At 43.3% G+C, this 576,716-nt stretch overlaps 1 protein-coding gene and 1 non-coding gene across 3 annotated transcripts; both read right to left on the bottom strand.

Annotated features, from left to right (window-relative positions):
• Positions 1 to 119,020: 119,020 nt before the first annotated feature.
• Positions 119,021 to 566,657, bottom strand: LOC126188224 (uncharacterized transporter slc-17.2-like). 2 transcript variants are annotated; one of them, XM_049929775.1, is made up of 11 exons: positions 566,371 to 566,657; positions 396,608 to 396,990; positions 305,518 to 305,642; positions 274,285 to 274,514; positions 245,724 to 245,954; positions 159,534 to 159,717; positions 153,228 to 153,355; positions 149,413 to 149,562; positions 136,345 to 136,477; positions 125,954 to 126,198; positions 119,021 to 119,858 (listed from the first exon to the last, which is right to left on the bottom strand). In XM_049929775.1, the coding sequence occupies exons 3-11, from the start codon at positions 305,573 to 305,575 to the stop codon at positions 119,619 to 119,621; spliced, it is 1,599 nt and encodes a 532-aa protein (XP_049785732.1). In that variant the 5' UTR covers positions 305,576 to 305,642; positions 396,608 to 396,990; positions 566,371 to 566,657; the 3' UTR covers positions 119,021 to 119,618. The 2 variants fall into 2 exon arrangements, with proteins under 2 accessions (XP_049785732.1, XP_049785733.1); XM_049929776.1 differs by lacking the exons at positions 396,608 to 396,990; positions 566,371 to 566,657 and adding an exon at positions 314,243 to 314,341.
• Trnaa-agc (transfer RNA alanine (anticodon AGC)) lies at positions 484,523 to 484,595 on the bottom strand. Its single transcript has one exon. It is a non-coding gene; the product is annotated as a tRNA-Ala (tRNA).
• Positions 566,658 to 576,716: the final 10,059 nt, after the last annotated feature.

Raw genomic sequence — 576,716 nt, 5'->3', positions numbered from 1 at the left:
GTGCACAAGAGTTATTCGTGTTTAGTGACTTCAGCAGACCTGGTAGGGTATATAATGGCGTATTGAGTGATCATAGTGAAGGAGACAGCGTTATCAGCACCTTACAGACGTGTTCATTTGGATGACGTAGAATCGTGCATCCATATTTGTGTCCCGTGTAACAGTGGCTCGATGGTGGAGTGCTTGTCCAGTCGTCCACAACTGCTCTAGCAGTTTCAGCGACCGACATCAACTGACTATTCTACGGATCGTCCTTCAGCTGATGGTGCTATCTGAAGATGGCCTGGGCCGAAACCTGCAATTCTAGTAAAATAACCATTGCGATCAAGACTTTTTTCCACTGATTTTATAAATAATGTAGTCCCTGAAATATTGTGTCACCCTGCATCATTGGTCGAATACAAACAGAACGGATTACGGAATTACCATCGTAAGTGTAGGCTTCCGTTAGCAAGACAACACAAGTGGCTGCGTTTGGAGTGCTGGTGTGCGTGGGAAGCTTGGACTGCATTTAATGGGATCGCATTGTGGTCATTCACGAACGGTGCTTCCGCACTACTCTACATTACCATAGTCGGTGAGTATGGCAGAACTACCCCCGATAGAATACCTGCGACAGCAGTTCGTTCGTCTACTCTGCCTCAGTGCCAGTGTCCAGAGCATCAAGGACCAGTTACAACAGATTAGCACGAGATTTCGTCTTGAGAGGATACAGTGTGGCTTCATAACACCCCTGCCAGCCGGCCGGGGTGGCCGAGCGGTTCTAGGCTCTACAGTCTGGAACCGCACGACCGCTACGGTCGCAGGTTCGAATCCTGTCTCGGGCGTGGATGTGTGTGATGGCCTTAGGTCAGTTAGGTTTCAGTAGTTCTAAGTTCTGGGGGACTGATGACTTCAGAAGTTAAGTCCCATAGTGCTCAGAGCCATTTTGAGCCACCCCTCCCAATCGAATTAATGAATACATCTATGCCAGAGGTAGTGCAATGTCACACTAATAAGAGGGCTCACACAACCAAGTTATTTGGAAATTTCACTCGATTTTGTAGTCAGTGAAATAACACATGCCCTCTCAAGTCGGGAAATTTCGTCTTCTCCTCATTATCTGGGTGCTTAACCTTTTTCTCGTTCGGTGTATTAAGCTCGCTGGACAATATGCTCTAATTATCGCTCTATTAAAAGGGCACACTGGTCGCATTGTAGATGGAGCAGAAGTGATGGCAGGCAGCCATGGGACTCTCCACTGCTGCCCTACGTTATGGCTGTGAAGTGGTGTGTATGTGGCTTCGCTTGTATGGAATCAGCGTAGTGAGTTGGGTCGATGTGGAAACTTGCTAGTCACCGAGTTTGCACGTGCCATAACTACGCAGTCATTGTAGTTGTGCATTGTGTTGGAGTAACAAGGTATGACTGGCCACCATGTCTACAACGAATCAGCTATCGCTCGTAGTCATGTAAGATTCTGTAAAAGTAGTGATGGTAAAAATATGTTAAACAACAAGGACCGGAGGCAAGCGTCATATTTTGTGAACGGCAATCTGCTTCATGGCCGACTGGATCTGCTACTGTTAATGAGAGCAGGTCAGTCTCAACCAGTTCCATGCAGTTTTTTTTATTTTTTCACCCAGCGATAATCTTACAATGGTATAGGATTTGCCATAGTAATACAATGAAAATAAATAGCTTAAAAATAGGCATTCCTATAGTTTACCCCGGGTGTTCATTCTACGAGCAGTGGAAATGGAAATGAGCGTTTGGCGTCATCGGCCGGGATGTCCCTTACGGGGCAGGTCCGGCCGCCTTGGTGCATGTCTTATTACATTCGACACCACAATGGGCGACCTGTGCGTCGGATGGGGATGAAATGATGATGAAGACAACGCAACACCCAGTCCCTGAGCAGAGAAAATCCCCGACCCAGACGGGAATCGAACCCGGGCCCCTTAGGACGGCAGTCCGTCACGCTAACTATTCAGCTGTCGGGGCGGACCCTACGAGGAATCAGGCACATTTTCTCTGGTGTTTCGACAGATATTTACAATTTCTGCAGTGTATAGCTTCAGTCATCCCAGACAAATACTGCTCATCACGTCTTTCATGTAAGCCCGATGTCCCCGAAAAGCGTCGGTTTGTTTCCCATTACAAACAATATGACTTTTAAAGCCAAATTTTACGTGCCCATTCGATAAAGTAGTGGTCCCAAATTGGTCTAATGCGACATTCGTATTATCCATATGTGTTAACATAAACATCGAACGCCCGGGTTCCCAGGTTCGATTCCCGGCGGGGTCAGGGATTTTCTCTGCCTCGTGATGACTGGGTGTTGTGTGATGTCCTTAAGTTAGTTAGGTTTAAGTAGTTCTAAGTTCTAGGGGACTGATGACCATAGATGTTAAGTCCCATAGTGCTCAGAGCCATAAACATCGAAACACGGCGAGTAACCAGTACTGCAGCAGCGACTGAGCAGCGCTGCTGTGTGGCGGCAGCAGTCAGTGCGGGCTAGGGCAGCATGCATGTCGCTTCTGGAGTATTTGTTTTGATGTTCCTGTCAACGCATAGCGATATACGAATGTCGCATTACACTTACTTGGGACCACCGCTTTATCCAATGGGCACGTAATACTCGGCTTTAAATGGTTTAAATAGCTCTGAGCACTATGGGACTTACGCCGGGGTGGCCGAGCGGTTCTAGACGCTACAGTCTGGAACCGCACGACCGCTACTGTCGCAGGTTCGAATCCTGCCTCGGGCATGGATGTGTGTGATGTACTTAGGTTAGTTAGGTGTAAGTAGTTCTAACTTCTAGGGGACTGATGGCCTCAGATGTTAAGTCCCATAGTGCTCAGAGCCATTTGAACCATTTTTTTGAACTATGGGACCTATTATTCTATAGTTTGCTAGTACGAATCTCATGTTGTGAGTGACAGTCTGCCGATTTACATTACTTGCAGATATGTAGCCGAAGAAATGATCTCAGTGGAAGTTCTTCCATTTACTGAATTGTAGCAGTAAGTCGTTGGTGTCTTAACTTGACGTTATTACTTCGAAAATTTGTTTACAAATTTTATATTCTTCAACTTTCGTTCTGATGAGTGTACTCTGTCTAAGTGGTGACGCGAGTTTCGATCGAGTTGGATGACAGGTCCATATTCTGCGAATTTGACTTCACAAAATGATGATTCTAACAGCTTGTCCATCTTGATGAAACAAGAAATTGTATCACTACCGGATGGGAGTAAGTTTACTTTTAATATTTGGCTGTTGCATGTACACTGAAGTGCCAAAGAAACTGCTGTAGGCATGCATATTCAAATACAGAAATAAGTAAAAGGCAGAAGATGGCGCTGCGGTCGGCAACGTCTATATAAGACAACAAGTGTCTGGCGCAGTTGTTACATCGGTTACTGCTAGAATGTCAGGTTATCAAGATTTAAGTGATTTGAACATTGTGTTATCGTCGGCGCACGAGCGATGGGAGACAACATCTCCGAGGTAGCGATGAAGTGCGGATTTTCCAGTACGACCATTTCACGAGTGTACAGTGAATATCGAGTATCCGGTAAAACATCAAATTTCCGATATCGCTGCGGCCGGAAAAGATCCTGCAAGAACGGGACCAACGACGACTGAAGAAAATCGTTCAACGTTACAGAAGTGTAACCCTTCATCAAATTGCTGCAGGTTCAATGCTGGGCCATCAACAAGTGTCAGCGTGCGAACCATTGAACGAAACATCATCGATATGGGCTTCGGAGCCGAAGACCCACTTATGTACACTTGATGACTGCATGACACAAACCTTTACGCCTCGCCTGGGCCCGTCTTCACCGGCATTGGACTGTTAATGACTGGAAACATGTTGCCTGGTCTTACGAGTCTCGTTTCAAATTTTACCAAGCGGATGGACGTCTATGGGTGTGGAGACAACATCATGAATCCATGCACCCTGCATGTCAGCAAAGGACTGTTCAAGCTTTTGGAGGCTCTGCAATGGTTTGGGCCGTGTGCAGCTGGAGTGATATAGGGCCTCTGATACGTCTATATACGACTCTGACAGCTGACACGTACGTTAGCATCCTGTCTCATCACCTGCATCCATTAATGTCTATTCCGCATTCCGATGGACTTAGGCAATTCCAGCAGGACGATGTGACACCCCACATGTCCAGAATTGGTACAGAGTGGCTCCAGGATCACTCGTCTGAGCTTAATCACTTCGGCTGGTTCACCAAACTCCACACACATGAACATCATTGAGCACAATTGGGTTACCTTGCAACGTCCTATTCAGAAGATATCTCCATCCCCTCGTACTCTTACGGATTTATGGACAGCCCTGCAGGATTCATGCGACTATAGGCAAAAACAAATAGTTGTACTGAAGTAAACGCGATTCATGATGGTTCCATAAACGTTACAAAGAGCAGGACATGGTTTTTAATATGGTGTGTTATTACGACGGACAACAGTGAATGCTCTGTAACGTGCTCCTCCGCTGGCCACAAGGCCGGAATGAAGTTCTTGTGGCAGGGGTTCCATTCCTCCAACAACGATTCTAGCAATTGTTAGACTGTCGTTGGTGCATGTGGACGTGCTGCACCTCACACATGATCGATGGAATTTAATTTGGGGGAACTGGCAGGGGAATTATTTCGCCGAATGTCCTCTCTTTCCAAGAGTTGCTTCCAATTGCGCTTAGATGCGGTCGCGCATTATCTTCCACAAAAATAAAGTCAAGGCTGAACGTACTCCTGAAAAGAGGCACATAAGGAAGGAGTACAGTGTCACAATAACATTGACCAGTGAGCGTAACGAAATATTTGGAGCTCTGTACGCCCATATAACGTTATCCCCCCACACCACCAACGCTGGCTCACAAAAATGACCATCTTCCACAACGTTCCTTGGTGCATTTGTGTTCCTTCGTTTCGCATGTGATCCAACATCCAGCGTTGTCGAACATAATCGGTTTGGTGGTTCATTTATTATGGTGTAGGAAGGAAATTTGCTTGGGCGTACTGACCTCCAGACCTTTTAACACGGTACACCCAACATCAGCGTGATTGCGACACTGTTCTCCATCCCCATGTGCGTCTTTACAGGAGTGCATTCGCTTCTGACTTCATTTTTATGGTATATTTGGTGATTAGACTGCCCTGTCCATTCTCCCGACTTAAATACCATCGAGCAAGTGTGGGATTTGTTGGGAAGACGTACTGCAGCACGTCTTCATGCGCAAATGACCATCTAGCAGCTGTGAATCGCGCTTGACCATCTAGCAGCTGTCAAACGCGCTTGTGGTGGAATGGAACGCCACAGCTGTAGAACTCCTTACCGCCCTTGTGGTCAGCGTGGGATCATATTACAGAGAAAGCTCTGCCGTCCGTGGTGATCACATACCCTGTTATACTCCGTGTTCCGCCGTTTGCATTGTCCAGGGACCATCATGAAGTATCCACTGTAATTATTGCCTCTGAATCAGCCATTTCTGTTGGTCTCCTTTCACTTTGCTCTCAGCTGTTTTCTTTACTCTATTGCAGCAGTTCTTTCTGTCTGCAATCCAAGTTTCATCGAACTATCTTATTTGGCAGTGGCATATCGTTCGAAAGTTATTCTCGTTCCTAAGTTTTTCACACTAGTGTATTTTCGACATCTCGCTGCCATGTGGAATGTGTCAGTAAGTTCACGAATATAGTACAATTCCTCAGTGAAAATATGGTTACATACTGACCATCTCTATAGATGTATTTTTACTTCAATCTAAATCATCGAGCCGGGAGCCGCAATGTAAAGCCAGTAGACTCGCATTTAGGAGGACGGCGATTAAAATCTCCTTCCAACCATCGAAATTTAGTATTTCTTTGAGTTGTTCTTCCCCATTCTGCCCCAGTTGGAGCTTGTTTCCCGCCAGTCGTCGATAGAACTGTAAATACTAATATTCTGACTCTGCAATGATTGTAAATGTAAGCAAACGACTCACAGATACCACGTAATCGGAAATTCATTTACGTAATAAAAGGAGCTGTCACACAGAAATAACTGCAGTTTGTTTGTAAAACTGTTTCCATTACCGGTCAGCACCTTCAAATCGCAAGGAAAGTGGTCAAATATTCTTATGGCTTCATAGTATACTTTCTCCCGTGCAAAAGATTTTTTTTTGTGTGTGTGTAAAACAACTGTCTAGATAGCTTAATGTATGTCTTTATTTATAACGTTGTTTCGGTTACTACCACCATCAAATTAAAAGCTAGAAGTTCTAAAACAAGTTTCGGTTTAAGTATCAATAAAATCTATAGCCTAATTGAGGCCTAACTTGAGTTGACATCACGATTGGGGTTGGATTGGGTTGTTTGGGGGAAGAGACCAAACAGCGAGGTCATCGGTCTCATCGGATTAGGGAAGGAAGTCGGCCGTGCCCTTTCAAAGGAACCATCCCGGCATTTGCCTGGAGCGATTTAGGGAAATCACGGAAAACCTAAATCAGGATGACCGGAAGCGGGATTGAACCGTCATCCTCCCGAATGCGAGTCCAGTGTGCTGACCACTGCACCACCTCCCTCGGTCACGATTAGGCATAGATTTTATTGATGATGACACTGAATTTTGATTTGCAATTCTAATTTTTGATCTGGTCATGGCAGTTGCCGTAAACGACTTTTCAAATAAAGACGCATTGCAACGCGTTAGCCAAAGTTTGGGCTGATATGGTTCATGTTTCATTTTTGTTGCGCCGATTTATAAAAATGGTTTGATTATTGAGCCCATTTATAGAAATCTGTTTGTTAGTGTCATGGAGGATCGAGCCACTGACACCCATTTTATTTCATTTTTTCTGTCTGTTAGTTTATTATGTATTTATTTATTTACTGTATTCTTTTAGTCTGTTATCACTATAACAGAACAGCCCGAATGTTGCACAGGAATTGGCATGAATTTAGCATATAATATTTTAACATAATTTCAAATGTGTTAGTAATAACTAAGCATTGTACTTTTTTGGGGGGAAGAATTTACTTAGAATATGTATGTAAATAGAAAAATAAAAACTAAAAAATCAAAAAAAATCTACATACTACTATTTGTTTATTTGGCGCATAGATATCTGTTCATCCGGAAACCCGAATGCACACGCTAGTTGTCTATTAACACCATACAGTATTGGTAGATCACAAATTTTGTAATTTACGGTTCTGGGCTACACAACTGTACAATACTAAACTACTCAGTACTACGCTACACTACACTTCTGTACTTGGTATCAGAACCAAGCTTCGTTTCCCATTTGTCTGAATGGTTAATTCCAGGTGCGCTGAGGTGCAACTGAAAATTCACAGGGGGTGCTCTGCTGTGCCACCCAAGGTGTAGAGATTGGGAGATGGCTGTCAGGGTCGCAGGAAGTCCTTCCTGGTCCTCTACGAGGCTCGTCTTCTCACTGCTTCCAGAAGGTTGTTGTTGATGGATATTCTACTGTGGCACGTCTCGTTATGGCCTCGTCTTGGTTGTCTCTCAGTCATGTAGGTTTGCAGCTCATAAGCTGATAATTTTAGCTTCCGCCGAACTCAGATTATGCCACAGTTCCTCATTTCTCGTTATATTATACGCAGTTGCATTACGAAATGTATTCCTGTCCTATTTTATAACATATTGTGTAACGGCACAATTGCTCCACACACACACAAGTGTCTCTAGTGCGTTGCTGGATTTTTAGCAAGTAGCTCGGCTATGGACCATTTCCCTACAGGTAGCGTATACTTCCCTTGGTCGGAAGGAAGTATGTAATTCTTGTTCTTTCTTTTATGTTAGGAGGGAACTGATAGGTTCTCCTCCCTGTTTCTGCACTGTCCCAGATTTCTTTCCATTCTCTATCAGGGCATGCCTTTACTTCCTTCTTTACTTCGTTATTTGATACGGTTATGGCCCCATTGTCTACTTTTCCATATCAAATTCGTGTTTAATAAGTCAATATTGTGAACGTCTCTTTCTTTTTGATAAGCCTAACGCATCAAGCCTAAAATTACCAGCAGCGCCTCAGTCGGTGTTGTTCTATACGCGCCTGCCAGGTGCGGGATGACACTTTTGTGTTCGCCGTAGAGCCTGTGCCTTCCTTACCTTTCTGACTCTAGTAGGCCAAAATCTCGACTCGTAGCTCACAACAGCGACTAAGATAGCAGTGTGGTACGTCATTATTGCACTTCGTGACAGCTGAAAACTTCTTTGGCCAATTGTTGTTGTTGTTGTGGTCTTCAGTCCTGAGACTGGTTTGATGCAGCTCTCCATGCTACTCTATCCTGTGCAAGTTTCTTCATCTCTCAGTACCTACTGCAACCTACATCCTTCTGAATCTGCTTAGTGTATTCATCTCTGGGTCTCCCCCTACGATTTTTACCCTCCACGGAGCCCTCCAATACTAAATTGGTGATCCCTTGATGCCTCAGAACATGTTCTACCAACCGATCCCTTCTTCTGGTCAAGTTGTGCCACAAACTTCTCTTCTCCCCAATCCTATTCAATACTTCCTCATTAGTTATGTGATCTACCCATCTAATCTTCAGCATTCTTCTGTAGCACCACATTTCGAAAGCTTCTATTCTCTTCTTGTCCAAACTATTTACCGTCCATGTTTCACTTCCATACATGGCTACACTCCATACAAATACTTTCAGAAATGACTTCCTGACACTTAAATCTATACTCGATGTTAACAAATTTCTCTTCTTCAGAAACGCTTTCCTTGCCATTGCCAGTCTACATTTTATATCCTCTCTACTTCGACCATCATCAGTTATTTTGCTCCCCAAATAGCAAAACTCCTTTACTACTTTAAGTGTCTCATTTCCTAATCTAATACCCTCAGCATCACCCGACTTAATTCGACTACATTCCATTATTCTCGTTTTGTTTTTGTTGATGTTCATCTTATATCCTCCCTTCAAGACACCATCCATTCCGTTCAACTGCTCTTCCAAGTCCTTTGCTGTCTCTGACAGAATTACAATGTCATCGGTGAACCTCAAAGTTTTTATTTCTTCTCCATGGATTTTAATACCTACCCCGAATTTTTCTTTCGTTTCCTTTACTGCTTGCTCAATATACAGATTGAATAACATCGGGGAGAGGCTACAACCCTGTCTTACTCCCTTCCCAACCACTGCTTCCCTTTCATGTCCCTCGACTCTTATAACTGCCATCTGGTTTCTGTACAAATTGTAAATAGCCTTTCGCTCCCTGTATTTTACCCCTGCCACCTTTAGAATTTGAAAGAGAGTATTCCAGTCAACATTGTCAAAAGCTTTCTCTAAGTCTACAAATGCTAGAAACGTAGGTTTGCCTTTCCTTAATCGTTCTTCTAAGATAAGTCGTAAGTTCAGTATTGCCTCACGTGTTCCAGTATTTCTACGGAATCCAAACTGATCTTCCCCGAGCTCGGCTTCTACTAGTTTTTCCATTCGTCTGTAAAGAATTCGTGTTAGTATTTTGCAGCTGTGGCTTATTAAACTGATTGTTCGGTAATTTTCACATCTGTCAACACCTGCTTTCTTTCGGATTGGAATTATTGTATTCTTCTTGAAGTCTGTGGGTATTTCGCCTGTTTCATACATCTTGCTCACCAGATGGTAGAGTTTTGTCAGGACTGGCTCTCCCAAGGCCGTCAGTAGTTCCAATGGAATGTTGTCTACTCTGGGGGCCTTGTTTCGACTCAGGGCTTTCAGTGCTCTGTCAAACTCTTCACGCAGTATCGTATCTCCCATTTCATCTTCATCTACATCCTCTTCCATTTCCATAATATTGTCCTCAAGTGCATCGCCCTTGTATAGACCCTCTATATACTCCTTCCACCTTTCTGCTTTCCCTTCTTTGCTTAGAACTGGGTTTCCATCTAAGCTCTTGATGTTCATACAAGTGGTTCTCTTATCTCCAAAAGTCTCTTTAATTTTCCTGTAGGCAGTATCTATCTTACCCCTAGTGAGATACGCCTCTACATCCTTACATTTGTCCTCTAGCCATCCCTGCTTAGCCATTGTACACTTCCTGTCGATCTCATTTTTGAGACGTTTGTATTCCTTTTTGCCTGCTTCATTTACTGCATTTTTATATTTTCTCCTTTCATCAATTAAATTCAATATTTCTTCTGTTACCCAAGGATTTCTACTAGCCCTCGTCTTTTTACCTACTTGATCCTCTGCTGCCTTCACTACTTCATCCCTCAAAGCTACCCATTCTTCTTCTACTGTATTTCTTTCCCCCATTCCTGTCAATTGTTCCCTCATTCTCTCCCTGAAACTCCGTACAACCCCTGGTTCTTTCAGTTTATCCAGGTCCCATCTCCTTAAATTCCCACCTTTTTGTAGTTTCTTCAGTTTTAATCTACAGGTCATAACCAATAGATCTGCCCCTGGAAATGTCTTACAATTTAAAACCTGGTTCCTAAATCTCTGTCTTACCATTATATAATCTATCTGATACCTTTTAGTGTCTCCAGGATTCTTCCATGTATAAAACCTTCTATCATGATTCTTAAACCAAGTGTTAGCTATGATTAAGTTGTGCTCTGTGCAAAATTCTACCAGGCAGCTTCCTCTTTCATTTCTTAGCCCCAATCCATATTCACCTACTACGTTTCCTTCTCTCCCTTTTCCTACACTCGAATTCCAGTCACCAATGACTATTAAATTTTCGTCTCCCTTCACTGTCTGAATAATTTCTTTTATTTCATCATACATTTCTTCAATTTCTTCGTCATCTGCAGAGCTAGTTGGCATATAAACTTGTACTACTGTAGTAGGTGTGGGCTTCGTATCTATCTTGGCCACAATAATGCGTTCACTATGCTGTTTGTAGTAGCTTACCCGCATTCCTATTTTCCTATTCATTATTAAACCTACTCCTGCATTACCCCTATTTGACTTTGTGTTTATAACCCTGTAGTCACCTGACCAGAAGTCTTGTTCCTCCTGCCACCGAACTTCACTAATTCCCACTATATCTAACTTTAACCTATCCATTTCCCTTTTTAAATTTTCTAACCTACCTGCCCGATTAAGGGATCTGACATTCCACGCTCCGATCCGTAGAACGCCAGTTTTCTTTCTCCTGATAACGACATCCTCTTGAGTAGTCCCCGCCCGGAGATCCGAATGGGGGACTATTTTACCTCCGGAATATTTTACCCAAGAGGACGCCATCATCATTTAATCATACAGTAAAGCTGCATGCCCTCGGGAAAAATTACGGCCGTATTTTCCCCTTGCTTTCAGCCGTTCGCAGTACCAGCACAGCAAGGCCGTTTTGGTTATTGTTACAAGGCCAGATCAGTCAATCATCCAGACTGTTGCCCTTGCAACTACTGAAAAGGCTGCTGCCCCTCTTCAGGAACCACACGTTTGTCTGGCCTCTCAACAGATACCCCTCCGTTGTGGTTATACCTACGGTACGGCTATCTGTATCGCTGAGGCACGCAAGCCTCCCCACCAACGGCAAGGTCCATGGTTCATGGGGGGGGGGGGGGGGGGGGGCTTTGGCCAATTATTGATATTTTATTTAGGATTTTAGTGCCGGCAGAAGTTTCACTTTTCATCGATGTTAATGCCAAGGTACTCGTATAATACTTTTCTTTTCACAGGTCAGTCATTTATACTGATTGCGTCTTTTCTCGTTCTTGACAACGTTCCTTTTAGTAACATATAAACTGTTTTGTGTGCTGCTATCGTTAGTTTGTTTTCTACACAACAGTCAGTTAATCCTTCAAGAACTCTAACGTAGCCCTTGTCCTGGCAGATACTGTAATTAGCAGATCGTCTGCGTAGGCGATGCAGCCTCTGATGTTTGTTATACTCTGAAACTAGTTCAGTAAAGACTCTAAACCAACATCCCAGAACCGTGGACGACAGAGCCCTATGGACAGCCTTTCGTCATATCTTTCATAATTTTCTTTCCAGTACATTCTAATTGCACCTGTCTGTATGTGCAATGGTCTCGTAGATTTTTATAGAGACACATGGGACAATCAACTCGTTTCAGTTTTTTTTAAAAACAGGGTAGGCCACCAAAAAAATGGTTCAAATAGCTCTGAGCACTATGGGACTTAACATCTGTGGTCATCAGTCCCCTAGAACTTAGAACTACTTAAACCTAACTAACCTAAGAACATCACACACATCCATGCCCGAGGCAGGATTCGAACCTGTGACCGTAGCGGACACGTGGTTCCAGACTGAAGCGCCTAGAACCGCACGGCCACACCGGCCGGCAGGTAGGCCACCACAAATTATCAAAAGCTGCAGCTATATCAGTCATTATGCCTGTAATATACTTCTTGTATGAAGTGTCCACAGATTCATTACATGATTGTCCGCCCCCAGTAGCTGAGTGGTCAAAGCGACAGAATGTCAATCCTACAGGACCGGGTTCGTTTCCCGGCTGGGTCGGAGATTTTCTCCGCTAAGGGACGAGGTGTTGTGGTGTCCTAATCATCATCATCATTTCATCCCCACCGACGCGCACATCGCCCAAGAGGCGTCAAATCGAAAGACTAGCACCCGGCGAACGGTCTACCCGTCGGCAGACCCTAGTCACATGACATTTACATTGAATGATTTATCGCATCCTCGGTAGATTTCCATTTATTAGCTCTTACCTACTACCTGTCTATCGTCCTCAGTCGGCGGCACAGAATTTTTTCCTTCCATGTCTGTCTAACGGAATGTTTCTTTATGACTGGGATGCACATCTTCGCAGAATACATGGATGAACCACGTAACAGGAGGCCTGGAAAGCCTTTCGCGGAAGACAGGCGTGTCCCTGGGGATGGGTGACTTCTAAAGATCTACCATAGTCGAGGCCAGTACCCCGTTTATCATCATACAGGATCTGTCGCTTACGTCGCTTTGTCACGGGGTGCTTGGATGTCGCGTGTAGGCTCCAGGTCCTCAGGACTGAGAACTTCATCCGGCACGGCAGGGGCGACTTGCTAAAAGGCCTAGATTTGGGAACAATCTTGTGCTTTTGGCAAATGCAAAATAATTTTACAAGCCACTGTTGCTGTTAAAGAGAAATGGTGGTGCATTTTTCGCTATCAGACCTTCTGAGAAAATTGGAGGAAGGCGTTCTGGGCGAAAGATAGTTATCTCGCCATTTTCATGTGGGAAAGCTATGTGGTAGAAACTGTCAGCGTTGTCCTCCTTTTGAGGAGGACGGAATGGCGCCACCAATAGTCAAAGCCACGTAAACACCAAATTTCTCTCTCTAAACGTAAGAAAGCACCTCATTGGGTGGCTTAAAAATATTTGCTACGTGGGCTGCTGGAGCTCCATTTCTAAAATTTGATAGGCCAATGTTTGGGCAAGCCTTCCCGTTGGTGGAGTGACGTATGTGCGGAGTATTGCGCGGGACTCTGTAGCGTAGGGGAGGGAAGCATTAGAAAGTCTCTGAAAGTTTCCTTTAATAATTCTTCATTTCATTTGCGATTTCATACTGGTTGTTGTAACTTTACTGTTGAACCGCGCGACCGGTACGGTCGCAGGTTCGAATCCTGCCTCGGACATGGGTGTGTGTGATGTCCTTAAGTTAGTTAGGTTTAAGTAGTTCTAAGTTCTAGGAGACTGATGACCTCAGAAGTTAAGTCCCATATTGCTCCCATATTGCCATTTGAGCCATTGTTTGGAAATCAGTATCACCTATAAACTCTGAAAACTTGATCTGGAGTCAACTTGTCAGAAGAAATAACATTTTCTAATGTGTTTTTGCCATTTTCAGCAGCTCCTGGGAGGTTTTCACCAATCACAGCTATTTGTTTAAATTCATCGCTTTTTCCTGCAATATCAGGTCTGACATTCTCTGTGGACCATTGTGGGTTGGATTGAGTGCCTCAAAGATACTGATAGCCGTAGCGTAGGTGCAACCAAAATGGAGGCGTATCCGTAGAGATGCCAGACGAGTATGTGATTCCTGAAGACGGGTAGCAGCCTTTCCAGTAGTTTGAGTCTGGCTGACTGACTGATCTGACCTGTAACATCAGCCAAAATGGCCTTGCTGTGCAGCTACTACGAATGGCTGAAAGCCATCAGGAAACAAAACTGACATTCAACAGGTAGGACCGTGGAGTGGTAGGGGGTAGGTTGGTTATAACACTTAAAAGGTGAATGGTCACGTTTAAGTTAGTCATGGAGGAAATTAGTGAAGTTTGGTGGTATGATGAACAGGACATCTGGCCAGGTCAGTACAAGGACATAAATACAAAATCAGATAGGGAATTATGCTGGAGTAGGTCTAATAATAAATAAGAAAATCGGAATATGGGTAAGCTGCTACGAACAGTGTAATGAACACGTTACCATAGCCAAGATGGACATGACCCATCACAGTAACACAACTCTGTATGTCAATTAGATCCACAGATGATGAAGAAATTGAGAAAAAGCTTGATGAGATTAAAGGGATCAGACTACCATTTACGAATGAAAGACTAAGCCACCAGGCAGAATTTAGCACAGAGCATAATGTATTCACGCTAACACTTTGATTAAAAATCATGAAAGACATTTGTCTACGTGGAAGATAAGTGGATACAGTGGAAGAGTTCAAATTGAGTACCTAATACGAGTGTAAGTCAATTATTATCCGCAATTTAGTTATATTTTTGTTTATTTTGGTAGTACTGTCGTTTTAGGTAGATGACGCTTGCTTGGTTTATTTTTTGTTACATCTTTGCAATTTTCAAGCTACTAGGTTAGTTTCGTTAATTCTGCGGTGCCATTAATCATGGCTGCTCCGCTGTCTATTTGCACCAAAGAAGAGCAACGTTCAGCGATCCGTTTTTTGTGGTCGGAAGGCGTATCAGGGGCCGAAAGGTAGACTTTCGGTACAGTACGAGAACAGTGTTTTGACACAAGGGAGTGTCTACGAATGGATTGAAAAATTCCGAAATGGTCACACAAGTGTTACGCACGATGAAGGAGCCGGACGACCGTTTACCGCCATAAATGAAGAAACCATTGAGCGTTCACGTGGAAAGATTCTCTTAGACAGACGATTAACTATTGACGAAGTGGCACGTCGTCTGCAAATTAGTTACGGTTCCTTATGCTTATCCATTACGGATGTTTTAGAACCGTGACTGTATATTAATGTAAATAAGTTATATACAACTGCAACCAGTCACTTTTTTCAATAATAATGCTTTATTACATTAACCGGTTTTCGAACCCTTTCAAGTTCATCTTCAGATGATTTCGGGAGGATCCAGGAAGTTACATCATTATTGGCAGTAGCATAATGCTGGGTGCTGGTTCTATGGCAGAAAGATGGGTCACACTTTAATGTATCGCCATGACTATAGCTTATCTGTCGATATGGATGTAAATTTAGTTTTTACTTACTGCGACAGTATAGGCGGCTTTTTTCGTATCTTTCTGCCTCCATTTTGATGTCCAGAACGCTTTCACACGAACTATATTAGTTCACACTTTAACAGTGACACTTTACCAACATCCAGCATGCGCTTTACAACTGTTGCTTATAACAAAGATCTTGACAGAGAGATATGGCATAAGCCTACTTTGTACAGAGATGTAATTTGTTGTTCTTTACATGTGTTAAAGTCGTTATCAGGGCAAGTTTTTTTATCAGAATGGCGATAACATGAGAGCACTAGATAAAATAATAATAAATTACTACAAGAACAAATTTCAGGTGATCTGATCTTTTTTATTTTTTATTTTTTTGAGCAATTATCATGTTTAGCATTAACATGAATCCCAAGGAATCAATAATACAAAGTTATTATATCTGCAGTGAGGTGCAGCTGTCTGTATGACTAGGACCTGTATATTTAAATTAATAACAAATCTTCAGATGAACTGGAGGCAGACAGATACGAAAAAAGCCGCCTATACTGTCGCAGTAAGTAAAAACTAAATTTACATCCATATCGACAGATAAGCTATAGTCATGGCAATACATTAAAGTGTGACCCATCTTTCTGCCATAGAACCAGCACCCAGCATTATGCTACTACCAATAATGATGTAACTTCCTGGATCCTCCCGAAATCATCTGAAGATGAACCTGAAAGGGTTCGAAAACCGGTTAATGTAATAAAGCACTATTATTGAAAAAAGTGACTGGTTGCAGTTGTGTATAACTTATTTACAGTTACGGTTCCGCCTACTAAATCATCCACAACAGACTTGGGTTTCATAATGTTTGTGCAAGATGGGTACCAAAACAAATCACACAGTTGCGTAAACAAACGCTCTTGGACATCTGCAAAAAACATTTGAATCGTTATGGTGACGTAGGGGACAACTTCTTAGACAGGATCAATACTGGTGACGAAAAATGGGTCCATCATTACAAGCCGGAGAGTAAACGGCAGGATATGGAATGGAAACATCCAAATTCGCCGTTCAAGAAAAAGTTCAAGGCTCAAGTGTCCGCAGGAAAATTGATGCTTTCGGCTTTTTGGGACACACAAGGTCCAGTACCGGAACATTATGGGGAAAGGGGCACAGCAATAAACAGTGTACGTTACAGTGAGATGCTTACTGCCAGGATAAAGCCTGCAATTCGAAGCAAATGCCGAGGATTGCTGTCAAAAGGTGTTGTGTTGTTGCTCGACAATGCCCCTCCGCATACTGCTGCCAACACTGCTGAAATGCTCCAGAAACTCATATTTGAAGTACTGGATCATCCCCCATAAACTCATATTTGAAGTACTGGATCATCCTCCATATAGTCCCGATCTTGCCCCTTCTACCACTTGTTTGGTCCACTCAGACAGGCATTAAGAGGCCGTCGATTTGCCTCGGACGAAGCAGTGAAAGAAGCGGTGCATTCCTGTATCGCAGCTCAACGGAGAACCTTCTTTTATGAGGGATCAGGGCGCTTGTACAACGACGGACCAAGTGCATTCTTTTAAGTTTCCTATTTTATTACAATAAAATTTTATAACTACTTTGTGGCTAATAATTGACCTATCTTCGTAGTGAGACAGAGAATTCATAACGGGATTTTAACTGTAAGATATTTTCATGGGAATATGTGGCCTCTGACCATAATTTAATGTGTGAATGCGTGGTGTCTGTTCTTTCGAATATGTGAGAAACAGACACCACGCCTTCCTATAATTGGTTCGCCTCGATGTGCGCTGAATCCGCAAGCTCCAGTGCGGAGCCACATTTTCGTTCGACCTCCAGAGGGAATCTAAAATTAGCGAGCATGACGGACGTGGATGGGGGGCTATGAGTAGGTGGCTTTAGGGTGAAATGTGAGTCAGCCGGGGAGCATTTCGACGTAGTCAGCACATTAGCAATAAATACTGTGCCCGGATGGCGCAAGTGGTTAAGGTAACTGCCTGGTAAGGAGGAGATCCTGTGCTTGAGAGCCGGTAGAGCCGGTCTGGCACACGTTTTTACTCGTCGGTGCTGATTCTGCACAAACTGCCGGTGCAGATGACATTACAGGTTCCTTCCCTTTCCTTTCTCCCCTCCCCCTTCTCGTCACCCCTCAGTTTACACAATATATGTCACAGCTGTGGATCCCGCGTGGGAAACGCCACGCATTCATATAGTCGATCCGCATCGATGGGCAATACATCCACAACCTTCAGCAGGAATCAAAAATTAGCGATCATGGAGGATATTGACGGTGACTGCGGATAGACGGCACTAGATTGTAATGTGAGTCGGCCAGGGAGTGTGTCGAGGTAGTCCACGCATTTGCGGTAAGCACTCTGTCGGGGTGGCGCACTGGTTAACAAAACTGCCTACTACGTAGGAGATTCAGGCTCCGAGTCCTGGTCCGTATAACATCTCCTGTAAAAATTTAGTGGAAAATATAAGTGAATTAGGTGAAAATAACGTAGAAAACAGAGACACAAGACACAGGAATTTTATCTGAGTTTGCAAATGATGCGATGAAATCAAAGAACCCTTAAAGACAATTGTTTATTTTGTAATGTAGGGACTATGGTCCTCTTTGTGATCACTCTGCTTATGGTCTTATCGCTGCGCAGCTTGTAATAGCTGGATGCTCTTGTTGTGCTCGGTTGATAAAATATCTGTACTGCTGGAAATTATGTATTTTTATCTTTACTATGTAACTTATTTGTTAAAGTGATATGTGATTTTATTTATGAGTTATTGCTCAAGTAGTAGTATTAAGATTCTTCAGAGTTTCAGCACGTTTCAGGTGCACCAGAATGCAGATTGCCAAGTGTGTTCCAGCATTGATGCGGCTAACAGTTTTATATTCTGTCAAAAATATTAAATGTTCTCTTTAGGTTTAAGCAAAAGCTACATTACATCAGCAACACATATAAAGGACCATATCTTCGCTGTCAGTAAGACAACATCAAGTTCTTGACTGAAAAGCCGCTTTTATCTGAAGAGGGCAATGTCTCACTTTGGTCACTGCTAGCCATTCTTTATTAAATCCTCCTTATAGTGAGACGAATAATATTACATTCGGAACTCATATAACAGTGCAGTAATTCTATCTCTATAAAAACTACGCTGCCATAAACTGTTGGCACTTTAAGTATAAAATCCCGCAATTGCAAATACGACGAATATCATTTCATATTTTTACATTAGTACAACCCTTTTTAGAATTACATTGCTGCCCAGAACATGGGGCTAGATTTTACAAATTCATATTTAGTTAAATAAAGTGTATGTGTATGTAGATGTGTATATAAATGCAACTGTAATTTCTCTTTAATGTACCGATGGAAAATGACTGAGGGAGAAACATATTATACCAGAATTATCCAGAAACAACTAACGTAATAACTATACCACGAGAAGAGATCCAGATTCTACAAAAGGTAAGGAACTGTGTGCATGTCTTTGTGTTTTCGGGTCGCGCATCAATGAGCCTGCAGGACATGCTCATAGTTATTGATTTGTGTTAAAATTTCACAAACAATTGACGCTATAATCACGCCTCGACATTAGCAGCTAGATAGTTGTCCATTGTTAGGAATATTTTTCTGCGACAGCTGCACAATATTTCCGTACATTCGTACGTCTTCAGATTTAACCGGTGCAACATTGTGTGTTCGTGTGTACCTTGTAACTTAAGTAAAGCGTAATGGTTAGACAAAAAACGAAAGACATAGCTGATGTCGAAGAAATTCCATATACAGAATCCCATGACAGTATACTAGAATTGATAGTAATATAATGACTGATAGGATAATTTCTTAATCCCATATGTAAGGAACAGAAGATCATGGTATGCCTTTGGACACACTGGATTTTGAACAAGCCGGCCGTGGTGGCCGAGCGGCTCTAGACGCTACAGTCTGGAACCGCGCGACCGCTACGGTCGCAGGTTCGAATCCTGCCTCTGGCATTGATGTGTGTGATGTCCTTAGGCTAGTTAGGTTTAAGTAGTTCTAAGTTCTAGGGGACTGATGACCTCAGAAGTTAAGTCCCATAGTGCTCAGAGCCATTTGAACCATTTGAACAAGTTCAGCTGACAGTGAAAGTGCGCCTACGGTGTTAGGTAGCAGAAATGTGGCATTCATTACGGGGCAGTGGACAGCACCAACTGATCGCTTGCCTATAATAAAACCGGAAAATGATTTAATCGCCATGCTGTTATAAAGGCTGAAACCTCCTGAGAAGGAACGAGGGAAGACAGGTGACTAGAGAAAGGCAACTTCTCGACGATTTTGGAGAACAACGAGAGAAAAAACAAAGAGTTTTAGGCAAGGAACGAAAGGAAAGACGGGCAATTAGAGAAAGGCAACTCCTCGCCGATGTTGAAAAACAGAGGGAAGAGAAACAAGAGTTGTAGAGGAGGAGCGAGAGTAAAAACTAATTCTAAGGGAGAAAAAAAGAGCATACGACAGTTCAATGAAGCTTTAGCTGTTCGTGACGAATAAGTAGTCAGAAGGTTAAATCATTTGTTTGATAATCGCGACAAAGCTCTTGATGAAAGTACCAGGGGAGATTTAGCAAGTATTCGTAGCGAGATCAGCTTTCAGGAATTAGTTGCAAAGATTTACCACAGACTGTGAGTCAGCTGAGCACGGATGCGGCAAACATGCATTTCACCCAGACCGATTTGGAGAAAAAGGTTAACCAGTTAACTACATCTGTGGATAAGATTAATAAAGGTATGGTGTATATTATTAAGGAGGAGTTTGAAATAGAAGTGGAGACTGCAGCTGTCAAAACAGCCTTTGGCAAGAGGGAGATCTGCCGAGATTTGCAAAAAGAGTTAAAGAGTGTAAGAAGTCTAGTTCAGACCACGTTTTCAGCGTAGCGAAACAGGATATAAGTCAGGTCGGAGAACCTGAACAGGATGTAAGAAGCAATAAAAAGTTTGAGCAAAGGAACGTATCTCACTATGTATTACAGTATGGGAACACACCTTTGTCACAATCAGGATCTGAACCCGTATTTAATGAAATTCTGGGTCAAGTTAACCCATTTTAGCTAGAAGTGAGCAGCAGTATGACTGGAATAGAACCAGCCATGCTAACGTTGACCAGTCTAATGCAGAAAGAAAGCTTAATAAAGCACTGGCTGTTTCAGACGTTTAACGAGGGTAAGAAAACAATTCATTCCGCAGTTTTTTTAAGAACTTTAGTAGTGTTTTGCCTCACTCCCTTCGCGGTTTAGGACGTTTATGATCAAGTTCTGTGCAACAACGGTCTAAGAAGCTTGTTTATAGGCCAGAGATATATGACCCGAAGCAGAGGAATCGTAGAAAATACTCCTTTTGTCAGAGAAGTTCCGGGACAGGTTCTTTTAAAAACAGAGAATTGCACTAACCAAATAAGGATCCTAGCTCCCATCGAAATAAACCCCTTGGGTATCTATGCACAGTTTCCAACGTTTCTGCAGCTCTTGGAAGCAAGCAGGGAAATTTTCAGCTGCGATGCTTGTAGGGTCATTTGTCACAGCCCGTTGGATGTCTCCGATATCCTGATGCTTTCCTTTCAGTCGCCACTTCACGATGGAAACAAGAAAAAATAGCAAGGGAAGGTCGGGCGGATGTAGGACAGCAATAAAAGAATGTCTGACAAGATACTCGGTAACAGATAAAGCAATGTGGGTTCTTGCGTTGTCACGCGGTAAGTCAGCGTAACTATAGTGCGCCAAGAACCCGAACAGCTTGTTGCTAAGCACAGTCCTACTTCCTAGTGAGTTTGCGAGGAAATATGGTCAAGGTCTTTTAAAGAAAGCACAGATACCAGGTAACATAAAAACATTTGTTCCTTTTTAATATTGCAAACTCAGAAATAAAAAAAAATACTTGTGACTTTTCTGACAAAGGGAGTATATAGAGAAATAGTTGAATATAACGCGATACTGGGATGAGCCGATATCACACAGGGATGTTTTACGAATACTAAAGGCACGCTTACCAATCTCGATTAGAGAGAAACGAGTTCATGTGCCCAATCCAGATTTGTAAATTTTTCTTCCTGTTATAGATTCTTTACACCCCACACAGGAGGACGCGAAGAATTCGAATTAGAATAATGCGGCAAACAATAGTAATACAAAGAGTGGCTGGAACCACAACAACCACTGAACTGATGGTAATCGAAGGGGAAATGGTTTCAGGCCGAGTAACACTGTTAACGGAAATAACGGCTGGTGCAACTAGGATTCAAATCGTAATACAAACAGTAATAATGGTAGGCCACAGTGTGGTAGTCCCAACAATGGCAGATACCGGAATAACTACAATCCTAATCAGGAAAGGTGAAATAACAGCGGGTGTAATTCAAATAGAAATAAGAACATGCAAACTTCTCTCGGGTCATGACAGAACCCTGGACAAAGTGGCTGGAACCGTAATTCAGGCCAACAACCACAACAATCTCAGAATGTACCAATACAAGTGCATATGTGTTGCTGCGATTCCTATGCCTGAAGCAGGACATCACTCGCACTGGTAGCCTTCGCAGCAAAATACTCAAAATCAAACACCGTAACACAGTGTACATATTGTGGAAGGGGCTTATTTACAATAATCAGAGTCAGCCTTCAAAACTGTCAAACTGTGTGCGACACCTGTGAATGTTCGGCAGGCGGTCGTGCCACAGGGTGAAGGCACGCAGTACAAGGTACTGAAATGCTAAGGTATAATGAGGGCAAGACATCAGGCGGGAACTGTCCGAGGAAATCCATAGTTGTCCGAAAGAAAGCGTCGAGAAAGTCCAAGCTGCAGCAAATGGCAGCATAAATGGCATTCAAGTACAATTGGTAACTGATATTGGAGCATCGGTTTACGTTATGGATAGCCGTTTCTGCAAGAGTGTGAACCAGGTTAAAAGGCTGTTTATGTTGACAGCGCAAAATTGTAAAGTAGATGGAGCCATCGGTGCAAAAGTTGCAGGCGAAAGTGGTATTCGAAAGAGGAGCAATATTGTCATCCTGGGAGGGGATATGATGCGTGAGGGGGATGCACAGATCGACGTCTCACATTGACTTATTAGCCTGGTGGAGAAATTAGCAGTGGAGATGGTTAAAACCATAAATATTCATGGCAAGTTCTGTCTTGCGCTTCAAGTACGATGTATCCGATCGAACGCATTTTTAGTAGGCAATAATCAGTGAAAGGAGGTTTATTTGTCAAACTGAAATGAATCACACGCAAGAAACATAACAAACTGCCAATTTGATTGAATCCACAGTAGTTGAATCTGACTACCTAAGCCCAGCACAGCAGCGAGATCTTTTACATCTGTTGGCATCAACACGAAGTTGTATTTTCGGAAAGCCTGGTGTTGTCCTTGATTACGTATATGCTATGCAAGTTTACGAGCATAAGACCTACTGTCGTGTTGCCTACTTGATGCCGTGGACCCGAAAAGCGGCTGTCATGTGAGAGATAAAAAAGACATTGGTTTGGGGTGTAATAGAAACACCATTCTCCCCTTATAGTAGTCCATTGTTTGCTAGTACAAAAGCAGATGGAAGTATTCGCCTTGTACTTAACGCATAGGATATAAAAAAGTCTAATAATTGTAAACATGGTCCGTAGTAGGTTGTAATGCAATGTTTATTTAATGGTACAGTTACCTAATTTCGACTAAGAATTGTCCAGCACATTTGTAACATCTTTATTTCATGTCATTTTACCAAAAGTGACGGAATATGCCTACTTTTTACTTGAAATTAAGAGTGATTTGAAAATGACATGAAATACAGATGTTAAAAATGTGCTTGACAATGAAGCTTAGTCGAAACTAGCTAACCACGTGATTAAATGGCTGTGGAGGCTGTGGATCTCCACAAACACCAGATTTTTTAAATAAAGTCATTATTCCGATGCGAACTAGGATGGAAAACCGAGAAGAACAGATTCAAAAGTTTTATGGAACGAAAAACCTTACCTCGATCTACATACATTTGTCTTACTGGAAGACTGCATTGTCGGACTGATCGAAAATGTATAAGGCTTTTGTATTTGCTGGATGTAGTTACCAGTTTAACGTGTTACCTTTTCGTTTCGATGTAAGTGCAGGCATATGTATTGCTGTGCTCGACACGATGTTGGGGCTGGAACTTCCAGAAAAGGCAACTGTTTAAATAGATGATTTACTTACTGCCGCAGCTACTTGGCAAAAACATGTGGAACCTGACGAGAGAGTATTAATTAAGTTTGAGAATGCCAGCGTCACAGTTAACTTGAAAAACTCCAAGTTTGGACGCATATAACCTCACCCAGTGGAATTGTACCTGAGCCAGGAAAGATGGCTACAATTAAAATTTTTCCATACCCCCAGTCCAAGAGACAATTAAAAACATTTTCAAGATTCACCGCACATTTTCGGCACTTCGCGCCAGTGCAGCTACTAAATGACGATGTGATATTATGCCCATTGAAAAAAAAAAAAGAAAACTTATCATTCACATTGAACCCATAATTCAAGACGGCATTTGATGGTATTAAGCCGGAGCTAGTTAATTTAGAGATTCTGCAACATCCAGACATGGGTAAGGATTTCTTTCTGACAACGGATACTTTAAGCTGTGTGTTGGGGATGTGCCTCTTCCAGACAGATGAAACATCTGGGAAAACTGAAGTTAGAATCATTGATTTCTCGAGTAGAGTTCTGTCAGGATGCGAAGGAGCATATTCCGTAACAGGATTCGAGACCCTCGCTGTAGTGTGAGCATTTAAAAAAGTTATTATTTTGTTTATGGAAAACATGTTAATGTATCCTGCGACCACCAGGTGCCCAGTTTCCCTTTGTCATGCAAGTTATTGCATTCATGACTGCTCAAATGGACGTTATCCTTGCAGATATATGACTTCGAGATTCGACATATAAGTGGGCAGGATAACATAGCAGTGGATGCCTTACTGAGGCTACCCCAAGATCTATTGGAATTCGCCGACATGGTAGAAAAAGCTTCAGAGTACAAGGTACTTCTGATCAGAGATGCTACATGCAGACAACGTTACCTGAGTATGTGTAGCAACATAGGACCACTGCGGGATGTAGACCCTATGTGGAGAAACATAAAAGAAACATTAAGAACCGATTCTATACACACACTTGTCAACATTACTAGTAGCATGAAGAAGTGTTATAGTACAGACACAGCACTAAACACAATAAATGGTCTCTCTCTCTCTCTCTCTCTCTCTCTCTCTCTCTCTCTCTCTCTCTCTCTCTCTCTGTGTGTGTGTGTGTGTGTGTGTGTGTGTGTGTGTGTGTGTGTGTGTGTGTGTGTGCGTGCGTGCTTGCTAGTCATGTAGAGGATTATGTTTGGTGCAAATCATAATACCTGGTGCATTTTGGCATGAAGAAATGCATAGACAAGCTAACCAGTGCTATAATTACCCCAACCCGAAGAAACGTGTACAGAGGTACAAAGAATTTGTGTCATATGCCAAAAGGCTAAGCCCATGTATGCGTGCAACAAAACTGAACTGCATTCTATACTGCCGATGAAACACTTGCAAATCATTGCTTTGGTTGTAACAGGACCATTTACAACTGCCAGGGAGTGGGTGGGGTGTTAAGTGCTTAGTTACTATGTATGACACCTTTAGTAAATAGGTTTAAGATATACCCAATAATGAATAGTTCCTGACTTCCTGCCAGTGATAGGAAAACACATTTCGATTTTATCTGATAATGTTTCCTATTTTGTAAGTATGAATTGGAAAAATTTCATGCAACTACAGGATATAAAGCATATTTCAATATCGTACTTCAGCCCGATCAGTAAAACTGTAAAGAGAATATTTCGAGAGCTGACTCGATTTATAAGAACTTATGCTCATGCCAAGCAAACCAAATGGGTCGACTGCGTCATTGCGTTTGAAACATTGTATAATAATCTACCTCATACCTCTACAAATTTTACACCTCCAGACCATATGTTACCAGCTACAGAATCCAATGAATCATAAAATCATCTTCCTAAGATAGAAAGAAATGAAACAAGCTAGGAACATAAAATAGAGCAACCTCTAGTCACTCTTGCAGAGCAAGATGGGCTTCGTAATAAACAATTTGACAAAAGATTAACAGAAACACAATCATAGAATGTTGGAAATCTAGTTTTGCTTAGGCCCCACCCGAAGACACCACTAATTAAAAAAGAAAAACAAGAAATGGCATTTATTGTATAATGGGCCATATAAAACTTTCAGCATACCTCATGAGTGTTCTTATCTGTTGGGACAACCTAACAGTAATGAAGTAAGAGGCTCATGTCCTCATGTGGACCTCAAGAGGTTTTATAGATAAAAGGAATTATTTTGCTGAAACAGTAATCAAATATTCTTCTGCATAATAGTTCTAGGTATTAGAAATTACGTATGCAAGAACCTTTTGTGTTCGAGTAAACCGAAATGGTTCAAATGGCTCTGAGCACTATGGCACTTAACATCTGAGGTCATCAGTCCCCTAGAACTTAGAACTACTTAAACCTAACTAACCTAAGGACATCATACACATCCACGCCTGAGGCAGGATTCGAACCTGCGATCGTAGCAGTCGCGCGGTTCCGGACTGAAGCGCCTAGAACCGCACGGCCACCGCTGATGGCTCGAGTAAACCCTGAGATGTTATTTGAAGTGAGAATCAACACACACCACTTGTTACTTAATGGTTTAGCTTTAATTTCTTTTTGTAAAAATTTTATTTCACTTTTGTGTATATATGTGTGTCATGATTTGTTGGCCAGCATACAGTGTGAGAATAAGTAATTAGTGTGAAATACAGAGAATATGAACCCAGATTATAGATAGTCTATTAGTTAGGATACACGCATGCCATGTAGACTGACTGACACACGATCAGAGATATACAGAGTTCTAGTAATATAAAATTTAAAAAAAGTTCGTGTTTCGCGTTTGTTTCTTTGTTTAGGCTGAGACATATGCACGCAGATCCTCATTCAGGTTATAAGTCCAGTTGACAGAAACTCAGAAAAGGATGCTGTATTTTACTAAAAGGACAATCTGTATAGGGCAACTTATGTAATGATTCTTCAATGGTGGAATTTTTCCTAAGGTGTACTCAGTACAAAGATATGATTGGCAAAACGAAGTCATCGAAGTACTTACGTGTGTATGATAAACACAGTGAATACTGTTTTGAATTTATGTCCTACCACATACTATGTATAAACAAACGTGTGAGTGAACTGATAAATCACAGTAAGTAACAAGGATCAGTGCAATAAAAGACGCTCTGCTAGTGCAAACAACACTTTAATTCGAACGGACGTTCACTGTGTAATTAGGTAAATAAGCAGTTAATAAAAGCCGTCAGATCCTTTTTAAGAGTTATTGACTGTGAAAGAATGAAATCGGTGTCATAAGTTGCAAGACAGACTGTACGCACACAGCGTGCAACAATAAACATTCAATGCAGTCGCTCGGAAGCTGCGGGCGCTGCAGACGCCCACAAATGAAGTGGATGTAAATATTGCGCACTTGCTTTGCTAAAGTCACTCATCCTAGTGCAAAATGTAGTGCTCAGTGTCGCTAGGCGAAGTGTAGTTGCGTTGCCCGACGCATCATCAACTAAACAGTGATACCCAAAAACTGTGCGAGTGGAGTTTGGATGTAAATGACATTAATCCTTCCATTGCAGGGTATTAAAGAATCTATTAGGTGACATTATACTATTCATTATTTTCATGACCATTTTACGAAATGGGGTTCCGGGGAGGTTTGGAGCCTGGACTATGCGGAAAGTAGAGCGGCGCAAGTTCCAATCTCTCTCACTCTCGCAGTCGAGTTCACGTACTGTTCTGGGGCGCCGGGCAGACGTCGATTATCACGAACCAAGGACTACGTACAAAACAATGTCACCAACAAAGGAGATTGTAAATTCTTTTTAACAATATGAAAGTGCGAAGGACTGACAAATTCCAACAGCGTGCTGTCTCATGTAAACATGCACAGAAACCAACTTTTCACTGGCATAGTGTTATCTCACGGCATATTTTTAGTTGTAACTGATATCCCTAAATTATGATTTTTACTTCATGTGTAAAGCTAGTTATGTGTTCACAAACAAAACCATATTAAATTATATTATATTAAATTATATTACGAACTTAATAATCACACTTTTTTCCGAGCTGTATTCCAGGTGACTTACAGCACAAAGTAAATTACACAATACATGTTAACATCATAACACAATGATGCTATACATTCTTCTGGCATACGACTGTCGTATGAAACGAAGAATATTTAATGTTTAACACCTGCATGATGGTAAGACAAGTGTATTTTCTTACAGGTTATCTACTTCGAATAATATTTGACAGTTGTTATAGATGTAAACTGTTTTCCAGTCAACGAGGTGGAAATCTCTAATCTACAAAATATAACTTACGTTTGTTAAAGTGACATGTGATTTTATTCATATAAAATTAACACCCTCTCTCTCAGTATTTGCAGAATTAATTTCTGATGGAGATATTCATTGTTTACAGCCATTACTACCTGGATTACTAAATGGTTCAAATGGCTCTGAGCACTATGGTTCAAATGGCTCTGAGCACTATGGGACTTAACGTCTGAGGTCATTAGTCCCCGAGAACTTAGAGCTACTTAAACCTAACTAACCAAAGGATATCACACACATCCATGCTCGAGGCAGAATTCGAACCTGCGACCGGAGCGGTCGCACGGTTCCAGACTGTAGCGCCTGGAACCGCTCGGCCACACCGGCCGGCCCTGGATTATTAACGAGTTTAAATACGGCCTCAGGGACCACCTTTTTCAGAGAAAAACTAGGTAGTTACTCACGACGATTTATTATCTTTATCATCCAGAACTTCTACAAATTTCAGATGCACGAGACTGCAGACTGCCAAGTTTGTTCCAGTATTAACGCAGCTAACACTTAGATCTTATGTCAAAAGTATTTGGTGTGCTCTTTAGGGTTAAACAAAAGCTACATTACATCTGCAACACATATAAAGGGGCATCTTTTCCGTGTAAATAAGAGGAAATCATGCTCTTGATTGAAAAATTGCTGTTATGTGAAGAGGGCAACGTCTCACTTAGATCATTGCTAGCCATTCTCTAGGAAATCCTCCTCTGAATAATATTACATTAGTACTTTATATAGCAGAGTTTTAATTCTATCTCTCTTATTACTACGCGGGCATAAACTGTTGGCGCTTCGCGTATAAAAGCCCGCAACCGTAATAACACTAAACTATACGGCGCGTATCATTTCGTATTACTGCTTTAGTAAAACCCTTTTTAGAATTAAATTTGGCACACAGTTTCACTCATCGCTGCTGATTCTACACAAAATCCGAATAAAACTGATATCATTAGTTTGTCTCCTCCCCCCCCCCCTCGTCCCCCTCCGCAGTACTCTCTTCACTTGCTATAAACTGTAGATTACAACTGAAGAGATTGGATCAAGGTAGAAAATTAAGAAGATGCGACTTGGATAAAATACCCCGATGCTGTAGTTTTAAGTTTCAAAGGGTTACGTAATGACTGACAAACTGGGGAAAGGAATACAGGAGAAGACGAATGGGTAGCTTAGAAGGACGAAATACTGAAGGCTGCAGAGGATCATAAGATAAACATCCTTGGTGGAAATCCTTGGATATAACACGAGATATTGATTAAAGGAGAAGTTATGAAAATGTAGGCAATGAAGAAGACGAAACGGAATACAGACGTCGAAAAAATGATAGTGACAAAAAGTGCAAAGTGGCTAAGCAGAAATGGCTAGAGGACGAATTCAGCCCTGTACAACTGTTCGAAAGATGCATACCGTCAATGGAAAATTAAAGGGATCTATAGAGAAAAGAGGAGGAGCTGTATGTGTACCAACAGCTCAGATGGAAAACTAGTACTAAACAAATAATGGAAAGCTCAAATGTGGAAACAGTATATAGAGGGGCTGTAGAAGGGAACTGAATCTTTTACAAAGGGAAGAGAAAGTACTTGGAGATGAGATGGGAGATAGGATACCGCGAGAGTAATTTTACACAGCACTGAATGACCTAAGACGAAACAAGGCCCGTGGAGTAGGCGACAGTCCCTGAGAACTACTAATATCCTTGTGAGAACGATCCATGGAAAAACGGAAAACTATTCCATCTTGTGTGCAACGTGTTTGAGACAGGGGAAATACCCTCAGACTTCAAGAAGAACGTAATAGTATCAATTCCAAAGAAGTCAAGTGCTGACAGGTGTCGGTATTACCAAAGTATCGGTTTAATAAGTCATGGTTGCAAAATATTAACACATTGTTTACAGAGGCATAGGAAACTGATAAAAGTAAATCTCAGGGAAGATTAGTTTCCGCTCCGGAGAAATGTAGGAGCACAGGAAACAACACTGCTGTCCCTAGGACATACCTTGCAGGACAGGTTAAAGGAAGGTAAACCTACGTTTTTACGCCTGTATTTAGTAAAGAAAAGTTTGGAGAATGAATTAAAGTTCAGAAATAAGAAATAAAGACTTGAGGTTTGCCACTGACATTGTAATTCTGTCTGAGACAAGAGCTGAACAGTGTTTTGAAAGGATATAAGATAAACATCAGCCAAAGTAAAACATGGGTAATGGAATGTAGTCAAATTGAAACAGGCGATGCTGAGAGAATTAGGTTACTACTAAAAGTAGTATATGGGTTTTATTACTTGGGCAGTAAAATAACTGATGATAGCCGAAGCAGAGAGGAAATAAGATGTAGGTTGGATATAACACGAAAGACGTTTAAGAAGCAGAGAAATGCCTAATATGTAATATAAATTTAAGTGTTATGAAGTCTTTCTGAATATTTTTTGTAGTGTAGCCTTGTACAGAAGTGATACATGAATCTTAAGCGGTTCTGACACGAAGAGAATTGAGGATTTTGAAATGTGATGTTACCGAAGGCAGCTGCGGTGCAACATGGTGGACAGGACGGCTGGAGTGTGTTTATCGTATTTCAGGTCGTAACGACAAGGCAGTTCGGTTGACGCGGTAGCAGGTGGACGACCGTTGTAGAGTCACAGAAGCAGTTCATTTGCTCGTGGCATGTACTACAGCAGTAGGAACGTTGTCTTGCTGCAATCGGCACCCAGGAACGCAGAGTGATCCTAGTCGGTGGTACGAGTGCTCAGCTTAGCGTGTAGCCTCGGGAGACAGCAGGCTCTCAGAGTCGCAATGCGACGCAGGCGGCAGCAGTGATGCAGTTACTACGAGTATGTCAGCACGAGGGCAAGTTTAGTACTGTGTCATTCCCAGTCAGGAAGCCATTAGGCAGCGACGGCGAGCCTCATAACAAATCGGTCACCATACATGACTCAGATGCCCGACTCAGGACAAGAAGTTCCTGAGCACATTGGCGAACTAAGGATCTCAGCGAAGGATGCAGCGACAGAGGCCTGCAGAAGCAATCATGCAGTAACAAAGTGCACGCACGCAGGCCAGCGGCGGCTCAGCAGAAATACAGCTCCAGGTGCGAACTATGGACTTCCGGGTAGCCGCCTTGTAGTCTGTCAAGGTCAACCAACAGATGGATCCCAGGCTGGAAGGCACCAGTTCTGCTCCTGCCAATAACGCGACTAGGCGCAACCTATAGGTCCACTGCTAACGGAGACGGCATCCAGCAGCAGTTGCTGGGTGACTCACATCGGTACTATGGCTGCCGTGGAGTCTCTCTCTGAGCTGGTTGCAGATGGTGACTGACAATGATCGTCTAGAACAGGCAGTATCTGTGGTTGCTCGTCACATACCTTTTATGATAGACTATCGTTCTTCTTCACAAAGGCCAACGAAGTGGTGCGTTGTCAGGCTCTAACGTGTGGTCATCCAGGTCACCACCACGTTGTCTAGCCCGCACACTCATCTATGTCGAAAATATTCTACCATGGCAACAGCATCGAGGCTCTAGTGCTAGAGCGGAGCGGTCCGTCACGTCAGATCCGTCTCCCTATAGCTTTTGCATCAAACTGCAGCCCATAGGTTACAGACGCCATGTTGAAACGCTGCGGTACAGCAGAAAAACAGATGGGTGGATCGTGTAACTAACGAAGAAATCTGAATAGAATTGGGGAATTGGGGATAAATAATATTTGTGAGGCCGGCCGGTGTGGCCGAGCGGTTCTAGGCGCTACAGTCTGGAACCGAGAGACCGCTACGGTCGCAGGTTCGAATCCTGCCTCGGGCATGGATGTGTGTGATGTCCTTAGGTTAGTTAGGTTTAAGTAGTTCTATGCTCTAGGGGACTGATGACCTTAGAAGTTAAGTCCCATAGTGCTCAGAGCCAGCCAATATTTGTGACAAAATTTGACTCAAAGAAGAGGTCGACTGGTAGGACACATTCGGAGACATCAAAGAATCATCAGTTTAGTATAGGAGAGAAGTTCGGGTTGTAAAAATTGCAGGGACTGAACAAGAGACGAATACAGTTAGTCGGTTCACATGGATGAGGGTCGCAGTAGCTACTCGGCGAAGAAGAGGCTTGCACAGGGTAGAGTAACGTGGAGAGCTGCATCAAACCAATCTTCGAACTGAAGACCACAACAGATAACAACATCGTGCCAGAAATCTGAATGCCACTCTTCCCCTTCACGTAAACTCCATGAAAAGTGCGCCCTCTAGCGATTCATTCTTTGCTCGTTTCGTTGTCGCCCAACTCTCTAAACTCTACGGTGTCTTCATTTTGAAAAAAAAGTCTTCCATATCTTTACAGTTATTACTACAGTCTGGCATGCAGAAATTCCAACACCAAATTCAGCAGCAGTGCTTTGCAGCAACTCTCCTTTATTCATCCAATGGGATGCATCTAACTTTTCGTTCATGAACGCTATCACCTTCTTTCTCCTTGATGTCAATTTACACTCACAACACCAGGTTGCAAGGTAAAATATGCAATTTTGAAGTCTCATTATAAGAAAGGTGACAAGAAAGATTTAAATAATTATCGTTCAGTATCGTTCCTGACATCTTTCTCCAAAATATTTGAAAAAGTAATGTACTCAAGAGTATCGTCACATTTAACAAGAAACAATTTACTTACCAAATCACAGCTTGGATTCAAGAACAGTTACTCAGTTAAGAATACTGTTTACACATTCAAACACCGAACATTACAAGTCTTATATAATGAAGTATCGCCAGTTGGTATTTTTCTGGTCTTTCAAGGCGTTTGATTGATAAGATCATGTTACACTCTTATAAAAACTTAAGTTTTATGGAACTGAAGGTTTTACACTCAAATGGTTCGAATCACGCTTACCAAACAAAATGCAAAAACTTGTGCTGAATGATTCAAACGATGATGGAAAGGTAGAAAATTTTAGTGACTGGGAAGAAATCACAAAAGGCGTCACAAAGGATGGGTCAGCACATATTCCTTATATTTGTTAATGACCCACTTAACATTCAACAAGTTGAAATTGTACGTTTTTCAGACGAGATGAGCACTGTAATAAATCCCACTAGAGAAAGAGCAAGGGAAAAGATTGTTAATTATGTTTTACAAAGAATTATTTTGAGACAACACACTATATTCAGTTCTGCAGGCCAAACAGTCCTACAAACAATTGGTGCAGTACAAGAACAGGCGTCGGTAAATAGGGTAGAATGCTTCAAATTTTTGGCTGTACGTATTGATGAACCCTTGAAATGGGAGAGGCGTATTACTGAGCTCAAATTGGGAGAGACATATTACCGAGCTCAAACAATTAAGTTCAGCTACTTTTGCTCTTCTTGCTAATGTTTGGAAGAAATGAATCAGACCTCTGACATATTTTGCATATTTCCGCTCAGTAATGTCTTATCGATTAATTTTCTGGCTAACTCACCACTTAGAAAGAAAGTACTGACCCACAAAAGGTAGCATTAAGAATACTATGTGGTGTACCATCACAATAGATATACTCGCTGATAAAGATCATCGTAAATAAACCATCACAATTTGAGAAGAATAGTGATACACACACTTGCAGCATTAGAGGATAAAATGACCTTGATTATACATTACTACAGCTGTCAGTGGCTCATAAAGCAGTTCAAAAAGCAGCAATAAAAATTTTTGATCATTTAACCAACACTGTTGTATGTCAGACAAGTATGACAAGTAACAGCTCAAGTTTTAAATCTAATATGTAACCATTTATCCTGAACAACTCTTTCTTTTACATGGACACGAATTTCTGTTTACTAATTGGCAGCCTGTAAAAAAATCGGACTCAAAAATGTCTTCATTGATGTTAACACTGATCATGTATAACTGTTAACTACTCGTTCCTCGTCATTTCGATAACCGAAACGTTAAAATGATCTATGGAACATGTAACCAACTAACTAACTAACCAGAGATCCGGACTAATGAGAGAGTGATGAACGAGGTTCCACTTTAAGTTGCTTGTTAAATACGTCAGCTTTCAGCTTCTACAATTTTTTCGCATTTTTTAACTCGCAAATACTAACATATTCTGTGCCCAGTAGCCGATGTCTGAAATGAAGACAGTCTTTGATCAGTCAAGACTGATAGTGTGTGTGACATTCTTTGGTGAGCTGCGTCTTGGCCAATAAAGAATCTGCGCGGAGTTAGCTGGTATGGTGTGGTCTGCGAACGAATGTGGACAAAGTAGTATTAATCTAGTCTCGTTGGCGCAAAGGAATCGAAGTATGGAAGTCGGAAGAAACAGTGTGATTTGAGTTCGCTGCCTGTGTCTCTATGAGCTGAAAATTTCCTTGTGGAGAATATTAATATGTGAAATTTCAATTAATTTTGTTTCCTGCGTCCTCTTGTTACGAGCTACGAGTTATAGTGAGGTAACGCATTGCGCAGCGCGGCTTTGCGTATTTTTTTCAGGACAACGAATTCACTTCGATACTGAACCATTACGAGTCGCAGGACTCAAGATGCTTTGTATTGTGAGTTATCAATCTCGAATAAAAAATAAGAAGGTCCTAATGTCAATCGGAAATCCTCGCGGACATCGTATAACTCTATTTTTGAATGCTGCTGTTGCTCACCATACTTGAGGTTACCAGTGCCAGCGAACAGCTGCGATGGCAGCTGCTCTCTCTGAGACTGGAATCGAAATCCCTCTCTGGCGTTCTGGCATCGAAGGCGTTCCGTCCAGAGTGCTCCCCCAAGACAAAGAGCTCTATCACTGACAGAGAATGAAGCGTTAGTGTTCCTGTGTGAGAGAGTGACTTGTGAAAGACTGTGATCACCAATGACAGTGATTCTTCTGACTTGTGACCAAACAGATCCATTCTGACAAGGCAGCGGTCCCCCTTTCATACTCAGTTTTGATGTAATTAACCAATAGTGGCAACCTCTGACTCCAATACCTGGCCTATTGCACATTTCAGCCAATAAGGCCTTCTACAGATGTGCACAAGCGGGTTCTGTTCTTCAACTCCAAAATTTATTTACAATAGCCAATGTTAATTGCTCTGACTATTTCTTAGCAGAGTCAACAACAATTCAATTGGCTTGACACCAACCCAACGGCTGGTGATGCCCTGCTCCCACGCACAAAAGAACCGTATGGCCTCTTCTCACTTGACCTTACAGATCTTATCTTTGAACTGTACTGTGCTCAACGGTTTCTAGAATAAGGGCTTCCTCCAGGGCGCAGTGCATTACGATGCTGCATGTCTGGCAATTCATTACTAATAACCTTCTGTCGTTTAGGATGCTAACACAGGTGGCGACTGTCTGATGGATCTTGGCCAACACCCAGTACACTGGGCCCATTGACTCCTACCTGGCTGCTCCTCTTCCCGTCACAGTAGCAGCGCGTGTCTTTTAAAAAGGAATGTGACCTGTTAATGGGTCGACACTGGATGACTCTCCACTGTTCTGCTAACGTCCGCTCAACATGTATTCAACATGAAACGTCCCCTTTGAAAAATTATACAAGACTGTGCTTAAACTGACACACAATATTTTTAGCGCAACGCAATCTGACTTTAAAAAATCCCTACAAAAGAATGGCCCTGACTAACATTAACCTATACCTTTCACAAATCACTTACCTCACCAAAAATCTTCGTTACTCGAACTACTGCAATACAGCGAGCGCCACTACTGCCAGCTAAATAAAATATTCAAACTACGGAAGGCACTAACTACTGATAGGGATAGTTAACAAATGAAAGATTTTAATAGAGAACAAACAATGTATTTACCTTAATAGTCATAATATATATAGCAGTTCTTGACAAATTTCAAAACTCCGCCATCTCTCTCCCCACATCCACCACTGCTGGCGGCTCACCTCCAACTGCGCAACGCTACGCGCTGTTCACATCCAGCTGCCGCTGCCCAACACTACAATGGCAGACAACAATGCAAACTAGCCACAGACTGCACACAGCACAGTCAGTGATTTTCATACAGAGCGCTACGTAACGTTGCCAATAAGAAAACATAAACAGCCTACTTACAAACAGAATTCCCAACTACTCATATAAACAACCCTCCAGACTAAGAAATTAATTTGGAAATAAGTAGTAAGATGAGGCAATCACTGACGCTAACTTTAACCATACACATACTCTCATTTTCAGCTGTGAATTAACTTAAATGAGACTGTTGTATCGATCTTATGGAACTTGATTATGATACATGGCAGTTTTACCACAAATGGTCGCGTAACACTTTGACTGTAAGATGGAGCATTTACATATTTTGCAAGTTAGATAATGAACTCGCTGATAGGAAATTTGATCATTAAGGTACATTCAGATGTTCATTGATGCCCATACACTAACCGTTGGACAAAGTAAGTGTTCTTCTTGTTAACGTGTTCTTAAAGGAAGTCAGATAGCATGTAATAAAATTTTCATGAGTCAGTATTTACAGATTATAAGAGCACATACTAATCAGGGCAATTCCCTGGATCGTCTTACAGGTACTCAGAAATTAATAACAAGGGTACGTACTCACTGTACGGTGAGCCTACCGTTGATATGCCCACATTTTTGTAAACAGACGCTTACATAAGAATCTACATCTGCACATATACTCAACAAACACTGTACAGAGCAGGACCGAGGCTCGAGGATGGACACTAGACATTACTGTTACAACATGTTTGTGACCAGTGAATACTTTGTGTCTAAGTTTAGATTTCGCCCATTGATATTATTCTGTAAGACAAATGAATGGAAGAATGCAAACATTCTCACGTTTTGATCACTAAAATCAGCTACGAGGCGCAGAGCAAGAATGATTGTGATGATCTGTAATGTGAGATTTTCAGTTTCAGATGTGAAAAATATACGCAGTCATGAATTCTGAACATTCAGATTTACCTATTTCCTTTCTCCTGTTATCGATAAATAAAGGTGATACCGGGTATAAGTACAGGTATTTATAGTGTTGGCTGAGGACAATGTACTGAACAACATTACATCAGTGAAACTTCCTGGCTGATTAAAACTGTGTGCCGGACCGAGACTCGAACTCGGGACCTTTGCCTTTAGCGGGCTAGTGCTCTACCATTTGAGCTACCCAAGCACGACTCAAGCCCCGTCCTCACAGCTTCACTTCTGCCAGTACCTTGTCTCCTACCTTCCAAACTTTACAGAAGCTCTCCTGCGAACCTTGCAGAACTAGCACTCCTGATAGAAAGGATATTGCGGAGACATGGCTTAGCCACAGCCTGGGGGATGTTTTCAGAATGAGATTTTCACTCCGCAGCGGAGTGTGCGCTGATATGAAACTTCCTGGCAGATTAAAACTGTGTGCCGGACCGAGACTCGAACTCGGGACCTTTGCCTTTAGCGGGCTAGTGCTCTACCATTTGAGCTACCCAAGCACGACTCAAGCCCCGTCCTCACAGCTTCACTTCTGCCAGTACCTTGTCTCCTACCTTCCAAACTTTACAGAAGCTCTCCTGCGAACCTTGCAGAACTAGCACTCCTGAAAGAAAGGATATTGCGGAGACATGGCTTAGCCACAGCCTGGGGGATGTTTTCAGAATGAGATTTTCACTCTGCAGCGGAGTGTGCGCTGATATGAAACTTCCTGGCAGATTAAAACTGTGTGCTGGACCGAGACTCGAATTCAGTGCTAGTTCTGCAAGGTTCGCAGAAGAGTTTCTGTAAAGTTTGGACGGTAGGAGACGAGGTACTGGCAGAAGTGAGGCTGTGAGGACGGGGCGTGAGTCGTGCTTGGGTAGCTCAGTTGGTAGAGCAGTTGCCCGTGAAAGGCAAAGGTCCCGAGTTCGAATATCGGTCCGGCACACAGTTTTAATCTGCCAGGAAGTTTCATATCAGCGCACACTCCGCTGCAGAGTGAAAATTCATTCTGGAAACATTACATCAGTATTTACTTCATTTGCAGGCTAATAACTATAGCTATTACAAGTCGTATGTTTCTACCGCCAAGTAGATGTGGCAGGAGCCAGCCATCAACGCTTATTTTCTCCCGGACAGCAGGTCACGTGTTGAAGTGTGGACACGTGGACGGAAAACAATTTGTACTGACAGGCATAGTGCACTTAGTGGTACAGTTACGACCGTGCAGAAAACATCAGGTTGTAGAGACTGCGACGTGTTTGTGGGAAGACTTTTCGATGCAGAGAAAAAAAAACGAACATACTGATGTGTGTACATATTAAGGTAGCTCACATAAACGTATCTGCACTTAACCCATTACAGCCTGTATACACCCTATTTTGAGAGACTGAACTCTGTTTTTTGTTCATCAACAACAACTTACCCAGAACTACTCAATAATTTTCTGTGTTTCTAAATAGTGAAATAAAAATTGTAACGTACCCTTGCGGGTGATACGTAAAGAGCGTTTCTACGACATACAGATTTTTTGTAACACAACAACTTTTTCTTTCAAACACTGCACAATTTAGAGCCAACGGCGAAGATGTACGAAGAGAGACGAGATGCTGCAGGAGTGACGAGCCGCCCGGAGCTAGTTGCCGGCGTTAACGGTTTTATTCAGACCGGCACGCGATGCCGCCACGGCGCTATCGGATCATCAATATCAGAGCTGTCGCATCTCGACCACCCATTGTCAGCTGACAATAACTCGCTGAAGTGGCGCGATAATTTTCTACCGGAGAACACAATGCCACGTAAACGCTCTCGCCCAGTGAATGGAGTAGAGTAATTTAGTAACTCACGTCAACCAAACTCCTGTTTCCTGTCGTATCGTTTTGAAACTCCATCTAAGAATCTCGCAAACTGTTAAACTGAGGTGACAAAAGTCAGGAATAGCGATATGTACATATACAGATGGCGGTAATATCGCGTACACAAGGTACAACAGGGAATGGTATTACGGAGCTGTCATTTGTAATCAGGTGACACACGTGAAAAGGCTTCCGACGTAACTATGGCCGCATGGCGGGAATTAATGGACTTTGAACACGGAATGGTAGTTGCAGATGAAGTATGGGACATTCCGTTTAGGAAACCGTTAGGGAATTCATATTTCGAGATCTACAGTATCAAGAATGTTTCGAGAATACCAAATTTCTGGCATTACTTCTCACCGCGGACAGCGCCTTCACTTAACGAAAGAGAGTAGCAGTGCTTGCGTAGAGTTGTCAGTGCTAACAGAGAAGCAGCACAGCATTAAATAATCGCAGAAATCAGTGTGGGGCAGTGCGACGAAATTTGGAGTCAATGAACGATGGCAGCGGACGCAGCTAACAGCACGATATCGCCTGTAGCGATTCTCCTCGGCTCGTGATCGTATCGGTTGGGTCCTAATCGACTGGTAAACCGTAGGTTGGTGAGATGAGTCCCGATTTCATTTGGTAAGAGCTATGTGGGGTGCGAGTGTGGCGCAGATCCCACGAAACCATGGACCTAAGTTGTCAATAAGTCACCCTGGAAGCTGGTGGTGACTCAGTAGTGGTGTGGACTATGTCTGGATAGAGCGGACTGGTTCCTTTGGTCCAAGCGAACCGATCATTGATTGGAAATTGTTACGTTCGGCTAGTTGGAGACGATTTGGAGCCATTCATGGACTTCGTGTTCGCAAACAACGATGTCATGTACCGGGTCACATTTGTTCGTGACTGGTTTCATCTACATCTAAATCTACATCTACATGGGAACCCTGCATATCACATTTAAGTGCCTGGCAGAGGGTTTATCGAACAACCTTCACAATTCTCTATTATTCCTATCTCGTGTAGCGGGCGGAAAGAATGAACACCTATATCTTTCCGTATGAGCTCTGATTTCCCTTATTTTATCTTGGTGATCGTTCCTCCCTTTGTAAGTGGGTGTCAACAAAATATTTTCGCATTCGGAGGAGAAAGTTGGTGATTGGAATTTCGCAAGAAGATTCCGTAGCAACGAAAAACGCAGTTCTTTTAATGATGTCCAGCCCAAATCCTGTATCATTTCTGTGGCACTCTCTCTCATATTTCGCCATAATACAAAACGTGCTGCCTTTCTTTGAACTTTTTCGATGTACTCCGTCAGTCCTACCTGGTAAGGATCCCACACCGCGCAACATTATTCTAAAAGAGGACGGACAAGTGTAGTGTAGGCAGTCTCCTTAGTAGGTCTGTGTCCTACCAATAAAACGCAGCCTTTGGTTAGCCTTCCCCACAACATTTTCTATGTGTTCCTTCTGATTTAAGTTGTTCATAATTGTAATACCTAGGTATTTAGTTGAATTTACAGCTATTAGATTACACTGATTTATCATGTATCCGAAGTTGTTGAGTTCCTTTTAGCACTCCTGTGGATTACCTCACACTTTTCTTTATTTAAGGTCAACTGCCATTATTCGCACCACTCCGATATTTCTTCTAGATCGTTTTGCAGTTTGTTTTGATCTTCTGATCACTTTATTATTCGATAAACAACATCGTCATCTGCAAAAACAACTGAAGACGGCTGCTCTGATAGTCTCCCAAATCGTTTATATAGATAAGGAACAGCAAAGGGCCTATAACACTACCTTGGGGAACGCCAGAAATCATTTCTGCTTTACTCGATGACTTTCCGTCAATTACTACGAACTGTGACCTCTCTGACAGGAAATCACAGATCCAGTCACATAACTGAAACGATATTCCCTTAAGCACGCAATTTCACTCCGAGCCGTTTGTGTGGTGCAGTGTCAAAAGCCTTCCGGAAACCCAGAAATACGGAATCGATCTGAAATCCCTTGTGACTAGCACTCAGCACTTCATGTGAATAAAGAGCTAGTTGTGTTTCACAGGAAAGATGTTTTCTAAACCCATGTTGACTGTGTGTCAATAGACCGTTTTCTTCGAGGTAATTCATTATGTTCGAGCACAATATATGTTTGAAGAACATTCTGGACAGTCCGAGCCCTTGATTTTACCAGTCAAATCTTGCAACGTTAATACCATAAGACAATCACGGGACATAACCGAGAGGTCATTTCGCGCACAACATGCTGCACCGGCAACACTCCCGAAGGCTGTAGAGGCGGCACGGCTCTGTATTGCTGGCGGTGACTTTGAACGACTTCTTGAGTCGGATCCACGTCGAGTTACTGCACTACTCCGGGCAAAAGGAGGTCCGACACGACATTAGGAGGTATCCTAGCATTTTTTGTCACCTCAGTGTACACTGGTGTGCAAAATGTAAGTTGTATTGCATTGTATTGTATGTTAACTGGGGGCCTAGAAACGACGGAGAGGCTCCATCCCCACCGCAGGCGCAGTGGCTCGCAACCCCACGACTACTACCGCTCTCCACTCCACCCCTCCGCCGCCCCACACCGAACTCAGGGGTATTGTGCGGTTCGGTCCCCGGTGGATCCCCCCAGGGAACGTCTGACGCCAGACGAGTGTAACCCCTATGTTTGCGTGGGAGAGTAATGGAGGTGTACGCGTACGGGGAGAACTTGTTTGCGCAGCAATAGCCGACATAGTGTAGCTGAGGCGGAATAAGGGGAACCAGTCCACATTCGCCGAGGCAGATGGAAAACTGCCTAAAAACCATCCATAGACTGGCCGACTCACCAGACCTCGACACAAGCCCGCCGGGGACCAGCCGCTTCTTCCCACTACGAAAATGTAAGTTACTTTCGCACGATATGTCGCTTCCAAGTAGCAGACCTCGGTGAAACTTGGATCGCACATAGAAAGAACTGTTTCGGTATAGTATAGAAGCTAATTGAAAGAAATACACAATGTGACGAACAGAGACTGAAAGATATTAATAGAGAACAAACAATGTATTTACCTTAATAGTCATAATATATATATAGCAGTTCATGACAAATTACAAAACTCCGCCATCTCTCTCCCCACATCCACCACTGCTGGCGGCTCACCTCCAACTGCGCAACGCTACGCGCTGTTCACATCCAGCTGCCACTGCCCAACACTACAATGGCAGACAACAATGCAAACTAGCCACAGACTGCACACTGCACAGCCAGTGATTTTCATATAGAGCGCTACGTAACGTTGCCAATAAGAAAACATAAACAGCCTACTTACATAGAGAAAACATAAACAGCCTACTTACATAGCCCCCATGCTCCCCACAAAAAAAAATTTACAAATTGTTTTGGCCAGTGGCCAATAATGATTTGAAAAAATTTTTCATAATTACAATAACAAAGATATCAAATGCACACAGTTATTTATACAATGTTGGTCAAAAGCTAAAATTTTCTCACAGTCCATAAAGACAGTCCTGATCATTCATCATAATAGTAATTACAGTTTTTGTTTTTCACAAAGTCTCATTAGTAAAAGAAATTGCACACAGAAGTAGTGGATTTCCATGCAGTTTTGAAGAAGTAGTGTTGTCCTTCCAGAGCAGACCCACTGTAGTCCTGGTAGAGAGTATGGTATTGGTGGGCCACCAGAGGAGCAGACCCACTGCAGTCCTTGTAGAAATTGTGGACAGGCCCACTGTAGTCCTGGTAGAGATTGTGGTATTGGTGGGCCACCAGAGGTGCAGACCCACAGCAGTCCTTGTAGAAATAATGGTATTGGTGGGTCATCAGAGATGCAGACCCACTGTAGTCCTTGTAGAGATGACCAGTAGCCATCTGTTGTGACTGTGCGGGTGCACAATCACCATTGAAGAGTCTTGCAGTTACTATAACAAGTCCATAACCACCACTTGTGCACTCACAAAGTTTTTGGAATAGTCCTTAGAACCAGCAATGCTGTTATCCAGTCCCTTGCTGAATTAGTAACACACATGCAAACACTAACAGTCCCAACTTCTCACATATTGTCCATATACTATGACCAACAGAAAAGTGTGCAGTGAAATGTAACTAACAAGTTAATAATATGATGAGCTGGTATCAATTACAATTTTATAACATAAGAATACAATTACAAAGGTACAAAATAGATCATTAAAGAACATAACAATACAGATAACATTTGTAGTACAGGCTTTACAACAGAATAGAAATAAACATATACATCAATGTTACAGGAATTATGACATAAGTAAAAACATAAAAGATCAGAATAACTTTTGAAACATCAACTTCACACATGAGCATTAAAACAAAACAGAATACATAATGTCTAAACATCTTTACAAAGAAAATAACATATTATTAATGCAAAGTATATTTGAGGATAACAGATTTCCCCATCATAGTTCATGTAGCTGAGTATTAGAAAAATTCTACAACTTAAATCTTATCAGATAAACATACACTCCTGGAAATGGAAAAAAGAACACATTGACACCGGTGTGTCAGACCCACCATACTTGCTCCGGACACTGCGAGAGGGCTGTACAAGCAATGATCACACGCACGGCACAGCGGACACACCAGGAACCGCGGTGTTGGCTGTCGAATGGTGCTAGCTGCGCAGCATTTGTGCACCGCCGCCGTCAGTGTCAGCCAGTTTGCCGTGGCATACGGAGCTCCATCGCAGTCTTTAACACTGGTAGCATGCCGCGACAGCGTGGATGTGAACTGTATGTGCAGTTGACGGACTTTGAGACAGGGCGTATAGTGGGCATGCGGGAGGCCGGGTGGGCGTACCGCCGAATTGGTCAACACATGGGGCGTGAGGTCTCCACAGTACATCGATGTTGTCGCCAGTGGTCGGCGGAAGGTGCATGTGTCCGTCGACCTGGGACCGGACCGCAGCGACGCACGGATGCACGCCAAGACCGTAGGATCCTACGCAGTGCCGTAGGGGACTGCACCGCCACTTCCCAGCAAATTAGGGACACTGTTGCTCCTGGGGTATCGGCGAGGACCATTCGCAACTGTCTCCATGAAGCTGGGCTACGGTCCCGCACACCGTTAGGCCGTCTTCCGCTCACGCCCCAACATCGTGCAGCCCGCCTCCAGTGGTGTCGCGACAGGCGTGAATGGAGGGACAAATGGAGACGTGTCGTCTTCAGCGATGAGAGTCGCTTCTGCCTTGGTGCCAATGATGGTCGTATGCGTGTTTGGCGCCGTGCAGGTGAGCGCCACAATCAGGACTGCATACGACCGAGGCACACAGGGCCAACACCCGGCATCATGGTGTGGGGAGCGATCTCCTACACTGGCCGTACACCACTGGTGATTGTCGAGGGGACACTGAATAGTGCACGGTACATCCAAACCGTCATCGAACCCATCGTTCTTCCATTCCTAGACCGGCAAGGGAACTTGCTGTTCCAACAGGACAATGCACGTCCGCATGTATCCCGTGCCACCCAACGTGCTCTAGAAGGTGTAAGTCAACTACCCTGGCCAGCAAGATCTCCGGATCTGTCTCCCATTGAGCATGTTTGGGACTGGATGAAGCGTCGTCTCACGCGGTCTGCATGTCCAGCACGAACGCTGGTCCAACTGAGGCGCCAGGTGGAAATGGCATGGCAAGCCGTTCCACAGGACTACATCCAGCATCTCTATGATCATCTCCATGGGAGAATAGCAGCCTGCATTGCTGCGAAAGGTGGATATACACTGTACTAGTGCCGACATTGTGCATGCTCTGTTGCCTGTGTCTATGTGCCTGTGGTTCTGTCAGTGTGATAATGTGATGTATCTGACCCCAGGAATGTGTCAATAAAGTTTCCCCTTCCTGGGACAATGAATTCACGGTGTTCTTATTTCATTTTCCAGGAGTGTATAAAGACAGGAAGAACATAAAAACACAAGGGTACACAAATACATAGTGGGTTACACAAGGGGAAAGGACAGGGTTTGTTTTCAGTGCAACATTTGGTACTGCAGTCCAACCCAAAACTTCATTCCATAGATCTTTCGTCTTATTTCGATATTTGCTCCAGTCAAAAAATTCTATCCAAGCATGCTTTCTGTATTCTGTTCACACATTTCTTACCTCATTATTTATTTACCATTATCTTACCTCAACATTTATTTCCAAGAAAATCCTACCTATACCTGCTTTCTGTACTTCTTTCGTATAAATTCTCAATGCATTTCTTCCAATTCATCGCAACTCATTCTCTTATATAGTCTACCCCCTCTTAAGCTAACTTAAATCTACTGAGCTCAGATGCATAAACTAAGGGACGAGGCAATGCAGCAGCACAAACAATTAATACAAACAGCAATGACAAAAAATTTAAATAGTCAAAGCAATTGCAATATTACAGCTAATATAAGGCACTGTGCAGCAAACAAGAAAAATAAATCAGTAGTAAAACTAGCTTAGAAGAGTAACACAAAGTCAAATTCAGTAACACTATGCCTGGCAAATAGCAGTAACTTATACCTAAACATGACAAAGCTCAAGCAGAAAAAATATTACAGTAAAGACAACAGTGCAGACAAGGGAAATGTATATTCACATCTTAATGTCTATGTAATTAAAGTGGTGCACCACAAAAACTAATTCTACAAAAATTACCAAGTACTCGAAAAGAAAATTATATATGCAGTTACTGTTATTAGTCCCTTCTTATTGTTCTTTCCATTCCAAAAGCTCCTTTTTCGAAGAATGTGGATCATAAAATAATTATTTAATAGATCTGCTGACAGAAAGTGTTCACATTAGCAAATGCATCTAAGTTTATTTTATAAAACTAATGCTGCAACACAGCTGGAAAACAGGTATCAAATGAAATAAGCAATTACGCAAACCAAAGCATAAAAACATCATTCAATAGCTATGTGGCATTTCGTAAGTCAGTAGCTCTCAACTCTCGTATAAAGACACTTGTCATAATCAGGTGTGCAGATGTACGAATATTTCCCATCAATTCATAAGCATTTCAGTAATTAGCACAAAGTACGAGTAATCATATGTTTTCAAGTAATGAGCGTGTAACATTTGCGATGCTTTCTACAAAGGAATGTCAATAGCGAGGTTAATGGTCTCTTTTTTTTTTTCTCCACCTCTGTCTCTGAAAGGTGCACACACTAATGGCTTTCTTTTGTCAGACGACTACCCCTCAGCTGGGCGCCCAAAACGCATTACGTGCAGGTGGTCACTTACCTTACTTACTGAAATATTTACGACAGCAGTTTCTGCTACAGTGGCAGTCTCATATAAAAAATTTCACACGTCAAGAATTAGCGTTACAAATGTGTAGAAAGAAATCCTATAAATATAACAGTGTCCAAAAAATTTTCGCCGGCATTGTGATACAATCATGCATACACACACATTTCATAACTCTTAAAGTACGTTTCTTGGTTTCGAACATCCTTTTCATAAATCAGAGTCCCTAACCACTACTCATTATTCCTTACCTTATTACACATATACATATTCATCGACACTCTTCAATATTTCATCATTATAAATATGTAGCATAATCAAATAACTCATATAGCATCAGCTTATTGATCATAAACATACCGCAACAGCATAATACACATAGTCGTCGTAATAATAACATCATAACACCTCAGTCAACTCTAAAAATCGTCGTAGCTTCCTCCAATAATTTCAAAACCTAAAAAAATTCTCTGCTCATGTCAAAAGTGTCATCTGCCTCAAACGTACTTTAAAAATCGTGATCCCATACCAAATATATCATTCAAAGCTCTCATAATATCACAATGGGTCCGAAAAAATATGAACAGTTCACAAAGTACAGACAAAATACAATTTCGTAAGTGTGAAGTTATCCAACGCTGTAATTGCATAAACGTGTGTCACTGATGTAGTAAAAATAAATGTTTGTCTCTCTCAGTTAAATGATCAGATAGCTGTGTAATTTGTGTGTTAGAGAAATATGGTACCGATGTGTAAAGTTGTATAAGCAAATACCATATTAGCTAGGGCTCCTTGTGCTTGCCAAACACATGATACACAAAGTAAGCGTGCACCCCCCTGAGGATTAATGTAATTATACCCTCAGGTGTTACAGATTACAGCAATGGAATGAAATGTATCACGGAAAACTTTCTTTGTAATTCAAAAATCTTTAAAAATAAATGTTTTAAGTACAAAATTAATCACTCAAATACGTGTCCTGTAGCGCTAAATGTGCGTCTTGCTGTAAGATAATCTCTGTGGAAGTGTCGTAGTTATCGTCCTCCAAAAGCTAAGTTCTGCAGAAGTCAATGTACTGACCTCATGATAAACAAAAGTGAAATGCTTTGCGTATAGATATCTTACTTATTACACTTACTGCCGTGATGAAGAAAGTACGGTGCTGTAACGTATTGTTGTGCTACGGAAAAGGCTTTCTCATTGTAGCTGTACCACAAAAGTTACTACTAAAACATGTTTTACTTTCCAGGAGAATTCAGAAAAACTGTGCAGATATGAAACAGAAACACCGAAAAAGCAACATTGTAAATTGTCACTCATTAGTAGCGTCGTAATAAAATCGTGTAGCTGTCACATTAACTAACCACTGTGTCATCTGGTATCTCCCAGAAAGTACTTTAATTCAGAATGGATTTTCAAGTAAACCAAAATGTTGCATTAAAATCTCATTAGCAGTACTGGTAAATGTTCTAAGTATGTGAGCCTTATAGTCGTTACGTAATCGTGCAACTAACAAGCAAGAATGTACACACACAATAACACTGTGTCGTCTGTTCGCAATAACAATGGATTCGTAATTTCTGTTTGAATAAATTCTCTTGGTTCTTGACTGGATATTTAACTTTAAACATTGTTGCATGGTAACAGTTTCTAAAGCATACTAGTAACGTGAAGTGAAAGGTTTTATGGCAAAGACAAAGTTAAAAAGCAGATTATCTTTCAATAAACGGTTTTACATGTGAAATGTGGTGTAACCCTTTGCTGTTCTCAGTACACGAGTTTCAACTTGAATGCATTTATCATGCAGTATTCGTCCGTAAAGAATACTGGAATTTTGCTCAAGGTTAGCGTCAATGTTATTTTTCCCTGAGCCAGCGGGCGCAAGTGGCTGCCTGCGATGTGAGTCATTGTCTGTTTCTTTGTTGACGCGCGTCGTTATTGGGATTAGGAGACCTAACTTCTACAAAATCGCCTTGCTGAGAGGGCTCTGCTCTGTTTAAATCCAGCCAGTTCTGATGAAATTCACGTCTGTCGTTACGATCACATCGTCTGTCGTCATGTCGGTAGATTCCATAGTTTCTTTCTTGTCGGTTAAGTGGTGGAGAATTTCTCCCTGAATTATCACTGCACGGTGGACCGTTGCGTCTGAAGTTAATCTGTCTCCCGTGATAATAATTGTTCTGGTTGCCAAATTGTCTGTTTCTATGAGTGTCTCTGTCATATTCATTACTACAGAAATGCGATCTCTCTCTGTAACTATTACTCTGCCAGTGGTTGTCATACGGGTGGTGTCTCTTTTGGTCACGATTTACGTTGTAAGAATAGAATTGTCGTGTCCAGTTATTGTTTCTATCGTCACGGAATTGTGACGGATGTGACCTGTAGTGATTGTTTTCCTGTTTTCACATCCCGTGTCTATCTGTGTCAATTTCTAGTTCTTGTAAGAGTCCCTGAAAAGCTTCAATGTCGTCTTTGCAACGTACTGCTAAAATAATATGTCTCAAATGTTCAGGCAGTTTGATTAAGCAAATGCAGATGAGTTCTGAGGGGCTGTATGGGTTTGAAAGATACTGATTCTTATGCAACATGTCTTCAAAATATTTCATAAGACTGGAAAATTCAGATTGTTCGACACGTTTCATCATTATGACGGTTTTACTCGGTCTTGTGTGGCTTGAGACCAATATGCTGAGAGGAAGGCATGGTTAAATTCTCCTTCACTGTGACAATCGTGAATGACCGATCGCATTCTTACAGCTGGTTCATTCTCCAAGTAGCCACACATAAATTCTAACCTGTGCTCCAATGACCTGTTGGGAGGAAAACAATGAGAAAATTGCTGAAGCCATGCTTGTGGATGAATGTCGTTGTCAGAATTCTTAAATGTTTTGAATTTACGTGTAGTAATGAACAGCTTATAGTCAAAGTCATCGTGTCGGCGAGTAGCATATCGGTCATTGTTACGTCGTGTCGGCGGTTCCATCTCAAAATTCGGTGTACCTTGCCAATTCCTTTCATAATTACCGAAATGCCCTGTGTTATTATATTGTGGCTTTTCAGTATTTCTAAGTTCCTCTTCCCATGTTGGAGCGCGAGTGTCCTCTGAAATATGTAATTCTTGTATTACCTGCGTCAACTGATCTTGTACTTCCCGGATTTCTCTTTTGAACTGTGTATTGATTTCATTTTGATTTTGTTTGAATTTTCTTATTTGTTCATACTCTTCTGTGTCAGTGAAGGCTACGGGTCTTGTGTCATTCAGATCATCATCTACCTTTGTAGATAAGTTAGTGACCTGATCCGAAAGTTCGGCTACTTTCTCCGATACTGAACTTATTTCCTCCATGTGTCTTTCTGAACCAATTTTCAGGGTATCTACTGTGTCCTTTAAATTTTCCTGAGTTTTTGCAAGTTGCGTAACCGAATCGGTAGATGCAACTGAGTCAATTTTAGCTTGCAAGGTCTCATGATTTTCATGAACAATATTTTGCAGTTCTTTTATGGCTGCTTCGTGATTCTGTAATGCATTTTCATGACGCGAAAAAATAGGTTGGAAATGCTCACAAATTTGTGTTTATACGTCATTACAGACTTTTTGACATTTTGATTCGATGTTATGTAACTCAGTAGTTAAATCTTCACGTGTTTGTTCAAGTGTGGTGTCTAACGTTTGAAGATTTTGTTCCATTGTGTCTAACTTTTTTAAATTTTGTTCCACTGTGTCTAACTTTTTAAGATTTTGTTCCACTGTGTCTAACTGTTGCTGTGTTTGTGTCTGGTATTGTTCCATTGTGTCTAACTTTTGAAGACTTTGTCCCATTTGTTGCATTAATTGTAATAACAATGCATTAGTGTCTGGAATCTTTTCCTCTACGCTTTTCGGCAGTGCATTTGCACCAGCAACATTCACATTTTGACACGCAGAAAATGTGTCTTGACTCATTTGAGAAAACGGTGAGGACCCAAAACCTAAGTCTACAGTATTTGTAATATTGTGTTCTGTCATTTCGGATTCCTGAGGGGAGCTGTTGCCGACCGATCGATCGATAATGCTTCCCTGTTCACTAATTGTTTCACTGTCTACACCATTGTTTGCAGCCCGCTCCATTTCCCTATGTACAATTACCAAATTACTACTTTCAACATTAGTTAATTCATTACTCGGTGGCGCTAACACACTGCTTTCGTCTTCACTGTCATTTCTCAGTTTACTTTGGAGCCTAGTATTACGTTTTTCACACGCCATTATTGTCACAATAGTTCACACGACAACACAAAAAAAGACAATTTGAAGAGCAAAAATAAGAGAACACATTAACATAGAACTGAAAATAATATCTAGTTAATTGCAAGCGCAGCTGCGAAATACTTGGTGCAAATCTACATGCATGCCACAACTGTTTTACTGTGCAACAATGAAAAACCACAACTACCAAGGAAATTCTCTCTATAATTACGCGCTAGCAATAAACAAAAGCTACACTAAATACACAAACTACAAGAAAAAATCAGAAGATTCCAGTGAGGTATCCTAGGCTAAGGGTCGACATATGAAACGTCCCCTTAGAACAATTTATACACGACTGTGCTTAACCTGACACACAATATTATTTAGCGCAACGCAATCTGACTTTCAAAAATCCCTACAAAAGAATGGCCCTGACTAATATTAAACTATACCTTTCACAAATAACTTACCTCACAAAAATCTTCATTACTCGAACTACTGCAATACAGCGAGCGCCACTATTGCCAGCTAAATAAAAGATTCAAACTACAGAAGGCACTAACTACTGATAGGGATAGTTAGCAAATGAAAGATATTAATAGAGAACAAACAATGTATTTACCTTAATAATCATAATATATATATAGCAGTTCATGACAAATTACAAAACTCCGCCATCTCTCTCCCCACATCCACCACTGCTGGCGGCTCACCTCCAACTGCGCAACGCTACGCGCTGTTCACATCCAGCTGCCACTGCCCAACACTACAATGGCAGACAACAATGCAAACTAGCCACAGACTGCACACAGCACAGCCAGTGATTTTCATATAGAGCGCTACGTAACGTTGCCAATAAGAAAACATGAACAGCCTACTTACAAGACGATACTTTCATTCGAGGAAAATAATTACAAGGTAGTCACCGCGATTTACAATGGTTCCTTGGACATTACAAAAGGTGGACGTGGTTCTTGATAAGGTGTTTTATAACCGCGGACGGCAGCACATCCTCCCATGATGGCCACAAAATTGATAAGAAGTTCTAAATTTTGTACATGGCTGCACATTCAGAGACCGCGAATAGTTACAATTGGAAGAAAACAGCCCTCGGTCACTATTTTTAACCAATTAACCGGGTTTCAATACTGCTACGAGTCTCTTCCTCAGAATTTAAATCAAAGAATGGTCTGTAACATGATCACAGAACTATGACTAAAAACGTATGATACAGAGTATAAATACAGAATCATCGTGAAAGACTGGCAATACTTGTACGTCATTTATAAAGTAATAAATATGCCAAAAGGGCATTAGTCACAAAGATATTTAAGATAAAAATTGTGATGGCGAGCCACTAAGGGCTGCCCGTTACTTGCGGTTACAGGTTGCAAACGGACTCCTGAAGAAGACACTCATAGCAGTGTGGAAACCCGGTTAATTCGTTAATAATAGTGACCATGGGCTGTTTTCTTTCAATTGTGATAAGAAGGCCGGCCGGGGTGGCCGAGAGTTTCTAGGCGCTACAGTCTGGAACCGCGCGACCGCTCACCACCACCTAAAGAGAAGGCCGCGGCGCGCTCTTGTGACGTCACGCAAAGCGGGCCAGGGTTGGCTTGGCGCTACGCTTAAAGAAACGAGACGCACGGCCTGCAAATCTTTGCCAAACGGTTTTACAGAACCTATTCCGTAAAAAATAATTAATTTCTGAAATACTTTTAGCTTTATATGGCAGCTTCATGATGAAGTGCCAATCATTTCGATAACGGTCATAACTATTGTGGTATTTCACAGATAAGCATCAAATTTGAGAACGTTGCCATCAAAAATAGGGGTCGCTATGAATTTGTGTTTGATGCATATTACACATTCTATTGCTGAGTATGAAATACAGATGAGGATTTGAAATTTTCGTAAAACTTTGGATCAATATCTGCTTCCAATCTCGAAAAAATTGAGCATCTGCAGCAACTTCACTTCCGATCGCAACGCGCGGGAATGAAATATTCATAACGCCTGTCATATCTCGTAAACCGCTGGAGATAACGAAACGAGATCTTGGCAAATGATACCACGCAAAGAGGAGAGTACTTTGCCGAATGGTTAAAATAAGTAACTTTATCAATCGCGATATAGCAGAAACTATAGTTTATAATTCTTTTTTACCGGTAATGTAATTGCATAAGACTTATCAATAGCCAGTGAAAACGTACGAGTGCGGGATGTAAATAATATTGCGATGTACATGATAAAACAAGGTACATTTGTGGAAAATGCACTGTGATAAAGTACATTCTTTCTGGACCAGCCAACTATTATTTACACTCACTTGAAAAATTCTGCACTAATACAGTGTATAATATTAAATTCCTCTGCCTTTAGTATCCTAAATAAATATTGTGTAGCTGTTTATAGAGCTCCCTCAGGAAAGCTGAGTACATTCCCCAAGCAAACAATCACTTTTAACTCACCTCACAAAAACAATTATGCGTTGTTATTGTAATGTAAATTTTCTTTCTTGTAAAAATATGGCAGATTTTGAGCATAAGTCAACAGTGAAAATCTACAAACCTTCAGCAGACATTTGCAATAGTTGAAATGAGACAATGTGTCAAGCTAAAAACGTCAATAATAAATTTAACCTATTTCTAGATTAATTTGTTCCATTGTTTGACACATCGAAAAATAAAACAGATATGCTTCATACAGAGAGATCGCTTTTTAAACATGAAAACAGCAGTTTCAACATTCGTTAGCACTCATGCTAACTAATGCGAGAGTGAAAAACAACACCCACTCACAAATAGAAAATAAAACGTATCGGTAATGCGTAACAAAATACGAACTGCAGAGAAATTTAAACACGAATAAAAAGTAACACGAGCCACAAATTTATATTTCGTTTTCAAAATCAAAATAAAGCCACTTGATAACGAATATTAGGCCTATTTACTGCGAACATTTGCTCACAATTTTAGTCAAATGTATCCCAAATGCAAGATATTCCCCCAGAAAAAAATAATAATTGTACTAGGTATATAGTTTTTACATACCTTCGTGTGCTCAGTGGGTTGGAAATTGTCCCGATGAATCGCTGAAAGACATTTACAACGCAGATTCGCATCGTTCGGAAAGGAAAACAACATTACTTTCGGTCGAGTTCCATAATTCCCACGACACCTTGGCACACAACATTTGTAAACCATGTTCACAGTAGCTTCACTACACGTAAACACTGTAATCGGTAGTTTGAAGCACGAATATAGCACTCGATCCAGCAAACGTGTAGATAAACAAACGCTTCGAAACAAAACATGGTGGCCCGCTTGGAGTGACGTCACGGCCTGCTATGAATTTCGCGCCGCGGCCTTGTCTCTAGGTGGTGATGGACCGCTACGGTTGCAGGCTCGAATCCTGCCTCGGGCATGGATGTGTGTGATGTCCTTAGGTTAGTTAGGTAAGTAGTTCTAATTTCTAGGGGACTGATGACCTCAGCACTTTAAGTCCCAATGTGCTCAGAGCCAGTTGAACCATTTGTGATAACAAGTTCTTGTGGTACGGCATTCCATTCCTCCACCAGCGCCGTTGACTACTGGTGGATGGTCGTTGGTACTTGTCGACGTGCTGTAATACATCTTCTCAACGCGTCCCACATGTGCTCGATGGAGTTTAAGTCCGGGGGAATGGCAGGCCAGTCAATTTACCGAATACCCTCTCGTTTCAACAGCCCACCCCCAGCATTGTTCGATGCAGTCGCACACTATCATCCTTAAAAATGAAGTCAGTGCCGAATGCACCCCTAAAAAAGACGAACATGAGGAAGAGGTAGGGAGTTTCAATAACGTTTTCAAACATTTGGATGTCAGTACATACAAGTAACACATCCCTCTCCACACCATAACGCCTCGACCACGAAACCATCATGTTCGACAAAGCTCGACATACCCTCATAGGAGGAGAAGTGGAAACACGTAATGCACCCAGGAATGTTGTTTTAGTGGATCAGGGACTGTCACAAACTGCGGCGACTTTAGTGTAATTTCAGAATAAGATTCAGTCGTCAGTTGCACACTTACAGTTATTTCGATTTAGCAGTTTCAAACCGACAAGAAGAGCAAAGAGTGTCTTAGATCGGCAAAGGGCATGTGGAGAAATCGGCCGTGGCAGAGCACGCATTGAGTGAGACCGAACACGTAATAAAATTCGCCGACACGGAAGTTCTGGCTGCAGAGAAGCACTATCACACTCGCCTATTCAGAGAAGCTGTAGAAATACAAAAACACGCGAACAGTTTCAACAAGAAAGAGGAAAGACTTAAGGTAAACGGATCCTGGCGTCCCGTACTGGAGCGACCGTCGCAGGTAGCAAGAGGAGAACCGCAACGGAAATGACCGCGGAGAAGCCCTCGAACGTTGGCGCGCCAGTTATATCGTCTGTGGCCGCGAGCCTTGCCGAATAACTGGCACCACGCAGGGAAGCCGTACCGTACACTACATGCAGACAAGCTACACCCCCCCCCCCACACACACACACTCAGTGAGATGATCTATGACCGATCTCCCACTAATATATAACGATCCTGATTTTTCCAGGAATGCAGCGGCTGCAGCAAACCGGGATACATCGCCATCGCCTGCCACGGTAATGATGCTTGATACCCTCACTAACAAACCCAACCTTGCATGAACTATCGCAGCTAGTAAGCCACTAATGCTCTTACTACCCATCCCACTGTCGCAGAGGTTTTTTTTCCCACAGTATGAGCCTTGGCACTTTTTCCCTCTACTCTTCAAATTGTTACCCTCATTCGCGTTTCGTCCACTATCTATCACCTGATAGACCGTGTTAATGCGTAGTCTTACCCAGACGCATGGATAATATCACAGTCCAGCATCTGTGATCCACCTATTAGATAACTAACATGTTGACGGTAGAACTTTTGGTTTGGTCATCACGTTGGTGCGGAATGGTGGGGCCCCATCTCTATTTAGCTCGGCTCCAGTTCACCACCGGCAATGGAAGGTGAAGCTTTGACAATGCCAGCCTCTCTAGCTGCCGAAACGTCAGTAAAATCATTAGATCAACGTCGTCCGAATAACCCGAGACAGAAGCCAATAGGCAGTTTGTCAACAAGTGGTCACGAAAGCCTCAACACTTTTGTAATTTATATAAGGTTAGTTCTAGTCTTCAAAAGCCTAAAACGTTTGGGGTGTCATAAATCATTAAACCTTGGCCACAGAATATTCAGTTAAATTGACCAAGAATGACGCTAATACTGTAGAAGATACCAAAAGTTACCTGGAAGACTGCATGGAGAATAAAGTAGCAAGATCCTTATCAGTGCAGCTCACGAATACAAAATTAAAGAATCAAAAATTACAGTTGACAATAAATCAAACTGGCAACACAAGTTGCGTATTAGAAATAAACGAGTAAGAAAGTTGCTCATAATATGGACTGCGTAACTTCAGATTACGAACTTAAATTTCCTCAAGATAGCTACTAAGACGCGATCCTTCAAAAGTATCTCTCCAGACGCTAGCCGGCCGCCGATTGATTCTCGCCGTACCTGCGCCTTCCCAACTCCCCATTAAAAAAAAGTCACACCGAGAACACAGTTTAGAACGACGTTATTCTATTGGGTGAACCAAATTTTTAGAGCAAACACAACTGATTCCCCCATTCTGGTTAGATGATCTCGTGGTGTCTTGCTCTCTGACGGTCATGCAGAAAGGCAAAAAGTCGTTCTCAGTCACTCTCTGGGGTCTGTAGGTTGGCAGTAGAATTCCCTGACCAGACGAGCGCTAGCCCAGATCTCTAAAACTGTGGAGCAGTTTACTACCTGGCTTCCTCAAAAACTGCCTGTATCTTCAAAAGAGGCACTCTGCCTTCTGTCGACAAACGAGGCCATAGAGACATTTCCCGCGACACACCACCCGCGCGTGTAGGATACAAGGCTACCTTTCGAACCACACAGCTCTAGTATTCTCAGTAAAATAACCGCGAAATAGCAGAAAATAAATTACTGTCGCCCAGCGATATGTGACAGTCACACAGGCCATGAAACTTGTCCTCTTTGTTTCAGATCTTTTCCCTTCTCTCGCTGTGTTACAAGGGTGCGTAATGGTACACCATTCGTTGTACAAACTTCGAACAGTTCGTGTTGATACATCAGCAACTTGGATAATATTTTCAGGACATAGTACTGGGCACATCCAGATGGGGCAACTGCTTTCTGCCGTTCTGTCACGTCTTCATGACGACCTATTTCATTGCACTCATTCGATTCGAGCGAGTGGCACATATTCCGTCTCCATTACTCCACCTCTCACTTTTTTACTACTGGAGTTAATTTTATTCGGCTTGTGGTTATGAAGTGGGAGGGGGAATAAACACTTTTATCATAAATGTGGCACACCGTGGACCAAATTATTGCTTTTCCACAGCTGCTCTGGATAATCATGTGGGGAACATTCACTTGCTACTGTAACGTAATCAAGAAAGAAAGACAACTGTATCTGAACTCACTACTTTGCATCGTATTCAGAAAATCAGTAATGAAATTTAAATAATCGTTACAGCACTGAATGTTGGTTACGTTATGTGTAGTGGATTTTTGAATACTGTTAATTAGAACAGGCGCGCGGCTAGCCCACGTTCTCTTAATCTCAGGGAAAAAATGTAAAATATTGCTTTAGTTTCACAGAGTAGACCTTGCCACAAAATGTGAAAATGATAAAGTCATAACATAGTTATTCGTTATATTTTTTGCGGCCGCATGGAACATGTCGCACAGCACCTTCCAAATCAAACTGAGAAATGCACTGAATAATATGATATAGTCTGCCGGCACTGCTGGAAGCTGTAAGAAAATGTTAGATATTATTATGTTACCTCGCTTTACCGGCGAGGTGACTGCGATGCCTGAAATAAATATTTTTTAAATGTGCCGCGTCTGCGGCCGTTGCCCTCGCAGATTGGTACAGCGGCTTCCGCTAAATTAAATGCTGAAAATGTCTAAATTATTTACGGGACGAATGGCTGGAAACTTTACAAATTATTTAAAAAAACATATTTGCTCAAATTCTATATATTCAAACAAAAATGCATTAATTCTACACATCTTTTTACAACAACTCGCCTAATGGCGGATCTCAAGCTTCATGAACAATAGACTCACGGCTAGCATATACATTTGCTTAACACGCGAGTGTTACTCGTAACGAACACCAAAGAGAACAGAGAGATTATTACAATGCTTTTTACTATTTATACATGTACTGAATTGTCCTTTTTATCTGAGGCACAGATCATAATCACTAATTCATTTAACAAGGTTTTCAAAGATAATAATATGTCATGGATTCAAAGTTAAAAAAATGCATAAAACGTCAAATAATTATGAATGTTCTACATACACACATAATACATTCGTGAAATGTTTACACAGTCTTGCTTTATTGCTTCACTTGGTCGTGTTTATTCGTGTTTAAATTATTTCTCTCTCGCCGTGTGCGTGGCACTATACATGTTAACTGGTCTTACACACACGGAAAAAATTCTATCACACGCTTTATATGACAACTGGCCAGGAGACGCTACACACATACACACAATTTCTTTGCTACGACTTGTGTAAGCACTGGTGGGAAACGTGACCAGCTAGTAGCAGTTCTACTCCATTGTCAGAGCTCCAAAGCGATCAGTGTGCTCCTTTAAAGGGGTGAGAAATATTTGTTTTGTGGCGTACGGATATTCTGTGTATTGTATCACGATATACAGGTCGGAGGTAGCCGGAAACCTATCAGTGGACATTAATATATGATGTGTCCACACTTTGCTTTTATGACGGCTTGAATGCTAGGGACACTTTCAGTGAGGTGTTTGAATGTTTGTGGAGGAAAGACATCCCATTCTTCCTCAAGAGCCGAAACCAGAGATGGTAGTGATGTTAGACGCCGGGATCTGGAGCGAAGTCGGTGTTATAACTCCTCTAAAAGGTGTTCCATTGAAGTTCAGGTCATAACTACGGGTGGAGAGTTCATTCAGGAATGTTATTGCCCACAAACCATTGCTTCACATGTGTTGCTTATTACAGGGTGCATTGCCGTGTTATACAAAAATGGTTCAAATGGCTCTGAGCACTATGGGACTCAACATCTTAGGTCATAAGTCCCCTACAACTTAAAACTACTTACACCTAACTAACCTAAGGACATCACACACACCCATGCCCGAGGCAGGATTCGAACCTGCGACTGTAGCAGTCCCACGGTTCCGGGCTGCAGCGCCAGAACCGCTAGACCACCGCGGCCGGCGTGTTATGCAATGCATCACTATCCCCGAACTGTCCTCTATCGTGTACAGTACACAGTTCTGTAAGACATGTTCATTTCCTTCCACATCTAGTGTTTCATAAGTGCAATAACGGATCCACTAGCTAATCACGAAAAAGACCCCTGTGTCGTAACGCTACCTCCGCTATGATTCACTGCTGGCACTACACATAATGGCAGGTAATATTCTCCTTACATTCGTGAAACCTAAGCCCTTCCATCACACTGCCACAGGGAATTGCGTGATTCATCGCTCCATTCGTCCAAACCATCCACCATCCAGCGGTTTCGCTCTTTATATGACCTCAGACGTCGCTTATCACTAACTATTCTTTTTAACTCAGTATACTCAGTCATTGTGTTAGATGGACTGCTGATAGCACTTGGGAACTCATGAGGGACCCTTCCGCTCATTTAATGAGATTATTTATGACCGCACTCCGCAATGCTCGACGGTCAGTGTCCGTTAGTTCATGATGTCCCTCTCCTCTTGGTCTAGCTCTGGTCGATTCTTCACGTTTCCGCTTTACAGACACGTCGGCAACAGTCGACTTGGGCAGCTTCAGAAGGCTGAAATGTCCCCGTTGGTTTTGTTACTGAAGTGACATTGAGTGACTTGTCCACGTTGGAAGTCACTGAGCTCTCCTAACCTACCCATTCTCCTGTTACTGCTCCTCTACAGACAACACGATAGGCTATTTTCCTATGTTAATATATAGATCGGATTGTTGTTATACCGAATGTTTGTAACCTTAAAATAGCATTTTTGGTCAATATTCTCAAAACATATTTGTTATTTTAAGTACGCTCAAAAGTAATTAAATTCCAAGATTTGATCACGTGATCGAAAACGCTCCCTTATTGGCTGAAGTTCTGCTGACGTCGCAGTCTGTGAGCAAGACGAAGCTATACGTGTGTTCTAAGAGTGTTAGCCGAAGTTACTAGTGTTCCCGTACTTCTTCTGCAACAATAATTTAGTGATGCAAAATGCATTTACAACTTTTAAATAACAATGGAAAGGAATTCGGTGAAGCTTGATATTGGGAATCTTCCGAATGTTGGTCCGTTTATGGTGTCTTCGTTCTTCGGAACAACTCAGATTTTTATGTTCCGGAAATAACAAACGTGAAAACTCAATTGCATGGTGTCTGAGACGGAAGTGCTGTGACACAGCAATAAGCGGAATTGTCTTAAAACCGAGGGTATTTTGAAGTGGATTATTTGAGCGTACCATGCTGAAAAGGTGTTCCAAGGCAACTTGTGAAAGCCTGCACAATAAAATACACGGGATAGGTTTGCATTCAGAACAAAATTCTGATTGTTAATTGCTGTGGTTGTTGCCAGAACTACTGGTGTTTTCCAGAGCGGCCGAGATGGTGCAGTGGTTGGCACACTGAACTCGCATTCGGCAGGACGACGGTTCAAACTCTCGTCCAGCCATCCTGAATTAGATTTTCTGTAACTTCCCTAAATCGCTTCAGGCAAAATCCGGGATGGTTCCTTTGAAAGAGCACGGCCGGCTTCCTCCCCCATCCTTCCCTAATGCTATGGGACCAATGACACCGCTGTTTGGTTCCCTTCCCCAAATCAACCAACCAACTGTTTTCCAGGTCCCTCTTTCCACATTTATCAGATGTTTAGACGGCATAGTAACACTCGTGTTTGCCTTCAAAAGCATTATAACAGTTTATATCAGGAGATCATGATCACAAGCTTGAAGTAAAAAAAAAATAATTTGCTGTCATTTTATATTTTCTCTTTTCGTCAATTAAATTCAATATCTCCTGAGATCTCCAGAGATTTCTAGTAGGTCATGTCTTCATAAAAATGTGATCCTTTACAGCTTTCCCTATTTCATCCCTCAAAGCTATCCATTCGACATTTATTTTTTTCCTGTCTCCTATTTCAGTCGTATGTTGACTAGTGATCCCATCAAAACTCTCAACAGCAAAAAAAGTTGGAAATTTGTGGTAAGGTCTTATGGAACCAAACTGCTTAGGTCATCGGTCGCTAAGCTTACACACTACTTAAACTAACTTAAGCTTAGGACGACACACACACTCATGCCCGAGGGAGGACGCGAACATCCGACAGGGGGAGCCGCCCGGACCGTGACAAGACGCCCTAGACCGAGCGGCTACCCCGTACGGCCTCAACAGCGTCTGGTTCTTTCATCAACATCCCATCTTATTAATTTCCTACCTTTCTGCAGTTTATTCAGTTTTAATCTACTGTTCATGACCAATAATTATGACAGGAGTTCGCATCTCCTCTGGAAATGCCTTGCAGTTGAAAATTTGGTCCCGAAATTTCTCTCTTACCATTATATAGTCGCCAGTGCCGCATGGTTTTTTTTTCGTACGTATACAGCCTTCTTTCATGATTACTACGATATATTTTGCCCTAGAGGATACCATCATCATTCAACTAAGCGGTAGAGCTCCATTCTCTCAGGGAAAAGAGATAACGGCTTAGTTTCCCCTTGCAGTCAGCCGTTCGCAGTGTCACCAGTGCAAGGCTATGATGGCTAGTGGTACAACACCACATCTGCAGTCATCCAAACTACACTCCTGGAAATTGAAATAAGAACGCCGTGAATTCATTGTCCCAGGAAGGGGAAACTTTATTGACACATTCCTGGGGTCAGATACATCACATTATCACACTGACAGAACCACAGGCACATAGACACAGGCAACAGAGCATGCACAATGTCGGCACTAGTACAGTGTATATCCACCTTTCGCAGCAATGCAGGCTGCTATTCTCCCATGGAGACGATCGTAGAGATGCTGGATGTAGTCCTGTGGAACGGCTTGCCATGCCATTCCCACCTGGCGCCTCAGTTGGACCAGCGTTCGTGCTGGACGTGCAGACCGCGTGAGACGACGCTTCATCCAGTCCCAAACATGCTCAATGGGGGACAGATCCGGAGATCTTGCTGGCCAGGGTAGTTGACTTACACCTTCTAGAGCACGTTGGGTGGCACGGGATACATGCGGACGTGCATTGTCCTGTTGGAACAGCAAGTTCCCTTGCCGGTCTAGGAATGGTAGAACGATGGGTTCGATGAGGGTTTGGATGTACCGTGCACTATTCAGTGTCCCCTCGACGATCACCAGTGGTGTACGGCCAGTGTAGGAGATCGCTCCCCACACCATGATGCCGGGTGTTGGCCCTGTGTGCCTCGGGCGTATGCAGTCCTGATTGTGGCGCTCACCTGCACGGCGCCAAACACGCATACGACCATCATTGGCACCAAGGCAGAAGCGACTCTCATCGCTGAAGACGACACGTCTCCATTCGTCCCTCCATTCACGCCTGTCGCGACACCACTGGAGGCGGGCTGCACGATGTTGGGGCGTGAGCGGAAGACGGCCTAACGGTGTGCGGGACCGTAGCCCAGCTTCATGGAGACGGTTGCGAATGGTCCTCGCCGATACCCCAGGAGCAACAGTGTCCCTAATTTGCTGGGAAGTGGCGGTGCGGTCCCCTACAGCACTGCGTAGGATCCTACGGTCTTGGCGTGCATCCGTGCGTCGCTGTGGTCCGGTCCCAGGTCGACGGGCACGTGCACCTTCCGCCGACTACTGGCGACAACATCGATGTACTGTGGAGACCTCACGCCCCACGTGTTGAGCAATTCGGCGGCACGTCCACCCGGCCTCCCGCATGCCCACTATACGCCCTCGCTCAAAGTCCGTCAACTGCACATACGGTTCACGTCCACGCTGTCGCGGCATGCTACCAGTGTTAAAGACTGCGATGGAGCTCCGTATGCCACGGCAAACTGGCTGACACTGACGGCGGCGGTGCACAAAAGCTGCGCAGCTAGCGCCATTCGACGGCCAACACCGCGGTTCCTGGTGTGTCCGCTGTGCCGTGCGTGTGATCATTGCTTGTACAGCCCTCTCGCAGTGTCCGGAGCAAGTATGGTGGGTCTGACACACCGGTGTCAATGTGTTCTTTTTTCCATTTCCAGGAGTGTACTTCCGCTGCAACTACTTACAAGCCGGCGCTGCCCCTCTTCAGGGATCACCTAATAGTTTAGCTCCTCCACAGACAACTCACGATTGTGGTTACGACTAGTGTGTGGCACGCAAGCCACCTCATCTCGGCCAGAATCAGCACTGCAACAGTCAGTTCTGATATGTGATAGGGGGCTTTCCCGGCGTATGTGTTGTTTCCAGGGTCTCGGGTGTCCAGCCGGATACGATCGTTGAATTCCCACGACATTTCGGCCAATAAACTTTCCACCATCATCATGTGGTTCTGATGGAATGGTCTGTCTGCTCTCACTCGCTCTCATCTGATACTTTCCCCTCTTTGGGGAAGTGTATAGGGTAGTTTGTAGCCTTTTGGGCTTTTACTCCACGTGTTTACTCGTGTGCGTGATTATTTCTGTGATATATAGGGATGAAGCATGAATCATTATGGGTACTGAATGCTGGCTACAGCCGCAGATAAGTTCTGTCGAAATTTTTACGAAGAGCCTAACGGTTTTCAGAAAGGATAGATTGCATAAAGTTGGTGGTGGCTTGTTTCTTACTGTTAGAAGTTGTCCATCTTGTAGCGAAAATAAAGTACAAACAGTTGTGAGCTAGTATGGGTGCATATTATATTTCGCAATCGGAATAAATTAGTAACTGGTTAATTTTTCTGACCTCCCAACTCAGATGATACACTTCCTGAACACTTCCAAGAAGACTTGAGTCACATTTTAAATAGGTACTACACTCATACAATTATTCTTGGTGGTGACTTGAATTTATTCTCGAAATCTTAGCGAAAAACTATGTTTAAAGTCGGTGGTCGGCATAGAAAATCGTCCGAAATCTTCTAAATGTTTTCTCTGAAAATTGTTTTGAATCATTAGCTCAGTAGCACACTCAGACTGTAAATGGTTACGAAGACATACTCGACCTCTTAGTAACAAATAATCCAAAGCAAATAGGGAAAATTATGAAGGATACAGGGATTAGTGACCACAATGTCGTTGTAGCGATATTGAATACCGTAACATCCAAACTCACCCATAATAAAAGCAAAATATATCTGTTGAAAAAAACTACAAATTCGCTGGACGCCTTCGTAAGAGACAGCCTCCATTTCTTCCGAACTAAGTACGTAACCATAGACCACAGGTGGCTTAAATTCAAAGAAATAGTATTGACAGCTACGGAGAGATTTAAACCAAATAAATTTATAACACATGGAACTGATACCCCATAGCCTACAGAAAGGTCGAACATTGTTCCAGGAGAAACGAAAGTAGTATATCCAGTTTAAAATTACGCAAAATCTCGAAATTTAGGGGCGAACGTTAATGCGAGATGCCTTTAATACTTCCCACAACGAAACTCTGTGTCGAAATATGGCAGAAAATCCAAAGACATTCTAGTCATAGGTGAAGTACACCAGTAGTAAGAGACAGTAAACCCCTTCACTGCGCGATAGCGATGGAAATGTTACCGATGACGGTGCCGCTAGAGCAGGGTCACTAAACGCGATTTTCCGAAAATCCTTCACCAATGAAGAAGAAATAGGTATTCCAGAATTCGAATCATGAACTGCTCCCAACATGAGGAACTTAGAAGCAGATATGCTCGATGTAACAAAGCAGCTTAAATCACTTAACAAAGGCAAGTCCTCTGTTCCAGGTTGTATTCCAATTAGATTCATTTTACCGTAGACTGATACAAAAGCTCCATTCTTAGCAATCATATACAGCCTCTAGCTCGATGAAAGTTCCGTACCAAAAGACTGCAAAGTTGCACGGTTGCACAGGACACACCAGTACTCAAGAAAGGAACCAGGATTAATCCGATGAATTACAGACCAGTCGAATTGCAGTAGGGTTTTAAAATGTACACTATATTCAAACATCATAAATTACCTCGAAGGAAACGATCTGTTGACACACAGTCAGCACAGATTCAGAAAATATCGTCCTTGTGAAACACAACTAGCTCTTAATTCTCACGAAGTAATGTGTGCTATCGACAGGAGACCTCAATTTGATTTCATATTTTTAGATTTCCACAAGGCTTTCGATACCGTTGCTGACAAGCGGCTTCTGAACAAATTTCGTGCTTATGGAATATAGTCTCAACTGTGCGATGGATTCGTAATTTCCTGTCAGAAAGACCACAGTTCGTAGTAACTGACGGAAAGTCTTCGAGCAAAAAAGATGTGATATCCCCAAGGAAGCGTTAAAGGCTCCATTTTGTAACCTTATCAGTCTGTCGCTAACATAGAAGACTGCAAACCTTCTTTCCTTCCCGTCTGGGCAAGCTGTGCAGTGACTAGATTACATGTAGAGCTTACTGGGACAGGGTAAATGCTAGCTACAATGAAGTCGATAATTCGATCGTAATATTGGCATTTTAATTTGATATTCCCCACAACTGACAAAATTTACATAAAAAAATTGGATATCTTTGTCCACCCACACACTCCTGAGAATGGCACATTAACAATTTGCAATTACGCGCCCGTATTACCGGCAGCTGCGTTGATAATTACTCGGCACCTCGCAAGGATAACATCTAGATCGAGAATATTAGGGAAGTTGTTGGAAATGGTTAGGCGTTGGTGAAAATCTCGCTTCTGAGCACAAAAAGAGCTCTAACCGCAGAACTCTGCACGGAACACGCGTTGAGGCAATGCTGCGATATCTCCCTTCGAAGACGATGGCCAAGACGCCGTCTCCAAGTCCGTACCGCTCGATGGCTGAAGGCGTCTCCCACGCGTACGGAAACGCGGCGGAAGAATACTCAGTTTCGGCCAATGTCGAACGCTCTATCATCGCCGAAGTCCCTCCACTGAGATCTACCCAATGATCAAGTAGGTCATAACGCCCCTAGGCAAACGAAATTCCCGTCTTCGCCACGTGTTGCCCAGCACAGGCGACTCCGGATGCCGTGCGATCCCCAAAAGCTCCGTATTGTCCCGCGTTTCCGGTGAGCGCTACCTGCCGCCCACCGCGGACCGGCGAGCTACGGCCATCTGCAGACTTTTCATTGCACAATCCTCAACTTCCGATACTTTTCACCAACGCTTTAAGTTAGTGGCTCAATCCTGCAGACATGCAGGGAGTACTGCTCGAGAGTGCCTCATATTTATCATAATTCAATAGAGTCACGATCTGATGCCCTTGCCAGTCCCTTTATTATTAATACTAATGTTGGTAAGCTAACGTGTAAGTGCCCTTGTCCTGGCAGCTTAAATTTGAGCAGCCTTCTTAGGTTATTTATAGATGATGCTGTCATTTATCGTCTAGTAAAGTCATCAGAAGATTAAAATCAAATGAAAAATGATTTACACAAGATGTCTGTATAGTGAGGATTTGGCCCTAAATAATGAAAAGTGTGGGGATACCCAAATGCATACTAAGAGTAATCCATTAAATTTCGGTTACACAACAAACCATACAAACTAGGAAGCTGTCAGTTCAACTACATGCCTGTGGATAACAATTACGACCCGTCGCTGTGACCGAGCTGTCAGGAACCGCGCTGCTGCTACGGTAGCAGGTTTGAATCCTGCCTTGGGCGTGGATGTGTGTGGTGTCCTTAAGTTAGTTAGGTTTAAGTAGTTCTAAGTCTAGGGGACTGATGATCTCAGATGTTAGGTCCCACAGTACGTAGAGACATTTGAACCATAAAAATTACGAAGAACTTAAATTGGAACGATCACATAGATTACGCTGTAGGGAATTCAAACCAAAGACTGTGTTTTATTGACAAATCACTTCGAAGAAGCAACAGATGTACTAAAGAGACTGGCTACACCATGCTTATCCGTCTTCCGCTAGACTATTGCTCTATGGTATGGGATCCTTACCAGATACGATGGACGGAGGACATCGAAAAATTTCAAAGAAGCGCAGCTCGTTTTGTACTATCGCTAAGTAGGACAGATACTGTCACGGATATGACATGCCAATTACGGTGGCAATCCTTAATACAAAGGCTCTTTTTGTTGTGGTGAGATATTTCCACAAAATTTCAATCTCCTACGTTCTGCTAAGAATATGAAAATATTTTGTTGACCCCCACCTACATAGGGATAAATGATCACTGTAATAAAATAAGAGAAATAAAAAATAGCACAGAAAGATTTAAGTGTTCGTTTTCCCGGTCGTTGTTCGAGAGTGGAACGATAGAGAAATAGATTAAAAGTGAGAAGTTGTCCATGGCGTTGAGCTACAGTGATTCAATACTTTTTTCAGAGAGTAAACCGGCATTTCATTGTATATTATTATATTTATCTTTTGTACTGTCGGTTTTTATGCTATTATCGAGTACAGTGTTAAAGGTTGTTAGATCATTATTAAGTCATACTTGTTAAGGATGTCCGAAGCAGGTAAACAAGGCTAACACATGTCTTTAAGATGTAGCTGTATTAAAAACTAAACAAGAAAATGATGTAACTGTCCAAAACAGGAAATGTGTTATCGTTGGTTATCTGATATGGACTGCCTTAATAAGTATGACTTAATAGTAGTCTAACAACGTTTCGCACTATACTACTTGATAATGACATAAAAGCCGAAATCTGGGTAGTACAATTGATAAATATAGTAATGCAAAGTCATATGGCGGTTTACTCTTTTAAAAAGACTGAACCCCCTACCAGACACTTAAGTGTGAATTGCAGAATAGGCACGTAGATGAAGATGTAGCACGAAGAACTCCTTGTTGAGCATGGGCGAGATATGTAGGTGGCAGATGTGTGAACAAAAGACACTGTTGCCACATAAACCGTTTAGAGGTATATGTTCGTTAGTAGTCATAGCCATAGAGAAGCGACTACTGATAATAGCTGATCTGACATTTAACCAGTTCCGACTCCAATCAGTCATCATCAGAACCAGTTTCTTTGCTACAAGAGTAACTCGTCAATTTATCGTGAGAGGAAAATGTCGCTCTTAACAAGACAGAATCGACGGATATAAAGGTAATTTCAGGAGTATCCCAGGGGAATGTTATAGGGCCGTTCGGGCTGTTGCTGTTTACAATACACAGGGTGTTTACGAATTATTTACGAATAAGTAACGTTTAATTGTGAAAAGGGCAAATAATTCACGTAAATGTTTGATACAGTATTGAATGCAGTATTTCTTCAATTTTTGTTCCCGCCTGATACTGTTGGTTCCCGTCGTTCCTGCTCATAGCATGAGCGAAGCAGTTATTGTAACAGGCATCATGGAGTAGTATTACGGTGCAGAGTGTGAGCAGTGTTGTTTACAGTTTCATGAATCTAAACCCGCTACTACAGTTCAGAAACAATTCATGACTACATATCTCAAGGCACCACCTCAGAGATAAACTCCTGTTAACTGGTACAATCGTTTCACCGAAAGTGGCTATCACATAGGAAGTGGGGTCAGAGTCAGCCTGCAGTCTTTGGCGCAGCAAATGAACAAATTCGGCAGTCATAGTCCGGGTAAATCGACGAGCCGCGCCAGCTCAGAATCTAAATGTGTAACATTACAGTGTGGAAGGTATTACGAAAACGCCTGTCATTCAAACCCTACAAATGGGAACTGTCGAAAGCTTTAAAAGAAAGTGGCAAAGAAAAACTAACAGAATTTGAGTGGAAATATTAAACAAAATGCAGACTGAAGATGTTTGATTTTCTTAACAAAATTGTGTTTATTGACGAAGCCATCCTCAATACTTGCGATAAAGTGAGTATGCATAATGTTCCAAAATGGGGTGAGCAGAAACCACGTCACATAATCGAACATGTGCGGGATTCGTCTAAGGTAAATTCTTTTTTATTTTTGCGCTGTAATGCTGTAACAAAATTTATGGTCTTTTTTTTTCTTTTTTTTAACATTATCCAATCCCTCAATGGCAACAGGATACTGGCACAGAATTTATTTTCCAGTAAGACGGTGCATCACCTTATTATATCGTGAAGTTGTCCAGTATCTCCGTAGGAATGTGCCACCTTGGATTGGACGTGGTGGAACAATACCCTAGCCACCAATATCAGCTGATTTAAACCTAAAGGATTTCTGTTTGTGGTATTGCATTAAGGACAGAATGTTTGTTCCTCCGCCTCCGAAAACGCCGACGAGCTGCAACATTTCAAGACTTGCTTCATAGGATTTTGCAGGAAGTCGACTGCAGATGGGACATGTGTCGTGTTAAAAAAGAAAGCCGCACTGAATATTTGTAAATAAAACTTGAAGATATACTGCATTCAGTGCTGTGTCAAACACTGCACAATTAAAGTTTCTTTTGCATAACTAATATATAAACACCATGTATATAAATGATCTAGTAGAGAACGTCAGAAGCTCAATAAGGCTCTTCGCAGATAATGCGGTTGTCTGTAAGAAGGTAACAATGCGAGACTAATGTAGCTATTTGCGCATACAAAGGAGAAGAATTCCACTGCTGTACAAGTACACCATTGATGCCAAGTTGCTCAAAACAGTATGTACTGTAAAATATGTAGAAGTAACAGTCCGGAGCAACCTTAGGTGGAATAACTACATAAAACAAATAATGTGACAAGCAGACTATAGGCTGAGATGCATAGGAGAAATTTGAAGAGACTGTAACTCATCCACGAATGAAGTGCCTAACAAAATACTCGTTCGACCGATTCTTCAGAACACCTCATCATTCTGAGAGTCTTACCCGGTAGGACTAACAGAAGATACAGAAATGATCCGACGAAGACGAGTGCGTTCCGTCAAAGGGTCGTGTAGTCGGCGCGAGACAGTTCCAGCGATGCTCAACAAACTCTGGTACAGACGCTACAAGAGAGGCGTTGTGCATTGCGGACTGGTTTACTGTTGAAATTCCGAGAACGTTCCGTGAGCAGTCGGACAATGAATTACTTCTAGAACTGCGGTTCGGTAGTTTTGGCATAGTACGTAAATAACGTAGTCAATAGTAGGATCATCGCTACTATTGGTAGCATTAGTAACAAATAATCATAAATGAATTTGTGAGAGAAGAACTGGTATCCGACGACATTTTTTGTTTTTTGTTTTTTTTGTTTTGAACAAAATTAGAACCGCTTATCGTTCACTGTGAGTCAATTATATATTGTTGAGAGGTGGCATGAGCCCCCTCTCATATTTCTATCTTACGATTCTCCTCTCTAATTGCATGCGGTGGAAAGTTGCTATTCCTTCACACGCGGACTTCCCACGCAGCGTCTCTCGTCACCCGGGTGGTCCAGTGACAGGCGGGCTCTGTTTGACTTTGAAAGGGTAAGCCGACAGGTGTGAGGGAGTCGAGTGAATGCTTTCCAGACGCCGACATTGTCAAGAGGCATGCCCGCAGGGCCTGAAGTAGCAGCTGGGCTAGAGGTTCCGTTACTTCACCAACGAGGCGTGGGATTGACTTGTGTACCCAGGCAGCTGTGGCGGGAAAATTCCCGCGCTTTCTGCAAAATAGTAACTGTGATTGGCTTGCTCAGGGCATAGCTCCATGACGTAGCAAGATCGGCGAGAAATTGGCGCCAAGAATCTCCATTGGTGGAATGGTAGCGTTCCGCCAATGGAGTGGAATTTTCCGCCGGTTTTCGAGTTGCTGATTGGAACGTTTAACCACGGCCACTGTCGTGGGGGCGGGAATGTTCTGTGTTCGGTTTTGTACGGGTGCTCTTGTAGGTAGTCGGCTCTCGCCTTTCGGTCGAGGACGTCGAAGCAACCAGCCAACGGCTCCGGTACGCCAGATCGTGTCCTGGCAATCAAGAAGACAGTTTGGTAATGTGTGTCCGCAGCACCAGCAGATAGGGATTTTCCTAGGTGATAATCAGAGCTCAGCAGAGCGCGCCTGTTCGTCTTTTTTCTAACTTTGTTCTGTCTTGGGTAGCAGCAATTAATGTTGGGTTGGCTATGTGTTTTCTCTAAGATTTGAGTTGCAAGGAATTGGATGCACATACCACTTCGTCATAATCCTCACAATCTAGTTTAGGCACAACTTCACATTCACAGCATTTGTTTGAGTATCCAATTTGAGCCAATTTGGTGTATTGTAAATATTTCATGTGTTTTTGTTTATTATTTTGGGTTTAGTCTTAATAAATCATATTGTTATTTTGGGCAGAATTTTCATTCTGTTAATCGGTAGAGCAACCCTATCATTCCTCACTATGTTAATGAGACCTTCGTTTATTTAACTTATTTATCAAATTAAATTATTGCAGGTGCCAAACTCTCTTCTACTCCACTGGCAGGGTTGATTAGAGTCAGTTCGCGTATTTTTTTAATCCTTGTGCAACAGCAAAAGTCGGAGTTAGAATAGGGGGGGCTTAGCGCATCATGTACATATGTAGCTTCTAGAAGAATTTAGTGTTAAATGCACTGCTTGCGCCGGCACCTCGCATTGTACATCCTTACAAAATACATTGCATTTTATAAGTAATAAAAATTACTTGATCCTGAACGTCCGCGCTGTTATGTAATGAAAGCAATTACTTCTGATTCAAGTACAGTTTACATGCACAAAGATAAAAGAAATTTTACCCAACAGAAATTTCATCATCATTATGGAAAGCAAGAGTTAATTATTATTCCTGGTAAGTGCAAAAGTCGTTTATGAATAACAGAAACATATAGATGTATATAAGCTCGACGAACTACTGAATTGATGTTTAATATAGTTCTGTGTTGCGTTTTTTTTTAAATTTTTTCTTTTTTATAAAACTGCAGTATGGAAAACGTGCATTATTTCTTTATATTTTTGTTACGACATCCCACTGCATCACATTACAAATCAACAATTTTGGAATAAAACCTGAATTAAACATTGACAGTTTCAATTTTGCTATAAATACAATTTATTTTTAAGTAACAGACAGGACGTGTGACTGGGTGTTGTGTGCTGTCCTTAGGTTAGTTAGGTTTAAGTAGTTCTAAGTTATAGGGGACTGATGACATAGCTGTTAAGTCCCATATTGCTCAAGTGGTGTACTCGTGGTCTAGGGATAGCGTCTTTGATTCATAATCTAAATGTCTTCGGTCCCGGGTTCGATCCCCGCCACTGCCTAAGTTTTGATAAATAATCAGCATTGGCGGCCGAAGACTTCCGGCATAAGAAGTCAGCCTCATTCTGCCAAGGGCCTTGTCAAAGAGGGCGGAGGAGCGGATAGAAGTTCAGGGCATTCTCTTGTCCTAGGGGTGGGAAATTGCCCCTAAAGGCGGAAGAATCACCAATGATCAACGACATGAGCATGCAGAAGGCAATGGAAACCACTGCATTAAAGACGCGTAACGTGTATCCACAGGACATGTGGCCTGTATTTGAAGAAGTGTCATGATGATCTCTCCATTGGCATAAGATTCCGGAATAGTCCCCCATTCGGATCTCCGGGAGGGGATTGCCAAGGGGAAGGTTAACATGAGAAAAAGATTAAATAATCAACGAAAGGATAACGTTCTACGAGTCGGGGCGTGGAATGTCAGAAGCTTGAACGTGGTAGGGAAACTAGAAAATGTGAAAAGGGAAATACAAAGGCTCAATCTAGATATAGAAGCGGTCAGTGAAGTGAAGTGGAAGGAAGACAAGGATTTTTGGTCAGATGAGTATCGGGTAATATCAACAGCAGCCGAAAATGGTATAACAGGTGTAGGATTCGTTATGAATAGGAAGGTAGGGCAGATGGTGTGTTACTGTGAACAGTTCAGTGACCGGGTTGTTCTAACCAGAATCGACAGCAGACCAACACCGACAACGATAGTTCAGGTATACATGCCGACGTCGCAAGCTGAAGATGAACAGATAGAGAAAGTGTATGAGGATATAGAAAGGGTAATGCAGTATGCAAAGGGGGACGAAAACCGAATAGTCATGGGTGACTGGAATGCAGTTGTAGGGGAAGGAGTAGAAGAAAAGGTTACAGGAGAATATGGGCCTGGGACAAGGAATGAAAGAGGAGAAAGACTAGTTGAGTTCTGTAACAAGTTTCAGCTAGTAATAGCGAATACCCTGTTCAAGAATCACAAGAGGAGGAGGTATACTTGGAAAAGGCCGGGAGATACGGGAAGATTTCAATTAGATTACATCATGGTCAGACAGAGATTCCGAAATCAGATACTGGATTGTAAGGCGTACCCAGGAGCAGATATAGACTCAGATCACAATATAGTAGTGATGAAGAGTAGGCTGAAGTTCAAGACATTAGTCAGGAAGAATCAATACGCAAAGAAGTGGGATACAGAAGTACTAAGGAATGACAAGATACGTTTGAAGTTCTCTAACGCTATGGATACAGCAATAAGGAATAGCGCAGTAGGCAATACAGTTGAAGAGGAATGGACATCTCTAAAAAGGGCCATCACAGAAGCTGGGAAGGAAAACATAGGTACGAAGAAAGTAGCTGCGAAGACACCATGGGCAACAGAAGAAATACTTCAGTTTATTGATGAAAGGAGGAAGTACAAACATGTTCCGGGAAAATCAGGAATACAGAAATACAAGTGGCTGAGGAATGAAATAAATAGGAAGTGCAGGGAAGCTAAGACGAAATGGCTGCAGGAAAAATGTGAAGACATCGAAAAAGATATGATTGTCGGAAGGACAGACTCAGTATACAGGAAAGTCAAAACAACCTTTGGTGACATTAAAAGCAACGGTGGTAACATTAAGAGTGCAACGGGAATTCCACTGTTAAATGCAGAGGAGAGAGCAGATAGGTGGAAAGAATACATTGAAAGCCTCTATGAGGGTGAAGATTTGTCTGATGTGATAGAAGAAGAAACAGGAGTCGATTTAGAAGAGATAGGGGATCGAGTATTAGAATCGGAATTTAAAAGAGCTCTGGAGGACTTACGGTCAAATAAGGCAGAAGGGATAGATAACATTCCATCAGAATTTCTAAAATCATTGGGGGAAGTGGCAACAAAACGACTATTCACGTTGGTGTGTAGAATATATGAGTCTGGCGATATACCATCTGACTTTCGAAAAAGAATCATCCACACAATTCAGAAGACGGCAAGAGCTGACAAGTGCGAGAATTATCGCACAGTCAGCTTAACAGCTCATGCATCAAAGCTGCTTACAAGAATAATATACAGAAGAATGGAAAAGAAAATTGAGAATGCGCTAGGTGACGATCAGTTTGGCTTTAGGAAAAATAAAGGGACGAGAGTGTCAATTCTGCGTTACGGCTAATAATGGAAGCAAGGCTAAAGAAAAATCAAGACACTTTCATAGGATTTGTCGACCTGGAAAAAGCGTTCGACAATATAAAACGGTGCAAGCTGTTCGAGATTCTGAAAAAAGTAGGGATAAGATATAGGGAGAGACGGGTCATATACAATATGTACAACAACCAAGAGGGAATAATAAGAGTGGACGATCAAGAACGAAGTGCTCATATTAAGAAGGGTGTAAGACAAGGCTGTAGCCTTTCGCCCCTACTCTTCAATCTGTACATCGAGGAAGCAATGATGGAAATAAAAGAAAGGTTCAGGAGTGGAATTAAAATACAAGGTGAAAGGATATCAATGATACGATTCGCTGATGACATTGCTGTCCTGAGTGAAAGTGAAGAAGAATTAAATGATCTGCTGAACGGAATGAACAGTCTAATGAGTACACAGTATGGTTTGAGAGTAAATCGGAGAAAGACGAAGGTAATGAGAAGTAGTAGAAATGTGAAAAGCGAGAAACTTAACATCAGGATTGATGGTCACGAAGTCAATGAAGTTAAGGAATTCTGCTTCCTAGGCAGTAAAATAACCAATGACGGACGGAGCAAGGAGGACATCAAAAGCAGACTCGTTATGGCAAAAAAGGCATTTCTGGCCAAGAGAAGTCTACTAAAATCAAATACCGGCCTTAATTTGAGGAAGAAATTTCTGAGGATGTACGTCTGGAGTACAGCATTGTATGGTAGTGAAACATGGACTGTGGGAAAACCGGAACAGAAGAGAATCGAAGCATTTGAGATGTGGTGCTATAGACGAATGTTGAAAATTAGGTGGACTGATAAGATAAGGAATGAGAAGGTTCCACGCAGAATCGGAGAGGAAAGGAATATGTGGAAAACACTGATTAAGAGAAGGGACAGGATGATAGGACATCTGCTAAGACATGAGGGAATGACTTCCATGGTACTAGAGGGAGCTGTAGAGGGAAAAAACTGTAGAGGAAGACAGAGATTGGAATACGTCAAGCAAATAATTGAGGACGTAGGTTGCAAGTGCTACTCTGAGATGAAGAGGTTACCACAGGAAAGGAATTCGTGGCGGGCCGCATCAAACCAGTCAGTAGACTGATGACCCAAAAAAAAAAAGTGCTCAGAGCCAACAGACAGGAGGATAGCTACGTAAAAGAGAAATGTTTCGTCGATTGTGTGTTGTTTTGTATACCCTCGATTAGTTTTTATACGGTTCACTGCTTCCAGTTTCTAGGAGAATCTAGTAAGACCATCCCACATACAAACAAAGCGACCGCATGGTACCACTCTACTGATCGACCTCGGAGCCAGCATCTTGCTTTATCAGTAACCACCCCATCTTACACGTACACGTCCCTGAGGAGTGCATCTTTGATTGGGCCAGACAATTGGAAATCGGAAGATACGAGGTCTGGGCTGCAGGGTGAATGAGGAAGAACGGTACAATGAAGTCTTGTGAGCCCATTTGTGTGAGGCCTTGCGTTGTCAAGGAGAAAGAGAAATTCGTTAGCACTTTTGTGGCGACGAACAGGCTGACGTCGTCTCCTCAGTTTCCTGAGGTTAGCACAATTCGCTTCAGATTTGATCGTTGCACATCAAACAAAATAACCCCTCCAAAGTCCCAGAAGACCGTTGAAGTCCTTTCCACAACTTGCTGAGGGTAGCAAAATTCACTTCAGAGTTGCTCGTTGAACTATGAGGGAGAATTCCAAACAGAATAACCTCCCCCCCCCCCCCCCCAAAGTCCCAGAAGACTGTGGCCATGACTTTACTGGCTGAGGGTGCGCCTTTGAACTCTACTTCGGAGAAGAAGTGATGTGGCACCACTCCATGGATTTCCATTTCGTTTCCGGTTCCAAGTGATGAACTCATGTTTCATCGCCTGTGTCAATGTTCGACAAAAATTATCACGATCAGCCTCACAACGTGCAAGCAATTCCGCCTAAATGGTCCTTCGTTGCTCTTTATGGTCCTCTGATGGTCGGCAAGGAACCCAGTGAGTACACACCTTTGAGTACCCGAACTGGTGGACAAGTATGTCAACGTTACAAATAAAGACGTCCAGTTGTACAGCAAAGTGCTTGTTCGTGGTGACCGCACGTTCGAACACTGCAGAATTCGAAGGACGAAGGACGAAGATTGGACGGGTTTGTGCCACCTTGCTGAGGCGACGACAGACGCCTCGCCCAACGACTCACCGTGCTTTTGTTCACTGCCAGGTCTTCGTAGACATATTGCAAGCGCCTACGAATATCTGCGATGCTGTGACTTTTCTCCAAAACAAACTCAATGACAGCTCTCTGTTTGGAACGTTTCTCCATAGAGACGCCATTTTTAGGCTACGTACAGGGCCTCCACCTATCAGAACTACATGAAACTATGGGGCTGAAGCTGGTATACTCGACGGTGTCCCATAACAAATTCCTCATTTTTGAACCAAAATTAACCGAGAAAAAAATGTGTTGCGTTACTTATTGTAAGCCCCTCGTAACTAGTTCCGGTTTAGCAATATGAGCTGTCATTTTACTGGGCACATCCCGTGAGCACTAAGCCTGTATCGCGTGCCGTGTTGCCGGAAGAAGAGGCACGGGGAGAAGCGCGCGGCGTCTCGGGGAGGCGCTCGCTTGGCCGGCATCAATGTTTGAGCGCGCACTTGGCGGCCGCGCCGCTCCCTGGTGGCCAGTAACCGCCTCCCGCTGCGCGTGACCCGACTACGGCCGACACACGCGCCGCTCCCGCCGTCAGAATTCACTCGCCTCACGCGTCCTCCTGCCTTCAAGCTGGTGCGCTTATCACATGAGACGGAAAACATCACCTAACAGTGCGTATAATTTATGAGCCTTGCCAAACATCAGTAAGCGTGAATCCTTCGACGTCACTCTTTATTCTCCTTCAGCTTCAATGAATTAATATGACGTCATGTGGCGACTACTGTTGTACAACAGTAGCTTCCTCAGTTCGTTGATAGTACACTCACACCGACAAGTTAAGGCGTCTTCCAGATAAACGAAACAACATGAAACCCTACGATAATGAGTGTACTAAAAGGTCTCCCAGCAACATTTGGGAGAAAAACAAATTTATGGCACAAGTGCACTACAAGAAAGGATCGATTGATAGGATACATCCTGAGGTATCAAGGAATGGTCAATGTGACACTGGAGGTAAGTGTAGAGGGAGACCACTGCTTGAATACAGTAAGCAGGTTCAAAAAGAATAGGTTGCGGTAGTAGAACAAGAGGCTAGCACAGGGTAGACTAGCATGTAGAACTGAATCAAATCTGTCTTCAGACTGAAGACCACAACACGAACAACAATAAGAGCAACATTCTAGAACAATATGAATGCGACTCAAAATAAAAGAAAGGTTCAAGAGTTTGATTAAAATTCAAGGAGAAAGGATATCAGTGTTAAGATTCGATGATGGCATTGCTATCCTGAGCGAAAGAAAAGAATTACAGGAATAGAATGAACATTCTAACGGGGTACAGAATATGGATTGAGAATTAATCGAAGAAAGACGAAAGCAATTAGAAGTAACAGAAACGAGAACAGTGAGAAACTAAACATCATAACTGGTGATCACAAAGTAGACGAAGCTAAAAAATTCTGCAAAACAACCCATGACGGCCGGAGCAAGTAGGACATAAAAAGCAGAGTACCACTGGCAAAAAGGCCATACCTCATCCAGAGAAGTCTGTTAGAATCAAACATTAATCTTAATTTTTGAGGATGTACGTTTGGAGCTCAGCATTGTATGGCAGTGAGACATGGACAGGAGAAGAACGGAACGAAAGAGAATAGAAGTGTTTGAGATGTTGCGCTACGGAAGAGTGTCGAAACTTCGGTAGACTGATACCGTAAGGATTGAGGAGGTTCTTCGCAGAATCGGTGAGGGAAGGAGTGTATGGAAAACACTGACAAGAAGAAGGGACAAGATAGTAGGACATTAGTTAAGACATCACCGAATAAATTCCAGGATACTAGAGAAAATGTAGAGAGTATAAACTGTAGAGGAAGATAGCGACTGAAAGAAGAAATCGATGCGGTGACATACGCTATCTGACCAAAAGTTTCCAGACACCCCCTTGTGATGACCAACCAGCATAAAAGGAGGCCGAGATACGAGAGGGAATTTGGCTGTTTTCTGGAATCTGTCTTAGAGGATGAATCGTGTCATTATATGCTCATATCATGCTTCTTTTCATCATGAATTTCGGCATTAAAAAAAGAAATGAAACGAAAACAATTTGAGAGCCCAACAAAAAGTTTTATTTGACTCATGTGACGCCTGTTACGTCAGTGGCTATCAATCTCCTCCTACTGTTGTAAAGCTCATTCACTGTGATATCTTGTTTTGGATTTCACGATTCGGAATATGAGTTGGATATGGTGTGTAGTACCACATTCTATATCTGCAAAAACTCCTCAAAAACTGTTTTCGACCGTTCCGAAGAATAGAAGATGCGTAAAATGTGGTTGCAAATCGCTCGTAGCGATCCAGATATGGTAGTGGTCACTGCGTATTTCTTTCTGTCAGTAGCATTTTAATGTAAATAAATACTGCATAAGGACGTTGTTGTTTGTAACGTAATAGTTAACGTACTGCACGGTCAGTGCAATGTTCACAGGAACGATCCTCATTAGAAGCACTTTCTTTTTATTTCTCCTTCCCATTCTCTTCGCTTAATACTATTGTCTTCTTAAGTTTATTTTAGTCGTAAAACAGGTATCTAAAAGCTATAGAGTCTCTATCATACTGCGTTTTAATATCTATTTTGATTGATTAGCTTCGTTTCATTGTTGTCAACCAACTGTATTTCATGCCTGAAGCAGCTCTTACTTTGAAGACTCTGAGAAACCATTTAACAATTTCCAACCACATTATTCTTATCACACAAGTCGTTGAAGACAATAATTTGTCACTTCCAGTTGTCTCCATTGAGTTTGTTGTAAAGATCTATGATTTTGACAGAGAAAAAATTGAACGTTGCTTGGAACCTAACAGGAAATGTAATAAGACCAGCGCATCACGATAAAATGAAAGTTGCACAATATTTCGGAAACAGTTAAGTATGAAGTGGACCAACAGATACGTAAAGGTTTTTCACCGTCAACTGTACATTTTGTAGACTTACATTAATGACCATGAGGAAGTGTAATTTTTAACCTGAAATTTTTAAACTTATTAATTACGCGAGAGAAAAGGAAATGTAGCGTTTGACACCAAGACAAGTGAAGTATTTCTCATGTGTCGTGTGATTAATCGTTTATTCATAAACGAAGCTGAATACCTGTAAATCTCTGTAGAAGTACAATTGAGTGTCATGTTTGGATCAATAGTGTACAGGAAAATCGATTATATAATTTGGGCCAGTCAGCGACAAAGGTGCCGACGCAGCAAATGGATGGTAGTCGCTGATGATGTGCGGCCGCTTCGCATGACAAGACGGGTGTGATGGCAAAAGGACTTGGTGGGACTTGCGTGTCGCCAGATTTGCATATGTATATTTTCTGCATGAAGGCGGCGCGGTGTTGAATGCCGAAGGAGGGATACCAGTGATATTCTGAAGCAAAGTAACTGAACCTCGTATGTGAACTGCCATAAGATGTCAGTAATGCCAGCTGACCGTGAATTCCATCTGAGATTAGAGTAAAATGTATTAGTGTGGTGGCGCATAACTGTCACGCTCGTAATTACAGGATAGTTTGACTGGGCCAAGACCCACCCCAAATGATTCCAGGCACCTTTCTGTCCTTTACACTATTGAAGTAACTCTTAGCAATCACAGATTAACAATCGAAACGGGACAATTTAAAAGAACTGCAATTATTTTTAGGAAAAATAAATTCGTTTAAGCATTGGATGAGCCTAAGAAACTTGTGACACTGTAACACCGAGTTGATGAGCAAGGGGTGATCGAAAAGTTTCTGTCTGAGGGAGTCGCTGTAGCGTATATGCAACATAGCACACTCCTGTATGGGTATGTAAGCACCGATATGCAGACAAGGGCTTAGCTTGGCACTCGTATGGATAGTAGTTCTTGAGCTAACTCTGACGATACAACGATACGTCACAGACATTCTGCGCCCTTTTATATCACCACTCATGTGACATTGTAGTGTCACTTTTCAACAGGACAGTGCTCGTCCACGTTACGTGTCTCTATGGAATGTCTACATAATGATGAGGTACTGAAGTGTCCAACAAGGTCCCCAGATCTTGAACGGAGGTCAATTTTATCCCACTGCCAGTATCCAGGTTGTCAAGGACCAGTTTCAACAGTTGCGCGACAGCCTCCCTCAAGAGAGGACACAATGGCTTCATGGCACCTTCCCAACCAAATCAGTGCACGCATCGAGGCCAGAGTAGGGGTTGCTGATAAGTTGGTATATATTGCTAAGTTCTTTTAAATATGACTCGATTTTGTGATCACTGAAACTACATCGCATAGCCTCTTCTTTCTCCCCTTCCGGGATCTTTACCCTTTGTTATCAGGCTTTGTATTTTAAGAGGCAGGAGGAACGACGAATGTGGGCAGATAAATTAAGCTCCAGATAACGTCAAGAGCCGTCAGTAGTTCAACAGTGTGTTCTTGTCACGACTGGAACTAATGGAGCTTCTGGAAAAACCCCGATACCATCGTCTCAGGAGCATCAAAAACGTATAAGAATTTTCACTTGAAATTGGCTTAGAACTTCTCTAAGACATACCGAGTGAATTTGTGATTTGGTAAGACAATAATAAATCTAGTAGTGTGTAATTCTAATTCCTCGATCTTATCATTGTTACCTGGAGTAGGATCCTGAATCTTCCCTGTTGTAATCCAACTGAGTATCGTTGACAACAAATATCTAATCTGTCAACTGAAGAAAGAAATGTATTTCAAAACCCCGCCAGTTTTATGTTATTGGAGAAAATATATAAATCGTTCACTAATAGCGTCTTAATCAGTGAGCAATTTATTCAATATAACAATCACAGACAACGAAAATGATCGTATCATAAGTTCAAAATGGTTCAAATGGCTCTAAGCACTATGGGACTTAACATCTGAGATCATCAGTCCCTTAGACTTAGAACTACTTAAACCTAACTAACCTAAGGACATCACACACAGCCATTCCCGAGGCAGGATTCGAACCTGCGACCGTAGCAACCGCGTGGTTCCCGACTCAAGCGCCTAGAACCGCTAGATCACAGTGGCCGGCGTAACATAAGTGACAGAGCTGTTGAGGTAATAGTAAACTAATTTAAATGCAATACAATTCGCAAAATGCATCCATATTTTTTCAAACTTTTCGTTTCAGAACAGATTTTGTGACAGTGTAGTTTTTACTTGCTTGGTGTTCCCTATTTCAACGTTGTTACTGTGTTGAACTCTTCTTGCTATTATTTCAGGCAAAGTGTTCCTAATTATTTGAAACAGTGAAATTCTATGTTTCCTATTTGTCTAGCCGTTAAGTTCGCCTGCGCAGGTAAACGTTATTGTGAGGTAACGCAAATTTCATTCTAACACCGAGAGATCATCATTAAATATTTCCGTAACGATTAATTGCTTTTTGTTAAAGTTAAAATATTTCATTTTGTTCAGTAATGTAAAACCGTAGTTAGTATTTACCTTTGTTATTATGTACAGTGGTTCTGTTGATACCGTGTGTGAACTATTTTATGATCATAGTTTGTTCAGGTAATAAGTAATTTTCTGATAACTATCTAGTTTTTCCCATTGGAATGGCAAGCGAATTTAAAAGTTACTTCATTGATTTACTATGAGTTACTTTGTCGTGTGTGATTTGCACTATTTTATAATATCAATTCAAAATTTACGTAAATAGAGGGCGAAGTAACTTATTTGTGGAAGTAATTTGTTGTACATTTTCTACCCTTATTATTTCAGAGAAGATTGTCTTAATTTTTTTTATCCGAATACGCTCACGAGATAACGATTATGTGCGTAGCCGTTCAGAAAGGGGGAAAAGTTACAAACCCACAGATAATCTACTAAAACGAAAGAATTTGGAAGAACGCAGTCCTTTATAGCAAACGTAAATGAGTTCAGTTACGCCCACTCAATTCTCACAGCGACGCTCAGCAAACTGCAGATGGAGGCATTATGACGGAGACTCTGTTCATCGTGGTGAGTCTTACAAAACTCAAAGAGGCCAACTTTCTAAAAGAGTCAAGATGCATCTCGCGTACACCCCGCGACGAAAAAGGCTGTTTAGAAATGTTGGTACCGACAAACTGTACTTCCACGTAACATTCGCAAATGAAACTGGAGGGGGGATGGGGACGTATCCTTCGTCACATATGGTACAGTGGATTGCGGTTTGGTCGCACATGCGTATCAGTGATTGCGTTTCAGCTAAAATTCAGCGGGAGCAGGGAAGTAAGTCACAAAATATCCTTAGTGTGAAATAAAACCAAAAGAATAAAGAAATCTAAAAAAAGTACGCTCAAATGTTTTTTGAAATGATGTGTCTAAAAGTACGAAACGAAAATGGATTAGATAAACTTTTTAAGTACCTTTAAACGATGCTCGAAATCATGTGAAGAATATGAGGTTCTGACTGGGAATTTAAAGTTCAGCGTTTAACTTAGAATATTAAAGAGTGCTAAAGGATATTTCTGTGGGGGATCATGTAAACAGTGGAGTCTACTGCTGTGCGGCTATGAGATACTATTGTTACCCGAAATCAAGCGGTAAAATATTCTGAAGGAAAAAGTCACAACAATAAAAAATAATTAACGTAGAGCAATGAATTTCGGGAATACTTTTGTCTACATAACATATGTAAATGGTAAACGTTGCAAGATCACATGTTGATGTAAGTGCGAGGTAAGACATTGCAAATGTGAAATGCTGGTACGTTAGCAACAGGTGTAGCCGCCAGAATTTTGAATACAATCACGCAAACGTGCTAGTGTTGTGTTGCACATTTGGCATGTCATTTTGTGATATGGAGTTCCAAGCCTGATGCACTTAGTCGGTCAATAAAGGGACGGTTAACACTCTTTGTAGATGACGAAGTTGTCATCCTATGATGTCTCATAAGTGCTCGATTGGAGTCAGATTTGGTGATCTACCTGGCCAAGGTAACATGTCGACAATCTGTAGAGCATATTGGATAACAACAGCGGTATGTGGGCGAGCGTTATCCTGTTGGTAAACACGCCTTATAATGCTGTTCGTAAATGGCAGCATAATAGGTCGAATCATCAGAGTGACGTACAGTTTCGCAGTCAGGGAATGTGAGATACCTACGACAGTGCTCTTGCTGTCATACGAAATAGCACCCCAGACGTGACTCCATTTGTAGCTCCAGTGTGTCTAGACTGCACACCAGTTAGGTGCAGGTCCTCAACTGGCCTCCTACCTTCAAACACGCGGCCATCATCGGCACAGAGGCAGAACCAGCCTTCACCAGAAAACACAACAGACCCCCTCTCCACCCTCCAACGAGCCATCGCTGATGTCGCAAATGGTGGTGGTATGGGGTCAGTAGAACGCACGCTGCGGGGCATCTGGTTCAGAGCTGGCCTTGACGTAACCAGATTCTAACACTTCGTTGTGTCACTATGACGCCAACTGCTGCTCAGATTGCTGCTGCAGACGCAATGCGATGAGCCAGAGCGATACAATGAACACTATGGTTTTCCCTGTCGGTAATATCACGTGACCGTCAGGACCGCAGTCTTCTTGAGATGCTACATTCTCGTAGTCGCTGCTGCCAGCAGTCATGTACGGTGGCTACTTTCTTGCCAAGTCTTTCTGCATTGTCACAGAAGGAACATGCAGTTTCTCGTAGCCCTGTCACAGGACGTCGTTCAAACTTAGTTAGATGTTGAGAACGGCGTATTTGCCGCCTTAAGGGCATTCTTGAGTAACAGCACCATGTCCAATCTCAAAGGGAGCTAACGTTCACGACAGTTGTATTTAAAGAAAACCTGATTTGCATCTTCATAGCCACGCTATTAGCGCCACTCTTATGCTGCTGGTTCGAAATCTGAATAGACATTGTCTTTCAGGTGTAAAAACTCGGCTACCAACTTTCGTTCAGGTCACGCAACGCCTTCTTGGTGTTGCTATTTTTTTCCGTCAGTGTATTTTGCCAGTTGAAACAGTATTGCTACGTAAAGCTAAGATTCTAAGTTAAACAATAAAATTTAAATTCTCAGTCGGTAGCTCATTTGTTGTTCATGATTTCGAGCATCATTCAATGGCATGTCATATGTTACTCTAATCTGTTTTATTTCTTGGTTGTAGACAGATCATTTCACAAAAGATCTGACTCTTTTTCATGAAAGTTTCTTTTGTTTTATCAGCTTTTTGAACAAGTAGGCCTGGTGCTGGGCAGTTGGATACCGCACTTGTCCATTTCATCTACAACTGTTTTCTGATGACGATGTTGTCTACGGGAAAGTGTCGGCTTCAAGTAACCGTAAGATGATGCAGGATGACTTGGACCGGACTTCTATTTTCGTGTGACAAATGGCAGCTTGCACTAAACCTAAGAATATGTAAGTTAATACAGTTAATTTAGACTTAGAGAAAGCTTTTGACAATATTAACTGGAATACCCTCTTTCAAATTCTGAAGGTGGCAGGGGTAAAATACAGGGAGCGAAAGGCTATTTACAGTTTGTACAGAAACCAGATGGCAGTTATAAGAGTCGAGGGGCATGGAAGGGAAGCAGTGGTTGGGAAAGGAGTAAGACAGGGTTGTAGCCTTTCCCCGATGTTAATCAATCTGTATATTGAGCAAGCAGTAAAGGAAACAAAAGAAAAATTCGGAGTAGGTATTAAAATTCATGGAGAAGAAGTAAAAACTCTGAGGTTCGCCGATGACATTGTAATTCTGTCAGAGACAGCAAAGGACTTGGAAGAGCAGTTGAACAGAATGGACAGTGTCTTGAAAGGAGGATATAAGATGAACATCAACAAAAGCAAAACGAGGATAATGGAATGTAGTCAAATTAAGTCGGGTGATGCTGAGGGAATTAGATTAGGAAATGAGACACTTAAAGTAGTAAAGGAGTTTTGCTATTTAGGGAGTAAAATAACCGATGATGGTCGAAGTAGAGAGGATATAAAATGTAGACTGGCAATAGCAAGGAAAGCGTTTCTCAAGAAGAGGAATTTGTTAACATCGAGTATAGATTTAAGTGTCAGGAAGTCGTTTCTGAAAGTATTTGTATGGAGTGTAGCCATGTATGGAAGTGAAACATGGACGATAACTAGTTTGGACAAGAAGAGAATAGAAGCTTTCGAAATGTGGTGCTACAGAAGAATGCTGAAGATAAGGTGGGTAGATCACGTAACTAATGAGGAGGTATTGAATAGGATTGGGGAGAAGAGAAGTTTGTGGCACAACTTGACTAGAAGAAGGGATCCGTTGGTAGTACAAGTTTTGAGGCATCAAGGGATCACAAATTTAGCATTGGAGGGCAGTGTGGAGGGTAAAAATCGTAGAGGGAGACCAAGAGATGAATACACTAAGCAGATTCAGAAGGATGTAGGTTGCAGTAGATACTGGGAGATGAAGAATTTTGCACAGGATAGAGTAGCATGGAGAGCTGCATCAAACCAGTCTCAGGACTGAAGACCACAACAACAACAACAATACAGATCTGTAGGAAACGCAACCTTTAATGTTCGAATACATTATTACGGGCACACTGATTGACAAAGTCACGTCGATTAAATATATAGATACAACGTTGAGAAGCAGCGGGAAATGGAACGAGCACGGAAGTCCAGTAGGGGGAGGCGGATGGTCGACTTCGGTGTATTTAGACAATTCTGGGAGCTTGTATCTCATCTATAAAGGAGATCACATAATTAATTAGTCCGATGCATTCTTAACTACAGGGAACCCCCACCAAGTCTGGTTAAATGAAGACATGGAAGCAATTCAGGGGGATGCTGCTAGATTCGTTATCGATAGGTTCGATCAACAAACAAGCATTACAGGTATGCTTCATGAACACAAACAGCAGTCCCTGGACGGAGGGCGACTTCCTTTTTTCGAGGAACGCTGTTGAGAAGATTTAGAGAACCGGCATCTGAAGCTTACTACAGAACGATTCTACTGCCGCCAACATACATTTCGCCCAAGGGCCGCGAAGAGAAGATAAAAGTTAGGACTGTATAAAAGCAGTCGCTTTTCTTTCTCTCCATTTTCGAGTGTAACAAGAGAGGGAATGAGTAGTAGTGGGACTCGGTATCCCCTGCCATGCACCATTCGGAGGCTTACGAATCATGTATACAGATGTTCATGTATGTTATGGGGTCATTTTCGTCAAAGCTGCCACGTTCCATAATCAGACGCCGTTAATATAATAACTCAGCCAATTTAATTTCCTTACATTGAAATGAATACCCTTAGCTGCATACAGGCGTTGATATAAGTCAACGGGGGCAGTTGAAAATGTGTACCCCGACTGGGACTCAAACCCGGGATCTCCTGATTACATGGCAGACGCTGTATCCATCTGAGCCACCGAGGGCACAGAGGATAGTGCGACTGCAGGGACATATTTCGAGCACGCCTCCCGTGAGACTCACATTCTCAACTTATTGTCCTGCACTATATTCATGCTGCCCCTACCCATCATACACATTACTCGCTGGTTTACTGCCGATTCCCGTGAGAGTTCGTTCACCGTTGATTTATCCGCACAGAAGATGGTCAAATGGCCGGTGAGCCTTAACTAATATATATATAATTTCCTGCTTGAGAGAGAAGTAAAAGACGGTTAAGGTAGACGTCGGTGCTTGCCATATCATTCTGGAGGATCGAGTCAGTGTCCGGCCGTTAGGGCTGGGATGCAGTTCTCTTCAAACTACAGGCATCAGTACTACGGCAGGGGAAGAAGTCAGGTAGAAGTTGGGACTAGTATATTGCGTGCGAACCAAGCCACCATGGAGAGGTGCTGTCCATTTTCGCGTCCTAAACGAGGAACTGCTATTGTGTACAGTTTTTAACATGAGACTCCTCTGACGCCATTTTGCGAGCTAAATGATGATGGGGAGCGCAGTACTACAATGCCCTGTGTTCTGCAAGAAGCCTGTACTCTGGGAACATCGCGGAAGTAAACAATGACAGAGATGTGCTGTTTGTTGCAATCTGGATGTAACTATTCGAAAAAAAAGGTTCAAATGACTCTAAGCACTATGGGACTTAACATCAGAGGTCATCAGTCCCCTAGACTTAGAACTACTTAAACCCAACTAACCTAAGGACATCACACACATCCATGCCCGAGGCAGGATTCGAAACTGCGACCGTAGCACCAGCGCGATTCCGGTGTAATATAATAAAATAAAAATTATTTGTGACTCTTTCTTTGCTATCAGTGTAATGTAATAGAATGAATATGAGCCGTGACTTATATAAAAAACACACATTAATGCAATGGCTCAGCATAAAAGACAAATAACTAATGTAGGAATATTATTAACAGTGTAATACGTTGTTTAATTTAACCCGATGTGTATAAGCACTCAGTAAACTAGCTCAGGGTAGTTACGTAATTGTCGATAATTAATCGTCCTTTTCTTATTTCCCAACACTACAGATATTATTCCAGGCTCGTGAGAAGTCGTGTGCTTATTGCACCAGAGAATATTTGCCAAGTCTGTTCGATGTACACCACTGAAGTACGTAACTTAACATCGTGGTTTCGTCTCGATTCCTCAGTATAAGATAACAAGAGTAGCATCTACAAAAGAAATACTATAATGGAACTGGAATCCTGTGACCAGACATTTTCTGCCTGGGATGTTATCTCGTTATATAAAGAAAATCTGCAAGTAAAATTATTAAATTATTAGTAGCTGCCTCCGGTCTCGTGAGATCTGAAATAAAGTTAGTTTTCCTAACCGACGGCACGTCCCGCAAATGAGCTAAAAGAAAAATGTTAAAGATATTTCTAAGATGGCGCCTCAGAATGAAAATTCTTTGTTAAGGCCCACATCTACTTAAGACAATCCAGATATCAAACTACCAATTGATTGACCATATACACAAATTCTTTTGACAAAACAACCATCATATTTTTCAGGTTTTAAGTACAACTTACATTATCAGCTGCTACACCATGATTAGCTTTACACAAGAACGTCCTCTTAGGACCTAATCCAAGCAGATAACATAAGATATATGAAAGACAAAAGAAAGATAGTTCATGCATATAAGCGCAAGAGTCCATGGAATAACATGTCCATTGTAGTTCTATCTCTTCTTCTTTGGAATACTTTTCGATTATTTATAAAATTTATCGTAATATTTAGTTTACATTTTTTAAAATCCAAGTCCACCCAGGAGAAACACTACACCGGACTGAAGCGCCTAGAACCGCTAAGCCACAGCGGCCGGCTGTAACTATTCGTCTGGGACGCTTTTTCAGCATGAAACCTAATATTAACCTGTTATTATATTGCTCCTCCCCCCCCCCCCCCCCCCATGAACCATGGACCTTGCCGTTGGTAGGGAGGCTTGCGTGCCTCAACGATACAGATAGCCGTACCGTAGGTGCAACCACAACGGAGGAGTATCTGTTGAGAGGTCAGACAAACGTGTGGTTCCTGAAGAGGGGCAGCAGCGTTTTCAGTAGTTGCAGGGGCAACAGTCTGGATGATTGACTGATCTGGCCCTGTAACACTAACCAAAACGGCCTTGCTGTTTTGGTACTGCGAACGGCTGAAAGCAAGGGGAAACTACAGCCGTAATTTTTCGCGAAGGCATGCAGCTTTACTATATAATTAAATGATGATGGCGTCCTCTTGAGTAAAATATTCCGGAGGTAAAATAGTCCCCCATTTGGATCTAAGGGCGGGGACTACTCTAGACGACGTCGTTATCAGGAGAAAGAAAAGTGGCGTTCTACGGATCGGAGCGTGGAATGTCAGATCCCTTAATCGGGCACGTAGGTTAGAAAATTAAAGGGAAATGGATAGGTTGAGGTTATACATAGTGGGAATTAGTGAAGTTCGGTGGCAGGAGGAACAAGACTTTTGGTCAAGTGACTATAGGGTTCTAAATACAAAATCAAATAGGGGTAATGCAGGAGTAGGTTTAATAGTGAATAAAAAAATGGAAGTGCGGGTAAGCTACTACAAACAGTATAGTGAACGCATTATTGTGGCCAAGATAGACACAAAGCCCACTCCTACTACAGTAGTGCAAGTTTATATGCCAACTAGCTCTGCAGATGATGAAGAAGTTGATGAAATGTATGACGAGATAAAAGAAATTATTTAGGTAGTGAAGGGAGATGAAAATTTAACAGTCATGGGTGACTGGAATTCGATAGTAGGAAAAGGAAGAGAAGGAAACGTAGTAGGTGAATATGGATTGGGGCTAAGAAATGAAAGAGGAAGCCGCCTGGTAGAATTTTGCACAGAGCATAAGTTAATCATAGCTAACACTTGGTTCAAGAATCATGAAAGAAGGTTGTATACATGGAAGAAACCTGGAGATACTAAAAGGTTTCAGATAGATTATATAATCGTAAGACAGGGATTTAGGAACAAGACTTTAAATTGTAAGACATTTCCAGGGGCAGATGTGGTCTCTGACCACAATCTATTAGTTATGACCTGTAGATTAAAACTGAAGAAACTGCACAAAAAGGTGGGAATTTAAGGAGATGGGACCTGGACAAACTGAAAGAACCAGAGGTTGTACAGAGTTTCAGGGAGAGCATAAGGGAACAATTGACAGGAATGGGGGAAAGAAATACAGTAGAAGAAGAATGGGTAGCTTTGAGGAATGAAATAGTGAAGACAGCAGAGGATCAAATAGGTAAAAAGACGAGGGCTAGTAGAAACCCTTGGGTAACAGAAGAGATACTGAATTTTATTGATGAAAGGAGAAAATACAAAAATGCAGCAATTGAAGCAGACAAAAAGGAAATCAAACGTCTCAAAAATGAGATCGTCAGGAAGTGCAAAATGGCTAAGCAGGGATGGCTAGAGGACAAATGTAAGGATGTTGAGGCTTATCTCATGAGGGGTAAGAGAGATACTGCCTACAGGAAAATTAAAGAGATCTTTGGAGAAAAGAGAACAACTTGCATGAATATCAAGAGCTCAGATGGAAACCCAGTTCTAAGCAAAGAAGGGAAAGTAGAAAGGTGGAAGGAGTATATAGAGGGTCTATACAGGGGCGATGTTTTTGAGGACAATATTATGGAAATGGAAGAGGAGGTAGATGAAGATGAAATGAGAGATATGATACTGCGTGAAGAGTTTGACAGAGCACTGAAAGACCTAAGTCGAAACAAGACCCCGGGAGTAGACAACATTCCATTAGAACTACTGACAGCCTTGGGAGAGCCAGTCCTGACAAAACTCTACCATCTGGTGAGCAAGATCTATGAGACAGGCGGAATTCCCTCAGGCTTCAAGAAGAATATAATAATTCCAATCCCAAAGAAAGCAGGTGTTGACAGATGTGAAAATCACCAAACTATCATTTTAATAAGTCACAGCTGCAAAATACTAACGCGAATTCTTTACAGACGAATGGAAAAACTGGTAGAAGCCGACCTCGGGGAAGATCGGTTTTGATTCCGTAGAAATATTGGAACACGTGAGGCAATACTGACCCTATGACTTATCTTAGCAGAAAGATTAAGGAAAGGCAAACCTACGTTTTTAGCATTTGTAGACATAGAGAAAGCCTTTGACAATGTTGACTGGAATACTCTCTTTCAAATTCTGAAGGTGGCAGGGGTAAAATACAGGGAGCGAAAGGCTATTTACAATTTGTACAGAAAGCAGATGGAAGTTATAAGAGTCGAGGGACACGAAAGGGAAGCAGTGGTTGGGAAGGGAGTGAGACAGGGTTGTAGCCTCTCCCCAATGCTACTCAATCTGCATATTAGCAAGCAGTAAAGGAAACGAAAGAAAAGTTCGGAGTAGGTATTAAAATCCATGGAGAAGAAATAAAAACTTTGAGGTTCGCCGATGACATTGTAATTCTGTCAGAGACAGCAAAGGACTTTGAAGAGCAGTTGAACGGAATGGACAGTGTCTTGAAAGAAGGGTATAAGATGAACATCAACAAAAGCAAAACGAGGATAATGGGATGTAATCGAATTAAGTCGGGTGATGCTGCGGGAATTAGTTTAGGAAATGAGACACTTAAAGTAGTAAAGGAGTTTTGCTATTTGGGGAGCAAAATAACTGATGATGGTCGAAGTAGAGAGGATATAAAATGTAGACTGGCAATGGCAAGGAAAGCGTTTCTGAAGAAGAGAAATTCGTTAACCGCTAGTATTGATTTAAGTGTCAGGAAGTCGTTTCTGAAAGTATTTGTATGGCGTGTAACCATGTAGGGAAGTGAAAAATGGACGATAAATAGTTTAGACAAGAAGAGAATAGAAGCTTTTCAAATGTGGTGCTAGAGAAGAATGCTGAAGATGAGATGGGTAGATCACATAACTAATGAGGAGGTATTGAATAGAATTGGGGAGAAGAGGAATGTGTGGCACAAATTGACAAGAAAAAGGGATCGGTTGGTAGGACATGTTCTGAGGCATCAAGGGATCACCAATTTAGTATTGGAGGGCAGCGTGGAGGGTAAAAATCGTAGAGGGAGACCAAGAGATGAATACACTAAGCAGATTCAGAAGGATAGAGGCTGCAGAAGGTACTGGGAGATGAAGAGGCTTGCACAGGATAGAGTAGCATGGAGAGCTGCATCAAACCAGTCTCAGGACTGAAGACCACAACAAGAACAACATTGTATTGCTCAACGAATAAATGAAGATTGCAGAAAGAGATAAAAAGGTGACTTCTATATGTGTGTTGTGCTGCTTACAAAGGAAAAGTACAAGCGAGTTCCGTTGATAAGGATTTGTTCAGAGTACGGAGACTAAGTGACGGTATGTAGCTCAGTTTTAATTTAATGTGCATTACAGTATAAACACTCCCTTGGCTGTGTCTAAAAAATTCTCAGTTCTCCACCAAATCGTTCCTGAGCGTCGCAATTTGGCTAGGGAGGACCACCGTAAAGTTTTAGGGAGCTGGAAAGAGCTTTCGGCTGATTGAAGTTTTGGACTGCTGGGATAGCACAGACGATAAAAAATCGGATTTTTTTTGTCTATAAAATGCAAAGATTAGAAAATACTGCAAGGTGTGGGTTGCCTGGTGTGCGAGGATATAATTTACACTAGAAACGGCAGGCTTACAACGAGAAAAACACATGTTATATCGAATTTCCTTTTTCTGTCACGCAATACCCATGGGTATTGTGACGGCATCGTAATTTGTTTTCATTAACGAATTTTGCGGCATTCGTTGAAACGTATATCGCGCAAGCACATAACTTCTCTGCTGCCCACCTGGCCAGCGAACATTTTTCCAGTCGTGTTTCTCCCCGTCGTTTCGCTACCTGCAGCCTTCGACCTGCCGCATGAAAAATGCATGTACTCCGCACTCGCCGCAGATCCTACCTCAGTCGCTACCGCACACAGCTGCTGGGCTGGCCGTGCGTGGCCGTTCTTGCTGGCGACTTGACGAAACTTGATTCGTTTTGCCGAGTGCCTTGCCAATCGTCTCTCTCCTCCTCTCCAACACATTTCCCAATAGTCACCCATAATCCTGCTTATTCTATCATTTTACCAAAACTTCTGCTTGAAGCTCTCAACCTTCTCTTCTTTGCTTGCCTTAACCATCTGAGAAACTGCAACATTTTTAGTTATTATCTTCTTCTACACTTCAAGCCTTTGGCATTTGCCTTCTCCCTTCTTCTCTTTTTAGGTTTGTAGCATATGACTTTCAGAGGCACTCTCTGGCTACTCATCCCTTAAATGTGTTGATTCTATTTCGTTCTGTATTCTTTGATTTTATTTCCCAATTTATGGTAGTCCACTTCATTCTCAAAATCATTGTTGTAAATTCTGTCTAATCGACTACATCAGTCTACTGCTCCTAGAAGTCTCATTTCTCTTGCCTGAATTCTTCTCTGTTGTTGTTTATATCTGACCCATGGCTCCTTTCCACACAATAAAGCAGGAATAGCCATGGTCGTACAAAATTTCAATGTTGTCTCTTTCCGTGTTTTGTTTTGCAGCCAGCTATTTGTCATTCTAAACATATTTCAGAATTTCACTGCTTTCTTCTCTTCATCTCTATCACATTCACTAGCAGTGTCCAGTCTTAGAAATTTAGTGTGTTAAACTTGTTCCCATATTTTTCTATTAACACGAATTTTTGATCTTTCGAGGACTTTTCCCTTTGAAGTCATTGTTTTTCATTTCCCTGTTAATATCCCTAATGCATGTGTTTCACATATTCTTCCCAACGAATAAATTCCTTTTTGAGAGGTCTCTGCTGCGTAACTAAGTGAATAGTGGTGTTGTGAGTCACACTGTTTTCTGCAGGTAACGTAGCTCCAGTTACATTTCCGCTTGAAGGGGACCATACTAACTTCCTCTCGGCGGTTTGACTCATATGGCCAGGGTGTGTATGGCATGACAAGGACTTCAACAAGTGTAAGTAGGAAGACGCAAGTCTCAACTGTTTTCGAGAAAATCGAGACTGCAAAGTTGAGGTTGCTTTTACACTTTGCATGATCGGCAGTACTCAAAGAGTTCGCATCCGAGCGAGGAAGCACTTAGTTTCATAATCGCAAGGTCTCTGTATTGAATCTCGCTGCTGGTACTATTTATTTTTATGAGTTGCTCGCATCAATATTTGGTGCTATGCTTCGATATGCGTAGAACGCCACGAAATTCTGTGACCATCGATAACCGTTTATGAATGTAACCAAGTTTGTTTTGCAATAGGCACATTGAAAAAAAAGTGGACATGCAAAAATTCGGCATTCCTTACATCTGTTATATGTCTTGAAAATTATTGTTTTCCTTGTGTATACGATCAGTATCATCCTGATTCATGCAGTGCTGCATAGGTTGCACATTATACTTGTAGCAAATGTAGACACACTAATATAAATAAAATGACTACATCGATTTGATTGAAAAAAGTTCTCGTGTATCCTTTTTTCATTTCACATTTTTCTCCTTTCTCATGTCAAAGATTAGGAAAATAATAAATAAAAGATTAAGAATTGATACTTCTCAAGGTCATAATATATCTGTTGTCAGAGTTAAGTGGGAATGAAAAATAAATCACCGTTGGCGAGATTGTATCCAAACACCTCGCGCGTATGAAACAAAGCACTTACGGCGGGCACACACGGGAGACTTACTGTCGCGCAACCATTTCGTCTTTGTTGCTTTCCTGTTGCTTCGGTTTTTGAGAGCTCGCACACGATGAGCAACCGTTTCCTGACCGCGAACCCATTTCCAAGGGTTTTTGCAGTGCGGTCGACCAGTACACAGAGATAGATTGTTTTGAGACTGCAGTGGTTTGTGCGCTCATCATTCGACAAAGGACAAAACAACGAAACAGGAAGTATTGATTCACCCGTTTATGTCTGAAAGACTAAATAAAGCGGTTCTAGGCGCTTCAGTCTGGAAACGCGTGACCGCTACGGTCGCAGGTTCGAATTCTGCCTCGGGCATGGATGTGTGTGACGTCCTTAGGTTAGTTAGGTTTAAAGTAGTTCTAAGTTCTAGGGGACTGATGACCTCAGACGTTAAGTCCCATAGTGCTCAGAGCCATTGTTTTGACTAAATAAAGGGAAATTCACTTTAATATTTCAACAGGTAAGATGTTACCCAAAGAAATTCTTCAGTTATTTCCACACGTGTGTACCGTCATTTGACGAGCTAGTCACAGTTCTGGGAGCTGCCATCACCTATCAAAATAAAAATATGCGACTGGCGTATCCACCAGAAGAGAGGCTCGGTGTTACATTAAGGTACGTTGCATGAAATTACACATTTTTTATTTAGTCTGATATTATTTATTATTCGAGAAAACCAGTTAATAACAGTAATCGTTACATTTTGTATAAAATATGTCTGATTTAAACGGCAGAAAATGAGTGCAGGTATAAAGTTTAAACACTGTTGCGTCTAGTGACATCGTACATAGTTTCTGATGTATCTGAAGACACAGAAAAATTAGTCAGGTATGAGTTTACACTGTCGCAATCATGAGGAAATGTAAGGACGGTATATGAGCTGTTTCCAGCAATAGGTTGATTGTCAGACATAGATGTCGCAGTAAACTCTCGCACAGGGGTGGAGAAGTTAGAATACCGAACGCCACCACTGAAATTATCACGCGTGTCATTTGGTAGACACGTGTTCTGGATACGTCTTATTACCTGAAGAATCTCAATTTGTGCATCGATCATTCAGTGTATGGGTATTGCTTTCAGCATAGGTACAAGAGACAATGCAAAATGTGTTGCAGGGTCATCCATTACTGAAACAGTTTCTTTCTTCTCTCGAAGTATATCGAGTAAAGTTTCTTCATAACTCTTCTTCTTCTTATTTTGATTCCTCATCGCTTACTATTGGTTCACCATTTCTATTTGTTTCACGTACTTCTACGGTTGGCAGAAGAAATAAAAGTCGATCGTAAAATTTGTACTTTCGGCGATTTCCGGCTGGCTGTCCTGGCTTGGCTGATTTTCGCTCACGCAATTGTCGTGCAAAGAATGTCCCTAGATTTTTCCATCTTCGTTGTACCAGCGTTCCTAGGAAAGAAAGACAATAAATTTCATGAAATAAAACTACAGTAATTCAATTACTTAAAATCATTTACGAAACTTCATAAATTATTATAACTTCTCTTCAGGTATCTAGTAACTGGAGCAAGTTTCAACGATCTTTCATACATCTACTTGATTGGTACTAGCACAATCCGCAAAATAGTCAAAGCAACATGCACTGAAATATGGAATGTTTTGCAACCTATGATTATGCCAGAGAAATGTGAAGAAGAGTGTTTGCACATTGCTGAACAGTTCTTTAAAAATACCCATTTCCCCAACCCCATAGGTGCTGTTAACGGAAAACATATTCGAATAACACAATTTCAAGGTTCTGGCTCAGAATTTTTTAATTATAAAAAATTCTATTATGTGGTGTTGATGGCATGGTTCTATGCTGAATGTCAATTTGTCTTCATAGATGTTGGTTCAAATGGAGCAGCAGGTGATTCCTCAGTTTTTAATAATTCGAATATCGGCAAAAAACTGCAACGTTATCTTCTGAACATACCGAACAACCAAACATTGCCTAACGATTCAGAAGGCAAACCAATGCCTTTTTGTTTGGTTGTTTATAAAGCTTTTGGTTTATCGAGGCACATTTTGCGCCCATTTGCTAAAAGAACGCTAACCTCATTAAAGAAAATTTTCAGCCGTAAGCATACAACCTCTCGTCGTGTGGTTGAATGCACATTTGGCATACTGGCGAACAAATGACATATTTTCCATAGACCTCTTGATATTACCATCGATTTCTGCGGTACAATAATCAAAGCATGTTACGTGCTCCACAATTTTGTGCGCAGAAGAGATGGCATCAACTTTACAGATATGGCTTATGAATGTCCATTGCAGAGTATAGACATTGAACACCAGACTAGAGCTACAAGGTGCGACAATAAAGTAATGAGACTGATTTTCTATGCAAGATGTGGCAACCTTGCAGGCTTGCATACGCACAATATCTTTGACCTTGGTCTATAAGCTGCTTCTAGTCCAAGTGACACATCGATGCAACTACTCAGTCGTGAGTTGTGCTGTAATAAGTTAACACATGTTTGTATCTCTCGCCACGGAAATGGAACCGCATAACATTGCGCAACGGTATGCCGTTTCTTTTTGCGTTAAATTGGGTGAAAACGCGACGACAACTTACGGTAAGCTTCAGAAGGCTTTTGGAGAGGAGATTATATCAAGAGCTCAAGTTTTTCGTTGGCATAAAATGTTTAGTGAAGGCAGAACGAATATTGAAGATGAAGACCGCAGTGGACGATCATCAACCTCACAGACGGGTGTCAATTTGGCCAGGGTGCGTGAACTTGTATGATCTGATCGAAGATTGTACAAGAACTGAACATCAATAGAGAAACGATTCGTCTAATAATAACTGCAGATCTTGGAATGAGAAAGATTTATGCAAAAATGGTCCCCAAAAATCTCACACCACAATAGCGAGAAAACGGATAAATGTGACAGCCGTTAGAACAAACGGAAATCAATCCAGAATTGTTGAGCCATGTTATCATTGCTGATGAAAGTTGGTTTTTTTCAGTACGATCCCGAGACAAAACGCCTAATTTCGCAATGGTGCTCAAAGGGATCACCAAGACCAAAAAAAGCTCGCATGTCAAAGTCAAAACTGAAATGCGTGCTTGTGTACTTCTTTGATTCCAAGGGAATTGTTCATAAAGAGTGGGTACCTCCTGGATAAACAGTTAACCAATATTACTACAAAGAAATTTTAGAAAGACTTCGTAAAAGAGTTCTTCGTGTCCGTGCCAACATTACTGATAATTGGATTCTGTATCAGAATAATGCGCCATCCGATACTGCACTGTCAGTACAGCAATTTTTAACCCCAAAACAAATTTCAGTACTGCCACAGCCACCTTATTCACGGGATATCGCTCCATGCGACTTTTTTCTATTTCCAAGAGTCAAAACGGCGGTCAAGGGACACCATTTGCAAACAACACAAGATGTCCAAAAAGTTTGTGACGAGGGTTTTGGAGGATAATACAGAAGATGAGTTCCAGAAATGTTACCATCAATGGCAGAAGCGCTGGAAAAAGTGCGTGCAATCAGAAGGGAACTACTTTGAAGGAGACAACACTAAACTTGACTAAAACGGTAAGCAACATTTTTTTTCACATCGGTCTCATTACTTTATTGTCGCAAAATGGTTCAAATGGCTCTGAGCCCTATGGGACTCAACTTCTGAGGTTATTAGTCCCCTAGAACTTAGAACTAGTTAAACCTAACTAACCTAAGGACATCACACACATCCATGCCCGAGGCAGGATTCGAACCTGCGACCGTAGCGGTCTCGCGATTTCAGACTGCAGCGCCTAGAACCGCACGGCCACTTCGGCCGGCTATTGTCGCACCTCGTATATCTGCTGTCAATATACGCCAAGTATTTTGCAACGTATTTTACGTTCCTTGGAGGATCTCTTCCGTGGCAGTACGATTGACTCTCATTTCACTACGACTCAACAATATTGGAAAACTTACTAGTTGTGTCCACAAATCATTATTAAGAAGTGTAATATAATAACAATGTTAAAAATATGTCAATAAAAGCAACTATAAAATAAAAACTTACCTGCTTGTTTTTTTCTGTTCTGTAGAGAGTTGTCCCCATATTGTACTCCACACGTTTGCACACATTTCTTCCCATAGTTTGCTTTTCAAATTAGCGTCAGAATAATCTTTTAAAGTTTTGTTGAACAATGCAGACCTCTTTTCTACTTCATTTACGAGCAGTTCCCTATCGGTGTCTTCATCCCTCAGAACACCCATTTTACGAACTTCAAAGTTACGAACTGCAGACAATAGAAACGGCAATTACATTGTCGCCCGTGTACCCGCGCACGTATCACCTGTAGGAGGGGGGACAGGATAGAGACAGTTGCGTCGCCCTTCTGTCCGCGGCCAGAGCAACTGAAGAGTTGTGTCATTGTCGCGTCACTCCGTGTGCGCTCTTACATATGATTGTACAGACTGTGGAAAAGATGAGACAACTGCGCGACAAAAAGTCTCCCGTGTGCGCTCGCCCTTAGTCGCTCAAGTGCGGATTTGGTGAACACTAGCGGCACTACAAAGCTTTCAGCATAAACATGCCTATAGCTTTCAAACTCGGTTTACAGAAGAACGGTTGAAACCTGCCTCTTCTTGTTTACATGTGTTAAACTCCTAAGCGTGCCTTACGCATACTGTCAATATGAATCAAATCGGTGAGGGGAAATTACCATTTTCTGTTTTGCTAATCCATGTACGAGGTGCTTTGCTCCTCGAAGAACGGCACCCTTACGCACTGTACATACGTTAAACTGAATTGAGCACTCGACAGTTAAAGGAAGATTTAAAAGATTTAATCTTTTCTTACAATCTGTCGAGTAGCTAAGATAAAACTGCGAAAAGGAAACTAATGCATTGCTTTCCAGAACTCGACCACTTCTAAATTTTTTTAAATTTTTTTTACATTTATATGAGTACTCGGCAATTCACAGTTAAGTGCCTGGCAGAGGGATCATCGAACCAACATTAAGCTGCATCTCTACCGATCCACTCTCAAAAAACGCGCGGGAAAAACGAACCCTTAAATCTTTCCATGTGAGCTCTGATTTCTGCTATATTAGTATTATGATTCTTTCTCCCCATATAAGTGGATGCCAACAAAATAAAATTAGAAGGAAGGTCAACATCGGCCGTAATTTTGGTGATTTATTAACAGCAAAATCGATTTTTGATCACACAATGACCATCTTCAGTGTTAGCGTGATCGTTTCCTAGCTTCTGTTACTGCTAACACCTAGACACCAGTGTCTACGAGCTTTAATTTGTACGCTAAATCACTGAAGATGGTCATTGTGTGATCGAAAATCAATTTTGCTGTTAATAAATCATCAAAATTACGGCCAGTGCTGACCTTCCTTCTAATTTTACTTATCATATGGTCGTCGTGCACACAGCACTCTATGGAGTTGACAACAAAATATTTTCACGCTCTGAGCGAGAAGTTGGTGATTGAAATTTCATGAGAAAGTTCTGCCACAGCGCAAAACGCCTTTGTTTTAATGAGTGCCACCCCAATCCCCATATCATATCCGTTACACGCTCTCCCTTACTTTTGTGATAATACAAAACGAGCTGCCGTTCTTTGAAATTTTTCGATGTCCTCCGTCAGTTCTATGTGATGCGGAGCCCACACAGCACAGCAGTACTCCAGAAGAGGGCGGAAAAGCGTAGTGTAAGTATTATTTTAGTACACCTGTTATATTTCGTAAGTTTCAGCCAATCAATCGCTGTCTTTGGTACGCTTTCCCCACAGCATTATCTATGTGATCGATCCAATTTAAGTTATTTTTATTTACAATCCCTAAGTACTTAGTTGAGTTTACAGCCTTAAGAAATGCGTAATTTATCACTTAATTGAAATTTAGCCGATTTTTTTAGTGATTATGTGGTCGACTTCACACTTCTGATGATATAGAATCGATTGTCACCATCGCAGTTGAGAACAGTTGGACGGTCTTTGATGTGTGTGCAGGCGTGCTGCAGTCCTTCTCCCCAACGCATCTCACACGTGCTGGATGGGGCTGAAGTCGGGAGAACGGAAAATCACTCCATTCGCCGAATATCCTCTCGTTGCAAGGGCTCATCCATCTGGACTGTTCGATGTGGTCGCATATTGTCATCCACAACAAGAATTTCACCGCGGAAAGACGCACGTGCGTAACTAGAAGCTTTGACTTCGAAATGATTTCTCACAATGGACGCTGATGAGCCAATATTATGTCCGCTGTCCACCACGAGAATTAATGCTGCCTGGCGGTGTTGTGGACGCGTGACGGGGTGAGGAAAAGTACAGTGCTCTGAGAAACATAAGGATAATGTAGATAAAACAAAATAACATATAAAGAATTCGGTGGAAAAGAGTGAAAGTGGGGAGATTATTGCCAGAAGTGTCACAGTGCTGAGCAGAAAGCTGGAAGCCACGTGGCGTGAGGACAGTTTCATTTCAGCGCCAAATGCGGCTCGGCCCGAAACACGAGACAGTTGAAGCAGCTGTAAAGGGTTGTTGTTGTTGTTGTGGTCTTCAGTCCTGAGACTGGTTTGATGCAGCTCTCCATGCTACTCTATCCTGTGCAAGCTTCTTCATCTCCCAGTATCTACTGCAACCTACATCCTTCTGAATCTGCTTAGTGTATTCATCTGTTGGTCTCCCTCTACGATTTTTACCCTCCACACTGCCCTCCAATGCTAAATTTGTGATCCCTTGATGCCTCAAAACATGTCCTACCAACCGATCCCTTCTTCTAGTCAAGTTGTGCCACAAACTTCTCTTCTCCCCAATCCTATTCAATACCTCCTCATTAGTTACGTGATCTACCCACCTTATCTTCAGCATTCTTCTGTAGCACCACATTTCGAAAGCTTCTATTCTCTTCTTGTCCAAACTAGTTACCGTCCATGTTTCACTTCCATACATGGCTACACTCCATACAAATACTTTCAGAAATGACTTCCTGACACTTAAATCTATACTCGATGTTAACAAATTCCTCTTCTTGAGAAACGCTTTCCTTGCCATTGCCAGTCTACATTTTATATCCTCTCTACTTCGACCATCATCGGTTATTTTACTCCCTAAATAGCAAAACTCCTTTACTACTTTAAGTGTCTCATTTCCTAATCTAATTCCCTCAGCATCACCCGACTTAATTTGACTACATTCCATTATCCTCGTTTTGTTTTTGTTGATGTTCATCTTATATCCTCCTTTCAAGACACTGTCCATTCCGTTCAATTGCTCTTCCAAGTCCTTTGCTGTCTCTGACAGAATTACAATATCATCGGCGAACCTCAAAGTTCTTACTTCTTCTCCATGAATTTTAATACCTACTCCGAATTTTTCTTTTGTTTCCTTTACTGCTTGCTCAATATACAGATTGAATAACATCGGGGAGAGGCTACAACCCTGTCTTACTCCTTTCCCTTTCATGCCCCTCGACTCTTATAACTGCCATCTGGTTTCTGTACAAACTGTAAATAGCCTTTCGCTCCCTGTATTTTACCCCTGCCACCTTCAGAATTTGAAAGAGAGTATTCCAGTTAACATTGTCAAAAGCTTTCTCTAAGTCTACAAATGCTAGAAACGTAGGTTTTCCTTTTCTTAATCTTTCTTCTAAGATAAGTCGTAAGGTCAGTATTGCCTCACGTGTTCCAACATTTCTACGGAATCCAAACTGATCTTCCCCGAGGTCGGCTTCTACCAGTTTTTCCATTCGTCTGTAAAGGGTAGCAGGTGTCAATCAACGAGCAGTTACTGTACACTGCGGTGGTGTTCTTCATCAGGACATGCCTGGGAGACAAGTTTTAGGTGACTTCACAAGCAGAAGAATCATCGGGAAATGTTAGAAGGACGAAGTATGATGAGTGTAGCCCAGGAACTTGATGTTGCTTGCAGATTAGTTTCACATGCGTGGGGAGCTTCCCAACCACAGGTGAGGAGGTGGTCGACCAAGGTCACGTGCATCAGTAGATGACCGCTACATTGTGCAACAGTCAAGAAGGAATCCACGCCAAACAGCCGATGTAATTGCAAGCACATTTAACAGGACTGCGAAGAATGGGATGTCGCGCTACACAGTGTCACGTCGACAGTGTGGGGATGGTCCTTTAGCTCTACACCCAGTACTTTGTGTTCACATACGCACATCGGCAGTACCGTCTGCGATGGTCCCATGTGCTTAGGAACTGCACCATCGAACAGTGAGGTTGCATGCTATTATCGGATGAGAGCATATTCAGTATAAGTAGTGATTCTGAATGTACCCTCACGTGGCGAGAGCTGAATATACACTGTTGTTCAAAATTAGATCAACAAATCGCTATTTCTCCGTCCTGTGTCTAATCAAAAATATAATCATACCGACTGTCAACCAGATGTCCGTACGTCGTGTTCTGAACAGAAGATGGTGTTTCAGTCAATGGATAACCATGACGATGACATCAGGGTACCTATGAAAACAGGTAGTTTTTGCTTTGTAGCCTCACATCCACAATCGCTGTGTTCACAGTCACAGATGGTGCAGTATGGCACAAAGAAGACGCCTACCAGACGCTCTGCGGTGGAGGGCCATAGTAAGAAAGGAAGCAGGACAGTTGCAAACTGATTTGGCCCGAAGGATTTATGTGAATCGTTCTGTTGTTTCTCCGATGCGGCGACAGTTTATAGAGATCGAAACTGGATTCCGAGGACTAGAGCAGAGACGATCACGTGTGAATTCAGAAGATAGGACCGTTATTTGGCTCTAAGGACACGGCAGTACCGCTTTAGTAGCGCACCAACTGGCATGTGAGCTCGCAGCATCAACTGGACATGCTGTATCGAGGCAAACGGTGTGCAGAAAGCTTTGACAGAGAGACCTTTATTGTCGGAGGGATGCTGTACGCCTGCGTCTGACGCGACTTGACAGCAGGGAGCGTCTAGAGTTGAGTCATCAACATGCCTCCTGGATGGTCTAACAGTGGGAAGATGTTGTTTTCGTAGATGAGTCCCGATTTAGTCTGGAGAGAGATTCTCGATTGATTCGCATCTGGAGGGAAAGTGGAACTCGATTTCTGGTCCCAAAGAATGTGGAAAGTGACCGATATCGAAGAGGATCCCTAATGGTGTGGCAGGGATTGTGTTTACCACACGAACCCCTCTCCATGAAATTGTACCGGTGAATCGGCAAAGTTTAACTGCTGTCAGATATCCTGACGAGATCTTGGGGCCTCATTTGCGGTTGTTGGTAAGTGCTGTAGGCCCAGACGTCGTATTGATGGTCGATAATGTTCGACGAGTACGGGTGGTTGTTTTCTTGGAAATAGAAGATATTGCACGCATTGGCCTTGGCGCTATACCGATTTGAATCCCATCGAGCATGTCTGGATGCACTAGGGAGACGGCTTGCATCACGTCAGCATCTGCCAACCACTCTCCAAGAATGCGAGCAGCTCTGCAGGAGGAATGGGCTTTACTGCTTCAACATGAGACTGATGACATCATTCACAGCATTCCCCGTCGTTGTCAGGGCTGCATTACTGCCAGAGGTGGTCACACCTCATACTGAGCGCATTAACCAGTTGTCGTAATGTGTGTGCAAACCTGTTAAGTAGGAAATAACGAAGAACATTTTCGTCTACCTTTAGGCATGTTGCAGTTATTCGCGTTGTGTATTCATTACATTGTTTCTACTTTCCTACCACGTGTTTATACTGTTTTTTTGCCAAAGTAAATGCAAGATTACAAAATTTTCTTGTGGTGCTTTAATTATGGACACCGGTGTATGATCGTTTTTGTTTGCCATGTACTGGGATATGGAATGCATAATGCTGCATGAGCGCACCAACCTCCAAATCTTTTAAATCTGTACAGCCACTGGTGAACGTCATTGTGATACTATACTCCTTAGCCAGTAGGCGTTTCTAGGGTGACATCATTTTTCCGAATGACAATATTCAACCGCATTGAACAGTTCAGACAGGTGAGCTCTTAGAACGAGAGGATATTCGGCGAATGAACTGCCTTTTCCGTTCCCCCGACTTAAATCCCATCCAGCACGTATGAGATGCGTTGGAGATATGTATTGAGCACTCCCACATGTATTAATGACTGTCCAGCAGTTTCCAACCGCGATGGTGGCAATTGATTCTAAATCGTAAGGTGTGTGAAGTCATCTACATGAGTACTAAAAGGAATCCGTCATATTTCGGTTAAGTGATAATTCATGCATTTCTAAAGGCTGTAAATTCAACTACATGCTTAGGGATTACAACTACGAATAGCGTACTTTGGAACGAACACATAGACAATGCTGTGGGGAAAGCGAACCAAAGACAGCGATTTATTGTCTGTCCACTTAGAAAATATAACAGGTCTATAAAGAAACAGCTTACACTGCACTTGTGCGCCCTTTCCTGGAGTATTGGTGTGCTGTGTGGGCTCCGCATCAGACAGGACTGACGGAGGACATCGAAAAATTTCAAAGGACGGCAGCACGTTTTGTATTATCACGAAATAAGGGAGAGAGTGCCTCTGGTATGATATGTGTATTGGGGTGATTTCTCCTATTTTATTGTGATCATCATTTCCCCTATTTAGGTGGGTGCCAACCAAAAATTTTAACAATCTGAAGAGAGCCTGCCAGGCACTTAATTGAGAATTCTAGAGTAATCGTGTGGATGTAAAAAAAAAAAAATGGTAGAGTGCTGGAACGCCCTGCCACAAGAACTCCTTTCCAGCCTTGCGACCAGTGAGGAGCACGTTGCAGAGTAAGCACTGTCGTCCGCTGTGGCTACACATTCACTTGGGAACCATTTCCCGTTTTGTATCCCGCCTGGGAGGCCGCGCGTGGGTGTGCTCCTGAAAATTGAAAGGCTGGCCGAATGAAGGAAGTGAATAGGAACAGGAAAAGGTAATACATGTCGGTACTGCAAGAAAGTAAAAGCGGTTTACTGGTGCATGAATATACACAGGGCATACATAACTTTGTAATGGTGAGCAAGCCTTAAACCCGTCGTAAGTACAGCAAAGTATATGAAGCGGAGCTGAAGCGAAGTGTCCCGGCCGTCTGCTTTTGATCAAATGGGCTGAATCCGGAGCAGAGATCGTAGAGCACAGCACCGGGTAGAGGGCGCTGTCGTCGGCGTCTCGTAGTGCCAACCTAGCAGAGCGCACCTACGTTGTGGCACCGTAGCTATCGATACCACATAACGCTTGTTGTAATGTCTAAGGAACTATCGCGAATCGCGATGACTTTAGTATAATTTGTCTCAGAATAAAAGTTTCATTTCTGTTCGTCTCATTGCGTATTCTTTCAGTCCCCTTCTGTAGCGCACTGTACTGTACTATAGCATTTATTTCCATCTAAGTCCAAGTTTGATCGAGCTATATTACTTGGCTGTGACACATCACGCAGTAGTTACTTTCATCCTCCACTGTTCGTGTGCCAATGCCGTTAGCATCTATGGAAAGTGGTTCTAGAAGGCTGAAACAGCGACGGGGTGACAAGGTGTTGGACGCCACGCCTCAACAATGAAGACGAAGGTTGGGGGCTTTTCCACTCTGTAAAGCAGAATAGTTAGCGATCTGTAGGTGTAGTATCCGTGGTCTAGGGGTATTGTCTTCGATTCCTGATCAAAACGTCTTCGGTTCTGGGTTCGATCCCCGCTACTGTCTAAATTTTGATAAATAATCGGCAATGGCGGCCGAAGACTTCCGGCATAAGAAGTCAGCCTCATTCTGCCAACGGCCTTGTCAAAGAGGGCGGAGGAGCGGATAGAGGTTCAGAGCACTCTCTCAGCAAAAGATTCCGGAATAGTCCCCCATTCGGATCTCCGGGAGGGGACTGCAAAGGGGGAGGTTACCATGAGAAAAAGATTGAATAATCAACGAAAGGATAACGTTCTACGAGTCGGGGCGTGGAATGTCAGAAGCTTGAACGTGGTAGGGAAACAAGAAAACCTGAAAATAGAAATGCAAAGGCTCAATCTAGATATAGTAGGGGTCAGTGAAGTGAAGTGGAAGGAAGACAAGGATTTCTGGTCAGATGAGTATCGGGTAATATCAACAGCAGCAAAAAATGGTATAACAGGTGTAGGATTCGTTATGAATAGGAAGGTAGGGCAGAGGGTGTGTTACTGTGAACAGTTCAGTGACCGGGTTGTTCTAATCAGAATCGACAGCAGACCAACATCGACAACGATAGTTCAGGTATACAGGCCGATGTCGCAAGCTGAAGATGAACAGATAGAGAAAGTGTATCAGGATATTGAAAGGGTAATGCAGTATGTAAAGGGGGACGAAAATCTAATAGTCATGGGCGACTGGAATGCAGTTGTAGGGGAAGGAGTAGAAGAAAAGGTTACAGGAGAATATGGGCTTGGGACAAGGAATGAAAGAGGAGAAAGACTAATTGAGTTCTGTAACAAGTTTCAGCTAGTAATAGCGAATACCCTGTTCAAGAATCACAAGAGGAGGAGGTATACTTGGAAAAGGCCGGGAGATACGAGAAGATTTCAATTAGATTACATCATGGTCAGACAGAGATTCCGAAATCAGATACTGGATTGTAAGGCGTACCCAGGAGCAGATATAGACTCAGATCACAATATAGTAGTGATGAAGAGTAGGCTGAAGTTCAAGACATTAGTCAGGAAGAATCAATACGCAAAGAAGTGGGATACGGGAGTACTAAGCAATGACGAGATACGTTTGAAGTTCTCTAACGATATAGATACAGCAATAAGGAATAGCGCAGGAGGCAGTACAGTTGAAGAGGAATGGACATCTCTAAATAGGGCCATCACAGAAGTTGGGAGGGAAAACATAGGTACAAAAAAGGTAGCTGCGAAGTAACCATGTGTAACAAAAGAAATACTTCAGTTGATTGATGAAAGGAGGAAGTACAAACATGTTCCGGGAAAATCAGGAATACAGAAATACAAGTGGCTGCGGAATGAAATAAATAGGAAGTGCAGGGAAGCTAAGACGAAATGGCTGGAGGAAAAATGTGAAGACATCGAAAAAGATATGATTGTCGGATGGACGGACTCAGCATACAGGAAAGTCAAAACAATCTTTGGTGACATTAAAAGCAACGGTGGTAACATTAAGAGTGCAACGGGAATTCCACTGTTAAATGCAGAGGAGAGAGCAGATAGGTGGAAAGAATACACTGAATGCCTCTATGAGGGTGAAGATTTGTCTGATGTGATAGAAGAAGAAACACGAGTCGATTTAGAAGAGATAGGGGATCCAGTATTAGACTCGGAATTTAAAGGAGCTTTGGAGGACTTACGGTGAAATAAGGCAGAAGGGATATATAACATTCAATCATTGGGGGAAGTGGCAACAAAACGACTATTCACGTTGGTGTGTAGAATATATGAATCTGGCGATATACCATAGGGGTAAGCTATAGGGAGAGACGGGTCATATGCAATGTGTACAACAACCAAGAGGGAATAATAAGAGTGGACGATCAAGAACGAAGTGCTCATATTAAAAAGGGTGTAAGACAAGGCTGTAGCCTTTCGCCCCTACTCTTCAATCTGTACATCGAGGAAGCAATGATGGAAATAAAAGAAAGGTTCAGGAGTGGAATTAAATTACAAGGTGAAAGGATATCAATGTTACGATTGGCTGATGACATTGCTATCCTGAGTGAAAGTGAAGAAGAATTAAATGATCTGCTGAACGGAATGAACAGTCTAATGAGTACACAGTATGGTTTGAGAGTCAATCGGAGAAAGACGAATGTAATGAGAAGTAGTAGAAATGAGAACAGCGAGAAACTTAACATCAGGATTGATGGTCACGAAGTCAATGAAGTTAAGGAATTCTGCTACCTAGGCAGTAAAACAACCAATGACGGACGGAGCAAGGAGGACATCAAAAGCAGACTCGCTATGGCAAAAAAGGCATTTCTGGCCAAGAGAAGTCTACTAATATCAAATACCGGCCTTAATTTGAGGAAGAAATTTCTGAGGATGTACGTCTGGAGTACAGCATTGTATGGTAGTGAAACATAGACTGTGGGAAAACCGGAACAGAACAGAATCGAAGCATTTGAGATGTGATGTTATAGACGAATGTTGAAAATTAGGTGGACTGATAAGGTAAGGAATGAGGAGGTTCTACGCAGAATCGGAGAGGAAAGGAATATGAGGAAAAGACTGATAAGGACAAGGGACAGTATGATAGGACATCTGCTAAGACATGAGGGAATGACTTCCATGGTACTAAAGGGAGCTGTAGAGGGCAAAAACTGTAGAGGGAGACAGAGATTGGAATACGTCAAGCAAATAATTGAGGACGTAGGTTACAAGTGCTACTCTGATATGAAGAAGTTAGCACTGGAAAGGAATTCGTGGCGGGCCGCATCAAACCAGTTAGTAGACTGATGACCAAAGAAAAAATAAAGGAAACATGACGAGAGAGAACAATGCCGCTGCAGGTATAAGTGTTTGGGAGCACACCGTTCAGTGCACATGCTTGATCCCGTGTTCCTATTTGACCCATCTTTTTCATCTTCTTTTGCGCAAGGTCGGCATGGTGACGGTCAGACCTGGCATGGTTAATTTGAGAGGTGGCCGGATGCCCTTCGTGTCGCCGCCTCTTTGAAGACAACACAAACACCTAGTCCCTGAGTGGAGAAAATCTCCGACCTAACCGGGAATCAAACCCGAGCCCTTTGGCACATCAGTCCGTCACACTGACTACTCAGTTATCGGGGCGGACTCCCATTTGACCCATCGATGTAGCCAACTACGACAGCAGTGGGCGCGGGATCATAAAGACTTGACTGTGGATCACTCAAAAGGAGTAGCCTCGTCGAATGAACCACGTTTCTCGTTACATCTGGTCGACGGTCACGTTCGGATGTACCATCATCGAGGGGATCGGTTGCTCCAAACATGCCCCGCGCCATGGACGGAATATTATGCGGCAGTATTACGCGGCAATATTATGCTGACTAGCAACTAGACTTGCACAGGAGTAATGGCTTTAATCGAAGACACCATGTCAGTTGCGGACTACGTGAACGTTACTGTGAACCACCTGCATTCCTTAGTGCTTGATGTATCCCCCGACGACGATTGCCTCCTCCAGCACCTTACCTATCTGTGTCAGAATGCCTGACTCGTGCTACAGTGTCTTCCCCAAAGACGATTGCATCTTTCAGTAGGACCCTGTCTGTGTCACAAGGACAGAGTGGTGCAACAGTATTTGACGAGTATGGTGGTGAATTCACGTTGATGCCTTGGCCATCAAATTCATATGATTTTAATCCATTAATGTCGCTAGCGGGAGTCAACTTCGACCCACAAACCACCGGTCCGAGCCACATACCTCCGGAATCTAGTAAAGACTTGTCGAATCCCACCCACGCATAACCTCCGATGTATTAGGCCTACGATTCAAGGATGGACCAACACGCTAGTAAGTAGGTGGTGTTTGTAATGGTTCATCAGTGTACATGATTCAAAGCTCTACGCAATTCTTCAAGCAAATGGGATGAAATCAAATAATAAGGGAAAATATTGTCACAATAATTCTCTTAAAAATCGTAGACCTAAATTGCTACAGGCAAAACCTGACAAGTTCTCAGTCTGGCACAGAGGTGACGAAGTTGATAAATTATTATGTTTGTGTTGGTACAAATTGCACAGTGACGTAACCCAAATTCCAAACTGATTTGCCGATCCGTTTTCAGTGAACGGGCTTTTTTTAAAAGTAATCATGCAATGTGTGTTTCGAAATACGTACTCGTATCTGTGTGAGATGCCGAAATTTTCTGTCCCTAAAGATCGGTAGCCAGCATCAGAACACAGTCTCAGTTGGGGGCCGTGTGCACTAAAATTCTTCGTGAGCAGTGTGCCGCGGTCCTCCCTCGCAGAAGATGTGGGTGTCCCCGCGTAGCTGTCTGAGCCGGCGATATGAGCCGCAAAGCCGTTCCTGATGAGCACTCGACAGCCGTGTCGCCTCCTCCCCACTACGTCCCTCTACCGTGTCTTGCTTCACCACGAGTGCTGCGTAATTGACATATATGCGTTTATACGTAGCGCGCAAGGGCAACCATAACTCTAAGAGACCTTCTCATTATTACACACAGACAGTAACAAGTGCAGTAATTTTGAACTTTATATTTAGTTAAACAATCAAACGTTTATATTGCTTACTCTAGAGATAAAGTCATAGTCGAATGTAAAGCTACAAAAAATTTATATAAACTTTTTAAAATGTTAAAAAAGTTCTGTATATTGTCTCTATCGCATTTAACATCAAAATTTTTGTACATAGTGGTTACTAGTTTCAGTAGCTTAACCATCTTCAGATCTCAGAAGAGACAAGCCACAAGAAAAATTGCCTTAAGTAATAAATTGATGTAAAAATTGCTATTGTCTTACTTTTAATTATTTGCAGGGAATTAACATACCACATATAGCATTGTAAATGTACTAGCAGTGTACAACACCGCTGTTACCTTCTGTACACTACTGGCCATTAAAATTGCTACACCACGAAAATGACGTGATACAGACGCGAAATTTAACCGACAGGAACAAGATGCTGTGATATGCAAAGGATTAGCTTTTCAGAGCATTCACACAAGGTTGGCGCCGGTGGCGACACCTACAACGTGCTGACATGAGGAAAGTTTCCAACCGATTTCTCAGACACAAATAGCAGTTGACCGGCGTTGCCTGGTGAAACGTTGTTGTGATGCCTCGTGTAAGGAGGGGAAATGCGTACCATCACGTTTCCGACTTTGATAAAGGTCGGACTGTAGCCTATCGCGATTGCGGCTTATCGTATCGCGACATTGCTGCTCGCGTTGGTCTAGATCCAATGACTGTTAGCAGAATATAGAATCGGTGGGTTCAGGAGGGTAATACGGAACGCCGTGCTGGATCCCAACGGCCTCGTATCACTAGCAGTCGAGATGACAGGCATCTTATCCGCATGGCTGTAACGGATCGTGCAGCCACGTCTCGATCCCTGAGTCAACAGATGGGGACGTTTGCAAGACAACAACCATCTGCACGAACACTTCTTTTTTTTTTTTTTTTTTTTTTCACTAGCTGCTTATATTTTATGACCCACCGTCTAATTTCTTATGGTGGGTCGTATATTGCCACTTAGCCGCTGTGACTGGGTCCGGGGTCCGCAGTGACTGAAAGTAACACCACACCGGCTCCCGTCCCCACTCACACCGTTGCCCGTGTCCCGCCACGTGGAGGCGGGCTCTGTTTAGATCCATTTGATACCTTTTTTTATTTTTTTGTGCAGCATTAGAAAAACGTATAACTAATACAAAATCAAGTACGATATTAATAAACAAAACGAAATTAAATATTTAGAAAGAAGAAAGGAAGAGAACTGAATAAAGAAGTTATAGGTATAATATTGCCTGTCACCTGGTTGTGGGCGGCGGCCCGGGTCTTGGAATGAACCTCAAGACGCTGGCCGTTGCTCACCATGCCTTTAACATCCACTATCCTAAAAACTACCTTAACTAGAAGAGATTAGGGTACGTTAAAGCTAGAAACTAAGACTAAGACCTCCATGTCCAGCCTACTAAACTATTTACGATATACAATAGAGAGGTAACTGATTTTGTGCTTGGCTCAAAGTTGCTAATGAAAGGGTACTCGTAGTAAAAGTAATAAGGTAATGACGCTAACGGTTTGTGTTGAGCCTACAAGGCTCCTAGTAGAGTACACTAGGCGCAAGCACCTCCCGGCCCCGCCGACAACACGACCTGAACGGTGGTTTTCCCCGATCTACCATAGGTAGACGACGAACAGTTCGACGACGTTTGCAGCAGCATGGACCATCAGATCGGAGACCGTGGCTGCGGTTACCCTTGATGCTGCATCACAGACAGGAGCGCCTGCGATTATGTATTCAACGACGAACCTGGGTGCACGAATGGCAAAACGTCATTTTTTCGGATGAATCCAGGTTCTGTTTACAGCATCATGATGGTCGCATCCGTGTTTGGCGACATCGCGGTGAACGCACATTGGAAGCATGTGTTCGTCATCGCCATACTGGCGTATCACCCGGCGTGATGATATGGGGTGCCATTGGTTACACGTCGAAGTCACCTCTTGTTCGCATTGACGGCACTTTGAACAGTGGACGTTACATTTCAGATGTGTTACGACCCGTGGCTCTACCATTCATTAGATCCCTGCGAAACCCTACATTTCAGCAGGATAATGCACGACCACATGTTGCAGGTCCTGTACGGGCCTTTCTGGATACAGAAAATGTTCGACTGCTGCCCTGGCCAGCACATTCTCCAGATCTCTCACCAACTGAAAATGATTGGTCAATGGTGGCCGAGCAACTGGCCCGTCACAATACGCCAATCACTACTCTTGATGAACTGTGGTATCGTGTTGAGCAGCTGTACCTGTACACGCCATCCAAGCTCTGTTTGACTCAATGCCCAGGCGTATCAAGGCCGTTATTACGGCCAGAGGTGGTTGTTCTGGGTACTGATTTCTCAGGATTTATGCACCCAAACTCTGTGAAAATGTAATCACATGTCAGTTCTAGTATAATATATTTGTCCAATGAATACCCGTTTATCATCTGCATTTCTTCTAGGTGTAGCAATTTTAATGGCCAGTAGGGTAAAAGTTGCACACTGTGACGGTGTTGTACGTGTATCTTATGTTTCAGTTTTGATATAAAGTACAAGTTATATGGAATATTGTACGTGTATCTTATGTTTCAGTTTTGATATAAAGTACAAGTTATATGGAATATTTAATTATTTTGAATAATCATATTACTTTTGTGCGCTGTTAACCAAAAGCTAACATTTGTTACTTGCTTCTTCTTTTTCATAGTCAAATCTCTGCTTATTGTTACTGATGTAACGAAAAGAGTAATATGTACGTTTCAATATAAAAAATGTTTATGACGCCGTACACGTTTTTTTTTTTCAATTGCCGTCACAGATAGCGTGCTGCGTTCAACGACCTTATCTTTCTTTTAAAAACATTATGTCTTACTCTTATTTTTTGCCATTATATAATTTATTTGTCCTTATCTTCGTTTTAGAATGTAGATAACAGATTTTACATAAGGATTTAAAATAAGAATGTTATAGAAGATGCATCAGTTTTGAAAACACAACTAGTACGTACATGTGGTACGATTCCTTGTAAATTTTTAAAAGCAACATAATAGCAATTTTTACTTAACTTTGTTGGTAAAGTCAATTTTTCTTTTGGTTTGTCTGTTGTCAGATCTGAATAGGGTAGTTAAGCTACCGGAACTTGGCAAAACAATTTTAATGATAAATATGACTGTGGCAATGTACAGAAAATTTTATGGTGAGCTTTTAAATTTTTAAAATATTACATTTGATTATCAGCTTACGATCGGTTTCTCCTAATCTGACAATGTTAGATATATTCATAAATTCATAGTTTGCTTCCATTTCTCATGTTTCTGAGAACAATAGTACACGACGTTCAAGATCTGAGGTTAACTGGTGTATACGATAAAAAAGAAATAAATTAAGACAAGAAGTAATATGGGCTGACGTTTATAAGGTTATTAGAGATTAGAGGAAAGCAAAGTTGTCTGCGGATGATGGCTAAAGCTGTGCGAAAAGTAAAACGTAGGAAGTTCCAAAATTATCTTCATAGAACCTGTGCAGGGAGACAATTCCTCCAAAACTGCAACAATGCTGTAATTAATTATGCAACTACATGTTTGAGATGTTTCAGTCGGATGTCTTTTTCTCTCTTCGTGCGTACAATATTTTATCGATTTCAGAGTTGTATAACCCATGTTTAGGCATCCATATGGCTGGAAATCCATTGACTATGGAACGGTACGAGCAAACCGAAAAGAATTCTCACAGAAAATGTTACGGAAGCCCAACTTATATAGGCATTTGACACTGTCATGAACATGTAAACCAAGAAATCGCAACCCACATACATACACCTGCCTCATACAGGCTCTAGTTTTTCATAATTTCCTATTTTCTCCTTGGAATCACTAAATATCGTTTCAAATACGGGGTGGTAAAAATTAAACTTTTGCTAATTGAGCCAGTGTAAACGGAAAACTATTTACCGTATCGGTACCCAACTTTACAGGAATGACGTTCAGATTGTGCGCTACAGGACTTGTTAGTATTTTGAGGGTCATGACTCGCCGCTAGGCGTTTGTGGTGGTGGCGCAGGGTTGTAACATGAGGATCAGTGTGCATAACGGTGGCAGAAAATCGAGGTGGGTCTGGACGAGATGAGCGAGTCTTTTATTCGTAAGGCTGTTTTATCAAAAACAACAGTAACGGTACTGATGCTCCTCGTGGGTATCTACACATTGCTCGTGAGGTCACTCTGTTACTCCGTAACACATTTCGAGAAAACGGATTGTTGTTCCAAACTGCATCGCCACCAAGATCACAGAATTTGAACCCTTGTGAGATTTGGCTATGACGCTACCCGAAGGATAGGGTTTATTAACGGGACACTACCACACGGAGGTTAAAGATGAGCAATTCGAGCAAGGTAGCCAACATCCCACATGATATGTTTCTAATGCGGTTCCAGGCTGTCGTGGGACAGTTGGTCGTCAAACCGAGCAACGACTTGAGCCTGGAACTTAAACATGGCACGCAGTTAACAAATGTGACCCTATCATGTCGAAATTAAAATGCTATTTCTCTTCACATGTCCTTGCAAAAGTTTCGTTGAAATTTCATTGTCCTACGATCACTAGTTTCTCTCGGGAACCCTCTCAATGTGCGAAAGTTTAATTACAACCATCCTGTATTTAGTTCAACTACTGGTTTCCTGAACTACAATAATGTTGAGGTTATATGCAAATTTAAGATGAACGAATCATTCGTATTCCTTTATCCCGCTATCTGCATCTTCACAGCATCTTTCTTGATCTCCACAACCACTGTCTTATGCACGTACCTTTCAGTGGGACAGAATAAGTGAGCTACAAGTGCTATTAAAGGCAAGAAAATTCCAAGAAAATTTGACGAGGGAATTTTCTGCAACAAGGAACAGAATAAATATACAACGACGCTAATTAGCGAAAATGTTTTGAACAGAACGTTAAGAACTTCCCTCCGTCAAATGTGATATACACTGCTTGACAAAATAAGTGAAGCAGTCAGAAGACGAGGTGGGATCTAAATGTAACTTCGTACACACCAAAGGCTGGTATGAAATTGATTAGAATTGCAATTCTCTGTGACAGGTAGAATGACCATCTGAATCCACTAATATTGTTCGTGTTTGTTGTTGTTACAGGGTCGTGTAGGGTATATAAAGGGCGTGAGGAGTGACTGCTGAAGGACACAGAGTTACCATATACTGACATGAGACAGGCTTATCAGCACCCGACACAATTTGCAAGGGGCCTCACTAGGGACACTGAAGGACACGGAGATACCATGCACTGATGTTAGACAGGCTCATCAGCACCTGACACAATTTGCAAGGGGACTCATTAGGGACACTGAAGGACACGGAGATACCACGTACTGATGTGAGACAGGCTCATCAGCACCTGACACAATTTGCAAGGGGACTCATTAGGGACACTGAAGGACATGGAGATATCATGCACTGATGTGAGACAGGCTCATCAGCACCTGACACAATTTGCAAGGGGACTCATTAGGGACACTGAAGGATACAGAGTTACCACATAATGATATGAGACAGGCTCATCAGCTCCTGACACGACGCAGGGGCCTCATTAGGGACACTGAAGGACACGGAGCTGTCACATATTGATGTGAGACAGGCTCATCAGTGCCTGACAATGCAAGGGGCCTCATTAGGGGTCTACATCTGGCCAGCATGTTGAATCATACAGTATCCAGATTTATGGGTCATTTGGACGTGACCGTGGCCTGATGTTGGGCTACATGGGAACTTGAGGGAACGGATGCTTGTCGTAAAGGTATCGGTCGACCTCGTCAGACCACCACAAAGAGGGACTGTCATATTGTGCTCCAAGCACAGTATAACTCCTTTGCGTCTGTCATCCAAGAACAAGTAATGGACTCCCTGCAACATTCGGTGCCATCCTGCACAGCTGGTCGGAGACTAGCAGCAGCTAGACTAGGGAAATACAGATCCGTGTGCAGGCTGCCGTTAACAGCACAATACAAACGGATGTGTTTGGAGTGCTGCCGTGATGGAGGAGCGTAGACTGCCGATGAATCGCGTTGTGTAGTGTTCTGCAGTACCCAGGATCATCATTGTCGGCGAGTGTGGCGGCTATCTGAGGAGAGAGTCAATTATTTCAGTGTTATAGAGGGTGTTATTTCTGACGTAATGATGTGGGGAGTCATTTCGTATAATTTCGGTTTACAACTGGTAATGACTGTGGGAATTCTGATGGCACAATGGTACTTCGCTGGCACTCTGCGTCCTTGTGTGTTACCTGTCAAGCTACAGTATTAGGCGCCTTCTCTGAACAGGAGAATGGTCGTCCAGACACAGCACATTGCAAGGTACAATTTTGTAAAAAAAATTTTATATGGAACCAGAGATGGTCAAAATAGCATCAATTGTGTAGTAGCATCGCTGCTCAATGGCGATCGCTGGTTTAAGGTGTTATGGGTGATGTTTTACAATAACTTTAGACAGACTGATATACTATATAGAGTAAACTTAGACATGTGGGTATATGGAGGACTCGTAAGTGGAAAGGCATGTTATATCTGGATAGGCTGTATACTTACTCGTTACCGGCAGTAATGATCTTTATTTGCAACATACCATACTGGAAATAATTAAGGTAAAAAAAGTTGTGTTGCTACCAGTGCAATTCGTGTATTCATAAGTGATGATTGAGACAATTTATAGCACTCACCTCCAATGATTTTGTAAAGATACCTGTTAATGTATCATCAGTTTATTGGTGTTCATGGAGTCAAAATAAAAGTTTTAAAATTAGTGCCATATTGCTACTTACCGCAAGTCAATTCCATTTCCCAGATCCATATCGCTCCTGATTAACTATTTTTCTCAAGAAGTTATTGCCTCAGTTTCAAAAAAATGGTTCAAATGGCTCCGAGCACAATGGGACTTAACTTCTGAGGTCAACAGTCCCCTACAACTTAGAACTACTTAAACCTAACTAACCTAAGGGCATCACACTCATCCATGCCCGAGGCTGGATTCGAACCTGCGACCGTAGCGGCCACGTGGTTCCAGAATGAAGCGCCTAGAAACGCACGGCCATACCGGCCGGCCCTCAGTCTCATTCGATTTAATTAAAATGTATGCTAAACAACAGCCTTGCACAATAGCTGTATGCTAACTATACAATTTAAAGTACTAACAGAGAGCAGTGCGAAGAGCATTACCATTGCGCTGATATAGGTAAGAAAATTTATTATTTCAGAGATAGCATTCATTAAACACAGTTTTCTTTTATTACCTGGGTCAATTTCATATCGATATTGTTTCATCAGATTCAGTTTTGTGTTACGTAAATTCATACCGTTTTCGTTTGGTTTAAACTTATTGACAGTTTACATTCTCGCAGTCAGAAAAGTTCCCTGCAGGGCAAAGCACATAAGTGACGAGATAAAATACACGTTCGCATGCCGGTCCCTATTCTAACAGACATGTTGCAGGCAACTGTCGGTTACGTCATTAAAAACGTACATGTTTCAACATCTCACTATGAACTGTCTGAGTAGCATTGAGGTACTGTTCTGTCCAGCAAGATCGCCAGATCTGTCCGCGATGGAACACGTGTGGTGCATTTCGATGGCTATGTCTGTCCCAGTGCCAGTATCCATTACATCAAGGACCCCTTACAATAGCTGTGAGATAGCCAGCCTCATGATACAAGAGCTATATGGCACTCTTACCATTCGAAACAGAGCAAGCACCCGGACCAGAGGGAATGCAACTTCATACTGGCAAGAAGGATCATGCTACCAATATTTTTGTTAATTAGATTCGATTTTGCAATAACTGAAATAGCATGATATACCTTATTTGATAATTTGACTGAATTCTGTAATAAATGGAATACTAGATTGGTGTATAGGTTCGTAGCGTTTTTATTTTACATCTGGGTGTTCCGGTTAGTTATCGATTGTCAGATTTTCGTTTTTGGAGTTCAGTGTTGTAATTTGAGTTTACATATTGTCATGCTAGCTGTGGACGCTAGAAAACAAGTGGAGATCTCTCTATTGAACTCAAACGGAAGAATAGTCTGAGTTCAATAGAGGGATGACAGCAGCAGACGCAGCCAAATATATTTGCGCCGTGTGTGGGAATAATGCCTTTGGACAGAGCACGGCAAGAAAATTGTTTTCTGGTTCTAAGGAGTATTGTTTTGACATTCGCGACTCTTCTCGTTCAGGAAAACCTTCAGGGTTTGACGGAGATAGTTTAAACAATGATCCACGTCAGTGTACTCGAGAACTGGCGTCGGAGCCGGCCGCGGTGGCCGAGCGGCTGTAAGCGCGTCAGTCCGGAACCGCGCGACTGTTACGGTCGCAGGCTCGAATCCTGCCTTGGGCATGGATGTTTGTGATGCCCTTAGGTTAGTTCGGTTTAAGTAGTTCTAAGTTCTAGGGACCGATGAGCTCAGATGTTAAGTCCCACAGTGCTCGGAGCCATTTTTTTTTTTTTGTCCTGGTTCCTTGACTCTTACAAACAGGAAGGAATCTTAGGAAACAAACACAGTTCATTACTGCACAGAGTGGAGACATGCTGACCTTTCAATAACGTTGCGGTATTTGCCGCCATCCGGTCGACCGCACTTTTCAAATACGCACGCCGACAGTCACGCCACCGCGTTTTCTACAGCGGCCACTTCGGGATGAGGACGCTGCCACGAACGATTTCGCCGTTGCGATTTATATGCAAGCAACCACTGGCGGAAATACTTAAGTTCAAACGTCGACGCACAGAGCCATATTGTGTGTGTTTGCCGCTTCAAAAGATTTATAGGCATACATTGCGTAGGGCTCGCCACCTACGGGATAGTCATTATGTTGAAGACGGAATTCTAAACCTTTGCATCTGTATGCATTTCAACGCTCAGATTTACTGTTAGCAACGACGCTGCATCGACAACTAACAAGGTTTACTCAGATGTAGAATAAATTAATATCTGAATTCTCTGCCCACGAACCGCTTCTGTTTCTCGGTCCTGTACCTACTAATGAACCACAAAGCATGTGAGGGAAGTTACAACAAACACAATGTAAATGATAGAGGAAAGAATAGCAAACGTTTATTACGCTACAAAATAATAGTTATAAGAAATATTTGCAGAGTTCATTGATGCCACAATGTGCATGTTTTATTGTGAATGTTTGGTCAGCACTACAAGCTGTACTGCTGCACCCTCCTGTCCTAGTTCTTCTTCTCTCAACTGGTAAGCTCATCCTTTTGAGCACTGTAACGTAAGGAAGATGGGTACTCCTACACTACAACCTCCAGTTATAAAGTCAGGAAAGCCTATGTTTCCTGCAATAAAATCTTCCAGGTCAAAACTTCAGTTCTGTTTACTACTGCTCGTGACGCACTTTTAAATGCAAACTTCAGTTTTAACGCATAGCAATCACTTTATTAAAATTATCACGAACAGATCTCTACAGTCCTGACACGTCACTCCACACGCTCGACGAAGACAGTCCCTCTTTGTGGTAGGACGGAAACGCTCTCTAGTTTAGAGTTCCAGGAATACCACAAATCACAGTGTGTCCCATTTTACCAATTCTCGTACATTTTTTCAGGTTTTAATGGATGTATTCAACATCGTGGGCGGAATACTATCTGACGCAAGACGACGAACGGTGCCGGTTGAAGAATCCGCTCACAGCAGCTTGGTGGTGGTGGGCTGCTGCGGGATGCCGTTGCTGTTGACGTCAGTGCGGGGGTGGGGCGCCTTCTCCGGCAGCTGCAGAGGCTCCATCTCGATGTCGGGCGGGCTCTTGGCGTCGCCCGGCGCCCACGGCTGCTGTTCTGAGCTGCCCAGCACCAGGTACACGGCTGCGCCCACCACGTAGAACGCCGCCGTCACGTACAGCACCACAGTCCACTCCTCGCGCGTACCCTGTGCGACACAAAAGTACCTGTCACACACATACAATTTTTGTCACAGAAGCTCACCGTATGGCACATCATCAGATCTGAGTATGATCCTGACGGTGTCTAACTTGTTAAGTGTAGGTCCACATCCTTGTCCTTATCCTTCTCCCTCCTCTCTCTTTGTCTGTCTCCTACTTGCCACCTATGTCTCTCCATCTCATCCTCCCTCCTCTTTCTGCTCAGCCACGACTGTCTGCATTTATACTCCCTACAATGAACTCTTTCGCTCAACATACCAGTCGCACAGGCAGCCTAGGTATCGCCGTTACGAAAGCCTTTTTACCCCTTCCCTATGGGAGCTAAGTGGTACTTACTCCCACTGTACTTCTTCGCAGTGGTGTGTGCACCAAATATGGTTGATTCATAAGAATGGAAAACCAAGAATGAAGTACGGTTAGGAGGTTACCTGTACGTTTAAATGTGAACATATAAGAAGCAATGACGTAAATAAAAGAAAGGTTCAAAAGTTGGATAAAATGTATCCGGACACCTGGCTGGAAATAACTTAAAAGTTCGTCGCGCCATCCATTGGTAATGCTGGAATTAACTATGGCGCTGGCCCACCCTTAGCCTTGATGACAGCTTCCACTCAGGCAGGCATACATTCAATCAGGTGCTGGAAGGTTTCTTGGGGAATAGCAGCCCATTCTTCACGGAGTGCTGCACTGAGGAGAGCTATCGATGTTGGTCGGTGAGGCCCGGCACGAAATCGAGGTTTCAAAACATCCCAAAGATGTTCTGTAGGATTCAGGTCAGGACTCTGTGCAAGCCAGTCCATTACAGGCCGTCCATTATTAACAGGTGCTCGATCGTGTTGAGATGCAATCACCATCCCCAAATTGTTCTTCAACAGTGGGAAGCAAAAAGGTGCTTAAAACATCAATGTAGACCTGTGCTGCGACAGTGGCACGCGAAACAACAAGGAGTGCAAGCCCCCTCCGTGAAAAATACGACCACACCATAACACCACCGCCTCCGAATTTTATTGTTGGCACTACACTCGATGGCAGATCACATTCACCGGGCATTCGCCATACCCACACCCTGCCATCGGATCGTCACATTTTGTGCCGTGATTCGTCACTCCACACAACCTTTTTCCACTGTTCAATCATCCAATGTTTACGCTCCTTAGGCCAAGCGAGGCGTCGTTTGGTATTTACCGGCGTGATGTGTGGCTTATGAGCAGCCACTCGATCATGAAATCCAAGTTTTCTCAACTCCCGCCTAATTGTCTTAGTACTCGCAATGGATCTTGACGCAGTCTGGAATTCCTGTGTGACGGTCTGGATAGATGTCTGCCTATTACACGTTGCGACCCTCTTCAACTGTCGGCGGTCTCTGTCAGTCAACAGATGAGGTCGGCCTGTACACTTTTGTGCTGTACGTGTCCTTTCACGTTTCCACTTCACTATCACATCGGAAACAGTTGACCTAGGAGTGTGTAAATCTCGCGTACGGACGTATGACACAAGTGACACAGAATCACCTGACCACGTTCGAGGTCCGTGAGTTCAGTGGAGCGCCCCCTTCTGCTGAGGTCGCTGATATGGAGTACCTGGCCGTAGATGGCAGCACATTGCACCTAATATGAAAAAGGTATGTTTTGGGGGTGTTGATAGTGTTCGAATACTTTTGATCAAATATATGAGCTTCTCAAATAACTTAATCAGAATGACACGGTAGTTCCTTTGGAAGGACATGGCAAACCTCCTCCTCAATCTCTACCACATCCCAGTTTTCATTTCATCTTCTTCCGTCTCTAATTGCCTTGTCAGGTGTTTCCACATCATAATCGTACACAGATCACCCGTAACCACAAAACTGTGACCTACTAGTAGTTACTAACGGGGCTTTTACTTACTGAAGAAGTTCCCAAGCTTGACAGTGGCTGATGTCTACAGCCAAGAATGCCGTCAATCTACAGAGGAGACTGCCTGCATATCAGTTGTGTGCCGCACCTATAATATTGCTCAGATGTTTGGGACTCGTATCAGTGCTAACCAAAACTAATAGGGAATACTGAACGTGTATAAGGGCGGCACGAAGGATCTCAGGTAGATGTTGGAGTAGAAGTTATTTCCAAACATTTAGGAGACAACATATACCATTATGAGAAAGTCACTTGCCCTTAAGGTACCTTTTTTTTAATCATCAGTTTTTTTTACTGGTTTGATAAAGCCCACCACAAATACCTCTGCTGTGTCAACCTTTTAATCTCAGAGTAGCACTTTCAACCTACGTCCTCGGTTACATACTGGATGTATTTACGTATATTCCTCTCATCGTCTATTATCAATCCACCTACTTTTCAAAATTCTTCTGCGCCGTCCACTTTGCTTAACCACCTTTGTCTGCGTGTGCAATGCAGCCGGTGGCTGCTGCAGCTCATCTGGCTGGCTCTGTGTTGTGCTGATTTGCTGGTAAGCCTTCTGCATCTCGCCTCGACGGTGTTTCGCTTTTGGGTCAGCATCTCGCTTTTGCACGTTGATTATAGGAGCGTCCTTGTTACATGGCACACATGTCTTTACATACATTGACTATGCGTTCTACGGACGTAATGGTTTTGCTGTGACGGTTGAGCCTTCCACATTCTCCGTCATGTTGTATACTATGGTTTGGCACTGAGCACTATGGGACTTAACATCTGAGGTCATCAGTCCCCTAGACTTAGAACTACTTAAACCTAACTAACCTAAGGACAGCACACACATCCATGCCCGAGGCGGGATTGGAACCCGCGACCGTAGCAGCAGCACGGTTCCGGACTGAAGCGCCTAGAACCGCTCGGCCACAACGGCCGGCATACCATTGTTTAGTGTTTGTTACCAGTACCGGTGTGGCCGAGCGGTTCTAGGCGCTTCAGTCTGGAACCGAGCGACCGCTACGATCGCAGGTTCGAATCCTGCCTCGGGCATGGATGTGTGTGATGTCCTTAGGTTAGTTAGGTCTAAGTAGTTCTAGGAGACTGTTGACCTCAGATGTTGAGTTCCATAGTGCTCAGAGTCATTTGAACCATTTTGTTACCAGTAGGTTTGAACAACACGTAAGTGTTACGGAGATGCTTCATGAGTAGAAATGGGAATCCCTGGAGGGAACGCGACCTTCTTTTCGAGAGGTACTACTGAGAAAATTTAGAGTACCGGCATATGAAGATGAGTGCCAAACGCTTCTACTGCCGTCAACATACATTGCGCGTAAGGACCATGAAGAAAAGATACGAGAAATTAGGGTTCAATCGGAGGCATACAGACAATCGTTTTTCCCTCGCTCTATTTGCGAGTGGAGTAGAAATGACTAGTAGTGGTACATGATAACTCCCGCCACGTACCGTACGGTGGATTACGAAGTACCAGTGTAGATGTGAGCACACTTGTGTTTTTATCTATTCTCATAATTACTCGGTTATGGCTATGGTTTTGTTCTCGTAAATAGGTGTTCGATCACTATCATTGTTTATTTGTCGGTGTTTAGATGTGAAAATGTTTTCCTTCGGCCAATTTTTAATTCATTAACTATCCACCTTAAGGAACGATGTTGGTCCTTCTACATTCTTCTCCATGATGTTTACTATTTTTGATTGTTTGTAAGAACTCTTGTGTTTTTACCTATTCTCATAACTAAGTGCTTGTGGCTCTGGTATTTCTTTGATGTATAGGGATTCAGTCACTGTCAGTTATTTATTCCTTGTTGTTTATATATGCACCTGATGATGTGCCAATAAGCCACGAAACCTTAGTATAGCTGTCTGCAGGTTTCTTGCCATAAAAAATACACTTATTCTTTTGAGCACTCGCGAAAGTTAGTCCGTAAGTCCGTAGTGTAATCTACGAAGCCAACAGCTTGCAATCCCTCTAAGCGACATAATTCGACATATCGACATCTACATATATATTCCACAAGCCGAGGAGTGATGCATGCCGAAGAGTTATTGTTTTTCCTATTCCACTCGGAAATAGTCATTTCCTTTCCTATTATACTCGCAAATAGAGTGAGGTAAAACGGCTGTCTATACACCTCTGTACGAGCCATAATTTCTCTTATCTTCGTAGACCCTACGCGAAATGTACATTGATGACAGAAGAAACGTTCTTCACTCAGCTTACTTTCCATTACCGGTCATTTTCGTAGATGCACATGTATTGATGAGCAGTGTAGAAAGGCTGCAGCCATGTCGAACTCCTAATATTTTCTGTTATTCTCTCATTATCCCCACTTATTTACATTGTTATATTGTTAGAGACCTTTCGTAACTACGTGTATAAGATGTATTAGTACAACAGTCTAGCTCTTCTTCTTAATATCTCCTACAATAATGGTTTATTTACTTTATCGAAGGCCTTCAAATACAGGGTGTATCAAAAAGAATCATCCGGTTTAAAAAAAATCATAACTATTACGTTATTTTAGATATGTGGATGAACCACTTACTGTTGGAAAGAGAAAATTCTAGAGTTACATGGGTCCCGCTAGGCAGCAGTAGTGTGCACCTATTTCAGTTCTAGTAAAAATAGTGTCCGGGCAACAGAAAGAGTTTTGTGTTGTACGTTTTGCGCAGTGCAGCTCAGTAGTAACTGTTCAGCGTGACTTTCGTACTAGGTATGGTGTGGATCCTCCTACAGCACAGAGCATTAGATGACGCGCACGAACAATTCCTAGAAAGAGATTGTTTGTGTAAAGGCGGGCCATCCCCGAGTGGCTGACACAGACGTCGAACGCATCCGCCATAGTTTCACAAGCAGCCTGCAGAGATCCGTTCGCCGTGCAGCTCGACAACTCAGCGTGCCCCCGATGTCCGTCTGGCATGTGTTACGTCGCCCTTTACACATGAAACCATACAAAATTCAGCTACTGCAAGTGAATCGTGGAGGCGAAATACAACGTGTCGAGTTCTGCAATTTCGTTCTTGGCAAGTTGGAGGATGGCAGTTTTGTTCCACGCTTAGTGTTTAGTGACGAGGCAACATTCGATTTAAATGGAAAGGTGAACCGTCATAATGTGAGACTATGGGGTACGGAACAACCACATGAAGTTGTACAACATGAGAGGGACTCTCCGAAATTTAATGTGTTTTGTGAAGTTTCACGGGGAAAGGTGTATGCCGAGAGCACTGTTACAGGAAGCACATATCTCGATATGCTTCATAACTTTCTTTTTCCACAGTTGGAGACTCATTCGAACGACTTCATTTACCTTAAGTGAACAATGGACTGGTCGCACTGGACCAAATGATTCAGCCTTACATTACTGACCTCAAAGGTCACCAGGCCTGCCTGTATGTGAGTAAATATCATGGGGGTTTATAAAAAAACTCTGTTTGTGCGCCTCCGTTACCAACGACAATGAATGAATTGTACTCACAAATATAGTGGGGGAAAACGGCTGTCTATACACCTTTGTACGAGCCATAATTTCTCTTAACTTCGTGGTCCCCGCGCGAAATGTGCATTGGTGACGGTAGAAACGTTCTTCACTCGGCTTACTTTCCATTACCGGTCCTTTTCGTAGATGCACATGTATTGATCAGCAGTGGAGGAAGGCTGCAACCATGTCGAATTCGTAATATTCGCATAACATCGCATAAGAGCAGCTGTAGAAGCTGTAACTCAAGACATGCTCGCTGCAGTGTGGGATCAATTTGAATACCGCATTGACATATGCCGTGCATCTCAAGGAGGACATATTGAATACCTATGAAAAGGTATATAAAAAAAGCTTTTTGAGTTTGTCGTTCAGCAAAAAACAAAATTCATTGTATATGTTTATTAGTTCCACCAATACAGACTCGCCAAATTGGATGATTCTTTTTGATACGCCCTGTAATTTGTGAAAAGGATCTGTCTTCGTTTATTGTATTCCTTGTGTTTTTCTGTAACGATACATTACAATTTAAATTAGTACAATTAAAAATAAAATACAACCATGGAGAAAGAGCCAAGTTACTCGACAGGATAGGATAGGAAACTATTAGGCTTTTCATCTCTGGTGTGATGTGGCTGGTAACTGGGACGGAGGTACGATCAGCGGCAGAGTTGTGGACGGCGGCAGCCGGGTACTCACGTTGGTGGTGAGGTAGCCGACCATGGTGGGTGCGAGCACGCCGGGCAGGTTGCCGAGCGCGTTGGCGGCGCCGGTGAGGGTGCCGGCGAGCCGGGGCGCCAGGTCGAGGAAGGAGAGCACGTAGCCGCCCGTGAAGGCGAGGTCGGTGACCGCCTGGCCCGCCGTCAGCACCAGCACCGCCCAGAACTGCTGCTGGCACGACAGCGACGCCACGCCCACCAGGCTCGCCGCCGCCCCCAGCGTGCCTGGCACACAGGTACAGCCCCACCTCTCGCTCAGCACACAGCTCTCAAACCCACACATTTGGCGTAAAGAAAAAGAAAACTTAATCACTGAGTGCTCAAAATTTCCTTGATGAAGCACCCTTGTCATATTGATACTGTACCGGTACCCTTATCTGCTGGACCCAAGATCACAGGTGGCACTGGAAAGGAGTGAACTTTTGGCACTGAAATCTGGGATCGCAGGACAGAGCGGATCAGGTTATGGTTGTGGAAAGTGGCCAAGATCAGTTACTGTTAGTTGCAAAAAACACACAAACTTTATTTTTCTAAAAACACTTAATCACACATGCCCTTAAAAGGATTCAAAAATAATACGGCTGAAAGCCCAAACACAAGTTATTAAAAATTGCTTTAAGGAATACATGCGGCTGAAGGCCTTACTTCAAAAAATTTTTTTACGTAAATACTCGGCTGAAGGCCACACACTAGACATAGAAGAACTGAGGCTTAAGGCCTGGGTAACAAGAATTTCCAATAGAGAAGAAAATTTAAAAGGTTTTAAACAAGTGAATTTTCAGTTTTAATTTAAGATGGCTGAAGGCCTTATCTTAAAAATATTTGACATCAAAGCTCGGCTGAGGGCCACATACTAAAAATAGAACAACTGAAGACTTAAAGCCTCGATAACAAAGATTTCCAGTAGAGCAAAATTCCCCTTATTTTCTCTTTTTTTTAAAAAAAAATAGTTCAAACAAAAATCTTCAAAGTTTTAACTTAAAACAGCTGAAGGTCTTATTTTGAAATTAAAACAAACTAAATTAATAGGTGGCTGAAGGCCTCACACAGTACTTGAAACGAAATCACAATCTAAAACTAACAGAACAGTGGTGCTCAGAAGTGCTCCAAGGGTCGGCCTGGGGAGGAAACTCCGACACAAGTTTACGTGAGACAGAAAGTCAAGCACAATACTAAATAATCGTATCGCAACACGACCTAGGCACAGCTTAAGAACCAACCAACAACCTAATCGATTTCCTTCCACCCGACCAACGGCACAACAACTGAAAATATCAGCGAAGACAAAGATACCAGCAGCACTATGTCTTGACAAATGGCGTCTGAATACAGTCAAGCCACAATAATCACTCAAAAAAAAAAAATTAACACCACCAAGGCGGTCGAACTACAGGCCATCCCAGACAGTATTAACACAGCAAGGAAAACACACTGCCAGACAACTGTGCTAACGACAAGGGCAGGGCCGGCCGAAGTGGCCGTGCGGTTAAAGGCGCTGCAGTCTGGAACCGCAAGACCGCTACGGTCGCAGGTTCGAATCCTGCCTCGGGCATGGATGTTTGTGATGTTCTTAGGTTGGTTAGGTTTAACTAGTTCTAAGTTCTAGGGGACTAATGACCTCAGAAGTTGAGTCCCATAGTGCTCAGAGCCATTTGACAAGGGCAGGTAACCTCAACATTAACGGCCGCAAGGCAGAAGATACCGCTGGTGCAACTCAACAATAAGTTGCAATCATTTCGATAGTTAAACACCATACAGGAAGGCGGCTGCAAAATTTTGCCGACTCCAGCACACCATACGTTGCTGCTTGCAGGAACGGCCCAGGAACGAACAACTGGCAATGAACAAAGACATGTCACAGCAGTTGAAGTTTCGTAACAAGTTAACTGATTACTCCAGTATCCAGGTTCAGTGAGCGACGAACTTTGCAGCTCTCACAGCTAGTGGCTCACAAATCCGCCCGCATGCGCACGCCGCCAGCGGCCCCAGCCTGACCTCACGCCGCGGAGACTTCCTCGCTGCTCTGTCACAACCGATCGAGTGCCTACTCCAGTATGTAGACAGCATTCATAACCGCTCAGTGGAAATCAAAGAAGCTACACACAGTTCCAAATAAACACTTACACCAAGAACTCCAACAATCCTAAAACCAGTCACTGTGGAACAACAAGGAGGAATCACAAGTCGACACACACAGAGTTTCCATAAGCGGTCGTCCGATGGTACAACTGACTGAACGACCAACCAAGGTCGTCCCCGCTCAAGTTATGTGTGTCGGCAACGGTCGGGCGAGTCATGGCTGTCCGGACCTCACTGCAGCTCCATCCCGACTCCCCTGATGTCTGTTCGGAACTCGGAGACACGGCGACCCAGGCACATTGGCTCGGATCGAACCATGCAGAGAAACACTTGCCCATTGGCCACCAGACATCTCTGCACAAGGAAGGAACCGACCCACGTCCGCCAATATAACCAACTGACGAGACCCAGAAACGGTGCTGCTGCTCCTTTTATGACTTCCTCACTGTGAGGAGGTTCGAGTGGAAGTTTGTGGCCTGTTGGCCTTCACTCCCCTGGGAATCTTGTAGAGCCTTCTGTCTGTACTGTTGGTTGGATCTGTACTGGCAAGGAGTGCCGGTGACCTATTTCTTGAATTTGTCGATATGACGATTTTTCTTCTTCTTCTTGCTTGTTGCTGAGAGCTCTCCCTCGGTTGGGATACTGTGCGTAATGTATCCTGCTTTATCATATTCTCTGTTGACCAGAGCGATGATGATACAGCGCATTTGCCACTCTGTGAAGATAGGGTAGGAGTCAATCAGATTGAAATCCTCCCTAGAAAGACCAAGAAGGCCTTCTGGATACCCAAGTGGGCGATGTGGGAGTGGAGGTTTAGGATGGTTAGGTGGAACGAAAGGATAAGGGTTGTCGTGATGGGGGTATGTACCATCGCGAAGCGAGTCAGCGATCTTCTTCGCTACAGCGCTTGCGCTGTACATGTCTGGAAGCGGGAGGAATGGGACTTCTTCCCACTCTTCTTCTTGTGCAGCTGCTTCGGTGTCCTTGCTCTTGTGCTGTGTCGCCTCCCCTTCGGCAGGCTCGTCGGTCTGCGTGGCCACCGTCGCAAACTCCTTCTCCCGTGGAGGAGTCGTCTGGGTGGCGGTGTCCTCTGTTGGGGCGGAGACTTCTTTGGCTGAGCGAAGCTCCTGCGTCAGCACAGCAATCTGACGCCGAGCCTCGCCCAGTTCCGCCAGCATGGCCGCCCTCTCTTCCGCCATGGCGGATTTGAAGGCGGACATGGCTTCTTATACGGCGTCGTTAAGGCGCCTGGTGACGACGTCTTCCGTACGAGTGACCACCTCTTCGTGTGTGGTGGTCAGTTGCTTCTGCGTCTTCTTCTCCGGCCCGCGCCAGTTTCTTCTGTAGGCGCAGGAACGGGCGTTGGCCGCATGTGCGCCGCCGCAGTTGGCGCAGGTACAGGGGGTGTCCTTCTGCTTTTTGCAGTCGCGTGTGTCGTGTGCTTGCGCACACTTCAAGCACGCAACTGCGCCGCTGCAGTGCTTGGCGACGTGGCCAAGCTTTTGGCAGCGAAAGCACTGCGCTGCAGTCTTCCTCTTCTTCTTGCCGGAGGTCCCTGCTATCGTGAGCAGCAACTCCGCCAAGGCAGCAGCTTTGCGTCCCCTCCCGCGTCCAGGCATCTCCAGTAGCAACAGCGACAATCAGCTATGCGTACCTCACCGCAGCGTGAGCGGGAATCGGCCCAGAAACGGTCAAAAGACCAAATACACGTCGCCTGAAGAGATGACCGACCGAACGAACAACCAGTGGTCGTTCCAGCTCCAGTCTCCTTCCGTCGGAGAGTACATGCGTGTCGCCAGCGGTCGGTGAGTACTGGCTGTCCGCACCTCACTGGCGCTCTGTCCCAACAGAACTCCGACAGAGGACGACCCGGAAATACTAGCGGTCGCTCCAGAGATAGTACGACAGTGCACTTATCGATAAGCGCCGCTGCTACCACTCACAGGCAAGCAAACCAGAAACTTAGTGACGCCAGTAAATCGAATAAGAAACGAGGCGACAGTACCGTAAAGACGGGATGTCAAGCAATAAACGGCACGAACACGAGCCGCGCTGGGCTCAGGCACCAGCAGAAAAGACGCAATTTTACTGCGTGATCCGCTGTAACGGTGAACATGTACAAGTCGGGAGACGCGGCCCCTGTTGACGCGAATAGGAGCATAAAGTAATTATTCTACGATCTAATATTATGCAAGATGTAATAATATACACTGATAAGCCAAAACATTATGACCACTGCCTACCGCCGCGTTGGATGCCGCCTGGTGGCGTTGCGGACACGTGACGCGGTAACAAAAGCATGTAAGCGGAGCAGACAGGGGCAGGGTAACACCCTAGCGAAGATATGGGCAGCAAATGGGGAAATCCATTGAGATAAGTGAACTTGACCAGGGTAGATTATTATTATGCAGGGCGTGTGAACGTGTATCTCCAAAACGACGAAACTGGTCTAATGTTCACGTTCTACTACTGTCATTAGCATCTACGGAAACAGTTAGGAGGACAGTGACACTACCGCTTGGTGCGTAACGGTTGGACGTCCATGACTCTTCACAGAACGTGGGGTTCGGAGGCTTGTCTGCTCTGTAAAGTAGGATAGAGTGTGATCTGTGACATCTCTGCCGAAAGAGCACAATGATCGTGCACGCACAGGTACTTCGGAGCACACCGTTCCTGGTACATTGTCGAACATGGAGCTCGGAAGCAGACCGTCTCTGTATTCACATGCTAACGCAACGACATTGTTAATTACGATTGCACTGGGCACGGAACCATTGAGATTCGACCATCGATCAAGGGAAACGTGGCGGCTCCTCGGGTGAATCACATTTTTGCTACACTAGGTCGATGATCGTCTCCACAAACGCCATCATCGAGGTGCAGCCTGCCGCAGACACATGCTGGTGGGAGCAGTGTTATGGTATGGGAGACATTCTCCTGCCCTTGCACGGGAACTGTGGCAGTAATCGAAGAAACACTGACAGCTGTGAACCACCTGCATTCCTTCATACTTGATGCCTTCTCCAACGGCGATATAATCTTTCAGCAGTATAATTTTCCTTGTCTCGGAGCCAGAACTATGCTACGGTGGTTAAAGTGAATTCATGCTAATGCCGAGGCGAGCAAATTCACCTGATGTAAACCCTGTGGATCCCACCTGTGTCTCTTTCGGGTGCCACCACCACGTACGCAAATCAGCGGCCTATTATTTACGCATATTGCAGGACCTGTCATAGATATCTAATACAACATACCTCCACAAACCTACCAACAAACTATGGGATCCTGATACACGGAATCAATGATGTATTTCGTTCCAAAGACGGACAAAGAATCTGTCCTAAATCACGAAATCAGTGATGTATTTCGTTCCAAAGACGGACAATGAATCTGTAAAGCAGGTGGTCCTAATGTTTTGGCCTACCAGAGTTCACTGCCGTGCAAAATTTAACGGTGAAACCAGCTTTCACATAATGTGTCACTGGCTAGTAACAAAGCTCGATAGAACTTGGATCATATATAGAAGGAAATGGTACAGTATATTACAAAAGCTTAGTGAGACAAAAACGCAAGGAGACGAACAGAAATGAGAGTGTTATCCAAAGACAATAGTTACGCTGAAGTCTTCTTTCACTTGCATGTCAGGATGAACATATAGTGAAGTTTCCGTGATACCTGATGACACGCTGGACATTACATCAGTAAAAGTTGGAACATCGTTCTTAATAAAGTGTGCGATTACCACGGACGACAATGCATGCTCTGCAACGTTCAGAGGCTGCCAAGGAGTTCTTGCGGAACGTCGTTCCACTCCTCCACCAGTGTCGTCGACGACAACTGGATGGCCGTTGGTGCATGTGGCCGTGTACCGTGCACTGCACCGACAAATTTTGTAAGGGTGTACTCACCAAATTTTAAACACGCTATACTCACCGGTCAACGTCATTATGACACTGTACCCTTTCCCCATTTGCGTCTTTTCAAGTGTGCACTCGGCCCTGAATTCATTTTTGGCACGACGGTGAGCGACGCATCGAACAGAGCAGACGGAGGAGCTTCTTCAACTATACGTTATTCGGCAAACGCCCCTTCACCCCTCCCCCCCCGCCCCCCATCCCCCCAGACTTAAATTCCATCGAGCACATGGGGGTGCGTTGACGGGTCGTGTTGCACCACGTCCACACCCACCAACGACCACCTAGAGGTTGCCAACCAGGCCTTACGCGTGAATGGAACGCCCTACCACAATAACTCCTTACTAACCATGTGACCAGTAATGGCTCACATTGCAGGACATCCATTGCCATCCGTTGTGGTTGAACATCCAATTAAGAATCATTTCCGGCCTGTTGGTATGTCCAAAGGCCCATCATAAATCACGGTGGCTTTACTGTAATTAATTTCTCTGAATGCACCTGTCATTTCTGTTTGTGTCATTGCGTATTTCTTTCGGTTGCCATCTGCACTGTACTATATTGTACTGTATTGTAGCAGTTCTTTCTATGTAAGCTCCAAATTTCATCACGCTTTGTTTCCTGGCAGTAACATATCATGAAAAAGTCACTTTCACCCTCACGTTTTGCGCAGCGAAGTAACACATGATCATAAATTAAGGATAATGCTGATACAACATGGTGAAACAACGCTCTGGTGGGTGGTTTGCGGGATTCAATCACCTCGGGGTATGACCATGCGGTGCATTTGACCTACGGTCGTCGCACGGTGGCGCTGGCAGCAGTCCACATACGCACAGGTTTGTTGGTGCATGTCAGAGTACGGTGCAGCGAGTAAGTGAGCAGACTTTTTCAGACATGCTAATGGTGACTGTATGTTGAAAATGGCTCAAAGAACACATATTGATGATGAGGGGTAGAATACTAGGGCAACTGGAGGCTGGCCAAACACAGCATGTAGTAGCACGGACCCTTCGTGTGCCACAAATGATTCAAATGGATCTAAGCACTATGGGACTTAACATCTGAGGTCATCTGTTCCCTAGACTTAGAACTACTTAAACCTAACTAACCTAAGGGCATCACACACATCCATGCCCGAGGAAGGATTCGGACGTGCGAACGTAGCAACAGCGCAGTTCCGGACTGAAGTGCCTAGAACCGCTCGGTCACAACGGCCGGTCGTGTGCCACAAAGTGTGATCTCAAGATTATGGCAACGATTCCAACAGACAGGAAGCGTGCCCAGGAGCTACAGTACGGGACGTCCACAGTGTACAACACCACAAGAAGACCGATATCTCATCGTCAGTGCCCGCAGACGGTCACGGAGCACTGCAGGTAGCCTTGCTCCGGACCTTACCGCAACCACTGGAACAGTTGTCTCTAGACAGACATTCTATAGACTATTGAACAGACATGTTTCATTCGCCTGGAGACCTCCAAGGTGCATTCCACTGACCCCTGGTCACAGGAGAGCCCGTGAGGCCTGGTATCAAGAACACAGTACGTGATCATTAGAACTGTGGTCCTAGGTTATGTTCACGGACGAAACCAGGTATAGTCTCAACAGTGAGTTTCGTCAGGTTTTCATGTGGCGTGAACCAGGAACCAGATACCAACCCCTTAATGCCCTTCAAAGGGACCTGTATGGAGGTCATGGTTTGATGGTGTGGGGTGGGATTATGATTGGTGCACGTACACCCCTGCATGTCTTTGACAGAGGAACTGCAACAGGTCAGGTGTATCGTGACGTCATTTTGGACCAGTGTGTCCGCCTTTTCAGGGGTGAAGTGGGTCCCACCTTCCTCGTGATGGATGATAACACACGGCCCCACCGAGCTGCCGTCGTGGAGGAGTACCTTGAAACAGAAGATATCAGGGGAATGGAGTGGCTGCCTGTTCTCCAGACCTAAACCCCATCGAGCACGTCTGGGATGCTCGCGGGCGACGTATCGCTGTACGTCTTCAAACCCCTACGACACTTCAGGAGCTCCGACAGGCACTGGTGCAAGAATGGGAGGCTATACCCCAGCAGCTGCTCGACCACCTGATTCAGAGTATGCCAACCCGTTGTGCAGTCTGTGTACGTGTGCATCGTGATCATATCCTATATTGATGTAGGGGTACATGCGCAGGAAACAGTGGCGTTTTGTAGCACATGTGTTTCGGGATGGTTTTCTCAACTTATCACCAATACCGTGGACTTACAGCTCTGTTTCGTGTGAGTTCCCTATGTGCCTATGCTATTAGCGCCAGTTTTGTGTAGTGCCACCTGTGACCCTGTAGTTGCTTACGTGAGGCACTGAAGTGGCGATTCAGTCGGCAGTTATTTTGATACGAGTCCAACTGTTGCAATTTCAGCTGTTAACAATGACGCCAAAACAGCAGTATTGACCCAGACTATGTTTAATGTAGTAGTCTTTAGAGTTGCTATAGTTACTTGCTCATGTTGACGGACTTGCGACGACCTATAAGATTCCAGTCAGGAAATGAGCCCGTTGGCACCACAGGTAGAACAGGCAAACTGAAAGAAGTTGAGTAGGAAAACAGAAGGGGAAGACTCTCCACTAAGGAGAAAAATAAACTGGAAACACCGATTTTCCGAATGACTGAAAAAAAACCAGCATGTCCCCCATTTATAAACTTGTACAACAATAGTTTGCGGACCAATGTTCACAAATACAAATGCGAAATACTGACAACTGAGTGCACACTTCGATTTGAAATCGTGTGAATTATGGCGCTATCAGAGATCCGAGGCTTTGTAGCTATTGCAATTTTTAAATTAATTACGTGACACATTTACTTCTCAAATTTTCGGATGATGCTTTCTAAAAAGCTAAATTTCTCTGAATTGCAATTGCTTGGACGGTATGCTAATGCAGTGCACTACTCACCGGTGTAAACAAAGTACTATTACTATACTAAAATATTTTACATATTTTATGGTAAACAAATTATTATCGTCATATTAAAACATGGCTAATGTTTGGTAGACAGAGACTCTCTTTTCAAAATCTGAAAAGAATTTGCAATAGATATGATAACACTTTAAATAACCAAACAAAACCTTACAAATACAAAATATAAAGTTAAATTTCCTGGAACGCCTTCAAGTCCGAAATTATATAAGGAATTAGAAAATGAGGCAATTTGTCACCACTATTACTATTCAATATCTGTTGGTCCATCATGGCCAGGGGACTTCGGCTGGTAAGTAATATTAATGTCAATAAAATTCACGAACAGCCGTATACTTTAAGATATTTTATTTTATTCTGAAAGCAACCAGTTCCGGCATTTCGTTTTGCCATTTTCAGGCCCCATACGCTTCTATCCAAATAACAGTTGCTTCATACGAAGACGCGACGTTGCTGTCTCGTCTTCGTACGAAGCAATTGTTTATTTGCATAGAAGCTTCTGGGGCTTGAATATGGTAAAATGAAATGCGGAAACTGGTAGTCTTCAGAATAAAATAAAATATCTTAAAGCATACGGCTGTTGGTAAAGTTTATTGACATTGAAAAGTACGTACCAGTCGATGTCACGTTGCCGTAATGAACCAACAGAGATTGAAGTAGTGCTGGAGGGAATTGACACAATGCATTCTCCAGGGCTGTCCGTAAATCGGTAAGAGTACGACGGGATGGAGATCTCCTCTGAACAGCACATTTCAAGACATCCCAGATGCAGTTGCACAACGATTAGAATTCACGATTACCAGTTTTATGGCGTTATACGAAAAGCTCGTTGATTTGAAATAAGCGTATGGGGCCTGAAGATGGCAAAATGAATATGCCGAAACTGTTTGGCTTCAGAATAAAATAAAATACGGCTGTCGGCAAAGTTTATTGACTTTCAAAAGTACGCCAGGCATCAGTCGAATCCGTACCACGTCGTGTTGCGGCACTTCTGCGTTGTCGCAGGGCCCACGATGTTAGGCAGGTGTACATGTATGTGTGTGCGTGCTTATATATGAGTCACAAAAATGTGGCATGTTAAAAGTGGGGGTAACAGAAAGGTGCAATTGAATCCGCTCTTGTGGTAACGATGTTCTTCAGTAAGTAAAACAGACAAGTCTGCTCACAAAAGAGATTACACTCAAATGGAGAGTTAACGAGCGACGTTATACGCACAGTTTGATACGGAATCAAACAAGTTCTTATGTGTAACGGCTACGTGTAATTAACACGTCTCGACAATACCGAATACATACTGTACAAAATTAAACAGCAATTTTTAAAGTCCTAGATTTACAGCCTAGATTTGGCAGGCGCAGAGCACTGCCTGCTTGAGAACAGGGAGTCTACTGCAGCGTGTACGGGGTAGCGACGTACCGACGGTGTGGTTGAGCTTCCTGAGGTTGGTGAGGCTGAGCCCCGTCCTCTTCTGGCAGCCGGTGAACGTCAGCGAGACGATGATGCGCACCACCAGCACTCCCAGGTACGGCAACGCAGACAGCATGCCGTTCTGAAAGCAAGAGAGTGAGCGAGTGAACGCCAGCTCTGTACGTTCTGCAGGCTGACACATGATACCTGCCAGTTAGTCTGTCCGTAGCACATAGCACACAATAGTCATGCGTTTGTACACTTCTCCCATGGAATTCTGAGATAAGTATAATAAAGGACTGAATTGAAAAGGAGAGTCGGTATTTTCATGGCAAAAGCATCTAAGGAGCTTACTGATGTGAGATTCGTAACATTACTCCTTCTCCTCCTTTTCCTCTTCTTTATGACCATCATCTCTTATCTGTTTTATCTTAAATAACCCATTTCATGTAGGGGGAAAAATCATTACAGTAGATCTCGGATGCTCCCCTCTTGGACCGACCATCCCATTACTTTGTTAGGACTTGTCGATGACTCATCGTCCGCAATGTTGATCAGTAGGCTCATAGTTAGATCAGTTTATAATGAAGTAACGTGTTTCTCACTCGATGTATAAGTTTATTGTGTACGCATTTGTTTTCTAATTTATTAACAGTGTTCTTCTCATATATTAATGTGCATAAAACTAAATTATGGCATCAACTACACGTACGCATGTAACAATGTCCTTAGTCTGAAAGTGCTTGAAAGGTTAGGTAAGACGACTGAAGTGATAGCTGGCATAACAACTGTTAAAAACTGTACCAAAATTATGTAAGCTCTTGAAAGTCATACAGTGACGATGATGTGGAAGGACTGAAAATACGAAAGCTTTTGAAGAAGCCTAAAAGAGATTCTAGAGAATGCTTTGTGCGTGTGGTTTGAGCAGGGGAGGAGAAAAGGAACTTCGTTGTCCTGACCAATTATAAAAGGAAAGGAACTGATTTTGCAAGAAAAATTACATGAAAATGAAAACTTTGCAGCGAGTGAAGACTGGTTACATTGCTGGAAAAAATGCCATGCCATTCAAAATGTAATTATTGTGGGCGAGAACTCTCTACTGAGGACGAAAAAAGTGCCACTGAATTTGTTCAGAAATTGATAACTTACATAAAGAGCTTAACCTGATCCCAGATCAAACGTACAACACTGATGTATCTGGACTTCAACTACAAAATGCACCCCAAAAGAATTCTTCGTGCACAGAACCAGTATGCAACAGGTACAAAACTTGCCAAAGACATAATTACTATTGGTCTCTGTAGTACAGCTAATGCCAGTCACAAGATGCCATTGTTTGTCATTGGAAAGGCAAAAAAACCAAAGGCGTTCAAAAACGTTAATATCGCATCACTACCTGTGTATTGCCGTAACCAAACGTCAGCATGGATGGAATGCAACTTCTTTAACGAAAGGTTTTGTGACCAATTTGTCCCTGCCGTTACAAAATATCTAAAAGGAAAAAGAAGACACCTAGATTTGCCTAACACATCTGCAACATTTCCGCTACTGCCTAGAATAGGTGCCAGCAGTAGTGAAACAAGCAGGAGGCGATTCGTACCATGTTATATATGTTGTTTAAGTTGTAAATAACAAATTCTTCATTGATTTACACTTTTTCCTGTATCACCTCGATTGTGGTACTCCACTCTTCGAGCACCAGGATCTCCATTTCTCTTGTGAGCCCCAATTCTTCACAGAGGAAGACTCAGCACTTCATTCTTCGTCGTTAAGCCTTGTTTGACGATATGAAGCGTCTCCCCGACCTAACCTGTCTGTGCCATATGATGGTGGACTGTTGCGGCACGCTTCCACCAACTCAGCATGGATTTCCGAGTTGTTTTCCTTCAAATGGACAAAACCATTTCGTACACGATGCTCCGCTGTACCATTAGGCTGCGTCTTTTTCGACTCCTCTAGTGGTTTGCTACGTTACTGTGGGACAGGAATTCCAGTGGGTAATATTACTGCAGACATGTACATTTAAACAACATAAAAATGTAAATTTAAATGTCGTGTGACTAGGGCCTCTCGTCGGCTAGACCGTTCTCCTGGTGCAAGTCTTTCGATTTAACACCACTTCGGCGACTTGCGCGTCGATGGGGATGAACTGATGATGATTAGGACAACATAACATCCAGTCCCCGAGCGGAGAAAATCTCCGACCCAGCCGGGAATCGAATTCGGCCCCTTAGGATTGACATTGTGTCACGCTGACCACTCAGCTACCGGGGGAGGACAACATAAAAATTATTACATAACTTTTTTTGTCAAAGTGATGGTTAAAAAATTATGACTAACCGTCGGATGTGCGTTGTTTTGTAGAAATTGCTCAGTGTGTTGTAGAGTTAAGGTAATTTTTATACACGCAGCTGACTAAAGTCGTGGAACAGCGATATATACATACATAATTGGCGGTAGTATCGCGTACACAAGGTATAAAAGGGCAGTGCATTGACGGAGCTGTCATTGGTACTCGGGTCATTAATGCGAAAAGGTTTCCGAAGTGACAATGGTGGCACGACTCGAATTAACGGACTTTGAACGCAGAATGGTAGTTGGAGCTAGACGCATGGGACATTTAATTTTAGGAATATTTACGCAGTTAAATAATCAGAGACCCACAGTATCAAGAGTGTAACGAGAATACTAAATTTCAGGCATTTCCTGTCACCATGGACAAAGCAGTGGCCGACGGTCTCATTTAACGACAGAGAGCAGTGACGTTTTCGGAGAGTTGTCAGTGCTAACAGACAAGCAACCCTGCTTGGCATACCCGCATAAATCAACACGGAACGTACGACGAACGTATTCGCTACGAGAGTGCGGAGAAATTTGGCGTTAATTGGTTTATGGCAGCAGAATTTGCTAACAGCACGACAGCACCTGCAGTGCCTCTCCTGGGCTCGTGACCATATCGCTTGGACTCTAGACGACCGAAAACTTTGCCCTGGTCAGATGAGACCCGATTTCAGTTGGTAAGAGCTGACGGTAGGACTCGAATGTGGCGCAGACCCCACAAAGCCATGGACCCAAGTAGTCGACAAGGCACTGTGCAAGCTAGTGGTGGCGCCATAATGGTGTGGGTCGTGTTTGCATGGAATGGACTGGGTCCTCTGGTCCAACTGAAATGATCATTAACTCGAAATGGTTATGTTCGGCTACTTGGAGACCATTTGCAGCCATATGTGGACTTCATGTCCCCAAACAACGATGGAATTATTGTGGATGGCAATGCGCCATGTCATCGGGCCACAACTGTTCATGTTTGGTTTGAAGAACATTATGGATATTTCGAGCGAATGATTTGGCCACCCAGATTGCCCGACATGAATCCAGTCGAATATTTATGGGACATAATCGAGAGGTGAGTTCGTACAAAAAATACTGCACCGAAAACATTTGCAATTATGTACGGCTATCGAAGCAGCATGGCTCAATATTTCAGCAGGGGAGTTCCAACGACTTGCCGAGTCCACGCGAATTAGGTTCGACACAGTGTTTGGAGGTATCCCATGACTTCTGTCACCTCAGTGTATATCTCCACATTTCCAAAAAACTGGCCTTTTTCCCATTTCTAATTCATGTAGATTTATCCGTTTGTTTTCCGTTACCAGCTTAAGAACATTACGTCAGCTTTTACAACGGATCAGACGTCTTACATTCTGCTGTGAATACGAAATTAAGGGCCTATTGTATACATTTGCACATGACAATTAAATACAATATGAAAGAGTAAGTAAACGATTTAAAATCCATAGTTGTGATCCATAGCATGTCAGATTCAACTATCAGCCTACCCGCTCTTTTCTTATTATTGTTAGAAATGCTCTTCATCCACCAAAATAATCCACACACCTTACTGGTTTCTGCTTTGTTGTATTCTGTATTGTACTTCTGCATTACACAAGCCACTTTTGGCCTTATACACACCTAGATAATTCAATTTTTCTAAATGTCTCGTAACTGCTCAATCATTGATGCGAACTTCAAATACAGTGCTGCTATTTACTAACAGATATTCGGTTTTTGTTAAACTCATCCGTAGCAACAATTTGTAACATTCCTGATACAAACATCGTTTCATACACTCAAGATCGTGTTCCTCTTGTGCGAGAACGGCTTGCTCATCAGTAAAACGTGACGAAAACAGCTGTTCATCATTAATAATCATCCCCATTCCTCCCCGCTGTTCTCACGTACTCGGAGAGCCATTTCTACATAGTAACTGAACAATACTAGTGACATATGCAGCCTCGTTTTAGCACTTTTATGGCATTAATGAGTCGTGTTAATTTTAAAATGCTGACCTTAAAAGATTGATAGCCACGGAAATGGGTTATTTAGAAAGGAGGGTCAGAACAAGAAGAATCCATAAAAGCTAATGATGAAGTAAGAGCTACATTGAGAGTAAATGAAACAGTAATAGAACTGAAAGATAATCATTAATGTGCTATGGGTATTTCTTCAATTGTTGAGAGTGCCAGATCATTAGTGGGCAAAGAGAATTTTTCAAGGGAAACTGCCTTGCATATGCAAACACGGAAAGACCTAAAGTTGAAAAACTAGCATAGGCTATCACAGAGTGTCGTGAGTAAGTATAGGCTACACTAGATTTCCTAGTAGCCTTGGTCACTTAAGATCGAAACCGCGTTTCCTGTACGTTAGGTGCGTTGAATACCCACTGTGTGTTGCCTCATTTCGATCGCTTTCTTCACGTATTGGGGATAGGCAAAATAATGTGAACACCTGTACCTACTTGGGAATGGCTTATTCTTCTTGGAATACTTGCATATAATGAGCGTATAGTCTCTAGTGAAATGTTATGCAACTCTTCTATCAGAACCTCTTCAAACTCTTATAGTGACGAGGGAGGCGGAAATCTGCTCTGGAGTCTGCGCTCCAATACCACCTACAAGGGTTCAATGATGTTCAAGTCCAAGGACAGTTCAGTTGCAAGCTCCTCATACCACGATTGTACTGTCCTGGCTGTGTGAATGGGTACATTATCGTCCTGAAGTGTGGCATCATTGTTGGGGAACAACATTTGAATCATGGAGTGCACCTGATCACCTAAAATATTCACATAATCGTTGGCTGTAACACGGCCTTTGAAAGTAACGATGGGACCAGCGGAATACCATGATATGGCTGCCCACACCATCACACTTCCATGATTAACCGTTGGAATCAAGCAATCAGGATTGTAGGCTTCTTTTGGCGTTCTCTACACTTAAACAAGACCCGATGTTGGAAATAACGACAACGTTGACTCGTCGGACCATATGACGTGTTTCCATTGATCAACCGTCCAGGATTTATGCTCCTGACACCATGTTTTACACTTCTTTGCGTTGGTTGACGTCACTAATGGTTTCGGTATAGACGCTCGCCCGTGAATATCCGCTTTATGGAGTTCTCGTCGGACAGTGTCGATAAATACGGGGGCTCGAAGATGGCTCTTGAGTTCTGCAGTCTCTTTAGCCAACGGAGTTTTGTGTTTCTTTGACACAATTCGTGGTAGCGTACAACAGTCTCTGTCCATTAGTTTTGATTTGCGCCCACTATTACGTTTACACGATGACGTCTTCCCATGTTTTGTGTAGGCTATCATGACTATTGAAAAAGTTGGTCTTGAAACATTCAATAAGTTGGCTGTCTAGGATACTGATGCTCCAGGTAATTGAACCCCCATAATCTGCCTTCTTTGGAACTGTGTTAGGTCTTTCATTGCACGTCGACCTCGGCCTCTTAATGCAAATACAAAGGGTGCGCTACTCGTAAACAACCTGCGCTGATGCCTAGTCAGTACTAACACGCACAGTACAGCGCAACACGTGCTTTCCCTGCATTGTTGACAAACACAACCACCCCATTACTACCACCGTCCACGTTATTTTACCCGTCCCCTGAATGTCATCAGGGTCTTACTAGATTCCTCTAGAAACTGAGAGCCGTGAACCGTCCCAAAACTGAGTGTGGATGTACAAAGGACCAAGTAACCTTTGGAACTTCTTTGTTCTACATAAGTTATCCTCCGTCTGTTACGTAGAATAAACAGTATTTATAGCAAAATTGATACTGTCATTGTGTGACTCAAATTTTGCTCGAAAATTGTTAATTTTAACTTGAAACAGTGAAATATTGTAGTAAAAATAAAAAAAATAGATACATCATACAAGTCTAGAAACTCAATTTCCTCACAAATAAAAAGTTAACTTAGAAAAAAGAATAGAAAAATATATCAAACATCGCTTCAGTACTTCGTCGAGTTTACATAAAATTGTTTCTGTTATTGCCACATTAGTTCCGCACTTATCAATTATAGCAGGAAACTCTGGCATTTGTTCATGATGAAGAACATTATCTTGAGTACAAAAATGACAATAACAATTACATACATTTCTTTTTGCGTTCCTGCTTACAAAAGTAATTGTCTTGGTTACGCAAAGGCGCAGAAGGTACACGAGCAACTAATTACTTTACTTATAAAACGCAATTTATGTTTTGTAAAGATATTAAGTATACTATGGACTAACACTGAACGGTGTGCAGGTCTAATTATGTTCGAAACAAACAAATAAAACACAAAGAGAAGTCGTTGTCTCCCAGTTCCCCTCTCACGCATCATTTGTGTTTCTTTTCCTATCAGTGCTACTCATACTACCAGCAATCCTACATTTACTTCGTCATTTATGTACTATACCAAAACTACCGAACCGTAATTTCGTTAGAACGCAATTCTAGAAAGACCACATCAACAAAATAATGGTGTACGCAAGGAGGATGCCCTGAATAGAGAGACTTGGCAGAATGTAACTGGAATACAGCAAACTGTTTTTAGCAATTGATTTTTATGTTAATTATTCCTGTAATAATAATAAATGTAAACAATTGGCATAATATTATAATAACTATGTTATGTATAACTAATGTGTAACACCAAATGAAAGTTTGTAAAGAGAAGGGAAGGAGAAAAAGAGAAATGGAAAAATCGTGGAGTTACCTCGCGCATATTTTAACATGAGTTCGTCTTTCTCGTTTCTATATCTTTATGTTAGCAACACTATTAAAACACACTGATTATGTTGTCTTAGAGACGAGAAGATACGGCATCTGAACTGCAAGACAATTGAAATTTGGCGTAATGGCGTGTATCTTTATCTATGATAAGGGTTGCGGTTCAAAATTCTGCTTAGCGAGGAATCTAGAACGACTTGTGGAGGTATCTGTGTATAGATATCTTTAACATAAAATTGTAACCGTAACTAAAAATTTTCATACGAAAACTATTCTTACGAGAAGATACTACACATTACTACATCATATTCCAGTTTTGAGGTAATCTAACAGAACATTTTAAGTCTGATTACTTTATGCAGTGGTTTATTTTTAAATTCATTGTGTTGACTATTTGTTACAGCTGTCTTGAGGTGGTTGACCTTACAGAAAACTCGTTGTTAGTTACGTCCATCTTCATTGACTGACGGTGTTTATGGCTTCGATTGCTCCCTAGCGATCTCTGTTTTATGCACACCATCTCGTTTGTGCCGTGGCTTGAGTTGTCAGCCCTTTTGCGGCTGGCCTTGCGGTCCTTTGAGCATCTCACTCAGCGGAGCGGCAAATTTAATGAGCAGGCAGCCGTCCCTATTTATAACGGAAGAGGGCACGTGGCTACACGACCGGCCATCGCTCAACTTTATTGACTTAGCAGCGTGTTTGGAGAAGCTAGCTGCTCGACGTAGTGCACGTACTCGCCGCTAGATGGCAGTAGAAGACATGGCGTAGTAGGCCCTCTGTCTCAGCAGAAGACAAATTGCGCGGAGCCCGCTAGGTGGTGCAGGCGTTAGCTTTCAAACAAAGATCGTGTTAACTAACTTGAGCTTCTAATTTAAAGTCAGTGCCACAACAGTAATATAGTTCTGGCTTAACTGACTTTTAACGTTCCTTAGCTATTTAAGATTTCTGAATGCGAAATCAAAAAAAATCAATTGGTAAAAGGTTTTCTATCAGCGCCTTTTTTCGCTCTCATACGCGTGTTGCCAATGAGACCTAATAACACGCATTTTTTTACGATCACCGCTAGTATCAAAACCCCGTCATCAACGATGCGTTAGACCCCAAGCTTGCTTCCTTCCGTACCGTTTTCTTGCACTTTACATACGTTAAATATCATTTTAATTGCATGTATCTGACTAGCATATGCCATGGCGATAAGTATGCGACTACAAATCAGATTTTGACTGAAAAATTGTGAAACTTCTAGCTAATACGGCAAACCGAAATGGCATGGCCATTCACTATAGAGTGCTCGTACAATTTAATCTGCAAAGCAACTGGTATTCGTAACAGTATTAATTTTACAAGTGATTGGCTCAGTAAGCAGCTGGAGGTAAATAGTTCCATCAGCACTCCAGCTCCTGCAAAATTCGAGAGTGTTGGCATTTCCTATAATCTTGGCAAGATCCTCAGTCATGTGAATCCCGTTAGGCATAATCGTGGTGTTCCATTTGCAATGATCGACAGTGTCATCTCTTACCGAAAGAAAACAGAGGCTCACAGTTACAGACGATGCGACAGAAAAGAGGCTGAATTTGAACTGGTTAACGTACAATGTGATGTCCCGAAAGTTTCAGGTCGTGGCCCTTTGCTGTTCTTGACCTAGATAAGTTACTCGTCTAGGACACTGGATAACGCTACAAAACGTGTGATGTTTGCTGATGTCTTAATTATGCTGATAAAGAGTCCAACCTCATCCATGCCAGACACAGCCAGGTGAACAATGGAACAGAGTTACAACTGGTATAAAGCTAACAGCTCAACCTTTAATCTTTCAAAGTCTCATATTATGCAATACCAAACAAAGAAAATAGCTTGCAGGTTCTATAAGTAGAGCTCAGCATCGCACACTGCATGAGACTTGCTGTGTAAACTTCCTGTGCATCCAGATGAAAAACTAAAAGCTCAATTTTTCCCGCTTTACACTTAGAAATGTCGTGCTCTACGTTGGCTCGCATACAGGATTCCTGCCATACTTTCCCTCATTATTGACGGAAGGATTAATGTTGTGGAGAAACGCACCAAAGGTGCATATACTATTTGTTCCACGCGAATGTGCATCATCTTCGTCTATATCTACAGCTACAATTCACAATTATGTGCATCGAACCACCTTCAAGCTACTCCTCAACCATTCAAGTCTCAAACAGTGAGCAGGAAACATGAACACTTGAATCTTTCCGTGCGAGCTCTGTCTGATCATTTCGCCCTATGCAGGTGGGCGCCAACAAAATGTTCTCGCACACGGTGGAGAATGTAGGTGACTGAAATTTATTGAGGAGGTCCTGCCGCAACTTAGAACGCCTTTGTTTTAAAGATTGGCACGCCAATTCGCGTATCACATCCGTGACACTCTCTCCCCTATTTCGCAATAATACAAAACCAGCTGCCCTTCTTTGAACTTTTTAGACGTACTCCGTCAATTGTATCTGATGCGGATCCCACATTGCACAGCAGTACTCCAGAAGAGGATGGACAAGCGTAGAGTGTAGGCAGTCTCTTTAGTAGACCTGTTGCATTCTATAAGTGGTCTGCCAATAAATCAGAGTCTTTGTTTCGCTTTCCACACATTATCTGTGTGGTCGTTCCAATTTAAGTAATTCGTAACCGTAAGTACTTAGACGAATTCACAGCATTTCGATATGCGGGATTTAACGCGTAACCGAAATTTAGTGCTTTCTTTTCAGTGCTCATGTAAAAGACTTCACAGTTTTCATAAATTAGACTCAACTGTCACTTTTCGCACCATACAGATATAAGAATTTATATAAAATTTATACCCAGACATGTTGCTGATGCCAGGGGTCTTGATTTTATTAGACTTATGTGGAAATACATAATCTCCATAATGATATTCGTGTTAAAAACTAGAATCAAGTTCTGATGATATGTGAAATCCGCAACTGCAATTCTACAGGTTAAAATAATTTCCAAATAGTCTATGCATCCCTATCTATGGCTCAGACTGGAGTTTCATAGTCTGGTGCAAAAGTCTATAAGTTGCCGACATGTAAGAAGCAGTAAACTGAAAAACTCCAGACATTCAAAACAAAGTGAAGCAATACCTTATTATACACACTTTTACGACTTAACAGAACATTTGGGCTAATGTTGGTATCAAACAAATTTCGCAATTGCCGGTATTTATACAGGTGCCAGCCTTCTGTGTAAAGTATTGTTAATAGTTTGTATCAAATATTAGATGAAAATAGCTGCTAAAGAAAGCAGTAGGGGCAGTGATGAGGTTTCTCCAAAAATTCTGAAGGTGTTAGGTATGAAATACGGGGAGCGAAAAGTTATCTATAAGTCGTACAGAAATCATGCATCAGTTAGAAGAGCTGAAGGACATAAAAGGGAAACTGTGGCTGAGAAGGGAGTGGCATAGGGTTGTAGTCTATCCAAGATGTTGTGGGATATGTACAACGTGCAAGCTGTGAAGGAAACCAAAGAGAAATTCGCAAAAAGGATTAAAGTTTAGAGAGACGAAGGTAAAGCCTAGATGTTTGCCAGTGACATTTTAATTCTGTCACAGATGTAATTACCTGCAAAACCAGCTGAGCAGAATTAATTGTTATTAGATGAATATCAACAAAAGTAAAACAACGGTAATGGATTTTAGTCCAATTAAGTCAGGCGACGCTGACTGTAATGAGACAATAAAAATAGTCGTCGAGGTCTGCTACCTGGGTAGAAAAATAGCTGACGATGACCGAACTGCACAGGATACAAAATGCAGATTGGCAAAAGTAAGAAATGAGAAATATATCTAAAAATGAGGAACTTGTTAACACAGAACATAAATTTAAATGTTGGGAACTCGTTTCTGAAGGTAATTGTCTGGAGCGTAGCTTGTATGGATTTGAATCATCGGTGATAAACAGCTGAGACGAGAAGTGAATAGAAGCTTTTGAAATGTGTCGTTACAAAGAAACAATGAGGATCAGATGGGTAGGTCGAATAACTAACGAGGAAGTACTAAATCGATTTAGTTTAAAAAAAATTATGGCACAACATGACTGAAAGATGGGATCGGTCATTCCACACATCCTTATGTCTCAGTGAATAATTAGTCTGGTAATAGAAGGAAGTGCGGGGGCATTGGAGTTAAAAATTGTAGAAGGAGACTAAGGTACGAATACACCGAGCGGGTTCAAATGGATGTAGGTTGCGGTAGTTACAATGAGATAAAGAGGATTGCACAGGATAGACTGGTCTGGAGTCTTGAGAAAACAACGTACATTGAGTGAAGATAAGAGCGGTGGCTGGTTGCTATTATCTTCTCTGCTAGAATCAACCTGTATTTTGTACATAGCCACTATCTCAGAATATCAGTTTTCGACAAAATAGCAACACACATAATTTTACAGCGAACTTATACCGTGTATTTTTAATATAATACACTGGGTCCAGTCACATTAATATGACCACCGCCTGAGTTCGACGTCAACATATAATAACCACTCACAGACGGCATGTGGCAGCACTAGCAGTGGAGGGTACAAAGTGAGTTTGGGGGGGGGGGACGCGGAAAACAATGCAATCGTTGTGGCAATGTGGAAACGGAGCGATTTATCTGACTCCAAAACGGCGTAATCATCGGCTTTCGGACCAAGGGTGGAAGCAGTTATAGCACTTCCGAAACGGTCAAATTTGCAACTGTTCACATACAACTATGGTTAAAATATACAGTGCATGGCAAAATGGCGCTATCTAAAACCGGCGCCGAGGCAACTGTGTTGCACCAAGGGCCATAGATGAAATGGGTGATTGACGGTTGCGGAGATGTGTGCGGGCGAACTGAAGTGCGATTGTTGACAACTGCCCGCCCACATGAATCAAGAGGCTGCCAGCAGTGACTCCTTACCCAGTTTCAGTGAACGTTGCTGCATTTGTGTCACCGCAGCAAGGGCCTGATTCCTGCGCACATGCTGACTGCTGCTCATCGACGACGAAGGCTGGAATTCATACCCAGTAACAGAATTGGGTGCCCAATAAGTGGCGGCAGGTGGCCGCTTCAGATGAATCACGTTTTATGCTCCATCGAACAGTTGGCTGTTTGGGTGTACGGCGTGAAACGTATGAAAGCAAAGGAACTAGGGTGGATGAGGGAGCTTTGTGGTCTGGGAAAAGCTTTAGTGGAATTCGCTGGCTCACTTCGACATTTTATTCTGGAAAGCACACTGGATCAACACGAGTATGCATCTATCAATAGGGACCGTGTCCATACCGACAATCAGTTTGTTTTTCCTCGGCACGGTGGCAGTTACCAACAGGACAATGAAAGGTTCAAAATGGTTCAGATGGCTCTGAGCACTATGGGACTTAACTTCTGAGGTCATCAGTCCCCTATAACTTAGAACTACTTAAACCTAACTAACCCAACTAACCTAAGGACATTACACACACCCATGCCCGAGGCAGGATTCGAACCTGCGACCGTAGCCGTGGCGCGGTTCCAGACTGTAACGCCTAAAATGCCGGCACAATGAAAGGTGTCAGGCAGCTCGCAGTGCACGTGCCGGGTTCGAAGAGCAGCAGAATAAGTTTGCTGTACTCCCTCGACCATCAAACTTCCCGGATTAGAGCCCTACCAAGAACTTGAGTGACCGTGTCGACTGGGCTGTTCGCTCCATGGATCCTCATCCGAGAAATCTAGTGCAGCTGGCCACAGAACTGGAGTCGGCGTGGCTCTACACAACTGTCCTTACCTCCCAGAACCTCACTGACTCTGTTACTGCACGTATCGCAGTGGTGGGAAGTGCAGAAGATGGTTATGTAGGTTTTTAACAAGTGGTCACATTAATGTATGTGGACGGTATATAATTAATTGTCTGAATAGATCAGCATTAATTTGTTGTTGGTATAGCTTGACTTGTTCCAAAATCCCTAAAGGCTCTCCTGTATGTTGTGATTTGCAGAATATCATGTCGCGACTGGATGAATGTATGACTACTAAGATGCATAGTGTGTGACACTCACCTGGTGCAGGTCGAAGAAGAGGACCTCCTTCATGAAGAGCGGCAGGTTGACGGCGAGCGTGACGAAGCCCCACGAGTAGCAGAAGTGCGCCACCAGGTACGCCATCACAGGGCCAGACCTCAGCACGGAGCCCCACGGTATACTGGGCGGCTGTCAACAGGCGGAGTTTTGTGGAATGAGTTCCTGCACAACGCAGCCAGCGTTTAATTTTACTGCAATGACTAGATCAAAGCTCTCATGCCCATCTTCACTACACTGAGGTGGCATACGCCATGCGATACCTCCTATTAACGAGTCGGACTTCTTTTTGTCTGACGTAGTGCGGCAACTCCACTTGGCATGGACTCAACAAGTCGTTCGAAGTCCCTTGCGGAACTTCTGATCCATGCAGACTCTACACCTATCCAGAACTGAGAAAATGTTACCAGTGCAGGATTTTGTGGACGTACTGCCCTCTCGATTATGTCCCATTAATGTTAGATGGGATTCATGTCGGGCGATCTGGGTGACCATATCTTTCGCTCCAACTGTCAAGAATGTCCTCCACACCAATTGCAAATAGTATGGCCAAGTGACATGGCACACGGCCATCCATAAAAATTACTGCGTCGTTTAGCAACATAATCCATGAATGGCTGCAGATGGTATCCAAGTAGCCAAACATAACAATTTTCAGTCAACATCGGTTCAGATTTACCAGAGAACCAAGCTCATTACCAGCAAACGCAGACCATACCATTATGTAGTCACCACCAGCTTACACAGTTCCTTGTTGACAACTTTGGTCTATGGGTTCGCGCTGTCTGCGCCACACTCGAACCCTGCCATGACTTCTTATCGATGAAATAGGGACGCGTCTGATCATCCCACAATTTTCTAGTACTCTGCGCCAGGTTTCGCCGCACTGTCATAATGGACACGTTCGTCGCACTCCCACAAAAAATGGTTCAAATGGCTCTGAGCACTATGCGACTTAACTTCTGAGGTCATCAGTCGCCTAGAACTTAGAACTACTTAAACCTAACTGACCTAAGGACATCACACACATCCATGCCCGAGGCAGGATTCGAACCTGCGACCGTAGCGGTCGCTCGCCTGTACGTGAACGCCGCTGCTCTCGCAGGTTAAGTGATCTCTTTCGACCACTGCGTCGTCCATGGTGAGAGGAATTGCCTGAAATTTGATATTCTCCGCACCCTCTTGACAATGTTGATATCGAAATATTGAATTCCCTAACGATTTTCGAAATGGAATGTTCCATGCGTCTAGCTACAACTACCATTCCGCGTTCGAAGTCTGTTAATGCCCGTCGTGCGGCCATAATACTGTTGGAAACTTTTTCACATGAATCACCTGAGTACAAATGACAGGTCAGCCAATGCACTGCCCTTTTATACCTTGTGTACGCGATACTACCGCCATCTATACATGTGCATGACTTTTGTGAGCTCAGTGTATCACATTCGTCAGCAGCATTTCATCTGGTATGTAATTTGTTCTAGTGAAGAGTATTCTTTCTGTTTACTTTACTTGTGTCCAAGTATTGCGCCATCACCCCATAAATTAATTGCGCATTACGAATAACTAGTTGGAGTGATATGGGACGCCTGAAATGTCTAGATACGACTCTGACATGTGACACGTACGTAAGCATCCTGTATGATCACCTGCATCCATTCATGCCCATTGTGCACTCCGATGGGCTTGGGCAATTCCAGAAGGACGATGCAACAGCCGGCCGGTGTGGCCGAGCGGTTCTAGGCGCTTCAGTATGGAACCGCGCTGCTGCTACGGTCGCAGGTTCGAATCCTGCCTCGGGCATGGATGTGTGTGATATCCTTAGGTTAGTTAGGTTTAAGTAGTTCTAACTCCTAGGGGACTGATGACCTGACATGTTAAGTCCCATAGTGCTCAGAGCCATTTGAACCATTTGTTCAGAATAATTGGTAGCATTCAACCGTATTTCAGGCCTACACAAAGCCCAACAATGCCTTTCGAGAGACAATGCTCTCATCATCAGATTGTACAACGTAGCTCATGAAGTTAAAGAGTTAAAAAAATCCACGAACAATAACAACTGCGCCGTTCATCATATAAATTTGAATAAAAGGACGTGGGACTGTGGAGCCATGTCTAACATTAAAATCGTCGATGTATGCCAGTGGTCGTCCCGTCTCACATCGCACACTGCACTGGGTCGCGTCCTGCATTCATGCTGCGGGTTCCGAAGTGCTAAGCTGGCGCTTCTGCAGAGGTTCAAATGGCTCTGAGCACTATGGGACTCAACTGCTGAGGTCATTAGTCCCCTAGAACTTAGAACTAGTTAAACCTAACCATCCTAAGGACATCACAAACATCCATGCCCGAGGCAGGATTCGAACCTGCGACCGTAGCGGTCTTGCGGTTCTAGACTGCAGCGCCTTTTACCGCATGGCCACTTCGGCCGGCCTTCTGCAGAGGTCCGGCGGTTGTTGTGAACTGACATGCCCACTGTATTACTATGTAACTGCAACTACTGGCTCAATTATAGCGCTGTTCTATTGGTCGCCTATTTTTCCTCGTTTCCTAAGTCTACGATCTTCAGCATCCAGTTATTCCTCAAAGATATGATACAAATTTATAATCGTGTATCTGCTCTAAGATAATTCTACAAAGTCTCTAAGAAAGTTCATTTCGTTGCCTTTCACTCGTACGTTCAGAATATTGTCACGCTTCTTTACCACGACTGACGATCGCTAATTCTTTTAGCAGGTCTGGTTTCCTCCCTTTGTTTTCGATGTGCAAGATTTCTGTCTTCTTTTGTTCCCTTAAGGAGATGGCCTGTTTTATATATGTGATACGCAACAATTGATTTGTCGTATTTACTTGACCTGAGTGCATCTGTATGTTTCTTGAACCTGAGCTAAAATATTCTTCCTGTCTGTCCATCAGGGGATATCTAATAAATTTTACAAACTCCAAATCTTTTGAATTTATATATCTTTTTACCGACATTGTGCTTCAGATTGTGTCTCATTAGATTATTTGTCTGGAACGATATTTTAACACTGTACCTTTTAAAAATGGGCTGTGTGTAGGTCTGAAATACTGTTGAATGCTACCACTTACTACTGCACGATAAAAGGGCGTAGGAGATCAGACTAAGGGACATTAGACGTTTCCTAAGAAAGTACATTCATGATGGTGCACTAGTATGAGCTGTCCAAAAAACGAATGGATACAGTAAGAGGAATACTGTATAGGCCGTGTTATAATAATAATAATAATAATAATAATAGTAGTAGTAGTAGTAGTAGTAGTAGTAGTAGGAAGAAGAGTGGTGGTGGTGGCGGTATGTGTAGAACACTCAACAGCGAGAATATCCGTGCTCGTACTAAAATCATTGGATATGAATGTGTAACTTTTTATTTTATTACTTTTTAAAAATATTATTATAAAATGTAATTCTCAAACATCCTACTACATTCTCTCTCACTCGCACTAGCTCTCTCACAGAGAAAAATCAACAGACATATGCTTCAAATCATTTTATGGTTAAAAAACACAGATCATAACTACACAACAGCTAAAATAACGTAACAGGGAACTGTGCTTGGTTGCGCAATAAAATGGACTTGTCCTGAAAACACATTAACGTCTTCTCCCTAAGAATATCATTACTGTTATCGTTACACTATTATTTCTATTAAAAGAAATTCTTTCACTTTTTGTATTTCCACAAGCGTTTCTCATAACGAGATATTTGGGAATACTAGCAAGCTCCTATGTTAGTCTGTATGAACGTGAAACACACACTGCCTGTCTGCTGCACTCACCTTTCCAGTCTCCTTGACGGCGACGGCGTTGAGGTACTCTCTCTCTTCTGCAGAGATGCGCGGATGCTCGTTCGCATTTTCGTATACCAGGAACCAGCACACCACAGAGCATACAAACCCAAAGGCGCCTGCAACAGTACAACAAAAACACCACTGATGGTATACGCCACAGTGAGACACTGCACACATTGGAAGTACTTAAGCGTCATTACGGGGACGCCTTTCGCCTACTGTAACGTAACCGAGGTTAGTTTACCATATTACATTACGAACTTATTGCAATGTGCACAGTGCCTTACGTGCAGTGTCTCAGTCACCGCTTCCTTAGAGGTTATGTCGTTCGGGTTACAGTCCAGCACTTAATAGTCCATGATGGCAGTGTAGTTACTGCACAGACAACAGTAATATTTATGTAAGCGCTGGTACGTCCAGCGTATAAATGCTCAGTCTTCGGAAGAGGCGGGGTAAACCTGAAAGGGGCGAGACAAGTTTGCACAAGACGCGAGGAGATTGCTGTACAACAGCTTCACTAGTCGTTTGATTTTAACACAGAAACGTCGCAGAGAGAACGAAAGGAATTTCGCTCAGATACTTCGCGCTTTCAGATACAGTACTATTTCATTCGTGATATTAGCGGTGATGAGGAGTTACGGTAGAATGCTGTTGACCTCTGGCTTGTTTACTGTTAATTCTGAGTATTGTCAGGGCATACATTTAGTTTTAAATAATAATTTTTACTATCTCTGCTGCTCACATTACATACTCATGTTATGGTATCTCTTCTACAAATGGTGGGAACGCATTGACTGGTAAGCTGATTGACGCCCAGATCACGAGCTGCCGCCATCATCCGGTCGAAAGGAGGCGCTATTCTCTGCTTAACTCGATCAAAATAAGTATGTGCTTGACACAATATGTCAGTTGTGGTGGACGGCGACGCCGGCCATCTAGTCACCACTCCCACACCACGCAACCTGCTACACCCGGCAAACACGATCCTACCTTTCAGACTCGCAGAAGCGTCAGTGACAGACTTTTTGTTGGACTATACGTAGGTATCTGTGTTTCAGTTACTCGTGGATGTACACAGAGTGAACCAGGAGTAAAGGTACATACTTTGAGGGATGGCAGTGTTGGTGATTCTAAACAAAAACTTCAGATATGCATATACCTTTTCCTTAACAGTATCAGAGACATACAGCTGTTTGAAAGTCACGGGCGTCAGTCGCATGTCCTTCTTCACCAGCACTCACATCTGAATACAGTGAAGGCGACATTAGGCTACGTAGTGTAGTGTTTACTGATCATTTCAGTGCGCATTTCACTTGCGCAATATTGTTGATCAGCAACTCATCGGTGTAGATGTTTCAGATAACCGAACGTAATAGAGTACTGTATCTTGACTTCCTTCAAAATGTGTTACCAGAATACTAGGAGGATATTCCTTCTGTGACACAACGGCGAATGTACTTTCAACACGACGGAGCTCCTGCACATTCCGTGCGGCTAGTGGCACAGCATGTCACTGAAACCTATCCTGAGCGCTAGATTGGTCACCGTAGTCATTTCCAGGCCACCAAGATCATCCGATCTTACTCAGTTAAATTACTGTTTGTGGGGTTGGCTTAAGAGCGAAGTGTACAACCGCGGAGCGGATACAAAATGGTTCAAATGGCTCTAAGCACTATGGGACTTAACATCTGAGGTCATCAGTCCCCTAGACATAGAACTACGTAAACCTAACTAACCTAAGGACATCACACACATCCATGCCCGAGGTAGGATTCGAAACTGCGACCGTAGCAGCAGCGCGGTTCCGGACTGAAGCGCATAGAACCGCTCGGCCAGGAGCGGATACGAAAGGAGGAACTTCTTGTTCGTGTTTTGAACGCGTCTGCTCAAGTAAACGGCCATACCAATGAGCTGAGACAGCAACACAGCAACTGTCTTCAAGAGCTGCAAAACGAATGGTAGTTGAAAGAGGATTTTTTGAACTTCCGTTTTGAGCAAATGTACACAATTAAACAATACATTATATCGCAATGTTTCATTTACTATTACCTGCATTGTTTTCATTAGCTTCCTCGGAAACTGTTAAGAAGAGGACATATGTTCATATGTCGGTTTTTGTTCGCAATCACTAATACTATCATCCCTCAAAGCACGTACCTCCTGATTCGCTCTGTGTAACAATGTACGATAAACAACATTGTACAGATATCAATGCTATGAGCCAAGTCGAGAAATTTTGACCTTTAAGTACATGAAGCGGATAACTACACTGGCGGATATGGAATGTATTACATTGTGAAGTACCTGTCCGAAATTCACCAGTCTTTATGGAGATATTAATAATATAATGGGTATTCAATAATTATGCTTTCATTCTATAAGGAACTGACTCCGTTAGTAACATCGGTGTCTCTGAGCACTATGGGACTTAACATCTGAGGTAATCAATCCCCTAGAACTTAGAACTACTTAAACCTAACTAATCTAAGGACATCACACACATCAATGCCCGAGGCAGGATTCGAACCTGCGAGCGTAGCGGTCGCGCAGTTCCAGACTGAAGCGCCTAGAACCGCTCGGCCACCACGGCCGGCTACTAACATCAGTACGAGGTGTGATATCCACAGGTACGATGCACTTTTGTATCCGTTGTGGCATGGAAGCAAACAGCCTCTGAATGTCATCTTTAGAAATTTCTTGCAATGTCTTAAAAACATGCTGTGTCAGTACGTGAAGGTTGCTGGCTGGGGGTGGTATGGAAGCATACATCTTTCTATCGCATCCCAGTTACACTATCTGCTCAAAAATATTCTAACAAATTTTGGAGGACATTAATAGGAGTCCCCTCCACCGTTCGCCTTCATATAACTTTAATACCTTTAATGTGGTGTCTCAATGTCCGAAGAGGACTGCCACCCCAATGTGCCTCTGGAGTTGACACCAGAAGAGGCAGTTGGACGCAGAGGTCTTGAATGAAGTCGATTCATCGCAAAGGTACTCAACTGGGTTCTGATAGAGACTCTGGACAGCGCAATCCATTTCAAGAATGTAACTGTTCACAAAACATTTCCTCATGGACGCTGCTTTATGACAGGTTCCATATCATGCTGAACAGTCGTAGTCTTTGGATTCTTCATGCTGCTATAAACTATGTCCATTTCTTGCCAGATATAGCGTTTGTGTACACGAAATAAGAAGTGCACTCACTAAACACGAAAAGCATCTCCATATAGTACCACCACATCCTTCGTACTTCACTGTTGTCGCTACACATAATAGGAGGTAACGCCCTCCAGGCATTGGCCAAATGCGAAACCCATCCATCGGATTGCCACAGGGCATAGCGTGACTCATCTCTCCAGAACACTCACTTCAGTTCTACACTGCCCAGTAGCGTCGCTTTGTACATCTCCTGAAGCGTCGATTAGCACTGACTACTGAAATGTGTGGCTTACGAGGAACTGCTCGACCATTTACCCTATTCTTTTTAACTCCTTAGGCCCATAGTCATAGTAATAACTGGACTGCTGATAGCACTTTGGAACTCACGAGTGATTCCACCCTCCACAATGTTCCACGTTAGCTGTGCATCAGTACATGAGGTCTGCCTGGTGTGGTTATTCCTTGCGCCTCCACTTCACAGTCACATCACCAACAGCCGATTTAGGGAGCTTTAGAGGGGTTGAAATATCCCTGATGGATTTGTTACTCAGGTCAGAGCCAATGACTACTCCACGTTCGAAGTCACTGAGGCCTCCTGACCAACCCTTTCTGATGTTTGTGCTTCTCTACAGACAACACAGTACTGATCAAGGACATTTGGAAGTCTTCCACGTCGACTGTATTTCACACCTGTTAAGTATATCTTGCACGACTGGTCAAGTTTGGCCTTACAGGCTGTTTCCGGCTTTACAGACCACCTTCAAGTGCACTAGACTGGACTGGACTGGAAGGCCTAACTTGGGCAATCGTGCAAGATATAATAAATTCAATATTTGTGAAAAATAGTCAATGTAAAAAAACTTCGAAATGTTGTTTAAGAAATACACCCGCCACGAATAAAAAGATCGACAGTACTCTTGGTCTCACTTTACATTGGCGAGACGGACTCTCGTGACATTCAGTGGTCAGTTCCACATTAAATAGGGGTGTCCAGATGTTTTTAATCAGATAGTGTATGTTCTGTGGCTGACAAATCAGCTGCCCGGGCAGGCCCCTCTCTGACCTGCACATTCATCAAGCCTTTTGTAGTGTGCACAGCAGTGTCGCACACTTGCATTATCCAGCTGATAAATTGCACTTGGTATACTAGCCAGGAAGGGTATGACAACAGTGATTAAAATTCTTATCACATGGTGGCGAGCATTCAGACCCCCTTCAACAGTTACCAAATCAGCTCTTTAGTCATACCCAATGGTTCAGCATACTTTGGTTCAAAAATGGTTCAAATGGCTCTAAGCACTATGGGACTTAACGTCTGAGGTCAGCAGTCCTCTAGACTTAGAACTACTTAAACCTAACTAACGTAAGGACACGACGCACATCCATGCCCGAGGCAGGATTCGAACCTGCGACCGTAGCAGCAGCGCGGTTCCAGACTGAAGCGCCTAGAACCTCTCGGCCACAGCGGCCGGCCATACTTTGGTTCCAGGAGTTGGAGAGGTATGGGTCTCTAGGGGCGCTCCACTCTTTGACATGTAAGTTGTCTCTGACTGCATACTACGCCTGACTCCCTGACATAAGGGAGCGGTAGAGAATGAGACATATCGATCTCAGCCCCGGTATGGTACATTTCTTAACTGGACACGGACCTTATCCCACACACTTAAACCACGTGAGTCTGAGGGAGACACCTACATGCACATGCGGGGAAGAAGGTTCCCCAGAACACACTGTCTTTTTCTGCGCGCAATACGCGAACAATAGACATACACTACACTTTGACTACACAGATACAGGCATAGATATATACACATCAATAAGAGACGAAGAACAATGGGCACAATTAAACGCATTGACAAACAGTATTTCAAAAACAACACACGACATTACAGACATGCCTATGTGTAGCGTAACAATAATCTCCAGAGGGTGGACAGCGATACCCACAGTGACAGCGAAAATAGTGACAATGAGGAGGAACAGGAGGAAGAAGCTGAGATGTGGCAGTAAATAAGCGTAAGGTGCTGACGATCTAGCCAAGAAATCGCCAAATGCTGTACATGGATGGGCACCTAAAGTAGTTAATACATAGGATTAGTAAGAAATTGGATAAGCAATATTATTTATCTACTAATAACCATTTGTGTGTGTGTGTGTGTGTGTGTGTGTGTGTGTGTGTGTGTGTGTGTGTGTGCGACTGGTGGTCAACGTCTCGAGGAAACCATTCCGAGATATTCATCGAGGAAACCATTCCGAGATATTCATTGTTAGCCACATTCGGTAATGGTACTGACAAATCAACCCTCTCTCCTATCATCTTTTTATATTCTTCTTAAAAAACAACGAAATTTTATTTATATTTCAACCTTAAATTATTGTTATTTTGAAATGTATCATTCTTTGTAAATTCTGTACATAAAGCAAAAGAAAAGAAAACTGTAGGAAGATGAAAAACGAAAATTGTAAGATGTACTACCTGTTTTAAACATCAGGTAACAGGTCTATAATTTGGCAATAAATAAATAAATAAAATACTACGCGACTTGTCATTCAGTGTCAGCAGTAAACGATGTATGGCAACTGGAGATATTAAGGCGGCTTCCAGTAACCTGTTACCAATGGTTCACGGCGACACATTGCTTGTAACCTTTCTCCTTACTTCACCTTTTGTCATCCATTCTTCAGAGACAGTGGAACAATTCTACGATCTACCAGTTGTAAAGTTCTTCTAAGACCTCGTACCAATACTTCTTGTCACACCTTTCTGTCGATTCATTCTGCGATCACTGCACTACAGAGAGCAGTCTGTCGACGAGATGCTCACGTATCCCTCACGCCAATGATTCAACTCCTCTCAAAATCCAAAAGATAGCGATACGCTACATATGCAAGTCCTCTAGGCATTCTGTGTTGCGCCCACTACCTGTGGACACCACACCATTCTGCATCAGTAGGAAGAACATTTTTATATACTGCTTATAAGCTTGCATGAAGATCAAACTGTAATCAGCATACCCCACTGGAACAGAAATACTAATCAGTCTGGTAACACTCTTTCAAGGTATTTAGAGGGGGGGTAGTACTTCCCATTTCCATCGGTGTGTTAAGAGAGTGGAGAGCGGAGAGGCTCACCTGTGACGTAGAAAATGGACGGCCATCCACCGAGCGCGGTGGCCTGGCAGAGGACGCCGGACAGCGGGAAGATGACGACGTTGGCCAGCGGGAAGCCGGTGTAGGCCACCCCCATCAGCGCCGTCCGCTCCTCGGGCGCCGCCCAGCGCGTGTACAGCTGGTACACGCTCGGCAGGCTGAAGCCCTGCAACACCCAGGAGGCGGGAGTCTGGTCACTCATCCGCATCACCAGTAGCCGACGACTCGTGCGAGTGTAGCGACAATTCCGGCAAATAGTATATGCAGACGAACAAATATGAAACCCGTCCAACATTGAACCACATTCTGGAAACATTCCCCAGGCTGTGGCTAAGCCATGTCTCCGCAATATCCTTTCTTTCAGGAGTGCTAGTTCTGCACGGTTCGCAGGAGGGCTTCCGTAAAGTTTGGAAGGTAGGAGACGAGATACTGGCAGAAGTAAAGCTGTGAGGACGGGGCGTGAGTCGTGCTTGGGTAGCTCAGATGGTAGAGCACTTGCCCGCGAAAGGCAAAGGTCCCGAGTTCGAGTCTCGGTCCGGCACACAGTTTTTTAATCTGCCAGGAAGTTTTATATCAGCGCACACTCCGCTGCAGAGTAAAAATCTCATTCTGGAATCACATTAACGACTGATATCCAGTGTAGGATTACGTTCAGTATTTTCTCACAAGTAAAACTGCTACAAAGAAATTTTGACTGACAGCAATAGCAAACCTTACATTGCTACGAAGTCTTTCTCGACGTAGTCCTTGGACAAAAAGTGCTCAGTTAGCTTTCCACGTTCGGATGAATTCCTGAGTTTTAGATGATTGCCTCCATCGTTGTCAACAACGGCTTAAACTGAGTGTCTTGCAACTGTCGATGCTCGCAATTTCATCTCCAGAGAATGGAATCTGACTGGCTGGGGTACATCACAGACCATGCTGAACGACCTATGTGTCCAGAGATTATGTTCGCGATTGCTGCCCTGGGTCGCTTGCAATGCCTCCACTTATATCAGGTGCTAAGCTGTAACCAGTCTTTCTCTCTGCTCTTTCTTTATCAATTGGACACTTCCATGCATTGCTAAGTGTATACCTGGTGTCATTACATAGACTTTTTTGTAATACTTCCCTAATTTCAGAGTCCCAATACTTCAATGTGTGAACCAGAATTCTCGTATTTTCAAATGTAATTTTGTGTTTATTTCACAGGCTGAGCTTGGCCACCGCTGATTTTTCAGAATTCCTGGTTTAAGATGAATAATGTAAGAGAAACGATAGACTACTGTAAAGATGACAGATTGAGTCGTAGTCAGGCACAACGGAAAGACTGTTGCACAATTAGGTTTCGGCCAAAGTCGTCGTCAGAAAACGAAAAACACACACATATACACACACTCACTCAGACATGACCACCATCCCCGGTAGCTCGGACTGGAATGCAACTGTCACGTTGAACAAAGGCAGCAACATGAAGGGGATGGGGAAAGCGAAGGAACAGCAGTGCTTAGGTGGGGGCAGAGGAGTGGGTTTATTCATTATTTCTCTTCCACATTTCCTTACAAATGTTTCCACAAAGTTTCATATTCCCACAATCACTCGTTTTATTGCGGGGGGGCGGGGGGGGGGGGGGGGAGACCACTAACACATCTTCAGCATTTTTCGTCAATAATTACATGCGGGGTTCTGCAGCTGAAAAGTACTGTAAGTAGAGCCTTACACGTTACGGAAGTGTGGTAAAGCCAACAATGTTACTACCACCAGGGTGTTGTCAGAGGTGATAGGAGATTTCGCTCGAGGATGCAAACACAAGTAGACTCTGCTGCATGTATGCAGGGAAATCAGTGAGTGTTGCTTCTAATATGCGATGCTGTGCATCATAAAAATACTAACACAGAAAGCAACAAACAGTACGTCAAGGAATAAAGGAATATAAAAACTTTAAAATTCTCATTGATGATGAGCCCATGATGAAAAGTCTTTGAATGCATGATAGTATAAACTGCGTTATTACAAGAAGATCGTTTATTGTCCTATCACAAAAACAGAACGACCTGTATTTATCCAAAATATATTTTCGCTGTAGCTTATACATTACTTTTAAAAAAGGTGGAATTGTCTCCCATTGCAAAACACAAATTTTAAATTTGGCTCAAAGGTGCTTACAACCTTCCTCTGTAACAGTGCAAAAGCGTGGCGCCATTGCGACGTTGGGCTTGTCGACACAACATCAAGGTGTCGAAACCTGCGAAAAATAAAGGCGACAACTCTGAAGTTCGTTTCAGGTGTAAGGTGAGTTGGTGGCAGCACATTGACACCGAATGCCGTCACAACTCTGCCCAACGCCATCGTGGGCTTGTCACATGACTGGGAGGCTGTCACACCTCCTGGTATCCACATTTCAGCCCTTCTTTTGATGCCTATGCTATGGAGGTCAGAACCGCATCAGACAGCATTCGAATCATGCAATTTCCTTATGGTGACCGAGGAAAATGTTGATTCCCATAAATTTAGAGGTCGCAAACGAAAGTTCGCAGTGCAGTAAGCAACAGTACGACATTCTAGCCAATGTTCGACAGTACGGACACATTCCAGACGATTCAACCCTACTCTAAGGACATCCTGGGGTTGCAATCCCTCTGAACGTGATCTGATCCTTTTGGTGCGTAGTGCGACCGCAATATTTTGCTCTGGTGTACAGGATGAAACTACTAGGGACTATTAAATAACATTCTACGAAATTTGGACGTTATCCGAAGCAGCAAATGGAGTTTATACTTTTCCCTTCTGTGGAATGTTGTGCGGCCGCAATTTTTTTTCTGGGATACAGGATGAACCAATGGGGACGAAATTTAAATGTGATCCGAAGCAGCAACTGGTGTTTACACGTTTCCAGTCCTCCTGTTTCATTCTCTCCTATGGTGTAATCATGGATGGATGCAACACTGACATATGCGTGAATAAAACGGGAAAGACCCCCTCCCCCACTGCCCCCCTCTCTTGAGCATGTTAAAAATATACCTTTCAGTGACTTCGATACCCATTCAACTGAGTGATTCCTTTCAGCTGCTCTAGCGCTTGAGGCAGGCAACCCCACCTAACAAGTGTCGAAGGGATTGCCTGCTTTCAGATGCTCGAACAGCTGTGAGGCATCACTCTGCTGAATGAATGTCGAAGTCTCTGACAGGCATATTTTTAACAGGCTCAAGAAACGCGCCTGCGTGGTATGGGGGTTCGACCTTTAAATGTGTGAAAATGGACGACCCAAGGAAGGGGGTGGTTTTGTGGATGCTCTTTATTCCACATCTTGTGGGCTCTTTGCGTCGATTCTGAGCGGCGGTGTATCTGAAATGTTTTCCTCTTCAAGTTGGAAGGAAGTCTTTGAAATACTGCACTACGCTGACTGCAGTCGCTGAACTGTCTAACTGGTGGTGTGGAACTGTTTGAGTATCCGTGGTGCATCGCGTTTTTGTGCCTGTCAGTGGAAGAATGTACATGTCTTCCAGTATAAGGCAGAAGCAATCTAGTCTGCAGCTGACAGCATTCCATACTGGCGGCCCACACTATCGGCGGGCGTATATGACGCTCTGAAGGTAAAGGTATGGGAGCAGGAAGAGGTTCAGGTTTGTGAGCGCCATCTGGAGGCTGCTGCACGGACCTGAGACACGCCAAGCGAGTAGTTGTGCCTGTGTGGCAGTGGCCTCTCACAGTATTTATTGTTTACCTTTTAGTTAGTAGATAATGTACACAGAGTGTTTCTAAAATAAATATAAAATATGAGAGGTCTTATAGAGTGAATCATAGCAAGCAAATTACGCATAGCAACCCAAAGTGCATACACCAGATTTTGATGATGACACGTTAGCACTGCTGCAAAACACGCCCTCAACAAACTCGCGGAGTGTTGCTCAGTAGAGTGGGGTCTGCATCCTTCCACCATCCTTCACACCTACAAATCCTTGATCCGCCCCATCCTCTGTTATGCCAGCTTGGATTTCCGCCCCTCCCCGGTTCTATAAAGCCCTCCAAATCCTCGAATGCCATGCGCTCCGCCTCACGTTCTGCATCCGCCTTACGTCTCCCACGCGCATCCTCTACGACCTCATCCCCTTCCCCCACCTTCTCCTTTTCCTTGAACACATCCGCACACTATATATTGTCTGCCGCATTGATCCCCCTCACTCCCTGGTGCCTCCTTTCCACCCCCAATCCGTTGCCACACCTTTACCGCTGTGTCCCACCCTCTCTCCATCACCACACTCTCCGCCTCCTTTCCCAACGCAACTTCCACCATCTACCCCTCCTGGATGATGAGCTTCACCCTGACATCTACCCCATCTTCCTGCCTCCTCCTCTGGGCTCCCTCTCCTCCCCATCCCTTCTACTGAGTGGCTTCCCCCTCGTACTCCCCCTCCCTCTCTTGTGCTCCCTTTCAGTGTCTCTGCACTCCCTCCTGCCTTGTCTTCTCTCCTCATCTCCTGTCCCACGTGTCTCCCGCCTCTTAGTGTATCCACTGATGCCCCTACTCTCTTCATCCCGCCACTTCCCCTGCTGCCCCTTGCTCTCCCCTCCTTTTCCATCCTCTCTGGCCTCTCCCTCGGCAGGTCCCACCTGGTAGTTTTATACTTCACCGTGTGTGCTCCAAGTGGGTTTTAAGAGTGTTGTTCTGAAGTGTTTTTAATACTGTGGCCGACTTTTAACCCGTGCATGTGCATTCAGTGTCTTGCTTGTGTTTTAAGAATCGCCAACTGTGTTGTTTAACTTTATGGTGACTTTTTTAATTGTCCCCCCATGAGCGTCTCCCTGTCAGCGTATTTTTACCTCCGTTATCTCCCCTTACTCTGTTTTATGTTCCCCTTTCTTATCGCCTTATATATGTAAATTTTATTCTTGTTTTAGTTGTCATGTCACTCGGCTGAAGAGCGGCGGATTGTGCCGGTGACAGTCCTCCCCTGCCCATGTGAGGCAGGGGAATGAAATCACAATAAAGGAAAAAAAAATGCTCAGTAGATGCATGTAAGACACTCCATGGTCTGGCGTGTGTGGAATGTAGATGATGCGCACCTTTACCGCCTTCGGACAGTTCAAGCCCTTAACCCGAAATATTTTCCGCGTCGCATTGACTTCAGTCAGTGGTTTTCGCAAAGGTGTACCTTTCAGCCTGAATTTCCACACTTCGTACTTTTTACGGATGAGGCATCGTTTACAACAGCCACAGTTAACACGTGTGGGCAGGGGACAATCCTCACACTTCCTTTGTTTGTTCATGGTCACCAAGAGCGCTTCGCTGTCAACGTTTCAGCTGGTTTAGTAGGCGATGGTCTGACTGGTCGATATGACGACAGAAATAGATAATTACTCTTCTTAAGGGGTTAACACTGCCAGAGTTATTAGACATGTCCCTCTCTATGTGCGACAGCACATGTGATAAAAACATGATGGTGCATCTACACACTTCGCTGATGCGGTGGGAATTTATTTGGATGAGACCTTTGGTAAGAACTGTATAGAGGGCGGTGGACCGGCCAAATGGCCTGCAAGTTCCCCCGACTCGACGGTCCTTGATTTTTTCGTCTTTCGCCACCTGAAATCTGTTCTTTACGAAACACTTATCGAGATTAATGAAGAGCTAATTTCGCGAATTATGGCAACCTCTGATGCAATTCCGATTTTGCCAGGAGTGTGTGAAAGGCTGTGACAATCACTAAGGCACACACTTTTAAATGACACTTCCTGCCGAGCGATAATTGATGTAGAAAGGGGTTGTTATGTGAAAGTTTCTTGTTATGATCCACTCTACCAACACTTTCACTTTTTACATTCCTTGTAGAAACACCCTATACATTCCATTAATGTGGTGAAACAAAGGACAGTCAAGAGATTCTGAAAAATACGTTCTAAAATTTAACACTTCACATCGCTTTTATAAACGAGACGCTCCGGGACAGCCGAGAGCGTTAAAGCAGCTGGTTCTGGGACTCGGGAAAATGCGCTTTCTCGGGATCGACCAGCATATTAACGGAGAGGGGCAGTGAGCCGGTCAACCTGGATGTGTTTTTTAGGCGGTTTACCACATCAGACTTGGTGGGGAAACGTGAGATATAGAGGCCAGGGCGGGAAAAGCAGCCGTTGCATATTTTTGCCTGGAACAATGCTGCTGCCTGCCGAGAAGTGGTCAGAATAGTTCTAATATACACCCTAACTGGCGTCAGTGAGTTTGAGAGAGGAAGCTTGTTCCGTTATTTTTTTAATAAAAACTTTTCTGATTTTCATTTGTCTGTTGTACGATAAGTCATTTGCATTATTCTTGTTACATCACCTATACATAAAGTAATACTTTTTTTATCACGTCATTGTTTAAATAACGTATTTTGGCCTGCAGGTGTAGTACCTTGTTGTTTCCTTCAGTTTGATACTTTTCTCAGTGAACCAGTAAAGTGAACATGGTGTCCGATTGCGAAAAGTGGTACACTACTCATTGGGTTGGTTTGTTTTGGGTGAGGAGACCAGACAGCGAGGTCATCGGTCTCATAGGATTAGGGAAGGAAGTCGGCCATGCCCTTTCAAAGGAACCATCCCGGCATTTGCCTGGAGCGATTTAGGGAAATCACGGAAAACCGAAATCAGGATGGCCGGACGCGGGATTGAACCTACTCATTGGAAAAAGTGGCCAATGTGTTTGCCCATAGTTCAAACTGACTTCTAAGCCCTTTTATATACAAAGTTATCACGTTACATTCTATCCCTTTGCGACGATTTCCAATTAATTAATTTGTTGTTGTTGTTGTTGTTGTAGTGGTCTTCAGTCCAGAGACTGGTTTGATGCAGCTCTCTATGCTACTGTATGCTGTGCAAGCTTCTTCATCTCCACGTAACTACTGCAACCTTCATCCTTCTGAATCTGCTGAGTGTATTCATCTCTACTATTTTTACCCTTCACGCTGCCCTCAAATACTAAATTGCTGATCCCTTGATGCCTCAGAACATGTCCTACCAACCGATCCCTTCTTCTAATAAAGTTGTGCCACAAATTTCTCTTCTCCCCAGTTCTATTCAATATCTCCTCATTAGTTGTGTAGTCTACCCATCTAATCTTCAGCATTCTTCTGTAGCACCACATTTCGAAAGCTTCTATTCTCTTCTTGTGTAAACTATTTATCGTCCATGTTTCAGTTCCATACATGTCTACACTCCACATAAATACTTTCAGAAACGACTTCCTGACATTTATACCTAATATCGATGTTAACAAATTTTTCTTCTTCAGAAACGCTTTCCTTGCCATTGCCAGTCTACATTTTATATCCTCTATACTTCGACCATTAATTTATATTATTTAAAAACGTTACATTTTGCTGAGTACAAAAATATTATTGTACACGGTCTGCTCTGGCCTCTTGGCATTGTTTCAGGTACTATGGCATCAAGACGCCCAGAGAATTTGTCCGAAAATTGTAACAACAAATATGGGATGCTGTTGCGATGGCACTGGCCACATTACACTCCTTGCTAGGGAAAAATAGAAAATATGTAAGCGTTCAGAAAAATGCGTATGGTTTCTATAAATTACTTTATATTGCACATAAAAATATTTTATGTGGCACCTTATAGACATAGATTCAAAATGTGCAAGCAGCAAGCCTGTATCAGTAACCATCGTTTGGTGAAAATTCTGTTTCCCTTAGAGGAGCCACTATACCCCATCTTCCCCTAAATATTGGACAGGTACCCACGTCCTCCCTCAGATAAAGGCTACGCAAACATTTAGGAAACTTTATCACACTTGAACATGAGAACACTACATGCAGACCGACGGGGTATACGAATTGCGCCCCGGACGGCTGATGGGAGGGGGGGGGGGGGTGTTGAGGGGGGGAGGGGTGGAGAATAGTGGTATCAGGAAGAGCATCCTGCCACCCACTACAACTAACAGGGCCAAATTCGAATTAGCTCACCTACCGCGTGGAGACACGGTGTAAGGTTAGAAAGAAGACGTAGCTTTTATAGACGTCTTTATTTATTATTGGAAGCACTGTGCTGTAACCAGCATGGCTGGCGAAGAGTGTTTGTTCACGTTGTCCTTGTAATATCAAAACAATTTCCTTGAAAATTACGACGCTGACGTCAGATTAATTTACCTAAAGACATGAGCCAGTGGTATGACACTCAATAAGTAGGGAGGACGCCGGTTCAGATCCTCCTGACCATTCTGGTTTAAGTTTCCCTCAGTCGTTTAAGGCGAATGTTGAGATGGTCCGCTTGCAATGGACATGATAGATTTATTTCTACAAACCTAGTGCTCTGTTTGTAACAACCTCGTCGTCGACGACAAGTTAAACACCAATGCTCTTTCTCATCTAAGATCTGTCTGAAATTTTCCAATTAAAAACGACTGTATTTTGTGTTTTGAGTACATCACTAAAAAAGTTGTTAGTCACCAAGCCTTTATCATGGTAACATGTCACAAGGAAATTCCTTTACTTTTACACCAAAATACGTCACGAAAATCAGTCGTGTATACTTCTGAGAAACTAGCTTCTTCTACCAACTGGAAGATAAAACTGTACCACGCACACTTTTGCGACTGTACCTCATATTTCCTACTTTTCTACAAATGGCTATTCAAGTAATGAACGGACTGAAGTAATATTCTTAAGGTGAAGAAATCCGTGTAATGAACTATCCATAATAATTAACCTGTTAGGAACACGGAATGTCTGTGATGAAAACTGGGATAAAAAAATGAAGATACGACCGAAAACGATTCTCGGCTAAATTGGTTCCCCACTCCTCAAGAGCTAATAACTTCCCTAGCGCAGTTTATCAGCTATAAGGACTTGAGTCTGAAATATAACGTACATTATGATAGCTAATAGCGTATTAAAGGAAATTATTTTTGGTTTTAAACTGTTTATGAATAAATGTAAGGGCCCACTTCCCCATACTTTTTTTAAAGAACTGCATCTGCGGCTTGACGGCTGTCTCTCCTTCCTGGACATCCAAGCTGCTGCATTGTTCGTTTTGCAGATCAGGGACTTGAAGTTAATAGATTTCTGTATAATACGTAGTGGCCAAGAATCGAAGGACGCGTCCTTCGTCTCGCACGAGCGCTATAATTACACGCAATAATCGACTACCTTTATTTCATAAATGTCCCTCATAGTCATTTTCAGAGAGTAAGCAATGCCGCAAAATAAAAGACAAGCTGAGACAGGCTTACTCAGCAAAATATACTACTTTAGATGCACATTTTGTGCGGAGCAATTCAAATCTATTATGCAGTCAAGGACGTTGCCAAACTTATCCTCGGTAAAAACCTCGTGTTACTCGTTGTTACTTCTTTTCTTTCCGCCATTGATCTCAGTAGTATTCGCACCGATTTTCTAGTGATCTGATTTCAATTACAAGGGAGTTCATAACACCTTGTTTGTACTTTTCAGCGACACATTTTACTTCCAATTATTTACTAATATTTAGTCTCGTCCCTCTCTCTAGCGTGATAGAAGTAACTACAGTACTCACAAACATCTATGCCGATCGCACAGTGCCCCATAGTTTGTTATAATGCCTTCATACAACATTATTTTCTAGAATATAAAAGGTGCGTCCGACATTGAATTATTTTGAAAATGTCTGGAAATCGATCTGTCGATGTAGCTGTACCGTCATAGAACTAATTTGCAAGGAAATTAGTAAGAGTTTATCTGGGCATTCTTCTGCAATAATTAAAATGGCTCTGTGTAATGGTTCTGTACTCCTCAGGGCAATTATGCTGGTTTTGCTGCTAAAAAGTGAATTTATATTTTCTGGTATGGTGTTTGTGTTGTTGTTGTTGTTGTTGTGGTCTTCAGTCCTGAGACTGGTTTGATGCAGCTCTCCATGCTACTCTATCCTGTGCAAGCTTCTTCATCTCCCAGTACCTACTGCAACCTACATCCTTCTGAATCTGCTTAGTGTATTCATCTCTTGGTCTCCCCCTACGATTTTTACCCTCCACGCTGCCCTCCAATACTAAATTGGTGATCCCTTGATGCCTCAGAACATGTCCTACCTACCGATCCCTTCTTCTGGTCAAGTTGGGCCACAAACTTCTCTTCTCCCCAATCCTATTCAATACTTCCTCATTAGTTACGTGATCTACCCATTTAATCTTCAGCATTCTTCTGTAGCACCACATTTCAAAAGCTTCTATTCTCTCCTTGTCCAAACTATTCACCGTCCATGTTTCACTTCCGTACATGGCTACACTCCATACAAATACTTTCAGAAATGACTTCCTGACACTTAAATCTATACTCGATATTAACAAATTTCTCTTCTTCAGAAACGCTTTCCTTGCCAGTCTACATTTTATATCCTCTCTACTTCGACCATCATCAGTTATTTTGCTCCCCAAATAGCAAAACTCCTTTACTACTTTAAGTGTCTCATTGCCTACTCTAATACCCCCAACATCACCCGATTTCATTCGAGTACATTCCATTATCCTCGTTTTGCTTTTGTTGATGTTCATCTTATATCCTCCCTTCAAGACACCATCCATTCCGTTCAACTGCTCTTCCAAGTCCTTTGCTGTCTCCGACAGAATTACAATGTCATCGGCGAACCTCAAAGTTTTTATTTCTTCTCCATGGATTTTAATACCTACTCCGAATTTTTCTTTTGTTTCCTTTACTGCTTGCTCAATATACAGATTAAATAACATCGGGGAGAGGCTACAACCCTGTCTTACTCACTTCCCAACCACTGCTTCCCTTTCATGTCCCTCGACTCTTATAACTGCCATCTGGTTTCTGTACAAATTGTAAATAGCCTTTCGCTCCCTGTATTTTACCCCTGCCACCTTTAGAATTTGAAAGAGAGTATTCCAGTCAACATTGTCAAAAGCTTTCTCTAAGTCTACAAATGCTAGAAACGTAGGTTTGCCTTTCCTTAATCTTTCTTCTAAGATAAGTCGTAAGGTCAGTATTGCCTCACGTGTTCCAGTATTTCTACGGAATCCAAACTGATCTTCCCAGAGGTCGGCTTCTACTAGTTTTTCCATTCGTCTGTAAAGAATTCGTGTTAGTATTTTGCAGCTGTGGCTTATTAAAGTGATTGTTCGGTAATTTTCACATCTGTCAACACCTGCTTTCTTTGGGATTGGAATTATTACATTCTTCTTGAAGTCTGAGGGTATTTCGCCTGTTTCATACATCTTGCTCACCAGATGGTAGAGTTTTGTCAGGACTGGCTCTCCCAAGGCCGTCAGTAGTTCTAATGGAATGTTGTCTACTCCGGGGGCCTTGTTTCGACTCAGGTCTTTCAGTGCTCTGTCAAACTCTTCACGCAGTATCGTATCTCCCATTTCATCTTCATCTACATCCTCTTCCATTTCCATAATATTGTCCTCAAGTACATCGCCCTTGTATAGACCCTCTATATACTCCCATATACTCCTTCCACCTTTCTGCTTTCCCTTCTTTGCTTAGAACTGGGTTTCCATCTGAGCTCTTGATGTTCATACAAATGGTTCTCTTATCTCCAAAGGTCTCTTTAATTTTCCTGTAGGCAGTATCTATCTTACCTCTAGTGAGATAAGCCTCTACATCCTTACATTTGTCCTCTAGCCATCCCTGCTTAGCCATTTTGCACTTCCTGTCGATCTCATTTTTGAGAGGTTTGTATTCCTTTTTGCCTGCTTCATTTACTGAATTTTTATATTTTCTCCTTTCATCAATTAAATTCAATATTTCTTCTGTTACCCAAGGATTTCTACTAGCCCTCGTCTTTTTACCTACTTGATCCTCTGCTGCCTTCACTACTTCATCTCTCAAAGCTACCCATTCTTCTTCTACTGTATTTCTTTTCCCCATTCCTGTCAATTGTTCCCTTACGCTCTCCCTGAAACTCTGTACAACCTCTGGTTCTTTCAGTTTATCCAGGTCCCATCTTCTTAAATTCCCACCTTTTTGCAGTTTCTTCAGTTTTAAACTACAGGTCATAACCAATAGATTGTGGTCAGAGTCCACATCTGCCCCTGGAAATGTCTTACAATTTAAAACCTGGTTCCTAAATCTCTGTCTTACCATTATATAATCTATCTGATATCTATTAGTATCTCCAGGGTTCTTCCATGTATACAACCTTCTATCATGATTCTTAAACCAAGTGTTAGCTATGATTAAGTTGTGCTCTGTGCAAAATTCTACCAGACGGATTCCTCTTTCATTTCTTAGCCCTAATCCATATTCACCTAGTACGTTTCCTTCTCTCCCTTTTCCTACACTCGAATTCCAGTCACCCATGACTATTAAATTTTCGTCTCCCTTCACTATCTGAATAATTTCTTTTATTTCATCATACATTTCTTCAATTTCTTCGTCATCTGCAGAGCTAGTTGGCATATAAACTTGTACTACTGTAGTAGGTGTGGGCTTCGTATCTATCTTGGCCACAATAATGCGTTCACTACGCTGTTTGTAGTAGCTTACCCGCATTCCTATTTTCCTATTCATTATTGAACCTACTCCTGCATTACCCCTATTTGACTTTGTATTTATAACCCTGTATTCGCCTGACCAGAAGTCTTGTTCCTCCTGCCACCGAACTTCACTAATTCCCACTATATCTAACTTTAACCTATCCATTTCCCTTTTTAAATTTTCTAACCTACCTGCCCGATTAAGGGATCTGACATTCCACGCTCCGATCCGTAGAACGCCAGTTTTTTTCTCCTGATAACGACATCCTCTTGATTCCCACTATATCTAACTTTAACCTATCCATTTCCCTTATAAATTTTCTAACCTACCTGCCCGATTAAGGGATCTGACATTCCACGCTCCGATCCGTAGAACGCCAGTTTTCTTTCTCCTGATAACGACATCCTCTTGAGTTTGCGTTATGTTCTAATAAATAAACAATTACAATTGGATTTTCTTTTGTCATCATCATAAAAGGATTTTAAAAAATTAATGAATTTCAGTATGGTTGAGATGAGACAAGTATCAGTGGTATAGTCAATTTAATAACTTTAAAACTGTGAAAGTATAGAGTAATATTTTGTGAAGTGTGACTGTAAGTGTATCGAAACTAATGTACAACGTGCATTCTTCACACTAGGGCATTCACAGAAATCATATTCACGTGAGGGAATTGGGCAGAGCTATGTTTCAATATTGGTTTGTTTCATATTTCTGGACGGGTCTGCCGCTTTCTCCCACTAATTCACTACTGTCTCATGATCCGCTGCTTCAACGCTGACATCATGGTGTCTTGTAGCTTCTCTTGGTTGCTGATAATTGTAGCTTATTTCTATGCATTTCCACTACTGCGGAAACCAACACAGTGACACATTCTTTCCTAGTTTTGAAGGTATAGAAGGTGGCCTAATGCGCTCTTGGCTCTTTTCTCTGTTCATAATATTGCGTTAAATAATTGCAAAAGAGTTCATGGTATCAGAGAGACAGAGGAACTGTTAACTTCTCTTGAGTATTGAATCTAAAATCGCCAATTAGTGCAATACTGTTACATGATCACGTATCACAAAGTCTCCGATATTCTTAATGAATCTCACGGTAAATTGAAAGGAAGCAATACATAGTTGTAGCATTTGTTTAAAGTAGGATAACAGGTATATTTAAGAATATTCTTGTGAGCTGAAGACTAGAACAGGCGAGAGATATTGTAGTACCAGTACTGCAATTTTTTTAGCGAATTCTTTAAGTTATTAAGTAAAATAAAAAAGCCTTGCGTGCCGGAGACGAGAGTGAGGGAGAAGTTACTGAATATCATTCCCTCTATACAAGAGAAATTTTGGGATGGATTAATTTTACTACGCCAACTTTCAAACTGTAATTATTGATCGTCCCCAAAAAGGAGGGGACCATTGCAAAATGGTTCAAATGGCTCTGAGCACTATGGGACTTAACATCTGTGGTCATCAGTCCCCTAGAACTTAGAACTACTTAAACCTAACTAACCTAAGGACATCACAAACATTCATGCCCGACGCAGGATTCGAACCTGCGACCGTAGCGGTCACGCAGTTCCAGACTGTAGCGCCTAGAACCGCTCGGCCACCCCGGCCGGAACTGACTGCTTGATTTAGGCCTGTAAGTCAGACGCTTCTAAGGCCACGCGGTACGTGGGCTCAGGCCAGTTTGACGTGTTTGTAAAACATGGAATGAGTCTGACATATGATTCTGATATTTTGGTTGTCGGCGGATCTGACAACTTGTTGGATGTCGTTTGCGCTGAAACTTGCCCCCCCCCCCCCCCCCCCACGTTAGTCGAGACAGAGTTTTTATTAAAAATTTTCTTACTGTATCCTGAATTTCGGCATTGTAAACTGCGATCAAAAGAGTATATGAATAAAAACTAAAGACCACCGGCAGTTACCAAAGTACAGAAATGTTACGTATTTTCCAGCTTACATCTCAGGCAGGCGTTAAGAAGAAAATTAGTATTGCATGCACAACCTATAAGCAAGTGTTCTATAAAATAAAAAAATAAAATAAAATAACTGAAGCTCTCCAGTTCCTCCCCAGACGATGCGCTTATTCTTATGTTGTGGTATTTAATGAACTTTCATTAGAAGGCGAAGTAGAAGAGAACAGGTCTTCGCATAACTGTGTTCCCTTTTTCAGTGTGAGTGCGAAATTGTTTCAATAAGTTATCATACGTTTGGCTGTCCATTCGGAGACAATTGGTGTAATCATCAGATTGTGATTGCAATATATAATTCAGCAGATTTTCATGCGTATATCTGTCTCTCAGTTTATACCATTCCGCGGACTAGTGTATTGTTTTCTTTTTCTCCTTCATACAGAGATCTAACATCAGTGCAAGAAATGCTTTTCTTTTTAACAATTCCCAGTACTGTTAAAGCACTTCATGACAATACACGCAGCGTGCAGCTGCTTACAAAGTGAGGTTAAATTTGATAAACTTTGTTCGTACTTCACCGCGCGTGTTTCACAAACACACGCATAGGAAGCAGCGAATTTGACAAACAACTGTGTCGTTTGCAAAGTTCCTCAGACACCGGTCTGTAACCTGTATGAGAGACAAGTGAGGTCTGCAAATTCCAATTTCGCGTGTCTGCAGAGGCGGACATATTGCTACCGCACAATGACTGCAAACAGGCTGAATACTTTTGTTGAAATGTATGATGACCACAATGCTGTCTTGTAACTCAATTTATTCACAGCCGGTTACAACCATAATGCTATTTTGACAACGGAAAAAGTCTTTTACACAGGCACCACCACATGGCATTCCCGCTTTTCAAACCTGACATCTAATGATCTGAAAAAATGTAAGAACCGCAAGTACTCAGCATTACAGCACTGAATCAAACAAGAAGCAGACTATAAACGTAAGCTTCCGCAGGCCATTGTCACACTCAATAAAATTTTTCTGGGCTTGTGACCGCATTGTCAATATATGAAACTACCGACGATTCGGCCCTGTTGCAAGCGACATTCTTCGGAGTATTTTTGTTTAAACAGAAACACCCTGAAGAAGATCACTTGCAAGAGGGACCGAAACGTTGGTAGTTTTAAATATTGACAATGCGGTCACAAACCCAGAAAAATTTTATTGGAAGGAGCAGCGTACTGATAGCTCAGATTAAAAGTAACAAAGAAACTCTACTTATCAGTGAACTCTCGTTGACACCTACATATTTCCCCACTGTGACTGATTCCGTTTACTGTCAATCTGACTACAACTGTCGTAAGCAGGAACTCATAGCTCTCCCGCTGCCCGGGCTATATTTAATAATGGTCTGAGATGGGGGCGGTCCGTACGGGGCGGGGGATCCCCGTGACCGTGATTTCTGGCTCTTTGCCTCCCCGTTCCCCCCCCCCCCCCCTTCTCGTTCTCGTCCCCGCCCCCACTGCGTGATAGGTCACCGCGGCCGGACGTTCGCATCGCGCGCCTCCATCGACCATTACACTTGTAACACCGCTCCAAACTTGTCCGCAGCGTGTTTCGTGAGCCTCCTTTGCCGGGCTTCTCAAATGCAAATGGCTTGCCCTGCCACGTCAGCCATGTTTCTTCTGTATTCCTTTTTTTATTTTCTTGTTCTTTCGCCGGGGAAGTACCACAGGAACTCTTTTTACGAAGAACGTTTCTTTCAGTCCTTACAGCCTGTTCCGCCGGCGAATCATTTACGGAGTGAAGTCATATAGTGTTATTCATCACCTCGAAATATGGAAGTGATGTAATTAATTCTGCATTCCTGTTACACTCTGAACTCCCATTCTCCACTGTAGCATCGACAGCACTTTAGCAGTGGTCTTCGATATTTTGTTATGGCTTCTCTAGCGACGTGATACGGTATTACAGCATAGGGATTTCAATGCGTACCAACGCTATTGACTGTAACTGCAAGTAAAAGAAATATTAATTACTTAAATTTATTTTTCGAGGCGATAATTAAAACTGTATGTCTACATCTCGCATATTAGTGAACGAAAGATCTTACTTTTCATATTGTTCGCATATAGCACGGTAACTTTAATTGTTGAATGAAGGTTATGTTTGATATAATAATCTAAATGTACACACACTGTCTAGTCAAAAGTATCCGCATACATATTAGTGAACGTTAATACGGGGTGGAACTCTGCTCGAGTTACCTAGGAGCCGAAACCACAGAAGGTAGTGATGTTGGACACTGGGGTCTGGAACAAAGTCGATGTTCTAACTCATCCCGAAGGCGTTTCATTGCGTTCAGGTTCAAACTCTGGGCAGGTCAGTCCACCAGTCCATATCAGTATTGTTATTGCCTACAAATCATTACCTGACAAATTCTGCTTTATGTTATGTTGCAATTTCCTGCTGATACTCGTAGGACCATCGTCTCCGAACTGTTCGTCTGCTGTAGGCAGCACACGTGACTATAAAATATGATAATATGCTTCAGATTTAGCGATTTCTTCAACCTCAGTAAGGGGATCATACTCCAGCCACAAAAGACGTCTCCTACATACTTCACTGTTGGCACTACAGATGATGGCAAGTAACATTCTACAGTCATTCGTCAAACCTAAACCCTTCCATCAGATTGTCACATGGTGAACGTGGTTCATCAGTTCATATCATTCGTTTCCAGTCACCCACTGTCCGGTGGTGTCGTTCTTTACGCTACCGCAAATGTCGCTTAGCTTTGACCACAGATATGTGTGGATTATGAAGAGCTGCTCAACCATTATACCCCATTCTTCCTAAGTCCCTACTATTGTCAACGTACTAGCTGGACTGCTTCAAGCACCTTGGAACTCACGAGTGATTCCTTCAGTTGATTTTTTACAAACACACTCCGCAATGTTCGACGGTCCCTTTCCGTCAGTATATAAGGTCTTCTCCGTCTTGCCTTAGCTGCGTTTATACCTTCGCGTTTCCCTTTCACAGTTCCACCACAATTGGTTGACTTGGGCAGTTTTAGAAGGGTTGAAATGTCTCTAACGAATTTGTTGCTCAGGTATCATCCAATGACTAGTCCTTCCAGGAAATCTAACTGGCGCTAAACACAGCAGATATGGCGATAACAGCAAACTTCGTCTTGATGTGAGACACTCTCTCTCCTCCTTCGTTTTGCGAGTTCCTATATTGTATAATTTCTTGGATCTGCTTAATAGGTCGAAGAAAACTTGAAATCAGCAATCTTCATCTCAGTTGCGATTTGGAGACCCCAACCTCGTAGATCAAATGGTTCAAATGGCCCTGAGCACTATGGGACTTAACATCTGAGGTCATCAGTCCCCTAGAACTTAGAACTACTTTAACATAACTAACCTAAAGACATCACACACATCCATGCCCGAGGCAAAATTCGAACCTGCGACCGTAGCGGTCGCGCGGTTCCGGACTGTAGCGCCTACAACCGCTCGGCCACTCCGGCCGGCCAATCTCGTAGATCTCCATCGATAATGTTGTATTGCCTGTCACGAGCAGTTCTGCATAGTTCATATCTCAAGAAAACTCCTCTAAAGAGCTGTGGACAGCTGTTTCAGAGAAACCGTCAACGAAAACTGAAATTCGCTTTACAAATTACTATCGCGCCGAGTCCTATTACCTGTTTACCGATGCACCGACAACCAAGGATATGCGCCTGCCATTTTGCGCATGTGCAGTCTGCTACAGCTCGGGTAGACCACGATATTGCTGACCGCGGTATCCGAGCGGTTCTAGGCGCTTCAGTCCGGAACCGGGCGACTACTACGGTCGCAGGTTTGAATCCTCCCTCGGTCATGGATGTGTGTGATGTCCTTAGGTTAGTCAGGTTTAAGTAGTTCTAAGTTCTAGGGGCTGATGACCTCAGATGTTAAGTCTCATAGTGCTCAGAACCATTTGAACCACGATATTATTGCACTTGGCCTCCAGTGGCCGATATAGGAAACGCTCAGTGACTTTAAAGTAAAAGAGTACAGTGGCGACTAAGGAAAACTCTTGGCAATGTGAATGATTTCAATACAATTGTCTATATACTATCAAGTGTTTCGGCGTGTCCTCGTGAAAGAGCTTGACAAAAAGTCGCGATAAGGTGATCGTAGCGCATTCTCTCCCAGGTGCTATAGTATCGTGGTCGACTAATACCTCTCTATCCGCATGTCGAGCTACGAATTTGGCAATGTTCAACATTTAAAAAAAAAATTACTTGCAGTACGTCTTAGCATGTATGATTTTGCCGGCCGCGGTGGCCGTGCGGTTCTAGGCACTTCAGTCCGGAACCGCGTGACTGCTACGGTCGCAGGTTCGAATCCTGCCTCGGGCATGGATGTGTGTGATGTCCTTAGGTTAGTCAGGTTTAAGTAGTTCTAAGTTCTAGGGGACTGATGACCTCAGATGTTGAGTCCCATAGTGCTCAGAGCCATTTTTGTAAGATTTTGACAGGTTCTTTCTTTCGGTGTAGTCATCCCGTCTAGAAAACTTTAGGACCTGTTTCGAGATGCTGGATCGGACCATTCCCTTGTTAGCTGTGAATCGAGTATGCAGACAAACACCTCTCGTGTGGCTGCGAAGTAGGCTTTCGCATTGGACTCCCGAGTCGCGAACTAAATAAAATGCCTGCGTGATGCCACTTGAACATGGCATGTGAAACTGGGGCCTTTGATTGCCTTGACTGAATGAAATAATCGAAGATGAAAATAAAGAACGTGTTTGTGTCCTCACTGATAGGCTAATCAGAAACACTGAATACCAATTTTTTTTAAACTCACAGGGAAGGCGTTCGTTTGGAATCGAGATATCGTCTGGGAAATTTAAGCAACCTGCGGATAACCCATCGATCAAAATGTTAAGAGTGTATGAAGAGGAATAGGAGACTTGGGTGAAAAGGTTTGAGGGAGGTGAGTGGTCTGGCGGTGGCAGCGAATGCCGTCACGGTATAACCGCTCGTAATCTGATGCAGCGACGCGTGCTGGGCCAGTCCTGATAACTGGAATGTGGGTCACGCGAGGAGACAGCGGCAGCAGTCAGCCAGCGACGCAGCACGGACGCCGCTGATCGTAATTACTCGTCCCCGGAAGCGGTCCAGCCTTCATTCGGTTTAGTCTGAGACAGCCAACAAGCCGGCACGGCGCACACTAATTTAACGGGCAAACAGGAGCGCGGCCGTGTCGGCGAGACCAGCAGAACACGCGCTCGTTGCGCCTTAATTGAGGGGGAAGCGGCTGTTTGTTCCACGAGCGCGATAATTCTCCGCTGTAATAGCCGTAATACGGAACGTCACTACAAAAGCACAGCCGTCGGCGAGCAGCGCTCCATCTCGCTTGTGGAACGCATCTCACCTCTTTTCTTTTCTTCATAGTATGTTGCACGTAGAATTAATACACTACTGGCCATTAAAATTGCTACACCACGAAGATAACGTGCTACAGACGCGAAATTTAACCGACAGTAAGAACATGCTGTGGTATACAAATGATTAGCTTTTCAGAGCATTCACACAAGGTTGGCGGCGGTGGCGACACCAAAAACGTGCTGACATTAGGAAAGTTTCCAACCGATTTCTCATACACAAACAGCAGCTGACCGGCGTTGCGTGGTGAAACGTTGTTGTGATGCCTCGTGTAAGGAGGAGAAATGCGTACCATCACGTTTCCGACATTGATAAAGGTCCGATTGTAGCCTATCGCGATTGCGGTTTATCGTATCGCGACATTGCTGCTCGCGTTGGTCGAGATCCAATGACTGTTAGCAGAATATGGACTCGGTGGGTTCAGGAGGGTAATACGGAACGCCGTGCTGGATCCCAACGGCCTCGTATCACTAGCAGTCGAGATGACAGGCATCTTATCCGCATGGCTGTAACTGATCGTGCAGCCACGTCGCGATCCCTGAGTCAACAGATGGGGATGTTTGCAAGACAACAACCATCTGCACCAACAGTTCGATGAAGTTTGCAGTAGCATGGACTATCAGCTCGGAGACCATGGCTGCGGTTACCCTTGACGCTGCATCGCAGACAGGACCGCCTGCGATGGTGTACTCAACGACGAACCTGGGTGCACGAATAGCATAACGTCATTTTTTCGGATGAATCCAGGGTCTGTTTACAGCATCATGATGGTCGCATCCGTGTTTGGTGACATCGCGGTGAACGCACATTGGAAGCGTGTATTCGTCATCGCCATACTGGCGTATCACCCGGCGTCATGGTATGGGGAGCCATTGGTTACACGTCTCGGTCACCTCTTGTTCGCACATACGGCACATTGAACAGTGGACGTTACATTTCAGATGTGTCACGACCCGTGGCTCTACCCTTCATTCGATCCCTGCGAAACCCTACATTTCAGCAGAATAATGCACGACCGCATGTTGCAGGTCCTGTACGGGCCTTTCTGGATACAGAAAATGTTCGACTGGTGCCCTGGCCAGCACATTCTCCAGATCTCTCACCAACTGAAAACGTCTGGTCAAAGGTGGCCGAGGAACTGGCTGGTCACATTACGCCAGTCACTACTCTTGATGAACTGCGGTATCATGTTGAAGCTGCATGGGCAGCTGTACCTGTACACGCCATTCAAGCTCTGTTTGACTCAATGCCCAGGAGTATCAAGGCTTTATTACGGCCAGAGGTGGTTGTTCTGGGTACCGATTTCTCAGAATTTATGCATCCAAACTGCGTGAAAATGTAATCACATGTCAGTTTTAGTATGATACACTCCTGGAAATGGAAAAAAGAACACATTGACACCGGTGTGTCAGACCCACCATACTTGCTCCGGACACTGCGAGAGGGCTGTACAAGCAATGATCACACGCACGGCACAGCGGACACACCAGGAACCGCGGTGTTGGCCGTCGAATGGCGCTAGCTGCGCAGCATTTGTGCACCGCCGCCGTCAGTGTCAGCCAGTTTGCCGTGGCATACGGAGCTCCATCGCAGTCTTTAACACTGGTAGCATGCCGCGACAGCGTGGACGTGAACCGTATGTGCAGTTGACGGACTTTGAGCGAGGGCGTATAGTGGGCATGCGGGAGGCCGGGTGGACGTACCGCCGAATTGCTCAACACGTGGGGCGTGAGGTCTCCACAGTACATCGATGTTGTCGCCAGTGGTCGGCGGAAGGTGCACGTGCCCGTCGACCTGGGACCGGACCGCAGCGACGCACGGATGCACGCCAAGACCGTAGGATCCTACGCAGTGCCGTAGGGGACCGCACCGCCACTTCCCAGCAAATTAGGGACACTGTTGCTCCTGGGGTATCGGCGGGGACCAATCGCAACCGTCTCCATGAAGCTGGGCTACGGTCCCGCACACCGTTAGGCCGTCTTCCGCTCACGCCCCAACATCGTGCAGCCCGCCTCCAGTGGTGTCGCGACAGGCGTGAATGGAGGGACGAATGGAGACGTGTCGTCTTGAGCGATGAGAGTCGCTTCTGCCTTGGTGCCAATGATGGTCGTATGCGTGTTTGGCGCCGTGCAGGTGAGCGCCACAATCAGGACTGCATACGACCGAGGCACACAGGGCCAACACCGGGCATCATGGTGTGGGGAGCGATCTCCTACACTGGCCGTACACCACTGGTGATCGTCGAGGGGACACTGAATAGTGCACGGTACATCCAAACCGTCATCGAACCCATCGTTCTACCATTCCTAGACCGGCAAGGGAACTTGCTGTTCCAACAGGACAATGCACGTCCGCATGTATCCCGTGCCACCCAACGTGCTCTAGAAGGTGTAAGTCAACTACCCTGGCCAGCAAGATCTCCGGATCTGTCCCCCATTGAGCATGTTTGGGACTGGATGAAGCGTCGTCTCACGCGGTCTGCACGTCCAGCACGAACGTGTGGTCCAACTGAGGCGCCAGGTGGAAATGGCATGGCAAGCCGTTCCACAGGACTACATCCAGCATCTCTACGATCGTCTCCATGGGAGAATAGCAGCCTGCATTGCTGCGAAAGGTGGATATACACTGTACTAGTGCCGACATTGTGCATGCTCTGTTGCCTGTGTCTATGTGCCTGTTGTTCTGTCAGTGTGATCATGTGATGTATCTGACCCCAGGAATGTGTCAATAAAGTTTCCCCTTCCTGGGACAATGAATTCACGGTGTTCTTTTTTCAATTTCCAGGAGTGTATATTTGTCCAATGAATACCCGTTAATCATCTGCATTTCGTCTTGGTGTTGCAATTTTAATGGCCAGTAGTGTACAATCAGTTCAGAGTCCCTTGGAAAGTACTTTAAAAATTATTTAAACACTACTGCGATAGCTTAGTGATAATTTCCGTATAATTCCACCTCGTATTGTGGCGTGTGAAATATTAAACGCAGCCTGGTGAGTATCAAATTATTAAACGAAGATTTAATTAAAATTGCTGCAGTTTCTGTTACCGCTTCCCTATCGCCAGATAAAAGCTAGATTGCCAGATGATCTTCAGTCTTCTGATCGCGGCGGTGTGGGAGATCGAAGGTAGAGCAGGTGTTTCATTTATAGAATAAGGGACATGGAGAAGCCAACAAACACGAAAAAGAAAGAAAGAAAGAAGCCGATGGTGGTGGTTAGTGTTTAACGTCCCGTCGACAACGAGGTCATTAGAGACGGAGTGCAAGCTCGGGTTAGGGAAGGATGGGGAAGGAAATCGGCCGTGCCCTTTCAAAGGAACCGTCCCAGCATTTGCCTGAAACGATTTAGGGAAATCACGGAAAACCTAAATCAGGATGGCTGGAGACGAGATTGAACCGTCGTCCTCTCGAATGCGAGCCCAGTGTGCTAACCACTGCGCCACCTCGCTCGGTCAAAGAAGCCGACATTTCGTTTAAGAATACATAATCATATTTTCATTACGCAATCATAACCGGTTTAGACCTACAACACACATCTTCAGATGCTGTTGGCAAGATTTGGCGAACAAATTTTCATGCATTGTAAAAACATGAACTCATTCACTAAATGTCTGAAGATGGCCGCTTCGGGCCGAAACCAGTTGTGATTGTGTTATAAAAGAGTGATTCTGTCAAAAAAGAAAAAAGAAACACACCTTAACGTAACAGAAACGCAATAAATCAATTTAATACGCTGAAGAGCAAAAGATACTGGTACTCTTGCCTAATACCGTGTACGGCCCCCACGAATAGAAATAAGTGCCGCAACACGACGTGGACTCGACTCATGTCTGAAGCACTGCTGGAGGTAACCATTACCATGAAACCTGTCCACAAATCCGTAAGAATTGGAGGGGATGGAGATCTCTTCTGACCAGCACGTTGCAAGACATCCCAGATATGTTCAATAATGTTCATGTCTGGGGAGTTTGATGGCCAGTGGAAATGTTTAAACTCGGAACAGTGTTACTGCAGTCACTCTGTAGCAATTATGGAGTGTGGGGTATCGCATTGTCCTGCTGGAATTGCTCACGTCAGTTGGGATGCGCAATGGACATGCATGGTTGCAGGTGATCAGACAGGATGCTTACGTATGTGTCACCTGTCAGAGTCCTATCTAGGCGTATCAAGTATCCCATATCACACAAACTGCACACGCCCCACACCATTACAGAGCCTCCACCAGCTTGAACAGCTACCTCGGAGATACTGTGTCCCACCGCTCGTGCGCCGACTATAACACACCACGTTCAAATTCACTTACATCTTGATAACCTGCCATCGTAGCAGCGGTAACCGATCTAACAACTGCTCCCGAGGCTTGCTGTCGTAAATAGGCTTTGGCGATCGCTACGCCGTATTCTGCCTGTTTACATACCTCTGTATTGTATATGCATGCCTATACCAGTATTTTTTTTTTTTTTGGCGCTTCGGTGTAAACATACGTTGGCCATTTAAAACACTATAGAATATGGGGTACCTTTTTTATATCGTGGGGCGACACCAATTTACAATTACGGATCACTCGAGTTACGAGCTCTGCACGGGAAGTAGAAGTTACAAGAGAAACAATAACCAAACAGGAAATTAATTTTCATCTAGTCCTTAGTGCAGGGATGCACAGATAGCGGCTCGCGCGGGGTGTATGCCTTTGATCTGATGGCAGCCCGCTCCTCACCCTTAGTTCTTGTAAATTTTTAGTTTATTTTATTTTCTTACTCTGATCTTCCTCACTTCCGCGACAAAGCGGTCCTGGCCAACAACTGCTGCACTTGGGCCTGTCGAAACGACACTGTTTAGTCATCAGTGGTTCGTGTATTCTGCAGTACACACCTTGCGCCAGTGAACTTCATCGGCCTACCCGTTACTTCACTTAACTTTTTACGACAAAGGTATGCGCCAATTTTATGTATTTTGGCGAAGCTGTAAAAATTTATTTCACGATTATCTGTCAGCAGTCATCTAGCAAAATTTTATGCAGCAATCTTTTTGAGTGGATATTATTTTCCATCAGCGTTGTTCGCAAGATTCAATGTTCTCTCTTGGAAATAGTCTAAAATTAAATATACGAGGGGAGTTTGAAAAGTCCGTGCAAAAATAAAAACTACTTACGTGTTTGGGGTAAACCTTTTTTTATTTTTCGACATCCCTTTCGAATAATAGGAATTGTCCAAGTCTGGAAAATAGCTATTAGTTGCTGCAATGACCTCCTGGTTTGAATAAAATCTTTGTCCCACCAGCCATTTCTTTAAATTGGGAAACAAATAGTAGTCCGAGGGAGCCAAGTATGGCGAATAGGGGGGATGTGAAAGGAGTTGGAATCCTATTTCCATTCATTATGCGACCACAACTGCTGAGGTGTGTGCTGGTGCATTGTCGTGATGAAAAAGCCTTTTTTGCTGTCCAATCGCCGGAGTTTTTCTTGCAGCTCGATTTTCAAATAGTCTAATAACGATGAATAATCTGCACCTATAATAGTTTTACCCTTTTCCAGATAGTCGATGAGGCTTATCCGTTGCGAATCCCAAAAGACAGTCGCTATAACCTTACCGACTGAAGGAATAGTCTTCACCCTTGGTAACCCATTGTTTAGATTGTTGTTTGGTCTCAGGAGTATAGTAATGTATCCATGTTTCATCCACAGTGACGAAACGACGCTTAACGTCCTGCGGATTCTTCCTGAACAGCTGCAAACCATCCTTGTAAGACTTCACACGATTCCGTTTTTGGTCAAGCGTGAGCAATCGCGGAACCCGTCTTGCGGATAGCTTTCTCATGTCCAAATGTTTATGCAAAATATTATGTACCCGTACATTAGAGATGCCCACGGCACTAACAATCACACGCACCTTAACTCTTTTATCATCCATCACTAGGTCATGGAGTTTTTCAATGATTTCTGGAGTCGTAACCTCCACAAGGCGTCCAGAACGTTCAGCATCAGTTGTGCCCATATGGCCACTCCGAAAATGTTGAAACCACTTATAAACTGTTCTAATTGAAGGTGCAGAGTAATGTTTATCAAGCTTCTCTTTAGTTCAAATGGCTCTAAGCACTACGGGACTTAACTTCCGAGGTCATCAGTCCCCTAGAACTTAGAACTACTTAAACCTAACTAACCGAAGGACATCACACACATCCATGCCCGAGGCAGGACTCGAACCTAGGACCGTAGCGGTCGCGCGGTTTCAGGCTGTAGCGCCTAGAACTGCTCGGCCACCTCGGCCAGCTTCTCTTTATTCTCCTGAGTCGTTTTGCCTTTCAAAACCACCACACCACACCAAATTCTTTTTCGTCCATTTTTTGACAAACACTCGACTTCCTTGATTCACACGAATCCATCCCAAACACAAAGAAATAGACCAATTTGGCTGAAACTTCGTATGCGTTCTTTCCAAAGATGCTACTAACTAAACATGCCCTCGATTCGCGCCGGTGCCATCTCTCGGATTTTTCACGGACTTTTCAAACGCCCCTCGTAAAATGGATATAACAGCATCTTGAAGCGCAAATTTCAGGACGAGAAGCAACGGTTTCAGGACAGCTGACCCGGCCCAGATCGAAAAATACTGTTTGTGCAATCGTTGAATAATACCGTTTGCTATATTTGCAAACATTTTGAAGTCACCACAGAGGAATACTACATACGGAAACGCTACGAAAGTATGTATTCGGACTTACCTATAAACGGCTTCGCCCGTTTCTCGCTCTCTCTCTCTCTCTCTCTCTCTCTCTCTCTCTCTCTCTGTATCTGGCGTTTTTTTCCCGACTCTTCTGTAGCCACAATGACGAGTTTTCGGCCCCTGATACTACGAACTGTGTTCACACCGGGCCTAGAGAGTCCTAACTAAACGGTCCAGGCACTTTAATGTAATCACCGCCTAAATTCGACGACAACGTGCAACAATAACTACCGACAGACGGCAGATGGCCGCACTAGCAGTGGAGGTTACACAAAGCGTCTCGGAGGAAAGCGGAAAAACAGTGCAGTCGTCGTAATGCGGAAACGGATAACATAATCTGACGTCCAGAAGAGCATGATCATTGGCTTTCGGACCAAGGGTGGAATTATTTCCAAAATGGCCACACTTGTAAACTGTTCGCGTGCGCCGTGGTTAAAACACAGGGTGATTCAAAAAGAAAACCACAACTTTAGGAATTTAAAACTCTGTAACGACAAAAGGCAGAGCTAAGCACTATCTGTCGGCGAATTAAGGGAGCTATAAAGTTTCATTTAGTTGTACATTTGTTCGCTTGAGGCGCTGTTGACTAGGCGTCAGCGTCAGTTGATGCTAAGATGGCGACCGCTCAACAGAAAGCTTTTTGTGTTATTGAGTACGGCAGAAGTGAATCGACAACAGTTGTTCAGCGTGCATTTCGAACGAAGTATGGTGTTAAACCTCCTGATAGGTGGTGTATTAAACGTTGGTATAAACAGTTTACAGAGAATGGGTGTTTGTGCAAAGGGAAAAGTTCTGGACGGCCGTGAACGAGTGATGAAAATGTAGCACGCATCCAGCAAGCATTTGTTCGCAGCCCAGGAAAATCGACTCGCAGAGCTAGCAGAAAGCTGCAAATTCCACAATCAACTGTATGGAGAGTCCTACGAAAAAGGTTAGTTATGAAACCTTATCGTCTGAAATTGGTTCAAGCACTGTCTGCAGCTGATAAGATTAAAAGAATCGATTTCTGTGATTTTATCCTTGCTCAAATGGAAACAGATGATTCTTTCATTTCAAAGATTGTGTTTAGTGATGAAGCAACTTTCCACACTAACGGGAAAGTCAACCGTCACAATGTCTGTATATGGGGCACTGAGAATCCGCGGGAAACAACTCAGTATGAACGTGACTCGCCTAAGGTGAACGTTTTCTGTGCCATTTCAGCCAATAAAGTTTTTTGTCCCTTTTTCTTCGAAGGTGCTACTGTAACTGGACTACAGTATCTGGAGATGTTAGAGAATTGGCTGTTCCCTCAGCTCGAACAAGAAGCACAACAATTCATATTTCAGCTGGATGGAGCGCCACCACATTGGCACTTATCTGCCCGTAACTACCTGAACGTCAACTACCCGAGGCGATGGATCGGCCGCCAGGCAGCCCGTGACAGAGCACTTCATCACTGGCCTCCAAGAAGCCTTGATCTTATCCCCTGCGATTTTTTCTTATGGGGGTATGTTAAGGATATGGCGTTTCGGCCACCTCACCCAGCCACCATTGATGATTTGAAACGAGAAATAACAGCAGCTATCCAAACTGTTACGCCTGATATGCTATAGAGAGTGTGGAACGAGTTGGAGTATCGGGTTGATATTGCTCGAGTGTCTGGAGGGGGCCATATTGAACAGCTCTGAACTTGTTTTTGAGTGAAAAAAAAACCTTTTTAAATACTCTTTGTAATGATGTATAACAGAAGGTTATATTATGTTTCTTTCATTAAATACACATTTTTAAAGTTGTGGTATTCTTTTTGAATCACCCTGTATATCGCGCATGCCAAAATGGCGCAAAACCAACGCTGAGGCAATTGTGGTGCATCACGGGCCATAGATGAGGTGCAAACGACGACGGCTGCTCAGATGTGTACGGTCGAGTAGACGTGCAACTGTTGAGCAACTGACTGCCCAGATGAACGAAGTGGTTATCAGTAGGGTCTCCCCAACGACCGTTCAGCTAATTTGCTGCGTATGGGCCTCCGCAGCAGGCGCCTGGTTCACGCACCCATGCTGACTGCTGTTCATCGGGGACGAAGGCTGGAATTTTCACCCCAACTGAGCGTCCACTGAGTGACAAAGTGGCCGTTTTCAGATGAATCACGTTTACGGTCCATTGGACGGAGGGCCGTTGGCATGTAAGGCGTGAAACGTCTGAAAAGAAACACCCTGCAGCCATGAGAAAGCGGTATGGTGTGGGGAATGTTTTCGTGGCACTGCCTGGGTGATCTCGTCCTACTGGAAGGCACAATGGATCAGCACAAGTATGCATCTATCCTTGAGGACCATCCACCCCTGCATCCGGTTTTTTCTCCTCGTTACGATGGCATCTACCAGCAGGATAGTGTAGCGAGCCACACAGCTCGCAGTGCACGTGCGTGGTTCGAAGAGCACCGGGATGAGTTTCCCGTACACCTCTGGTCACCAAACCTCTTGGGTCTAAGCCCAATCGAGAATCTCTGGGACCACTTCGATCGAGCTGTTCTCGCTATGGATGCTTTACCGAAAATATTACCGGATCTGGCTACGGCACTGGAGCCACCATGGTGACACATCCCTGTCGGAGCCTTCTAGGACTTCAGTGGCTCTCCCTGCACGTCTTGCGCTGCAAAAGGTGGTTATTCGAGGTTTTTTACAGGTGATCATATTAATGTGTAACAGTGTAACAGAACGTAGGAAGCCGCAATGAGAGGGAGATATTGTTGATCACGAAAGCAATTAGATTCGAATGCAAAGGGTTGCAAGTTAAGCAACTCCTATCCAATCAGCATCGGTGATTGGTGTGCAATCAGCTCACAGAGCAAGTTGCAATGTGCGCGTAATTACAGTGGTTGCAGTAGCCGTATGCAAAGTCTAGTTGAAGAGGGCCGGCCGCAGTGGCCTAGCGGTTCTAGGCGCTACAGTCTGGAACCGCGCGACCGCTACGGTCGCAGGTTCGAATCCTGCCTCGCGCATGGATGTGTGTGGTGTCAAAATGGTTCAAATGGCTCTGAGCACTATGGGACTTGATGATGATGATGAGTTTATTAGCATCTGTAGTGAACTGCGGGTCTAACGTTTCGATGTTTCAAACCCACGCTGGACGTGTCGTCGTTGGTCGGAAGGTGAATTTAGAGGTACGTGTTGTTTCGATCGACTGGGTGCTACCCACACCTCACCAAATGATCCTTTATCTACAATTCTGCAGTTATGACATACAACCTCTACACTGGATAAAGAGATGATAATCAACCAATTTTTGGTTATGGGATGCAATTTCTTAAACTGTTTGGAGAGATACTGTTTAGTTACCGCAATCATAAAACGGCAGTTAAGCAGAGAGTATTAGGCTAAGTTCACATGACCAATATCTGACGCACGTTTTCAGATCGCGCGTTGAGTCATTTAGTATTCAACTTACACCCGATCATACGGGCGCGCGTTAACACTCGTTGGCGAACTTTAACGAGAGTTCATCGAAAGAAGTTCTTGATGGAGACGAACGCGACGAGGTTGGCAAGAAAGATGGCGCCCGCAAGCTGTTCGTTTGACCGCGCTTTTTCCATCGTAACCAGACGGATTTTCTGTGTGCCTTTGTTATTTTCATTTACTGGACGTTGTAAAGAAATCAGTAAAACCGCAGGCGAGAATATTGACATCGAGCTTCTAATTCATAATACAGAAAAAAGCCAGCATTTCGGAATACAGCGTCGTAATTGCATAAAAATAAATTTTTGGTCGGTCAAAAAAAAAAAAAAATGGCTCTGAGCACTGTGGGACCTAACTTCTGAGGTCATCAGTACCCTAGAACTTAGAACTACTTAAACCTAACTAACCTAAGGACATCACACACAGCCATGCCCGAGGCAGGATTTGAACCTGCGACCGTAGTGGTCGTGCGGTTGTGCGGTTCCAGACTGTAGCGCCTAGAACCGCTCGGCCACTCCAGCCGGCCTGTGTGGTGTCCTTAGGTTAGTTTGACCGACCAAAAATTTATTTTTATGCAATTACGACGCTGTATTCCGAAATGCTGGCTATTTTCTGTATTATGAATTAGAAGCTCGATGTCAATATTCTCGCCTGCGGTTTTACTGATTTCTTTACAACGTCCAGTAAATGAAAATAACAAAGGCACACAGAAAATCCGTCTGGTTACGATGGAAAAAGCGCGGTCAAACGAACAGCTTGCGGGCGCCATCTTTCTTTCCAACCTCGTCGCGTTCGTCTCCATCAAGAACTTCTTTCGACGAACTCTCGTTAAAGTTCGCCAACGAGTGTTAACGCGCGCCCGTATGATCGGGTGTAAGTTGAATACTAAATGACTCAACGCGCGATCTGAAAACGTGCGTCAGATATTGGTCATGTGAACTTAGCGTAATACTCTCTGCTTAACTGCCGTTTTATGATTGCGGTAACTAAACAGTATCTCTCCAAACAGTTTAAGAAATTGCATCCCATAACCAAAAATTGGTTGATTATCATCTCTTTATCCAGTGTAGAGGTTGTATGTCATAACTGCAGAATTGTAGATAAAGGATCATTTGGAGAGGTGTGGGTAGCACCCAGTCGATCGAAACAACACGTACCTCTAAATTCACCTTCCGACCAACGACGACACGTCCGGCGTGGGTTTGAAACATCGAAACGTTAGACCCGCAGTTCACTACAGATGCTAATAAACTCATCATCATCATCATCATCATCATCTCGAACAGTTTCCAGCCTCAGTCTAGGTCCGATTGGGCCGCAAGCTTCGACATCTAGTCGTGTTTTCCTACAATATTTCTGTGCTCACTCTGGTCCAGTCTCCGCCTCTTCCTTCAACACTCCTCCACACCTTTCAGCCATCTTCCCCTTGGTCTTCCTATTGGCCGTTTCCTTCACATCTCCATTTCATGTATCTTCTTGGGAATCATCTTCTTTTCCATACCCTTTAAGTGACCATACCATCTTAGTCGTTATGTTTCTATCCTGCTATGTAAGCGTTCCCCTTTAACTATTTCTTTTACCCTTTCATTCCTATTTCTGTCTCTCCTTGTTACCCGTATACGACTTCTGAGGAACTTCATTTCACATGCATGTAATCTGCTTACGCCTCTCATCTTCATTAGCCATGTTTCAGACATATAGGTTATTTTTTGGATGTTGTAACTTCTACATAATACTTCTTTGCCTTTTTGTGGGACATCTATGTTCCAAACGCGGCTCCTAACACTTCGCAGGAATGTGTCTGCCTATCTGCCACATCCAGTGATCTCTTTCTCGTCTCTTACAGCTTTCTACTAGGGAACTAGCTTGTAGACCACTGTAGTGAAATTTGCTTGGTCGTAGACTGAAATGCAATCTCCGTTAACCGAAACTTTTAGAGCATCTACCCTCCTAACACCCCCCCCCCCCCCCCCCCGGCTATCAGCGAGCACCATGGCTCTTACACAGTACTTCTGGTTCAAGAAAAATGATCCTGGTGCGTACATATGAAATACCTGTAGAAACGAGTGGGAACGAAAAGTACCGTGCACGTTCTTTCAAAGGGACATGGGTTGACTTTAATCATAATACGGTGAGGAGGGAAAAGTCGTGGGATGCCTCCTAATATCGTGTGCGACTTCCTTTTGCCCTGCGTAGAACAGCAGTTCGACGTTGGGATTGACTCAACAATTCACTGGAAGTCCACTGCAGAAATACTGAGCCTTTCTGCCCCTATAACCGTTCATAATGCGAAAGTGTTGCCGTTTCAGGACTGTGTGCACGAACCATCCCGTCGATTATGTCCCGTAAGTGTTCGATGTGGGGTCAAATCATTCGCTCGAATTGTCCAAGAATGTTCTTCAAACCAATCGCGAACAATAGTGGCCCTGTGACATGTACTAGCCGGCCGCGGTGGTCTAGCGATTCTAGGCGCTCAGTCCGGAACCGCGCGACTGCTACGGTTGCAGGTTCGAATCCTGCCTCGGGCATGGATGTGTGTGATGTCCTTAGGTTATTTAGGTTTAAGTAGTTCTAAGTTCTAGGGGACTGATGACCACAGATGTTAAGTCCCATAGTGCTCAGAGCCATTTTTGACCTGTGACATGGTGCATAGACATCCATAAAGAAATTCATCGTTGCTTGGGAACATGAAGTCCAGGAATGGCTGCAAATGGTTTCCAAGTAAACGAACACAACCATTTACAGTCAATGATTGGTTCAGTTGGAGCACAAGACTCAGTCCATTCTATGTAAACACAGCCCACACTATTATGGAGCCACCACCAGCTCGGACAGTGCTTTACTGACAACTTTCCCTGCTCCACCATCAGCTCTTATCAACTGAAATCGTTACTCATACGCCCAGGTCACCGTTTTCCAGTTGCCTATGGCCCAACCAATGTGGCCACGAGCCCAGCAGAGGCACTGCAACTCTATGCAAACGCTACTGCTCTCAGTCGTTAAATGAAGGCCCTCGGCCACTGCATTGTCAGCGGTGTGAGGGATTCTTCTTCTTTTGCTACTGCCTTCGTCCCGAATTTTGCGCAGGGTCGGCATGGTTAAGGTCGGATTTGGCATGGTTAATTTTAAGGGGTGCCCAGATGCCCTTCTTACTGCCACCCCATACCCCCTGGGATGGGAGTAGTGTACCCCAGCTGTCTGCGTCTAGTGTAAACCATGTAATAGTGCGAACGTTTTACACATGTCTGAGAGGTGTGTAATTGAGGCGGGACGTGGGGACCAGCCCAGTACTCACCTAGTGGGATGTGGAAAACCGCCTAAAAACCATTTGAAGGCTGGCTGGTACCCGGCCATCGTCGTTTATCCGGCAGCCAGATTCGATCTGGGGCCGGTGCTCGTACCCGAGTCCAGGAAACAGCGCATTAGCGCTCTCGGCTAACCTGGCGGGTGTTGTCAGTGGTGTGAGGTAACGCCTGAAATTTGGTATTATCTGCATTCTGTTGACACTTTGAATCTCGAAATACAGAATTAACTATCGATTTCCGAAATGGAATGTCCCAAGCGTCTAGCTCCTACTGCCGTCCCGTGTTCAGTCTGTTAATTTCCGTCGTGCGGCCATAATCACGTCGGAAACTTTTTCACATGAATCACCTGAGTACAATCGAGAGCTCCGCCAATTCACTGTCCTATCACACATTGTGTTCGCCATCTCTATATGTGCACATCGCTATCCCACCTCACTGTATAAGATGTAGCATTAGCTGCAAACTGACAAGCGTGTAAGAACAGAGAGAAATAGAAGCTGAATGGTGCAGAAAAGAAAAGACAGTGAGACACATAAGTAAAAAGAAACGGAGTAAGAAAAGAAACAGGTACAGGCAGAGGCGGCGGCTAGTATTGCACGCTCGGCCATGTATTATTCACGCCAGAGCTCGGAGGGAGAGAGAGAACTTCGGATTAAGTAAACCGACGGGAGCTCGTTATCTGCGGCGCAGATAAGGCGTCCCGGCGGCCGGCGTCGGTTTTCGCCGCATCTCCTCCCGGGGCAGATAAAACCAGAGTAATGCCCGACGCGCACGGAAAGCGCTGCATAACAGGGCGCGGGGTCAGCTGGCGCTGCTACGCACGTCTGAGCAGGGATATCCCTAACCTGCACAGAGCAGCTGACGAGTTATCTTAAGGTTGACTAATACGCTGCCAAGTCAGCAATTAATATATTTAGAGTACAATCCCATTTAGCGTAACGAAACACAATACCTACATCTGCTGGACAAAGATATGAAACACCGGGAGGTGTTTGCCTGAACATAAATACAGATGATAGCCAAGCCTGCAGGTTCGGTTGTTGTATCTGGCCACGGAAGGCACTTGTGCAATGTTATCAGTGCGTTGCAACTCTCAGTTTTGTTCAGAATAGTGTTCCGTGTGGCTGTGAATGCATTATGTCGGAGCTAAGTAAATTTGAACGTGATCAAACTGTGAGTGCTCTTATGGCGGAGGTTTGCGCAACCAAGGTTACGGTGTATTATGTTTCAAGAGGTACCATATTGAAGATTTATAACGCATGAAAGTCAAGCAGACCGCAGCTCGTGGTCGTGCGGTAGCGTTCTCGCTTCCCGCGCCCGGGTTCGATTCCCGGCGGGGTCAGGGATTTTCTCTGCCTCGTGATGACTGGGTGTTGTGTGATGGCCTTAGGTTAGTTAGGTTTAAGTAGTTCCAAGTTCTAGGGGACTGATGACCATCGCTGTTAAGCCCCATAGTGCTCAGAGCCATTTGAACCATTTTTTACACTGTTTATTACATATCTTTACGAGTTTCAAACAGGAGTTCAGAAATGGTCAGGCACTGTGATTGCTGTGTACAGATGCGAGCTGAATTGGTGACCCTTCGCTCACAGTTCCAGGCAATGTTGGCTTCTGTCACACAGCTTGAGGCTGCTGCCAAGGGGCATCAGTGTGGAAGGTTGGATGCAGGGAGTCGAGGGACATCGAGCATGACCCACGTGCTCCCGCTTGATCCACTGCTGTGGCTGCCCCGGGTACTGCCTGCACTGGAGTTGACCCCTCACCTGTGGTTGAGTGCGATACCATTCCAAAGTCTTGCAGGCAGTGAAAGACTTTCCATGGGGCCGATTGTAGGGCCTCCCCGGTTTGTTTGAGGAACAGGTTTCGGGCGTTATCTGTGGCTGACGAAGTCTCTGAGTCGGATGCAGTCATTCACCCTGTTCCAGAGGAAGCTTCTCGGCCCACAAGCTCTGGGCATTCACAGAGGGTGGGTTTGCTGGTAGTTGGGAGTTCCAACGTTAGGCGCATAATGGGGCCGCTTAGGAACATGACTGCCAAGGACGGGAAGGAAGGCAGTATGCACTCCATGTGCATACTGGGGGGAGTCATTGCAGTTGTGGAAAGGGTGCTTCAGGACGCCATGAAGAGTACAAGATGCAACCAATTGCAGGTGGTAGCCCATGTCAGTACCAATGACGTGCGTCGCTTTGGATCAGAGGAGATTCTCTCTGGTTTTGGGCGGCTACTGGAAATGGGGAAGACTGCCAGTCTTGCTTCCGAGTCCCATAGTGCTCAGAGCCATTTGAACCATTTTGAACCAAAGTGAAGCACGAGGAAATCATCCGCTAACACACAACGCCAAAGAACGTGAGTGTTGAGTGACAGTGACGAACAGTCGTTGAAAACGGTTGCGACAAAAAATAATAGAATGAGAGCTACAAATATCATTTCAGCAGCAAATGCATTAATGCTTTGTAAGATGTTGCTACCATTTTTTAATGTACTCAAAAACTGATGTCTGTCTTCAGCACTGAATTTACTAATTTTGTACTGCTTTAAGCGTTTCGGTTTTGTTTCATTCTCTAAGGCTCTACAAGAGAAATACATGAAGGGCACAGTGAAAATACGGTGGTACAGTTACATAAAATGTACTTCGCACAAACGAAGGAAGCAAGCACTCAGTGAAAAACATTGAAAAATATTTGTAACGCACTACTTAAAAGGACGAAGAGAGTTAGAACTCACCAAAATATCTATAACATATTCGTAGGTAAAATTAAACTGAATTTGTCAAGCACAGATACAAAGTTCATCATTGCAGAACTGAACGTCGCACTCTTACATCTTGTCAGCACCAAAACGATACGAAAGTAGCTCCAGAGGGTAGGGCGAGCTGGAATTCCAAAACCACTCATCAGTGATGGAAATGTCCGTAAAAGGAAAACGTGGTGCCGAAGGCGGGAAACCTACACTATGGTGCAATGGAAGAAAGTCGTTTGGTCGAATGTGCCTTTCTACTCACAGTTTCCAACTTCTGGCCGACTTTACTTCACTTAAGACTGAAACATGGCGGGGTTCGGTGATGATTTGGGCAGACGTATCCGAGATTTCTTGGTCTCCGTGGGACTCTGGATGTCCGCATTACTGCCAAGGATTATGTGACCAATTTGGCTGACGAGTTCCATCCCATGGTACATTGTTTATTCCCCAATGGTGATTCTGTGTTGCAAGACATGACCCCCGTTTACACATCTCGCATCGTACAGGACTGGTTTTGTGAGCGTGAAGATGAACTGTAGTATCTTCCCTAGCCACCACAGTAATCAGATCTCAATATTATTGAGCCTTTGTGATCTACTTTGGATGGAAGGGTGCTTGATCGTTATCTACCTCCATCATCTTTACCTCAACAACTTCTGAGACGACTGGAAGCTGTTTTGAATGACAACTGTTTTCCTACACCATATGAAGCATGGTAATGTGTTATGTTTTTGCTGTTTCCATATTTTTGTTCACCAATCGCTTTCTTTTCGCTGTGTCCTCAGGAATATACGGCACACAGCGTTACGTAGAAGAGCACCGAGCTACATACTTAACTGAGGTAAGTTTCGTCTCCAGTGATAGCGCAACTCAGCAAGGACTATTTTATGCATCTGCCCAAGTGGACATCCACGCGCCAACACGAATATAGTCTTCTTGGATCCATCGTGGACTCGGGACAGCGAATGATCAAACAGTATTTAGAATAATAGCCGGACAGCTGCTGCACTTCATTCGGTTCTTAAAAAATGGTTCAAATGGCTCTGAGCACTATGGGACTTAACATCTGTGGTCATCAGTCCCCTAGAACTTAGAACTACTTAAACCTAACTAACCTAAGGACATCACACACATCCATGCCCGAGGCAGGATTCGAACCTGCGACCGTAGCGGTCGCGCGGTTCCAGACAGAAGCGCCTAGAACCGCTCGGCAACCAGCGGCCGGCTTCGGTTCTTATTTATTTGTCTTTAAGCTAGCAGTTTCAGCACTTCATTGATGCCATGCCCAGGCTCCTATTCACACTGAGAACGGCTGTACCTAACAGCTTGGTGCAATACAGCAGGAGCTACCGAAATAAAGTTGCATTTCGTTAATACTTTGGTGAAGTGACTTCCCCAACTGTTAGACAACAACCCGTCACAAAATGGGATCAAGCCAGTTATCTTTTAAATCACGTGCACGGCTTGCCAACATAATAGTTTTAGTAACTGAACATTATAGTACTTATTTAATTCAACCACAAACCTTGTGAGTGGTGCTGACTATCCCGGTTCATTAACCATCAGAAGGTTCCTAACCTTTCACCATAATTACCGAGAAAGTCACAAGTTCAAAATGGTTCAAATGGCTCTGAGCACTATGGGACTTAACATCTGTGGTCATCAGTCCCCTAGAACTTAGAACTACTTAAACCTAACTAACCTAAGGACATCACACACATCCATGCCCGAGGCAGGATTCGAACCTGCGACCGTAGCGGTCGCTCGGTTCCAGACTGTAGCGCCTAGAACCACACGGCCACTACGGCCGGCAAAGTCACAAGTGAAAGAGATGCTTCAATGAAGGTAAAAGTAATTTGTAATTAAATCAAGTAATTCATGAAATAAGGTTCCAGGATGTTGCAGGCTGAGAGGTTTCCTCTGAAACTGTGACTGCTTCTGGCTGAGGGACAGTGTCAGCCACAGATAGCAACTGTAATCTGTTTGTAAGACTAGCCATTACGCGCCCTGGGTAGCCTTCGCCGCCTGCCACGCCCAGAGGCCACCTCCCATTCGACCATGCGGGAGGGATCTCCTCAATGCGAGCAGTAACTGGGCTGGCCAACGACGGACTCGTGCGTTGTGCTGGCCGTCCGTTGGGTCCCCCAGGGACGTCCTATATCAGTGATGCCCATCCACAGGAGCCTCAAGTTGTGTAACCGAAGCCATCATACCCTGGAGCTGAGAGCGAAGTGTCATCAGTTCGACTCGCATCCGCACACAGCAATCATCCTTACTGAAGGCTGGAGAAAACTACACTACACTGACAAACAAAGGACTATCGACACACGCTACGAAACTCTACAGTTGACACTGACGAAAACGCAGGAAGTGTGTCTAGTAAATTAGACTACAAGCACAGATTCAAAAACTATACTATCAAAGCACAGGTGTGAGACTAAGTAATTCACTCCTGATTAGGAACTTGTAATATGTGAAAAAATCGGTTCATTTTCCTATACAAACAAAAACGGGAAAACTACGCCTATTAAACGTTAAATTAATGCACAGAAATTCAAGAAACTAAACTACTAAAGCACTCAGACGAACCTATGTAATTCGCTCCAGTTAGGAACTCGTAAAATGTCACAAAATTGGTTACTTCCTGTTGCTGCTTGTGTCTTGGCTGGCTGCTGCTGCCTGACTGACTAATGCCAACGAGCGGTCACTAGCTTTCAAAACGAAGAACAAGCGACTGTCGATACGCACTACAAAACTCTACTGTAGACACTGAGGAAAACGCAATAAGTGTGTTTAGTAAATTAGATGAACACCCAGAGATTCAGAAACTAAACTACCAAAGCACACAGATGAAACAATATAATTCGCTCCTGGTTAGGAATCTTAAAATGTTACAAAATCGGTTACTTCCCTGTTTCTGCTTGTGTCTCTGCCAGCTGATGCTACCTGACTGTCTTCGATGTATAGATTGAACAGTGTGACTGAAAGAATGCATCCCCGTCTTGTCCTCTTTTTAATCCCGAGCATTCGTTCTTGGGCTTCGACATATTGTATATTGCTAATCTTTTCCTGTAGTTTATACTTGTTTCTCTGGAATTTCGAACATCTTTCACCATGTTACATGGTAGAACGCTTTTTCCAGGCCGACAAAGCCTATGAACGTGTTTTGATTTTTCTTAACTTTCCTTATTAAGTGCAACGTCAGGATTTTTCCCCTGGTTTCTTTACATTTACTAAATCCAAACTACTACTGTTCAATCTATACATAGAAAAAGCAATAAAGGAAGTGAAAAAATGCTCAAGAGCGCGATTAAAATTCGGGACGAAAGGATATTAGTCATATGATTCGCTGATGACATTTCTTCCTTAGTGAAGGTGAAGAGGAATTAAAAGGGCTGTTGAATGGAACGAACAGTCTGAGTGCAGGATATGGATTGAAATTGTAACGCAGAAAGGCGAAAGTAATGAGAAGTAACAGAAATGACAATAGCGAAGAAATTAACATGAAAGAAGAGTGTTGCAAAAAAACGTGCACTGATAAGGAATGAGGAGGTTTACTGCAGCATCGGCGAAAAAAAGGATCATATGGAAAAGACCTACAAGAAGATGACAAAGGAGACGAAGTTAAGGTGTTCTGATGCCTTGAAAGCAAACCAGCCATGTCGGACGAAGCAAGGAGGGCACAAAAAGCAGACTAGGACTGACAAAGATAGCATTTACGACCGAAAGAAGTTTACTAGTATCAAACATAGGCCTTAATTTGAGGAAGTAATTTGTTAAATGGTTCAAATGGCTCTGAGCACCATGCGACTTAACTTCTGAGGTCATCAGTCGCACTAGAACTTAGAACTAATTAAACCTAACTAACCTAAGGACATCACACACATCCATGCCCGAGGCAGGATTCGAACCTGCGACCGTAGCGGTCGCTCGGTTCCAGACTGTAGCGCCTAGAACCGCACGGTCACAACGGCCGGCAAGTAATTTGTTAGTATGTCCGTTTGGAGCACAGCATTGCGTGATGTTGAGTCATGGACTGTAGGACAAAGGGAAAAGAAGAGATATTTGCAGAATCGGCGAAAAAAAGGATTATATGGAGAAGACCTACAAGAAGAATGAACAGGAAGATAGAAAATGTGTTAAAACATTGGGGAATAAATTCAGCGGTACTAGAGGGAGCTGTAGAGCGTAAAACCTGTAGGGAAGACAAATATTGTTAATATATCCAACAAATGACTAAGGCCATATAGGGTGCAATTGCTATCGTGAGACGAAGACGTTGGAAAGGAGAGGAATTCTTGGCGGGTCGCACCAAACCTGTCAGAAGATTGATGACTCCAAACAAAATGGTACATCATAAATGGGCCAAACTTGGACTGAATTACTCCAGATGCTCCAGAAATAGGCTATAATATTCTATATTCTCTCTCTCTCTCTCTCTCTGACACACAAACACACACACACACACACACACACACACACACACACACACACACACACACACACATATATATATATATATATACTCACTCAAAGAGAAAGGGAGAGATCATTACATGTATGTAGGTTTTTGGCATGGTATGAATATGATGGTTTGTAGTGGGTACTTAATATATTTATTAAATGTCTTTTATCCAAACAAATACCTCGTTAATGATGGGACAACTGTGATCGTTCACTGAGAAGTTTGAAATACAAATAAAGTTTTTCCGCGAATATAGATCCACACTTCTCGTTTTCCCGAGGAGCGAAAAAGGACGAAGAGGTGCTGCCTAATACCAGTAAGAGCAGCAAATAATTATAGACGAGGAAATGTCGGGTTACTATGTAGCATTTAATGGTAGATCTGACAGAAATAGTGTTGACGTTATGTTTTTCGAAAGTTTGTAAGCCTCTGGCTGTGTTCTTTTCGTGGATTTCGACAGATTTTCTGATCACGGATCAGCGTCAAAAATGTGTGTGAAATCTTATGGGACTTAAATGCTAAGGTCATCAGTCCCTAAGCTTACACACTACTTAAAGTATCCTAAGGACAAACACACACACACCCTTGCCCGAGGGAGGACTCGAACCTCCGCCGGGACCAGCCGCACAGTCCATGACTGCAGCGCCTCAGACCGCTCGGCTACGGATCAGCGTCAGCAGTGCTTCCGTTGAACTAGAAGGAGCACTGCCAACTGCAGCGTGCGGGCTTAGTGTTGCAGGAGTGCACGTGCCTAGTCTAGGAACTAGCAACTATCTGCCCGACGCGAACCGTGACTCACTCCCAGCAGCCAGCGGCGCAATCGGTCGCGTGAATCTGCCGAGAAAGGCGAGGCATTTTTTACGGGCCCGGATTCCTGCTGCGCGAACTGATAGCGCCCAGCGCAGACGGCGACAGCGCCCACTCAGCGAGCGCCGGGCTGGCGTGTCCTTTGAAGTGCCGGTGCCACTTCTTAGGACACCGAGAAAAGCTAACCTGCAATTTGTTGCGCTCACGCGCGGACTGCCGTACTATTCTATTCTAACGTGCAGCGACATAGTCGTCAAAGCACTACAACAAACTGTCTTTTTTGTAGTAGCGGGAAGGCTGCACGCGCAATACATGCCCGGTGAGGCTATAGCTGCTATTTTCGTACTGCTTTTATGCCGCTTACACTCCAGGCTATTCCCGCAATAAAAATTACGACTATACAGAGTGTAACAGATATTATTACTATACCCGTTTAAGTAATATCCATAAAACAAAATTTATTCAATTGCTGACAGATGAACACAATTATATATTATTTGACCAAAATTTGGCCACTTCCAGTGCATTTTCCGTAGCCTGGTGAAGGTCATCTTCTGTGTAGGTGACTGGACGCAGTCGACACTGAATCATATGTTGAAAAGTCTGTTCTTCCCCGCAGTCACTTTTGGGATACATTGAAGAAAACAAAACCGATTTTGCCAAGTTAACCCATGAGATTCCCACTACGGACCTCAGCTTGTTCAAGGACATCCAGACTGTCCAATTCTCATTATGACCAGGGGGTAAACATTCTGAAAATCTTTTGCAGCCAGAGGGGTGGGTCGTATCAGCCCTCCATAGTTGCAGCCTGGCTTCTTCATCAGTGGTTGTCAGTTTCTACAATATTCGGAGGAAACTTTTCCTTGACCTTAGTCGTTGTAGGAAGGGTTGTTGCGCCTACGTGGAATGCTTTCTTTCCTGCTCCAGTTTCGTTCTTACGCTGTTTGCTGATATTTCTCTTCGAACAAGAGTGGTGCAATTCCTGGAAGGTGACAGAGTCATTCGGCTGGAGTTGACTTCAAGCAGCCTGTTATAATTCTGCATATGTCGTTTAGGGCAATATCCATCTTTTTGGCATGTGCTGACTTATACCAGACAGGACAGACATACTTTGCAGCGGAGTAGCATAATGGTTTCAGATTGACTACCCCACTGTGATTCAGCCAGGTTTCTCTGTAGGTTGTTCCTGGTGGAGACTTTTGACTTGAAATTCATGCAGTGTTTTTTGAACGTTAGAGATCAATCACCAACTTTCCCTCCGAATGTAAAAGTAATTTCGTGATGCAGATTAGAGATAAACGATCATCACAATAAAATAAGAGAAATCAGAGCTCGCACAGAAAGGTGCAGGTTTTCGTTTTTACCGCGCGCTGTTCGGGAGTGAAATAATAGAGAATTAGTGAGAATTGTTGTCAAGGTGGTTCGGTGTACCCTCTGCCACTCCCTCAAGAGTGATTTGCAGAGTAACCATGTAGATGTAGGAGCACAGGAAAACAATCAACACACTGATGTCTGTACCTATTAAGGTACCGCATTTAAAAGTATGACCGGCCGCTGTGGCCGAGCGGTTCTAGGTGCTTCAGTCTGGAACCGCGTGACAGCTACGGTCGCAGGTTCGAATCCTGCCTCGGGCATGGCTGTGGGTGATATCCTTAGGTTAGTTAGTTTTAAGAAGTTCTAAGTTCTAGGGGACTGATGACCACAGATGTTAAGTCCTATAGTGCTCAGAGCCATTTGAACCATTTGTAAAAGTACCCGCACTTTTATCTATTACCCTCTGTACAATATTTCTATGGCTTCATAAGAAGGCAACAATCTCAGTAGCTATGCAGGTACCCATCTTACCTCAGCATCAAAGTAGGCAGTATCATTCATTTAAGAGTATGAAGGAAATTACTGAGCTTGGCAAGAGGACCCACAATAGGACCCATCTGCATTTCACATATCGAGGTACAGTCTGCTTAATCTTTAACACATTCACAAGTAATGTTTCGGTCACCTGAAGAGAATGTAACCTCCTACATTGTCTCAAATGTTAGTGATAGTATAAGTGCGTCTGGTACAAGGGATACGGTTCCAACTGCCACCTCGAAAAAATGAAGTTACGTAAACATAATTAATTTTTCGTTTCTTTGAAGGTACAGGCGGTTGACAAAAATATGGCAAGACGAAAAACACAACACAGAGTAGGAAACCTGTTGACATTCCAAACATATTCCAGCCGTTTCGTAATGGGTAAATGCAGGTCGTGTACGTTTTTCGAGGGAATCTTATATCAGTCTTGCTGCAAAATAGTGGCAAGGCTACCGATAATGGAGATGGGCAGCGATCACGCAGCCTTCTCTCCAAAGTAGACCAGCATCAAAGTTGGGGAACTAACGTTTCATCATTTGGTGGACTTGACCAGGCGAAATGATCACATAGTCTTTAGCAGTAATGGGCCTTGCAGAGTAACCATGAGGCCCACGGAATACCGCGATATGGCTACCCAGATCATCACCGAACCCCCGCCATGTTCCACTCGTGCGAAGTAAACTCGACCAGAACTTGGAAACAGTGTGAAACGAGACCAATCCGACCAAATGACATTCTTCCATTATTCCAAACTCAAAGTTTTATTGCTTCGTCAGCACGTTTTACTGCTGCGTGCATTTGCATCACTGATGAGTGATTTTGGAATTGCAACTCGCCCTGCAATTCTCTCCTTATGAAGCTCCCTCAGTCTTTTTCGGTGCTGACAGGTTTCGTGAGTACAAGATTCAGTTCTGCAGAGACATTTGCAGCTGTGGTCCTCTTATTTTTCGTCACAATCCTGGTCAATGACCGTTTGTCACCACACACGCTTTCGTCCGCTTTTGTGTATTATCGAATGACGCTTCTACGATTTCTCTGCGTATGGTATAAATCGTCGATCCGGTGCCTCTTGAAACAGCAAACATTTCGGCTTCCTCGGTTACGTAAGCACCCACCACATAATCACGCAAGTTCGACTTGACTGAGATCCAACATAACGCACTAACAAGCACATACGACACTATGGAGATCACGATTGACACTTGCAACGAGTTGAGAACATTGCGCAGCTACCACTCCTGTTCAAACAGAACAGCGAAACCTACAGGCTTACCTGGCATGCTTTTCTCACGGTGTTTCCATATTATTGCTGAGCCCGTGTAGGTGTCTGCACTGCTGGTGCATATTGGAATCTACCGATACACACTACTGTAGCACGCTACTGGAGGAGCAATAAAAAGGGCTTAGTCCTTAGATACAGTGGAATACTGTCGAGTAATACGATTTTCCGCATTTGAAGGTGAAAAATACTGCGACGATGCGGCTGGGTAGGTTTGATTTATGGCAACAGTGTGCAATCATCGTGTGACTGAATGATATGGTTGTTCAAAATCTTCCAATGTGGTTAGATGCAAGACGCCACTGGGGTTCAAGATTTAGTCAATCTAATTTGCCACTGACGTGTGATAAGTGTCCCTGGTCAAGGTGCAAATCCTCCACTACGGTCCAGTGTATGTAAAGGAACTGAGCACGAGTACACGTAAAGAAACTGCTGGCCCTAACACGTGAACCGTAGCTGTGTACCCTGATAAATATTAAGAATTGGTAAGTGGTAATGGGTTTCGAAATGTGTTGCTACAGAAGAATGCTGAAAATTAGAGGCGTCGATCACGTAACTAATAAGGAGGTACTCGACAGAATTCTGGAGACAAGAAATTTATGGTACAACTTGTAAGTAGGCTGTTTAGGCTTTCTTTATGTAAGTTTGCTGTTTATGTTTTTTATTGGCAACGTTACATAGCACTCTGTATGAAAATCACTGGCTGTGCTGTGTGCAGTATGTGGCTAGTTTGCATTGTTGTCTGCCATTATTGTCATGAACTGCTACAGCTGGATGCGAACAGCGCGTAGCGCTGGGCAGTTGGAGGTGAGCCGCCAGCAGTGGTGGACGTGGTGAGAGAGATGGCGGCGTTTTGATAATCTGTAAGACTGAATGTCAATTATGAATATTAAGGTAAATACATTGTTTGTTCTCTATTAATATCTTTCATTTGCTAACTATCCCTATCAGTAGTTAGTACCTTCAGTGGTTTGAATCTTTTATTTAGCTGGCAGTAGTGGCGCTCGCTGTTTTGCAGTAGCTTGAGTAGCGAAGATTTTTGTGAGGTAAGTGATTTGTAAAAGGTATAGGTTAAAGTTAGTCAGGGCCATTGTTTTGTAGGGGTTATTGAAAGTCAGATTGCGTTGCGCTAAATAATATTGTGTGTCAGGTTAAGCACAGGCTTGTATAATTGTTCTAAGTGGACGTTTCACATGTAAAATTGTTCAAAGGGGACGTTTCATATGTCGACCCTTAGCCTAGGATACCTCACTGGAATCTTCTGATTTTTTTCTTGTAGTTTGTGTATTTAGTGTAGCTTTTGTTTATTGCTAGCGCGTAATTGTAGAGAGAATCTCCTTTGTAGTTGCAGTCTTTCATTGTTGTACAGTAAAACAGTTGTGGCATGCATGTAGCTTTGCGCCAAGTATTTCGCTGCTGCAATTAACTAGATATTATTTTCAGTGCTATGTTAATGTGTTCTCTTGTTTTTGCTATTCAAGTTGTGCTTTTCTGTGTTGTCGTGTGAAATATTGTGACAATAATGGCGTGTGAAAAACGTAACACTAGGCTCCAAACTAAATTGAGAAATAATAGTGACGACGAGCGTAGCTTATCAGCACCACTGGGTAGTGAATTAACTAATATTCAAAGTAGTAATTTGGTAACTGTGCATAGGGAAATGGAGCGGGCGTCAGACAATGGCGTAGGCAGTGAAACAGGTAGTGAACAGGGAAGCATTGTCGATCGATCGGTCGGCAACAGCTCGCCTCAGGAATCCGAAATGATAGGACACAATTTTGCAAATACTGTAGATTCAGGTTTTGCGTCCTCACCGTTTTCTCAAATGAGTCAAGACACATTTTCCGCTTGTCAAAATGTGAATGTTGCCGGTGCAAATTCACTGCCGAAAAGCACTGAGGAACATGTTTCAGACACCAGTGCATTGTTATTACAGTTAATGCAACAAATGGGACAAAGGCTACAAAAGTTAGACACAACGCTTGAACAAAATCAGAAACAAATGGGACAGAATCTTCAAAAGTTAGACACAATGGAACAAAAGCTTCAAAAGTTAGACTCAGTGGAACATATGCTTGAACAAACACGTGAAGATTTAACTACTGAGTTACATAAAATAGAATCGAAATGTCAGAAAGTCTGTAATGACGTAAAAACACAAATTTGTGAGCATTTCCAACCTATTTTTTCGCGTCATGAGAATGTATTACAGAATCACGAAGCAGCCATAAAAGAACTGCAAACCATTGTTCATGAAAATCATGAGACCTTGTGGGCTAAAATTGACTCAGTTGCATCTACCGATTCGGTTACGCAACTGGCAAAAACTCAGGAAAACTTAAAGAACACAGTAGATTCGATTTCAACACAAATGGACACTCTGAAACTTGGTTCAGAAAAACACACTGAGGAAATGTGTTCACTATCGGAGAAAGTAGCTGAACTTTCGGATCAGGTCACTAACTTATCTACAAAGGTAGATGATGATCTGAATGACACAAGACCCGTAGCCTTCACTGACACAGAAGACTATGAACAAATAAGAAAATTCAAACAAAATCAAAATCAAATTAATACACAGTATAAAAGAGAAATCCGGGAAGTACAAGATCAGTTGACGCAGGTGATACAAGAATTACGTATTTCAGAGGACACTCGCGCCCCAATACTGGAAGAGGGACATAGAAATACGGAAAAGCCACAATATAATAACACAGAGCATTTCGGTAATTATGAAAGAAATTGGCATGGTGCACCGAATTTTGAGATGGAACCGCCGACACGACGTAACAATGACCGATATGTGACTCGCCGACATGATGATTTTGACTATAAGCTGTTCATTACTACACGTAAATTCAAAACATTTAAGAATTCTGGCAACGACATTCATCCACAAGCGTGGCTCCATCAATTCTCTCATTGTTTTCCTCCCAACTGGTCATTAGAACACAGATTAGAATTTATGTGTGGCTACTTGGAGAATGAACCAGCTGTAAGAATGCGATCGGTCATTCACGATTGCCACAGTGAAGGAGAATTTTACCATGCCTTCCTCTCAGCATATTGGTCTCAAGCTACACAAGACCGCGTAAAACATAGCATCATGATGATGAAACACTTTGAACAATCTGAATTTTCCAGTCTTGTCAAATATTTTGAAGACATGTTGCACAAGAATCAGTACCTATCAAACCCATACAGCCCCTCAGAACTCATCCGCATTTGCTTAATCAAACTGCCTGAACATTTACGACACATTATTTTGGCAGGACGTTGCAAAGACGACATTGAAGCTTTTCAGGGACTGTTACAAGAACTGGAAATTGACACAGACAGTCGTGGGATGCGAAAACAGGAAATCAATCACTACAGGTCACATCCGTCACAATTCCGTGACGACAGAAATAATAACTGGACACGACAAGTCTATTCTTACAACGTAAATCGTGACCAAAACAGACACCACCCATATGACACCCACTGGCAGAGTAATAGTTACAGGGAAAGATCACCTTTCCGCGGTAATGACTATCACAGAGACAATCAGAGAAACAGACAATATGGGAACCAAAATAACTATTATCAAGGGAGACAGAATAACTTTAGACGCAACGGTCCAGCGCGTAGTTACGATTCAAGGAGAAATTCTCCACCATGTGACCGACAAGAAAGAAACTATGGAAACTACCGACATGACGACAGACGATATGATCGTAACGACAGACCTGAATTGCATCAGAACTGGCGAAATTTAAACAGAGCTGGGCCCTCTGGGCAAGGCGAATTTGTGGAAGTTAGGCCTCCTAATCCCAGTAACGGCGCGCGCCAACAAAGAAACAGACAATGACTCACACCGCAGGCAGCCGCGTGCGCCCGCTGGCTCAGGGAAAAATAACATTGACGCTAACCTTGAGCAAAATTCCCGTATTCTTTACGGACGAATACCGCATGATACTTGCATTCAAGAGAAGAGCAAAGGGTAAAAGATTACACCACATTTCTCATGTAAAACCATTTATTGACAGATAATCTGCTTTTTAACTTAGTCTTTGCAATTTTCACTTCACGCTACTTGTACAATTTGTCACACTGAGAAACTGTTAACATGCAACTATGTTTTAAAGCTAACTAACCATCCAGTCAAGAACCAAGAGAAATTATTTAAACAGAAATTACGAATGCATTGTTATTGCGAACAGACGACACAGTGTAATTGTGTGTGTACATTCTTGCTTGTTAGTTGCACGATTAGAACATTTACCAGCACTGCTAATGAAATTTTCATGCAACATTTTGGTTTGCTTGAGAGTGGATTCAGGATTTGAAGTACTTTCTGTGAGATTCAAGATGACTTAGTATTTGGTTTCGTTGACAGCTACACGATTATATCACGATGTTACTAATGAGTGACAATTTACAATGTTGCTTTTGCGGTGTATCTGTTTTATATCTGCACAGTTTTTCTGAATTCTTCTGTAAAGTAAAACATGTTTTAGTGGTGACTTTTGTGCTATTGCTACAAGGAGACAGCCTTTTCCGTAGGACAACAATACGTTACAGCACAGTACTTTCCTCATCACGGCAATAAGCGTAATAAGTATGATATCTATACGCAAAGCATTTCACTTTTGTGTATCATGAGGTAAGTACATTGACTTCTGCAGAACTTAGCTTTCGGAGGACAATAACTACGACACTCCCCAGAGATTATCTTAGAGCAAGACGCACATTTAGCGCTACTGGACACGTATTTGAGTGATTAATTTTGTACTTAAGACATTTATTTTTAGAGATTTTTGAATTACAAAGAAAGTTTTTCGTGACACATTTCATTTCATTGCTGTAAGCTGTAATACCTGAGGATACAATTACAATAAACCTCAGGGGGGTACACGCCTACTTTGTGTACCATGTGTTTGGCAAGCACAAGGAGCCCTAGTTAATATGGTATTTGCTTATACAACTTTACACATCGGTACCATATTTCTCTAACACATAAATTACACACCTATCTGATCATTTAACAGAGAAACAAACATCCTTTTACTACGTCAGTGACACATGTTTACGCAATTACAGAGTTGGATTACTTCACACTTAAGAAATTGTACTTTGTCTGTACTTTGTGCACTGTTCATATTTTTTTGGAACCATTGTGATACTATGAGAACTTTGAATGATGTATTTGGTAAGGGAGTATAATTTTTAAAGTACGTTTGAGGTAGATGACACTACTGAAATGAGCAGAGAATTTTCTTTAGGTTTTGAAATCATTGGAGGAAGCTACGACGTTTTTGACATTTGACTGAGGTGTTATGATATTATTTTTACGACGACGATGTGTATTATGCTGTTGAGGTATGTTTATGTCAATAAAATTCTTGACCTATGAAATGTTTTTATATGAGACTGTCACTGTAGCGGAAACTGCTGTCGTAAATATTTCCGTAAGAAAGTTAAGTGACCACCTGCACATAATGCGACGTGGGCACCCAGGTGTGTCAGACACCTGGAGAACAAGCCTTTTCAGACGCTCAGGTAGAAAAGAAAGCCATTAGGATGTGCCTTTCATCGCTAATGCGACACGCTCGTTACTTGAAAACATATGATTTTTGTAATGCGTTGTGGGCACACAGCTGTGTCAAACACCTGGAGAATAAACCATTAGGGCGTGCCTTTCATCGCTAATGCGACACCCTCGTTACTTAAAAACATATGATTACTCGCACTTTGTGCTAATTATTGAAATGCTTATGAATTGACAAGAAATATTTTTACATCTGCACACCTGATTATGACAAGAGTCTTTGTACGAGAGTTGAGAGCAATTAACTTATGAAATGAAATGTCACATGACTACTGAATGATATTTTTATGCTTTGCTTTTCGTAGTTGCTTATTTCATTTGATGTCTGGTTTCCAGCTGTGTTGCAGCATTGCTCTTATAAAATGAAATGCATTTGCTAATGTGAACTCTTTCTGTCAACAGATTTATTAATTAATTATTTTATGATCCACATTCTTTAAAAAGGAGCACTTGGAAAGGAAAGAACAATAAGAAAGAACTAGCAACAGTAAAACAAAATTTTCTTTTCAAGTACATGGTAATATTTTTTTTACAATAAGTTGTTATGGTGCACCACTTTAATTACATAGACATTAAGATGACCACTTTAATTACATAGACATTAAGATGTGAATATGCATTTCCCTTGTCTGCATTGTTGTTTTTACTGTAATATTTTTTCTGCTTGCGCTATGTCATGTTTAGGTATAAGTTGCTGCTGTTTGCCAGGCATAGTGTTATTGAATTTGACTTTTGCTAATTTATGCTGCTAGCTTTGCCAATTTGCATTTTTTGTCATTTCTATTTGTGTTGATTTGTTGTGATGCTGCATTGCCTCGTCCCTTGATATATATATCTGAGCTCAGTAGATTTAAGTTAGCTTAAGAGGGGGTAGACTATATAAGAAACTGACTATGGAGAATAGGTAAAAAATGCATTGCGAAGAAAGATTTGGGCCCCAATGAGTATTGTACAATCAGAAATAATTATTTTGAAAGAAATATGGATAGAATACAGGAACGAGGTATAGGTAGGATTTTCTTGGAAATAAATGATGAGGTAAGCAATGTGTGAACATATAAATACAGAAAGCATGCTTGGATAGGATTTTTTTGGTGGAAACAAATGTTGAAATAAGACGAAAGATCTATCGAATGAAGTTGTGGGGTGGACTGCAGTACCAAATGTTACACTGAAAACAAACCCTGTCCTTTCCTTTTGTGTTATCCCACTATGTGTTTGGGTACCCTTGTGTATTTGTGTTTTTCCTGTCTTTATGTGTTTAGCTGATGAGAGCTCTGTTGTAGACTTTTTCTAATAATATGTTATTTACTTTGTAAAGATGCTTAGACATTATTTATTCTGTGTTGTTTTAATGCTCATGTGTGAAGTTGAATTTTTAAAAGTGATTCTGATCTTTTATGTATGTACTCATGTCATCATTCCTGTAACACTGATGTATATGTTTATTTCTATTGTTTTGTAAAGCCTGCACTACAAATATTATCTGTATTGTTATGTTTTTAATGATGTATTTTGTATCTTTGTAATTGTATTCTTATGTTATATAATTGTAATTGACACCAGTTACTCAAATTAAGTAACTTGTAAGCATTCATTTCACTGCACACATTTCTGTTGGTCATAGTATATGGACAATATGTGAGAAGTAGGGACTGTTAGTGTTTGCACGTGTGTTAATAATTCAGCAAGGGACTGGATAACAGCATTGCTGGTTCTACATACAATTCCAAAAACTTTGTGAGTGCACAAGTGGTGGTTATGGACTTGCTCTATTATCCGCAAGACTCTTCAATGGTGATTGTGCACCTGCACAGTCGCAACAGATGGCTGCTGGCCATCTCTACAAGGACAACAGTGGGTCTGCTCCTCTGGTGGCCCACCAATACCATACTCTCTACCAGGACTACAGTGGGTCTGCTCTGTGATGACCTACCTACCAATCTTCTTCAAAACGTCGAATGACTCTGCTGTGGGTTTGCTCTGTTGTGGCCCATTACCTGTCAGCATGTCAAGAGTCAGCACTGTCTTTCCGTTGTAAGGACAACACTACTTCTTCAAGACTGCATGGAAATCCACTACTTCTGTGTGCAATTTTTTTTTACTAATGAGACTTTGTGAACAAACACCTGTAATTACTATTATGATGAACAATCTGGACTGTCTTTATGGACTGTGAGAAAATTTTAGCTTTTGACCAACATTGTATCAATAAGTGTGTGCATTGGATATCTTTGTTATTGTAATTATGAAAAATTTTATCAAATCTTTATTGGCCACTGCCCAAAAAACATTTGTAAAATTTTTTGTGGGGAGCATGGGGGCTATGTAAGTAGGCTGTTTAGGCTTTCTTTATGTAAGTTTGCTGTTTATGTTTTTTATTGGCAACGTTACATAGCACTCTGTATGAAAATCACTGGCTGTGCTGTGTGCAGTATGTGGCTAGTTTGCATTGTTGTCTGCCATTATTGTCATGAACTGCTATAGCTGGATGCGAACAGCGCGTAGCGCTGGGCAGTTGGAGGTGAGCCGCCAGCAGTGGTGGACGTGGGGAGAGAGATGGCGGAGTTTTGATAATCTGTAAGACTGAATGTCAATTATGAATATTAAGGTAAATACATTGTTTGTTCTCTATTAATATCTTTCATTTGCTAACTATCCCTATCAGTAGTTAGTACCTTCAGTGGTTTGAATCTTTTATTTAGCTGGCAGTAGTGGCGCTCGCTGTTTTGCAGTAGCTTGAGTAGCGAAGATTTTTGTGAGGTAAGTGATTTGTAAAAGGTATAGGTTAAAGTTAGTCAGGGCCATTGTTTTGTAGGGGTTATTGAAAGTCAGATTGCGTTGCGCTAAATAATATTGTGTGTCAGGTTAAGCACAGGCTTGTATAATTGTTCTAAGTGGACGTTTCACATGTAAAATTGTTCAAAGGGGACGTTTCAAACTTGACAAAACAAGGGATCTGTTGATAGGACACAGTCTGAGACATCAAGGGATCGCCAAGAGAAATGTGTGTGTGGATGGAGGGTAAAAATCGCAGTGGAGTGGGAGATCAAAGATTAATACAGTGAACAGATTCAGAAAGTTGTTGCTTGACGTAGTTATTCAGAGATGAAGAAGTTCGCACAGGATACAGTACCATGGAGACCTGCATCAAACTAGTATTCGGACTGAATACCACAACAATAAGCAGTGATGGGGAGTATCAGCTACTGTAATGAAACAAGGGTCACAAATCACGTATCTTAATTGCGTGCAATTTCAAGTGATTGCTCGTAATAAATAAGAATAAAATACTCGTCACGAAAGAATGAGTGCACGTACACATATGAATTTAGCTGACTAATGATAACTAAATTATATTGGTCGTGATGGGTGGATTGGAAAGTTAATGAGTAAAGAGAAAGGGAACCCCAGAAAGTAAAATAATGGCCGAAAAATCATCATACAGTGATGACTGATTAATTAATTGGAAACTATGCATCTATTATCCTGTACGAACTTCGTGTGCCATTTTTCTGCGAAACTTATATTAGTTGCGAGATACGAGGCATCGCTCGGTCGTAGGTGGAGACGGACGATGGCTTGGCGGGCCCGTCTATTCGCAAATTGACTACTCCTATCCCAAGTCCGGTCTTCGACTCTGCATTAACCTCAGGCGTTGACTACCTCTCTCCCGTCCTAATATCGAAGTGTTCCCTTCTCTATACTACAAGCAGCGAAGAAGTGCCCTAGTACGAGTACTTCGCTCTCCTACGTTTCGCAGTGTGAGCCCACCAAAGCTGCCACTTTTGGCCAGTTTCAGATAGCGCCCTTTTTTTCTCAAATCCGAAAGCTTCTAACAGTTTTCTTCTGGAACTTTCAGCGACGCTTTTCCGAAGATTGCGAGCGCCGCCCTACCACAGATCCTCAGTGCCACCCTAAGGCAAATCGCTGCTGCCAAAGATCGCGAGCGCTGACCTATCAAAATCTGTCACATCAAAACTTTCTTAACTTCTCGCTCTCGATGTTCACACTTGAGGCCCCCGCGGCCCGGCGGCATGACACAAAAGACTCGGCTATGGAGTCGCCCCGTGACTACTTCACGACAGTGAGATATTTGCAGGACACACCGTTTGCGTGGATGGGCTAGTTGCTTCGGGGAAAACTCCATATTCTTTTTCGCCTCTGCGCGAGGCCTGAGGGAGTTCACTGAATTTAGTACGCGAGCGGTTCCTTCTGCGAGCACTGCTAATCCTGTCCCTCTGCATCATAGGGAATGGGACAGGGCTGGCTGCTCCCAGGTACTCGGGCGGCCGATCTTTACCCCCCCCCCCCCCCAAGGTTCCTCCCGTCTCGTGTACCCTTTCATTCGGCTCACCAGCTAAGGGCTATACTTTCATTCCCCATTAATTACCATAAGAATGAACTGAACATTCATTTTAGAATGAAAAGAAATCAAATAAAACCCTTTACAACGGTCATCTACACCCTTGGATAATACCGTTCCTTTGCATATATACATCGGAATTTATCGATAATTGGTACTACAACATAGAGGAATTAAATACGCTGAGTGAAAAAGAATGAAACACAAGATTGGCCATAGCCTGACGCATTTCACAGAAGTCTGAATGTAGCAGACCGAAGTGTTAGATCATCTCTCTGTGCAGAACCAGAAATCGCAAGAGAAGCGCGAAGATTAGTGTATCATAATTGATCGGAGGCAATAGTGGAAAAAGGGAAAGTCAGTCATGGCTAGGTTTTCAACATTTGCACGATATATTTAACATGAGAAATGTCACCGGCCGCTGTGGCCGAGCGGTTCTAGGCGCTTCGGTCCGGAAGCGCGCTGCTGCTACAGTCGCAGGTTCGAGTCCTGCCTCGGGCATGGATGTGTGTGATGTCTTTAGGGTAGTTATGTTTAAGTAGTTCTAAGTCTAGGGGACTGGTGACCTCAGATGGCTTAGAGCCATTTGAACCATTTTTGAGTAAAGTCGTCATCAATATTCTGCAACTGCTCAAGCCCTTTCGAGAAACACGCCGAAACGAAGTGGCAGAGGAAATGCTGCAGCTGTGTCAGAGCGCCTAATCACTATACACGACTGCTGGGTGGATCACTATGATCCAGAGACCTGACTAGGAAAGCAGGCAGTGGGAACACGTGGATTCATCGTTGACGAGATTGATGAAAACCGAAGCATCATCAGGCAAGGCGCAGCTGAGTGTCTTTTGGGACTGCTATGACGTGGTTGGTTGATTTGGGGGGAGGGGACGAAACAGCGAGGTCACCCGTTCCATCGGATTACGGAAGGATGGTGAAGGATGTCGGCGATGCCCTTTCAAAGGTACCATCCCAGCATTTGCCTGAAGAAGTTGTAGGGAAATCACGGAAAACCTAAATCAGGATGGATGGACGCGGGTTTGAACCGACCCCCCCAACCCCCCGAATGCGAATCCAGTGCGCTAACCACTGCTCCACCTCTCTGAATGGCGTGGCGCCAACAGATCATGCTCGTCAGAGGAACATATTCCCGACATTTTCCGTCGCCCCGTCGCCTGAACGACCAATATGCAGACTTTCAGAAACAAGGTGTCTCCCAAGCCATTCATCTTTGGAAAGAATGTGTAGAATTGAAGAGTAAATACGTAAAGCATGACTAACATTTCCGTACCTTGTTTCTTTGTAGGTGATAATTAAAACTTTATGACGAACCCTTGCTGGCTACGTGTATGTGCAAGCCATCGACGACCGAGAAGCTTTGCACACACTCATGCCTTAAAAATTGAACCATACGAGTGTGTAGGATCGATAATCTGTGTGAGACCTTATCTTCGCTCGACTCGCGAGTACGTGTTTATCTTATTTGATACCTTCTAACTTAGGCCAAGTGGACGTGGTCTTCGAGGCAGTCGTGTGCTGGAGGAAGAGCGGCCAGAGTCTCCGCTCGTGGGTTCGACGTGCTGCTTAGTCACATTACTCCCTGGTCTGGCCGAGTGGGAGGCTCTACTTCGGGCCTTGTTTCTGATGCGTTTCCTGCAGTCCACGCTTGGCTATTAGCTTCGAGATGGTTCATAAGCAGGACGTTAGCCCTAGTGCGTTAACATTGGCACACGAGACCGACGGCTATGGAATCGTTATTCCAAGGTGGTCACAAAGGAAAATTATTTTGACGAGAATCTTACGTTGAACATTATCCTTTTCAAAGGAGATTGGCATTGAACTTTCGCTTATTGCTGTCACCCATGGTGAACATTTTGTGTTTGTGTTCATCAGTGTCTTTTATTATGAGTGACACCAAGTACTGTAATTCCTCTGGGTCGCGTCGTAAAGAATGAATATTGTCTTTCCTTTTTAGGATTCCGTATCCTTATCGGTAAAAACGAAACTCTTCTGTCTGTCTGTCTGACTGTTAAAACCCTTTTCCTCAAAACGGGGCACAGGTATCAAGTTGAAATTTATGTCACATACTAATGTTTACGATCCCTTGGTGTTGTAAAAAAATGAACGTTATAAATCAATGCAGTCAAGAGATACGGCCATTTACGTCACATTCTTTTACTCGCAAGTCATTCATTAAAATCTACAGGTACAGGTTACTTCCCGTTGACCAACAATCATAAAATTTGGCAAGCAGCGGTCTTTCACAGTAAAAGGAAAGGAAAATATCCGAAAATTGTTAATTTGTAGTTATATCACAAGATTTTTTTGTCATTTGTTATCCATCTGTTGATAACATTTTTCTTAGGAACGAGTAGACGTATCGAGTTGAAATTTGCACGAGGGTGAGTCAAATGAAAACCTTAAATTTGTAATAACAAATCGAAATTTCGCGCCTTCATCCTGTAAGTTGGTAAGCATGCTACAAACAGCGTGCAGAATGGCCTGTAGATGGCAGCATAGTGCAGATGCAGACATACCGTCACAGTATCAGTATAAAGATGGCCGCTCCACTTGCGACTTCCACCAGGGAAGAACAGTGTTCTATTATTAGATTTTGGCGTAGTGAAAATGTGAAACCGATTGAAATTCATCGACAATTGAAGGTTCAATACGGTGATGCATGTTTGTCACAGCAGCAAGTCTACGAATGGAGTAGGAAGTTCGCAAATGGTGTGATTTCAGTGGAGGATGCTCCTCGTCCAGGTCAAGCACAACGAGTTGTGACTCCACGGAACATTGCAGCAGTTGAAGCCATAGTGAAGGAAAACCGCCGAGTGACACTGAATGACATTGCAGCATGTTTACAGATTAGTCATGGGTCAGCACACCACATTGTGCATGATGTGCTCCAGTTTCACAAAGTGTCTGCAAGATGGGTGCCACGGCAGCTGACTCCTGAAATAAGAAAACGACGTGTTGATGCTTGTGAAGAACTTCTTCGGCGCTTTGAACGAGAAAGTGATGGCTCCCTTGCAAGAATCGTTACTGGGGACGAAACCTGGGTTCACTTTCACCAACCGGAAACGAAGAGCGTGAGCAAGGAATGGTGCCATTCCTCATCACCAAAACCAAAGAAGTTTCGAACAGAACCATCAGCAGGGAAGGTTATGGAGACTCTCTTTTGAGACGAAAAAGCCGTCATTTTGGAGCATTACATGCCTAGAGGGACCACTGTCACCAGTGCATCATACACAGATGTTCCAAAAAAGTCATCTGCGGCCTGCAATTAAATCAAAGCGACGTGGACTGCTGTCAGCAGGTGTCCTTTTGCAACATGACAATGAAAGGCCCCACACTGCCCGTACAACAGTTGCAACAATCACAGACCTGCGTGTCTTCCTCATCCACCATACTCACCATACCTTGCCCCAAGGGATTTACTTATGTTTGGACCACTCAAAGACGCAATGGCAGGAAAGAAGTTCCGTTCTGATGAAGAGGTACGCCACGCGGTGCATGAGTGGTTGCGCGGACCGCCAAAAGAATTTTTTTCTAAAGGAATTTATGCACTTGTAAGCGCTTGAGGACTTGCATTGAGCGTGAGGGAGATTATGTTGAAAAGTGATACAGCTTTGTACCACTTCTGCACAATAAATAATATTTTAAAAAAAATATTCAAGGTTTTCGTTTGACTCACCTTCTTATCACATACTGAGGCCTACAGTGCTTTGTTGGTAAAAAATCTTAAGCATTTAAGTTAATTCAACCAAAAGATAAGGCCGTTTTCGTCACGTATTTTTATACTCGCAAATTTACTCGTCAAAACCTATAGCGTACTCCCCGCTGACCTACAATCATGAAATTTGGAAGATGCGACGTTTCACAGTACTAGTAAAGAAAAAGTTCGAAATTGTTGATTTGTAATTATATCACAAAATAACAATATTTCTTTCCTATTATGTATCCGATTTCAAACTTAAAATAAATTGGAATTCCTGCGATCGACGTCTTGCCAGTATCAATGTTCACAACAGGCAAAAATCGCCGAGATCCTCGATCCCCGTGACGAGTACACTGTCCGTATACATAATTAAGTTTGTACGAAACCCTCAGAGCGTTTCCCTACTCGCACCTGGCAGGTTCTTTTGGCATTTTTATCTCGGCTGTGGAATCCTTTTTATATAAATATTGTTCGTTGTTCTTAAGCTATGTTTATTTTGGGAGTGCCAAAGTTGTATACAGTTAACAACACTCAACCATAGCCATATTTGTCTGTATTTTGCTTTAATTTTAAATGCTTTCTAAATTTCCCGTGATTTTCGTGGCTAGATTTGATTTGTCTTTAAAGTGACGTATCTAGTGTCTAAATGCTGTTTTAATTCTGTTGTCTTTTATTTGATATAGTACTCCATTACTTGTTCTCATATCCATTTGTTATTACCGTTCCAAGTCGCCAGTCAGCTAGTTATCTATATCTATCTACATCTACATGGATACTCTGCAAATCACATTTAAGTGTCTGGCAGAAGAATCATCGGACCACCTCCATAATAATTCTCTCTTACTTCAATCTCGTACAGCGCGCGGAAAAAACGAACACATATATCTTTCGGTGCGAGCTCTGATTTCCCCTATTTTATTATGATGATTGTTTCTCCCTACGTAGTTAGATGTCAACAAAATATTTCCGCATCGGAAGAAAATGCTGGTTACTGAAATTTCGTGAGAAGATTCCGCCATAGCAAAAAACGCCTTTGTTTTAATGATGTCCACCCCAAATCCTGTATCATTCCAGCGCCAGTGAACCAGAAGTATTATTCATTTATTTTTTTGAAACAGGGGTGATTAATTAATACAGTTAGTTAAAATTTTTAAATTGTGCAGTCAAATATGCTTCCATCAAAAATATTTTTAAACAATTACTGATTTGTCCATAAGATACATTACTCAGGAAGCCGATGTTATGTTGGAGTTACAGTGAACGCGACTGTACACTTGTCACTAAAAAACATCGTCTTTTTGCGGCACGTGTGGGCAGATGTTTATGCTGGCGTAGCAAAGGATTGTCGGCAATGGTCAACTAAACTGTTCTTTGTGGGGCTGTTTTAGTGTCTGTTATAAATCTTAGTTTTACTATTTCGACGAGGCTTATTACGAGCCGGGGGTTAATAGCTGTGTATTTTACTTTCTTATCGAGTAAATGCGCTCTCAGAAAACGTAATCAACTGTTTATGGGTGTTGCAACCTCGTAAAAAGTAGTCACAAATACACAAGTTTAGCGCAGCTTACTACTTCGTTACGTCTAATAGCTTACAGGCACTACTCTGGCTATTATTTACTGACAGCTACTGAGTGAAGTATATACGCGTCCCACGCTTAGACAAAAACAATGTACATTTCTCAACGTCTTACAAATTTATCACAGTTATTGTTATAAGCATGAGCTGTCAAGATGTCAATTCGCGCACCTTCAGTGCCTATCATAGCCGCATATTATCGAAGGATCCCTCACAAAACCCAAAAGATCCTTCACAAAACCCGGATCAGACCTGGTCATATGTACCGAAGTTAGTGTCGAATACTCGTGAAAGAAACAAGCGCAAACAGAGGATAGCAAAGCAAGCAGGGAAATACTGAACTCCGTACTCAAATGTTCCTTTAGAAAGGAAAATCAAGAAGTGTTGCCCTAGTTTAATTCTCTAACTTCTACAGAGATTAATGAAATAGATGCTAGTTTCAGGCGGTCTCAGAAACAGCAAGGATCGATGGAGATTCCATACCGAATTTGATGCTAAGTTAGCCTCTCTTATAGCCACGATATACTGTTTCAGCATGCCTCTGCGGAAAGAATAAACAAGACGTCGTCTTGACACTTCGCTAGAAGACGCTGGGAAAGACTGGTCGAAATGCAGACCCATTTCGAGGAACTCACTCGACTGGAAACCCGAGTCCTTTCTCCTAGTTATTCCGAGAAAGCCTATTTATAGTTTCTCAAGGATCAGCTTTAAGTGATCCTCCTGTCATGTGACTAAGGCCTCCCGTAGGGTAGACCAAATGCCGGGTGCAAGTCTTTCGATTTGAGGCCACTTCGGCGACTTACACGTCGATTGGGGTGAAATGATGATGATTAAGCACCCGGTCCCTGAGGGGAGAAAATCCCCGACCCAGGCGGGAATCGAACCCGGGCCCTTAGGACTGACATTCGGTCGCGCTGACCACTCAGCTACCAGCATTAAGTGATGAAACTAGGAGTGTACTGCAAACGCTTCACGTATGGCTCCCGTAGGGATCGCCAGGACAAGGTTAGACTAACTACAGCCCTCACAAGGCGTTTTAGCGGATATTCTTACCGCTCCCCATATATGACCAGAAGGGTGGAAAAGCCCTAATAACTCATTCAATGGGAAACACTCTACCAGCACTTCACAGTGAGTTACAGAGTATGGATGTCAACAGGATGTCCAAAAAATAAATAAATAAATAAAACACGGACAAGCCTTAGGAAGTTTCCTTACATCACATGTTGTTCTTCAATGCTATGAAATACATCTTTTCTGCTTCAAGATCTTTGTTTCCATATTTTGGGAGGAGGTAATGTGGACCAAAAGAAGAAAAAAATGTTTACTAAACATGGGCTCTAAAACGCATATCTTCAGAGCTATGAGCACTTGTTCAGTAGAAGGGATGTGTTTCACACTAGCGAAGATGAACAAGTGCTCATAGTTCTTACAGTAAGCTTTTTAGCCCCTATGTTTACTGGACATATTTTTCTTGACATGGCCCATACCAACTCCTCCAAAAATGTCCAAAGCAAATACCTTGCAGTGGAAGAGACCCGTTTTATTGTACTGAATATAAACAAGTGCTCGTGGTTCTTAAGGTCTGCATTTTACAGCCCATATTTACTAGACACTGTTTCCTTGCTTGTTTCAGTGTAAGGAACCTGGCCCTAAATCTTGTCAGTGTTTTTTGGGACACACTGTATGTAGGCGAGAGATTCAGTTTCCGCTGAACAATTTTTGTCCGTCGTCGATCTCCTGATTTGGTTCACTGTGACTCTAGCCCCTGTCACATCGACGGTGTAGCATGGCTATAAGGTAAAGGAGATACGTATCCGAGAATATACATAAAGTACTTTGTGAAATACCGGTCCACCTTTATTGTTATTATTACTTCCCATTCTCAAATCAGCTAACGTGAATGTTGCTATAATTGTTTCTAGACGAACATGGCTGTGTCCACTTAAACCATGTCAACAATTAGCTGGTGTTATCTACGCAATGTCCTCGAAGTGGCATAACGTTAAACTTTAAAGTTTCTTCATTCGTTTCTGGGAACATCACGTCATATTTAAAAGTAAGTGAATGCCAAGGGAACGTGCCAAGTCTGACGTCACGTTTTTCGTTGTATCTTCGTAGCATTCAAACACAACAGGTCCTTGTCGAGTAAATAATATATGTTTGCTTCGTTAAGCATGAAAAATGTCTTTAAATGTAACGTAACAGAATAAAAGTGACCCAGCAATTATTACTTTTTCTTTAAATATTTTGGTGACACGAGTCTGAAATTCGGGCACAAGTGTAACGATAAAGGTAGTGGTTATTATAGCCACTGCTATACGCGAAATATAACTGAACACGGTTTACGATTCCTACGTGTTGTCCGTAAATACATACAAATACGGCGTGCTTTTCAGATGAGTCACTTGCTAATAACAAAGTTAGTTTATCAAGTGTAATATGTATAAAATTCTGTTTTGATTACAGAAGAGAAGTGGTACTCCTTTTGCAAGTCTTTTGAAAAAGATCGGAAATTTCAATAGTCCCACGTGAGGGGAAGCGGACACATATGGAAGCCACAGGGCAAATCCGCGAAACAACTTACATATATCACTGACAGCAGGTTATTGCTTAATCATTCAGTGAGCGTATCTTGAAGTTTACGGATATCGAACAACTCATCTGAATTTTTGAGGAATCAGCTCGGTTTGTGCATAAAGCAGTTGTCCAAATGTAAGTTCGCTTTATTCGTGCACGAAATTCTGGAACCAGAAGTTAGTAGCACATAGACAGATACCACGACTTTTTACTTTCTAAAAAATGGATATGTTTTCAGACTCTTCCTTACAGAGTAAAGCAGTTGCTTTCAGTTTACTGGAGGTACATGTGAATTGAGGACTTGCTAGCAGACAATTTCCAGTACGTAATCCTGAACAAGTGCGCATCCTCAGAACTAACAGCAGCGTCTGGCCTACCTCAAAACTAGTGTTACGGGGTCGTTATCAACGATCTGCATCTAACTGAATTGATAGATAGCTCTCTGAAGCATATAATGTAACTCTGTATAGAGAGGCGGCGTCGGTGCAAGCACTCCGGCTAATTTGTATTTGTTGCAAAGGTTAGCGGCTGACAATCAGTATAAAAGTATGTTATAAATATTAGAAACAATGTGAAAATGCACGCCTATATCGTCGATGAAAAGTCGAAAATAATCAAATACTTGGATTATAAGGCCCGTAAATGCAAAGTCAAAAGTGCCTTGTTTTGAACGATGCAAAAATTCCTTCTTATAAATTACAAATTATTCACCATGGAGGCCGCATAGTCCTACGTTACCCTCGTGAGATCAATTCGTATTATTACCTGCGTGCGTGCATAATCGAACGGGAGTGACTCCTCACGGATTTGTTTAGGCAGAGCGATATCGTCACTGGTGTGATCGGCCAACTCGAGTGACAGAAACAGGAAATGTATAACTCTAAAAACTGGTAGAACATATCTTCCTAGAAAATTTAGAGACCGTATACTACATACATGGTCTGTAAAATTCACAACAGATTAAGAAAAATTTTGTCCGTGTAATACAAGTACATACAGTTTTGATTCCTGTACATGAAAGCCTAGGCGTGGAAATTCTGGAAATAGTGAATTACAATATGAGGTGTGATAATTCACGTTTAATCATGCTGTATCAACGAGAAACAACGCAGTGATAAACAGTTTCACGATAAGGTTCTTCCTGCGTGCCAAAAATATACCTTCGGTTTTAAGAATAGTCTTACACCTTGTAGTGAAACCAGCATTAACACGTGCATTTCAATTTTTTTCTGCAGCTGTGGAATACGTTGTTACAGAAACAAACTGAAAATAGTTCAGTTACCTCCGTTTCGACCAGGTATGTTTTCCTTGGTCATGAGACTAAACCGGGTCTATAATACCTTCCAGATTACCCAACTAAGACTCCCCCGCACCAGAACATTAGGTTGAAAGGAGCAACAGCTCGTCTTGCACTCCTGAGTAGTAAATTGAACATGAAAGAAAGCACTAATGCTTACCCCATCAGCTACTATTATCACTGTGAAATGTGAACAATAAGATTCATTGTATGTCCACTTACATCAATTTCGCAAGCGAAGAAAAAGAAAGTAGGCCACGCATTTACGAAGAGAAGAATGACAGTTTCGTATTGAAGAAATGAAGACACAACCATCTTGAATTTTGCGGAGGCACGAAATTCTCTGTCCTGCACGGTACATAGATCACAGATCAGTTTTTGTTTTTATCAACTTACATACCTGTAGAGACAAAACAGCAAGTCCAAACATCAATATGGTCAGCAAAAGAGACCACTGGTTCAGTTGTTTAATGATGGCAAACATTCGTAGATGTGGAGGCAACAATAAATTTCCATAAATTATTAAGAAAAACCAAAGCTAACTACGACTACATGATGATGCAGAACACCCAAACACAAGTCCACCATAGAATCTCGCACGTTAATATAATTATTTCTGGGTGGAAAGTTGTTTATTAGATCTATTAGATAAATGTATATGGTTTGTTTAATTTTAAATCGTATTCACTTTGGGTTATGTAGGTGAAATTTCTGTTGCAGCCCCCGTGAATTTTAAAATAACTGAAAGACACACGCCACACGAACGCGCGTTAGTGTCTTTGAATTCAAATCGTTCTGTCTGTAATTAGGTAAGCTGCTACTAGTTACGAGTGCCTCAACTGAGCAAAGAGGAAGAGTAATTGCGACAGTTGAGTCGTATGCTACAGAACAGGAGTCCAAATTCCTGCCTAGACGTTTTGATTTAGGTTTTCCTAATTCAGTTAGGTCGAGTACTGGTTCTTTTCACAGCCTCTAATGAACTCGACGTGGACGTGAGTTAAGACACTAACCTTCTTTCCTCTTCTTGCCACAAAAGACACAATTAATAGTAACTTTGATACAGGGAACCTATGGAGTGAGGCAGTTGCTTCTAACAATGAAGCTCTATTTACGTGCTTCAGATTACCAGTTGATGATGATAGATATTGCAATATGGCCGATTTGCGACTAAGAAGTCTTTCAAAGAGCGTAGTGATATGCAAGAACCAGTGCCGATAAGAAATGTTTGGCGTTCCACGCAAACCTTTTTTCATTAACCGATGATATCTGCATGAATATTTGCTCACAAGACTTGTGATAAACTGTCTACTCTAATGTGAAAATCAACTGGAGCTTTACGCGCAGAAAGCTACGATGCACAAATGAAAATCAGATTCGTGTAACATTTTCTGACTCTATCATTGTAATAATCAGGTATGTGTACGTGATGACGTATTGCAGTAACGGAATAGGTGAAACAAAAGGTGGTGAATGACAATGACTGAAGGCGAACGAGGTTGATCTTTTGAATGTCTCCCATTCTACATTCTATACTGTTCCCCGCGAATCTCGTTATGTAAATATAATCAGTCTTTATAGTGGCTGAAGTGGAGAAGGTAGCTAAGACTTGTGTGGTTAAGATATTGCGCCTAGTTCGCCCGTCCGGAAATTTTTCCAGCCAGCGTTTTGTGCACTCCAAAGAGTATCAATGATAGAAAAATAGACTCCAGTGGGCGTACTGCTCTTCGTGGACGAGGTGAACGTCTATTGGCTCTCTGTGGAGAACAAGAAAGCCAACAGGCTTTTGTAGGAAGCCTGAATGTGTTCTGAGGACGGGCAATATCAGTTCGAAATAGGTGGACCTACACAGTACATCCAGATATGTGTCTCACCATTCCCTCGTCACGTACTAGGTGCCTGTCCGTTATTACCTTATTCGTGAGAGAAAAACGTGCAGAGTTTTCAAGTGTAGGTCGAAGATCTTCGTAACAGTGCCTCGACAGGTTCGACTAAGTGCTGGAAACACAGCGTGTATTCGGTGGTCAATGAAAAATTAGGACTGGTGGTTACCATCTGACACTGAATGAGCAGACACCACGAGGTTTCTCCTTCTTACAGAAATAGTGTTTCATAGTTAGGTCGAGGCTGAATACGAGTACATTCCGGGAATGTCCAAGTCCTCTTTGCGTTGGTGTCACAAATACCGTGCCACGTTTTCCTTTTCTGCCAATAAGGAAAGGCAATACGAAGACAAAACACATACTTGCTGCCGAGTTCTAACACGTTAATTTAGATGCAGTGGACGGTTACAGCAGAATTCAGCTTCCACTATGAAAACAATTCCTAGGAGTAGTAAAATCATTTTCCAAGAAATCCGTTATTCGAGTTTCCATTTTTTTTTTTTTAGATTCTGGCCCAATCTCTACTTGGAACTAGATGGTGTGTCGTTCAGATACAAATAGCCCGATGAGCAGATGAACTGATAGACATCATATCTGCCTTGGAGTCTCTGTCCAGTACGTTATTTTAAACGACAAATACTGTCAATGCGCTATGTCCTCAGGAACTCAAAAAAGGAGCAAAAACTACACTGCCGCTACCGAAAAACTAGCACGTTACTGCTTAGAATATTATGTTCACCTTAAACGCAAGGCAATGATTCATATAGAACGTATTTCAATTGTGCGACGTGTATACTGTTGTGCGCGCAAGTAGTCGCTTTTTTCTAGATTACTTATCAGCACACGATCATACCTACTGAACTCAATTATTCTTCCGATTGTAAACAGATATTGCGAACTGTTTGTCTCAATTTGTTATCTAGTTTTTTGAGAAGATGACGAAGTCACTGTTAGAGTGATGAGGCCACAGGTGTTTTATCAGATAAGACGATAAACTAGTTGGTTACGTATCGTTGATAACAGTCACCATATACACCGAGCGAGGTGGCGCGGTGGTTAGACACTGGACTCGCATTCGGGAGGACGACGGTTCAATCCCGCGTCCGGCCATCTTGATTTAGGTTTTCCGTGATTTCCCTAAATCGCTCCAGGCAAATGACGGGATGGTTCCTTTCAAAGGGCACGGCCGACTTCCTTCCCCGTCCTTCCCTAATCCGATGACACCGATGACCTTGCTGTCTGGTCTCCTTCCCCAAAGCAACCAACCAACAGTCACCATATATCACTTGGTTGGATATTTTCTATAATATAGCAATGAAGAACATATCACGACGAGTGCAATATTAGGCTATACAAGCGAACTTTTATTATAGTTACCATTATGAGAAATTAAGAATCTGTAGGCGATGGCCGCGTGGGATTAACCGAGCGGTCTGAGGCGCTGCAGTCATGGACTGTGCGGCTGGTCCCGGCGGAGGTTCGAGTCCTCTCTCGGGTATGGATGTATGTGTTTGTCCTTAGGGTAATTTGGGTTAAGTGGTGTGTAAGCTTAGGGACTGATGACCTTAGCAGTTAAGTGCCATAAGATTTCACACACATTTGAACATTTTTGAATGGGATGTTGGGAATCGCTTGAAAACACTTGATGAGCAGAATTCATTTGAGCCCACTCCACCTACACACTGCAAAACCTAATTCCAGAAATCTGCCAAAAGAACAGAGAGAATTCGCCTGCTAATTCTTGCGAGAGACACGCGGTACGTATGTAGGAGTGTCAAACTATTCATAGTTTATCCGCACCGAAATTCGGTTCTTGGTATGAAACATCTGTGTGGCTGTGTGTGGAACGAGCTGGTGCTAGCGCAATAAGTCGATGCTGATGCCCAGGGAAAGCCGCATACTTCATTGCTTTTATATGATGTTAGCAGAGACAAAGCGTTTCTTGCACAACAGACCGCATCACGTGGGAAGGTTCGAGAGGTAATCTCGCTTTAGTTGCATACGAAAGCACAGTGGACTAATTAATTGTGACTGTAATGTTTCTAATAATAATTAGTTTGGTAATTTGTCTAACATTAATTATTTCGAATTTATGCTATAACGAAGGTTCTATTACGAATGTTATCATTTTTAAAGAAATACACATGTAGAGTACTTCGCTGCATTCTTCTCTTATCTAAGACATCTTCCTGTCACAGCGATACGGAGTTTTCTTCATTGCAAACAAGATGCCACAATGATCTTCATCAACAGCAATATGTAAAATACACAAGGCAGTTATTTATCTGACACGCGCACACAAATACACACACACACACACACACACACACACACACACAGGATAAGGAGCCTGGGAGGTAGTTTCCCTCTGTTACTAGGTACAGTGATTCCAGAACTGACTACCCCGCCCCGACATTCGCAATTGGGAATGCTTTTACATCACTCTCAGTTCGGTGAGATTTAGCTGAAAGTGGCCGAGATTTTTACATCGTTCTTTGAGTTAGGAACTAAATGTAAGAAAAGTAAAAATAAAATGTGATCATAATTTACGTTCACTATATAACCATATTTAGATAACAAACAAATTGAGCAATCGAAAAATTAGTAACGGAAAGTATAGTCGCTCACGACAGCAAGAACACATTCAGTTACAGAACAAATTCCTGTAATACGACTTATTCTTCCATCTAGCTAAGTCTTTTACAGTTGTTCACGGGCGAGTGAAAGTCCGAAAGAATTGCAATGGCAAATCTTCCTTCAGGTAAGAGTCCAGTAAAGGTGGGTTCTGATACAGATAGATTACGGGCAATATGCTTAAGAGTCTTTGTTGCTGTCCGTGATGGGCGTCTAGAAACCAATTTGATTTGTGATGACGCTTGTGTACTTCCCTGATCGACATAATCCTCTCATTTAGCACCAATGATCAATTAACAAAATTTTGTTGGATGATATCAGTTTCAACTAACATATTGGGATTAGCATAATTGTTTGTAGGTCAAAGAATTGTGTCTTTACGAAACTGTAAACATTTCCGTGAGTAAAAAGTTTATTATGTTTCTGTACTCAAAAATTCAAAAACTCTTTCATAGATGTCTCCTAATTTTTAAGTAATTTGAAAATTTACATGTTTACAAGATAAATAATTTTTTGTAATTGTTGATAGGTGAATAGTGTACCTACACTGAAGGCCAAATAAAAAAAATTACCACCAATAAGGCAGCGTGCAGTTTTGTTGCCACATTCTCGGGGCAGCCAAGAGCCAGAACTACCTGACGCTGTTGCGACCACTACGGGGCAGACCTCCAGTGTTTTGCATCTCACGACAGCAGTCAAGAAAGTTTCCGGGATTTGAACCAGAGTGGGGAAACTAGCGCAATTTATTTCAAAATAAAACTCACAACCATTGAATAACTGTGTTTATTATTCACGAAACTTTTGCTATCACTTCGTGATTCGTGCATTGTGCTACAATGCTCTCAACTGAAAGAGTGCAGTTTGTATGAGATTTGTAAATTATTTTGCTGTCAGGTAAGTAAAGTTCATACATTTTCTATATTTTTTCTCTGTTTCCATTTTTAAATTGGCTGAAGGTTTTAGAATTCAGAGCCGTCTGTCATTTTCATTTGATTGAACAGGGGCACCCGTGGTATAGGTGCCTTTCATTAGTAAGCAAAAAATTCTCGGTCCTGGATTCGAACCTCTGCCACCGCTTAACTCATGAATAAAAATCATCAGCTTCGGCTGATGATCTGTTAGATGATTATCAGTTTGGCCAAAGGAAAAGTGAAGATACCAGAGAGGTAGTTCTGACGTTACGATTGATAACGCAAGCAAGAATAAAGTTAAGTCAAGATAGTTTCATAGGATTTGTAGACCTGGAAAAAGTGTTTGACAATGTAAAATGGTGCAAGATCTTCGAAATTTTGAGAAAAACAAAGGTAGCCTATAGGGAAAGACGGATAGTATTCAACATGTGCAAGAGCCTAGAGCGAATAATAAGAGTGGATTTATACACCGAAGAAGTAACGACGGAAATAAAAGAAAGGTTCACGGATGGAAGGTGGAAGGATATCAATGATAAGATTCGCTGATGGCATTGCTGTCCTACGTGAAAGAGAAGAAGAACTGCAGGATCTGCTGGATGGGATGAACCGTCTAATGATGAGTACAGGGTATGGATTTACAGTAAATCGAAGAAAGACGTGTAATGACATAGTGACGAAATGAGAATAGCGAAAAACTAACATTAGGACTGATGGTAACGATGTAGACGATTTAAGGAAGTCTTCTACTTATGCAACGAAATAACTCATGACGGTTGGAGCAAGGAGGACATCAAAATAAGGCTAGCACTGGCTAAAGGGCTTTCCTGGGCAAGAGACGTCTACTAGTACCTAAGATAGGCCTTAATTTGAGTGAGAAATTCTTGAGAATGTACGTCTGGAGCACATCATTGTATGGTAGTGAAACATAGACGGTGGGGGAAACCAGAACAGAGAGAATCGAAGCATTTGAGATGTCGTGTTGCGAAGAATGTTGAAAATTAGTTGGACTGATAAAATAAGGAATGAGGAGGTTCTGCGCATAATCGTAGAGGAAAGGAATATACTGAAAATACTGACAAGAAGAAGGAACGGGGTGATAGGACATTCGTTAAGATATAAGGGAATAGCTTCCATCGTACAAGAGCTGTAGAGAGTAAAAACTGTTGAGCGAAACAGAGATTTGAATTCATACAGGAAATAATTGAGGAAGTTGGTTGCAAGTGCTACTCTGGGATGAAAAGGTTGGTTCAGGAGATGAATTTTTAGTGGGCCGCAACAAGCCACTCATAAACCTGATATAACAAAAAAAAAAAAAAAAAAAAATGGTGGGGAGAGAGAGAGAGAGAGATAATAATGGCGAAGAGAGAAATTGTTTTGTGATTTCAAAACAAGCGCCTCTGGGTGTACGAGCTACTACTATGTACCCAATACACTTGGCTTTCTTCAGTCTGATGTTTAAATGATCCATCAATCTATGTTGCTGTGTTTGATTCGCAAAGATCGTACATAGTAATTTTTTATTTTTTTTTATAAGGGTTTGAAGGGCGGTAGGAAAGGGAGGGGCTGATGCCCTTCTTTACCCATCAATGGTAACGTATTTGATAACTGCTAATATCGAATGACGACGTTGTGGTGTACAGCACTTTGGCGGGCAAGTTCCTCAGCTGAAAACTATTTTTGCGACAAAGTGGCAATACGTGCATGATATAAACTTGTCGGTGGACTAGTATACACGAGTCTACTGTTCTGTTCTCTGAGAATGCACCGTAACATATACTATTTCATGAAAAGTTTGCGGACGCCTATTAGTGGGAATTAATATGAAGTATGTTCACCCTTAAACTTTATGATGGCTTGAACTGTACTGGGGACGCTTTCAGTCTGGTATATGAATGTCTAAGGAGGAATGAAAGCCCATTCTTACTTGAGAGCCGATACCAGAGTAGGTAGTGATGTTGAACACTGACGCCTGGAGCAAAGTCGACGTTCTGACACATCCCAAAGTTTTTCTATTAAGTTCATATGGACTCTCTGGGCAGGTAGTCCATTTCAGCATTTCAGAAATGTGAATTTCCATGAACTATTTTCTCACTGATGGTGCTTTATGGCATCGTGCATTCTCATGCAGACACAAACAATCATCGTCTCCCAGTAGTTTGTCTCCTGTATGCAGCACACAACGCTGTAAAATGTGCCCGTATCGTTCTGCGTTTGGCGTTATATTAAGTGCAGTAAGGGTACCAGACCCCAAGTCACGAAAGACACCGATATACCGCAGTACCACCTCCTCCATACCTCACTGTTGGCTCTACAAATGTTAACAGCCTAAGGTCTCCAGGCATTCGCCAAACAAACCCTTCCATAGGATTACTCCATATCACACGTTTCCGCCATCCACTGTCCAGTGAGGTCGCTGTTCACACCACCTCAAGAGTAACTTATCATTGACTGTAGAAACGTATGGCTTAGGATGAGGTGCTCGTCCATTCTGTCGTTTTGTTTTTAATCTCTACGCACTATCATTGTGGTAGTACTCTGCTGGTAGCATCTTTGAACGCACGAATGGTTCCTTCTGCTGATTTCATGTGATTTTTTTTACAGCCACCCTCCACAACGTTCGACAGTCCCTAACTTGCACAGCAGAACTGTGTATTTGGGGCAGCCCGAAAAATTTCAAAAATATTCCTTGGCAGAGGAAGGGCAATTCGTCAATAGGCAAGTGGCATTCCAGCGATATGGATCGCTGATAGAGTAACACCAAACACGGAATCTATTGCGACGGTCTGAATGAGGTGAGCAACTGAGCAAGCAATGTAGCAGAATGGCGTCATGGTGACGAAGGGATATTGTGATAATGCTCACTGCGCAAAATGTCACGATAAAATTTAAGTTGAACACAAGAGTAATTATTCAGTATACTGGCACGACAGAAAACATGTCTGAAAGACGAAGTTTTGAAATCGTGAAGCAACCAAGAGAGCTGACCAAACGAGAAAGGAAGGGTGAATAATGTCGTTCCCACTTCACCATGTTAGAGCATGCGAAACTGTCCTCCATAAATGCTACTTATGTTCTCGTGCAGTTCAGTACTCAGCCATTGAACCAAAAGGCAAGGCTCATGTCGGTCGATCATATGCTAGAGTAGTTGCCTTTGATCTTCTATGGATTAGCAAGTCCTGTCTGGAAGCACTTGGACGGTGTGAATTGCAACGTTGATCAACGAGTCGAGGCTGACGGAGAGATGTGGCCATCGCAGTCCTGTAGACCCTCTGGAGGCCTAACTAGCAGGGCCTGTCAGCAAGTTGTCATCTGTCATCGTGAGGGTGAACCACTGCTCTCACCTGCCTCGGTTGCTGTGATCGACTTCAATGCTGCCAGACTCTCGCCTATCGGGAGGCTACGGTACTTCTCTGCACGGCTTCACATACTCCGATCAGAGCCGGCCGCTGTGACCGAGCGGTTCTAGGCGCTTCAGTCCGGAACCACGCGACTGCTACGGTCGCAGGTTCGATTCGTGCCTCGGGGATGGATGTGTGTGTGATATCCTTAGGTTAGGTAGGTTTAAGTAGTTCTAAGTCTAGGGGACTGATGACCTCAAATGTTAAGTCCCATACTTCGTAGCGCCATTTGAACCATTTGAACTCCGAGCAGAGCTGGAAACCGCCTACAACAATGTCATGGGTACCCTGGCCACCTTCTCCGGGATGCAGTCTGATACTTTGAGCAGCACAGACGCCGACGCGTGCTATAGTTCAATTCTTTTATCTTGGCGGTTCGCGCATGCCCGCCCAGACGCGGGAGATTGCTGCGTTGCCGGTTGCACGCGCCAAGAGAAGCAGTGCCATAGTATAGTTCGCAAACTTACTGTAGGGGGGAGCGCGCAGTTTATGAAGTAAAGCCACCACGGCCGCATTAACCCTTTCGCTGCTGCAGAGACGTGCTCCCCGCATTCCGTGCTGTGCGCGATTTTGTCATCACTGCACTGCTCGCCTGTGCAGACACATGGTGTTTCGACTGCTTTGACAGACTTTATCATTCGATTTCACAAAAACTATTTGGCCCAAAACTTTGATTTTTACACGTCATCTTGACTGATACCTTCCCCGTATAAATGACTTAATTTTGTTTCGATGTTCAACGCGCCGGCCGCGGTGGTCTAGCGGTTCTGGCGCTCCAGTCCGGAACCGCGGGACTGCTACGGTCGCAGGTTCGAATCCTGCCTCGGGCATGGGTGTGTGTCATGTCCTTAGGTTAGTTAGGTTTAAGTAGTTCTAAGTTCTAGGGGACTTATGACCTAAGATGTTGAGTCCCATAGTGCTCAGAGCCATTTTGATGTTCAACGCAATTATTGTACACCATTAGATGTAGTAAACAATTCCACGAAATTTTGAAGAGTTTGCAGAGGTAAAAGTCCATAGCGTACACTTTCAGAACCTTTCGCTTAGCATCCAAAGACTTTAACCATCACACTAAAGCAGCTCGTCATACAATAGCGCTCCCAGAGGACATCAAAATATCACGCAAAATACCGACAAACACTGTTGGTATGACTATGAATTACTCATGTTTCGTCGAAGTACAATAGGAAATAAACAATTACCGCTGTTCTTTATTGCGAAAAAGCGGTTAGTGAGAATGATACAAACACCTTTCCTTGCTATCGTCTGAATTAGGAGGCTTATTGCTTGTTTGGTTTAATTAATTAATAGAATATGAAGCAATTGGTATAAAGAATGCTTTTTCCAAACTTTCTGTAAAAGGAAGTCTGCTATCAAGACATTGATTTTGTTCAATTACTTTATTTATGACTGAACGTTTCTAAAACTGAAGACATTCGTCCGTGCTCTGCACTGCAGTCGAGCTCTGGCAACGTCGTTCTCTGTTCATTGGCTGACTGTGTTTTGTGACGTCAGATGCGCAGAACGAACCTAAACTCGGCCGCCGTCGTAAATGACGCGCACTTTAACTCCGCAGGACAACGGCCTCATGACAACGTTAGTGGTGATGTGCAGGTACTTCTGCCGCTACTGATACTACGAGCTGGACCCTGGTCAACACATAACAGGTGGCCGCTTTCGGCTTGTTCTCCTATCAGCGCTGGCTGCCGAACGTCGATACATTAACTCTTATATTTTATGGACAATAAATGCTTAATATTGTAACACTGTTTCAGTAACATCTTACGGCGTTGGACGGATATCTATCCTCCAAATCAGTGTACTCACATACCTTTAGCGGTCAACTGTCGACATCATGACCTCAGTCAGACCTCGAATCATTAGCCACCGTAGTGTCCTGCCACCAAGGCGCTACAGAAGGGTTGAAATATCCCAGATGGATTTGTTACTCAGATGACATCCAATGAGTTGGATCGGATCCAGTGGAACAATGTGGAACTGGTCAGATCTAATGGAAAACAATGAATTAGCTTATTCCAGAGGAAACTTAAGGAGTTCTGGTTTTGTCTGTACCCTGCCCATTTTGGACTTTATATTTCTGTTTTGTTGATTTGGAGATTATGGGCCGAAGTTAGAAGGAACCATCTGGAGGAATGCTTGACTGTTAGCTGTGTACGTATTCCAGGCCACTGGTCGAATCTCAGTACATTCGTAAGACTAGAGCTAGCTACTGGTAATAATTCTCAAGTTTGGAGTAGTGATGTTTAATTCGTGGGTCAGAGGTAAATAGGCGACTTTAAATGAAATGAAATGATAATACAAATGCTGCTGTGCAGGGAATTAGTGTGGCTGTGCCGATAAACATTTCTGATCAAGTCAGTGGAACTGTCTTCTTCATTTCCGTCTGTTCTTTCCGTACTAGGCTAATAGCGATCTGTTAGGGTACCCAGCTTTTCCTCTGTCTCCAGCGACTCCTTTCTCTTTTGGTTTAAAGTTCCTTACGTGACGTGATAGTTTCTCTGGATCCATCCTTTGTAGATGTTTGGTTGCCTTTACACATTATATCAGCTATCAAGAGTCTACATAAAGAAATATCATTAAATCATGAAGAAACGAGCCGAAGTGTGTAAATGAAAACCGCTGATGGAACTGTATTGCGATAAACAGTTGAAGACGGTGTGGTTCCTGTAAGAGCTCTGAGGCTCAAAAACTCGCCACTGGAGGGACAGGGGCGCACACCTTGATGACGAGAGAGTCGGCATGAGCGCGCGTCGACCGTCCACTGGACCAATCGTGCTGTAAGCAGTGAAATGGAGGCTTCAAACCAAGATCAAAGGGTACAGTGCGTTTCCTTACAACGGAAGGAGTGCGGGAAATGAAAATTCAACGAAAAATGGCACAAGTGTACGGAGGACAACGACAACGCATGTCCATTGCAAGGGTCAAAGTGTGGTACAAGAGATTCAAGGAAGAACGGATGTCGCTGGCCGCCACGCTAGCACGCCACGTCGCATTACCGATACCATTGTCCATCAGGTAGGTGCCTTCATTACTGAAGACCGGCGAGTTACTATGGCAGCCGTTACCCCAAAGGTCGGACTGAGAGTCGAAATGGCAGCTGACATTCGGTAATCTCCGTACACATGTGTCATTCTTCGGAGCATTTCTGTTTCCCACCCTCTTGCCGCTGTAAATAAACGTACTAGATTCATTTCCTCTTCTTTTTAAGCCCCCATGTGTCTGTGTTCATGACCGAGTGCTGTGACTGGTCCGCGCCTGCACGAGCTGACACTGCCGTTTTGTGGGCGTGCGCCCATGTCTCTCTAGCGGCGAGTTTGGGGCCTCAGCGCTGTTATAGGCCAACAAGTTCTTCCGTAGGCAGTGGTATTCGCTTTACAGCATCCGGCTTGTATTTTTTTTAATGCACTTTATAGGAAGCATATGTACAGAACCGATACAAAACAAAAAAAGTTAAGGCGTGAGAGAAGGCTGTAGTCTGTCCGCTACGCTGATCAATATCAGCGGAACAGTACTTCGGGTAATTTGTCTCCAACGCTGCACATTACAAAGAGTTCTAGCATTGTATATGTGGTGTCTGTTCTTCTGGACATGTCCGAAAGAACAAACACCACATATATAATTAAGGCGAGAACGGCTAGCGATCACTTCACTGCTGATGCACACCACGCCGAAGGGAATCGGCGAAATGCCGCGACTAATGAAGATAATGGGCAAGAGACACTACATCAGTAGTGTGTGGATAAGTCGAGAATGAAACTTCCTGGCAGATTAAAACTGTGTGCCGGACCGAGACTCGAAATCGGGACCTTTGCCTTTCGCGGGCAAATGCTCTACCAACAGAGCCACCGAAGCACGACTCATGTCCCGTCCTCACAGCTTTACATCTGCCAGTACCTCGTCTCCTACCTTCCAAACTTTACAGAAGCTCTCCTGCGAACCTTGCAGAACTAGCACTCCTGGAAGAAAGGATATTGGGGAGACATGGCTTGGCCACAGCCTAGGGGATGTTTCCAGAATGATATTTTCACTCTGCAGCGGAGTGTCCGCTGATATGAAACTTCCTGACAGATTAAAACTGTGTGCCGGACCGAGAGTCGAACTCGGGACCTTTGCCTTTCGCGGGGAAGTGCTCTACCATCTGAGCTACCCAAGCACGACTCACGCCCCTTCCTCACAGATCCACTTCTGCCAGTACCTCGTCTCCTACCTTCTCCGCAATATCCTTTCTTTCAGTCGTGCTAGTTCTGTAAGGTTCACAGGAGAGCTTCTGTAAAGTTTGGAAGGTAGGAGACGAGGTACTGGCAGATGTAAAGCTGTGAGGACGGGGCGTGAGTCGTGCTTGGGTAGCTCAGTTGGTAGAGCACTTGCCCGCGAAAGGCAGAGGTCCCGAGTTCGAGTCTCGGTCCGTCACACAGTTTTAATCTGCCAGGAAGTTTCATATCAGCGCACACTCCACTGCCGAGTGAAAATCTTATTCTGGTAAGTTGAGAATATTGGCGCGATGGGAGGCGTGCTAGGGTGTTACGTGCAGTTGCGGTGACCACTGTGTCCGGATGGCGCATGGTCAGCGAATCTACCTAGTAAGCGGGAGACCCGGGTTCGAACTCCTGTCCAGCAGAAGTTTTCAACTTTCCCCATTGATTTAAATCACTGCCCACTGGGAGCTAACGCCATTAATACCTTTGTGTCTTAGTACACGTTTTCGTGCATCGGACGTGAGTGGAGCTTCGCACGGCACCACGGAAACTCCGACAACGGACGGAAAATACGCCATTACACAGGAGTTTCCTGTCGTTAACTGAGAAAGAGGTTTGCAATCCACAAACTCCAACCTGTGCAAGTCATCAGAGCAGCATAAAAACTTTTTTTAACGTTTTATCTCGGTTCTTCAAAAGGAATACCACCAGATGTTACCAGCGTGGGTGTATTTGTCGTCACTTCGTTATGCCTCTGCGTCGGGATTACCCGAGGTCAGTCAGGCTTGCCGTTGGTGTTCGCGAAAGACGTGTCTCTCCCTCTTCTCTTTCTCTCTCTCTCTCTCTCTCTCTCTCTCCCTCTCTCGCGCGCGCTCTCGCTCTCTGTCTCTCTCTCTCTCTCTCTCTCTCTCTCCCTCTCCCTCTCTCTCCCTCTCCCTCTCCCTCTCTCTCTCTCTCTCTCTCTCTCTCTCACACACACACACACACACAGAAGTGCTCTGTCAGGCCGCCACTCGGACAGACTGCGTGGCGGAGAAAGAAATTTACAGCCGGCAGTGTCGCGGGGCACGGAAGGCGGCGGCCGCGTCACGCCATGCCCCCATTAAAAGAGATTAGTTCGCCCTCTCCCTGTACGGAGGCACGCGCCGCTGCGAAAACGGCGCGCCGGCACGCCCCGGCTCGCACGCCCTGGCTCGCACGCCCCGGCCCGCTGCTCAGAGCTCGCCGCAAGCAAGCCGCACGCCGGCCGCTTCCCGTGCGTCCGCCCGCCCGCAAAACAAAAGGTGTCCGCTAATTTATGGGGCTATGCGGAATATTCCGGGCGGCCGCCAGATTAGTTTCGCGTTTCCACGCCTTCGGGGCCCGTGCACGTACAAGTTAAAGAAGAGAATGTTTTTAAAAAAGTGGAGAAGGCGAGAGAATGTAGGAAGTTGAAAGTCTTTGCAGTGCTGCGTTTCGCTTCCGCACCTCCTCTTCCCCCCCCCCCCCTGGCCACGTCTTCTGCAGACCAAATGTGCCAGCACGACAGCGATATTTGTAGTGACCTACAGAACCCTGCAGAAGGGGTACAGCGCCCAGGTCAGTTCGTAAGCAGCAAACTATATGCTAATGAAGAAAGCGGGGCAATTCGAAAACGAGATATATTTTTAAATAAATAGTTACGTTACCGCTCATATCTGGACTGAGATAGCATTGTGTTGTCTAGATTTTTTATAAGATATATGAAATAAAATGAGGCCTCGTTCTTGGGAAACATTTTAGATCGTTCCGCTTGCAAAATTCAGACAGAATCAATAGTTTACATGTCGGTTTACTTCTATATACCGGATGCTTATAATTAAGGTGTAGCTACTCATGAAGGTCCAGTGTGGCAGCGAAACTTCTAAAGACGCTAAAGCGTTAATGCCGAATCGATTTATTCTTTCAAGAAATTAGTTCCAGTTTTGGCCACAACGTGCAAAACTGGCGCTATACTTTGTCGACGTCTCCGGTGCCCATGTTGAAAAAAATGTACAAGTGCTGGTTAATAATAAAATCAACATTATACCTTTTTCACTTGTTTTACCTTTCCTGCTCACATCCCAAAAAATGGTTCAAATGGCTCTGCGCACTATGGGACTTAACATCTGAGGTCATCAGTCCCCTAGACTTGGAACTACTTAAACCTAACTAACCTAAGGACATCACACACATCCATGCCCGAGGCAGGATTCGAACCTCTACATGTGGAAACATTTCTATACGTCTGTCTTTCGTTCACCGCACCAGATTTGCAACCGGTGGTCAAAACTGGAACCAATTTTTTCCAGCGTAAATCCGTTCCGCATTACTGCTTTAGAATATCTTCTAAGATTCGCTGCCGTACGGCCATTACAGCCCGCACTGGACCTTTGAGAGGAGCTGCAATTTACTACCCGGTAGACTTGTTTCAAACTGGATCACAATGTGCTCGACAGATGATTCAGTTAATGTTAACACTCTTTCCGACCGGTGGTTCAGCCCAGTCGACCCAACCATAGTATGTCCAACCAACAATGCCACACGACATCTACATGTTTACTTTAGCTGTATTAACCTCTAAATGCACCTTAATACAGAATACAGCTAAAGTGGTTCTTAACACTAGGTCACTAAATCCTCGTAAAATTTAAAATTGCAGTAAAACACGAAATGACCTGTTGTACTTAACTTGGCATGTAAAGTACCTTTGGAGATCTAGTGATTGAGTAATGCCTAACCTCTGAAATATGATTTCCTTTGAATAAATTAGGAGCAGTACAATTTACGACAGTTTAGTAGCAATGTAAAATATCCCTCCTTTAGTGTACTAGGGTTATCATTGTTTGGACCAGGCATTGTATGAGGGATTTTTTTTCAAGGTCCAATCGGTCGCGAAATAGAAACCTGAAATGAAAATCAAAAATATTTTGTTGGTGAAAAGTTGTTGGGTTTACAGCCATGTGCCAATATTAAAATACGGCGACATTTTGGCGTGAGTAGAGACAGGAGGATACTGGAATATTTATACTAATGGAGCGCCCCCCACCCCCTTACCCCTGACTACAGGTGGCCGTGTACTATTCGGCAGGAGGGAGGGCTGTGAGGCTGCAATGTTGATAGTAGCGGGTGATCCGTTCCCTTTCCTGTGTGGGCATTTCGTGCACGTTTTGCAATTTCGACGGCGCTGGTCGCGCTCTCGTCTTATTGCCACTATCGCCGGATTCTTTGCCGCGCTTTGTTGATATTCTTCGTCTCTGTTGAAAAGACTTAGTGAACCCGTCCTAACGCTATCCTAATAGTCGGTTGCTCGTCAAAGTACCTTGCTGTTCTGAAAGTCAAATGGTTCAAATGGCTCTGGGCACTATGGGACTTAACAGCTGTGGTCATCAGTCCCCTAGAACTTAGAACTACTTAAACCTAACTAACCTAAGGACATCACACGCATCTATGCCCCAGGCAGGATCCGAACCTGCGACCGCAGCAGTCACGCGGTTTCGGACTAAAGTGCCTAAAACCCCTCGGTCACAGCGGACGGCCTTTCTGAAATTCAAAGGTATAGTCTTCCTTGTTGCTGTAGTCTGTTGTCGCTGATTTTTCTGACAGTCCCAGTCCCACAGGCCTCATCTACTCGCAGCGTCTCGAAATACAGCGCTGCGTTTACCCAGTGTACCGTTGGCCACTTCCGCAGGCGACGCTGTATGTTCCCAGTGCGTTCATTTTCAGTGGGTCTTTCGCTGAGCCAAGTCACATTTGCGTCTTCGCGGTGGTCTACAAGATGGTTTTTATGCCGGATATTTCCAGTATCCGCGCAATTTTGGCTGGGAGCGGTCCCGGGTAAATAAGGAAAGCCAGTCTCTCATCCCGGTTTCCAGTATCTTGTCTGTTCTTGAATACTCTATTAATCTGCACTTCACTCTACCCATTTTTGTGGAATACTTCTTTCACGTTGCACTGGATAGTGATAGCTCGTTACGTGCAGGTCTGCGTGTTTCTTCTTCCTAAATACTGAATGGCTTAGTGCACCATCTGCCTTCTTCCTTATTATTACGTCCAGGAAAGGGAAACAACCATTCTCCTCTACTTCCATAGAGAAAACAGTATTTTGATGGATGCTGCTAAGGTGGTCCAGAAACTCGTCCAATGCCTGCCTACTGCCATGGTGCTGCCACCATCCAGTGTAACGGTAGACAGTGCCGACCACCTTGGCACGTCAATCTGCGGTAAAGAAAGCCTCCCGGACGAACTGCAACAAGTGAGGGAAGCATTCTAATTGCGCTCAATTTTTACTCATCTTCATGAAGGGTCACATGCACATTTTTCTGCTGATGCTTTTCAGACGGTTTCTGACCAGCCTATAGACAGTATTAATACACATTTTGAGAACAAACGTGGAAACCCTAAAATTTTCGCAACATTTGCACATACCAAAATTCGGTTTGCAACAAATGATATTATGAGATAGGGGAAATGAGTAGTTTGTTGTTCGTTTAACATCCAAAATTGTTTTCTCTACCCACATATAGAAGAAACTGTATTTAAAGAAATTGGGCTATGTCGTTTATAATTGAATTAGACAGACAGTGAATGAGAAGTTGGATGGTATATATATCGTTAACTATACTGGGAAACATTTCGAGAAAAATGCTGGAAACTGTGTAGAGCGCGAAACCGCTGTCCCATAAAATGCAATTTCAGCCCTGTTAGACTATGAAAGTAAATGAGGTTCAAGAAACGCAGTCTCATCAGATTTCGGTGTTTTATTTAGCACAGCTCCCAACTTTTTTGAAAAAATATTTCATTATCACCGTTAGCTCATGCTGTACGACTATCCTCCATTCAGGAGCTTTCAATATCGTTAGAAAATCATATTGCTCCAATTAGAAAACAAATACTAATTCCTATATCTCCGTAGCTAAAATATTTCAAATATTAAACGTACAATAAAACACTCACCCTTTTACTCTATATCGTTCAGCTAAATCAGTATTTCTATAACACTGTACTCGCTGATATATAATTTGTTTATGTGACTTTCACTTGCCGTACCACATTTCGGTAACTGTAACAGGCGTCTCGTGTAGTGGCATGCGTGTTTTCGGTTTCTGGTGCTATGGCACGAATATGCAGTGAGAATGTACCCGACATAGCCTACTTTAAGGTCGGTGATAGATTCAAAAACAAATCTGACAGTGTTCCGAATGCTTTATCAGAAAATCGTTTTGAAAAAATCGTCAAGGAGCCCAAACGAAATGTAAATCGTTAATGATAACATACTACATCTCTTAGCCACAATTGGCTTCCGGGTTCGATTCCCGGCCAGGTCGCGGATTTTCTTCGCCCGGGGACTGAGTGTTTGTGTTGTTCTCATCAATTCATCATCAATCGGGAAAATGGCGAGACTGGACGGTGCACAGATTGGGAATTTGTACGTGCGCTAATAACGACGCAGTTGAGCGCCCCACAAAACAAATATCATCTTCATCATCATTATCATCTTACCCACAAACAGTCCTGTGAAAATAGGGAGCGTCATGACGGATACAGTGATTACTGACTACAAGGTCGTGGTAGCAAGACTGAATACCATAACATACAAATACGTCAAGGATGAACGCAAAATATGTCTATTTAGAAAGCAGATAAAATTTTGTTGATGCCCAAAATAGCAACTTACACGCAGACGAAACGTGGCTTAAATTAATGAAATAGTACTCACGGCAACTGAGAGTTTCATACCGAGAAAACTATAAGATGCGGTACAGTTCAGCAATGACACACAAAGCAGGTCAGAATACTGTTGCAAAAGCAACGAAGAAAGCATACCAAATTTAAATGACATGCAAAATGTCAACGATTGATAATGTTTTACAGAAGCTCGAAATTTAGCGCCAACTTCAATGCGAGAAACTCTGTCTCGAAATGTCACAGACTCCCATCGTATGTAAAGAACACCAGCGGTAAGGAACAGTCCGTACCTGCACTGTAGGACAGGAGAGGTAATATTACCGATGACAGCGCTGCTAAAGCTGAGTTACTAAATACAGTTTTCCGAAATTCCTTCACGAAAGAAGAGGAAGTAAAATTCGAATCAAGAACAGGTACCAACATAAGTAACTTAAAGGTAGATACCCTCAGTATAGCGAAGCACCTTAAATTACTTAGTAAAGGCAAGTCTTCTGGTCCACATTGTATACCAGTGAGAATATGCTGATATAATAACTCCATAGTTAGTGATAATACACAACCCTTCGCTCGACGAAAGATCCGTACCTACAGCCTGGAAAGTTGGACGAGTCATGCTGGTATTAAAGAAATGAAATAGACGTAATCCGCTGACTTATAGGCCAATATCATTTACATTGCACTAGGAGTTTGGGACACATACTGTGTTCGTACCTTATGAAACACCTCGAAGAAAACGATCTACTGACACATAAACTACAGGGATTCAGGAAATATTGTTCTTTTGAAACTCAACTGGCTCTTTAGTCAATACGAATAATGAGTACTATCGACAGGGGATCTCATAGTTTTATATTTCCAGAAGACTTTTGCCACCGTCCTTCACAAGAATCTTCTAACCCAACTGGGTGATTATGGAGTATCGTCTCAACTGTGAGACTGGCTTCGTTATTTCCTGCCAGAAAGGTCACATTTCATAGTAAGTGACGGGAGGCCACCGAGCGGAAGAGAAGTGATATGTGGGATTCTCCAAGGAAGTATTATAGGCCCTTTGCTGGTTTTAATCTATATGAGTTATTTAGGAGATATTCTGAGCAGCCCTCTTAGCTTGTTTGCAGACGGTGCTGTAGTTTGTTGTCTAGCAGAGTAGTCAGAAGATCAAACCCCGTACTTGTCAGCTGACAGTGAATAGTAAAATATGGGAGGTCCTCCACATGAGTGTTAAAAAATTCCGTTAAATTTTCGTCACACAGTAAACCATACAAATTTAAAGGTTGTCGGATCAAGTAAATATCTTGGGATTACAGCTGTGTGCCCGCATCTCGTGGTCGTGCGGTAGCGTTCTCGCTTCCCACGCCCGGGTTCCCGGGTTCGATTCCCGGCGGGGTCAGGGATTTTCTCTGCTTCGTGATGGCTGGGTGTTGTGTGCTGTCCTTAGGTTAGTTAGGTTTAAGTAGTTCTAAGTTCTAGGGGACTTCTGACCACAGCAGTTGAGTCCCATAGTGCTCAGAGCCATTTGAACCATTTGATTACAGCTGTGAACAACTTAAGCTAGAACCATACCACAGGAAATTTTGTAGGGAAAGCGAAACAAAGACTGCGTTTTTCTGGCAGAACAGTTTCTATTGCTCTTCGAGGGTGGAAAGGTAGAGAAATAGCATGAAAGTCGTTCTATGAACACTTTGAAAGCTTCCCCTCTTCTTTTAATGTGTGTGTGTGTGTGTGTGTGTGTGTGTGTGTATCTAGCTAGGAATATTTAGCTGATATCGGATAACGACTTGACATAGGATTGAACAGATGAGGCATACAGATTTCCTTTAGGAAGAATTACCGACAAATTTTCTAAACATTTAACCAGACCAGGAAAGGGGAACAACTTTCTGTCATGACGGCCCAAAACATGCCTCCTCCTTACGAGCTCCTGATACTTTCAAGGACAGTACGTGGGCAAGCATAGTGATATGGGACTGATGAACATTAAAAGCATTTGTGATCTGCACATATAATTAACGTTGTCTTTTGATGTGCCGAAGACTGACTAAAACAGAGTAAGACTAAATTAAAGCTACAACGCTACTAACTTTAATTGAATAAATGTGTACATGATTTCATGGGCATAGAATGTTGAGATGAAGTCCGATATACTTCCCTCTTGGGATTTTAGCATTATTTAATTTGAAACTTCCTGGCAGATTAAAACTATGTGACGGACCGAGACTCGAACTCGGGACCTCTGCCTTTCGCGGGCAAGTGCTCTACCATCTGAGCTACCTAAGCGTGACTCACGCCCCCTCCTCACAGCATTACTTCTGCCAGTACCTCGTCTCCTACCTTCCAAACTTCACAGAAGCTCTCCTGCGAACGTTGCAGAACTAGCACTTCTGAAAGAAAGGATATTGCGGAGACATGGCTTAGCCACAGCCTGGGGGATGTTTCCAGAATGAGATGTTCACTCTTCAGCGAAGTGTGCGCTGATATGAAACTTCCTGGCGGATTAAAAGTTTGCTAACAATGGGGCAGTACCAGATCAGCAACAGGCAAACGCAAACGCGTCTTATTCAACACCACTGTGATCATTACATGTTGCTCAAAGCGAATCACAACGACAAAGAATAAATTCCCAGAATAACTAATCATAATGTCACACGAGTTACCCATCTTTCTTCCTTCTGCAGATGTTAGGTGGCTTACCGTCTGTGAGATGTGCCATACTTCAAACTAGACTCCTCCGGATGAGAGGCCACGCAAAATACCAGATTTTGTTCTGGACGGCAGTTTAATCTACACACTCTGTGGTAATCTCCCCATTTTTGTACTACCTCATTAGATACTTGACTCATCATCATTTTGTGGTAGGGAGATCCATTGTTATCATCTACACACGTGGCGGCCGATCGAAGTAATCGCTTGATAATAAATATTGATCCGAAGAGAATTTAAGGTCATGTCAATCAAGGCGGGTGCATCTGAATATTCTGCAGACTGATTCGCTAACCAACCGGCTCTTAGAGACTACACGCCCCATGGTGGTAAACCACCGATCTTGTGGATTCCATCTTAGATTATCATTACGAAAACATCCTGAAAATTAAGACACGCTTTCCTATCGCATTAATTAAAGCTGAAACCTAAGAAAGACTACTTTACGAATCAGCTCTAAAGTAAGAACGTCACCACGTGGTTCAACGGTCAGCCCAGAAGAAAGTGAGTGCAGAAGACCCTCTGATATTTACTTAAAATAAGTGTATGAAATAAATTCCAGGTGAATACGTGAATAAAATCGCCGATCGTATTACTCGCGCTATAGTCTACGTACAAATAACCCCATTGCGAAGTGAAGGTACACAAGTCCAGTAGAGAACCAACCGTACATCTCTCACTTTCGAAGCTCTGAGGAATTGTGACCTCTCTTCCTTTGTGTGCTCTAAATTCCCCGCTTCCCGAAGGTTAAGAGTTTAAAAACCACTCAAAATCCACAACAGGAGATGGAAAGATGAAGAAAGCCGATGGATCTGTATCGTTGTTAAAAAAAATAAGACATTTGCATCCTGCCTTTCCCGACGCTCTGAGTGATATATGAAAAGAAACACAGTTGTAAGAGGCGATTGTACATTACATTATGACACAAACTAAACTAGATGTGAGGCGATAAGGCCTACAATTTAAATGAAAGCGCATCTAGAATGAGATTTTCACTCTGCAGCGGAGTGTGGGCCGATATGAAACTTCCTGGCAGATTAAAACGGTGTGTCGGGCCGAGACTCGAACTCGGGGCCTTTGCCTTTCGCAGACAAGTGCCCTACCAACTGAGCTACCCAAGCACAACTCACTCCCCGTCCTGACAGCTTCACTTCTGCCAGCGCGTCTTCTTCTGAAAGCGCGTCTAATTGACCCCTTTCAGCTTCGCCGAACACTTGAGCGTGAACGCAGACGTGGAGCGCGGTACTCACGCAGACGAGCCCCTGGAGGAGGCGCAGCGCGAAGAGCGCGTCGTGGTGCAGGCGCGCGGCGGCGGGCAGCAGCAGCGTGGCCACCGACTGCAGCAGGTTGCCCAGCACGAACAGCCGCTTGCCGCCCCACCGGTCGCTGGCCCAGCCGCCCAGCGCCTGGCTCGCCACGTACCCGTAGAAGAAGCCCGACAGCACACGGCCCTGCACCGCCTTGCTCCACTCGAACTCGCCCTGTCCAACAGAAAACACACATACACACTCTCTCAGTTACCACCTCCCGTCGCAGAAGGTTCCAAAATTGTGATTTTTTTATTGACATTGTATTGTTTGTTTGTTTACTTGCAACATGCACCATTACAAACTATTTGTAATGCACCATTACAAACTATTTGTAATACTACGTATATGTATGTATGTGTGTGTGTGTGTGTGTGTGTGTGTGTGTGTGTAGTGTAATGTTTGTGTTGTATGATAATGAGAGAAGGGAGACGGTGAAAACCGGTGTCGGCACAAAGCCTACTCCTCGCGAATAGCACCAAAGGGGGCACCAAGCTTAACGTCCGCATTCGACGGACGGACCACCATCAACAGTGTCACACGTCCTCAGTTCAAGAGACACTGTGGAGAGGCTTGATATTTAAATCACTATGTTCCTAGTGATCAGGAAATTTACTCTACCACCTCTCCTCCCGCCGGCCGGAGTGGCCGTGCGGTTCTGGGGGCTACAGTCTGGAACCGAGCGACCGCTACGGTCGCAGGTTCGAATCCTGCCTCGGGCATGGGTGTGTGTGATGTCCTTAGGTTAGTTAGGTTTAATTAGTTTTAAGTTCTAGGCGACTGATGACCTCAGAAGTTAAGTCGCATAGTGCTCAGAGCCATTTTTTGAACCTCTCCTCCCCTTTCTGGCCAACTACTGACAATGAAAACTGTTTTGACCACCAGGATTTTTTTTTCGGTATTTTTCGTTGCGTTTGATCTGGGCGGACGTCACAAGACATCCGTTCAAGTTGATTCCTTTACTCAGTTTTTTTATTACAGAGGGCGAGCCTCCCTCTGTCCGAACACGCTGAGCTACCGTGTCGGCAAATTCGAAGCCGCTTACCCCCGCGTCGAGAGCTACGGCACAAGAGTGCGTTAGCGATCTCGGCCACTGAGGGCCCAAGACGTGGCTCCTCCTTACGAGCTCCTGATACATTCAAGGAAAGTATGTGGACAAGTATAGTGATACGGGACTGATGAACATTAAAAGCATTTATGATCTGCGGATATATAGAATCTTGCCTTCTGGTGTGTCCAACACTGAAGGATACAGAGTAAGCTGTTATTCGACTTGACGTTGATTGACAGACTTGTTGGATGTCCTTCTTAGGGTTAATATGCCAGATTCTGTCCTTCTGGGGTGTTCGATCGTCAAAATCCCAAGCTGGTTGGCGGGCCCTGCTTATAATGCCCAAAACGTTCTGAATGGGGAGAGATCTGGCGACCTGGCTGGCCAAGGTAGGGTCCGGCATGGACGAAGACAAGCTGCAGAAACTCTCACCGTGTCCTGGCGAACACTGTATTGCTTAAAAGTAAGCCCAGAATGGTTTGCCGTGAAGGGCAACAAGACGGGGCGCAGGATATCGTCGACGTACCGCTGTGTTGTAAGGGTCCCTCAGGTGACAGCCAGAGGGGACCTGCTATGAAATGAAAGGCACCAAAGTGCATCACTCTTGGTTGTCGGGCCGTATGGCGGACGATAGTCTGGTCGCTATCTCATAGCTGTCAGAGTCGTCTCGAGACTTGTCTTCGCTCGTCATCGGGGCTCAGTTAGAAATGGTACTCATCACTGAAGACATTACTACTCCCATCAGTGAGATTCCACTCTGAATATTCCCGACATCACTGCCAACGGGCTTGTTGGTGTACAGAGGTCAATGGTTGTCGGTGCAAGGGGTGCCGAGAGCTCAGGCACGTTTTTGCGAGCCACCTGTTAATGGTTCTTGTGGTCACTCTAGCACCAGATGCACGCCGGATCGATGATAATGATTTAGGCTGTGAGTGCCCCTCTGACGTTGCTCGGTTCTAGCGCTGTGTCGTCTCCTTAGGTCGATGGCTTGGAGCACTAAGGGACTTAACATCTGTGGTCAGCAGTCCCTTAGAACATAGAACTACTTAGAACTACTTAAACCTAACTAACCTAAGGACATGACACACATCCATGCCCGAGGCAGGATTCGAACCTGCGACCGTAGCAGTCGCGCCGTTCCGGACTGAAGTGCCTAGAACCGCTCGGCCACAGCGACCGGCTTAGTTCGACCACTTCCTTTTGCTTCATCCATTCCTGACAACATCATATAATAGTGGCATTGCTCCTATTCAGATGGCGACTGATTCGCCAATTATTCCAACCTTCGTCTTTGAGCCCAACTACACTTCCTCTCTCAAGTGCGGACATTTGTGTATATTGCTCATGAGCCTGTCTGCGAGGCATGGTTACTTGCATCGATATATGCATCAATAACAATTTGTAACCAGTTTGCGTAACTTATTATTTATGTCGTTTTTCAGTGTGTTTCGAGTTTACTCAGAGTGTTAAGGGAAGTTACAAGCTTAGATAAAGTCGTTAAAAAAAGTTCAAATCTGTGTGAAATCTTATGGGACTTAACTGCTAAGGCCATCAGTCCCTAAGCTTACACACTACTTAACCTAATTTATCCTAAGGACAAACACACATACCCATGCCCGAGGAAGGGATCGAACCTCCGCCGGGAGCAGCCGCACAGTCCATGACTACAGCGCCCCAGACCGCTCGGCTAATCCCGCGCGGCTAAGGGCGTTCAGCAAGGACAAAAGATAAATATTGTAGCCTATGCTGATTACTTCGTGTAGATCGTAACGAAGAAGATCTGAACCATAAGCTATGAATATCAACGGAGAAGGCCAAAGAAATAGGCTTCGATATGGACCAGAAAATACATCGAACTGCTCACAATAAGCAGAAGCAATAAGGATGGCAGTAAGCAATAACGCAATCTGTGGTTTAGTGGCATGCTGATAGATTAAAGAAGAAAAGGAAGCTCGTGAAAATACAGTCGTGAGACATTTAGCTAGACGAGTCGAAGGAACAACAGGAAGTTGAGTACGTAATAGAGACATTGTAAGGGCAGTGTTGAAAGACAAAATATGGACGGTAGAAGCTCAATGGGAAACCAAGGCAAAGATTATAGTACAAGAATAAAAAGCAAAACAAATCGTGACTGTCAAGCAGAAAATTCGTGAGGAAGTGGCGGGGAAAAATTGCGGCTGCTGGCTGATGAGTCAAGTACCAACTCCAGTTCATGCTTTTACCGCAATGAACAAGTAAGTAAGAAGTGAGTTATTAATAAACCTTCCTCGTTTCCGGTAATGTTTCTCATGAACTACTTCTCCAATTGTCAGATTAATTACTGACTCCCTTCACAGATATCCGATTTCGTTTCTATATTCATTACACTCAAAAGCATCCGCAGTGAGCACTAACTGCAGCTACCTACTTTCTGCAATAGTGTTTCGTAACTTTACCATTAAATACGATTTCATTTCCTTACTCCTACCTCAATTGCTTGTCAAAAATGAAGGGAGGAAAATTAACAGTCCTGCAATTCTTGAAACAGTAATTATTTGATGCTGAATTAACTTTGAAAACTACGTTAATAATTTTGATGGCTTGGTGGTGGCGACGGAATTACGATTTAATGCTACCAAATGAGAAGTAATATAGCCGGCGACCGGGTCGGAGACTCCCACTTCAAATTACGAGAGGAGGTACGTAGAGCGGAAAAAGTGCAGGACTTAGTTAATGGCTAGACTCTGACTTGGTTGTCACTTCTTGAATGTGAAAAATTGTGGAAATTTTTGGAATGTATGGTGGAAAATGTTAGTCTAGGTGAAGAGTAAGCTTGTAAGGCCGGTAATTAAGGAGTAAATGGTTTGTAGTGTAGAGGATCTAATGAAGAAGGAAAGAAGACTCTGCTTCATCATCCTGTCGGTGAATAGCCGGGGCACAACATTGGATTTGATAAGGACAGGGTACGAAATAGGTGTTTGCCTTTACAAAAGAACCATTCAAATGTCAGCCTTAGGTTTCACACTACATAGAACGCAAGGAAAACCTGATCTGAAGGCTCGAAGGGAATTTGAATCGCAGTTTTTTGTGTGTGGTCGATCTGTTTCTTTAATTTATAATTTCCTCACGTTTGTTTAGCCTTGTGCCACCTGACACACTCAAACAAGCTGCCACTAGAGTGAAAGTTTCCTTCTATGTACAGATGACTCAGTAACAACATCACATTCCATTTTTATGAGACACCAGCTGAGTACCTGGCGTTGCCGGAGTCTTAATTTAAGTCTTCTGTTACTCCATCTCCTCCTTCACCTATCTCTGTCCATGTCATTCTCCTATTCTCTCTGCCCATCTGCTCCTTTTTCCTCATCAATCTTCTCCTCCTCGCCTCTAAGTAAATCTCCTCCTGATCGTCAATCTCCTCCTCTGCTCTTTTAAGTCAATCTCCTCGTCCCCTTCTTTTTGTTCACCTCCCTCCTTCTCCTCCTCTCTTTGTCTATGACTTCCTCCTCCTCTCTCAATATCTTCATCTTTCCTTTCCCTGTCCATCATCTGCCCCTCCACTCTCCGTCTATCCGCTCCATTCCTCACTGCCCAACTGACCCTCCCCCTCTCATGTCCTCCCCCCCCCCCCCATCCATCTCCTCCTCTTTCTTCTCTTGGTCCTTCTGCTCTTTCCGTTCCGTTAATCTGCTCCTTTCCCCACAGCCAATCCTCTCCTTCCCTTCTCTCTGTCCATCTCCTCCCTTCCCTTTCTGTACATTTCCACCTTCCCTTCTCTCTGTCAGTTTCTACTCCCTGCGATGGCTCTTGCCTGTCGCTGTTGGAGTATTTCCGTGATTTGTGGTTTTTGCCATGCCGAGCTTGGGCGAGAGAGCGGCAGTTAGCTTCTGACTATTCTTGTCCTTACGTATCTCCTCTTATTTTAATTACTTGAGTTTCCTGGAAAATGATTTATGAAATTGACAATAAAACTCTTTTATTGAGTGGTTCTTCAAAACCCATGTGGCCATCAGCCAACTAGTCAGTTTTGAAATTACCTTTTCCTTCACCATATAAATTTTTTGTCTTGCCTTTTTTTAATTGTGATGTGTTCCTTACATATGCTGTTGTTGTGGTCTTCAGTCCTGAGACTGATTTGATGCAGCTCTCCATGCTACTCTATCCTGTGCAAGCTTCTCCATCTCCCAGTACCTACTGCAAACTACATCCTTCTGAATCTGCTTAGTGTATTCATCTCTTGGTCTCCCTCTACGATTTTTACCCTCCACGCTGCCCTCCAATACTAAATTGGTGATCACTCTACGTCTCAGAACATGTCCTACCAACTGATCCCTTCTTCTAGTCAAGTTGTCCCACAAGTTCCTCTTCTCCCCAATTCTATACAATACCTCCTCATTAGTTATGTGATCTACCCATCTAATCTTCAGCATTCTTCTGTAACACCACATTTCGAAAGCTTCTATTCTCTTCTTGCCTAAACTATTTATAGTCCACGTTTCACTTCCATACATGGCTACACTCCATACAAATACTTTCAGAAATGACTTCCTGACATTTAAATCTATACTCGATATTAACAAATTTTTCTTGTTCAGAAACGCTTTCCTTGCCATTTCCTATCTACATTTTATATCCTCTTTAGTTCGACCATCATCAGTTATTTTGCTCCCCAAATAGCAAAACTTCTTTACTGCTTTAAGTGTCTCATTTCCTAATCTAATTCCCTCAGCATAACCCGACTTAATTCGACTACATTCCATTATCCTCGTTTTGCTTTTGTTGATGTTCATCTTATTCCCTCCTTTCAAGACACTGTCTATTCCGTTCAACTGCTCTTCCAAGTCCTTTGCTGTCTCTGACAGAATTACAATGTCATCGGCGAACCTCAAAGTTTTTATTTCTTCTCCATGGATTTTAATACCTACTCCGAACTTTTCTTTTGTTTCCTTTATTGATTGCTCAATATACAGATTGAATAACATCGAGGATAGGCTACAGCCCTGTCTCATTCCCTTCCCAACCACTGCTTCCCTTTCATACCCCTCGACTCTTATAACTGCCATCTGGTTTCTGTACAAATTGCAAATAGCTTTTCGCTCCCTGTATTTTACCCCTGCCACCTTCAGAATTTGAAAGAGAGTATTCCAGTCAACATTGTCAAAAGCTTTCTCTTAGTCTACAAATGCTAGAAACGTAGGTTTGCCTTTCCTTAATCTTTCTTCTAAGATAAGCCGTAGGGTTAGTATTGCTTCACGTGTTCCAACATTTCTACGAAATCCAAACTGATCTTCCCCGAGGTCGGCTTCTATCAGTTTTTCCATTCGTCTGGAAAGAATTCGCGTTAGTATTTTGCAGCTGTGACTTATTAAAATAATAGTTCGGTAATTTTCACATCTGTCAACACCTGCTTTCTTTGGGATTTGAATTACTATATTCTTTCTGAAGTCTGATGGAATTTCGCTTGTCTCATACATTTTGCCCACCAGATGGTAGAGTTATGTCAGGACTGGCTCTCCCAAGGCTGTCAGTAGTTCTAATGGAATGTTGTCTACTCTGGGGGACTTGTATCGACTCAGGTCTTTCAGTGCTCTGTCAAACTCTTCACGCAATATCGTATCTCCCATTTCACCTTCATTTACATCTTCTTCCATTTCCATAATATTGTCCTCAAGAACATCGCCCCTGTATAGACCCTCTACATACTCCTTCCACCTTTCTGCTTTCCCTTCTTTGCTTAGAACTGGGTTTCCATCAAAGCTCTTGATTTTCATGCAAGTGGTTCTCCTTTCTCCAAAGGTTTCTTTAATTTTCCTGTAGGCAGTATCTATCTTACCCTTAGTGAGAAAAGCCTCTACATCCTTACATTTGTCCTCTAGCCATCGCTGCTTAGCCATTTTGCACTACCTGTCGATATTTTTGAGACGTTTGTATTCCTTTTTGCCTGCTTCATTTACTGCGTTTTTATATTTTCTCCTTTCATCAATTAAATTCAATATTTCTTCTATTACCCAAGGGTTTATACTAGCCCTCGTCTTTTTACCTATTTGATACTCTGCTGCATTCACTATTTCATCCCTGAAAGCTACCCATTCTTCTTCTACTGTATTTCTTTCCCCCATTCCTGTCAATTGTTCCCTTATGCTCTCCCTGAAACTCTGTACAACCCCTGGTTCTCTCAGTTTATCTAGGTCCCATCTCCTTAAATTCGCACCTTTTTGCAATTTCTTCAGTTTTAATCTACAGTTCATAACCAATAGATTGTGGTCAGAGACCACATCTGCCCCTGGAAATGTCTTACAATTTAAAACCTAGCTCCTAAATCTCTGTCTTACCATTATATAATCTATCTGATACCTTCTAGTATCTCCAGTATTCTTCCATGTATACAACCTTCTTTCATGATTCTTAAACCAAGTGTTAGCTATGACTAAGTTATGCTCTGCGCAAAATTCTACCAGGCGGCTTCCTCTTTCATTTCTTAGCCCCAATCCATATTCACCTACTGTGATTCCTTCTCTCCCTTTTCCTACTCTTTAATTACAGTCACCCATGACTATTAGATTTTTCGTCTCCCTTCACTACCTGAATAATTTCTTTTATCTCAACAGATACCCCTCCATTGTGGTTGCACCTACGGCACGGCTATCTGTATCGTTGAGGCACGCAAGCCTCCCCACCAACGGCAAGGTCCATGGTTCGTGGGGGGAGGGGTCAATAGTTACTAAGTATATATACATTATAAACAAAGATGCAATCCACTTGTACAGAATGATGTACACCAAACATGTTTTTTAGCACCGTAAATTATACTTTACGCAGTGGACAATATTAAACACAATAAATAATTAAAATACGTAATATTACAGTATTATAGGTATAATGTTATAGTTTGTGAGGCTGCGACATTGGTTGAGAGCTATCGAACTGAGCATTGTCACTTACGTTGCGCAACAAACAGGTTTTACACTGTAAATTACAGTTTACACAATGGGTGATTCTAAACATAATACTTGAAAAAATACACTATATTACTGTATTAAAAGTTATATTGTTACAATAATGAAGTTTGAGAGGGAATCAAGGTATGGACTAGAAATTCTATTGTTGTATTAATTTCTGTAGCACTATGTGATTATTGTGACGATCTGTTGATATGTGGCTGGGTGATAGTACGATGTGAAACTTAAAAGTGGGGATGTATTCTTCTGTAATCGATCATTTAGAGTCAGCTGGGTATCTTGAGCTAAATGTTTGTTTACCTCTAGTGCTTCTAACAGGCTGAGTTTTCTTCCTTTGTTGACTACATAGCACTATGTTTAGGAATTTGTTACGTTGAAACATTTAGCGTGCTCTTCACTTCTAGGAGAGGAATTTCTTAGTAAATTCGAGCTTTAGCGTATCATGTGGTGACTATTGAGCAACAAATCCTTTAGTCTTACCGAGTAATGATTAATAACGAGGCCAGGATGCTCCCCCCTACTGTGTTGAAATGCATGCCTATCTGAGTCAGTTTGGAGGCGTTATTATTTAGTTGATGGGGGAAATCGTAGTCATCGTGGCGACTATGTAAGTAGGTGGCACACAGAATGGGCTCAGTTCTTCAGTTATTTGTCTCACGGAACGGAACATGACATCCTTGGCTTTCATGAAAATCAGATAACGATCGGGAAATGAAAAACTGTTTACCATTCGTGGAATGTTCTCTCATTGTCAAATACACAAAAGACTTGTATTAAAATAATTGCCAGCACTAAAATTCACACAAAAGGTTAAATATGCACTATTAGTAAGTCAGCCACATATAACAACAACCTTTCACGAGTACAAGCATTGGAATAGAAGTTTGAGAAACCCAGTTCTGAAAGATACACTGCGTCAGATTCAGAGATTGTGATTCGTTCCGATTTGTGGTACTCGGAAAACTGGAAAAGTTCATAATAAATGCGAGGGATTTTCACCTTCCTCGAGATGACTGGGTGTTGTTGTGTCGTCTTCATCATTATCATTCATCCTCATTACGGTGGGAGGAAGGCAATGGCAAAACACCTCCATTATTACCTTGCCTCGTACGGCGGCGCGGGTCTCCCGCGTCGTTCCCATACACTCTGTCTGGGAGTATGAGACTTCATCATCATCATCATCATATCATCCATGAATGTGACTTTTTCCACTTTTGTAGTAGGTCACTATACAGAATGAGGCGCCACTTGTATCATCATGGAGCCTTTTGTATCAGTGGCAGGATTCAAATTCCCGTTCACCCATCTTGACATCTGTTGATCGGGATTCCTTCAAACCGTTCCAGGCGGAGACAGGAACGACCCCGTGGATCAAATCTTTGGAGTAGTTCTCCAGCACTAATATACAGGAAGTTGACGTGGGGTCACACAATACCCTTGCGCGCATTGAACAGTCAGTCTTCTCTATGGTCTTGCATCTTCCTCGTGGCTTATCGCAGGCTGAATTCGGTTATGCATTCGTCTATGTGCCAAGGTGCAATGTTTAAAACTCACGGCCAGTGACGAAGCACCGGTCGTTAATGCTGCGGCACAATTGTCGAACCATGTGGCTGGTAGAATTAACAAGGCCCTACAGGATAGCTTTGTAGGTGATGTACTCATGGTCATTAGCAGAGACGCAAATTTCACGAGGAAGGTAACTACTAACACTTGGAAGATAATGCATTGATAATATCAGTATTTCGTTGAAGTTTACGAACAATGGAACTTCTAGCGTGAGTAGTAGTGCCTTTTAGTGCCATGTGTTTATGGTTATGCGGCAATAAGCCAAAACTAATGCAGGCGCTCAATTGACCTTTCGCAGACAACATTTCTCCACCTTAATTAACGATTACTGATAATCAGCTAAAATCACAGTTCCAAATTACAATTAAAAATCAACATTACTTGTTAATAAATTTAATGAAAAAAGGGGAAACGTCTTACGTTACACATTATACACACTTTGGTATTGTTCGGAAATGGGAGAAACATACAGCAGCAAAAGCCGTCCACAATTTTCTAGTTTTCTAAAGGCGTCTAAAAGATAACAAAAATTGTAATTTTGAACTTGTTTTGTAAATTAAACCGCCTTTTCTTGCTACAACTGAATTTATTTTTCCCATACGTGTTTCGCCTTTTTCTTTCTCTAAGGCATCATCAGTGGGATAATGCTACAGTTCTGTTATTTTTAGATTATCAAATAGTTGACGTCGCGTTTTTTACGTAAATAAGTAACTACTCACAGTTTTCTGTGATCTGCGTTTCCTCTCATCTGGTCTGGAGGTCGCTCTACCATTTTATTTCCGAAACGTAAGCACAGTTTTATATTCCGAACTTTTTCACACTCTTCAGATAGCACAAAACAATGGTTACAATAGTAACATAGTCACATAGCTAAACAACAAAATTAAAAGTAAAATAAAAGCAGAAAGCACCAAACCACAATCAACAATACAACAAAACTGAACATAAACACGCAGTACCATAACAACTACAGAGAATAATCAGAAAAAGATGAATGAAAACGCATTGATGGCACACAATGAGGTACAAACACAAACTCACACAAAAAATCACTTACATTTTCAAAATACATGGAATAAACATAGCATACACAATAGACGATTCTACACAAAAATACGCCCCAAAACTGACAAAAAGCACAGACATACACCATAAAGCAGGTATATATCAACTACAGTGTAACACTTGTGAAGACGTATACATAGGAGAAACAGGTAGAACATTTGACGTGAGATACAGAGAACACTTGAAAGCCTGGAAGTATGGGGCAACCCACTCTACATTTGCAGAACACCTAAGAGAATGTAACCACAAATCAACAACTAAGGAAGAAGACATGAAAATAATTAGAATCAACAATAAAAAACACCACCTAAACCTGCAAGAAAATTACGGCATACAGAAAACCAAAGCACAGAGGAAAACCCTGATCAATGATAAACAATTCCTTGCTCACACTAATAGATGAAATAATGGAATAACGCTCCTAAAGAGGATAATACCACTCAACATAATAATAATACCATCCAAAACCTTTTCACTCACTTATCCATGAACCTCTCCACAGAACTTTGAAACCAAAAGACAAATCAGCTGTTCAAATGGTTCAAATGGCTCTGAGCACTATGGGACTCAACATCTTAGGTCATAAGTCGCCTAGAACTTAGAACTGCTTAAACCTAACTAACCTAAGGACATCACACACACCCATGCCCGAGGAAGGATTCGAACCTGCGACCGTAGCAGTCCCGCGGTTCCGGACTGCAGCGCCAGAACCGCACGGCCACCGCGGCCGGCATAAATCAGCTGTCACCATAGCTTTCGACCACCCTCTAACATTCATATCCAACACTCTACAAGTGAAACCACCCCCCCCCCCCTCCCCCGAGACACACACTACAAAAAAAAAACCACACACACAACTAAAAAAAAGATCATATATACATATTCACTCACTCACTCTCTCTCTCTCTCTCAAACACACACACACACACACACACACACACACACAAATATAAACATCATGAATATAAGTTGGTTTTAAACATATGCTTCGTTAATTTGGCAACATGTAGGTAAACAAACCAAGGAGTTACAATATTTACGTTGTTAAAAGCGCAGTGTTCGAGCAAATAGCTATACCTAGTGGCAAAAGAATAATAGTACACCGCAAAAAAGAAGGAGAAACATGGTGAACACTGTGAGAAAGTTCAGAATACAAAATTCTGCTTATGTTTCGAAAATAAAATGGTAGTGCGACCTCCAGACCGGATGAGAGGAAACGCAGATCACAGCAAACTGTCAGTAATTACTTATTTACATCAAAAACGCGACGTGAACTGTTTGATAATCTAAAACTAGCAAAACTGTATCGTTACAGATTCTACGGAGGATGCCTTAGAGCAATAAAAAGGCAAAATGCGTATGGGAAAAATAAATTAAGATGCAGCAATAAAAGGCGGTTTTATTTACAAAACAAGTATTTCTGTGCTCGCTGCGGAGAATGAACACGCCAACAAACTCGATAATAAAATAGTGCTTAGTGCGAGTAGGACACGAGCACCGAGGAATCCGTGCAAAATTAATTATGTGTATAGATAGTTCATCCATACCGGCAGTCACGGATATACACTCCTGGAAATGGAAAAAAGAACACATTGACACCGGTGTGTCAGACCCACCATACTTGCTCCGGACACTGCGAGAGGGCTGTACAAGCAATGATCACACGCACGGCACAGCGGACACATCAGGAACCGCGGTGTTGGCCGTCGAATGGCGCTAGCTGCGCAGCATTTGTGCACCGCCGCCGTCAGTGTCAGCCAGTTTGCCGTGGCATACGGAGCTCCATCGCAGTCTTTAACACTGGTAGCATGCCGCGACAGCGTGGACGTGAACCGTATGTGCAGTTGACGGACTTTGAGCGAGGGCGTATAGTGGGCATGCGGGAGGCCGGGTGGACGTACCGCCTAATTGCTCAACACGTGGGGCGTGAGGTCTCCACAGTACATCGATGTTGTCGCCAGTGGTCGGCGGAAGGTGCACGTGCCCGTCGACCTGGGACCGGACCGCAGCGACGCACGGATGCACGCCAAGACCGTAGGATCCTACGCAGTGCCGTAGGGAACCGCACCGCCACTTCCCAGCAAATTAGGGACACTGTTGCTCCTGGGGTATCGGCGAGGACCATTCGAAACCGTCTCCATGAAGCTGGGCTACGGTCCCGCACACCGTTAGGCCGTCTTCCGCTCACGCCCCAACATCGTGCAGCCCGCCTCCAGTGGTGTCGCGACAGGCGTGAATGGAGGGACGAATGGAGACGTTTCGTCTTCAGCGATGAGAGTCGCTTCTGCCTTGGTGCCAATGATGGTCGTATGCGTGTTTGGCGCCGTGCAGGTGAGCGCCACAATCAGGACTGCATACGACCGAGGCACACAGGGCCAACACCCGGCATCATGGTGTGGGGAGCGATCTCCTACACTGGCCGTACACCACTGGTGATCGTCGAGGGGACACTGAATAGTGCACGGTACATCCAAACCGTCATCGAACCCATCGTTCTACCATTCCTAGACCGGCAAGGGAACTTGCTGTTCCAACAGGACAATGCACGTCCGCATGTATCCCGTGCCACCCAACGTGCTCTAGAAGGTGTAAGTCAACTACCCTGGCCAGCAAGATCTCCGGATCTGTCCCCCATTGAGCATGTTTGGGACTGGATGAAGCGTCGTCTCACGCGGTCTGCACGTCCAGCACGAACGCTGGTCCAACTGAGGCGCCAGGTGGAAATGGCATGGCAAGCCGTTCCACAGGACTACATCCAGCATCTCTACGATCGTCTCCATGGGAGAATAGCAGCCTGCATTGCTGCGAAAGGTGGATATACACTGTACTAGTGCCGACATTGTGCATGCTCTGTTGCCTGTGTCTATGTGTCTGTGGTTCTGTCAGTGTGATCATGTGATGTATCTGACCCCAGGAATGTGTCAATAAAGTTTCCCCTTCCTGGGACAATGAATTCACGGTGTTCTTATTTCAATTTCCAGGAGTGTAGACTATTACTGCCTGTCACTGATATCGATACAAGCTAGATTTACATCTACCAAGTTCTGAGTAAAGGGGGACTTAACAGAAGCACAAAAAGATAACAAACGACAAATTTGTTTCCTGTGCTGTAATTTCAAATTAAAAATTTCTTGATTTTTCCCCCATTACTTTTACTGTGAATGCTTGATACTTGCCAAATATCATGGTTCTAGGCCAGCGCGAAGTACCCTGTAGGCTACGGTAAATGAGACAGTATCAAAATATGTAACATAAATTACCATATCTTTTGGTTGCATTGAATTAGAAGCTTAAATTTTTTACGCCGCCAAGGAGCCGTATGCGTTAACATGTGGCATAAATATCGACCCGATACGTCCTCCCGTTCCTGAAAAAAAAGTTTTTAACAGTCGGAGACACAGACAACAAAGTGATGCTATAAAGGCTCCGTTTTTACCGACTGAGGTAAAAACCGTAAGAAGGAAAGTGGTCCTCAGCCCGGAGATTGGTTTGAACACAGCAGAGCTTTACCAGGCATGGTGCTACAGAACATAGTTTGCCATTGCCTTCCCACAGATGGTGGTGGTTAGTGTTTAACGTCCCGTCGACAACGAGGTCATTAGAGACGGAGCGCAAGCTCGGGTTAGGGAAGGATTGGGAAGGAAATCGGCCGTGCCTTCCCACAGACTTTGATTTACAGCGGGAGCTGCAGTTCGATGTGGACTGTGTACCACGATGCAGCTTCTCATTTCTCACTTTAACTAATGGTTGCCAGAGGGGAAAGAAGCGACAGATGACAGAAATACATGCTAGGACCGATTGGACGCCGAACTCCGCATCTCTGAATTTGTAGCCTGGTACTTTATGCGTCGTCGAGTCAGTCTGGTAATGAGAACAGTTACAAGAAACATTTGAGATCATATCTCACTTAAAGCTCCTTATATTCCTCAGAGAAACTTCGAATAGGTTTGACTAGTATTCACTGATCAGCCAGAATATTAAAACCGCCGACCTACTATCGATATAGACCTGTCCGGGTGACAGCAGGGTTACCTGGTGAGGAATGACTGCTAGTCAGACGCACGCACGGTGGATATAGTATTAGTGAGTGTGCTGTCCATGTGTAGAATGAGGAAGGAGCGTGATCTACTGATTATGCTCTGGCGAACATGGCTGAAGTGGAGCACGTGCAAGGCAGTATGATGACGAGGAGTACCGTATACTGGTTGCAGACCACGTACACCGACCCAAGACGATCATGTTCTGCTATGGCAGACGCATCTTTCAACAAGATAATGCGCCATGTCACAAGGCCAGCAGTCTCCCCCTCTCGGACGATGAACTTCACTGTGACATACAGCCTTCCTTCCAACGATAACCTGGCCTTGTTCCCTCCCTCCCCAGGAACCACTTGTTCCTCTCCCCTCCTTCTCCCAGAGCGGATTTTCCTCCTCCTCCCCCCCCCCTCCGAGACCCTGCACCCCATCCTCACCTCTTTCCCTCCCACGTCCCTCCCTCCCTGGCCCTCTTCAGTGCATCCCCTGCCCATCTCCCCCCCTCTCTCTTCTCCTCCCTCGCTTCTTCCCTTCTCCCTCATCTCCTTGCACCTGGCAGATTCTCCGTTTTCATCATTGTCATCAGTGTGCCACGTCAGTGACGTGTTTAGTGCTGTTCTCCTGTGTGTCGAGAGGTGTGATTGTAATTGTGTGCCTGGCCTTGTACTTAGTATTACTGTCAGTGATTGTTATGTGCTCCGCCATCTGTCGATACTTTTATGCTCCGGTCATACTTCACCTTGTGTTCTTTTAATTGTCTCAGTGTGTGGTTTTTTGTTTGCGCTACTTTTTACGGTTTTTATCTCCATTTTACAGTCGCCCCTTTTTTTCTATTGTCTTCCATAATGTTACCCCCCTTTCTTATACCTATGTACACCATGTTTTCTCCATTATGTTATTTTTACATGTATTTTTACATTGTATGTTCTATGTCTTTCAGCTGAAAAGCAGCGCATATGCTGCTGCCAGCCCGCTCCGATGGGGAATTGAAATACAAAAAAAAAAAAGGCCAGCAGTGTGATGGAGTGTTTCGAGGAACACAGTTGCGAGTTCCAGTTGATGTGCTGGTCCCCCTACTCGCCAGACCTGAACCCGAGCGGATGATTAAACGTGGTGTCAGTGCTCATCCCCCCCCCCCCCCCTCCATCCTCAGAATTTTCGGGAGTTATATGGTGCCATTCCTCATTTCTTCCGTGCCAAGACGCGTCGCTGCCGTTATCTATGCCAAAAGTTGAGACGTATCGGCTATTAGGTAGGTGGTCATAATGTACCGGCTGATCAGTGTATGGACACTTTCTATTATCGGGCGCGCATGAAGGCGTCACGCCTGTGAAACTCGGAAGATTTAAGATCAAGAACTAAGAATTGTCCGTAGAGTCCTGGGGTGGTAGTTTCTCAGCAAGAGGTTTTTGAGAGAAGAATGAATAGAAGTTGAAGAAAACGCTACAGTAAAGTAAGCATTTCTGCCATGGTCTCCTGCGAGTTTTTCAAAAGGTTTGCCGATTCTTTGGCACCTTCCCGCAGTATATGCACTCACAAGGGTAGTACAATGGAACGACTTGTACACTCCAGCTGTATATAAACCTACTGTAACTTGTATTACACATCATTTCGACACATTCAGCAATAATCGGCACTATTGATTCTCGTCGCCGAAGGAATATCTATGGATCCACTTTTAACACGAGGATTTAAAAATAAAAAAATGAAGAAAAAAACTTGCCTTAATAAACGTATGCATCTGTAATGTAAAAACAATAACCTGACGAAATCGTGTAAAGACTTTTACATCTTAGCAAGAGGCACGGTATAGGGGGCAAACTGATCTTTGATTGTGTACGGAAACCTTAAGCCCACAGAAGATTTAGCTGGCGTACGTGGATGAAGGTAGAAAGGATGAAATACATGGACCGAAGAGTTATTTACAACTTGCACAGAAACCAGACTGCACGTATAAGAGCCGAAGGACATGAAAGACAAAAAGTGGTTCAGAATGCAGTGAGAGGGGTTACACCCAATCCATGATGTTGTTCCATTTGTACATTGAGCAAAGCAGTAAAGGAAACGAAAGATAAATTTTGAGAGGGGATTAAAATTCAAGAAGAAGAAACAAAAATTTTCAGTTTTGCCAATAACACTGTAATTCTGTCACAGACGGCAAAGAATTGCAAGAGCAGTTGAACAGAATCGATAATATTTGAAACGCGATTATAAGACGAACATCAACAAAAGTAAAACAAGAGTAGCAGAATGTAAGTCGAATTAAAGCAGGTGATTCTGAGGGAATTAGACACGAAAATGAGGCAATAAAAGTGGTGTCATGTTTGCTACTTCGGCAGTAAAACAATTGATGATGACCAAAGCAGAGAAAACATAAAATGCAGACTGACTGTAGCAAGAAAAGCATTTGTGAAAAAGAGACATTTGTTACTACAGAATACAAATTTAAGTGTTAGGAAGTATTTTCTGAAGGTATTTTCCCGGAGTGTAGCCTTGTACGGAAGTGAAACGTTGACGTAAACAGTTCAGACAGGAAAAGAATAGAATCTTTTGAAATGTTTTGCTACAGAAGAATGTTTAAGATTAGATGGGTAGATTGCTTAGCTAACGAGGACACACTGAATCGAACTGGGCAAAAAGAAGTTAATGGCACAACTTCGCTAAAAGAAGGCCTGGGTCGATAGAATACGTCCTAAAAAATCGAGAAATCGTTAGTTTGGTAGCGGAGGGAACTGTGTGGCCTGGGGTGAGGTGGGAAGGGAGAGGTTAAAATCGTACAGGGAGACCAAGGGAGGATTAAAGTGAGCAGGTTCATGATAATGTAGGTTGAAATAGCTATTCGGAGGTGAAAAGGCTTCCACAGAACAGAATAGCGTGTAGCATCAAACAAGTCTTCTGGACTGCAGACCACAACAGCAACAACAACAACAACAACGACACATAAGAAACGTTTATAGTTGTTCAGCCGCATCACTACTTCCGTTGTAATATAGCATTGTTTCTGCCTTTAGCACCGTCTCACGCATTCAAAGTTACGCAGCAGCTGGATGTAGTGAAACAAGGTTTAAGAGATTAACTTCTCATGGTCGGGGTTCACAGTCATGTAAAAATTTTTAAAGGAGGTCATATTCGCCGTTGAATGCACAAATTATTTATTTCACTATTACCACTTCGGCCTTCGGGCCAGTACTGCAAAATTATTTGCTCAGCACATGTTAGACTTTAAAATTCCCATATATCATCGTCAAAAATAGGCCTTAGCGCAACGTTTCCATCGATTAGTTACGATTTACATGAATGATTTAACAATGTGAAAAGGCCTACTTTTGACGATGACATGTATAGATGTCGGATGGTTTGTGGTTTTAAAGTCTGACATGAGCAAAATCTTTTGCACAACGATATGAAATTGGCCCAAAGGCTGAAACTGCAATAGTGAAATAAATATTTGCTACCGTCAATGGGGAATATGATGTCCTTCCTTTAGAGCGTTCCAAGCAACGGTGTAGAGACGATGTGACCGTAGAAAACACGTCATTATACGACTTCATTCTCCAACCATTCGGAACAGAACGTCTAGGGGCATACATTATGCATATTACGTGTGCATATTGTGACATGACACTTACCGTGCTGGTAAAGACGTCCGTCTGAATACACACGCTAATTTCAGGAGATACGTGACCAATTATGTGTAATTTTCCTTTAATGTGAGCGTGCTGAGTAGCCGTAGAATATGTATGGCAGAGTGAAGTGGAGCAGTTGGAGGGCTGCGATGTGGAACGATAAGAGGGAGGAACAAACTGGCGCCCAGGAAAGCGCGTTACTGTAGACTATCAAACATTATGAAACTGGTGAGTGAGTATGTTCTTTCCGAAGAATGAATTTATAGTGAAGTATTCAAACATCGCTGTCCTTGGGTCAAAATTATAAAAAGGGTAGGAGATCCTGAACATTCTCATACGAGGACGTGATAATCGGAAACGATTACAAACAACATGCACCCTATAGCAAGAATGTTAGCTCCTACTGTCATGAACTTCTATCTAAGCGCATGCTGCGCAAACCTGCACAAAATTTTGCTGCTCTCTCTTAATAGTCTGTTACACAACGACGCAGGGCAGGCAGCTGGTTCTTTCACTCAGTTCCTTCAGTTTCTGCTAAGTCTTCACAAATCGCCGAAGTCATGTTATCTCACAGGTCTGTAGACGCACCGTCAAGCTAAAATCACACCCTTTAGGGGAAAACGTTAGATCCAGTCTACAATAATTACGGTAACACATCTCAGACGACAACTATCAGCCGAGTTACTTATTTTTCGTTGCCGTTAAAACACACAATAGGTGCGTTCTACTTGGAAAACGCCACTAAATGTTAAGAAAACCTCTTTACCAGTAAGATTATAAAGATATGGGAATCACCACGATAATTCATCCACATACATGGCGGACAATTGATCGTGACTGGGCCAAATATCTCACGAAATAAGCGTCAAACGAAAAAACTACAAAGAACGGAACTTGCCTAGCTTGAAGGGGGAAACCAGATGGCGCTATGGTTGGCCCGCTAGATCGCGCTGCCATGGGTCAAACGGATATCAACTGCGTTTTTTAAAATAGGAACCCCCATTTTTATTACATATTCGTGTCGTACGTAAAGAAATATGAATGTTTTAGTTGGACCACTTTTTTAGAATATGTAATAAAAAATATGGGTTCCTACTTTAAAGAAACGCAGTTGATATCCGTTTCACCTATGCCAGCGCCATCTAGCGAGCCAACCATAGCGCCATCTGGTTTCCCCCTTCAAGCTAGACAAGTTTCGTTCTTTGTAGTTTTTTTTCGTTTGACGCTTGTTTCGTGAGATATTTGGCCCAGTCACGATCAATGGACCACCCTGTTTATATTAGTCATCAATTTTTCGAGTGTTGTCATACTGTCCTCTTTTTGCGACTTTTTCAGTACTGTATATACGTCACATTGCTTCTTCTTCCCTCTCCAGCGTTTCATTGATTTCAGGGTTAAATACTCAACGAGACAAGCAACAAATCTGGAATCCATCCTCACCCGACGCACCCACCAGCATCTCCGCCAGCACCGCCTCCTTCCCGTTACCCAGTGTGGCTTTCGGCCGTCCTACTCTTCCGATGACCTTCTCCTACACCTCGCTCATCTCCTCTCCGAACAGCTTAATTCCCGTCGTTCCGCTATCTTCCTCTCCCTTGACCTTGAACGAGCCTATGACCGCGTGTGGCGTTCCGGTCTCCTCTTCATGCTCCAAACCTTCGCCCTTCCAATTAACTACGTCTGTCTGATCGGCTCCTTTCTTTCCCAACGTCCTTCCATCCTTCGTGACCATCCACAGCACGGATTCCTACACCTTTTTCCCCTCCACCGGTGTGCCCCAGGGTTCCGTCCTCTCCCCTCTTCTATACGGCGGACATGCCGCCGCCTTCACCCCTCAACCACCTTCTCCAGTACGCCGATGACACCGCCTTCCTTGCCCTTGCCCCACCCTGCAGCGTTCCCAACACCTTCTCCAATCCCATCTTGACCATTTCACCACTTGGTGCAACTAGTGGTTGCTTAAGGTCAATCTTTCCAAAACTCAGGCGATCATTGTAGGCAAAACCACCCCTTCCTTCCGCCTCCTCGATTTCTACATCACCATCTATGGCCCCCACCCTTAAGTATGTTTCTCGCGGCAGCGTTCTCGCTTCCCGAGCACGGGGTCCCGGGTTCGATTCCCGGCGGGGTCAGGGATTTTCACCTGCCTCGAGATGACTGGGTGTTTGTGTTGTCCGCATCATTTCATCATCATCCAGGAAAGTGGCGAAATTGGACTGAGCAAAGGTTGGGAAATTGTACGGGCGCTGATAACCACGCAGTTGAGCGCCCCACAAACCAAACATCATCATCATCATCATCTTAAGTATGTTGATGTCACCCTCGACCGTCGCCTCTCCTGGACCCCCCACCTCCGGACGATCCAAGCCAAGGCATGCTCCCGCCTCTGTCTCCTCAAGCTTCTTCCGGCCGTACTTGGGGCCTGGACACCTCCACCATCCTCCATACCTATAAATCCTTCATTCGCCCTATGCTTTGCTACGCCCACCCTGCCTGGATCTCCGCTCCCGCTACCTTTTACAAATCCCTTCAGATCCTAGATCACCATGCTCTTCGCCTCGCCTATCGCATCCGTCTCCCCTCCCCCACACGGATCCTTTACGACCTTATTCCATTCCCCCACCTCCTCCTTTTCCTCGAACGGATACGGATCCTCTACACCTCCAGTAAACTCGATCCTCCTCACCCGCTGGTCTCTCCCATGCTCTCCCGCCCCCGTCCGCTGCCACACCTGTACTTCCACGTCCCACCTGCTCTCCATCTCTCCACTCTCCACACCCTCTCCCAAGGTGGTTTCCGCCAGCTCCCCCTCCCTGATGATGCCCTTCTCCCCTCCATCTACCCCTCCTACCAACTTTGATCCTCCCTCCTTCTTCCTGTGTTTGTTCCTTTGGGCACCCTCTCTCCCTTCTCTCCCCCTTCCCTCTCTCCCCACTTCTCCCCCAGGCTTCCGCTACAATACAAACTGTAGGTAGTGCGTCACTGATCATTGCTTGTGTATCATCTACATCTACATACACACTCCACACTCAGCAGGTCACCATACAGTACACGGTGGAGGTTACCTTATACCACTGTCGGTCATTGCCTTTCCTTCCCACTCGCAAATGGAGTGAAGGGAAAACAGCTGTCTGTATCCTCACGGTCCTTATGTGAGGTGTACGTCGGTGGCAGTAGGGTCGTTGTACAGTCCTTCGCAAATCCTGATTCTCTAAACTTTCAGAACTGTATTTCGCAAAAATAACACCTTCTACCCTCCATCTGAATTCTCGGAGCATTTCTGTAATAGTCACGTGTTGATAGAATTTTCCGGCAACAAATGCAGCAGCCCGCCTCTGAATTTCTTCCGCGTCTTTGTTTAATTCGACCTGATCGGAATCCCAAACTATCAAGCAATACTCAGGCATGAGTTACTCAAGCATTCTGTACGCAGTCTCCTTTACAGAGGAGCTACACTTTCCTAGCAGTCACCCAATAAACCGAAGTCGACCATTCGCCTTCCCTATTACCCATCTTACGTGCTCGTTCCACTTCATGTCACTTTATAGCTTGGCGCCTAGATATTTCAACCTGCATTAACATTCATTTTCCCAGATTGAGAGCAAACTGCTACTCATCACACCAAATAGAATTCTGCACAAGTCATCCTGTATTCTCTCACGGTGAGCCAACGGCGTTACTTTCCCGCGTCTAACAGCGTCATCAGCCAACAATTGTAGACTGCTGCACACCCTGTTCGCCATGCTATTACGTATAAATACAAAACGAATTACGAGACTATTTTATGAGGCTACACTATCACTAGAATTAAATGTAAATAAATGATCTGAGTAATATCTTCAAGAGGAATATATGAAAAGCGTACGCTATCTTCAGGTTCATATGAAACAAGTGTCGTGTTAACAGATAGAAGCCCAGAAGGTAATTTCATCCTCACGAAGCTCTCTCATAGAGGTCTTCCGGGTCAGTCGGATGTAACAGTAGTCCGATATTACTCTACATGGCAACTTGAGATCAGGCATACTCGTCGGCAATGTTCCAGTCGGGCTATGTCTCACAACTACAAGGGACGAAAATGATTCAAATGGCTCTGAGCACTATGGGACTTAACATCTGAGGTTATCAGTCCCCATGTTGTCCATGGCTGTGGCAATGAGTACTCTGAAATCTGGCAACGTCGTAGGATGTGGAGTTACGTAAAATTCGCCTTAAGGAAACTTCACAAGAAAACAGCGTGCACTGTCGGGAGGTGTGTGTGTCGTAATGTACGATCAATTCATCAAAAAAATGATCAAATGTGTGTAGATTCCTAAGAGACCAAACTGCTGAGGTCATTGACCCCTAGACTTACACACTACTTAAACGAACTTATACTAAGAACAACACACACATACTTGCCCGAGAGAGGACTCGAGCCTCCGGCGGGAGGTGCCGCGCAGTTCGTGACATGGTGCCGTAGACCACGCGGCCACTCTGCGCCGCAATTCATCAATCTGGCAGTTGATGATTTATGTATTTCTGGATATTCAAATTCGATTATACTGGAGCCTGCCTCACTGTGAACCGAAACCTTCTGTGTTCTCCTGCCTAGTAAGTTGTAGCATTAACAAATTTATCTACATATCCAGGTTAAAATTTCCTGCAACGGCAATATCGAGAAACTGAAATAGACTAGGGAAATTTCAAAAGACTATCTTCGTTCCTTGTGTTTATTGATTTTTTTTGCTGAAATGAAACATCTTCAAGTATATGTTTCAATCCTGCACTGCTACTTTATAGAAGGAAAAATTAATTAGCTCGCATGTCAATCTCCTGCGTGGTTTCACGTGCATTAAGACTGATGCGAGAGGTTGATATGGTCATTGAGATGTGTGCAAATGGATTGTCGGTAGTTTCCAAGTACAGGGGAGTTTTCAAAATACTTTGCTGGATTCGTTTTCTTGTAGCAGGGGGCCCCGTTTGGCCGATTGCTCGAATCGTGCAATATCCAGATTTTCGGGTCAGCCGGATGTGACAGTAGCCCGATATTGGACTACTTGAGATCAGGCATACTCGTCTGCAATGTTCCAGTCGAGCTATGTCTGACGACCACAAGGGACATATTGTGCACTCAGGCAAATCGCAACTCCTTCACATTTGCGCCCGCCGTCCGAGAACAAGTAATGAACTCCTGGAATATTCTGTATCATCCTTCTCCATTGGTCGGAGAAATACCTAAATTATGAACTGTCAGATTGATGAATTGCCATGCGGAGTGGCCGCGCGGTCTTAGGCGCCATGTCACGGACTGCGCGGCCCCTCCCGCCGGAGGTTCGAGTCCTCCCTCGGGCACGGGTGTGTGTGTTAGTTTAAGTAGTGTGTAAGTCTAGGGACCAATGACGTCAGCTATTTGGCCCCTTAGGAGACTAGCAGCAGCCAGACCACGGGATTACCGTTCAAATGGTTCAAATGGCTCTGAGCATTATGGGACTCAACATCAGAGGTCATAAGTCCCCTAGAACTTAAAACTACTTAAACCTAACTAACCTAAGGACATCACACACATCCATGCCCGAGGCAGGATTCGAACCTGCGACCGTAGCGGTCGCGCGGTTCCAGACTGAAGCGCCTAGAACCGCTCGGCCACTCCGGCCGGCCGATTACCGTTCGATGTGTAAAGTGTCGCTAACACCACATGACAACCGGCTGCGTTTGGAGTGGTACCTAGACCAAGTTTTGCACTGCCTCGGATAACCATTGTCGGCCAATATGGCAGCGACCATTGTTTTGGAAAGGCACAGCAGTGTTACTCCTGACGTCGTGACACGGGTAGGAGTCGGGTATGACATCAGCTCAGGGGTGGTAGTGATTGACGTAACTCTGCAGGCACAATGGTACGCCTCAATGCCCACCCTTCTCATGTGCTACCTATGATGCGAGAGTACCTTGATGCCATTTCTCAACATGACAATGTTCTTTTGGACATGACATGTGTCTCTCTCAATTATCGGGCGTGATGTTGAGATACTTGAGAGGCCAGCAAGATCCCTAGATGTTGTAACACTATTACCGATATTACCTACAATGGTCTTATCTAACTTCTCTGTCTGTTTATTACTTAGTGTGATTTCTGTACAATCAAGCTTTCATACAACATGGATGTAAATGTTTTATTCATTACTTATTATCATTTAAGTAATTGTAATTAATCTCTGGATGTAACTGAGCCATGCTTCAGTTCCCGTTGGTGCTCTTTGTAGGTTGCCGCCCTCTGTTGGAGGCCAGACCGTATCCTTTAGTTGGCGTGTTTGTGGTTGTTTGTCTTCTCGTCTTGGCTGGCGTCACTCGTTTCGCAAGCGTTGCCTGTCCGCTAGTGGCAGCAGCGGCGGTTATCGATATTTAGTAACTGTTGCCCTATCTTTGGGGCGACGTTATGTTTTTCCGTGTCGTCTGAGTGTGGAAGTTCGGTTGGGGAGTGAGGAGGAGCCAGGTCCGCGCAGTGCGAGAACACACAGGGAGCGCTGGCGGCGCGCATGGACTGCTAGATGGAAGGGCTGTGGTCACGAGGGTGCACGACCTCGTCGTAAACTGGATCCTGCAAACTTTAAGTTGAGTGCATTTCAATTCAATTAGAGAAACCTTCACCATTGTGACATCTCTCGATTCTCCAGTGACTTGGGTTCATGTTGCTGTTCATAGTGTCGCCGAGGCGAAGAGCAGGGAGTGGAGTGCTTGGGGAAGTGGATCTGATTAGCTTTCTTCGACTTTTTATTACTGTTTACTGCGTTCATCTTGTTACAATTTGTTAAGTTCAACCAGCAGTATTTTTCTTGCCTGATGGCCGCTGACGTCCCAGTTACCTGCCCTGGGCGTTAGTGTATGTAACGACAGTGTACGTTTCCTCGCCTTGCCACTGCTGTCCGGTAAGGTGTGTAGTTTTGACAGATTTCTTGATTGTAGGGCGTTGGTGAATCTTCTACTCCGGTGGTAGTGATTCCTTTCTTGTTCCGGGCACTCTAAGCACAGTATTCTGGGGTCGTAGTGCAGTCCGCCAGTTCCGGCTTTGGCGTGTTGTTCCATTCTTGCATTTGGTTTATTGGAAATCAGGTAGCTTCAGCAAGATTGTCATTAGTCATTCGTTAGACTGCCACTAGTCTGAATTACAATCTTGTGAGGTGAATGCAACTCTTGGCTGCCAATCTCATCGCTAGCTAAAGAGTTTGTTGCTGGACCTTCTCAGAGGTCGATTGCTGGAGCACCGCCTGTGACTGGTATTTGTATTTTATTATTGTATTATTTATTACCATACCTTGTAATGCCTACATTAAAGGTTATGTATGTCTAGTTAATAGTTCCGGTCGCCTGCTGGAATACATCAAGCAGTGTAAGGGTTGTGTTACAAGATTACCAACACCTTATTTCACCCGTTTGGTGGTCAGCTGCTTGTTTCTTTTAATTAACCTTTGCTTGTATTTGCTGTTTTACAGAAGGTTCCTAAATTCTTTGTATAATCGTCGTTCCTGGCGTGTAAGACCTTTAGTCGTGTTTGTGGTCATTTGCTTTAAAAAATAATTCGATATTTGTATTTTAGCAGTAAGCCTTACAACTTTATTTACTGCCATTCCTGGTGTCTGATATCTTCTGCTGTGTTTGTGGCCACTTACTTTAATATTTCAATACTTGTAAGTTGTAACTACAGCGAGTTCTTAAATATTCTTAATTTATTGCCATTCTTGGCGTGTAAGGCCTTTAGCTGTGATCACAGTGTATTGTTTTCTTAAACATTATCTGTATCTGTATTTTATTTTATTATGTCCGCCCCTGATAGCTGAGTGGTCAGCGCGAAGGAATGTCATACCTAACGGCCCGGGTTCGATTCCCAGGTGGGTTGGAGATTTTCTCCGCTCAGGGGCTGGGTGTTGCGTTGTCCTAATCGTCATCATTTCATCCCCATCGACAAGCAAGTCGGCGAAGTGGCGTCAACTCGAAAGACTTGCACCAGGCGAACGGTTTACCCGACGGGAGGCCCAAGCGACACGGCATTTAGATTTATGGTACAGTTTCAGTTGTAGAGACATTTTCAAATGTACAACCCATTAGAATCGCCTTACTTGGATCAGAGTTCAGAAATTGATCAATTCATGCAAGTAATGGTGTAATCGTAGGAGATGTTATATGTAGTCTAGTATGTCCATACTGTTCTGTATGGTCAAGGCAAAAAATTATGGGTAACATGCAACTTCTTCCTCAAAATCTTTGAAAGACAGGACTTAAGTCTTAGAGAATAGGGAAAAGACATTAAATCAGTAAATGCATCAACGTTGAGGTAAATGAAAAGTCAGTAATTACGGATGACTGTTACTGTCAGCAATGTCACAGAAAACGTTACTGGAAGTTATTTCAGTAAGGTGAAAGGGACACTAAGCAAATAATATAAGAATAGGAAGAAATCAAGTGTTTTCTGAAAGTGAAGAATCTACATAAAACAGATTAACTTATAGTTAATTCCTCTGAATGTTGAACAACACACCTAGTCTCAATACCTGATTTCGAAGTAACGTTAGAGAAACAATACGAAAACCACTATAGAATGCAGTGAGATAAACAAGTGCAAACATAATTCAAATATATCCTGAGGTATTTTACTGAAATGTTCCTGTACTTCCAAAGAGTGCCTACTGATGTGGTACAATGACATTGTTGTTTGAAGACCACAACAGGTTGCCAACAGCGAGTGTAACATAATTAGAACATTGTTGAGACTTTCTGTTAACAGGGAACCCAATCGCTAGAAGAGAACCAGCAAATGCCCAATTAAAACGTTGCCAAGTCTTCGTAGCATCATTTAACGCAATTCTTGAAACCCCAGTAATTTGTTTTGCGTTGAGAAAGCCTTACGCTGATGATATGTTATGGTCCTCTAAATAAAAAAACGCCTAAAGTGAAATTTATGGGCGAAATAGTGCTGATATTTGGAGCAAAGGAAGGTGAACGAGGTAAGTCTTACAGCCAAATTTCATTTCAGAAAAATTAATGTAAAAATGTAGAATATGAAGCTCTAAACCTATAAAATTGAATCAATACTTCTACGAAAGTTACAAAGGGAAATTATCATAAAGTTTTATGCTTTATCTGATAATTCTATAATTTTCCCAGAATTTTCTGCAAAAATAATTAGGAGAGTTAATCTTTCATAGCGAAAAGCACCAGTATCTAAATATGGGAGAGAAATAATTCGTTACAAATACCGAAATTACACCAAAATACATTGAAACAGAAATAGGTAAAAACGAAAAAGCATGTTTTAGTATCACTGGAATTATACAGAAAAACAATTTAGTAATATCTCATGTATGTTAAGTATGTAGTAAATTGGCTCTACGAAAGATATACGTAATCAGAAATACACAATTATAAGTACAATACTAAAGGACTACATTAGAGGAGTAACAGGACGGCCGGAGTGGCCGAGCGGTTAAAGGCGCTACAGTCTGGAACCGCACGACCGCTACGGTCGCAGGTTCGAATCCTGCCTCGGGCATGGATGTGTGTGATGTCCTTAGGTTAGTTAGGTTTAAGTAGTTCTAAGTTATGACCACAGCAGTTGAGTCCCATAGTGCTCAGAGCCATTTTTAGAGGAGTAACAATGAAAAATATATGGGATGGTATTCAGTTTTTAAACGGATCGAACAGATACTTTAAGATGAGTGATACGAAAAGTTAACCTTTGGTTGGACATTTCTGTTCAACAAAATACGAAAACAAGCATCTGTATCTTTCTAAATGAAAAAGGCAACAATAGCCTTGACCAAAGCTATTAAAGTTTAACCAGCCAGATATGTCAAGGTCATTGAGTGTGGCAGTTTTCTGATCCTTCGAGCTTATGCCTTTCCAGTTATTTTCCAAAATCACAGAAAGGAAAAATGTGTTGGGAGGGAACGGTGAAAAACAATGGAAATACGAAACAAATTTTAGGAATGAAATACTTAATGTAGAGGACAAACTCAGGCAAAGTAAGAAATCGGGAAGAACAGCGATATAAGAAAGATAAATGCGGCATGGGGAGAAAACTAAGGAGTTTGATGACGGTTATAGACAACAAAGACAAAACAGAAACTGTTATTACGCAATTCCACTTCATCAGCATTACAACTGCAGCTGCACAAGCTTCATTCAACACACGATCTTCGAACGGATGCAGAAACTTCATTCAAGTGTAATGATGAGGAGCTAACGGAGACTTACGTGCGTGACGACTGCGGACCCCGGATTCTGCTGGTGCACGGGACATCCATCCTTGCCGAGACCGTCCTCGGAGAAGTTGCGGCTGCTGCCGCTCTTGAGGAAGTCGGCGCTGGTGTCGCTCACCATACAGACGAGCGCGAAGCTCAGGTTGTAGCGCATCAGGATCAGGTTGAACAGCGTCGCGAAGGCGCACATCGTGAACGTCAGTCGACACGATCCCATCAGCGGCGCTATGCAAAAGAACGGAACAATCAAGTGACGCTCTAAACAGCTATGCAAACACTATGCTACGACTGCCTCTTCCCCACTTCTTACTTCCGAAGTCGTCACAAGAATCCTGTTGGTTTCAGTTTCATTAACTGTCAGAAATGATTTGAATGTGTATCATATCTCAAAATAAATAAGAACAACAGATTTCTGAAGTGTAAGCATGTTTTTGAAGTCAAAAGGCAATCCACATTGATGCAGGTTTGGCGAAACTGTAGTGCAACTAAAGCCCAGTTTACTCGACGACACTAGGTTGCAGGCAACTGCGCTACCTGTCACTGCACATGTGTGTCGAGCGTTTTTGGTGAAACTAAACACTTTCTGCGTGTTCCAACTTTGGCGACACTAGTTGCATGAGTTTTGAGGTTACGTGTGTTCGTAGAGTGTAGACAAATTGAAATATGAAAAGACGAACGGAGAATAATGTTCACTTTTTGGATATCTATGCTTTGCACAGGTGTTCGTGGGAGTTCGGTGATGCTGATTACAAAAATAAGCAACAAATTGCTGCCGCTGAGGCCGTCATGTGCGATCATAATGTAGATTGTTGGACAATATCTGAGCTGTAGGGCAAACTTTATTGAGTCAGGAGCACATATACAACTGAATTAAGAAAAATACAAGCAAGTGTAATTCTAACTGTGACAATGTTCTCGTCTACAAGACTAAAATCCCATCGTTCGACTTGGCCAATTATTAGTTAACGAATATTGTTGACAGGAGGGAAGGCTATACAAATTCAAGAACCTGCATTCGTTTTTCAATATTCATCTATTCAACACTTCGCAGCAGTGCTCCCTATTCACATATGTTAGAATTTTGAAATATTGCCACTGTTCAGATCTATCTTCGAGAGAGTAGTTTCCAACCCTTCTTTTCTTAATGCGGCCTGCTTCGAATAATTATTCCTGTTAATGTTAATAATTATTACTGTTAATGTTTATAATTATTGGTGCTAATGGAAAAGCGTCATCACCAACTAAAACGGCATCTTCAGCATGCCGAGTGTCCTCGATTGTAATGCACGTGATATGATATGTAATTTCAGTTCTGGCGATAGTGCTTCATGGGTTACAGTACTTGTATTCCTTATCGCATAATTAACTGTATTTAGAGAAACATGAACAGTTCTGGTGACATTCTAAGATAATTAAAAGAACTTCTTGGGTCTTCCGTTATAAATTATTTCAGCAAGGATGCTCAGCAAGCGAGCTGACGTCTTTTCTTCATCCAATCACGAATCGAAATACGTTTCTTATTTTTTTCTTATGTTGCGATTCCACGTAACAAGCTTTAACTCCATGACAAGTCGTGATACGTGCAGCTGCCAAAACTTTCATTTCAGACACGACTCTGGGATTAACAAAGCAACGAAACTGAAGTGTATACTGATGTCGCCGTGTCTACAGCATATACACCACTTGCGTGCAACTCACTCTACGCAACGAGTGGCGCAACCCAATTTCGTCGTGTAAACTAGGCTTAAATAGTGTTTTCTTCTTGGAGGATGACTTTCCTACATAGATAAGTTAATACTGTCCTGAAAAAGATTTCTTGGATATAATTCTTAATCCCTTCAACATAATCGTGTACCTTTTACCTACCCACTGACTGAGGTGTTACAGTTACTGAACAGTTCAAAGAAGACTTGAGTATCATTTCAAATAGGTACCCCATTTACACAATTATAATTGGTGGTAACTTCAATCTATCCTCGATATGTTGGTGAAAATACACGTTCAAAGCCGGTAGCGGGAATAAATCATCATCCGAAATTGTACTAAATTCTTTCTCCAAAAATTATTTTGAGCAATTAGTTCTGCAGCCCACTCGAAGTGTAAATGATTGCGAAAACATACATGACCTCTTTGCAACAAATAAATTTGGAAATTTGTGGTCAGGTCTTATGGAACCAAACTGCTGAGGTCATCGGTCCCTAAGCTTACGCACTACGTAATCTAACTTAAAGTAACTTACGCTAAGGGCGACACACACACCCATGACCGAGGGAGGACTCGAACCTCCGACGGGGGGAGCCGCGCCGACCATGACAAGACGCCCAAGACCGCGCGGCTACCCCGCGCGTCCCGCAACAAATAATACTGAACTAATACGGAGCGTCATGACATACAAGGATTAGTAAACATAAGGTCGTTGTAGTGACGCTGAATACAGTAACATTTAAATCTACCAAAAATTAACACAAAATATATCTATTTAAAACACGAGATAAAAGTTCTCTTGACTCCTCCCCAACAGACAGTCTCCATTCCTTCGGAACTAATTACGTAAGTATAGAACTGATGTGGCTTAAATTAAAAAAAAAAAAATAGTACGGACAGCAACTGAAAGATTATACCACATAAATTAATGAAACACGGATACGATCCCCCACGGTACACAAAACAGTTTAGAACACTGTTGCAGAAGGAACGAAAACTGCACGCCAAATTTAAAAGTATGAGAAATGCTCACGATTGACGAAGTTTAACAGAAACTCGAAATTTAGCACTGATTTCAAAGTGAGATGTCTAATAGTTTTCACAACGAAACTGTCCACGAAACCTGACAGAAAATTCAAAGAGTTCTATTTCTATGTAAAATACACCAGCGAAAGATACAATCAATACCTTCATTGCGAGATATCAATGAAAATGTTACCGATAACAGTGCCACTACAGCGGAGTTACTAAATACGGTTTTCAGAAATGCCTTCACTGATGAAGACGAAGAAAATAGCCGAGAATTCGAATCAGGAACTGCTGTCAATACGAGGAACTTAGAAGTAGATATTCACGGTGTAGCGAAGCAACTCAAATCACTTAATAGAGACAAATCTTCCGGTCCAGATTGCCAACAAATTAGATCCCTTTCAGAGTATGCGATGCAATGGCTCCATACTTACCAATCGCATACAACATATCGCTCGGCGGAAGATCCGCACCTAAAGACTAGAAAGCTTCACAGATCACAGCAATGGTCAAGAAAGGAAACAGGGGTAGTCTGATGAATTACATTACAGATCCATAGGATTTTCGAACAGATACTGTATTCGAACATTAAAAATACGATCTATTGACACAGTCTGAACAGATTCACAAAATGTTGTTGTTATGAAATACAACTAGCTCTTTATTATTATGGGGCATTTAGTGCTATCGAGAGGGAATCTCAAATTGATTCCTTATTCCCAGATTTCCAGTTTTTAATTGCCGCCCGTCACAAGCGACTTGTAAACAAATTGTTTGTCTATGGAGTATCGTCTGAGTTGTGGAGTCTTGATTTCGTATCAGAAAAACCAAAGAGTTCGTAACTGACGGAAAATCATGGAGTAAAGCGGAAGTGACATCTGGCGTTCCCCAAGGAAGTGTTATAAGCCCTCTGTTGCTCCGGATCGATATAAACGATTAAGGAGACAATCCTAGCAGCCCTCTTAGATTTTTTGCAGATGATGCTGCCATTTACAGTATCATAAGATCAAAACCAATTGCAAAATGATTTAGATATGTGTGTGGTAGGAAAAGTGGCAATTGACCCTAAGTAATGAAAAATGTGAGGTCATGTACAAGAATACTGAAAGGAATCCGCTAAATTTCACTTACCCGATAAATAACACAAATCTAAAAGTTTTCATTTCAACTAAGTACCTAGGATAACAGTTATGTACAACTTAAACTGGAAGAATCACATTGTGAGGAAGGCAAACCAAAGACTGCGTTTTACTGGCTGAACACTTAGATGATGCAACAAATCCACTAGAGTGCCTACGCTTGCCCGTTCTCTGCTTGAGTAGCGATTTACGGTGTGGGATCTTTACCAGATAAATGTCCGCCTGCTTAGCTGGGTGGTAACGTCGTCGCGTCCCATGCACTGGGCCAGGGTTCGATGCACGGCTGGGTTGGAGGTTTTCTCCGCTCGGGGACTGGGTGTTGTGTTATCCTCATAAAATAAGACTTGCACTTGGCGGCCGAACCCGAATGGGACCTCCGGGCCAACAATGCCATACGATCATTTCATTTCAGCAGATAAATTCACGAAGGACATCGAATAAGATTAAAAAAAAGAGCAGCTCGTATTGCACTATCGCGAAATAGGGGAGAGTGTGTCACTGGTGTGATACGCAAGTTCTGGTGGAAATCATTAAAACAAAGGCGTTTCCATGCGGTGAAGTATCTGCATGGAATTTCAATCTCCAACTTCCTCCTCCGAATGCGAATATATTTTGTTGACGTCCACCTACGTAGAGACAAATGATCATCGTGTTCGTTTCTCCTGCGTGCTGTTGAGAACAGAACTGTGTGAAAGTGGTTCGATGAATTTGCATTGCAGAATAATCATGTAGATGTAAAAGCAAAACAATATGTGTTGTGACTTGAAAAATACCATTAGCTATTGACTGATAACAGTGATTAAAGTCAAAGCAGGATCATGTAATATAGGTATAAATATACTTGCAGTCTGAGAGTCGGATTACAGACAGTAGCGTTAAATTCCGGGCATACATTATAGAATATTTGGTTGCTACGGTAACTATATTAACAGCGCTACTTTTACGTAACATTCTAATTGATTATTTTGAAATTCATTAAAGCAAAAGAAAATAGATTTTGTGCCCATAGTTCAATCGCAAGAGAGGTAAAGAATCGGTTCCGACAACAGTACACTCTTCGGATAACTGTGGAATACGATCCTAGTGGAGTAGCAGTCATGCTGGGGATACGGTAATGGGAGTAATAGGTCCATTAGCGCTTAGTCATTACGCTACTGTCACACATCAGAACGCTAGTACCACTGCAACAGTCATCATTGCAGGCACTGAATTGTTTGTCAAAAACGTGCTAAGCACTAGACAGCATTATAACTATCAGGTTTTTCTTCGTAGTTTATCCATATCAGGCATCCCATCTGAACTGTGCCAGCCTGTATTTTCACGAGTGTTGAGACATTTCTGGATACCAGAAAAATCGTCTGTAGGAGTTAACATGAATTCCACAAGCAGCGTTAGCGCGAAACCCAGCTCACTCTGTCCGTCCACGAGACTCATAAGGCACTACACACCGGTGTCTAGATTGATGCCGCGTTCCTTGCTTCTAGAGGACGCTTTATACAGTTTTGTATTGTCGCCTAATGAACCAAATACGAGCCTATAGAATATCAGGCTTGACTGTACAATTCCTAGCAAATAGAGCCTCTGTGGTTCTTAACCCTTTCAGACGCTATGGGTACAATAGTGTACATTAATGTTAGCTGTGTATTAGCTGCAACAGAAATATTTTTCCTCAATGGAAAACTCATTTACACTTTTGAGAATATTCAGTCTCTTCACCATGCACATACGTTGCCACCTTTTCGGCATAACAATAAAAATATCAGCAAATGAATGTAGCAGTAGACTTCAGCTTGTGGCCGCCAGAATACACAGATGTGGTTGGTTAGTTGTATTCCGCCGTATAATGGAATATTGTTGGTTTTTTGGTAATTATTTAATGATCTGTTAATTTATTACAATAATAAATATTTCAAAATTAATCATTTTATTCCACAGAAAGGAGCCAAGTGTACAATTTTGAAAACAGATACATATATGTGTATAAATCTTGCACCAAAATCATTAAAAAATCACCTATGAACATTAGAGCTTAAAGAAAAAAATTTCTTCTTCCAGAAAAAAAAGTCAGATCTGAAAGGGGCAATAGCGAAAAATTTCCAGATGCAAAAGCAGCTTCACGCGTCTCCCAAGGGAGTGCTATAGGGCCGGTGCTAATCAGAATACATCTAAATGACTTGGTGGATAAAATCGAAGGCGGCATGGAGATTTCTGCGGATGCTGCTGGTGTATGTAGACAATTCGAAATTCTACAAAACTGTAACGAAATGGAGGAAGACCTACAAAGGATCGAAGCTTGCTACTGGAATTTGCTGTTGACTTTCAACATTAACAGGCATACACCAATGCCGATCAAACACTAGGAACAGTTACATTCATTAGATGTGTGGGAGCATGCTTATAGAGCGATTTAAAGTGGAACGTCCACATTAAACCAATAAAGGGACGGTAGTTAACAGACTGAATGTACTGGAAGGATCTCTGGGATGTGTTGTCATCCTACGAAGGACTTAGCTTACGAAACCCTCCGTTCAGAAAAAATGTTGAATTGTGTGTGAAATCTTATGGGACTTAACTGCTAAGGTCATAAGTCCCTAAGCTTACACACAACTTAACCTAAATTATCCTAAGGACAAACACACACACCCATGCCCGAGGGAGGACTCGAATCTCCGCCGGGACCAGCCGCACAGTCCGTGACTGCAGCGCCTGAGACCGCTCGGCTAATCCCGCGCGGCCTCCGTTCAGACAACACTTCAGTATTGTTCTCTAGTGTTCTTACCAGTTAGGTTTGGTGCAGGATTCAAAGAAGGGAACAAAAAAGGGGGAAGTGACAGTAGTATGTAAAGTACCCGTCGCCACAGGCGGTAATGTGGTTTAAGCAGCACAGACATAGATGCACAGTAGACATAGATTCTAACAAACGGAACAATTCATACCGAGAGGTGTAGCATAATATGGTTTGCACATTCAAGTTTCACGTGCGAAAAACTATTAGAGAATATATAGAATCTGCATTGACATTATTCCTGTCGACCTAGGTTACAAGTCGAACTAGTGGGTCAGGAGAACCCCGTCAGAAATCCTGCACATGCTGCAGCATCTCCACCGACTGCTTCCAACACGGCGGGACCCTCTTGTGCCTTGTCATAGCCTAGGTATGGTATGTGGCAGCATATATTCAAGAGTCAGCCAGTGTGTATTCAAGACACCAGCCTATGGTCGCTGGAGATGCTATTTGCACATTTCCGTCTAATAACCTCGTTGTCGACAGGGTATCAATGCCTAATTCTCTTCTTTCCTTCCGTGTCGACCGAGAACGGGTTTTTGGGCCGTCACCAAAACCAGACCCAGGACAAGTACCTGGAGTCCACGCACAGTGTCCCAGAGCATCCACTCTCGCTGGCCTCCGGTCAGACGGCGTTTACCTCGCCCCGTCCACCCTCCCCCCTCAACCGCCCTACATACGTACATACAATTTTCGCCCACGATTAGTTCCACCATAGACTATATATATATATATATATATATATATATATATATATATATATATATATATATATATACAAAGATGATGTGACTTACCAAACGAAAGCGCTGGCAGGTCGATAGACGGACAAACAAACACACAAAATTCAAGCTTTCGCAACCAACGGTTGCTTCATCAGGAAAGAGGGAAGGAGAGGGAAAGACGAAAGGATGTGGGTTTTAAGGGAGAGGGTAAGGAGTCATTCCAATCCCGGGAGCGGAAAGACTTACCATAGGCTGCCTGTGTCTGTGTATGTGCGGTTGGATATGGGTGTGTGTGCGAGTGTATACCTGTCCTTTTTTCCCCCTAAGGTAAGTCTTTCTGCTCCCGGGATTGGAATGACTCCTTACCCTCTCCCTTAAAACCCACATCCTTTCGTCTTTCCCTCTCCTTCCCTCTTTCCTGATGAAGCAACCGTTGCTTGCGAAAGCTTGAATTTTGTGTGTATGTTTGTGTGTCTATCGACCTGCCAGCGCTTTCGTTTGGTAAGTCACATCATTTTTGTTTTTAGATATATTTTTGCCACGTGGAATGTTTCCCTCTATTATATATATATATATATCGAGTAAACGTAGCCTACTGCACATGTTTTAAACATCATACTGGCCTAGGGGCTAGTCACGTGTTTTTGGCACGACGCTACTTGTCTACATTTTGTGGTAATAGCGAAGCTAATATAATACACGTATTCGCCTTGTTTTTTATACGTTTCTGCACTTTTGAGTGTTAGTAATAGCTATGGTGCAGTGCTGTTGTTGCTAACCTTTCATGGGTACATACAACAAATGTGTAACTGTAAATGCCGTATTGATATGAGGTACTTTCTATATTGGAAAAATATCGAGACACGGTATCAAATTCTTACACTGTAGAGCTATTTTCTGAGATTTTTTCGGCCACGTGGTTACGAGGCAATTGCTAGATAAATCTGCAGGTGTGTTTGAATAATCTGGCAGTCGCTGTAAACATATTGGTACTATGTTCATATGCAAATAAAATTTATACGTGACAGTCTGATTCATATGCAAATAAAATTTATACGTGACAGTCTGATTAATTTCCTCCAATTTATGCAGGTTCTCAAACCCTTGTGTGTATCTGAGTACCTCCGCATGAGACATTTTCTTACGTTATGTGATTTTTTTGTTCCACTTTTCCGAAAGCTGAACAAAGAGTCGAAATATGGTTCCACAAAATAAAAAGGAAGAAGTCCGTCTCTACAAAAAATTCAGAAGTGTAAACTCCCTAAATAAAGTGGAATCTGAGATATGATACTGCGTTGAAAAGGCACCATACTCTTCCTCCTAGCATCTTTAAGCTCAGTTCCAGGTATCAAATTGTTAACACATAAACAAAGCTTCGCGGAACTTCTGAAGGTAATCTGTCAATACCATTCAAAATACGGGCTTAAATGCGCCTCCCAAAACCAAGTGACTTCAACTTCCAGAGATGTTGCGGACAGAATTCTCGTTCTACGCATCCGAGTACTCGTTCCACAGATACAGTACTTATACTCTATGGGCAGACGTAGCCCCTCTGAAAGACGCCATTCTAGCGAGCAGGTGGATGCAGATCTGTTCCGTTGCCTGTTGCTGCTACGCCTCTCATGCCGAGACGAAGGCCCTGTTGTCCAGTGCGATCCGGCCGTTGGCATTAAAACAAAGCTGCAGAGACACCACTTATACAACTGACCACTGTCCGCCCACTCGATGGGTCAGCTGCAATCATACTGTCGCTTTGCATATGCTGTTGATGTAATTTTCTGTTCGGTCGACCTACTTGAGAGACTAGAGACCACGTTTGGAATTATCCATGACTGCCCGGCTGTTTTTAAGGAGGCTGAATATGTGTTTGTACTTTGCCTTGAGTGAATATAGATCTCTTACATGCTCTGTGTCAGGTAGTGCCACTTCTTTTGTTCGAATGTGTGTGAAATCTTATGGAACGTAACTGCTAATGTCATCAGTCCCTAAGCTTACACACTACTTAACCTAAATTATCCTAAGGAGAAACACACACACCCATGCCCGATTGAGGACTCGAACCTCCACCGGAACCAGCCGCACAGTCCTTGTCTGCGACGCCACTTCTTTTACTTTCTGTTTAGCAGACGAATGTTTCCTGTGAACTCTGCCATGACGATGTACACATTGGTTCCAGATACAACTATCTGATCTGAGACTGTTCTCACGTACGCACCATCAAAACAGGAGCCGATAGTTTGCCCTCCTCGGTACTTTGTGAGGTCCTCCATGGCGATGTAACTCGAATACCGTTACACGTGTACTGTGACTGTCAATTAGGTACGCTTCCGAGCATGTTAAGTTTTGAGGGGGATTAAGGAAAAAACAATATAAGTACACTCACGTTCAGAAAAAACAGAATACCTTGAACGACTAGAGATAGGATGTTCATATTCACAGGACTTTTACATTAGTATATTGTGCAGAAATCTACATCTACATGGATACTAGGCAAATCACATTTAAGTGTCTGGCTTTGGGTTCATCGAACCATCTTCACAATTCTCTATTATTCCAATCTCGTATAGCGCGCGGAAAGAACAAACACCTACATATTTCCGTACGAGCTTTGATTTCCCTTGTTTTATCATAGTCATCGTTTCCCCCTAAGTAGGTCGGCGTCAACAAAATATTTTCGCATTAGGAAGAGAAAGTTAGTGATTCGAATTTCGTGTCAAGATTGCTCCGCAACGAAAACCGCCTTTGTTTTAATGATGTCCAGCCCAAATCCTGTATCGTTTCAGTGACACTCTCTCCTGTATTTCGGGATAATAAAAAACGTGCTGATCTTCTTTGAACTTTTTCGATGTACTCCCTCAGTCATATCTGATAAGGATCCCACACCACACAGCAGTATTCTAAAAGAGGACGGACAAGCGTAGCGTAGGCAGTCTCCTTACGAGATCTGTTACATTTCCTAAGTGTCCTGCCAATAAAACGCAGTCTTTGGGTATCCTTCCCTGCAACATTTTCTGTGTGTCCCTTCCAGTTTAAGTTGTTCGTAATTGTAATTCCTAGGTATTTAATTGAATTTACGACCTTTAGATTTGACTGATTTATCGTGCAACCGAAGTTTAACGGATTCCTTTTAGCACTCAAGTGAATGACCTCACCCTTTTCGCTGTTTAGGGTCAATTGCCAATTTTGGAACCATATAGATATATTTTCTAAAGCGTTTTGCAATTTGTTTTTATCTTCTGATGACTTTACTAGTCGGTAAACGACAACGTTATCTGCAAACAACCTGAGACGGCTGCTCAGATTGTCTCCCAAATCGTTTATATAGATAAGAAACAGCAGAGGAACTATAACACTACCTTGGGAAACGCTAGAAATCACTTCGGTCTTACTCAAAGACTTTCTGTCAATTACTACGAACCGTGACCTCTCTGACAGTAAATCACGAATGTAGTGACATAACTGAGACGACATTCCATAAGCACGCAATTTCGCTACAAGCCACTTGTGTGGTACAGTGTCAAAAGCCTTCCGGAATTTCAGAAATACGGAATCGATTTGAAGTCCCTTATCAATAATGCTCAACATTTCATGCGGGTTGTGTTTCATGCTAGTTGTGTTTCACAAGAACGTTTCTTTTCTGAATTCGTGTTCACAGTGTGTCAATAGACCGTTCTCATCGAGGTAATTCATACCGTTCGAACACAATATATGTTCCAAAATCCTGCTGCATATCGACGATAATGATATGGACCTGTAATTTAGTGGATTACTCCTACTACTTCTTTGAATATTGGCCTGACCTGTGCAATTGGTCAGTCTTTGAGTACCGATCTTTCGTAGAGCGAGCGGTTGAATATGATTGTTAAGTATGGAGCTATTGCATTAGCATACTCTGAAAGGAACCTAATTGGCATACAGTCTGGACCAGAAGACTTGCTTTTATTAAATGATTTAAGTTTCTTCACTACTCCGAGGATATCTACTTCTACGTTACTGATGTTGGCAGCTGTTCTTCATTCGAATTCTGGAATATTTACTACGTCGTTTTTTGTGAAAGCATTTCGGAAGGCTGTGTTTAGTAGGTCTGCTTTGGCAGCACTGTCTTCGATAGTATCTCCATTGTTATCGCGCAGAAAAGGCATTGATTGTGCCTTGCCGCTAGCATAGTTCACATACGACCAGTATCTCTTTGGATTTTCTGCCAGATTTCGAGAGAAAGTTGCTTGTGGAAACTATTATAATCATTTCGCATTGAAGTCCTCGCTAAATTTCGAGCTTCTGTAAAAGATCGCCAATCTTGGAGATTTGCGTTTGTTTAATTTTTGGCATGTTTTTTTTCATTGTTTCTGCGACAGTGTTCTGACCCGTTTTGTGTACGAAGGAGGATAATTTCCGTCGTTTGCTGATTTATTTGGTACAAATCTCTCAATTGCTGCCGATACTATTTCTTTGAATTCATGCCACATCTGGTCTCCATTTATATTAATTTGGAAGGAGTGGAGATTGTCTTTCAAGAAGGCGTCAAGTGAATTTTTATCTGCTTTTCTGAATAGGTATATTTTTCGTTTATTTTTTGAGTTTTTGGGGTTACAACATTCAATTTCGCTACGACAACCCTGGGTTCACTAATGCCTGTATCCGTTTTGATGCTCGTTATTAACCCTGGATTACTTGTTGCTAAGAGGTCAAGTGTGTTTTCACAGCCGTTTACTATTCGCATCGGTTCATGAACTAACTGCTCGAAATATTTCAGAAAATACGTTTAGCACCCTTTCGGATGATGTTTTATGTGTACTTCAGGAATGAAACATGTATTTTCGCCAACATATCGAGGGTAAGTTACAGTCAGCACCAACTACCACTGTGCGAGTCGGGTACGTAGAAATGATTACCGTTTGTACAATGTCGGTCCGCTGGTTCAAGGTCAACATCGATATCGTAGCAACACCACCTACCAATAAAATGTGCCTACGCCTCTAGTTGTTGCTATACCGGACGTGATGGATCAGTGTGACTTGAGCAGAGGTGCAGGATGGCTCGTAGACGTATCTGCGAACCGTACGGTAAAATCAATGTGTTTGAAAGAGGGCACATTATTGGCACGAGAGAACGTGATGCATCCATCAGGAAAATTATTGCTGCTCGTGTGGAACGAAGTGTTTCGGCAGTGGAACTGATCTGGGAATAACGGTTCACGGAAGACCGAAGAACACGTGGCGATGGATCAAGTCGCACCATCCAGACCAGCCCCCGAGAAGTTAGTCAGCTCATCCGAATAGCATTGCAAGACCGATCTTCGCCCTCCTCGGCTCTGGGGCAAAAGTTAAACAGTGTAACACATGGTACGCTGTCGTGGGTGACAGTACATCACCGTTTATTACGTTTATTACTTGTCCTCCTACAATTGACGAATGTGCAGAAACATGGTAAAAGGCAATGGTGTATGGAAAGACGTCACTGGTACCAGGAATAGCATCAGATAGAGTTTTCGGACGAGGCTATGTTCTGTTTGTTTGAAAATATGGCCGCATTTTTGTTCGCCACAGGCAGGAGGCGCGACATCACAGTGACATCATTCGCACAAGACATGTAGCTCCAGGTCGAGGCCTTATATTTTGGAGTGCTATTGGATACTACCGCAAATCACAGTTGGTGCCCAGGACATTGTGACCAGTGTGTTCTACGTGAATGACATGCTGCGTCCCGTAGCCACACCCTTTCTGCACAACACTCTGGGCACCATTTTTCAGCAATCAAATGGATGACCACATGTTGCTGCACGAACACGTGTGTTCCTTGTGTCACCGGATGTCAGGCTTTTGTCCCGGCCCGCCAGATCTTCAGACTTGTCACCTATCGAAAATGTGTGGAATATGGTGAAATGAGGGTTGCAGCGCTGTGACCCATTTCGGATCACCACAGCCCAGCTTTGGAACCAGGTGAATGCAGCATTGATAGGTACACCACAGGACGCTATTCGCGCCTTATAAGCGTCGATGCCATCACGCATGGAACAGGTTAACAGGGCCCATGGCGAACCCTGTGCCTGCTAGGCAACATGGCACATACTGAACCGAGATGATTGAAATGATAATTATTTCTGCAGAACATACTAATGTACATGTCGTATGAATATGAATATCCTATCTGCAGTCGTCGAAGGTTTTTTTTTAATTTGAATGTACATTAGAGGTAAGTCAGAAATTACTCTTCTAAAATGAGAGGGCTGTGTCAGGGTTTTCATATCATTTGATGTTCCCTCCATACATATTAAAATGAAATTCTTGAAATCCTGACTTGTTAATATCGCAGAAACGCTGCAGTTGCTAGTCAGAGTTCCTTATTTAGGCCTACTGCTGCATGGAGGTATAAAAATAACGGAGGTGGCACTACAGACTTACGCTGTGCGCTGTTTTGAAGCCAAAGTAGGCGGCGCCTGCCGCCATTTTAAGTGCCTAACCCAAAACATTTGCAGACTACTGTTTACGAATGCTTCTTGTTAATTGTTTCTGTCATATCCGCGCAACAGCTGTTTTAGATACTAAAAATTATGGAGCTTACACGAATAAAATTCTGTCAGGAAGGCAATTTTGAACATTATTCTGTTCTGGAATGCATATTTGCTCTGGTAATATGACACAGTCAGAGTGTCGTCACGGGGAAGTGTCACCGCGGTGAACTACGGGGGTATGAATGCAGTGAACCTAATGCCTTGGGCTAGTTAACATGGGGGTCAACGGCTTCAAGTTTGTGACGTAACGCAACCTCCCTTGTATTTTTACCTCCATGTACAGTTTTCAAGCGCCGATTTTTAAATGCACTGGATTCACAGACGATCCAGCCAGTAGCACCAGTCCTTCACTGCTATGAAATAAATCCATGGTTCATCGCTCAATTACGTCCCATCCAACTTTCCAGTTTTTACCATCTACGGCCTCATCGTCTTTCGTTCTTCCGTTTCAAAGAAAGCTGTGATTCGTCAGTTGAGATAAAACAGCGCCAGTTCGTGACGTCTCTCGTTGGCGTCTGCTAACCCCAGCGCAAACTCGAGTAACTATTCTAAGGAGTAAGTCGACAGACACGTAAAGGTCATCGAGATCGTAGAGTAGCCAGCACCAACGATCTGGAGTAACTTCTGGTAAAGCTGTCATGCTCTAGCGTTACTTTCGCGCATTAGTGAGGATAACAAGAAGTGCTGGCATCGACTTTCTACGGCAAAGATGCCAACTGGTTGCTCTTTGGTGGTCTACCGGTTGAATCTAACTGCTCTGCTACACATGTATACCCCTATATGTCCACTGAGTGTGAGGAGTTAACAAACCGCCATCCTTCGCACCTTAAAGTACAAGAACAAAGACGCTTACCAAAACTAGATTTGAAGAAAAGAAGATTACATCTAAATCTACATCTATATTTCCCAAGTCACCCCTTTGCAGTTTGTGGCGGAGGGCATCAGAAGTTTGGCCCCTTTGCTGTTGCATTCACGTATGGTGCGTGGGAAGAACGACTGCCAATGAACAAGGAAGTAATAGGTTGCCTAATTATGAATAAACTTTGAAAGCCAGTGCCCCAAAGAACGAAAATCGACGCTGTATAAAGCACGTCTGTTGAAAAGAAGGAAAAGTGAAGGGGGTTATTCAGCCTCCTCCTCAGTAGCTGCGGTATCAGCACGATGGACTACTGACTGGAGGGAGCCGGGTTCGGTTCCAGACTGGATCGGAGATTTCTTCCGCTCGTAGACTGATCGTTGTTTTGTTCTTATCTTCGTTTCGACATAACAGACACTGAAATCGCCTGCAGGCTGTGGGGCGGCGGGTGGAATTTTTTTGTTAATATAAATAGAATGTTATGTAGAAAAGATGCGTTTCCCGGCCGATTAACCATATGTGGGGCGGCGGGTGGAATTAATTGTTATAAAAATGTTCCTATTATTTATGCAGTCTTTTGCCGTTCTCAACACTGGCTCTCTAACTACAATATTGGCAACCAGAAAGTGATTAGCAAAACGTGAAGCCTGTAATTAGAATTCCTATTGCCCACTTCATCTGAGAAATACACTTATAGCTACAGCTTATAGCTCTGAGGAATTAGATTGTCTGCGATTCATAATCAAAAACGATTCTCTAAAAATGTTCACTATATTCTGAAAGTCACAGACCAAAAAGAATCCTCACAATCCAACTACCAGAGCAGTTCAGAGTCTAATGCGCTGATGCAACTATAACTGTTCAAATTAAATGTTTAAGTGAATGCTCGCCATAATTTGATGATAATGTTCATCAAACGCCACGCTAAATAATGGTAGAATGTCTGTCCCGCGGCGGCACGTGAAAATACGACATACGCAAACTGAAGAGAGATCATTAAAGTCATCCCCGAATTAACACTTCACTCGAAAACGATTTCATGGTTACGCGTATCCCGAGTAACTTATTACGGCATCCGAGTCTGTTTATAGCAATGATACCGATGCGACGCGACGCGACTCCCGACACAGATGGTGCGCTAATCAGCGTCTGGAGAGAACTGGGGCCTTTTTCTCTCGCGCAGCGTTTTATATATAAAGCCGCGGTGCGGACGGCTAAGGGAACGCCTGATCAAAATTGCTCCCCCGACTAGCCGCTGGTCTAGTAATGCACCACTTTAAGTTATCGAATAAATCATTGCCTCCTTTGCTGATGGCCGATGAAGCTCACAATTTAAATGTGCAATCAGCACACTGGTAAGTAATCATAATAAAAGTCTGACGTGGCTAAGTCAAATATTTTGGGCGAGAGAATTAATTTAATTACACTACACGCAGTAGACGAGCTATAAACCTGCTCTTTGGAGATACGCTATAGCTATAGTTTTTTAGTTGTTCTGTTGAAACTTCTCACATCTTTATGATTATGGCGGCTCTCCCTTCTACTTAAATTTAAACATCCTAGCCTTATTTATTAGCCTACTTAATCTAATCTTGCTTCCTTAATTTCTAAGACAAAAATCAGAAAATCATGAATTTCAACAAAAATTTTAATTTGTGAGATCCAGAATACTGTTTCTCCTAAATTATTATGCAAAAGGAATCCAAATACAAATTTTTAAGTTTCTAGCTCTTTTCTGTTGCGCCAATGATTTTTACAGAACAACGTCCAAATTTCGAAAATGGTTAAAGCTATTGAACTGACATTCAACATATATTGATTTAGTATTACTCCTGACATGCTAGAAACGTTTCAGGTTATTTACTTGATTTTTAAAGTATTGCGCAACATTTATGACGTCAGGACTAGTTACAGCGGACTAGGCCAACACCTTCTAACATACAGGCCTCCCAGCCAAGACGAGTAGGCCATGTGACGTCACTTTCACTAGGCCAGTGGTGGAAAGACAGATTTTGCTACAACTAGCGCTGCTGGTGGCCAAAACTGGATCTAATAGCCATACCAACCATGCAACAAAAGGCACCGGTAGAATACATTGTTTGTTTAATTGAAAATGAGTATATGAAGCACTGCAAGAAAAAGTAGCACCGTTTACAAAGCTATATGCGATAAGAAATCTGCACCGTGAGATGCTGTGCTTCATTTGTATGGATTTACCTTTATAAGCAATTCGAAATTCTGTGTTTATGTTGGCTAACCTACCCGGGAAACAAAACTTGTGTTCTGTTTACTTTCAAAGTATAGTGGTTGATTAGTCGAAATTACATCTCCGTTTAACTCTGAGATTTGATTTAATCGTTCGAAATGGTGTATAAGTGTTGTGTTCCACGTTGCAGAGGAAATTACGAAAATGGGCCACGAGTAGCGGTGTTTTCTTTTCCTAAAAGCACTGAACTACAGCAGAAATGGATATCTGCAATACATCGTGAAAATTTCCAGGTTACACAGAATTCGAAGGTAAGCTCAGGTTCTTTACAATTCAGTTAGATTGTCTCAGGGTGTGTGATCTTTAATTTAGAGAGCGGGAGCGACTAATCACATACACTCCTGGAAATTAAAATAAGAACACCGTGAATTCATTGTCCCAGGAAGGGGAAACTTTATTGACACATTCCTGGGGTCAGATACATCACATGATCACACTGACAGAACCACAGGCACATAGACACAGGCAACAGTGCATGCACAATGTCGGCACTAGTACAGTGTATATCCACCTTTCGCAGCAATGCAGGCTGCTATTCTCCCATGGAGACGATCGTAAAGATGCTGGATGTAGTCCTGTGGAACGGCGTGCCATGCCATTTCCACCTGGCGCCTCAGTTGGACCAGCGTTCGTGCTGGACGTGCAGACCGCGCGAGACGACGCTTCATCCAGTCCCAAACATGCTCAATGGGGGACAGATCCGGAGATCTTGCTGGCCAGGGTAGTTGACTTACACCTTCTAGAGCACGTTGGGTGGCACGGGATACATGCGGACGTGCACTGTCCTGTTGGAACAGCAAGTTCCCTTGCCGGTCTAGGAATGGTAGAACGATGGGTTCGATGACGGTTTGGATGTACCGTGCACTATTCAGTGTCCCCTCGACGATCACCAGTGGTGTACGGCCAGTGTAGGAGATCGCTCCCCACACCATGATGCCGGGTGTTGGCCCTGTGTGCCTCGGTCGTATGCAGTCCTGATTGTGGCGCTCACCTGCACGGCGCCAAACACGCATACGACCATCATTGGCACCAAGGCAGAAGCGACTCTCATCGCTGAAGACGACACGTCTCTATTCGTCCCTCCATTCACGCCTGTCGCGACACCACTGGAGGCGGGCTGCACGATGTTGGGGCGTGAGCGGAAGACGGCCTAACGGTGTGCGGGACCGTAGCCCAGCTTCATGGAGACGGTTGCGAATGGTCCTCGCCGATACCCCAGGAGCAACAGTGCCCCTAATTTGCTGGGAAGTGGCGGTGCGGTCCCCTACGGCACTGCGTAGGATCCTACGGTCTTGGCGTGCATCCGTGCGTCGCTGCGGTCCGGTCCCAGGTCGACGGGCACGTGCACCTTCCGCCGACCACTGGCGACAACATCGATGTACTGTGGAGACCTCACGCCCCACGTGTTGAGCAATTCGGCGGTACGTCCACCCGGCCTCCCGCATGCCCACTATACGCCCTCGCTCAAAGTCCGTCAACTGCACATACGGTTCACGTCCACGCTGTCGCGGCATGCTACCAGTGTTAAAGACTTTTTTTTTTTTTTTCACTTGCCGCCCTGATTTTACGACCCACCACCTAAGTGCTTAAGGTGGGTATATTTTGACCACTTGGCCGCTGCGACCGGTGTGCGGACACTGATGTAGTTGATGAAACTCACACCAGTTCCCGCATCCGGTCGCACCGTTGCCCGTGTCCCGCCACGTGGAGGTGGGTCTGTGCTTTTTTTTGTTTTTTTTTTTTTTTCTTTACTTTGGCAGCTTTCCCAAAACCGATTTAACAAAATTTTTACAAAAATAAATTTTGAATTAGAAGAAGGAAATACAAGGAATAGTTTGGACTGAAGAGGAGAAAAGACGATAGGAAAGGAAGAGATGATAGTCCCACCACTGCGATGGAGCTCCGTATGCCACGGCAAACTGGCTGACACTGACGGCGGCGGTGCACAAATGCTGCGTAGCTAGCGCCGTTCGACGGCCAACACCGCGGTTCCTGGTGTGTCCGCTGTGCCGTGCGTGTGATCATTGCTTGTACAGCCCTCTCGCAGTGTCCGGAGCAAGTATGGTGGGTCTGATACACCCGTGTCAATATGTTCTTTTTTCCATTTCCAGGAGTGTATTTAAGTAGCACGCTCTTTAGATGTTCATTAACAGCTGAATTCGATTGCCTTGATGCCCTTCTCTAGAGGATCAACTGCATTACATACATTACTGAGTCACTGGAAAACTGTAATTTACTTGTGCAAGAATAGCTTTAGCCTTTTAACCTGAAATACCAAGTGAACAGTAATCGATTTGATCTGACGATAACTGACACTAATCCCATGTCTTAGCATTAGTACCCCTCGGGATTATTACATGTAGCTGATAAAAGATTTTCTCATTATTTCAAGGTCTGCGAGCTCCACTTCACTGAAGACCTCATTCTGAAACATAGTGAATATTTCGACAGTTCCACAGGGAAGAAATATTCTGTGCCACTTCCAAAACCTCGCCTTAAAACAGGAGCCATACCATCTATTCTGCCTAACTGTCCGAAATATCTTTCGGTAGCTTCTTGTTTGAGGGAAAGTGGAGATGAGAGACGAAAGCTTCTAGAAAATAGAGACTTAGAAATAGCTATTGCAGCGAGTGTAGCAACACATGCTCAGTATGAACAGGAAAGACATTTTGTGGACTTTAATGGTTTTGTTAAGTGTTTAGTGGGTATCAAGCTGCCTAATGACTGGCATCTGATAAAGTCAGAAAGTTCCATAACTTTTGTTCTATTAGACGTCAAAGGTATTCCTACACTTTTGTGTTCTGTTGTGGTGACTACTGACCTGAGAATGTCTTTATATGAGGGTAAAAGTGTAATCTCAAAACTTGGCACAAGAAAGTTCCCTTTAACTATAAACCATTTAAATGACTTAATTAACACTATTGATAACTTGGAGAACTTTACTAGGAAAAACAATGGTAGCACTGGAAAACACCACTTGCTATTCGTCACTGGTTATTTGAAAGATATGGCAAAACATTTTGATGAAAGTGAAAGTAACAAAATAAATTTTTTATGTGAGCAATTGAATCTAATGGGAGTCCACAAGAGCCATTACAGATACTCAACAGACTGTATGATATTCTGTAGTATTCTATTTTCAATATCACCACATGCTTATAAGTTTATAAGAAGTACACAGTATCTTGTGCTACCTCATCCTAATACCCTGCATAAAATCTGTTCACATTTTCAAACAAACCCAGCAGCTGAGCAGCTAGGTGGCAATTTTCTGATGTATATAAAACAGAAATTCCAGTTTCTTTGTGAATCAGATCATGTTGTTTCACTAATGTTAGATGAAATACACTTGAAACCTTATTTAGACTTCACAGGAGGTAACATTTTGGGTGCTGCATTCAATTCTAAAAATGTGGCAACTAGTGCTCAGGTTTTTATGATGCAGAGTTTGTTGTCTTCATATAAAGATGTAGTCCACATTCTTCCAGTAAAAAATATAAATGGTGAAGGACTTTTCACTGTAATAAAGAAAACAATTTCTGGACTGCATGCAATGGGTTTTAAGGTAGTCTGTGTTGTTAGTGACAACAATTCAGTTAACAGAAGGGCAATGTCATTCTTTGCTTCCCCTCCTCAACTGTCAATTGTGTACAAACACCCCTGTGAAGACACTGATCCTCTTTTTTATGTTTTAGATTCTGTTCACATTTTAAAATGTGTCAGAAACAATTGTATTAATAAAAAAGATCCTGATCAGACAATTATGTACCCCCAGTTTGAAACAGATTCTGAAAATACACAGCTGTATATGGCCAGATTCTCTTCAGTTAAAAAACTTCATGACATAGAGTGTACACAGATAGTAAAATTTGCCAATAAGTTTAATTTAAAGTCTCTTTTTCCAAGTAACCTGGAGCGACAAAATGTCAAACTTGTACTTAATGTTTTCAATGAGATGACTGTCCAAGGTTTGCTAGCCTTGGGGGAACATCATCATATTGAAAGTTTTGAGAGCACTGCTAAATTCATTAAATTAATTTGTACATGGTGGAACATTGTTAATGTTAGCTCACCTGGTAAAGATATCCGTTTCAAGGATGCAATGCTGAAACCACTCTCGAGCACAAGTAATGAAAATATCAGATATTTAGAAAGATTTCTATCATGGCTGGATAAATGGAAACATATTTCTGATAGTGCATTTGGATTATCCAGTGATACACATTTGGCCATATCACATACCACTCATGCCCTTCTAGAACTGACCAAGTATTGCACTGAGGAGCTGAATTTTAAATATCTTTTGCCAGGTAAGGTTCAGACAGATCCTCTAGAAGCAAGATTTGGAAAATATCGAACAATGGCAGGATCTCAGTATTTGGTATCTTTGAGACAGGTATTTGAAATTGAATCCAAGCTAAGAATTCAGACTCTGCTTTCCTTGAAAATTTCATCCTCTGCTCTTGGTGAAGTTGGCATAGATTTAGATTCTTTTGAAAGTGATTGTGTAGATGATATTACCTTACCACCAGCATCAAACTTTCAGAGCATAATGGATTTCAGTGAAGAACAAGTTCAGTCTGTTCAGGAATACTTGCCTGTTTTCACATACTTGTCAGGATACTGTGCCAGAGCTGTTCTTAAGAAGCTGAGGTGTGAAACATGTAAAACATACTTAGTGTTTGATAAAACATTATCAGTAATAGAAAGTGATGAACGCTATGGACTTCTAAGAAACATAGATAGAGGTGGATTGTATTGCCCTAATAATGAGGTCATTAATGCTGTTATTTTCACTTATTTGATTGTTAAAATCTTGGTGTCTGGAGAACATGAGCTCTCCTTCATGAGATGTACATCCCAGAGAAATCTAGTTATAAGATTAGCTGTTGATGTAATTAAAAGGGAAGACTTTTTCCTAAGGGAGTTTTCTTGTAGTCAGGTAGATCACACTGATGACAAAATTCTTCAGTCTGTAGCAAAAGTAGCATGTAATATATTTCTCAATAATTATGTTAAAAAAATTAATGACAGCCATATTGGCAGTAAAATGAAAAAGAGAAAACTGTTAACTGTAAAGTAGTTTAGAATAAATTTTGTAACAGGTTAACAAACATTTACATTTGTCATTCTCTCCTAATTCCTACTTTTCTCTACTTGATGTGTGTAGCTGCATTGCTTAAAATGAATGTGCATAAAATTAGGCCTATATTCTATTTACAATGATGTCATATCATTATCAAGAATATTCTGTTAAATATTTGAGAGTTTTGATGAGAGAGACAGGCAAAGGTGTCAAACTTACAAATCCCTGATTTTGCTTTGTGGGTTAAAGGTTAGAGTAGATTCAGTTTTTGTACTGTAGACTCAAAAATGATATGAGTCTCATGGGTGTGGGACATATCAGAACGTATAACATAAAAACATAGGACACTTTAATGTAATACTCACTTCCCTGATCATTTTGCCAGTAGATTGTCAAGATATCCAGATACATTACAGTAAACTGAAACTGCTAATATCTACAAAATGCTACAGCCACAGGTTCGAATACTACCTCGGGCATGAAGGTGTGTGATGTCCTTAGGTTAGTTAGGTTTAAGTAGTTCTAAGTTCTAGGGGACTGATGACCTCAGAAGTTAAGTCACATAGTGCTCAGAGCCATTTGAATCATTTTCTACAGAATGTACACAGTCAGAACGAAACATAATTATACACTTTTACTAAATATCTCATACACAAATTACCTAATCTTGACTGTTGTGGCCAAGTGCTGTCAGAGCTTAAATCTAACAGACATTTTTACTTCAGCTGTTCTAACAGTCCCTGGTAAAAAATTCATCTATAGAGTACAAAAGGAGTTACCTACCAAGAAGCTTTTCAACCTGTGCTTTACCTTAAATCAAGTTTTTAATGGTTGCTAGTAATTTATTGAAAATGTTTATTCCTGAATATTGGACCAAGGTAAGTGATTTTAGGTCTTTATGTAGATTGTTCTTATTCCTAGTATTGGTACTATGTATTGAGCTATTGGTTGGAAGTAGAGACATATTGTTTGCAACAAATTGCTTTAAGGAATAAATATACTGAGAAGCAGTGGTTAAAATAACAGTTCTTTGAGTAGGTTTATACATTATGTTCTTGAATGTACACCACAAATGAGTCTTATTTCACGCTTTTGCATTGGTTAAATGAGCGTTTGTAATTAAACTTCTCACTGTGACAATATCTTCAATATCTATGCGATCATTGATGAGCCATTCATGCCACAGTGAATTACATTTTTGCCCCAGTAATAAACATATGATCACTACAATAATTTCGTCATCCTGTCTGTTAACTGTTACGAAGTATCTCAGTTAGTGTCATTTACTGACTAATGGATCTATGTTTCTGTAGCGACGTTTTTCTTAACAAGTAAGTCAGATTTTGCATACGATTTTAAACACAACAGATGGAGATCACACTGTGCTGTAATCAGTGTGCCACATTGCACGCAATATCATACAGCGGCGGCACAATTTATCTGTAAAGGGCAAATTCAACGATCAGTGAATTTGTTATGGTTTCACGAAAGAAATACACGTTCATCGGCTCTAGCGCACAGGCTGTCTTGCAGCGGCAGAAGGTGTTAGCCTAGCGCTGATGACGTCATAGTTTCGCCGTGAGGCCTGTGTATCAGAAGGTGTTGACTAGGCTGGCACACAATGGAAAGAGTGATGTGAATTTTATACGGCGTGAGTAGGCTGCTTCCCTACAAGCTGTCACAAGACAACTCTAAACCTATGTAATTTCGTATCAGGGTACGGCTTTACCCTAATGAATATTATGAACTGTCGAAATACACCGTTATATCATCTTTCCACTGTTGAGATGGCTGTAGAGGCACGTCCCGAAAGCCAATTTTTATATAGAAAAACCTGCTGCGTGGAATGTACGCCCCGCTTATGATGCACATCAGTAACGTAACGGTACAGATGGCAAAGCGAAGGCCGTTTTATAAGTGTGGTAAATTTCTATGAAATGAGAGTAATTGTGTAAAATAACAAGAGTAATTTTGTAAAATAACACGTCGGTTGGTATGAGTGATTCCTGTAGAGGCTATTAACAAAGCCTGAAATGTTGACATGCCATATGAAGTGATTATTTTTTAAGACCATTGACTGTAATTAATTTAAGAATGAGGAGGTGGAGGAGGTTTAGGAGAATCAAAATGACGTCATCACAATGCAGGACCACCGAGTGAAAGTGCGTGAGACAGATATCTCATTGGAACAAGTACGCAACATCCTGAACTATAAAGCTCCATGCACGTTAGGTATCGCAATTTTCGACCATAAAAGCATCCGGAATAGCGTTACAGCTCAGTGTAAGGTAATGCTTGGCGGACCCTGTTGTGAATGTTTCTGTCTTGGGATGAAAGTGCAATCTACAATTACGCACTGAAGTTCAAACAGCTGTCAAAATAATGGAATCAAGTAGGCAAGATTGCGCTGAAGACGATAAAGACCATTTTACTTGCTGGCAAGGTGATGCTCATTTCCAGGATGTAGTTGGGAAAGAGTAGAATGATAACTGGGGACTATTACTCTTCAATGTGGAATCATTTGAAACTTCAGCAGAATGAACTGCTAACAATGTTGACACACAGAACGCTCGTATTGTTTCCTCATCCACTGTATTCTGCAGTTTTGGCTTCAAGTTCAAAAATGGTTCAAATGGCTCTGAGCACTATGGGACTTAACGTCTGAGGTCATCAGTCCCCTAGAACTTTGAACTACTTAAACCTAACTAACCTAAGGACATCACACACATCCATGCCCGAGGGAGGATTCGAACCTGGGACCGTAGCGGTCGCTCGGTTCCAGACTGTAGCGCGTAGAATCGCTGGGCCACCCCGGCCAGCCGGCTTGGCTTCAAGTAATTTCTTTCTGTTCTTCAAGTTGCAATATTACTCAGTGCTAAGAAATCTGCGTCAAAGGAGAATTATTCCCATAAATGAGTGTTTATCACAGTTCAACAAATTTTACAAAGGAATGTACGAGGGGGAGTTCAATACGTAATGCGTCATATTTTTTTCTCGACTAATTCCGATTAAAAAAATTGCTGAATTTGTTGTGAGACATCGTGGAATATTACCGCTTCAGCCCCTATAATTTCATTAAGTTCAGAAGGTGGCGGCATTAAATGCCGCCTTCAAATTGGCGTCTGTAACGAAGGTGCGTCTCAAACAGAGACCTGTTACTGAGTATCTCTTGGCGGAAAAATGTAGAGCATCGCAGATATTCATACGCTCTTGCAGAATGTTTGCGGACGCCTCGTAGTGAACACAAGCACTGTGAGTCTTTGGACGACACGTCTGTCGTCATCGGAGCAAGGTCATGCAGACATGTCCGATCTTCAGCGTGCCGGTCGGCCGCACACAGCTGTGATTCCTGCAGTGTTGGTACGTGCGGACACTCTCATTCGAGGTGATCGACGTATTACAGTCAAACACCTCGCTACACACCTAGACATCTATACTGGTTGTGCTGACAAACTCGTCCATCATTTGCGGTATTCAAAGGTGTTGCCCACTGGCTTCTCTCACCTTCCGATTTCAATCTGTTTGGCCCAATGAAGGGAGCGCTCCGGCGGAAGACGTTGGCTCCAACATTGATCATCAGAGTGGTACCATGTGGGCATAGCGGCCTCTCAGTAAGGTGGTGTCAGGCCATCAATTGAACGGTTATGTTCAGAAACAGTATATGTAGCCAAAAGAGTGAAGAATATTGTCGTGTACTGTAATGCTGAATAAAACCAACCTGGTATTAGAAAAAAAAACCATGTGTTTCAGTACTTACTGAAAGCCACTAGTAAAGACTGGAATGTGACCGGATCATATATAACTATGGATAGGAACTGTATCGAAGAGTATGGAGTGTCTTTTGTTGAAACGTTTGTTAATGCTGTTTTATCAACTTATCAAACGTCATAAGAATGAACTGGAGGAAATGGAAGAACTTTGCTTCATAAGAAATAACATTACACAAGACAGCCGTAGCAACGGATTTAAGGAACTGGTTGGTACAGGCGAAAGAAGACTGAGTGGTTTTGTGTGACCGTGTGTGTGTGTGTGTGTGTGTGTGTGTGTGTGTGTGTGTGTGTCTTTTACGTACGTCTAGTAGCCATCAACTTAAGCTATCGGAAATTTTTAACATTACCTCAAAGCATTTTAATTCACAAACATTTTTTGTTAATCGTCTATTTAAATGGAGAAGTACTAGCGAAATTCAAAAATTTACTAACAGGAGGAGAAATTATCTGCACTAACCTTTGCCAGCGACACAAATAGGAATGAAACACATAGCCCCAAAACTCCTTGAGAGTGTTCTCACTGTAATGGAATGACTAACAGAGAGAAGTGTTTTCTATATTCAAATTAACGTTGGTTTTACTCAACAGCTCCTTCAAAACCGTAGGAAACTTCTTGAGTGGGAATTAGTAGTCAGTTATAAACATATAAGTGGCTAGCATGTAGCCACATGAACATATTTTCTTAAGAAGTGTGTGCGGCTACTGGGTAATCGACTTGTTTATCACGAGTGCGGCCGGCCGCTGTGGCCGAGCGGTTCTAGCCGCTTCAGTTTGGAACCGCACGCCCGCTACGGTCGCAGGTTCTTCTTTCGCCTGTACCAGCCAGTTCCTTAAATCCGTTGCTACGGCTGTCTTGTGTAATCTTATTTAATGGATATGTGTGATGTCCTTAGGTTAGTTAGGTTTAAGTAGTTCTAAGTTTTAGTAGACTGATTACCTCATCTACATCTATCTACATCTACATCCATACTCCGCAAGCCACCTGACGGTGTGTGGCGGAGGGTACCTTCCGTACCTCTATCGGTTCTCCCTTCTATTCCAGTCTCGTATTGTTCGTGGAAAGAAGGATTGTCGGTATGCCTCTGTGTGGGCTCTAATCTCTCTGATTTTATCCTCATGGTCTCTTCGCGAGATATACGTAGGAGGGAGCAATATACGGCTTGACTCTTCGGTGAAGGTATGTTCTCGAAACTTCAATAAAAGCCCGTACCGAGCTACTGAGCGTCTCTCCTGCAGAGTCTTCCACTGGAGTTTATCTATCATCTCCGTAACGCTTTCGCGATTACTAAATGATCCTGTAACGAAGCGCGCTGCTCTCCGTTGGATCTTCTCTATCTCTTCTATCAACCCTATCTGGTACGGATCCCACACTGCTGAGCAATATTCAAGCAGTGGGCGAACAAGCGTACTGTAACCTACTTCCTTTGTTTTCGGATTGCATTTCCTTAGGATTCTTCCAATGAATCTCAGTCTGGCATCTGCTTTACCGACGATCAACATTATATGATCATTCCATTTTAAATCACTCCTAATGCGTACTCCCAGATAATTTATGGTATTAACTGCTTCCAGTTGCTGACCTGCTATTTTGTAGCTAAATGATAAAGGATCTATCTTTCTGTATATTCGCAGCACATTACACTTGTCTACATTGAGATTCAATTGCCATTCCTTGCACCATGCGTCAATTCGCTGCAGATCCTCCTGCATTTCCGTACAATTTTCCATTGTTACAACCTCTCGGTACACCACAGCATCATCTGCAAAAAGCCTCAGTGAACTTCCGATGTCATCCACCAGGTCATTTATGTATATTGTGAATAGCAACGGTCCTATGACACTCCCCTGCGGCACACCTGAAATCACTCTTACTTCGGAAGACTTCTCTCCATTGAGAATAACATGCTGCGTCCTGTTATCTAGGAACTCCTCAATCCAATCACACAATTGGTCTGATAGTCCATATGCTCTTACTTTGTTCATTAAACGACTGTGGGGAACTGTATCGAACGCCTTGCGGAAGTCAAGAAACACGGCATCTACCTGTGAACCCGTGTCTATGGCCCTCTGAGTCTCGTGGACGAATAGCGCGAGCTGGGTTTCACATGACCGTCTTTTTCGAAACACATGCTGATTCCTACAGAGTAGATTTCTAGTCTCCAGAAAAGTCATTATACTCGAACACAATATGTGTTCCAAAATTCTGCAACTGATCGACGTTAGAGATATAGGTCTATACTTCTGCACATCTGTTCGACGTCCCTTCTTGAAAACGGGGATGACCTGTGCCCTTTTCCAATCCTTTGGAACGCTACGCTCTTCTAGAGACCTACGGTACACCGCTGCAAGAAGGGGGGCAAGTTCCGTCGCGTACTCTGTGTAAAATTGAACTGGTATCCCATCAGGTCCAGAGGCCTTTCCTCTTTTGAGCGATTTTAATTGTTTCTCTATCCCTCTGTCGTCTATTTCGATATCTACCATTTTGTCATCTGTGCGACAATCTAGAGAAGGAACTACAGTGCAATCTTCCTCTGTGAAACAACTTTGGAAAAAGACATTTAGTATTTCGGCCTTTATTCTGTCATCCTCTGTTTCAGTACCATTTTGGTCACAGAGTGTCTGGACATTTTGTTTTGATCCACCTACCGCTTTGACATAAGACCAAAATTTCTTAGGATTTTCTGCCAAGTCAGTACATAGAACTTTACTTTCGAATTCATTGAACGCCTCTCGCATAGCCCTCCTCATACTACACTTCGCTTCGCGTAATTTTTGTTTGTCTGCAAGGCTTTGGCTATGTTTATGTTTGCTGTGAAGTTCCCTTTGCTTCCGCAGCAGTTTTCTAACTCGGTTGTTGTACCACGGTGGCTCTTTTTCATCTCTTACGATCTTGCTTGGCACATACTCATCTAACGCATAATGTACGACGGTTTTGAACTTTGTCCACTGATCCTCAACACTATCTGTACTTGAGACAAAACTTTTGTGTTGAGCCAACAGGTACTCTGAAATCTGCTTTTTGTCACTTTTTCTAAACAGAAAAATCTTCCTACCCTTTTTAATATTCCTATTTACGGCTGAAATCATCGATGCCGTAACCGCTTTATGATCGCTGATTCCCTGTTCTGCGTTAACTTTTTCAAATAGTTCGGGTCTGTTTGTCACCAGAAGGTCTAATATGTTATCCCCACGAGTCGGTTCTCTGTTTAACTGCTCAAGGTAGTTTTCAGATAAAGCACTTAAAAAAATTTCACAGGATTCTTTGTCCCTGCCGCCCGTTATGAACGTTTGAGTCTCCCAGTCTATATCTGGCAAATTAAAATCTCCACCCAGAACTATAACATGGTGGGGAAATCTACTCGAAATATTTTCCAAATTATCCTTCAGGTGCTCAGCCGCAACAGCTGTTGAGCCAGGGGGCCTATAGAGACATCCAATTACCATGTCTGAGCCTGCTTTAACCGTGACCTTCACCCAAATCATTTCACATTTCGGATCTCCGTCAATTTCCTTCGATACTATTGCACTTCTTATCGCTATAAACACGCCTCCCCCTTCACTGTTCAGCCTGTCTCTACGGTATACATTCCAATCTGAGTTTAGGATTTCATTACTGTTTACGTCTGGTTTCAGCCAACTTTCTGTCCCTAGTACTATATGGGCATTGTGACCGTTTATTAATGAGAGCAGTTCTGGGACCTTTCTATAGACGCTCCTGCAGTTTACTATTAGCACATTAATATCGTTATTCCCTGTTGCATTTTGCCTACTCCTACCTTGCCGCGTCTCAGGAGGCGTCTTGTCGGGCCTAGGGAGGGGATTCTCTAACCTAAAAAACCCCCATGTGCACTCCACACGTACTCCGCTACCCTTGTAGCCGCTTCCGGCGTGTAGTGCACGCCTGACCTATTCAGGGGGACCCTACATTTCTCCACCCGATAGCGGAGGTCGAGAAATTTGCACCCCAGATCTCCACAGAATCGTCTGAGCCTCTGGTTTAAGCCTTCCACTCGGCTCCAAACCAGAGGACCGCGATCGGTTCTGGGAACGATACTACAAATTGTTAGCTCTGATTCCACCCCGCGAGCGAGGCTTTCCGCCTTCAACAATTCCGCCAACCGCCTGTACGAACTGAGGATGACCTCTGAACCCAGACGGCAGGAGTCATTGGTGCCGACATGAGCAACAATTTGCAGTCGGGTGCACCCAGTGCTCTCTATCGCCGCCGGTAGGGCCTCCTCCACATCTCGGATGGGGCCCCCCGGCAAGCAGACAGAGTGAACACTGGCCTTCTTCCCCGATCTTCCCGCTATTTCCCTAAGGGGCTCCATCACCCGCCTAACGTTGGAGCTCCCAATAACTAATAAACCCCTCCCCCCGTGTGCCTGCTCGGACCTTGCTGAAGGAGCAGCCACATGTCCACTCACAGGCAGAGCGGGCGACGCCACACGGCCAGCCTCCACATTGACTCTCCGCCTCGTGCGCCGCGAACGCCGCTGAACCCGCTACTCCCCTTGGGGAGAGGGTGGCCCAACCGCGCCCGGTACCCGCGAAGATGTCTCGACAGCAGGGACAGTGTGTGAAGCATGTAACACCTGGGGTGTACCCTGCGCGCACCAGACTCCCCACTGCCGCTACACTCCGAGGCAGCAGCCTGAAGACGGCTGACCGCGGCCATCAACACGCTCAGCTGTTCGCGAACAGTGGCCAGCTCCTCCTGCGTCCGTACACAGCAGTCACACATCCTATCCATCCTAAGGAATCAATTTACTGAAGTGAGTTGTTCAACCTTTAACTAGACTGCTAATTCACTAAAGGCGGCTGTTTATTCACTAAACTGGGGTTGCTAGCCACTTCTTGTAGAAAACAATGAAAATTGCACTACCTGTCTCTGGACTGTATTGAAAACAAACACTAGCACTACTGGCACTATGGTTGACTAAAGGGACTCTCTCTGACTGTATTCAAAACAAACACGAAATCTATGGAACACTATTAATAGCACCAGACAATTAAAGCTTCCTAAAAGCAAATACACACGGAAGAAGTGACAAGTAAGAAAAATACAGTTAATACTTAAATTAAGGTAGCTCGCTGCACAGCAGACGTGAAGCAGACGGCAGTTACGACGACACTGACACTGACACTGACACTGACACTGACGCCCTCAGATGTTAAGTCCCATAGTGCCATCTAAGGGTCACGTAATAACTAACTAGCCCACAAACACTGTAAATAGTTCAGTAGACCTTGGAAAATATGATGCCCTCCATTACAAAAGGGCAAACTTCAGGCTTATTGTGAATTGTGTGTACTTATGCTTATCTCAGCCTCTGATGGAGGACGTGGCGTCTCACCTTTCTCCACAATCGTCGTCGTTGGACGGTAAGGCGTCTCCCTGTAGACGCCCCCCATGGCGTCGCGAGGTTTTCCTGTGCTTTACGGGAACCACCGCCTTATGGCTGTATTGGCATACGACGCCCTGAAACAATGCAGAGATTCGATAAACACTACGTAGATTAAACCGCATTCACATTCGTTATAGTACTGATATCTTCATTCGGTTCGGGCCTCTGCCACTGTTATGGCCCACCGATTGATAAATATTGTGTAGGATTTCGGGGTTCAGATAGTGGGCACACGATATCAGGATAAGGGCAGTGTCGTAGGACTAGGTGGAAAAGAAGTAGTCATATACTCTGGTTCTATGTTTTTCCTGTATAAATTCCGAATTAGCTGCCTAGGAACGACCAGGAAAAATAAGAAAACATCTATAGATTCTCTGTCATTCTTTTCACCACAATAAAAATTAGTCGTTAGCTGAAAATTTATTTTCAGTTTACCAGCTTGAATCGATTAATCCATAACCTTCAGAAGTCCGATACAGGGTAAATCATGAGTAATCCGGTGTCAAACAACAATCGTCCGATTGTTATTTGAAGTCGTATTACTCATGATTTAAACCTGCATCAAACTTCTGAAGATGATAGATTGGTCTGTTGAACCCGGTAAAGTGTAATTAAAAATTTTTGTGCATCTGACGACTGATCGTTATTTTGGTGAAAAGAATACACATTGCAGCTGCTCAACAACAGCAGTGAATAAATTCATAAATTTTCTCTCAATCATCAAGCTGTGGACTGACATCCCTAGTCTTAGGTCCGCTATCCTATGTTTTCCAGTTCTTACTTGAAGTTGAATTTAATATAAGTGCTACCATTTATTGTTTTTATGCTACAGGCTGTTGTGATAGTTTTTAATTACGGATAAGTTTGTAACAAGACAGAAGAGGAAAATCGATTTTGATTCATCCGCTAGCGTTATGGTAAGTTAAAAATTTGTATGGGTACTAGCCACCCAAACGAAAATGTTACGGCAAAGAACGTAGCCAGGATTTTGTCAAAAAGTGAGAGGAGGGGGCGTTACGATTCGGTAAAGAGGATCATAAAAAGACTCAACTTTTTGATTTATTCTTAAAATTTCCATAAAGAACTATAAACCATTTTATCCGACTACGACCTCGGAGTTTTCACCAAGCGGATATATAATCTCCTTACTTAGAAGTGCTGTATTTTGACAAGCCACTAAGAAGCAGTCATGTTCCAATCTCTCTTTACCCCTCAACGTCAATTTACACTCTTCTTCTTTCATTCCCGATTTGAGCTGAGGAACTGATCAGAAGCGGATGAGCGCAAATTTTTTGGGATGCCGTGGTTATTACCGATAGGGCTTTTGGAATATAGAGATCTCTTTTTGACACAGAAGCTAGGACAATGTGCAAACCAGACATCGTAGAACTTATAGATGTACTTAATCTAGTACTGTCACATAATTACTTCTCTTTAAACAATAAAATTAACAAGCAGGGCCTAGGACTAACGATGGGAAGCCTTCTCAGTGGCCTAATAACTAAAATATTGATCAACCACACAGAAAATAAAGTACTAACACTAAATGATAACATCACAAGCAATGTTAAATTTTACAAGAGATTTGTGGATGACACCTAATTTTTTCTATTTGATGGCACAGAAGATGAAGTGACAAACATTTTAACAAATTCAATAGCCTACACAAAAATACTCAGTTCACCCTAGAACAAGAAAAGAACAACACCATACTTTTTCTTGACATGAAAATATCAAAACAGAACCAAAAGGTAACTTTCAATGTTTATAGAAAACTTACGGGCACTGACTCCTCTCCATATCCCTCCTCCTACAAAAAAGCTGCTTATAGATAAATGCTGTACAGAGCACATAAGTTTCCACTTCAACATACAGAATGCAAACAAGAAATAGAGACCATAATATATTCTGCAATAAAGAGTGGATATGATCCTTCACTAATTCATATCATGTCAAAAAAAAAAAAAAATAAAGTGAACAAACAGCATCAAACTACACTCACAACTGTCAGTGCGCCCGCAGTCAAATATGTAAAAATGCCATATCTTGGAATAGTATCTGACAAATTAGCAAGACTACTCAAAACACAGATGTAAATATCAGCTTCAGCACCAACAACAACCATAGTTGGAAGCTTATTCACCATATAGAATCACCAGATGCAAGTCTTAATGCATCTCGCATTTACAAAATTACCTACAGCCAATGCAATAAATATTATATAGCCCAAACAAGGAGAAATATCAGAATTTGATTCAATGAACATTCAGACTGCTACAGACTTGATAAATGTAACAAATCAGCGGTAGCAACTCACATTAATGACACAGGCCTCCCTTTGGAAATCGAAGAAAATCTCGAAATTTTACACAAAACAGGAAAAAGTAAAGGAATGGATATAATGTAAGAAATGGACATTTTTATTCACAATACAAAACATGAAGATAACATTCTTAATCCGACAACTGAATTCAAAAACTCAAAATTCTTCAACAGTCTTAAACCAGTTCTAACTCAATAGATTCAAGATTTGAAAATGTAAATGAACGACTACAAATTTGTCAATACCAAGAACATCGATACAAAATCTCGATAATCGATACTAACTCACATGCTACACGTCATCCATCTTGTATTAAGTGCGTAATGTTTACATGTATGTCGAAACAATTTGTGCACTGAATTAAGTCGGAAAACAGTGACAAAATACAAAGTGAAATAGTGTAATGTTACTCAACGGCTCCGCCATTACACCAATGATGCAAGTGAAGTTACAAGGCGAAATAATCGTAAGCGACCAACTGTCATATAAAAGCCTTTCACACGATTTTCGCAACACACAACTGATGCAACACTATCTGCATCCTATACAGGCTGTGGTGTCATACATAACCAACAACAAGAAAAACCAGCAGAAGACATCAATGATATCGATTTCTGGCCATCCATTGCTCCCCTCTCCTTCCCCCCCCCCCCCTGAAAGCCACACCAGCCACTACAGTAACGAACAATGGACAAAAAGCTCTAGGTTAATTTAGTTTAAGACAATTTATTTTTAAGTAACGTTTGTCCGTATGTATAAACGCCTGATGACGAACAGAACATGTTAGCAACGCGCTGAATTATGTTAGATTAAACGTAAAAAAGTAAAACTGATTGGTAGCAGAAGTGACCAATAAATAATTAACTGCCATATGTTGCAGGAGCGTCAATGACATGTTGCGCTCTTAAAGGTAGTGTTAGCTACTCACGTAACTTCGTTTTATCTTGTTGTAGTCTGGCAGCATTCATAAATGGAACTGTCTGCATGCGTCGAAAATTTTGTGAAAAGGTATATCTTTTCAACCAATGGCATTTTAAGATTTACTTACACTAGTTATGCAACATTTAACCGAACTGGAAGGTTAAAAAAAGCCAAGAGTATAGGTCGCTCTTACAGATATAACGTTAGCGGCGTTGTCTTTGTGTCGCAATTACTGCCGCCCCATAACAAAGCCTTAGCCAAAAGTAGAGTCCAGGGGGCCTGGACCCTCTCTATCACCTACATGAAATTATATACGACCTGGTTGCATTGTTGTGAAACTGAAAGATAAATTAATTTTCAATCACACGACGAAAAAAGGATACGCACTGTCTACAATAAGCAAAACTAATGGTAGATTTAAACTATCTATACATCCATAGTACTATCGGCAATCGCCCGCCCTATTTCAGCCAAGGCCAATTGTTTTCTTGTTTGAACTCAGTTGTTCTTTTGTTAACCATTCAGTTCTTACTTCCAGTTGATTTTAATGTACGTGCTACAGTTTATTGCATTTGTACTGTGTGCTGTTGTGATAGTTTCTAATTATGGATAAGTTTGTAACAAGACAGAAGAGCAAAATCGATTTTGATTCATCCGCTAGCGTTATGGTACGTTAAAAGTATGTACGCACTCCTATAATAATCTAATTACCTACCTACAGCAGTGTAACGTTAGCATTGGATTCGTTATTTGGAGGCTGGTAGAACTTTGGTCTTACAACATTTCAGTATCTCACAAGGCAGTTGAGTTGTAAATGTCATTACAAATAACACTAAATTAAAATCACTGCCTAAGAACACACACTGATTTGTCTGTATCGCCCAAAGACCGAGTTTACCAACAAAAACATCGGCCAAACGGCGATGGTTGCATGTCTTTAAAAACTTTACTCATCATTCTACCAATACTAGCTTAAACGGCAAAATGTCGCCCAATCTGGTTACGTGCGCGATACTCATTTATGAAAACCAGCTCCGATATGCAACGTTGGGGAGAGATTTGTGGAGATCGTAAGAGGTGCGGAATGACATTCTTTATCTCGCTCGTTTCTAAAAGATTTTTTTCAGCAGGCTGCTTGATTTCGTCGGAGCCGACTGCGCTCTGCTTCCCTCCCTCCCCCATTCGACCAAAATCTAATTACGCTCTTATAATACCGTAGTAACTGAACCCAGCAGTTGCATGCACAATTAAATCTTAAAATATGCATGCATTCACACTCTGTCAAATGACGAAACATTCACAATAAAAGAAAAAACATGCAATTTCAGAATTCAGTCTTTTTGTGACGCATTTTATTTTATTTTAAAACAATTTTTTTTTCTAAATTCTCTACCGACCTGGGGTAGCTCGGTGTGTCGGGCCGCTGAGCTAGCAATCCCTGCAAACATGAAAATTGTTTACTGCGGTTTCAAATGGCTCTGAGCACTATGGGACGTAACATCTGAGGTCACCAGTGCCCTAGACTTAGAACTACTTAAATCGAAGGACATCACACACATCCATGCCCGAGACAGGATTCGAACCTGCGACCACAGCAGCAGCGCGGTTCCGGACTGAAGCACCTAGAACCGATCGGCCACAGCGGCCGGCTTACAGTGGGTTTTCCAATGTAGGCAAATGGCGGACTTGGTCCCTTTCTGTAGGCCAAAGCCAATTCCTTCCGAATACCTTTCCTTCCTTAAAGATACCTAGTTCCTTCAAGATGCAGCCCCACTGCTTAAATGAAAATACACTCCTGGAAATTGAAATAAGAACACCGTGAATTCATTGTCCCAGGAAGGGGAAACTTTATTGACACATTCCTGGGGTCAGATACATCACATGATCACACTGACAGAACCACAGGCACATAGACACAGGCAACAGTGCATGCACAATGCCGGCACTAGTACAGTGTATATCCACCTTTCGCAGCAATGCAGGCTGCCATTCTCCCATGGAGACGATCGTAGAGATGCTGGATGTAGTCCTGTGGAACGGCTTGCCATGCCATTTCCACCTGGCGCCTCAGTTGGACCAGCGTTCGTGCTGGACGTGCAGACCGCGTGAGACGACGCTTCATCCAGTCCCAAACATGCTCAATGGGGGACAGATCCGGAGATCTTGCTGGCCAGGGTAGTTGACTTACACCTTCTAGAGCACGTTGGGTGGCACGGGATACATGCGGACGTGCATTGTCCTGTTGGAACAGCAAGTTCCCTTGCCGGTCTAGGAATGGTAGAACGATGGGTTCGATGACGGTTTGGATGTACCGTGCACTATTCAGTGTCCCCTCGACGATCACCAGTGGTGTACGGCCAGTGTAGGAGATCGCTCCCCACACCATGATGCCGGGTGTTGGCCCTGTGTGCCTCGGTCGTATGCAGTCCTGATTGTGGCGCTCACCTGCACGGCGCCAAACATGCATACGACCATCATTGGCACCAAGGCAGAAGCGACTCTCATCGCTGAAGACGACACGTCTCCATTCGTCCCTCCATTCACGCCTGTCGCGACACCACTGGAGGCGGGCTGCACGATGTTGGGGCGTGAGCGGAAGACGGCCTAACGGTGTGCGGGACCGTAGCCCAGCTTCATGGAGACGGTTGCGAATGGTCCTCGCCGATACCCCAGGAGCAACAGTGTCCCTAATTTGCTGGGAAGTGGCGGTGGGGTCCCCTACGGCACTGCGTAGGATCCTACGGTCTTGGCGTGCATCCATGCGTCGCTGCGGTCCGGTCCCAGGTCGACGGGCACGTGCACCTTCCGCCGACCACTGGCGACAACATCGATGTACTGTGGAGACCTCACGCCCCACGTGTTGAGCAAATCGGCGGTACGTCCACCCGGCCTCCCGCATGCCCACTATACGCCCTCGCTCAAAGTCCGTCAACTGCACATACGGTTCACGTCCACGCTGTCGCGGCATGCTACCAGTGTTAAAGACTGCGATGGAGCTCCGTATGCCACGGCAAACTGGCTGACACTGACGGCGGCGGTGCACAAATGCTGCGCAGCTAGCGCCATTCGACGGCCAACACCGCGGTTCCTGGTGTGTCCGCTGTGCCGTGCGTGTGATCATTGCTTGTACAGCCCTCTCGCAGTGTCCGGAGCAAGTATGGTGGGTCTGACACACCGGTGTCAATGTGTTCTTTTTTCCATTTCCAGAAGTGTATAAAATCTCTCTCTGAAGCTCAATGAGACAAGTTTCATCGAGTGCAATTAGTTTAGACAAGTTTATTTAAGACCCTGACGATTCCAGCTGTTGGCACCAATATGAAACTTTACTAATGAAGTAATGCTAGCAGTTTCAATTTTATTTTACTATGTAAATTGCTTGGTGAATCTCATCTTAATGTACTGCGTTGTGACGAAAAACGTGAGTACTACACAGAGATATTTCGCTCTCGACCTTGGTCTGATGATTTTCGTAACGGTCTGTGCCTTAACGAAATTCGCTAAAACATTAAAGTTATCCTGCAAGATGGCTGGGAGTCCTTCAAGAGGTATGTTAGTCGCCGTTTGCAAGTTATTTCAATTGGACGCTCGTTCGGTGAGTTGCTCGTCTTTAACCTACCAGAAATGGTTCAAATGGGTCTTAGCACTATGGGACTTAACATCTGAGGTCAACAGTCCCCTAGACTTAGAATTACGTAAACCTAACTAACCTAAGGACATAACACACATCCATGCCCGAGGCATGATTCGAACCTCCGACCGTAGCAGCAGGAACCTACCACAGTAACGCTACAGGGGATATGGGACCTACAGATTAACACGTAATCCGAAGAACGTGTCTTTCCTGGCATATTTTCAAGTCAGTCAGAGGTCAAGAATAGCCTAAAGGCAAACTGAAAAAATTCCGGTGTCTGTCTGGGATTCGATACCATGATCCTATAGCCTGCAGGTTAGCATCTTACCACATCTTTTCTTGTCGTTCTGTCTGTTTATTCGTCATTTTCCGTCATCATTTCTGTGCGAATATCACATGATACTCCTGAAATTCTATCGATTAAAAACTTCACTCAGTTTACTTTCTTTGTTACAGAGGGTGTCCGCTCCCTTATCGCACACCTGAGCTACTGTGCCGCCTCCACTAGACTAATAAGCCCGGCAAAGGAAGTCGCTTGTATTTCGCTTTGGACATAATACGTTGGTCAGAAAGACAGTATCAGGTAACACCCTCTATGGCCCCATCAACCAACTACACACAAGTAGAGTTGCGCTCTATCAAAACTACTGTTCAGTAGCTTTGGTATAGTACATAAACGACGCAGTAAATGATAGGATTACCGACAGTACTGGTAGCATTGGCACGAAAAGAAATATAAATGAATATGTAAGAGGGTAACTGGTAGGCGACAATTTCTCTACAGTCTTTTGTTTGTTTAGTTGGTTGTTTTGCACAGGGTTAGAATCGCGCGTTATTCAGTATTAGTAAAATTGTGTTTTGTATCCCTCAGAACATAAATTGTATTTTATAAGTAATAGAAATTAGTTGATCGTGTAGCTTCTGCGCGTTTATGTAACCAAAGCAATTGCTTTTGATGTAAGTACAGTTTACATGCACAAACATAAAAATATACAGTGCATATAATTATTATTGTTATTTTGTAATCGATAGAATATTCTTCATCGTGATCGAAGGTTCGAATTATCTGTCATTATTGATAGATGCGAAAGTTGTTCATGAATAATAGAAATATGTTTTCATGTAAGTTCGACGAAATATTGAAGCGATGTTTCGTACATTTTTGTCTTGTGTTTTTTTTTATCTTTTTGTTGAAGAAACTGCGATTTCTAGGGCCATATGATAAACCCGTATTTTTTTTTTATTTTTACTACTACACCCCTCTAATTCCACACTACAAATCAACAATTTTCGAATCAAACCCGAGTCAAACGTTGACAATTTGAATTTTGCTATAAACGCTGTTTATTTTTAAGTAATAGACGAAGGCTAACTATGAAAAAGAAACGTTCCGTAGGATACGCGGCCCTTTATATATCCTCACTCACTTCCTAGATGTTTTACCGCTTTTGGTTTTTAAGGGAATCTATTAAGACACTGGTCGGATACGTAAAGAAAGCAATCGTTACGAGGTAACGCCCCTCAGGTGTGCAACACACTTAACGTGCAGGTAACGGGGGTATGACAGTAACTCACCAAATCTAGCTTACTTATGACAGTCTACGGTAGCCTACGGTATTTTTACAACTAATATAACAATGAAACCGTAGATTTCCAACTAGCCTTCCATGGGCGTACTTAGAGAAACGAACACGCTCTCGAGAGCAGTGGTGCATGACACGACTTCGTCCCGCTTCGTTACACGCCGTCATCTTTCACAGGCATTGTCCTTGTATGATGTAATGTTTGCTGTGACCCACCTCGTGGTAAACCCTCCGACACGACGCTGACGGATTCCAAGTACGAGCGCTGCAAGTTGCTGGACAGGCGGGCAACTGGACTATGCATGTCCGAGGGCGTCAGCTGACTGATAAGGTTCGCTAGTCGGAACACTGCCGCAACATGCCAATGATAACACACGCTGGACACGACTCCCTCAAGGACGCGCCGCGCTATCTCGAAAACAACGACGTCACAGCTTCTGCCACTTTTTTCAGCTAAACAACATGACGTCTGATCTGGAAATTACATCATCTTCAGAAGCTGCCAATTTGGAATATTTTCATGTGTCAGTGTTACAAATTTGTAGGGATGGTATGAAAGTGGACGAGGAATGATTATGCAATATTGAGTGGCATGGTTGCATCAACGCAGTAGCAAGGCTTGAAATCTAAACATAATCTCAATAGCAAAGTCCACAGGTAGTACGATAATATCTCCCTGGAGCAGAGGTGCATTTACCGCTTGCTTCTGACTGCAATCGGACCGCGCGGGGTAGCCGCGCGCTCAAGGGCGTCTTGTCATAGTCCGGGCGTCTTCCCCCCGTCGGAGGTTCGAGTCCTCCTTCGCACATGAGAGTGTGTGTTGTCCTTAGAGTAAGTTAGTTTGAGATTAAGTAGTGCGTAAGCTTAGGGACCGATGACCTCAGCAGTTTGATCCCATAAGACCTTACCACAAATTTCCAAATGACTGCAATCGAAATTATTTGCAAGCCACTGATGGAAAAGACTTCACCTAAGTTCCCAATATTCTCACTTCTATACTACACATATGTTTCTAACTCAGCTGATGGTTGGGTGCCAGTTGCAACTGTACGATGTGTGTATTACAGCGGGTCAAAGGGACTGTAGCACTGAAACTTACTTATTTATTAAAGTAAGGCTTGCGTTGGTACACGTACAGTGTAACTAAAACTTAAGGATCGGTTTTGTTGAGTTATCGTAGCTCCGTGGTTTAGAGATTTAGAGATTTGACTCGTGCTCAGAAAAAAAGAAAAAAAAAGTTACACATATTTTCATCCGAATATCCCGATTGAGATTTTTCACGTTTCCCCTAAGTGCTTTAGGCTAACTGGCACAGTCTTTTAAAGAACGGAAGTCAGTTTCATACTCCATAATTATCCAGTAATTGGGCATGCTCCGTTCGTAATGATTTGGAAGAGATCATAAACGATAAGGCTAGACTGTGTTTTAAAGAGGAGGAGGCCATGAGCTTTCATTACTACCTCAGTATCAACAGCCTCTGCAACAGATAACGACTTCATAAAAAACAATGCGCTAGGCCACAACCTCAAAGTTTTCATTCTTCAGTTTATTTACACTAATTAGACAAAACACTATGCCCATTTGCTTAAGTACTTATTCGTCCGTCTATGGAACGAAATACATCACTGATTCTATGTATCAAGGATCAGACAGTTTGTTGGTAGGTTCGTGACGTATGCGACATTATATTTCTACACACAGGTCATGTAATTTGCGTAAATAACAGGCCGCTGATTTGCGTACGCAGTGATGGTACCCGACAGCGACCCAGATGGGTTCCACAGGCTTTACATCAGCTGAATTTGATCGCCGAGACATCAACGCGAGTTCAGTATAATGCTCTTCAAACCAAGGTAGAATGGTTCTGGTCCCGAGACACGGACGATTGTACTGCTGAAAGATGACATCGCCGTCGGGCAAGACATCAAGCATGAAGGGACGCAGGTGATTCGCAACTGTCAGAGTGTCTTCCATTACTACCACAGGTCCCATTCAAGTGCACGAGAATGTTTCCCACAGGATAAAACTGCTCCCACCGGCCCGCATCCGCTGCACGCTGCACGTGTCGAGCAGCCGTTCATCCCGATGGCGGTGTTTGTAGAGACGACCACTGAGCTAGCGTAGCAAAAATGTGATTCATCCGGACAACCGACACGTTTCCATTGATCGAAAGTTGAATTCCGATGGTCCCGTGTCCACGGCAGTCGAAATTGGCGACGTCGTTAGGTCAACATTGTAATGTATATGCAACCAATACCGCAGCAACATGTAGCTGCAGAGACTTTATCTTATTGTTACTAGGAATGAATTTAATAAAAAAGGAGTTTGCTTGGGTCCCGTTAACTACTAAATAACTTGTAAGAAGGGATTTCGTAGATTAAGTCTATTTATAAACTTCAGAATAAGATAACCCATAACCAATAACAGACAATGCCTGAGTGATGGATTAACAAATTATTTCAGTTTCAAAGTTGCATTAACATTTAATAACCACAGCTGTCATATATTAATTAGGTGTGGAGAATAATTATTATTATTTGGAGGATAATGAGGCTTCTTTAACTGACTAGCAAAACATGGGCTTATTGAATCTAGGACTAACAATCACGAGCCTAACCCTGCAATTGTTTCTGCGCTATGCTTGCGAATTTTACCTTGAATTCCATCTTCAAGCGTGGTAAGCCATCTAGATGGCTATATAAATGAAATCAGCCCTTGAGTGTGGTAAGATTGCCATCACCGATGTGAGGGCAGCATGACACGTCTCCGAGCTCTCGACCGACACCACTAGTTTCACTCTCACAGACAGACCTCGTCTCACAACAATGCTTGGGATCGCACTCCCATGTTTCACCCTCAGATTCTCATTATCGATATAATAATGCAAAGAATAGCGTTAAGTTGACTAAATTGTTTTCAGTGTAACGGGAAGATCTGAAACAGTCCTTACAACATGTGAACACGTAGGGACGGCCTGATGCATAGCTTTGAAACACTTGTGCATGTACCAGCATTGTGCTCTTTCACCAGAGATGCCACAGACCACCATCTATCCTAGCCGACCACTGTGGCCGAGCGGTTCTAGGCGCTTCAGTCCGGAACCGCGCTGCTGCTACGGTCGCAGGTTCGAATCATGCCTCGGGCATGGATGTGTGTGCTGTCGTTAGGTTAGTTAGGTTTAAGTAGTTCTAAGTCTAGGGGACTGATGACCTCAGATGTTAAATCCCACAGTGTTTAGAGCCATTTGAACCATCTATCCTACTTTACAGGGCAGACAAGTCTCCGAACTCCACGTTCTGTGAAGAGTCGTTGACGTCCAACCATCTCAGTGGATTTCCCCATTTGCAGACTATATCTTCTCTAGGGTGACCCCGTCCGTGTCTGCTCCACTTACGCTTTTGTAACCGCGTCACGTACACGCAACACCACCAGGCGGCATCCCACGTCGCGGTGGGCAGTGGTTATAATGTTTTGGCTTATCAGTATAAGTTTATTGTTTTGCACTTTCCATGGATCATGTCTGTGCCAACTCCCTGTGAACTTTATCGTGTCAATAGGTTTACAAATAACATACATTCTATTTGTAAAAACATAGCTACATACTGATAATTTAGGAAACTAAGTTGTTTTCTTATATTCATCTATAACAAAATTTGATGTATGTAACGTAACCACGTACACAATAAATTATTCAGACACCCTTGTGTAATGTGGAACTTAGAGGCGTGGATTATTGTACTGTCAGTAAACAACCAAAGAAAAGCACAGTGGGTCGGTCAAGAATTTCAAATGTGCACTAGCCACTGGATGCTACCTGAGTAAAAAATACATCAGGGACATTTCAACCTTTCTAAAGCTGTCCAATTAACTGTTTATTCTGTGACAGTGAATTGGAAACATGAAGGAACAGTCACAGTTAAACCAAGGCGAGGCAGATTGCGCACTGATGACGGACAGAGACCATCGAGCATTTCGGCGGGTTGTTGTATAAATCAGCGAAGGAATCACTCCTGGGTTCCAAAGTGCTTTGACAGTCCAGCTAGCACACTGAGTGTGAGGAGTCGGTTAATAACAAAGAGATAAGAAGAAATGCTCTGGCAGCTCCTCATAAAACCCAAATATCTGTAGTGAATGCTTTAGGGGGTGAAACGAACAACTTTACTGGACAGTGGATGACTGGAAACGAATAATTTGAAGTGATGAATCGCACTATACTCCTTGTCAACCGATGGATTGGTTTGGGATTTGTGAATGCCTGAAGAAAGATACCTGTCATAATGTGTAGTGACGGAAGAGGTGGTGTCACGATATGGTGTGTTTTTTTCGTTAGGGTGTGCCGCACAAGAAAACGTTAAATGTGAAAGAATATGTTTCAGCATTGTCTACCGGCCACAGTGGAGGAACAATTCATCGACATCTACATTTATACTCCGCAAGACACCCAACGGTGCTCTTCAGAGAGAATGGACCGTCATTCCTCAACAGACATTCAGACAACTCATTCAAAATATTCTCAGCAGAGTACAAACTGTCACAAATGTGAAGGGTGGACACACACGATATTAATGTCCAGTGATAGGCTTATACTGCCGCTGCTGCTGATTATGAGTTTGAGGGGGTTAGGGATTTTCTCTGCCTCGTGATGATTGGGTGTTGTGTGATGTCCTTAGGTGAGTTACGTTTAAGTAGTTCTAAGTTCTAGGGGACTGATGACCATAGTGCTCAGAGCCATTTTTTTATGAGTTTGAGGAGGCTAAATATCTAAAAGACTGCTGATCCATTGCCTCGCCCCTCCCCCCCCCCCCCTCATCCTCTCAAGATGGAATCATTGTCTGCCTCTAGAGTAAATTCTATGTGAATGTGTGAGAAAGTTTTTAAACGTTTGCGTAGCGTTTATCTGAGACGTGACATGGGTAACAGCTAGTTGTTCACCTGGTGAGATGTTGGAATCCGACTAAAAACTACATACAGGTTATCCGGCGACCAGACTTCATCGTCACCCTGCTGGGCCGATTGTAAACGGGGCCAGCGTGCCTCCCCTTCCCAGAAACGCTCGTTTTAGTGCAAACAGCTATCCTGGTAGCTTTGCACTAATAGGTGTCTAGATACATCTGATCAGATAGCGTACATACTATCTAATTAGATATTAATGCATGCAGTAGAAGGATTTGTCTAGTAGAAATTATTTTATTTCTTTCTAAGATTTGCATTATTTACTACCACCTCCAGTACACAAGGTAGGTGATATGATATTTTTATGGCTGCACATTTGCTCCTTTCCGAACGAGAGTAAATTTAAGTTACGCCTAGTGGAGGCTATTTTGCTCGTAGTATTATATTTGTGAAAGCTGCTAACATATTCAAATTATGGTTGATTTTTCACAATTAACTTCAAAAGCGGGACTGTGTATTATGCGGTTATTGTTACTACGTCAATTTTTTTTACACGGTTACCTACATGAAGTTCGAGTGTGGGCACTACATAATTTCCTCACAGTGCATTTCTGTGCAATTAATCTTCGGTGTCTGGGTAGAATTGTCACAGAGGATTATTCCATGACATCAGTGAGTATAACTACGAAAGTAATCTAATTTTGCAGTTCTTTCATCAGCAAAATCAGTAATTGCATAAACAGGCTTGACAGTGGTAGTTGATTTGTAAATACGTTGGCTATTGCAGCACTAATTATGCTACAAGCGAAATGCTTTTCATTATCTACCTTGACAGTGACGTCTGCAAAGAAACTATGATTACAGCTTTTACTACTTAGAGCAATACTAGAGATATGCATCACCAATTACACTAGAGGACAACTGGGGTATTCCGTTTACTGAGTAACACGGGTTAGCTGGCTTCCGACATTCAAGAAGTAGACCATACAAATAACGAGGATTACCTGGAATCCTAAGAAAACGCTGTCACCTCTCGGATGCCTGTCCTAGCTGTTCTTTGCGCCCACAAGGACTGTGAAATAAAAGAAAACGAGAATGACTGATTACTTTCCGGCTGCCTTGAGGAACGAACAAAGGCAAAGGCGTGCAGCTGCTCTTTAGGCCTGATGCGTGATTAGGCGGAACTCTATTTCAACCGTCGACGCCTACGGTTGTTTCTCCGAGCTATAAAAGGAAGAGTAAGGTTCAACTAAGTTCTCCGCGAATGCGTCCTACACATACAGCGAATTTTATAACCACTGAAGATTAAGCTCAATGGTGTGTAGAATGTTCTCTCAGCCCCTCAATTTTTTGTTTTCTTTCTTTGCGTTGGTTAAGCACTTGTTATAGTTTACGAATTACGGATCATCTTTGATGTCTTAAAGGAGGAAGAAGCGAAAACATTGTAACATTCCATCGAAGTCGAGGTCGCCAGAGACGAATCACAAACTCTGGTTACACAGGAATGAGGAAGTAAATCTGCCCTATCCCATATTAGTGAACCATCCCTGCATTCGGTTTAGATGATAAAGAGAAACCGCGGGAAACCTGAATTTAAGTGTATTAGTAGTTTCATGAACGATGTTAAAGATTACTGGGTTCACTCTTAGTGCTGTGCTTCCGGGAATTTAGTTGGGTTGTTTGCATTTTAAGAACAGGGCTTCAACGACAGATCAAGTCGTCTTCATCAGGTACTACGAGTTCTGCTGCAACGTGTACTCGTTATATGGACTCCAACCAGTCTGATTAGGATCTAAGCAAGAGGATACTCAATAGCATGACTCACAACACCTGAAAAAGACTAGGTGGGTCGTCGAAATACTGAACATAAAACGGAAACAAAAACTCTGCTGAACAACTGCAAACACAAGCATGCTTAGAAAGCACGATGGTCTCTCTTATTAATTTTAAGCTGATGAGCTGCTTAATGACCCGTAAATTCCTAGCATGTAGCCATGATTACAAACAAATAATATACACTCCTGGAAATGGAAAAAAGAACACATTGACACCGGTGTGTCAGACCCACCATACTTGCTCCGGACACTGCGAGAGGGCTGTACAAGCAATGATCACACGCACGGCACAGCGGACACACCAGGAACCGCGGTGTTGGCCGTCGAATGGCGCTAGCTGCGCAGCATTTGTGCACCGCCGCCGTCAGTGTCAGCCAGTTTGCCGTGGCATACGGAGCTCCATCGCAGTCTTTAACACTGGTAGCATGCCGCGACAGCGTGGACGTGAACCGTATGTGCAGTTGACGGACTTTGAGCGAGGGCGTATAGTGGGCATGCGGGAGGCCGGGTGGACGTACCGCCGAATTGCTCAACACGTGGGGCGTGAGGTCTCCACAGTACATCGATGTTGTCGCCAGTGGTCGGCGGAAGGTGCACGTGCCCGTCGACCTGGGACCGGACCGCAGCGACGCACGGATGCACGCCAAGACCGTAGGATCCTACGCAGTGCCGTAGGGGACCGCACCGCCACTTCCCAGCAAATTAGGGACACTGTTGCTCCTGGGGTATCGGCGAGGACCATTCGCAACCGTCTCCATGAAGCTGGGCTACGGTCCCGCACACCGTTAAGCCGTCTTCCGCTCACGCCCCAACATCGTGCAGCCCGCCTCCAGTGGTGTCGCGACAGGCGTGAATGGAGGGACGAATGGAGACGTGTCGTCTTCAGCGATGAGAGTCGCTTCTGCCTTGGTGCCAATGATGGTCGTATGCGTGTTTGGCGCCGTGCAGGTGAGCGCCACAATCAGGACTGCATACGACCGAGGCACACAGGGCCAACACCTGGCATCATGGTGTGGGGAGCGATCTCCCACACTGGCCGTACAACACTGGTGATCGTCGAGGGGACACTGAATAGTGCACGGTACATCCAAACCGTCATCGAACCCATCGTTCTACCATTCCTAGACCGGCAAGGGAACTTGCTGTTCCAACAGGACAATGCACGTCCGCATGTATCCCGTGCCACCCAACGTGCTCTAGAAGGTGTAAGTCAACTACCCTGGCCAGCAAGATCTCCGGATCTGTCCCCCATTGAGCATGTTTGGGACTGGATGAAGCGTCGTCTGACGCGGTCTGCACGTCCAGCACGAACGCTGGTCCAACTGAGGCGCCAGGTGGAAATGGCAGGGCAAGCCGTTCCACAGGACTACATCCAGCATCTCTACGATCGTCTCCATGGGAGAATAGCAGCCTGCATTGCTGCGAAAGGTGGATATACACTGTACTAGTGCCGACATTGTGCATGCTCTGTTGCCTGTGTCTATGTGCCTGTGGTTCTGTCAGTGTGATCATGTGATGTATCTGACCCCAGGAATGTGTCAATAAAGTTTCCCCTTCCTGGGACAATGAATTCACGGTGTTCTTATTTCAATTTCCAGGAGTGTATATGTATTCTGTAGAATGATTGGTTCCACAATTTCGATAGAAATTGTTCATATGATCTATGGGACACATAATTATATACCTTATTCTGCAAAGTTAACCATTCATTCATTCTGTGTCTCTATTGCTGTCTCCACAATATACGGCTCAATCCCTGCAATATGGCCAGCAGTCCACACCCACATGGAGTGGGCGACTATGCAAGCCTTTCATAGACAGCGGTATGGAAAACCACAACTCTCAAGGCATCTGTAAGCACTCCAGGGAAATGCCTTGCAAACGTTTTTAGATTTCTTTAGATTCTGTCGTGCAGCTGTCGCTTCTAGCGACTGGGGGGCAGGGGGCGAGGGGAGGGGATGGTAATGATTACTGTTGGCTAAACATGTACCGACGTGCGGCTAAGTATAGTGAACATCACTTGTAGCGTCTCAGTATAATTTTTTGTATAAACGATGTTTTATGAATGAGAATACATTGTGTCCCTGGTATTTTAGCGTTTTCTCCATGCAAAAGCAGCAGCACTGTTAACTATTATTTTGTATAACGATAAAAGTGGTGCCTGGTAGTAAGAAGTAGCATTATGGGATTTCTAGGACATGCGACGTTCATAAGGCAGTGTTACGTGTAAGATGGCTATTTTTTTATGATGTTACTGGATGTGTTAATATTTGTTAAGGGAAATGATATATTTGAAGAATTATGGACAGAGAAACAGTTGCTAGGCAACAGTATCCGTGTCTGCGATGGTAGCTCTGTGGAGTCGCAGAATCTTTGACAGTCAGCAGTGGACAGCTACGGAGTGCAGCAGATGGGGATTCGTTGAGTGTACTTTTGGAACTATGTGAGTCGAAAATGTATTACGAAGAATAATGATGACTCAGAAGAATAGTTAGATAGCATACAGACATAAAAAAGCTTTTGAAATGAGGAACAAGGTATCCTTTGATGAGGTAAAAAGTTTATTTTTGTTTTTGTAGCCATGTGTTGTTGGTCTACTTCACGCTCGTTTTTGATAATTATTCTGTTGATTGATCTTATGAGTTAATTTCCGATACCATGGAAGTTGTTAGATTAAATGAATTATCATATTACAGTCTATAATTGTATTGTTTGATAAGTTCCTTCCTAACCGGAATTTCAGAACTTATAATTAATTCAAGTGTTTCATTGACATTTTGTGTCAAGATTATGAACAGTTTCCCTGGACCAACTGTAGTTAGTTTTTAGCAGTATTTTGTTAGCTGTTGCGGAGTCTTACTCTGTTGCAGTTTCTGCCAGTACTTCATTTTGCAAGTGAGATTCATAATACGTGATTGTTTCATTTCCTTTGCGCAATGGAGGTTCTGTCAGTTTATTTTACCAGGGCCATATGTTAGTGCCGAAAATTTCGTGTGTTTTAATTTACTTTCTTATACAGGTCGACATTACAGGTTTTTTTCATGCAGTTACGTTTTTTTAAAGAAGTCGCACTGACCAAATGTACTGAGCGTGAAATTATTGTTTTGCTTATTTATTTGCCGTGTACCTCCTTCCACCAGGAAGGAGGTACACGGCTCGTGTTGTCTGTAGTTCAAGCGTGCGTAGATGGTCAATACCGCGGTTCGATCGCGTCAGCATTTCTACTTTGTGCCAGGAAGCGTTCTCAAACACACTCAGTATTCTTTTCAATTTCATGTAAGTGATGTGGCTTGGAGCTCAGTAGCACATCTAGGTTGTTAGCTCATATTCCCAAGTTTGTGTTCACGATAGCACACACAAGTAATGTCTTGTGTACTATATAAAAAGGTGTATGTAATTTTACGTAAAAGATGGAAAACCTGCCTAAGATGACTGTAATCAACATACACACATCAAAAAATGTTTCGCATTACCCCCGCTCCCAGAACTGCCGAAGATAGATGTTGACTGTGGATATTATATCACACACACACTCCCTTTGACTGTTCAGATATGTCGCTAAACCCGCCCAACGATATACCTGAGCACCGCCTATTAGACGGAAAGGGTCCGACAGCCGATCAGTTCCAGTCATTCCACCAGGAAGAAGGTACACGGCTCGTGTTGTCTGAAGTTGAACCATGCCTAGACGGTCAATACCGCGGTTCGATCGCGTCCGCATTGCTACTTTGTGCCAGGAAGGGCTCTCAACAAGGGAGACGTGACCAGGCATCTCAGAGTGAACCAAAGCGATGTTGTTCGGTCATGGAGGAGATACAGAGAGACAAGAACTGTCGACGACATGCCTCGCTCAGGCCGCCCAAGGGCTGCTACTGCAATGGATGACCGCTACCTACGGATTATGGCTCGGAGGAACCCTGACAGCAACGCCACCATGCTGATGCGCAACTTTGCTCCCGACGTCCATGGCTAGGTCCATTTTTGCAACCACGACACCATGCAGCGCAGATGGGCCGAACAACATGTTGAATGGACCGCTCAGGATTGGCATTACGTTCTCTTCACCGAAGAGTGTCGCATATGCCTTCAATCAGACAATCGTCGGAGACGTGTTTGGAGGCAACAACCGGGCCAGGCGGAACGCCTTAGACACACTGTCCATGCCACCAGCCATAAACTGCAGGCGGGTCATGGCCCATCGAACATAGGCCGGTGTGAGGTGGAGCGTACACTATTAAGTTAAGTAGTGGTTTTGACTTTGTACATATGTACTGTTTGTGTTTTCCTTTTCTTTTTCGTTTATGACTGTATAGCTATGGTGATTGACAAAGGTCTTCGTAGGCACTTGGGGGTTTTATTGTTGTTCTGAGGAAGGTGTAGTTATATACGCTGAAACCTGGGTAAACACTAGGTGCTTTTCTCGCAATCGAGGCGGGTTTTTAGTTTTTTAATATATTAACCAACGATTGCTGACGCGCTGCGATGTTGAAGGTTCTTTCCTCTGTGGTGCCTTCCTCTTTCCGAAAGCCATTTTTTGTACATTATCTTTGTCAGCAACTTGGATGCCTGAGCCAGCAAGCTGACTGTACGATAATCATAGCGCTTGTTGGCTCTTGCAATCTTCGGAATTGTATGGCTGATGTATTCCCGAAGGTCTGAGGGTATATCGCCAGTCTCATACGTTCCACACGCCAACGTGAATAGTCGTTTTGCTGCCACTTCCCCCCAATGGTTCTGCAGCACCACATCTCAGACGCTTCGATTCTCCTCTGTTCCGGTTCTTCCATTAACCATGATGCGTCACCATACAATGTTGTGCTCCAAACATACACTTTCAGAAACTTATTCCTCATACTAAGGCCTGTGTTTGATGCTAGCAGACTTCTTTCAGACAGGAATGTCCTCTTCGCCTGTGCTGCTCTGCTTCTTATGTCCTTCTTCGTCTGACATCATTTTACTTCCAAGGTTGTAGAATTTCTTCATCTATTTCGTGGACGCCAGTTTCGATGTTAAGCTTATGGGTAACTTAATTCTCCTCACTACCTACTCTCAATCTATAATGTGCACTCATTACACTGTTCATAGCATTCAACAGATCCCGTAATAATAATTCACTTTCTCTGAGGATAGCATGCTGACGTAGTCTAAAATCGATACAACTATGCATAAGCGATCCTTGGCTAGTCAGGGATGTTAATAACCAGAAGAAGACTCTGATACATGCTACCAGCATCCGAGACAACTGGAATGTGGCACTGGAATGTGGGATAATGAACTGAAGGCTCCGGCAGCATCTTCGACACCAGGAGTGCTACGCTAAAGTATCGGTGCGGTACTGCAATCTCGTAGCAGGTTCGTACCTGGACCATTAGTAGCCTACACTCTCAGAATAAAAGTGATTTCAGTCAAAATTGACCTTCTACGACAATACAATTTATTTTGTGCCTTCTTGCAGTTAGTTCTTCTATCCCAAATAACAGCACACATAAAGCAATGTCTCAGTTGGGCTTTATTGTTACCATATTTTATATGTTTATTCAAAGAAGTAATTCCTAACGATTTATCTACAGGTTTATTGGCTCTCAATTGAACTCAGTATTAGTCAGAATCATGCTGCACTGCTTTTGGTACTTTATATTTGAAATTAGGAATATTGCTGGCCAAATACGTTACACATTCTTAATTGACAGTTTGCTCTTTATTACTGCCCTGTGTTCTTATGTTTTTTGACTGCGAAACATAACTGACGTATTTTCGTTCTGACATGTATACGATAATGAGTATGATTCCTTCTTTCACCTCGGTTACTGGAATACTCTCTTTGACATTCTGAAGGTAGGAGGGATACAATATAGGGAGAAAAAAGGTCTCTAGCTTGTACAGGAACCAGATGGCAGTTGAGTGAGTCGAAGGACATGAAAGGGAAGCAACGATTGAGAAGGGAGTGGCACAGGGTTGTAGTCTCTCCCGATGTTAACAATCTGTATACTGAGCAAGAAGTAAAGGAAACCAAAGAGAATGTTGTAAAGAAAGGCTAAGGAAGTAAAAAAAATGCGGTTTGCCGAAGACTTTGTAATTCTGCCAGATACAGCAAAGAACTTGGAACAGCGTTTGAACAGAATGGACAGTGTCTTAAAAAGATTTTGTAAAATGAATATCAATAAGAATAAAAATATGTTATTCTCTAATTCTGACCATCACGATGCTGTAAACAGAACCTGGATTCATCCGTAAAAACGACGTTATGCCATTCGTGCACCCAGGTTCGTTGTTGAGTACACCATCGCAGGCGCTCCTGTCTGTTTAGGTAACCGCAGCCATGGTCTCCGAGCTGATAGTCCATGCTGCTGCAAACGTCATCGAACTGTTCGTGCAGATGGTTGTTGTCTTGCAAACGTCCCCATCTGTTGACTCAGGGATCGAGACGTGGCTGCACGATCCGTTACAGCCATGCTGATAAGATGCCTGTCATCTCGACTGCTAGTGATACGAGGCGTTGGGATCCAGCACGGCGATCCGTATTACCCTCCTAAACCCACCGATTCTATATCCTGCCAACAGTCATTGGATCTCGACCAACGCGAGCAGCAATGTCGCGATACGATAAACTGCAATCGCGATAGGCTACAATTCGACTTTTATCAAAGTCGGAAACGTGATGGTATGCATTTCTCCTCCTTACACGAGGCATCACAACAACGTTTCACCAGGCAACGCCGGTCAACTGCTGTTAGTGCATGAGAAATCGGTTGGAAACTTTCCTCGTGTCAGCACTTTGTAGGTGTCTCCAACGGCGCCAACCTTGTGTGAATGCTCTGGAAAGCTAATCATTTGCATATCACGGCATCTTCTTCCCGTCGGTTAAATTTAGCGTCTGTAGCACGTCATCTTGGTGGTATAGCAATTTTAATGGGCAGTAGTGTATGTTCGGGCACTTATGCAGAGATGAAGAGAACTGCACTTAATAAACTATCATGGAGAACTGGATCAAAGCAGTCGTCGGACTATGGACCACAACAATATCACCCCCAACAATAACGACTCAGTCTGCCAAGACCACGGTGTTGTCAGAATGTTGGTCTTGAACAAACATCGTCGCCTTGTGGCACGGTACGCCGTTAACGTAAGCCTTGCTGAAGGTCAGTGTACGAACTTGGAGAGAGAGGCACGGAGTAGCGGTGGCGGCTTCCACGCGACCGAGGCGCGGACACGCACGCCTGTCCGTCACGGCCGGTCATGCATAATGCATGTGGCCGGCCCTCGCCTTAGCCGCTACACACTGCCGCTACAACCTGCAGTAATAATAACAATTTTTTTGGCTTCGCAGTACAGAAATAACGGAGGCCCTGCTCGTAAAGAAGACGGATCGCCGCCCTGTTCTCCGTCTTCGAGCTCTCCCCCCCCCCCACCGCCCCCCACCCTTCCCGGCGCGCCGGCCAAAATCCGCGCCGGTGTGGACGAGAAATGGCTAACACGCTGCCGGACGAGGTGCTTTATTAGGAGCGCCACTCTTCCTGCTGCTTTCCTTGTAAGGCCGCACTAAGAGACCGGCCGCATTTACATAATCCTGTCAGCAGTCGACAGTATCCACGTGGTAACAGGCACAGTATGGGGCGTTTCAACAACGAATTAGTTTACAGTTATCATCCGACGGACTGTTCTCGCGTCTCAATAAAATACAATCGCTTACTATACCAGGCACATAAGTCGCGAGGGAATTAATCTTATCTGCTGCTATTCAAAAAATATTTTGTTTCGATCCTTAGTTCCTTTATAGACATAACGGGTACCATAAAACCTACGATTGTCGTTCAATAAGTAGTGCAACAATTTTCTTTCCTCTGCCAGTTTCGGTTGAAAAACTGCGGAATTTGTTGTGTCATCGAGAAATATTCCCACTTCAGCCCTTATAATTCCATGAAGTTCCAAAAGGTGGCGGCGCCTTACACAGCCTTCAGGATGGCGTCTATAACGGAAGTGCCTTCCAAGCAGAGACCTGTCATTTTATTTTGGTGGTAAACTATAGCATCGCAGATACCCATAGGCACTTGCAGAATGTGTCTACGAAGATCTGTCAGCGAACAAAAGCACGGTGAGTCGTTGGGCGAGGCGCCTGTCGTCATCGCAGAACGTCGCGGAAAGCTGACAGATCTCCTGAGTCTGCCGGCTGTGCACAGATGTGACTTCTGAAGTGTTGGAACGTGCGGACACACTCTGTCGAGTTCATCGACGGATTATAGTCAAACACTTCGCTACACAACTGGACGTCTTTGATGGGAAGGAAGACCCACTCGTCCACCAGTTTGGGTGCTCAAATACGTCTGCACACTAGATTGCTCGCTGTCTAACAGAAGACCACAAAGAGAAACGCAGGACCATCTGCGCGGAATTACTTGCGTGTTACGAGGCTGATCGTCACAATTTTTTGTCGAATATCATCACAGGCGATGTAACATAGGCACATCACTTCGAACCGGAAACAAAGCGGCAATCCATGGAGTGGCGGCACACCACCTCTTCTCCGAAGAGAAAGTTCTAAGGCGCGTTCTCAGCCGGAAAAGTCATGGCGAAGTTCTTCTGGGACCCGGAAATGTTTATTCTGTTTGATGTCATGCCTCACGGTGGTTCAAAATGGTTCAAATGGATGTAAGCGCTGTGGGACTTAACATCTGAGGTCGTTAGTCCCCTAGATTTAGAACTACTTAAACCTAACTAACCTAAGGACATCACACACGTCCATTCGCGAGGCATGATTCGAACCTGCGACCGTAGCAGCAGCGCGGTTCCGGACTGAAGAGCCTAGAACCGCTCGGCCACAGCGGCCGGTACCTCAAGGTGGAACGATCAACAATGAAGTGTATTGTTCTACCATCAGGAAACTGAAGAAACAACTTCGGCATGTCCGGCAGCAGACTAATAGATGCACATGCGGGGAAGAAGGTTCCCCTGAACATACTGTCTTCTTCTGAGGACATCGCACGAACACAAGGCACACAGTACACATAAATCGCCTGAACACACAGAACGAACTACATGCCATAATACGCGACTCGGAAAGGTGGACTGAATTCAACAAACTAACTGACGAAATCTCGAGATCCAACAAATAGAATACTTGCGCAACAGACCCTACCGAAGGTAAGTCGGTCCAAACAGACATCATGATGCCCAGGGGGACACAGATATGATTAACACCACGAGTGATGAAGAAGAAACAGATACAGACCAGTTCACCAACACAGATATTGAAGCGTCCAGCGCGGATGGTCCATAGTGTCAACCAAGTCCACTTCAAAGAACACTCTGGAACAACCGACAAGAGGTGCACAAGTCACACACAATCCTAAAAACAGATTGCACCTTATATGTAAATAGTTAACAGTACCTCCCTGTCTAATAAGAGCTTGAAGCTAGGTACCTCTTCAATGGACCTACGCCTTCCGTTAAGAGGCAGCGCACAGTCTGGATGGAAGGATCTTAATTGTGGCCCCTCTATTTTGAGCCCAACCCGACGGATACCTATGGTAGATCGGGGAAAACCACCGTTCAGGCTGTGTTGCTGACGGGGCCGGAAGGTGCTAACTGCCACACCACGTATTGGCTCAGCATGAATTGTTTGTACAACTAACCTACACAGCCTATACCTCAACCTCCACTACACTAATAACTTCTGATCTGAAGCTTAAAGTTAGGCACCTCTTCAAGGGACCTACGCCTCCTGGTAAGCGGCGGCGCACCGCCTGGATGGAAGGATCTTATATGTGGTTCCTCTCTTTTGAGCCCAACCCGACGGATACATATGGTAGATCGGGGAAAACCGCCGTTCAGGTCGTGTTGTCGGCGGGGCCGGGAGGTGCTTCCGACTGATGTACCCTACTAGAAGCCTTGTAGGCTCAACACAAACCGCTAGCGTCATTACCTTTATTACTATTACCACAAGAACCCTTTCATTAGCAACTTTGAGCCAAGCACAAAATCAGTTACCTCTCTATTGTATATCGTAAATAGTTTAGCTGGACATGGAGGTCTTAGTCTTAGTTTCTAGCTTTAACGTACCCTAATCTCTTCTAGTTAAGTTAGTTTTTAGGATGGTAGATGTTAAAGACATGGTGAGCGATGGCCAGCGTCTTGAGTCATTCCAAGACCCGGGCCAACGCCTACAACCAGGTGACGGGCAATATTATACCTATCTCTTCTCTATTCAATTCTCTTCCATCCTTAATTCTAAATATTTAATTCCGTTTTGTTTATTAATATCTCGCTTGATTTTGTATTAGTTATAAGTTTTTCTAATGCTGCACAAAAAGAAGTTATCAAATGGATGTAAACAAATAGAGCCCGTCTCCACGTGGCGGGACACGGGCAACGGTGTGAGTCGGGACGGGAGCCGGGGTGGTGTTACTTTCAGTCACTCCGGACCCCGGACCCAGTCACAGCGGCTAAGTGGCAACATACGACCCACCATAAGAAATTAGACGGTGGGTCATAAAAAATATGCAGCTAGTGAAAAAGAAGTGTCCGCCGCCACAAAAATGCAAACGAACTGATCCTCCTCCATGACAACGCAAGGGCTCACACAAGTATGTGCACACGAGAGCAACTCTCAAAACTTCATTGGTCTGTTCTTCCTGGCAATACACCTTACAACTAGGATGCCGCACCTTCCGATTTTCATGTGTTTGGCTTAATGAAGGATGCACTCCGCGGGAAGCAGTACGTGGATGACCCAGCAAGACGTCGGCTCCGACGTCGACCAGTAGAGTGCTACCATGCGGGCATACAGGCTCTTCTAGTAAGGTGGCGTACGGCCGTCGCATTCAACGGAGATTATGATGAAAAACAGGCTTTTGTGCCCAGAACAGTGGTGAATAATAGCGTGTACTGGAATCCTGAATAAATAACTACCTACTATCAGAGAAGAATGTGGGATGTTACTTATTCAACGCCCCTCGTACATAGATCTGAAGATGATAGAGTGTGATCGAAATTAGTCATAACATAAAAAGAAATTGTAAACTGAAATGGAAAAATGAACGGAATAATTATTTTTGAACTTCCTCACTACTCTGTTTATTATTCGGGAACGTATGTGTGATACGAGAAGGGCTATCAGAAAGGTGGCTCTTATGAACGATCTTGACTCTTTCACAAAAGTTAATAACTGGATCGCTTGACAAGTGTTTTGATTTCATTTGTTGGAGCTTACAGACTGGTTTTCCAAAAAACACCTACATCTACATATTCATCAGTACTCCGAAAGTCACCTTATGGTGTGTGGCGTAGGATACTTTGTGTATCAATATCACCATGTTCCAGTCGCGAAAGAAGCAAGGGCAGAACGATTGTTTGTGAGCCTTCGAGTGAGATCGAATCTGAATTTATCTTCTTGAGAATACATGGAATAAGCCACAGTCTTACATCTGCCTTTTCTATGACTAGTTGTATGTGGTCGTTCCACTTTTAATCGCTCTGTATGCAAATTCCCAGATATTTAATCGATGTGACTGCTACCAGTGACCGGTCGGCAACTGTGTAGTAACGCTGTGAGAAGTCTTTCCACCTATTTGTCCGTAGTGCATTATAATTTTTTTGTATTAATGATTTTTTAGGTTAATCTGCATCTATATCTACATGGATACTCTGAAAATCACATTTAAGTGCCTTGCAAAGGGTTCATCGAACCACCTTCACAATTCTCTATTATTCCAATCTCGTATAGCGCGCGGAACGAACTAACACCTATATCTTTCCGTACGAGCTCTTATTTCCCTTATTTTATCGTGGTGATCGTTTCTTCCTATGTAGGTCGGTGTCAACAAAATATTTTGGCATTCGGAGGAGAAAGTTGGTGACTGGAATTTCGTGAGAAGATTCCGTCGCAAAGAAAACGTCTTTCTTTTAATTATGTCCAGCCAAAATCTTGTATCATTTCTGTGACACTCTCTCCCATATTTCACGATAATACAAAACGTGCTGCCCTTCTTGGAACTTTTTCGATGTACTCCGTCACTCCTATCTGGTAAGGATCCCACACCGCGCAGCAGTATTCTAAAAGACGACGGACAAGCACAGTGTAGGCAGTCTCCTTAGTAGATCTGTTATATTTTCTCTTGCCAATAAAACGCAGTCTTTGGTTAGCCTTCCCCACAACGTATTCTGTGTGTTCCTTCCGATATAAGTTGTTCGTAATTGTAATACCTAGGTATTTAGTTGAATTTACGGCCTTTGGATTTGACTGATTTATCGTGTAACCGAAGTTTAACGAATTCCTTTTAGCACTCATGTGGATGACCTCAGACTTTTCGTTATTTAGGGTCAACTGCCAAATTTCGCACCATTCATATATCTTTTCTAAATTGTTTTGCAATTTGTTTTGATCTTATGATGACTTTATTAGTCTATAAACGACAGCGTCATCTGCAAGCAGCCTAAAACGCCAGAAATCACTTCTGTCTTACTCGATGACTTTCCATCAGTTACTACGAACTATGACCTCTCTGACAGGAAATCACAAATACTGTCACGTAACTGAGACGATACTCCATAAGCGCGCAATTTCACTACAAGCCGCTTGTATCGTACAGTGGCAAAAGCCTTTCGGAAATCCGGAAATGCCGGCCGTAGTGGCCAAGCGGTTCTAGGCGCTACAGTCTGGAAACGTGCGACCGCTACGATCACAGGTTCGAATCCTGCCTCGGGCATGGATGGGTGTTATGTCCTTAGGTTAGTTAGGTTTAAGTAGTTCTGAGTTATAGGGGACTGATCATCTCAGCAGTTACGTCCCATAGTGCTCAGAGCCATTTGAACCAAATCCAGAAATGTGTCAATAGACAGTTTTCTTCTAGGTGTAGGCAACTGAATACAGGCAATATATCTTTTGCTAGAGGCGTTACTCCTCTGTTTATTTACGTATCATCGGTCGCATTTTATTTCGATGCAGTGCTTTTGACTTACGTATTCTGCTGTTGTGCAAATAAATTAAAAACAATTCTGATCCAGGCATTTTTTGTCCAATACTGGATGAACATTTATAAAACCGACAAACTACACGGACGGATTCCTGACTGAAAAGGAGGAAAAAGGGTCCTATAAACATGTGCCGGGAATGGACGGTGTGCGTGCAACGACTAAAAATCGTCCTGGAACACAGTGCAGAGCTGGATGTTATCTACGTCGCAACAGATGTTCAATGTGTCCTCCATGGGAAGCAGTGCACGCGTTCACACGTCGCGTCATTGATTGCCGCAATATTTCGCTCGTTCCTGCCTCTCATCGAATAGCGTCAAAGGCGGCGTGAACACGCTGTTGAAGGGTCTCCACCTCAGGGACTGGTTCGACATACACAACGCTTTTCAGATGCCCCCAGGGGTAGAAATCCACTGGGTTTCAGTCCAGTGATAAAGGGATCCATGCTACAGGGCCTCTGCATCCTATTCAACGTCCGGGGAAGATGTTGCTGAGGTGTCGGCGAACAGCAAAGCGGAATCGCAAAAACCACATAACCTGCGATATTGCCAAAGGCATATTTTCAAGCAGAGCATTTTCAGGCAGAGTGTTACGCTGTAGATCCAGGTACGTTCCTCCGTCGAGGTGTTGTGGAATAATAACCGGTCCCAGTATGTGGCCGCTATGAATCCCTGCCCACGCATTGATACTGAACGGATGCTGATGAGACGCCTCAACCATTCCCCGAAGACAGACTGCAGCCCACATATGAAGATTACTGGTAAAGGTTGCTTCGTCGGTAAAGAGGACTGACGACAGAAATTCCATAATTATGATGGTCTGATGCAAAAACCATTGACAAAATGCTTCCCGTAGAGGTAAATCCGCTGCTGACAATCCTTGCACCCGTTGCTGATAATAGGGACAGTAGCAGTTGTCATGCAGGATACACTTAATCTTACTTTGGCTTATTCCACGTCGGCGGGCCACTCGCTAGGAGCTTGTACCAGGGTTGGTCTACATATCCTGCAGAACGCAGTCCTCCACATTTGATGTACGCACAGCCCGCCGCCTCCCTCCACGTTCGTCTCTCTGAAAGGACCCATGATAACACAAACGCCCAAAAAGGGCTTGAAATGTTGTGTGATGTGGTTGGTGTCTCTGAGCATACTTGTTTTGGTATAGCCGTGCTGCCTTTGGACCGTTTCCATCTGTTTGAACGTACACAAACACCATCTCGGCTTACAGTACACTACGTCAATCACGCAACCTGTAACACACAAGGAACTCACGGCGCATGGTCGGGAGAACTCTCAATCGTCTGGGCCATCTACCGTGGCAACGATGCATTTTTGGACATGTATTCATAGGACCTTTTTTCCTCGACTTCCAGTCAGGAATCCGTCCCTGCATTTTGTCGGTTTTATTACTGTTCACTTTGTTTATGTTTTATTACATTGTTCTGATATTGTTGTACATGTGCTCCGTGCATTATTGCTGGTGAAGCTCTTGTTGTGCCTGTGGCAGCAACAGTTTAGGACACAATACCAAAATTCACTGTTCCACCATCTTAACTACTTTAGTGTTATATGGTGCCACCAACTGTGGAATCTATTTTGTAATGTAGAAGAATATCAACACATGCAGTAAATACTGAAACATATATTGAGCAACAGGTGCCTGGACCAAAATTGTTTATAACTTACATGTACGACAGCACAGTGTGTAAGTTACACGTACTGCATACAAATTAAATCAACTGAAGCTAAACGTATCTCAAGAAACATGTATTGCCTTGATTCAGCTGCACACAGACGGCCCTAACCTACAAATCATCAATGTAATATTAATAGCAACTGAGGATTAACATGCGAATAACATTAAAGACTGCCCATTTCACTCCTCTTACCAATTTGTCCACCGTTCTGACGTCGCAACAAGTCAGCATATCTACATCAAGGGGAACAAAGAGCGGCCAGGATTTCGGCGGTTTTCCCCTGATGGCGCCAGCGATGCGCACCATTTCGCCACGCTTCGTCACATGCACCAGTCACACACGACGATGACAATACTTCATTTGCGGAGCCAAGGAGTGCGTCGCACGTTACCGCCTGTGGCAACAGCCAGTCGCGCAGATTCAGTGTACAGTAGTAACCCAACCCGCGCGGGTTTGTAACTCGCAACCCAGCGAGTCAGCGACAATTCATTGGCACAGCTCATTGGCAAAGTTCATCAGGAGTTTAGCAGAGCTCTTTATCGGCGGAGAGCTCAGGGTTCCTCCTCAACGAGCAGTTTATCGTCGGCAGCAAGGAGACTGTCTCCGCCGGCCAAAGGGTATCAGCTTCGCAGGAAAGAGCTCACGTTGGCAACAGTCGGAAGAGAGCTGCCGATCGCAAGAAAATCGTCCACGAGGATAGTGACCACCACAGCCTGGGCAGCGACATGGTAACTGACTTTTTCTCTGGAGACTTGTTTATTTCTGGAAGAGACTGTTCATTTGTGGAAATTAGTTTACAGCCCCGACAGAGTCATGGGTGTTTTATCTGAATCGGATATACGTTTACGTGAGTGCTGCAATGAACAGATTTCATGAACCCTTTCTGGTTATTTGTCGGATTAGTGTTGCAGATTGCATACACAAAATACATTTGTTTATAGGGTGGGTTAACTGGGACTTCCTGCCCAATCGACGATCCTCTGCATGCCTCAATGAATTTCGCCAAAGTGTTTTAGAAATATGTGTCTGTGTACAACAGCATTAACTGACAAACAGCCTCAGGAAGCTTCCGGCGTTATCCACTAGGCCATTTAAATATATTGTGAACATCAACAGTTCTATGAGACTGCCTTTGTGAACACCTGAAGTTATTTTTACGTCTGAAGATTGCTCTTCGTTAAGAAGGATATGCTGTATTTTATTTGCTAGAAGCTCTTCATCCGAACCTCAAATCTTCTTTCACAGTTCTAGTCTGCAGTTAACAATTGATTTACGACCTCATTTATAGGAAAGACTGTACGCGAAAACATCGGAGAATGAAGTAAATGCTGTATCCAAAGCCGGAAGGAAACTCCATACACCACCTGTCTGCCGGTTTCCTTATTCTGCCTTCCTTTCTTTTTTTAAAAAAATTGTTCCTCTACGAACAACCACACGTTTCTGATTGAATACCGTCCGAAACGGGGGCACTATAAGACATCGAAACTCAAACGTTTTCGTTTCGATCTATCAGCTCGGAATAACTTACGTAATACATAATACTCTTTGGGCGTACGACTATTTAATTTCTACGGAAAAATAACTATGAATGTAGACAAAAATCTATACAGGAATAAAAATTTATTCGGTGACTTCGAAACTCCTTCACTATCTCTATTTTTTTGGTACAAGGACCCTGAAACTGCAAGGTTTCCATTCCACACCAATAGCGATGTCAGTTCCTCTTGTTAATAACACAGCATCGGCGTCGTGTCATGAACCTATTGGAAAATACAGCACATGTTGAAGAGAGCAAACTAAAAATGGCGTTCCACGGACCACAACCGACAACAATGTGTTATTACATGCGAAACAAATGTGAGCAATTTCGTCAGAATTAGTACACTGGTGTGCAAAACTTAAGAACGAAAGAAACTTTCGCATGATGCGTGACTGCCAAGTAACAGAGCTCGATGAAACTTGGGCTACACATAGAAATAAGTGGTACAGTATAGTACAGAACGTAACAGCGTAGGCAATGGCACGATTCATGGTGATAAACTGGACGTTACAAACGGCAGGATATAGGTTTTTTATAGGATGTGTGATTACCGTGGACAGCAGTGGATCCTCTGACACATGCTACCGTGCTGGCCACAAGGTTGGAAAGGAGTTCCTGTGGTAGGGTGTTCTCCATTCCTCCAGCTACGGGTGAATAGTGGTCGGTGCATGTGGACGTGGTGCCATACGTCTCCCCAGTGCATCCCACACATGATCCACGTGCTAAGTATCATCTCGTTCCAAGAGCTCCTCTCCTCCTCTGTTCCATGCGGGTCGCGCGTTGTCATCCATAAAAATGAAGTCCAGGCCGAATGAACTCCTGAAAAACTCTCAGGGGGAAGGAGTACAGTGCCACAATAACGTTGACTGCTGAGGTTACCGTGGTAAAAGATTTGGACGTCTGTACGCCCATGAAAGATTACGCCACCCTATACCACAGCATCTGGTCCATCAAGAAGCTCATGTTCGACGATGTTCCTGGATGCATTACTTGTTCCCACCTCTAACCATTTGAGGAGAACATGATTATTTTGGTGGTCCAGGTCTTATGGAGTGGTCAGGTACTACGTTGGATAGGCGTACTGATCTCCAAATCTTTGAACATCGTGTTCTTGTCAGTCAGCGGTATTATCACAATGTACTTCTTTTCCAAGAGCGTCTTTTCAGGTTTGCATTCGCCCCTGACTTAATTTTCACGGATGACGATGCGCTCATGGAACGGCGCAACTGATGGAACTCTTGGGACGAGAGGACGTTCAGCGAATGGGTTGACATCCCCATCCCCCCCATCGTAACCACATCGAGCAGGTACGGGATGCGTTAGGCTGATGTTTTGCAGCAGTTCTACATTCATCAACGACCATCCAGCAGTTGTCAATCGAGGTGGTGGAGGAATGCAACGCACTACCATAAGAACTCCTCAGCAAGAGAGCACGTTGCAAGGTTTGCAATGCTGTGCATGGTGCTCACACACCCTATTAAAAACCATGGCCTACCTTTTCTAATGTCCAAAGGAACGTCATTGAGTCGTGGCGCCATTTAGTAGGATGTTTTGCCTGGCGCCACTAGCTCAGGACTATCCCTCTTGCGGCCCCATTGCCAATACGAGGATGAGTTGGAATCTGTGGGTTGTGTCCTTAGAAGGTCTTTGCTTGCCGATATATATACAGGTTCGATTGCCCGAGAGAGGGAGGCACTAAGTTTGGGGACTGGCGGTAGCGTCGCAACAAGAGGTGGTTACGAGGTCCGAGCGGCCGAAGCCACAACCGGCACAGGGATGGCCTGCGCACAGCGAAGATACTGCACCGGGGTCAGCGTCGACTATAAGCAGCAGGCCAACATCCCGTCGGTTGGTTGGCAACATTCGTGTCGGACGACCGCTCGTGACCTGCCTGCCCTCTTCTAGCTGGCTGTCATCGCCATCACTCAGTAACCGCCGCGATGCACCGTCTATCCATGGAACTGCTTGCTGACAAAGAGGAGTAACATTCTGTGATCCTCGTGGTGATTTGTGTCATTGTCTACCTGACCTGCTAATTAATTTCTGGTTTGTACCCGACCCTCAGAGTTATACTCGATCGGCTCTTTGGTCGTAAATTTAGGCCGTAGTATTGTACTAAGACAAGTCGGGTGATGCTGAGGGAATTAGATTAGGAAATGAGACACTTAAAGTAGTAAAGGAGTTTTGCTATTTGGGTAGCAAAATAACTGATGATGGTCGAAGTAGAGAGGATATAAAATGTAGACTGGCAATGGCAAGGAAAGCGTTTCTGAAGAAAAGAAATTTGTTAACATCGAGTATAGATTTAAGTGTCAGGAAGTCGTTTTTGAAAGTATTTGTATGGAGTGTAGCCATGTATGGAAGTGAAACATGGACGATAAATAGTTTGGACATGAAGAGAATAGAAGCTTTTGAAATGTGGTGCTACAGAAGAATGCTGAAGATTAGATGGGTAAATCACATAACTAATGAGGAGGTATTGAATAGGATTGGGAGAGGAGAAATTATGAAACGTCCCCTTAGAACTATTACACACGACTGTGCTTAACCTGGCACACAATAATTTTAGCGCAACGCAATCTGACTATCAAAAATCCCTGCAAAAGAATGGCCCTGAGTAACATTAAACTATACCTTTCAGAAATCACTTACCTCACAAAAATCTTCGTTGCTCGAACTACCGCAATACAGCGAGTGCCACTACTGCCAGCTAAATAAAAGATACAAACTACGGAAGGCACTAACTACTGATAGTCTTAGCAAATGAAAGATTCTAATAGAGAACAAACAATTTATTTACCTCAAGATTCATAATATATACAGCAGTTCATGACATTTTTCAAAACTCCGCCATCTCTCTCCCCACATCCACCACTGCTGGCGGCTCACCTCCAACTGCGCAACGCTACGCGCTGTTCACATCCAGCTATAGCAGTTCATGACAACAATGGCAGGCAACAATGCAAACTAGCCACATACTGCACACAGCACAGCCAGTGATTTTCATACAGAGAGCGCTACGTAACGTTGCCAATAAGAAAACATAAACAGCAAACTTACATAAAGAAAACATAAACAGCCTACTTACAAAATTTGTGGCACAACTTGACTAGAAGAAGGGATCGGTTGGTAGGACATGTTCTGAGGCATCAAAGGATCACTAATTTAGTATTGGAGGGCAGCGTGGAGGGTAAAAATCGTAGAGGGAGACCAAGAGATGAATACACTAAGCAGATTCAGAAGGATGTAGGTTGCAGTAGGTAATGGGAGCTGAAGAAGCTTGCACAGCATAGTGTAGCATGGAGAGTTGCATCAAACCAGTCTCAGGACTGAAGACCACAACAACAACAACAACATTGTACTAAGACACAGGTAGTTTTTTAAAAATTTGTCCCTTTACTATATTGCCCTTCCTTAATATTTTCTGGTTTGTAGCCGATCGTCAGTGTTTTACTCGGTCGACTCTTTAGTCGTAAATATAGGCCGTAGTATTGTACTAGGCACTAGTTGTCGTTTGAAAATTTGTTCTCATATTATATTGCCTTTCTTTTCCGGTTTATACCCGATCATTAATGTTATCATGAGTCAGCTCCTGGTCGTAAATACTGTCGGAACAATTGTACCAAGGTACAGGTTGCCGTTAAACAAACAGGGGTCTTGTGGTTAGCTTTAGATGTTAACCGGTTCAATTCTTTGATTGTGATTGCATTACTTATAATCTGAACAAGCTGTTGTACTAAGCTGTGCGTTACTGTCTTTGAAAGACCGGGTCATTATTGATGTGTTTTTAACTGGATCTTTGGGTTCCGCCGAGTGAGTTCTCTTGTAATAAGTGTTCATACGTAATGTTTAAAACGTTCCTTCAGAGCGGTGTTCGTAACTGATAATCAGTTTAACTTTTGAAATATTAACAGCCAACTGTCACCAGGGCTTTAGGCAGAATAAGATTGTCAAAAGGGACGGGTTGGGATCCCGTCGCAACTTGGTTGCTGTTTGAAATTAAGGGGTTGCTTGCTTTGAAATAAGCCTTATCATTGTCATAATGGTTTCCTAATCTGCTTAACCTTTAAGCACAGGTGCGCATCTTAACCCTGAACCTTTGGACATACAGTTTCCAAATTAAAAGTTACATCATCTGTTTGAGTAATTGAAACACTCTTGTCATCAATGGTGATTATATAGTTTTCATGTGCTGCAGAAGGGCACTTAATAAGAGAAACGGTGTCCAGTGCAGTAGTAAACACCGCTGTTTCACTCGATAACGGGCGGGCTGCAGCTCCGGTTGTCTTGTAATTATTGTCATGTTGTTCCTGTTTTGATTTCTCTTGCAAAAGCTTATTCATTTCACAGATTTGTTAATTTTGTAAACAAGAACAAAATTTATGATTGTATATTGTTAAATAAACAGGTTATGTGAAAAGAAAGTTATATTGGTGAGTCCTCCCTTCCACATTTTCCTTAATTCCAGTAAATACCACGCCTCAGTCATAAATGCGTTTCATTGCATAGTTCTTTCATTTACCTTCTGTAGCGTTCTCGCTTCCCACGCCCGGGTTCCCGGGTTCGATTCCCGGCGGGGTCAGGGATTTTCTCTGCCTCGTGATGGCTGGGTGTTGTGTGCTGTCCTTAGGTTAGTTAGGTTTAAGTAGTTCTAAGTTCTAGGGGACTTATGACCACAGCAGTTGAGTCCCATAGTGCTCAGAGCCATTTGAACCATTTTTACCTTCTGTACTATACAGTAGCAGTTATTTCTATATATAGTCCAAGTTTCATTGTAAGATGTTACTTGACAGTGACACATCATGCGTAAGTTAGTTTCGTCTTTGAGTTTTACACATCAATGTACACGGTAAACGTAGTCGCATTATGGATTGGAGCAAACCGAAGAAAAGCTAAGGTGATGAAGTGGAGCGGAAATGAGATTAGCTCTAAACTTAACATTTGGGATCTTGAAGTAAACAAACTGAAGTAACTCTCATTCCTTGAAAGCAAAATAAGACACGAAGGACTAAGCAAGAAATCCAGCAGTGGCAAAGAAGGAATTCCTGACAGCAAGCATTCAATAGTATCAAACATCGGTATTAATTTGAGGAATACCTTGCTGAGAATGTACGTTTGGAGCACAGCTTTGCATTTAAGTAAATCACAGAAAACCATAAAAGAAGACAATAGAGGAGTTTGAGATTTGGTGCAACACAAGAAGCTCCCCGACAGACTGCGAAGGTGCAGGGATGACTACCGGACACCGTGTCATCCTCTGCGTCTCGGCGTCATGCGGGTACGGTACGAGGGTCGTGTGGTCAGCACTCCGCTCTCCCGGCCGTTTAGCAGACTTACCAGACCGTGGAGCCGCTACTACTGGGTCAAGTAGTTCCTCAGATGGCAGCACGAGGCTGAGTGCACCCCTTACCAGTCCTCCAACAAAGGAGAAATCTTTGGCAGTAGCAGGAATCGAACCCGGGTCCTCCGCGAGGCAGCAATCTATGCTGGCCACTTAGCTACGGAGGCAGAGCCGTGTTACCCAAGGACGTTGAAAATTAGGTGGACTGATAAGATAAATAATGGGAGGACTCTCCTAAGAACCGACGAGGAGAGGAACATGGGGAAAACACTGACAAGAAAAAGGGGCTGCATGATAGGAAACCAGGGAAAACTTTCATGGTAGTTGAGGGAGTGGTAAGAGAGTAAAAACTGTTGCGAAAGCAAAGATTGAAACACATACACGAAGTAACCGAGGTCGATGGGCGCAAGCGCTGCTTTGAGATGAAGAGGTAGGCGCAGGAAAGGAATTCGTAACGAGCTGCATCGAACCAGTCACAACGAATATTTTTTATTTTTATTTTTTTAAAAAGGACTCAATATTTCTTACTTTGATTTTGGATTCCCTTCATGGTAGATAAAATAGTTAAACGTCGTTTACCGTTCCTAATGAAAACTGCAAGGCTTTGTCATGCCTCAAGAATCCTGCTTTTGTGGTCCTCACTACTTTACTTACTTCCAAGAAATGCTCCTGTGACAGAATTTTAAAACTTGACATCCACAGACAGGAGAAATACCTGAGGGAAAGAATACTTCGACTCGACTGGTGTACGTGACAAGATGTCTCCAATACCATACCATCATGAACTGCCATGGTAGCAGCAGTAACCGATCTGCACTAGACACTTGTATTATATAGTAGTTGCCTATTGCAGCGCCGTATTCTACCTGTTTACATATCTCTGTATTTAGATACGTACGCCTATTCCAGATTCTTCGGCACTTCAGTGTATACTGGAGTTTTAATTCTCGAGCAGAAAGTATTTGCTTTAGAGTCTTTCTTTTTATTTCCTGACACAACTTGAGGGTGTTTTTAGAGTGCTTGTACAACTTTTTGTTGTGGCTACCTTGTTGAAATAACGTAAGCATAAATTTGATCAGCATATTGGCATATGATCATCGTACTTCGTTGTTGGTAGCTGATGAATGTGTGTTAATCAGACCTCTCTTTATCTCGAGTCGTCACTCAGTGCTATCAATCTGTTAGTTCAGTAACATGTAAATTATTTCATTCTCAAAATACGGTGCACCTCTTCCATAACTAATGTTCGGAGAACCTTATTTTCAGTAGCAGCAGCGGCAGCAACAGAGACCTGTTGTTTCGCTTCTTATACGCAGGTTATTGACCGCATTATGAACTTTGCGTGGACACGGCTTCTTCGTGAGATAATCTGTTGAAGGCTCACGGCGCCGCAGCGAGCACGTAAACTCCACTTAGGTTCTGCATGAGGAAAAATAACAGACCGGAAGGAGAATAAGAATTTAGTTGCCTAGATAGGGAGGGTGTATCATGTCAATAACGAACTGTGGAGACAACCTATGGCTTCAAAAATGGCGGATAGCTGTATTCTACAACAGGGCGCTTTGTTTTGGTATAGTCATTTCTGCAGACACCGAAGGCTTGGACCGTTTACTGCACTGAAGTATACAAACGAACGTGGCTATAAAATAGGACACTGCCAATATGCACTAATTAATCAAAAGTGTCCGAAAACTTGTTAGTGGGCATTCTTGTCCATTCTTCGACTTTATGATGACTTGAAATCGGTTGTCTAATTTTCAGTGATGCCTCTGAATGTCTGGAGGAATGGCAGTCGATTCTTCCTCAAGAACAAAACTATAGAAGATAGTGAAAAGTGAACCATTTGGTTCATTTCCGGAATCTGGGCAGTACAATCCATTTTTGGGACGTTATTGTCCACAGAGGATTGCCTCACAGATGTTGCTTTATGACAGCGTGCATTCTCAAAGTGATTCAATCAATAATCGTCTCCGAAGTGTCCCTCTACTGTACGCAGTACACAATGCTGTCAGATGTATTCATATCCTTCCGCATTTAGCGTCTTAATAACGCGCAATAATGGGCCCTTACACTAACGGCAGAAAACATTCTCGTATCCTAACAAAACCCTCTCTTTGATTCACTTTAGGCACTACAAAACTACAAACATTCGCCAATTCTATATCATTCCATCAGATTGCCACAGGGTACGGCGTGGTTTATCAGTCCTAATAAATCATTTTCAGTCAACCTCTGCTCAGTGGTGTTGCTCTTTTACACCTCAAGCGTCACTTAGCATTGACAACAGAAACGTATGGCTAATGAGGAACTGCTCGACCACTATACCCCTTTCTTTTAACTCTCTACGCGCAATCATTGTGCTACCTGGATTCATCGTAGCGCTTTGGAACTCGCGAGTGATTTCTTCCACTGATTCCACGCGATTTTTTTTACCAGTGGCTGTAGCAGCGACACCAATTGTTGCGGTACAAATACCTAATGATACATGGAGAACTTGCTGTGATTTTAAGACAATAATCAATGTGGAATAATCATAAGTTCAAATCCAGTATTAAATCAGAATAATTGATGGCTCATAGCGTACAATTTGCAAAAGTAGGTTTAACGAATGCACCAATCGTCGACCCTCTGCATGTATCACTGAATTTCGCTAAAGTTTTTTTTAGCAATACGTGTCTGTTTACAACATTATTAACTGACAAACAGCCTCATGGAGCTTCCGGTGTTATCCGCTAGGCCATTTAAATATATTGTGAACATCAATTGTTCTATGAGACTCTTTCTACCTTTCAGCTTTCCCTTCCTTGCTTAGGACTGGTGTACCATCTGAGCTCTTGATATTCATACAGGTTGTACAGTTTTCTCCAAACGTGTTTCGTTCATTGTACTAATGGAGATCACATTTCCTCAGGCATGTCGTCGTCTATGAAACATGTCATCCATCACTACCAAAAATGCGTCGAGTTGAGGGATGAATATGCAGAGAAAGACTAGCGCCGTCCTCGCGTTTCATAATCGCAACTTGATTTTTTCGGGGTGACAATTTAGATCTCGTAGCCAAAGTTTCGAATCTGCATCTTTGCCCTTGTTACGAGGACACACACTACACCAGACAGGTTCTGGACTCACACCTGTGGACCGTTTGAATACTGGACTACACTCACCAAGCAGTTGCTCGGTAGCTGTTTGATATTGCTTTAGCCTCAACAATCCGCTTGTACAACGTTTTTTTCGACAAGCATTTTCTACTACAATGAGGTATTTAGTTACATGTTCAAGGCACAATAGGGGTCCACTGTAATGAAGGTATTTTAAACGAGCAATCTATATGAATAACTAATAACATGATGTTACCAGTCTACTACTTAATACCAATTCGCAATACACTGTGTTCGCGTCACTACTAAAACAGATATATCGCTGAGTATCCCAATGGTACAGATAGCATGTTGCATTTCGTATAGGCTTATGAGTGAAATGGATACGTACTACGTGAAAACATAAAATATAACCGAAAGTACAATTCAAGAGACAGAAACATAACGTATGTAGTAGTGATAATCTTAATGTAACAGATATTAGACTGACAGAATTTCTACCACTGAATTTTTAGAGGGAATAAATAAATGCCCACTGATATTGTCACAACTGTGATGAAACACAAATTCAAACATGAACTTTTGTTCTTACCTGAACGCGGTGACTGTTCATCAAAAAAGTATTGTACACAGAATATATCCACAGTATTTAATTTTATACGATTGACTGCCGACTATGTGAGTTTATGTGAGAAAGGAATATGTTTTAAAAAAGATGTAATAATGAATACTTTAAAAATTTTTATTTTTGCTGTTTCCTCCTCGTCATATTTAGATGCAAGTTTTAATAACTACAATATTAAACACACAAACCTTTTAAAGAAAAAGCATTATCGCAGTTATCGATTTCTATTAGTACTTGCGCAACATCTCACATGTTGTGTTGATTGTCTAGCAATGCTCTGGGGAAATAACACTGAAAAATCATACGTAAGATCAGACAAAGGAGGAAGAAATTCAGTGGCAGCGCTGAGAATTCCTTGTATCTACGGAAAATTAGTGACTGTTATGATGAATTCATCATTCAACGCATCAGTATTGGAGCGCAAATGCTAACACAAGCAGTGACGAACAATTCTGTGATTTCGTGACGCCTAACAGCTAATGTCAACAACTGACGTTCTCATTTATTCAGAGAGGCTATGAAAATTCATGCGCATTACAACAGCGTTAATAAGGAGGAAGGGCGGCTATGCAAAATGGGGAGGAAGTCTGGCTAAGAATAAGATGTGAGGCGTGGGAATATCCTTGCGTCACATATCGTATTGCCGAAATAAACTAACCATAAACGAGTTAAGTATTAATAGGCCTATGAGCAAGAGTAAAATCTCTGCTCGCTCCAACAGCATCGTTCTACTTAAGGAAACTAATTGAAACCGTTGTTCACTTGCTCTCTATGAGATCGGCAACTGGCCCCACTGATATAATACAGTATGGTATGTAGTATGATAGAATAAGGAAAAGCTGGTACAAGGCAGGGAATAGTGAACAAAGCTTGCAATATGATTCACGTAGATGCAGTCCTACGTTACACGCATGTCTCTCCAATGATACTAGACTACAGATGGAAAAATGCTCTCGTAATACACTGTAACAATCTGCGAACATTGTAAAATGTGGCTTGGTTTTGTTGACACGTCAGATATCTTTACATATTCAAGCTTTCAATGCCTTCCTCTGTCATTATCTTCGGGGGTTAGCTGTCATACTAAAAGACGACGTGGTAGTCTCATGTGTTGTTGACAGACTTATTTCACGTATTATTGAATTCCCGAATTTATATGTGTTACCCGAGACTATATCGATGTCCGACGGAGGAACATTAGCAGTGATGCTGATTTCTTTATATGGTGGCTAACTAAGCTTTTTCTCTGTAGCGTTTGAATATGGAGCGCTCATTTACATGCACACCCGCTATTCCGATTATGGTGATTGTTGCACATTCTGATACCAACCGCTGCTTTGATGGCAGAACTTCAGTAGGTAGACGCGTGGTATGAGATTTTAATTTCATAAAACTTAATAGTATGTCCGTTTGTTTGTTGAGCACAGGAAATCTATGGCACAGAGATTAGTACTCCATTTGACGCCTGAAACATGGAAACTGATCACCTATACTGACGAATGGTGGTAAATCCACTGTCAAGTCACTTTTATATGACCAGCCGTCAAAAATCTGAATAGCCGCCTATTACAAAAAAATGGTTCAAATGGCTCTGAGCACTATGACTCTTAACTTCTGAGGTCATCAGTCTTCTAGAACTTAGAACTACTTAAACCTAACTAACCTAAGGACATCACACACATCCATGCCCGAGGGAGGATTCGAACCTGCGACCGTAGCGGTCGCGCGGTTCCAGACTGCAGCGCCTAGAACCGCTCGGCCACTCCGGCCGGCGACCTACTATAGCGTGGACCGCTGCGAGACACGCAGGAAGAGAGTCAATGACGGTCTGGACGTGGAGCCATGCCGACTCCAGTGCTGTGGACCGGGGGAGGATCTATGGCGCCAAGAAAGGCCACCTGTCGCTGTCGCCATCGGTGTACGTCAGATTGTGGTACTGGCGTGCAGATTCCAGCCTACGTCGTCGATGAACACTAGTGGATGAACCAGACACCTGCTGCCAGGCCCAGACGCAGCAAAGTTCGCTGAAAGGTCGTTGCTGGCCCCTCGGTTCTTCCGGGCGGTCGGTTGCTCAACAGTTGCACGTCTATTCGTCACATTTCCTCAGCCGTCATTCACCTTCGTTTTGGACAGCGCCATTTTGCCATGCGCTGTATACTTTAACCGTTGCGGCACGCGAATAGTTTAGAAACTTAGCCTTGGTTCGAAAGCCAGTGATCATGCCCTTTTGGACGTCAGATAATTCGCTCTGTTTCTGCATCAACACAACGACTGCTCTCTTATCAGCATCTCCCCGACATGTTTTCTATATCCTCCACTGCTAGTATTGCCACCTGCCGTCTGTCAGTCGTCATTTACCACGTAGTAAATGGTTTCAGTCGGTCTTTCTTGCCCTTGGAGTATAATCATGTCAGTGGTTACAACCTCTTATGGCAAATATTTGCGTATAATTATATGGAACCTGTGGTTCGTGTGGTATCAGCATAGAAACCTGTTTCCAGATGGTTTGCACCCAGGTTTTCGTCTGTAGCACGCTGGTAGCAAAAGAGAAATTCAACTATACGGTTGACTGCTCCACTGCTTCCAAATTATCTCAAAGTGGATAGATGAATAGTCACGGGTATGTGAATAGATAACTGCTTACTATATCACCTTACATCACTACTGCGAAGTGCAGCTCAAAGGCAAAGAAGAATTTACGCTTAGATAATGATTCGAGTAGTGTACATGATTTATATTTTTCGGTTTATCAGTCTTCAGACTGATAAGATTTGGTTCAAATGGTTCCAATGGCTCTGAGCACTATGGGACTCAACGTCTGAGGTCATTAGTCCCCTAGAACTTAGAACTACTTAAACCTAACTAACCTATGGACATCACACACATTCATGCCCGAGGCAGGATTCGAACCTGCGACCGTAGCGGTCTCGCGGTTTCAGACTGCAGCGCCTAGAACCGCACGGCCACTTCGGCCGGCGATAAGATTTGGTCTGCCACGATTTCCTCTCCTATGTCGATCCCTTGATCTCTCAATAATTCAGAACTAACGTCCTCTCTCAATTATTTACTGCATATTTCAGTCTAGGTGCTCCCCGACAATTTTTTTCTTCTATGGCATCCTCTGACATCACAATAGGTTTCCTATCATTCCGCTCTTTCTTCTGGCTAGTGGTTTTGAACATTCTTCTTCCTCCTACATTTCACTGGCCACCTTCCTGCGTGTGTTGCAGGGCACGTTGCGTCCCACTGTCAGTTTTCCTCGTTCCTGTTGCAGTCACGAATGGAGCGCGAGAAAACGAATGTTGTCAAGCTTTCGTGTAGGCTCGAATCTCTTTAAATTCTGCAAAACAGGAAGCAAAATATTGGTTGACTCATCTTAGAACATACGTTCTCCAATATTTTACAGAGAACCATACCGTCATGCACAACGCCTCACTTGCAGCGTCTGCCGTTGGAGTGGAATGAGATTCTCTTTGAAGTTTTCACGCTTGCTTAACAAATCTGCTACGAAATGCGCTGCTCATATTAGGTCTTTTTTTCTCTATCACTTGCATTTGGTTTGCATCATAGATTGAAGAGCAATATTCAGTCATCGGACGAATATGTGTTGTGTAAGTGGTACTCTACACATTTGAGTCATCTGCCTTTGAAATAGTTTGATGCGGGTCCCGGCGGAGGTTCGAGTCCTCCCTCGGGCATGGGTGTGTGAGGTTTGTCCTTAGGATAATTTAGGTTAAGTAGTGTGTAAGCTTAGGGACTGATGATCTTAGCATTTAGGTCCCAAAAGATTTCACACACATTTGAACATTTTTTTGTTTGATGCGGCCTGCCACGAATTACTCTATAGTGACAACCTCTTTATATCAGACTACCACTTGGACCCTTTGTTATCAATAATTTGTTGGGTACTTTTCCAATCTCTGTATTCTCCTACAGTCTTCACCATCTACAGCTCTCCTTGGTATCATGGAAGCTATTCTCTGATGTCTTAACGCGTGTCCTATCATCATGTCCTTCTCCCTATCAGTGTTTTCCAGGTATGTATTTCCTCGTCGCTGCTGTGGAGAACATTTTATTTCTTATCAGTCCATCTAATATTCAACGTAGGGCTGCATCATCAAATCACAGACTTTCCGATTCCGTTCTTTCCCAGTTTATCCTTTGTCAATAATTAACTATCACTGAGTGCTGTGCCGAAGTGCACATGATTAGAAATTTCTTCCTCAGGTTAAGGTCCTTATTTGATACCAGCACGCTTCTTTTGGCCAGTCTACTTTCTATGTCCTCCTCATTACGTCCGTCATGTTATTTTGCTCCCAGGGTAGCAGAATTCCTTCATTTCTCTACTTCTTGGTTACCAATTTTGATATTATTTATATCGCTGTATGTCATTTCTGTTACTCTTCGTTGCTCTCGTTTTCCTTTGGTTTATCCTTAACCCACACTCTGTACTCATTAGACAGTTTATTTCATTTAATATTGTCGAACGCTGTTTCTAGGTCGACAAACCCTACACATTTATCTTGAGTTTTCTTAACTCTTGCTTTCATTATGAAGCACAACTTCAGAAATGCCTCCGTGGTGCCTTTACCTTTCCGAAAACTAATCCGATGGTTATCTAACATATCCTCAATTTACTTTTTCCATCTTTCTATATGTTATTCTTCACACTAATTTCGATGTATGAGCGGTTAAGCAGATTGTAAGATAGTGCTCGCACTTATCTGCCGTTACTATCTTAGGGATTTTGTGGATGATGTTTGCCGGAAAGTCTAATCGCATGTCTCTGTCGCTGCCGTTTGGTTCTACTTTCCTCAATGATTTTAGAAATTCCAAAGGGATGTCCTCTACGCTTCTGCCTTGTTTGATTGTAAATCTTCTAAAGCTCTGTCAAACTCTAACTGTGTTACTGGATCCCCTCTTTGTCTTCCACGGCGACTACAATTTATACTTCTATCACGTTCTATTACACAGTGCCTCATGTTCGCAGAGGGATTTAATGCACTCTTTCCACCTCTCGGGTTTCCCCAGACCGTTTAACAGCGGAATTCCCATTACACTCAATGATGCCACTCTTGTTTTCAATTTTGTGGAAAGTTTTCATGACTTTTCTGTAAGTCTTTTATTCCTTTGACTTCCTATTTATTTCAATCCTAAGTGACTTATATTGCTTTATTTTTGTCCTTTCCTGATCGTTTATGTACTCTCCACCTCCTTCGATCAGTTGAAGCATTTCTTCTGTTACTCAGGATTTCCTCATGGTTACTTTCCTTATATCTACGTTTGCCCGTGTAACTTCTAAGATTACCTTTTTTGGGAATTTTCATTACTCTTGAATTGAATGGCACGCTTTGGTACTAATCAGCGCAATATCTATAGCCTTAGGGATTTCAAACCTATCTCACCATTCCTCAATAATCATGCATCCCACTTCTTTCTACACTGATTCTTCCGGAGGATGCTTTTAAACTTCAGTCTGCTCATCATCACTACTAAATTATGATCCGAGTGTATAGTGCTTTGAGTACACCTTGCATTCCAGTACCTGATTTCGAACCTCTTTGTCATTATGATGTAATCCAGCTGGAAACATATGTCGCCCTGACTTTTTCAAGCGTAGCTCCTTACGTCATGCTTTTTGAACAGCATGTTTGTTATTGCTACCAAAAACATATTGCCCTACTCAATTAACTTTTCCTCTCTCTCATTTCTAATACCAAGTCCATATACTCCCGTAACTTTCTTCTACTCCTTCTCCTACCAAGGTGTTAGAATCCTCCATGACTAATGTGTTACGATCAACATTTACATACTGAATTACCCCTTCAATATCCTCACGTACTTTCTCTAACTCTTCATCTTCTGCCTGTGACATCGACATGTACGCTTGAGCATTTGTTATGGGTTTGGTTTGTTGTCGATTCTGATGAGAAGAGTCTTATCTCTAAGCTGTTCGCACTGACTCACTTTCTCCCCAATCTTTCTACTTATACCGAATGCTACTCTCCTCGCACTATTTGCTGCTTGTGTTGGTACTACCCTAAATTTATCTGAACATAAATCCTTAATTCTTCATGTTTGACTTCACCGAGCCTTGCATTACCCTTTTCAGATCTTCTAGCTTGGCTATCACGTTCAGACTTCTGACACACCAAGCTACGACTCGTAAAATGTTACTCATTCATTTCTTATTCAATCTTTTTCTCGTGGCCACCCTCCCATTGGCAGTCTTCTCCCGGAGAACTGATTGAGGGACTACTCCGTGATTTTTTGCAAATGGAGAGATCTTCCTGATACTTTTTCAATTACAAGCATCATGCCCTGTGACTTTAATGTAGTGGTTGCCTTTGCCTTCTGCATCCTCATACCGCTGTTCATTGCTGATTCTTCCGCCATTTAGCGGCAGTTCCCAGCCGATGAGCAAGAGGTTTCCCTGAAATTCTATCCTCTCCCCCGCCTTTCTTGGCGAAGTTATTGGTAGGACAAGGGCCACTCCTTGTGCTGGAAGCCTTCGGCCGCCATTTCTGATGATTATTAATGAGAGTGGGTCCTAATTCGGGTCCCAGGATGCTCTGATTGCTAGAGAAATACACCACCTCCAGACGCTCTGCTAGGAAGGTGATTTATTCAAATGTTCGTTAGCGAAAGCCTGTTTAGATATTTATCACATGTCAGTTATAAAATTTGTATACACGAAACTGAGGTAAGAATGACCACCAAATGCAACATTTTCATATAACTAAGTATTTTTTGAATAGATACATGGCAACTTCTGTGCCAAACATAGGCTTTTGCGAATCACAACTAGATCGGCTCGATAGCTATCTAGTGCCGGGGTGCAAAATGGAGCAGCATAGAGTTTGCTCGGCCTAGATGCAAATGAAGCAGGGCGTGCCGTGCCTCCAGGTATAGCCATTCCGCTCCATTACTAACGCTTCCTCTGCCTGCCACGCCTCGTGCTTTTAAGGATGGCTTTCCTTCAGCCATGTCCCGTTTTAGACAACTGGATAGGTAACCTCAGATGTCTCAGATGGCTCAAAAGGAAGTTACGGAACTTGTGAAGATACGGTAAATTCATTGGAGTTATACAATATAATTTTCTTTCTATTGTTTGTCAGTATCTTCAGTAATTGATTTCGAAGTATCTCAATATATACATTGATGTACCGTGAATATAACAAGCAGCGAGACCTGTTACTGGCGTGGAAAAATATTTGTGTAAATGCTTTTATTTTGACTGTGTAAGGTGATAATTTTATTTTTTATAATTTTTATGATACTTTTTCTTGAAACTTCCAATCCATACACAAACAGTAGAGCGTGCACCATAAAATTACGTCTGGCATTGAGTGTGTGCACTTGTGGTGTCCGGAGGACGTATTGGGATGACGGCGGATTGTTAACCATAAGATCGCCAAGGAGACGCAGAGATGGATAGTCGAAGATACCAGTCTGACACTAAAGTCGTGGCAGCCACTTCAACAATGCATCTGCTGAGGTAAGTCAACTAATAAACTTTGCGAAATGCAGCTCTCAATATTTTTTAAAATTTTTTTTGACTGTTATCAATTAAAAGTGATTTCAGCAAAACTGTATTTTTATCAGTTTCTGAACGAAGTAATAAAATTACATTAATCGCAAATTTAAGAAAAGTGACGGAAACGTAGCTATTCCATTGAAATTGAAAGACAAATGTGCGTCTGTAGCGCTATTTGGCACTAACGTTTATTTTACTTCGCTTTGCGAATTCTTTCTGACAATGTTACGTATTTAAAGGCCATTAGAGCCACTTCACTGAACCTTACTAACTGAAAATACATATTTCAATAGACCTTACTGCACTACAGTAACTATAGCGTTATTTTTGTGCATGATGAACAATACAGTTCGTATGAATTTGTGTATGAATGAGTTGCTATTGCTATGACAAGTTCTTACTAAGTAAATGCAGTGCTGGATGGTATTAAATCATTGATGATATCTACGCAAACCTTCAATTTATCGTATGAGTAAATTTTTTCTGTAATTTCGATTTCAAAAATAAAGTACTCCTATTACGTGTGCTTGTAATGTTGCCGTTGTAACAACACTTTACGTGTCCGGTGTGCCGACAGTCATTATTTCTGATTAGGAAAGATATTTTAACATTAAATCGCGATGGCAGTGTTACAAACTGTTTGACAGCGGAGAAATTCGAATCGTTTGAGGGACTTATGCTTATCTTATGTTTAACGACTGTCTAATAAGCTTGAGGAAATGTACTCTAGACATTCAGAGACAACTGGCAGCTATTTTGGTAAACAAGGAGAATGCACGTTGTGGCAACACACATTGTAATTATTCCAACACGTTGGAATTTTTATTATCTACTAACATTAATGGGATTATCCGATGGGTGTGCAGTGTTTACAAAACGTGACAAGCAACGACAGTACTTTGAGAGACGTATACACATTTTTTGCTACCTTTGCAGGAGTATTCTGTGATTACAGAAAGAAATCATCCGTTTCACATAAAAATGAAGTAAGAGATATTATATGACAATAATAAACTGTAAATAAGATGCTTGAAAAACATAATATGAAAATAACCTCGTATGAAACCTGTACGTCATTCGCATAGATTTTCAGAAGCATACACAAGCGATGAGATGTTCTTGAACTGTTTCTCAATCACAGCATCCCGAATTTCACTGAAGGAACTATCTTTAAAGGTACCGTTATTACCGCAAAGAAATAAGTCTTTTTAAGCCACATGTGGAGAAAGATCGGCTATTCAGTCTCACTGATTCGCCCTGAATCTAGGAGCTTCCTCATGGGCAACGCACAATGCTATCGGGTATTCTCGTACAACTGGATAACTTTTTACCTGAACTGATCACACCGTGAAACGTAGAGAGATTTAGATTGCGAGACAAGGAGCAGAACCTCCAGAATCACTTAAGACATCTCCACGTTATATTAAGAGAGTTGTTTTACGTTTGAAGAAGAAAAGCGCTTAAGGAATAATGTTGTTTTGATAAGGAGAAAATAAATGCACTGCGGACAGAGCGAAAATGTAAATGTGTAGCATTAAATGCAAAATTGAAATTAAAAACAATCAGGCGAGGATGGAGCGTGTGGAAGATCAAATATCAGGTGTGTGGGTACCGAAAACGCTAAGTCAAAGTCACAAAAATCTCAAAAAATCAGCAGGTGCATCTCTGCTCGTCATCAATTGGCTCGTGAACAATACCGACCATTCTTATTCTGTATCGTTGTTGGCGACGAGAAATGAAAGGAATGGTTGAGCCCAATCAAAGCAGCAGTTCCCCACACCTGCGCACATCCACAGGATATAATGTTATGAATCCGGTGGGACAGCGACGGTGTGGTGTGCTACGAATTGCTTCCCCAGATGTAACTATCTCTGTTGACATTTTCTGTCAGCAACTGAGACGTCTTGCAGACGCAGTCCAAAAACACTGACCAGGAAGACTGCGTGAAGTGATGCTACTCCACGATAACGACCGCATCCGCCTTATTCACCTAATCTTGCACCTTCAGATTTTCAACTTTTCAGCTCCCTATCGGAAAACTTTCAAGGAACTTTCCTTCCGGATGACGCAATAGAAAAGTTATCCCAGCGTTGACAGACTGTTGTACGAAGGAGAATATACCATTGATAACTATGGTCTCTGTTTCGAGTATCTGTTCTGTTTATTAAACTACGGAGAAACAATAGGCACTTGTGCGCCAATCCAGTACAAACTGAGGTCTCTTTCTTGCACCCGTCAGTACATGCAGGCTAATCTCAGGAACTGCTTCAGGGATTTTGAACCGGTTTTGACTAAGATATTTACTTATTCATGAAGAATGTTTTTGTATAAAATTTATAAATATGTCGTACAAATTGTCAGAACTACGATAAATGAAATTTAACGTGTGAAAACCATGCCATTTCCACCTAGAAAACAGACACCTTAACTCGATAGAGCAGCAGTCACTTGAGGACAAAACAGGCGATCTTTAATGCGTGTTTGGCGTAGTGGTATAGCAGTGTGGTGTCTGACTGGAAATCGAAATGTTATAAAATCGAATACCCGTATGAGTCACTATTTAACCTAGCTTTCACTTCGCAATGATGTGAGAGAGGCATTTCGAAATATGACTATGACGACAATTTCAGACTGCCAAATTCTGTTTCCCTTATATTATCAATCTCATTTCGCACTCTTCAGTCACTTCGAATTGTTCGAGCAAAGGGTAGTACGTTATTCGGTTTTGAGGAATCATAGTAAATATAAGAAATAGTGGGCAGATAGCCACCTCATCATTAGTCTGCGACGTGAAACTTACACGATCTGAAATAATTAAATATCTTTAAATAATAGTTCACTGGCAGCCGGTTGAGAACAGTTGCATAGCGAAAAAACATTCGAATCCAAAGTATAGGACGTTTTATTTCTATACATCAAGAAAAATGTTTTCTTAAAAAAATACTTCAGCAATTTTAACTACTTTTCTTCGTATACAGGCAGTACGTTCTTTCGGGAGCGCAGCAGATGTCCCAGCTTTCGGCTTTCTGCTTCCCTTGAATCAAACCCAGATGTGGACTCGATTCTTTGCGTAGCACGGCGAAGAAGTCTGGCATAAAGAACCCACAACAAGGATTTTCCGCCACTGAGCCTCAACAATGCATCGCAGTCCGTTTATGCTTCACAAGTTCCTGTACACTTGACAGTTATTGTTAGTGGTTAGTGTCCATACAAAGTGTAAACAGAAATCGCTGAGACCTCTGAATATAGCCGGCCGGTGTGGTAGAGCGGTTCTAGTTAATTCAGTCTGGAGCCCGCAACCGCTACGGTCGCAGGTTTGAATCCTGCCTCGGGCATGGATGTGTGTGATGTCCTTAAGTTAGTTAGGTTTAAGTAGTTCTAAGTCTAGGGGACTTATGACCTCAGATGTTAAGTCCTATAGTGCTTAGAGCCATTTGAACCAGAGGGGTAGGTAGCGCGGCCACTGCAGGGTTAGCTGATGTACGGGGGGAGAATATTTTATTGTTTGTTTTCCTGCACCGACAACCCACATGCGTGCACGACACGTACCGATTAACTGCTATCGTACAAATTTTGACACGGAAGTAACGTGTATTCGTGGATGTATGTTACAGGGACGGTCATCTTAAAATTTGGTACTTATTTGTCAGAAGGAATATGAAATTAAATTCAGGTTGTTCTAATAAAACGTAATGAGTAGGAGAAAACTTACTCAAAACATTTAGTAGACATTTCTGATCGTGTCTCACACTGTATAACGCATTTAAATTAGAATTATTAATCAGTTAACCAACTGCTCACACAGACAATGCAGGCAATTACAGTGTCGCCAATTAGGGGTCGGAGACGGTGGCCGCCATCTGAAACGGAGAACAGTGGACAAGTCGTGTTCCGAATGGTACCGACTTTTAACTGTCAGCAATTGGGGGCCGGCGGCCAAATTCTCAGGCCCTTACTATAGCTAGTGTACTGGGGACTCATAACATCCTAATTTACTCTTGGGATGTGGTTCGGCTAAAGTAGCTAAATGAAATGACCTTTCTATTGTGCTATACGCCTTTCGCTTCTTTTTATTTCTGAAACGCATTTAGTGGTGATTTGTGGTCTTATTAGTGCATTTGTGTCACCCTGTAAATGTACTTAAATGGTTTACGCACCCAGGATGTATAATTTTCGGCGTTTCACGAACACATTTCAACCTAGCACGTCACTTCCACTGTTCAATTTCATGCGGGTTACCAATTAATAATGAGAAAGCTACAAAAAAAAAATGGTTCAAATGGCTCTAAGCACTATGGGACTTAACATCTGAGGTCATCAGTCCCCTAGACTTAAAACTACTTAAACCGAACTAACCTAAGGACATCACACACATCCATGCCCGAAGCAGGATTCGAACCTGCGACCGTAGCAGCAGCGCGGTTCCGGACTGAAGCGCCTAGAATCGCTCGGCCACAGCGGTCGGCATAGGTACATATATGGCCTGAAGTGCCTACCACGATATAAGTACTGGCTCGTGAACAAGATTGTTGAACCACCACTGGTCTACCCATACTGCTGAGGCCGGCTCGGGCTGTCTGCTGCCGTATAAATATATTACGAAAGGCATTAAGTTCCTGTTGAGTAAACATTGGTGACCCCACTCGTGGCACTGTACCGCAGAACCTATACCACAGCTTCCCATACAGGAGGCTCTGCAAAAGAATTGGTCAGTTCGTAACACAATACTGAAACCAAACTGAACTTCTTCCAGTTCATCTTCATTTTCTTTATTCTGCTGCATATTATTTTCGTCAACAACTTGGAAGAATGATGTGATAGCAAGTCCCTTTTTCTGAAAGCAGGGTAGTTTTTTCCAGAATTTTTTTACACCATATTATACTCTCTCTTTTGGCTACATAACACAGTTTGCAAACGAATCTCCATACATTGCAATAGTCTGACACCGCTTTACTCAGAGGTCCTGTATACCCACAGAGTACCACACTACTGGTCGACGTCGCAGCCAATGTCTTCCTGCATGAATAACCTCCCCATCATCCATGCACTGTTTCCCGAGGAGTTCATGCTTCATTGGACCAAACAGATGGCCCTTCGTTGCTCTTTATGGTCTTCTGATAGGCGGCGAGGAATACAGCGGATACACACTATCGAGTACCCTGTAAGTAGGTTGTTTAGGTTTGCATGTTGGTAACACCACGTAGTGCTCTGTATGAAAATCGCTGACTGCGCTGTGTGCAGTCTGTGGCTGATTTGACTTATTGTTGCAATATTCGTTAGTGTAGTGTTGGGCAGTTGGATGTGAACAGCGCGTAGCGTTAGGCAAAAAAAAAAAAATGGCTCTGAGCACTATGGGACTTAACTACTGAGGTCATCAGTCCCCTAGAACTTAGAACTACTTAAACCTAACTAACCTAAGGACATCACACACATCCATGCCCGAGGCAGGATTCGAACCTGCGACCGTAGCGGTCTCGCGGTTCCAAACTGACGCGCTTAGAACCGCACGACCACACTGGCCGGCAGCGTTAGGCAGTTGGAGGTGAGCCGCCAGCAGTGGTGGATGTGGGGAGAGAGATGTCTGAGTTTTGAGCGGACGATCTCGAAGTTTGTCCGTCAGAAAAATGAAATTTGTTTAATTGGATGTCACAAAACGAAGATTTTTGTGAGATAAGTTATTCATGAAAGGTATAGGTTATTGTTAGTCAGGGCCATTCTTTTGTAGGGATTATTGAAAGTCAGATTGCGTTGCGCTACAGATATTGTGTATCAGTTTAGTGATGATCAGAGGAAGTAAATAGAGAAATGTCTGAGTACGTTCAGTTTTGCTCAGCTGTTTGAAAATTAAATAACATAAGAGTTTTTCCAGCACTGTAATTCATAATTTATCCAAGGGGACGTTTCAACCCCAAATGGTGGACGAGTGTGTCAGCACTACCGACAGAGACGTCCAGTTGCACTGTGAGGTGTTTGTGTGTGATCCGGCGATCAAAACGAATGAGAGTGTCTGCACATTCCAGCACTGCAGGAGTCACAGCTGTGTGCGACCGGCCGGCACGCGGGAGACAGTACAGGCTTGCGTGACCTTGCTCCGATGATGACAGACGCCTCGCCAAAGACTCACTCTGCTTTTGTTCTTTCTAGGTCTCTGTGGGCATTCTGCAAGCGCCTATGAATATCTGTGATGGTCTGGTTTTCCACCAAAAGAAACTCTGCTTGGAACGTACCTCCGTTACAGTCCCCATTTTGAAGTATACAGATAGCGCCAACACAAATTGGAAATTCAGGAAGCTGTCGGGGCTGAATAGGGAATATTCCACGATGTTCCACAACAAATTCCACATTTTTTTCAACCGAAATTGACCGACAAGAAAAATGAGATGCATTACTTATTGATCGCACCTCTTATATTTGTCACCAACTCAAATAGCGTTACAGCTATTACACTGAAACGCCAAAGAAACTAGTGCACGGATGCGTATTCAGATACAGAGATATGTAAACAGGCAGAATACGGCCCTGTGGTCGGCAACGCCTATAAAAGATAACAAATGTCTGATGCAGTTGTTAGATGAGTTACTGCTGCTACAATGGCAGCTCATCAAGAATTAAGTGAGTTTGAACGTCGTGTTATAGTCGCCACACGAACGATGGGACACAGTATTTCCCAGGTAGCGTTGAAGTGAGGATTCTCCCGTACGACCATTTCACGAGTGTACCGTGAATATCAGGAATCCGGTAAAACATCAAATCTTCGACATCGCTGAGGCCGGAAAAATATTCCGCAAGAACGGGACCAGCGATTACTGAAGAGAATCGTTCAACGTGAAATAAGTGCAACCCTTCTGCAAATTACTGCAGATTTCAATGCTGGGCCATTAACAAGTGTCAGTATGCGAACCATTCAACGAAATATCATTAATATGGGCTCTCGGAGAGGAAGGCCCCTTCGTGTACCCTTGATGACTGCACGACGAAAGCTTTAAGCCTCGCCTGGATCCGTCTGGGTCCGTCAACACCGACATTGGACTATTCATGACCGGAAACATGTTTCCTGCTCGGACGAGTCTCGTTTCAAATTGTATCTAACGGATGGACGTGTACGGATATGGAGACAACTTCATGAATTCATGGACACTGCATGTCAGCAGGGGAGTAGGGGACTGTTAAAGCTGGTGGGTCAGCCAGAGTGGCCGTGCGGTTCAAGGCGCTACAGTCTGGAACCGAGCGACCGCTACGGTCGCAGGTTCGAATCCTGCCTCGGGCATGGATGTGTGTGATGTCCTTAGGTTAGTTAGGTTTAATTAGTTCTAAGTTCTAGGCGACTGATGCTCTTAAAAGTTAAGTCGCATAGTGCTCAGAGCCATTTGAACCAAGCTGGTGGAGACACTGTAATGGTGTAGTGCACGTGCAGCTGGAGTGATATGGGACCCGTGATAAGTCCAGATACGGCTCTGATACACGTACGTAAGAACCCTGACTGATCACCTGCATACACTCATGTCCACTGTGCATACCGACGGACTTGGGCAATTCCTGCAGGTCAATACGACTTCCCAAACGCGTCCAGATTTGCTACGGAGCGGCTCCACGAACAGTCTTCTGCGTTTTAAGACTTTCGATGACCACCAAACTTCCCAGACATGAACATTATTGAGCATATCCAGCACTCTTTCAGACAGTAGTTGAGTCCCTGCCACGTTGTGTTGCGGATTTCTGCGTGCTCGCGGAGGCCCTACACGATATTTGACAGGTGTACCATTTCCTTTGGCGCTCCAGTGTATTTTACCTCCTATTGGGTTCGATTCCCGGCCTGCTTGGAGATTTTCTCCGCTTATGAACTGAGTATTATTTTGTCCTCATCAGGTCATCCTCATCACTGGCACGCAAGTCGCCCAATGTGGCGTTGAAATGTTCAAATGTATGTGAATTCCTATGGGACCGAACTGCTGAGGTCATTGGTCCCTAGAGTTACACACTACTTAAGGTAACTTACGCTAACAACAACAGAAACATCCTTGCCCGAGGGAGGACTCGAACCTCCGGCGGGAGGAGTGGACGCCCTCTCCGTGACGTGGGGCCTCAAACCACGCGGCCACTCCGCGCGGCTATGTGGCGTCGACTGAAATAAGATTTGCACTCGGCGGCCGAACGTCCTAGATTGGGCCTCCCGGCCAACAATGTCATACGATTATTTCATTTCATTTACCTCCTAATTTTAAGCCCGCATCACCTAAGTGTTGCTAAAAGCCGTTTCCAATATATTTTATCTTTCGTTACCAATTAGATGAAAGGAACTGTTTCGAAGCAAAAGAGTATTGTAGATGAACGTGTCGTAGGCTTCAAAGCGGTTAGTTACAATATGGTTGCTCAAAATGGTTCAAATGGCTCTGAGCACTATGGGACTTAACTACTGTGGTCATCAGTCCCCTAGAACTTAAAACTACTTAAACCTAACTAACCTAAGGACATCACACACATCCATGCCCGAGGCAGGATTCGAACCTGCGACCGTAGCAGTCGCGCGGTTCCGGACTGCGCGCCTAGAACCGCTAGACCACCGCGGCCGGCAATATGGTTGCTCTGAGCAAAGAGCAGGCAAGGGATTAAATATGCGTCCTTTCCCTGTGTAAGGAATCATCTCAGCATTTAATTTAGGCGATTTAGAAAACAAAAGAAAAAAATACGGAAATCCTAAAAGACTGTCGAATGAAGAACTGCAACATGCCATATAAATGAGATTTTTCACTGATGGTTCAGTGAACTTCAGTCGTCGGTATTCGCTCAATGTTCATGGACACAACGTACGCAAGTCCTGTGCGTTAGTAAAGTTTGCCATAGTTCGATGAACGAAGTGACTGAACTAAGCTTTCTCTGTGGCATACCACCAATTGTACACTAATGCTACTCATAAGTTGCACGTTCTTGGCTTCCAGATATTTCTGCAAATTCTGAATCCAGGTTCACCATTACCCACTGAGACATCGCATATTTGAGTGGACACTGTTTTTGAAGCCTCATTTCTTGTTACATTTTCCCGGTCAAAGCAATATAACATTGGAAGCACGCTAGCAGCGTTACCTTTCATTAGTGTCCTACTAAATCTGTCGACAATCGACACTGGTTTGAGATCTACTGCATTTCTTCCGAGGCAGTGTCGTAAATCTGAAGAAAAATATTACTAGTTCTACGAACGAAATACATGTACTGAGAAATAACAGGAGGTCTCATGTGACACGCCATACTCCCCCTCTCGCATATTAAACTGATGGGGATAAAGGTGAAATAAAACGCTAGTAAAAAAACGTAAAAGAACTCAGGATGCAATGCGGTTTTGCATGACAGAGGTAATTTGCTTTTAACTGTTTCGTGCGGCATGTACTTTCGCAGTAGTTTGTCATTCTGTAGGACTTCACCTCTTCCTTTTGCTTTACTTTTTGTGCCTTTCTGCATTAATATCTTCTTGCTATCAACTTACAGAAAATGTCTCCCCGGTTACCGAAACCCCTGTTCCTTCAAGAAATTTTTCACTAATAAAAATATTCCGATTAAGTATGAATTGGAGCTATTGAAATTTACATGCTGAGACGTCAAAAAATTATTTAATATGGCGCCGAAACTATCACGCATTATTGAGAAACGTCCCAGAGGAAACGCCCGTCGTCTATGCCCAAACTGATTTAGTGATTTACTTTCTCAAGGAGTTTTGTTCTCACCAAGCACCTGAGAAACCTGTCTTTCCTATGCGTACAAAGTTAGACAGTTGGATGACTGTAGCAGAGAAAACATTTTCAAAATGATGGGGTGAATAAGCAAAACGTTGAATTTCGGAGATGTTAGGAACGCTGTGCAAAATGCCCGAATTTTCTCATACCGTCTTATTCAAATTTGTGTTATAAAACGCGTTAACTATTACATTCAGCGGCCGCTGCAATGTTCACTACCTAGTCATAAGAGTCGGGGCACCCCTATACCCCTATTTAATGCGAAATTGGCCACAGTACATCAGGAGATGCGAACCCGCCAGTACAAAAGGAGACTGGGACTGTTGCCAGTAGAGAAGCAGTAGCCGCAGAATGATCGGTTAGGAGAGCTCAGTCACTTCAAAACTGGACGAGTCGCCGGATGTCACATCAGTAACAAATCCATCAGTGACATTTCATACTTCTAAAGTCACTCGCGTCAACAGTTGGTGATGTCAGTGGGAAGTGGAGACGCAAACAACAAGCATAGCTAAATCAAGACCAATTGGACCTCATCTATTAACGGACAGCAACCATCGAACGTTACGAATGGGAAGTAATATATTGCATCTAATCAGCAGAAGAATTCACTAGTGAGTTCCCACTATTCCAGCTAGGGAGTAGGGAGTTTAAAAGAGTGGGGTACACGTTTATGAGTCACTGATGTGAAGAGCGACGCCTCGGGATAGTATATGACTGAAAACGTGTGATTTGGAGTGATGAATCACGCTGTACCTTGAGGCAGCCCGATGAAACGATTTAAATTTGGCGGATACCTAGAAATCGTTACATGCTATCAGATGTAGTACACATATCAAAAAAAGTTTTGCATCGCCTCGGTTCCGAGAGTTCCGGAAACTGTATAGAAAACTGGAATACAGATCAACATAAACATCATTCCCGCCCTTTTTATTGCTCATGAAAACCACACATTGCATGTTGAACCACCATAGAGCGAGACCTTCGGAGGAGGTGGTCCAGATTGCTGTAAACATCGGTACCTCTAATACCCAGTAGCACTTCCTATTGCATTGATGTATGCCTGTCTTCGTTGTGTAATACTATCCACAAGTTCATCAAGACACTGTTGGTCCAGATTGTCCCACACCTCAACGGCAATTTGGCGTAGATCCCTCAGAGTGGTTAGTGGGGCACGTCGTCCATAAACAACCCTTTTCAGTCTATCCCTGGCATGTTCGATAGTGTTCATGTCTGGAGAAAATACTGGCCGCTCTAGTCGAGAGGTGTTGTTTTCCTTAAGGAAACCATTCACAAGATGTGCACGAGGGGGGAGGGGGGAGTGAATTGTCGTCCATGAAGACGAATGCCTCGCCAGTATGCTGCCGATATGGCTGCACTATCGGTCGGAGGATGGAATTCAAGCATCGTACAGCCGTTACGGCACATTCCATAACCAGCAGCGGCGTACGTCGGCCCCACATAATGCCACTCCAAAACAGCAGGGAACCTCCATCTTGCTGCACTCGCTGGGCAGTGTATCTAAGGCGTTGAACCTGACCGAGTTGGCTCCAAACACGTCTCCGGCGATTTTTCTGGTTGAACGCATACGCGACACTCATCGGTGAAGAGAACGTGATGCTAGTCCTGAGCGGTCCATTCGGCATGTTGTTGGGCCCATGTGTAGCGCGCTGCATGATGTCGTGGTTGCAAAGATGGACCTCGCCATGGACGTCTGGAGTGAAGTTGTGCATCATGCAGCCTATTGTTCACAGTTTGAGTTGTAACACGACGCCCTGCGGCTGCACGAAAAGCATTATTCAGCATAGTGGCGTTGCTGTCAGGGTACTTCCGAGGCATAATCCGTAGGTAGCGGTCATCCTCTGCAGTAAGTATCCCTTGGCCGGCCTGAGCGAGGGATGTCATCGACAGTACCTGTCTCTCCTCCATGTCCGAACAACATCGCTTCGGTTCACTCCTAAACGCCTGGACACTTTCCTTGTTGAGAGCCCTTCCTGGCACAAAGTTACAATTCGGACGCGATCGAACCGCGTTTTGACCGTCTAGGCGTGGTTGAACTGCAGACAACAAGCGCCGTGTACCTCCTACCAGTGGAATGGCTGGACTGATCGGCTCTCGGACCTCCTCCGCCTAACAGGCGCTGCTCATGCATGGTAGTTTACATCTTTGGGCGGGTTTGGTAACATTTATGAACAGTCAAAGGGACTGTGTCCGTCACACTATATCCACTGTCATCATCTATCTTGAGGAGTTCTGGGAACCGAGGTGACGAAAAACTTTTTTGATGTGTGTATAAACAGTTAGTGCGCTTAAGAAAACGCTGAATGCGGAAGGATATGAACACATTTTACAGCTTTTCGTACTGCATACAGTAGAAGAACAGTTGGGGGTAGATGATTGTATCAGCAAGACAGTGTAACAATGTAATGTGTCATAAAGCAGCATCTGTAAGGGAGTGGTTTCTGCACAATACCTCAAATGGACTGGCTTGCCCACAGTCCCGACCTAAACCCAACGGAACACCTTTGGGATGAGTCAAAATGTAGACTTCGTTCCAGTCCAACATCACTACTTCGATTAGTTTCGGCTCTTGAAGAAGACTGGTCTGCTATTCCCCCAAAGACATTCAAACATGTCATCGAAAGTGTACCCCCAGAATTCAAGTCGTCATAAAGACGAAAAGTGCACACACCTCACATTAACATCCAGTAATAGATGTCCACACAGTTCTGGTCATATAGCCATTTTGTATAGGCGTTTTGTAGTGCCATGTAGAGATGAGAAACGATGCATGTTATAATGTTTTCTAGTCTACAACGTAATGGTGTCAGCCTAGTAGTTTCAAACGTGTAACTCTAAGGATTTTGTGTGCTTCATTTCCAGTATCCATAAAAACAGATCTTAAAAATCAAACCTGGGTTTTCTTAGCAAACACTGTGCCTACGGCGCGAAAGTCAGAATCTCTAATTGTATTATGGGCGAAGTCGTGGTGGAGATGGTGGCCTGTCAGTGAAGTGCCAAATATATTGGTTTTGTGTTGATGACTGGAACGAGTTCTTTTTAGGTAGTACGGAACTGATAGTTGTGAATGTATTTGAAACAAGGCTTATGAGAGAAACGTTTGCTAAATCTTCATTTATATGCACCGCAGACAATCGGTATGATATTGAGCATTTCCGTGCAAAACTTTAAAAAATGGTTCTAATGGCTCTGAGCACTATGGGGCTTAACTGCTGTGGTCATCAGTCCCCTAGAACTTAGAACTACTTAAACCTAACTAACCTAAGGACATCACACACATCCATGCCCGAGGCAGGATTCGAACCTGCGACCGTAGGAGTCGCACGGTTCCGGACTGAGCGCCTAGTACCGCTCGGCCACCGCGGCCGGCAGGAAAAATTTAAAATAGCATTCAGATGTTCCATGTAAGTTGTTCGTCGGTTTTCTAACAGGACAGTAGTTGCAAAAATTGAAGAGATTACATAAGAAAAACATAGAAACATAGAAGGAAACAGTAGGAAATTGTATTGTCTGCTGTTGTGTATACTCATTGATTTTGGGTTCCTCAGTACTGCGTTGCAAATTGCTAACGTTTGTCTTCTGTATGGTGATCAATGATTACCTTACTCGTTTTGCTTGTAATTACATTCATTTCACATATATTTCGTCACTTATAGTTCATGTAATAACATTCTTTATTAAATGCTGTACACGCTTAAGTACTTGCGAGGCACGGAGGTGAGTCATACCCGGAGTGAATCTGTACGATGGATTAAAGACCGTTGATCTGGTACACCGACCGGTCTGTGCTTTGAGATGCTAACTCCCATTCTCTGCAGCATAAAATACGATACATACGGAACAAGGTTTACACGACTAGTAAACAGGTGGCTCACACGCCTTCCGTCCCTTGGGTTAACTGACAATCGTGATGTCAGAAAGTACTTCAGGCCATAGAATTATGATTTGAAAAAAAAAAAAAATGCTAAATAATGTAACCAGTGGACAGTAGGGTTGCAACTTTTTAGCTTTTTTCAAAACATTAAATTTACTAATGTATCGTTTGAAGAATTTTTGGCTATATTTCACTTTTTCGGTATTATTTTTATCTGGGCGTGTAAAAACATCCCACAACCAATATAATTTCATTTTTGTGGTATAGGAAAATAACACAATCACATTTATTTGGTGCAGTGTTTCATCAGTTGTCATTTGTAATTGCATTTATTTTACTTTCAGGTTCAGACACGTCGTTTAAAACTAAACGATCCAAATTAGCTATAGAGTCGCCTGGAAAGATGTGGACGAGAAATTTGACAACAAATACAAAGCACAGTCCCAACATACCAGAGACGAGAATGGGGACGAATGAGATGCGAAATGCCTTTGTGCAGAGGTATAACTTGAACATTTTTGGTGTTGTGCGATGAACTCAGAGAACGAGCTCACCATATAAAGAAAATTTTAGAAGAATTACTGAAACTCTGGGAAGAGCCAAGTTTCCCTTTCCTTTCTACAGAATAAATTTATGCAAAGGGTGAAAAACTCTTATGTGTTCGAAAAGTATAGAAATCGGAAGACTGAAGTATTTGAAAAAAAAAACTTACTCAAATTTTCGAATGGGAACTGCCTCTGCAGTGTAGACAAAGAACTTTACAGAAAACAAACTGAAATAGGAGGTCCAGTGGGATACAATACTGAGAAAGTGGCTACTATGAGAGCAATTCATCCATCAAAATGTCGAAGAAACACATCAGATCAGTCAACTTGCTAAGCGCAAGAGTTAAGTAATAGTAGTATTGAAGGAGATAAGAGTAGTGATATTGCAGAATAATATCCTACTATGAAACGAAAGTATCAGCCTACCAAATCTGCAGCCAAGTTGGCGCCGAAATGTTCCTGTCAAAAAGAAAAGCATCACAAGTTCTTCAAAACGTGGCTGAAGATGGAGTAGATGTACCTATGACATAACAATCGGGGATTTGCCGTCGAGTGATCCAGAAGGCAGGAGTCAAGAACCGGCTCAAAGAAATTACTGGGGAACAGGAATTCTGCTTCCATTTTGATGGGAAGAGAACTGACAATAGACAATGCGAGGTGGTCTGTCTGAGAAATTCCATGAGAACTCTGTATCTCGGAACCTTCGCTTGTGAAAGCGGATCAGATGAGTATATGTTTACCAGGTTGTAGGCCCTCATGAATGAATACAATGCATGGAGGAGTGTAAAAATTATTATTTTGAACACCCCAGCAGTCAATATCAGTCACAAAAGTGTTGTAGTTGCTAGACTCCAAAGAAAGTTCAGACAAAAAGGTCTAGAAGAGCCTTAGTTTATCGGATATCAACATCATATTCTCATCCTGGTTCTACGGCACGTAATGGACTCCTTGTTCCCGACAAAATCACGGTCACCCAGCATCAACTACTACTTCACTGAAGACGTTTTGGCAGGATATGAAGACTCTCAAACGAGCAATTCTGGCTCAGAAAAGACACTGACACATGAAAATACGGGATGAAGAGATGACTTTAGGTTTCTTTTCCAACTCTGTGAAGGGTAAAATTTCTATCAGGAGGAGAAAAAAAAATGGGCTGTAACCAAATGCCAGAAGCTACCTTCCCTCCATATTGCCAGGAGGAACTCGCGGGCAACCTTTGCGCTGACCGTCTATTTTCTCCTTCCTAAACGGAGATTGGCTCAAAGCTACTTGTGACTTCATCGCGACTGCACAGGCAAACGCGTGGTTTTCAAATCAGCACTATTTAGAGGAGACACATAATCAGCTGTATGCTGCTGAATCAAAACTGAAGCGCTCTAAGGCTTTAAACTTTTTTCCACTGACTGTAAAAATGAACGGTCCGTGCTTGATGTGCCTCGCTCAAATATAGTGTGGCCGAGCGAGCTGTAAAGTTGGTGGAAGAGCTTGACAGCGTTCGTAAAAGTGACTAACATGTTACGAGCAAGTTCATCAATAGTAATTCACGAATTTAACACCTTCTTGTAAATTACCGTATGAAATGAAAGTTGTTTAGGTTTAGAGACCCCAGTTTAATACAACATATTGGTAGGCGAGGGAGGGGGGGGGGGGGGAGGGTTCCGTTTTTACTGTTTAACGGAATGGACGACATTTTCGAGAGTTTTAGGAAAAAGTTCATCTTTTGCAAACACAGACTTTGAAATGTGGAAAATCATAACCATAGTGGACGCACCACGTCGGGAGAAATGCTGAGAAAGGGAGAGTAAATTTCAAGTGCAGTCAGCGATAGACGGAGATTTGACCCACCGTGGTCTGCACCTCACATCATCTTGACTTAAAGACACACTTGTCATGGCATGAGATGTTTCTGTCGCGAGACCCCAGATGAACGGGTGCAAGTTGTATGAACGGCCCTGGCACAGAGGTTATTAGGATATTATTAAGGGCACTCACTCGTAATCTTTAGATCAGATTACGTATACTTGCATCTCCTGTCCTCTTGCAGGCAAATTATTTATGTCGCAGCAGCAAGAGTCATATGCCAGAAACGAACGCTGCCATACTATCATGTCGAAAGATTAATTAAAGTAGCGATATGGTGATGTCGTAATGGAGGCCGTTATTGTAACCAGCGGTATCAGACAATCTAAAGATATTTTAAACTTCAGTAATAGAATTCACAAGAGGACCAAATAATTCAGTAGAGACTGTGAGGTAATGGCTGTTAGGATACGTGGTTATTTCGCAACGAATTTCCTCTCTCGTACATACTGATCGCGCTAAGATTCTCAGTTTATAAGATAACGTAATGATCGGTAACGGGCCGTAATTATATAGAAACGTGAAATGCTGCTCGAACTGAAAGCTGAATAGAAGTGGCGGCCTTCGATTAGAGAACTAATGATGCGTGACAGGAGCAACCAGCGTTACGTAAATCTGTGGAAGTAACAATGCGGGCGCGTTTGGGATTGTCTGGTTACACAAATGTGGTAAAGGGGAACTCTAAAGGCCGGTACTGGTCGTTTGGTACAGTCTCTCTTTCAGTGTCAAAGAAAGATCCTTCATCTCAACAGATTTAGTGCCATGCTAAGTAGACTGTACAGAAACTGTATAGACTAACTACCAGTGATACAAACGTTTTTAAATGTCTAACTGATGAGAGACAATGGCATGTAAGCGCGTAAACGCTCGCATGACCCGCCATTTCGCACAGTTTCTGTACACAACCGCTCTAAATACGGGACACCTGACTGAAATGGGCAGGTTTGCAACCCCTTATACACCCACGCGATTCATCACAATTTCTCGACCGATACGTAAATTTCACGAATCCGTGTGTCATTCGCTGCGTCGGCGTGCTGCCTCTCTTGTGTTGCTTTCATTTTATCAGCAGACCCAGTAATTTCCTGCTCGATACTGGGGATTGCCTACTTGTACGAACGACAGTCGCTAAATTCTGACAAATACTTCTCAATCACACGAACACCATTGTCACTGCACTGTTTACAGTTTTTGCGAATCCTCACTCGGAAGTACCAGATATGACGACTCTTTCGGCCACTGACCTCAGGACCCCACCGGTTGTTAACTTCATTGTTGCTCTTGCTAGTGGACCATCATTATAATATTCGAGTAGTTACTTGATCACTACAACTCGTGTTCCACACGTTGCAGTTTCACCTGCGATTCCATTTCCTGATCTCACGTAATCGTACGCGTCGCAGCAGATTGTGAGTGCTAGGAACATGTTATTAGCACTGAAGCTCATGCTTCACTTATAAAATAAACTTAACCACGTTATTTTTGACGCAGCGCCGCCGCTCACTCGCCTTAACCGGTACCTACAGTCAAATTAATTATTGGTCCATTTCATGTGATCACAGACGCTCTGTTTGTACACACATAACACGAAGTCAGGGTCCGTCCAATCTCGAGACCCAGTTGCAGCTCCTGCCCAAACCATCGTGAAAAGACAATGAACTCGCATTTAGGGGACGTGTAATAAATAATAAAGATCGTTACGCCTTTTGTGTCAATCAAAATTGCTATAAAGAGCGCAGTGCTCGTATTGTTATTGCTGCTACGTTCCACTTGTTTCACAATTTCTAATCAAAAAACAATAATGTTAAATATCTTTTCTCTAATTTTGCCTTTCGAATAGGACAGGCGTGTTATTAATCAGTCACATATCGCCAATTTTGTCTAAATGTATTCGCTGTGTCGCCATGAATATTATTAACGTATTAGTTGATCACACAAATTGGAGAAATGAAATAAAAGATTATGGTGAGACTAAATATCCTCATCGACTACTTTATTACAATTGCGAGTCCTCAGCGTCCTCGCTGCAGCAATATCCCCATCGGTATAGCAGCGATACTACGAGGTGCATTCAAGTTCTAAGGCCTCCGATTTTTTTTCTAATTAACTACTCACCCGAAATCGATGAAACTGGCGTTACTTCTCGACGTAATCGCCCTGCAGACGTACACATTTTTCACAACGCTGACGCCATGATTCCATAGCAGCGGCGAAGGCTTCTTTAGGAGTCTGTTTTGACCACTGGAAAATCGCTGAGGCAATAGCAGCACGGCTGGTGAATGTGCGGCCACGGAGAGTGTCTCTCATTGTTGGAAAAAGCCAAAAGTCACTAGGAGCCAGGTCAGGTGAGTAGGGAGCATGAGGATGAGGAATCACTTCAAAGTTGTTATCACGAAGAAACTCTTGCGTAACGTTAGCTCGATGTGCAGGTGCGTTGTCTTGGTGAAACAGCACACGCGCAGCCCTTCCTGGACGTTTTTGTTGCAGTGCAGGAAGGAATTTGTTCTTCAAAACATTTTCGTAGGATTCACCTGTTACCGTAGTGCCCTTTGGAACGCAATGGGTAAGGATTACGCCCTCGCTGTCCCAGAACATGGACACCATCATTTTTTCAGCACTGGCGGTTACCCGAAATTTTTTTTGGTGGCGGTGAACTGTGTGCTTCCATTGAGCTGACTGGCGCTTTGTTTCTGGATTGAAAAATGGCATCCACGTCTCATCCATTGTCACAACCGACGAAAAGAAAGTCCCATTCATGCTGTCGTTGCGCGTCAACATTGCTTGGCAACATGCCACATGGGCAGCCATGTGGTCGTTTGTCAGCATTTGTGGCACCCACCTGGATGACACTTTTCGCATTTTCAGGTCGTCATGCAGGATTGTGTCCACAGAACCCACAGAGATGCCAACTCTGGAGGCGATCTGTTCAACAGTCATTCGGCTATCCCCCAAAACAATTTTCTCCACTTTCTCGATCATGTCGTCAGACCGGCTTGTGCGAGCCAGAGGTTGTTTCGGTTTGTTATCACACGATGTTCTGCCTTTATTAAACTGTCGCACCCACGAACGCACTTTCGGCACATCCATAACTCCATCACCACATGTCTCCTTCAACTGTCGATGAATTTCAATTGGTTTCACACCACGCAAATTCAGAAAACGAACGATCGCACACTGTTCAAGTAAGGGAAACGTCGCCATTTTAAATATTTAAAACCGTTCTCATTCTCGCCGCTGGCGGTAAAATTCCATCTGCCGTACGGTGCTGCCATCTCTGGGACGTATTGACAATGAACGCGGCCTCATTTTAAAACAATGCGCAGGTTTCTATCTCTTTCCAGTGCGGAGAAAAAAAATCGGAGGCCTTAGAACTTGAATGCACCTCGTACAATGTGAGTACAAGTACACCGTCGCTAGATAAACTTCCATACAAGCTGTGAGTAATCTTATAGTAAGAGACATATTCTTCGCTAGTGACTAATTAAGAGTGCACTGAAATCAATAAGGTCGTAATGCACACACACACACACACACACACACACACATATATATATATATATATATATATCCTTGGAGATTGTGTATTCGAGGACGTCTTTTAAAGTGCAGATAAATCCAAGGATGTAGTTATAATCGGAGGAATGTTGTCTGTGATTTCGCAATAAAGTATTTAATACTTCAACTATGCAATCACATGTGTAACACGATTACTTTTCATCCCGTGTGAAGATGAGCTCGTTTAGAACGATCTGGTAGCCTCCGCACTGGTTTCCAGAACCCTTCTAATAGGTGGTTCATAACAAATGCTGAGGTATCCGCAGAAATAGAGGGATATCGACCAGAAGACTATCAGAGAATAACATTTACTTAGAGCATTCTTCTTCGTCACGTACAAGCAAGATAGAATTACGGTATATACACATATGAACAAGCGTCTATTATGTTTTAAATATTCTCTGACTCCGTATGTGTCTAACGAAGATATACAACAGGGAAAGAGGAGGAGATAAGTGTTTAACGTGCCGTCGACAACGAGGTCATTAAAGACGGAGTACAAGTTGTGATTAGGGAACGATGGGGACAGAAATCGGCAGTGCCCTTTCAAAGGCAACATCCTGGAATTTGCCTCGATCTATTTAGGGAAATAACGGAAAATGTAAATCAAGATGGCCGAACGCGAGTTTGAACCGCCGTCCTTCCGAATGCGAGTCCAGTGTGCTAACTACTACGCCATCTCGCTCGGTACAAGAGAGGAGGTGACGATACTAAAAACTTATGATCTTCGAGGACTAAAGTGTATATTAGGAAACAAAGATCGCCGGCCGCTGTGGCCGAGCGACTCTAGGCGCTTCAGTCTGTAACCGCGCTGCTGGTACGGTCGCAGGTTTGAATCCTGCCTCGGGCATGGATGTGTTTGGTGTCCTTAGGTTAGTTAGGTTTAATTAGTTGTAAGTCTAGGGGACTGCTGACCTCAGATGTTAAGTCCCATAGTGCTTAGGGCGATTTGAACCATTTGAAACAAAGTTCAAAGAAAGCCTTTGGATCCTCTAATTGTATTTCATATCTGAAAATAGTGAATATAAAAGTCACAAATAAGACTTTTTCTTCCTGCTTTTATGAGATCTGTCGAGCAAGACGGCGCAGTGGTTTATATCCCGTCCGACCACGAAGAATCAGATTTTTCGTGTCAGAAAGTATTTTCAATGTGCAGCGCACAATGCGCTGTTGTGAAAATTTCGTTGCAAATTAAAACTGTGTACCTGAACAGGACTCGAACTTCAGACTTTTTTGTTTCGTGGGCCAGTGCTTCAATGCTTGAGTTATCCACGCACGACTCACGACCCCTTCTCACAAGTTTACATCTGGCAGTATTTCATCTGCTATCTTCCAAACTTCACGGAAGTTTTCCTTCATGCCTTGCGGGACTAGTACTCCAGGAAGAAAGGGTATTGCGGAGACGTCGCTTAGCCACGGTCTGATGCGATGCTCTCAGGTTTTTTGTGGTTTCTATAAATCGCTTAAAAACAAAGACGTGCCCGTTTTTTTTTTGTTTTTTAGGGAACAAGGCTGATATTCTTACTCAACTTCTAATGACCTACCCGTCGACGGTAGGTTACATCCGTATCTTCCGAACTTCATTTTTACTGTCTATTTTATATGGAAACTTACTTATAAATATTCGTAAAATGATTTCTTGTGCGACATTCGTCCATTAAAACTTCTTGTTTGAGATATATCTGAACCAATAAACCTCAGATTCTTCAAAGAATAGAAATCCCACGTATGAAACAGCTTCAAAAGTGAGATTACTTTACAAATGTGTTAAACATTTGACGTTGAGCACGAAAGTGAAAACTGTTTAGGAAAGGTTTCAAATTATGGTTAAGGTTTGTTGTGAGTCGCTAAGTGCTCTCATCATCAAACACTGAATGAGTATAGTCTGGGTGAATTGTGCCCTATTTTACCCAAAAGCTAGTTTCACACGCATTTCAATGTGTATGACGTCATATCGCCTGAACTGTGTGTCGTAAAATGGTATGAGTTTGCAGGTGCGTTCAGTGGTATATGAGGATACTGTCTGCAGAATGTGTTGTTGATAGAGTGTGTAGTAAAGAACCAATAAATTAAAGCGTCATGCTTAACACTGAGGTTTCACTACACAGACAGCGAAAGTGTAGTAGGCGATGAGCTTTTTTTCCTTGTGGAGGTGTCAGCTAGAGAAATATTCGAAAAGGTTTGAAATTATGTGTAAAGTTTGTTGAAAGACGCTAAGTTGTCTCATTGTCAAATACTGCATGATGATAGTCTGGGTATTTAGCTCGCTGCGAGTAGTAATGCCTCAAGACATGTACACAGTTTATAACTGTAGTGCTTGACTTACTGTGTTAAAGCTTTAACATAAAATTATTCCACTTATTGAGTAGATTATGACAGCGTTTTAAATTTTTAAATTCGGTCAATAATGATATGAAATATTCAAAATCAATTTTTTGTTGTCCCTGGAAGCCGTCAGGTAAGCAACCTGAAAAAGTAATTGTGCAGCATGAATCATAAACTGGCTTATGTTGAATGTATTCGAAACTGCGAATAGGTACAAATATCAGCTGTATAATGCAATGACGAAAATGAAAATTTGTTGCGTATCAGGACTCCAACTCGAGTTTCCCGCTTATAGCGAGCGGAAGCCTTATCATTTGGCTATCCGTGCGCGACTTATGGTCAGATCCAAATTTCCATATGTCGTCAACCATGCATCTTATAACAACACCTCCACTAACAGTTAATTAGTTCAAAATTTATCACGTCGCGCACTCGAAAAGTATGATCTTTTTATTGCGCAACTAAAAGGTCTTTAATGTGGTAGGTATTGCTACATCAACTGATTATAGTCACTGAAGAAAATTAACAATAATATCACTTATCTTGCATTTGCAATCCAACGACGATCTCGCTCTGGCTTTGGTTCGTAATTAAAAATGTTGTCTAGGCACATTTACCTCCGGACTACACCCGTCTTTCATCCTCATTCGAGCTGCTAGTTTCTTCCGCCATTTTCTTGTTGTTATAACTGTGTGGTGTTCATTTGTTTCGTGAAGCATTTGTTTGGGATATAGCGCAGTAATTTGTAGTGTTGTTGACGTTTTCGATATTTATCTTGTTTGTTTGTTTGTTTGTGTGTGTGTGTTTGTGTGTGTGTGTGTGTGTTTCCGAAAGAGAGAGAGTGAGAGAGAGAGAGAGAGAGAGAGAGAGAGAGAGAGGAAGAGGAAGAGTGAGGGAATTATGGATATGCCGGTTTAGTGATTTGTATGGAGCGAAGGATGGGTATTTAATTTTATGTAATGACCTCACGCAATTATGGGATGCGAGTTATAGAAGAGCTATGTAAAATAACCCGCCCCCCAATATGGTCACCATCTAAAATTAAATACCACCTCCCATACCCCACACCACTCAGCCTTCTTATCCAGAACTCTCTTCTATCTCTCTCTCGGGCACACACACACACACACACACACACACACACACACACACACACACACACACACACGAGCGAAACATAACAAACGTCAACGACACTTTAAATCGGCATGCGATGTCCCTAACAAATACGGCACGAAACAAATGACCACCACACAGCCATAACAACACGTAAATGACGGAAGAAACTCTATGCTTGGTGAACTTTTCTCCCAAAACGCATGTGTAAGGACAACAGGGAAAGAAATAAGCGAGTTGCATCGCCACAAATAAGAGAAAAAAACACCACAACATCAAAACTTGAAACTTGCATGCTAAATATCCCGGTACACCGCGATTCTCAGTCGGAAATGAACTACAAACAGAAAAACATTTTGTTGTTGCAGATGACAATCTGTAAATTCTGTAGTAGATTTAGAGCTACCAGCATAAACAGTGAGTAGCTTCATGTGAGGTGTATAAACAAATGTGTACACTTACCTCATTTCCAAATTTATTATGAAACCAAAACCATTAGACACGTCGTGAATGAACAACATACAACGTCTCAATTCAATGATATATACCTGAAGTCTGTAGTCTAAGCAAACTAATGTAAAACATTTGACAATAATCGCTCCGTTTACAGACGTAAATATTTCGTGTCAAAAGTTCATAAAACTACACAAGAGGTTAACATGTAATAACAGTTGCTCAGAATGGAAATAAATAAACATCCTGAAGATAGCACAAGAAGTGCTGAACCTTGTTATGAATACTAAAAAACGCTGTCTTGCCTTGGGCGGAATTCCTCTCCAATCACTGACAAAGACTGAAATTTTACTACTGCATTCTGGGTTGCAGTTTGTTCGATGAATAGCGCCACATGGCAGTTCGAAACGGAAGAAGGACGGAATATTAGGGTTTATCGTTCAGTCGACGATGAGGGCAATAGAGTTATTAGAGAGAAGACAAGCCCGGGTTGATGAAGAATGGGGACACCCAATCGGACGTCTTTCTCATGGCAACCACTAGGCGCCCGTGTCCCGAATGTGATTCCAGATTGTTACCACAGCGCCTCCTTGTTCGCTCAAGGTTATTCGAGCCAGTTGCCGACCCGAGCAGTATTTTCTCACTATTACGACTTCCATTGTCATTTTTACTCTCAAGCTTACAGTTACGTACCATGAACCAATGACACTCGCGTTTTACAGTAATCACTGTTGGAATTTAATAGTTTCGATTAGTCCTGGTACAGTAACTATAAACTTTCTTGCCAACTGCTTCGCGTTTTCACAATTTACGTAATCTTTTGTTGCAATTGTTACCGTAAACCGCTGAAAGCAATGCACGCCCCTTTGCCACGTTTTTCAGTTTTCAGCGTAATTGTCGCGTCAATGTTATTTCATTCAGCAGTGGCAACGCCATGAGTGGCACTGTGGTTCAGGGACCGCTACAGCATCACCGTTAGAGAAAGCTGCTGGGCTGGGTGTAGCTCGAAGCAAACGCGAGGACGGCAGCGTCAGTGGGGAAAGCGATGTGCCCGCTGGCGCTCTCTCCCTCCCTCCCTCTCTCTCTCTCTCTCTCTCTCTCTCAGGTACATCGGCAACTGCAGCTGCTACTGTTACTGGGTGGAAAAGCTGTGCTTCGAGACACTAGTGACAGCACGAAATTATCGCTTTGTTACAGAATACGGGTCACTGTTTCAAGTATCTCTCAGTCACTGGATACAGACAACCTACTTCTTGGGGAAAAGAATTATGTCGGGGAGGAGATATATTTCTATATTAATGTTAGTAAAACAAACTAATCACACCAGACGGACAATTAATGATCCTCCCCTCCCCCCCCCCCCCAGAGGACATCATGTGAACACCATGTAACATTGCCTCTTGGCAATAGCCTCAGTCGGGCGACCCAGATGAAGCCACTCTTTGACGATTAAGTCTCGCATGGTTACCAGACTGCCTGGATGTTGGTTGCTGCTTTTCTCCCGCTGTCCTAAACTACTCCAAACATTTGTAAGGGATTAAGATTTAGCGGTAAATCAAAAAAACAATACGACGAGACAACAGTTTTTCAGTGCTTGTTTATCCGTGCAGGCCTCTGAAAGCCGTCGCTATCTTGGAAGACGCAATTATCCACAGCTCACTCGTCATCAAGATATAGAACAATTGGCAACACTTGGTTGTTGTTGTGTGTGAAATCTTATGGGACTTAACTGATAAGGTCATCAGTCTCTAAGCTTACACACTACTTAACCTAAATTATCCTAAGGACAAACACACATACCCATGCCCGAGGGAGGACTCGAACCTTCGCCGGGACCAGCCGCACAGTCCATGACTGCAGCGCCTGAGACCGCTCGGCTAATCCCGCGCGGCGGCAACACTTCATCATCGAGATTGTGGAAATAAATATACTCGTTTGTGCTCACATTGAAGTGAATGATTGGGGTCAAATCATGCTACGACAAATACGCTTAAAACGTCGATGAATCACCTCCGGCCTGAAATTCAGAAATGGCTGGTTCAAATGGCTCTGAGCACTATGGGACTTAACATCTATGGTCATCAGTCCCCTAGAACTTAGAACTACTTAAACCTAACTAACCTAAGGACAGCACACAACACCCAGCCATCACGAGGCAGAGAAAATCCCTGACCCCGCCGGGAATCGAACCCGGGAACCCGGGCGTGGGAAGCGAGAACGCTACCGCACGACCACGAGATGCGGGCGCCTGAAATTCACTTTCCACACAGTGTACTCGATGCCATGCATCATTTGGAAAGACGCAAAATTGTGGAAGGACGGATTATATTACCAGCTTTCAATCAGATACTGGCTAATTTCTGCGTTGTTTAGCCCACTGAAGATATGTAGTTTATGTAGTGGTGTCAGCATTGCCTTATTGCCAGGTACTCGACTCCAAGTTTCTGCTGCACGCAGATCCAAAGCCGTGTTCTCTCGGTATCTGGTTGAAATGACCTTGTATTCACTGATAGCAGTGTTTCCTGTCTGTTTTGTAGCAGGTTGTCAGTGAGAAGTCATGATACTCGTCTCCGTTTTTTATACAATCATCGCTCTTACACCGTCTTACAGGGCTGTCGGTGGTACAAAATTCCTTGTAGACACGTTGGACATTCCGCATTGACTCACCAACAAATCTAGCAACATTATTTGTGGCATATCAAGGGTACATCCAAATACGAGATCTCATTTCTGTCCTAGTGACGTATTTCTACAAATACCCATCTTACTGCGTTGATTCCACTCAGCCGATTGCATTGTCAAAAAACGCATACAAATTCCTTGATCAAATGCAGTCTGTACCATCTGAAGATAGCCATTGTGTGCCGAAACTGGCTATGATTGTGTCACGAGAAAGTGGTTTTGCTAAAAATCGAACATACTCTTACTTCATCGCCATGTCTTTGGTCAGCAGTGGATGGGCGCACAACTTCCTCGGACAAGTTCTGTGACATCTAGAGCACAGCAAAGAGACCAGTGTGTCATTTAACGTGGTGGCTAACATACAGTCTTGTGAGCTTAAGTTACTTTGGATGACAGATAACAGTTCATCATCACCACTACCACCACCACCCCCACTACCACCTTCACCACCACCACCACCATCTCTGTACTAACATGGTGTAGTTTCTTGGAACCGCACGTTGAGCTGGGCACTTAGCAGTCTTCTGCAGCTAGCACTTTAACTTAAGCTGCTCTTGCCAGATAATGCAAACTACACTCCTGGAAATGGAAAAAAGAACACATTGACACCGGTGTGTCAGACCCATCATACTTGCTCCGGACACTGCGAGAGGGCTGTACAAGCAATGATCACACGCACGGCACAGCGGACACACCAGGAACCGCGGTGTTGGCCGTCGAATGGCGCTAGCTGCGCAGCATTTGTGCACCGCCACCGTCAGTGTCAGCCAGTTTGCCGTGGCATACGAAGCTCCATCGCAGTCTTTAACACTGGTAGCATGCCGCGACAGCGTGGACGTGAACCGTATGTGCAGTTGACGGACTTTGAGCGAGGGCGTATAGTGGGCATGCGGGAGGCCGGGTGGACGTACCGCCGAATTGCTCAACACGTGGGGCGTGAGGTCTTCACAGTACATCGATGTTGTCGCCAGTGGTCGGCGGAAGGTGCACGTGCCCGTCGACCTGGGACCGGACCGCAGCGACGCACGGATGCACGCCAAGACCGTAGGATCCTACGCAGTGCCGTAGGGGACCGCACCGCCACTTCCCGGCAAATTAGGGACACTGTTGCTCCTGGGGTATCGGCGAGGACCATTCGCAACCGTCTCCATGAAGCTGGGCTACGGTCCCGCACATCGTTAGGCCGTCTTCCGCTCACGCCCCAACATCGTGCAGCCCGCCTCCAGTGGTGTCGCGACAGGCGTGAATGGAGGGACGAATGGAGACGTGTCGTCTTCAGCGATGAGAGTCGCTTCTGCCTTGGTGCCATACACCACTGGTGATCGTCGAGGGGACACTGAATAGTGCACGGTACATCCAAACCGTCATCGAACCCATCGTTCTACCATTCCTAGACCGGCAAGGGAACTTGCTGTTCCAACAGGACAATGCACGTCCGCATGTATCTCGTGCCACCCAACGTGCTCTAGAAGGTGTAAGTCAACTACCCTGGCCAGCAAGATCTCCGGATCTGTCCCCCGTTGAGCATGTTTGGGACTGGATGAAGCGTCGTCTCACGCGGTCTGCACGTCCAGCACGAACGCTGGTCCAACTGAGGCGCCAGGTGGAAATGGCATGGCAAGCCGTTCCACAGGACTACATCCAGCATCTCTACGATCGTCTCCATGGGAGAATAGCAGCCTGCATTGCTGCGAAAGGTGGATATACACTGTACTAGTGCCGACATTGTGCATGCTCTGTTGCCTGTGTCTATGTGCCTGTGGTTCTGTCAGTGTGATCATGTGATGTATCTGACCCCAGGAATGTGTCAATAAAGTTTCCCCTTCCTGGGACAATGAATTCACGGTGTTCTTATTTCAATTTCCAGGAGTGTATTTTCCTAATAAACAAGCCTCGCAGAACTGGTGATCACGACTGGGGCTACATCTGTTCCTTCGATTTCTTTGCAACAAACGTTTTACCCATCTCTCTAGTTTTATTCTTGACAATGTGGCTAGCCCACTACTGTTCAGCTGTATAGTTGTCATTTCCACAATATAACTTTCATAACAGAACGAGTGTCCATTACAGTCATACATTTACGGACGAACCCCAATATTGACCTTTCCGTAGTTATGTGGAGTTTTCCTTTGGAGAATTTATTCAATTTCCAAGTCTCACAGTCTTCGGTGAAAGTTAGGGAAGACATTGGTCGCAAATTATTCTGTTCACTTTTTCTGACCTGAATTTGAACGCTGAGAGTATTTCACAAAGACTTCTCGTCATAGTTTGATGCAGAAAAAGACTTCAGATCTAACTTGTTCTTTCATATTTGTAACCTCGCCGAGAAAGGTACACTCATATTTTGAAGAGGCATGTTGCCAACAGCAACATTTCCCTACATTACCCACTTGTTGTAATTAATTGCAGTTTGGAATGGCCACCTGAATGTTATTTAGCCGTAAGATTAGTAACGAATGGCCATAGGTATCAGATGTAATTAGCCAATAGTAATATGTAGTCTGTAAATCTCAAGTCACGTGGCATCCTCCCAATGCTTCTACTGTCTTTCTAGTTTGTTTTATACAGTCTCATTTGCAGAAAACTCTGAACTGTTTGAACGAGACGGGACCACTTCGTCTGGCAACTTCCCGTGATGAAATTTTTGATTCTTTTGCTAATACTAACAAAGGCTGTACACGTGGCATTGACGACTATTAGTATAGATTGTCTAAGTGCATATCGATCAGCTGATTGTGCAAAACTATGATCTCACTAAGCACCCTATTAAATCCTACTTGATTATTGGCTTAGGTGAATCATTGGTTGTTGTTAATACGGTATTAAATCTGAAGCAACTCTGGTTTTCTGTAGCATACGCCATAAAACAGAAACCTGTCTGTCTGTCCTAGAAGTTACGGAAACAGTGATCAGTTTGAATAGCTACTACATTATTAGATTTTTCACGGTCATAAACAGTTCCCGACGGCCTTTACCGTCGGATTTTAATCAGGTCCAGTATCAAACTCAACGAAAATGAGGATGATATATACTGTTAATAAATATAAGAGTTTTAATTAACAATTTGAGAAGAAAACTGCTTTTCCTATTGAAAGTACTATATCCAAAATTATCTTTAAAAGTGGAAGTATCTAACCCAAAATTTTTTCTTTTTAACTAGTGAAAGTATCAAAGATAAAATTGTTTCAAGATAATTATTCAACAAAACTGCATCTGACTGCGTCTGCGAACTTGCTTCTTGTAGTCCTCCATTTTGCCAGTAATGAAACATGTATTTGACTCAGCAATCAAGTTTAAGAGAATAATGCCATTTGTGCAATGGCATTGAGATGGTACTGAAAAATTAACTTTTGGCCCTGATGTTTACTTAATGAAATTATATCTTGACTTGAATAATGCCAGTTGTGCAATGGCATAAAATTAGTTATTTGAAATAACTTTGCTCTGATAACTTTAGTTATAAGAAAATCGATTTCAAACCATGAACTGCACATATGCATTGCATAGAGACCTCATTTTCTTTACGTTCTATCATTTGGTTGGTAACTTTACTACTCATTTTCGTATTCAATACAAGCAAAGGATGTGGATTATGGTTGAGGCTCTTAGAATTAAAAACAATGTTGATCTCTCTCTCTCATATATATATATATATATATATATATATATATATATATATATATATATATATATATATATATATGTTATTAAAAATTTAAGTCATATACAAAAACTACCATTTCCAACATTTTTGTAGCACGAATCACTCTTACAAAAAATTTTACAAAACGCTTACTGCGTTAAAACTTGGACATACAAATCCTGACTCTGAACATTATCTAACAAAAAAGCAATTTAAAATCATTTTATAGCTTCTACCATTACCGTGCTAAAGGTTTCTCAGTATACAACCTGAAAACTCCGTAGCGCGAGACATACCTGAAAGCTGCCACCACACGCCTGCTTCCTCAGTGCACCTACCTGCGACTCCCCATTTTTTTACTGCGCGCGCCCGGCTCTCTTAACCATCTAAGATCCTCCTACTCAAAGATATTATGCTCAGTCCACCTTGCGGTTGGCAACTATCGACTTTATTTTCTGGATCTACCCTGATCAGACCTTAGCACATACCTTTCACTATGAGTGTCGGTAACACAGACACAACACATAAGGGGCAGTCAAATGAAAATGAGACAGATGGAAAAAAGTAAGTAAACTGTTTGTTATTTAAAAAATAATCGCCGTAACAGTTAATAGATTTATCCCACTGCGAAACAAGGCGGTCAATGTCTTCATGGGAAAATGCTTTCGGTTGCCTGCGGAACCATGAGACTGTACCCAGGCGTGCAACTCGTCACCCGAAGCGAATCACCTACCGTGAATGTCTTTATTCAGGGCTCCAAAAGTACATGGAGGGAGATCGGCCTTATGGAGGACGTATAAGCGCTGCCCAGCGAAACTACAGCAGTGTAATAATAAAAAATAAAATAAAAAAACTGGCAATATGTGGGCGATTTCTACCTCGCATCCTCCATACAGTTCCGATCTCTCACGTGGTTTCGATGTCTTTGGAACTCTGAAGAAAGATATTCGTGGCCGTCGATTTGATTCGGACGAACAGTTGCACGCCTGGGTACAATCATGGTTCCGCAGGCAACGCATACATTTTTCCACGAAGGCACTGGCCATCTTGTCTCACGGTGGTTTCAAAATCAAATGGCTCTGAGCACCATGGGACTTAACATCTGAGGTCATCAGTCCCCTAGACTTAGAACTATTTAAACCTAGGGACATCACACACATCCATGCCCGAGGCAGGATTCGAACCAGCGAGCGTAGCAGTCACGCGGTTCCGAACTGAAGCGCCTAGGACCGCTCGGCCACGACGGCCAGCCTCACGGTGGGATAAATGTGTGAACAGTTATAGCGATGACATTTGAAATAATAAACAGCTTACTTTTTCCCATTTGCCTAGTTTTCATTTTACCACCCCTTGTAGTTAGTGGAGGTATGGATATGTAAAATCAAGACAGTCGTAAGGAGTTATTAAACCGTCTCATTAGAATGGATTTCTTCCTCCGCGCATTTTCATATGTTTTCTTAGACACAACTGAGTGATCATGGTCCGTAGCTCGTGGTCGTGCGGTAGCGTTCTCGCTTCCCACGCCCGGGTTCCCGGGTTCGGTTCCCGGCGGGGTCAGGGATTTTCTCTGCCTCGTGATGACTGGGTGTTGTGTGATGTCCTTAGGTTAGTTAGGTTTAAGTAGTTCTAAGTTCTAGGGGACTGATGACCATAGATGTTAAGTCCCATAGTGCTCAGAGCCATTTGAACCATTTGAGTGATGATGTATGCAGTGTAACTGTTTAGAGACTAGGACAGTGATGAGTTCTATTGGGTTGTTGGCACATAGCGTAGTCTTTTCAAACAACACCCAAGGGGAACACCGGAGGCGCAACATCGACATTCGAATGAAGAACACTGTCACCGTTCTTCCTTGCCCTCACTGAATGTAGCACCGTAGAGGGTTTTAAGGTCTAACCCTGGCTCAAAAATGGTTCAAATGGCTCTGAGCACTATGGGACTCAACATCTTAGGTCATAAGTCCCCTAGAACTTAGAACTACTTAAACCTAACTAACCTAAGGACATCACACACACCCATACCCGAGGCAGGATTCGAACCTGCGACCGTAGCAGTCCCGCGGTTCCGGACTGCAGCGCCAGAACCGCTAGACCACCGCGGCCGGCCGGTCTAACCCTGGCCATTGGTATGCCTTATGTTGGTGCTAAGCTGTTTAGTAGGCAACCTTCATTTTCATGCAGGTCTCAGTTAAGTCATGAAAACTCCTTTCGCTGTCGGGGTCTGTATTGGCAGTCTCCATATCAAGCCACCGTACTTGGCCACGAATACGGTAAACGGCAAAATGAATTCAACGACGCACTGGTTTGGACTCTGTGCGAAACTGGCACGCCTCTGCATGCAGAGAAGTACCAGAAATTGAGAAACTCGCCACCAGTTTGATCAGGAAGGAGGAAAGCATCAAGGTAAACGGGGTTTTAACTGCCTCGTACGTCACGCCGCCTACAGCCGGGGCAGCCCCCGGGTCAGTGGCTGCGCCGGCACTCATGTGTGCGCCTACTTATTACTCACTGCTACCCAACTCAAAATTGCTGTAATTCATTCCGATAAAACAGTAGGAAATGTTTTATAGGATGTGAAATAGAGAAAAACAGCCAGCGCAACATTATATGGCAGCGACACCCGCAACATCTTCACAAGACTGAAAATCGTATCTAAAACTGCAGAGGGAGATGTAAATGTTAATCATGACTACGAAACTTTTCAACATGCATATATTTGTTAATTTCTTGCGTGAACTGATAGTTAACATTCTTGACTGAGGAAAGCAATCGAGAATTGAATGGCAATTACTGCCGTTCGCCGCCAGATTACATTGGCTACTGGTACGCACATGGAAATTTCAAGATATCTATGTGGTGTCATTTATATTGACGACGAACTACAGTTTCAAATACTGAAATTTATTTTTGAAATTCGACAGAACTGTAATAGATACAGATGTATTGCCTAAAGCGATTTATGGAAATTTGTACTGGACAGGGACTTGAATCCGGATTTCCCGCTTGTCACAAGCGGTCACCTTACAGCTTAGGCTATCCGAGCACCCTCCCGCGACCGTCCCAAACCTCCATACGTCACACATCTGTCCATTTCTTCTCATTAATTATTAATTCATTTACCCACACTAGCACATCTCATGTAAATATGTATAAGTCGATGATGGGCCTGCAACGAAATTTACGACTACGACTTCTCGTTGTCTTCATTCTATACATGCACGGGACGCACGAGATGTTCGAGTGTGGATAAATGAATTAATAATCAACGAGAAGAAATATATAGGTGTGTGACATATGGCAATTTGGATCAGTGTGGGTAGCGAGCTAGGATAGTCCAAGTGGCAAGGCGATCGCTCGCGAAAAGGGTGAAATCCGGGTTCGAGCCCCGGAACGGCACAAATTTTCATATGTAACTTCAGATAGTACATCCATACCTATCACAGTCAATTTGAATTTCAGAAATAAATTTCAGTATTTTATGTGAAAAACATTTAGGGTCAAAATTATACAGGTTACTCAGGATGCTAAACGGAGAACTTTGGGGCGAGGAATCGAGTATGTCAGGCTGTACGCGATCTCGATTTATCAATGTGTCTGTTTGTGAACTGCTAACATTTCTGCATCGTTCTTAGGGGCACGACCTTGGAAAAAAGACACAGAGTGGTCAGAATCAGTCTGAAAACTTCTAAAGGTGTTGCAGGGGAGGTTATGCTGAGAAACAATTGTTAAGAAAAAATTGGATACCTTGAGCCATTTTCGAGTTATTTTTCATTGTGAAACGTCCCCTTAGAACAATTTTACATATGAAACGTCCACTTAGAACAATTATACAAGCCTGTGCTTAACCTGACACACAATATTATTTAGCGCAACGCAATCTGACTATCAAAAATCCCTGCAAAAGAATGGCCCTGAGTAACATTAAACTATACCTTTCAGAAATCACTTACCTCACAAAAATCTTCGTTGCTCGAACTACTGCAATACAGCGAGCGCCACTACTGCCAGCTAAATAAAAGATTCAAACTACTGAAGGCACTAACTACTGATAGGGATGGTTAGCAAATGAAAGATATTAATAGAGAACAAACAATGTATTTACCTTAATATTCATAATTGACATCCAGTATTACAAATTATCAAAACTCCGCCATCTCTCTGCCCACATCCACCACTGCTGGCGGCTCACCTCCAACTGCCCAACGCTACGCGCTGTTCACATCCAGCTGTAGCAGTTCATGACAACAATGGCAGACAACAATGCAAACTAGCCACATACTGCACACAGCACAGCCAGTGATATTCATATAGAGCGCTACGTGGCATCACCCATATAAAAATCTAAACAGCCTACTTACAATTGACGTTAGCCAATCAGGTATTATCGCGCGCAAATTTAAGCAGCCTGCCAGAGATAGTGTCGCCAAACGTGTTTCCTTTCCTCAAACTGAACGAACGAAGCCTTTGCTCGCCTGTCTTAAATTTATCACTTCCAAGAAAGGCACATATTATGTGGTAAAGAACATTTCAGCAAGTGGTAACTCACGGACCCAGAGAGAAGGGCTAACTTCAATGCAATAAAAAATTAAAAATAACTGGGGAACGGCGCAACGTGTCTAATTTTTTTTAACAACTGATTCTCAGCACAGCCTTCACTCCAGCTCCCTTATGAACTTTTCAGTCCGTTTCTGACCATGCTGTATAAGCGTTTGTAGTGTGTTCAGGATGGAACTAATTGGTAGGCTACTAGTTGCCTGTCTCAATGCCCAACAGACAACAGGATATTTCACAGAGTGTGGCGAAATTTTATTCGCCATCATAATGGATGCATTACGACTGTCTGTCAAATCACATCAAGCTGCTGTTATGAACGTAAGTAATAGCTGTAAGGTGTGACGTGATTGAAAGTATACGACAGTAGAAGTGAACAGACCCAGCAAAACTGCTTCTGAAAACTAGCAGTTCGTGAGATAACTGCGAATTTGTGGTTAACCGTTGCCGTGACTTCAGTATGACCTATGGACCCAGTCACCATAAATGTATTCGAAATGTAACTTCTTTCGATTGGAACTCGACCCAACAGGGCTCAAATTTTATATATGCCTTAACAAAAAACGCAGTTCTGCATCATCACCTTACGGGCTACAATCTACTGTACACTCGTGCATTTATTTAAAATTTATTGACTTTCGGAACGTGTCCATGTAGCCATCTCAACACTAAATGTTTTTGACATAAAACACTGAAAAGTTTGTCTTGACAATTCACAGTATACATTGGTTCAATCGGTAACCCGGTGCATAGGCTTGCTAAAGGATAGATTAGGAGACAAAACATATTTTTACATCCATAGTATACTGCATCAACAAAAGTAAAACGAGGATAATGGGATGTAGTCGAATTACATCAGGTGATGCCGAGGGAATTAGATTAGGAAATGAGACAATTAAAGTTGTAGATGAGTTTTACTATTTAGGGAGCAAAATAACTGATGATGGTCGTAGTACAGAGGATATAAAATGTAGACTGGCTTTGGCAAGAAAATCGTTTCTGAAGAAGAGAAATTTGTTAACATCGAGTATAGATTTAAGTGTCAGGAAGTCTTTTCTGAAAGTATTTGTATGGAGTGTAGCCATATATGAAAGTGAAACATGGATGATAAACATTTTAGGCAAGAAGAGAATAGAAGCTTTCGAAAAGTAGGGCTACAGAAGAATGCTGAAGATTAGATGGGTAGATCACTTAACTAATGAGGAGATAGAGAATAGAGTTGGAGATAAGAGAAATTTGTGGCACAACCTGAATAAAAGAAGGGATCAGTTGGTAGGACACGTTCTGAGGCATCAAGGGATCACCAATTTAGTATTGGAGGGAAGCGTGGAAGACAAAAATCGTAGAGGGAGACCAAGAGATAAATACACTAAGCAGACAGAAGGATGTAGGCTGCAGTAGTTACTCGGAGATGAAGAGGCTTGCACAGGATAGGGTAACATGGAGAGCTGCATCAAACGTCTCTGGACTGAAGACCACAACAACAACTACAATTATACTGAAACGAATAAATGAGATAAAGATGTAACACAAGATACGAAAAGATAGTATGCTATTGAAATCCTACTGGTAACATAAAGAAATGATAAATCTCCGTTGGTACACATTTGGAATATTTTCAATTCAGTCCACATTAATGACAATGTGTCTACACAATATAGGGCATGGAGGGCTCTAGAGGCGCGTTAAAGCCAGCTTCTCTAAGGGAGACAACCTCGACAGAAAATTAGGCAGATCGCGATATCTAGACTTAACTTGGCAGCGCTCCGTAAAGCAACCGGGGGATTATAAAATTACTGGCAAACTCACAAACAGCCTCGGATACAGGACTGAATCAACTGGTGACAACCGGAATATCTTAAAGGACAAACAGTTTGGCGTTATGGATCATGTGTCTTTGGCAACATGGAATGTTCGAGGATTGACCAACAAAGAAAGCGAGTTAAATCAAGTACTCAAAGAGAGGAAAGTAGACATTGCAATAATGACAAAAACTAAGAAAAAACATAAAAGAACAGAAGATTTGACAGACTACTGGAAGGCTTACAGTGGTGTCCCACGAAGAAAACGAGCCAGTGCTGGAGTAGAATGTTTGTCCATGATAAATGGAGAGGAAAGATTCTTGAATACAGCTCCATAAAGGAAAGAATAATGACAGATTTCAAATTCCAAAAGGCCATCTAACAGTTATAAGTGTTTATGGCCCAGAGGAGGGAAGGAAGGATGATTATTTTTCTAGTAAAATTTTACCTTCTGATATAGGTAATGGTTTGAGAACGAACGAAAATTTTCGAAACTAGTCACTAATAAAAATGATATTTGCAACTCTAGCGCAACCGTAGTTAATAAATTATAAACATAAATACACTCCTGGAAATTGAAATAAGAACACCGTGAATTCATTGTCCCAGGAAGGGGAAACTTTATTGACACATTCCTGGGGTCAGATACATCACATGATCACACTGACAGAACCACAGGCACATAGACACAGGCAACAGAGCATGCACAATGTCGGCACTAGTACAGTGTATATCCACCTTTCGCAGCAATGCAGGCTGCTATTCTCCCATGGAGACGATCGTAGAGATGCTGGATGTAGTCCTGTGGAACGGCTTGCCATGCCATTTCCACCTGGCGCCTCAGTTGGACCAGCGTTCGTGCTGGACGTGCAGACCGCGTGAGACGACGCTTCATCCAGTCCCAAACATGCTCAATGGGGGACAGATCCGGAGATCTTGGTGGCCAGGGTAGTTGACTTACACCTTCTAGAGCACGTTGGGTGGCACGGGATACATGCGGACGTGCATTGTCCTGTTGGAACAGCAAGTTCCCTTGCCTGTCTAGGAATGGTAGAACGATGGGTTCGATGACGGTTTGGATGTACCGTGCACTATTCAGTGTCCCCTCGACGATCACCAGTGGTGTACGGCCAGTGTAGGAGATCGCTCCCCACACCATGATGCCGGGTGTTGGCCCTGTGTGCCTCGGTCGTATGCAGTCCTGATTGTGGCGCTCACCTGCACGGCGCCAAACACGCATACGACCATCATTGGCACCAAGGCAGAAGCGACTCTCATCGCTGAAGACGACACGTCTCCATTCGTCCCTCCATTCACGCCTGTCGCGACACCACTGGAGGCGGGCTACACGATGTTGGGGCGTGAGCGGAAGACGGCCTAACGGTGTGCCGGACCGTAGCCCAGCTTCATGGAGACGGTTGCGAATGGTCCTCGCCGATACCCCAGGAGCAACAGTGTCCCTAATTTGCTGGGAAGTGGCGGTGTGGTCCCCTACGGCACTGCGTAGGATCCTACGGTCTTGGCGTGCATCCGTGCGTCGCTGCGGTCCGGTCCCAGGTCGACGGGCACGTGCACCTTCCGCCGACCACTGGCGACAACATCGATGTACTGTGGAGACCTCACGCCCCACGTGTTGAGCAATTCGGCGGTACGTCCACCCGGCCTCCCGCATGCCCACTATACGCCCTCGCTCAAAGTCCGTCAACTGCACATACGGTTCACGTCCACGCTGTCGCGGCATGCTACCAGTGTTAAAGACTGCGATGGAGCTCCGTATGCCACGGCAAACTGGCTGACACTGACGGCGGCGGTGCACAAATGCTGCGCAGCTAGCGCCATTCGACGGCCAACACCGCGGTTCCTGGTGTGTCCGCTGTGCCGTGCGTGTGATCATTGCTTGTACAGCCCTCTCGCAGTGTCCGGAGCAAGTATGGTGTGTCTGACACACCGGTGTCAATGCGTTCTTTTTTCCATTTCCAGGAGTGTATGTCTGCATGCTAACAGCACTGATATTTATAACTGACGTTCAACAGAGAAAATGGCTATCTAAGAATGAGATTTCAACTCTTGAAACAGATTTATGATAAAATAAAGTAGCTGGAGTGAGTTTTCAGTTTTGGCAATTTGATATACTTATGAAACACGACTCGGTAATTTTAGATGCTACGGGTAACTACCATAACCGATGAAGGCCTCATTATTACGCTGCCAGATGCCTAATCGAGAGACATGTGCAGTACACAGTTTCATTCGATTGATGTCTGTGTCTCCTGATTGCATATTACTTCCACCCTAATCGCAACCCCCACCACCGCTACGACATTCCACCATCACCAGCTTCAAATGGTCGGATGTCAATACGGACTGGCTGAGTACTTAAATAACGGACAGTGGGACCGTAACGAAAAAGTACAGTAATTGTTGACCAGATGGTTGGTCAGAATATTAGAGATAATGTTAGTAATGATAATACATGCTTGCCTTCCTCCATCGTGCGAATAATCTCACACGTTAAAGAACATCTACAGTTCAGCGTAGAAGTCGGTCTGATGAGGCGATTGGCGTTATCACAGACAGATTGCTGCCATAGATGGAAGATAGTTTAAGTGACTTAACACAGTCGAATCCTGATAATTCGAATTTGTAGCCTGGTAGGCAGATTTGCAGGTACCACTAATTTACAAACAATTATAACTTATTCTTGTTCTTTCTCTTCTTCGACTTTACCCGCTAGATATTAATTGTTTCCCCCTTCCAGTAGTCTCGCTTACATCAATCGAAAATTAATCACTTCACACTCATTGCACGATCAGTATGTAGTTCACACAACCAAAATAGCCTTCCCCTTTTAGTTCTCGTCGGGGTCGTTTATCGTCATAGGTCACCTGTCATTGCTCATTCTCTTAACCAGGCCAGACCACTGTACTACTTCCATTTTTCCCTGCATTTTAAATATTTTTATTTTATCCTTAGTTTTGGCATAATCCCACTGTCCCGATCTTGTCCCTTCTTTTATTCGTAAGCGTCCACGTTTCTGTACCACAAGTAACTATAATCTGGATAACACTATGGAAAAACATTTTTTTGGTCTGTTGATTAATACTATTGTTCCATATCAGTCCATGTAGGGACTTCGCTCGTTTACCCATCGTTGTTTTGGTCTCGATAACTTTGTCGCAGGTTCAGTCACTGGATATACTAGATGTATAAAATGCATGTTTGACCACCAGCTGATTCTTTTTATTTAAAACCCAAATATCGACCGATTTCAGTTAGAGACCATCTTCAAGAATTTGGCTTAAAACAATTTGGGCTAAATGATCACCTCTGTCATTAGTTAAATAATGGCCGCGTCTCATATGTAGAGCATGCCAAGAACTCAAGTATAACATACGGGACTTTTAACAGAGCATAAATGAACAGAAGCTCAGAGGCACCAGCACTTACATTATGGACTGAACTGTTTTAACTCCAATCCATGAAGGTAACTGAAACCGGTCGATATTTGAGTGTGAAATAAAAATGAAACTGTTGGTCAAACGCATTTTATGTTAATTGATGGCTTTCCAAATATGTCGATATAAAGGAACTAACATATTTAAAATTTCAATTTTTTTAAAATTTTTGTGTCTTCGAGAACTAAACCCGTTCCTTGTTTATCATTTCACATGCATACGCTATCTTGTCGAAATTAATTTTGTGTATTCTTTCTGCAATTTATCTAATGTGTGCTTGATAACTCAAGGGATAGGAAAATAATGTAAACAGTGGTAGTAATGGAATGGTTATGTTTGATGGTCAACAACGCAGGTAAGGCATGCACTGTGCGTTTTCAGTACGGACTAGGCATCAGTGCAGGTTGTTTAAGAATAGTGCACACTTCGTATTCGCATTCAGAGGATGAGGTCGCCGTGCAATGAAAGACCGAACAGAGTTCCAAAGAGGGCAGATTGTGGAGGCTCGTTTAGCTGGAGCAACAGTAACCAAGACAGCCAACTTATGGAACGTTTCAAGAGCAACTGCCTCAACAGTGCTGATCCTACACAAAACATGGAAAGACATCACTGTGTACAGGTAACAGCGGGCGCAAATCAAAACTAAATGACAGAAATCGTCATATGCTAACACGAATTGTGTCAAAAAAGCACAAAACTACGTTGGCTAAAGTGACTACAGGGCTCAATAGCCATCTTCGAGACCCCTTACCTATCGACAGTGTCGGCTGAGAACTACATTAAGTGATTATTCATGGACGAGCTGCTATACCGAAACCATTAGTGACTTCAACCAGCGCAAAGCAGTGTATAACACGGCTGATAAGTGAAAACATGTCATACAGCCAACGAATATGTGAACATTTTAGGTGATCAAATGCACCCATTGATTCAAATGTTGTTCCCCAACAATGATGTATTTTGGGACGATAATGCACCCATTCACACAGCCAGGACAGTACAGTCGTAATATGAGGAGCATGCAGCTGAACTGCAGCGCCTTTCCTGGCCAGCAATCTCTGGACCTGAACGTTATCAAACCGTTGTGGACGTTATTGGAGTGCAGACTTCGGAGCAGATTTCCACCTCCCTCTTCACTACAGGAGTCAGAAGCGGTTCTGATCGAAGAGTGGCATAACATTCAACCACAGACTATACAATCATTATTCGTCAGTATTCCAAGAAGAATCGCAGCTGATTATGGGCAAATGGGGGTCAAACTCCTTATTAATAAACCATTCCCAAATATGTACAGGCGTTCACATTATTTTGTCTATCCCCTATATGGTCTGCTGTTGGCGAAAATTACTTCGTCACCTGCAAAAAACTATAAAAACTGAAGGCAGCTAATAATGATTTAGCTTCCGTCCTGCCACTCAACCACCGAGAATGTTCTTAACGATGATACAGGGATTGTATAGTCAAAGGACAAGCAGCCTTCCCCCACCGGAGCAGAGGGGAAAGGTAATGACAGAACTACAGCTGCTACGTCGGGTTGGACAGCACATAGTTTCAGTACATCAGGAAGTACGAATGATGACTCTATAAAGAGAAGAATAACGGACTTCAGAGATGAGGAAGCCACTAATCAAAAGCCATGTTGTTCAGAAAATTAAAATTACGTTTTGAGTAATTGAAAATGTGCACCATTACATTCAGAAACATACCGATTTTACTCTTACACAATCAAAGAAATAAAATGGCATCATATGTAGCATCTGAAATGGTATTTCTACGGAAAGTTAGAGGAGAGACCGTACCTTATCCTTCTATATGTTAGGTTGGTTAATACATCCGTAGCATTTTTGCTTTGCATATTGATATTCCGGTTGGCAGCAGTATATTTATCGATTGTCATTTTTTATTTGGAGTTCACTGTTGCTGTTTGGGTCTACATATTATCATTCTGTCATTTCGAGATGACGCGTCGATCTGTGGACGTGAGAAAATAGAATGCCAAGTGGAGAAACCGGAGCAGTCGGACACGTTCTTCTGTTTGAGTTCAGTAGAGGGATGACAGCAACAGAGACATTCAGGAAAATCTGGAAATATATGGTAAGGTCTTACGGGACCAAACTGCTGAGGTCATCGGTCCCTAAGCTTACACACTACTTAATCTAACTTTAAGTTACGCTAAGAACAACACACACATCCATGCCCGAGAGAGGACTCGGACCTGACAAGGCGCCCTAGACCGATCGGCTACCTACCCCGCGCGGACGGAGGCATTCAGAAATATTTACACCGTGTATGTGGATAATACCACTGGAGAGAACACGGTAAGAAAATGATTTTTTCGCTTTCAGGAAACACTTCTGGGTGTAATGGAGATCTTTTAAACCCGTTAATCGACAATCTTCCACGTCAGTGTACTCGAGAGCTGGCAGATGTGATGAGCTGTGATCATCCCACCACCGTAAAACATTTACATGCAACGAGGAAGGTTCAAACATGGGGCGCTCGAAGCGAAAATCACAAAAATCAGCGGGTGACCGCATCTCTGCTTGCTCCTCATCAATTGGCCCGTGAATAACACCAACCATTCCTATACCATATCGTTATCAGTGACGAGATAGTGTCTTTATGCTAACGTAAGGAACAGAAAGGAATGGTTGAGCCTAAACAAAGCAACAGCTCTCCATACAAAGACCTGTGTGCATCCACAAAAGATAATGTTATGCATCTGGTGGAACGGTGACAGTGAGATGTATTACGAGTTGCTTCCCCGAGGTGTAATCATCACTGCTGACATTTGTTGTCAACAACTGAGACGTCTTGCAGACACAATATAGCAACCACGACCAGGCGACTTGAAGTGATGCTGCTCCACGATAAGGCCTGCGCGCATTCCTCTTGACTGACAAGAAACGCTACACAAAAGTTGGATTGGAAAGTCATTTCGCACCCACCTTATTCACCTGATCTTGCACCTTCACATTTTAACCTTTCCCGCTCTCTATTGAACAGGAACTTCCTTTCCGGACGAAAACGCGCTCCGAACATCTCGACGAATTCTTCGCCTCAAAACCACGTAATTTCTACAGCCGCGGAATCGAAAAGTTACCGCAGCTTTGGCAGACTGTTGTAAATAGTGAAGGAGAATATATTATTGACGACTAAACTCTCTGTTACGTGTACCTGTTGTGTTTATTAACCGGCCGGTGTGGCCGTGCGGTTCTAGGCGCTTCAGTCTGGAACCGCGTGACCGCTACGGTCGCAGGTTCGAATCCTACCTCAGACATGGATGTGTGTAATGTCCTTAGGTTAGTTAGGTTTAAGTAGTTCTAAGATCTAGGGGACTGATGACCACAGATGTGTCCCATAGTGCTCAGAGGCATTTGTTGTGTTTATTACGTACAAACCAAATAAACTACAGTTATGACGCCGCACTGTAGTGAAGGCACTTACCTCTAAGGCTCCAGTGCCAAACTCTGAGCGGCAGAGTGGTCAGTGGGCTGGAGGTCGGGCGCAGCGACTGGAGACGCCAGAGTGAGGTAGGAGAGCGGCGCTCTGTCGCGATCAGCTGGGCAGCGCCTCTTCCGGCGGCAGCGACCGTGCGCTGTACACTGTGTGCGTGCAGTCAGATCGCCGGGAATAGCAGGACCCCCGCGAAGCTGGCGAGAGCGCGGCCCGCGTGACGTAGCTACGGGCGCTTGCGACACGCGGTCACTCCGTATCGGCGGCAGCTACGCACGCGACTAGTCTTACGATGCGTGTCACGTGCCGCGCTTATCAACTGTCTATATTACAACTGCACCGCTCTACTCTCCGGTGTTCGATAACGAGGGAACCTGCAAGAAAAAGAAAGAAAAATTTTTAGTTTTCCTTGTAGTAGCTCATATACACTATCTGATCAAAAGTGTCTAGACACCTATTGGTGAACATTAATGTGGGGGCGACTGCCCTTGGATTTTACGACGGCTTGAACTGTGCTGAAGACACTTCAATGAGGTGTCTCAATGTCTGTGGAGAATTGGCAGCCATTCCTTCTCAAGAGCCGAAACCAGAGAAGATAGTAGTGTTTGACGCTGGGGTCTGGAGCAAGGTCGACACTTTAACTCATCTCAAAGCGGATCCACTCTGGGCAGACCAGTCCATTTCAGGAATTTTAACACAAGAATAAGATTTTCACTCCGCAGCGAAGTGTGTGCTGATATGAAACTTCCTAGCAGATTAAAACTGTGTCTCAGACCGAGACACGAACTCGGGGCCTTTGCCTTTCGCGGGCAAGTGCTCTACCAGCTGAGCTACCCAAGCACGACTCACGACCCGTCCTCACAGCTTCAATTCTGCCAGTACCTCGTCTCATACCTTCCATATTTTGCAGAGGCTCTTCTGCGAACCTTGCAGAACTAGCACTCCTGGAAGAAAGGATATTGTGGAGACATGGTTTAGCCACAGCCATGGCGGATGTTTACAGAATGAGATTTTCACTCTGCAGCGGCGTGTGCGCTGATATGAAACTCCTGGCAGATTAAACCTGTGTGCTGGACCGAGACCCGAATTCGGGACCTTTGTATTTCGCGTGCACTTGCCCACGAAAGGCAAGGGTCCCGAGTTCGAGGCACGGTCCGGCACACAGTTTTAATCTGCCTGGATGTTTAAAACTTAAGACTGTCTTTGTGATACACACTGAGGTGACGAATGTCATGAGATTCCGCCTAATAACGTGTCGGACTTCCTTTTGCCTGGAGTAGTGCAGCAACTCGGCATGGCACGGACCCAACAACTCGTTGGAAATCCTCCGCAGAAATACTGAGCCATGCTGCCTCTTTAGCCGTTTATAATTGTGTAATTGTTGCAGGAGCAGGGTTTCGTGCGCGAACTCACTCTCGATTACCCCCACAAACGTTGGATGGGATACACGTCGGGTGATCTGGGTGCCCAGATCATTCGCTCTAACTGTCTAGAATGTTCTTCAAAATAATCACAAACAACTGCGGCCCTTTGACACGATGTCTTGCCATACATAAAAATTTTATTGTTATTTGGGTACATAAAGCTCATGAACGGCTGCAAATGGCCTCCATGTAGTCGAACACAGACATTTCCAGTCAATGATCGGTTCAGTTTGACCAGAGGATTCAGTGCATCCCACGTAAACACATTCCACACCATTACGAAGCTACTACCAGATTGCACAGTGCCTTCTTGAAAACTAGGGTCCATGGCTTCGTGCGGTCTGCTCCACACTCGATCCTACCATCAGCCTTTACCAAGTGAAATCGGGACTCAGCTGACCAGGCCACAGTTTTCGAATCGTCTAGGGTCCAACCGATATGTTCACGAAACCAGGGGAGGTGCTGCAGTCGATGTCGTGCCGTTAGCAATGGCATCCACTCTGTCGTCTGCTGCCATAGCCCATTATCGCCAAATTTCGCCGCACTGTCCCAACGGATACATTCGTCCTTCGTTCCACACTGATATATGCGGTTATTTCACGCATTGTTGCTTGTCTGTTAGCACTGACAACATTACCAAAACGTCGCAGCTCTCGGTCGTTAAGTGAACTGCGTCTGCCACTTCTTTATCCGTGGTGAGAGGTAATGCCTGAAATTTTGTATTCTCGGTATACGGTTGTCACTCTACATTTCAGAATATTGAATTCCCTAAGTACTTTCCCACCGAGCGAGGTGGCGCAGTGGTTAGCACACTGGACTCGCATTCGGGAGGACGACGGTTCAATCCCGTCTCTGGCCATCCTGATTTGGGTTTTCCGTGATTTCCCTAAATCGCTTCAGGCAAATGCCGGGATGGTTCCTTTGAAAGGGCACGGCCGATTTCCTTCCCCATCCTTCCCTCACCCGAGCTTGCGCTCCGTCTCTAATGACCTCGTTGTCGACGGGACGTTAAACACTAATATCCTCCTCCTCCTCCTAACTACTTCCGAAATGGAATGTCCCATGCTTCTAGCTCCAACTACCATTCCACGCTCAAAGTCGTGTGACCATAATCACGTCGGAAACCAATTCACACAAACCATCTCAGTATAAATGACAGCTCTGCCAATACATTGCCCTTTTATACTTGAATGCACGATACTACCGCCATCTGTATTCGTGGATATCGGTGTCCCATAACTTTTGTCACCTTAATGTATATAATGGAGTGGCTTAACTGTTCATTCGACCAGTGACTCAGTGTAGTGATTGTCACCAAACACTGCACAGGGCTCTAAAATACGAGGGTTGCCCAGAAAGTAAGTTCCGGTCGGACGCGAAATGGAAACCACTGGGAAAATCCAGTAAAGCTATGCGCAGATGTTTTGGGCAGTGTCTATAGTACGCCTGTCGATCGTGTCGCATCGCTCTTTCCAGTTTCGAGTGAACAGTGAGCACGTAAAGATGCGTATGGAATAGAGTCTCCCGCCAAGTACGAGGGCCTGGTTAAAGATTTCGCCTGTGTCTATGTAGCCCACATAACACAACTGTCGAGCAGTTTCTTCTCCATACCAATTCTCGGCCACACACTGCAGCGTTTCCGATGAGACGTGTTTGATCACCCACAATACAGTCCGTAATTGGCTCCCCCTGAGTCTCATCGCTGCTCACAAGAACCACTGGCTATGAAGACAAAATTTTTCCACAGACAACCACCTGCGGACCAGTGAAGATAACTGGCCGAAAGCACAGGCGGCTGCTTTCATGAAGAGGATATTGGAAAGTTGATACAACACTACGACAAAACTCGAAGTTGGAGCGGTGATTATGTAGCGAAGTAGGTGAAGGTGTACACTGTTGTAAATAAAACATTTTTGGTTTTCACTGTGGTTTCCACTTCGCGACCGATCGGAACTTACTTTCTGGACAAACCTCATATGTCTATATTCTTATGTATTTCTCGTTTTCTTTTAGTACCATAATGGGAACGTAACTTAACCACGAAAAACACCGCCATAACGTAACACCATACTCCTTGCTTCACTACTGACGCTACACATTGTGGTAGCTAATGGCATAGTATTAGCTAAACCCAAACCAAGCCATCTGATTGCCACAGAGGATGGCATGATTCATCACTCCAAATCGCACCTTTCCAGTGATCCTTTGTCCAGTGTCGTCACTCTTTACCCCACCTCAGGTGTCACTTAGAAATTTATGTAGCTTATGAGGAGCTGTTCGAACATTGTACACCGTTATTTTTAACTGCCTACGTAATCGTTATTCCAGCTGAACTGTTGGTAACAGATTTGGACTAACGAATGATTCCTTCAGCTGATTTCATGTGATTTTTTACAACCACTGCTCGGAATGCTCGTCGGCCAATGTTCGTCAGTACATGAGGTCTGTCGTTCTTGGTCTAGATTTGGTCCTGCCTCTTATTACACTGACGTGTCCATCTAATTACCAAATGTGCTTTACATATAGGTCTCCGGATACTTATGATGTACTGGTGATACTGAACGGTAATTCGCAAGTAAGGAATGACGTCCAAGATCGAAACATTCATGGAAGCTGAAGTTTTATTCGAATATCTAAGCACAATTTTGTTACTTCAATTCAATAATAGGTTCCAACAAAGGATATATTAAACTAATAGTGGCGTCTCAATCCACTGGGCTTAATGAACTGCACATAGCTAATTATCAAAAGATGGTAATTAGCAAATAAAAGAATAATTATAAAAGACGTGAGCGATTAGGAAGCTCACGCGGGAAAATGAAACTAATGAAGCTTCAATTAACACTAACAACCATATAACGAGGAATTTTGCGACTTCACACTGTAATGGAAGCGGGCAGTGTGCCGTTTCTATTCAGCCTTAAAATCTACTATATTGCAATTTCTTTACTGTTGACACAAAGTTATGAATATCATTTTGTTAATTACGATTATTTAGTCACAGATTACTGATGTGCGACCAAAAGTATACGAATATAACTTTTGACACATAATATTTCTATAATAATTAATCTGCACAAAATGCTTTTGTCCAACACCATTTATAACTTTTTATGTATGTTTCAAACTTCAAAGACAGCGTTTGCAATAAATCTAGAAGTCACTAGAGTCACACTTCTTTGTATTCCGTATTTAAAAATTTGTATTAATCGACAATTGGTTCACCATTATCATTTTCCCATAATTTTCTAAATTATTCTTTTCGTGTAGTTTGAGAACTGTTAAAACTAATTACTGTTAGTAAAATAACATTATTAAAATTTGACGGATTTCGTTATTTTCACGCAAAAAAGTTGGCCTGTTCCTAACCAAAGTCAAATAGCAAACATTACTGGAAACTGCATGCGTATTAAAATTGCTGGAATAAGAATTCCTAACTTTATATTCATATACACTACAGTAGAAAAATACTAATTACTGTAAAAAATTTAACTGAAAAAATAAAAGAAATATACAGTCACTCTAATGTGTGGTACTGGCTGCTATGAAACTTACTCCATGTGCAAATCCAAAGCAGTTGGTTCATCGTCTCAGTACGAGAAAAATGTATATGTGTTGGATTCAATTTTTTGTGGAATGTTATGATATTACCGAAGTTGGCAATAGTGTGTAACTGTGTGTCAGTGTAGACGAAGTTACAGTCACGATTAAAAACCAAACGAAAATCAATAGTTTATTTATCAATAGCGTTGAAAACTATGAACCTGAACATTTTTAATGTTCGTACTCCTAGGCAACAAAATTATCAGTAGGTTCCTTTGAAAAATTTTATTCGGTTGATCTGTATAATTATTCAGCCTTCTTACAATCACGAGAAGATTTATTATAGTTTTATGCGACTCACGAGAAGGTTTATTATAGTTTTATGCGAATGGGGTAATTTTCTGCTGGTACGTTACGTACCAAGAGGCTGGGATTCTAGTGCACTGTTATCCATACGAAAGCAACACATCAGAACGTTGTTTGATGAATTTCTGAGGTATAAGTCCGCAAAGTGTTTGCATCTGAGTCTGAAGTCCATTGAAAGTGACTTGAGGAACACAATAATGAAACTGCTGTCATTTGATCAGAAATCGTAATAAGCTCATTGTGTAAGGGTGGCGGTGCAACCTTTGATCACTGTCTGCAAAAATTATGCGTTGCCTGTTGAGTCCTCTACGCTGACATACCAGTTTTAATGGTTCAAATGGCTCTGAGCACTATGGGACTTAGCTTCTGAGGTCATCAGTCCTCTAGAACTTGGAACTACTTAAACCTAACTAACCTAAGAACACCACACACATCCATACCCGGGCAGGATTCGAATCTGCGACCGTAGCGGTCGTGCGGTTCCTAACTGTAGCGCCTAGAACCGCTCGGCCACCTCCGCCGCCTACCAGTTTTAATGACTGACTTTAAAGCTGCATAACAACACACTGAAAAGTAAGGTTCTGTTTTAGCGCCTACCTTTGTGAAGTCACACGGCTACCGGAATCTCTTTATCGTTAGTGATATGTTCATTGATGGAAGACAAATCAGTATGTATAATCGAGACAGTACAACATACTTATTGCTCAGTACAAAGAATATCCGTGGGTGTTACACCATGCATAATTACTGAGTGAATAAAGGCTCTTTGTTCCTTTTGTTTTATATTCTGCTGACAGTTCTATTAGATGGACAGCCTAGTTTCGATGCTCGTTATCTTTTACAAATATTTGTATTCACTGGATCAAAATGAAAATTATATTGGTTTAATTCAAGAAGCGAATCAAAATCGTTATTGTTAGTGAGAAACATCTGTAGTTATGAACGTAAACTTCTCAAAGAAGTGTTTTGCAGCCTGCATAAAAGAGCTGGATCCAAAGCAATGGCAACAGTGCTGTAACGTCAAACAGGAGAGCCGGCGAGTTGATATCTCTGTTGGTATAACGAAGACCTGTGATACAAGTTTTCGCAGCGCGCAGGGACAGCACTCTATTAATCTTCTGCAGTGTGTAGACCGCTGAACGTCGTAGCGATCGTTCAACAGCCCTAACTTCATGTTTACAAAGACAGACTAACATTCTTGGCTCATAACTGAAGTAGCAAAAGTTTTGAGTACGCGAGAATATTTCCAGTGACTGCATGAAGCATGTGGTGACGTAGCGTTGGCATACAGCACAGTCGCGCGCTTGGCTAAGGCGTTCAGATTAGGCAGCGGTGCTGTGAAGGATCACACCCGTAGTGGACGTCTCCACGTGGAGGACAATACAGTCAACTACACTCCTGGAAATGGAAAAAAGAACACATTGACACCGGTGTGTCAGACCCACCATACTTGCTCCGGACACTGCGAGAGGGCTGTACAAGCAATGATCACACGCACGGCACAGCGGACACACCAGGAACCGCGGTGTTGGCCGTCGAATGGCGCTAGCTGCGCAGCATTTGTGCACCGCCGCCGTCAGTGTCAGCCAGTTTGCCGTGGCATACGGAGCTTCATCGCAGTCTTTAACACTGGTAGCATGCCGCGACAGCGTGGACGTGAACCGTATGTGCAGTTGACGGACTTTGAGCGAGGGCGTATAGTGGGCATGCGGGAGGCCGGGTGGACGTACCGAAGAATTGCTCACGGATGCACGCCAAGACCGTAGGATCCTACGCAGTACCGTAAGGGACCGCACCGCCACTTCCCAGCAAATTAGGGACACTGTTGCTCCTGGGGTATCGGCGAGGACCATTCGCAACCGTCTCCATGAAGCTGGGCTACGGTCCCGCACACCGTTAGGCCGTCTTCCGCTCACGCCCCAACATCGTGCAGCCCGCCTCCAGTGGTGTCGCGACAGGCGTGAATGGAGGGACGAATGGAGACGTGTCGTCTTCAGCGATGAGAGTCGCTTCTGCCTTGGTGCCAATGATGGTCGTATGCGTGTTTGGCGCCGTGCAGGTGAGCGCCACAATCAGGAGTGCATACGACCGAGGCACACAGGGCCAACACCCGGCATCATGGTGTGGGGAGCGATCTCCTACACTGGCCGTACACCACTGGTGATCGTCGAGGGGACACTGAATAGTGCACGGTACATCCAAACCGTCATCGAACCCATCGTTCTACCATTCCTAGACCGGCAAGGGAACTTGCTGTTCCAACAGGACAATGCACGTCCGCATATATCCCGTGCCACCCAACGTGCTCTAGAAGGTGTAAGTCAACTACCCTGGCCAGCAAGATCTCCGGATCTGTCCCCCGTTGAGCATGTTTGGGACTGGATGAAGCGTCGTCTCACGCGGTCTGCACGTCCAGCACGAACGCTGGTCCAACTGAGGCGCCAGGTGGAAATGGCATGGCAAGCCGTTCCACAGGACTACATCCAGCATCTCTACGATCGTCTCCATGGGAGAATAGCAGCCTGCATTGCTGCGAAAGGTGGATATACACTGTACTAGTGCCGACATTGTGCATGCTCTGTTGCCTGTGTCTATGTGCCTGTGGTTCTGTCAGTGTGATCATGTGATGTATCTGACCCCAGGAATGTGTCAATAAAGTTTCCCCTTCCTGGGACAATGAATTCACGGTGTTCTTATTTCAATTTCCAGGAGTGTATTTGCTTCCTTCTTGGAGGTTGATCTTAGCTATACTGCGCGTCAGTTAACAGCAGAAGTCGGAGTATGCCACAAAATTGTGCTCCACATTCTGGGGTACCACAAAACTGCAGCAGGTTGGATCCCCATGAAATGTCCGAGGTGCAAAATGGCACCACTAAGCAGTCGCATAGGATTTGTTAAGCCGGGGCCAAAGGAACGCAACGACTTTCTTCGACGCATCGTCAATCTCTACGAAACAATGATACGTTCGTATGAACCAAACTTGAAACGCCAGTCCAGTGAATGGAGGCATCCGGGCTCTCCTCGTCCACAAAAAGTACGTGCTGCACCAAGTGTTGTGGAGATTTTCACTGTGATGTATGACACTGATGGGTTAATGCTTTATCATGCTGTACTACCATGGGTGATGGTAGACGCTGCGTACTACTGCACTTTCCTGCAACACCATCTTCGTCCAGCACTCAGGCGACAGCGACGACACTTCATGAGACAGCTGCCCATCATCGTGCATGACAACGCACGACGCCACACCGCTGCTGCTGTCCAGGACTTCTTGCACCGCTGGCATCGGGAGAGTCTGGAACATCAACCGTACTCACTCTACATGAGTCTCTGCGATTACAATCTCTTTGCCAAAGTGAAAGAACCAATGCGAGGAATCCGGTACAACATGACATTATCCATGCCATAGGGCAGTCAATACGGGAGATCGACAGAAATATACCTGTAGATGGTATACGACGCCGTCCGAACATTTTGCTAAAGGTCATAAATAACGGGGGCGATTATACTGAAGAAGGGTTACTTTAAGTACCTCTATCAATAAATTCATTTCAGAGAACAACAACAGTTCTCATTAGTTGTATCCAAACATTGTATATACGATCGTGAGTTGAGGTTCAAGAGGAGCATGGAGTGAAAGAATACTCCTAAATATACTGCGAAATAAAAAGAAAACAATAAACAGATCAAAAACAATCCACTCCAAAGTGTAAATCTGTGAAAATCTGCGAAATCAAAATTTGTTATTGGGTAACATTCAGTACCATGTTGCTGCATTTCGTGGATTATCCTGTAACATGCTTGGATTGCCCTTGATATGGTGTCCACAAGACTGTCGAGACGTTGCTGCGTAAGTCTTTACCACTCTTCAACGGAGGCCGTCATGTTAACGATTGTAAGACAATGAGACGAGAATCTATCTGATCAGAAGTAATGCGGAATGCGGAATTGATCACTAAGTGCCACGAGAGCTGGACCCATCAGTAGAACTTTAGTCATTGCTAAGCACAGTAGTAACAGGAAATAGAAACAATGACGCCAGTGGATGACTGATAACGAGTGATTCACGCTATACCACGCGGAAATCCGGTTTAGGGGTTTGGGTTTCGCGAACGCCTGCAGAATGTTAACCTGCCACCATGTGTAGTGCCAATAGCGAAGTACGAGGAGGTTGTGTTACAGGGTGTTTTCATGGTTAGGAAGTAGTCCCTATTAGAGCGCTCAAGAATGTGCTAATTGCGGAAGGATATGAAGATATTTTACAGCGTTGTGTACTGCGTACGGTACAGAAACGGTTCGAAGACAATTATTGTTTGCATCAGCTCACAGTGCACTCTGTCATGAAGTAGCATTCCTGAAATGGAATAACCTGCCCAGAGTCCCGGCCTGAAGCAAACCTTTACAATGAGTTACAACGTCGACTTCCTTCCAGACCCCAGCGTCCAACTTCATTACCTCCTCTGGCTTTGACTTTTGAGGACGAATGGGCTGTCATTCCTCTGTAAACATTTACACATCTCATAGAAAGTGTCCCCAATTAAAGCCGTCATAAAGGCGAAAAGTGAACACTTCCCATATTAATGTCCATCAGTAGGTTTCTAATACTCTGTCAGATAATGTATGTGCCATAATTTATAGCCATTGGTCATCAGCCGCTGTCGTTGACCACGGACAGATCTTCAGTGTTTTGTGTTTCACTTCAGCAGCTGAATTTCCCAATGACCTACTTGCGTAGTACACCAGCAATACCCTTACTACTTTAAAATTACTAGGCTTGAAGTGACTCTTCAAGACATGCTGACAAACTGAACAGTTTTCCCAGCTGGAGACGCTATCCGCTCTACTGAACTACACTCAGAAAGTAGGTTTAGTTTTACCTCCATCACAGATGAATGTGGTTATTTGATGTGGACGAAGGAGTACTGAAAAAGAGATTTTGGAAAAAGTAGAAATGTAAATAAAAATAAAAAAGAACTAAAAGTGAAGACTTGAGAGGTAAGGCTAGGCAACAAGTAAATGAAACTGAAAATCGACTGTCTAGCCTCTGAAGATGGTATATTGATGCAAAAAAGTATAAATAGGCTTTTAGATAGCTAGGTGAAGAGAGAGAGCGTAATCTATAAGATAGGAAAACCTTCGCATCGTGCATTAACAAAATGTATGTGGGCTATACACTGACTGAAAAAAAAATCTACAAAAGAGGTCGATATCAGTAGACGCCAAAAGTTAAACACTACTATACTGTTATTGAACCGGAGGCTCTATATATGGCAGAAATTTAAGATGTACCAGAAAAGCATAATGGAGAAATATGACACCAAAGAATGAAAAAATCCTAGGACTTGTTAAAGAAAACAGCGACTGCAGAAGGTGTCACAACCACAAACGAAATAAGCACGTGGAGAAAGTAAGTAACACGACGCAGGAAAGAAGGATTGTTTTTCATGGCCATGTGACACGTATGAGGCCAGAAAGGATACCCAAAACGATATTAACCTAATTTCAAGATGAGAAAACCAGCGGGACATTGTTCATACAGCGAGGACTAAATTTCTGCTAAATACACTCCTGGAAATTGAAATAAGAACACCGTGAATTCATTGTCCCAGGAAGGGGAAACTTTATTGACACATTCCTGGGGTCAGATACATCACATGATCACACTGACAGAACCACAGGCACATAGACACAGGAAACAGAGCATGCACAATGTCGGCACTAGTACAGTGTATATCCACCTTTCACAGCAATGCAGGCTGCTATTCTCCCATGGAGACGATCGTAGAGGTGCTGTATGTAGTCCTGTGGAACGGCTTGCCATGCCATTTCCACCTGGCGCCTCAGTTGGACCAGCGTTCGTGCTGGACGTGCAGACCGCGTGAGACGACGCTTCATCCAGTCCCAAACATGCTCAATGGGGGACAGATCCGGAGATCTTGCTGGCCAGGGTAGTTGACTTACACCTTCTAGAGCACGTTGGGTGGCACGGGATACATGCGGACGTGCATTGTCCTGTTGGAACAGCAAGTTCCCTTGCCGGTCTAGGAATGGTAGAACGATGGGTTCGATGACGGTTTGGATGTACCGTGCACTATTCAGTGTCCCCTCGACGATCACCAGTGGTGTACGGCCAGTGTAGGAGATCGCTCCCCACACCATGATGCCGGGTGTTGGCCCTGTGTGCCTCGGTCGTATGCAGTCCTGATTGTGGCGCTCACCTGCACGGCGCCAAACACGCATACGACCATCATTGGCACCAAGGCAGAAGCGACTCTCATCGCTGAAGACGACACGTCTCCATTCGTCCCTCCATTCACGCCTGTCGCGACACCACTGGAGGCGGGCTGCACGATGTTGGGGCGTGAGCGGAAGATGGCCTAACGGTGTGCGGGACCGTAGCCCAGCTTCATGGAGACGGTTGCGAATGGTCCTCGCCGATACCCCAGGAGCAACAGTGTCCCTAATTTGCTGGGAAGTGGCGGTGCGGTCCCCTACGGCACTGCGTAGGATTCTACGGTCTTGGCGTGCATCCGTGCGTCGCTGCGGTCCGGTCCCAGGTCGACGGGCACGTGCACCTTCCGCCGACCACTGGCGACAACATCGATGTACTGTGGAGACCTCACGCCCCACGTGTTGAGCAATTCGGCGGTACGTCCACCCGGCCTCCCGCATGCCCACTATACGCCCTCGCTCAAAGTCCATCAACTGCACATACGGTTCACGTCCACGCTGTCGCGGCATGCTACCAGTGTTAAAGACTGCGATGGAGCTCCGTATGCCACGGCAAACTGGCTGACACTGACGGCGGCGGTGCACAAATGCTGCGCAGCTAGCGCCATTCGACGGCCAACACCGCGGTTCCTGGTGTGTCCGCTGTGCCGTGCGTGTGATCATTGCTTGCACAGCCCTCTCGCAGTGTCCGGAGCAAGTATGGTGGGTCTGACACACCGGTGTCAATGTGTTCTTTTTTCCATTTCCAGGAGTGTACATCCGGGGAGCATGATCCGCTTAAGGAAAAACTACGAACACATTAAGGTTTCCAGGAAGAGCCGATGATGAAGATAGGGCAGGCGTGGACACAAGAGAAAAAAGGTCAACATCGAAAACGAATGCTGGAGCACTGGGTGGCAGTCAACTCGGAAAAGGAGAAAATAGATTGAAGTCGTTCGTAGCTGAACGAAACTAAGAAATGAGAAAAAACGAACTACAAGAGGCGTTCAAAAAGTAATGCAACACTTTTTTCTGAAAGCAGGTTGGGTTTATCCTGGATTCCAATACACCGGGACTACCAAACCGTATTTTTGAACGTAGTCTCCGTTCGATGCAATGACCTTACTCTACCTTACTGGGAGGGCGTGAACGTCCACATGGTACCCACTACTGCATCAATAACGTCCCTGTCATCCAAGTACTGCTTCCCGCAGAGTGCATCATTCATTGGGCCAAACAGATGACGTCGGAAAACGTGAGATCCGGACTGTAGGGTGGATGAGGAAGAGCAGCACAATAAACTTTTGTGAGCTCCTCTCGGGTGGGCAGACATGTATGAGGACTTGCGTTATCATGTAGGAGTTCGTTCGCATTTTTGTGACGACGACCACGCTGAATTCGTTGCTCTAATTTTCTGAGGGTAACACAATACGAGGAGGAGGAGGAGGATATTAGTGTTTAACGTCCCGTCGACAACGAGGTCATTAGAGACGGAGCGCAAGCTCGGGTGAGGGAAGGATGGGGAAGGAAATCGGCCGTGCCCTTTCAAAGGAACCATCCCGGCATTTGCCTGAAGCGATTTAGGGAAATCACGGAAAACCCAAATCAGGATGGCCGGAGACGGGATTGAACCGTCGTCCTCCCGAATGCGAGTCCAGTGTGCTAACCACTGCGCCACCTCGCTCGGTAACACAATACGCTTCAGAGTTTATTGTTGCACCATGAGGAAGAACACGAAACACAATAGCCCCACGTAGTCCCACAAGACAATCGAAATTACTTTGAACTTGTTCTTCGGAGGAGAGGTGGTGTGACGCCACTCCTTGGATTTCAGTTCGAAGTACTGAACCCCTGTTTCATTGCCTGTGATGATGTTGGACAAAAAGGTGTTACTATCACTGTCGCAATGCGCAAGCAATTCCGCATAGGTGGTCGTTTGTTGCTCTTTACGATCTTCTGTAAGGCGACGAGAAATCCAGCGGACACCCAATTGGTGGAGCAGTGTGTCAGAACTACCAACAGAGACGTCCAGTTATGCAGCGAGGTCTCTGATTCTCATCCGTCAATCACCTAGAGTGAGTGTGTCCGCACTTTCCAACATTGAAGTTCAGCTATTATCTGGGAGTAGGCATTAGGAGTGATTTAAAATGGATTGATCATATAAAGTTCATCGTTGGTAAAGCAGATGTCAGATTGAGATTCATTGGGAGAATCCTAAGGAAATGCAATACGAAAACAAAGGAAGTAGGTTACAGTACACTTGTTCGCCCATTGCTTGAATATTGCTCAGCAGTGTGGGATCCGTACCAGATAGGGTTGATAGAAGAGATGGAGAAGATTCTACGGAGTGCAGCGCGCTTCGTTACAGGATCATTTAGTAATCGCGAAAGCGTTACGGAGATGATAGATAAACTCCAGTGGAAGACTTTGCAGGAGAGACGCTCAGTAGCTCGGTACTGGCTTTTGTCGAAGTTTCGAGAGCATACCTTCACCGAGCAGTCAAGCGGTATAGTGCTCCCTCCTACGTACATCTCGCGAAGAGACCATGAGGATAAAATCAGAGAGATTAGAGCCCACAGAGAGGCATACCGATAATCTTTCTTTCCACGAACAATACGAGACTGGAACAGAAGGGAGAACCGATAGAGGTACTCAAGGTACCCTCCGCCACAAACCGTCAGGTGGCTTGCGGAGTATGGATGTAGATGTAGATGTAGACTCACAGCTGTGTGCGGCCGGCCAGCACGCGGGAGTCGGACAGGTTTGCACGACCTTGTTGCGATAATAACAGATGCCTCCCCAACGCCTCACCGTACTTTTGTTCGCTGCCAGGTCCCTGCAGACATTCTGCCAGCTCCTACGAATATCTGCGATACTCTGGTTTTCCTTCCGCCAAAAGAAACTCAGTGACCTGGCAGTGAACAAAAGTACGGTGAGGCGTTGGGGAGGCATCTGTCATTATCGCAACAAGGTCGTGCAAACCTGTCCGACTCCCGCGTGCTGGCCGGCCGCACACAGCTGTGAGTCTACATCTACATCTACATCCATACTCCGCAAGCCACCTGACGGTTTGTGGCGGAGGGTACTCTCTGTTGAGACACACCTCCGTTATAGACGCCATTTTGATGGGTACTTATAACGCTGCCATCTATTGGAACTTCATTAAACTACACAGACTGAGAGTATTCCACGATGTCCCACAAGATATTCCGCATTTTTTCAACCAAACTGGCCGAGAAAAAAATGGGTTGCGTTACTTATTGACGCCCCTCATATGCAAATCTTGAGGATTGCGGAAGAATTTTTTTGAGCAGTTCTGACGTAATCGTACGGTGATCACAATTCTCCGGCGGCCGTGGAGCACGGATGGAAGGCGCCAATAGCTGTCGGGCGGCCGGCTCTGTTGTAACCGCGCTGAGTCGGCGAGACCAGCTGTCGCTTGTCCGTGGGAGGCGGCCACAGCCAGGGTCATGGTCGAGACCCCGCCCGCGGACTCACTTGGCAACACTAGGAAGCCTAACGAGTCCACCACTCCCATCACACTTCTAGTCAAACTTTTTTGATTAGAAAGTCTATGGCTCTGAGCACCACGGGACTCAACTGCTGTGGTCATAAGTCCCCTAGAACTTAGAACTACTTAAACCTAACTAACCTAAGGACAGCACACAACACCCAGCCATCACGAGGCAGAGAAAATCCCTGACCCCGCCGGGAATCGAACCCGGGAACCCGGGCGTGGGAAGCGAGAACGCTACCGCACGACTACGAGATGCGGGCAGAAAGTCTATCTTCGCCAGTTTTCACGATGTGAAACGCCGATGTTCTTTTTGATATTGTCGTTGTAACCGAGGTGGCGAAGGTCTGGGTCGCTCGGTTCGTAGCCGCTCCTATCTCATTGGTGGATAATAATTTCAAGAGACTTTGGTCGGCAATTGGTTGACAAGTGCTGATGTACAATTCTGATCTCGTATCAAATGTCGTGTTTCAAAACAGACACCTCGTCGGTGCGTCTCATATGATACTGTTGATGATGGTGTGTTTGATGATGGCAACCTTAAGTCTATATAGATACACATTCTCCGCTACACTGTCTTTAAAAATTTGTGCCATATTTTTCTGGAGATAGTACAGATCGAAAATAAAAATCAGTCGATAAATAAACTGGAGTGCAACACTTAAGGACAAAAGTGACTCATTCATGATATGTTAGTGCCATGTTAACACAGCTTGGTGAAACTTGGACCACATATGGAAAGAACTTCTATAGCGGATTTCAGAAAGTATATTAGAGATATACGCAATGAGACGAACAGAAATGACACTGAAGTAGAAAAACAATAATTACACTGAAATCATCGCGATTCATGATGGTCTCCTGAACATTACAAAAGCCGGGACACGGTTCTTAATAGAGTTCCTTATCTCCAGGGTCGGCGATGCATGCTCTGCAACGTGTTCCGATGCTCGCTACAAGGTTTGTAAGGAGTTCTTGCGATATGGTGTTCCACATCTCAACCAGCGCGGTTGACAACTGATGCGTGGTCCTTGGTGCATGTGAACGTGTCGTCATGCGTCACCCCAACGTGGTTCACACGCGCGCGATGGGATTAAGGTCGGAAAACGGGCAAGCCAGCTCCTTTCACTGAATATCCTCTCGCTCCAGGAGCTCCTCCTCGCTCGCTGCTTGATGTGATCGCACGTTGTCACCCTTAAAAATGAAGTCAGGGCCGGATGCAGCCCTGACAAGACGCACATGGGGAAGGTGTACAGTGTCACAATGACATTAACTGGTTACTGCACTGTGTTCAAAAATTTGGAGATCTGTACGTCAATGCAACATTATGCTTCCCCACATCATAACATCCGGACCACCAAAACGATCATTTTCGACAAGACACTACATATCCTCATGTGACGAGAGATAGTAAAGCGTAATGATCCAGGGTCAACCTGCTCGTGTGTGTGTGTGTGTGTGTGTGTGTGTGTGTGTGTGTGTGTGTGTGTGTGTGTGTGGGTGGGTGGGTGTATGTGTTTGACAACTGAAGGAAACTGCCATACGTTTACAAAGACATCATGTGGTACTCTGAAGGGAAGCTGTTATCTATAGTATCAGAGAAACAAACATTTGAAACTAAAAGGAATGGAAAGAAGTACCAAGAAAATAAATTACCAGATCTTTATTCATGTTCACAGTCAATTTTCCTTACGTCCCTTGCTCCAGATATTCTACGGCTAGTGTACCTCTTACTAAACAGGCATTTTATTTTTTATTTTGTACTGCTGTCTTCTGGCCTGTAACCCCTACACAAATATCTCACACACGATTGGCATACGTGTAGTCAATAGCCTTGCGTTTCATTGCATGAACCATTAGAAACCCGGCTAGCCTTTTTAGCTGTAGGACCACACGCGAATTGCAAAAAATATACTACTGTGCTGTATGAATTCAGACTCACATTAGACTAAACTGAAAAGAAAAATGTCATTGAATGCGACTTTATTTATACTCCTGCACTACAATAGAATACAATGTATGTCTGAAGATATGATGCACTAAAGAGAGAAGAGTTACGAATCATGTATGGAGCGGCAGTGTATTTCATCGTTCTATACGACTGGTTTTTCGTTCACACTTCCTTGCTGCTTTTTTGTTCAGTGCAAAAATGAAAAAAAAACTGACTGAAAAATTTGATAATGCGAAGTGCAGTGTACTCCAAAAGTAGATCACATATGGGAAAATTGGAAAACGTAAGCAGTTATTTAAAAGAACCTCTATAATTCTCCTTATATCATAATTTTTTTGTCTGTCGAATGTATTCGTGATTCACAGGTAACAACAGCTGCGCGGCATACCCACAACGCATCAGTCATATTTGTTGTTTTTTCTAAGCGGACTATAGTACGTTTATTAAGCTCAGAACAAAATCCCACGAAGTAACGATTTGGGGTGTGTCATACAGGTCAGAAACCGTGGGCACCTCGAAGCAGAGCGTGTAGAAAACTCTGTCTCATGTGTGTCGAATATAACACAGAGCTTAATTTTAAGTCTTTGGCTACGCTTCATAGATACAGGAAACGTCTGTCATTGTCTGTAGATGGTGGACCAATAGTAAACATTCCACTAGAGAACCGACACCTGACCCCAGCTGTATAACAAAATCCAACGATGTCTGCGAGACGACTGCCTCTAGATGGTTAAGCATTCTCAGGTGTTTCTGTTATTCATAAACAATTTTCACATGTATCAATAACAGGAACTTTTGCCTTTGATCATGATGAACATTCTATTGAGCAAAAAATAACAACAATAATTATGCATATTTTTGTTTTTCTGCATGTAAACTAATTATATCAAAAGTAATTGTTTTGGTTACATAAAAGTGCAGAAATTAGGCGATCAAATGATTTTCGTTACTGATAAATTGAAGTTATATTCTGTAAGGATATACAGTACACAGTGTACTATGAATGATATGTGTTTACTACCAAACAAACAAAAAAACAAAGGGAACTCGTTGTCCCACAGTTTCTCTCTTACACAGTCATTTATGTTTCTTTCCCTACCAACGCTACTAATACTATCGGTCTATCGATCCGTAGTCTTGGTAAGTGCAGTTCTAGGTAAAAAATATTGAGAGGAAATAAAAAATTATAAAGTACCTTTCGTTATATTAGGAACCTTCAAATTACCATGTTTCGTAGTAACACACGACTACTAGTAAAGCTATTATTTTTGTGTACCACGGTTAACATGTACCTCTTATTCAGTAACCACGTCGACCAGAAGCTGAGCGGCGATGTCAGATGATGAAGCAGTTTGTCAACAAATGTTTGTTAACAGCATAATCTATCTTTCCTAACCTCTACGAATTGCAAGAAGTCCACGGTACAACGTCACCAGGAGCCTTCAGAGCTTTTTTGAGTAACTGCTCTTGATTTATTGTTGTTACTTGCTTCAAATGATCATTCCTGTCATACATCTGAATACAGACTGTTTCTCCTGAGACACCCTGTATAAGATCTGTCCGCTAAAAGCGTGTAGGCAAATGAAAATTTCGAAAGAACCATTTTTTTACGTTCTCAAAAGGAATTGCTTTAGCGGTTCAGACGTTTATCCAACTGGAACACAGGAAGGTCGAGCTTTTCTTGCAGAAGTCGAAGGACACACAAGCAGTTACAACTAGATGCTATCGGGAACGTCCTAATCAGCGCGAAAACAAACGTTGTAATTTGCATCATTCTCAGTTTGCAAAATAAACGAAAATCACAAACATAGAGATTCTGGAAGGTACGTAAGTAGAAGCATGATTTCGAAACAATCATATCGGACGACATTCTTCTACACTAACAGACATCTCAGAAACTAACTGGAAGTTGCAACACAACGAAGAATTTGCAACACAGTGGATAATTTTGAAGAAAATCTTTAAAGTTTCTGAACGAATGGCTTATATCGATACAAATGAGTGACTACGCAATAACACATTATTAAATTACTATTATCAATGGTTGTTGAAGCTGTCATGAGGTATGACAAGACTGTCTACACTTCGTGGCATTGAATAAACAGGCTTACACCGGATCCGGGTGGAAATTACTCGAACGTTATCTCATTGACACACAAATTTCACAGTTGTATTGAATAACATACGAAGGTCATGAACTGACTGACGGAATCAGAAAACATGGGGCATATTTTGATGTTAATGAGGAAGCGCAATATATCATCCATCGTGAAAGTCTTGCACAGTAGGTCTACGTGATGCATGCGACCGACCAGAAAACAGCTTCAGGTATATGTTTAAGTACGGCTACACTTTTCAGATGTACAACTTCCATAATCGTTATGACACCGCCTGCGGCCTCCGTAAGTTGTTCGATATAACGGGAGGTGTATTTGCTCACGAACTCAAGGAATATGCAAATGCATGCCGAACACTAGTGAGCCTGGACGAACTTTAGTGGCTGCATCACAGCCTGAGTTAAGGTCAAATACCGTACCAAAAGTCGAGATGGGACTGTGCGGTTCTAAACAGAAGAAGTTTAAGCAAACATCCCATACTAACGTTGAATTTCCTGTTCTAAAACTGTCAGGACGATTCATCTTGTTCACTTCACCTTATTCATACGACTGCCAGTGACATACTCTCTTGTCGAAAATGTTCGCGGGCTGTGTTTTCGTCTATTGTAAGGTTGGCATGACAAAAGACTGTAGACGAATTCATGAAAGCTTGCGGAAGATAGACAAATGGTGTAAGTAGTGGCAGTTGACCCTGGACATAAGTAAATATAACTTATTGACCATAAATAGGAGATGATATTCGTTACTATTCTATTACACTATTGTTGATCACCCGAACTAGAAGAATATTAACGATATGTAATTCGTAAAAGAAAAAGCTCATTGTTGCTCACCAGTCCGTACAAGTTTTATCAACAGAAGAGAGAGAGAAGATCGAATGAAGAGCGCCGTGTTTCGTCACACGACTGTTTAGAAAGTGCGAGATCGTTGCGGAAATGCTCAACAAATTCCAGTGCGAGATGCTACAAGAGGCGTTGTGCATCACGGAGAGGTCTACTGTTGAAATTCCGAGAGCAAACTTGGGCAACATATTACTTCCCCTCGCATCCGTATCGTGAAATGACCACAACGAAAATTTTGAGAAATTCGATGTTATTTGGAAGTTTCTCACGCATCGAATAGAATAGGAAAAATGTTCAAATGTGTGTGAAATCTTATGGGACTTAAATGCTAAGCTCATCAGTCCCTAAGCTTACACGCTACTTAACCTAAATTATCCTAAGGACAAACACATACACCCATGCCCAAGGGAGCACTCGAACCTCCGCCGGAACCAGCCGCACAGTCCATGACTGCAGTGCCTTAGACCGCTCGGCTATAGAATAGAAAAGGCAGGAAATTACAGCCCGCACCTCGTGGTCGTGCGGTAGCGTTCTCGCTTCCCACGCCCGGGTTCCCGGGTTCGATTCCCGGCGGGGTCAGGGATTTTCTCTGCCTCGTGATGGCTGGGTGTTGTGTGCTGTCCTTAGGTTAGTTAGGTTTAAGTAGTTCTAAGTTCTAGGGGACTTATGACCACAGCAGTTGAGTCCCATAGTGCTCAGAGCCATTTGAACCATTTGAACCAGGAAATTACACTGTAGTGCAAAAGCCATGGGACAGAGATACGCACAAATACAGATGGCGGTAGTAAACAAGGTAAAATAGGGTGGAGCTGTCATTTGCACTCGGGCGATCCATGTGAAAAGGTTTCCGGCGTGATTATGGCCGCATAACGGGAATTAACAGACTTTGAACGCGGAATGGTAGTCGGAGATAGCCGCATGAGAATTCCATTTCGGAAATTGTTAGGGAATTCAGTGTTCCGAGATTCACAGCTTCAAGAGTGTCCCGGGAACTCCAAATTTGAAGCAATTCCTCTCATCATGGACAACGCAGTGGCCGACGGCCTTCATTTATCGACCAAGAGCAGCGGCGTTGGCGCAGGGTTGCCAGTGCTAACAGACAAGCAACACTGCTTGAAATAACGGCAGTGACGAACGTATCCGTTAGGCGGCAAAATTTGGCGTTATTTGGGCTACGGCAGCAGACGACCGACGCTAGTGCCTTTGCTAACAGCACGATATCTTCTGCTGCGGCTCTTCTGTGGTCATGTCCATATCGGTTGGACCCTAGGTTTCAGTTGGCAAGAGCTATTGGTAGGGTTCGAGTGTGGTGCAGACCCAACGAAGCCATGGACCCAAGTTGTCAAAAAGACACTGTGCAAGCTGGTGGTGGCTCCGTAGTGGTGTAGGCTATGTTTACATGGAACAGACTGGGTCCTCTGATCCAATTACAACGACCACTGATTGTAAATGGTTATGTTCGGCTACTTGGAGACCATCTGCAGCCATTCATGGACTTCATGTTCCCAAATAATGATGGGACTTTTATAGATGACAGTGCGCTATGTCACCGGACCACAGTTGTTCGTAACTGGTTTGAAGAACATTCTGGAGAATTCGAGCGAATGATTTGGCCACCGCCCGCATCGATAGCTGAGTGGTCAGCGCGACGGAGTGCCAGGCAAAGGGGCCCGGTTCGATTCCCGGCTAGATCGGAGGTTTTCTCGTCTCAGGGACCGGGTGTTGTGTTGTCTTCATCGTCATTTCATCCCCATCGACAAGCAAGTCGCCGAAGTCGCGTCAACTAAAAAGACTTGCACCAGGCGACCAGTCTACCCGACGGCTGGCCCTAGTCACATGACATTTCGTTTCATTTCATTTGCCCACACAGATCGCCCGACATGAATCCTATCATTTCCATTTCACGTCGAGTTGCTACACTACGCCGGGGAAAGGAGGTCCGACACGATGTTAAGAAGTATCCCATGACATTTGTCACCTCATTGTATAGCAACAGAATGTATAGGCTACACGTCGTGACTTGCGGAGTGCATATGTAAATGTATGTGTAGACGTCACATGGAAAGACAGCTCTTTCACGCACGGGTCAATTACATAGAAAGCCGTTAACAATAACAATCAGCGCCAAAGTGTGGTAGGAAATTACAGTCCAGTCTGAACCCAAATCCAGGTACACAAACTAAGACCAGTTAGCAGCCTCAGTTTACTCTTCAGTTTCGTCGTCATACAGGAGACACTTAAGTGATTTTATTGCAGCGGTGAGAACTTTTTGGTTGAGCCAGGATGACCCTCTGTCTATATAACCGACATTGAGTATCGTAGTGCCATACAAGTATTTCTAACATGATTCTAATTCCATCGCTGCGCAAAGGCTTTCTTCAGAGTTCTCCGTGCAATTACACTCTTTAGTTTTATGTTTTCAAGGACGTGCGCAAATTTCTCAAAGACCTCTACTCACCTTCCATACGGTCGACGTCCTCGTCTTTTCTTACCTCCAGCAAATAAATTTCCTGATTTAAATAATGAAAACTGCACCAGCTGCTTATTTTTTGCTGCTTTTCACAAATCGTGAATTTCTTCTCATTTTCAAGTGCATTTGTTTACATGAATATGTTTGGTGACGTTTGCATGTGTGATTTTATGCTCCCTCGCATTGTTTCGAAGTTAGAAGGTATTCTGTCTCCTCAGTTATATAGAATATCACACATGCCCATCATGACTTACACTGTTTGCTTACAAAACATTCGTATTTGTAGCATGTTCTGTAAACAAACAGTGTAAGTGATGATTTGCGTGTGCGATGTTCTACATAATTGAGGAGGCAGAATACCTTCTAACTTCGAAAAGACGCAAGAGAGGCAGAAAATCACACACGCAAACGTCACCAAACATACTCATGTAAGCGAATGGACTTGAAAATGAGAATAAATTCTCGAAAAGCGTTGTGCTAAGCAGCAAAAAATAAATAACTGATGCAGTTTTCATTATTTAAATCATGAATTCCACAGATGCAGGCTTTCTCAAAACATCTGATACGATGAAGGAAATTAAGTTAAATAGACTCGCGTGCTTCATTTACTGACAGTTTTCCTGGATACATGTCTTGCCCCCTCCATTGTTCTCTACCTGACCATTAATATCCAGACACCTATCAATGGACATTAATATTAATTAATTAATAATTCACCTTTGTGACAGCTTGAACTCTGTTGGGGACACTTTCAATGAGGTGTCTGCGTGTCTAAACAGGAATGGCAACCCATTCTTCCCCAAGAACTCAAATCAGAGAAGGTAGTGACGTTGAAAACTGGGGTCTGGAGCGGAGTCGTTGTTCTGACTCGTCTGATAGTTTTTCCATCGGGGTCGGGTCGGAACTATGGGCAGCCCATTCCATTTCAGAAATGTAATTGTCCACAAACCATTGCCTCTCAGATGCTGCTCTATGACAGGGTGCATTGCCATGCTAATACAAACAATTATCGTCTCCGAACTCTTTCTCTACTGTATGCGGGACAGAATGCTGTAAAATGTGTTCATATCCTTCAGAATTTAGCGTTTTCTTAAGCGCAGTAAGCGGACCACATCCTTTATGAAGGACTGCTCGACCATTGCATCCCATTTTTTAACTCTTTAAGTACAGTCATTCCTCTGGCTGGACTGCTGTTAGCACTTTGGTTCTCATCAGTGGGTCCTTCCTCTGATTTCATGCAATTCTCGACGGTCCCTGCCTGTCAGTGCATGACATCTGCCTGCTCTTGGTTTAGCTGTGGTCGTTACTTCGCGTTTCGACTTCACAAGCACATCACTCGAACAGCTATAGAAGGGTTGAGAAGTCCCTGATGGATCTGTTACTCAGGTGAGATCCACTGACTAGTCCAAGTTCGAAGCTACTGACCCATTCTAAAGCGTTACTCCTTCCCTACTGACGACACCTTTTATTCGGGCGCGTCCGCCTCTCGTGACATCTAGCGGTTCAATTCCGGATGCTCGTGCTCAGACAGTGTATATTGATTACAGTCATTCTTCATCGTCAAATATTGTGCATTTCTCAATACTTTTATTTGTTTTCATGTCTCGCCAGTAATTTCCAAAATGTATTCCTGAATTACTCGCTGAGCAGCCCTCATTTTTTTTAATAATATATCGCATTAACACTCCTCCCCCCCCCCCCCCACTATCTACGGACCTTGACATTGGTGGGGAGGCTTGCGTGCCTCAGCGATACAGATAGCCGTACCGTAGGTGCAACCACAACGGAGGGGTATCTGTTGAGAGGCCAGACAAACGTGTGGTTCCTGAAGAGGGGCAGCAGCCTTTCCAGTAGTTGCAGGGGCTACAGTCTGGATGATTGACTGATATGGCCTTGTAACACTAACCAAAATGGCCTTGCTGTTCTGGTACTGCGAACGGCTGAAAGCAAGGGGAAACTACAGCCGTAATTTTTCCCGAGGGCATGCAGCTTTACTGTACGGTTAAATGATGATGGCGTCCTCTTGGGTAAAATATTCAGAAGGTAAAATAGTCCCCCATTCGGATCTCCGGTAGGGGACTACTCAGGAGGACGTTGTTATCAGGAGAAGAAGGAAACTGGCGTCCTATGGGTCGGAGCGTGGAATATCAGATACCCTTAATCAGGCAGGTAGGTTAGAACATTTAAAAAGAGAAATGGATAGCTTATAGTTAAATACAGTAGGAATTAGTGAGGTTTGGTGGTAGGAGGAACAAGACTTCTGGTCAGGTGAATGCAGGGTTATAAATACACTCCTGGAAATTGAAATAAGAACACCGTGAATTCATTGTCCCAGGAAGGGGAAACTTTATTGACACATTCCTGGGGTCAGATACATCACATGATCACACTGACAGAACCACAGGCACATAGACACAGGCAACAGAACATGCACAATGTCGGCACTAGTACAGTGTATATCCACCTTTCGCAGCAATGCAGGCTGCTATTCTCCCATGGAGACGATCGTAGAGATGCTGGATGTAGTCCTGTGGAACGGCTTGCCAGGCCATTTCCACCTGGCGCCTCAGTTGGACCAGCGTTCGTGCTGGTCGTGCAGACCGCGTGAGACGACGCTTCATCCAGTCCCAAACATGCTCAATGGGGGACAGATCCGGAGATCTTGCTGGCCAGGGTAGTTAACTTACACCTTCTAGAGCACGTTGGGTGGCACGGGATACATGCGGACGTGCATTGTCCTGTTGGAACAGCAAGTTCCCTTGCCGGTCTAGGAATGGTAGAACGATGGGTTCGATGACGGTTTGGATGTACCGTGCACTATTCAGTGTCCCCTCGACGATCACCAGTGGTGTACGGCCAGTGTAGGAGATCGCTCCCCACACCATGATGCCGGGTGTTGGCCCTGTGTGCCTCGGTCGTATGCAGTCCTGATTGTGGCCCTCACCTGCACGGCGCCAAACACGCATACGACCATCATTGGCACCAAGGCAGAAGCGACTCTCATCGCTGAAGACGACACGTCTCCATTCGTCCCTCCATTCACGCCTGTCGCGACACCACTGGAGGCGGGCTGCACGATGTTGGGGCGTGAGCGGAAGACGGCCTAACGGTGTGCGGGACCGTAGCCCAGCTTCATGGAGACGGTTGCGAATGGTCCTCGCCGATACCCCAGGAGCAACAGTGTCCCTAATTTGCTGGGAAGTGGCGGTGCGGTCCCCTACGGCACTGCGTAGGATCCTACGGTCTTGGCGTGCATCCGTGCGTCGCTGCGGTCCGGTCCCAGGTCGACGGGCACGTGCACCTTCCACCGACCACTGGCGACAACATCGATGTACTGTGGAGACCTCACGCCCCACGTGTTGAACAATTCGGTGGTACGTCCACCCGGCCTCCCGCATGCCCACTATACGCCCTCGCTCAAAGTCCGTCAACTGCACATACGGTTCACGTCCACGCTGTCGCGGCATGCTACCAGTGTTAAAGACTGCGATGGAGCTCCGTATGCCACGGCAAACTGGCTGACACTGACGGCGGCGGTGCACAAATGCTGCGCAGCTAGCGCCATTCGACGGCCAACACCGCGGTTCCTGGTGTGTCCGCTGTGCCGTGCGTGTGATCATTGCTTGTACAGCCCTCTCGCAGTGTCCGGAGCAAGTATGGTGGGTCTGACACACCGGTGTCAATGTGTTCTTTTTTCCATTTCCAGGAGTGTACAATATGAAATATGGGTAATGCAGGAGTAGGTTTAATAATGTATAAAAAAATAGGAGTGCGGGTAAGCCACTACAAACAGCATAGTGAACGTATTGTAGTGGCCAAGATAGGCACGAAGCCCACGCCTACTACAGTAGTACAAGTTCATATGCCAACTAGCTATGCAGATGATGAATAACTGGATGAAATATATGATGAGGTAAAAGTAATTATTCAGGTAGTGAAGGGAGACGAAAATTTAATAGTCATGGGTGACTGGAATTCGAGAGTAGGAAAAGGGAAAGAAGGAAACATTGTAGGTGAATATGGATTGGGGCTAAGAAATGAAAGAGGAAGCGGTCTGGTAGAATTTTGCACAGAGCATAACTTAATCACAGCTAACACTTGGTTCAAGATTCATGAAAGAAGGTTGTATACATGGAAGACCCCTGGACATACTAGAAGGTTTCAGATAGATTATATAATGGTAAGACAGAGATTTAGGAACCCGGTTTTAAATTGTAACACATTTACAGGGGCAGATGTGGACTGTGACCAGAATCTATTGGTTATGAACTGTAGATTAAAACTGAAGAAACTACAAAAAGGTGGAATTTAAGGATATGGGACCTTGATAAACTGACTAAACCAGAGGTTGTACGGAGTTTCAGGAAGAGCATAAGGGAACAATTGACAGGAATGGGGGAAAGAAATACAGTAGAAAAAGAATGGGTAGGTCTGAGGGATGAAGTAGTGAAGGCAGCAGAGGATCAAGTAGGTAAAAGGACGAGGGCTAGTAGCAATCCTTCGCTAACAGAAGAAGTATTGAATTTAATTGATGAAAGGAGAAAATATAAAAATGCAGTAAATGAAGCAGGCAAAAAGGAATACAAACGTCTCAAAAATGAGATCGACAGGAAGTGCAAAATGGCTAAGCAGGGATGGATAGAGGTCAAATGTAAGGATGTAGAGGCATATCATACTAGGGGTAAGATAGATATTGCAAATTCAGAAGGTGGTAGGGGTAAAATACAGGGAGCGAAAGGCTATTTAAAATATGTACAGAAAATAGATGGCAGTTATAATACTCGAGGGGCATGAAAGGGAAGCAGTGGTTGGGAAGGGAGTGAGACAGGGTTGTAGCCTATTCCCGATGTTATTCAATCTGTATATTGAGCAAGCAGTAGAGGAAACAAAAGAAAAATTCGGAGTAGGAATTAAAATCCATGGAGAAGAAATAAAAACTTTGAGGATCGCCGATGACATTGTAATTCTGTCAGAGATAGCAAAGGACTTGGAAGAGCAGTTGAACGGAATGGACAATGTCTTGAAACGAAGGTATAAGATGAACATCAACAAAAGCAAAACGAGGATAATGGAATGTAGTCGAGTTAAATCGGATGATACTGAGGGAATTAGATTAGGAAACGAGACGCTTAAAGTAGTAAACGAGTTTTACTATTTGGGGAGCAAAATAACTGATGATGGTCGAAGTAGAGAGGATATAAAATGTAGACTGGCAATGTCAAGGAAAGCGTTTCTGAAGAAGAGAAATTTGTTAATATCGAGTATAGATTTAAGTGTCAGGAAATCGTTTCTGAAAGTATTTGTATGGAGTGTAGCCATGTATGGAAGTGAAACTTGGACGATAAATAGTTTGGACAAGAAGAGAATAGAAACTTTCGAAATGTGGTGCTACAGAAGAATGCTGAAGATTAGATGGGTGGATCACATAACTAATGAGGAGGTATTGAATAGAATTGGGGAGAAAAGGAATTTGTGGCACAACTTGACTAGAAGAAGGGATCGGTTGGTAGGACATATTCTGAGGCATCAAGGTATCACCAATTTAGTACTGGAGGGAAGCGGGGGGGGGGGGGGGGGTAAAAATCGTAGAGGGAAACCAAGAGATGAATACACTAAGCAGATTCAGAAGGATGTAGGTTGCAGTAGTTTCTGGGAGATGAAGAAGCTTCTACAGGATAGAGTAGCATGGAGAGCTGCATCAAACCAGTCTCTGGACTGAAGACCACAACAACAATATTACAATCATTAAAATTCAATGTCTCTGTGTACTAAGTCAAAACTGATAGAAATCACTGATTCTAAGCTTACTTCGTTTATCTAAATCATTACAGGCCATGTCTACCCTTCTATTTATTTGCTTTCCCGTAAACCCAGTCGCTCTGCAAGTACCCTGTATATACAGTCTCATCAAGAGCTGCTATGACTTTCTTGCTCTTTTTATTCTGATCGTAATGAACTGACAGACTTTCTTCCAAAATAATCTGAGGGAAAAGTAAAATCTCGCCAGCAAAACGAACGTGTTCCGTTATCACATTATTTTTTTCCGTTTTCCCATTTTAAGCATCTCATAATTTTCTCCAGAGCAGCTGAGAATTTTTCTGATGGCACAGAATCTCCTTGCCAGTAGTCTGTTTAAACCCTCAAATGTCTCAAAAATCTGATGAAAACTAACATTAGCTGTATGTGTTCTCCAGTATGTCAACACAGGTTGAATGAATACCACGTTTCTTAAGCGCTATTATTACAGACTTTGTTGAAACCCAGGCAAAAGCGCACCCCCACAGGCACGCATGCAGACGCACGCATATGCACACACACACACACACACACACACACACACACACACACACACACACATCGGGAAAGAGAAGACCAGAAACCGGGTAGCATCATCTCTCTACTCATTAACTTTCGTAATTACACAGAAAAACACAAGCCCAGTGACACACAGCAGAAGCGTATGTGAAAGCCGTCCAGACGACACACATACATATGTTTGGCACTTCGCTGGGGAGAAAGCAGTGGTTTACAACAGTATTATAGCTAGAGTCACGAGCGATGGCGGTCACGTTTAGAGTCGTTCTGCGCACCTATGTCATTCATTCTCCGACAGACAATGAGCGTACATCAGCGTTGTGACTGTTGTGCTTTGAATTTTGTATGCAGTGCGACCATTTAACGTGATCATACCGAGTAACTTACAGAATTTTTATTCCGTTTGTTGCGAGTTGTCATGGCTGATGGTAGCGGCAAGCGACAAACTCTACACAAGCAAGCGAGAGACAGTATTTGCTGGATACATCATTACGTCAAATGCAAAGCACGTGTATGCGCGTATCGCAACTGTCACTTGGAACCGGCAACAATGCAATCCCCGTCCTTGTAGCGATCCGCCATACTTAGTGGATCCGACTGTAGTGTTCTACGAGTACGCATGAAAACTGATCTCAGAGCTCATAAATAGGAAAAGAGCAGGAAAACAGATACACAAGCTAGATTTTGACAAACTAAGTGGTAACGGGAGTGGGTATGCTACTTTACACAAGTCATTTGGGTTGGTGACAAAGATATAATAAATTTATGTAATGAGGAGTAATGTGGCGATGAATAACTTCTCAAAAATTCAAAAATTCAAACTGGACAAGAGAGAGGGTAAACGATATGCGAGTTTACATTATACTACCAGACAGAATACAAGATTCTAGAGATAGACGGAAAGGAGGAGGTTATTGCGGAAGTGTTGGCCCTCGGTGAAGAATATTTTGTGCCAAGGGGATATACTGCTGTCATGAAACGGCTTAGAGTTAAGCCAGAAGCTTTTGTAACTGTATCTCTGACACATATGGAGAAACGTGATCGTGAAGACCTCGTGTAAGAATACTTGGAGAGATGCTTGATGATACGGAAGGGTCTTAATAGGACAAATGAAACACAATATGTAAACACAGTGGAAAGAATATGTATGGAATGACATTTCTTTAACTTTCCGCAAACATATAAGCTGTTAGTATGGTATCCAATCCGGGAGGGAAGGAGCGCCAGTCCCCGGCACGAATCCGCCCGGTGGACTTGTGTCGAGGTCCGGTGAACCGGCCAGTCTGTGGATGGTTTTTAGGCGGTTTTCTGTCTGCCTCGGCAAATGCGGGCTGGTTCCCCTTATTCCGCCTCAGCTACAGTATGTCGGCGATTGCTGCGCAAACAAGTTCTCCACGTACGGATACACCGCCGTTACTCTACCACTCAAACATAGGGGTTACACTCTTACACTCGTCTGGTGTGAGACGTTCCCTGGGGGGGGGGGGGGGGGGGGGGTCCACCGGGGGCCGAACCGCACAACAACCCTGGGTTCGCTGTGGGGCGGTGGAGAGGTGAAGTGGACTGCGGTAGTCGTCGTGGGGTTGTTGACCACTGCGGCTGCGGCGGAAACGGAGCCTCTCCGTCGTTTCGAGGTCCCCGGTTAACGTAATATAACATGGTATCTAAGATTAAAGTAGTGCTGGAAGTAGTAGTAGAATGGCATAAAAATTTGAATATATAAAGCAGCTCGCCGAAGACGATTAGCGTTGCAAAGCCGAGACAGGGAAATGCTGACTCAGGACAGGGACAGGCGAAGCGTAACATTCCAACACTCTCGGAGACGTTAAAAAATTACTTTTTCATAGCTATAACGCGACGATACCATAATAGAATCCATCCATTGGCGACACTGGATTTTGCCTATAAATCTGCTACGGATAACGTTTTCTGGGCACGAAAGATATTGATAATGAACGGGTGAGTAAGGGCGAAAATTGCTAGAGGCAATATCGCAGAGTGTTATCTTTTTTTATCGCTACGTTCCAGTAAATGCCCATTAAGATTATAACTCAACAAGTTAATCACTCACGTTTTTCTCGATGTGGCACTGCTCAGAATATTTCTTGTTAGTTTCACGTAACTATGCTTCTGCGATAAAATACGTAAGGTACTCTCGCATCTGCAGTACCTTTCAGAAACCACAAATACCAACGCGTACGGCTCATTAATACAACTTGTTGTAGAAAATGTTGACAGCTATACAGTTTTCAAGATAGACACGTGTTAGTTTTCAACTCATAAAGTAGTTATATAACGTAACCCACCTCCCATCTGTGAAACGGCTCGTCATTGGGACAGTAATATCTTTCACTGCAAAACCAGAAACGATACAGCGGCTTAGACTTCGCAATAGCAAGTGCCGAGGCGGTTTCCTTAGAGCTGGATTGATCTCAATATGTTTCTGGTAACTGAAAGAAATAGCTGCGCACTTTGAATGTCGTATCAGTTTATTACAACAATCTTCCACATTTGATGTAAGCACTGGATCACTCATGATCTCTCTCATGCATTATATACTGGCAATTTAAATGCACAGCTGGTCATTTAAAAGATTTTTAATAACTAAATTTCATTTATTGCGCGTATTCAGTATAGTAGTACAAAAAATTCTTAATTAAATTTGGTGAATTGTGGGTAAGTATGGCGCAAAAATTAGTACATGGCTACCATCTCTGGCAGCAACAATGACTATAACTTGGCTTAGCAGCGAGTCGAACTGGGTTTGGCTGACAGAGGGTCACTCCATGTTGCTTCGACTCCTTGACAGAATTAATGCATCCTAGTGCCTAGAAAGTAGTGGCCTGGCAGTCACTGAGCAGCTCATGGTCAGTTGCTTTCGGTGGGTGGCAGATATGGAGAGCATGCTGGACAGGTCAACAGTCGAACAACATCTATATCTAGGTGAGTCGGAACAGTGCGGACAACATGCGGTCCTGCGTATTCTTGTTGAAAAATAAGGTCATGGAGATCTCAATGACAGGGCATGGCCACCGGCCTAAACAAACCAGAAATGTAACGTCTTCTGCCTAAATTCCAGGCTACGCGAACGAGAGGTGATCATGTTGTGTACCGAATGGTATCTCATGCCATTACACTCTACGTTGGGCCCGTATGACGATGTTCAATGAATTTCACAACATTCGCTCTCCTCAAAGCCACAACACAAGAATACGTCCATCGACATGCTGTACACGGAACGCCAAAAATTGCCAAATTCTGCTTGTTGAAATTCGGCTTTATGGTGTTGCATATTTAATTATCGTAAATACACAGTGCTGTATCTTCCGCATGATGTGCAACTGTCTAGTAACGTACGTACGAGGATTGCCCAGAAAGTAATGCGCCGCATTTTTTTAGCCGAAAACAATGCTACGAATGCGAAACATTACGTATGTTTTATTTGACGTTTCTTGAGAGAGCGCGCCAAGTTTCCGTCACTTCTGACAGATAGTGTAACTGCAGGACAAATTGAAAATGGCGTCTGTAGATTATGTACGTTACAAGCAACGTGCCGTCATAGGATTTGTCACTACACAGACAGAAACTGTGGGGAATATTCACAAACGCTTGTGCAAAGCCTATGGAGCATCTGCTGTCAACAGAAGTACAGTTAGTCACTGATCACGGAGGGTAAGGTCATCAGAAGGCGGTTCGGTGGAGCTCCACGATTAGCAGCGGTCGGGGAGACCATCCACAGCTGTAACATCTGATACATTGCAAAGAGCTGTCATTGTCATTCGCGAGGACATATGCATTACGACTCGGCAAATGGCTGTGCATCTGTCAATCAGCAAAGGAAGTGTGGATGCATTTATCCGCACTCCAGGATATTCAAAAGTATGCGGAAGATGGGTCCCGCGGTGTCTAAAGGTCGATCACAAATCGCGCAGAAAACACATTTGTCTTGATTTGTTGCAACGTTTTGTAGCTGTGGGGGAGCCCTTCTTATCCCGTGAAAGGTGATGAAACCTGGGTTCACCATTTTGAGCCAGAAACAAAACGACAATCCATGGAATGGCGCCACTCCCGCTCCCCACAGAAAAAAAAGCAACTGCTTCCACCGGTAAGGTAATCATCACCGTCTTCTGGGACTGTGAAGGTGTGATTCTCATTAATGTGATGCCAAGAGGCGATACCATCAATTCTGAAGCATATGTCAACACATTAACAAAACTCAACACGTACTTCCGGCGACTTCGGCGCCACAGCAACTCCGGAGATGTTTTGCCAAATGACGATAACGCTTGGCTCCACATACGTCGACTGCTGGACACATCGCAAACCAGGGTTGGAAAGTGTTACTTCATCCATCCTACACCCCTGACCTGACCCCCTCGGATTTCCACTTGTTTGTTTGGGCCACTAAAGGATGCCATTCGTGGAGAACATTTTGAGGATCATGAGGAGGTGATTCACACAGCGAAACACTGGCTCCGCCAGCGGGACAAGCACTGGTACCCACAGGGCATACACGCCCTTGTTTTGCAATAGAACAAGGCCATGGAACGGGATGGAGATTACGTGGAAAAATAGGGTGTGTAGATAAAACACCATTCTTTCATGCGTGTGGAAAAATAGGCTGTGTAGATAACACCATTCTTTCATGTATGTAATTCTCATTATGTTCAATAAAGAATTATTGAAGAAAAAAATGTGGTGCATTACTTTCTGGGCAATCCTCGTAGCTCGATGAAACTTGGACCATACATAGAAAAACCTTCTACAGTATAGTACAAAAGGTAACAAAGAAACACAAAAAGACGAACAAAAATGGTCTCATAGCCCGCCACAAAGTTTATTTCCAAACGCACTCTACTACACCGTAATAATTTCCTTCTGGAATATGAATGTACCTAGCGAGTTGAAAAGGTGCTTGAAAAACAGTGTCCGTTTCTGTGTGGACGGACACGCTTTTGAGTCTTTTCTGTTCTTTCATTTTTGTCTCGTCTTTTGAGTCTTATTTCGGACTGTTGTTTCTGGCAAGATCATGGGTGTACGCAAGATCACAGGTATTTATTTCCTCACCCTGGCCCATCTCAATTTGTGCCCCGACTATAATGGCATATACGTCTGTGGAATGCTAATCTCAGCCATTCTTTCCTTCAAATACGGAGAAGTTTCCGAAAACAGACTGTGTTCAGGACTCAGGAAAGAAAGAAAACGCCGACAGTGAACCTACAATAATGCCAACGAAATTTGAATAGATAACTATTTCGACATTCCTTCTTTTAATTGACACATTTACAAAATTTCCAATTAATTACAACATTATACGTGGTGAAGCAACAGCATGTTGTACCCCCACCGCACCAGCGTTGGACGAGAGGTTAGCGTGCAAATCTCTTATATCACACTGCTGTGAGCCCAGCGGACTGAAAACCGTGCTTTGTGTGTATCCAGTGTACAAATCTATGCCACGTCATGTTCTATGCAGGTTATAGCATGTTAAAGGCCTGTGGTAAATCTGATTACTCCATTTCTTGCTCTGTTTCAAATGGGGGCATTGCTCTTCGGCTGCTCTCAACTGCTGATTTCATGTTTAGCTTGTGCTGGCGACTTATTTTTTGTTTTCACTGCTTGAAGTGGTAAACAAATTACTGCACAACTTGAGATATCTGCAGAATTTTTCAGGCGTCGTTGACTATTGAGGCGGTTCATATTGTGTGGGATGTATACCAGATACTTCTTCAGCATAAAAGAAAACCTAAAGTTTTTTGCACTAGTAGCAATTCAGCGATGTGTGAGAATTTACTCTTGATGAAAATTGCACATATTTTTCAATTTTTACCTGCTTGTCATTTTTCTAGAATGTTAGAACATTTACACATGATTAAAATCCATCAGTCTGTCTAAATGATTTGACATGTTCGAAAGAAGCTACTGCGGTCAATCCGACGGTAGGTTTCTGAGGATATAGCAATTCATATTTTCTATCTTCAGTAATTTTTGTTTGGGAGTGACAAAGAGAGAGAGAGCAGTTAAACTCCGTCTGACTATCCAGGGGGTTCCATTCCCGGCGGGGTCAGGGATTTTCTCTGCCTCGTGATGACTGGGTGTTGTGTGTTGTCCTTAGGGTAGTTAGGTTTAAGTATTTCTAAGTTCTAGGGAACTGATGACCATAGCTGTTAAGTCCCATAGTGCTCAGAGCCATTTGAACCTTTTTTTTTTTTTTTTTTTTTTTTTGACTATCCAGGAGGTACACAACGACCCAACCACTGCCCTGAAAAATTGGTTTCTAACTATCCATAAACAAGAGTTCTGAACCTGACAGACTGGATTATTAAGGCTACACTACTTGCATGCAATACGATTAACCTTAGCTTTAATATTCAGTGGGAAGTGATTTCCCATGGAACATGCATTCTGATAGCATTGTTACCTTTCGTGAGATGCTATGCCTAGTGGATCTATGGATGACCACGCTCCTGTATAGGGTGTCTCAGAAGGAATGGTCTGTATTCAGGGACAGGGCAGGAACGATAATTCGATGCAAAAAAGGTCTAGTGAAATGAGCATACCGTCAGAGCTACGAGAACATATTCATCACTGTGGAACAAGCTCATAGCTCACAGTCCAAATTGAAAGATCTGGGTACACCAACAGAAACCTAAGAAATGAAACTTCTTCGTAGATTGAAACTGTGTGCCGGACCGAGACTCGAACTTTGCCTTTCGCGGGCAAGTGCTCTACCGAGTCTCGGTTCGGCACACAGTTTTAATCTACCAGGAAATTTCATATCAGCGCACACTCCGCTGCAGAGTGAAAATTTCATTCTAGAAACCTAAGGAAAACAACTGTTTTTCGTGACTAGTTTTAGGGACTGAAAATAAAGACGAATAGTTGCAAATAGCAAATCGAAAGGAACGAAGGGAAAAGGTGAACAAGTGGCTTAAGGAGATGTAAATTAGGGGCTCTCTTTACGTTTGACGAAAGACTGATGACTTTTAGAGGAGATAAGATAAGGTTAGAAACAAGCACGCGGTCCGTAAGTTGTGGTGGGGTTGTTGGTTGAGAGGCGGGGGGGCTACGTGCGGCCTGCGCTACGTGCAGCGCCGGCGTGGCTACCTGCAGGGGCAGAGAGGGTTCGCATTGCGTGCCGAGGCCGACGTGACCCAGTTGTGCCAACGTGCCGCGCGGAATCTCAGACTGTGTCAAATCGCTGCCACCTCTCTCTCTTACTACGTGTCAGATCCACGGATACACACTACCCTGTTTCTGCCCAGATTTAGGTCTTCGCCCTCGTCACGCAATGCTCGATCGAGAAACAAAGCGAAGCCAGATGTGCCGATTCTACAAGAGTTTGTTTTCGCTGTTTTAGTCCATTAGCATCGTGGTTCTGTTTGTGCATCCCTTATATTTCTGTCTTAAAGTATATCACAGCTACAGAATTCATATAATCACCGACCAGCAGCCTAATTTTTAACTCGCCACTCTCTGTTTTAAATCACGATCCTTTTTAAAACCTCAAAATACAGGTTGGGATAGTTAAGGAGTCACATGGAAGGGGCAGGTCCACAATTTTGCAACTTTTGTCCTTTGGATGAACACATTTATTTACAGTGCACATTATGGCAAAAAATGAAATACAGTCATCACCAAATATCTCTGAATATAAGAAGTTAAATGAAAATAAGCCTTTTTAAATTTTAACCACCGATTGACAAGATTAAACTTTCAGTTTTTGCTACCCCAAGGAATCAGCACCAGAAACAAATAAAAAATTTATTCACAGTTCAAAATGGTTCAAATGGCTATGAGCACTATGGGGCTTAACATCTGAGGTCATCAGTCCCCTAGACTTAGAACTACTTAAACCTAAGGACATCACACACATCCATGCCCGAGGCAGGTTCGAACCTACGACCGTAGCAGCAGTGCGGTTCCGGACTGAAGTGCCTAGAACCGCTCGGCCACAACGACCGGCTTTTCACAGTAAAACCTCTCTTAAACAATAAGTAAGTAAAAGATAACTCTTGCACAATCTTCATAAACAGTCAGAGCTGTTAAGTTAAGAACTAGTAATTACAATAAACGCCCAAGCATGGCAGATCCGACATATTTTCTTACATACACAGAAAGGACACATTGACAAATTAAGCTCATGCAAAGAACAGTGAGCTATAATTAAAAATAGACACCAAAGGAGATGGGAATATGAACGCAAATTACATTAAAATTTTTCTCAACACACCAAGTACATACGCAAATATTTAAACAGGCAAAGGAACTACCTCAAAACTTAATTACAACATCGCTCGCATACAGGCCTTTAGGCAGAATGTTTAGAAGTTAAAGCAAGTACAACAGAGCCTTAAGAAGGGAAAGGCGAAACTTAAAGAACGCAAGCCGCCAAGGAGAACAGTTCCATTACAGCAACATCGGACACGCCTCTAACACAGCAGGGGGGACTACAGCAACAGGCCCTCGTGAGCGGTAGCCGCCGAAATACCGGGCTCGCGCTTTACAAGGCTAAGAGGCGCTGCTAACAAACACCGCACAGTTGAGATGTAGCCTACGGAAACACGAATTACATGAACAACAATCGCCACCTTCTTAAGAAATCACGGCTGTAACGCCAAAAACTCCATCTAAAATAAGGTAGCAAATATTACCCAAAAACAAAGAAAATGCCTAAAGGAAATAGATCGTAAATCACTGGTAAGGGAGTTTAAAATATAATAATTAATGTCTTCCCAAACAATTTATGTGAACTTTACAACAAAATTTCACGGCCTGGTGACTACTTTAATCAAATAGATAGAACAAATAAATAATTCAACTTACCGCTCCAAGGGAACACTGGAATACTTAGTGACCAGGCATTACAAATAGCGTTTCCTTGAATCAGTCCTCAAGCTTGACAAACATATAGAACCTAGTTTCAAAACACTCATAGTAATACAGGGAATTTCCCTTAAAATAATTAAAAGGTAAAATTACAAACCTTACAAAACAGTAAAAAATCTGAAAGTCAGTGAACAGGAATTATGCCACGGAGCTCATAACCAAGTTAATAAAACTGAGGAAAGAACTTCATTAAACACTAAAGCTCAAATAGCAAATTGTCTTACACACGAGGTGAAAGTTAAATTTCAGTAGTAAACCACTGAATTTGATAGTGCTGCGCGGCTTTTGGCCTTGGTGATCCACAACAAGTAAAGGTCTCAGAGGTACACTTTATCACCAGCGCAGGAACAGTCACTAGTTTACATCCAAAACTTTCATCAGTCAAATAATTGCAAAGGTACACCACCGTTGCGGCCGAGATTAATCACAATAAATGAAAATGTTCCAGTGATATACAAGGCACCAAGAACAGAAGCACAGAATCAGAGTGCGAGCAATACTGATTGCAAAATTTTCTAGTAAGGGACCTTGCATACGGTGGAGCGACGAGGGCAAAATTGCAAGCGTCCAGGTCCGCACAGCATGGGTAAACAAGGAAGTGGAAAACCACTGAAGGCCGTAGGAGGACACTGCCGATACAGCAATCTGACTGCCACTACCCAAAAAAGTGGCAAGCTAATCTCGGCACAAACAGAACTAACGGCCGGAGGAGTAGTCACGTGCGAACACCCCCGCTTAATACTCTTACGCTGCGCACCACCTGCCCGTTCTCACCTCACAATCCACTGACAGCCAGTTTCCAACTTCTCTGAGCCAGCGATCATATGCAAGTTAAATTTGCGCTGCCTGTCTGGGCGCCAGTGAAAGAAGGCACCGGGAAGACAGACAAACTGAGCCACTACGGCTCACCTTTCACAGCAATCTCTTCTTATGACCTACTGTTTTAACCTTGTCATACAGACAACTAATACTGTCCTCGTATGTCTATTCCACACATAATAATCTGTTTATCACTGTACTATTTTTTTCATTGCCAGATGCAGTAGTGCACGTCCCAGTAACATGTCACTTCTAATTTGATGCTACTGATATGCATTTGTTGCTGAAGAATGGGTACTCCATACGTTTAGAACTACAGAGTTATTTAAAATGATCTAGATACTTCCAAGTAATTGTATAAGGTGTTTGTGTTAATCATGGTATTTCATAATTATATGTACGGATGCAGCAACTCAAGAAGCATTTTTTGTTACACTGATCTCCAGTAACATGGCTGCCACTCCAACGGAGAGGACGTTTAGCCTAATGGAGCACCGCAAGACTGAGTCCGCAACTGCAGTGTGTCGGAAATTCAGGACCACATTTAACGAAGCTCCGCCTACGAGAAGATCCATTTTTAAGTCTGTACAGAAGCTTAAACCAACAGAATATCTTTGTAAAGGTGGACGTGTCAGGGCAGCTATACTGTCGTCGATGAAGACACTTCCAGGAGAACGTGGGTTGAAGTTATATATAATTAGGTTGGGCTTGTGCCATATGACTAGCAATTCATACGTTGAACATTTATGAACATGACACAAAAAACCTCAGTTGCTGTTTCTATACATAAAATCACACACTGAGGTGACGAAAGTCATGGGATACCTCCTAATATCATGTCGGAGCGTTGGAAGTGCCCTGTAGAAACACTGGGCCATGCTGCCTCTATAGCCGTCCATAATTGCGGAAGTGTAACCGGTGACCTCTCAGTTATGTCCTGTAAATGTTCAATGGGATTCATGTGGGGCGATTTGGGTGACCAACTCATTCGCTCGAGTTTTCCAGTATGTTCTTCAAACCAATCGCGAACGCTTGTGGCCCGGTGACATGAATCATGGTCATACTTAAATTCCGTCGTTGTTTGGGAACATGAAGTCCATGAATGGCAGTCAGTGGTCTCCAACTAGACGAACGTAACCATTTCCAGTCAATGATCGGTTCAGTTTGACCAGAGAACTCAGTCCATTCAATGTAAACACAGCCCATCCCATTATGGTGTCCGCCCCCAGTAGTTGAGTGGTCAGCGTGACAGAATGTCAATCCTAATGACCCGGGTTCGATTCCCGGCTGGTCGGAGATTTTCTCTGCTCAGATACTGGGTGTTGTGTTGTCCTAGTCATCATCATTTCATCGCAATCGACGTGCAAGTCGCCGAAGTGGCGTAAAATTGAAAGACTTGGACCTGGCGAACAGTCTTCCCGACGGGAGGTCCTAGGCACACGATAATGGTGCCTTGTTGACAGCTTGAGTCCATGGTTTCCTGGGGCCTTCGCCACAATCGAACCCTACCATCAGCTCTTACTAACTACAGCTGAAACTCATCGGACCAGTCCACGGTTTTCCAATCGTCTAGGGCCAAAGCGATAGGTCACGAGCCCAAGAGAGGCGCTGCAGGCGATGTCATGCTATTAGCCCATTAACGCCAAATTTCGCAGCACTGTCCTAACGGACACGTTCGTCGAACGTCTCACATTGATTTCTGCGGTTATTTCAAGCAGAGTTGCTTCTCTGTTAGCATTGACAACTCTAAGCAAACGCCGCTGTTTTCGGTCGTCAAGTGAAGGCGTCGGCCATTGCATTGCCCGTGATCAGATGTAATGGCTGAATTTTCGTATTCTCGGAATATTTTTGACACTGTGGATCTCTGAATTTGGAGTTCTCTAACGATTTATGTTATGGTATGTCCTATGCATCTAACTCCGACGACCATTCCGCATTCAGAGTCTATTAATTTCCTTCGTGCGGCCATAATCACGTAGGAAACATTTTCACATGAATCACCTGAGTGAAAATGACCACTCCGCCAATGCACTGCCCTTTTATATTTTGTGTACGCGATGCTACCGCCAGCTGTGTATGTGCATATCGCTTTCCCATGACTTTGTGCCCTCAATGTATATCAGTTTACGTCAGTACACATATTTTTACAATCACTTGAAAGGGTTTAGATAATTTTGAATGAACCTGTATTTATTCGATACCACCTAATACTTTTCCTTACTTCAGTGTTTCCTTCTTAATCGCAACACGTACGCTCATAGAGCTGGTATGCTAGTTTTCGTATTATACTTTATTTCTCTCAGATACGTGTGGTTAGTTTCTTGGTTTCGCTTGTTCCAGAACAATATTGACAACCACAGAGCGCGTGCGTAGTTTGAGCCAACGTGATATTCTCAGACATCGATTAATTCTACTTACCTACGGTTTTTTTGTCAACTGAGTTGCAATAATATACTCATGAGTAATCGAATTAGATATCGCCGCTGTGTTGCAGGAAGGGCATTCCTCTCTCCAAGCCGAAAGGAATAGAACAGAAATTTGTCACGTGACAGAAATGTTGGCAGGCGTGACAGACAAGCGCAGTACAGGTAAAACGCGCGATATCAGCGAATATTTTATGGGTACCTGAATGCGTCCTCCCCCCCCCCCCCCTCTCACTCCAAATGTGGCTTCACCTGAGACCTTTCAGTTTCGAACAAACACCACGACGTATCGTCATCGTCGTCAACGTGAAAGGGGTCCAACAGGCTACTTGCTAGTTTTTGAGATCAAGGTGGTTAATGGGCATCTCTGCAACCGCGAGCGATGACATTTGATGTTAAAGTAAATTACTAGAGGGATTCATAGATAACAGATATATTCCGAGTCTCAAGGATGTGGAATAAGTTGCGCTAGTACTCGTGAGTCAAATATTATTTCCACTGAAACAAAATGAAATGGTCTCAAGGATTTGTAATGCGTAAAAAACTTGAAAGAAAACCAAAATCAAACTGGTCACAAACATAAATGTATAAACACTAAATTTTATAAGATAGTTCTAATGCTATTATAGTTACGCATCATCAAACACACAGCAGTTTAAACACTTAAAAACTTCGCATTACTATTCTGAACATGTGCAGATGTCTGACTTTATGTAACAATCAAGTCATTTGATATTATTAATAATATAGTCATATCTTACAGCAAAAGAGAAAATCCAAAGGGGAAAAACACTAGTTAAACAAAACTAGCTCTGAAGGCGAGTGCCTCAAATTCCATCGGTAAATATTAACACAATTATTCACTTGTATCTCAAGCCTACCGACCAAGGAACGTAAACATTGTATTCACACTTACCAGACAAACTACCGTGAATCTATTAGTACCAAAGCAATCGGCTGTTTGTAGTTACTAAAGTAATAAACAGAATTTATGACCTGTGATATTCCCTCTAAGACAAAAAAGAACGGCGCACTGCGAAGGAATTACCCGAATGGGACCGGTATCACTAGATGTGATGTACATGTACAGACAAACAAATGATTTCAATTTTTTAAAAAATTGAATGTTTTATTCAAGAGAAAGAGCTTGACAAATTGAGCAAGTCATTAACGCGTTGGTACACCTCTGGCCCTTATGCAAGTAGTTATTCGGCTTGGCATTGACTGACAGAGCTGCTGGATATCCTCTTCCAGGTTGTCGTGCCAAATTCTGTACAATTCGCGCACAGATCGTCAAAATCACCAACTGGTTCAAGGGCCCTACCCATAATACCCCAAAAGTTTTGAATTGCGGAGAGATCCGGCGATCTCGCTGGCCGACGTACGGTTCGGCAAACACGAAGACGAGCAGTAGAATTTCTCCCCCTGTGTAGAATTCCTCCTGAATTCTTTTGGCGCTCTAACGCTCCGATTGGACAGAATTTGGTACGATATCCCTCAGAAGGTCATCCAAAAACTGTCTCAATCAATGCCATTCCGAATAACTTCTTGCGGGAGGGACAGAAGTGGATTAACGCATTCTTCACATTCTCAGTTTGTTAAGCTCTTTCTCTTGCGCAAGGCGGCCATTTTTTCTGAAATTATAAACATATGTTTGTACTACCTATTTCTGTCCCATTGGGATAATTTCTTCGTGGTGCGTCTTTTTTGTCTTAGAGTGTACATTTTCAAATGACTATAGCAGCCCATCGGCGTCCAATCTTGACCGATCAAGTCTCCGCGCAGGACCAGCACTATTTATTAAGATGCCGGGAAAGGCCATCGGAAATTTATAACTGGGCTGTGACAGTTAATGTATAAGGTTAACAGATCACGAAGAACTCTTGGCGAATTCAAAGAAGCAGATGTCAAAAACCTATCAGGTGACGTCCTGTTTACCGTTAAACGAAACATTTCCTTCAACGGTGTTAAGAGTGGTGAGATTGGTTGTAGAAAGTAGTGTTTCAGTCTGCGTGTCTAATGTGAGATTGGTTGTAAAAAGGAGTGTTCAGTCTGCCTGTCTAATTTTTCTTGCGATTGTGAGAGTCTGCCTTTAGCAAGAAGCGACCCAAGTACTGCAGTCTATCTATTAGGGACCAATTTGTTAATTTGTCTGTTTGGTAAGCTGTAGAGACATAAATTGCGCAATAGTCAAACTAGGCAGTTCGCTTTGCTCAGAGAAAATACGGTTATCAAGCATTTGCAGTATCTGAGTACATGAGAAAAATGAGTAATTGGGCAAAACTTGATTTTTATCGTTGTTGCTGACTCATTTTGCAGAGATACTATGTTTCATTAATCCTATACTTTTACAGTCGGCCTAATATACATACTCTTGCTTTTTGATACTGGCAACTGCTCACTGATATTTGTCTAACACTGTAGACTTTAGTGCTGAAAACGTTAACGAGGATATAAAACGACTCTTACTACTCTTATCTGCTTGTGAGTGAATTCCACGTCCTTGATGAAAGTTCCTACATTTAAACCAGTTCGCTAAAGGGGATTTCACTGATAACAAAAATCCTGCCAACGCTAACCTCAAGGTTGCACATACTACACTTGTTAAAGAGTAGAAGGAAATACCTGCCGTGGTCTGTAACAAGTAACGGCAGATTACTGATACTTGATATGAGAGAACGCAACAGTCCGCTATAGCCGCTGCATATTGTTTGGTAAATTTAATGCCCTAAAAAATTTAACGTGCCTTCAACTTAGAAGCTGCTTGGTACAGCGTTCAAGGGTAAACATGCGAAATAAAATCGTCTGCAGCCTTCAGAACGGAAGGACTCTATCACTTGTATCATGTAAATTAAAGATCCACGGAAACTCTAAGTCTTTGTGGTAAGGTGGGAACTCAGACCCCATCTTTCTCTGAAGGCGTGTCGAATGTGACAACGACAGCGGCGCCCGTTCTGTAGTTTTGTAGTATATTTTGATTTTCTGTGAGTAGCACGAGAAAAAAGTAAACCCCCAATTCCTTAAAGAATCGATCTCCCCTGTATAAAACAGCTTCACGTCTGGGTATTTTACAAATGAGTTAATGTGTTAAATATTTCCCGTTAAGGAAATAAGAGGTAAAAAGTTTAGGAGAAGTTTGTCTTTATGTTTAAAGTTTTGTTGGAAGTCCCTAAGTGTTCTCTTTACGAAACGTTGGATAAATGTTTCAGCTCCAGCTTAGGCGAAAGTTATTTTTCCGTGCAATTTTGCAGGGTGTTAGAAAAAGGTACGGCCAAACTTTCAGGAAACATTCCTCACACACAAATAAAGAAAAGATGTTATGTAGACATGTGTCCGGAAACGCTTAATTTCCATGTTAGAGCTCATTTTAGTTTCGTCCACCTACGCTCAATGGAGCACGTTATCATGATTTCATACGGGATACTCTACCTGTGCTGCTACAACACGTACCTTTACAAGAACGACACAACATGTCGTTCAGGCACGATGGAGCTCCTGCACATTTCAATCGAAGTGTTCGTACGCTTCTCAACAACAGATTCGGTGACCGATGGACTGGTAGAGGCGGACCAATTTCATGGCCTCCACGCTCTCCTGACCTCAACCCTCTTTCATTTATGGGGGCATTTGAAAGCTCTTGTTTACGCAACCCCGGTACCAAATGTAGAGACTCTTCGTGCTCGTATTGTGGACGGCTGTGATACAATACGCCATTCTCCAGGGCTGCCTCAGCGCATCAGGGATTCCATGCGACGGAGGGTGGATGCATGTATCCTCGCTAACGGAGGACATTTTGAACACTTCCTGTAACAAAGTGTTTGAAGTCATGCTGTTACGTTCTGTTGCTGTGTGTTTCCATTCCATGATTAATGTGATTTGAAGAGAAGTAATAAAATGAGCTCTAACATGGAAAGTAAGCGTTTCCGGACACATGTCCACATAACATATTTTCTTTCTTTGTGTGTGAGGAATGTTTCCTGAAAGTTTGGCCGTACCTTTTTGTAACACTCTGTATATTAATGACGTCATACTTGCTCAAGTATGTGTTGGACATTAATATAATTTTGCAAGTGCATTCAGTGATATATCTGAATACTGTCTGAAAACTGTGTTGCGGATATATTTAATAGTTATTAAAAAAATAAATTAATGTCTGATGCTGAAGTTTCATTGCATGAACAGTGAAAATGTAGGTCGTATAAACTTCTTTCCTTTCAATATTTGGGGGGGGGGGGGGTGGCAGCGAGGAGGAACTATGTGTAAAGTTTGTTGGAAGTTGTCAAGCTCTTTCATTCTTAAATTCTGGATGAATTAAGTTCGGGTATTTGCGCGCCTTGAGTTTGTGTGCCTTAGGACAAATACACAATGTATAACTGTAGTATTTGTGTCATTTTGTAAGACTTTTAACATGAGTTTACACCGCTTAATGAGAAGATTAAGTAAGCATTTTAATTTTTTCATTCGATCAATAATTTCGCACAATATTGAAAATCAAGTTTATTTTCCCATTAAGCTCTTACACAGGCTCCCTGCAACTGTTTTCGGGTTCCGTGTTCCGGATTCTTGGGTAGTCGCTTAGCAATACACATGCTGTCGACGGTGTGTAGTCATGGACTGTGCGGCTGGTCCCGGCGGAGGTTCGAGTCCTCCCTCGGGCATGGGTGTGTGTGTTTGTCCTCAGGATAATTGAGGTTAAGTAGTGTGTAAGCCTAGGGGCTGATGACCTTAGCAGTTAAGTCCCATAAGATTTCACACACATTTGAACCTTTTTTGCCAGTCTGTACTTAATTTGGGGGGCACTCGCTACCTCTTACACAGAAGCGTGCTTCATGAAGCACCTTGTTACTTTATTGCACAGTGCTGCCTGATAGCCATCCACCAAAGGTCACCGGTCGGTCGCATTGGCTGGAGCCGTCAATTTGCATAGCGACGGAGGTCATTACGACACAGCCGCGTGCGACGTCAGGGGCCCCTGCCACGGTCACGGCAGCTCATAGGCCGACACGGCCGCGTTTTGGTCGATGATCGTCGGCGCAACAACTGCTGATCGACGTTCCGAAACGGCTACGTTTGTAAAATGCCCGCATGCAGCCATGGTTAAAGTATACCGTGCCTAGCAAAACGCCACTGTGGTGCAACACTTGTCATAGATGAAAGGGGTGAATGACGGGATCAGTGTCTTCTCAAAGACCGTTCGGCGAACGTTGCTACGTGTGGACCTCCGCCTGGTTCACGCACCCATGCTGACTGCTGTTCGTGGCTGACGAAGGCTGCAGTTTGCACGCCGGTACCGCAGTGGCCTTTCCAGATGAATCACTCCATCGGACAGATGGATGATCTCGCCATTCTGCATGGCACAGTATAGCAACACAGGTGTGGGCCTGTCCTTGGGGACAATGTCCACCCGTACATGCAGTTGCTTTCTCTTCGGCTCGATGGCATCTACCAGCAGGGCAGTGCAAAGTTTCACACGCCTCGCGCTGTATGCGCATGGTTCGAAGAGGGTCGGGGGGGGGGGGGGGGGGTTTGAGGGAGGAGACCAGACAGCGAAGTCATCGGTCTCTGCGGATTAAGGAAGGATGGGGAAGGAAGCCGGCCGTGCCCTTTCAAAGGAACCATCCCAGCATTTGCCTGGAGCGATTTAGGGAAATCACGGAAAACCTAAATCAGGATGGCCGGACGCGGGATTGAACCGTCGTCCTCCCGAATGCGAGTCCAGTGTGCTAGCCACTGGTTCGAAGAGCACCACGACGAGTTTACAGTACTTCCTGGCCACCACACTCCCCGAATTTGAACGCAGTCGAGATTCTGTGGAAAAACCTTGATCAGCTTGTTTGCGCCATGTATCCTCAACGGTGAAACCTAGACCAGCTAGGCCGGCCACTGTGACCGACCTGTTCTAGGCGCCTCAGTCCAGGACCGCGCTGCCGCTACGGTCGCAGGTTCGAATCCAGCGTCGGGAATGGATGTATGTGATGTCCTTAGGTTAGTTAGGTTTAATCAGTTCTAAGTCTAGGGGACTGATGACCTCAGATGTTGTTCCATAGTGCTTAGAGCCATTTGAACCATTTGAACCTGGCACAGCTGGTCACGACAATGGAGTCGACATAGCTTCGCATGCTTGTCGGTACATTCCATAAATTCACTGACTCACTTCCTGCACATCTTGCAGCAACCTGCGCAGCAAAAGATAATTATTCAGGCTTTTGACAGGTGGTCACAGTAATGTGGCTGGACAGTGTTGTCTACTTGCACCACTTAACCTAGAAGTGTTCTTCGTACGTAGTGTTTCCTCTTTTTCCGATGTGAAACCACAAGTTCATGGAATTTTGTTTATGGTATTCGCACCTATTCTGTAGACAATATTCTTTTCAATGTTTATATACATATCAGTATTTTGGAAAGACAACATAAAAACATGTTGTTAAAATCAAACACTACAGTAACAAGGTTAACAGTATGGCGTGAGTGTGGAAGCCGAGTCCACTCTAAGAAAGAAAAATTAAATGTATAGGTAGCTCATACTAAATTCGAGTAGAAATCGAAAGATTGCGCGCTATTACACAGAGAAATGAAAGTGCAATCCAAGAGTCGCTTAATGGTCTAAATGATAAACGGCAGCAATGCACAAAAGTGGGAAAAACTATTTGGGACGATTGAATGATGGCGGAGTACCTAAACAAGTAACTGCAATGCCGTCTTGTAGGCAGAGGATCCTGCAACAGTCACCGCTGAACTCCTGAAGCGCAAAAGTGTTTAAAATACGTACGAAGAAGCTGAGGCTAAAAACTTTTTGTTCAAATGTTTGTAAAATCTTATGGGACTTAACTGCTAAGGTCATCAGTCTCTAAGCTTACACACTACATAACCTAAATTATCATAAGGACAAACACACACACCCATGCCCGAGGGAGGACTCGAACCTCCACCGGGACCAGCCGCACAGTCCATGACTGCAGCGCCTAAGACCGCTCGGCTAATCCTGCGCGGCTAAACACTTTTTGTCTCATATTATTCGCAACTGAAACGAATTATTCCCTACTAAAATTAAAGATGACTGCTACGAAGAACTTTCTACTTTTGTGAAGGAAAATTTCCAACAACGGTTAAGAAATCACACGTTGATGTGCTCCACATAAGGTAAAGGCGTACTGTAAAACCCCTCCGAAGGGCGATTCTAAACAGGGAAATCTTGGATTGGAAACCTAAGGAGTTTGAACTGAAGCGAAGCGTAGAAGCGGGCTGTAGCGAAAACAGAAAGAGAACAGAGGCAAAGAACATCATACAGTTGAACCAAATAACGTCCCTGAATTTCCATGTTACTTAAAAAAAATCACATATGGCCTAAAATACGTATACGCAGTTTATGAACAGCAGTTATAAACGTCATCCACCCCCAACCTTCATAGACGGTGCTCTGTATTTGTCTTTCAAACAGTCTCTGTCTGCACACACAACTTTAAGATTCAGGTCACTCTCGAACAAGTGCCGTAAAGCCACTGTGATGCGGGTCAGACCAGAATAATTAACTGAAAGGGGGCCGTAATCTCCGTTCTGCACTGCACGCTCAAATTAATCAGTCAATACAGGAACACGCAGGGCGTTAGCGTTACGCTCTTAATCAAATTTCGTGCTGTATATATCACTATCACTTGTTCCCATTTGCACTTTTTTTGTTAGCTTGAGAGGCCTAGTGAAGTTTCTCTCGCCCACTCAGCTCATTTCATTAAATTATATGCTTGTAGTTTCCTTACCTTCAAATAGTATACTGGTTTGAGGTTAATATGTGCAGAGTTGAAAAATTTCCTCTGATCCTTCTTCCTCGCCTTCGTTCATTCATTGAGAAAGCTCAGTATGGTATTTGGACTTCCAACTCTCGTTAGCCATTTCATCATCATAAACTAACAACCACAATTCGCACTGAAATTTAACTTTACGAATTAATGTCTTAGTGTTCAAAGCACAAGTAATCAAGAACACCTATACAGTTTCCGGAATAATCGGAATAAATTCTGGAAAATTACTTACATACTTGTGCGACTAAAGAAAAACCCATTCAATTTGTCGCTAGACGTCGAATAGTGCTGGTTCAATTGGTTGCTGATCGAAAAAATGTACTGAAATCAACCCTCTACATACAACAGATATACGTAAATCCGTGTTGACATAAAAACTGGTTGAATAAGGCAAGATACTGCAGCAACAGTCCATTCAGTCTACTGGTGAATACTGGTCCTGTCTTTTACATCTTCATCTATATGTACACTCCACGAGGCATCTCACCGTCTGGACTGGAGTGTACTTATCATTCCATAGTCATTTACGTACCACTCTGTTCAATACGCGAATTATGCGTATGAAGAGCGATTGCTCTTATGCCCGTTTTGAGATGTAATTCCTCCGATTAATTTTCCCGACGCACTCATTTGGTAGAAAATAATATAATGCCTCACTCGGCGTGGAACGTACGTTCTCGGAATTTTATCTGTAAATCTGTCCGTGATGAGGGTCCTAAGAGATAGGTCTTGTAACGCCTACCTCTGCAGCGCTGTTTGTTAAGATCCTCATTGTCCTCTGTTAACGCAACCTGATACCACTCAGATCGAAGAGCACCACTCAAGAATCGGTCGAATGAGGGTTTCGTAAGCCGCTTACTTTGTGGATGATTTACATCTTCTTAGGATTCTTTCCCTGAACCTCAGCCTGACATATGTAGTCGTTCCAATCGATGTCGCTCGGGATAATTATTCCGTTTTGCGATTGTTACTATTTCAAAAAAAAAATGGTTCAAATGGCTCTGAGCACTATGGGACTTAACTTCTGAGGTCATCAGTCCCCTAGAACTTAGAACTACTTAACTAACCTAAGGACATCACACACATCCATGCCCGAGGCAGGATTCGAACCTGCGACCGTAGCGTCGCGCAGTTCGAGGCTGTAGCGCCTAGAACCGCTCGGGCACCCTGGCCGGCACTATTTCCAAAAGTTTAATGACAATAGTATAATTTGTTTCACATAGTTTTTAATCTGAGAAAAGTGGAAATCAGGGTAAAAAGATATAAAATTTCACAGCAAAAGCAAAGATAAAACACGACAACCAGTAGCTTCGTAGGTACTTCGGCATAAACTAGATCACTGATGAAGATGGATTATAATTACTCACGATACTTAAATACACAGCTCGGAAACATAAAAAACCATAAAACTAAACTTTGTTGCCGAGGATAATGAAAATCTGGAAAATACACTCCTGGAAATTGAAATAAGAACACCGTGAATTCATTGTCCCAGGAAGGGGAAACTTTATTGACACATTCCTGGGGTCAGATACATCACATGATCACACTGACAGAACCACAGGCACATAGACACAGGCAACAGAACATGCACAATGTCGGCACTAGTACAGTGTATATCCACCTTTCGCAGCAATGCAGGCTGCTATTCTCCCATGGAGACGATCGTAGAGATGCTGGATGTAGTCCTGTGGAACGGCTTGCCATGCCATTTCCACCTGGCGCCTCAGTTGGACCAGCGTTCGTGCTGGACGTGCAGACCGCGTGAGACGACGCTTCATCCAGTCCCAAACATGCTCAATGGGGGACAGATCCGGAGATCTTGCTGGCCAGGATAGTTGACTTACACCTTCTAGAGCACGTCGGGTGGCACGGGATACATGCGGACGTGCATTGTCCTGTTGGAACAGCAAGTACCCTTGCCGGTCTAGGAATGGTAGAACGATGGGTTCGATGACGGTTTGGATGTACCGTGCACTATTCAGTGTCCCCTCGACGATCACCAGTGGTGTACGGCCAGTGTAGGAGATCGCTCCCCACACCATGATGCCGGGTGTTGGCCCTGTGTGCCTCGGTCGTATGCAGTCCTGATTGTGGCGCTCACCTGCATGGCGCCAAACACGCATACGACCATCATTGGCACCAAGGCAGAAGCGACTCTCATCGCTGAAGACGACACGTCTCCATTCGTCCCTCCATTCACGCCTGTCGCGACACCACTGGAGGCGGGCTGCACGATGTTGGGGCGTGAGCGGAAGACGGCCTAACGGTGTGCGGGACCGTAGCCCAGCTTCATGGAGACGGTTGCGAATGGTCCTCGCCGATACCCCAGGAGCAACAGTGTCCCTAATTTGCTGGGAAGTGGCGGTGCGGTCCCCTACGGCACTGCGTAGGATCCTACGGTCTTGGCGTGCATCCGTGCGTCGCTGCGGTCCGGTCCCAGGTCGACGGGCACGTGCACCTTCTGCCGACCACTGGCGACAACATCGATGTACTGTGGAGACCTCACGCCCCACGTGTTGAGCAATTCGGCGGTACGTCAACCCGGCCTCCCGCATGCCCACTATACGCCCTCGCTCAAAGTCCGTCAACTGCACATACGGTTCACGTCCACGCTGTCGCGGCATGCTACCAGTGTTAAAGACTGCGATGGAGCTCCGTATGCCACGGTAAACTGGCTGACACTGACGGCGGTGGTGCACAAATGCTGCGCAGCTAGCGCCATTCGACGGCCAACACCGCGGTTCCTGGTGCGTCCGCTGTGCCGTGCGTGTGATCATTGCTTGTACAGCCCTCTCGCAGTGTCCGAAGCAAGTATGGTGGGTCTGACACACCGGTGTCAATGTGTTCTTTTTTCCATTTCCAGGAGTGTATTTTCAGTTCTGGGATGAAATACAAGCACATCATTCTTTTACGGTGAATTTAAGTTACAAGGATAATTTTAAAAATAACAGTCCGAAAGTGAATCGCTTAATACATGCGAAGACAGTTAACATTAAAAAGTTCCAAAAATATTCTACCAGGTTATTTTATTATTGTGCGAAGGCAACAAAATGGTTCAAATGGCTCAGAGGAGCACTATGGGACTTAACTGCTAAGGTCATCAGTCCCTTAGAACTTAGAACTACTTAAACCTAACTAACCTAAGGACATCACACACATCCATGCCCGAGGCAGGATTCGAACCTGCTACCGTAACGGTCGCGCGGCTCCAGACTGTAGCGCCTAGAAACGCTCGGCCACTCCGGCCGGCTACTAAGGCAACACAGAATGGGAAGTCTAGAGTTGATGGGGAGAACTGTTGAGAAAAAATCTGCAAAGGTGAAATGGCTGCAAGAAAGTTTGACGAAGTCGAGAAAGGATTGATTGTTGCTAGGATTAATTCAGCATTTAGAAAAATCAAGACAATCTTCCGTGTAACAAAAAGCAAGGGCGGCAGCATTAAAAGTGCGATGGGAATTCCTCTGTTAAGCGCAGAGGAGAGAGCAAATGAGCAGAAAGAGTAGAATGAAGTCTTCTACAAATGGAAAATGATCGCATGGCGTCAGTGGCCGGGAGTTGCCAGGTGGGAAGTTCGGCCGCCAAGTGCAGGTCTCATTGTGTGCGACGCCACATTGGGCGACTTGCGCGTCGACAATGCAGATGAAATGATGATGAGGACAGCAAAACATCCAGTCCCTGAGTGGAGGGAATCTCCCGCCCCGGACGGGAAACGAACCCGGGCCCCCGTGGGTGGCATTCCAACGCGCTGACTATTCAGCTATTGGGGCGGACAGGTCTTCTGCAAGAGTGAGGACTTGTGCGATGACATTATAGAAAAAGAAACTGGTGCCGATATCGAGGATATAAAGGATGTAATTGTTCAGTCAGAGTTTAACAGAGCTTCGGAAGACTAGTGCCAAATAAGGCAAATAGGATAGATAGTATTCTTGGAAGAAATGGCAACTAAACGACTATCTGGTTGGTGTGTAGAATCTTTGAGACTGAAGAAATACCATCAGATTTTCGAAAAAAAACATATCATTCAAACAACCCCGAAGACAACAAGGGCAGAAAATTGCGGTAAATATCCAACAATCTGAGTAACAGCTTGTGCATCCAAGTTGTCGACAAGAATAATACAAAGAAAAATGGAAAACAATTGAGAATCCGTTAAATGGCAATCATATTGAGTTTGAAAAATGTAAAGCCACCAGAGAGAGAGAGTTCTGATCCTGAGCTTGACAATGGAAGCGACACTTAAGGAACATGAAGACACGTTCACAACATTTTGCCGACGTAGAAAAAGCGTTCGACACTGTGAAATTCTGAGAAAAATATGCGTAAGTCACAGGAAAAAACTGGTAATATATAACACGTACAAAATCATGAAGGAACAGCAAGAATGGAACACCAAGAACGAAGGGTTTCGATATCAAACGGTGCAAGACAGAGATGCAATTTTTGCTTCTCCTGTTCAATCCGAACATTGCAGAAGCAATGACGGGAATAAAAGAAAAGTACAGGATTGAAATTAAAATTATGGGTGAAAGGGTATGACTAATAAGATTCGCTGATGACACTGCTATCCACAGAAAACATGTAGAAAAATTGGGGAACCTGTGGTATGGAATGACTTAATGCGTACAGAATAGTTGACTGAGAGTAAACCGAAGAAAACGAAAGCGTTAAGGAGTAGCAGAAATGAGATTAGAAGTAAACTTAATACCAAAATTATTGATGACGAAGTAAACGATGTCAACATTGCTGCTACATTGGAGGTAAAATAACAATTGATGCATGAAGGAAGGAGGATATAACAAGCAGGCTAGCGCGTGTAAATGGGGAGTGGAAACGCAGATTTCAGCTGGAAAAACGAATAACTGTCAGTAAATATTCATTAATGTACAAATTACAAATCTGTAGGTGTTGCATATGCAAACGGCCTCGCCGCAGTGGTAAGACCGGTTTCCGTCAGATTACCGCAGTTAAGCACTGTCTGGCTTCGATAGGTCTTGGACATGTGACCGACCGGGTCTGCCGAGCGCTGGTGGCAATCGAGGTGCACTCAACCTTTGTGAGGCCAATTGAGGAGTTATATGACTGAGATCACGAAACTGACAACGGTAAGGAGAGTGGTGTGCTGACCACATACCCTTCCATACCCATATCCAGTGACACCTATCAGATAAGGATGATGCGGCGGCCAATCGGTATCGTTGGATCTCCGAAGGCCTGTTCAGCCTGAGTTTAGTTGAGGTACTGCATGTAAAAACAAAACTGTATTATTCCAGATTAAATCCCTAACGACACAGACAATGCAATTAGTACACACACACACCATCGCCGGTTGTGTAAAAGATTTGAGTTGTAATTCTCTGCGACAGACAGAACGACCACCAGACTGCAATGGTGTTGCACGTATTTAGAACTGTTACCACACCATGTAGGATATGTAAGAGACATCAGCAACATCGTATGTTGAAGGAGCACTTATAAGTGTACGGAAATCCGGGTTCGCCTGTCGGACAGCACCATCAGCACCTCACAGAGTTTGAAATGGGCCTTATTGTTGATATCCATGCGGATAGCTGGTCGAATCGTGTAACGGCCATATTTGTGGCTATGACAATGGCCCGATATTGGGCTGCATAAGAAGTCGTTGTGAAGGCTCTGGTCGACCACGTCACGTCTGACCACCACATGGCAGCATAGCCGTATCACGCTCCAAGCACATTGTAACCCTTGACATCAGTGCGTGCCATTCCCAAGTAAGAGAAGTGGTTTTCCTGCCACAGTCTGTGTCATCCTGCGCCATAGATCGGAAACTAGCAGAGGATTGTATAGGGAATCACTATCCCATGCGTAAGCTGCCGTTAACAACGCAACAAAAATGCCTGCGTCTGGAATGGTGCCGTGACTGGGAAGCATGGGATGCTCATGAATGATGCCGCCTGGTGTTCAGCGATGAATGGTGGTTCTGTACTATCCAGGATACCTTCGTCGGCGAGTATGGTAGCCAATATTTTTGAGAGACACAACTTTGTCATTCCTGGCGTTTTCGTATGCGGAGCCATCGGGTATGACGTCAAGTGACTGGTAGTGACTGAGGGAACTGTGATGGCAAACGGTACACCATGAACATCCGGCGTCCTCATATGTTACCTCTCATGCGACACTGTTGTGGTGCCATTTTTCAACAGGACAATGCCGGTCCGCACTTGACACATGTCGCTATGAACTGTCTGCATGATGAGCCACTGTGGGGGCCAACAAGATCCCGAGATCTGTCTCCAAAAGGACGTGTCGGCACCGTTCAGACTTCAGCTCCGTCCCAACGTCACTGTCAATGGTACCAATGACCAGTTACATCAGCTGTAGACCAGCCTCCCTCAGGAGAGGATAAAACAGTCTTCTGACACCGTTCCCAGCAGAACCGGTGCTTCTCAAATGGTTCAAATGGCTCTAAGCGCTATAGGGCTTAAAATATGTGGTCATCAGTCCCCTAGACTTAGAACTACTTAAACCTAACTAACATAAGGACATCACATACATCCATGCCCGAGGCAGGATTCGAACCTGCGACTGTAGCAGCAGCGCGGTTCCAGACTGAATCGCCTAGAACCGCTCGGCCACAGCGGCCGGCTGGTGCATGCCAGAGGAGGTACAAGGTCACATTGGTAAGTACGCTCATGCTCACGCTTTTCTTTGAAAATCTGACTCGATTTGGTATTCACTGAAGTGACGAGACACACCCTTTCAACCGATGACGTTTCGTTTTGTTTCCGCCTCCCCATATGAGTGCATCAATTTCCCCACATGCGACAGTAGAAACGAAATGATGGTATGGCATTGTTGGCCGGGAGGCCCCATTCGGGGGAGTTCGGCCGTCGTACTGCAAGTCCTTTTTAGGTGCCGCCACATCGACGACTTGCGAGTTAATGATGATGAAGGACACACAAACACCCAGTCCCTTGCCATGAATCGAACCCGGGCCCCCTTCGTGCAGGTGCTAACGCTACCGCTACGCTACGGAGGCGGACGATGCGACAGTATGCTGGTGCCACTTTTCAATAGAACTTCGCTGGTCGATACAGGACACAGGTCACTATGACGGGCCTGGATGATGTTGAAGTACTCCGGAGGGAAACAAGATCCCCATATCTGTTCCTGACTATACATGTGTCAGATCAACTCTACATCTACATTTACATCTACATCCATACTCCGCAAGCCACCTGACGGTGAGTGGCGGAGGGTAACCTGAGTACCTCTATCGGTTCTCCCTTCTATTCCAGTCTCATATTGTTCGTGGAAAGAAGGATTGTCGGTATGCTTCTGTGTGGGCTCTAATCTCTCTGATTTTATCCTCATGGTCTCTTCGCGAGATATACGTAGGAGGGAGCAATATACTGCTTGACTCTTCGGTGAAGGTATGTTCTCGAAACTTTGGCAAAAGCCCGTACCGAGCTACTGAGCGTCTCTCCTGCAGAGTCTTCCACTGGAGTTTATCTATATCTCCGTAACGCTTTCGCGATTACTAAATGATCCTGTAACGAAGCGCGCTGCTCTCCGTTGGATCTTCTCTATCTCTTCTATCAACCCTATCTGGTACGGATCCCACACTGCTGAGCAGTATTCAAGCAGTGGGTGGGTGAACAAGCGTACTGTAACCTACTTTCTTTGTTTTCGGATTGCATTTCCTTAGGATTCTTCCAATTAATCACAGTCTGCTTTACCGACGATCAACTTCATATGATGACTCCATTTTAAATCACTCCTAATGCGTACTCCCAGATAATTTATGGAATTTACTGCTTCCAGTTGCTGACCTGCTATTTTGTAGCTAAATGATAAGGGATCTATCTTTCTATGTATTCGCAGCACTTTACACTTGTCTACATTGAGATTGAATTGCCATTCCTTGCACCATGCGTCAATTCGCTGCAGATCCTCCTGCATTTCAGTACAATTTTCCATTGTTACAACCTCTCGATACACGACAGCATCATCTGCAAAAACCCTCAGTGAACTTCCGATGTCATCCACAAGGTCATTTATGTATATTGTGAATAGCAACGGTCCTATGACACTCCCCTGCGGCACACCTGAAATCACTCTTACTTCGGAAGACTTCTCTCCATTGAGAATAACATGCTGCATTCTGTTATCTAGGGACTCTTCAATCCAATCACACAATTGGCCTGATAGTCCATCCTGCTGTCACTATCAATGATACTAGGGACCAGTTTCTAGTATCAGATTACCCCAGAAGAGGATACAACGGCTTTACGGCATCCCTCTCAACAGACTCAGTGCAGGCCACCTGAACCGTTCGTGCCGGCTTCTGACTTATTTACCGCGCGGTGTCGGTGCGGCGCGGAGGCGCACGGCGAGTCTCGTGCTACGCGAGACCCCGATGCCATCAGGCACGGCCGGTGTCGCGTGCGTCGCGCGAGTCGCGTGCGCCGCCGGCGCGGCATTCTTTCGTCCCTCTTTTTGTCTTCCAGTTTCCTCGCCGTTTTTGTGTCGCGACACGCGGCCGCACCTTTGATTTACGCCGTCGGCCAGATTGCGGCGCCCTCGCGTGCCCTTAAAGGCTCGCAGCCGGCCCTTCACCGATTAGCGCACCGTGACGAGACGGCCGGGCCGGACGTCCCACGTGTAGTTCGCCGCGGCTGCCCGGCGCGCCATTACCTGCTCGTGACCGTTTGTGATAGCGCGTAGCGCGCTCGGGACTCGCTATCGCGCCGTCGGGCTTCACATTCATTAGCGGCGGACACGGCTCCGCGCTCATTAGATAGAATCGGAGGGGCCGTATCGCGGGCCTGGGTGAGCGGGCGCCGGTTCTTACACTGTTTAGGACTACTAGACTTCGTAGTCATACTGCTGGAAAATCTTAGTACTTGACAATTCAAGTATCCACTAGCTGCTTTTGCATTATAAAGTGTTCGAAGAAGCCACTGGGGTCAAAGGTCTAGTCAGTCTGATTTGCCACTGACATGCACTGAGTATCCCCCTCTCGTGGTGCAAGCTTCTCACTACCGTGTACAAAGAAACGAAAGGAAACGGTTGGCCTTAACACGTGGACCGTACCTGTGTGACCTGATAAATGTTAACACTTACTAAGCAGTGATGGGGACTATCAGCTGTTTTAATGAATCAAGACTTACATATTACGTATCTTTGTTCGTTGCAAATACGGATCAAAGAATCGCCATGGAAAAACGTGTGTACATAAACAGATGAACACTCGATAATTGTGGATCTTCGGAAAGGAAAAACACGTAATCATAGAACAGACCGGATGGATAAGAAATAATGTTAACTGTTAACGAATCTCGAAATTAAATTGATAGTGATGATTGCATTGGAAAGCTAATAGATAAAGAGAAACATAGTCCCAAAGAGTAAACTCATGGCCGGCCCGCCCGGTTGGCCGTGCGGTCTATCGCACGGCTTTCCGGGCGGGAAGGAGCGCCTGGTCCCCGGCACGAATCCGCCCGGCGGATTTGTGTCGAGGTCCGGTGAACCAGCCAGTCTGTGGATGGTTTTTAGGCGGTTTTCCATCTGCCTCGGCGAATGCGGGCTGGTTCCCCATATTCCGCCTCAGTTACACTATGACGGCGATTGCTGAGCAAACAAGTTCTCCACGTACGCGTACACCACCATTACTCTACCACGCAAACATAGGGGCTACACTCGTCTGGTGTGAGATGTTCCCGGGGGTTGGGGGTTGGGGGGTGGGGGGTGGGGGGTTGGGTGGGGAGGGTGGGGGGGGGGGAAGGGAGTGTCCACTGGGGGCCGAACCGCACTATAACCACTGCGACTGGGGTGGGGACGGAGCCTCTCCGCCGTTTCTAGGTCCCCGGTTAACATACAATATAAACTCATGGTCAAGACGTCAAACTACAGTGACTCATTAATTAATCTATCATCCTGTATGAATTTCGTGCGCTATTTCACTTCGAAAATTACATCAGTTGCTGGAGACGAGGTTTAGCGAAATCGCAGGCGGAGACGGACACTGGCCTGGCGCGGTCCACCGGCTCGCAAATCGACCGCTCCTCTACAAACCCAGACTTCGAATCTGCATCAGTCGACTGCCTGTCCCTACCTCCGAAAAGCGAAGTCTTCAGTTCTCTACCACTAGCGGCGGAAAAGTGCACTTATACTTTGCTCTCCTGCTCCTTAACGGGATGAGCCCGCCAAAGCTGCCATTTTTGGCCAATGTGAGATTGCGTAGTTTATTACTCCAATCCGAAAACTCCTAACAAATTTATTCTGAAATTTTTGGCATCGTTTTCGGAAGACTGCGAGCGTCGACCTACCACAACTCCACGTTCCAAAAAATTTTGAGTGTCACTCCGTGCCAAATAGCCACTCTCAAAGACTGCTAGCTGCCACCTATCCAAAACCGTCTCTCCAAAACTTTCTGCAGCTTTGCCTTTTCAGTGTTTACACTGAAGGTACCAGTAGCCCAACGGCAAGGGACACTCTGTGGCTATTTCACAGCAGTGAGATGGTATGTTACAAGACTTGCCATTTTCGTGGGTGGTCCGGTTCCTTCAGAGAAACTCTGGCTTCATATTCGCCACTGCAGCGAGGGTTGGGGGAGATCACTGAACACAGCATGCAAGCGTTTTCTTCTGTGAGCATTGCTAATCCTGTCAACGACACACGCCGCCCTCTGCCGCAGTAAATGGGACAGAGGTGGCTGCTCCCAGGGAGGTTTGAGGCCAGTGTTTACTCCACCCTCCATCCTCCTCGCCCGCTGAGGGCAAGCTGAGCCCAGCGAGACTCCATGGATAATACCGCTCCTTTGTATAAACATCGAAAATTATCAATCAGTTAGATCTGTCATATTGATGAATTAAGTTTGCTGAGTGAATAACAATGAAGCACGAGGCTGGCCACAGCATGGCAGGTTTCAATGGATCTACCTGAAACAAATCATTTTGACGTCTCCTTTGTATTCGCACTGTAACTGCAATCAGCACTTCATTTGCAGTAGTGACACCTCAAAACGTCTCACTTCACATACAGAAAGTAGGAAGCAGAAGATTATGCTCCATTGTCAATAAATAGGGCATATAGATTTGACAGGGATTATGTAAAATGGTCGGTACCACAGGTTTCAGTGCTAGGTCTACAGGTTTTCTCTGTATTGATTTATGGGACATCGCTAAACATGACATCTCACTGCAGATGACTCATGTGCTATTTTGAAGGATGTGGAATGTTGTTGTTGTTGTGGTCTTCAGTCCTGAGACTGGTCTGATGCAGCTCTCCATGCTACTCTATCCTGTGCAACGTTCTTCATCTCCCAGTACCTACTGCAACCTACATCCTTCTGAATCTGCTTAGTGTATTCATCTCATGGTCTCCCTCTACGATTTTCACCCTCCACGCTGCCCTCCAATACTAAATTGGTGATCCCTACATGCCTCAGAACATATGCTACCAATCGATCCCTTCTTCTAGTCAAGTTGTGCCACAAACTTCTCTTCTCACCAATTCTATTCAAATCCTCCTCATTAGTTATATGAGCTACCTATCTAATCTTCAGCATTCTTCTGTAGCACAGGTTTTCGAAAGCTTCTATTCTCTTCTTGTCCAAACTAGAAATCGTCCATGTTTCACTTCCATACATGGCTATGCTCCATACAAATACTTTCATAAACGACTTCCTGACACTTAAATCTATACTCTATGTTAACAAATTTCTCTTCTTCAGAAACGCTTTCCTTGCCACTGCCAGTCTACATTTTATATCCTATCTACTTCGACCATCATCAGTTATTTTGCTCCCCAAATAGCAATACTCCTTTACTACTTTAAGTGTCTCATTTTCTAATCTAATTCCCTCAACATCACCCAATTTAATTCGACTACATTCCATTATCGTCGTTTTGCTTTTGTTGATGTTCATCTTATATCCTCTTTTCAAGACACTGTCCATTCCATTCAACTGCTCTTCCAGGTCCTTTGCTGTCTCAGACAGAATTACAATGTCATCGGCAAACCTCAAAGTTTTTATTTCTTCTCCGTGTATTTTAATTCCTACTCCGAATTTTTCTTTTGTTTCCTTCACTGCTTGCTCAATATACAGACTGAATAACATCGGGGATAGGCTACAACCCTGTCTCACTCCCTTCCCAACCACTGCTTCCCTTTCATGTCCCTCAACTCTGATAACTGCCATCTGGTTTCTGTACAAATTGTAAATAGCCTTTCGCTCCCTGTATTTTACCCCTGTCACCTTCAGACTTTGAAAGAAAGTATTCCATTCAACATTGTCAAAAGCTTTCTCTAAATCTACAAATGCTAGAAACGTAGGTTTGCCTTTCCTTAATCTAGCTTCTAAGATAAGTCGTAGGGTCAGTATTGCCTCACGTGTTCCAATATTTCTACGGAATCCAAACTGATCTTCCCCGAGGTCGGCTTCTTCCAGTTTTTCCATGCGCCTGTAAAGAATTCGCGTTAGTATTTTGCATCCGTGAATTATTAAACTGATTGTTCGGTAATTTTCACATCTGTCAGCACCTGCTTTCTTTGGGATTGGAATTATTATATTCTTCTTGAAGTCTGAGGGTATTTCGCCTGTCTCATACAGCTTGCTCACCAGACGGTAGAGTTTTGTCACGACTGGCTCTCCCAAGGCCGTCAGTAGTTCTAATGGAATGTTGTCTACTCCCGGGGCCTTGTTTCGACTCAGGTCTTTCAGTGCTCTGTCAAACTCTTCACGCAGTATCGTATCTTCATCTACATCCTTTTCCATTTCCATAATATTGTCCTCAAGTACGTCGCCCTTGTATAGATCCTCTATATACTCCTTCCACCTTTCTGCTTTCCCTTCTTTGCTTAGAACTGGGTCTCCATTTGAGCTCTTGATATTCATGCAAGTGGTTCTCTTTTCTCCAAATGTCTCTTTAATTTTCCTGTAGGCAGTATCTATCTTACCCCTAGTGAGATAAGCCTCTACATCCTTACATTAGTCCTCTAGCCATCCCTGCTTAGCCATTTTGTACTTCCTGTCGATCTCATTTTTGAGACGTTTGTATGCCTTTTTGCCTGCTTCATTTACTGCATTTTTATATTTTCTCCTTTCATCAATTAAATTCAATGTTTCTTCTGTTACCCAAGGATTTCTACTAGCCCTCGTCTTTTTGCTGCCCTCACTACTTCATCTCTCAAAGCTACCCATTCTTCTTCTACTGTATTTGTTTCCCCCATTCCTGTCAATTGTCCCCTTATGCTCTCCCTGAAACTCTGTACGACATCTGGTTCTTTCAGTTTATCCAGGTCCCATCTCCTTAAATTCCCACCTTTTTGCAGTTTCTTCAGTTTTAATCTACAGTTCATAACCAGTAGATTGTGGTCAGAGTCCACATCTGCCCCTGGAAATGTTTTACAATTTAAAACCTGGTTCCTAAATCTCTGTCTTACCATTATATAATCTATCTGAAACCTTCTAGTATGTCCAGGGGTCTTCCATGTATACAACATTCTTTCATGATTCTTGATCCAAGTGTTAGCTATGATTAAGTTGTGTTCTTTGCAAAATTCTACCAGGCGGCTTCCTCTTTCATTTCTTAGCCCCAAACCATGTTCACCCACTATGTTTCTTTCTCTCCTTTTGCCTACTACCGATTTCCTGTCACCCATGACTATTAAATTTTCGTCTATCTTCACTACCTGAATAATTTCTGTTATCTCATCATACATTTCGTCAATTTCTTCGTCATCAGCAGAGCTAGTTGGCATATAAACTTGTACTACTGTAGTAGGCGTGGGCTTCGTGTCTATCTTGGCCACAATAATGCGTTCACTATCCTGTTTGTAGTAGCTTACCCGCACTCCTATTTTGTTATTCATTATTAAACCGACTCCTGCATGACCCCTGTTTGATTTTGTGTTTATAACCCTGTATTCGCCTGACCAAAAGTCTTGTTCCTCCTGCCACCGAACTTCACTAATTCCCACTATATCTAACTTTAACCTATCCATTTCCCTTCTTAAATTTTCTAATTTACCTGCCCGATTAAGGGATCTGACATTCCACGCTCCGCTCCGTAGAACGCCAATTTTCTTTCTCCTGATAACGACGTCCTCCTGAGTAGACCCCGCCCGGAGATCCGAATGGGGGACTATTTGACCTCCGGAATATTTTACCCAAGAGGGCGCCATCATCATTTAATCATACAGTAAAGCTGCATGCCCTTGGGAAAAATTACGGCTGTAGTGTGGAATGTTATGTGAACGATACAGCTAATACGATAGTAGATAACTTCAGCACGTGGCTTTCAGAGAATCGCTTAACAGCAAAACGCAATGCATAGAGTTTCTGACACAACTTACAGAAAAGCAGAATTCTGCTGTCTCGAGGTGGACAGTCAAGGCAGTCGATAATTTTAAGCTCTTGCGAATGAAGGTAGATGAAAAGCTTCAAGAGCTTGTGCTGAAACTGAGTGCTGCAGAATTATCTCCATTTTCTCAGACATTTAAACACGAAGTTTCATTTATTTTGCTTCGACTCTATTGTTCCCTAAAGCAAGAGTCTCCAAAATATTAGACCATGAGGGCTACACATTAAGTTCTCAATCTTTGTGGGGGCTGGATATTACATTTTCTCAGAAATTAAAGATAAAATCGTAACCAAATAGACTGCTTATGGAAACCTAATATTCTGTAAAAACCTCAGATACACTGTATTATTCCTCAGTACACTCAGTGAGAGACACGAAATATGTCTTTTGAAACAAAAATTTTCTTAAACTATGGTTGTAGCTTAGTCTGCTGTATACGTAAAATATCTCATAATGGTCGTCACTTGGGTTACTTCTTGCTTTAGATTTTGTAAATTTCGAGGAAGAAAACGTTAATTCACACCTATATGCAGTACCAAATGCAGATAACAAACATCATGCAAAGTCTTTCATCTTGAGGTAATTTTCTCCTGGAAAGAACTGGTAAAACTGAACATGGCTTCCATCTTTAACCATGTCTTTAAGGATGTCATTCACTTGTAGATCAATATTTTCTATTTGCAGTGTTGCCCGGACATCTTCCACTTCACGGGATAAGAGGTTATGTAAAATTTGGGACTCCTTGGAACGAATATCTAAATCGGGGAACCTAGGAGAGAACTCATTTTTCAGATTATCAAGAAATTCCATTGCAAATAAGAGTGGGAAACTTGAGTAATGTTCGGCCTTCAACGGCTGTCAGTTGTCGACTTGTGAGGAATTTTCTATCTGACGTCGTGTTCAAAAAGTATGTTTCTGTCTGAAAGCCTTAAGGTGTGGATAAACGTAAAAAATAATATTCTCCTCACCTCGAAGTTTTTTATTCAATTCATTTAAATGGGAAGCAACATCAGCCAAGAGAGCTAGTTTCCATAGGCACTCTTCCAAAGGATTGTTTCTCTCATTCATAAATATTTCAGTCTAGGTTAAGCAACTTACTGCCATGTGGTATGACATATCACTTGACAAAGATTATATCTCTTCTGCGAAAGACTTGAATTAACACTGATTGAGTCCATGACATCGAATGACATTGACAACAGGAATTAGCGATTTCATTACACAGGACACGTTGTAATGAAACTAGATATGGTGAGATAAATGTACTAACCGATCGCGGATCATATGAAATAACCGATTCCCAAACTGACGATTCAAAGCCTAGAAATACACTACTATATAGAAATACGAAAATGTATAAACGTCAACGTATATAAACACTTCATGTAATTACTATGATTATTGTGGACTTCTTAAAAAGATAAGCAGTAATAATAATTATTTGTGCTTTATTTCTGTAATGTATGTTTCAAAGATGATTTTGCACGAATAGATCTTTGTTTCATGTTGTTATAGGTAAATCTTTGTTCTAGTTCAGTGCGAGTTTGGAGTACGAGTCGGGAGTGCGAGTACGGAGTACAAGTTATGTGTCTGCGGCGCTGGCATGGTGGTTGATATTAATTTGTATTGTGAAGTGAAATGACTAAAAATACATCTATCCAACAACAGAAAGACCACCGGTGTACATATTGTATAACAAAACGAAGCCGGGCATCCTCTAGACCAGTATAAGAAGTTGCGTTTCAGAATGTATTACGATCTACGACTTTCAACAACGAAGGACAATAAAAGATGAGTATTCGGAAAACTTTTCATTCCGATTCTACCGTTGCTGTCTCTCTCTCTCTGTAGTGTGTCACTATGTCACCGAGCCAAGTGCTGCGAAAATGTGACTTGTCGCCCAAATTTTAACTAACTTCAAAATTAATAAATCGATTTTGGATTATGTTCGGTAACACCACTGGCTTTACATTATGAACTTAGTCTCACAACGAAACCTGCATATTTGCCACACATTTCTCCCTCTACCTATTGGGTACATTACAGCTGACAAAGAGACAGCCTCACATTGTAAGGAAATAATGTCTGTCAGTTCTTGAGTAATTTCGAAGTCTGTGTTAATACCTCTAAGACACAAAAGGACATGAGTAGTATCGGAGATGTCTGCAGATTCGTCAAGGTCTATTAAATACCAAGTAAACAAAGCTGCTTTTTCTTATAACTTATCTGATAAATTATGAACAATATCTTCGACTCCATGCATAACTGCTGAAAGAGTAACTATTTTACTTTTTTCATATGTATTTACATCTATAGTCCGCAAGCGACTTTGCAGTATGTGGTGGAGAATGTTTTTTGTGTACCATTGTCACTTCCTCCTTTCTCTTTTCCAGTCGCGTAAAGTTCGCGAGGTGAACGGAAGAACGATTGCTGGTAAGCCACTGTGTGGGCTCCTATCTCTCTCATTTTATCTTGATGCTCTTTTCGCGAAATACACGTAGAATGCAGCAATATACAAGGACAGAAAAAAATTACAACTCCAAGGAGAAGTTCCGCGACGTAAATGAGAGTTGGTAGGCGTGTTTCTATATCTGAAAGATGATATCTATTCATATTTCGTACCCGTCGCATAAAATTAGCGCTAGTACCGTGAAGATACAAATCAGGTTCGCTTTAAATAGACGCTGTAACAGCCACGAGCGTTGGTTACCTTTGAGATTGGATGTGATGAGTTCACGTTAGTAAAGAATGCCTTTAAGGCAACAAGATGGTTTTATCAGTACCTCACTGAATTAGATCGCTGTCGTGTAAAAGAACTATGAAAAGCTGGGACTTTCTCGTGCGATATTGATATAGTAGAAATACTTGGTAGAAATCGAGCCACTACACATGATTGTTGGCAGCGGCGTTTGCGAGAACGTACAGCCGCAAGAAGACTGGACTCTGGACAGCCAGAAGGAAGACCATCGAGTTGGGCGTACGGCCCTAGCGCATAGTACTGCATCTACAGCAGCAGTATGAGCAGAAGTTGGCACCACAGTGACACAACGAACTGTTACAAATCGGTTACTTCAAGGACAGCTGCGAGCCAGGTGCATTTTACTGATCCCAAGTCCGCCCCGATAGCTGAATGGTCAGCGTGACGGACCGCCGTACTAAGGGGTACGGGTTCCATTCCCGGCTGGGTCGAGGATTTTCTCCGCTCAGGGATTGGGTGTTGTGTTGTCTTCATCATCATTTGAGCCCCATCCGGCGCGCAGGTCGCCCAATGTGGCATCGAATGTAATAAGACCTGCTCCAAGGTGACCGGACCTACCTTGTAAGGGGCCGGCCGCTGTGGCCGAGCGGTTCTAGGCGTTTCAGTCTGGAACCGCGCGACCGCTACGGTCGCAGGTTCGAATCCTGCCTTAGGCATGGGTGTGTGTGATGTCCTTAGGTTAGTTAGGTTTAAGTAGTTCTAAGTTATAGGGGACTGATGACCTCAGATGTTAAGTCCCATAGTGCTCAGAACAATCTGAATTTGCCCCGTAAGGGGCCTCCCAGCCAATGACGCCAAGCGCTCATTTCCATTTCACTGATACCAAATCATGGCCCTTTGCGATTTCAGTGGTGCAAATGAGAGCTCATTGGAGGGCAGGGTGGAGGTCTGTTGTGTTTCCCTGATGCACGCTGGTTCTGCCTCGTTACCAGTGATGGCCGTGTGTTGTTTAGGAGGACCACAGTTGAGGGACGGCAACCAACCTGTCTGCATTCTAGACACACTGAACCTACACCTGGTGTCATGGTCTGGGCTGCGATTTGGTATGGCCGCAGGAGCATTCTCGTGGCTATCCCAGGTACCCTGACCGTAAAATTGTACCTCACTCTGGTGAGTCAACCTGTCGTGCTGCCGTTCATGAGCAGCATCACTCCTGAAAATCAGCATTCTCTACCGATTGTCGACATGTTGTCTTGGCCTGCTCGATCACCAGATCTGTCTGCAGTGGACCATCTATGGGACGTCATCGAACAACTCCAGCGTCATCGACAAACAGCATTAACCATCCTTTTATTGGTCGACCAAATGCAATAGGCGTGAAACCCCATTCCATAAACTGACATTCGGCACCTGTGCAACACAATGCATGAACCTTTGCATGCTTGAATTCAACAGTCTGTCGGCTACAGCGATTATTGACGTACCAGCATTTGACAATGGCTTAAAATTGGCTCCGTTTCATACTAGGTTCCAGGTACAGCAACCAGCTATGAATTTCTTTAAATAAGACAGTCTAGGTTGCAAAATATTTTTTATTTACGATAAATGTCATATGTTGGCATTAGTGGACAACTGTTGGTTTTCCACATCAATTTTTACGCCAATCTAATGATGACCCCCTAAGGGCGAAAAGCGTCATTTTCCGTAAACAAAAAATATTTTGCAACCGAGACTGTCTTATTTCAAGAAAATCACAGTGGCTTATCTCGCTCTTACGTAACCTGTGACCTTGCAATATTAATCATTTAAATATGTTACCTAGACGAATGTATTCCTGATATTACTTTACATTAATTTTTTTTGTGCTGCGTTCTCTTTTGTCAGTGTATTTGTTGACTTCTCTAGGATCGTATGGTCTCAGAACTTTAACAGTAGATTCAGAACGCCTCTCCTGCAACGTCTGCCACTGGAGTTACTCGAGCACCTCCGTCACGCTTTTGCACTTACTAAATGAACTCTTAACGAAATGTGCTGCCCTTCTTTGGACCTTCTCTATTTCCTCTATCCGTCCTATCTGGTACGGATTCCACACTGATGAGCAAAACTCAAGTGTTTTTGTAAGCTAATTTCTTTGTTGATGGTCTACATTTCTGTGGGTTCTTCGAAAGAATCTGTCTGGCATATGCCTTACTCGAGTTCCTCTTCAAATTGCTGCGTAGGTATACTCCTAGATATTTTATGGAAGTCACTGCTTCCAGTGATTGTTTAGCAATTATGCAATCAAACAAAAACGCTTTTCTATTGATTTTGTCAGAAAACAGTTTTTCATCTGCATTTAAAATGTCGTTCATTACGTAATCACCGTTACGAAATGGCTTGCCTTTCCTTGTTCGGCGATTTTATTTAAACATACTTTCATAAAGACCTCACTTTTCTGAATACGGTTCCTAAAAATACATTGTTGATAACAAATTCCACATTTCAATGATTAAAGCTTACGTTCACGCAACTCACGCTGCAATTTGTCTCGTACTGTCGACAAATACTGCATTCCTTAACAAGAGCTATTATTTGTTTTAGCGTTGCAACATCGCTGTACGTAACAGCATCATCCTCGAAAAGCCTTACGGAACTTCCGACGCTCCACTACGTTATACGCCGTGTCTCAGGAGGATTGTTCTACACTCAAGCATATGACAGGAACGATCACTGTAAGTAAAAAAGACTAGTAGACATCGGCTCTGAAATGCTAAGAGCTATGAGCACTTCTTCAACTTCTTTCCTGTGAAACAAATGTCTTCTACTCCAAGCTCTTTGCTTTCCATATTGTTAGGGGTGGTAGTGTGACCCAAACCAAGAAAAAAATGCCCATTAAACGTAGGCTCTAAAATGCATACCTTAAAAGCTATTAGCACTTGGTCACTTTTATAACCATGCAACACATATCTTCTTCTGAACAACTGCTCATAGCTCTTAAGATATGCATTTTAGGGCCCATGTGTGCTAGATCATTCCTCCTGGCGCATCCTGTATATTGGGAAATGTAACGTTCCTATAACGCTTCCTTGGGGTGTGCCCGAAGTCTCTCCATTAAAAATGGCATGCTGCATGCTATTTGCTGGGATCTCTTAAGTCCTATCACAAGCTCGCCTGACATTTAGTACGCTCGTATTTTGTTCATTAGGTGTCAATGGAATTGTATTGCACCCCTTTTGTAAGTCAATGAACACATCGTCAGCCTTTAGCACTACTTCTCAGTACAAATAACCGTGACGTTATTATATTTCAACACATTGCGAATACTACTCGTCTTTCATTTGAATTGGTGACTGATCATACTTTAGTTTTAAAGTCAAACATACAAAAATGTCTGATGGTATAATTTTCTGGATAGCTTATTATATGTAAAGAAGTACTGATTGCACAAAAGCGGGCAATGAAATCAACATTTGGCGTGCAGCCAGAATCAACTTACAGACAACTCCACCAAGAACTTCTTCATAATCAACCCGTCATAATTTTATAAGTATGGTATTGTCCACAAGACTAAAGGAAACGAATACTTACTAAAGCTGTTAGTATCTCAAAAAAGTACTTCAATATGAAGAAAGAAAACATTTCATTATTTGCCCAGTAACGTGAAATATCTGATATGTAGCAAAGAAAATTTTAAATGTAGACTAAAATATTTTTTCTGTAAAACTCCTGATATCCTGTAGGCGAAATTTTCGTGAATAATGGTATCGTGTACGGCTAAAAGAAAATAGGCAATAATTTACGTGTACCGCGAGGTACGTGAGTAAAAGAAGAATTTGAAGCTAGTGCACTGGTTAGTTATATGTAAATGGCCATCAGTAGTCACGCAAACAAATCATGTATGGGTAACCTGTAATCTGACTCGTTCCACATCATTTCGAGAAACACCTTGACAATGACCAATGGTACATGCAAAGAACTAAGCTGTTTTATTGTCAGTACAGCAGCTGTCATTTGAACTCCAAATCATGAACGGAATTATATTTAGAATACAGTTATAACAATAATAATAATAATAATAATAATAGTAATTATTATTATTATTGTTATTGTTATTGTTATTATTATTGTAGGTGTCAGTCAGATACAGTGTTATCACAAGAGGTGAGCCGAAGGATTTATAAGTGCCATGGATCGAATGTAATACAGCCGCACTTAAGAAATATTTATGAGCTACTGATCAGAAATTGTATTTAGAGTGGCTTGAGGCCAAATACAGAGGGGGTGGTGATTTTTGACACTCAGAATTCGTTCCAGACGCACCTTCTGTGATATCCAGCAATACAAATACGGCCGAATAGATCGGAAACATATTTATGGCATTGTTGTGACATGAAACGAATGTGGTTGACACACTAGGTACAAGGGTGTCACAAAGTATTCACACGTATATGCCATGTCTTCCTCCAAACCGTTGAATGTATTGTACACTACTTGACAGACGGATTGGGATGGACTCAAGAGATCATAAGAAGAGCAAAGCCGTTCACGAAAATGATCAACAACATGGTACATAAATGTTTAAAATTTCGTAAAAGTACTACCGATTCAGAGGCATGTAATATGTATTTACAGGCACTATGATGTATTTCTGTAGTATTACCTCCGTGGATGCTTAGAACCAAGTCAATAGGTTAGTGGTCGTTATTTGTATTGTTGACATATAATGATCATTATCGAATGCAGAGAAGTCATAAGTGTCCGTACTACAGGGGAAAAATACTCCATCGTTTACTGAAATGAAGGTCTGAGGCTCCAGGCTTATAAACCCAGGTGTTCGCTTCTTCAATTACTTGGTTTGGATAATGAAGGACATGGTGTTAGAAATAGTGCAGAATAGTTCTGGTACAAATAGCAGTAGTAGTAGTAGGAGGAGGAGGAGGAGGAGGAGGAGGGATACTACTACTGCTACTACTGCTGCTGCTGCTGAGGTAGCGGTTGCTGTCGAGAGCACTACAAGTTCAAATAGTTTTGATCCTAGCGGCAACCTATGGTGACCTCTTCCATCCTGTTCGTTGCTCATTCAGTATAACACTGCTAAACGCGGGCTGCAACGTTATGCTGAACACAACGCATGAATTCACATGTAGAACTAATACAGACATTAATGCATCGTCAGCAACAGGCGCAAATTTGGAAGTAACTTCGTTGATGAGGTTTTAACAGCCAAATAACATTGAAAAAGTTTATCACTTACTACATTTTCGTTGTTATTGCAGTAAAACGTCAGCAATAGGCATGACGTTTTTATATGTTAATTCTTTCCACTAATTCTAGTAGTTCCACATATACCACGGAACGTGCTTGCAAAAATTATATCATTGTGCGACTCATAGTTCAGGTTATAAATCATAAATGCTACGATTAGAAAAATCTAGGTTGTCTTAAAATGGAGTGCAATTTACTTAGACTTCACTCATCCAGTGTTAATGACAGCGCTTATCGACTTCAAATAAACTTTAAACGTAAATTAAAACCTTTCGTAACCTTTTTCGTTAGTCTCTGGTTGAATAATTCGAAACTAAAAAAACCAACATAATTAGGGTTTTGCATCTTCAATAATAAATGTTTTACATTACTGATGTAAGCGTTTTGTAGGTAATCTATTGACCTGATATAATTAAATTTTTCTTGAGATATTTGAGTCTCATTTTATCTACAATAATGATAGGAGCTGAAGAAATAAATTAAAATTTGTGCCACAGCTGGGACTTGAATCCGGATCTCTTTGCTTACTAGACAAGTATGATAGGGATTATACCACGGCAGCAGTATAGCTAACACAGTTGCATGAACTACCCTAATCCAATGCCTTCCGAAATACAAACCTCAATTCATGTCTTCAGCTTATTTTCTCCTTCTTAGATCATCACTATTGCCAAAGCTCTCCGGTATTGGAATAGTACCCCAGTGTGTTGGATGTAGTGGGGAAATCCTGCCTTTACCTCAGGTCTAGGTGATCATAGATCTGATATAATCAAATATTCCTTGAGGCGTCATTATCTTAGATAAAGATGAGACTCAAATGTCTACATTTGAGTTAAAGGCAGGATTCCCCCATTATGTCCAATGCTGATGTGCTATTCAATACCAGAGAGCCTCAGCAATAGTGACGATCTATGAAGGGGCAAATAAGCTGAAGACGTAAATTTGTGTTTTGGAGGGCGTTGGATTAGCATAGTCCTTGCAGCTGAGTAAGCTGTACTGCTGTGTTGGTTTAATGGTAGCCGGCATGGTAGCTCAGCGTGTTCGGTCAGAGGGTTAGCTGCACTCTGTAACAAAAAACTGAGTCAACGACTGAACACTGAACTTGAACGGTTGTCCTGGGAAATCCGCACCGAACACATATAACAAACAACATCGAAAAAAAAAAAGGCTAGCTTACCTGCCTGGTAAGCAGTAAGACCCAGGTTCAAGTCGCAACCATAACACAAATTTTAATTCATTTCTTCAACTTCCATTATTATAATTTTGTAAGTAACTTTAACAATTTCTTCACTCTCTGACCATACGTCATCCATCAGTAACGCTCTTATTTGTTAGCGCGTTTTTTTTTCTTTTGAATTATTGTTATGTGGTCCTACATGACTTGCTCTCATTCAACAATCTCTTCATTGTTGGTGTGTTTCACACATTACTTTCCTCCCGAGGAGCATCTTAATTTCTTATTGGTCCACTTAATTTCCAGCATCAAACCGTTTCAATTGTCCTCGTTTCCAGTGTGAATGTAATGTATTCATTTTCTGTTCTTTATGAATTTTTATAAATATTTCCTCATAAAAGTATTTTAAACAGTCGCTGGATAAAACACAGACAGTACGAAAGGCGACTTGAGCGCTTACCGTCCTCTACAGATGATATCACGAATTTCATGCTCTCATACCTTTTTTTGCATGTAGTACCAACAGCAGGCAATTACGCGTTGTATTACCTGCCATTGGGAGTGTACTTAGGAATAGCGAAGAGATGCTAAGATCCTTATAGCAGCGGTTTATGACAGAAATGCGTTTTAGTGCTTTTGAGTTGTTTCTGTCATCTGCAGCTAATCAGTAATTGTGGCACTCGGAAAGCCATATATACTTGTATGTTTTATGAAAAACTATTTGACGAAATACACAAATAAAATGTATTAACTTATTTATTTTCGGTAGAAAAGACGTGATTTAGCTATGGATCTTTACAGATTTGTAAAAAAATGTTGCAAAGTGGAAACCAGATTCCATGTCGCAAATATCATTTCTTAATTACTTGCCAAACTACATTTAAAAGGTGTATTTTGGCCAGTTATTGTTAAGAGACCATGAACAGTTTTATCTGAGATTGTTAATATCTAATTTTATAGGAAAAGGAGCTATCTCGGCATAAACCTCTCGTTACTATGGGTAGAATTACAGTGTTGAACTCACCATGTTGAACAAAATGTACGTCATAAGTTGAAAAATCCAGACTTAAAGGGATAATCTTAAAGTTAGTTAGGAAATACTGTTTTTTTTCTTTACTTTATCCTCCTCCTCGCATTGGCGATTTATATTTGGTTCAATCTTGACTACTGGTCTGGACCCTAAACTAACATGGGAAAAATGCTAGTGGCTTCAGTAGCAAAATGTGTGGACTGTTTCGCATTGAAACTAATATTTCGGCCTCTATGTTCCTATTTGGTTCGGGTGTCAGTACAAATCAACAACAGTCTATTCTGTGCCACTAAATACAACTATAAGTTAACAATATTTTATTGTACCTAAAGAATATATGAAATTTGCGGGGTAACAGGTCTTATCCAGTCCTGCAACTTTGAAGGCTGAAGCAAGGATACGTAGTTTCGTCTGTCACCATGGATGCTATTACAATCTTAAATTAAGTTTTGTATCCTGTTAGGAAAAAGCTACAAAATAATGATTAAAATTCTTCTGGGAATTAAGCCACGTCATTGCCCTGAGGAAGGCCGTTGCAATTCGGACGAAACGTCGATTTTAGTTTATTATTGTTGTTAGTTCTTAGCAATGACGCGGCTTAATACCCAGAAGAATTTTAATCACTATGACACCGGCCGCGTAAGCCTACGTTCTTATATCAGCTACAAAATAAGGTTATACTTTCTGGATAAAGTAAATTGCCCGTTCTTATGACAACCTACAAGGAAGATATGACATGTATTCACAGTTGCGAATACCCCATTACCTGTATAAGGGAAGAACTATGATGAAAATTTGTGGCTGACCGGAAATCGAACGCCGCTTTTCCCACTTTACGCGAGCGGTAGGGTTAACCACTTTGGCTATCCATGCTTGACTCACGACCAAACTCAAACTTCCCTATGTCGTCTTTTCTGTGTCACTACCTGCATGCGTGACCGAAGGTACATTACATCGTTCTTCTTGACGACACAGGCACTGCAATACCCTACGAAGAATATTTTCGTTTGAAGAAATGGTACGTTCTTTTTTAAACAGCAGTGCCTTTGAAAGCTCACCCAGTACGACTGATGTATTTAGTTTTGTCCTATGCTCCTAGTTTTATTAAATATTTGTTTATGCTACAGTCCACGACATATGATGAAGAAGAGTTAAGTTTCAAACAAAAGTTTATTCCTTGTCATGTCTTACAATTAGCTTTAACACAAGATTGGATATGTAGAGCATCTACAACTAAGAGTCGCGATAATTAATTTAGAGAGATCTGCTTCAGTTGTACTGTTTATTTATTCAGACACAGTTGTACTATTTATTTATTCAAACAACGACCTTTTTGGGGATTTTAAAATCTCATCTTCAGGTATATGAAAGTACATCTCACAAAATTAATTAACTAGCTCTGAATAGAGCGAATTCTAATTTACTATATTTAGAGCGGTTTCCCTTTTAAAAGTCGCCTCAATGAAGATCAACGTAGTGTGTATCCCATTTTTAATGACTTAAGGCTTACTGGTGTACTGAACCACTGTGTTAGACAGGTGACATCTGTGTATAGCTACAAACTCACATGTGTGGAAGCTGTAGCTTGGAAATATTATCGTGTGCGCTGGACGCAAGAATACAACAACGGAAAGGCACGCTGGCAGTGTGGATGTAAATTACAAAGGACAACATAGGCACTAAACGTCGAGTTACCACTGACGTCACGGTTGCATCATACAGTCCCGTGTAAGCAACGCCGTTCGTGATTTGCAGCATCGTAGAGGTCCGCCAGCCATTTAGAAGATGGAGAGCTAATAACATCGAGAGAACAATCTTTATGTTGGTTGTATGGTGCTAGTAAATTGTAATTTCCTTGTTATTTAATGATACAATGTATCTGAACTATGCTTAGTGAATTGTTTTCCAACTCAATGTTTTTATTTCTGTTAGCTGCAAATGCATGTGGCGGTTTTCTGGCTCAGTGAGTTAATATTTTACTACAGTTCTCAAGGTCTGAGGTTCGACTTTCCTAGGTTTTCCCTGTTCTCTCTAACTCTTTTTTCTTTCTCTTTTCGAGCCAAACGTTAGAGGGGCCCACTAAATGTAGAGCAAATAATAGAAGAAATGGAAGAAAGGAATTAAATATGTAGAAACTGGTGCATATTGGGACAGTTTTTACAATGTTTATCGCATTATTAAGCCTCTGAGTAATCCTCGTTTCGGATCAAAAGGCTCCTTCTTTCACTTTAGATCATTTTATTCTCTTTTAATGATGTTATATCAAACATTGCCATTTTTGTTTGAAGGAGACAACTCCATAGTTAATCGCCCTTTTTATACGTTTGACGACTGGATACTACGTCATTATGAAATGTGATGAAAAAACTACTTTCTCTAGGAGTTAGCAACAGCTAAACTGCATTTTGGGTCTCATATGCTTCGTCACAAAGCGTATAGACAGGAATGGCCGGCCGCGGTGGCCGAGCGGTTCTAGGCGTTTCAGTCCAGAACCGCGCGACTGCTACGGTCGCAGGTACGAATTCTGCCTCGGACATGGATGTGTGTGATGTCCTTAGGTTAGTTAGGTTTAAGTAGTTCTTAGTTCTAGGGGACTGATGACCTCCTATGTTAAGTCCCATGGTGCTCAGAGCCATTTGAACCATTTTTTGACAGGAATGTCAAAGCTTCTAAACTCTCAAAGACCTACGAGAACTAGCATCGTCTGTGTTCGAAATTCGACTATCTGTGTTTATAAGGTAACGAAAGTAAAAAAAAAATTATACAATCAATTGGAATTTTCTAGTATGCAGATTCTTAGCTCTTACGAGAACACTCGGGAGATGCAAAATATTTTGAATTACAAAATCTGCACAGTAAATTAATCAAACTGCAATTACAATTCTTAAAATGATCTATAATAAAGTTCAGTGTAATGTAAAAGTGCTTTTCAAAACAACTATAGAATTGTCGTTATAAATGTCCACATTATTCCTACAGCTTAAATTGCGCTTCTCTAGCTGTTCGTCTTTCACCCTGACCCGTTAGTGTTCTTCTTCGAGGCAGAGCCTAAAACAAATAGTTTACGTATAATAATGGAAGGTATAGCTATTCAGAATGTTGTTGTTGTCTCGCCAGAAGCCTGGTTGGATGCAGCTCTCCATGCTGCTCTAACCTGTGCAGGTCTCTTCATCGCAGAATATCTACTGCAACCTACAACATTTGAACTTCCTTACTGTATTCATCTCTTGCACTAATTCTACACTGTTTACGCCCATACTTTCCCCCAATACTAGATTGGTGATCCCTTTATGTCTCAGAGTGTATTCTGCAGCCGATCACATCTATGAGTCAAGTTATGCCGCAAACTTCTACTCAGTACATCCTCATTCAAATTTTATGATAAGGGCTGTAAATGAACTCAAAGTTAGCTCCGTTTAATCTCAGACGAAAGTAAACGAAAAAACGAAACCAGTAAATGACATATTTCTACTCAGTGATGTAGGGTACAACGTTTTGCACAGTCTGTTTTATCCCCAAAGGCTTCGTTACCACGACGTTTTGTTTTCCCACTGGTGGCTTCAGCGACCTAGCAGTTGTGGCATCGTAGATGCTCGATATGCTTGTGTTACTGCAAATGAACCGTCAGCAAATTTAAACAAGAACTTCACTAGGATGTGATTTCACGAAACATTTTTACTTTCGCGTGACATTTCTATACTTCTATCATAGCACCTAATCGGCACGTTAGGTAGAAATTGGTAGTAGTGTGAGAGACAGAGGAAAACTTTTCTAGTGTGTTTATGTCTACTTCCTTTTACTTCTGTTAACGGCTACGTACACACATGACTTCAGCGAGTGAGAGGTTTGTTGCAAATTAAAAAGAGCGCCAATATTTTTGCATACTAAAATTTTTAATGGTGCTGATGAACTTAGCAAGAGGAGGCTTGTACCCCACCTTTCAGTCAGAGTCTTTTAAACAGGAGCAATTCCAACTTTTTTGCGCTCCGAGAGGATCGTTTTTCCACTGATTCCCTTCGTTACCCAGGTACAGCACGGCGTGTCACTCATATGAAAAGAACTTTATGGGCCAGCAAAATATAATTTACTTATGTAAAGTTGAAATACAGCAAAACTAATTTTACACCTCAGACCGGATAAAGCGCAAAAATTTTTGCATGTGCTTCAGTACCGCAACATCGGTTTCCCAGAACCTTCCGATAATAACAGAGTCACTTTACAGCACATATCTCCGTGCTACGTCACTTTACAAACCACGTTTTTGCCTCACACCGGACTTTAGATTCATATTTTACGCTTTACAAGTAGGGAAACTTTGAACCCTTGTCGACCCAGATCTTTGGGAAATTGTAAAAACTTCAGCCATTTGCTTTGCATAGCCGTCTTGGAATTTGCCGCTCGGTTCTGGTATCCAAAAACGAGGTTTTTGGGGTCTTTCAGATAACTAATACAGATTTTTGGAAGCGGGAAGATACCACTTCTATATAAATGCCAGAAGAACATACCTTCGAAATTTGAGCAATGTGCTGCGATTAGATACTTTGGATTTTAGAAAACGGGAATACACCACTTCTCGATAATATCCTGGAAAACATACCTTTAACATTTGAGCAATGTGCTTCTTTTAGATATTTTGATATCCACTTAGACTGCGAGAAATGGTGAAAAACACATTATTCGGTTTTTCTCAGAAACCGGCCATGAACTAAATGTTGCCTCCATAATTTCTTAAGGCGGGCCGTACACCATATCTAAGGCAAAAAAAAAGACAACAACAAAAAAGTAGGAACTCGTGAAATATGAGATTTTCAGATCAATATAAGAAACTCTTCCTTACTCTCCATACCTATTGTCAACGGGACATCGGAAGATATGTGTAACGGAAACTACACAGCGAGTCAATTTAATTTCACTCCCTTCCTGTTTCATTCGCTGACTGTACGCTAGCCGACTGACAATTCTTTTCGAGGTGAGCCCAAATTTCTATAACATTTCCTGCGTACTCATTACACAGTCTCTCTTTTTATGACCATTGCCTACCACGGGACTAAGTGTCACCTGGAGGTGCTGTGTGCACATGACATGGCAAGGAAAGTATATAAATGGAGCAGAGAAGAAAGGGGACTCTTTCTAGCTACGATATGGGTCGCAAATGTAGAAATCCACTGATATAGGTCACATTACCAAAGAGTGGAATGTTACAGCCTGGTGCCTGTGAACGAGCATCTTACAGAAGACGCCGCTGGTCCGTTATTCGCATGCTTCGGCCGTGAGCATCTATAGGAAGCGGTTGAATGGCGGTGATACTGCAAATGGGGGACAAGTTGTAGGATGTCAGAACCTCATCTCATAATGTGGAGGCTGCTCGATCTGTAAAGCAGGACAGGCACCGATCTATGGCACATCTGACAATAGAGCGTAATGCTGGTGCACACATAAATGTTTTGAAGCTCACTGTTCCGTGCATACTGTTGAACATGAGGCTCGGCAGTAGAAGACTCCTACGAGGTGCATTCAAGTTCTAAGGCCTCCGATTTTTTTTCTCCGGACTGGAAAGAGATAGAAACATGCGCATTGTTTTAAAATGAGGCTGCGTTCATTGTCAATACGTCCCAGAGATGGCAGCACCGCATGGCAGATGGAATTTTACCGCCAGCGGCGAGAATGAGAACTGTTTTAAATACTTAAAATGGCGACGTTTTCCTTACTTGAACAGCGTGCAATCATTCGTTTTCTGAATTTGCGTGGTGTGAAACCAAATGAAATTCATCGACAGTTGAAGGAGACATATGGTGATGGAGTTATGGATGTGTCGAAAGTGCGTTCGTGGGTGCGACACTTTAATGAAGGCAGAACATCGTGTGACAACAAACCGAAACAACCTCGGGCTCGCACAAGCCAGTCTGACGACATGATCGAGAAAGTGGAGAGAATTGTTTTGGGGGATCGCCGAATGACTGTTGAACAGATCGCCTCCAGAGCTGGCATTTCTGTGGGTCCTGTGCACAAATCCTGCATGACGACCTGAAAATGCGAAAAGTGTCATCCAGGTGGGTGCCACGAATGCTGACGGACGACCACATGGCTGCCTGTGTGGCATGTTGTCAAGCAATGTTGACGCACAACGACAGCATGAATGGGACTTTCTTTTCGTCGGTTGTGACAATGGATGAGACGTGGATGCCATTTTTCAATCCAGAAACAAAGCGCCAATCAGCTCAATGGAAGCACACAGATTCACCGCCACCAAAAAATTTCGGGTAACCGCCAGTGCTGAAAAAATGATGGTGTCCATGTTCTGGGACAGCGAGGGTGTAATCCTCACCCATTGCGTTCCAAAGGGCACTACGGTAACAGGTGCAAACTACGAAAATGTTTTGAAGAACAAATTCCTTCCTCCACTGCAATAAAAACGTCTGGGAAGGGCTGCGCGTGTGCTATTTCACCAAGACAACGCACCCGCACATCGAGCTAACGTTACGCAAGTTTCTTCGTGATAACAACTTTGAAGTGATTCCTCATGCTCTCTACTCGCCTGACCTGGCTCCTAGTGACTTTTGGCTTTTACCAACAATGAAAGACACTCTCCATGGCCGCACATTCACCAGCCGTGCTGCTATTGCTTCAGCGATTTTCCAGTGGTCAAAACAGACTCCTAAAGAAGCCTTCGCCGCTGCCATGGAATCATGGCGTCAGCGTTGTGAAAAATGTGTACGTCTGCAGGGCGATTACGTCGAGAAGTAACGTTAGTTTCATCGATTTCGGGTGAGTAGTTAATTAGAAAAAAAATCGGAGGCCTTAGAACTTGAATGCACCTCGTACTTCTCGCATGCTGACCCAAAATCATCTGCCGTGACGCCTAAACATCGGGTGCCAATGGCACTACGCACAACTTAATCATCTCGTGGGTTGCAGCGAGCTCAGCTCCCACAGTGCAGAAGATATCGAACTCTGGAACTTCAGAACTTCGTGGCCAGACCAGCAGAAGCTGTTTACAGCATTCCAGATGGATCATTAGGTGGCTACATGCTGGTGGTGGAGGTCGCTGGCAAACAGCAGCTCTTCATGCATTCACTACGTCACAAGCGAAACATACGCCCATACGTATCCATCCTCGAGGCATATATCTGGGCCAGTACATGAGCTCCAGAGAGCAGATCCACTGCAGGCAGCAACCTGAAGATCTCCACTATGTTGAGCCGAGGTCCGGGCAGCGACTTCTAGACAGCACATCACCTTCTCATCTGGGATTCGTAACTGATCAGCGATGTGCTTGTTGAAGCTTGTTATAATTGTACTGTTGTTCTTCTAGCCAACAAGATAGCGCCAGACTGAAGGTCCCAATCCTTATCGGACTTAGCTATTTCATTATTGTTGGCTCTCAAGATTCTTCAGCAAAGAAAATCAGAAGATTTATTAAGTGTTTATTCTACTTGAAGCTTGGTTTTGATCTTCCATTTTTAAAAACCTGAAGTGAGAAACCTATTTTTCATTTTGAGCCTAGAGTCATCAGAACTTATGGACTGACGTGCTCAGTATTAAGACTTTCCAATTGCTGCAAAAGCTAAATGAAAAACCATTAAAGCTAAATCAGAGTCACTTAATTATTTAAATAATATTTTGTGGAAAAGAACTGATTTGAGACTTTTCAAACAGATTGATGTTCTCGGCTATTTTTGTAAGAGAATGATTTCGATGCAGGCAGTTTCTTATACTTTTTTCCGGTACATGTATGTTTCATTGCTAAAAGTTTAAATAATGTATGCACAATATAACAGCATAAAAATGAACAAGTAGATGGATTTAATGGCTTTTCTAAACTACATCATGTTATACGAAATCATTGTGAGAGTTAAAAAATTATAGGATTAAATCAGATTTTGATGAGTTTTGGGGCATAATGGGGTGAGTAGTTGCAGGGTTTAGTTTCTCTATATGAAAATTACAGCACGTGTAGCACATCTGTTAATGAGATGGTAATAAAATCGTTATTTTCGATGTCCTGTAGTTCTAGCCTCTCTTTTCCCTTTCTGTAGGTGGAGCTTGGCCACCATGCAGATTCCGAAGAAATCTAATAACAGCAATATTTTCCTTCTCAACACAGCTGCAATGATAAAACATTAAAAGATGTATGAGTGATATTATCAAGTATCACTCCAACATGTATACTCCGAATCCCACTGCTGTGAAATCTGAGGTGACATCTATGAATGAATGTTGATGCTGGGGGTTTTTATATACCTATACATGTCTACTAATGGCCCATCACCTTGGTAACCAATATTTACCATATGTTTCTAGTTAACACTTTTTTGAAAGGAACATTCCTGGCGGACGCCCATTATGGCAGTGTGTTGATTAGCGCTTGTTTCTTCTAAGATTTCTATAAAAATCAAATAATAACAGTAGCAGAAACAACAACAACAACAACAATTACAATTATATTAATAATAAGGAAGTAATAATAGTACATGAAAAGTGAGGGAGGAAGATGTGAGAGGAAAAAAGAAATATATCACCATACTAAAATGCATGAAGGAGGCAGTATTTACTACGACTGTTTCTGAGTTGTCTTAGGCATTCTCAGTGGCAGATCCTCTTTCGCTCTATCTTCAGGGACTCTATGGATCAGAAAGCAAGTTAACGGTGTGCTCAAGAGTTCCCATTTCACCCTGTGTGATGTGCTAGGTACTGTACATCCAGTATCAAATAGTTCAAATGGCTCTAAGCACTATGTGACTTAACATCTGAGGTCATCAGCCACCCAGACTTAGAACTACTTAAACCTAACTAACCTAAGGACATCACACACGTCCATGCCCGAGGCAGGATTGGAACTTGCGACCGTAGCAGCCGCGTGGGATCCAGTATCCGTTTCAAACTCGGCTTCTGATCCGAAGACAACTCGTTATCTCTTTTCATTCGGGTTTTCTTATCCTGGTATGGAGCCTTCTCCTTCCTGCACCACACATTGTATCTTTTTGCTCCGTCCATGCGTTAATTAATCATCTCGCTCTCTTTTAACTGCTGTGAGAAAATTGGAGCTATAGCATTCACAAAGCCAAGATCTCTCCTCATGACGCAGTGCCTTGTAGATGGAAGTCCCCTGAAATTTGCATCCTTCCATGTGGCAGCATAACACATATTCTGCTGACATATTTCATACCACTTCATGAAGTTTAGTACTTTAGTATATTCGAGTTTATATATCATGATGAAACTTTCTATTGATTAATTATCAAATTTGAAGATGATTTTCCAAAACCGGTAATGTGAAAATTGGTCGTAATTATATGATAAATTACTTTACTGTTGTATTCATTATAATACCAATAGTATCCTTTAATCCAAACTGAATGTTTTACCTATACATGTTTCTCACAACTGGTTGCTGAGTTCTTTCATTCTGTATAAATATTCCGGGTATGGATCATTTCCTTCATGGTAGACAAGACCAGCGGTTGCTTCAGTGTGAACCTTTTGGAGTTCTTCTCTGACATTTGGTGGTCTGGGTCACTGGATGATATACGTGTTCGTACAGCATTGGGAAATGAAATGCTTAAGAAAGGTTTTATACAGGATATCTGCAGGTATGAGTGACTATATATATCCATAAGTAGCAAGGAATGAAAGATAAAGCCTTTCGTGTATTATTTCCACTCTGATCTTCCGTGTACTCTTGCTCAATTTGCTCGCTTTGTCGCTATAAGGGATGATTTCGATAAATTAGGACTAACTGCTGGAAACGACCCCTGAGAAGATGAGGAGCAAAAGGGTCATATGAAAATATGGCCGAAAACGCATTCTAACGGAGGTAGTCCCACGTGAAGATGGAGATACAACTTTTTTGAGAGTGCAAGTTTCGGCGATTGAAAGCACAAATGAGAACATACCATGTGAGTGGAAATATTCTGCCCTGACTATCATTTTAGCTTCACACTCAACAGGGCAGTGAGCTAGAGCACCGTCATGAAGTAGCCACATTACCCTTCGTACCACCAAAGGCACGTCTTCCAGCAGAGAAGCTAGGGTCATTCGCAGGAAGTGAAGATATGCCTCGCCTGTGAGGCGGTCGCCAGTAATCAGACCCCACACATTGAGGCTGAGCTAGTGCTGATGACTCGCTGCCTACAGACCATTGGGATTCTCTGTAGCCTACAGGTGGACGTCGTGAAGACTGGCGATGTCGCCTCCCGTAGCATCGTTATGAATAGAAAGGATGACAGATATGTCAACATCGTAGTAGCCTGACAGTTGTCTTAGAGAATGATGCACTCAGTCTTCTGGCTTCACTCATGCTGGTGGACCTTCTGCCTCGTGCTGATACTGGAGTCATTGTCACTGTTTTATTTTTAAGTAGATGTAGCTTCCTTACGATGCATTTCCGGCCATATATCAATGTGACATTTTTTGTTCCATATTCTCTCGGGGATCGTTCCATTCTGTTCGTCTCCAGATAGCAAAATTGACTTGAATAAGATGGTTGAAAATGATGATGATGATGTCTGGTTTGTGAGGCGCTCAACTGCGCGGTCATCAGTAGAAAGTCTCAATTTCTACACAGTCCATTTTCTTTTCACAATCCAATATAGTCACGCTCACAAATGATGATGATGAAATGATGAGGACAACACAAATACCCAATTCCCGGGTAGAGAAAATCCCCAGCCTGGCCGGGAATCGAACCCGGGACCCCGTGATACAGAGGTAGCAACGCTAGCCCCTATACTACGAGCTGCGGACATGGGCGAGACTGCTTTACCGTCAGTTCTTATGGTTCGGTCCGAAGACGCTTGAACAGTTTATAGCCGAAATATTAGCAGTGGCAGAATAATGGTTACTGTGAAATGAAAACAAAACAATAATCCAAATAAAGGTATACTGTTCGAAAGTGGACATTTGTAAAGCTAAAACCTGCTGATAGTAACGTTCAACGCTCCTTGGAATGCTGTTCAGAGAGCGGTCCTGACCTTACTGCTCAGGCTCTTCCATTCTTCATAAAAGGCTCTCCTGAGGTCACCCCATTCTACGAGGAGGGTTACCGCGACGGCGAATCTCAAGTTTCAACAGTCCGTATCCTGACCAAATGGGATATTGTCAACAGATATCGCATGCTATCTCATTCAGTTCGTTCCTGGCTCCTGGAGGGCGGTGTTCATGAAATTGGCGCGGTCTGATCGTGCATTATCATCTTTACAGCAGACCCATCGCTGAAAGTAAAAGGCAGGGTTCAACAGAAGGTTAAAGTACCTAGCCCCAAAACTGCTAAGCCCTTCAACTGCACTCGAGTGTGATGAGAGGCGTCCGACATCCATACATGATACTGGCTCAACAGATGACAGGCGCACCTCTCTGTTTAACTGGAGGGACTTGAAAGTTGTCTGTAAGACAACCACTTTCAATTTTCAATTATTTTATGACTTTATTTCGGAATCAGTTAATTCTGAAGCTACACTTCCTCATCAGACTGCAAACACAGCGACCGACTGCTTTTAACAACACACGTCTCACAAGATTCATGACCAGCATAGCACACATCTTTCAGATGTTTAACGCAGAGTACCTTGCCTAGCGGGGAAAGCCGTGATTGGCCCAATGTACCGGAACCAGATCCTATGACCTTCCCATAAGCTTCAAAGAGGGTATTATACCGATATCTGTTCTGCTCTGTCAGTTTTCGTTCATCTTGTTACAGTCTTACTGGGTTCATTAATTTGTTATATGGGTCAAAGGTTTATCTATAATCAGGCATAGTTATGTCAAGTCAGGGCATGTTGGGTTTACCTTACACCTGGAAATCAAATTTCAAAAACGGCAACCGCTTACACACTCTGCGTCGGATATGGATTTCTACCTCCGTGTTCCTCCATGACCGTTGTCAGAGAACACACAAATCTTGCGAGTTATACCATCACGGATTAATATTATTTGAAAGAAATTAAATCTAAACTTACACAATGAGTTCAAAATCTTATCCGGATCAAACTCATTTAATGGAACAACATCCATCTTCATTTCAATTTTTATTATAATACTATTCCCATATATTTTCCCCAGAACAAGACATCTGCACGCCGGAAGAGAGAACTCAACACCAATGATGCAGGCTCCATTCGTTCATTTCCTTTGCCCACCTTGTTTGTGGTAGAGATTGCTGGACGATTCTGTAGAACTGTTCGTAATGAATGTACAGAGGACAACTTAATCGTCTAGCTTTCAGAGCTCCCCTGTTGCCTTCAAAAATACAATGCGCAGTTCTTTCACATTCTCTTTGAGGTATCTACCATCGTACGAGCCATAATTCGTAGGAAGACGTCATTAGCTGGCGTTCATCGCTGGAGACTACTACGAGCCACAACTTCAGTGTTTCGTGTCTGCGCCAACACGACAGGCACCTTCGCGAATTGACAACGCCTCATAGAGGACCGGAGCCATGGCATGGATGATGGAGTGCAGAGTGCGGCAGTGAGGATCTATCGAATGTCCGAAGGCGCAAGCAAGACATTGCTGACAAAACACAGATTTATTGTTCATGGATACTCAGCTGTTTCCTTTAGTGGCTGGCAGTAGCAAGACGAGCATGCGAAACTCACGCATTGACGCCTGCGTGTCTCGCAGTCTCAACTACCTCAGTGACATGGCTGTACGCACAGTAGGCAGTCACAAGAGGTTGCTGACTTGACGCTCGCTTTGTCCCGATGGCCAGCAGGTCAGCTAGCAAGTTACTAGGGCTGTCTTGCTGACATCATAGACGGCGCCCCGGGAAAACCCCCATCAGCGCTGCAAGAGATGAAGGTAATCATGAAGAGTTATATCATCGCCTCTCTGTGAGAGAACGCCCTGAGATACCGGTGTGTGCTCATAGATGCACGTCGGGAGGCGGAGCTACTGCGTTCTCCCGGGATGACGATAATTCGGTAGTTCACCAGTTACATCAGCTAGGTGTCCAGGGGACCTGGTAATATGAGGAACCCATCATTTCAACAGCGAAAGCGAAGACAAGGTGGTAGCAGCAGGCTTGGAATACGAGCACCAACCTGACTATGACGCTCACCTGGAGCACAAGAAGGCGATCAGCCTGCGAACAGGGCATACTGGCACAGCTCTACGACGTCAAAGTCCAGTTCAGACCTATTGGGCTATTACAGTGTGGAATTCTGTCATACTGGCCCACACTTAAGATACTAGCGTGGCTCTACTACGACGTTAGAATCCGAGATGGCTGACCTGGAATTCAAGATGGCGATTGAGCATGACGACCAGTGCATACTGGGACAGAGTTCTGGAATACTGACTCAATGACGTCAGAGACAAAATATTTTTATGAAGGTCCAGGCCTATTTGTTGACCTGTGTGACATGTTTCCAGGCAACTAGTCACTCCTAAGTTTGGATTCGTCTTTATTTCAACAAACACCGGAAGGGACAGCCTTTCAGACATCCACCCCTCCCCTCGACTTCTTCCCCGTAGTTAAGGTCCAGTTTCAAACTGTACACTACTTAGTAGGAGCACCTGAGATTTAAACGAACAGCTTTTCAAGAAGATGTCCCTTTACCCGGTAGATAGGTCCGTGATGGCGCACCAGTGCAGCCTGCCGGAAGGTTGGGCAGAGCTGTCAACTGCTAGAGTCGCTGTCGCCTAAGACATACGAGTCCGACAGCCAGCTCACAGTCAGTGACAGCTCAGGGCAGAGAGGGACACTACACGCTTACTATTACTACTGATTCGATAACCCGAAGGTACACTTCTGCAGTGGCTCTGAAGCTACAAAAAATAAAAATAAATAAATAAATAAAAAATAACAGCCGATCCATAATATATACTGGAGCCTTCATGGATCATGGCATCAGCTGCCATAGGTTCGGAAGGCTAAACAATTGAGATTAATCCAGACAGCCATCCACCCTTATCTTATCTAACTTGCTCTTCAACGCGATTCTCATCTTTCCTGATTAGCACAACCGCCAGTTGAGTTGCTCATTGGGCCAGTGTGGGAAATGACAGGAAGGACGTACTCTGACACGTTGTTCTGTTTGAACAAGACGGTTTGCTGATGCACTTAATTATATCTAGAGATGATACATATCAGAGCTCCAATTCACCGTGACACATGTAACAGCCACCAGAAGGCGTTACTGTTCGTGTTTACTGTGACTGTTGTTTGGACTAGCAGGGTATATAAGGGGTGTGGACAGTCAGATGTTGAATGATTGCTGAAGAACACAGAGGGGCCACGTACTCGTGTGAGACAATTGGCATCTGGCAGAGTATGAAGGGATCCTCATTTCGGGTCTCCATTTAGCCGGCTGGTCGAATTGTACAGTACCCAGATTTGTGGGGCATTCATATGTGGCAGTGTCCCACGCTGGACTGCATGAGAACGTGAAGTCAGACATACTCGTCGTCAAGATTCCGGTCGACCACCTCTGACCACCATAGAGGACGAAGGCTGTATTGTACAACAATTACGTCGTGATCCCCTCACATCAGCGTCTGCTATCCAGCAACAACTAATGGACCCCCTGCAACGTTCTTTGCCACCCCACAGTATTTGTCACAGACTAGCAGCAGCTGGCCTAGGGAATCATCGCCCCATGTGGAGGCTGTCGTTAGTACCTCAACAAAAAGGGGTGCGTTTGGAGTGGTACCGTGACCAGGAAGCATAGACTGCTGATGAATGGCATTACATTGTCTACGATAATGATCGAAGCAGAAGATATGAATTAAAATTTGTGCCGCGGCCGGGACTCGAACCTAGGTCTTCTTGCTTGCTAGGCAGAAATGCTAACCACTACACTACCACAGCACAATACTCAACATTGCTGCGCGAACTACGTGAGTGCTCTCCTGCACTCAGCGTAGGTAGTTCGTGCAGCAATGATAACTATTGTGCTGTGGTAGTGTAATGGTTAGCATTTCTGCCTTGCAAGTCAGAGGACCCCGGCTCGAGTCCCAGCCGCAGCGCAAATTTTAATTCATTTCGTCTGCTTCGATCATTATCGTAGATAATAAAAAGAGACTTTAAATGTCTCAGCGAAACATTTAATTATAAGATCTATAGCATCGCATTGTGTTGTGTTCAGCGACGAATCACGGTTTGCACTGCCCCATATGACCATCGCAGGCGAGTATGGCGGCTACCTAGGAAGATGCAAAGCAGTGTTATTCCTGGCGTCATGGAGTGGGAAGCCATTGGAAATTATTTCAAGCCGCGGATGGCAGTAACTGAGAGATCTCTGATGGCACAACGGTACGTCACGGACACCCCGAGTCTTCATGTGTTACAGTACTATGCTGCAATTTTCCAGCAGAATATTGCTCGTTCACACAGGGCACGTGTCTCTACGAACTGTTTGCGTGATTTTGAGGTACAACACTAGCAAGACAGATCACTACTAGATATGTCCCTGTTAGGAGATATCTTGGATAAGCTCGGACGTCAACTTCGCCTCAGTGTGAATATCCAGGATATGAAGCATGATTACAAGAGTTGTGTGCCGGGTTGTCTCATGAAAGAATAGAACAGGTTTGTGATACCCCTCCCAACAGAAGCAAAGCATTCATCCAGGACAGAGCGGTTCTAAATCTTACTGATAACCGGCTTCATACTGTCAAGGTCTTCGAAAATTTGATTCGATTCTGTAATCACAAGAAGAAAATTACATACGCTATTAAGCCGTGAAGTTTCACGTCGGTTCCTTCTCCCCTTTTGGTTGCTTCAGTATTTTTTTAATGTCATATAAATCAGGATGGCCAAAAGCTGATATTAATCCGGCTACTCCCGATTATATAGAGGCCGCTGCCCATAATACGGACAATAAGCGGTAATCGCGTTCTTCGATGACGCCAAGAAACGTGTCCCTTGTTATTTCGAAGTAAGGCTATAAAACAAGCAGCGGGATATGACCTTCAATAATTGTGCCTTTGGGTTCAATGGGTTCGAAGAATACAGTGACGTGCGGTTCACGGTTTTAGATAAGGCTCTCTCGCTGTCTGTCTGTCTCTCTCTCTCTCTCTCTCTCTCTCTCTCTCTCTCTCACCGAGCGAGGTGGCGCAGTGGTTAACACACTGGACTCGCATTCGGGAGGACGACGGTTCAATCCCGTCTCCGGCCATCCTGATTTAGGTTTTCCGTGATTTCCCTAAATCGCTTCAGGCAAATGCCGGGATGGTTCCTTTGAAAGGGCACGGCCGATTTCCTTCCCCATCCTTCCCTCACCCGAGCTTGCGCTCCGTCTCTAATGACCTCGTTGTCGACGGGACGTTAAACACTAATCTCCTCCTCCTCCTCTCTCTCTCTCTTTCTCATCACTACGGCCGTGTCATAGACGCTATAAGTACTTAAGTACTCATATAAAATTTTTGTATACCCTTTTTATTAGAGAATTGTAATTTCCATCATAGTTTTATAATCAAAGTAAATGATCGCAAGCAGTTGTTCCCAACGCTTCACTGAGAGCAAAGTAGCTCGTCCCCACCGGCTCCCCTTGGGCTTGTATCAGAAGAAGCTGATACCTCAGCTGCTGTTCTGTAATGTGAGTAGTTTGCGGTCCAAGGCTCGCTGTTCCGGCAAATAAAACAAAAACAGCTGAATTCGCTTTACATAACCCATAAACGACGCCGTTTGGGCGCTCTAGTGGTCTGCAGCAAGCCTTAATTGTTTCCTCTTGAGTTGTTTGACTACCCAAAATTTCTTTCTACTCTGCTCCATTCCGTTTATCTCTGTAAGCTGCCTACAAAAAAAAGTCTAGATAATCTTTGCTGTCCCCTGTTATTTTCGACTATTAGTGTTTGCTCCGTCACCACAGGTCTGGTGCGTGTTGCACCAAACAATTATCCACAAATTTCGTTGCTTCCATATTTGGCTGAAGTACACTTCTTTTGACTTAGAACGTTAATTTGTTTTCTAAAATCCAACAGTAACGCCTTTTGACAGACGTTTCTGTTCTACTCCCGTGGTCGTTTTTTTTTTTTTCTCAAAGCTTCGCTCTTTCGCTCCATCCTTCGAAAATATGCCAGTATGTTGTTTTTACCCTACTTCCTTCTCCTAGCTCAAATGTTTCTAGGTATCAGTATCCCTTCACTTACTGTGTCGCAACTTCTGCAGTTCCAACGTTTCTACTATCCTTCTATATTTGTGTATCCTCTAAGCTGCCGATCATACTGCTGAGCAGTAATTTGTGTTCCTTTCATTCAACGGGGAAGAGCGTGTAATCTGCCACCTTCGGTGTTGATATCTCCGCCCTTCTACTCTATTAGTTTGGTGTTTTCTTGGATTTTGTTTTATGCTTCTTTGATGTACAAAATAAACGGCAGTGGCAATAAATTGCTATTCTGTCTACCATTCAGGAAATAAGTAGGAATTAACTGAATTATCGTTTCTCTTTATTCGATTTTTTCTGGTTTTAGGAACTATAAATTATTTCCTTCTCATTCTAATTTGCTTTAATGAAGGTATTCTGCAGCTGTTCAATAGACTGAAGCTGTCTAGTGTCTCTTCCTTCTTACTTCCATTACTAAAAGTCTATCGAAAGTAACGTCACTGGTTCGAATCTCGTAAGAAGCAATCATTTGTCTACTTTTCATTTAACTCCACTTCTATTAAGATACAGAAATTTTAATTTTAATTTCTAATCACATGAAAATTAATTAAAATTTTATAGAGATGCGAAATGTCGCATTGTGAAACTGAAATGTTAAATGCATGGTGCACGAGAAACAGCTGACGGTTTTGAAAACAATAACAACTCGCGGTTAAGTGTAAATAACTATTTTATGATTCAGATCCATTCTTTTTTTATGGAGAAGTAATGCATATCGCTATCCATCAAAAATAAAATTTGGTAAGAGCCCACCGTGCTGAAAAACACATTCATGTGTTCTATCTGGAGAGGTAACATAACTCGCCACGACATGTCGTTAGGTTTCTTCCGAATGTACACATGAATTATATCTCTTATCTGGTTGGACGTTGCTCATAAGCTTTTTATTTCAGATAGTCCCACAAAAGTAAAAAAGTGCTACGGGAGAAGGCGAATGAATAGACCATTTGTTGTCCGCAAAGCGAGACATGAGTCTGCTGCGATGAAACATATGATTCAGGACTCCCATGGAAAGTACGGTCTTTTGCTACATCTTGCTGTAACAATGCATAACGATGCGAATTGACTTTATGAGCCGGCCGAGGTGGCCGAGCGTTTCTGGGCGCTACAGTCTGGAACCGCGCGACCGCTACGGTCGCAGGTTCGAATCCTGCCTCGGGCATGGATGTGTGTGATATCCTTAGGTTAGTGAGGTTTAAGTACTTCTAGGTTCTAGGAGACTGATGACCTCAGAAATTAAGTGCCATAGTGCTCAGAGCCATTTTGATTTTATGACGCAGAAATATTTGCAACATGACTGTGTAGCGCTCGGAATATACTGTTACAGTACGACCCTCGTTTTCCTCAGTGATCCATTCACAAAGGCCTCTTCAACTTGCAAAAGCTCCTACAGTTCGTTGTCAAATTAATTTCTCGTCGTCCTGCGGCTTTCAGTAAGCTTATGGAAAACTGGGATATTGTACGTATCGTACTGAAGACGGTTGTGCAAATTACGGGGAAACCTGATATCGGCCAACCAGAGTGCGATAGCTGGCCTCCGAGCTGACCGTTTAGGGCTGTGCAAGATCGCGTACCGTACACGAGCTGCGTTTTTCTGTATACGAAGACGCCCTGCGGGTTTATTGTCCTTCACAGTTCCAGCTTGACGCCATTTCGATACCAACAGCAGCAGAGCATTGTGAATGGCGGCATCACATCGACCAAACCTACGTTGAAAGTAGCGTCTTGCAGCTGTGATGGGCCCTGTATTTATAAACACAGCCACCAGCGCTATGCGGAGCTCCACGTACCAGTGTTCCATCTCGGCTACACGCCAGTGAACAGTGCCTAACGTGACGCGTGGTATTACAGGACCCGTGGTGGGTGTTCTGTGAAAGAAAGTTTAAAATGGCAGCGAAATGCATAAATGCTGTCTCAGATGTGTTGGCTATTTCTTAATGCAATCAGAGACTGATATTAGGTTTGAACTGTATTTATTAATTTTTTCCTACCTTCATCGTTTCGGCTATAGAGCGTTCTCAAAAACTCTTCAAGAGAAATACACGGAAAGTAATCAGTAAAAATATTTGGTCAGTTACATAAAATTTACTTCGGACACAAGGAAGAAGCAAGAAATCAAGGAAAAACCTTGAAATGAATATCGTAAAAAAAAGAGGTAGAACTCACCAAAAATCTGCAACACAATCTTAGGTAAAACGAAACTAAATCTGTCAAACATGGATACAAAGTATCTGGTCTATATTGTCAGATGATATCTGAGTGCCAACTGACTCTCTGTACACATCGAAGTATTTGATCACGAAAGCGCCAGATGGCAGTACTGTACGACGTTAATGAAAATTTTATGTTCTGTCAATTGCATCAGTACTTCTGTGTTTCAGAACACAGAATTTTCATTAACGCAGTATAGTACTGGCGGTTTCTTCACCTAATGGTTCAAATGGCTCTGAACACTATGGGACTTAACATCTGATGTCATCAGTCCCCTAGAACTGAGAACTACTTAATCCTAAGGACATCACACACATCCATGCCCGAGGTAGGAATCGAACCTGCGACCGTAGCGGTCGCACGGTTCCAGACTGAAGCGCCTATAACCGCTCGGCCACATCGGCCGGCTCTTCACCTAATACTTCGATGTGTACTGTGAGTCAGTTTGCACTCAGATGACACTAAATAATGTAGGCTAGATATTTTGTATCCATATTTGACAAATTTAGTTTCGTTTTACCTAACAGTTTGTTATATACATTTACTGAATTCTACCTCTCTTTTTTACGATGTCCATTTCATGTATTTTATCAATGTTTTTCACTGAGTGATTGCGTCTTCCGTTTGTACGAAGAACGCTTTATGTAGTTGTAAGAATGTATTTTTACTGTCATGTATTTCTCTTGTAGAGTCTTTGAGAATGTAATGCCGAAGCGCGTAAGACAGTACAAAATTAACAAATAAAGTGGTCAAGACTGATACCTATTTTTGAATGCACTGAAAGTTGAAATACCGGAAAGTGTGTCTACTGCATCCTGTACATTAAAAATATTGTTCAGTCTCTAGAAATAAGAAAATATTTTTTGTGTTAAATGTTCCAAAATTGTGTACTTAATTTTATATATTGGAAATACCCTCATTTTGATGCAGTCAATAATTAGAAAAAGAAATATGTTATTTTTGTTTGAGAAAATATGACTCAATATTTGTCAATCAACTTTTCCATTTGTTAAAAATATAGAATTTAAACAGAAGTAAAATAAGTTGATACCTGTGAGATTGGAAGCAGCAACATTACGATTACTAGACTTTTACGGTATATATTCAGCTATTGTGAACTATGTTGAAAGCCTGGAAGTGACTTTTTGTTAAGAGTGGTCTAGTGTTTTTCAGAATTCCTTTAGGATACTGATGTCCGGACATTACCCTTCATGTCCTATAAGAATGAAGAATTTTTAAGTGGGCAGAGCAATTCATGATATACCTCTGAGCAATGAGAAATAGATTCTGGATACCTTTAGCACCTTTTTAAGTGGAAAGAGTCATCTTTATAATGTAGGCCACTAGCCTTCACAACAATAAAGAACTAATTTTCGAAAGATGTTGTCATTTGCAACATACAGCACTTATTTCTGTTTTTTTTTTTTTTTTTTGTAACTATTTCCGTGTTAGATACTATTTGATATGCCAGCGGTGGGTATGTACTTCTTCTATTTATTATACTACCAGTTTTTTCTATGTTTTGTAGCAAAGTACAATGTAATAAAAGTTCCACGTGTCGTTAACTGCTTTAGTTCCTGCTACAGCCGTTGACTCACTTTCAGTTAATGGTACGGTTATTTGTGTGTAACGAGAGGCTGAGTACTGCCGAGAGTGATGTTTCCACTGTTGCTGGCAGAGTGTGTGCATAATAAATACTTATGTAATGTTCATTAGTTCAAGTGTCGAAGTATACCTTTGTAGATGTCTGCGAAATGGTCATCGATCAGTGGAAAAGAGCACAAAGTGGAGGTACATGCTACGTACATCATATTTATTTATGATATACCCAGAAGCTTGCAAGCCGTTTCGAGTGCCACAACTGGTTCTGTGGTATAATCAGTTGAATAAAATTCCTCCTCCAGTAGCTAGTTTCTTTATTTTTGCACAACTTCACTCATAGCCAACAATTGCAAAATTATTGGTCATCACAAGTTACTCCCATATTTCCAAATGTCAAAATTACCTCCCTTTCTCTCTCTCTCTCTCTCTCTCTCTCATTCACACACACACACACACACACACACACACACACACACACACACACACACACAATGTAGGACGAAATAAAGAAACGATATTTTGATAGTCCCCGCGATTCCCTTTTCATGTAGAGTTTGTACATCACTAGCATTAACAAGAAAACCGTTCATTACATGTTCATCACTGCCGATATATCAAATGTAGAATATTAATAGACGTCAGACTCAGTAATCTGACTAACTGTAGTTTTCAAACAAATCGAAGGTTGGTCTGTAGACTGAAATAAAATGAAATGTGCGTGAAATCTTATGAGACTTAACTGCTAAGGTCGTCAGTCCCTAAGCTTACACACTACTTAACCTAAATTATCCTAGGACAAATACACACACCCATGCCCGAGGGAGGACTCGAATCTCCGCCGGGACCAGCTGCACAATACATGACTGCAGCACCCGTAGACCGCTCGGCTAATCCCACGCGGCTCTGGAGATTGGGTTCTACCTAGGCACTTTGTATGGAATGGTACCTTGAGGTATCGATACTTATCTCTGATAAAAATGTTAGTCTCTACTGGCTCCAATCTCTCCACCATCCTTTTTAAAATTTGTCTGTAATAGAGCGAGAGATTTCCACAAGTTCTAAATAGAGTAAAACAAGCGTCAAATCAATCTGTTTTTATTTACATGTCGATTATAATTTTTTAAAATTTGGAACTTGAAATGTAGAATTTTAGAACAGATTACCAGAAAAACGTTGAGTTGTACCGAAATGTAAATAAATTAAATGTTACGTAAACTTCAATTTTTTCCTTCACACAGTCGCTTGCATACAATATTTTATCCAGTCGCTTTCCTGTTGTTCAGTTGTCTAACTTTGACAACGTGCTCCCTGGCTCTGAAAATAAGCGCTCAGGTGGTACGGAAGTCTCTGGAATTGTTAGATACTCGTTGCATAGTTTATACAACTGGAGGAATATAATACATGTTATCTTCTTTGTTTTTTCATGTTTTCCCATTTTTCTAAAGATTAAAGCAAAGCACTAGACAGATGTTGCCAAATGCAGGCTCATTTCATGTTTTTTATTGATCCGAGAAGAATTTTTTCTTTTGTACATGGGTTCTGATGTCTTGTATTGACACCAAATGGTCGTATACCGCTTAAAAAGAACATTCACTACCCGGTTAATTGCTGCTCTTAGGGAAGTAGCAGCATTTGCTGACAAATGCGTTATTGTACTATACTGCTATAACGCAAGCTCTGGGATATTTCCAAATCTTCGGTCAAGCACGCATGTTATTGCAGCCTAATGATTATATTCGATTTGTCCAAAGCTGTGTTCAGTTTGCTTGTACGGCTTAACTTTTGCTGCCTCTTCTATACTGCTGTCAGGGGTATAGTCAGGTCTACTTAAAACATTTATCTACTCTTTTAAGCAACTGACCATTGGAACTTATGCAGCCACGTACCGTTCACCTGATAGCTGTTTTGTGACATGTTCTACTGTCTTCAAAATATTAAGCAACAATTTCATATTGTACATTTTACCATCTTTCTATTACGTCGCTTTCTTGTCTGTCTGTCTGTCCCGTACAAATTTTGCAGTTGATTTTAAACTAAGTTCCCAGTGACCTATAGATGTGAAATTTTTAACCTAGTTCAGAACTGGATGACAGTGCAATACTAACTCACTTTCTTGTCTATTATTTGGTAGAATGGACATTTTTTTACCTTTATGGTCGTTTCACGAGATATACATAGGAGGAAGCAACATGTTGGTTGAGTCAGGTGGGGTAAAACTGAAAATAACTGAATGTTACCGCATGTCTCAGTTTTAATCTCACCAAAAATTTCATCAAAATGTTTGAAATCGATTGAAATATTTCACACACGCACAAGGCTACAAAGCAAAACATACAGTATTTACTTAAATAAATATGAATTTTTTGTACACTATGTTTTTAAATCGGACTAAAAAGTATAAAATAATTTCTCCTAATCACATACAGAATCCTAGCTCCTTGAAGATAGTCCTGAAAATTTGCGATAGTAAATTTTTAATAGCTATCAAAAATGGTAAGATTAAAAAGGAAGAACGTGAGTCACAAGCAGTACACCTCGTTTCGTTTTAAATCTTACAAGTATTTTCAAGGTTGTTAAAAATTCATAAGCATGCATTTTCAGAACCATTTGTATGGAGCTAGGGATTTGTAAAGGGCTGCGAGAAATTATTTTAAGCTTTTTAGTCCAATTTAAAAACGTGGTATATTAAAAATTCATTTTTATTTGAATAATTTCCTAAAGCTGAGACAGTAGGTGGTGCCTTTGTATTTAGCACAAAAAGCTGGTGTGCAATTGATGCCAGTTCAGTGCGCCCAGATAGATTCACCTCCGCGATTCAATTCATTTGCGTAAGAACGTGTAGCATTGAATCTGGTTCCCTTGATGCACGTTTAACAGCTTGATGCTTTTTACGTTGCATCCAAACCAAGTACTGTACATCAGAGGCAGCAAGCTAGGTCAAGGATACGTTAGTATGCGACATTTAGATAAAAAAGTAGCATCTAAAAGATGACCTGTTTGAACCGAGATGCACCTGAACACTAACACAAATGTGAATTACGTCTCCCTCGAACAAGGTCCAGTATGTTATACTTGCTTCTTGAAAAATATAATATTTGTTACAGTTCTGGACCATTTGAGCCAAGTACCATGAGCTACAAAGGAGCTTGCTTTACAGAAGGACTAACCGCCGTCATTTGCTCCTCCCTCAGAGTAGCTGCTAGTGCTGCAGTGACTCGCCGTTGACCATAAGTCCTTTAATGTTTGCTGTCTTGGCAACGTCACGAAAGGTCTTGCTGGCCTTGAGTCCTTACAAAAGCAGTGGCTGCCGTGACGGGTGTGACGGAACAGCACAATGCTGAGTGACGGACGGCTCAGTGAATGGACTTCACGTGGCGAGGTTCCGGGCACGTGGGAAGTTACCAGCGCCTTCTGTCTTTCATGCCTATTAGCTTTATTTACTATTGTATCAAAGGATTAGTGTTTATTCTTAGAGATAAACAGCTCCCACGAAAGAACCTCAGAATTTCCATATACAAAACTGGAAAAATGTATGTTAATGCGGATGAGTAGAAGAACAAACCTGTAATGTTCGGATACAGTATTACTAGCGCTCTGCTTGGCATAGTGAAGTCGTTTAAATATCTGGTCGTAATGCTGTAAAGTGATCAGGGCGTAACGTTCCAAACAGATATGAAATGGAATGGAACGAGCATGTGAGAACTGTGTTACGGAAGGTTAATGGTTGACTGGCTTATTGGGTGAATTCTTAGGAGAGTGGTTCACCTGTAAAGGAGACCGCATATAGGACGCTGCTACGACCTATTCTTGAGTACTGCTGGAGTGTTTGACATCGTACCAGGTCAGATTGAAGGACGACCGAGGAGCACTGCTAGATTTGTCACCGGTAGGTTAGAACAGTACGTAAGTGTTACGGAGATGCTTCGGGAACTCAAATGGGAATCCCTGGAGGGAAGGCGACGTTCTTTTCGAGAAACGCTACTGAGAAAATTTAGAGAACCGGTATTTAAAGTTGACTGCCAAACGATTCTACTGCCGCCAACATATGTTGCGCGTAAGGACCACGAAGATAAGATACAAGAAATTAGGTTTCATATGGAGGCATATGGACAGTCGCTTTTCCCTCTCTCTGTTTGCGAGTGGAACAAGAAAGGACGTGACTAGTAGCGGTGTAGGGTACTCTCCACCACGCACCGTACGGTGTCTTGCGAAGGATCTTCATAGGTGTAGATGTAGATGGACCATCCACTAATAGGCCGAAACAGAATCATTGTCTGCTTAACGGCTTGCCGTACCACTTTCGGAACGGAGTAAAGCAGTAGTTCTGCGTAGATAGATTCGAGAAGTCCTTAGAAGGTTTCCGGAGGTATGTAGTAGCAGATATCGACGCACAGATCACACAAATTACGGGTCGGTGGTACGTCGGAGCAGTCCTGGTGCCTAGCGTCCCAGATGTGCTCCATCGGGTTCATATCGGACGAATCTGGTGGACAAGACATCAAAGTGATTTGCTTATCATGCTTCTCAGATCATTGTCTAACGATTGTGGGGTTGTAGCACGGACAGTTATTCTGCTGGTAGATGCCATAATCGTCGGGGAATATATCAAGCATTAAAAATGGGGTTGGTCCGCGATAATGTTTTTTGTAATTCACATAGTCATGGTTATTTTTAGCACTAACACAGGTCCCATGGAAGCGCAGACGAATGTCCCCAACAGCACAATACCGCTACCATCGTCCTGCGTCCGTGGCACGCTGCGCTTTCCCAGCAGCCAATCCCCTGGATGATGCATATCCAGATATGACCATCGACCTGGTGTAACAGAAAACGAGAATCGTCCTATTCGGCGACACGTTTCCATTGATCCAGGGTCCAGTCTCGATGATCCCGTGCCCACAGTAGTCTTAATTTACGATGTCATTTGAGTTAACATGGGAAAACTATGGGATCGTCTGCTGCAGACGCACTTCTTCAGCAATGTACGTTGAATGAAATGCCTTGAAACGTGTGCATGCACCCACATAGTTCTTTATCGTCAGAAAAAAATGGTGCAAATGGCTCTGAGCACTATGGGACTTAACATCTATGGTCATCAGTCCCCTAGAACTTAGAACTACTTAAACGTAACTAACCTAAGGACAGCACACAACACCCAGCCATCACGAGGCAGAGAAAATCCCTGACCCCGCCGGGAATAGAACCTGGGAACCCGGGCGTGGGAAGCGAGAACGCTACCGCACGACCACGAGATGCGGGCTCTATCGTCAGATCGGCAACAGATCACTGTCTCTGCTCTGCTGTTTTGCAGATCGGGCAACGCTGCTACCTCCACGTTCTGTAATGAGGCGTGGTCGTCCAATATCTTGTTGCCTTCTCGTGGTTTCACCGTTCTTCAACCAGTTTCCATAGACAATCACGACAGTAGCACGCTAACAGCCGACCACCTTAACCTTTTCAAATGTTCATTCCCACAAGCCGCGCCATAACGTCCAGCCCTTTCTCAAAGTCACTTATGTCAGTGGATTTACCCATTCGTCGCTACAATGATTTCCCGTCCGTCTCTTCTCCGCTTATTTGTCCTTACTTTGCGACGTCACATACCTGAAACGCCCCCGTGAGGCATTCTGTTTTCCTGTGGACAGTGGTCATAATGTTTTGGCTCATCAGTGTACATCAGAGGGAGCTTTCCGTCTCATATTTCGGTGTGAAGTTACTTGTTTTTAATGGATGTAATTAGTAATTCCTTGGACTGTTGACTCTTATGAACTGATAGTAGAGATAATTTCACAGTTTTCTATCTTCGAAATACATTTAATTGCTCGTTACTTTGGAATGATAATATAACTAATTTACAGGATTTCTATCTTCAAAATACACTTAATTGGCCGTCAGTTGCAGGGATTTTCGTAGCTGCCAAATTCATCCTGATAGCCTAATTGCTTCAAATGGCTGTGAGCACTATGGGACTTAACTCTGAGGTCATCAGTCCCCTAGAACTTAGAACTACTTAAATCTAGTTAATCTAAGGACATAACACACATCCATGTCCGAGGCATGATTCAAACCTGCGACTGTAGCGGTCGCGCGGTTCCAGACTGAAACGCCTAGAACCGCTCGGCCACAACGGTTGGCTGGCCTAATGGCAGAAACAGCTAACAGAGTAATATCTTGCCAGCTGTCATCGCTATGTTGAGTTTTTACAAAAGCAAGTGACTGAAATCTGACTATTGATAAAAGATGATAAATGAAAACACGACTACACAACTGGGTTACAAGCGGCTGTAATGGCTTTTGTATATTTTCTTACAAGGACAACGTAATGGGCTCATGGCATTATGGAGGCAAATGCATTTAAATTAAAAGCAACAGTTCAAGGCCAAGACCAAATCATTTCCACAGTTTGTAAGCCTAACACGTAACTACCGGGAGCCAAGTCGTTTGGAAGGCGGGCATTGACGTTGAGTTCTACGATTTGAGCGTGCATGCGTTGGGTAATCAAGAGTAAGCCGAAGATGGAAGGAAAACTGTCAGCGGCATTTGAAAAACCTGTTTATGAAACAGTCACGGTCAGTTAACAGTAAATACGGCTTTAAAAAGAAAGGTTAAGGTTTAACGTCCCGTCGACATCTCGGTCGTAAGAGACGGAGCACATTTTCGAAACGTTTCACGGACGGGGAAGGAAATCGGTCGTGCCCTTTTCAAAGAAACCATCCGTATTGACTGCAGTGATATAGAGAAACCAGGTAAGACCTAAATCTGGATAGCCCGTTGCGAATTTGAACAGTAGTGCTGCCGTGTACTAACCACTGCGCCACGTCTCTCGGTAGCGCAATTGGAATTAGCCAGTAGATCGCGTCGTGAGGAGATAGATAGAATATGGAGTGAAATAGATTTATATAGTACTGTATATTAGCGCAGATTTAATTGAAATAAATGTAATCCATACCTAAGAACGGAACAAGTGGTTAGAGTTACAATATTAATTGGAGAATTCATAGGAAAAGATGTGATTAATACACAATCAAGGAAGTTGCATTCGAATTTAAGTGGCTAAGGTGCTGAAGGTTAACAAACGTTCTTGCTTGATAAGAAAAGTAACTGTGCTGGAGGGAAATATACCAGAACGGGATAACCAAAGTGCAAACAGTACTATAAAGCAGTAGCATGTCTAAGGGCAAAATGAAACCTTTAATATTAATACTAATTGACAAAGCTGAATTTTCGTCACCATTATTTCAAGTGCTCCATCTTAATTAATAAATATAAACCAGACAATCCTACTATCTATTAAAACGAAGAATTCATCAAAATGTTTTAATCGATCGAAACAGGACCGTGTGATTGACATTTGGTACAAAGACACAGCTGTTAGCCTTCTCTTGTTCACCTACTTGTGAGTCCTTCAAACTCGACTAAATAATTTCCGAGTACCTATAATTTAATTTATGAACTCTCATAACAATATAAATATAGAGAGAGAGGAGGTGGAAGCTCACGGGTGGCTATTCATAGGGGTATAGGGACGTGTAATGACGAATTTGGCCCTGCGCAAAGCAGGAGCTAGGCGCAAAAAGGGCACTGCAGAAGCCACTTAAAACAAGAAATTTCTTCGCGCATTATTTGGGATAGTTGGGATTGTAGTAGTTAGTGCAGAAACGAGTATGTCTGATCAGCAATTTACGGATACTAGGGGAAACATAGGTTAAGATGTCCGGACCCTGGAATGCAAGTGCAATGTCTTATGTACCGTGTCACGTCGCTCACTGTTGTTGAGCACCTCCCTGGACGACAACACCGGCACGCCCCTAATGATGGATTATATTCTGCAATAACTGTGGAAAAAACATGAGAGAGATGTTACTTGTCATCTTTCGGTATTACTCACATGTCATCTGTAATAAAATTCTGATATGTCCTTACTCAGTTTTTTATTCACATTATTTTGCTGAGCCAACACTCGAACATTACTGTTTACTGTGTTATCAGTCTTCTCCCACGATTAAAATACAACGATGCCTGTAAACATTTCTACAGGTAGGCAAGTGTCAACTCGCGCAGTTTTGAGGGTCTTTGATCGTATATAACGCTGCTATTCCAAATAATTATGCTTCACTGATCATAAAACAGTACAAACAAAGAAAAATTTATATAATCTAGTATTACTTCACTGAATAAATAATTTAAGTTCCAAAGGCGAATAAAAGCACATAAAGCTAAATACTGTCACGTCTTAACTATGTAGCTCGTGTAATTAACATTTTAGTCAATTATTTTAACGTACCTCGAGCACATATTGTTCTTTAATGTGATATCTGTTATTCTCAGAATTATCACCTAGCGAACCGGCACACTAGACTCACATTCGGAAGGACGATGGTTCAAACACGCGTGCGGTCACACAGATTTAGGTTTGCCGTGATTTCCATAAATCGCTCCAGGCAAATGCCGGCTGATTTCCTTCCCCACGCATGAAACTTTCCGAGCATGTTCTACGTCTCTAATGAACTCGATGTCAACGGAATATTAAACCCTAATCTTCCTTCCTTCAAAATGGTTCAAATGGCTCTGAGCACTATGGGACTGAGGTCATCAGTCGCCTAGAACTTAGAACTACTTAAACCTAACTAACCTAAGGACATCACACACATCCATGCCCGAGGCAGGATTCGAACCTGCGAAAGTAGCCGTCGCGCGGCTTCCTTCCTTCAAAATTATCTGTATTACGAAGTTCTCTCTCCCAATGCGCATTTTTCAGTCAACATTGACATTAACATTTTTTGGAAACCATTACTACATATCTCGCGGAAGCAGTGGTGTTTATCGAAACTCTAGAACCTTCCTCGTTGTAATTAGGGCTGTGACGCCAGCGAAATTATAAGCAGTAGTACTCGCTTCCGTGCTCGTTGTATGTCTAATTTGTTAGTCAAATGAATTCTGTCCAGTGTTACCACTCAGTTACGATAATCAGCTGTTCATTTGACACGGAAAGTGATGTTTTGATGCCTTCCGACTGCTTCCATGAGAAACTTTGCATGAGATTGAGAAATGAAAATTATACTTAACAATATCGGCAACTGTCGCAAGTCTGACAGTAAAAAAAATTACGAATAAAGAAAAAAGATTTACATACAACAAATGTAATTACTATTTTGCAAGTATTATCTCAATAAAAGTAGACATGGCATACCCCAGATACTTGCGTTCTTTTCCAATGTTTTCACAAAAATACAAATAATTTACTGTCTTGATAACTTTTTAAAAGCCGTTACATTTCTTGAACTATGCGATTTCGTCGAATCTACAATGCGGTTTTGCTAGAGTGACTTTCTATGAAACTCTCCCACTTGCATGCTTTAAAGTCTGCAGGGTCAGCATATGACTTTGTGGTAATTTTCAGCAACGCATGCTACCATCATTTTACAGCTTTATACCTCCCTTACTCATGTTAGTACTGCACGTTATATGAACGTAGTTTTGAATTGACAAACAGATGATTTTTCTTATTTCTATGCAGCCTTTGTTCAACGCTGATCTAGTTCTCTCACAGATAACTGGCTTCCTACCACTCACTGCATGTTAGTAACCAAAGGAAATTCGCAAACAACAAAGAAATTTCACAGACCTGCCAATGCGCAGAGAGGGAGTAAACACACACTGAAATTTTCCGAATCATTGTTGAGCGAAATGTCGGTGATCGTTGATAACATGCCTGTGTGCGTGTAATATCCAATGTTTTCGTGCAACGATTTAGCAACTAAATTCAACTACTCAATCGCAGAGCTAATGCAAATAGAGGATGCTTTGAGAAGAAACAGTTTGGTCGTGTTATTTTCAAATGGCATATTGTCCCGTTAGTCATCATTAGGAATTGCACAAGTAAAGTACGTTGATGGACGTATAGCAGAGTACAGAAAATAACATGAAACCGTACTTCAAACAAACAATACTACGAACCAACTTCTGAGTTAGTGCACCTGTATCGTAATGTAGGACCTGGAAGTTACATGCACATTTGCAGCTTTCGCTGCTGTATTGTTTCACGTGTTATTAACTCATAAATTCACTGAAGAGACACATTCTGTGCTAATCTATCGATTTCTGCAAGCATAGTTGTCTCTGGCACGGTCTGCAGGGTGGTCGGAAGGTCTCTCTAAGTACCGGTTCCATGAGCCAATCAGGTTCCAGCGCGCCTCCTAACCAATTGGTGGATACGGCGTTTGAAACATACAATAGCGTGTCGAATCTAGTCTCATACTTGCGTCGGTCGGTGAATGAGATGTCGTATAGTTGAGGCATACCGACTTTTGGTTCTTACTGAGATGTTTCATGACTTTAAAGCCTGTCTTCCGTGGGGAGAAGCTACTTTTGTGTCTTTTTTAAGAGAGTAGTCTTCACTCACGGTACGGAATAAGTTTGTTGTTAATATATCTGAATAGTAGAGCACTTGAATTCGTGACACGCCCAGCCAATGCGCTTTATTCAATCTTTTTCGAGATATCTGGATTGTCTTTTCGAATGAAGTCTTCATGAGTTGAAACATCTTGTACCACGTGCTCTGAGCACTAATGTTGTATCTACAGTTGTGGCTTAACTAAATTTTGGAAAGAATGATATGATGTTGCTCTCGAATATTTCTAAGTCCTTTATAAATGATAGAGCGCAGAAATCAGTAGTCTCTTTTTCAGTTTTTATTATGCAAATCCAGATTTCGGCTAGTGCCTGGTCATTATCAATGCACTGTTTTTAAACTCGATGCATGTTAGTTCCCTGTTGTTCGCGTCAGTCACAGTTTGAAGAACTGTGACTGACGACCGAACAACAGGGAACTAACATGCATCGAGTTTAAAAAATAGTGCAGTGATAAATGCTAGGCACTAGCCGAAATCTGGATTTGCGTAATTACACCTACAAAAAAAAAAAAAAAAAAAAAGACGACTGATTGCTGAGCTCTATCATTTATAAATCACGTAACAGTCGCTGCGGGCATCCACTTCCCTAACGGAAGGTAACCTGATTTCTTAGTCAGTTGAATTTCCTTGCCCTTATTTTCCTATTCAGACGAATTTACGCGGAAGTCCACTTTGCAGACAGTACAAGAACACTGGACACAGAGTGGACTTTGCCACTGACAAAGATCGGTATGCCCTTAAATTCATACTAATATTATAAATGCGAAAGTAACTATGTCTGTTACACTTTCGCGACAAAACCGATGAACCGATGTCCGCAGCTCGTGGTCGTGCGGTAGCGTTCTCGCTTCCCACGCCCGGGTTCCCGGGTTCGATTCCCGGCGGGGTCAGGGATTTTCTCTGCCTCGTGATGACTGGGTGTTGTGTGATGTCCTTAGGTTAGTTAAGTTTAAGTAGTTCTAAGTTCTAGGGGACTGATGACCATAGATGTTAAGTCCCATAGTGCTCAGAGCCATTTGCACGATTTTGAACCGATGAACCGATTTTGATAAAATTTCGTATGCAAATAGCTTGAACGCCGAGAAAGAACCTAGGCTACTTTACAAAGTGTGTTGTACAACATATTTATTGATTTGAAGAATATAGCGCGAAATAAGGAACAATAATTACTCTTTGAGAAGTTATTTATTCTTTAACTTTTGAAAATTATCATATTTTGAAAATGCTTTTATTGTTTAACATGTTCTACATAGTACGGATGAACGTAATAGAAAAAACAATGCTTATGCAGTCCTCCACGTGTTTGATCCGTACTTCCATGTTAATATTAGTAACAAACCTGTCACATTTTAGCCAGTGATCGTCTTGTGTCTTTTATAACTCCTCTGCTGCGTTCACGTTCGTCCTGTGGTCATGCGGTTAGCGTTACTGCTTCACGATCATGGGTTTCCGGGATCAATATCCGTCCAGGTCGCTTTTTTCTGCGAGCGTTTGAATGTGTGTGTTGTCCTCATCATTATTTTATCGTCATGGACATGCAAGTGGCGTCAAATAAAAGGACTTGCACAAGCTTCCGAACATCCCAACGGAGTTCTCGTTGACAATAAAGTCACACGCACGTTTCATTTCACTTCGCTAATTCGCGAGCGCAGCCGTGGTTAACAGCTAGAATACAATGCTTATACAATCCTCAACGGGATTTATCCATACTAATCCGTACTTCCATACTAATATTATAAATGCGGAAGTATGTGTGTTAAGTTTTCACGACCAAACTCCTGAATCGATATCCATAAAATTTGGTGTAAGGTATCTTGAATGCTGTTGAAGAAGACAGGCTATTTTACAACGAGTGTAGTACAAGATATTTATTGATTTGAAGTATATTACGCAAATTAAGGAAAAATATTTACTCTTTGGAAAAGCTATTTGCTCTTTACTTTTGAACCTTTTCTAGCATTTGTAGACTTAGAGAAAGCTTTTGACAATGTTGACTGGAATACTCTCTTTCAAATTCTGAAGGTGGCAGGGGTAAAATATAGGGAGCGAAAGGCTATTTACAATTTGTACAAAAACCAGATGGCAGTTTTAAGAGTCGAGAGACATGAAAGGGAAGCAGTGGTTGGGAAGGGAATGAGACAGGGTTGTAGCCTCTCCCCGATGTTATTCAATCTGTATATTGAGCAAGCAGTAAAGGAAACAAAAGAAAAATTCGGAGTAGGAATTAAAATCCGTGAAGAAGAAATAAAAACTTTAAGGTTCGCCGACGACATTGTAATTGTGTCAGAAACAGCAAAGGACTTCGAAGAGCAGTTGAACGGAATGGACAGTGTCTTGAAAGGAGGGTATAAGATCAACATCAACAATTGCAAAACGAGGATAATGGAATGTAGTCGAATTATGTCGGGTGAGAGGGAATTAGATTAGCAAATGAGACACTTAAAGTAGTAAAGGAGTTTTGCTATTTGGAGAGCAAAATAACTGATGATGGACAAAGTAGAGAGGATATAAAATGTAGACTGGCAATGCCAAGGAAAGCGTTTCTGAAGAAGAGAAATTTGTTAACATCGAGTATAGATTTAAGTGTCAGGAAGTCGTTTCTGAAAGTATTTGTATGGAGTGTAGCCATGTATGGAAGTGAAACATGGACGATAACTAGTTTGGACAAGAAGAGAATAGAAACTTTCGAAATGTGGTGCTACAGAAGAATGTTGAAGATCAGATGGGTAGATCATATAACTAATGAGGAGGTACTAAATAGAATTGGGGAGAAGTTTGTGGCACAACTTGACTAGAAGAAGGGATCGGTTGGCAGGACATGTTCTGAGGCATGAAGGGATCACCAGTTTAGTATTGGAGGGCAGCGTGGAGGGTAAAAATCGTAGAGGGAGACCAATAGATGAATACACTAAGCAGATTCAGAAGGATGTAGGTTGCAGTAGGTACTGGGAGATGAAGAAGCTTGCACAGGATAGAGTAGCATGGAGAGCTGCATCAAACCAGTCTCAGAACTGAAGACCACAACAACAAAATATTTGTGAAAATTCCTTTATTGGTTGATACGTTCTACGTAATATGATTCAACGTAATCAGTGCAATGCTTCTTCAATTCTCAGAATGTTTAATCTCTACCTCTACACTAATACCAGTATTATTAATTGCGAAAGAAACTCATTTTGTTACGTTTTCACGATTGCTATGGTATTTGGTATTGAGATAGCTTGAACCCTGTGGAAGACCATTCGCCACTTTATGAAGCTGTATCTTTTTGAGTATTATTAACATTTTTAGATCGGGTGTATTTGTGTGGCATGCAGGCTTCTCTGGCGCAGTATTCGGCGACTCTTAGCTCTATAGTTTATTTTTTGACAGCGCAAATTCGGTGTTACTGTGACCGTGCTTTATGATAATGAGTCTCTACACCACTTGGAATAGCTGAACAACCGTAATTAAAACTACTACTATAAACCTCGCAAACATTAAGTCTGATAGTTCTAAGAGAGCTCTAGCTGCGAAAGTTACTCGAATTCAGCAAACCTCAGAGTAGTCACATTTCCTCTGGACCTTGGATGTAGATCGTCAGGCGGCATTAAGAACTACGGAGACATTAGAACGGTCACAGGCGAGTCGCATTTTAGACGCTTAGCATCACGCGTCGCTTACAGCTTCCAAGGTGCTTGAAGATTCACAATGACGGCGCTATTTAAAGGCTGTACGACAAATAGAGAGTCGAACCTTTACGTGTGGGACGTGGGAGGCTTTTCGTGAGGCTGCATTTGGTTATGATCTATTATCTGATTCTGTTAATCATAAATTAGTCATCATATGGGCATGGATCAAAGATATAGCAGCATAACGCTTTAAAATGGAAGTGAAAAATGGTTGGTGTATGTTGCTCTGGTGGCAAAATCTCACACCAAGTACGAGGTGAGCCAGAGAAACAACTCCACTTCTGCACGAATGTAATGAATCGAGGAATTTTTTAAGCATTGTTAGAAACTATGGTGCACGTTTTCGGATTCAACATACAGCAAAATAATAAAAACACATTCAATATGTACCTACATACCGGCACTGCATGCATTTTTATACGTACTTCTCTACATCACTACATGTACAGACATGTCGTAAAATTACTAGCGTACTTACAGACCGTCGCTCATCGTAACAAAACTACTGCTATGCCAGCGAAGCAGCGGGTAACAGCTAATTGTTTATGCGATCAATATCGAACATTACGCATCGTTATTCTTCGTTTGCTTCCCAAAACAGAAGGTAAGTGACTGATCTGGCAGAGCTGCAGTTCATCAGTCTATATGAAGGGTATATATTTTATGTCTTGTATCTGTGAGCTATGTTTACATTCTAGGAACACCATGCCTGTTGCACCCAAATGCGCTATAAGCACAGTTGTTTACATGCTTTTCATGAAATTTAAATTGTAGAACAATTGCAATTGCAGCGCCGCCGTCATTCGTAAAATCTGAGACTGTTTCAACTTTCAGTGTGGCAAGGACTTTGATGAAGGCGGGGGGTGGGGCTGGGGGGGGGGACACTGAAATTCGTGAGTTCTGGCCGCATAAGGAATCGTAGCAATGCAATGGCGAAAGCTGAAGATGTGTGCCAAACCGGGACTAGAACCCGGATTTACTGCTTCTCATTGGCGATTCAGACGTTGGCCCCTAACACCCATATTATCCCCAAAACCTATCTAAACTACAAACAAAAACTATATCTAATACTAACGGCACTTTCACCCTAAAAGCTAATTAGGACTGAGTTTTGTAAACTTTTTGACACTACTTCAGGCTCCGTCCAGGAATAAAATTGAAACACTCCTCCGATCGTTTTCTTCTTCTTCTTTTTCTTCCGTCGTTGTCCACAGCAGCCAGACGGTGGGATATCTAGTTCGTCTTTTCGTACATTGAGGGTTAAATACCCTGTAATTACCGTTGATGTCTCTCGTCAATCCATCCCGTGCTATACTTTTAACCTCTCCCACACCATGTAGAACCCCACGCTCTCGAGGGCTATGTAACAAGGAGCCCATGTAAGTCGCAAAGGGCGAATCGTACGACGCCTTGTGGCCTAAAACCGTGTACTGGCTCTTTAAATAGTGTCAAAAATCTAACAACTCTACAATTGAAACTTCCTGGCAGATTAAAACTGTGTGCCGGACCGAGACTGGAACTCGTGACCTTTGTCTTTCGCGGGCAAGTGCTCTACCAACTGAGCTACCCAAGCACGACTCACACCCCGTCCTCACAGCCCTACTTCTGCCAGTACCTCGTCTCCTACCTTCCAAACTTTACAGAAGCACTCCTGCGCAGGAGATAATTGTTAATTGACCCTAAATAGCGAAAAGTGTGAAGTCATCTACATTAGTGCGAAAAGGAATCCATTAAACTTCGATTACACGATGAAGCAGTCAAATCTGAAGGCTGTAAAGGCAACTAAAGATTAGGAATTACAATTACGATCCACTTAAACTGGAAGGAACACATACAAAATGTTGTGGGGAAGGCTAACCAAAGACTGCGATTTATTGGCAGGACACTTAGAAAATGTAACAGATCCATTAATGAGACTGCTTACATTACGCTTGTCCGTCCTCTTTTATAACACTGCTGCACAGTCTGGAACCCTTACTAGATATGACTGACGGAGTACATCGAAAAAGTTCAAAGAAGGGCAGCTCATTTTTTAATGTACTATCGCTAAATAGGGTAGAAAGTGTCACTGAAATGATACCGGTTTTGGGGCTTTTTTGTTGCGGCGGATCTTCTCACGAAATTTCAATCACCGATTTTCTCCTCCGAATGCGAAATTATTTTGTTGACGTCGGCCTACATAGGAAGAAACGATCACCACAATAAAATAAGCGAAATCAGAGCTCGCACGGACAGAAATAGGTGTTCGTTTTTCCGCACGCTATACAAAATTGGAATAATAGAGAATTGTGAAAGTGGTTCGATGAACCTTCTGTTAGACACTTACACGTGATTTGCAGAGTATGCATGTAGATGTAGATGTAGATTATTGATTTTGGTAGGTGTTCGAACAATATTAGTGCATCCGCACTGAAAAAAAGGTGAAGGAGCCGTCACGCTCTTACAGAAATGAATATGTATTTTAGAGGCGTATTTTCTGTCGCACATGTCCGATGGAATAGACACTACTGAATAATAAAAGGGGGCAAAGCAGAATTAACCAAGACGAAATTATAGCTAAAATCTTTACTTTGTGATGGCGGCGCATTAGACAGCAGACTGACTTGTTGAACGGTCGCTTTTCGCGTAAATTCGGAGATCTGCTACGTTTAATCTGATTCATGCAACTATTTGCTATGACCATTATATAAATGCGTTGAGCGAAGCAAGTGTCTCCTGTTCGATGGTCACATTTCCTAAATATTGCAGTCAAATTGCGTTACTATAAAAATTAATGGATCTAAGCTATGTACATGATAGGTCATTTCAATTCAGGGTATTCATAGAACTTACGTTTGTATGTTATTCGACTTCAAAACCAGAATGGGAATTTATAACGTTTATTCTGAATCGAGAAGGTGAAATACTGATACCACAACAGAAGACGGGCGGTCAAACTTCAGTTTCTTGTAGATGTGTTTTTGACTATTGTAGCCGAATCAGACTGACTAGAGGTAAGATTATAAACTGCCCCAAAAAAGTTTTGCGTCACCCTCATGGCTTGGAAACTTTTTTTCTAGAAACTTCTAAACTTCTTTCTCAATACGTATATAACAACAGAAAATCGGTGCGCGTAGCCATCTGTAATAATGTCAGTGAAAGTACACGTTCTTTCTCAGTGCAATTCAGAACAGTGTGATGTGGCTCCAATCGTGAACCAGACAATGAGGTCTGTGAGTGATATTCAGTCTTTCAACTAGCCTCGAAGGGTCAAGTTTTTACTACTTGTCGAGAAGGGTTGTCAAAACGAGAAGCAACCCATCGAATCCTAGTCCACCACGGCGTCTTCATTCCAGCCGCGGATCATTCACACGAGACATAAAACATTTAAGATTTGCCTCGTGTTGCTCGAGCGGTCAACGACATGAGCTGATGACCACGACCTACAGATTACAGGCTTTAGGCAGACCGAGAAGAATGCGACAGCGCGCCCACATTGCTTCTTGGAAGCAACTTGGAGGGTTACGTCGACTCAGGCACCGAGCAACGTCCTCCACAAAATGAATTTGGCCTCCAGACGTCCATTAAGAAGACGGGCAAGAATTCCTCAACATTGTGCTGCACGGACACGTTAGCCAAGGGAACATCTGGATCAATCGCATCAAAGCCTGTCGTCCGGTATGTACTTTAACCTGGAAGTTCAGAACTATGACACCGGTTTTTAGTCCCATGAAATGCCATCAATTTATATTAAATATGGGAAGTTCAACAGTAGCTCGAGCTTGCCTACGTAGCTGAGGAATTTACGTAATAAATCTCCAATCTCTGCTTAAGACAGACTATTTCTCACAGATTTTACACGAAATCAATGAATGTGCTACGTTTCGAGAACGTGGTTGTTTAGTAAACTCATGTGGAGGCATGGAACACGTGGAATGTTAAATTGAACAAAGACGGGAGGATGACAATACACCCGTAAATATTCCTTTATACTCAAACGTTCTATCTTTTCCAATATTTGAACATAAGATAACATATTTCATGTGCAAAATACAATCAAGAGAATCACGTGTCTTTGTAGTACCACCGGACACAATACACAAAAGAAAATCACCATATATTGGCATTAACGCCTGAAACATTATTTCACAAACGAAAGACCCATGAGATAAGCCACTTGAAACCTGAGATGTCTCAATAAAAATTGGATGTAAAAAAAAATGTATGTGAAATCTTATGTGACTTAACTGCTAAGATCATCAGTCCCTAAGCTTACACACTACTTAACCTAAATTATCCTAAGGACAAACACACACACCCATGCCCGAGGGAGGACTCGAACCTCCGCCGGGACCAGCCGCACAGTCCATGACTGCAGCGCCTCAGACCGATCGGCTAATCCCGCGCGGCAAATGGATGTCGATACGTAAGTCTTCTAAAGAAGTTGAAACCGCGAACAGAAACCTCAGGTTCTCAATATGAACAGGCTGCATGTATCATGCCCAGAAAATTAATGCTCCGTAATCTGAAAAGACACTTAATATGTCATACTACCACGTGAATGCAGCAGAAATGTGCAAAGCCAGCAATAATCTGACCATAATTCAAAACGAGGTCGGATGAGTGTGCCCATTTCATTATCTTAAGACAAAGCGTCTACACTACTAAAAATGAGCACATCGTCGTCGCGGCAGCAGCCGTGAGGTAAGAGTGTCCTTCTGTCTGCCGCCCAAGACGCCTCGCGAACTAATTCTGCCGCAAAGCTCCCGTGTTGGCTGCCTCCCGTCAAGGTTCACACTGCTCGTCGAGACAAAGCTCACAGTTTCCACACAGTGACGTACTGCCCCAATAGAGAGATACGTGACTACACATTTTTGAGGCAGACCACCGCCTTTTGTTACACGAATGAATACGTGTTTCACTCAACACCATACTCCTTTCAGTCGTCGGGTTCTCTTCAGCGACGACCACAGGATATCCTGAAACCTATTGATTCGCGTCGTAATGGAGCATGGAGGCGACCAACTACCACCACACGTCACATGCAAGCTGTCTCTTGGGTTCAGTGGGGAAGTGAATAAATCATTTTTTTTAAATTCTGTGTCACGTACGACTTTCATCTCTGACGAATGGAATTTAAAAGCTGTACATTATTACGATAGTATGCCTCAACCTACTGTACTCCCCCTACACTAAGATGACAAAACTCATAGGATACCTCCTAATATCGTGTCGGTCCTCCTTTTACCACGCGCAGTGCAGCAACTCGACGTGGAATGGAAACAACAAATCATTGGATGTATCCTGTAGAAATATTGAGCTCTGCTGCCTCCATAGATGTCCATAATTGCGAAAGTATTGCTAGTGCAGGATTTTATGCACGAACTGACCTCTCCATTATGTTCCATGAATATTCGATGGGATCCATGTCGAGCGATCTGGGTGGCCAAATCACAAACTCGATCAGCTGTGGCCTGGTGACATCGTGCATTGTCATTCATAAAAACTGAAGTCCATGAATGGCAGCAAATGGTCTCCAAGTATCTGGACATAACCATTTCCCGGTTCATCTGGTCTAGAGGACCCTGTCCATTCGGTGTAAGCACAGCTCACACCATTATGGAGCCACCAGCTGCTTGCACAGTGCCTGGTCACAACCCATGTCCATGGCTTCGCGGGGTTACACCAAATTCGAAGCCTACCATCAGGTCTTACCAACTGAAATCCCTACTCATCTGAGCAGGCCATGGTTTCCAGTCGTCTAGGGCCCAACCGATATGTTCACGAGCCCAGGAGAGGCACTGCAGGTGGCATCGTGCTGTTAGGAAATTCTGCTGCCATAGCCAATTAAGGCAAAATTTCGCAGCACTGGCCTAATGGACAGGTTCGTCGTACGCCCCACACTCATTTCTGCGGTTATTTAACGCTGTGTTGCTTGTATGTTGGCACTGACAACTATACGCAAACGCCGGTGCTTTCGGTCGTTACATGAAGACCGTCGGTCACTTCGTTGTCCATGGTGAGAGGCAATGCCTGAAATTTGGTATTCACGGCACATTCTTTACACTGTGTCTCGGAATATTGAATTCCCTAACGATTTCCGGAATGGAAACTCCAATGCGTCTAGCTACTACTACCATCCCGTGTTCAGAGTTTGTTAATTCCCATCGTGCGGACATAATCACGTCGGAAACATTTCCATATGAATCACGTGAGTGTAAATGACAACTTCGCCATTGTACTGCCCTTTTACCTGTATACCTTGTATACGCTGTAATGGCTCAAATGGCTCTGAGCACTATGGGATTTAACATCTATGGTCATCAGTCCCCTAGAACTTAGAACTACTTAAACCTAACTAACCTAACGACAGCACACAACACCCACCACCACGAGGCAGAGAAAATCCCTGACCCCGCCGGGAATCGAACCCGGGAACCCGGGCGTGGGAAGCGAGAACGCTACCGTACGACCACGAGATGCGGGCTATACGCTATACTACCGCCATTTGTGCACGGGAATATCACTATCCCATAGCTTTTGTCAAATCAGTGTACAGTAAACGTTTCGAAGCTGAGTTCGTCTCATAAGGCGACAGTGTCCGAATACACCGCATTCCCAGCGTGAAGGTGTTCCTCCAGCAGGCGGGACTCACCCAAACAACGTGGGATATTTCCTGACATGTGTCCGCATACAAGGGAATGCGTCGCGGCAGGAACGCTCCTCACACTCTGAATGAGCTCAGGAGAAGAGTGGGACCGGCTTGAGCACCATCGTGCCCATCAGCCTGTGGACGCCATGCCAAAGAAGATCCAAGAATGTTGCGGAGCATTGTGTGGATCCACACGCTACTTAATGCAATCAAGCAGTTCTGTAGAAGATGTGTTATTTTCTAAGAGGCTACTTTTATTTTACCTTTGTTTCTATGTAGGGTACAATGGGGACAGAGATGGCCAACAGCTGTGGTTCTCCAACTACCAGTTTTACAGCGTTGCCGGTCAGATGGTAGTGAGTCTTGGTCGCGAGTGACACGTTGACGCTTCGGCTAATTCTTATTTCAGCAAAAAGCAAGTATTTTCCATTTTTGTAGATTTTAACACAGATTAATTTTATACAGCATCCCAATACTTTTTAATCTTTCCATAAGTTAGACTGTGAGTAGTTACGAAAACTTACACTTCTGGACTGTATAAGTCCATCTGCATACAGGCAGCTTTGCAGTCTCTTCCACCACGTATGACGACGTGCTATGGCCATCTCTCCTTGCCAATTAGGAGATATGTCCATCATCTTTGGGATAGTTAGACACCGCCCAAAAATTAGTCTATTTTTTAGTTTTATAGGGAATTCATTTTTTCTATAGACGCCATCTACGTACATTCCCAATAATGATTTTACTAAAGATAGATGGAGAGAAGAAGACTTGACATTCCGATTAATAAATTAAAGAAAATACAGTAATGGTTCCATAGAGTTTAATGTTCATAGGAAAACCCTAGAGAGGAATATAAAAACTGATTATCATTCAAAAATGCAATGCGTCCAGATTCCTGTTTGGGTTCACTCAACCAGGAACGACTTGTGTGATTTCGTATAATTTTCTCATCAAAATTTACCTGTAACAACTAGTTCAATTAAAACACGTTAAGATTATTGGAAACTGTTTTAATACGATTTTATCTTTGTTTTTAAAGTGTTTTGCCGGCTGGATATCTGCCCCTTTTGTGCCTGGTCATCTAACCCTGATACACGGTTGAGATGACAAAGTGTTACACAATTTAAAAAAAAGTAATTACTTTGAAATGTGGGCTAACTTCGCGAACGAAGTCATATTTTCTTATAAATATATAAAACAATACATGTACATTTCCAGTGCTTTTTATGTATTATGGTTTGAAATTGGTATTTGAAAAAATCATGGCCATCTACCCTTTTTTATTCTGATGTGTATAATGGCTCCGAAGGAAAGTTATTACGCGCTATACAGTGAACATTCTTAACTTTTTCGTACGTCTGATGTGGAAGATCTGAAGTACGCTGCCTGACAGTTTCGTACTTCTGATATCAAAGATCTGAAGTACAGGGTGGTTAGAATTTAACTTCCGCCATTTGAGAAAAACAAGTGATCATAGGCAATTAAACGTTGTGGAAACATTTTCGAGGACACGGGGAAGAGCAATAACCAATAAACCATTGAAAGAAACACATTTCATTTTCCACGTGAGCGGGTTGAAACCTGTTGATCTTGGTCTTTACGCAGTTTGGAACGATCGGTCAATAATTCGGTTTTCTCCTGGGAGAGGAGGTCAATGGCGCAACAAATTGTTGAAGATGTTCTTGTTTCCATGGCTGAGAATGATGGACGCAGTGTACCATCTTCAAGAAGCGTATGAGTTATGTTCCAACAAGTGAACATTCCATGGTCCACCTTTCGAATGTGCAGCCAACAATTCTGAAATGATATTCGTACAAACTTAACATTACTCACCAACTTTTGCCACGAGGAAACGAAATGAAACTTCAAGAGATGAGAGAGCAAATTTTGTTACTTCAGTGGTTACAGAATCGAGTTATTTATACAAAGAACTTTGCATTATGACCCCAGTTACCGATATGATGTTGACTCCACTCTGTCCTGGGTGCATGCTTTGATTTGGTTGTGAAGAGTATCATAAGGCTGCTGTATCCTCTCTACGCCTAGAACATACTCCGCAAGCCACCTAGTGGTGGTGTGGCGGTAGGAATTTCTGGCGCTACTAGCTGGTCGCCCCTTACCATGTCCCACTTGTGAATGGCCCGTGAGAAGAATAATTGTCTGTAAGTCTCTCTATGCATTCTAATTTCTCGACTTGTCGTGGTCATTACGGGAGATGTATGGAGGAGGAAGTAATATGTTGTCTGACTCTTCCCGCAAAGTACTCTCACGAAACTTTAGTAGTAAACCTCTCTGTGATACAACTCGCATCTTTTGTAACCTATGCCAATGGAGTTTGTTGGTCATCTCGGTAACGCTCTCACGCCGACTAAACGATCACATGACCAAACGCTCCACTCTTCACTGGACCTTCTCTATCTCTTATATCAGTCTTTCCTGGTAATGATCCCGTGCTGATGAACAAAACTCAAGAATCGGTCGAACAAGAGCCTTAGAAGCCACTTCCTTCGTGGATGAGTTACATTTCCTTAAGATTCTTCCTATGAATCTGTCTGGCATTTGCTTTCCCTACTATTTGTTTTATTTCGTCATTCCATTTAAGGTCGCTCCATAGTTACTCCTAGATATTATACGGCACATACAGTTTCCAGCAGTTTCTCAGCAATAGTGTAGGTGTACAGTAGTGGCTTTCTCTGCCTATGTAAAGGCGCAGGCAAGATGGGCCAACAACTCTTCTAACTTGTCCCTAATCTTCTGGATACTGGCGCTAGAACAAAGCTGACATCCGAGCTGGATGTCGGGGACAGAACTCGGAAACTTACTGGCCACGGTAGAACCTCAACATCACACAAACAGTTCATAGAGACCCTTGACATATGTAGATGAACATCGCGTATTGAAAAATGGCACCATGATAGTGTCACATGAAAGGTAACACATGAGGATTCAGGATGTCCATGAGGTTCCATTGCGTCTCCCTAGCTCCCTCAATCTCTACCAGCCGTAACCTGAAGTTATACCCAATGGCTCCGTATACCCTCCGCCAGGAGCAACACCACTGTGCTCTTCAAAATACTGGAAGAATGGGCCCTTTCAAACTCGCTGCAGTACTCGCCGATGATAGTGATTGCAGAACGGTGATTCACCGCTGAACACAATCCGACGGTATTCATCAACAGTCCATGTTTCCTGGTGACAGCAACACTTCAAACGCAGCCGTTTGTGCTTTAATGAGAGCCTGAGCATGGGACGGTAATTCCATAGACCGGCTGCAGTTAGCTTCCAGCCGACGGTGGGAGCTGACACAAAATACAGCATTGAGTCTATTACCTGTCCTCAGACGACAGGTGCAGATCTGAAGGTGTTACTATGTGCTTGGTGTACCATGCAACGAGCCCTGCCCCCTCCCCTTGTCGTGGTCAGTAGTGTTCGACTGAAATCTTGACGACAGATTGCTTTCCATCTCATTCCCATGGACATTTAATGAATGATTCGACCAGTCGGCGAAATGGAGACCCAAAGTGAGGTGCATTTCAAACTCTGTCAGGTGCTGGTAACGCTACCTGTCACGGGTACGCGGCAATCAGTGCCCTCCACAGCAGTCACTCAGCATCTGACGCTGTTCAAGTCTCTTAAATACCCTACCACACCTTGTAACAACGCTAAACACGAACAACGCTAATGCACTCTCGTGGCCGTTCTAACTGCCACAGAGAATTGCAGCTCTAATCGTTATGGTACCATGTCTTCTGGGTGCTTCACTTTGTTTGTAAGGCAGTGTAGATGTAAAATCAAAATACTTATAGTGGATTCATGCGAATGCCTGATGTCACAGATCTGCCCTTGCATCCTATACCCTGGTAATATATGAATTGTGATCTAAACTAGTTGAAAATAAAAATAATATTGACACAGCAGTTCTCTGCGATTTGAAAATATTATGCCTGAATCATCTGGAAGCTGTGGAGCATCGCCTACAGGAAAAATGCATGTGCCTGGCTCTGCGACAGATGCTGACACCTGCTTTTATCACTCATCCTTCTTCCAACAGAGTGACCTGAGCACATCTCTCCTGGATCAGTTCAGGGTTGAACTTGACGTAGGGTGCCTTGTTTCACTTCGAAAATGTCAGACTGTGGTTCGAACAGCTCCGCAGCTCCAGTGTATTTATTCTCTGGGAGATGCCACGAGCATGTCCACATGCCTATTTGAGTTTGGAACGAAGAGAATGCATGCGCTCGAGTGAATTAGTTGAGTGAGAACTACCTAACAAGGACACGTTTCAAATTGACAAAGAAAATCAAAGTGGCTTGGATTATCCCAAGACTAACAACAAATAAATATCTTTTCGTGGTGTGAGAGCAGGCTTGCACGGTCGTTGGTCCTGTCAGGTATGCGACCGCATTGTCAACATGTAAAATTCTCCTACGTTTCGGCCGCGGTTACGAATTGCCTTCCTCACGGTGTTTTGCTAACTATTTGAAAGAGTGTCCGAAACATCGAAGAATTTTACATGCTGACAGTGCGGTCACATACCCTGAAGAATTTTATTGATGTTCTTTCCTGGTATTTGCAAGGGAGGTGGAGTCGGATAGAAAAGTTGTATGATTATTGATGAATTTAAATGGCATTAAATGAAGGCAAGTTAAGGATGTCATAGATGGTGATCAGTTTGGCCGTAGGAAAGGTAAAGACACCAGAGAGACAGTTCTGAGGTTGTGCTTGATAGTAGAAACAAGAAGTAAGATAAATCAGGACATATTCATACAATTTGATTGACCTAGCAAAAGCTTTCAACAGTCTAAAATGATACAACAAGTCCGAAATTCTCAGAAAAATAAGTATATGCTACAGGAAAGGGTGGGTACAGTACTTGTAAACTAAGAAAAAATAATAAGAATGGAAGACTATAAACGAAGTGCTCGGATTACAAAAGGTGTAAGAGAGGGATGCAGTCTTTCTATCAAAGTATTCAATCTTACATCGAGGAAGCAATGACAAAAATAGAAGATAAGTTCAGGGGTGGTATCAAATGTTTGAGTGAAAGAATATGAATGACACTGCTGTCCTATGTGACAGCTAGGAAGAATTACAGTGTATGCTGAATGGAATGAAGTCAAATGAGCACAGAATATGGATTCAAAATAAATTGAAGGAAGAAAAAAGGAACGAGGGTCAGCAGATACGCGATTGGCGACAGACTTAACATCAAGCTTAGGCACCAGGAAACAGGCAAAGTGTAGAAATTATGCTATGGATGAAGCAACAAAGAAGTAAAAATCAGTCAATCACAGGCAAAGAGAGCTGTTCTATCAAAAATAAGTCTACTGACATCAAAGATAGGCCTTAAATTAAGGAAGAAAGTTCTGAGAACGTTCGCCTGGAGCATAGAATTATTGGAAGTGAATGACAAGGTAGGAAAAAAAAATCAGAATCGAAGCATATGAGATATTTTGCTATATAAAAATGTTGAAAATTACCTCGAATGATAAAGAACAAAATGACAGAGTTCTCTGCAGATTCAGTGAGGGAAGAAGTATGTGTAAAAAATTAAAAAGAGGAAGGGACACAATGATAGGATGTGCGCGAAGACATCAAGGAATAACTTCCATGGAACTAGAGGAAACTGCAGGTGGTAGAAACTGTGAAGGGAGAGAGAGATCTGAATACATTCAACAAATAACTGGGGACATTGCAATTAGCACTCTGAGATTAAGAGGTTAGCACTTGAGAGCAATTGGTGTCGGGACACGTCAAACCAATAGGTGTCTCGAGACGTGACAGACTGCAGGGCACTCTCACTTCTGATTCGGTGTCATGCCAGTTAATAGTCTTATGGAAGATGATCTTTATTACAAAGTGACTTCATACATCATGATGAAATGGAGAGCACTAGTTAACGCTCTTGCTTGTGCGTTCTAGTGAAGGAATAGTAGTAAGCTTTACCTGCGTTCAGAGGATTAAGGCGCTGATTTAAATGACTGCAGTAAAAGCGGACGGCGACTGAGGGCCAAGGGGAGCGCATTTTTTCTGCAGAACCAGGGTGAAAACATTTCCGGACTGCCAAGTTCCGCGGTCTCATTGTGCAGACACGTTGGATGGCGCCAGTCGGCCGGTGGTCGCGTCCAGGGAGGCTGACTGGCGCCGAGGAGACGCTGCTGCAGTGGGCAAAGCATTGAAGACCGGTTACAAAGCAGAGGACGGGCCCTTGTTAGGCCGGAAACCGACGAGACAACTGTGAGCGTTCTGCGAATTTCCATGGGACACGTCACTGGTGCTCAGACTTCCAGACTCTGTTACAAAACATATTTGTGAAGGCACAAGCCTTTTAGCGAGTTTATGGCCGTTCTTTGGGAAGTTCGAAAATGGACGGAACAGATGAGATGTCAATCTTTTTATTGATTCCGTCCAGGTCGTGTTGTTAGCAAAAGACACGGTGTAAACGCGTGGGAAGAGGTCGTGAAGCTGAATCTATTTTCTTTTCTCCCAATTAACATTAAAGCCTCTGATTGGTGATGTCGGTGTATGCAGAGCAAGGAGCAGTCTCCCATCTTCGAATTTGGGGCTCCAGCTCGTGATTGGCTTGTGCTAAAGTGGGAGGAGTCTAAGATGTAATTATGCTTTGCGGCCGAGCTGGTGAGGAAAGTGAAGAGAAAGGAAGGGGTCACTCTTGTACTGGCACTTCGCTAGTAAAGAACTGTAGGTCTCTACCTAAATGGTGAGACATGTGTTTTGCTAGTGTGCCACTTAGAGCATGTGCCAGTCACCTACTGAACCGTCAGAGGACTGCTTCTAGCATCAGGCACACAATGAGTGATGCGTGGGTGTACTTATTTGTCTTAAGTCGGGCGTCTAAACATTTGACATATTCCGTCACGCATAGTCGTGGGACGGAGCCTTATTGGTTTGGCAGACCAGAAAATGGGTCCACCTGCACACTGGAATCCACCGGCGTTTCAGTGGATCATAGGAAAGTACCTGCGTTCCGAATTAGCTGAACGCGAGACCGCGTACTTGCGTTTTTCGGCCCCGCCATTAATAACAGATTCGCGCCATTAATAACAGATTGCTGCCTTCCATGACTAGTCACCAAACACATCATGGTGTGCCCTCCTGCCCAGCAGAAGGGTAAAGTATTCCTTGGTACGGCGTAGGGCTCCAATATGTGTTTCTCTTCACTCTGTTCTTTGGAACCACATTTTTCTTTTTGGAATAGTAGAGTATAGATGCTTGATGGTGGTGTAGATTTTGTGCAATACTCCGGATTCATGTGTATGAAGTCAGATAAAGCGATTAGTGTTCTGATTAGTGTCGTGCGTCGATCCCCAGCTGATCAGTTTGTCCACCATAGACTCCACATTAGTGAAAGCGTTTGTCAAATAAAGAGTTTTGTTTGACGTTTCTTTAGCCATGTTTTTTTTCTTGTGTTGTAAGAATGAATAATGCTATTGTTATTTAGATGACAACTCCTCCCTGTTTTATGATTAACATTACCTTGCCATTGTCATTAAAATCCACATTGTAAAAGAAAGTAGCAAGCTTGGAGATGACCCTCCCTTCACCCCCCCCCCCCCCCCGCCCTCATCACCCCAGAAAAAAAATCTTCTCACCACTGTCCATGTGGTACATATGTAGTAACGGACGTCCAAGAAACTGAATAATTCACTGAGAGGAAAAAAAATTGAAACACCAGGGAGGACAAGTTGCGTGACATAAACGAAAGTTGGTAGGCGTGTTGTTCCTACATCTGAAAGTCGTCACTATGAGGATGAAAATCAGGTTTCCTTTAAATACGTTCTGTAAGGGTTGTGAGCTTTAGTTACCTTTGAGGCTGCACGTGGTGAATTGATGCAGGTCAAGGACGCCTTTAAGTCGACAAATACGTTATTATGAAATCCTCATTGAGTTTGAACGAGGTAGTGTAATAGGGCTGACATGCGAGATGTTTTCTCTACGACAATGCAGAAACAGTGGGCGGGGATGTACATCATTGCTGGCAGCAGTGGTCGCGAGAATGTACGGTTGCAAGAAGACCGGACTCCGGACGGCCAAGTGGTGCTACCGAGAGGGAGTACCTTCATGTCTGGCGCATCGTAACTGCATCTGCAGCAGCAGTTTTAGCAACAGCTGGCATCACCAGTGATGCAGCAAACTGTTACGAATCGGTTACTACAAGGACGGCTCCGAGTTAGACGCCCTGTAGCGTGCATTCTATTGACCCCAAACCACTGGCATTTCCGACTTGAGTGATATCAAGTTCATTGGTGGCCAGGGTGTAGGTATGTTGTGTTCCTTGATGAAAGCTGGTCCTGCCTCGGTGCAGCTAACCTATCTGCATGCTAGACACACTGGACCTACACCTGGAGTTATGGCCTGGGGTGCGATTTTGTATGACAACAGCAGTACTCTCGTGGTTATCCCACGCACCGTGACTGCAAAATTCAACGTTAGTCTGATGACACGACCTGTTGTGCTGCCTTTCATGAACAGCATTCCAGCAGGTGTTTTACAACAGGATAACGCTCGCCCTCATACCGCTGTTGTAACACAACACACTCTACAGTGTGTCCACTTGTTGCTGTGGCTTGCTCGATCAACAGATATCCCTTCAATCGAGCACATATGCGACATCATCTGACAACTACAGGGTCTACCACATTCAGCTACGAACTAAAATCCAGCACCTGCACAGCGCAGTGTACACTACTGGCCATTAAAATTGCTACACCAAGAAGAAATGCAGAGGATAAATGGGTATTCATTGGCCAAATATATTATACTAGAACTGACGTGTGATTACATTTTCTCGCAATTTGGGTGCATAGATCGTGAGAAATCAGTACCCAGAACAACCACCTCTGGCCGTAATAACGGCCTTGATACGCCTAGGCATTGAATCAAACAGAGCTTGGATGGCCTGTACAGGTACCGCTGCCCATGCAGCTTCAACACGATACCACAGTTGATCAAGAGTAGTGACTGGCGTATTGTGACGAGCCAGTTGCTCGGCCACCATTGACCACAAGTTTTCAATTGGTGAGAGATCTGGAGAATGTGCTGGCCAGGGCAGCAGTCGAACATTTCCTGTATCCAGAAAGGGCCCGTACAGGACCTGCAACATGCGGTCGTGCATTATCCTGCTGAAATGTAGGGTTTCGCAGGGAGCGAATGAAGAGTAGAGCCACGGGTTGTAACACATCTGAAATGTAACGTCCACTGTTCAAAGTGCCGTCAGTGCTAACAAGAAGTGACCGAGACGTGTAACCAATGGCACCCCATACCATCACGCCAGGTGATACGCCAGTATGGCGATGACGAATACACGTTTCCATTGTGCATCCACCGCGACGTCGCCAAACACGGATGCGACCATCATGATGCTGTAAACAGAACCTGGATTCATGCAAAAAAATGACGTTTTTGCATTCGTGCACCCAGGTTCGTCGTTGAATACATAATCGCAGGCGCTCCTGTCTGTGATGCAGCATAAAGGGTAACCGCAGCCACGGTCTCCGATCTGATGGTCCATTCTGCTGTAAACGGCGTCGGACTGCTTGTGCAGATGGTTGTTGTCTTGCAAACGCCCCCATCTGATGACTCAGGGATGATGATGATGTTTGGTTTGTGGGGCGCTCAACTGCGTGGTTATCAGCGCCCGTACAATTACCCAATCTTTGCTCAGTCCAATTTCGCCACTGTCCTGGATGATGATGAAATGATGAGGACAACACAAACACCCAGTCATCTCGAGGCAGGTGAAAATCCCTGACCCCGCCGGGAATCGAACCCGGGACCCCGTGCTCGGGAAGCGAGCACGCTACGCGAGACCACGAGCGGCGGACGATGACTCAGGGATCGAGGTTAATTAACTATACAAGGTGTTACAAAAAGGTACGGCCAAACTTTTAGGAAACATTCCTCACACACAAATAAAGAAAAGATGTTATGTGGACATGTGTCCGGAAACGCTTAATTTCCGTGTTAGAGCTCATTTTAGTTTCGTCAGTATGTACTGTACTTCCTCGATCCACCGCCAGTTGGCCTAACTGAAGGAAGGTAATGTTGACTTCGGTGCTTCTGTTGACATGCGACTCATTGCTCTACAGTACTAGCATCAAGCACTTCAGTACGTAGCATAAACAGGTTAGTGTTCATCACGAACGTGGTTTTGCAGTCAGTGCAATGTTTACAAATGCGGAGTTGGCATATGCCCATTTGATGTATAGATTAGCACGGGGCAATAGCCGTGGCGCGGTACGTTTGTATCGAGACAGATTTCCAGAACGAAGGTGTCCCGACAGGAAGACGTTTGAAGCAACTGATCGGCGTCTTAGGGAGCACGGAACATTCCAGCCTATGACTCGCGACTGGGGAAGACCTAGAACGACGAGGACATCTGCAATGGACGAGGCAGTTCTTCGTGCAGTTGACGATAACCCTAATGTCAGCGTCAGAGAAGTTGCTGCTGTACAAGGTAACGTTGACCACGTCACTGTATGGAGAGTGCTACGGGAGAACCAGTTGTTTCCGTACCATGTACAGCGTGTGCAGGCACTATCAGCAGCTGATTGGCCTCCACGGGTACACTTCTGTGAATGGTTCATCCAACAATGTGTCAATCCTCATTTCAGTGCAAATGTTATCTTACGGATGAGGCTTCATTCCAACCTGATCAAATTGTAAATTTTCACAATCAACATGTGTGGGCTGACGAGAATCCGCACGCAATTGTGCAATCACGACATCAACACAGATTTTCTGCGAACGTTTGGGCAGGCATTGTTGGTGATGTCTTGATTGGGCCCCATGTTCTTCCACCTACGCTCAATTGAGCACGTTATCATGATTTCATACGGGATACTCTACCTGTGTTGCTAGAACATATGCCTTTTCAAGTACGACAGAACATGTGGTTTATTCACGATGGAGCTCCTGCACATTTCAGTCGAAGTGTTCGTACGCTTCTCAACAACAGATTCGGTGACCGATGGATTGGTAGAGGCGGACCAATTCCATGGCCTCCACGCTCTCCTGACCTCAACCCTTTTGACTTTCATTTATGGGGGCATTTGAAAGCTCTTGTCTACGCAACCCCGGTACCAAATGTAGAGACTCTTCGTGCTCGTATTGTGGACGGCTGTGATACAATACGCCATTCTTCAGGGCTGCATCAGCGCATCAGGGATTCCATGCGACGGAGGGTGGATGCATGTATCGTCGCTAACGGAGGACATTTTGAACATTTCCTGTAACAAAGTGTTTGAAGTCACGCAGGTACGTTCTGTTGCTGTGTTTCCATGCCATGATTAATGTGATTCGAAGAGAAGTAATAAAATGAGCTCTAACATGGAAAGTAAGCGTTTCCGGACACATGTCCACTTAACATATTTTCTTTCTTTGTGTGTGAGGAATGTTTCCTGAAAGTTTGGCCTTACCTTTTTGTAACTCCCTATATATGCTAACTAGACAAATGTATTCTCGAAATTTCATTCTGTATATTAATTATTTTTTGGTGTTACGATTTTTTTCCGTCAGTGTATATAGTAATCCTCTCAGTTCGCACAGTTTTCCAGTTTTTTTGTTGGTTATTCCACCGAAACTCAGTGTACTTTGGTGAGAGTAATTTGGTTTCTGCTGGGAAAGCGAAGCGCGCAGTTGTGCGGTCGGCGCGCGAGTCGTGCCGGTAAGAGCGTTTGCTCGCGGCGCCTGCGCTTCTACGAAGTGTTGTCAGGTGCGAGAGGGCCGAGACCTTGACACGCTGGCGCGCCTCCCCGTGGCGCACACACGGCCACCAAGACCACAGTGAACGCCTCGGCTCTGCTGACCCAGCCTTCGGACGCCGTCCCCGGCTACTCGAACACGTGGCTGCTACGTATAGCATTGCAACATTACCCTTGCATACACAAAAGAAGTAGGGAAATAAAACCCTCCAAACAAGGTTTCACACGTTGTTTTGTAGCGTTGCGGATTATCGCCAAACGCGGTCATGGTGAAAAGTTCTCTGCCTCGTCCGGATATAGCATTGTTATCAAGATAATTGTTTTCATTAATTATGCTTGTATATATTTCTCAACGACGTCAGTATCAAGTTGATCTCCGGAAGACTTGTTTACGTGGCTTTTTAATGTAATGGTGTTCTGTGGTTTTTTTATCAGAAAGTAGAAACTGGAATTATATGCCGGCCGCTGTGGTCGAGCGGTTCTAGACGCTTCAGTCTGAAACCACGCGACCGCGACATTCCTCGGGCATGGATGTGTGTGATATCATTAGATTAGTTAGGTTTAAGTAGTTCTAAGTTCTAGGGGACTGATGACCTCAGATGTTAAGTCCCATAGTGCTCAGAGCCATTGGAACCATTTGGAACAGTATGTCGTCATAAAACTCTTTGGACGATAACAGTTTCAATCCACATCTGCTCTTTCGAAGCTACCTTACGGCTCTGGACAAAGTATATTTAAGATGCAGCTGTAATTTCCCGCCTTCTCAAGTTTCTTTCGCGAACGATGCGCGGAAGAACGACTGCCGTTTAGCCTCCGCATGTCCTATAGTAATTTCTCTGAATTTTGCGTCATCATTATTTTCCGACAAACATGTATGAGGAAGTACTGGCTTGCCTGGCTGTCCTCGGAATGTGCGTCCCGGTAATTTTGGAAATAAATAACTCTGTGACGCACAGCTTTTCTCTTGAAGCGACTGACATTGGACATGTGTTAATATCTCCGTGCCACTCGCTCATTTGCTGCGTGAACTCATAACAAGGCGTGTTGCTCCTCTTGAATCTTCTGTGTTCCCTGTATTAATCTCACCTAGTTGGTGTCTCCGAATGGCGAGTAAGATGCAGCAATCAGAAGAGAGGGAGTTACGTAAATTTATGTCTTTCAGAGGTGAACTACATATTGTTAGCACTGGTGCAATGGATATCGGTGGATAATTAAGTGGGGTATTAACGCAAAAAAAAAATTACACTGTCCGGTTGGAAACATTTCACATTGCTTTGGCACTGAACATACTGACGGATTGAAACGGAGTCCCTCTGCTTATTAACTCGAGGTGTTCATCGCAGTCACGTATATGGTCCCGAAATCACTTCAGCAAATGAAATATGAATCTGAGAGGAATTATCATGTTCTTCAAGTTCTTTACCGGCTTCCCAAGGCTATCATAAATATTGTAAATACACTGCTTGGCAATTGCTACGGAACAGAGGCATTGTTGGACAGGAATAATCACAGGCAATGATGGGCAACAAAAGACACAGTACATACGCAACAGAGGTTGAGTGGTACATGTTTTTCATCACATAGGAAAGCAGGATAACAGTCATAAGTAACGTTCAAGTTTGACACAGATCAGAGCTCCAACGTAAAGGTCGATATCAGTCACTAATGCACCCTCCATACCTGTTATTCATGCTAGCTACCAAAGTATTGAAGAGTCCTTGGGGATTATTGTCCCACCCCACTACACTGTTTTCGGTTGTTGCACGGTTCGGAGAGGGGGAGTTGGCAGAGAAATAGGCCTGCCAAGAGCATTCCAAAAAAGTTGTATACTCTATAGCAGAGTATTTCAACTTGACGGTCGCGACCCTCTGGTGTGTGTGTGTGGGGGGGGGGGGGGGGGGGGGGTCGCAAAGCCTTGCTCAGGTGGTCGTGGTCGCAGGAGAAAGCAGTTGCAGCATGGCTGGATGCGTATGTTTCATGACTATCATCTGCTGTGGTATAAATGTCACACAGAAATGACAAGGTTTTGTGAAAGCACGTTGCAAAGTCGCTCAAGTTCAGATCTGGTACTTACTTATAACAATGAGTACGAATTTAATTTAAACCTGTTGAAGAGTTCAAATACGCAAACACTTGCAACAGTGAGAAGTAACGCCTTGTCCATTGACCTCCCCCCACTTCTGTGGAATGGGTGGCGAGACTCACTAAGTCTTGTACAGATAGTATTTACCTCTAGGAGTTTTGCAGGGAGAGGGAAAAGACCACATAATCTTCCGCGCCGGAACGGCGGTGCAGTGGGAGCGTTTTGTGTAGTCCACATTTAAAAAATGCTCACGTTCAAATGTGATACAAAATGGCTGCAACAACACGCACACAACTCCCGTGCAAGATTTGCCACCACGGTTACTAAAATGAATTTCAGTAACGAGCTTCGAACCAAACAACAGATCGCTAGGATTGGTAGCAGTGAGACAAGGGACGAAGTACAGCAATTTCTAGCGAGTGGATCTAGGATGTCTGAATTCAAGTCAAACTTTAATTCACACACTCAATGATGACGTTGTTTCTATTTTCGTAGTTCTGGGGCTTCATCGGGATGCTCAAAAAATCGTCATTGCTGGTCACCTGGTTAATTTCTCATTTATTTCGTGTAGTTAATTGTGGTGATTGCCGCGAAGAGAATCATTGTTTTTCTGACAGTTTTATAAAACACTTGAAAAACATCTTACAAAAAACTAGTGCCATCATTTGTAAAAATATATACAACATATTCTCGCAATTAATTAAAAAGAAATGTCTTCTTTTGAAACTGAATGAACGTAAATGAAATAAACATCCTGCTACATGTCTCAAAACTAGGGGTGCTGTCATACAAAAAACTAGGCCTATGGAAAATGGTATTTATTTTTTTATTAAAATTTCGTAATTTCTTGTTTAACATTAATTCTGGATTGAGCTTAATGTAGATTGTTTTATTATAAATACACCGTGTCAACGACGAATAAACGCAAAACTGGAAAACTTTTTTCAGGAACCGATCGATAACTAAATGAAGAAGATCCAAGAAAGATCTTTAAAAAATCTTAAAAAACTTGTCCATTTTGTGCTCACTCAGAGCGAAGCGCGAAGACAGTAATCACCTCCGTACTTGCTGGCGTACTTGGACAACTGATCATAGTGACCGAAAACTCGCGACTATTTCCGCTGACCCTTTCTCATCCCCACGCCTCTTCCGTGGCAAAGAATATAATTATATCTCTACCAGCAGAGCGCTGCGATCTCTTTTCACATTGCAATTGATTTCTCGATTAGTGTAGTATCAATAGCAAGAAAATTAAATACGTTGCCTTTGAAATCGATGACATACTTTTATTATGGTTCTGGGGGTCACCAGAATATTTTTACTTGGAAAGGGGTCTCGCATTCAAAAAGGTTGAAAAAACACTGCTCTGTAGCATTTAGGCAAGAGGAGTACGGATGTCATTCGATACAGTCATTATCTTTACATTCCAGCGTGTCCCACACCTCTGTGTGGGTGGGCACTGTCGTCCATAAACAGAAAGTTAGGATATACCGCAGCACTAAAGAGACGGACATGATCCAGAATAAATTCCGTGCAATACCATTGTGCTGTAATGGCATCTCGCACAAAGATATGTAGTAGTGTTCGGCCATTGTGCATAACGCCTGCCCACATGACAACGCATAGGTCATACCGATGATGTTCATGAACATTGTGTGGTGTGTAACGTGTACCCCTTCGTCTTCACACTAACTGGGGGCCACATTGGAGCAGGATTCATCTGCAAACATCAATCTGGACCACTGTTGCTGGTCCCAGATAACATACTGCCTACACCAACGAAAGCTTTCTAGACGGTGGCGTGACTGAAGTGGTATGTATTTAATAGACTTCTGAGTATACAAAGCAGAGATGTGTAGCCTACCGATAGCGAATGCCAGGTCTACAGCGATTTGCCTAGGAGTGAGAGGTCTTTACCTTCTATCCACTAGGGCTACGTATCGATTCTCTTCCTGTGTGCAGGACCGTTTAAGACCACCAGCATTGTGTCGCAAAGCATTTCCACCTTCAGCAGACTTAATTAATCGCGAGACAGCAATTTTGGACACACCCATTACTGTGACCACAGTAATGATTCATCGACCGGCTTCGAGCCGTCTAAGGCCATAAGGACTAGAAATGATGTTGCCGTACCAAAAGCAATATCGCACTAATAGGCTTCACAACAGTCTTCAACAAACATCGTACTGCACGAATTGTCTAATTCATACAGAGCGTTAGTGCACAGGCTTCGGTGCAGTTAACGGATCTCACCCTCTACGTTTCGTTTTACTATCATTGGTCGGGTATTCCATAGCAATTTCGGTTCTTTCGTAGCAAGTGTCAGTTGTTCTGTCAATTAGTGCAGTACCCATAAAGAAATAATCTATAAATGCGGCAATCAGTTATACCGTCTTAAGGAGGAGGGGGAAGAGAAACACGAAATCCGTTGGCAGATATATGCTGGTGATCCGGAACTTTAAGATCACCGACACTATCGATATAAATCCGTCTACGGTCGCACGTTCGAATCCTGCCTCGGTCATGGATGTGTGTCAAGTCCTTAGGTTGGTTAGGTTTAAGTAGTTCTAAATTCCAAGGGACTGATGACCTCAGATGTTAAGCCCCATAGTGCTCAGAGCCATTGAACCAAAAATCCGTCGAGGCGACAGCAGCGTCTCCTGGTGAGGAATGACTGCTAGCCAGACACATGTACGCTGCATGTAATATCAGTGGCCGTGTTGTCCGTGTGTCGGATGGAGAAGACGCGCCATCTATCTAAGTTTTTCGGAGGGCAGATTGTGATGCCCGGAGGCTCGACACGAGCATTTCAGGAACCGCACCAGCTGTCTGTTGTTCGAGGAATGCTGTGGTGGATGTCTTCAACACGTGGCGAAACCGTCCAGGCGTCGTGAGCTCGGGCGGCTACCCCTCATTACAGGTGTTGGACGTCATAGGCTTGCGAGACTGGTAAAATAGGACAGGCGGCGAACTGTGGCGGAACTAAGATCAGACTTTAATGCTGGGCGGAGTACAAGTGTGTCGGAACATACAGTGCACCGAATACTTCTAAAATTGGGCCTCCGCAGCCGGCGACCCGTACATGTGCCAATGTTAACACGACATCGGTAAATATGTCTGAAATGAGCACGTGACCATCTGCACTGGACGTTGTCGCAGTGGCAGAGGCTTTGCCGATGAGAGGGCACGAATTCGTGATCTTGCAGTGGAACAGCTCTTTGACACCTGCACTGCAGGATGAAGACAAGCTGGCGTGGCTCAGTTGTGGTTTGGGGAACATCCACGTGGGCTTCCATGGGTCCAGTCGAGTTCGCGCAAGGCACCATGACGTCCATGGAACACCGTACACTGGTTACAAACCACGTACTACTCCTCATGGCGCTCGTGTTTCCCGACGGCAGTGTCATTTTGCAGAGAGATAACGCGACATGTCACAAGGCCAGGAGTGTGATGGAGTGGTTTGAGAAACTCAGTGGCGACTTCCAATTGATGTGACTTAGGTGACTTGTGTAAGCAGATGTAGTGCCATCTCCCTCCAGCGACCTACCAAGGCCTCATTGGTTCCATGTATTCAACAACGCTTCGCCGTTGTCATCCGTGCCAAAGGTGGACATACCGGCTATTAGGGAGATGGTCAATGTTCTGGCTGATCAGTGTGCATACAAAGTTGTCAAGCAGCGGATACAGAATTGCATAATGCATCATTTCTCTCCACGCTATGTAGATGGTCCGCCAAATTATTAAGACACAGACTAGGTGGGACACTGCTTTGGTGAACCCGAAGGACTGTCTGCACGTAAATGGATGTACTTGGTCGAACAGTGGATTCCCATAACGTTCAACTGTAAGATATGATAGGAGACGTATCAGGGGCTCAATGTAGGACAGTACCACCAGATCATCTTCAACACCTGCTTGAACGCTGTCCTTTTCACTGTTGGAATGTATCGCTTCAAATGGTTTTCGAGGTTCTCGTGTCTCACTGTCGGGGTTTACCAACATGTACCATGTACCACGACGTGCACACGTACGGACGATGATGATTTTATGTGCGTGTTTTCTTTAGGGCACGTTTTAACATGTAATTATAATCACATTTTTAATATTTTGGAACAAGGTCATTTAGGTCGGATCACAAGACAAGAATGGAACAGAAAACCCACGGAAAAAATAAAGTTCGCTGAACACATTACACTGCATCGTTCGCTGTGCTTGGAGATCCCGATCTTCCACTAATATTTTTTATCCATAATCACCTTTAGGCCCTTTTCAGTCTTTGGCACTGGAATGTTTCTCTCTAGCACCGTAACCCATTGCTAAACTAAATGAAGATACTTTTAAAATGTGAAAGTAAAATTAAATAGTTATTTCCTTTGAAGAACGTAATCATATTTGCATAAAGACGAGACGTGAGCTCATTTCTAGTCATGTACAATACAGCGTTACAATAAATACGAAAGAGTTCGTAAGGAATAACAAAAATGTATACATTTTTCTCCTGCATGGCCGAAGTAATTAACGTTACGCAGCGTTCGCCGAATCCGGCGTTACCTAAGCGGCCTCAATAAACCGCTCGGGTGTTTCAGATCACGTACGTCAATGCAGCGAAACTAGCTGCGTCATACTGCGTTCACTCACGTAGTACACACACGTCATACGTTGCAAATGCATTGTGGATTGCACCTTCTGGTGGATAATTACTACAGAAAAAGCGAGTAAATATAGTGTTTCGTACTAATGACTTGTTAAGTACTCTTCTCTGACTATCTTCCAGTCGACTTGTTTCGTGACTACAGAGATTTAAAAGAAATAACTTTCGTTTGTTTTCAGTGTATTTTAAATACCTAAACAATTGTCCGTGATTCTCTCCTGTATGGTTTTACATTCTTCTTCATATTTACGCCGAGAGTTGGAAAAAATTCCCATATTCCGGCAGGAGAGGGTACTGATCAGAACTAGAAAAAATGTTTTTAGATTGCGCCATCGTCACCTTCCACTGTTAAAATTATTTGTTTATGAATTCCCGTGGCTGCAAGTTCGGAATTCAACGATTTTAATGGGTAAAACAGAAAATTTCCTGTTGTTCACTGAGTTCGATTTGAAAATGGTCATAGGCCAAAATTGCCATGGCGAACTTCATAAATAAATAAATAAATTTAGCTATCAAGCGAGACACTGATGTCTTTTAAAAATTTTTATGTTTTAATCTCATACAATGAAGGATAATTAGAAGAAAATCTTATTAGCATAAGTCCTCAAACAAAAACTTTTCGAGCTATGGGCCATTTTACAGGCATCAGCAAAGCTCAGTACTCTGTGGCGTTGGCTGTTTTCCTGAAGGTTGATCTAGTTTGCCCTTATCCTACTATTGTGGTGGTGTTGTGGGTCAAATTTGCTACAGCGGCCTCCTACATCACCCGAAACCAATGTATCGTACTGAGGTTGTGCTGATTTCAGAACAATATTAGTGATTTCGTGTGCACTGAACGTCACAAACAGTGAAATTGAGTCCTCTTACTCCAATCGGGAAACACCAAATGTGCTATTCTCCTATGATTTAGACAATGGCTCTGATCAACAGGTGATTGTGATTTGTGCTGAACGAACTCTATGACGCCGAATTCCATTTTAAAATATTGTTCAGAAAGTTACTCCAGATATAAGCTACTTCCAAACAAAAACGAAGGATCACGCTAGAATCACACAGTTCGCAAGTCTCGTTTGAAAGAGAATTACAAGTGTGGTCAGTTGTGAGCAGCTACTTTATCCAAATCTTGTACTGTGGATACAAGCTCTGGGAATGTGCGTTTAACGGCTTGAGAGGCATAGGCACAACCACGGTGTTGTTGCACGAATCAGCCTTCTTTACTCTAAGCCGAGAATTCGCTGTCCTGCGTAGTTCCGACAGGTTACAGTTTTGTGCCTTAGGGAGAGAATTTTCTGTCCTGTGCTCGACTGACTGCGCTTCTCGACCACACTGGGTAGCGTCGTCATTTCAGCGCACGCTCCGCTGCGAAGTGAAAGTTTCACTTTGGAACCGGCACTTAGGCGGCAGCCGTCATTCTCGGCTGAGTCCTTTCTCTCAGCTATGTTCGTCCCTCAGGGAGTTTCCAAAGGCTGGAGAAAGGTACGTGGACTCTTTTTGTGTTGCTTGCTGTAGACGCCACGAAGGGCTGCTTTTCTTGAAAGACAGAGTCCGATTCGGCATGTCTTCTTCTAATTTTATGAGGCTATACCCTTACAAGGGTTCTCCTAGATGAGCTTGTGAGCATATGCTGTCGAAATTATCAAAGGAGTTGTAGTGCAGTAAGCAGAATAATAATTTGTTAATTCATAAAAAAGTTTATTTTAACTGAATAGCTAATCAGTAACCAAACCGGAAGCCTTGTATGCAGTCGAAAACCTTGTCCATCACGAACCATGGCCAAGTTAAAAGGCTGCAGATCAAAGAAAGAAATGTATTAAGGAAAATCCTTGGCCCCAGATTTCGCAACAACTAACTAACCCACATCAGAAATGTAACCCTTTATCAAACTACCGAAGATCTCTGGCTTACAATGAGGAAAAGAAGAACAGATTTTCATGGACTTGTTCTCACAAAGAACCCAAACAAATGAACAAAAAAATTTGGTATCTATGAACTTAAACTCACCATAACAAATCACCTTCCAAGCCAAAAGTTCACGATGAAATTATCTCCTTCCTCCAAGAAAGTAACCCGCTACAACAGTGTGGAATGCCAATAAACTGCCGTTCTTACAAACCTTGACTAGAGAGGAACAATATGGATCAACAGAAAATGCACTGAAGGGGACATTCATGTGTGACAGGCTTGGATAATAAGCCAACCTGTCTTGACTTTTTCTGAGAGTCTTCAAAATTAGCTCCTTCTTTGTTATTATGGAGGACACAGGAGAAGAAAGCGCTTTAGGACTTCACCTCATCCCAGTGAAGAGATAATTAGACATACAAGGTGGAATTACATAACGGCAGATAAAGGAAATCAAACCCGACTTTCTTAGAGCAATTATCCTAGCTTGTGCCTTAAGCAACTTTTTCTTCTTCTGTTTAGTTTTATGGGAACCGTTACGAATTCCGCCCTTGTGCCACCCTTTTCATCTCGGAGTAGCACTTGCATCTTACGCTTATTTGTGTATTGCAATCTCTGCCTTATTTCACAGTTTCTACTCTCTACACCTCCCTCCAGTACCATGCAAGTTATTCCTTGATGTCTTAGCACATGTCCTACGATTCTGTCCCTTCTTCTTGAAAGTGTTTTTATTTGTTCCTTTTTTTCGCCGATTCTACGAAGAACCAACCCATTTCTTGTCTTATCAGTCTAACTAATTTCCAATATCCTTCTACAGCACCACATCTCAAACGATTCGATTCTCTTCTTTTCCGGTTTTCCCACAGTCCATGATTCACTTCCATACAACGGTCTGCTCCAAACGTACATTTCTCAGAAATTTCTTCCTCAAATTAAGACCAATGTTTGGTAATATCAGACATTTTTGGCAAGGAATACCTAGTCTCCTTTTTATGGTCTCCGTGTTTTGTTCGTCATGCAAGGTCGAAGAATTCCATCGTCTTCATATCGGACACTAATTTTGATATTAAGTTTATCGCTTATCTCATTTCTGCTGCTCCTCATTACTTTCGTTTTTCTTCACTTTTGATCTGACATTGTCTTGTTTACTGACGGGCCGAAAACAGACGAAGGTGCCGGAGCTGGGGAACACCAATCGCAGCCTCGACTGAAGAGTGCATTCTCTCTACACATAATCGTCTGTATATTATATCAGTTACGTATGCTGTAGCAAGAATGTTACCCCGGAACTTACCCTTATTGCTACTGCTCCTTGTCAGATTATGCTAATTCAAGGATGAAACGGAAAAATCTCTAGTTTTCTACGTTTTTTCTTAATTTTCTTACCGAACTCATTTTTGTTTCATTATAATTTGCCGCATAAAAAGTAAAAAATGTAAACGTAAAAGAGGCAACATAAAGCTTTGACCTAAATAAGTATCCTTATTACAAGATTAATGATGTATAGCCGGCCGGAGTGGCCGTGAGGTTCTAGGCACTGCAGTCTGGAGCCGAGCGACCGCTGCGGGAGAATTTATAACAGGAAGGAACAGGAGCAAGGAGGGAATAACAGAGAGGATGACGTCAGCCTTCTGCATGACGAGAGAGATATACAATAAAAAGAATATATCTACAGAGGCAAAGATAAGCCACTACAAGGCAACGGTGAGGAATGCAGTATTATATGCTGCTGAGACGATGACACTAGAAAGAAATGGGGCAGAACAACTAGAGAAAGATACTGAGAAAAATACTGAGAAAAATACTAGGTCCCAAAAAAGGTGGAGAGAGGTGGATGCTAAGAGCTAGGGAAGAATGGTACCGGGACGTGAGAACAATGTCCGGAGAAATCGGACTCAAAACGGCAAGGTTTGCTGGACATGTAGTTACGATGAGTATGGACAGAATGACGAAGAGAGTGTGGGAAACAACAGGGAGGACAAGGGGAAAGACAGGAACCATGTGGATTGTTGAACTTCGGAAGGACTGGTTGGAATTGGGGATCAAGGTCGAAGGAAAAGAAAATTGGAGGATCAAATATACACCGACCAATATGCAAGAGATCAATGACAGAGAAGAATATAGGAAAAGATTAGACTGGCACCAGTGGAGCCGACAGGAGAAACGGACACTGAAGATCTCGGAAGAAGAGCGGGAGAGAAGAAAAGAAAGAATGAAGAGGTTCTGGGAGAAGAAGAGGAAAATGCAGTCCACAAAGGGGCTACCCGTGGTCCTACAAAGGCCGTAACGCAAGAAGAAGAAGAAGAAGAAGAAGAATGGGTAGTTGCAGTTCTGAAATCAGTCCTAAGTGTGAATATACAGTATTCCGTCGATTACCTCACGACAAGTGGTTGTGTGTAACCCCTTTCCTCGCGAGTATAATCAGGCGGTCGTTCGGCTTTACGGCTGCTTGCAATACAACTGCAGCTCATTATAAGCCGCTATTCCTAGCGCTAACTTGCGAGCCCTATAACTGCAGGGCGTTTCGTACGCGCTTAAACGTGTTCCCTACCGTGTTTTGCGGTTATGAGTCAATGTATGCAACAAGTGGTAGTTCTTCGATCAGGATTGATTTATGTAATTCTCACCTAACTTCGGAGCGCAAGATACGCGCCGAGCTCACTGTGTTTTAGAGTTCGCGTGTGGTTTTAAGAACTTTAGAGGAGAAAAATCAAGTTCACAAACTTGTCATTGCAGCAGTGCACTCTGAGTTAATAACGTCTAACTCCTACAGTAAATTGCAGAACATACACAATGAACACCGCTACGGTCGCGGGTTCGAATCCTGCCCCGGGCATGGATGTGCGTGATGTCCTTAGGTTAGTTAGGTTTAAGTAGTTCTAAGTTCTAGGGGACTGATGACCTCAGAAGTTAAGTCCCACAGTGGTCAGAGCCATTTGAGCCATACACGATAAACTGAAAGTTGTGCCTACTTAGAGATCCACTAAGGTTCAAAAAATACAATGTCAGACACGCAAATAATTTTCTTGTACACGCTGCGTCCATTTCTAGTGATCAGAGTCAGAGTTGTACCTGGCGCCGTAAAGGCCTTCACCGCGTAGACGTGGGGTTATGAATCACGAACATCTGAAAAAAAAAAAAAAAAAAAAAAAACTAAAAATACATAAAAGCAATTACCCTCCTCGTACAAATTATCTGACTCTTTTTATGTATGAATTCCAGATGTTACAAGAAAGGCATACAATAATACTATTCTGAAAAGGTAACATGCAAATATCGTACGATGATGGAATGATCAAAGTTCATCACATTTCCCAGTTCTTGACTACACTGACGTGGATCATTGTGGATTAATACGTTTAAACGAACGTACTTTGTTGAAATGGAGCACTGTAACAGACCACCCTTACGTGTTCACATGGTGACCTAAAGAATCGTCAGTTATGACTGCATGTGCACGGGACAATCGGGAGCACCGCCCACCAGTGGATGGTCGTCTCCACAAACGCCGTCATTGAAGTCAACGGTCGCTCGAAACGTGCAGCGCGCCGCTGACGCAGACTGGTGGAAGCCATATTATGATAACGGGGACATTCTCCTGTGCTAGCAGGGGACCTGTGGTAGTAATCGAAGACATGTTGACAGCTGCGATCCACCCACATTCCTTCACGTTTGATGTCTTACCCGCCAGTGAGTCATCTTTGAGCGGTGTAACTGTTCCTGTCTCGGAGCCAAAATTGTGCTGCAGTGGTTTGAGCAGCAGTATAGAGAACTTACGTTGATGTGTCGGCGACCAAATGGGCCTAATGTAAATCCTATGCAACTCATGTTGGTCGCTATCTGGCGCCACCACCGCGTACGCATATCAAATGGTTCAAATGGCTATAAGCACATCTGAGGTCATCAGTCCCCTAGACTTAGAACTACTTAAACCTAACTAACCTAAGGAGATCACGCACATCCATGCCCGGGGCAGGATTCGAACCTGCGACCGTAACAGAAGCGCGGTTCCGGACTGAAGCGCCTAGAACCGCTCGGCCACAACGGCCGGCTACGCAAATAACCGGCCCGTCATTTACGCGAATTACACGAACTGTGCGTAGATATCTAATGCCACATACCTGCACAAACCTACCAACAACTGTCGGATTCGTGATACTCAGAATCAGTGACGTATTTCATTCCAAAGACGGACAGACCTGATGTTAAGCAGGTGGTTGTTTTGTTTTTTGGGGAAGAGACCAGACAGCAAGGTCATCGGTCTCATCGGATTATGGAAGCCTTGCCCTTTCAAAGGAACCACCCCGGCATTTGCCTGGAGCGATTTAGGGAAATCACGGAAAACCTAAATCAGGATGGCCGGACGCGGGATTGAACCGTCGTCCTCCCGAATGCGAGTCCAGTGTGCTAAGCAGGTAGGCAAAATATTTTGGCTCATCACTGTAAACCCATTCTAGATTTCTCCAAGCATTTCACTCAGAACATATTTCCTTGTTTACAGAAGTCTCCGCACGGATCCGCACCCTAATTCCCGTAATGATGGAGGGGGCACACTATTTACTGCTCGCGGACTTGGCTCGTCATCTGCTCACGGATCTCTTTGGCTCTGAAGTCCTTCAAATTGGTCAAGTCTTCATCAGCAACCTTACCCGTATGGTGTATCACTGTCAAAGCATATCGATAAGCACTCCATCTTCAGGACACAAGTGGCCCATCGGGACCATCCTAGCGCCGTGTCATCCTCAGCTGAGGACGTGGATAGGAGGGGCGTGTGGTCAGCACACCGCTCTCCCGGTCGGTATGATGGTTTCCTGTGACCGGAGCCGCTACTATTCGGTCGAGCAGCTCCTCAACTGGCATCACGAGGCTGAGTGCGCCCCGAAAAATGGCAACAGTGCTTGGCGGCCTGGATGGTCATCCCTCCAAGTGCCGGCCACGACCGACAGTGCTTAAGTTCGGTGATCCGACTGGAACCGGTGTGTTCACTGCGGCAAGGCCGTTACAAAGTACATCTAACATTGCCGCAAATACAAACTGGAGCAATGCCAAATGCGAGCTTGAGAGTGTAGGGTAATATGTACACTTGTTAACAGCCAGTACCATGAGTGAATGGAACAAGTTTGGAAACAAAAAAAGACAACGGATTCTGACGTCATTTCCACTAGTGTGCAGATATTTTCAGTGCGATACAAAAACAAAGATGAACGGTAGTATGAATTCAAACCAAATGTAAGTACTCTGTAACTAGTCACGGTAGACCAAAGCAGAAAATATACACGAACAGACTCCGAAATTTTGTCCGTGGAGCTTGCGGCGTTCATCTTTTATTATTTCAAATGAATGGCTTGCTTATGGTTGTCTCTCAGTGGTTTCGTCATTTGGAATAATCCGTATTGTAAAGAAGTTCGTTTCTTGGTTTTCAAAAGTATTAGCAAATGAATTAAATTTATTGTCGGACATAATAACAGTAACTCCCAAAGTTCAATGTATGAAAGTATTAAATAATAGTACACAGTGAGTTTTAAGACAGTGATCTGTGCGGAGTACGTCAAGGCTTCCTGCCACGAGCATTTTGAGGGGCAGTGTTGTCAATACTAGGAACGGTAACCGTTCTAACCACGCTCACTAATGTGATATTTAGGAGATGAACATTATTACAGCGTCATCGTTAAATGTGTCAGTAGACAATGTAGAGCGCTAATGGATCAGGTTCAGCTAGTTCTGAACGAGAGAAGAATTTTACAGGGAATGCACTTTCTTTTTTTCTGAACGTTTTTCAGATAAGGTGTGTTGTGTCTTTGGAGCAGGCAACAGTACAGATGAGTGTGTAATCAATGTACGCTGTGGAAAAATCTCGCCAACAGAAAGGAAAATTTTTATAGCTACTAGCAGTGCTTTACGACATCACCATTATCTCGTCTTGGCACTTACCGCAAGCTAAGTCCTCCTTTTTAATACATTTGTCCTTGGTATCCTAACACTTTAGCTAGCTTACCGAGGTAGTAACGACTACACAATGCTATAAAACTTTGTTAACTGTAAAGCATAAACACTGCGCACAGAATATTTCACTGACTACTTAAATTTGTTAGAGTTACAATGAAATAGCGAAAAGCTGAACTAAATTTACTGAACGACAGACATTCACGACGAAGATTAATTTTAAATACGCAGTTTAATTCTTATCTCTGTCTCGGTTGCGGGCTTTTCAAAGTTTATTAATTAGACATTAATTTTAACAAGACAACCGGTTGTAAAGCTATGAACATGACAAATTCTCAACGAGAACATTTTCCAATACGTAGCTATTTTGAAGCGACTTTGAATTGTTATTTATCACAATAGAGAGTGTATGAGATATCGTCTGATGCTAAATATTGAGGACACAGGTGTAATTCATGTAAGGTAAATATAATTCGTTCTTAAGACGGACAGTTTTGACAGTAGCGATAGAGCTGCTTTCCTAAAATAAGGATAATGAACAGAGAGTAGTAAATTCGAAAAATCTTATGGAATCTATAATGTTTCCTTCTGACAACAGCAATGGGTGTGAAATTTAATGCATTCCCATTTTTTAAGATCGATAATTAGTGCCATAGCATTACTTACGTCTCATGAAACTTAGTTTTATATTGCGAGAAGATGAATATTTTAACTGACACTACTGGAAAATTAATTATTCTTTCAGTGGCTTCTGGTGATTTACCATGATATACTTTAAATATGTGGAAAAATGGAACAAAATATAACAAACAGGATTGTAAAACACAATTGTCAAAATTAAAGGACGAAAAGACACCTGCAACAGGCAAATTTTACTCGACATATCTATCTGTACAGGCATACTCGTTTCACTTAAGCTGTCTTCAGAAGTAGTGGTTTCATTACATTACAGATTGACAATTTTGGCAGATCTTCTTCTTCGCTTCGTAAAATAAAAAATAGCGTCGGTGTAACTAATTATAAACGACGTAATTTATATTTGCCTAAACGAAAATCATCATCATCACGCATTTGACATCAACTGCTGGAGAAAGATCTGCTTTAGATGTGGCAGTGGCCGCAGTAGCAGCTGCGTCGTTAAGGCAAAAAAGCAGTCTCTGATAGGCAGCCAGCAGCTCAAAGTCTTCTCCACTGCCGGTGCACCGAGGAGACGAGTTTGGACCTCACTAACGGTCAACGCAGGTCGTGCCCGATGAGAGTGGACACCAATCATCCAGAAGGGCGCTTGGAGCCCTATCCGGGTAGAGAGGACAGGGGCTTCCAGATTACAAATAGGGATGGAAAAAACGACCTGTTAAAACAGTAGCCGGTATCTTTAGGTATTTGTTTGGTCTCGGTTATAAAAGTGTGAATATTTTACTGATAACCAAGTAAAAAACCGAAGTATCATCTATCCACAGCAGCACTGCTAAAATTTTTCGCTTTTAAATATACCCTTTTTAAGAAAAGGAGTAATTTTTCGTAAAAAACTTTCTGTAGCCAAGTTCACACACAAACACACACACACACACACACACACACACACACACACGCACGCACGCACGTACGTACGCACACACACACACACACACACACACGACCTCTCGCCACCATTGCTTCGTCGCTTTTCCAGCATCTCGAAGATCTACAGCGCTTTCTTCTTTGATGTAGAGTCCATTGTCATACACGTTTTGGCCATCTTGTGTCTCGCACACGCTGTAAGTGACCACACCATAGTAGGCGCTTCCTTTCTGTGTAGTCTAGGATTGTGCTTTCGACATTCATAACCTCTCTCATCATATCATTTCTAATATGATCAAGCCTGGAATATCCAGAACTCCGTCTCCAGAAATCCATCTCGACAGCCAGCAGGCGATCTTTCTGCCACTGAGTTAGTTCCCACAACTCTGCACCATATGTTGTGATACTTTCAATAATTGTATGGTAGATGGTATGTTTTGTTCTGTGCGTTATGCTTTTGTTCCAGAGAACACTATTTAGTTGTTTTATGGTTCGCTTGCCCTGGCCAATTTTATTGTTTATATCAACCATACTTCTACCATTGGACGACAGTGTCACTACCAGATACTTAAAACTGTGATACCCTTTAACAGCATCAGCACCAAGTTGTAAGTCGTTAACAGCATTTTCTCCCACTTTCGGATATTCTGTTTTAGATGCGTTTATAACAAGACCCCATTTTTCATATTCTTCTTTTAATTTGCGGAACTCGTAATTTGCATCTTCCTCATCTCCAGCTACTTACATTTGGTTGTCAACAAAAAATAAAGTGAACAAGATCTCATCGTGTATGGGAATACCTATTCCTCCCCATTTCCTTTTCCAGGATTTTAGTGCCTCCTCTAGGTAGATCTTAAAGAGAGTAGGGGCGCGTGTGCATCCCTGGCTTAGTCCCTTTGTCACCTCAAACTCTTGAGATAGTTGATTTCTCACTTTTACTATTGCCGTGCATTTTTGGTAGAGGAGTCTGACAGCTTTCACATAGCTCGCTGACACGCCATTATCAATTAGATTTGTCCATAGCTTGTTCTGTGGAGCCGGCCGCTGGTGGCCGAGCGGTTCTGGCGCTACAGTCTGGAACCGCGCGACCGCTACGGTCGCAGTTTCGAATCCTGCCTTGGGCATGGATGTGTGTGTTGTCCTTAGGTTAGTTAGGTTTAAGTAGTTCTAAGTTCTAGGGGACTTATGACCTCGGCAGTTCAGTCCCATAGTGCCCAGAGCCATTTGAACCATTTTTTTGTTCTGTGGAACTGTGTCATAAGCTTTTTGAAGGTCCACAAAGACAAGGTGGGTCGTAAGGCCCCTTGCTGTCCTTTTCTCCACTAGGTTTTTGAGGGTAAATACTCCATCAGGACAGGAGCGATCAGATCTCAATCAATTTTGTTATTCAGATTCAGTTATTTCTTCTTCTATCCTCTTTTTTAAGATACGATCATAGACTTTCGCCATGGATGGCATCACACTAATACCACGATAGTTTGCACAATTTCTCCTGTTTCGCTTGTTAAATATTGGTGTAACTGTTGCGTTTTTTCCACTCCTATGGGGCTTCGTCACCTCTAAGGCATTTGTCAAAAATCACTGCCAGTATCTCAACGAGTTTTGACGGAACTGCTTTAACTAGTTCTATATAAGTTAATGCTGGACCTGGCGACTTTTTGTTTTCAGGGCATTGCATTTTGTACTTCCTTCGGAGTTATCGGTGGTATATTATCATTACTGATTTCAATGTCTGGTGGTTTCTCAGTGAATGCCGCTCTGTTCTCAGTTAGTATTCCTTGGTAGTGTTGTACCCATTCCTGCGTGCTAATGAGGTTTATATCTGCTTTATCTTTATTCTCTGTTGTCATTGTTTTAATACCTTCCAGGCATTATTTGCTCGTGTATTCCCCATGCTTTTTCTGTCTCTTCACCGGTTTTCTGCCAGGCTTTCTTTTTTTCCCTTAATTAATGTTTTCTGTGCATCTTTTCTCCATTCTCCGTATTCCCATCAATCATTGTCTGATCTTGAATTGAACCATTTATTATAAGCTTTCTTCTTACTTTCTACTTTCTCTTGTACCCAGTGCTTCCACCACTCAGAACATATCCAATTACTCTTTTGGATTTCTTTTTTTCCCAGTGCTTCATAAGCTGCGCTGTGGATGACTTCTTTAACCATCTCATACATCTGCAGAGGATCCTTCAACGGCAGCAAGTTTTTCTGCTATCCTTTGCTGGTACAAGAAACGGGTAGAACTATGGTCAAGGGTTTGTAAATTATATTGAATATTATTGGCTTTCTTTGGCTCGGTTTCCACATGAATTTCTGTGTCTTTGATAAACCTGAATAATATCTTAGACATTAGCAGAAAATGGTCTGATCCGCACTCTGCACCTCTCATAGCCCTCACGTCTTGTACTACCAGCTTTGTTGTTTGCTCTATTACGACACAGTATACACGGTGTTACAAAAAGGTACGACCAGACTTTCAGGAAACATTCCTCACACACAAAGAAAGAAAATATGTTATGTGGACATGTGTTCGGAAACGCTTACTTTCCATGTTAGAGCTCATTTTATTACTTCTCTTCAAATCACATTAATCATGGAATGGAAACACAGCAACAGAACGTACCAGCGTGACTTCAAACACTTTGTTACAGGAAATGTTCAAAATGTCCTCCGCTAGCGAGGATGCATGCATCCACCCTCCGTCGCATGGAATCCCTGATGCGCTGATGCAGCCCTGCAGAATGGCGTATTGTATCACAGCCGTCCACAATGCGAGCACGAAGAGTCTCTACATTTGGTACCGAGGTTGCGTAGACAAGAGCTTTCAAATGCGCCCATAAATGAAAGTCAAAAGGGTTGAGGTCAGGAGAGCGTGGAGGCCATGGAATTGGTCCGCCTCTACCAATCCATCGTCACCGAATCTGTTGTTGAGAAGCGTACGAGCACTTCGACTGAAACGTGCAGGAGCTCCATCCATGAACCACATGTTGTGTCGTACTTGTAAAGGCACATGTTGTAGCAACACAGGTAGAGTATCCCGTATGAAATCATGATGACGTGCTCCATTGAGCGTAGGTGGAAGAACATGGGACCCAATCAAGACATCACCAACAATGCCTGGCCAAACGTTCACAGAAAATCTGTGTTGATGACGTGATTGCACAATTGCGTGCGGATTCTCGTCAGCCCACACATGTTGATTGTGAAAATTTACAATTTGATCACGTTGGAATGAAGCCTCACCCGTAAAGAGAACATTTACACTGAAATGAGGATTGACACATTGTTTGATGAACCATTCGCAGAAGTGTACCCGTGGAGGCCAATCAGCTGCTGATAGTGCCTGCACACGCTGTACACGGTACGGAAACAACTGGTTCTCCCGTAGCACTCTCCATACAGTGACGTGGTCAACGTTACCTTGTACAGCAGCAACTTCTCTGACACTGACATTAGGGTTATCGTCAACTGCACGAAGAATTGCCTCGTCCATTGCTGGTGTCCTCGTCGTTCTAGGTCTTCCCCAGTCGCGAGTCATAGGCTGGAATGTTCCGTGCTCCCTAAGACTCCGATAATTGCTTCGAACGTCTTCCTGTCGGGACACCTTCGTTCTGGAAATCTGTCACGATACAAACGTACCGCGCCACGGCTATTGTCCAGTGTTAATTCATACATCAAATGGGTATCTGCCAACTCCACATTTGCAAACATTGCACTGACTGCAAAACCACGTTCGTGATGAACACTAACGTGTTGATGCTAGTACTGTAGAGCAATGAGTCGCATGTCAACACATGCACCGAAGTCAACATTACCTTCCTTCAATTGGACCAACTGGCGGTGAATCGAGGATGTACAGTACATGCTGACGAAACTAAAATGAGCTCTAACATGGAAATTAAGCGTTTCCGGACACATGTCCACACAAAATCTTTTCTTTATTTGTGTGTGAGGAAAGTTTCCTGAAAGTTTGGTCGCTCCTTTTTGTAACACCCCGCATAATGGACTTGGGGTTAACGTTTGGTTTCATCCATGTGTATTTGTGGACGGATGAAACCAAGCGTTGGAAACGGACAAATTAACACGAAAAACAGAGTTCTTCAACACAGTTTTCACGTTTAGCACAGACTACTCGTAATGTCCAAATAGTAATATGATCCATAATTACATCAGGATTTTTGAGCAGAGTCTCAAAAAAATTAGAATCAATAGGAAACTATTGATTTTTTTTTTTTTTTGTGTTCAACCACTTATCACTTTTCTAAAAAACAGCGAGCTGCGGACGGACTTTCTCTTATTTACCTATTCCATTTAATATTTTGGTTCTATGTATCTTGAAACTGTGAGGGTTAAAATTTTCGATTTTTGTTAGATTTCTACGTTCTTTAAAGGAAATAATAAGAGACTGAAAATCGATTATTCCTGGAACTGGTTGTTTTGAGCGGTTTCAACAGTCAGGTTAAACTGGTGTGGAAAAAAGTCGATATAACAAAAAACAGGTTGCGTCAGCGATAAATACCATCCCTAATTACAAGAGTGACACTATAAGACAGTTTTTAATGACTTGCAGAGGTATTTTCGTTGGTTGAGTGACGAAAGCTGGTGTACAGAAAAGGCCGCAAGTTGTGCGTTGAGTGCAGTTAATTGTCAGTTACAATTCACACGGGAGGATCGTGTGCCTTCTCTGGCACGCGAGACGTGCAGTTGTTTGTCAGAGTGAGAACCATATTGATCTTGTGAGTGTAACCGAAATTGTATACGCCACTGTAAACAGAACTTAAGTGCTAAGATTGTGTAGTTAGTATTTTAGTGGGTAGCAGCGGTGTTACTTTAGTGAGTACCTGGTGATGTTAATGGTTAATAGATCTAGATTTAGTTTTAGTGTAAACGTGAAAAACGTCAACTGAGCCAGAGGACTGTCTGATTTATTAATTGTACTAGTGGCTACATATGGTAGCTATTTTTATTTGTGTTTATTGTGCTTTTGGCTAAGAGTTGCTGTGCTGTTGTTATGGGCCCACATTTAATACTCGGACGGCGTTTAATTTAAATTGTTTATCATGGTGCTGAAGTAATTTTATTCTTATATCGTGTTGTTTTTATGACTTAGGCTACATGTTAAATTCAGTTATGTTAATATTTGTCAGTTGTCAAGAAACATATTTTTGTGTTTAATAAAATTGTTTGTCAAAGTAAGCCGCACTCCATCCAAATCTTACGCTGCTCAACCACTTCTCGCGAAATGAGTACGAAGGAAAAATCTGAGAAGTTTAACACAGTACGGATGCTTAGCGACTGTCTCTCTTCTCAATAATCATTCGTGAATAGAACAGGGAACGGGGGAATTTATAGTGTTACCAGAAGTACCATGAGTCACAAATCGTAAGGAGGCTTGTGGAGTATGTATATAGAGTTAGTTCAAATGGTTCAAATGGCTCTGAGCACTATGGGACTTAACAGCTGTGGTCATCAGTCTCCTAGAACTTAGAACTACTTAAACCTAACTGACCTAAGGGCATCACACACATCCATGACCGAGGCAGGATTCGAACCTGCGACCGTAGCAGTCGCGCGGTTCCGGACTGCGCGCCTAGAACCGCGAGACCACCGCGGCCGGCGTATATAGAGTAAGGATTTAATCACTAACGTATACTAGGCGTGGTAATGTTTCCAAGGATAACGGCCCGTCTTCGCGATCACAACAGTAGACTTATTTGTGATGAAAGGAATTCAAGTTGCCATCTAATGATCTTGATTTGTTTTTCACTGTTTTCCTGAAACACTCCTGACTAACGCCAGTTCCTTCAGCGAGGCACGACCGATTTCATTCCCTATCTTTGTCCAAAGGAGTCGATGTTACATTAAATTTCATTTATGAATCTTTCCAAGTTTTGTTAATCTAAGTAGTTGGTTTATCGCTTATTGGCCTTGCATCGTACAACAGAATCGCCTGAGTCTTGTTTTTCAAACAACACTCTTACCGACTGATATATTCTCTGATAACACACGATCCTCCCTCGTAGTCTCCGTTCTGCCAGTAATTCTGCTCTAATTCGCATAAGCGCTTCTGTTTATCTTTATAGACGGGCAGTGAATTTTGGAAAATAAGATCGAAGTACTGCTAATATTGGAGCTGTGACGGCGGAACGTGAATCATATCTGCATAGCGAAGTCGGAGAGAGCATTGATGTGAAAGGCAAGGGCCTAATTCGAGTCCCGACGCGACACAGAGTTTTAATCTGTCATAAAATTTCAAAATTGTGCAAAGCTTGCTGCAGAATTGGAGATTCTTTCTAATACCACCTAGTATCTTTTCGGAAGACTTTGCTAAAAGCAATATGTAAGTGTAACTTCATTATTAACTGATGTAGACTGCATCACAAACCATTGAAGACAGCTTTGAATTATTTTCAGTGTAGAGAAAAGCCGCTGAATTCGTCTTTTTTAGAATTACGAAATGGCAACAGAAATTAGGTTCAAAATGGCTCAAATGGCTCTGAGCACCATGGGGCTTAACATCTGATGTCATCAGACCCCTAGACTTAGAACTACCTAAACCTAACTAACATAAGGAAATCACACACATCCATGCCGTAGGCAGGATTCGAACCTGCGACCTTAGCAGCAGTGCGGTTCCGGACTGAAGCGCCTAGAACCGCTCGGCCACAGCGACCGGCCAGAAATTAGGAGAGGCGTTCAGCAAGTAAAGCAATAAATTTTTTCCTCGGCTAGTTTCGGTTGAAAAGACGCTGAATTCGTTGTGGCACATCGTGGAACATTCCCGCTTCAACCCCTGTAGTTTCATGAAGATCTGATAGATGGTGGCGCTTCTCCGAACTCCCACGTGCCAGTTGGCAGCACACAGCTGCCACTCTTGCAATTGTGGAACGTGCGGACACTCTCATTCGAGAAGATCGACGGATCACAATCAGACAACTCGCTGCACAACTGGAGGTCTATGAGGCATCTGGCTTGCTCTCACTATTCATCAAATTTACTTGTGACGGTAATATATTCTTACCACATGATTTATATTCTGTAACCAATGTATAGTATGACAATTGCCAAGACTACAGAAAGAGAACACATACGTCAATAACCGGACGTACAGTACTTAATTTTGTGAAAAAAAAGTAAGGTGCACGACGGAGATTCGAACACACATCTCCCGCTTTGCAGTCCAATACCGTGACCACATAAACACGACGCTGTGATCTTTCAGTTCGCTTGACGTTGCACATCTAGAGTTTTGACTGTTCACTTTTGGGCTTCTTTGTTCACATTTCAGTGCACCTTCTTCCTGTTGTATGCTTGATCCGTGTTCGGTTTGCGACGGGCTATCCACTGAACCTTCTTATAACTAAATGTGAGGGAGGGGGCGGGGGCGATAGGAAGTTTCCCTTGTTAGTACAGTGTAGTTCTCATACTAAATGAAAATGTCAAATGACTTGCTGATTTCCAAGATTATGGTCGTAAGTGAAAAGCTGTCGCAAGCATATACTACCGAAATGTTCGTTGGGGTTGTGGGAGGTTATCAAGATGATGTCCCAGCATATTTTGCGCAGTACAGTCAAGCATGCTGGTTCCTTCTGCTACCATATTTAAAATGTGGCTTTACAATCTCCCCATATTCTCCTGACATGGCATTTAGTGGCTCCCCTGTCTTTCCTCTGAAAAATAAACCATTGCATAGTAGGCATTCCCAGAACACGACGAGGTAATTTTCGACCTGGAAAGTTCCAGAATAGTAGATTTCTACAACCAAGGTTTCTCCCAAATCATCCATTGTTGGAAAAATATGTTGAATGGAAGGGTGAATATGTTGAGTAGCAGTAACACCAAGTTTCATCATCCAAGTTTGATTGCCGGCCGCTGTGGCCGAGTGGTTCTAGGCGCTTCAGTCTCTATCCACGCGACCACTACGGCCGCAGGTTCGAATCCTGTCTCGGGCATGGATAGGTTAATTAGGTTTAAGTAGTTCTAAGTTCTAGGGGACTGATGACCTCAGATGTTAAGTCCCATAGCGCATAAAGCCATTTGAACCATTTGAAGTTTGATTTTCCGAGGTGATAATTAAAACTGTATGTCTTCCTCCAGTTTGTTAGTCGCGCCCGCAACAAGTCTGAAAGCCAGCCATTAGAAATAGTTGCCTTTTTTAAAGTGATATATTCATCGATAAGATATCAATGATCTCCAGAAATAATCTATTGTTGTACACTGTTTGCGACAGCGATGCGATGCCTGTAGTTTCATGCAATAATTTAGACATCATTGTTTCTCAGTTACACAGGCTGTATGAATGCCCAAGTTGGCAAGGTATACTTAATCCATACAGATCAGTTTCACGGCAAGTTACAGTGTGCCGTGGCGATGTGGAGACCTTGCACTGTGCTCCTGGCTAAATTCTTAAGGCAGTAGTTTGCCTTGCTCAGCTGCGACCTCCCGTATGTTATCTCATATGTGATGACGTATGTGCTGAGCGTAATTCAAGTGCTGTGCCGCGTCAGAGTTTCTTGTGAGTGATTATGGCAATGAAAGAAAAAGGAAGCTGGAGTCGGGAGCCAGCACGCGGCCGGAGGTGAACTGAGATGTAATCCCGGCCTGTATAATCACCACCTGCCGCTCTTTACTCCCCAGCGCAGCGTGGGGAGGTATGATAATTATGCAGACAGTGACAAAGTTCAGAAAGTAGTGATAACATGTAAAATTTGCATCAGTCTTTAATCGCAAGTCTTTTTATATTTTATTTGCTTATTAATTCCGATGAACTATGATTATGTAGCGGAGAGCATTGTACCATGGAACACTTTCCAGACTCTTGGGCGCTAATGACCATAGAAGTTTTGCGCCCTAAAACCACAAAAAAAAAAAAAAAAAAAAAAAACTTTCCAGACTCGAGCCAGCCCTATTATAGAAGCTTAATATATTTTCCTATTCCATTTTTAAATGATGGCATTCAATTTTTATGTGCTGCAGTCTTTTTACAAAATTATATAAATTACTTCGGAAAATTAAGGTACTTACTGGTTATTGGTTGCAGTAGAGTAACGCCTGAACACAGCACTGACAAGATTTCCTCGATTACAACGCTTTTAAATGTCAGTACAATATTTTTTTCGCAGGTACATGGTCATGTTGTGCCTTGGAACAAGATACAGCACTTGGATACATCACTTAAATTTGTAGAACTCTAAATATTTACAAATGTAGCACAAAACACGACCTCAAGTCCAACAATAAAAAGTGAAGAAAATTATGGAAACTGCTTATGGCGGTCTCTAGTGCACATTGCTTCATGTGATCGTAAAATCAGTCGCTAGAGTGAAGTACCTACCAAAAAACATCATGTGGTCATAAGTACACTAGTCCTTAGGTATGTACTTAATTATAAGTCGAACCAGTGCAGAACGATAAGTTTCATATAGCTGTTATTCCTAATATTGTCTTACGATGTTTCATATAATTATAAATGGGAGCACTTGTGTACATACTGTGTATCTCTTACAGATCGACCTGAACATGCTCATAGTAGACCGAAACTAGTAATCGGATAAGTTATAAAACACTCTTGGAATTAAAAACTGATTCAAATTCTGTACAGGATCGCTGTATCCTTCATTGTGACCACGTCACACTTCATTCTGCTGATAAAATGGTTGAAAGACTAAGTGAATATTATAAAAATCTTTCGCAAATGTGATATTAACATCTGAGAGGGGCCTGAGGCCATCACCCTATAAGAGGTAGTCAAATGAAAACGAGACAGATGGGAAACAGTAAGTAAACTCCTTATTTCAAAAGTAATCACCGTAACTGTTGATACATTTGTCCTACTGTGTGACAAGACGCTCACTGCCTTCTTCGAAAAATGATTGCGATTCCTTACGGAATGATTATTGTACCCAGACGTACACCTCCTCGTCAGAAGCAAATCGACGTCCACGAATGTCTCCCTTCAGGGCTCCAAAAATATGGAAATCGCATGGGGCAGATAGGGACTGTATGGAGGATGTGTAAGATCAAATGGTTCAAATGTCTCTGAGCACTATGGGACTTAACATCTGAGGTCATCAGTCCCCTAGAAGTTAGAACTACTTAAACCCAACCAACCTAAGGACTTCACACACATGCGTGCCCGAGGCAGGATTCGAACCTTCGGTCGCGCGGTTCCAGACTGAAGCGCCCAGAACTGCTAGGCCGCTGCGGCCGGCAAGGATGTGTAAGAGCTTCCTGACAAAAGCTCTACAGCGTAGTGGAAACAACATATAGACGAGCCAACATATTCCTGAGACTGTTCAGAGTACAACCCTGAAGAAAGAATTTCGTGGCCGTCGATCTGCTTCGACGAGGAGATGCACCCCTGGGTACAATCATGGTTCCGAAGGTAACCGCAAACATTTTTCTATGTAGGCATTGGCCGTCTTGCCTCACAGTGAGATTATGTGTGAATTTTATCGTCATCGGTCTAGATACTATGCCGGACCCTACAAACACATTCCACTAATTGCACAACTAAAAATCATAATTATAGAAATGAACTGATATTAAACTGTCGCATTCATCCACAATTTGTGTATACAGTATTGTCTGGTAGCGCAACAAAACAGTTGTAGGAATGACAGTTCTGTTAGTGATTTGTGGAGGCAATTACCGCTTTATATAAAAGATATAAACAATGCAGCAAAACTGAAAGCATCTAACCAAAAGATAGTGAGAGGAATGAAAGGATAGAAATTAGGAGGAGATATGTATAAGTCTCCGTAGTAGCAGCCGGTGTTACTGGCCTTGGAATATACGTAAAGTCAACACCTCATGGCCAGTTGCCTACATTCTATTACTATTTTCATTTCTATGCGATCTTGTAGATGTGGCTCATGCTCTGGGAATCTAGAGCTTTTGTTACTGTTACAGGGCTGTTATTAGTACTGTCTATGAAACATTGCGTGCACTGTGAATTTACACCTGAATTTTGGAAAACAGTAATACCTACTTCTATTAAAGTACAGTGTAAATCTATAGTTACCTACAGCCAAGAGTTTCATCTACCTCAGATGTAATAATTGAACACCTATTTCTGTCGTTTAGGTGGCGTTTGAGTGTGTGCGGTTTCAACGATGTGAACACCTGACCATGCAGGTATGACAGCCACGAACAATATGTTCACTGATCACTCCACTTTCACTATCATACACTTCCACGTTTTTCGTATTCACTGTGGGTTCACCCTGGGAAGTCCACGGCGACACATTCTCATCTACATCTATATCTACATCCATACTCCGCAAGCCACCTGACGGTGTGAGACGGAGGGTACTTTGAGTACCTCTATCGGTTCTCTCTTCTATTCCAGTCTCGTATTGTTCATGGAAAGAAAGATTGTCGGTATGCCTCAGTGTGGGCTCTAATCTCTCTGATTTTATCCTCATGGTCTCTTCGCGAGATATACGTAGGACGGAGCAATATACTGCTTGACTCCTCGGTGAAAGTATGTTCTCGAAACCTCAACAAAAGCCCGTACCGAGCTACTGAGCGTCTCTCCTGCAAAGTCTTCCACTGGAGTTTATCTATCATCTCCGTAACGCTTTCGCGATTGCTAAATGATCCTGTAACAAAGCGCACTGCTCTCCGTTGGACCTTCTCTATCTCTTCTGTCAACCCTATCTGGTACAGATCCCACATCGGTTCAAATGGCTCTGAGCACTATGGGACTTAACATCTATGGTCATCAGTCCCCTATAACTTAGAACTACTTAAACCTAACTAACCTAAGGACATCACACAACACCCAGTCATCCCACATCGGTGAGCAGTATTCAAGCAATGGGCGAGCAAGTGTACTGTAACATACTTCCTTTGTTTTCGTATGCATTTCCTTAGGATTCTTCCAATGAATCTGTCTGTTATCTGCTTTACCAACGATCAACTTTATATGATCATTCCATTTTAAATCACTCCTAATGCCTACTCCCAGATACTTTATGGAATTAACTGCTTCCAGTTGCTGACCTGCTATATTGTAGCTAAATGATAAAGGATCTGTGTTTCTATGTATTCGCAGCGCATTACACTTGTCAATTGCCATTCCCCGCACCATGCGTCAATTCGTTGCAGATCCTCCTGCATTTCAGTACAATTTTCCATTGTTACAACCTCTCGATATACTACAGCATCATCCGCAAAAAGCCTCAGTGAACTTCCGATGTTATCCACAAGGTCATTTATGTATATTGTGAATAGCAACGGTCTTACGACATTCCCCTGTGGCACACCTGAAATCACTTTTACTTCAGAAGACTTCTCTCCATTGAGAATGACACATTCCCTTATATTCTACTGACAGTTTGTCTGAGATTGTATTTGGGAGGTCGTTCATTAGATGTCTTTTTCGGGGTCTCTTATCGCCGTGTACAGATCTGATTTTAATGGTCTGTTCTGTTTAAATGTGTCTAATAATTCAGGGAGATTATGTGCTGGGAAGCAACAAACACTGCTGTAAAACTTTAATCTTTAGCACAAAAACTACATTTTAGCTCATTGTATCAACTCGCCGATAACGTTTGAGCTCAGCCTTTGGTGCATTAAAAGGCTGTAGTTACTACAAAATTGAGTCTAGTATGCTTTTGCAAGAATTTACTGCCTATATCATCAGTTTTGTGACATAGATAACCAGTTTCAGCCAGTTCAATGGCCACCTTCATATCCAGAATCCCAGAACTTGCAATATATTAGGTACTCTATAGAGTACTGAACACATAGAGCAAAACACGGTGCAGAATCTCATTGATGAACTTACAATTTCTGAAATAACTGTATTTTGCCTGTTTCCGTCAGCGGAATAGCTTCAACTGGTTCCCATATCATGCAGGATGGCGTGTCATATTGCTTATAGTGATTATCTCTAAAAGTGTAAGCTCATCATACCCATGAGATTCTTCGCCACTTTTTGTGCTATGTAAGAGTGCTCGAATATGTTGCAAGTTCTAGGATTATGGATCAGAAGATCTAGCCACTACAGTGTTGTAAAAGGATGCTAGATTCTCAAATATAGTTGATCGCCTCATACTTCCATTGACAGTGTCTCATACTATAAAGTTATTTACCTGAATTACGTGACCGTGTGCCACCCAAAACGTTGGGCGTCCAAAATATACTGCACTGAATTTAACAGTGAAAGAGTCATTATTGCCTAAGGAGTGTGAAAAACTTTACCTACTGAAGGACGTCATCAATATCAAAATCTACGCCTGCGATTAAAAGTCTCTGGACTCCACTTAACGGTAGCCTTGCAGAGACTGATGTCATGTGCTTCATGCAGCATTCACTCAACGTACGTAGACGCAGCTACACGCGAAAATTGTGAAACAGCCGTATACGACATTCTCAGACTTCAGCCGTGCTCAGATGTCTGAATAATTACTGCATAAATATACTCAAGGTTCCTAAGACTACACACACACACACACACACACACACACAATCAAGATTCCTAAGACTACACACACATGCTGCTACAAGTTACGATAAAAGAAAAGCGTAAGGCAATGAGATCATAAGGCGCAATTACCTTAGAACCGCCCTTGACCAGTCAGCAGACAACAGAAAACGAATCTTTTCACTGTAAAAGTATCAGCCAGTTACTTTTGATACGAACATCCTAGCTTCATTTGCATTAGCTATCTTCCAGAATCTGATTTCTTCATTTTTTATTGACTACTGAGACCGGTCTTTTATAGCCAGCTGCTCATTTCATTGACACATACTAACACAGAACAAGGACACAAACATCTTACGCTGCCAGTCACATTCCGCTCTACGGTGGCTCCTGTGCTCCCCCGTTCACGGATGCAGTTCCTCTGACTCTGAGCAGATGGCGCACGCTTGCTCACCGCATCTAACACTTTACGTAAACATACGCTCAGGGTAACGGCCGGCGGAACCTGATTCCATATCGTCGCCGACATAATCACGCACACGCACTCTCTTCAAGTCCGCGCCTTCCGTGGCTGAAGGAATGGATTTGGAGCCATTGTTCTGTGTGGGCAAGGACCACCAGGCATCACGTGTACGGGCCGTGTAAAGCTAAATGTGGCCGCGTGAATGTGTGCAACGACCGATTATCATATCTGGAGAAAACAGAGTTGGGAGTGGGTAAGGCAGTGAACTTTCATTCCGTTCCCAGTAGGTTTTTCCCTCTAAATCACTCAAGGCAATTTTCTTCCTTATCCCAGTCGCCCTCCAAGTTTGTGTACGGTCTCTATGGACCTTGCCGCAGACGGACGTCAAATCCATGCATCCTTGCTTCATACTTGTATAGAATAAGTGAAACAGTTTTCTCCTCTAAACTTATTCAATTCGTATTATAGGGAAATTTTTTCTTAGGTATCCCCGTTTCCATAAATCTCGTGTACAACTGCTGTATTTTTCATGAGCTGTTTTATCATTTATATTGTCATACTGTTTTTTTTGCAAGCACCCACATTTACAACATAAAATAATTTTAGCTGGCGTCCTTTTTTCGAAACGTGAAATCATTTAAGTAATCAACAAAACACAAAGGGTGTTTTAAAAAAAGGGTCCCATATTATTCTAGGAGATAGTGCTGTTCAAAACTATAAAAAAAAATGTCTCATAGCAAGTGCCTGGCTATAATTACTTGTTGAGATACTGGTCGAGTGTCTGCTCGTGGACACTCGCTGCTGATTTCTTGATGGTCGTGTAAACCCTGTTCTTAATCCTCTGGCTGATTCTGTTGTCAAACATGTCTCTTACATCAACATCCACATACATACCTTGCAAGGCACTGCATGGTGCGTGGCGGAGGGTACCTTGTACTACTAGCCATTCGTTCTTCCGTTACACTCGCAAATAAAACAAGGGAAAAACGACTGTCTGTATACCTCTGTACGAACATTAACTTCTTTTATCTTGTCCCCTTTCCCTCGTGATCCTTAGGGAAAATGTACGTTGGTGGCAATAGAATCGTTCTGCAGTCAACTGAAAATCTGGTTTTCTAAATTTTCCCCAATAGCGTTTCGTGTAAAGAACGTTGTCCTTCCCCCAGGTATTCCCACTTCAGTTCATGAAGAATCTCGGTAATATATGCGTGCTGATCGAACCCACCGGTAACAAATTTGGCAGCGCGCCTCTGAATTTCTTCGATGTCAGCTTTTAATGCGACCTGCTGGAGATCTCAATCACTTTCTTTATGGAAGACCTATACTTTCCTAGAATTCTCCGAATGAACAGAAGTCGACCATTCAACTCCTCCGCTAATGACGTTGCGTGTTCGTTCCATTTCATATCGCTATGCAAAATAACGCCCGCATGTGTAATCGACGTGGCTGTGTGAAGTAGCACATCACTTATACTGTATTCAAACATCGCCGTATTGTTTTTCCCACCCAGCTGTTATCTATAATGAAATACTGTCTGAAAAAAGTTGGGGTCCTAGTAAGATTTCCAAATGGTGCAAAGACTAGCAACTTGCTTTAAATGTTCAGAAATGTAAAATTATTCACATTTCAAAAATGGTTCATATGGCTTTGAGCACAATGGGACTTAACATCTGAGGTCATCAGTCCACTAGAACTTAGAACTACTTAAACCTAACTAACCTAAGGACATCACACATATCCATGCCAGAGGCAGGATTCGAACTTGCTACCGTAGCGGTCGAGCGATTCCAGACTGAAGCGTCTAGAACCGCTCGGCCACACCGGCCGGCTATCCACATTTCAAAACAAAACAAGACACTACCCTGTGACTAAAATATTCTTTTTTGATTTAGAGCAAGTTGCCATTCATCACATCGAATACAAATTCTGCTTAAGCCATCCAGCCACTCACCGGCGTCATCAGCAAACAGTCGCAGACTATTGCTCAATCTGTTCGTCACATCATTTACGTATATACAGAACAGCTGTGGTCCTATCACACTTCCATTGGACACTCCTGATGAGACCCTTGTCTTGATGAAGGCACGCCGTCCAGGACAACACATTATGTATTATTACTTGATAAGAACTCAAGCCACTCACATACACTGTGTGATGAAAAGTATTTGGACTCCCCAAAAAATATACGTTTTTCATATTAGATGCATTGTGCTGCCATCTACTACTCCATATCAGCGACCTCAGTAGTCATTAGACATCGTGAGAGAGCGGAATGGGGCGCTCGGCGGAACTCCAGGACTTCGGACGTGGTCTGGTGATTGGGTGTCACTTGTGTCATACGTCTGTACACGATATTTCCACTCTCCTAAACATCTCTAGGTCTACTGTTTCCGATGTGATAGTAAAATGGAAACGTGAAGGGACAGGTACAGAACAAAAACGTACAGGCCGACCTCTTCTGATAGAGACCGCCGGTAGTTGAAGAGGGTCGTAATGTGTAATATGCAGATATCTATCCAGACCATCACATAGGAATTCCAAACTGCGTAGCCTCGCTTGGTGCAAGGAGCGTAAACATAGGACGATTGAACAATGAAAAACGATGTGTGGAGTGACAAATAACGGTACACAATGTGGTGATCCGATGGCAGGTTGTGGGTATGGCGAATGCCCGCTGAACGTCATCTGCCAGCGTGTGTAGTGCCAACAGTGAACTTCGGAGGCGGTAGTGTTATGGTGTGGTCGTGTTTTTCATGGAGAGGGCTTGCACTCCTTGTTGTTTTGCGTGACACTATCACGGTACAGGCCTACATTGATGTTTTAAGCACCTTCTTGCTTCCCACTGTTGAAGAGCGATTCGGGGATGGCGATCGCATCTTTCAAGATTGAACACCTGTTCATAATGCACGGCCTGTGAGGGAGTGGTCACACGACAATAACATCCCTGTAATGGACTGGCCTGCACAGAGTCCTGACCTGAATCCTCAAGAACACCTTCGGGATGTTTTGGAACGCCGACTTCGTGCCAAGCCTTACCGAGCGACATCGATACCTCTCGTCAGTTCAGCACTCCGTGAAGAATGGGCTGCCATTCCCCAAGAAAAGTTCCAGCACCTGATTGAAGGTATGCCTGCGTGAATGGAAGCTGTTTGCAAGGCTAAGGGTGGGCCTGCACGATATTGAATTCCAGCATTACCGATGGAGGGCGCCACGAACTTGTAAGTCATTTTTAGCCAGGTGTGCGGATGCTATTGATCACATAGTGTATCTGGGAACCTTCCATATGCTCCGAGCTTCGTTAACAATCTGCAGTTAGACACTGAACTCGCATTCGGGAGGACGACGGTTCAATCCCGCGTCCGGCCATCCTGATTTAGGTTTTCCGTGATTTCCCTAAATCGCTCCAGGCAAATGCCGGGATGGTTCCTTTCAAAGGGCACGGCCGACTTCCTTCCCCGTCCTTCCCTAATCCGATGAGACCGGTGACCTCGCTGTCTGGTCTCCTTCCCCAAAACAACCAACCAACCAACAATCTGCAGTAGGGCTCCGTGTGAACTGTGGAATCTGCCTGCTGCCCTTTATCCATGGTTCTCAGGACGTCATATGGGAAAGGAACAAGATAGTTTCGTCCGAACGATGCTTTCTATATTCGTGCTGATTTGTGGATGTAAACCTTTCAATCTCCAGGAAATAAACTATAATCGTACTTAGCATAACCTATGCTCAAGGATTCTGTAGCAGCCTAATGTTGGGGATACTGGTCTATAATTTTGCGAGTCCATTCTTCTTTTATACACAGCAATGGGCAGCGGCTTTTTCCAGTTGCTTGCGACTTTGCGCTCTGCGAGAGATTAGCGATAAATGTAAGCTAAGTAAGGGGCCAATACCAGAGAAAACTCTTTGTAAGGTCTAATTAGGATTCCATCTGGGCCTGGCGACTCATTTGTTTTCAACTCTTTCACTTGCTTCTCAAAAAAAGGGACGGCTATCTCCATATCTTCCGTACAGGAATCTGTGTGATGGCCAACCGTTGGTATTGTCTGTACGATCCTCTTGCTACAATGATTTTTTGATCGCGAAATTTTACACTTCACTTTTCCTTTTGCGATCTGCTATTGTAACACCAGACTTGTCAACTTGTTATGATTTTGGTGATTTTTACGCAAGACCAGAACTTTCTCGGCTGTCCGGCAAGATATTTCGATAAAGAACGACGGTGTAAGTTACGTACTTCGAGCATCGATTTATAGACGCACTAATTTCCACATGCTTCCGCATCTCGACATTCCCACTTCCTTTTTTGAACCGAAAATACAACGATCTATAATTTCTCCAGAGCGCAACTTACAATCAGTTTAGGACAAAAATATGGAAAAACTGCGATAAATGCATGTTTGTATATAAATGGATATGTTGGCCAAGTCTGAGGGTTGCGCTGTTGAATTTGACCAGAAACGGCACTTGTGGGCTGCTCTCAACACGTTAAAAGTGTCAGTCGTGTCCAGAACAGTATTCTGTGTAGTTGTGAGTGCATCATGTCGACGCTAAGTCAATTCTAACGCCAAAAAACTGTTGTTGTTCTTATGGTGGGAGCTTTCCTAGCCAAAGTGTTTCGTGTTTCAAGAGACACCGATCGAAGATTTGTACCGCATGCAGAGAAAACGGAGAACATCATCCGCTTGTCACATCGCGAACGGAAGTGTGTGTTGAGCGATCGTGACAGACGGAAATTCAATAGGATTGTGATGAAAAATAAGGAGACAACAGCTGGAAAAGTCGAACTCGCTAGGCCTGTCAGCACCAAAACAACATGGAGAGAGCTCCAAAAGCAGGGAACTATAGGGCGAGCTGAGATTCATTTACTCGGATGAATCTGTTTCCAACTTCTGGGCGAGGCCACGTCCCACGACTGAAACGCGGTGGTGATTTGGGCAGCCATATCGTGGTTCCCATGGGCCCCATGATTAGTTCGCAAGGTGGCATTAATAGAAACAATTGTGTGACCACTCTGGCTGATCACATCCATCGCATGGTACAGTGTTTGTTCCCCAGTGGTGATGCCGTGTTCCAAGATGACAAGGCCCTTATCCACACACCTCGCTTAGTCCAGGACTGGTTTTGTGAACACGAGAATCAACTGTCACATCTCTCATGACCACCACAGTCACCGTACTTCAATGTTATTGAGCCTCTATGATCTACCTGAACTTTCCACGGGTCCTCAGGATGAATGGTGTAACATTCTCTTGAAAACCGTACATGATCCGTATTAAGTCTCTGTGATCTACCTGAACTTTCCACTGGTCCTCAGGATGAATGGTGTAAGATTCTTCTCTTGAAAACCGTACAGGATCCGTATTTATCCACTGCGAGACGGCTGCAAGCTGTTTTGAACGCCAACGGTTTTTCTATACCTTTTTATTCACGGTAATTTGTTGTGTTCTTAGTGTTTCCACATTTTTGTCAACTTCCTGTAACAAAATTGACGATTTTGTGCCGTGTGAATAACGTTGACGGTGGAGCGAAATCCTATTACGCCGCGACAGAAAAGGCAGGTATGGGATTTAGCCGATAGAGTTAATCAACAGGCCCGTGCCACGTGCATCGAATATTCACCCTTTACGCCGAATTCCATCAGAAACAAAGTCTGCATGTCGTTCCACTGACTTTCAGAGAGAGGTATTCTCAATTCACCCATGCGCCAATTGGTATATTATGCAGATTTCACTTTAATGCAACAATGCCTAACACTTTTTTTATTGCAAACAACTCAGTGTAACCTTACGAATTAATCTTGATAATTCATTACATTCTAAAACGAAGCGGTTTTAACATTTCCTCCGAGTTACAAAATACGCAAAGGCAACGATACTTCATTCTAATGTTTCCTGTGTCTCGTATCCTTTCATATCTCAAGGCAAAATAAAAATTCGAAGCAAATGATGTTCACCTATCAAGAAGACATTAGCCAGCATAGATGCCTTTGTTCTAACCTTCTTCGTTACGAAGATACGAGCACAGAACGTCTTTTGATTGTGACATGCCTCTGTCTCTAAAAACGGAATCGTTATAGGATAATTTTGTTGCCCTCTGTCAGACTGTCTGTCCGACTGTTAAGAAACCTTTTTCTCGGTAACAGGTAGACCTATCGTGTCCAAATTAATGACAATAATGGCTATGGTCCTTTGGCAGTGTAAACATTTTAAGCTTCTAAGTCAATTCAGTCAAAAGATACGGCCGTTTATGTCACTTATTTTGATACTCGAAAACTCACTCATTAGAACCTACGGGGTACTTCCCGTTGACGCAGAATCATGAAATGTAGCAAAAAGAGATTTTTCACAGTGCAAGTAAAGGAAATAAATCCGAAAATGGTTGAACTGTAATTATATCATACAAAAAATATCTTTTCGCCATTAGAACCTACATTGCATTCATAATCCGTCAAAAGCATAATAGACGAACCCTACTGCATGTAAACGTAAAACGTAAGTTGTACTAACGTTTCAGTAGTTAAATAAAAATATTTTATCAAATCTTCTATATATGTAAACTGAAGTTCCCTGCTTGCTTCTTTTTGTATGCCCGGCCTAGTCTGAGGAATTACTTTACAGATTTTGATACGGTCTTCGATTTTTCGGGACCAATGTCCTACCAGTATCTATATCGAAAACAGACAAAAATCGTTGAGATACTCGATTCCCGGGAGAGTTTGCACGCTCCGTGTGTATGTCTACTTGGACTCGGTCAATTCTCTAAATCGCACGTTACATTTTTATACGGTAATCCACTCCATTTTCTATTCTGAAGACCTGTTCAAAACCCTGTCACAGCGTACTATTTACGTTAACATGAAGTTATTAAAAATATAAAACAAAGCTAACTTCGACTACCCCGTACTAGCACAGAGTGGAGCTACCAGGCGTACTGTAACTCGTTCACTTCATCAAACTGGAGTTGAACAGATGGAAACCAAGAGAAAATGCACACCGATCATTAAGCCAGCCGTTTTCACTTACAACTTTTTGCGAGTACGATGTGCACCAGTAAAGAGAAGGTGGAAGTGCTACTCATTCACGGAAACTAACGTTTGCATTTTCCAGGCTTTCCATTTGTATACTGTCAACTCTAGCAAGTAGACGAGTCACGTTATGTCTTTATACTGATACGTGAGAGTGAAAGTCAATCTCTGTTACGTTTTTAATAACGTCATGTTTACGTGAAAGATACAATGTGATACGTTTTTAGCAGGTCTTGAGAGGCCACTCCAGGCACTCATTTCAACGATTTCATAGTCATTTATTCAGAAGCCAAATCGGTTCTCACTCATCACACTCAATCGTTTCTCACTGAAAAGTACTTTCAAATCCGACTGTATCCCAGATATAACAGACGGAAGGTTTAGAATCAACAGCGAGACCATCCAAACATAAACAATAATATCGAACAAGACACTGGCGTCTAGTGATCAAAGCTTTTCTTTTTTAGAATCCAACAAGTTATAAAACGTTATTACAGTTGTGCCTCGGAGTTGTTTCGTTATTCGTTTACCATTTCTTTCGGCTAGAGAACCCATTCAGTTAATGTGCGTTGACAGTGCAGTCGTTACATTCTTTCATGCTTTTCATATTAACAACGCAAGTAAGTATGGCCAGTGCCTATATTTACAATCTCAGATACAACCCGTCAAAATCTTATTGTACCAAAGGTAAATTTGTGAGTGGCGAAACAGATATGAGATAATTAGACACCTGTTGTTTCCCACTTTCTTTCATTCATTTCATAGTTTTTCTTTTGTATGTATGAAACTGCAATATCTCGGATATAACAATATGTAAACAACAACACCATCTGATAACGACAGCTAGCTTGCGAAATGCATCACATTAAAGTGTCTCCATTCAATCAGTTGTTGAGTGAAAGTGCAAAGACAAGACAAAATCTGTATATCTTTCAATGAACCAGCAATCGTGTGGAAAAAAGTAGAAGTGTCATTTTATGATCTACGGACAACACGCCTACAGGATAAAGCCAGTTATTTCTTAGGCAGCCGGTTTGAATGCCAGCGCTCAGTTCCCGTCGACAAGATACTCTGCTCGTGCAGCCCAGAGTCTACCAAAAATTCTACTCCTTCTTACAAGAGATCACTCTTCGTTGCCCTTTTGTCCTCAAAGTGCTAATAAGCTCGTGGTTGAGTGCCAATGAACCACAAGAACAGATAGATTGTTGTCGTCTTTGTGTGTTTACCTTCTTCTATTCTTTACAGACCTACTCATCTAACAAGCCCTTGTATTTTCGCTCATATGTTTCACTTACTTTGTCCCTCAACTTTTTTCCTCTCTATAGCTCATTCCAGCAAGAAGGAAATTGTTATTGGTAGCCTTAGCAAGCGACCAACAAAGAATGATCTAGGAAAAGCTTCTTACAGGCTATTTTCATCTATGATCCGGTAAAATGTCTGCTTAAGTTTATTTCATCGCACTGTAACACAGGGTTTGAATTCAGTTCATTCTTCTTTTCATTCTACAAATAGATATATTACCAGTGCCGTACTGATTCAGAAAAAAGAAACTGTTTCAAAATTTGTGATTAAAACAGATATTCCGTTGAAGAAAGCTTCATTCACTTGTGATAATCTGCTTCTGATGTAAACCTTCACTCTACAGTACTCAGTAATCTTACTTGGTACACACGAGAATGCTTTTAAGCCGTCCGCTGTGGTAGAGCCGTTCTAGGCGCTTCAGTCCGGAACCACGCGGTTGCTACGGTCGCAGGTTCAAATCCTGCCTCGGGCACGGATGTGTGTGACGTCCTTAGGTTAGTTAGGTTTAAGTAGTTCTAAGTCAAGGGGACCGATGACCTCAAATGTTAAGTCCCATAGTGCTTAGAGCCATTTGAACCATTTTGAACGCTTTCAAATCATGTTCTGTGTTTTCCAATTTCAGTGGTTAGCAATATGCTATTCTTCTATCTGCTGTTCTTTATCACTAGCTTCTTTACTTTTTTATCGTTAATTTTATATTTTCTTAAAATTATGTTGCCTGTTACATTTAACTGTCGTTCAGGATATAAGCAGAATAACTGTCGGGCCTTGTGGCCTATTGGTAAAGAGTATATCTGAGAAATGGAAGGTCGTGGGATCGAATCTCGGTCTGACACAGAAAGTTTTAGTTTGTCTTTAACATGGTCTTCACCACTAAATTATGTAAAGATTTGTTAAGAACTAAACTTGGTTCGAATCCGTGTTGAACTGTAGGACCCTTTTCATTGTTGCGTAATTGAGGCAGGTTAGAGGCACGCACGTCGCCAAAGTGGCGTCCAGCTGGAAGTCTTGCACCAGGCCTTCGAACTACACGGAATTATTATTACTCCAGAATCGCTATGTCTCGAATGAGACATTTATTATTAGTTTTACTGTTGTTGTTGTCGTTGTTGTTGTTGTTGTTGTTAATGCTAGCAGTAGTAGTAGCTATTGTTCTAGTTGTAGCTGTTGTGGGTGTTGTAGTAGTAACATTATTCTTCACACTATTCTTGTTGCTTCAAATCGCATAAACATTATTCTTGTTGTTATAACTAGTACCTAGTATCATGTTTGATCGTAGAAGAATTTGTGATGGATCTCACGTTAAAAGGAGAATCTCATAGGTTTCATACTCTCAGGCAAAATGAGCACATAAAAAGTAAAAATGCCGGTTGATTCATCAGATTTCAGCTGTTTATTATAGATAAACTATAAAGATAGAAAAACATTGCGCATATCACTGGACAGAGGAAGTTGCACTGTCGTTTCCTGTAGTAACACGGCGACAACACACGAGATTGTTGTAATTCCGACTTCGATTCAGCAAGAAGCTACCTCTGCAGAAGCATGTTTATGAGTGACATAAAAAATTCTTGTACACGCATATGCATCAGCAAAAGGAAGAGCGCTGGTCGGCCACGCACGTCTGACGAAAATGTCTACTATACCCGAGATACGTTCACACAGAGCCCTCGGACATCCAGAAGAGGACAGACCAGAAACTCCAACTTCCTAAAACATGAGTGAGGCTCTTTCTGAAACACCTGCATATCAAGCTTTAAAAGTTGCATTTACTGCAGCAATTGCGTCTCGGCGACCGTGACAGACATAACATTTCAACTCTCCGGCATATGTCAGAGAACACTTTTTTCCAAACGAATCGAAGTTTCATCCATCAGTTGAAGTAAAGCGCTACAATGTAAGAATTTGGGGGTCACAAAATCTTGTCGTCGTCGTCGAACATGAAAGAGACTTAGTAAAACTGAATGTATTTTATAACGATGTTGTTCACAAAGTATATGGACCTTTCTTTATTGCGGAGGAAACTGTGGCAGGAATATCGTATCCTGACATGCTGCAAAATTATCTCTCATTCCATTATGGATACGGGTCAGCGGCCGCACAGCCGAAGAAAAATCACCACAACCGTATGTTTTCAGATATTGTTATTTTAATTACACGATCAGCTTCGCCATCTCATTAATGCCCTGTTCAGGTCTCTACGCAATCCATGTATCAGGAATCAAATACATCGATGCAAGCATAACTGGAGCCATCAATACCTGGATTCGGTGACTTTTTTTGTAGAGTGTGTAATTCGAAGACTTGACAAGAGTCCACGTTGTCAAGTCCTTGAAAACACTCCACAAAAATTTCAAAGAATCCAGTTGTTAATGGCTCTGGTTACGTATGCATCGATGTAATTTATTCTGTATACCCAGGAGTGCAGGACTGAAGATCGGATTAATGATATGCCGAAACTGGTCGTGCAAATAAAATAATAATTTCTGAAAACTGCCGATTTTTTCTTTGGTAAAATTATCCAAAACGCTTTGTTTCCTCAACTTTACGAAGATGCCAATGACTTAATTTTTATGGATTATGCCGCACTGCCTCTCTTTCACCTTCAGGTGCTGCTGGCGCTACCTTAATAACATTATCCCACAACGATGGATTGTAAGAAATGGACAAGATGATGTTCATTGTTTTTGGCCTCCCAGCTCACCACACCTCATACCTTGCGATTTCTTTTTTTCTGTGGGGGTATACAATAAAGACAGACTTTACGTCCCACCTATATCAGAGACTCTTCGAGACCTGAGAAATCGAAATCTTGAAAATGCCGGTTCAATAAACAGGGACTTGTTGATTCGTGTGTGAAATGAAATAGAGCACCGTTTCGATGTATCTCGAGCAACGCTCGTGTTGAGTGTTGAGTGTATGATATCTACATCTACATGTACATTCCGCAATCCACCCTGCGGCGTGTGGCGGAGGGTACATCGTACCACTACAAGAAATTTCTTCTGCTGTTCCACTCGCAAAAAGGACGAGGAAAAACGACTATCTATATGCGCTAATTTCTTTTATCTTATCTCCGTGATTCTTACGCGCAAAATATGTTGGAGGCAACAGAATCGTTCTGCAGTCAGCTTCAAACCCCGGTTCTCTAGATTTTCTCAGTAGTGTTATTCGAAAAGAACGTCACCTTCCCTCCAGGGATTCCCATTTGAGTTCCCGATGCATCTCCGTAACACTTGCGTGTTGTTCGAACCTACCAACAACAAATATAGCAGCCCGTCTCTGAATTGCTTCGATGTATTCCATTAATCCGACCTGGTGCGGATCCCAAACACTCGACCAGTACTCAACAATAGGTCGCACTAGCGCCCCATATGCGGTCTCCATTACAGATGAACCACACTTCCCTAAAATTCTGCCAATAAACCGAAGTCCCTGCCACAGTTCTCACATGTTCGTTCCATTTCGTATCGCTTTGCAACGTTACGCCCAGATATTTAAACTACTTGACTGTGTCAAGCAGGACACTATTAATGCTGCAGCCGAACACAATGGGTTTGTTTTTCCTACTCATCCGCATTAACTTATATTTTTCTACCTTTAGAGCTAGCTGTCATTCATCACACCAACTATAAATGTTGTCGAAGTCATCTTGTATCCTCCTACAATGACTCAACTTCGACACCTTATCGTACACCACAGCATCATCAGTAAAGAATAGCAGATTGCTGCCCCCCTGTCCGCAAAACATTTATATGTATAGAGAATAACAGTGTACCTATCACACTTCCTGGGGCACTGGGGCACTCCTGAAGATACCCTTATCTCTGATGAACGCTCTCCATCGAGGACAATATACTGGGTTCTATAACTAAGAGGTCTTCGAGCCAATGACATATCTGTGAACTTATTCCATATGCTCGTACCTTCTTTAACAACCTGCAATGGGATACCGTGCTAAACGCTTTCCGGAAATACGGAATCTACCCGTTGCCCTTTATCCATAGGTCGCAGTATACGACGTGAAAATACGGCAAGCTAAGTTTTGCATGAGCGATGCTTTCTAAAACCACGCCGATTCGTGGACATAAGATTCTCGGTCTCAAGAAAGTTTATTATTCTAACTAAGAGTATGTTAAAGGATTCTGCAGCAAATAGGAGACAGGGATATTGGTCTGTAATTTTGTGGTTCCGTTCTCTTATCCTTCTTGTATGTTGGAATCAACTACGCTTTTTTCCAGTTGTATGGGATTTTGTACTGGGCGAGAGTTTCACGACAAATACAAGGCAGGTAAGGGGCTAATGCCTTAGAGTACACTTTGTGAAATCGAACTGGGATTCTATCTGGTGGTTTATTCGCTTTCAAAACTTTCAGTTGTTTCTCCACGCGAGGGATCTTGTTACTATGTCGTCCATACAGGAGTCTGTACGATAGTCAAATGACGTATGTTTGAACGATTCTCCTGTGTGAACGATTTTTTGAACGGGAAATTTAAAAAAAATGGTTCAAATGGCTCTGAGCACTATGGGACTCACCTGCTTTGGCCATAAGTCCCCTAGAACTTAGAACTACTTAAACCTAACTAACCTAAGGACATCACACACATCCATGCCCGAGGCAGGATTCGAACCTGCGACCGTAGCGGTCACGCGGTTCCAGACTGTAGCGCCACTCGGGCCGGCTTATGTTTAATAATTTGTCAGTAGTAAGTAACTGAAATCTGAGTTTTCTTATTGAATCGCCCTGTATGGTATTTCTGTAGGTCTCATTGGCTGCTTATAACAACACGACTACGTTCACAAGAGAGACAAAGGTCCAAAGCGATTAAATGTCAGCAAATTTTAGCTTCCCAGCGATGGTTGTGCGCGCCGTAGCTTACCTGTCTGATACAATCAGCAGTTCTCGTCTTCACTGACGTTCTGAGACTGCTGGTCTCCTCCGTGCGCCGTTCCGACCCTGCAGGCTGCTCGGTGTCCAGAATACACGAGAACACGGCAAACAAACGAAGCACTCTGCAGTCGGCGGCTAGAATACCGACGCGCGAAAGACTCGGCGCTGCCTGCAACGACGGGTGACGGCGGGTTTCCTGGGTGCGCGCGGCGAGGCGCCGGGCCGGAGTTGCGTCGTGTGGAGCGCCGGCCAGAGCACTGTGCGGGCTGCGCGGCGGGCGGCCGGCATCCGGCGGCTCGCTTTCACTCCGACACTCTCACTGGCCGCGCAAGACGACACCGGGACGCGGCCCAGCCGCTACAATGCAACGCCGTGGAAACTGCCGCCGCGGCCACGCGCGCCCGGCCCCTCCTCCTCTCACACCTGCCTACCGCCACGCTGTTGAACGCTGCGTCCTGACACAGCCACAGTTTACTACTTACAAACACACTGGAGTACAAAGAAGGACGAAAGCAACTACCGCAAGATCTGTCAGCAGCAAGTAAGAATTGCTCGAAGAAACTAGGACCGTACTAAGAAAGAGCTGCCATTGTGTTGCAAAGAAATACGCACTGATACGGAAACAAATGACACTTTTATTCAAAAGACAATAATTACATTGAAGATTTATGGCAGGCCCTGGGCGTTACGAAAGGCGGGGTATGGTTCTCAGTAGGATGTGATCGCCACGGAAGCCAGTGCATGCTCGGCAACGTGATGCCATGCTGGCCACAAGGCTGATAAACAGTTCGGTAATTTCCAAGCTTATCGAACGCTCGGGCTCCGACCGACTATAGACAGGATGGTCCATTGACAGTGACCGGGCCAAATATCTCACGAAATAAGCATCAAACGAAAAAACTACAAAGAACGAAACTCGTCTAACTTGAATGGGGAAACCAGATGGCGCTGTGGTTGGCCCGCTAGATGGCGCTGCCATAGGTCAAACGGATATCAACTGCGTTTTTTTTTTAAATAGCAACCGCCATTTTTATTACATATTCGTGTAGTACGTAAAGAAATATGAATGTTTTAGTTGGACCACTTTTTTCGCTTTGTGATAGATGGCGCTGTAATAGTTACAAACATATGCCTCACAATTTTAGACGAACAGTTGGTAACAGGTAGGTTTTTTAAATTAAAATACAGAACGCAGGTATGTTTGAACATTTTATTTCGCTTGTTCCAATGTGATATATGTACCTTTGTGAACTTATCATTTCTGAGAACGCATGCTGTTACAGCGTGATTACCTGTAAATACCACATTAATGCAATAAATGCTCAAAATGATGTTCGTCTACCTCAATGCATTTGGCAAAACGTGTAGCGACATTCCTCTCTACAGCGAGTAGTTCGCCTTCCGTAATGTTCGTACATGCATTGACAATGTTCTGACGCATGTTGTCAGGCGTTGTCGGTGGATCACGATGGCAAATATCCTTTAACTTTCCCCACAGAAAGAAATCCGGGGACGTCAGATCCGGTGAACGTGCGGGCCATGGTATGGTCCTTCGACGAGCAATCCGCCTGTCATGAAATATGCTATTCAATACCGCTTCAATCGCACGCGAGCTATGTGCCGGACATCCATCATGTTCGAAGTACATCGCCATTCTCTCATGCAGTGAAACATTTTGTAGTAACATCGGTAGAACATTACGTAGGAAATCAGCATACATTGCACCATTTAGATTGCCATCGATAAAATGGGGGCCAATTATCCTTTCTCCCACAACGCCGCACCATAGATTAACCCGCCAAGTTTGCTGATGGTCCACTTGTCGCAGCCATCGTGGATTTTCCGTTGCCCAGTAGTGCATATTATGCTGGTTTACGTTACCGCTGTTGGTGTATGACGCTTCGTCGCTAAATAGAACGTGTGCAAAAAATCTGTCATCGTCCCGTAATTTCTAAAATGGCAAATGGCTCTGAGCACTATGGCACTTCTGAGGTCATCAGTCTCCTAGAACTGAGAACTACTTAAACCTAATTAACCTAAGGGCATCACACACATCCATGCCCGAGGCAGGATTCGAACCTGGGACCGTAGCGGTCGCGCTCGGCCACCCCGGCCGGCCCGTAATTTGTCTTGTGTCCAGTGGCAGAACTGTACACGACGTTCAAAGCCGTCGCCATGCAATTCCTGGTGCATAGGAATATGGTACGGGTGCAATCGATGTTGATGTAGCATTCTCAACACCGATGTTTTTGAGATTCCCGATTCTCGCGCAATTCGTCTGCTACTGATGTGCTGATTAGCCGCGACAGCAGCTAAAACACATACTTGGGCATCATCATTTGTTGCAGGTCGTGGCTGATGTTTCACATGTGGCTGAAGACTTCCTGTTTCCTTAAATAACGTAAGTATCCGGCAAACGGTCCGGACACTTGGATGATGTCCAGGATACCGAGCAGCATACATAGCACACGCCCGTTGGGCATTTTGATCACAATAGCCATACATCAACACGATATTGACCTTTTCTGCAATTGGTAAACGGTCCATTTTAACAAGGGTAATGTATCATGAAGCAAAAACCGTCGGCACTGGCGGAATGTTACGTGATACCACGTACTTATACGTTTGTGACTATTACAGCGCCATTTATCACAAAGCGAAAAAAGCGGTCCAACTAAAACATTCATATTTCTTTACGTACTACACGAATATGTAATAAAAATGGAGGTTCCTATTTAAAAAACGCAGTTGATATCCGTTTGACCTATGGCAGCGCCATCTAGCGGGCCAACCATAGCGCCATTTGGTTTCTCCCTTCAAGCTAGACAAGTTTCGTTCTTTGTAGGTTTTGCGTTTGACGCTTATTTCGTGAGATATTTGGCCTGGTCAAGATCAATGGACCACCCTGTATATTGGATCCACGACTCTCGTGGCGGCAAATATAGATCCAGTATATTGCAGTGCCTAGAGCGACGACAGAAGACGAACGTTTACTAAGTTAACACAATTTCGAAGGAAACTAGTAATTTTACTAACTGTATTCACCAGCCATGTCTTCTTCAGTGACTATTCCGTGGGTTATATCGCCGCCGGGAGCAATCCTTGTTTCCCGTAACTCGGGTACATTCTAGATATGTTTCTGCAGAGCCTCAGAAGTTTCAGCTTTCCCACGCAAGAGCAAACTCTGGAAGCAAAGGTACAGGAAGAGATACTGTCCGTCCCTTTCTCCCGGTCTGCCTTCTCTTATAATCGCCGATTTGCCAGTTTTGCACAAGAGCTCTCCAATGATCAGCCAGAAGATTGTGACAGTCTACCTCATAATCGGTATGTCTAATTTTGGGGCAGATAACAGCGGCGATGCGTCCTGGTGTGGAAGCATTGAGGTCTTGGTACGTCGCTTGAGGGAGATGACACCATATATGCACATATAAATCACCTACTTCCCGTAAATTCAGCGGAGGGGATCGACGAGCTCTGACGTCGCGTTCAGTCACAGATGTATTCCATCGGGTTCATATCTAGCTAGTTAGGGGGCCTGCGCATCAATTAGACTTTGTTCGTCGAACCTCCGGCAATCCTGATTTAGGTTTTCCGTGATTTCCCTAAATCTCTTTACGCAAATGCCGGGATGGTTCCTTTGAAAGGGCACGGCCGACTTACTTCCCCATCCTTCCCTAATCCGACGAGACCAGTGACCTCGCTATTTGATCCCCCCCCCCCCCAAACCAGGCAACCAACCCCACATATAGATATGTTAAGAGCAAGATTTAACCTTTTAATTTTGTTATCTTCACTGAATATTACTTCCTGTTTGTGTGTGTGTTTTCCACTCAAAGGAAAACTTTGTGAAGGACATGGTTGATGGAGTGTCTGATCAACCGCTTATGTTGTTACGACGTTCCGTATCTATTCGTTTGAACTCTTCTTATACAATAAACCAAAGACGCAATCTATGTTGTTATCATCGCCATCATCATACTCACAATCATCCAAGTCATATCCGTTGCTGAAGAAAGGAATCTCTTATACATTTCCAAGCATTACTGAGATACGCATTCATGATGCTCCTGTATGTTTTCCAGAGTCATCCACCTAACTACGATCATGACATTTGCCCTGCGCTTTTCTTGTCTTCTGTAATACAGCAAAGAACTTCCATGGTCCATCTATCATCCGTTAGTTGCTCTTCTTAAATGTTTCATTTGAATTACAGTCGTAATTTCGTTTTTCACTCGTCTATTTACCAGGCGAGGTGACGCAGTGGTTCTCACACTGGAATCGCACTAGGGTGACGACGCGACACTTAAATTCCCATTCCGGCCATCCACATCTATGTCTTCCGTTGTTACCCTAAATCACATACGGAAAATGACACGATGGTTCTTTAAAAAGCGCACGGCCTTACTTATCGTTGCTGCCCGGAAAATTCTACTAACATATGATTTCTGTCGTTTCTAGAAGCATATTCAAATTTTCCAAGTGAAGAATTGTCCTTTAATTTAGATCTTACTTTTTCATTACCATTATTTACTAAACTGAAGCAGTAGGAATTCAACAAATGAAATTAAGATGAGGCAAGAAATTCCATGTCACAAAAACTAATTTGAACATAGATGAAATCTTCAGATCCTCAAATGTGGAAAAGTAACATGTGTTATAAAACGTACTTTAACCGCTGTCGTTTTGCTAATGACGTAGTGTTGTTTGTTTCTGGTGCACATGAATTTCAGTAGCTAATGGCAGAACTTAAGAGAACTTTTTTCAAAGCAGACCTGAAAATTAATTTTGAGAAAACAAAAATCAAGTGTAGTCTACACACAGAAGAGAATTGTACCTATTAAAAATGAAACAATAGGACCAGCTGAGTTCATGTTCAGGAAAATTGAAATCCATGTCTAGATGGATAGAAAAAGGAACGGATGGAAATGTAATAACGACTTAGGACGGTTTTGTTAAACTAAATACGGTTTTCATAACTGTCTTCCGATGCGTATGAAACTGAAAATTTATAATCAGTAAGTATTAGTAATTCTACCTTACGAGAGCGAAATGTGAACTGAATAAAATGGAGACATGCATGGTTGAAATTACCAGGAAAGGCAGGAAAACAAAAGAATGAAAGAGTAAACACAGTGGAGCTAAAGATATAATTATGGTTGTAGTGACAATGAACTGCACGAAGCAGAACTTATACTCAGGCAAATGGATGTTCAACAGACCAAGGAAGATTCTTTCTGAATTCAGTGAGACGAAAGGACCGAGATGTCGTCCTAATGTAGGGTGGGTGGATGGCATGAGGAAGGTAAAGGAGTAGCATGTACTCGTATAGTACTATTTCTCATCGAAAACCGTAAAGCACGAAAAAAAATTTTACTAGTGAACTTACGGGTTCAAGCCGACAGGTTTATTGTCAAATACACTCCTGGAAATGGAAAAAAGAACACATTGACACCGGTGTGTCAGACCCACCATACTTGCTCCGGACACTGCGAGAGGGCTGTACAAGCAATGATCACACGCACGGCACAGCGGACACACCAGGAACCGCGGTGTTGGCCGTCGAATGGCGCTAGCTGCGCAGCATTTGTGCACCGCCGCCGTCAGTGTCAGCCAGTTTGCCGTGGCATACGGAGCTCCATCGCAGTCTTTAACACTGGTAGCATGCCGCGACAGCGTGGACGTGAACCGTATGTGCAGTTGACGGACTTTGAGCGAGGGCGTATAGTGGGCATGCGGGAGGCCGGGTGGACGTACCGCCGAATTGCTCAACACGTGGGGCATGAGGTCTCCACAGTACATCGATGTTGTCGCCAGTGGTCGGCGGAAGGTGCACGTGCCCGTCGACCTGGGACCGGACCGCAGCGACGCACGGATGCACGCCAAGACTGTAGGATCCTACGCAGTGCCGTAGGGGACCGCACCGCCACTTCCCAGCAAATTAGGGACACTGTTGCTCCTGGGGTATCGGCGAGGACCATTCGCAACCGTCTCCATTAAGCTGGGCTACGGTCCCGCACACCGTTAGGCCGTCTTCCGCTCACGCCCCAACATCGTGCAGCCCGCCTCCAGTGGTGTCGCGACAGGCGTGAATGGAGGGACGAATGGAGACGTGTCGTCTTCAGCGATGAGAGTCGCTTCTGCCTTGGTGCCAATGATGGTCGTATGCGTGTTTGGCGCCGTGCAGGTGAGCGCCACAATCAGGACTGCATACGACCGAGGCACACAGGGCCAACACTCGGCATCATGGTGTGGGGAGCGATCTCCTACACTGGCCGTACACCACTGGTGATCGTCGAGGGGACACTGAATAGTGCACGGTACATCCAAACCGTCATCGAACCCATCGTTCTACCATTCCTAGACCGGCAAGGGAACGTGCTGTTCCAACAGGACAATGCACATCCGCATGTATCCCGTGCCACCCAACGTGCTCTATAAGGTGTAAGTCAACTACCCTGGCCAGCAAGATCTCCGGATCTGTCCCCCATTGAGCATGTTTGGGACTGGATGAAGCGTCGTCTCACGCGGTCTGCACGTCCAGCACGAACGCTGGTCCAACTGAGGCGCCAGGTGGAAATGGCATGGCAAGCCGTTCCACAGGACTACATCCAGCATCTCTACGATCGTCTCCATGGGAGAATAGCAGCCTGCATTGCTGCGAAAGGTGGATATACACTGTACTAGTGCCGATATTGTGCATGCTCTGTTGCCTGTGTCTATGTGCCTGTGGTTCTGTCAGTGTGATCATGTGATGTATCTGACCCCAGGAATGTGTCAATAAAGTTTCCCCTTCCTGGGACAATGAATTCACGGTGTTCTTATTTCAATTTCCAGGAGTGTATATTTGAGCCGAGTCGGCGCATCGGTAAGAGACATGCGTTGTGTTCATTTGGATTGAAGGTTGCATTACTTGTTTTAGGTAAAGTTCTGCGATGCAGCCTTCCACAAGGCCACCCTCGACGCATTTCCTTATCGTTATCCAAGTGTTCTGTCTATAATGATCTCGATATCAACAATACGCTAAACTTTAACACTACTTCTTTCTTTTTGATATTTTGTAGATGATAAAGTTGACTTTCAAAACACCGAACTATAACGTACCTATCTTCTGACTCTCAGGATAAATTTTATTTCTAACCCAATGTCTCTTCATCCAACTTTGCTAACACATGATGAAGCGCTGGCAGCCGGCTAGACTGTCCTATCAAGCACGTAATCTTTTAGGGAGACTTGGAGTCTCGTTAATCCATTAGCTTGCGCCACAAGTTACTTGATAAGGTATTTGGCTATTATGAGCCTTAATGAGAAACGTCATAAGCCAAAACAATGTTTATAAGACTATTACAAAATCAGTACTGACTCGCAGGTACTTCTCCTATTTACACAAGCTTTTCTTCGCGGTGACGTTCAGAATACTAGGAAGAAATTACAACAAATATGTTGGTAGTTTTGGATCTAATAACATATACTTTCTATATCTGTTCACAGTTACGGGGAATATAGGAATGGGAATGGGAATCTTAGAGGCAAAAACAGAAAACTAGAAAAAATCCAAATGAGTGATAGAGCGTGTCTTTAACAATACAGTATTCGAAATTGTGCTTTATATTGTCCATTGAATATACCAGCTGAAATCTTACGACTTTAAGGCTCATGACTGGTAACAAACCATATTTTGACAACTAGATTCTGCCGAAAACAAACAATTGTTCTGTCTCTCACGATTCGGCAGTGCTGTCAATTCCACATGACTGCCTTGACGTCTTTACTCAGCACAATGTTTTTATGAAAAGAAATAGAGATTGAAACGCAATAACATAGTGCTGTGGCTCGGTCGTTCCAGGATCTAAGATTTTAACTTAATTCACTACATTCTTCTCTTACAATTTTTGCTGAAATATTGCAGCGTCAATACTGAAACACCCAGTATGCAATAACGTTCAAAAGCACACATGAAATATAACTCCATTTCTCAAGGTTCTCTTTCTGCGCACAATTTTTTTGACGATTGTGTTTCAGTTAGTGTTGATACACGGTTATAATATTCAATGCTTTATGCAGACTACAAGATTGATAGTGTGCGAGCGAGATTTTTTGTTGTTTCACCAACTTCGAACAAAAGACATTTTTCCATATCAATAGTGCAATCATTAATAATTATTGAAATACGACGGGCGTTCAATAAGTAAAGCAATATTTTTTGTTTTGTTTTTGAAAGCAGGTTCAATGCACGCAAGATTCTAGTGCATCATGTTATTCTCCCCTCTTTTGGCTACAAAGCCAGATTTTCCAACATAGTGTCCGTTCAATAGTACCGCCTTACGCCACTTTACTAGCAGAGCCTGTACGCCCGCATGCTACCACTCTATTGTTCGACGTTGGAGACAACATGTTGCTGCATCAATAACCTCCCCATCATCCACGTACTGCGTCCCACGAAGTGCAGCCTTCATTGGGCCAGACAGATGGAAATCCGAAGGTGAAATCCAGGCTGTAGGGTGGATGAGGAAGTTCTGTGTACTTCTCTCGGGTGCGCGGACTTGTGTGAGGCCATGCGTTGTCATGCAGAAGGATAAGTTCGTTTGCATTTCTGTGGCGACGAACATGCTGAAGTCGTTTCTTCGTTGCAGGAGTCACACCTGTGTGCGGCAGGCCGGCACACGGGAGAGCGAACAGCTTTGCTCGACGTTGTTCCGATCATGACAGACGCCTAGCCCAACGACTTACCGGGCTTTTGTTCACTGCCACGTCTCCGTAGACATTCTGCAAGAGCCTATTGAACACCTGCGGTGATCTAGTTTTTCGCAGGAAGAAACTGCTTGGAATGCACCTCCGTTACAGTTGCCATTCTGAAGGCTACATAAGCTGTCGCCACCAGTCGGAATTTCATGAAACTATCGGAACTGTTCTCAAAACAGTACTCTATGGCATTCCGCATTTTTTCAACCGAAACTGGCTGAGGAAGAAATGTCTTGCTTTACTTACTGAGCGTCCCTCGTATTATTGTTAAATGTCTAACTCAAACTGCTCTTTCATCTAACTGCCGGTGAACTGCCAGGTTCATTTCAAGTATAAAGATTATACTAAGTGAAGACACCACGAAAATAAGCGTGCCTCAGAAAGCGCCAGCCATGGAACGTAGAGAGAAGGACAGCCATCAAGTGACGTCAGCGAAGCGGAAACGAGCGGACGCACCGGCGGTTGTCCTCACTGCGCTACATACCTTCTCGTCGTCCGCCGCACCACGCCAGAATCAGGGCCGTTGTTTAAGTGATATTTCTTGTCGAATTTAAGTGTTTCGTTTTCAGTGTCCGGTTCTTGATAACCAGTCTCGTAGCAGAGGCGGGGACTATGTCACTGACAAAGCTAGCAATGCAGAAACCTTGCTCAGTCGTCTTCAGAGAGACCTAAGTTGGTCAGGCGCTATCGTGTCTGGGCCGCCTTTGTAACGGGACAGTGATCACTAACATTTGAGAAAATTTGAACACCCAGAAAGAACAGCGTGGATTACTCTCAACTAGGAGGAGGTGTAGAACAGAGAACCAATGATGAAGCCTTTTTTTAAAATTTTATATCTTTCAGTTGGTTTATTATTCTTTTTGGAAAACATTCGGAAAAGTAATATACTCAAGAGTAGTTGCACACTTAAGTGGAAACAGTTTTATCAGCGTATCATACTTTGGACTGCAGAAAGGTTGCTCGACTGAGAATGTAGCGTATACGTCCACTCTTCAAGTAGTACAAGCCTTAAATAATAATTTGTGATCTCTCCAATGCGTTTGATTGTGTAGATCATTATACACCCTTAGAAAAACTTAGTTTATGGAACTGATGCCTTTACACACAGTTGGTTTGAAACATACTTGACAAACAAAATGCCAAAAGTTATGCCGAATAATTCGGACAATGTCGCGAAAAAGAACATATTGGTACCTGCGGTAAAAATGATAAAGAGAGTTCCACAAGGTTCAACTTTTGGTCCACTCCTATCCCTTACATATGTGAATGACCTTTCCCTTAGCATTCGACAAGTGCAATTGGTAATTTTGATGGTACTAATGTTTTAATAAAGCCTATTAGAGCCAAAACTACAGAATACTTGGAAAATGATATTTTCCAAAGAATTATTAAGTCGTTCACTGAAACGGACTCCCCCAAAATTTTGAAAAAAAACAAGCACATTCAGTTCTGTGTAACAAACAGAGTCATACCAACAACTGATGTAGCACATGAGCAGGAGTCAGTAATTATGGTATAACGCTCCAAATTTTTGGGTGTACACACTGATGAAAACTTGAACTGAAAAAAAGCATACTACAGAGATTCCCAAACACC

This window comes from Schistocerca cancellata, chromosome 5 (genome assembly GCF_023864275.1).
Source record: "Schistocerca cancellata isolate TAMUIC-IGC-003103 chromosome 5, iqSchCanc2.1, whole genome shotgun sequence".
In the NCBI taxonomy this organism is placed as follows: Eukaryota; Metazoa; Arthropoda; class Insecta; order Orthoptera; family Acrididae; genus Schistocerca; species Schistocerca cancellata.
This window is presented reverse-complemented; position numbering and strand designations above follow the sequence as displayed.

Excerpts from the sequence above, each read along its gene's own strand:
- LOC126188224 (XM_049929775.1), bottom strand. The coding sequence starts at position 305,575 with ATGGGGGGCGTCTACAGGGAGACGCCTTACCGTCCAACGACGACGATT. Across the intron at positions 153,356-159,533 it reads GTCCATTTTCTACGTCACAG|GCGCCTTTGGGTTTGTATGC; the intron begins GTGAGCCTCTCC and ends GTACTGTTGCAG. Across the intron at positions 126,199-136,344 it reads GAAGCTCAACCACACCGTCG|GCACGCTGGGGGCGGCGGCG; the intron begins GTACGTCGCTAC and ends CCTGTGTGCCAG.